The sequence below is a fragment of the Aotus nancymaae genome, unplaced genomic scaffold (genome assembly GCF_030222135.1).
Source record: "Aotus nancymaae isolate 86718 unplaced genomic scaffold, 86718_ANA_hifiasm-v0.15.2.pri h1tg000014l, whole genome shotgun sequence".
In the NCBI taxonomy this organism is placed as follows: domain Eukaryota; kingdom Metazoa; phylum Chordata; class Mammalia; order Primates; family Aotidae; genus Aotus; species Aotus nancymaae.
The window spans coordinates 99,464,004-100,040,719 of NW_026988425.1; the positions used below are offsets into that span (position 1 = coordinate 99,464,004).

The following is a 576,716-nucleotide window of genomic DNA, read 5'->3' on the forward strand; positions in this document are numbered from 1 at the left end:
GAAGTCACTGTGGAAGCACGAGCTGCTAGGTGCAGTCTCTTCTGCCCGAGCCTGGAGTGGGTGCAGTGTGAGAAAGCCAGGCAGGCCAGATCAGAAGCTAGGTGTCAGCAGTGGAAAGAAAAGACCAGAAACCAGCTTTACAATACCAAAATTTTAGGAGTTTCCTCTGGAAATTTAAGTATCCCATTTTACAACCCACCAGCAAGAGAATTAAGTTTAGTTTTGCCCCCAGTGTCTCACAGAAATAATCCGTAGGATTTTGAAATATTTGGGCCTCTTTGAAAAATGTATAAGAGTTTTCTCTTTTGTTTTCATAAACCTAGAATAATACATTATAAATTGTAAACCGTTAAAAAATTACCCTATGTTGGTGAAAGAATAGACAAATAAATCAATGTACCAGAATAGAGAGCCCAGAAATAAACTCATATAAATATAATCAACTGACCCTTTAAAAAGGAGCAAAGGCAATACAATGAAGAAAGACAATCTTTTCGATAAATGGTGTTAGAACAACTGAACATCCACATGCAAAAATTGAATCTAGACACAGACTTTATGCCCTTCACAAAAATTCACTCAAAATGGATCATAGACCTAACTGTGTAACCCAAAATCATAAAATTCCTAGAAGATAATATAGGAGTAAAATCCACATGACCTTGGGTATGGCAAAAATAACTGATAAGCTAGACTTCATTAAAATTTAAAATTTCTGCTCTGTGAAAAGCTATGTGAAGAGAATGAGAAGACAAGCCAAGCCACAGAATGGAAGAAAATATTTATAAAAGGACATATCTGATAAAGGACTGTTATGCAAAATATGCAAAAACTCTTAAAACTCAACAATAAGAAAGCAAAAAAGCCAATTAAAAATGGGGCAAAAGACCTGAACAAGCACCTTATCAAAAAAGATATACAGATGGCAAATAAGCATTTGAAAAGATGTTCAATATATGTCATCAGGGAATTGCAAATTAAAACAATGAGTTACACTACACACCTATTAAAATGGCCAAAATCCAAAGCATTAACATCAAATGCTTGGAAGGATGTGGAGCAAGAATGCTCATACATTGTTAGTGGCAATGCAAAATGCTACAGCCACTTTGAGGAACAGTTTGGTGTTTTTTTAGAAAGTTAAACATACTTTTACCATACAATCCAGCAACCATTCTCCTTGGTATTTACCAAGAAACTGAAAATGTATGTCCACACCAAAACCAGCAAATGGATGTTTATACCAGGTTTATTCATAATTTCCAAAACCTGGAAGCAACCAAAATATCCTTCAGTAGGCACTTGGCTAAATAAACTGAGGTACACCCAGACAATGGAATGTTATTCAGCACTAACAAGAAATGAGCTATCAAATCATGAAAAGACATGGAGGAAATTTAAATACATACTGTTAAGTGAAAGATGTCAATCTGAAAATGCTACATACTGTGATTCTAAGTATATGACATTCTAGAAAAGATAAAACTACGGAAACAGTAAAAAGGTTAGTGGTTGTCAGGGCAGACATGTATTCTCAGGGCACATTAGATTTTGGGGGGCAGTGAAACTATTCTGTATGATACTGCAGTGGTAAATATATATCATTATACATTTGTCCAAACCCACAGAATGTGCAACACCAAGAGTGAACCCTAATGCAAACTATTGGATTTGGGTGATAATGCTGTGTCAATGGAGGTTCAGCAATCGTAACAAATGCAATTCTAGTGGGAGATATGAATAGTAGGGGAGGCTGTGTGTGTTGGGGGGACCAGGGGTATATGGGAAATCTCTATACTCTCAGCTCAATTTTGCTGTGAGCCTAAAACTTCTCTAAAAACTAAAGTCTATTTTAAAAAATGGATGAGGTTTAAACTAGGGCTTGATTATGGGAAGAAAAAAACAGAATCCTCTTTAAATATTTTCTGAAACCCTTAAAATAAGGCACTTGAGTCATTCAAACATAGGACTTTCTAAGTATTTGGATTAACATGGATTAATCAGTTAGCTCTTTCTCAGCTTAGACTAAATTCCTGTTATCAAATTGACAGAAACCAGATTAGAAGGGACCTAAATCAAGTGATTAAAACATTATTTTTACTCAAAAGAAAATTCCATTCTTCCTTCTCAGGAGTTAAAGTTTGGCTCCATTAAAACATTTTCAAGCCTCACCTAAATCAGCCTGACAGGATTGTATAAAAACTATTCTGCCATTCTTAAATTCAAATTTCCTCACCAAGGATCCCACCCCTCAACAATTTTTCTTTACCTAAACTCTGATGGTGCTTATGTTAGCTAAAACATAATTAAATGCTAACAAGTACAACACTTTGGGGTAAGAATTCCTGGGAACTCATGCTTTCTATTCTGAGACAAAGAAGGGTCTCCGTTAGCTAAGGACTGAGTTCACTGTCTGTTACTAAGGAAATCCAATAAGCCCTCAGGGAGTTGCCACACATGTTTGTTATACAGGCTGAGTTTAGCACAGCAACCTCCTGGTACTTTCATTCATTTGCTAAGTAGAATGTACTTGGTATGTTCTAATGAGTCTCAGACCTTCTAGCATGATGAGCTGAGAGATTTTTATCAAGTGTAAAATAGCTTTTGGAGGTTTGTGAAAAGCAGAGGACCTTTGTAAACTTAATCATATTTAAGAAGAAATTGTTATAAAAAGTGGTAGATTGTAACTGTATTTTAAAGCATTTTTCTAGTCACTTCATTAATATCCATCCATTTTTCAATTCCAGAATTAAGCTTTTATAATCTGTGTAATTTTGTACTAAGAAGTGGAGAAGTGAAAGAAACTCCAAAGATGGTACTAACTCTATTTTTAACTTGCCAGTGACTTTTTCTTGAAAAGCCAATTACTTACGCACTCAATTTTTTTTCTTTTTAGTTCCCACTTACTGCAAAGGACATTATAATCATTCAGATTATCTTGATCACACAGTACTTTAACTTCCTTGGAAGAAAATCCCTACCAATATAAAGTTTTAGGTTTAATTACAGTATAGTTCATGTTTTTCATCTTTGTAGAGAACCATTAAAAATAGTTGTCATTTTAAGAAATTAGAATAAAATATGAAATTTTTCCCATTTACTTTCCCAATTTGAGGATTGAAAGTCACTCTGTTAAAATTCCCCCACTACCTTCACCCCACAAACATCTCTCCCCTATTGAAACACTAACCATCCCTCTGCAAAACAGTTCCCTACAAAACTTTCTGGATAGCCCCCAACCAGATGTGCTCTCACCCTTCCTTGAACCTCGTGGTACTCTTTACTTTTCTTATGGCACTTCTCTTGTTCTGTCTCATATTAACACTGTTGCCATAGCCTATTCCTTGTAATAAGACCTTCCTTGAAAGCTAGGGCACACTTACAGCCATCTTTTGCTTCATTTGCCTAGTGCTTTGTAAATATTAAGTATACATCAAGTATGTATTCAGGCAACTTGATCTTTTAGGTTTCGTGGGGAGGAGCCATTTAAAATATGATAATAGTCTTGAAATACTTCAACTCTTAATGATATGCATCAAAATTTTTCTTTGTTTCATTATCTCGTCAACCATGGCATGATACACGATACTTCTCCCTGGAAGAGTCATTCATTTCTGATGACCCCAGCTACTGCATATAAACTGGTTACTTCCAAATCTTTAATTTTGACTTCTAATGGCTGCCTTGCAACTACCTATTGAATAAATCTATCAGAGAAAAGTTAATTTGCATTCATATTCATCTTTAAGAGAAATATTAATGAAATGTAGAAACACACACACACATTAAAACATTCCATTGTTTTTCCTAGAAAAAATACTAGACTTTCTAAAAGAAATGAGTTGATTAACAGATAATAAGCCTAAAATAGAATTGAGAAAACTAGAATTTAGCTCTGTCACAGCTCTGTTTATGAGACCCTGTATGAGCTATTTAATTGTCTACAAACCTCCTCTCCAAATAGGAATTGTCCTCCCTTCTGCTTTACAGCACTGAGAGGCTGAAATGAGATCAAGTGTGCGGCAGTGCATCAGAGACTGTACAGTACTGGGCAAAACAAAAGGTGAGTGGTTAAGGGCACAGGCCCTGGGATCAGACTTCCCGGGTTTGAATCATGAGACTGCCCCTTGCTCTCTGTGAGTGCCTGTCCCTGAGACCTCATCTGTAAAATGGGAAGCTAATAGAACATATCTCGAGCTGTTTGGAGGAGCAAATGAGAAAACCATTGAAAGGCAGTGTGTCTATTATTACTCTAACAATGTGGTTTCAGTAATGAATTTGTTAAGATCTTTAAATTTCTCAAAGAACTTTAAGCTATATCACATGGTTCAGGCAAACAAGTAATATATGCATTTTCTGGAAGGACATAAATGCTTAAACACTTTTATAGAAAAGGCTTTGTCTGTGTATATTTAACTGTTACCTCATATGCCCACAATCTCTTCAAATAATGTTAAATGTGAAAAAAGTATAACAATCCTCAGTACTCAAACGTAATACATGGCATTCAAAAACAAATATAACTTCAGTCCCATAAGTGGAACTTGACTTTCAACCTATTTCTGTGTTCCAATTTATAAAACAACTACCCTCTAGATCCCCAATCCATTGATTTCAAAGAGGGTTTAACCTTCTTATCGCATGTTAATTGCTCAGCCCCTGTGTACATCTACCAAGAGAGAGCAGCCTGGAGGTATAATGCAAAACACTGTACATTTTTGGTTAGCAAACTCCAGAGGAAAAAAATCTTCTGGTAGCCTATTTTGACAATTCTTATAATTTGTGGTGATGTTTTCATTACAGTGTGTCACACAGGAAGCCACAAAAGGATTAGATATAGACCAACTCATCCACATTTCTTCCAGCCAGTAATCACATTGCTGCCCGCCAACATTCTTAACTTCCTTAGTGCCAACTCTTCCATTTACCGTATAGAATGGCCCCTAAATTCGTTAAGAAATAGATGCACCACATAGGCAAAAATGCCATTATCTGCATTTTATTAGGCTCTGTGATTTGATCTTTCAGAAGTATCTGAGCCCACAACATGATGAATGTCAGGTATGACAAAAATATGCCAGTGGGATTTTAAAAACCACAGAGATTCTATAGGAAATATTAGTAAAGAAGGGGGCAAGAAAAAAGTGACCTGGGGAAAAAAGACAGATTCTATAAAATTGGATCCATGCTACACCTTCCTTATGGTCTTATAGGGTATATTTTGAAAATACAGAAATCATATGGACTTTATGCAACCCCGAATTAAAAAAAAAAAAACACTAGCTTTATTGGACTAATAAAAACCAGGTAATATGCTTGCCAACACAATGAAAAGGCCACATTGGAAACTTTATATTTGACGTTTTTTTCCCCTTTAGTTCCCGAATTACTTTTTTATAGGTACAGAGGTACCAAATATTCTTTAGCGTAACAAACCCATTTTAAAACTTTGAGTCCTCTCACTAATTAAAGAAGCTATTTGCAACACTTCCTTTTATTAACAATATCTTATTTCAGTCATTTTATCTAATATTATGAAGCATTTGACAGAGCTGAAAATTTTTTTCTTAAAATTTTCCTTTCTTGACATTCAAAATGGGTCTCCTGGTGCAAGTCCAGACTCCCTAGATATTTTTCCACCATTTCCCTGTCCCAGGCTTCTCTTCCTCCACATACCCTTTAATGGAAAATTTCATTTTACCCTCTTCTTGCTATATACTCTGAGCAATCTCATTCATTTCCATGGCTTTAGCTATCACCTCTAAAATGCTGCTTTTTAGTCCTAACCTCTATTCTGAATCACAAATTCAAATTTTTTTTTTTTTTTTTTTTTTTGAGACGGAGTCTCGCTCTTGTTACCCAGTCTGGCGTGCAATGGCGCGATCTCGGCTCACCGCAACCTCCGCCTCCTGGGTTCAGGCAATTCTCCTGCCTCAGCCTCCTGAGTAGCTGGGATTACAGGCACGCGCCACCGTGCCCAGCTAATTTTTTTGTATTAATAGAGACGGGGTTTCACAATGTTGACCAGGATGGTCTCGATCTCTTGACCTCGTGATCCACCCGCCTCGGCCTCCCAAAGTGCTGGGATTACAGGCTTGAGCCACCGCGCCCGGCCACAAATTCAAATTTTTAACTGTTGAACATATAAGAATCTACAAAGATGCCACATCATTCATTAATTCAGTTGTCAATTTAACATACACGTTCATTAATTCAGCTGTCAATTTTGTGAACAAACACATATGCATATAATGTATTATCTTTAATTCATATTGTCTTTCATTAATCAAATTTTATATGCATAATATAAATGCATGTAATAACAAAATATAACAACACATATATAGAAATGCATAATAACATGAATATTGCTTTTTCCCCTCACATGTTGGTTTTTCAAAGCAATATCCTATATCGTGCCAACAATAGGCTTCTATAATTGGATATTTTCTGCTCTTTGCTTTCCACAGCACTTTTTGTATAACTTTACCATATTTTTATACAGTAAAGCAATTATTCACCTACCTGTGTGTGTCCCTATTACAAAGATCATTTTAAGTGCAATGAGTATTTTTTAAAATTAATCTTGCATCACTACATCCAGAAGAGTGCCTAGTACAAAGGAAGAATTCAATGAATGTTGACAAATGGATGACTCAATCAGGTAATTCATAAGACTGACTTTATTATCTTCACCCTTTCTTTAGTTCAAAAAGTACACAATTATAGGCTGGGTATGGTGGCTCACACCTGTAATCCTAGCACTTTGGGAGGCCGAGGCAAGCAGATCACCTGAGCTCAGGGTTTCAAGACCAGTCTGGCCAACATAGTGAAACCCCATCTCTACTAAAAGTACAAAAATTAGCTGGGCATGGTGGTGCATACCTGTAATCCAAGCTACTTGGGAGACTGAAGCAGAAGAATCACTTGAACCTGGTAGTGGAGGTTGCAGTGAGCCAAGATCATGACACTGCACTCCAGCCTGGGTGACAGTAAGACTCCATCTCAAGATAAACAATAAAAATTTAAAAAAACAGAAGGTACATAATTATAATTTTCCGACTTGAACTTCATTCATTGTATGATGCACATTTTCCTAAAGCTTACAGTTCAAGTTTTATCCTTGGTAAATTGCTCAATGACTTTGGAAGAATGATGACATTTGTTGTCATATAATTATCAATGTAATAGTAGAGAATGGTCGATTAATTCTTTGTTTCTATATTAAAGCAGCATAAATATAAGGAGATCTTTGAGCCCTTCAACAAGCTGCAACCTCCCACTAACTCTTTGCATCCAGCCTCCTAATGTAGATGTGAAATTCACAGATCCTTCTGATTGATTTCCTCACTCCATCCAAGAGATATGTTTCTAGGCCACTGCTTTTGATGCTACATGTCCTCAAAATTCCTCCTGTAATGCCAGTTTCAACACTTAGGATTCAACAATAATCAAATGACGTATTTTTCATTACTGTATTATCTAGGTAATATAGTTTAAACATTTTTTAAAGCACCTTGAGGAAATGTTAATGAATAAAATTATCGGCTGATGGAGAACCAAAACTATCTCTCAATGATTTTCATTCTTATGAAAATAATTCTCCTATTTTTAGCTTTTTCCTTATAGGTTATATAGAACTTTTGTTAACTCAACAAAAATTGAGCAACGGGCATGTGCTAAACATTCTGATGAAGCAGAAAAGGATATTTTAAAAACCCACCTTCATGAAACTTGCATTCTAGTGAGAAGACAAACAATAAACAAAGTAATTAAGTAAAAAGCAAGTAGTTTAAACAATGAAAAGCACTGGGCATCAAAATTAAGCAAAAAGGGAGGGATGATGAAGGGGCATGCTTACATGTTGGAGAGGGTAGCCAGGAAGTCCTCTCTGGAAACGTGACATTTAGGTGAAGGTCTGAACAATGTAAGGGAGTAAACTATGCAGATATCTAAAAGAGTATTCTCAACCAAGAGAAAAGCAAGTGCAGAGATGTATGCCTGGTGTATTCTAGGAAATGCACGGAAGCCAATGAAGCTGGAGCTAAAAGAGACAGGTGGCAGATGATGGGGCTGGAGTGGGGTAGATGGGTGGGGAAAACAGGGGGCATGGCAGATTGAGTAGTCTCTTGTTGGTTGTGCGAGAGTTTTGGCTTTACTCTGAGAAAGTTGGAAAGCTATCAAAAGATACTGAGAAAAGGAAAGGATTTTCCTTATGTTTTAGCAGGAAAATGTTGGCTGCTGCATTGCAAATTGACTACAGAAAGGTAATGTGGAAGCAAGAAAACTAGAGGGCATTGAAATAGTCCAGGCAAGAGAGGTCAGTGGCTTGGTCTAGAGTCATAGAGAGGAAGGGACAAGAAGCAGTTGGGTTTGGGGTATTCCTTAAGGGTAAAGGCAATATTTTCCCCCAGATTAGATGCTGTGTATAATAGTCTAGATATCTACCAAACGCCACACCCAAACATCTACAATGATATAATCAATTTCAAGCAGCATTTTTGAAGCTTTCTTAAAAGCTCCCACTCATTTCCACAACATTCAACATTTTCCAATTCTAAAACATTTCCAGATCTGCTCCTTCCTCCCATGCTGACCACTCTACTTAATGACCCTCATTATTTCTTCCTTGACAATTGTTATAGTTTTTTAATGGGCTTTCTGGTTTCCAGTTTCTCCCATCTCTATTTCATCTTCCTCTAGTCTATCAGACTGCATTGCCAAAACACAGACCTACCTGTGTCCCTCCTTTGTTTATATCTTCATTGAAGCTGCACGGCTACAGAACAAGTTACATAGCTCTACCTCGTCAGCCTCAGCACCCAGAAACCCAAGCACATCTATTCCACAAGTCTTCCACATCCAAGTATGTGTTTGCCTTTGCTCATTCTGTACCCTCATTTGAATTCCTTTTGCTTTAATATCTCTGTCTCCCTAACCCATCCACTCAGGCCTGAAAAAAAACTGTTAAATCCAGCCCCATAGCCTCATGACACCATTTATAAGCACATTGGGCAGCTATGACTCTATATTATAGCTAGAGGTCTGATATGGCTTGGCTGTGATCCCACCCAAGTCATATACTGAACTGTAGTTCCCATCATCCTCATGTGTTGTGGGAGGGGCCCAGTGGGAGATAATTGAATCATGGGGACAGTTCCCCCATGCTGTTCTCGTGATAGTGAGGGAGTTCTCCCCTAGATCTGATGGTTTTATGAGGGGCTTTTCCCCATTTTTTTCAGCACTTCTCCTTGCTGCTGCCATGTGAAGAAGGGCATGGTTGCTGCTCTTTCTGCCATGATTGATAGTTAGTTTCCTGAGGCCTCCCAAGCCATGCTGAACTGTGAATCAATTAAAACTCTTTCCTTTATAAATTATGTAGTCTTGGATATGTCTTTATTAGCAGTGTGAGAATGGACTAATACAGTAAATTGGTACTGGTAAAGTGGGCTGCTGCTATAAAGATACCCAGAATGTAAAAGTGACTTTGAAACTGGGTAATAGGCAGAAGTTGGAACAGTTTGGAGGGCTCAGAAGAAGACAGGGAAATGTGGGAAAATTTGGAACTTTCTAGAGACAAAGGGCTCAGAGGACTTGTTGAATGGTTTTGACTAAAATGCTGACATGGACAATGAAGTCCAGGATAAGGTGGTCTCAGATGGAGATGAAGAATTTGTTGGAAACTAGAGCAAAGGTGACTCTTGCTATGCAAAGAAACTGGTGGCATTTTGCCCTGCCCTAGAGATCTATGGAACTTTAAACTTGAGAGAGATGATTTAGGTTATCTGGCAGAAGAAATTTCTAAGTGGCAAATCATCTAAGAGGAAACAGAACATAAAAATTTGGAAAATTTCCAGCGTGATGATTTGATAGAAAAGAAAACCCCATTTTCTGGGGAGAAATTCAAGCTGGCTATAAAAATTGGCATAAGCAATGGGAAGCTGAATGTTAATCACCAAGACAATGGGGAAAATGTCTCCAGGGCATGTCAGAGACCTTCGTGGCAGCCCCTCCCATCACAGGCCCAGAGGCCTAGGAGGAAAAAATAGTTTCCTAGGCTGGACCCAGGGCCCTCCTACTGTATACAGCCTAGGGACTTGGTGCCCTGAGTCTCAGCTGCTCCAGCCATGGTTAAAAAGGGCCAAGTTACAGCTCAGGCCATTGCTTCAAAGGGTGCAAGCCCCAAGCCTTGGCAGCTCCTACATTGTATTGAGCTTACAGGTCCAGAGAAGTCAAGAATTGAGATTTGGGAACCTCTGCCTAGATTTCAGAGGACATATGAAAATGACTGGATGTCCAGACAGAAGTCTGTTGCAGGGGCAAAGCCCTCATGGAGAATCTCTGCTAGGGCAGAGCAGGAGAGAAATATGGGCTCAGGGTCTCCATGCAGAGTCCCAACTGGGGCACTGCCTAGAGGAGCTATGAGAGGATGGCCACTGTCTTTTAGACTCCAGAATGGAAGATCCACCAATATGTTGCACTGTGTGCCTGGAAAAGCAGCAGGCATTCAATGCTAACCCAGAAGCAGTTGGGAATGTGGCTGTAACCTGCAAAGCCGCAGGAGTGGAGCTGCCCAAGGCTGTGGGAGTCCACCTCTTGCATCAGTGTGCCCTGGATGTAAGACATGGAATCAAAGGAGATTCATTTTTAAACTTTAAGGTTTAATGACTACCTTATTGGATTTCAGACTTTCATGGGGCCTGTGGCCCCTTTGTTTTGGCCTATTTCTCCCATTTCAAGGAGGTGTATTTGCCCAATGCCTATACCCTCTTTATATCTAGGAAGTAACTAACTTGCTTTTGCTTTTGCAGGCTCATTGGCAGAAGGGACTTACCTTGTCTCAGATGAGACCTTGGACTTGGACTTTTGGGTTAATGCTGGAATGAGTTGAGAATTTGGGGACTGTTGGAAAGGCATTATTGTGTTTTGAAATGTGAGGACATGAAATTTGGGAGGGGCAGGGGTGGAATAATATGGTTTGGCTGTGTGTCCCTACTCAAATCTCATCTTGAATTGTTTATATAATTCCTGGGAGGACCTGCTGGGAGGTAATTAAATCATGGGGGCAGTTTCCCCCATGCTATTTTCATGATAATGAGTGAGTTCTCATGAGATCTGATGGTTTTATAAGGGTTTTTTTCCCTTTTGCTCAGCACTTCTTGCTGCTGTCATGTGAAGAAGGTTGTGCTTGTTTCCCCTTCTGCCATGATTGTAAGGTTCCTGAGGTCTCCCCAGCCATGCTGAACTGTGAGTCAAATGAACCTCTTTCCTTTATAAATTACCTAGTCTCACGTATGTCTTTCTGAGCAGTGTAAGGACAGACTAATACATGGTCTGACCATCTCCCATTCTATTCACTGTAGATAATGCCTGGTACATAAAAGATGCTTTAACAAATATGACAGAGTTGAAACCTAGGGTAAATACAAAATGTGTTTTATACTTTTCCAAGCTTCCTTTGTCCTAGGCTTACACTATAGCAGCCCAATGACAACCCCTTTCAAATTATATTATAGCAATATCTACCTATAAAAATCTACTACAGAGAGAGTCCCCCAGGAAGGAGCCTAAAATTGTCTAAGCAAATAGCTTTTTCTCATTCCTCACCATTTGGGATAATGTGAATTATTTGTCAGTGTTAAACAAATTACTTAATGAACTCTCTTCTCTAGACTGCCTCCATATTCTTATTCCTTTTTGTCTAGTGGTTATTTTTCTGCCTTCTTCACTAATTCCTATTTTTCTGTTAACGTTAGAATCCTTGTACACTGTTTCATCATACTTTTCATCTGTCACTATTACTGGTTTCTTTGCAGATGTTAATGACTCATAAACCTGAAGCTACACCCTGACCTTTCACCTAATCTCCCATCTTGCATTTCCAGATTCCTATATCGCTCAGATGCCAAACAACATTCCCTGCATCTTCATCACCCACTTCAGGTCTTCTCTCCAATTATCACTTTTTGTCTCAGGTAACTACTATTCCAATTTCTCAGCTTAAAATATTGAGATTATTTTTGTATCTTTTAATTCATGCTGTATATATTAAACATGTAATCTAAATTAATAAGTATTTTTCAAAAATTTTTATGTTATTTATTGTGTCAATTCTGGACTCAACTGTCATTAGTTTTTCTAGGCAAGAGCAGCTCAAATGGCCCTGTCCACTCTAGAATTTTCCTTTTCCTCTTCCTCTTGCCTATGCCTTAAAGACTAATTAGGGATATAATACAAGTTGTTGTCTACAGGTTAATCCTAAAATCAAAATGGCTTAGCATAGCCATACACACTCATGTTACACTTCAATGCAGGTGTTTCTAGTCATGCAGTCTCCATTCAGTAATTCAAGATCTTTCTACCTTGAGAATCCTCCTAACTCTAGGTCTGCCAAATGCCTCGATTCAGCCATCAGGTAGGGAGGACATGCCCTCTTCTTAACCACTTTGGCAGTGAGGTGACACATGTACATCACTTCCACCCACTTTCACTGTCCAAAACCCAATCACATAGCCTCACATAACCAAAAGAAAGACTGGAACATTAGTCATGGTCTCAGGAAGAATAGAAAATGAATATTAGTAAATGCAAAGCAGTCTCTCTCTACCACATCTTTCTAAATCAGGACTCAGACTCTTTGCCAACGACAAAGTTTTAAAAGAATTAAGTCCAAGGCCCAGCCTCAATGTCAAGGCCTTCATAATATGATGCCACTGGTGTTTGGGAGAAGGATAAATTGCCTGGAGTCTTACACAGTTATGCAGTGAAGAGAGATGACTTTTCTATCTATTTTTAAATTGGACGCTGAAGAATGACATGTTAGTCCATTTGTATTGCTATAAAGGAATACCCGAGGCTAGGTAATTTATAAAGAAAAGAGATTTATTTGACTTATGGTTCTGCAGGCTATACACAGAGCATGGCCCTGACATCTGCTTCTAGTGAGAACCTCAGGAGGCTTACAATCATGGTGGACAGCGAATGGGAACCAGTATGTGTCACATGGCAAGAGAGGGAATAAGAGAGAGAGAGAGAGGCTCTTTTAAACAACCAGATCTCACGTGATCTCATAGAGTAAGAACTCACTCATTACTACAAGGACAGCACCCAGCCATTCATGAGGGATCTGTTACCCATAACCCAAACATCTGTCACCAGGCCCCACTTTCAACATTGGGGATCACACTGCAACATGAGGGAATGATGTGAGCAAACATGTGAAGGCAATGAAATATCCAAACCATATCAAATGATAAGTCTTTCTAATTTTAAGAGATTGTTAAACTAACAAAAGCAACTATACTACTATCTGGGTCAGTGGCAATGTAGATATTTTCACTTAACATCACAGGAAACTTGAGAAATAACAGCCATGCAAAATGCCGCTAAGGAAAAGAGCAGTTCATTGACTATTACCTGTGGCCAATTAACCAGACCACCTCATTTCCAAGCTCATCATTGTGGCAGTCTTGACACTCAGTAACATTAAATGAGACCAACTGCTGCCACATCAGCCACTCATCCATGTTATCTGCTCTCTGTAAGATAACGGAGGCAATCAGGTTAGCATAGTCATAGTTTTACTTTTTCCATTCAACTAGTTAATATAAGGAATATTATTAAAGAATTTTATGACTAGATGAATCCTGCTCAGACAGACTTCATGAGATTACTTTTCCTTTTATAGAAGAACAAAAGCACAAATTCCAACTACCTGTCACTTATTTATAAAAAAGAAAAGAAAGAGGAATTATATCACTATTAGCCAAAGATACACACAGTGCAGCAGGAAATGTGCCCCAGCTTGCAGATGCTTCAACTGTCAGTGCTCTCTACCTCACCCTACCCTCTCCTTGCAGCATCAACTTTAGAATGCAGCCAAAACAACAGAAGTTGAGAGAAAAAGTATTCTGAAGGTTGAGTGACGTACGGCCACACAATCACTCAATTGAATAAACAATGTTACAGTTTTTGCAAACCGGAAGGCTGTCACTCAGAGTGACACCTGGCCTTTTGCTCATTGGACAGTTCATGCATGTAATATAATAGCTCCTCCACTTGTTAGCAAGAAAAGAGAAGGTGGTGACGGCCGCTATTGCCTGAATTCCAACTAGCAGATATATTTCAGTGCTGAGTTCTGTGATCTGCAATGCTAGGGGTGTCACAAGTGAAAAGGAAAAGAAAATAATTACAATTACCAAAGAGAAGAAAAACAAATGCATTTCTACTTCTTACCTTTGTTGAGGCATTCGCCATTATTTTTTGGTTGAAGGTGGGGGATGAGAACCAAATTTATGTCCCTAACAACACATCCCAGAAGGAAATGTTACCCTGAACATTTAGGATGGCAGAGGCCAAGATTCATGTAGGTAACGTATACATTTACACATTCCAAATATTTGAAAGTAGCCTGGTAAATGCACTGACATTCATTCACAGCTTGCAGTCATACCTATTAACTAAAGCTCCCCAAGATTGCAGTAAATGATACAGGAAAGTACCAAAAACACTAAGTCTAACTCATAAAGAATATATCATTCATTTATTCAACAAGTGCCTACTGTTTGTCCATCACATCAATCAGTGGCAGTTTTTAGCATTTACCAAACCAAGTACTATTCTAGCACAAGAAAGACAGCAGTGGCCATAACAGCAAAACTGCTGTCCTAATGGAGCTTAAATACTCGTTGTGGAAGCAGACAATAGACAGAATAAATAAAATATAGTATGTATTAATAAATGATAATTACTCTGCAGAAACATAATGCCTTCAAATTAGTCCAACTCAGCTCAATGTAGGAAGAGAGTATAAAGGGTTACAATTATAAAAACGATGCTCAAATACTTTAAAGTGAAAGGTGAATGTTAGGAATATTTAAAAGCAAAGTCATCAAGGAAGAGAGAAAAGCCAGTGCAAATGTCCTGAGGAAGGAGTGTGCCTGATATACTCAAGGAAAAGCCAAGAAGGCAGTGAAATGGAGAAAGAGTGAGCAACGAGAGAAATCAGAAAAGTATGGCGCCAGGCATAGTGGCTCATGCCTGTAATCCTAGCACTTTGGGAGGCCGAGGCTGGTGGATCACCTGAAGTCAGGAGTTCGAGAGCAGCCTGGCCAACATAGCGAAACCCTGTCTCTACTAAAAATACAAAAATTTGCCGGGTGTGGTGGCATGTGCTTGTAATCCTAGCTATGTGTGAGACTGAGGCAGGAGAATTGCTTCAATCCAGGGGGCAGAGGTTGCAGCTAGCTGAGATCGCACCACTGCATTCCAGCCTGAGCAACAAAGCAAGACTACATCACACACACACACACACACACACAAAAAAAAAAAAAAAAGTTATGGGGGAAAGTGGTCAAGATTGTGCAGAGTTTTGTAGGAAATTTTTTTTTAATTGCCTTTGGTCCAAGTGAGATGGGGGCCACTGGATGTGAACAGAGGTGTGACAGGATCTAAGTTATGTTTTAAGTGGATCAGCCTGAGTGCTGTGTTGAGAATAGACCAAAGGGGGCAAAAGTGGGGATAGTAACACCAGTTAGGAAGCAGTTGCAAGAATGAAGATGAGAGATGATGGTAGGCTGGACCAGGATGGTATCAGAGGAAGCAGGTAGAAGTGATAAGATTCTGGGAATACACTGAAGATGAAACGAACAGGATTTTCCAGTGGAAAGGATGTGGCAAACAAGGAAAAAGAAGAACCAAGAATGATTTCAGGTTTTCTAGCAGTTTTTTTGTTACTTGTTTTGGTTTTTCTTTTTGCTTTTTGGGTAATTGAAGATAGGGAAGGCTGTGGGTAGAGAAAGTTTTAGAAGCAAAAATTACTGCTCAGTTTTTAGTATAATTTTTCGTATGTCTATTAGGCATCTGAGTGGAAGTGTTAATAGGCAATTGAATATATGAATCTACAATTGAGTTCTGATTTGGAGATATATATTTGGGAGTGGTCAATGTAAATGTCCACTAATATTGGTGGACATTTAATATTGGATATTGATATCCCAAGAGAGTGAGTACAGATAAAGAAGACGAGAGTTCCAAGAACTATGCCTTGGGATGCTTCAGTAGTAAGAGCATGAAAAGATGAATAGACATTAGAAATAAATATAAACAGAAGTGGCCAGTATTGTAGGAGGAATATTGGAATCCAGGAGAAAAACTTATTTCAAAAAAGGAGAGTTATCTGTAAGTCCAATACAGTTAATAGCTATTAATAATATGCTACTATGGTCAAATTACTTGGTATCCAGTCTAACTTGATGTATTCTGGATTCAGAGTAAAGCTGATATTAGCAACCAGAAAATAGAAGTGCTAATAATAATAACAATATGTCACATTATATTCTTATGTGCCAGGCATTTTATCAAGCATTTTAAAGTCATCTCATTTAATACTCTCAAAAACCCTAGTAAATAAAGATTTTCCCTTTTTTATAGAAGATATTCTGAGACTCAGGATCTTGTGAATTCCCTGAGTTAGCATAACTCTTAAGATAATTAACTCACCAACACAGCTTAACACCACAGCCTGTGCATTAACCACTAAACCACAGTCAGGACATCCCACCATACTGCAGTCTTCATTATTCTGAATTTCCAACATTTAAAGAGTGTTAGTAACTTTGAGGAAAGATTTTATGTAAAAGTCAAGAAAAAATAACGAATGCATAGCTAATAATAATATTTATTCAAAATTATACCACCTCTTGTAACCAAGTACAACTGTTCACCCTCATGAACCATTTTCGACACAGTGTTGAATTCAAAGATATAAAAGTTTGGGGTATCCCAAGATGGCCAAAAAAGAGGCAGCTCCAGAAAGCAGCTCCCAGCAAGAGAGACACAAAAGCCGAGTGGTCTCCACAATTCCAAATGAGGTACCAGGTTCATTTTGTGGGTCTGGATGGACAGTGGGTATAAACCAAATAGGGCAAGTTGAGGCAAGGCAGGGCACTCCCCCACCCAGGAGGTGCATGCAACCAACCGGAGGACCGGGGGATCTCCCCCTCTGTGACTTCGGTTCGGATACAGCGCTCCACAACCCACAGAACAGGAGACCTCTGCTGGGCTGAAAAGCCTCAGCAAGCTGCCTGAACAGGGCAGAAGAGCAACTTCCACCGGAACAGGGGCTGTCAGCATAGATCTAGGCAGAAGCACTGACTGACACCAAGAAACCCAAAAAGTCACCTGGATACAGCTAGCCACCCCCAAGTAAGAAGAGGAACACAAAGCAGGGCAACAGCCCAAATGGCAGGATGGGTCCGCCCCGACCCCCACACAAAGCCCAGCAAGACAAAAAACTCTCACTGCAGAGTTACACACCCAGAATATTAGTTAGAGAGTGACCAGTGGTGACCACCGGTGGGTGGAAGGGGAGTCGCCATTGCAGAAGCCTGCCTAATTTTCCTGAGTAAATAAAAGACACAGCAGCTCCACTGAATCTGTGGCAGCCCAGCAGCGCCTCCGCAGGCAGACCAAGGTAAGACCGCCTCCCCAAGCAGCTACCTGAGATCAAAACTACACAAATCCAAGAGATGGAAAGAAACCAGCGCAAGAAGAATGAAACCATCCAAAACTAGAATGTCTCTCCCCCCACCACAAGATCACAACTCCTCACCAACAAGGGAACAAAGCAGGATGGAGAATGAATTTGATGAACTGACAGAAGCAGGCTTCAGAAGGTGGGTAATAACAAACTTCCCTGAGTTAAAGGGACATGTTCTATCCCAATGTGAAGAAACTAAAAAACTTGAAAAAAGGTTAGAAGAAATGCTAACTAGAATAACCAGCTTGGAGAAGAACATAAACGACTCAATGGAGCTGAAAAACACAGCACAAGAACTTCATGAAGCATACACAAGTTTCAATAGCAGCATAGATCAAGCAGAAGAAAGGATATCAGAGATTGAAGATCAAATCAATGAAAGAAAATGAAAAGGCAAGGAAAGAGAACAAAGAGTGAGAATAAACAAACAAAGCCTTCAAGAAATATGGGATTATGTGAAAAGACCTAATCTACACCTCGTCGGTGTATCAGAAGATGACAGGGAGAATGAATCCAAGCTGGAAAACACTCTTCAGGATATTATCCAAGAGAATTTCCCCAACCTAGGAAGGCAGGCCAACATTCAAATACAAGAAATACAGAGAACACCACAATGATACTCCTCTAGAAGAGCAACCCCAAGGCACATAATCATCAGGTTCACCAGGGTTGAAACGAAGGAAAAAATACTAAGGGCAGCCAGAGAGAAAGGTTGTGTCACCCACAAAGGGAAGCACATTAGACTCACAGCAGATCTCACGGCAGAAACCCTACAAGCCAGAAGAGAGTGGGGGCCAATATTCAACGTCCTTAAAGAAAAGAACTTTCAACCCAGAATTTCATATCCAGCCAAACTAAGCTTCATAAGTGATGGAGAAATGAAACCCTTTATGGTGATGGAGACATGAAATCCTTTATGGACAAGCAATTGCTGAGAGATTTTGTCACTACCAGACCTGCCCTGCAAGAGCTCCTGAAGGAAGCGCTAAACACAGAAAGGAAAAACCAGTACCAGCCACTGCAAAAAAGAACCAAATGGTAAAGATCAATGACGCAATGAAGAAATTATGTCAACCAAAGGGCAAAACAACCAACCAGTAATAAAATGGCAGGATCAAATTCACACATAACAATATTAACATTAAATGTAAACAGACTAAATGCCCCAGTCAAAAGACATAGACCGGCAAATTGGATAAAAAGCCAAGAACCATCGGTGTGCTATATTCAGGAGACCCACCTCATGTGCAAAGACACAGATAGACTCAAAATACAGGGATGGAGGAATATTTACCAAGCAAATGGAGAGTAAAAAAGCAGGGGTAGCAATCCTAGTCTCTGATAAAATGGACTTTAAACCAACAAAAATCAAAAGAGACAAAGAAGGGCATTACATAATGGTAAAAGGATGAATACAACAAGAAGAGCTAACTATTCTAAATATATGTGCACCCAATATAGGAGCACCCAGATACATAAAGCAAGTCCTTAACAACCTACAAAGAGACTTAGACTCCCACACAATACTAGTGGGAGACTTTAACACTCCACTGTCCATATGAGACAGAAAATCAACAAGGAAATCCAGGACTTGAATGCAGATCTGGACTAAGCGAACTTAATAGACATTTACAGAACAACTTAACCACAAATCCACAGAATATACATTCTTCTCAGTACCACATCACACTTACTTTAAAATTGACCACATAATTGGAAGTAACTCACTCCTCAGCAAATGCAAAAGAATGGAAATCATAGCAAACAGTCTCTCAGACCACAGTGCAATCAAATTAGATCTCAGGATTAAGAAACTAACTCAAAACCACACAACTTCATGGAAAATGAACAACTGGCTGCTGAATGTAGACTGGATAAACAATAAAATGAAGGCAGAAATAAAGATGTTCTTCAAAACCAAGGAGAACGAAGACACAACATACCAGAATCTCTGGGACACATTTAAAGCAGTGTCTAGAAAGAAATTCATAGCAGTAAGTGCCCACATGAGGAGCAAGGAACGGTCTAAAATCAACACTCTATCATCAAATTGAGAGACTTAGAGGAGCAAGACCAAAAATACTCAAAAGCTATCAGAAGACAGGAAATAACTAAGATCAGAGCAGAACTGAATGAGATATAGACACAAAAAACCCTTCAAAAAATCAACAAATCCAGGAGCTGGTTTTTTGAAAAGATCAAAAAAATAGATAGACTGTTAGCCAGACTAATAAAAAGGAAAAGAGAGAAGAATCAAATAGATGCAATAAAAAAGGATAAAGGGGACGTCACCACTGGTTCCACAGAAATACAGACTACCATCAGAGATTACTACAAACAACTCTATGCACACAAACCAGTAAATCTGGAAGAAATGGATAAACTGCACTCTCCCAAGACTAAACCAGGAAGAAGTTGAATCCCTGAATAGATCAATAACAAGAGCTGAAGTTGAGGCAGCAATTAATAGCCTACCAACTAAAAAAAGCCCAGGTCCAGAAAGGTTTACAGCCGAATTCTACCAGACATACAAAGAGGAGCTGGTACCATTCCTTCTGAAACTATTCCAAACAATACAAAAAGAAGGAATCTTCCACAACTCATTTTATGAGACCAACATCATCCTGATACCTGGCAGAGACACAACTACAAAAGAAAACTTCAGGTCAATATCCATGATGAACATTAACACAAAAATCTTCAATAAAATACTGGCAAACAGAATGCAACAGCAAATCAAAAAGTGTATTCATCATGATCAAGTAGGATTAATCCTGGGGATGCAAGGCTGGTTCAACATACGCAAGTCTAGATATGTAATCCATCACATAAACAGAACCAAAGACAAAAAACCACATGATTATCTCAACAGATGCAGGAAAGGCCTTCAACAAATTCAACAGTCCTTTATGCTAAAAACCCTCAAAAAACTAGGTATCGATGGCATGTATCATAAAATAATAAAAGCTATTTATGACAAACACTCAGCTGATATCATATTGAATGGACAAAAACTGGAAGCATTCCCTTTGAAATCTGGCACAAGACAAGGATATCCTCTCTCACCACTCCTATTCAATATGGTACTGGAAGTTCCAGCCAGAGCAATCAGGCAAGAAAAAGAAATAAAGTGTATTTGATTAGGAAAAGAGGAAGCCAAATTGTCCCTATTTGCAGATGACATGATTGTATATTTAGAAGACCCCATCGTCTCAGCCCAAAATCTCCTGACACTGATAAGCAACTTCAGCACTCTCAGGATACAAAATCAATGTGCAAAAATCACAAGCATTCCTATACACCAATAACAGACTTAAAGAGAGCCAAATCAAGAACGAACTGCCATTCACAATTGCTACAAAGAGAATAAAATACCTAGGAATACAACTAACAAAGGATGTAAAGGACTTCTTTAAGGAGAACTACAAACCACTGCCCAATGAAATAAGAGAGGACACAAACAGATGGAAAAACATTCCATGTTCATGGTTGGGAAGAATCAACATTGTGAAAATGGCCATACTGCCCAAAGTAATTTATAGATTCAACGCTATCCTCATCAAGCTTCCAATGACCTTCTTCACAGAACTGGAAAAAACCACTTCAAACTTCATATGGAACCAAAAGAGAGCCCACATAGCCAAAATAATCCTAAGCAAAAAGAACAAAGCTAGAGGCATCATGCTGCCTGACTTCAAACTATACTATAAGGCCACAGTAATCAAACAGTATAGTCCTGGTACCAAAACAGAGACATAGACCAATGGAACAGAATAGAGGCCTCAGAAGTAACACCACACATCTACAACCATCTGATCTTTGACAAACCTGAGAAAAAAAAGCAATGGGGAAAGGATTCCCTGTTTGATAAATGATGTTGGGAAAACCAGCTAGCCATGTGCAGAAAGCAGAAACTGGACCCCTTCCTGACACCTTACACTAAAATTAACTCCAGGTGGATTAAAGATCTAAACATAAGACCTAACACCATAAAAACTCTGGAAGAAAACTTAGGCAAAACCATTCAAGACTATAGGCATAGGCAACTCTTTGCTTATAGGCATAGGCAAGGACTTCATGACTAAAACACCAAAAGCATTGGCAACAAAAGCCAAAGTAGACAAATGGGACCTAATTAAACTCCAGAGCTTCTGCACAGCAAAAGAAACAATCATTAGAGTGAATCAGCAACCAACAGAATGGGAAAAAACTTCTGCAATCTACCCATCTGACAAAAGGCTAATATCTAGAATCTACAAAGAACTAAAACAGATTTACAAGAAAAAAACAAACAAACCCATTCAAAAGTAGGCAAAGGATATGAACAAACACTTTACAAAAGAAGACATCTATGAGGCCAACAAACATATGAAAAAATGCTCATCATCACTGGTCATTAGAGAAATGCAAATCAAAACCACATTGAGATACCATCCCACACCAGTTAGAATGTCAATCATTAAAAAATCTGGAGACAACAGATGCTGGAGAGGATGTGAGAAATAGGAACACTTTTACATTGTTGGTGGGAGTGAAATTAGTTCAACCATTGTGGAAGACTGTGTGGCTATTCAAGGATCTAGAAATAGAAATGCCATTTGACCCAGCAATCCCATTACTGGTTATATACCCAAAGAATTATAAATTTTTTTATTATAAAGACACATGCACACAAATGTTCATTTCGGGACTGTTTACAATAGCAAAGACCTGGAACCAACCCAAATGCCTATCAGTGATAGACTGGATAAAGAAAATGTGGCACATATACACCATGGAATACTACACAGCCATAAAAAAAATGATGAGTTCGTGTCCTTCATAGGGACATGGATGAATCTGGAAACCATCATTCTCAGCAAACTGACACAAGAACAGAAAACCAAACACTGCATGTTATCACTCATAGGCGGGTGTTGAACAATTAGAACACACAAACACAGGGAGGGGAGCATCACACACTGTGGTCAGTGACGGGGGGCGCTAAAGTAGGGACAGCAGCGGGTGGGGAGGGTGGGGAGAGAGAACGAAGTGAGAAATACCAGATATAGGTAATGGGGGAGATGAAGGCAGCAAACCACCTTGCCATGTATGTAGCTATGCAACAATCCTGCATGATCTGCACATGTACCCCAGAACCTAAAATACAATTTAAAAAAAAAGATACAAAAGTTCAACTCCAGAAATCTTGAAGAACAATATAGATCTTTACTTATAATTTCTTAAAAATAAAGTATGCAATGCCAGGGACAGGGGATACACAGCATTTAACAAAAAATACTTTCTAAATATTTGATACAATGTATTTCTCTTACCCCCAAATTTACAACTGCCTTTCTCATAATTATTATATCTAGTACTCTGTCCCCTAAAACCCTGCTGAATAAAATTATCTGCTTCATTTTTGAAGCAGAACAGCATAGATAAAATTAAAACTCAGTGCCAAGCTGTGTTACCCAGTCCTACCATGGGACTCCAACCAGTTGGAGCTTCAGTTTTCTCACTTATAAAATGCAATAATGATAATATCTCACTCTGAGATTATTGTATAGATTAAATAAATCATTCTATTTAGGCATTGAGTACAATGCCTGATACATGGCAGGTGCAAAGTAAGTGTTAGCTATTCTGTATGGTGACAGTATCTTGGTAATATTCCACAAAGACTAGCACATCTCTGTATATGCTTCCCATGCACTGCTCCTACTCATACTATGGTATCTCACACTCAGTTTTCTTCCCATCCTTGCTGAGCTGAGGATGATTCCTCTCAGTCACTATGACTCTTGAAGCTCCCCTTGGAATGTCCAGGAACAAACTCATCATATTTCTGACATGATACTAGTCTCTGTCTCTGATGATATCAGTGAAAGGGGGCATTCACTTAATTCTTTCCCTCAAAGGGCTGACAACCACTAGAAATCCCTTGCTAAAACAACTAAAACAAATGTGGGTTTATCTCTTGTCCCCCGCAAATTCCTGAGCAGCCTAGTGTCCTAAGGTCTGCAAAACACGGAGAAATGGCGCGGGGTGGGGGGCACAGAATCAAAGCAACTTTGCTTATGATTGGCGAGCCACTTTTGAAAATAATAATAAAGCAAAATCTCCAACTTGATTATAACCGGGCTCTTCAGGGTTTGCAACCTGGAGACCTTATTTATTAAGGGGTCAGATTCCATGAAGCTGAAGCATACTCAAATCACTGGAGCCGCCGAAATCATGCCATCATCTCAGGCTTTAGTGGTTTGTGTGCCTGAAGGTTTGTTAGACTTGCCTCTTTTTCCTCTCCCAAAAATAATGATGGTTTCTTGGTTTGGAAATAAAATCCAAAACGTTGCCTATAAATAGTAAATCAGCTCTAAGTTCTGATTGACCGTGCTTCGATCTACTGCCCCCTAGTGGATGGACCACAGTTGGAGCTGCACCTCTCAGTTCATAGTTGCCAATTCAAAGCTATAAGCGATTCTCTATGGCAGTTCCTGATGAGTTAGAATCCATGAATGACCTGAATCCCCGTAGACCCTCACTTCGTTGGTGGCATTTCCCTGCTCTGAGGCTATTTATCTTTGTTCCATTTCAGTGGCATTTCTAACCGCTTTTAGAAACCTTTATTCCAGTCCCTGACATAAAATGTCCTACTAATTTCTCCAGTTTCTAGGCGAGCCGGCCTCTACCCTTGGGCTCAAAGCCTGCTTAATTCCAGTCCCACAGTTGCAGCCAAGTCCCCAGAGATGTGTTCTCGTCCAGTGAAATAAAGCAAAACCATTGAACAAGCCTAAACATGGCTGTCACTGACCTCTTCTCCCTTTCCAAGAACAACTCCAATTTCCTCAGTAAATGGGTGTCCATGGAGTCTGTTAAAAATCAATTTTCAGCCCGTTTGTTCACAAGAGAATTTTTAAGCCTTCCTCTGTTGACCCTCAGCCATTAATCTCAAACAAACCAACATTATGCTACAGAATACAAACTGATAGGATGAGATCTACCCAACCAGGGAACTGTTCCCTAGCAAGTCAGATGCAGCTACTATCTCCCCTATAGTAAGAAATTATTGCCACCACAAGGACTACCTTAGCTCTATCTCACCTGAGAGCCTTGTCTTTAAAAGCAAACCTTAACCATTTATAGTCTGGTCAAGAACCAGTGGCACAAGGGGTGATCTGACTTATACACAATGCAATGAAATCGTTTTTTCTGTCTCCCTCCCATGTCTCATCTTCAGTTGTCCCCCAGCAACTCATTGCTCTGTCCTCATGACCTTAACTCATTCTGACATCATTTTCTTATCGATGTCTCATGACCTTCTCACTATGATAGGTGATATCATCCAGAGGCTTGATTTTGTAGGAGAAAAAAGATTGAGTCTATTCAGTCAGCTCTTCTTCTTGGCTAATCAACTATCTAACTGTTGACTCTAAGTCCTTCCTGGACATTGTGTGTGAACGTTGATACTGATAATTTCTTCCTGATTTTGATTCAGTTCTAGAATTATATGGCTTACCCATAAATCTCTGCTAAGTTTCTACACCTATCCTTCCCTACTGTAGATATATCCTAAGGACACATATATACATAATACAGGGAACACTCCTCTATGTTTATATTTTATAAAATTGCAGAATATTCTGCTTCTTCAGTTTAAATAACCATGCAGTATAAACTTCATAATACTAATTTTATATAATTCCAAAACACAGATAATCATAGTGAAGGTACACTTTTAGTTTAGGTCTAGGGTAATAATTCAAACCCAAAATCCCACATGTACTTCCCCACACTTATTCCAAATATAGCTGATTCTCACTTGGACCAGTCTTTATACAGCATTGCATTCAACTAAACAGCAGTCTGACCACAGAAGGCCTGAAGTATTATGTATGTCTTGTGATTGTGAATTGCCTTCAATGGATAATATGGAGAATTTACACAAAGCTTCACAGAAATCTTTCTAAAAATTATTTCTGGCCATTTCTCATTCATCCCAGTTCTCTCTCTCATAGATGCTGCCTCTTACTATCTCCATGCTGACTTCCTGCCTTGCTTCTCTGTCTCCCTTTCCATCTGGTGTGGCTTCCACACCCAGAGCTACTGACAGTGTGACAGGTGAATCTGCACGCCATCTGCAGCCCTCAAAGGAGCAGAGTTTGTCTTCTGCTCAGAATGCTTTTCTCACAACAATCAGCTCTCAAAGGAATTCGGTTGAACACAAATACAAATTCTCCACCTTGTTAAACTTCCCATTTTTAAAGTATACAATAATTCACCTACCACACAACCACTGAAATTGTTTTGCAAATAGAAATTATTTTCAATGACTTCCTCTGGACATCTCTTTATGATTTCAAGCTACAAAATCAATTTAAGATGGCCCTAAATGGGGGAAAATCATAACAAATAGTTGGTAACAAGCATATTTATATCATTGGAAATATAAATGAATGCAAAAGCTATTTTAGATGTATAGACAATATTGGAGGATGATAAGTATAACTTTCCTAGAGTATATGTGTGTGTATGTATTTTACCAGTGCGGATATTCTCTTGCTTTATTGGTATCTGCATTACTATTTGTCCACTTACATCTACAGATCTGGGAATACCTATACCTGGTGCTGCATTCCTGAATTTCTAGAAGACTTCATGGCCCTAAGGGTCAATTTTCAGAGACCAATACATCTTGTTGGACTAGGTCTGAGAGACTTGGGTCTGAGAAGAATACTAAGGACTTTGACGGATTATCACTAAAACTGAACTTTGCCAAAAAGTTATAAATCATCAGCTTTCTTCAGGCTTAGATGGGACTGATACTAGAAAGATCATTAAAGTCACCAAGCTGTCCTCAGGCCTAAAAAGTACATTAAAAAGGATATAGTCTACCAAAAATGTAAACGAGTGTAATACTCATTCCAGGCATTTGAAGTTCAGGCATTTGAAGTTCAGGCACTAATCACCTCAAATAAATGATAAACAAATGATGAGTTACGTGTACATCAACAGTGTTGTCAAAACATTGCCCTTGTAATCCCAGATAAATGATGAAGTTTATAAAAGGAGATTTCTGAGGGTCATGGAAGATTGTTTAAACATACATGGAGAGTGGTTTAAGTGCTAATCCATTGCCATTTATGTAAACTGCATTTCTATCATTGGTCTTTGCTGCATAAAATTGCCTCATCGTTTTATAAATCCATAGACCTAGTTGAAACTAGTCCCTGCTGGAAACAAATTTTTCACATTAAGCTTGAAAGTTTGAAACTCTCCTCTACATACACATAGTGACACAGTTTTGAAAACCTCCACTTGAGACGTGACAAAGTTTAAAGCGCTTTGCAACTTTCATGGAGTGTCACTTTCTATCCAATTCTAAAAGATCTAACAATACAGAAATGCTTCCACATCAAGATGTTTCAAAAGGTACTTTATAAATGAATCTGGATTCTACCGAAAGCTGTTACACATCTGCTTTGCTTTACCAATGAAGAACACAAACATGTTGATGGTTTCAGTCCAAACCCTTTTTGCTAGCAAGAAGGAAATGCAGAATGTTCAGCTAATTGCTAAGAGGAAATCCATATGTGTTATTTGCTTTCCATGAAAGGACAGGTCCTCTTGCTATTTAATTGATGAAATGTTGTACACAAAACTGACAGTGATTAATACCATTCTAAGATGCCATTTTAAGAGCTGTAAGTGTAATACTTTGGAATATATTCTTTGACATTTACATTGCTATTTGCTAGGTAAAAAAACTAGTTCTTGCCTTAAGCATTTATATTGGGGGAAAAATGTTAAGTAATTTCAAATGGCAATATCTTCCCGGGGAGCCAATCATTAAAAAGCCAGGAACCGATTACTTGTGCCCCAGATTTCCTTGTTCAAAACAAACAAACAGTGTGCTACAAATTCATCTAGAAATATTTATTAAGCACTCAGAGGCTATTTTGTGTGGTTTCCCTTGATGTGCCTCTTCACACAAAGAGACTAGATGGGCATAGAATGCTCCCAAATTCAAGGCACACATAATAAAATGAATGAATTCTTAGCCAGATCTTCCATCCACGGTCCTCTTCCCACAAACTCACAGAGAACTCAGCTGGGAAGTCTGTCCTCCAGCGAGCTCCAAGACAACACATAATGGCTCTCACACTTCCTTCTTTGATGCAGTCTCAAAAGGCGGTAGGGTTCAAGCCTGAGTTTTCTTTTGTAATTTCCAACACAGGGAAGGATATAAAGAGCTTGTTTTCTTCTTCAAAGAATTCACAGTTCATTATACTTAAGCTTTCCACAGCCCTGTGACCGCTCAGACTCACCCCCAACGCTCATGCATTACTGCCACTGGAATCACTTATGTCTAACAAAAAAAACAAAGTTTCTCTTTTGCATCTACCATAGTCATTATTCCTGACACCACAAGTATTCGGACACCAGAATTTTACATAAACAAGCCACACAAAATAAATCCAACAGGCCCTATTGCCTGAGTTCCTTGATGAGAGAACAATCTGGCTTTCTGACTGACATTCCTGTACTTCACATAGAGTTGCAGGCTGGCAACACAAATGCAAACATCCTAAGGCATCAGGCAGGTAACTACAATGGGCGAAGGAAGCAAGATGGCATGGGCACAATGTTAACGGTTCCTAAAGCTGCTATTAAGAAAGCAAACTTGCAAATATGAGTGGCAACTGACACTGGGCTCAGTGCCTTGGAGCCTGTGATGAACTTGCCCTATCTAAAAGCACCAGTAGTTAGTAAGCCCCATGCACGTATTTGCACGCAAGAATAAAAGTCCTGAATTGCCAGGCCTTACAAATTCTTTAAGAGCTGGAAACCAAGATTTTCATGTGATTCTCCCAACGTTTAAGTTTTTAAGTGATAGCAATTAAGTTATCTGAAACAAAAAGCTAGCCATTTGGTGGGCTATGTGTGTTCAGGATGAACAAAATCCAATCTGTGGACCAGATCAGAGCCAAAGGTTGACAGTTCGCACCTTTAGTCTTGGCAATGCTCATTAGAGGTGTGCTTTATTTCTCTGATTTTAATTCAAGTACAAGCTGAGAAGTTTCAGGAAGCTAAATCTGGAGTTCAAGCCTTCTCTGACATCTCTTGTCAAAGCCAAGTCCCATACATGTCTAAAAGAAGCAAATTCTCTTGACAGGCATCATTTATCCTGAACACTGGAGGATGGAGTCCATGATACCCAATGTAAATATCAATAACCAGCTGCAGATTAATGTAGCTGCCATTCATTCATCTCTTCAATTATCCGGAGGTTCTTCAAAACAGAGAACAAATCATGAAGAAAAATGAAAGATAGTTGAGTTGCAATTATAATAAAAATTTTTAGATGGTATTAAAGGCCTAGTAAGTACTTTGAACGGTGGAGGAACAGAAGGATTAATTTAGGAGCAATGAAAAGCAGTGATATGGTGGCAATTTAAGCAGTTGAACAAGTGCATAGCATGTATGGAATTCCCGTGCTTTTATGGGCCACCAACCAACTGAAACTTCCTCCTCCTCTTGATGGTGAGGCATATATGACTCTGTTTATGAACCACGGCATGTTTGTGTTTCCTACTCGAGCCTGCTTTACTGCCCTGGAGTCCCTGGTGCCAACACATACACACACATTCTGAGTTCAGGGACTGAGCAATCAGCCTTTCAAAAGCCAACAGAAGTATTCTATGCCAGTCTCAGTTCTACTCTGAAGATGCTGACCAGGGGAAAAAATAAAATCCTCCCTTCGAATTCTATCCTTGCTAATAGGAGGGCCATGGGTTGCCAGCTGTCTTGTGCCAGCCCCTTTATGGTTTTTCTCTGACAGATCAGTATCAAACCAAATAGCTATAGGCCAACCAATTTAAAAAAAAAAAAAAACAGAAACCAAAAGACTCATGCCTGCTGGTGAAAACTTAAGCAGGCATGTGGGTAACATGAGTAGGACAAGCTGGCAGCCCACAGTCTTTTTGAAGTGAAGAGCAAACAAGTTGAGGATTTTTATAATGCAGGCTTTGTCCGGTAATTCAGCCAGAAGCTTTACCAATACAGCTGCTTCCAAAAACTAAAACACATGGGGCCGAAAGCATTGCAACTTAAAGCAAACAAGATTCACAGCCAGGTCCAGCATTCCCAACAGCTGAAGAATAGACACGCTCTGCCACTAAAAATAAAGTGGTGGACCAATTCCGAATGTCTCCCAGACAGACCAAAAGTAAATAATGTTGGACAATTATAACCTGTAAAAAGACCAACTTCTTAGACTATGATCAGTGTTTGAAGCTATAGCTACAAAGAGCTGTCTTTTGGGATGGAATGCCAGGGTCAGAAAAGGAAGCTGGGTAAGAGATGTCAGTTATGAAAATACTGCTTAAAAGAAAAGAATAAACAGCTTACAATCATTTTCCTGTGAAATAAGTAGCACCTATTACCCTTTATCCTTATCCTCCAAGTTAGGGTGTGTGTGTGTGTGTGTGTGTGTGTGTGTGTGTGTGTGTGTGTGTGTGTGTGTAGTTTTTCACACATTTCTCTCTCCAGCCCCTTTTCAACAGGTCACATGCCCTCATTGCATATCATGCTTCAGCCCAACTGAATTTAAACCTTCAGTGACACAAGCAGCAAAAGCAGCCCTATCGTTTCCGTTGAAGAGAAAATGTTCCTGTCATAACACTAGATCATAAACATCACGAATACATAAATCAACACATTCTCAAATGTTATGTTGTGATTATCCAAAGCCCAAAATACTAGAGAAAACTAGGCAAAGAGAGTACTTGATCTCCTCCTGCAAAACAGATCAGTATTCTCTCTCATCAAAAGGAGAAACTCCTCACTTTTGAGCTTTCAACAGGTGGCCTGAAAAAGCCTTCACTCTACTGGGCAACTAAGTGGCTCATGCTAAAGGGGTAGGTAGATTAGGAGGGCGTGAGGGGCTACTTCAGCCCCGAGTGCATTCTTCCAGCTGGGGTGTTATTTATGTTCCTACATCTATATGATAGATTCCCCGTTACAGTAATTATTATGAATTATAGATAAGCACTCTGTGTGTAATGTTCTGCTCTCCATTTCCTACAAATCAAATTACTGAGGGTTATATTGGATTGTGGACATATTTAGAAAATCCTTTTATGGTTGTTTGTTAACTTTCCTTCTGCCAAAAGGCTCCAACCTCTGCTTTGACCAGATGGCCCTAGAGCTCCTGTCTTGTAAAGGAGTATGTGTGACTGAGGGGGCTGGCACAGGGCAGGGCACTGACAGAGCGCTGGAGTCACCATGCAGACCAGGGAAGGTCTATGAAGCCATGCTGGCCAAGAAATGGTTGAGGCACCCAAAGCTTGGGCACATGGTAGGTGTTTGGGAATGATCTACTGAATTCCACACTGGTATGATCCCAAGGAGGAGAAAAATAGCTTCTACAGAGCTAGGCTTCTAAGCTGGACCCTGGACTGTTATAATTTCCTGACTCGGGTGCTTGATAACAGGGATAATGGGTACCATTTTGGGTAGAGGAGAGGGATGGACCTACAAATTAGGTTATATCTAAACACTGTTCCTATTATGAAGAATTAATCTCTAAATATTTCTATTCTTTGATCAGTTTCTCAAACCTGATTCTGGGTATCTTCTCGGCCCTATAGGCCAAAAAGATGGATTGTGTGCCTGAGTGAAGGTTGGAAGACTGCCCATAATGTGTAAAATCTTCAAGTCTAAGGAGTTGCAAAGACCAAAGAAAGAAAACTCTAGGCTCCTACCTTTCCTATGATCTCTGTACTTTAGATATAAGTTACCCCCATCAAAAATTCCCTTCTCCCAGGACTATTCCATAGGTGAGAGCTAGTTGTCACATGAAATAAATCTTGCTATAATGTTAATGACTAGCAAAGATGCCCTACAATTTTTAAGAAGCTTGTACTTACTGAACACTTACTCTGTGCCAGGGACTGCTGTACATGCGTTATTTCATCTTCTCAACAACCTAATGAGGTAAGTAGTACTATGTATCATTCCAATCTGACAAGTATGGAAATTCAGGCAGGGAGATTGAACACCATCTTCTCTTAATTTGCCCTTAAGAAGTATGTACAAATCCTTAACCACCTTCTACATAGCAACTGACACAGTGTTGTCTATAAACAGACACCATCTGCATTGTTCTCTAAATATCCTTATCTTGGGACATTGGCTCTTGGATCCTTCATGTCCCTTGTCTGTAAAACTAAGGGGTTAAACGCCCCCAGTGGTCTTCAAGATTTGTCAAGCTCTGCTTGGCCTGTTTGGTGTAGAAGTGGAGGATGAGAGTAGCAAGGCTCTGTGTATTCACCCCAATTTCAGCCCAACACTTCTGCTCCTGTCCTTATATGTGTTCTATTTAGGCATAGAATTTCTTTTGCAGGATGTTTCTGAATCTTTGAACATTTTGAAATCTACTGATCGAGAGCAGATCATAAAGCGCTGACCCATGGTCCGAATACAGCCTGCGGATTTTTCTTGATTTGGCCCCAAAGAGTTTTTTGTTTTGTTTTGCTTTGCTTTAATTTGATTACACACCAATATTTAAAATTGAGGATAGTTTACATAAAAATTGAGCCCCTCTTGAAAAAGTAGCTGTGTAAGCACTGGGCAGGCCTTCCCACATAGCAACCATCGTGTGAGTAGTTCTCTAGATGGTCCCTGCATTCTGCAGCTCACCACCGCACCTGCCCAGCCCACTTCATTCAGCACTCACCTTGCCTGAGCCTTGTAGATATTTGAGTTTGCAATCCCTGATCTAGATTATCTTTAAAGCCCTTCTTAATCTTGGCCAGGCATAGTGGCTAACACATGTGATCTCAACACTTTGGGAAACCCAAGCGGGAGGATTGCTTGAGGCAAGAAGTTTGAAGCCAGGTTGGACAACATAGTGAGACCCTCTCTCTACAGAAAAAAAAGGTTTAAAAATTAGCTAGGTACGGCCAGTTGCAGTAGCTCATGCCTGTAATCCCAGAACTTTGGGAGGCCAAGGCAGGCAGATCACAAGGTCAGGAGTTTGAGACCAGCCTGGCCAGTATAATGAAACTCCATCTCTACTAAAAAATACAAAAACATTAGCTGGATGTGATGGTGCATGCCTACAGTCCCAGCTACTTGGGAGGCTGGGGCAGGAGAATTCCTTCAACCCAGGAGGTGGAGGTTGCAGTGAGCCAAGATTGTACCACTGAACTCCAGCCTGGGAGACACAGCGAGACTCTATCTCAAAAATAAAAAACAAAAAATTAGCTAGGTACAATGGCACATGCCTGTAGTCTAAGCTACTTGGGAGACTATGGCAGGAGGATTGCTTGAGCCCATGAGTTTGAAGCTGCAGTGAGCTATGATGATACCACTGCACTCCAACCTGGATAGCCTGTATCTCAAAAAAATATATATATATTTCTTCCTAGTCCCAAATATACCCCCAACTGAACTGTAAACTTCTAAAGACTTTGCTTTAACATATTCAACATTCCTCAGAGCGTCCTACCTTTTCCCCATCATCTCTACCCCATCCTAGCATGCACATACACACACACACTCACACACACACACTCACACATACACACTCTCTCACACACACACATGAAAAATGTTCAATACGTAAAGAGTTTCTATAGCTGTTCTTTATGTTGGAAAATGGCTTTCTGCATCACACCACTTACATTATTTACATTTTATTGAAAAACCTTGAGCCCCCAGTTTCTCAGCCCAAAAGAATGCATTTCTAATGATATATTTCATCTTGCAATGTGTCAAGCAAGCCTGGGAGAAATTTGGGAGTAGAAGGATTCTGTTAGTAAAACAATCTGTTCTCAATAAATAAAGATTCACTCTAGTTCCCTTGATTAATTAGAGCTTATTATAAGGATATTCAAGAACATGAAAGAAACAGGAGTGCCATGGGACACCTTTTACCCGTCAGAGACTCGTATATTTGGGAATAAGAAAAATCTGCCATGGCTCCAGTGACCACTAACCTTATGGGCATGTTATTAGCAGGACTCTGTTGATCTCTTGCCTTTATAGTGAGTGAGCTCCTCTCTGACTGCATCTATTCCTCCCACTAGTTCCAGTAGCCACCTTACCCTCTGCTCGTTGCCATTCCATTTCTGTTTCAGTTTCTTCTTATCATAAAGCCTGTTTACTTATCCAGTTTATTCATCTTTCTTGCTGCCACAAGCCCTCCCCTCGTGGTTCTTTTCAGCTTATACTCCTTCCCAAAACCAACTAATTGATCCCTCTCCAGTTGCCCTAGTTCAAATTCCTGAGTGAGAACATCTGACCCAGCTAATCACCATTTTGCCTGTTTGGGAAGTTTTTCATGCCAAACCACCTCATAGGACACTGGCCAGCCTAGAGATTGGTTAGGGATAGGACCACCGCAGTCCAGTGAGATAGGTCTGGAAGAAAGGGACTCATGGCCACTCAGGGAAGATCCCACAGCTCACATATGGGTAGGCACTTTCCCTAAGGTAGAGGCTACTGGCATGGCAGGCAATGTGATGGACCTGCCCAATAGGATCCTCAGACTTCAGTTCAAATCATGTCAGTGTCTCTGTCTTTGAGGATCATTTCTCTCTGAAACATAAAACAAAGCTACGACTATATTGCTATAACATTTTTGATCATGTGGGCCTCTAAGCAGGAGACATCAAAGGATGTCTGTGGTTCTTTCATGACCTTGAATTACAATTTACTCTAATTCAATTTACTCTAATCCTTCATATACGTGGATCTCAATTGTTTTAGGGACATCTGAACCAAACATTTTTATACATTGTTACCTAGGCATAAGTTCCAATAAATTATACAGACCCCCAACCTCTTCATCAATTTATTCTCATGACTTCAAATACCACATGTTGGGCAGGTACAGTGGCTCATGCCTGTAATCCCATCACTTTGGGAGTCTGAAGCAGGCAGATCACCTGTGGTCAGGAGGTTGAGACCAGCCTGGCCAACATAGCAAAACCCCATCTCTACTAAAAATATAAAAATTAACTGGGCATGGTGGCATGCCTGTTGTCCCAGCTACTTGGGAGACTGAGGCACAAGAATCACTTGAACCCAGGAGGCAGAGGTTGTGATAAGCCTAAATTGTGCCACTACACTTGGTCTTAAAAAAAAATACCATATGTTAAGGAATCTCAACAGCATAAACTCAGCCCAGCTCTTTTTCTCCTGAGCTCCATGTCCATATTACCCACCTCCACCTAAATATCCCATAATCATTTTATATGGCTTCTATGTCACCAAAATTCTGTATTAGTCTGTTTTCACACTGCTATAGAGATACTACTCAAAACTGGGTAATTTATAAAGGAAAGAGTTTAATTGACTCACAGTTTCACATGGCTGGGGAGGCCTCAGAAAACTTACAGTCATGGTGGAAGGGGAAGCAGGCACATCTTACATGGTGGCAGGCAAGACAGAGTGAAACTGCCATCTATAAAACCATCAGATCTCATGAGAACTCCCTCACTATGATGAGAACAACATGGCAGAAATGGTCCCCATGATCCAGTCACCTCACATCAGTTCTCTCCCTCAATACCTGGGGATTACAATTCAAGATGAGATTTGGGTGGAGACACAAAGCATAACCATGTCATTTTGCCCCAGCCCCTCCCATCTCTCATGTCCTCACATTTCAAAACTAATCATGCCTACCCAACAGCCCCCCAAAATCTTAACTCATTTCAGTATTAACTCAAAAGTCCAAATCCAAAGACTCATCTGAGACAAGGCAAGTCCCTTCCACCTAGGAACGTGTAAATTTAAAAGCAAATTAGTTGCTTCCAAGATACAATGGAAATACAGGCATAAGATAAATAGTCTGATTCCAAATGGGAGAAATTGGCCAAAACAAAGAAGCTACAGGCCCCATGTAAGTCCAAAATCCAACAAGGCATTCATTAAATCTTAAAGCTTCAAAATGATCTCCTTTAATTCCATGTCTCACATTCAGCTCACTTTGATACAAGAGGAGGGTTCCCATGATCTTGGGCAGCTCTGCCCTTGTGGCTTTGCAGGGTGCAGTCCTCCTCCTGGCTGCTTTCATGGGCTGGCATTGAGTGTCTGCAGCTTTTTCAGGTGCATGGTGTAAGCTGTTGGTGGATTACCATTTATAGAATCTGGAAGATGGTGGTCCTCTTCTCACAGCTCCAATAGGCAGTGCCCCAGTGAGGACTATGTGGCACGGAGTGGGCTCCAACTCCATATTTACCTTCTGCACTGCCCTAGCAAAGGTTTTCCAGCAGACTTCTGCCTGGACTTCCAGGCATTTCCATACATCCTCTGAAATCCAGGCGGAAGTTTTCAAACCTCAGTTCTTGACTTCTGTGCACTTGCATCCCAAAACCATGTAGAAGCTGCCAAGGCTTGGGGCTTGCACCCTCCAAAGCAATAGCCCATGCTGTACTTTGGCTTAGCCACAACTGGAGCTGAAGCAGCTAGGACACAGGGCACCATGTCCTGAGGCTGGACAGGTATTCAGGGAACCCTGGGCCCAGCCATGAAACCATTTTTCCTCCAAGGCTTCTGGACCTGTGACAGGAGGGGCTGCTGCCAAGATCTCTGATGTGCCCTGAAGACATTGTCCCCATTGTCTTGGTCATTAACAATTCAGCTCCTCATGACTTATGCAAATTTCTGCAGCCGCAGCAAGCTTGAATTTTCCCCAGAAAACGGGTTTTTCTTTTCTATCATATCATTAGGCTACAAATTTTCAAAACTTGTATGCTGTGCTTCTGTTTTAAACATAAGTTCTAATTTCAAACCATCTCTTTGTGAATGCATAATACTGAATGCTTTCAGAATAATCCAGGTCATGTCTTGAATGCTTTGCTGCTTAGAAATGTCTTCTGCCAGATAAACTAAATCATCTCTCTCTCAAGTTCAAAGTTTCACAGATCTCTATGGCAGGGGCAAAATGCCATCAGTCTCTTTGCTAAAGCATAGCGTGAGTGACCTTTACTCCAGTGTCCAACAAGTTCCTGTCTTTATGTGAAACCACCTCAACCTGGACTTCATTGTTCACATCACTATTAGCATTTTGGTGAAAACCATTCAGTAAGTCTCTAGGAAGCTCCAAACGTTTTCCGTCTGTCTTCTTCTGAGTCCTCCAAACTCTTCCAACCTCTGCCTATTACTCCGTTCCAAAGTCACTTCCGCATTGTTTAGTATCTTTATGGCAGTACCTCACTCTATCAGTACCAATTTACTGTATGATCCCATTTTCACACTGCTATAGAGATCCTACCTGAGACTGGGTAATTTATAAATGAGGCTTAATTGACTCACAGTTTGATATAGCTGAGGAAGCCTCAGGAAACTTACAATTACGGTAGAAAGGGAAGCAGGCACAATTTACATGGTGGCAGGTGAGAGAGTGAAAAGCCCAGGGGAAGCTGCCACCTATAAAGCCAACAGATTTCATGACAACTCCCTCACTATCAGGAGAACAACATGGGAGAAATGGCCCCCATGATCCAATCACCTCCCACCAGGTCTCCCCCTCAACACCTGGGGGATTACAATTCAAGATGAGATTTAGTTTGGGACACAAAGGTTAACTATATCCATGTCCGAACTACTTTACCTGCCTTCTCCCCAGTTAGCTAACTCTTCCCCAACCACCCATTTGCTCAAATAATAAATTTGGGAGTTGCCCCTTACTTTGATCTCTCCAAGGCTCATATCCAATCAATAATTGCCATTCCTATTGAATATAATTTCTCAAGTGACTCTCAACTTTGTCTCTATTGCTCCGTCTCCATTGCCAGAGTGAATTATTATTAATTCCTCTCAGTTATCTCTGGTCTTTTATATAACAAAGCCATTCCCTCAGACTAAAACTTCCATTTATAAGCCCCTATTCAAACCCTAAATGCCTTTTGTCTGGCTATTTCCTATGCATCCTTCAAGTCTCACACTAGGGCCACTTCCTCCAGGAAGCCATCCATAACCCAACAATTCTGTGGCAGGTACTCTTTCTATGTGTCTCAACTCTTCCATCCTATCTTTTACCTTGTGGTGTTTGGAGTTGCCTGTTTGCTCCTCTGTATCCCCCACTGAACTATTTGCTCCCTGAGACAGGAACCACATCTTCCTTGTTTAAATCTGTGTTTCGTGTGTCCAACACAGTAACTGACACATAGCAGTTACTTGACAAATATTTGTTAAAGAAATAAATGCCTTACTCTGCAAGACCTATACGGTTTTCATATATTTTTCTTTAAAATGCCCCCAGAGAATAAAGTTGTGATCCTGATAAAATTTCAAAGACAACTGGAAAAAGGCAAAGACATGCATAACCCCAAATACAAAACCTAATGAAAAACATACAAATTAAAATAAAAAGATGCAAAACTAAAGGCTCACTCCTGTAATCCCAACACTTTGGGAGGTGACAGTGGGCAGATCACTTGAGATCAGGAGTTCAAGACAGGCTGGCCAACATGGTGAAACCCCGCCTCTACCAAAAATACAAAATTAGTCAGGCATGGTGGCAGGCACCTGTAATCTGAGCTACTCGGAAGGCTAGGCAGGAGAATTACTTGAACCTGGGAGGTGGAGATTGCAGTGAGCCAAGATGATGGCACTGCACTCCAGCCTGGGTGACAGAGTGAGACACCATCTCAAATGCAAAACAAAACAAAACAAACACTAAATAAAGATGCAAGTCACAGAGTCATGTAAATCACTAATATAAGCAGAATATAAATTCTATACTTAAATGTGTTTCCCAACTCATGTTTCTAAGGACAGTAGCACACCATGCCCCTGAGAATTACAGCATACCTTTTTTTCCATTGTTCATACACTCATTCATACTTCTGAAACTCAGATATTCAGCTAACAAATAACCAAGTGTTGGAAGGAAAGTTACAAATTATAGTCATATGTCACAGTCCAAGCAAATGGCAGCCAAATTTCCCTGTATAAATTGCAGAATTCTCTGATGATTTCACAAGATGTATTGAAAAGAAAAACACTAAAAAGAAAAATTCATTTTTTACTTAGCTAATATAGTATATGGGTAAAGGGTTCATGTTTAAACTGTTACAGATGAGTGAGTTTTTCCGGAAATGCAATTTTAACAAAGCATAATGCCACTGAGATATTAAAACTAAATTTAAATTTTTTTAAATTAGATTAACACCCTCAGAGCAAATCATGCTAATATCAGATGGTTTAAATAATGTTTCTTAGCTAGCAACAAGAAAACAGATTTCAAAAGAAGACAATGGAAGAATAGAGCCTGTCAAAGGAATCTTTAAAAACAAAAATGAGTTTTAATTACTAGACCTATAAACTAATACTAAAGTATTGTGTGGGTGTTTTGGATGATTTTGTTGTGATGACTATTACTGTTAATTATCAGTGAATTTGGAGTTATCACTTCCAGAGTGAGACACAACAGTGAACCCATGCTGTTCAGGTCAGACTGTTACATTTTATTTCTGAGGATGCATATAATATTCAAGGTCAAAACTGTGTTTATTTTAAAAGTGACAATTAATTATTGCTAATCTTCATTATCCTTAGAACATGTTTGCTTAAGAGAACACTCAGAGTCAAATGCTGATAGGGACCAGCTCAAAGGCAAGATAGAGTTAAAAATCTGCAGCCCGAGGCTTCTCTGAAAGAGGAGTAGGTAAACAAGACAGTTTTGCCTTCGGCCAATTCAAGGGTAATTATTTGCCGGTAGGTGAGGTTTGGGACTTTCTTTTCACCCCCTCTCTCTACCCTGGCCCTCCTCCCCTAGGGCAGGTACAGCCTCTGGCGCTGACACAATCTAAGTCCCAAGCACCCAATTTCTCAGCCTCTTAACGAACAAATCCTCCAGTAGCTCCTACTTAACTGCTACACGTATTCTGATCATTCAAGGATGTGGGTTTTGTCATTTGCATATGGTTTTGCCCTGATCTCAAGTTCAAAAAAATAAAGCGTATTTTGCCGCAGCCTGATGTAGAAATTCTAAACGCTCCCAGAATAAAAATAAACTTGTTCTGGCGAGGCCATTTGGGGATTATTAGTTGGCATCTTTTGGCTGTAGTCAGAAATAAGCAAGCCTCCATTTGTAGCGATCCTTACAACATTATCTCTGTCTGGATTGTTATTACGCTTATAAGTGCTTTTGGAATCCATGCTAGTCTTTTTTTAAGAGATCTAGGGTCTCTTTTTACTTATTTTTTTCCTAAATCAGGGAAATCAAAATTTCAAAAGCAATATGTTTCCATAGACTATATGAGAGACACGAAAAAAATTCAAGTATAAGTCCTGGGATATATATTTGTGATTAGTGGAATTAGACCTCTTCCTAGTGTTCTAGTGACTGTCAAAACAGATGTGTGATATCTGCATCTGTCAGGTACCTTTTTAAAACCTTACATGGTTGGCTTGTCCTTGCTCAGCTCAGAGTCATTTAAAAAATACTTTGAAAGCTAGCCATGAGAATTACAAATCATTTTTCAAAGGTATGTACAGCTCTGCAAATTACAATGAGTTTACAGGTGCAGTCTTATTCTGTGTAACCTAGAGATGAAAGAGTTATCAAGGACACTGATGTTCATTGCTGCATCGATGAAATCTTCATGAATTCAAAAATTGTAGCAATAATCTCTTTTATGGAAATAGATCTATAAGGTTGCCAAGCAGATGGCATCTGATTTCCTTCTAAGTGAGGAAGCCTTGTAAAGTAGTATAAAGGTTCCAAAAGCAGTGGTCAGTAGGAGCAGAAAACAGAGGCAAAGATCTTCACCCTCTTGGTGACCTGCTGGAACTCGGAGTAATAAAATGTGGCAGACACTCTGCTGGTCACTTTCTCATACATTGGCTCACTGAAAGCACACAGCCACCTAAGAAGTCATCATTTTTTTTCCTCTAATTTAAAGCTAAGGATGCTTCAATACAGAAAGATTAAGAGACTTGACCAAGATCACCAAGCTCACAAAGGTCATAATAAAAATGAACTAAGAAGGAAGAGGTGCTTACCACAACTGTCACAAATGTCTCTCTCTCTCTCTCCCTTTCATACACACACACACACACACACGCACACACTCATCAATCATATACAGTTAGCATGTTAGCAGGGCTCAAAGTCTGATTATCAGCCCATTCTTTCCATCTGCCTGCAGTTTTAAGCCCACATGCTATCCTATTTTGGTAACTGCCATTGTTTCTTTAACTGGTCGAGGCTTTCCTAAATGTCCATATGAACTGAATTTTCCCATTAAACAATTGCCCTGGATTAGTTAGTGGTTTTCCAAAGCTGACCCTGGTAGTGGACAGTAGGCTTGTGTTGTGTTTCTCATTCTCTTTAACTCCCTCTTCCTTCAACTTCCCCTTTCCCTTGCAAGCATCATTGTCCATACTTCTTCTACCTCATGCTGATGCAGCTAAGCACTGTTAATGAAAATCCAGGAACCCAGCTGACCTGGTCTAATAAATTCTGTATTGTCACACTGCCCTGCTTACTGCAAAGCAACATAACTACTCCTCCCTGACCACAGATGCTCTCAGATCAATATCTCAGGTCTTGACCCCTCAGCCTCTTTCTAATGACATATTTCGTGCTGTCTACAAAATAACTCTCCTTGGTGATCTGCCAAGATCTAAAACTAATTACGATGACACTGAGCCCAGTGTCCTCTTCCTCAAACCCTTGCCCCATTTCAACTTGTCTACTCTGGTCAGGGGCACTGCTATCTGTCTGAGCACCCAGCAATATAACTGTGGGGTCATCTGCAGTCCCTCCTCCTCACCCATTCCCAAGGTCCAACACCAGTTCTACCAGTTCATCTTTCCTAATTTGGGGTCCATGTGTTCCCATATCCTCTTTGTTCCTACAACTAAACCACACTGACCAACATTAATAGTGGAAGCATACAAATAAATGCCTCTCTTTCCAGATTCTCCTGATGTCATGCCCACAGGAACACCTGTTACGTCCTCATACACAAAATCTTCAGTATGATCAAGAGACCCTTCATTTTCTGGCCCCACCTACTTCTCCAGACTCAACTCATGCCACTCACCCTCTAATTCACTATGTCTTTTTTTCCTTTTATATCTGCTTACTTGGCATGCTCTTTCTACCTCATAGCCTTTGAATATTTAGTCACTTTTCCTGGAATATTCTCTATCCCACACTGGCTAATACCTACTCAGCAGCTTCCTCCAGCCTTCATTCTAGTAAAATTCCCTTATTACACCGTGCACTTTTCCTTCATCTACCAGGACAGCTTTCCACTGAAGCCACTGGATTCCAGTTCATTTTTTCAGACTTCCCATGAATGGGTTGATATAGAAGTTCTTGATCAGAGTTCCACATCGCCCAATCACTAATTAATGAACCTTTCTATCTGACTGGCACATAGAGGTTGTCAAAAAATACTTGTTGGCAAAGAATGATATTAATATGAACTGACCATGTGTTTGAGCCTTTTAAAACAACCACACCAGGATTTTTTTTCTTCAGTGTGCTAAAGATGAAATTTGAATTCAGAGAAAGTCAAAGAAGTTGGTTAACCTGCTCAAGTCATATAGCCAGGAAGTAACAAAGTGAGAATTTGAAAACAAATCAGAAATTAAACTCCAAGCAAGGTTTTCAATATTGGCAAAGTGAGTTTGTTGCTCCAACACATTAAGGAAATACACTGAATAAAAGAACGTCAAAGTTTAGAAAGATAGAAGCCTCTCATACTACCATTTTTTAGCTACTCAGCATCCATCAATGTAGCCACAGATAACATCAGAGTTTTCATGCAACCTACATTACACCATAGACATAATTCCTCTAAGCCCCTTCCCTCCACAGAAGTTGTTCCATACAAGTATACATGAAGCTAACCAGTTAAATAAAACTGTAAACTCAGCCCAGATCAGTGAATCAGATTTCAATTTTCCATCTGTTTCAAGTGAGTCACATCCTACAGATTCAGGGTCAACTTTATGGGAGTGCACAGTAAGCAATTTCCTATCCTAGATTGGCTTTAATTAAAAAGGAACATCATAAAAATATCTTCTGCCATCAGTTCTACTGAGTGCTCCATGCCCAGGTAGTCTTTCAAGGCAAAACATCTTCATAGAGGAACTATTTCATTAAGTTTCTAATCACTTAAAATATATATGTTTTATCAAGTTACTTTCTTATGAGTTAAAGGAGGGGCATAGCAGCATCTACCATGTGGATTATGGTGTCTTGATTCACGAAAGCATGTCCTGGTTAAGAAAGCTGACTTGCTAGACAGGCCATTCAACTGCCACTCTACTGCCTATCAGTGCTGGGAACTTTGTAAGTTACTTAATCTCTGTGAGCTTCAATTTTCTCACTTGTACAATTAGCAAAATACTAAACTTCTATTTCGTATGAAATGGTGATAATTATTAATATTTCATTATAACTTATGGCAAAATCTATTTATACTTCCCCATATGCACAGTGAAAAGTGGAACGCATTTCATAATGATATTTGATGCATTTAGTTTTAAGAAAGAAAATATCTACAAAAGTAGAAATCACTGATATAAAAAGACAGGAAAAAATGTAAACATAGCTTTCTCTCAGCAAATAAGTGGTACTTTTTATGTGTGTCAGTGATGAGTACAAGATAGAGATCTATGTTCCGAATTAGCAACGTCAGGATTTTATACATATAACACTTCTGTTTTTAATGTTATGAGCCCTCTTACAGGTTGTCAAAAAATTCACTACCAAAATACTAGTCTTTCAGAATGTAGAAACTTTCAAAGAAGCCTTTAATACCAGAATCTTTACCTCATATTAATTTTTGAGGGCTGCCATAATGAATTACCACAAACCATGTGCCTTAAAATAACAGAAATGTATTCTCTTGCAGCTCCTGAGGCCAACAGTACAAGGGCCAGGTGCCACCGGAGCCACGCTCCTGCTGCAGCCTCCAGGGGAGAATCCGCCTTTGCTTCCACCTTTGGGTGGTTTTTGCCATTCCTTGTGGCTGCATCACCCCAATCTCTGCCTCCATTTTCACATGGCCTTTCCTTTGTCTGTCTGTCTCTTTTTCTGTCTCAAAAACTTGTCTTGGACTTAGGACCATCTGCACAATCCAGGAAATCTTATTTCAAACATCCTAGTTACATCTGCAAAGACCCTTATTTCAAACAGTCAAATTCATAAGTTCTGAGAGTTAGGCCACGGACATATGTCTTTGGAGACCGCCATGCAACTCACTGCGGCCACTAGCGAATCATACTATAATCTTTTAATTTTAATAATAAAAAATATTTAAAAGTAACAGCTCTTTTCTATTAAGTCTATATTCATTCTTTCAACTATTTAGTAATGACCAAATGCTCTCTTCAAGCAGAAAATGTTAGGGAATGGACATACCATGGTGAATCAAGCAGCCATGGTTCTACCTTCATGGAAGTACTTTGTACTCAGAAAAAAAAAAAAATTCTTTTGTCTTATTTTTAATGAGCACTGAATTTCAAAATCCAAAAGCAAAAACTGTAAAGCTTCTATTCTTTAGCAAATTAAGCCATTTGATATGTTAGCTCCAGCTATAGCATGCATTTATATTTTTATTAAAATTTTTAATGAGTATAAATACTTCTCTCCCAGAGAATTTAAAAATTAATGTTCATATTATGCTTCAGAATCATTGGATAAAAGATGCTGCATAAATGCAATGCATTATTATTATGTGTTATTAAAGTAAATTGAATGCAATGCATGTAATAAAAATTTCCCTGTGACAAAAGTCTGAGGTCTGTATATGGTTCCACAGTGCTTAGACCATATTTAACTGTGAAAGTACCAATATTAACATGAAATGTTTTTGCTGCAGTTTGGAATCAACAATGAATATGTGCTGTTTTGCATTCCGTTTTTAATTACATATCATATTTCATACTAGATGTTGAAATTATATGCCACAAAATTTTGTATTACTTAATAGGTGCCAAAATTACAAAAATTAAAATTTTTTATTTCATAGAACTCATGCGGCTGAAGTTTCATTTGCTAACAGTAATATTAAGGACGTATTGATGGAAATGAAATTTTTAAATTTCAAACAACTATGAGACTTTCGGGTCTACCCTCATATTTTCAATCAGTTCCTAGTTATTAACATTAGAAGTAAGTAATAGAAAGCATCTGTCAGTCTGGGTCTCAGGTATTTCAAATTATAATAATCAAGAGATTAGTTAGTGAGATACAAGTCAGAGGAAAAAGGAGGGTATCCCTAGAGATTATATCTGTGTAAATAAAAGAGAGGATCGGGAGGGAAGAGGAAAAAGCCAAAGTGAAGGTGGGGAGGGAGTTTAGAATTTATGATGTGAAATGCTCAATAACAACTTTAGGATAGTGGAAGAACTGGAGAATTTAGGAAGGACTTTTGAGAAACCTAACCCAGAAACTCCCTTTAATGCACTATGAAGGAGGTAGGTAGACATTAGAATTCACTTTTAATTGTGTTTGCTGGCTGAACACTTTTTTCTTTTTTGAATATAATTCTCTCTGGAAATTGTGCTACCTGCAGCTCTAAGATTCATTTGGGTTACAAAGGAATGTAATTAACCAAAAAACAAATGAGTTATAAGCTTTTTACTTTGTCAACTAGAGGTCCTTTCCTTTTTGCTTTACAAGTCAAGGGAAAATAGCGTCCTGTTTTGAAAGCTTAAATCTAACATTAGCGTACAAAACCATATTGCCAAATTGAATTAATCATTAGAATTAATCAACATTGGGGAAAACATGGATGCAGTTAGGCAGCCATTTTTCAAATCATGTGAATTATCCCTTAAGCTGTAAAAAAAATCCTTCAATAATGCATGTTTTATTTGGTGTTTTTTAATTACCTCAAATATAGTTAATATTTTTTTAAAAATCAGTAAAACAATATAAATTATATATACACCAGAAGTCAGTTTCAAAAAGGAGCAAATTGATTGTCTTAAAATGTGATGAGGTTAAGACAGGGATTGTAAATTTTTTTATATGTTGGAATCATCTGGACCCCTTATTGCAAATGTAGATTCCAGGATTCAGTACAACCATGAAAAGTCTAATTCAGAAGGTCTGACGTGGAACCCAGTCATCTGGCAAAGCGATTCTAAAGCAGAAGATTCATAAACCACAGTTTGAGAAAAGTTGAATTAAAGTTTGATTCCAAATAGCTGGAGAAAGTTTGGGGTGCACAAAGCTATATATGATATTTATCAGCAATTTCTTACTATATCCTAAAAGATTAGTCATTGCAAGCCTGTCCCTAAATCCACATACATGATTTCAGAACCACTCAAAATTTCCATACAAACTTTGTCCAGCCCATTCTTAAACTTGGCTCTGCATTTTTTAATTGCAGAAGCCAATGTCCATGTGAACTGTTTTTATAGCATATTTTTATTATAGTAAATTACTGGCATAGCATTGAATAATAAAACTGAGTTTATGAGACAAAAAAAGTTATTTACATTAGAAAAGTTGAAACTCATTTTCCTCTGCCTCTTTAACATTTTCTCACTGGTTTGTTTGCATGAATTAAACAAATGGAAATGTATGTAATTATTCTGTGAATCTGAGTAATGGACCCTTTAGTCTGAGTAAGTAAACCTCAGATTTACCTTAACATCTTTTCCCTCTAAATTGTCGGGATAATTTTCTTGATTCTCCAATTTATGTGACCTAAATGCAAACAGCCATTATGTTGTTCATTACTTACTAAACTCCTGTGTCAGAGAAAAATAAGACCAGAATCATAAAGTTCTGTTAAAAAAAAATGACAACTTATCTACATCAAATTAATGTGGTTTAACTGCAATTCAAAAATTTAAATCTCAAAGCACTTAATAAGCATTTTTATACAAAACATTACACAGGTTGCTCTTTTATTAATTGGTTCAAATGTTTGGTCTTCTCTCAACTGGAAAACCAAGTTCTGAGTACCACTTACCCTGGAATCTGCTCCTATATATTGCTGAATACCAGTGCCTAGAATAATTCTGACAAGTAGTAGGAGTTCAACATGCATTTGTAGAAGAAAGCACTATTTTGGCAAATTTCTGTAGATCAAGGTCAAAGATCATGTACTGTTTGGGAAAGTCAAGAGGATTTCTTCATCTATGTGCAAAGGTATGCCAATCAGTGGTTCATGAACAGATGACGGCAAATAATAATGTCAAGATATTATGTAATATCACGGCCAGGAATGGTGGCTCACACCTGTAATCCCAGCACTTTGGGAGACTGAGGTGGGTGAATCACAAGGTCAGGAGTTTGAGACCAGCCTGGCCAACACAGTGAAACCCCATTTCTACTAAAGATACAAAAATTAGCCGGATGTGGTGGCATGTGTCTGTAGTCCCAGATACTCAGGAGGCTGATCAAGGAAAATTGCTTGAACCTGGGAGGCTGAGGTTGCAGTGAGCTGAGATTGCACCACTGCACTCCAGCCTGGGCAACAGAGCAAGATCCTGTCTAAAAAACAAATAAATAAATACATAATATTATGGTCACTCGTCTTTTGGCTTTCATTGCATAGGTGACCTGAAGCACGTTAAGAATAAGTTGAAATCTTCAGCAAAGCATAACAGCAAACTATATGACAGTCAAATCTATGAACAAAAGCCTCTTTGTAGGTTACTCATAAGGAAAGTAGGAGTTTTACATCTTGTTGACTTAGTGTACATATAACCTCCACAGGATTTTAGGATTTTAGAACATTTCTCTCTCTCATCCTCCCAGGTTCAGACATTGGATAAAGCCACGGAAGCCAAAACACATTATTACTTTCCAATATGTTCCTTTAAGGAAGGTGTGAGTCAGACTGTGGATGAGCTTAGCAAGAGATACGGTAAGCTCCAGATGCTGCGAATCAGTCAGAACCAATCCAGCATCTCTCTTGAGCATGGAATCAGTAACAAGAAAGACTTTGGCAAGTGATAAAACAGGATGGGAAGTTGGGAACTTTCCAAATCAGATATTCAGAATGTGATTGTTTTTTTCTTTTTTTTTAATCATTTGAATGGAAATAGCATAAACTCCCCAACACGTCAAACGCCTGGATTAAATAGAGAAGTAGAGCAAAACAAAATGTAAATGATTTGCAATTTACTATCCTTGTCAATGTTCCCCTTGATTAGCATAAATAATTCAGACTTTTAAAAACGATTTGTACTCCAATTGTTCAGATTGAAAAATAATTGAATACATTATGTGGCTATGCTTGAATTTTTTTCCTTTTGTTGTACTATGTATTTAAGTAAACTGGATATACATCTGGAAGAACATTGTTTGATTGGAGCTAGTCTCTTGTGTTTATTAGTAAACATATTAGTTTGCTAGGACGTCAAAATACACTTCTACTCATAGACTTGATCACATTTGTACATCTTGTAACAGTTTAGTATCAGCAAAAATTTTGCTGTTCTTCTCTTTAAAAAATAATCCTGGGAAATTCACTAAAATGGCACTGTTACGCCATACATGAACAACCCTCTGCCAATCCAAACACACAAAAATAATAGATAAAATATTAAAAATAGACTTAAAATGATAAATATAAAATAGAAGGTTTAAAAATTTAGACTCAGTTCATCACGTAATCCTCTCTCTGGACTAGAAGCACAAACAATTCTGTGGGGTACAGGCAGCAGTCTTGCTGGGTTCTATGTCTAGAAGTAGGCAGAGGCAATCAGGAGTTTGATACCCACACAATAATGGGGACTAAATTTATATGTGTAAGGGCAAAAGCTGCTCACTGCTTGAAAACAGGGTCAGGATAGCATTCCTTAACCATGAAAAATGGCTGAAAGGAGCTGCAATCAAACATTTTCTAAGGTTACAGCTTATAGGACACTTAATGCCTGTGGTGGGTTGAATGCATTCCCCCTAAATTCATATGTTGAAGTCCTACGCCTGATATAGAATGTTTTTGGGAATCAGGTCTTTAAGAGGTAATGAAGGTTAAATTGAGGACATTTGGGTGGTCCTAATCCAAAATACTGGTGTCCCTACAAGAAGAGGAGATTAGGACACAGATACACACTCACAGAAGGAAGACTATGTAAAGACACTTAGAGAAGATGGCCATTTACTAGCCAAGCAGAGAGACCTTCAGAAGACCTCCAACCCTGCCAATACCTTCATCTTGAAGTTCCAGCTTCCACAACTATGAAGAAATAAGTCTCTGTTGTTTATGCCACCCACTTTGTGGTACTTTGTTACGACAGCCTTAGCAAATTAATACAATGCCTATAGAGGCAAAATAATGCAAACATAGCCTCACTGTCAGGCCCTGAGTCAAGCTGCCCATTAGTCAGTCACTTAAACCTATACTATTCCTAATATTCCCATGGAGCCAGAACCCCAAGGTGAAACTCTAAGATGAGGTTCTTAGCTGAGGTGAAAGTTTTCCTAGGAAGCTAGTTGGATACAACCAGAAAATCATAAAACAGGAACAGGAATGTCCAGGGAGAAAAGGGAGAAGGGGGAAATTCCACTCTGGATGAGTCTGCACACCAAAATTGCAAAACACATAACAAAAACTAATACCAAAAAAGGAAGCTAATCAAATAACCAATTGGATGAGGAATTCACTCAATATCAAACTAAAACAATAGGGCAATCTGAAAAAATCTTAAAAATATTTTATAATCCCAAAGAGATAAAGGAACACTCCTCCCAATAAAATAATAAGAAATTATGAAAAAGGACAAATGGATATTTCAAAAACAAATAAAATTTCCTGGAAACGAAAATTTATAGTTATAAGAAATTTAATAGACTAGATATATTCTAGAATGGATAGTGTCAAAAACCAAGTGAATTCCAAAAGAGTACTGAGGAATTCACCCAGAATGTAGCAAAACAAGAAAAAGAACAGTTAAGAGCTATGGAGAAAAAGTTGAAAATCTAAAAATCATCTGATGCAAGTTCCATAGGATAAGAAGAGAGAGCATGATGAAAAGGCAGCATTCAAAAATAGAATAACTAAAAATTTTCCTTATTTAAATCAATCTGGAGCCCATTAAAAGCATCAGTTTTTAAAATACGAATTATGAAAATTTCTTTCCAAGGGCAAAAAGCAGAACTGCATGCTTTTTCACTGTGAATCTTAACAAACAAGTTAAACTCTAAAGAAAGCACAGACTTTAGAAAACACACTAACATCAAACAATCATACCTTGGTAGATGGGAGATTCCCCTTAAGCAAATGGATACACCTACCCTGGCAACCATCCTAAGATAATAATTAAGCCTAGGTCAGTAAACAGGGCAGCCCATGAGACTGGGGGAAAAAGAGATTTCTTCCAGTCTTGGGATCTAGATGCCAAGGAATAGAACCCTAACAGTACTAGTGATCGCAGCAGCAAAGAGTCATTTTGTGAATTAAGCCTCTTAGTAAGTTCAAATCCTATTGGTATCCTGAACATAGATGGTCTGTGTTCCCACCCTAAGAACCAAGGACATGTCAGGAGCAGGCACAACTGATGTCTAGTGCTAAAAGCTCACATAGGAGATAGAAATATGAAAAACCCTTCAAAAAAATCAGTGAATCCAGGAGCTGGTTTTTTAAAAAGATTAACAAAATAGATAGACTGCTAGCCAGACTCAAATAGACACAATAAAAAATGAGAAAGGGGATATTACCGCTGATCCCACAGAAATACAAACTACTATCAGAGAATACTATAAACACTTCTATACAAGTAAACTAGAAAATCTAGAAGAAATAGATAAATTATTGGACACATACACCCTCCCAAAACTAAACCAAAAAGAAGTCGAATCCCTAAATAGGCCAATAACAAGTTCTCAAATGGCAGCAGTAGTTAACAGCCTACCAACCAAAAAAAGTCCAGGACCAGATGAATTCACAGCCGAATTCTACCAGAGGTATAAAAAGGAACTGGTACCAATCTTTATGAAACTACGCCAAACAACAGAAAAAGAGAGACTCTTCCCTAACTCATTTTATGAACCCAGCATCACCCTGATACACAACAAAAAAAGAAAAGTTTAGGTCAATATCCCTGATGAACATCAATGTGAAAATCCTCAATACTGGCAAACCAAATCCAGCAGCACATCAAAAAGCTTATCCACCATGATCAAATCAGCTTGGTCCCTGGGATACAAGTCTGGTTCCACATAGGCAAATCAATAAACATAATGCATCACATAAACAGAACCAAAGGCAAAAATCACATGATTGTCTAAATAGATGCAGAAAAGGCCTTCGATAAAATTCAACATGCCTACATGCTAAAAATTCTCAATAAACTAGGTGTTGATGCAACGTTATCTCAAAATAATATGACAAACCCACAGCCAATATCATACTGAATGGGCAAAAGCTGGAAGCATTCCCTTTGAAAACAGGCACAAGACAAGGATGTCCTCTCTCACTACTCCTATTCAACATTGGAATAGGAATTTCTGCCCAAGGAAGTCAGGCAAGAGAAAGAAATAAAGGGTATTTAAATAGGAAGAGAGGAGGTCAAATTGTCCCTGTTGGCAGATGACATGATTGTATATCTAGAAAACCCCATCGTCTCAGCCCAAAATCTCCTTAAGCTGATAAGCAACTTCAGCAATGTCTCAGAATACAAAATCAATGTGCAAAAATCATAAGCATTCCTATACACCAATGACAGACTAATAGCCAAATCATGACTGAACTTCCATTCACAAAAACAAAGGGAATAAAATACCTACTAATACAACTTACAAGGGATGTGAAGAACCTCTTCAAGGAGAACTACAAACCTCTGCTCAAGGAAATAAGAGAGGACACTAACAAATGGGAAAACATTCCATGCTCATGGATAGGAAGAATCAATATCATGAAAACAGCCGTACCGTCCAAAGTAATTTATAGATTCAATTCTATCCCCATCAAGCTGTCGTTGACTTTCTTCACAGAATTAGAAAAAAAAACTGCTCTAAATTTCATATGGAAACAAAATAGAGTCTGTATAGCCAAGACAATCCTAAGCAAAAAGAACAAAGCTGGAGGCAACTTGCTACCTGACCTCAAACTATACTACAAGGCTACAGTAACCAAAGCAGCATGTGTACTGGTACCAAAGCCAAGATATAGACCAATGGAACAGAACAGAAGCTTCAGAAATAACACCACACACCTACAACCATCTGAACTTTGACACACTTGATAGAAAAAAGTGATGAGGAAAGGATTCCCTATTTAATAAATAGTGTTGGGAAAACTAGCTAGCCATATGCAGAAAACTGAAATGGGATCTCTTCCTTACATCTTATTAAAAAATTAACTCAAGATGGATTAAAGACTTAAACATAAGATCTAAACTCATAAAATCCCTTAAAGAAAACCTAGGCAATCCCATTCAGGACATAAGCATGAACAAAGACTTCATGACTAAAGCACCAAAAGCAACAGCAACAAAAGCCCAAATTGACAAATGGGATCTAATTAAACTAAAGAACTTCTGCACAGCAAAAGAAGTTATCATCCGGGTGAACAGGTAACCTACAGAATGAGTAAAAATTTTTCCAATCTATCCATCTGACAAAAGTCTAATATCCCGAATCTACAAAGAACTTAAACAAATTTACACACACACACAAAAAAAAAACAACCCCATCAAAAAGTGGACAGAGGACAGCAACAGACACTTCTCAAAAGAAGACATTTATGTGGCCAACAAACATATGAAATAGGCTCATCATCACTGGTCATTAGAAAAATACAAATCCAAAGCACAATGAGATACCATCTCACACCAGTTAGAAGGGCAATCATTAAAAAATCAGGAGACAACAGATGCTAGAGAGGATGTGAAGAAATAGGAACACTTTTACACTGTTGGTGGGAGTGTAAATTAGTTCAACCATTGTGGAAAACAGTGTGGCGATTCCTCAAGTATCTAGAACCAGAAATACCATTTGACCCAGCAATCCCATTACTGGGTACATACCCAGAGGAGTATAAATCATTCTAGCATAAAGACACAAGCACACGTATATTTATTGCAGCACTATTCACAATAGCAAGACTTGGAAGCAACCCAAATGTCCATCAATGATAGACTGGATAAAGAAAATGTGACACATACACCACAGAATACTCTGCAGCCGTAAAAATGGATGAGTTCATGTTCTTTGCAGCGGCATGGATAAAGCTAGAAACCATCATTCTCAGCAAAGTAGCACAGGAACAGAAAATCAAACACTGCATGTTCTCACTCATAAGTGGGAGTTGAACAATGAGAACACATGGAGGGGGACATCACACACCGGGGCCTGTGAGGGGCTGGGGGACTAGGGGAGGGATAGCATTAGGAGAAATACCTAATGCATATGACAGGTTGATGGATGCAGCAAACCACCATGGCACGTGTATACCTATGTAACAACCTGCAGTTCTGCACGTGTATCCCAGAACTTAAATTATAATTTTTTAAAAAGAGCTTTCATATCTACCTTGCAAAATTTATTTACTTTCATGAAGTAAAATAGCTAACAGTAAAACTGCAACACTCAGGGCCTAGTGTTTTCTACCCAAAGACAACATAGTACACCTCTTTATTCCTGCAGGTGCTATCAAACTCTTGGTGAATTGGCCCACATTGGCATCCAAGCTGATGGAGGCATAAAGATACAGGTGTATTTGTTTGGTAGGACTGCCATAACAAAGAACCATAGACTGGAGGGCTTAAACACTATAAATGTATTTCCTTACAACTCTCAGGGCTAGAAGTCAAAGATCTAGGTCTCAGTAGGGTTGGCTTTGTTCCAAGTTCTCTCTTCTTGGCTTGCAGATGGCCGTCTTCTCCCTTTGTCTTCACATGATCTTCCTTTGTGTAAGTCTGTGTCCTAATCCCCTCTTGTCATGAGAACATGAGTCATTTTGGATTAGGGCCCACCCATATCATCTTATTTTGCTTTATTAATCTCTTTAAAGGTCCTATATCCAAATATAGTCACATTCTCAGGGTTAGAAGAGTAATGGGAGTTAAAGCTTCAACATATGAATTTGGGGAAACACAGCTCAGCCCATAATACCAGGTTTATCTTTAAATGTCAGACCATCAAAGACCAAGTCCTAGCAATGAAAACAGGACTTTCTTGTAGCGACAGCAGTAAGGAGGTTCTGGAAGAGACAGACAAGAGTAGAGAACAGGCTGTCCAACACTCAGCAGCTGCAGAAATCTGACCCTACTGCATGGAGTAAAGGCATGGAGCCCTTTCTCATGGACTTGTTTAAGCTGCTCTTGAGAAAACTTTGGGAAGATGATTACAAGAGAAGCTTTTGATTTCCTGCTAACTAGAGCAAATGGAAGCGCAAAGTGAATAACAAAGAAAATGACACTTTTTACCCCAAGAGGAGAAAGTGAGGCATTCCAATCATCATCTCAGAAGATGAGTGAAGCTTGTATCGCTAGAGGGAAAAAAAAGTGAGAATGAGAGGTGGTGAATCTGAGAGGGCAAGAAAAATGAGGTTTAAGCAACTTGGGTCTGCTGCTTACTGGACACTGCTTAGCAACTTTGTGCTGCAGATTCTACTTATGTCTGAAGGTAACCTACTAAATGCAGTACACGAGAGGACTGTTAAAAACAAATATTTGTTTTAATGCAGTATCCATATTATGGTTTTTAAATCCCATATAATATTTAAGAATTTAAAAATAAATCTAAGCAAAAGGAACATGGAAAAGTTCTACTTAGGACCTTACTTCTGAGATACATTTAATCATGGGGAGACTGCCATCACCCACAGAGCTGCTCCCCGATAACTGATCAGTACTCTGAGTCAAGTGTTCAAACACAGCCAAGGAGGAAGTTTCAAACATTTGTCTGTTCATTCAGCAAATACCAATAAAAATAATAGGAAATGACAGAGATGAGGTCCCTACTCTCACACTGTTTCCATTTATACCAAATAAGAATAATCTAAGGATGGTTTGATAAAGAACTACTTACAAAATCACAGTCAAAATGAAAACAAGCTACAACATACAGTGCAACACAGGGGCTGAACCATCATAAGCCTGAAAGAGGAAGAAAAGGGGCAGTTGCAGGAACCAGGAAGAAGAGTCATGTGGAGAGGGCCATCTTAGCAGAAGCTGTGACTCAGTCAAGAACAGCCAGCCAAAGTGGACTGTTAGGAAGGAAACTAGAAGAATTAAAACCCCAATTCTCTCACCTCCCTCCCTGTGTCTCCTGCCAGGGGATACCACGGACTAAATTCAACCTGGGCCAGAATGAGGGAGCCCTCACCTGCAGCCCATGCAGGTCAGCTGCCAGGGCTGAGAGCAGGGTAACCAATTGTGATATCCTGTTCCAGATGGGAGAAAGGAAGATGCCTGGCCTGCATCCCTGTTACTCCATTCCATCTCCTTGAGTCCAGTGCACAGAGGAGCTTGCTGTCTTTCACAAACACCATGTCGGACCCACCTCAATAAACGGCCTTTCCAAATATTTGATGTTTTATAGTAATGGCAAAGAACTTCACCCTCAAAGAATTTGGACTCTTATGAGAGCAACACTTAGAAATTTCAAAGCATTTGCTTAAAACATTCCCAAAGGGTTGGTGATGGAGCATGAAAGGCTGGGAGTTCTTTCTGGCAAGGGTTGGTGATAATAGCAGCTTAGTAAGTGGTGGCTCCCACAGCCTGTGCCTGGGTAAGAAGATTTCAAAACCTGTATTCTGAGTTGAAATGTGGCTCCCACAAGAAGAGAAAGCCCTTAAAAATTATCAGGGGCGGTAAAATGAGCTAATATAAACTGGTTTTCTGTTGTTTCTCCAAGCATCTATAGAAAACATGTCAACGTCATCATCCCCCCACCACCATCTCCTTTTTTCTTGATTGTCTCAATATTGTATCTCCTTGTTTTGAGCCAATTATTGAAATATCCCTCCCTTCCCTTCATGTATTTTAAATGTTTTGAAAACCCTTTTATCCATAGGTCTCAAATCATTTTATAAACATTAATTTTTCCCAACAAATATACATGAGGTCAAAACATAAATATCCCTTTCTTCCCATTTGTTTAAATACAAGATACACAGAAACAATAAGAAATCATATCACTGGTCTCAGAACGATCCATTGCAGACTAGAATTCAACTCTCCACTTCCTAGCAATCTTCTCAGCCCTTGTATCACTAGAAAAAAATACTTCAGTCTTTTGTTTTTTACTATCCTATCCTAATAATTGCGGAGACTCCTAAGGAAATAAATTATTGTTGAGCACCTAATATGTGTCAGACACTGTGCTTTTTTTTCCAACTTTTATTTCAGGCTTGGGGGTACATTGTGTGTCATGGGTGGATTGGTATACAGATTATTTTGTCACCCAGGTTATAAGTATAGTACCCAACAGGTAATTTTTTGATTCTCATCCTCCTCCCACCCTTTACCCTCAAGTAGTCCCTACTGTTTATTGATCCTATTCTCATGTTTATGGGTAGTCAATGTTTAGCTTCCACTTATAAATAAAAATATGTGATATTTGGTTTTACATTTCCACATTAATTCGCTTAGCATAATGGCCTCCAGCTCCATCCACGTTGCTGCAAAGGACATGATCTCAATCTTTTTATGGTTGTGTGGTATTCCATGGTGTATATATGCTACATTTTCTATATCTAGTCCACCATTAATGGGCATTTACGTTGACTCCATGTCTTTGCTATTGTGAATAGTACAGTAATGAACATACAGGTGCATTCGTCTTTATGGTAGAATGATTGATATTCCTTTGAGAATATACCCAGTAATGAGATTGCTGGGCCAAATGGTAGTACAAAGTTCTTTGAGAAATCTCCAAACTGTTTTCCACAGTTGCTGAAATAATTTACATTCCCATCAGCACCATATAAGCAATCTTTTATCTCCACACCTCTTCAGCATGTTATTTTTTGATTTTGTAAGAATAGCCCTTCTGGCTGGTGTGAGATGGTATCTCATAGTGGTTTTGATTTGCATTTCTCTAATTATTAGTGATATTGAGCATTTTTTCATATGCTTGGTAGCTGTGGATGTATCTTCTTTTGAGAGGTGTCTGTTCATGTCCTTTGCCCATTTTTCAATGGGGCTGGTCAGTTTTGCTTATTTTTTTGTTGAAGTTCCTTATAGATTCTGGATATTAGACTTTTGTTGGTTCAATGCATAGTTTGCAAATATTTTCTCCCATTCTGTAGGTTGTCTGTTTACTCTGTTGATAGTTTCTTTGGCTGAGACACTGTGCTTTAAAGCAGTGACTCTCAAACTTCACAGCACTTTCAAAGTATCTAGAAAACTTTTTTAAAAAATCATCATGCCCAGGACGCACCCCATACCAATTAAATCAGGAGCCCAGACATGGGGCACAGGAATCAGTATTTTTTTAAAACTCCCCAGGTGATTTCAATGTGTGGTCAAATTTTGAACCAGTGTTTGAAATTCTTGCCACTCAAGTGTGATATACAGACCAATAGCGTCAACATCATCTAGGAGTTTCTGGAACATGCAGAATTTCATACACCACACAAAACCCACTGAGACAATGTTCATTTTAACAAGTCCCAAGTGATTAATATGCACATTGAAGTTTGAGAAACTGCTTTAAATAATCCAATGATCAAATGGGACCAGTGGCACTATCCCCACTTTAAAAATAAAGAAACACATTCAGAAAAGTAATACTCAGAGATTCTAACATGGGACTGATTGACTTAAAAGTTCATGCTCTTTTGACCACATCAGTTATAAAACTGAAGGAAGTGATTCACAGATTCTTTTGGAAAGCAGAGCAGAAGACTTTAAAATCTTGCTCAAAAATTAATGCAAATATGCCCCAAATTTTGAATATACCTTGAAGGATTTATTATCCCAGAAACCCTCTATACAAACCTCCAGGCCCAAGGACCTCAGGTGGTCGATACTCCAACTCCCTTTTTCCTGTAACTACTCCATGACCTACATATGAAGATTTATTTTTTTATTATAAAATGAGATATATTAAGAAAATAAACAGGCTAAGCTCAGTGGCTCATGCCTGTAATCCCAACATTTTGGGAGGCCGAGGCAAGCGAATCACATGAGGCCAGGAGTTTAAGCCCAGCCTGCAATATGACAAAACCTCATCTCTACTAAAAAAAGTGAAAAATAAAAAATTAGCCAGACATGGTGATGCATGCCTGTAATCCCAGCTACTCAAGTAGCTGAGGCACAAGAATTGCTTGAACCTGGGAGGCAGAGGTTGCAGTGAGCCAAGATGGTGCCACTGCACCCCAGCCTGGGCAACAGAGTGAGACCCTGTCTCAAAGCAACAAGAAAATAAACTTTACCTCGGATGGATATATTTTGCATGGATGTATATATGTATGGGTAGGGGGCAGGCACACACACACATACACACACACACACACACACACACACACACACACAGTATTTCCTCCAAATACTACAAATGCCTTGGGAATTCTACAACCAAAAGTCCTTTCAGAATACAGAAGGTAATATTGGCAAAAGGTAATATTTTACATGGGCTCTTCTCCACACCTGTTAACAATTGAACCTAATTGTTCAGCAGCTGGGACTGATTTGGGATTCTTTCACTATACCTCATTATTCCTTTTTCATGATTTTTTTTTTGGTTTAGAGCTGCTGCTGCTGCTGCTGCAGGATGTATATATTTTTGAAACTAAAAAGACATACTTTGAAATGTCTCTGGAGAGAGACATGAAAGTAATTTTTTATATACCATTTTGCAGTTGAATTTATTTAAACTGATGGTGGTGATTATTAGGTGTGGAAAATCTAAGGGTAAGAAAAACTTTAACTAGTTGGCCATTTTTCATTGTCTTAGATCTCTTTCTGTTCTTTAGGTAGTTTGGCTAAACTCATAAAGGATTGTGATTTGCACATATATGTGAATTGAAATGCTGAGGGATATTGTCATTTACAGGTAGAGAAAGAAAGCTGGAAACCATCTGGAGCAGAAGAACACATGAACATAGCATTAGCTGAATTGCATCATGGAACCAAGGTGCCCTTGTTGAAACACTGGATGGAATAAACCATTTTCAGAAGAAACATGAGGACAATAATCAAGGCAAGGATTTAAGATGCATAGAAAAAGAGTAATAGTTGCACACATATACATACATATATACATATGAAAATACAAAAACGCATGTAAGATGATCATGTATCAAGTGACTATTTAAGAGTGTTTACTTGCAAGTCCAGTGTGTCCTTCCTTGAAGGTGCTTATGCAGCATTTAGAACAATGGCTACTTAGATGATACAGTATTTTTCCCCTTACTATCGTGATTTGGGAAAAAAATATTAATTCTTTGAGTCAGATAGTGCAATAGAACATGTATTTGAAATCAACACTTCAAGCTAGGGTGCTCACATCTGTAATCCCAGGAGTTTGGGAGGCTGAGGTGGGTGGATTGCTTGAGCCCAGAGTTCAACACCACCTGGGCAACATAGTGAGACCCTGTCTCTACGAAAATTTTTTTAAAAATTAGCTGGGCCTGGTGGCATGTACCTGTGGTCTCAGCTACTCAAGAGGCTAAGGCAGGAAGATTGCTTCAGCCTGGGTTGTCGAGACTGCAGTGAGCCATGATTACACCAGAACCCTCTAGCCTGGGAGGCAGAAAAAAACCTTGTATCTAAAAAAATATATAAAAATAAATAAACACCTCAAAGCCTGACTGTGGCACTGGAATTAAGTAAAAATCAAACTTGTATTCATCTCCATCTAAATTAATTTTGATATTTAAGGACCACAGAGACCTAATAATGAGGCAATCTTATTTATCAAGCAGGATCTCCAAGGAGAGCTATAAAGTAGAGGCATTAGTGGGAAAAAATACTTTGTAATGATTTAGATTCCTTAAATCATTGAATGGCAAAGTTCACTAAGATCACATACTTTTATTGCATTGACTCACACTCACTTCCACCTACATAGAATTCCTTCTCCCTTCAGACCCGTACAGAATGTTAATTAATCATGCTGCCATGATACATTTTTCCGGTTTCTCCATGCCTGAACTGTTCTCCAGTATTAAGTTTTAATCTCCTTCACTCTTCACCAAATGACGGGTGCTCCTCAGATCCCGGCAGATGGTCTTACCAGTACTACTCAGGCTGATGAAGAAGACTATGGGTCAATGGCATTGAAAGTTGTTGAAAAATATTTAAACCCTCTGTCCTTAAATCTCTAGTTGGTAGCACACATTTCTTCGTAAACAATGAGAGCAAATGTGTTGCTAGAGTTTATATGTTTAACCGAAATCAGAATATTCACCCTGTTGATAGTTTGCTTTCTGTCTTCATGTCAACATATACATCATGTTCTTTTGTACACATATTTAGGACATGCAGAGTCTGTATTCATTATAATAGACAATTTGCATGAATATTTATAACCCTGAGTTGAATAGTTAGAATTACACTAATTTGCATCACTATTGATGGAGTTAGGTTTGGATTTACCTATTAGTGTTCTTGTAAATCTCATTAATAGATGTAATAGAGGTCCTCTTACCAGTGTGCCCTCAGTAATTCTGCAACCATAGCAATAGAAAGCATTAAAGTGTCTTGAGACAATTTTCTTTAAAATAGTGTCTCTGTGGCTTGCCAGATATTTACTGCAACACAGTGTTTTATGTCTTTATCTTTCTTAATGCAGAATTAGCATTGATATTGGCTTGAGAAGGGAGTTACTGTTCAGAAAGAATGCCTAAATGATAAAGAAAGAACATATTTACTCTTATTAAGGTAAGTAGTACATTTGTAATGACTTCACAGAGTAAATATATGCTGACTTAAAGATTACGATCTTCAGTAGAATTAGGTAAACACTAACAACAAGCTTACAAAATTGTATTTTTGGTGGACTCAAGCTGTTGCTAGTTCAGAGGAGCATATATTTTCAAAGATTGGATGAAAACAAAAGATCAATGGCATAAACTATAAGTTCAAATTCATACTTCCTTAATTCATCAGTTACAACACCTTCTCCTCTCAAATCAAATATTTGAATGATGATGAACTTGACCCCAACAATGAGTTAGCGAAGTGTAGTGGGAACAGTTTGGCTGAGTGTGGTGGCTCATGCCTATAATCCCAGCACTTTGGGAGGATAAGGCAGGTGGGTTAACTGAGCTCAGGTGTCGAGACCAGCCTGGCCAACATGGTGAAACCCTGCCTCTACTGAAAATACAAAAATTAGCCTGGCATGGTGGTATGCACCTGTAATTCCAGCTACTCAGGAGTCTGAGGCAGGAGAATCGCTGGAACCCTGGAGATAGAGGTTGCAGTGAGCCAGGATAGCACCATTCTACTCCAGCCTGGGTGATAGGAGCAAAACTCCATTACACACACACACACACACACACACACATACACAAAGAAAAGAAACAGTTTGAGTCAGACTAGATTTGGGGTTCTGATCCTGCCCCTGCCACAATCTAGTTGTATAACCTTGGACAGGAAACTTAGCATTTGGGGAATTCTGTTTCCTTAGAGGAAATACGGCTTGCAGGACAAGATGATCTCTTCAGTCCCTTCCAGCTCTGTCCTTCAAGACATCAGCAGTTTTGGAAAGCCTTAAGATAAAAGAACCAGGCAATAGCCATTCTGCTCTGCTTCTCACCTCATCAGTTATTGTATAGCTCATGTGAGGCAAGATACGTCAAAATTCTTGGAAATGAAAGAGTATGAAGCAAAACAATGGGAAAGGAAGGCAGGGGTGGCATTCCATAGCGAATCATCTCTCACCTATCACATTTAAGTCTTTGTGCCCTGCTCCTTTTAATTTGCATTTTTTTCCATAGTTTACTTATCTTTACTGCATTGACCCACAGAGAGTCTCAACCTCAATCCAAAGGTTTTCACTTCTAATTTTATAAAAGTTAAACCCTTTTCAACTTTATAAAATTTCAAGGGATAGCACATTATGTTTATAATCTCTCAATCTGTTGGTTGACAATAACTACTTAATCAGCATTTAACAAACCTTCTTCTAGTACCCAGGGATTAATGGAATAAAAACAGATTCACAGAACCTACACTCTAGTGGGGAAAAATATGTAATAAAATAATTATACAGGCCAAAGTAAAATGTGAAATGACAAAGAGACACAATGAATTTAGCAACTTTAATTAGATTTGTATTTTAGTAATCACAACAGTTCCTATACACATTAAAAACTAATAGCATATCCTTTGTTCAGACTATCCTCGATGTATTATTGTAGGCCCTTTACAATAAAACTTCCATACCACAAATCCATACCCAACATGTTAGGAATTTCTATGTTGTACAGCCATTGTGCCCTTAGCTAGAATTTATGTTAATCGAAGGCAAAGATCTTGCTTATTAATTAAATTGTCATTAAATATATTAATATAAATAACTGCTAGCTTCTGTCTCAGACAAACCCCAGATTTATTTCTCACTTCTGATACTTTCACAATGCCAAATGCTGATGAAAGGCAATGTAAAGAAGGAAAGAAAATGTGTTCCACAGAAGTCAAACTAACAGAATCTCTACCGCCTTACGGTTGCACTCCCTAGAATACATACCTTCTGAGGCTGCCAGATAAGGAGACCACAGATGTGAAGGAAGTATTCCAGCATTAACTACCTCAACCCAGAACTTTGCCACCACAGAATGATGTAATTACTCCACGGCACAGTCTTCCCTACCACCTAGGCCTGTGTCACTAATGCCTTGCATGGTACCCCCTCAATGAGAGTTTATTGCATGAAATAATGTAATGTGAAATAAAATGTTCTCTACCATCAAGCATTGCAAATGATTTTTTTTTACCCCTTTCTACCATGACACAACAGAATCTACAGCCCTGGCACAAAAGAAAAAGAAACATTTGGTATCAGCCACCTGGTATCCACCTGGAAACATTGCAAACATGACTCAGAACTTCACATCGGTTGTCTGTGAAGTGTTCCCATGACTCTGCGGGAATGGGAGATCACTGGTAGGGATCTGGTGGCTGCTGCCTCGTCATGTCCATCATACTGAGCCTCTCTAATAAAATTCAGTCCTGTTCTTGCTTCTTTGAAGGGATAAGAGAGGCTGGCTACTTCCCACCGGCACTGAGCCTATCTCCTGCCAGTTTCAAAGCAAGGATAACAGAAGTGCTTTCCACAGAGTGAAATATGCACACAAACTCCCAACACCCACCAAAGAAGGAAACACTAATTTCTGTATGGTAAATATTTCTGTTAGTGGTCAAAATTCTAGGTTTTTAAACATAAAAACTGCCTTATTCCCAGAGGTCTTTGAGTTCTGAAAGCAGTTTTGCATTAGCAGTCTCATTTGATCCTCAAAATAACGTTATGCCACAGGTAGGGAAGGAGCTTTTATCACTATTTTAAGGGTGAGGAAATATCTATAGGATTTGGTGGCCTGCCCAAAGGTCACATGGGGGAGGAAAAGCTGGCAGTAGGCACAGACCCAGGCCCTCTGACTCCCGACACGGCACTCTTTGAACATCACATCATGACTCATCTCCAAATGGATGACGATCCCTTTGACTGTGGGTTGTGGTTTTGGCAGTCATGCCCACCTTTGTGATTACTGCCATACTTGGCTGTCTCAGATGCTTGCTATTCAAAATGACCACAGAAGGCGAAATCCAAAGGGTAGCAGTTAATAAAGAAACTGCCGAGACACCTCTAGGTCTCTAGGTTGCCTCCAGTGAAGTCAAAAGTAACGTCAGACAGCACTCAGATGTCTAGTCCTTTCAAGATGCAATAATAAGCCCCCTATAAAACAAACAACCTGATCAGTTTTTAGGGAAAACAATTTCTTTCTACATTTTTTTTTTTAAAGATAGAGTCTCACTCTGCTGCCCAGGCTAGAGTGCAGTAACGCCATCTCAGCTCACTGCAACCTCTGCTTCTCGAGTTCAAGGGATTCTTCTGTCTCAGCCTCCCCAGTAGCTGAGATTACAGGCACCTGCCACCATGCGTGCCTAATTTTTATATTTTTAGTAAAGATAGGGTTTCACCATGTTGGCCAGGCTGGTCTCGAACTCCTGACCTCAAGAGATCCATCTTCCTTGGCCTCTCAAACTGCTGGGATTACAAGGGTGAGCCACCACACCTGGCCTCTACATTACATTTTCTAAACTTTTTATCTAACACATGGCTATTCTAAAGATGGTCTTAATTTTCAACGTTTATTTTACAAAAACTTAAGCTTACTTACCCTGCCTCTTTTCATACCAAAACATTTACATAAAACTCAAGAAATCCATAACTCAGCATAATTAGTACATGGCATTCTCCCTGTTCTTCCTAAAATGACTGTCTGTACATGATAGAACCATAAAATATTTTGGTTTTATTTTTTCAGTTCCTATGAAAAGAACTTACAATTATAAATGGTTAACAGAAATTAATTGTATTTGCTTTGTATTTAAATCAAGCTGTTTATGCATATTCATTATACACCAGCATAGCTCATTGCTTATATAGGTGTTCAATAAATATTTGTTAAATGATTGATGGAATGAATGATGCAATGCCCTACAAAAATACAATGTCTTTGTCCTGCTGTATGAATTTTGGTAGAAAATTAAAGTAGAAAATTAAAAGAGTAGAAAGTAAAGCCTTTGAAGACAAAGATCCTAGTCATTAATACTAAATAACTAAATGACAGGATAAACTACGTGATTCACCGGACCTTTAGGTTTCTTAACAATAGAATAAGAGTATGGATAAGAATTGAGATGGTCTCTAAGGTGACTTTCAGCCACGAGTATTTTGTAATTCTAGATTGAAAAATACCAGCCAGAGAAAAATACCACTCTCACCAGAAAGTAAGTATGAATGAAGGGTGATCCCAGACCAAGGCCTAGCTTTTTAAGTTTAAACGTGCCTGGGGGGTTTTAAGATTCTCAAAATGTCTAATTGAAGACGATGAGGACTTCAGGGAGTCTAATAGAGATTGCTTTTTGCACATTATCGTCTATTACAAGCCCTATAAAGGGACTGTAGTCGAGGGAGTATAGAAGCAGGCTCCGAGGAAAAAGGAAGGGCACTGACGAAAGCTAAAGTTTCTTCTCCTATTATTTTTTCTTTAACAAAGCAGATGAGGGAAAGGAAATACCTGTCATGAACTGTTCCGAAGTCCCCGAACATGAGGAATGATTATTAAAAGCCTCTTGGAAGATCGAGACCATCCTGGTCAACATGGTGAAACCCCGTCTCTACTAAAAATACAAAAAATTAGCTGGGCATGGTGGCGCGTGCCTGTAATCCCAGCTACTCAGGAGGCTGAGGCAGGAGAATTGCCTGAACCCAGGAGGCGGAGGTTGCGGTGAGCTGAGATCGCGCCACTGCACTCCAGCCTGGGTAACAAGAGCGAAACTCCGTCTCAAAAAAAATTTTTAGTAGAGACGGGGTTTCACCATGTTGACCAGGATGGTCTCGATCTCTTGACCTCGTGATCCACCCGCCTCGGCCTCCCAAAGTGCTGGGATTACAGGCGTGAGCCACCGCGCCCGGCCCAGGAAATAGAATTTATGGAAACAGAACCCAGAGCAAAACTCCTAATTTCTGAAGAAACTGGTGGCTCAAAACAGAGTTTCAACCAGACACCACCGAAAAGGGGTTGATCTGCCAACGGCCACAAAGGAGCTGAAAAAAGTATCTCAGCCTCTGAGGAGAGGACAGGAGCCACGTGAACATTGCTGACAGGAACCCTAACCAGGAGGGGCTTGGAAGAGGAAACAGTGACCACCTCAGAGGAACTAAACCTATAGTCCGTGCCAGGTGAGGCTTCATCTGCCTCAGTCAATAACCCTGACAGTCCAGAAGTTTCTTCTACTATTGTACAACACTTGAAACAACGAGGCAACTGTGTGTGTATGTGTGAGAATTCTGCTGGCAGGGTTGCAGCGGGAGAATATGGAGCAGGGAAGAGTGTGACTCCAAACTAAGACCTTTAAGGGAGAAATTATCTTTCTTCCCCTTCCTCCCACCACAGTGCTTCTCCTTCCTTTGCTTCCTGAAGGATAGCAGAGCAAATTTCACCCAAAATAACCTAACACACAGGCTGGAGACCACTCAGGCCTGCCAGCAAACCCCTTAGCTCTGCCTCTGGATAGGGGTATCATATCAACCAATGAAGTTGCCCATAAGGAAAAGCATAGACCCCACCAGAACACTGACTATGCACCCATTATATGTAAAGCCGGGTTTTTCAGAAAATAAAAAGATAGGCAAGACATTGTAGCTGCTATAAGAGCCTTCCAATCCAGTGAGGGAAATAAAATATTGAATAACCAAGACAAAGTAAACAATGTGCCAAATGTGAAGCCGAAACAAAAACCTAGTGTTGGAAGAGTCAGGATCACTTCTGGTGTGGCTGATGGGGTTGGTTCGCAAGGAAAAGCATCAGAGACAAACCTGGAAGGACCATCTGTTTCTCTCTGTCCTCTTCCACCGCCCTCTTCTAAGCTACACTTTTCTCTTCTCTTGCCTGGAATACTAAAGATGCCCCACTTTTATTTCTACCTCCTCTTACCAGTTCTCTACTCAGGGGCAGAGTGACTGTTTTAAAAAGCAAACCTTGGCCGGGCACGGTGGCTCACGCCTATAATCCCAGCACTTTGGGAGACCCAGGCGGGTGGATCATGAGGTCAAGAAATCGAGACCATCCTGGTCAACATGGTGAAACCCCGTCTCTACTAAAAATACAAAAATTCACTGGGCATGGTGGTGCGCGCCTGTAGTCCCAGCTACTCGGGACGCTGAGGCAGAAGAATTGCTTGAGCCCAAGAGGTGGAGGTTGCCGTGAGCCGAGATCGCGCCATTTCACTCCAGCCTGGGTAATAAGAGCGAAACGCCATCTCAAAAAAAAAAAAGCAAACCTCATGCCACTCCACTATTTTCAAATCCTTTAACTGTACTTATAATACAGATTAAGGTTAAAAGCTTCACCTAATCTGGCCTCCCTCTACATCTGTAGCATCATTTTAAGCCTCCCTTTCCCAGGGCGGTCTCTCTCAACCTTGGTGGTCTTCATTCCTTTTCATACACTTCTTTGGGGTATTTACACTGGCCATTTCCTCTGCCCTAAATGCTCCTCTCTCCCCTCCCCTTTGCTTAATTAACTTTTGCACTATGCCTCATACCTCCCCATATCCGTCTCCCTTGTTCCCACTAGGTTAGTATCTCTGCTGTCTGTTCCTGTGGCCCTCTGTGCTTCTCTTTCACAGCAGTTGTAACAGTTGATAAATGTGTTATTTGTGGAATTCTTCATTGACAGTTGACACTCCCATATATTATAAGCTCCAGGCAGAGACCGTGTTTATATTCTCACCCTTGCATCCACAACATCTAGTTCAGAGCCACAAAAAGTAGGCACTCATTAGCTACTTCTTCAATGAATAATGGATATTAGAGATCAATCATCAGCTCTTTTTCAAAAGAGGGAACTGAGGCTCAGAAAGGCAAACAGACTTACTCAAAACCCCAGGTTGCTGAACCTGAAAAAATATTCTTGTCTCCAGACTTTGAATCCCATAGTTCTCATCCAGTTCTACCACGTGGCCTGAAAGCTTGTTCATGGGCCAAGTCACAGGTTCTAACTCTATTGCTGGGACAAAAGGTGATTGAGAGGAGAGACAAAAGGAATTATTCATTGGGTCATATGAGCAGTTGAACATAAGTGAGAAACTGAGAAATGAAAGACTGAAACTCAAACGAAAAGTTGATGAGTGGGTGGTGTGGTTAAGGTATTGACACACAGATGAGAGATTGATCTGGTTGACTGATCTGAGACGTACACACATACAGCACAGGCGACCAGACTCCACAAAGACAGCACATATACCTAGCCAGCACCTAATTAAGAGAAAAAAGTTCAGTGGAACATGTGAGTGTTCTGGAAAATACAACAGGATCAGTTGTGTTCAATTGATTCTGGATCATAAATTCCTCCTGGGGGATGGAGAGGTGGGGGTGGTATGCAGGTGGGGGTGAAGGTAGAAAATAGGTAATCTATTGATGTTTTTATATTTGAGGAATTGTACTTTTTAAGCAATATGTATACTATTGAGTCTAAAAGTGCCAAGTTCAAAAAAATAATAATAATGGAAGTACTGGAAGCCAAAGAAATGGTCTGATGAAGTGATGGGGGTTAGACATGAGAGAGGGGCTCCATGCTGGCACCACACCCTTCTGTTCAGCCAGATCACATCTTGGCCACGATCCTTCCTTTCAACCGGTGCCAGTCACAAGGAGGAGGTGTGAATCCGGGGCCAAGGCTGAAGCACAAGGTTGATGAGCCGCAAAGGGTAGGGCTGCCTCAGCCTAGGCTGAGAAGGCAAGGGCTCTTTTATATTTCCTCTGAAAGCAGCATGTTTTAACTCAAACCTGGAGGGCTATTAGTTTCCAGATCCCCCCCCCAAAAAAAGGTCTCAAATGTGGGATTCCACATAATAGGACTGCTTTTGAACTCCCCAGCCCTCAACATCTGCAGCCATTTCCATCCTCCAGGCGTTGCCAATTTCTGCTTTCAGAACTGGTATCTCCACACACACATGGGTTCTGGCAGACTCTGTTCAGAACAACAGGCTGCGGGAAGCCAAGTCAGCAAGGAAAAGGGTGAGGGATTCTTTGCACATGGCTCTAACTTTAGTTCGTCACTAAATCTCTGCCTACAGAAAAATTTTAGAATATACAAACTGCATTGAGGCACTTGTGTGAAAATGCCTCCAGGCTTATAAAAGGGTAATTAAATATATATACATACACTCTCAGAGTATCTGGGTAATATAACTTTCAGATTTTAGAAGAGTGATATTACATTTTTGAATTAATTTTTACACAGAGAAGATGCCTCAGTGTGGCATAGTGGAAAGACTGCAGGCTTTGGACTCACGCCAGGTTTTGAATCCTTAAGCATGAAAAAGTGCTAACCCTCTCTGTGGCTCAGTTTTCCTACTTTTCCCACTATAAAAGAACTGTAGCAACCACTTTGGAGATTTGGGGAAGAATTGGAGATAATATCTGAAACCACACATGCAAAACCTGGAATGTAACAGGCGCTCATTAAATGGCAGCTACATTCACACATAATGATGAAAGAAAACAAGGCAGTATTTTTCTTTGTTGGTGTTTTTAACAATCATTAATGAGATTGTGAAACTTGAGTTGGTAAAAATCAACTCAGCTCCATTATAGTGAGTGAGTCACTGACAAGCCATTCTTCATCAGGTTTCTGATTCTAATTATCAACTAATTCTTCAATATGCTTTCATTCATACAGGGGCAGTGAGGAGGGGTTTCTTATTCTTAAAAAAAATAGGAGGTTATCTATGATACAATTCTGATCACAGCATAGGTAAGCACTCCTTAAAATTTTTGCATCATCACTTGACTTCCTTAGCCTACCTGCTCGCATTTACAGTTGCTTAAAAATCTAGTGCAAGAGAAGAATGTATTAACAGTGGAAGCCTTCCAATCCAGTTTAAGTACCAACTGTTGCATATCATTAGCTATTACTTCTCTGAACAGTTCCCAAACTGCATCTCCCTCCAAAGTGGTGCCACCACATAGGTAGCTTTAGCTTCCCAAAAGACAGTCCTTTCAGCCCACCTTGTAGGCTTTTAGCCTTATACAACTAATGGAAAATTACAAAGTACTTAGAAACTATACAATTCCATGGATAGTCTACAGTGCCTGGGTGTCCGATCTTTTGGCTTCCCTGAGCCACATTGGAAAAGGAAGAATTGTCTTGGGCCACAAATAAAATACACTAACACTAATGATAGCTGATGCACTTTAAAAAAAATGCAAAAAACAACTCAACGTTTTTAGAAAGTTTACAAATTAAAAAATCTCACAGTGTTTTAAGAAAGTGTACAGATTTGTGCTGAGCCACATTCAAAGCTATCCTGGGCTGCAGGTTGGACAAGCTTGACCTACACATTGCTGTGATTTTACTAAAGAGTGTCCAGTCCACCACTCCAGTCACAGATTTCCTCATTTTTTGTGAACACACGGTGATCATCCTTCCTTGTAACTTTCCCCATGGTCTTCCAATTCAAATGCTTTTTCTTATCCTTTCTCCACATCAATCCCTAAACCTGAACTGACACCCAAGAGTCAGTTCCATTTACAGTGGCCTCCAAGACTTTCCTGCTACTCCAACCCCACTGTGAACTCATTCAAAAGTATTTCTTGAATACCTCCAATGTGCCAAGCCAGGCCCACAGCATCCACTCTTGTTTGATATTTATTTATCTACTGCTTTGGAACAGTTCTTCTGTCATTAGTTACCTCCAGTCATCTAAAGGATCATTGTGTCTCTTGTCAGTTTGTTAAATTTTAAATATACTTCCATTTCCCATAATTCCAGAATAGTTCAGTATCACAAAGAAGATCCTTATTAAGATTTTGAATAGGCCAGGTGCAGTGGCTCATGCCTGTAATCCCAGCTCTTCAGGAGGCCAAGGTGGGCGGATCACGTGGTCAGGAGATCGAGACCATCCTGACTAACACAGTGAAACCCAGTCTCTATAAAAACCATAAAAAATTAGCTGGACATGGTGGCATGCATCTGTAGTCCCAGGTACTTGGGAGACTGAGGCAGGAGAATTGCTTGAACCTAGGAGGCAGAGGTTGCAGTGAGCCAAGATTGCACCACTGCACTCCAGCCTGGGCAACACAGTGAGACTCCATCTCAGGGAAAAAAGAAAAAAATGATTTTGAATTTTTAAAAAAATGAATTTACTAGCAGATACTGCTGCAATAAGTCATTGTTTATTCTTTTGCACTAATAAGTTTTGCATACTTTATTCAATATGATTTTCACCAGGCAGGGTAAAAGATTCAGAACTAGAGTGTTTGTAATGCATTGGATCATGAAAATGTGGTACATATACACCATGGAATACTACTCAGCCATAAAAAAAGAACAAGATCATATCTTTTGCAGCAAACATGGATGCAACTGGAGGCCATAATCCTAAGTGAATTAATGCAAAAACAAAAAAACAAGTATCACATGTTCTCACTTATAAATGAGATTGGGTACTCACAGGCATAAAGATGAGAAAAATAGATAGTGTGGACTACTAGAGGGAAGAGTGAGGATGTGTGGGTTTAAAAATTACCTATTGGGTACCATGCCCACTATCTGGGTGATGGGCTCCATACCGCAAAACCTAAGCACCACACAATATACCCATGTAACAAACTTGCACGTGTACCCTCTGTATCTAAAATAAAAGGTGAAACCATTTTAAAAAGTGAAATGTTTAAATTTTTTTAAAAAGAAAAAAGAACAAGAGTAGCTGGAAGCTGAATACTTCTCTTTGCCTATCCTCACTCTGACTCATGACGATGCTGGCTCCATATCTTCCCATCCCCTCAGCCAGGTGAGCCCCACATTTGTCATGTATGTCAAGTTCCTATCACTTAAGAAATTTCTACAGTCTGTTCTCTACTCTTGCAAATGTTTAAAGTAAAGCATTTTAAAGTATTTATGCTCTCCTCTTATTCTGACTTAACAGAGGTTTTGTATTAAAACTAGAAATATAATTTGAGACTTTATATAAATAAAATTGGAATCTTTCCACATAGACACAGGGGAAACTAAGAATGTCTGTGGAGTGAACAACATAAAGCCATGAGCAAGGAGGTTGGGGTCTCACAAACAGGAACAGAATTGTGAAGGAGCTTCATATAAACATCTTCACATGCTTATGAAGGTAAACCAAGAGGCAACTTGCCTCCTCTTCTTTCCAAAAAAAAAAAAGTTTACAAAAGAGAGAGTTGTTTATAGTCATTCAAAACTCCATATCCATAAAACAGGATAAGGAATGTCTCAACACTGTAGATAAAAGTCATTTGGAGAGAGAACACTCCCTTTAATCCAAGGAATGTATGCTGATTAGATGAAGAGGGTGAACAAGAGCGATCCAACACCTATTATTAATAATAATAAAATGACTTTGAACTTCTCCAGCCCCTTTCATCTAGGAATTTCAATTTGCTTATTAAACCTCACTTTTACTTTATCACCCCTTGTAAGGAAATAAAACTGTAATACTTAGACTTTATACAGTCTCTTGTAGTTTTAAATACTTCATAATCATTCATTTGTTGTTCAAGGCTATAACTTACTGAGTAAGCTAGGGTAATTACCCCCTTTTATACAGATAGGGAAACTGAGACATAACAACCTCTTGCCAAGACCACACAGTGAGGCCGCTGCAGAGCCAGAATCAAGGCTAACACTTGAATTTATGCAGGGCTTCTTGGTGGGAAAACTAAATCAGTTCCCACGCTTCTTCCTGAACGCACAGGTAGCCTTAGAAGAAGGAACTTCAGAATTTTAAAAAATCAACTCAGAAGAAGTAGAATGTTAAATATTCTGCACACTTCAAACTTAGAAGGACTAGAGAAAGGCTAACTGACAACTCATAACAGAACGGAAAGAGAAAAAGAGGAAGTAGGCAACATTCATTGCTTTTCCAAAGATTCACCCCTAACTTTCACAATGGGTAATTGAAGATGCTAAATAACAACATATAACTTGCACTTTATGTATACATTGGCATTATTTGATTGCAGCTCAAACTGCCTTTTAACCCATTCTTCTCTGCCCACCCACCAAGCACCAGGGAAGAGGCTGGCAATATCCTAAGTGTATTACATTTCAAATCCTCCCTTAAGTTGCAGTGACAGCAACATCAGTGACAACTCTTGGACAGTACAGAGCATTTTTAGCCCTTAGAACCTACTCATTTGAAGTTGCTGAACTTCTGAAGAATAATTGTCTTAAATATCATATTTTAAAATTCAAATATTATACTGAAAAAAAGCAAATACTTTATCAGGCATTTGTGGTCACTTGACCTTTTCCAAACCTAGAATGTTAGCCTTATTAAAATCCACAGCTTTTCTGCATCTTTCCATTGGGAAAGGGAGGAGGGAAAGACCTAACCCTTACACAAGTATGTTATTTAACTTCAGAGGCCACTGAAGTATTTTATTTCCTTTGTGAACTTTCCAAGTGCCTTCTGCCCTAGGCAAAAAGCAAAGAGTGAATGTAAGGAGTGTTGAAACCAAAAGTGGCTTGGCTGCTCCTGTCAAAAAATAAAAATCAACATGTCCAGAAGTTGAGATAAATACCCTCCAAACGTGCATCTTGTACATGAAACAGGGTCAGATCAGGCCGGGCCAGGTCATTGTCCCCAGTGGTAGTTATCGATGGAAAACAATGTCACAGGCAAAGAACCCTGGACCAGAGAGTTCCCCCTACCTCCCATATCCCCATACCCTAAAGACAGATCATGCACTTTGGCCATGTATAGAAAAGCAAAAGTAAATAAACCATTCCTTGATTACTAATCTCAAACTTCAGGCGATGTGTGAATGAGATGACCTGGAGTACAAGCGGAACTCCACATTCCTCAGCAGAAACCTAACACCATGTGTATTTCCGTCAATTTAATACATTAGATTTCATTTAATTCTGAAGCCAGCCTCTGATTTTCTGTAAAGTATTTTCTACTCTTCCATTAGCCCACCCTGTAAAACAACAACAATTAAAAAACAGAAAAAAGAACCTCTAGACCTTTCATTTTATTTTCCAGAAATATTGCCAATTTTGCCAAGTTAAAGCCAAGATTCACCACCGCCTGTTCCCCACCAACCACACCAAAATCTGAGAAAAACAATAGTTTCAGACATGACAAATACATTGCAAGAAGAGTCAGAACAAGCAAGTTATGGAAACAGGAAAGTATTTAAAACCTTGAATAAAATATCCTTGAAGCACTTAAAACACACACACACACACACACACACACACACACACACACACACACTCATTTCCAAGTCAAAGGACACATTGGAAGTCCTCTTAAGGAAATATAATTTGACAATGGACTGCCTAGTAGAAATTTACACATTTATACCGCTGGTAAAAGCTGTTCACTAGGTGCAGAACAGCTAGACTCCAAGTTCATGGAAGAAACCGTCTCTTCAAATCTCAATAAAAGGTTAGAAGGCAGTAGGCTTGGCTTTAAATCTGCCAAGCTGGCTTGTGGGGCAGCTCATTTTTTTTATACAAGTCTTCATTCAAAAACAAAATGAGACCCAACTGTCCCTTGCAATTACATTTCAGTGGCTTGAGCTGGGTGTTTGTGTTTTTTCTAGGTGATTAATAGCGCTCACATTTAAATGGTCACAGTCAGCCTCTGCAGTCATTAACACCCCATTAAGATGGATGAGAAGAACTTCGCACCTTTTGTTTCAGTCTGCTGGGCCCTGGACTTAACAAAACAGCGAGGCACTGATTTAGGAAGGGAAGATTATCTGTACAACCAGACAAGCTAAAACTTCCTTTAAAAACAAACAAATTTTCAAAATCCCTTATAAAACCTTATTTTTGGAAACACTCTTCAAATATCATCTTAAGAACATTAAGCCCAAAGTTTCCCTGTACCTGAATTTATGCATATATTTGGCATGGTTCTTTGGTAATGTTTGCAGAGCTCTGGGTTTCTTCACGACTGTTGCCTTTGCTCAAAGCCTGCAATTATGATCGGGAGACTTCTGTTTCTAAGGAAAAGCAATAGTAACATGAGTATCTAGTTGCCTTTGAGGAAAAATACATTAGTGAAACTCTATGTGTGACAATCAAAACACTGGCTCCATTCCTCCCAAATGGTAGTAGGAACCTCATGTATTTGGAAAATTGAAGTAAGCGTAATTGGTTCTATTTAAAGGAAAACGATGAAGAAGCTAAAAGTCTACAGCAGTATGCTGCCCAAGATTGTGTTTAACCACCAGAGTGGTCACTGACACTTGTATTTTTAATTTCTCCTCAAAAAGCATTCTCTCAAGCGCATCCAGTGTGGTGACAGTGGTGAATTTGTAGCAAAACCACTTGTTCACAAACTTGCAACACAGAGTACTTCACCTTTTTGTGTTGAAGTCCTCACAGAGAGAGTAGGATATGCCTTCCTTTCAGAACGAAAACCTGCATTTAACTGATAGGTCTGTTCTGTGAACAGGTGGACAGTCAATCAACATGGTATCGCCATTGTTACCATTTTGACTTATCAATTAAGAAAGTTAATTTATTGGATTAAAAGTTATTTATGCTATTGCCTCTTGTTATCTTCCATTGAAGCAAGCATTTTTCAAATCATACAGAAAAGTATATTTTTAAAGCAATATGCATATCTTAACCCAGTCACATAAAAGTTCAGAATCCACGTGCATCTCACATCCTTCACCTGAGTATTACACATACACACACACGTCTGATATTTCCTTGTTATACTTTCATGTATTATAGGAAAAGTTTTTCCCAAGGAGCAAATGTAGCAATGTATCTTCAACATTCCAACAAGTTATTCACACCTAATTTCTACAGAAGGCAAAATTCTTTCTTCTAGCTATTTGAAGATCCCAATAGTTTTAAAAATTATTAAATTCCTATTCATCCCCAATTTTAAAATTATAAAGTTAACCATTTTCTCTCTTCTCTCCTATCTGAAGGACTGTCCTGCTCCTATCAAGGGCCAATCCCTCTACTAATGTTGTAAAATTCATCCTCCTCATCCTCTCTAGGATTTCATACCCTTTTTACTGCATCATCGATTTCCTTCTCTCAGCTGGATCTTTCCCATCAGTACACAAGCCTGCTGTAACAAGAATGCCCTCACCAGATATCAGATCTGCTGGCACCTTAATCTTGGACTTCCCAGCCTCCCAAACTGTAAGAAATAAATGTGTGTTACTTAAACCTGTTTACGGTATTCTGTTCCGGCAGTCTGAATTAAGACAGATCTCATATCCCCCACCAATTGTTACTCCATTTCTCTGCTGCAATTCACAGGAAAAATTTTCAAAATAAATTCTCACATTCTTATCTGCCATTTTTATTTCTCCTCCCTCCAGCCCCATTTGTTTTCTGTCCCCACCACTGCACTGATATTGTCATTGTCACAGCACAACCAGCAAGCTCCATATTATTAGTTCTCTAATTTTTTCCGTGACCTCATCCTAATTGGGTTCTCAGTAGTGTTTCACATGTTGTCTAATTTTCCATTTCTGGAATACACTCCCCACTCTCCACCCTGTGGTGATTTTCCTACTTCCCTGGTCAGTACTTCTCAGGCTCCTTTATTGGTTCTTCAGCATCCACCTGACATCTGATTTTAGAAAGGTCCAAGGCTTAGCCTTGTGCTTTTTATCATCTTTTAGATGGAATGATAGATAATAATATTTGAGGTGAACCAGGAAAATCTTCCTTGAGAAAGAAACCATTCTGCTCATTCTCCATCTTCTTTGCCTGGGGAACCAAACATGGAGGCCAAGGTAGCTTACTGTGGCAGGAAGAAAATCTGTAGGGTATGGTATTTAGAAAGTGGACATGAGCAACAGTGCTAAATGCAACCAGCAATGAAGTAAAATGAGCATTGAGGTGTGTCAATTGAATTTTTCAACATAGAGATTATTAACAACCTTAGAGAGAATTCTTTGGGGCAATGAGGCAGAAGGCAGCTGAGAGTGGATAGGGCCGCAAGTGAGAACAGAGCAGAAATAAGGATAAGAGACACTTGTTCAATGGCTAAGTAGTCACATGCTTTAAAATTCTTTGGAATAAGCAGTATGATTCATATGTGTATGTAAGTTAACTTTAATCAGACCTCAGTAGGAGGTTAGTTAGCACTTAGAGGAATGTCATCAGGAATCCAGACTTACAGAGGCACTAAGACAAGTGCTTCAAATACTGTCTCAATCTACCCCAGATAGTTAATTACCTTAATGGATGTTGGAAATAAATTTTCTTTTGTGAAATGTTCATGATATTTGGGAACAAAAGAGATTGTGTGGGTTCTATCTTCTCCATCTGAAAGAAATTAAAGAATCTAGCAAATCTAAGAGCCTAACACCTTCTAAACACAGCCTAGGTCTGCAACTCCTGTGTCCTCCACACATATGGGGCTCTGATGTCCCATCCAGTTAGAAGTCCCACAGAATATCAGGTGTCGCTTTAGAGTAATTATTTTATGCAAATCCCAAATGACAGTAATTAAAGTCTTCGTTGATTTTATAGGAACTGGTTTTATACATTTTGTGCCTATTTTCTAACAAATATTGATATGAGTAGCAGATTTCAAACTGAGACTTGCATCCATTGTAACACACTACTTGGAAGGAAGATTACAAGGAGGAGCCATAAATCCTTCTCTACCTCTGAGGATCAGAAAATACCGATGTTTACCAAAATACCCTATTTTTGAACTGCAAATTTAGCTTGAGGTCACTTGGTAGCAACTCTTTAGAAAAGTGTAGCTGTGAAAGGAAAAAGAAAGGCAGGCAGTAGATAGATGGAGGGAGAGCCAACTAAAATCAAGAAAGTGGTTTTGGAGGGCACAGTGGCTCATGCCTGTAATCCTAGCACTTTGGTAGGCCAAGGTGGGAGGATCACTTGAACCCAGGAGTTTGAGGCCAGCCTGGGCAACAAAGTGAGACCCCTCCTCAAAAAATAAATAAATAAACAAATAAATAAAAGGAAGAAAGAAAAGATCAGCCAGCGGTGGTCCCAGCACACCCTGTGGTCTCAGCTACTCAGTAGGTGGGAAGATCCTTATGCCCAGAAGTTCAAGACGGCAGTGAGCCACTACACTCCTGCATGTGCAACAGGGCAGGGCAAGCCCCTGTCTCAAAAAAAAAAAAAAAAAAAAAAAAGAAAGAAAAAGATTTTTGTGTTCATTTTTGTTTAGTTGTGTTTCTAAATGGAAGAAAAGGAAGAAAGGAAGAGAAGATCAGAGACTTAAGACACAGGAATAAAATGAGAAAGAATAGTGAGTGGTAGCCAAGAAGCAGAGGAAGAAGGGACTTAAACATAGGGAATGATAGGCTTTAGAAATATCAGGCTCCCTCCCATAGTAAACAGATGGAAGGAAATGAGGACGAGGCAGTGGTGGGTAGCTTTGCAGATTTTATAGCAGAGATTTGAAGCTCTTACCTATTTCTCCCTGAGGTGAAATACAGGTAAAATCATTCTTTGAGGATAAGTGGAGAGGTAGATAATCCACAGATTTTAAATTCTCCAAATATAGAATTGATCAATGGAACTCAAGTTTAATATCTAGAGTTTATGGTGTTGGTTATTCTGAAGCTATCAAGATTGTGCTTATGTAAGAATATAAAGGCCAAAAAAATCTGTGAATTCACAGTGAAATTTTATTTTGCTTTTTCCTAGAGTTTCCTTATTTCCAGTGCTCAAAATGGAGAAGGTGATTTAATCAGTTCATTTGAGAACTGGATCACTGCCTAGTAAAAGGGAGTATGATGTCCATTACAACATAAATACCTCAGTAAAAGGGTGTAGTCACCCCTGTAGCCACAACCATATTTCAAGGGAGTTAGGGGAAAGAAGGTTGATATAAAGAGTATTAAACTAAATTTTTTCTTTTGCTTTGCTTGCCTTATTTCTTAAGTAATTTGGGAACAGGGACCTGCTTTCATTTACCTGGTTTTGAATTTGTTTCAAATCAGCTTTTGGGTTATTGTTTGTTTTGCAGCTGTCATTCTAGCGTCTATTATTCCATTTCAAAACCCACATTTTAAGTCATTATCTTTTAGATGCCAGTCATATGGGAAAGTACCTGCTATAAATTGCCAGAGAGCAAAATTTTAGTTTCTCTACTACTATTTTTATATTAAATGGAAATATTGGTTAGTATACCAAAAAAAAATTCTTTTTCTGTTTTCTTCTTAACTTTTTATCCTATATGAAGCTCCAGAAAACCAGTGTTTGACAGAGAGGTTATACACAAAATGCAAAGGTTAGAAACTATGTGGATTATTACTACATATGGTCTGGGGTTTGGGTATTATTGAGACTTAGAAATCTGGAGTATTTCGTCTTGATCCTAAAGTCCCGTGGAATGCTTTGGGTGTCTCACCACATGGTGGAAGAGATGGGAGAAAACTGGCAGAGGCTCTCCCTTCTCCCCAGTTTAACTGATTGAGACAGGGCAATTTTGCCGGAAGAGTCTGTTGGCAATCTGTAGGTCTCAGCTTGCTCCTCTATGCCTTGCTGCGAGAAAGAGCTGTTGGAAGAGAATCAAGGCATGAAACTTTTGCTGCTCTGGTTTAAAGCTTATGAAAGCAAATGATCTCCAGGGCACTAATCCTTTCACCTTAGTAAACATGCAACAAATCTACACGAAAGGAAAGCTGAAAGACATCCCATTTCTCCTCCTGTAGCAACTCAGGCTCCAGACTGACTAATAGGTGTCTCATGAGTCTCTGCAGGAGGAGAAACGTCGTAAGAAAACAAAAAAGACAGAAGCTGGAGAGTAAAAAAAAATCACGAATTCCCATAAAGCCCAAAGTTGCTCTGACTAGAAGCCATGTGTTATTCCTCCTTGTCCTTACCGCACAGATAAAGATAGTTTGACAGAAATCAACATGGGTTGCTAATAGTCATTTTGCTTTATTTTTAAACTCACAACAGGATGTCAGGTTTTGTGTTGTTTTACTTTTTAATCAACCCCATTCTTTCCTATTTACTGGCACAAACTCCCTCGGCAACTTGCTGTGTCAGGGAATGACTTTGAGAGGCAATCTATTAAACTCAAACTGAAGGATTTTTTCCCCCTGTAGATCTGTTTACCAATTTTAATTATTGATTGAAAATTGTTTGCAATGGATAAAAATACACACTGAAGGTAGGGGGTGAAAACAAAAACACACACCCAAACCCAGAGATATTTTTCCTCTTAGTCATACATTTCTTTTAAAATATTGGTATGGATTGTCAGTGTATTTGAGGACATTTGGCAATCCCTACCACTGCTTTCATCTCCGGAAATTGAGTATCAGGTCAAACTAGTGGTTTTATCAGGCCCTTATCAGCAAACAAGAGGATGAAAAATAGCATTTGATATATAGTCCCTAGAGAAAGTGGTGAGGCAACCTGGCACCAAATTACAGGAAAACTCCAATTATGGATGTTATACCAAGATTTTAATCAATAAAGCTGTGACTTTTCCCCACCAGGGACACATTGCTTGGTGAAATACCTAAGCTTGCTTTAAAAACCTGGTCTCTGGGCAGTGTAGGAGGAAGAGAGGGGAGAAATGAAGAGGGTCATACTACATCTAATCCAAACGCCTTTAAAGAGAAGAGAAATCCATGTTGGAACAAATCTAGGCAACCATCAAATGAAGATGTCCTTCCTGAATAATAGAAAGGAAAGTCACCCCACCCCAGCATGGGGATTTTGCCAAAGAGCAAATCACGGATTTATGTTCCCCTTTCAGTCTCTTCCCTCCAGTGTCATGATGGGAAATTCTCTGAAAATTTCAGCTATCACCCATTATAAAGCATTAACAGAGGTCTCACAATGACTGGGGATTTTCAGCCATCTACAAATGAGACAAATGCAGCTGGAGGACTGAAATTTTCCCCTTGCTGCCCCAGAGACAGACTGGGACACTGAGGGCCCCAGATTGAGAACATCAAGAAGTCTTTAGAGGTCATCATTTCAAAGTCATAGGAATGGGTCTTTATATTACAGAAGGGAAGGGAGCGAGGATAGGGAGAAAGATGAGATCTGAAGTCAGACCAAACTTTAGAGCTACAGTGTAGGATTGCCTGAACCTGATGGTGCGACCAGCATACACACACCCATCATATATATATCCACCAAGACATAGAGGGTGGATATAAAGCACCTGACTTTACCAAAAGACCAGAAGAGAGGTGAGATTGCAAACTGAATGCATCAATAAGATGATCTCTATGAGGGACCATGGGAAATATTAAACATTAACTGCAAATTTCCCCCTACTGCGTGGTCAGTGCCTTAAGTTAACCCAGCCCATCTTAATATCAGTTATATCTACTCCTTGAGTGGCAGTGGTGAAGGAACAAATGGACAGGATAGTCAAGGGACCTGTAGCCTTCCATAGCCAGGCTCTGTTGGCCAAGAGTAGGATACATGTCATCTTCTGTTAGCCACAGTTTCACCTGCCTGGTTTCAGTTACCTGTAATCAACCACGGTCCAAATATATTAAATGAAACAGCAGACAATCCTCACTTCGGAAGGTCTGTTAACCTAACTCTTCGTCACAATGCCTGAATCATTCATCTCATCATGTAGGCGTTTTATCTTCTCACATCATCAGAGGAAGGGTGTGTACAGTACGATAAACTATTTTAAGAAATGTACCACATTCACGTAACTTTATAACAATATATTATTATAATTATTCTATTATCTACTTTTGTTGTTAATTACTTACTTGCCTCATTTATAAATAAGACTTCATCACACTATGTAAGTATGCAAAAACCAGTATACATAGGGTTTAGGGCTACCTGAGATTTCAGGCCTCCACTGGGGTTCTTAGAATGTGTCTTCTGTTCATGTCACCATTCAGCCATGTTGCAGAAGTTCAAGAGGATGACTGTAGCAAAGAGGGGCTGGCCCATAGGAAAGAGGAGTGACAAAGAGCTGCCTGTGGTGCTGGGGAGGAGAACAGAGAACTATAAGGCAAAACCACCCTTTTCCCCATTATATGTAAATATGTGATCATGGAAGGGAATGCTGGGAGGCAGGTGCTTGGGTCGCCTGCACTATATTTTGTCTTATCTGATTACCTAAAAATCAGAGATGTCTTCACTACAGACTTTTGATAGAATCTTCCAAGTTATTCAGTTTCTAACCAAAATGTTCAGCCCTGGAGGTTTTCTAACATAGTGATTTTCAGCCAGTAGTATAAGTGCCATCAGTGGAAATCCCCAAAAAAGCCTAGAGTTGAAAAACACTTCCCTTACCAAAACCTGGGTATTCGCTCCCATTCCTTCTCACTGCTCATCCATTTAACAAATACTTACAACAAGACTGGAATGCAGCAAAATCATTATTTCAAATATTTGTGTTTTCCTTTCTGAACTTCCTGTGACATCCCCCCTAGTCAGCCAGAGGCAAGCACACAGCCTTGAGGAGAAGTCAATTTGGGATATTTGTTTTTAATTTCTAAAACAGTCTCTAGAGAATCAAAAGACAAGGCCTGAAGGGAGCAAATGATCAAGTTCAGGTCATAAAAATAGAGCAGGTAAAAAAATAGAGGAACAGACAAATGTGCAGGGAAAGGCTGAGGGTGGTCGGGGCTGGGAGCCTTTCAGAAAGGAGAGGTCACAGTGGATGGTGGAGAGTGGGGGTCTCAGGGGAAGGAATCCACCTCTCAGGATTCCAGGAGCACAGCCCAGAGAGGGGAAGAAAAGCCTCAGAAAACATTTTCTGTGATGCCCAGAGAGAGGGGCCTTCTATTCCAGAGGCCTATGCATAGCCCTGAATCCTCTGCAGAGAGACTTCCCATCCCCAGCACAGGCCCTGGAATTTTTCAAGCTCATCTGAGATGATTTGAATGAATTACTCTCCTCCCTCTTTACTGAAACTCCTAACAATCAGAAGCCCTCAAAACAAAAAGCAGGGCATCAGCACTCGGGCAGCAGTGGTGGCTTCAACGTCCTGTGGAGAGGACGACCGCAGAGGGACACAGAGAAGGAGGCACTACAACTTCACGAAGCCTATGTGCCAGGCCCTTTGCTACCCAGGACTCAAATAATATAAGATGGAGTCACAGCTGTCAGGCAGAATGTAAGACGTTTGAAAGTGGAGGAGGAGGAAGAGGAGGAAGGGAAGAAGGGAGGAAGGGAGGGAGGGAGAGACAGAGAGAGGAGAAAGGAGAGAGGACAGAGGAGAGAGGAAGAGGAGAGAGAGAGGAGAGAAGAGAGGGAGAGAGGGAGAAAGGGAGAAAGGGAGAGTGAGAGAGAACATAGATATCCATAGTAAAATAAAAAGAATACTGAGTTCACCATAGGAACATAGAAAAGAATCTCTTAAACCGGAATCGTTGTTTCAGCTGAGTATTAAATGATTAATAGCATTTAGCCACAGGGAAGGTGTATTAGTTTCCTATTGCTGCTGTATAAAATTACTGCAAATTTAGTGGCTTAAAGCAGGAGACATACATTATTTTACATTGCTGGGGTTAGAAATCTGAAATGGGTTTTACCAGGCTAAAATCAAGGTGCCAGCTGAGCAGCATTCTTTCTGGAGGTACTAAGGGAGAAGCTATTTCTTCTAGAAGTTGCAGCATTCCTTGGTTTGTGGCCCACTTCTAGCAATGACATCACTCTGACCATCACTTCTAGCAATGTCAGTGCATCACCTTCCCTGATTCTGACCCTTCCTCCTATAAGGACCCTGTGGTTATGTAATAACAGATAATCTAGGATAATCTCTGTATCTCAAGACCCTTAGCGTAATCACATCTGTAAGGTCACTTTTGCCATTTAAGGTAACATATTTCAGGAATTAGCACACAGCCATCTCAGGAGAAGGGAAGGGCATTGTCCTACCTATCACAAGAAAGTTTCAAGCAAAGGCAACAACCAACATATATCCCAGAAGGCAGAGAGAGTAGCACATGTGAGTAAAACCCCAGGTCAATAAGGCTGAAAAAAAATGAGGTGGGTGACTAGGCAGGAGTGATGTGAGAGTGTTCAGAAGGATAGACAGCGACCGGGTCAGGAAGAGCTCTGTGTTCCAGTTTAAGGGACTGGATTTTATGAGGACAGCAATAAATAGCCATTTGTAAATTATAAACAGGGGACCAATGTCATCATATTTACACCCTGGAAAAATCATTCCGGCTCATGTTTAGTACAGTGTACAAAAGCCCAGGGAAGCTGTGAGTTGGAAGGGAGGGAAACAAAGGGGGAGGCCATTTTTATGATCCAGGTAAAAAGTGAGCAGAGCCTGAGCTAAGGCAGAGCGTCCATCTGCAGGATGCAGTGACAGGCTCCAATAGGAAATCAAGAAGAGTCACGGGGATAACCAGGCTTTTGTGTCAGGTGAAGGCATACACGGTGATGCCTCTTCTTAGTACCTTTCACTGAGCTCACAAATAAGGGGGCATGGATCAAGTTTCAGAGGGACATGGATACGATAATCAATTTCATTTCAGTCCCAATACCCTGCTCCTTCATTCCTGCATTCAGATCTCAACATCTACCCCATAGATGCCCAATTACTGGGATTATTGGAATGCTCAATAATCTCCCAAATTCAAAATGCTACTTGTTTGTATATTATTTTGGCTTCAACCAGTCCAGTTTATGTGTGTGTGTCTTACTTATTTTTTTCAGATGGTGAATTTTCCTGGGAAAATTTACATGATTTGGAGTTGGTGTAACGGATCTTTGGTGTACCACCAAGACCCTGCACTCAAGACTTAGGCCCTAGCTCCCCCAGCTACCTGGAGGGTTGCTTAATGAACTTACAGCTTAGCTCCACGTCAGGAATTGCCCTGAGCATGAGGAAACTGCCTCACCCAAGGTTACCTCCACTCCCCAGAGGCATCGCACACCCAGTCAGGAATACAGAGGCCCAGCCCTCTGACTTCATTTTGAGACAGCTCTAAAGATCCATACTAGCTGCATAGCTCCCTGCGGGGTGTGCTGAAGGCTCTGTTACAGCCGAGTCACATTTCAAATGTTCCCTCTACCCAACCCTGCTTTCCATATCCGCTTAGAGATCATCTAGCACTGTTGCACCAGCCCTGTGGCTGCATGGGGGATTGAGTGTACCCTTATGACCCACTGATGAAGAAGAAGATCATGGATGGTTTAGATTGATATGAAAATACAAAACAAAAATGAACTGCTGCACTTTTAGGGTAGCTCTGAAAAACACCAGTGAGGAAATTCTCCCAAAGGAGCTTCAGGTGGTGCTCCCAGTCATCTACTCAGTGTAGAAAAATAAGTGGCCTGAGCCCTATTATAGGCAGTAACAAATGGTTTGGTTTGCTGGTCAGGAGCTTGAATGGAGAAAGATTGAAAGATCAAGGACCATAAGGCAAAGAGATGTGTGAATATGGGACTGGGCACAAAGTCTGAAGATCTTTGTATCATCTATTAATGCCCACTAGAGATCATCCAGCAGCCAAGAATAGGTACTAACTAACAAAGTAGACCAGACAACTTGGATAGAGGACACTACACAGCCTAAGTCATCAGCCACCCCAATGCTAAAAAGAGCAGCCACATCGGCAGCGATGGAGAGAGGATATTTTGGGCCAAACAGGACAGCTCTCCACTCACTAAAGCTTAGGTGGCTATTCTGCTCATGAATGGACAATATGGTAGCAACAATGACCAAAACCAAGTCCCCTGTGGCATATCTCTCATACAGATAAAACATCACAATGTGGCAAGTCAATTCCATTGGAGCCCTTCCATACTAGAAGAGGTAATGCAACAGAGTTGACTCCAGGATATCAGAAGCCCAATGTAATGGACTTGCCACTGAAGAATATTTTGTCTTCTCAAGGGATAGTGCCATACCAGGAGCTCAGTGTTGGTCTCTGTTGCTGGTAGCAATTCATCTTGCCCACAACTGACTGAAATAGAATGTCTCCACGAATGGAGATAGAAAGAGTCAAGCTACTGCATAATCACTTTGGGCTCCTTGAGCCAAATGACCAGCTTGTAAGGAAAAGCATCATTTATCTTAATGATGTAGACCTTCATTTGAAAATTAATTGGCAAGTGTACCAGCTATGACCTGAGAAGATCATGGAGACCCCTTAGGGGTAAGCTGTGAGCGATCCTACCAGGTAAGCCTCTTAGACCAACAGAGGTACCAGTTGAGGCTAAGGGGAATCTAGAAGGGATAGCAGGTAAATAATGAGATATCAGTTGCAGTCCTAAGATCAAGAGCCATGGCAGGGGCTGTAGTTCCTCCTGCAAACCTTAGTGTAGTAGTTGGAATCCTGAAGGAGTCATCTTCAGATCAAATGAAGCTATTATACAAGGCAGTGGATCTGAGTAACACCCCCTTTCAGGACTAAGGCTCTCACTTACCAGCTGGTGGGTATGTTTTCTGATGACAGCCCAAGGATGGCCCTCTACTGCAAGAAGCTGTTTTGCCCAAAATTATACCCACATTAAATCACTAGTCAGAGAGGGCTTACAAAATCCTGGACCCCTTGCCTCAGTTAAAGACATCTCAAAAAGGCCATCCCAGCTTGAGACCTCCACAGGGGAATGGCTGAGGGCCCTGTTTCAAATACACTGAAGCTCAACATTTGCTCTACACAATCTGGCTTCCTTCCCTCTTCCCGTTAAAAGTGTCATCTTAGTCCACTCCCAATAAACCACCTGCACACAAATCTCAATTGCAAACTCTGCTTTACATGGAACCCAAATGATTACAACTGGCTTCTTTTGTAGTTTTGCACACTTGAATCTATTATACAGCTTGCTTTATCTTGTTTCTATCACTACTGAGATCTCTGCTTAAATGTGTCACAGGATTTTCTCAAAGCTATCACAGTGAACACAGAAGTCTTAACTTCTCTTCACCTCTGCCAACAAAGTGATTCTTCTCCAACCTCAGAAAGTAACGTCACCATTCGCCTTGTTGATGAAGTCAAACCTCTATCTGATAATTTCTCTTTTCCCCACTCCAAAAATCCATCAGCAAGTTCTGGCACCTTTTTCTCCAAATAAAAGTATATAAATAAGAGCTCCATTTGCATAATTTGAATACGTCATACTTTTTGTATTGTTAACAAGATTCGATTACTCAGCCATGTGGTTATTATTCCTAAGGAAGTCTAAATCTACTTACATACTAACAAATATAATATACCTGCAAGAACTCAAAAGAATATGGTATATTCCATCTGCCTAATATGTTTCAGAAATAACTTAGGTGCATCCTGTATTTTTGCAAATATTAGCCAAGGTAGAATCTATTTAAATTTGTGTCCATCATTCTTTCCCTATCTTGGATTCAGTGCTTGGAATACCCTTTGGTCTGCAGACAGTAGCTCAAATGCTATTATTACAGAAAGGAATATTTTCCTCTGTAAGTTTCTACTGGTATGTTATAAACATTTCTTAAAATCCATCTTTAAAATGTATCTTACTATATAATGCTCCACAGTGGAGAATGATATTCCTGATTGAACTATTATTAAAGAAAAGAATTGAAAGACCAGATATGGTAGTTTTTCAGAATCCACTTGCTAGATAATTCTGAGTCTCGATAACCTGTTTCTTCATTTTAAATACTTCATATTCTCAAAAGTTACCTAAAACTAACATTTTCATGTTATCAGCTTGCTTTATCTTGTTTCTATCACTACTGAGATCTCTGTTTAAATGTGTCATAGGATTTTCTCAAAGCTATCACAGTGAACACAGAAGTCTTGACTTCTCTTCCCCTCTGCCAACAAAGTGATTCTTCCTCAATCTCAGAAAGTAGCATCACCATTCACCTTGTTGATGAAGTCAAACCTCTATTTGATAATTTCTCTTTTCTCCACTCCAAAACCAATCTATCAGCAAGTTCTGGCACCTCTTTCTCCAGTACATATCCTGAATCTGCCCATTGCTACCCATCATCACTGCTTTCACCCTTGGCAAGCCACGCTTGGCAAGTTCTTCTATCCTGCAATAACCTCCTAACTGGTCTTCCTACCTCCATTCCTGCCGCCTTCAGGACACACACATAACAACAGAAAAAAATGGTTTAATGTAAAGCAAAATGCATTATGATCCTGCTTAGTCTCTAATGCTTTCCATTGATCACAGAATTAGATAGAAACTCCTTACCATAGCCCAGAAGGCCCTTACGATCTCTACCCTTCCTACCTACTGAGCTTATGGCATGTCACCTCCTCTTCATTGTTTACCTCCAGACACTTTGGCTTTAGTTGTTATTGTAGTGATTGTGCAAATATGCCAATTTTGTTTCCACTTAGGGACTCCTGTTCTGTTTGTTCCCTCTTTTTATTTATTTATTTTTTGAGACAGAATCTCACTGTCACCCAGGCTGGGGTGTAGTACTGCAATCATACCTCATTGCAGCCTTGATCTCCTGGCCTCAGGCAATCCTCCTACATCAACATCCTGAGAAGCTGGGACTACAGGCATGCACCACCATACCTGGAATTTTTTTTTTTTTTTTTTGATTTATTGTACAGATAGCGTCACACTATATTGCCCAGGCTAATTTCAAATTCCTGGGCTCAAGTGATTCTTCTGCTTCAGTCTCCTAAAATACTGAGATTACAGGCATGAGCCAGAGTGCCCTGCCTCTCTGTTCCTCCTTCCTGGAACATTCTGCCCCATGGTTTCATGTTGCTTGCTGCATCTCATCACCAGGGTCTTAGCTCAACTGCAGCCTTCTCAGAAATTTCCCTCATCAACTCTAAAATAGACTACTCATATTCTGAAGCATTCATGAACAGATTGCCCTGTTCTATTTTTGTGACCTTTATCACTACCATTTATTTCAATTTTATATTTCCTGTTTCTCCCTTACTGGTACATGAAAACAAGAAACTTACCTGACTTCTTGCTGTTAAATATTTTTACCACACCTAGACAGTACTTGGTGCTCAGCAGATACTTGTTGAATGAATATATAAGTGATATAAATAAATATCATAAATATATATCTTATGTAGTAACTATATAAATATATTTGTAAAAATGCATTATGTACAATATATTAAAATAATACGATAAATAAATAAATGAATAATATTTCAGTACATAAAACAATTTATTCTTATACAGATCTAATAAAATATGTATTAAATTGAAGGTGAAAATATGCTTAATATCACTAATCACCAAGGAAATACAAATCAAAATTACATTCTAACCTCACACCTGTCAGAATAACTACTATAAAAAAGACAAAACATAACAAGTGTTGGTGAGGATGTAAATGGGTACAGCCACTATGGTAAATTGTATGAAGCTTCCTCAAAAAATTAAAAATAAAATTACTGTATCATCCAGTAAACTCACTTCTGAGTTTATATCCAAAGGAAATAAGAGCAGTATTCCCAAGAGATACCTGCGCTCCCATACTCATTGCAACATTATTCACAGTAGCTAAGATATGAAATCCACCTAAGTGTTCAATGACACAAAAACAAGGTGTGGTGTACACACACACACACACATGTGCACACGTATGCACAATGGAATATTATTCAGCCTTAAAAAAAGGAAGTTCTATCATTTGCAACATCATCGATGAATCTGGGGGACATTATACTAAGTGAAAGAAGCCAGACTCCAAAATATTAATACTGCATGATCTCACTTGCATGTGAAATCTGAAAAATTCACACCTGATCATGGTTGCCCGAGTTGGGGGTGTAGGGGAAATAGAAAGATATGGTCAAAGGGTACAAAGTTTCATTTATATGGGATACATTCTGGAGACCTAATATACAGCATGCTGACTATAGTTAATAATATTGTATTGTATATTTGAAATTTGCTGAGAGTAGATCTTAATATTCTCACCTTATAAAAATGATAAGTAAGTGAGGTAATGGATATGTTAAATAGCTTGATTTAATCATTTTACAACATACACATATATCAAAACATCACTTTGTATACCTTAAATATATACAACTTTCATTCATCAATTATGTCTCAATAAAGCTTAAAAAGATGTCAACATCAAAGGCACAAAATAATGCTTCTGCTTGTTTATTTACAGTGGTAAGGTATTATACCACAAACCATATTTTCCAAATTCTAAGACAAACATATTTTTTCACATGTTTAAGTTTCTATACATATTGTAATCCATGGATTTTGAATTCATAATGTTTGTTCTATTCTTAATATTAAAGTGATGGTGAATTCTATCATCAATGATGTCTTAAAGAAATAATAGTAATACAAGTTTAATAAATACTGTTGAATAGAACGCAAGACTTAATCCCCTACCCCGTAAACAAGTGAACATGAGTACGTGACAGAAAACTAGAGTCACTGTAGAGTGTGATATTGCAGAAAAGCCTTCTCTGCATTTACCTGACTGTGACAGGAAGACAAGGGACTAACCCCTAACTACAGTCTCATTAATGCCAAGTTCCAACCAACTGATTTAAATGATACCTGGATCAAAAAGAGAAAAATAGGTGATGGTAACTTCAACATTAAAAATGAAAAATCTCACTAAATTGTAAAGAGCATTAAGATTTTCAAATAATTATAGCTTTCTCCTGTGAATGTTTGGTTAATCTTATCAGTGTCTCTGAAATTTGCTGTATATACATTATTTTGTTCTATTTTTTAAAAAAATAAGAGAAACCACTAGTGCTTAATTTTCTTATTTACATAATGTTACATAATGTTAACACCTAAGGAGTTTAGAGTGAAGGCAAGTTCACATCTCTTTGCTGCTATTAGGTGAAGAATATTTAATTAAAGCAGTAATATTTAATAATTTCTAATAGTTCTCTTATCTCTGCTCTGAACAAATCTTACCCTCTGAAACATAAAACTAAGACCCATTGTATCAGAAGAAATCAGAAAAAGATTTCTTGTTTCCCCGATCCTCCTCACTTCTGAGTGGCCACTGGAAGGTAGGGACAGATAAGTCTCCAGATGAACACAGAAAAGAAGGAAATTTCATACGTTCATATGTTCATCCAAGAACCGATACATTCCCTGGATCTTAGAAGAGTGCTGCGTTTTTCCTTGCATGCATACCCTAATTGGTGTTATCATCCTGCAACACTGGTTTGAGAAGGATTTCTAAAATCCAGCCAGGCTTAGGAAGAGCATTATCATCAATCAACAAATAGAAGCAAGGTACTTGGACTACAGTGATCAGAACTGTAAAATTCCAGGCATAATTAAACTCAATATTTAACCATGATGTTATGTACTTAGAGATGTGGGGGCAAAGAATAAAGTAGAAAAGTTGACTCTCTAGTTTCTGTCATTAATATAATCTTTTTAAAGAAGCTCACTTTTAATGCTTTAATCGACATTAGTTTTTGAGTTTCAAAAATGAGCCCAATACAGTTCTAGATACTAAGGAACTATGGATTGGTTGGTAAACAACAGTGAAATGCTGTCCTCTTGGAGCTTATATTCTAATGAAAAAATAGAAAATCAAAACACCAAACATTTATGTAGTGCTTCTCATGTGTCAGTGTGTTCTATGTGAATTTTACATGGGTTAGCTCAGTTACTATTCACAAGAACCCCTACCACATGGACGCTGTAGTTTCCCCAGATCATGCAGGTGACAGGACCGACAACCCAGGTCGCTGAGCTCCAGAGGCTGCTGCTCTACAGAACCTCTGCTACAATGCGCTGCTTCTTTTAAGCACTGGGCTACAATGGTAATAAGCCAGAAAATGTTCCTGTGCTCACCAAACTCACATTCTGGTGGAAAGAGACTGACTATAAACAAATAATAAAATAATCTGAGCTACAGATCAGCCAGAGTGGCTGCAGAGGAGGGCGCTATTATATAGAACAATCAGGAGAACTGAATGACAGAAGGAATTAGGGGGAAGTCATTTGGAACAGTGGGAGCAGTAAGTGCAAAAGGCCTTGAGGTAAGGAATCAGTTCAGACTATCTGTGGAACGCCAGTGTGCTGGAAGCCAGAGAGAATGGGGAAGGACAGCATGAGATCAGATCAGAGAGGACACTGGTCTGTTCTCTGATGTGACCCATGGCCAGATCATGAACTTCGCAGATCATAACAAGAGATGCAGATTTCATTCTCAGAGCAATGGAAAGGCACTAGAGGGTTTTCTATCACTAAAGACACAATTTAAGTTTTTTGAAGATTCTAGGTGAAAGAAAAAAAAATGGTAATTCCTAACCTAGGATATTTGTCATTTTCCTTAATTTGCTCATTAATTAATTTTCATTTTCTCATGTTTACATCTCCTAAAATAAGCTTAAAAGTGGGTGGGTTGTTATCATTGTACCCACACATTTCCTGAATATGCTCATTAGCAGAAATGCTCCACCATGGAACTTTAGAGCAATTGCTATAAATCCTATGAAGGAATATAAACAGAACCAGTTCCAAAAGTGGAGGAGGGAAGAAATGAGGAAGGATAAACTACATCACGTCCAACACTGAAACTGTTCTTAAAGAAGTATGGGGATCTGAAGGCCACCTGGCTTCATGCAGCGAGTGGGGGTCATTTTCATCCATTTTGACTGTGGTCACTGTCCTGAGAATTTGGGGTTTTGGTCTTCAACTAATGTGCTGAAATGACATTTCACTAGCTCTCTGTCAGGGTGACATTCAAAAAACTCCAGAACCAGAAGCATACAGCCAGCAGCCAATCAGAGCAGATACTATCTACGGTGCTGGAGCAAAGACTTGGGTCTCTGCCAGGAATTACCCCTTGAGTTGTTGACCTTAGAGAGGGTTAGGGGTCAGGAAGGAGCTACAATGGCCAGGGGCCACGGGTGGGAAGGCTACTCAGGACTCGGGCTATTTATCAACTGGTACAGAGGTAACTCTATAATTTAACAACACTTACAGCCATACTGATATTCCTGTCTGCATTACCCTTTCTCCCAAACCCTCTATAATTTAGCCAAGCGCATTCTGAACCCAGTGAGTCCAGCAGAAACAGGGAGGAGCTGGTTTCATATAAAGTTATGTCAGTTCTCCTGTTCTAATTCTTGAGCTGTTTACACAAGAACAATGAAATGCATTGGCTAGAAAATTCCCCTCACTGTGAAAGAACAGACTGATTCCCATAATACAGTTTTGTTGGAATAGCTCGCTGGGCCAAACCAGCTCTGTTAGGAAAACACCACCCACCTCAGTCTGGTCTGGTCCGGTCAACCCTGAACCAGACTGTTGTCCTCATGCAGACACCAAGTTATTGTACAATAGAGGGTAGTTTGCCAGTGAATGTCAGTTTGTTGGCCAACGATTTAGTAATAAGGGCATTGTATTAGACATACTCATGATTATTATTCTTGAACGTCGAGCAACATAGCATCACCTTGCATAGCACGTGAGAAGAACATTTCTTTCTCTCAAGGAGTTTTTATAAATATCCACACCCCCATTGAAAATAATCATAACCAAATTTTTGATAAAATTCAAAGACATCTTGATTTGTGAAATCCCGCAACCTTATAACTTTACAATTGACCTTAACTGGTTACCTTATAACTCATATAAACAGACATATAAAAATACAGGGAAACATGTAGACCCATGGAACAGAAATTAAATTGTTGTATTATTAACTCATTTTCATGGTATATTTGAACACGTTTGCTGGAAATGCTTCATACATCAATGCAATATCTAGCTCTGGGGTTTCTTCAAAGAATTTTTTTTTTTTTTTTTTTTTTGCTCCAAAATGTTGCTTTTTTTTTTTCCTTGCAAAGGAAGAACTGGGAAAAGCCATTTACATTAGCCTAATTTTAAGAATTTTTAAGACAGTTTATCTGCTATCTAATACTTTTACATTAAGGATATTTTTCTCTCTAAGGAAAAGGAATACAGTAAAACCCAATTTGTTTTTGAATAGTGTAGAAAATTTGGCACCATATACTCTTTCTTTGTATTCATTATATTTTATGTAAATGTAAGTGTAGTTACTTTTAAAGTTATAATTTAAAAAATCTATAGTCACTAAAGTCAGTTTCCATAAGGATTGCAGCCTAAAAATATATGTCTACAGTTTTTGTTTTTATTTAAATCATGATTCCTTTTTTAGCTTTCAAGCCCAGTTTTTAATTCAATTTAGTTATCTGCCTCTTATGACTTTAACACTATAGCACAACATTAAAAATAAAAACATGGTAAAAGATCAAAGCCAATTTTAATGTCTTAATGACTTGAAAAATGATTTTAAACATTTCAATATATATTTAAATAAAAAGTACAATCAGCAAACAGTTGCTTTTTAGGCAGGAAGCATTCATAGAAGCTCATCTAAATTAGCCTTTCAATTTTGTGACTAGCTTGAATCCAAATTTTGAAATGAAAGAATAAAGGTGGTCATATCATAATCATTGCCTTATCCAAACAAACATTAAAGCCATCTCAAGCTTAAACACCTGAAAATTAAGAAAGAGTATAGCTGTCTTAACTCAAGATACATCATATCCTAGCACTTGCCAAGAATAAAATCTGTCTTTCCATTCCATATAACTTCCTTTCAATTAGCTCAACATATAATCATGGCAAAGGTATTTTAGGCAATTGTACGAGATGCAGTAACCTTGCATGGGTTTTTGTATTTGCCTTGCCAACATCCAGCCTCCCTTCCTTAAGCAACCATCCTCAAATTTCGTTTGGACTTGTACCCCTCCCTCAATCTCTAAATAAGCCAGTCAGCCCAACATCCTTCCCTGGCCACAAGGATTGGTTCAAGGGTGAGATGTGAGCAGAAGTGCTAAATCACTGAATTTTAGACCTGGTGTGGGAGGTACTTGATAGAGCTCACTCTTTATTACTGCCTTTATCTCAGAGGTTGGAGACCCCAGAGTTAGTGCAGCCTTTTTCCGCCACCAGGACCGAAAAAGGAGGCAGCACTGAAAAAAGCAGAGCCGGGAGAGGGGGAGAAATTGCTGGCATGATTTGAGCTCAAATCCGTCATTTGCCCCTGTGTAAGCTGGTTTCAGTTGGCTCTGTCAAACTTGTCCTACTGACACAGTCTGTTTAAATCACTCTATATTTCTGACTGATCAGAAACTAATAAGATTCACAAATTAAGTATGAATCTTTTATCACCTGAGGTCAGGAGTTCGAGACCAGCCTGGACAACATGGTGAAACCCGGTCTCTATTAATAATACAAAAAAATTAGCAGGGCCTGATGGCACATGCCTATAATTCCAGCTACTTGGGAGGCTGAGGCAGGAGAATCACTTGAACTGGGAAGGCAATGGTTGCAGTGACCTGAGATCACACTATTGCACACCAGCCTGGGCAACAAGAGTGAAACTCCATCTCCAAAAAAATAAAAAGTATCTCTTAAAACCCTGTAATTGTCATTAAATCTGAGGCCTTGGGAATCACCGTCACCGTGTGACCAGCTAGTTACTCCTCCCATTGTACTCTCCAGTTAACCTAAGCCTCAATCTCCTAATTTGTAAAAATGCCAAGTAGTGCTTGAAGCCGATTAGTGGATTTCAGCACAAAATAACCAGTTCTATCATAAACTAGGGGCTTTCCATCTCAGCCCACAATATTCTTGTAATTTTTAAAGCAATCATTTATTTGTGCTTTAACCCCTTAATCCCTCACCACAGTGATTATATGAAATATTTTTGGACTTTTCTCAGGCTCCTGCTCATCACCATCACCCTCATCCTGATCCAACCGTATGTGAACCTCTTCAGGTTCCTTCTTCCATGCCCCTGATCTACAAATTTACAAACTTGTACAGCTACCTAGATGTATTCTGGGTGTTTGTGTGTGTGTGTAACTATAGTTATGCTGTATATATATAAATTGACATCCTGTGTGTCTGGAACTAATTTCATCCTTTTCTAAATATTATATATTTCAAGCATTCATTGGGGTGACCTAGATGGCAGACTTTATGGTCATCATCATAACAATCTCAGTTTACATTTATTGAGTGTTTACTATGTGCCAGGCATTATCCCAACTGCTTCATGTTTATTAATTCGTATAATTCTCTTAACAACATAGGAAGTAATACTATTATCCTTACTTTATGGGTAAGCAAACAGAGGCATGCAGAGGTCAAGGTAACATCTCAGTAGGTGGTAGAGCTGAGATTTAAGCTGAGATTCAAGAATCAGTCTGACTCAGAACCCATGCCAATAAACGCTATGCTGTAGTGTCTCTTAAAGGCTCCAGGGAGATACTGTCCAGAATAAATTATTACATTTGTGTATATAACATCACGGTGTACAAATGGCTTTCATGTTAAAATGCCCTATTAAATTAATGGTTAAGTTACTCTTATTCATATTTTACAAATGCAGAAAAATTCAAAGATTAATGGGCTTATTTATCCAAGGTCATTAAACTAATGAATGGTGAATCCATATCTCCTTCCACGCAAAGGAAATTTAGATCAGAAAATTGCTTTCCCATGGGCTATTTCTATAGAGATAAATGTTTGAAACTTTGATAAAAATAGCTAGTCAAACTCATTCCCTGGAACTTTATAACACTAAATGGAAACCTCTGGGCTATCTGGGGGACATCGCATTAATGGTCAATTAATATTATAATTTATTTTATTTTCACTCCTTAAATTGATACCACTACCTCTTCGGAAATTGTTTCCTTCTTCTTTAAATGTACTTGGACTTCAATATTATTGCTCCTGAGTCTGACTCTACAATCAGATGAGTGAGAATAAGAGAAGGTTACCATGCAATGAAAAGGTCAAGATGGTGCATCCCACAGTTCCTCAACTAAACTCTACATTTCCTTTTCAAATAACAACTAATGGAGAAATAACGCTAGTCTTGACTGCTTTTATCTGGGAAAACAAAAGTCTGGCTTTACTTGACTCTTGATTCTATAAAATTGATATCCTCTCCCAAAATAAACAAACAAAACAAAATACCTCCCTGTTATAGGTTTAACTGTGTCTCCCCAAAAGATGTATGGAACTCCTAATCCCTAGTATCTCAGAATGAGACTGTATTTGGAAAATAGAGCAGTTGCAGATGCAATTCGTTAGATTGAGATGAGGTCAGACTGGGGTAGCATGGGTCCTTAATCTAATCTAACTCCTGTCTGTATAAAGAGGAGGAGAAACACAAAAAGGAAGATGGCCATGTGAAGACTGAGGCAGAGACTGGATTATGCCACCACAAACCCAGGAACACCTGGGGCTTACAAGAATCTAGAAGAGGCAGGGAAGGAAGGATCTTTCCCTGAAAGCTTCAGAATGAACATGGGGCTGAGTGTAGTGGCTCACACCTCACATCTGTAATCCTAGCACTTTGGGAGACCAAGGTGGGAGAACTGATTGAGCTCAGGAATTTGGGACCAGCCTGAGCAACATAGTGAGACCCCATCTCTACAAGAAACAAACAAACAAAAATAATTAGCTAGATGTGGTGGCACATGCCTATGGTCTTAGCTAATTAGGAGACTGAGGTGGGAGGATCGCTCAAGCCCAGGAAGTCAAGGCTACAGTGAGCTGTGATGGCACCACTGCACTCCAGCCTGAGTGAGAGTGAGACCCTGTCAGAAAGAAAGAGAGAAAAGAAAAGAAAGGCAGAAAGGAAGAAAAGAGAGAGAGACAGGAAGGAAGGAAGGAAGGAAGGAAGGAAGGAAGGAAGGAAGGAAGGAAGGAAGGAGGGAGGGAGGGAGGGAGGGAGGGAGGGAGGGAGGGAGAGAGGAAAGAAAGGAGAAAAGAAAAGAGAAAAGGGAAGGAGAGGGGAGGGAGGGAAGAGGAGGGGAGAAAGGAAGCACATCTCTGCCATTACCTGGATTTCAGACTTCTAGCCTCAAGAACTGTGAAAGAACACATTTCTACTATTTAAAACCATCCAACTTGAAGTACTTTGTTATGGCAGCTCTAGAAAACTAACGTACTCTTCTTTTCTTTTCTTTCCTTCTCTCATTTCCACATTCAAAATTTTTTCAGTATATAGTATATAAGTATATAAAATAAATATAAATGTTTATGTAATATATAAATTTCATGTTTTATAAAAACGTATACATGATTTCGATGAGAAACTGAAATCAGGCATAGAGAAAACAATAAAGATGTGGAGACATCGTTATTTATAACTTGACTTTTGACAGAATTAATAGAAGCATAAATCTTTATTTAAATTCACACAACTGTCTCTATGTTTTATATAATTGATGGACCTCCCCAGATGGAAGCCAATGACAGTATCCAAGACAAAGGACTTGATAAATTCCTAAAAGACTCCACTTCTGTCCCCAAACTATTCTCAGTTCTTTCTGTTGTTGTTGTTGAGACAGAGTTTTTTTTGCTCTGTCATCCAGGCTGGAATGTAGTGGTACGATCTTGGCTCACTGCAATCTCTGCCTTCCAGGTTCAAGTAATTCTCCTGCCTCAGCCTCCCGAGTAGCTGGGTGCACACCACCACGCATGGCTAATATTTGCATTTTTAGTAGAACTGGAGTTTTGCCATGTTGGCCAGGCTGGTCTTGAACTCCTGACCTTAGGTGATCCACCTGCCTCAGAATTGTCAACTTTTACAAATGGACACTTCTTATATTCTGAATTTCAACTGCTCGACTTCTTGGACATGCTTTATAAACTCTAAGCTGCAAGTTAATTTCTGGTGCTATTATTCAGTTTTCAACTTGCAATATCTTAACCCAGTCCTCCTGTTGATCACCCATCCCCCTTCAGACTGTAGAACAAACCAACCCACAACTACAACATATGGTACAGCTATTCAAGAAACAAGCTGTATTCCCTCTTGCTATAGCAAACAGAATGCCAAATATCCTTCTTTATAGTGGCCAAACAGTTGAATATTCTCTGACAATAAAACAAATAAAAGTCTTAAGCATTGGACTCATCAGTTCATAAATTCAAAGAGATCACTTGATCTCATTTCCATCAAAATTGGTAACATCTGGTAGTCTTCCACTAACATTTAAATGGACATTTTAAAATAATACTATTCAACAGATATGGTGTGTGTATTTTGCAGCTAATGCTTCCTGGCAGGGCTATCAGATGCATTTTTACTTTCCACAGGTAGCATAAACATTTCTCTGGCTAATTCAAAACTAGTTTGCTCTATGGTTGCAATAGTTAGGCAATAGGAAGAAGTGGAGAACAGATTGGCCCTATCTTCAGGCATTATAGCTGCCCACGACTGTCCTGAAAGGTAATACTTTCTGGATGGGTGAGAATACAAGTTGAGCTTTCATAATAGAACAATTGTGTCTCATTCCCATCTATCAGTTTGTGGTTCAGAATAGTATCCCGAAGTTGACAATAATCTGGGCCTGCTTAAAGCATCTAGAATTTGAGAGAGACTGTCTAGGGGTATTGAAAGCACTTCCTTCTTCTGAATTCTCCCAGTTCTATCCCTGTATTAAGCCAGGTCTTCAACAAGTAGAATGCCTAGACTTTATTATCCAAGCACTCCTAAGGCTGCTTTTACTGAGTTATGGTTTAATATCGTATCCTCAACCTTCAAAGAGGACTGATTCAAAAAGGGTCCATTTGAACAATCTTTCTATAAGACAAAGCTGGCATTGAAAACACTGTCTGCTTTGTTATTAAAAGTCCCTCATCCAAGGATCCACATTAAAAATTTCTCTTTGAATTTATATCCTGAAATAAGTTTTTCTCCACTAACACATATAATTGCTTTCAGGTTAGACAATGAAGATTGTGTAACCAGTGTATTTCCCATTTGCTGTAGGTACCAAAAATTTCAAGTCAATCCAGTTCAGTGACCAACTAAATAATTTGCTTATCTACCATACCCAGTGACATAATATCCTTGTTCCTTTTGATATGTGTTTTATACAGCTGTTTATATTTGCCTTATCATATGTTATGATTCCATTTCACTCATATTATGGGTCCATTTTAGGGACTTCAAACATTTTGGATGTGGAATAGTAATTACTCCTAAAAACTAAAATGCTTCTATATAATTTTATTTTTTTCCTTAAAAAGAAGTTCAAAAAACCCTTCAAGGGACACAAGTAATAGCCTTTCTTTGAAGTACAATGACAATGCAGAACAAAAATTATAACACTACTGTATTATACTAGCAAAATAACAGTGATCAGACCTAATATCCCACCTTTGAAAAAAACATTTACTTTTTTGGTTTTGTTGATTCCCAGAAGTATACAAAATTCAAAACAAAAACTGAAGATAAATGCATGCTTTTGCTCTCTTCCACAGAGTATTAATAGCTTTTAGAATTGGAATTGTTTTATTAATTTGATTAGGCTGAAGGAAAAATCTAGGACTCTTATGAATAATTCAGGTTTCTGTCAGATCCTAGAAAGCCTTATGGAAAGTACTGTTATACCTCAAAATGCCCTCACAGTAGACCAGACATTTAATTTCCAATAACATTGATTTATAGTTTTATAAAGAAAAATAATAAATATAATGAATTACCCCCATATTTCCTGTTCTCAGTCACTATAAAATAACTGCTGTAGTTTTACATTTCCAGTGTGAAATATTAAATGCATAAATCAAAACAAAATTATTTTTCATCTAGAGAGAGAGACAGGTTCCCGAGACTGACAAATTCATTTTATTTTAAAATTAATGTTTTAAGAAAAAAAATTCATTGAATCCCTATCAGCTTTAAAAAGGAAAAAAAGAGAGTTTGCATTGTAAAATTTTGCCTATAATGTTTACTAAACAGATACTGTGTGTAAAATTATTAACAGCCCAACAACTCCAAACTTATTGGGAGCCAAATTATAATTCCTGACATGAATCATTTTCCCTTCTCACTTCCTTTCTCATGGAATTTCCTTTTTACATAATTGTTTTACCTTCAGTTGCCACTCAAAGATAAGCTTTGCCCACAATATATTTCTCGAATGCCACCAGACTGGCATTTTTGTAATTCAAATATTCTCTTACAGCTACAACTAAGTAATCACGTAATGAGAACATTATCAAATAAGAACAATTCAAGAGAGATACAGATTTTCAAATAGGCAGAAACAGATGCATTTACTTTTATATTTTCTCAACTTCATCTCCTAAATTTCATTGAGAACAAGAAACAGTATTTTGCATCCTTGATTAAAAAGAGTAAATCTAATTATAAGAATTCATTTTCACATTTAAATACCTCTCAGCTTTTGTGAGTGTTCAACATTCAACCACAAGAATCTTTCAGAAGGAATGATGAAGGCTGAATACTAAAAAGTGTCAAATCCTTGAACAAATGGGTAACTCTGAGTTAACAGACCAAGAAAAAAAATTAAATCACCTAACAACCGTGACATTGGAAACCTGGAAACAACCATGAGTTCAATATTGTCTCTAAGACTCAGTTACATGCTAAAAACAGATGAATTTAAAGTAGCTTTTTTTTTTTAAAGTTTAAGGGCTTACATGACTTCTAAAATTATCATATGCATTTTTATCAATTACAAATACATTAATTCATAATTATTATGAATCATTATTTATAAAACCAAATAAGCTTATAGGAAAATACTTTAATAAAAAAATTCTGTTTGTCACGTGGCTAAATACAAACTAACTTCTATTAGAAAAGAATTAATGTGAATAAGACAAAGAATCAATACCTTTATTTTAATATTTACAATAACTCGGTATAGTTTTAAGGTAGTGTGTTTTCTGGAGGAGTTTCATAAAGAAAAGGAAGAATCTCTGGAGCCCTGAAATAACCGTCTGGTGAAGATCTGCACAGGCCTCTCTAAAAATAACAATGGACTGTAGACTTCATAAACATTTTTAGAAATTAAATAGCTGCTAACTTGTTCCATATGGAAGCAAATTCACAGAGTCCAACATGTTGTTCATTGAGATCATCATAACACATATACCAAAGAAAGAGGCAAAGTCATCCACAAAGTCATTCACGAGAAGCCAGAGGAAACAGATGATCTTGAAACCTCCTAAACAAATAAAACATGCAAAGCAAAGAGCTCTGAAAACCACATGATACTCTTGCTCTAAGATTCCCTGGGGCTCTTTAGGTCGAGTAACCTTTGAAGATCCCCAAATAGTAATGATTACTTATTAAATAAGGGCAATAACAAAATTATTAAAAATCATGGACAATTGTTATAAAGGCCAAATTATAAATTAATTTAAATTTTTAATTTTGTCCAAAAGGACAGTATTTCATAAATCTACTTCCATAATACACTTAAAACATAAAGAAGCATAGAGATTTTTATATTTTAGAAATTCTGACTTATATATTCAGTTATTCAAAATGGCCCAGGTGTCCGTTTACTCAGAACTTTAAGTAGTCTCAAGCAATCATCCCAACCTCTGCTTTTTTGTTTTTGTTTTTCTATTCTCCTCATATAATACAAGAGAATGAGAAGGCAGACAACTCACAACACCCTCTCCCATCTGTTAGTCTGTTTACCAACGTTTCAACGTCAGCTCATTCACACCACGGGTTTATGCAGCCCAACTTTATGTTAGTAAATTGGAGAAATTGGTTTCCTCTGGTAAAAAACACTTCTACTTCAAAGTATTTTCCCTATATTCATACTTCTGATTTTCTTTTTTTGATCTTTACATCTGCTGTTGGATAGATTCAAAAGCCCGGAGATTCGTACCTCCCCTCTGACAATCCCAAACACATGGTTACTATTTGACATCCAGAACTTCATTTTTATTTTTTAATACGTACAGTTTTGAATGAAACTGTCACAAGAAATGAACTTTAAAGAAAAGATAATATCAAATACATCTCTAAGACTAAATGTATTCAGGGTTTTATAATTCAGATCAAATTGATTTTTCTAAATAAAAGGGGGGTGTTAAACTTTTGGGGGCTGTTGCCATAGAGAAAAGTAAGAGGAAAATCTATAGGAAAGAAGCTGAGGAAGGGTGCAGCTGCTTGTATTCACACTGGTGAAACACAGCAGGGCTGTGGTATTGTCACCTATGTAATCACTATTGCATGTTTGTTCTTGCATACCAGCAAAAGGATAGGAAATTTGAGAAGGGATAAGATAAATACGTAAACCTTTGTCACAAAGATTAAAATTTCTCTGAATTAAAATCTGCTATGAGTTAATAGCTGGATGTTCCTCTCAGCAACTAAGAGTTTTAAGTTAACCTATTTTAATCTGATAGTATGGATATCAAATGATTGGTCTTCAGTTGGGGAGTGCAGAATTGCAAAGCTTCTCAATGTTTATTTCTAAATTTCAGGACCATTTTATAAATAGCTGAAATAGATGGCCATTTATAGTCTGTCATTTGAAGAAAATATTCTCTGTCTTAAAATTTTATTTCCCCATCAGCTGTTAGTACTTAAAATTTAATCATTAAAGATTACATTTACATAAGAGCCTAGTAAAAGTGGTTACATGGAGGAGGTAAAGGAGGTGATACAGAATGTAAACAAATTCTCCTCAGTGTGTTATTTTTATTTGAACCATGTGACTGTATTACCATGTACTGCTTATTAAAAATAAAAATTTTGAGGTTAAAAAAAGATTTTCTTGAAATTTTAGAGATCCTCTGGATGTTCCCATTGAAATGCAAATGAAATATAAATGCTTCTGGAAAAAATAAGCATATTTTTGCAAGAATTAGCTGTTAGCCAGCTGGGAATGAGTGCAACCCTTGACCCAGAATGATCTTTCCCTTGCCTAGCCAGCCCAATTCATCAAAGCAACCCTGGCTATCCTTAGAATTATGGATGTCACAAATAGCTCAACTTTGAATGTGAAACAAGAAAGGATCAGTAGCAGCAGAAAGGAAGGAGAAGAAGGGGTCACTGCAAGGAGAGCCATACAGTAGGAGGCTGCCTGCTCTACTGCACCACATATGGCTGGCACCACCTGCGTCCTCCTCATGTATACAGATACCATGGGTACACCTACATGCACACACACTGAAATAGCTTATATAGTACTATATAATCCAGTTCAGAACCCAGAGTCACTTCCAGGCAGAAATGTATGGTCTCTTTTCAGCACTCTCTGATTTATGTCAGAAGCAACGACCCCTACCCCCTGCTAATGCTCACTGATGACCATCATGATCTAGCTACCCCCATCAAAAGGTGGTCTAAGCAGGCCTTTGATAGACTAGAAGAATGAATATAATAATACATATGTTTCTATGCATCTTCATGAGTTATGCTAGCAGCTATAACAAATAATTCCAAAATCTCAGTGGCTTCAAAAATTCAAGGCTTATTTGTTGTTCACACCACAGTCCAAAAAGGTTGAGGATCTTCCCTTGGCAGGTGTCCTCCTAGTAGTGGCTCCAGAATCACAGTTCCTTCCATCTTTTCTATGCCACCCTATTCCACAGATGGCATCCATTTCACCAAGGAAAGGGAAGAGAAGACATGGATGATAATACAGAAGATGCCATGGCCAGGGTTAGGAGTTACAGACATCATTCATGCCCACTTTTGATGGCCCCTTAATAACTGCAAGGGAGGTTTCAAATGTATTTTTCTTTTGAGCACAGGAATATGAAACAGGATGAATGACTATATAATCAGTCTTTTATACAATTCCCCCTTCTGGCCATCAAATATTCATTTTAATCTTCCTTCCACAATCTCTTCTGGTCACTGCATCAAGTTCAAAATCCTGTATCTCTGGGAAAGCACAGTCGTAGCCCCGCACGCTGAATGTGACTCATCTAGTTCCTCCCACAGGTGTACTGAAAAGACATGTTTTCTGTCCCCACATGCATGTTCCCTATACATTGGTGGAATAGAGGCAGAATAACTGCAATAATCACTCCCATTTAGAAAGAGGAAGAATGTGGCTCCCACAATAAACAATGGTCTGTTCCAATTCTGAAGTTCTGTTAGATAGATGGAGGCAATTCTTTATTTGGCTTTTATTCTACTCTCTTGAAGGGGCTCCCTGTCAACTGTTCTCCACGGCCCATGGCTGTACTTCTGTATGCCCTTTTTGCCCATTATCCTCATGGGCCACATCTGATGGAGATGTTTCAGAGCATGGCCTCCTTGGGGGCTGCAGAGCATTTGAAGCCCTGCCTGCTGTTCATGGAAGGTAGCGACCTTAGTGCATGTTCCCTAAAAGTCAGATTCTTGTACAAAGACTCAAGTGCAAGAACTTTTATCTGGGAAGTGATCTCAAGAAGCACTATGAACGGTGGAGAAGTAATACATGGGAAGCAGGAAACCCAGTAAGGGGAAGCTTCATGAATAGATTATCACTTAGAGAAATTGGAGTTGAAAACCTCTGGAGATGCTCCAGGATACTATATGAAAAATGATTTCCCTGAGAAGATACAGAAGCCAAGGTATAAATATATCCAAAATCTCCTGTCTCTTGCTGGTTTAAAGTCACTCCTGGTATACTAGCTCCGAGTTAGTCCTGTAGGCAGCAAAGTCTACCTGAGCAGAGGCATAGACACGTGTCTGTTGAATCCTAGGATAGGCAGCAGGATATAGATGGTGCAATGACATCTGCTACAAAGCCCAAGAGTTACTTAAGATCAAAAGTCAAAGACTGTTTTCGTCTGGATTTAGTGTTTCTTTGGAAATACAATTCCCTCAATGACTTAATAGACTTCCAATATATTTGCTATGAGCTGGCAAATACTTCCAACTTTCTTTCTGAGATATATTTCTTAAATCAGCTTTATTACCTTGCTTTCTCACCCCATACCTCTCTGGCAATTTAACATAGAGAATGAGGTAATCTTCCTTATCAATAAACAATCAGCATGAATTAGGTAACGGTCAGCTAAGGAAAGATGACGCTTAATCTAATCTTTCCCCTGAGCTACTGTACTTTACTCAACTAACGATTTTTTAAACACAACTTTTGCTATTTAGGATTACAAAATAGCTTACCAAATAAACATTTCTGTACTCCATCTATTCCCTTTCATTTATGCTTATAAATCAGCCGATTCTTTCCTGATCCCACCTCTTTTGGTTCTACCTTGAAAAACACAGCCTGTAACAGCAAGTCAACACTAATGCTCTGATTCATTTCAACCATCTCTTCTCGGAGCTGCAGGCTGAAGAGGGACCAGTTCTGACCTCCAGTTTATTGCAGGTGACAGTGTTACTATTTGCCACTGGATTACACAGACAGCCAATTTTTTCTGACTCTAATGTCAGTCTTCTCACTACTTAACCTTTCAACAGTTAAGTCAACACTGCCCAATTTAGATTTTTAATCGCAGTGCTCCTCTTCTGATATAAATGCCTGCATTAGTACAGATAACCTTAGCTACTCTAACAAACAACTGCAAAATCCCAAATGTTTAACACTAAAAAGTATGCTTGTCATTTATACATAGTCTATTGTGAATGGGCAGCTCTCCTTGGGGGCTCTACTTTCAGTGAGGACTCAAGGATTCGAATCCCTTCCCTTGTGTAATGGTGCTGTCTCTAACATAACTTTTCAAATCCAAGGTTAAAAAAAAAAAAAAAAAAAAAAAAAAAAACAGAACTTGGAAGACCAAGCAAGAGAGTTTAAGTCCAGGCCTGGAAGTGGTATGTATTCTTCCACTGACATTTCCTTAGCCTCACTCTAACACAACAGAGGTTGCTAACGTAATTTTTTACATGTACCCAGAAAGGAGAAACAAGGGTTTATCCAATTTGACTCCAGCATTATGACTGTTGATTCTAATTTGTTACCACTCCCAAGGAGGACCAACTTTGAAACAAAGAAATTAATGCCTTACAGTAAAATTCCACACTGAAGGAGACTAGATATGGAGGGCAAGGGGTTACTTGATATTCTCTGAATTACATCACTTGGCTTCTCACTTAATATTTAAGACTGTTCCTACATTAACTGTATTTCCCTGGGAAGTAAACAACCCAGAAGAACTGAGCAGAGATGCTCACTCATTTTGGCGATCTATCTTGAAGTGACAGGACATATTGTTTTGTTTCACTAATCTAACATGGAAACCTTGCCAGTCCCCTTAGTAATAGACATGTATACAAGAATGTCTTTTTTTACTTTCCTATAGGCACCTTTGTTAAAACTGATACTCAACTGTATATGCTACTGAAAACCGTGGAGAACAAAGTATCCACCTCTGACATAACCTTTTAACAAATACCTTTCTCCTGAAAACAAATGTTAGTCTTTATGTGTCAATATGTATGAGAAAGTATGTGGGCTAAGGAAAAATAGTAGAACATGCACCCCAGAAAATAAGAGCCCAGGACCCAACCAGGATTTTAAGAAACACATAATAGATGCATTTAACTTAAGTGAATTTAACGATTCATGTTCAACATTCAGTTTAGAATATTACAAAATGCTGTAAAATTATATTTTGCATATGTACTATTTTAATATGCTATTTAATGTTTTCTTATATTAGGCATATGCCACATGGTGCTGTACGCACAAAACCATCTACATTATGCTTCATGAGGAATAAGAGATTGTTTAAGCATCATTTTGATGATGTGATTTTTGCCAGTGCTGTCTTGTGAATCAAATGTCCTAGTAGATATTAATAAAACCTTGTAGTAATCTCATTTTTGCACATGACCCATCATCTGACTCAGCCTCCCTGCATTCTGAGCACATTTCCTCTTTGCTGGTTCATCTTCTGTCATGATCCTTCTGCCTCTTGGTAACAAGCATCACTTTTTGGATAATCCTTTTGTTTGACAGCCTGGTTTTGACTTCTGTGAAACAATATACTAGCAGACACTTGAACTTTGCCAAATGTTTTCTAAGACAGCAATTTCCTATGAAATAAGATCCCATTTAAGCAGAGATCTTGATTTGCACATCAGACACAGTTCCAGAATTCATAAGCAATCATGACAATCAGCTCAGCCCAGTACTGATAGAAGAGCAACCATTCCTTTGCTACTGCTACGTAGTTTTCCTCAGCCTCTCAGCTCTCGTCCATTTTGGTCACTGCCACAATTTTTTATGTCCCCAGGATATCATAACACAAACTTCCTTTGCTAGAAATAGACTGTTTCTCAGCAATAATGCATTTGACCCAAGAGTTTCAGCTCCAGTTACAGCTTCACTGGGGAGTTTGAAGGGCTTGTCCCTTTTGAATCAAGAAAAACTCACAATCATGATAACAATAGCCACCACTTATTGAGTGATTACAATGTGCCAGACACTATGTTGAGCTTTTTGTATATTAACTTGCTTAATCATCACAACAATCCCATGAGGTAAGTAGTATTATTATTATCTCTATTTTATGAAGGGGACATCAGAGAAGTTCAATAATTTGCCCAAGGACATGTTCCCTACAGTAGTGAAGCTGGGATTTGAACCCAAACAGTTTGGCTTCAGAGCCTGTTTTCTTACACATTTCCTCCCTTATAGAAGATTCTAATTTTATCTGTCAATAAACAATGTCTTGTTTGTAGTAGCCATAGGATTGCTGTCAGCAATGACAAAATAGAAGAAAATTAGCATTTTACCTGGAAAAAAAAAAAACCTTTTTTTCAAGATTGATACTTTCTAGATTTTTAGACCTGAATAAGTCCTAGGATGTTTTCACATTGATTAACTGAGGATGATCACTTAGTCCAGCATTATTATTTCAAAAATTACTTACAGCTATTTACTCTGGCAGAAAATCAGTAGGAGTTGTCATTACTTAAATCTTGTTGCTGGAGCACTGCACTCATGGAGCTATTTCCTGAGTGGGTGCTCAATGAGAGAAGACAGCTATTCAATCACCTGGACCCCAGAAAACAGAAGTGAAAAATTCAAAGTTGTGTAAGACTAGGTCACAATAGATATGCAATTAACTTTGGACATCAATCCCTTGAATTAGTTTGTGTCTGTACAATGCCAGAAAAAAAAATCTGTTAATTTTCTCATTAAAATCAGTCAAAAACTCAAAGTGCAAAATTACTGACAAGTGATTTATTTAGTAGCATATAAATGTAATACCATGTGCATATATATTGTGTAAGTGTATTTTAACTAGACTCAACAAAAATGTTTATTAACTAGACTTTGCAACCATTTATTGGGATGTTTGATGAGTTAAAGAATCCTAGCATAAATTGCAATAGGCAGCTTCATGTGTCATTGTTACATCTATGCATGCATGGGTCCCTTCATTCACATCATTTGTTGGTAGACGGAAACATCTCACAAACCAGAAGTTTTATAAAAAGAAGTATCCAATTATGGAGAAAGTAAAGTAAAGACAACACAAGGACCATGACCTGACTTTAAGCTCTTACTATTTAGGAGGCAATTATGAGGGTATACTGTATTTAGGCATCTGGTCTCCTCTTCCTGAAACCTGCCCTTGGGACAGTACTAGAACTCCCACCAGCAGGGTTCAAAGACAGGGAACAGTAGGCGGTTGGCTGTGTAATAGAACCTGAAGGATATGACAGGTGCGTTTGCCCCAAGATATCTGCCCTACTTTTCACCCCTACCCTCCTTATCATGTAATTTCCACTTCTTGCCTTCTTTCTTTTTTCTTTTTTTAGTCAAAGTCATGCCTGAAGATGGACTCTATTAAAATAAATGTGTTACTTGCAAGACATTACATTTTAACTCAGTAATGGTCACTTACACAGTGACCCACTATTTACTTAGCAGACCAGCTAACAAGTTTCCTGGCATAGCTCAGGGCTCTGAGGGAATGCAACAATAGGCAGGTCTATTTTACTAGGGAGAGGAGGAGAGAAAGAACAGAGGAAGTGATAGGAGTCATCCCGAATGTACAGTGCTGAGCAAGGGCACTGCTGCGGAAAGAGGGTAGTGAGGATTTAAAAGACAGCTCCAAACAGAGCCATTGGAAGCCACTCAGCTAATTAGGGAGGGGCGACGGAGGATCCTGTTCCTGTCTGCCAAATCACAGAGGAGGAAAGAAGAAAACATGAATCAATATATAATTTGTGAAACTAATTAAAAAGTTTTATTGGGAAAGAGATCACAATATAAAAGCCAAAAATGGTCAAAATTCATTATCTTCAGATCCTCTATTATTTTCATCTTCATGAATGTATTCGTTTCCTAGGGCTGCCATAAAAAATTACCACAAATTGAGTGTCTTAAAACAACAGACATTTATTCTCACAGTCCTGGAGGACAGAGGTCCAAAATCAAGATGTCAGGAGAGTAATATTTTCTCTGGGGAACAATCTGTTCCTTGCCTTTCTCTTACCTTTTGGTGTTGCAATCCTTGGCATTCCTTGGCTTGCAGTCCAATTATGTACTCCAATCTCCATGTCCATCATCACATGACATTCTTCTTGTGTGTTCCTCTCTCTGTCTCTTCTCTCCTTATGAAGACACCAGTCATTAGAGTAGGGCTCACCCTAATCCAGTACTACAACATCTTCACTTGATTACATCTTTACAGATGCTGTTTTCATATAAGGTCACATTCACAGGTACTGACGGTTAGGACATCAACACATCTTTTTGGAAGACATAACTCAACCCACAACAATAGTCTTTTTGCAAAGAGAAACAAGACTTCAAGCTTAGTGCTCATTCTTCCCAGGGCCTTCCCACAGTTCAGACGGGATCATTCCCTGAAGGAATGGTGACCACTCAACTGAAGGAAGCAATTGAGGAAAGCTCTATCACTGCGATTAGGAGACTAAGCAGCTCCTAGAAATTTAAGATCATATTCTTATTACATTCTTCCACTTGGAGCTTTACCAGCATCAGCATTTCCGTAAAGTTTTCAGAGTTTCGCCCTTGGCAACAGTCCAATATATGAGCACAACACTAAGGCATTGGCAATAGGAAATAAAGGACTATTGTTAGGATGAGGAGTAGCAGCTCAGGAATAAGGAGGAAAGAGAGGAGCTAATCTCAGGGACAAAGTAAATTGCACACTAAATCAGCGATATCCATAATACTAAACAACGAGAGGCTTAAAAGACAGGTTATTGATTTTTGTTTTTCTTTAAAAAAGGACAGATTCTGAACAGGATCACAACCTGGGATAGCAACTAGATATAATTAATATGTAAACATAGTTTTGATTCTATAATTTGTCCTGTCTCCAGCCTTTACTACACACACCCAAATTCCAAGCAAGGCAAGGAAACTAATTAATAGACCCATCACTGAACAAATGAAACTCAAGTTATCCATGGCATCCACTGAAAATGGGCCAGCGCTCATACATCCACATACCCAAGCCAACCACAATTAGCAGAGATGAATCAGAGTCTCCCATCCCCCAACGTTAAAGATGTCAGCTAATAATAATGGAAGTTTCAGGATAATGCGCTTAAATGAAACTGAGACACTATTAAAATCAAGATTGGCTGTTAACAATGCAGTTTCATCACACCCAAATTAGAATACTTGAGAAACTTCAGAGGTCTTAGGACTAAGAATAGTCTCTCAACTCTAAAATTGAATAGAAAATGACCTGGGGCTTTAATATCTGAAACTATATTAAATGATAATACTGCATAAATTTGGACTGGCCCCTCACTTTCAATAAAGCTGACCTTGAAACTTTTTATTTACAAACTCATCTAAGCTAAGACCACGAGAATTAAGTCTTGAACTGTTTTTTATAGTGGCATTGTCAAAAAGACAGCAAAAGGTATTAAACACCTACTACAGGCCACACAGTAAAGAAGCTGGTGATTCAAAAGTAAAGAAGGCAATGTCCGCACTCCATAGAGATTACAAAGTAGCAGGGTGAGACAGACCAGTGCTCCTATGTTCAGAAACAGGTGTCTACTGGGTATAAAGAGATTTTGGGGTTTTGGCTTCTTTCCTACTACATAAGTATTTTAATATAACAGCTACTTTTAGTAACTAGGACTTTTTTCTGCATTTAAACATCCTTTTACAGACACCATAGAGATAAGTATAAAGATGTTACAATGTATTTAACAAACTATCCTGGAAGGCCTGAAAACTTCTCTTGTGATAAGGTAATATATTTTGAAATATATTTTCCAAAATATATTATTTACTTTATTTATTTATTTATTTATTTTTGAAACGGACTCTCACTTATCGCCCAGGCTCCAGTGGTGCGATCTTGGCTCACTGCAGCCTCTGCCGCCTGGGTTCAGGCAATTCTCCTGCCTCAGCCTCCTGAGTAGCTGGGATTACAGGCACCAGCCACCGTGCCTCGCTGATTTCTGTATTTTTAGTAGAGAAAGGGTTTCATCATCTTGGCCAGGCTGGTCTTGAATTCCTGACCTCGTGATCCACCCATCTTGGCCTCCCAAAGTGCTGGGATTACAGGAGTGAGCCACCGCACCTGGCCTATTTACTTTATTTAATAAGAAAAAAATTAGCAGTGTGCAAAGTGAGGAGAGTCATAAGCTATGAGAAAAAAGCAGACCTGTGGATAGTCATAGATCTTCCTAGAGCTTTCCAAGTTCCATCACTTGGCTTTATTTTAATAATCTGTGGCATTGGGGGTTAATTTTATCTATTATTTTTAATGTATTATTCAGATATTACTGAATTCTTCTGAGTAGCTTTGTATCTTCCAAAAGTTTAGTTGAAATTTTAATTTTTTTAATAATTTTAAAACTATTTTTAAAATATAATAAAGGAAAAACCACAGTCAAATGATATAGCCCATTGGAAACTACCAACAGAATAATTTATGCATGTAGGTTAACATATATTTGCACAGGCCTCTTAATGATCTCTGGGCATATATTTGAGCTTCTCAAAATTGGATTATTGATAAGAAAGGTTGTAGCTCTGACCTGTCCTTTCAATAAATTTGTTACTGCCTATATGCACTTTGCAAAGAATGATTTGAGGACATTCAATTACTTCAACTATGCAGTTTGAGGAAGTTCAGCTACTTTAACACAAGCCTGAGGGGCTTTATTAATGGCAGCTTAGACTCAGCCAGGTCCATTTGGTGTATATTCTATTCAGAATCAGTATAACAGTCAGCTATGCAGTAACAAGTAAGCCTAACACATATTTTATGATACCATAATGTAAATTGTTTTAACATTTTCTCTACCTTTTGTAAGTTTATTGACTTCCTTTTATGTCTATGATGAAGAATGCAGATATGTTAAGAGATTTATAAGAATTCAAATTTTTAAATAAAATTAACCATTGTTTCACTTTCAAGTATCTAGGTCAGTTTATTTGAAGAAAATCCTAGGGTTTCAAGATGAGCTGTTAAAATCATTTACCATTTGCACCTATTTATTGGTATGAATTAGGATTTTTTTCAATATCATGCAAGCAATGCAAAACACAAAAATAAAATTGAAGATTGAGACTGCATTTATCATCTATAACCCAGAGTTCACATTTTTGTACCCATTAAAAGTGTCATTTTTCTTATTAATTCAGCTTTAGAGAAAGTAAATGTTACAAAATGAACTACTAAAATGTTACAAATATGAACTTCTAAAACAGTTACACTGTTCTCATCTCTTTTATACAAAGAGTTTTTACAATATTGATTTAGAAGGAAGTTGGTCCTTTTATGAAAATGTTTTACAATTCTTCTTGTCAGGGGTTGTTTCTTTTCAAGAAAAAAACCTACCCAAGCTAGCTGAAAGTAAATTTTCACAATTTTCAGACTAATATTGGAAAACAAAAGCAATTCACTTGCTGAAAATGTCCTTAGCATAACCTTCAAGGCCCTACCTAATATCCCCACTACATCTCTCTCTGACCTGAAGTTTCACCAAGCTCCTCCTGGCTTTTTTTTTTTTTTTTTTTTTTTTAATGGAGTCTTGCTCTTGTCACCCAGGCTGGAGTACAGTGGCGTGATCTCAGCTCATCTCAACCTCCACCTCCTGGGTTCAAGCGATTCTCTTGCCTCAGCCTCCCAAATAACTGGCATTACAGGTGCCCGCCACTGTGCCCAGCTAATTTTTGTATTTTTAGGAAAGATGGGTTTCACCATGTTGACCAGGCTGGTCTCAAACTCCTGACTTCATGATCCACCTGCCTCAGCTTCCCAAAGTGCTAGGATGACAGGCGTGAGCCACAGCGCCCCGCCTCCTTCTGGCTTCTTGTGCACTAGCCACAGTGATCTTCTTGCTGTACCACAGCACCACCCTTTTTTCTGTCTTGGCATTTCCTGTTATCTCTACGTGGAACTCCCCTTCTCCAGCCATCACAGTAGCTCATCTCCTCACTGCCTTCAGCTGCCAACTATCAACTTACAGACACAAACCTTGACGAGCCAATAAGAACACCATCACTCTCACATACATTTCCTGGTCACTCTCTAACTTTTTAGCCTTCTGCAGTTTTCTTCAAACCACTTCTAATATTCTCTCTCTCCCTTTCTCTCCATATATTACTTTATTTTTCCTTCTTCTTTATTTTCCTTTCTTCTTTATGTTATTTTCCTCTTCTAAATTATAAGCTCCATGACAGAGGCAGGAACTTTACCATGGTATCTACAGAACCTAGAATAGTGTTGACACAGAGTAGTAACTCAGTGATTATTTTCTGAATGCACAAATAAATGAATGAATAAATGGAGAACTAGGACACTCCAAGTTACAGAATAAACAGAAAGTCAGAAACTTAAATGACTTCTTTCATCTATTGTAAGGTGTAAGTCTCTCCTCCTCCCTCTCCTCACTTCTCACCTCTCTCAGCTCTCTCTTCTTTCTCTCTCTCAGCTTGTCAACTGAAGTTTCCTCTTTCCTTCTCCAGGCTTGCCTTTCTGTTTACTAGTCAATGTGCACACAGCTGAAAATTACCACTAGACTCAGCATGACCTGCAGTTCAAGTGATCATCTTTCTCTCGCTATAACTCTGTCTTCTAGTTCAAATTCTCAAATGAGATAAAGCATTTGGCTCAGCTCAACCCTAGATTGACTGACTCTGTCAGGTCACCAAATGAGGTTGCAGGGACTCGATATCACATGAAACCAACATAGCCTTCTAGGCCCACCACTTCAGCAGGTGCTGTCAAAGATACTGACAACTCAAAAGGAGAGGAGGAAGCTTCTGTTAGACTCAAATAGTGTCTCCTTAGAAAACAAGACAAAAATCACTGAGCAAGGTGAAAAATGATTTCAGATAGTCCCATCTCACTTTAGTATCTGCATATCATGATAGAGAAGTTAAATATATAAGAAGTTTATCACTTTGTTTCCTTTTTACTTTTTATTTTTAGGATTCTTTGAATTGCAAGTCACTGAAACTCCAATTCAAATTTTATTTAAGAAAAATAAAATCTACTGACTCACACAAACAAGACAGAGATATTTTGGATTCAAGCAAGAATTGATACAGAACTTAAATGATTTTACGCAAGAGTTTCTGGTTTTGTTTTATTTTTGTCCTTACCGTTTCTCAACTGGATGTCCTCAGTGTTTTCATGGTCTCAGACTGGCTGCCAGAACCAAGTAGTCCTCAAAAGTACTGATAGATTGACTTGGCTCACATTGAATTAACTACAGGTGTTAAAGGAACGTGGTACGTTGATTGGTGTAGGATTGGTCACATGTTCTACCCCTAGAATTAGGAATACAATCAACTCTACGAAGTTCACATGAGCATAGTTGAGGAGCGGAGATTCTAACCCCAGAAAACCTGGAGGCTAAACACCACAACAAATTCCTACCATCCTTGATGTAGTACCCAATTTAATGAGACTGGAAATAATTTCACACATGGTGAAAGCTTTTTATCTTCAATTTTAATTTAATTTCCATTTTTTCTCTGCTAACTTTATGTAAATATTGATTTTTAAAACCAAATCATTTTTTCAATAGTCTGTAGATAAAACATTATTCCACTTCATATTTATGCTATATTCTTTGCTTTTGGGTGAGCAGCCAATTCTACCAATCTACCCTCAGTAAAGTACCCATAAGACCCTATTCTCTAGACACATACATCAGGAGGGGAAGTGAACATTTAATCAATTAATATTTGCTGGCTAATGCTTTGACATTTACAAAGTCTGGGGCACATCTGCCTGAAACTCTAAAATAAAATTGGGAAAGTGATTAAGAATAAGATAATGAAAAGAAGCCAAGAGGATTTAAGAAATATATGCATTTCTTAGCCATTATGAGATTTGAAACGATGGTTGTTGTCTTCTCAGTTAGGGAAAACTTTTTGTCAGGTCATTCTACCCACCATAAACAAAACAGACAGATGCACTTCATGGATTCAAGATCAAGTGACTGGTGAAATAGTTCAACGTTCAATAGATTGTCTAGGCTTTTTGTGCAACTATGCCTAAACAAATAAAAAATTCGAACCCCGACTTATTTTGTGTTATGACTATTTTTAAATTTAAATCGCTCTTTTCCAAGAGCAGTCAGCAATTGTTATGTACAGGAAAAATATGCCATAAAAGTTGAAAACTTGGGCTCTTGTGTCAGACTACCTGAGTTCAAGTCTTAAATCTGTACTTATTATTATCCCTCAATTTCTTTATCAGAAAAAGATAAAAATACTGCTATTTGCTAATAAGGGCTTTCGTAAGGATTAATGAGTCAACCCATATGAAGCTCTTAGAAGTTTATGGAAAGCAAAGTCCAAGGAGTGTTAGTTATTATTGCTATTCTCCACTTTTTCCCTCTCTCTTTTTTTCTCTCTCTCTTCACACTTTTATTTCTTCATCACATTAATAAATGCTATTAAATTATTTTATGGATATCTCATTTCTCTATAATGAAGATCACAAACAGGCCCAGCCATGATTGAAATATAATCACCAAAGAAATGCCTTTGACAGAGATGGAGTAGCTGACAAGTTGCTAAACACAATGTTAAATTGTTTGTTATTGTTGAGGAGTGGGAAGCTTCTCTTTTAAAAGACTCCCAAGTTTAAAGCCAACATAATTAATATTCAGAGCAGACAGACTAGTTTATATAGCCAGAGACACTGAGGTCAGCCTGGATAATGGAAGAGCACACTCATTCCTGAGCCTGTAGTGACACATACTTACATCCCTACCTAGTCCAGGCACCTCAGGCTTGTCAAAAAGAGGTGTGTCCATAAGGTTGTAAAGATTTGAACATTACAAATGAGTATCATGTAGTCATAAGAATTTGGATGAGTCACAGCTTATTTTATGGGTGTAGCTCATCTTCAAAGGAAGGTTGAACTGACCATAAACATCAGATCATGGATGTTTATAAGCTTTTCCAAAGACTCCCCATAAAAAATACAATAAAAATAAATACATCCATTGCCTAAAATTCAAAGTCTCACACAGATTTATTGGGAATCGGATGCATCATTGCTCATCTTCTTTTTTTTTTTGGATGATATCTATACTACTGAACTGAGTTTCTTTCCATAATGTTGATAAAGCTATTTGTGTTAATGTATACAATCGGTTATAGAAACAATCTCAATGCAGCATGGAATAGGAGACAATTTGAAAACATCTGCATTTTAACTGTTTTCCAGTTTTCATCAGGAATCTTGTTGGCCCTGCAACATGTAATCTGACATGACCTAAATAATACCCACATTTGGAGTGGCCAAAATGCCAAAAGATTTCAAGATATTACAAAAACAAAAATATTCAAAGTTCAAACATATTTTTTACATGTGTGGTCCACCACCCTAAATTTTCTGAAACTAAACATGAAGATCATCTTCGTGAAAATAATAAATTATGTTTTTGCTAGCTTCCATTTATATGAAATCAGTTAACACATACTATTTTAGCATATCTATTACTTTTCCAGCACAATCTTGGTTCTGCAGGAAATTTAGAACAAACACAAGAGCCAGTTTCTGCACTCTAGGAGCTTACATTTCAGCAGGAAGATTATATTGTGTACACATAACATCAAACATCATATGGCAGACAACAATTTAGTGGTGTCTTTTGGTAGAAATCAACCATTGAAGGTTAGAGAAGAGGAAGAGCAAGGACATAAATCTGGCAAAATTGCATGAAAAAATGTCTTGAACTGAACCTGAACATGTTAATAAAACCCAGAGTAAAGGTGAACAATGAATTAACTCAAATAACGATAACATAATCAAAATATGAGTAAAGAAAACAAATCAGTTCTTAGACAAAATCCAGATTTCATTAGTAAAACAGATGTATGAGTCACAGGTATCTCCAGGATTTCAGACTTGGGTAACCTAGAGAAGATCTTTATCAAAGACAAGAAACTTAAAAAAAAAAAAAAGAGCTCAAAGGCAAGAGAAATTTTATTTAAGAGATATGACAGTTGAGGTAACAGTAAGATTTCTCATTATTGATGTCTGGTCCACAAGGGGAGGTAATACTGGAGAGTAAAGTTTGGGAGAGAGATCTGGGGTTGAAGGGTAAAAATTGTAATATCACTTAAATTTTCCCTAAGCAGTTTATTCAATAGTGTCTAATATCTTGTTCCCCCAGCACAAAATTAGAGTGCCCCTTTATTGTGAGATTCATCCTACCCTGGCATCATTACCCTATTGTCTACATCAACAATTATTCAACTCAAATGGGTCACGGCCAGTTGAGCCATATTTTCTAAATGATCCTTCATCCCAGTACCCATGGAATTAACCAGTATTATGCAGATATGCCAGATTTTATTTTATTTTTTTCAGTAATGTCTGGCATACTGCTAGGTCAGGCTGACCTAGTGTGAGTTTAAAAGCATTAATATTTTACATACACTATTATTCCATGTAAATGCATTAAAGCATAAGAAAATCCTAATGTTTGTAGATTTTTTTCCTTTATCTGAGTTGTAGTAGTTATGCTATGCTGTTTTATAACACCCCTGTCATGAAAGTCTTGAATGTATTTTGTATTTTCCAATGCTTATTTGATCTTTCATTAGCTATCCACAAGAATAAGAGATTGATGGCCTAGGTGAATAAAAGCAAGAGTTGGAGATTTAATGGATGAGCAGCAAGGAATGAGAGGAAGACTGTTTTATATGTGGACTATAAGTTAAGCTTTTTGGCTTAACTCCCCACATGCTTTATGGTGGAATCTCAGACCTCTGAATTGAAGGGTACCTTAGAGCTCGTCTAGGCTCACATTTCTTAGGAAAGATTAGGGCTGGGGCAGATGCAGAAGGATTTTGAGTGGACTCTGTTTCTTGCACTGTTCTGCTCCCAGTTGGGGCAGAAATTTGGGCTTTGTATTTGAGTATTTGTTAAAGATAACATTTAAAAATGACCACAAGACCCTGGTCACTAAGACTGACCCCTCTTTTCCCTAAAGAAACTCTGAAGGATTTTTTTTTTTTTTTTTTTGAGATGGAGTCTTGCTCTGTCACCAGGTTGGAGTGCGGTGGCGCAATCTCGGCTCACTGCAATCCCCGCCTCCTGGGTTCAAACGATTCTTCCGCCTCAGCCTCCGGAGTAGCTGGGACCACAGGCGCGTGCCAGCAAGCCAGCTAACTTTTTTGTATTTTTAGTAGAGACGGGGTTTCGCCATGTTGGCCAGGATGGTCTTGATCTCTTGACCTCGTGATCTGCCCGCCTCAGCCTCCCAAAGTGCTGGGATTACTGGCGTGAGCCACCTCGCCCAGCCATGGATTTTTTTTTTTAAATCACAAAAATAGCAATAGAATCCTAAGATCATTTTTACCTTTAATGCTAATGCTCCTAGATGGCCTTTGAAGGTCTCTAGTTATAAATCGATAAATGGAGGCCAGCTCCATCTCTAACGACCTACCAGGTTAACCTCACTAGGCCTGTCTCCCTTTCTGTTGAGTTAGATGCCCTTAAATTCATTTATTTGCAGCCCCATCACTTTATAATTCCACACATATGCTGAGATAGTCTCATGAAGCCTATCCAAAGGGTCCATGATGGCAGATTCCTAATTCAACTTGCAACCAAGATTACAATTTGGTAATTTTATAGGAATGTGAGTTATTGTTAATGACTTGATGATAACTCTCCTTACAGAAGCTGCTATGCAAAGTGTTTATTTAACATTCGGTTAATTCCTGTGCATAACACAACAATCCATGAGAACAATGTGAACATTAATTTTTCAGAGTGAAAAAATAAAGGTAGGAAAAAGTGAAGTGTACTTATTAACCTACAGACGGCAAATTTGATCGATAGTGTAGACCTAGAAGAAACTTTTAAAAACGTATTTTAATTTAACCCTAGATGAAGCAATTTGCTTCGGTATCCATGACCAGGTTATTTACTATAGCTTCCAGGTTTCCAGGCTATTTGTTTGCATTTATGAAAGAAACAAAACTGGGAATATATACAATATACAGTTTCAAGAAGCTTTTTTTCAAAGCTAAAAACATGTTGTAATCATTAAATAAATCCCTTTCTCCCTTGATTTATACAATATTTACATATTGTTGGAAAATTATAGGCATGATTTTTAATATGTCTTTAGACACATTAATATGTTTTTAAACATATTAAATAATCTTTAGAGGTTTTGTTTACTTTATTACTTGGGAAACCAGATTGCCAAATTGGAGCATGGAAATGTATTCTTATCTGTGTCAAACCAAATCAGCCTCTGAAAACGAGACTGTATTTCCCTCTCATTGATGGTCCCTAATGGCAAAGATCCCATCTCCAGCTTTTGATCATTTTTCATTTCAATGGAGCATGCTGGGTGGCAGCTAAGCCTGTAGAAATGGCCATGAGTCATGGGAGTAAGGGAAGCCCTGTGTCAGCACATGCTGAAAGCAGCAGCTGAAGTCCTGTCCACACTGGTGACAAAACTAAATGTGCTGGAAACGTGTTTTGCCACACCCTGAGAGTTGCCCTGCTCCTACGTGATGTGGTCAGTTTCTGCCTGTTTATTCTCTAACCCACAAGGCATGCTGCATCGGATTCTGAAGGACCCCCTGGATTCTGAAGGACTCCTTGGATTTTGCAGCACATCTTCACTAGGATAGTTCAAAAAGACTGCAAGTACCATCCTTCCAAATCAGATTTTAGTTAAGTTCAGGAAGTCACTTTCCACATCTTTAGGACTGGTTTCTTTTCACTTACTGAGGTTTTTCAATTATTAAGATCCTTTATCTATCCACATCTAAGTCAGGAACGGTGGGTTTAAATGATGAGCATTTCCCCAAAAAAATCATCTTTTAATGTTGAGCAAGAACTTGAAAAGTGGACGGCACATTCAGGCTCAGAACCAATGTCTGACAAGGACAAGCTTACTCCAGCTCGGCCTGAATGATGATAAACTTGGGCTTCAACATTTCAGACTCTTGAATCTGGGAAACAACTCAGTGGAAATTTATATACAGTGCGTAATGTGAGGCTTGGCTAAAAGCAAAGCTGCCCTTGGAAAAAGATAGATGGTTTTAAACGAGGCTAATTTAAAAACCTGAATCAAAGATAAATCAGCTTTCTGAACTTAGAGGGGCAGCCTCCACAGCAGAGGTCCCACTCAGCCCACCCAGCGGAGGGGTCTCCCTCCCGTCCTGCCAAGAACAGAGGCCTGGGGCTGCAGGAAGAATCCCTTTGTGAGCCCTCTCTGGATGGGGAAAGGCAGGCTGGGGCCCTTGAAAAAGGCATTAATCACATTTGGTTCCTTGTACCTGAGAAAAAATAGCTATCTATGGGATCTGATTTTTTTTGTGTTTCAAACTGGAGAAAGCTTTTATGATGTCTCTTGATGAAATATAACCACCCTCTCATTCTAAGCAGCCTTTAAATTCTCAAATGTGTGTAAATGGAAAACATGCTGTGGGTCTTTATTCCACTGAGCAGCAAGAAATAAATCAGAACTCTCCCTCCACACCCTCCATTCTGCCTCTCCCCTGATACCTCACAGATGTGCAGCGTTAGAGGGAAGAGCAGAAATGCTTTATAAAATTAATATGTGGAAGCTGCTTTATTTACCATAAATGCCTAGCCCGGGGCTTTCTCTACAGTGCCCTGTCAAGATACTAAGCTGAGTTCTTGCCTTCTGCCTACCAAAAAGTCCTCTTTCATTTCTGTCAGACGGGAGGGTCTCCATTTTCTGCACAGGAGAGGCAGTTGGCGGTGGCGTGGTATTTACCGCCAAAAGTGAGATGACTGCACGTTAGTGGTAAACGAAACATTTTATCTGTAATGTATAAAATGTGTAAATCACTTTAGGATCCTGCTGGGTTCAGAGTCCTATATAAATATCCTTCATTAGTATAATTGATATTAAACCGGATGCTAGAGACCCCAATAGATGAATACAAATGCTAGAACTCGCCTCTGTAGCTCATTCATATCTAAAAATATGTAGGAGATAGACCACAGAGCTCATGAAAGACTTTTAACTGATTTTAATAGCAGTCATTACATTAGAAAATGAGACTTCCCCTTGTAAGAGAGATGAACTGGGAAGAAACAAAGGAGGAGAGGTAACTAGTGCAGCGCCCCAGTGCCCTGCCAGAATTACTGCTCATCATTCTTGCTTTCAGCAGTTAGCCGGCTCCTTTTGTCAGAGACTACCACCATCTAATGAAACAATTAGGGCTTGACAGTTTAAATATGCTATTTTGTTCTTTTCAAGCGTAAGTGCCAGCCACTAAGACAAACTATACCCACTACCTTCCTATCAGCAGAGCCATTGTTATCCCAGATAGAATGCCCTAAAAATAAAATCCATTTTGTATGTGAAGCTTCATCAAGTCAGGTCATGTCTGCTCCTCAGGGCAGACTGCAGTGTACTAATTTCATTATGCTATTTTTAAATGTGGCCTCCTTGGATCTTTTAGTATGTCCTACATAGCTCAACAAGGCCCTGAGTTAATGTTCAGGGCTTTCTTGCTGATCACCTCTGCCCACCCTGCCCTCCACCCTAACCTCCACAACCTCTCCAGGCCTGGATGGTTAACAGGAAATAGGCACACTAATGATAGATGTGTTCACACGTAGATGAACATCACCTACTGGGCATTGGCCAACACATGAGCTATTAGAAGACCAAATTGGCATCAGTTTCTTGAATTCATTATTAAAGTTACTCCAGTTTTAAAAATAAAAATCCCCAAAAAGAAAGAATGCCTTTCTAAGATATCATCTTGAGTTGTTTTTGAGTCTCTGTACCTATTTCTGTTTTGTCTCTTGTAGATTTTTTTTTTTTTAGTTGTAAAATGAACACAGACTCATAGGTAAATAAAAAATGTAGAAAAAATATCATTATTCGTTCCTCTTTTACTTGTGACTAACAGAAACCCAACTCAGACTTGATATGCAAAAAGGGACATATTGTTCATTTAATCAGAATTGGGTTGGCATTGGTCACAGAGGGATTTACAGGCTCAAATAATGCCATCAGGACAAGGTTTCTGTCTCTTGATCTCTCAGTTCTATTTTTTCCAGTGTTAGCCTCCATTTCAGGGACTCGCTCCTCCTGGTAGCCCACAACACCCTCAGCATTACATCTTACCAGCTGAGTAACCCTGATGAATATCATCTCCTGGGGGTAGGGAGGATGAGGAGATGATGGCCAAAGCATAGAAAATTGCATAGAGGAGGAATAATATTTTTTACTTTGGAGACCTGTTACACAGTGTGGTGACTATAATTAATACTAATACATTTCAAAAATGCTGAGAGTAAATTTCACATGTTCTTACCACAAAAAGAGTATTTGAGGTTATGAATAGATTAATTAGCTTGATTTAATTATTTCACATTGTATTTATAAATCATAACATCACTTTGTACCCAATAAATATACATAACTATAAATTTTCCATTTACAACAATTTTTCTTAAAAAAAGAAATATTTTCTTCTTCAAAATTATTCTAACCACACTCCCCAAATTGAGTCTCATCAGTATGGCATGGGTTATGTGTTCATCCCTGAACCTATCGGTATGGACAGAGTAATGAAAATCTCCATTTGTGTCATATGCTCACATAGAATCAGAAGTTTAGATCAGTCCCAGATAAGCCACATGGACTGAGAAGAAGGAAGGCATAGTTTCCCAAAACATCATCAAGGTATACCATCTTGAGAAGAAGGAATAGATGTAGAGAAAGCAAAAACAGCAGATGTCCAACAAGGATGTTTATTCTTTGAAAACTTTTATCTCATTTATTCATAAGAATCAAAGATATATACTTAATCCTAGAGGAGACAGAAGGTTCAAAACTATTTTTGAAAATTTTGATGAATCTGTTCTAATTGGAAGAGTAAAATATTTTCCTCTCCAAGATTCAGAAACTGTCAGGAGATACCAATGTGGGGAATAATGAGGAAATTGTATAGGATAAAGAGAGAAAAACAGTAAGTGTCAGGAAGTAATTGGGGAATCATGTTCACAAAGTCCAGTCCCCAATTGCACACTCACATTTTCAATATATTGTCCTGCTGCCTCCTTACCTCCGTTGTTTCTGATGAGAAGTTAACTCTATCTTACTGGAGTTCCCTTGTGCATTATGAGTCATTTTTTGTTACTGCTTTCAAGCTTTTCTATTTGTTTTGGCTTTCAAACTTTTGATTATGACATGTCTATAGATTTGTTTGTGTTTGCCCTACTTGGAGTTGGTTGAGCTTCCTGAGTGTGTAGATTAATGGCTATCATTAAATTTGGACGTTTTCAGGCATTATTGTTTTTTTCTTTTTTTGAGACAGAGTCTTGCCCTGTTACCCGGACTGGAGTACAGTGGTACCATCTTGGCTCACTGCAACCTCTGCCTCACAGGTTCAAGCGATTCTCCTGCCTCAGCCTCTCCAGTAACTGAGACTACAGATGCTCACCACCACACCCAGCTAATGTTTGCATTTTTAGCATTTTTAGTAGAGATGGGGTTTCACCATGTTTGCCAGGCTGTTCTTGAACGTCTGACCTCAAGTGATTCACTCGCCTCCGCCTCCCAAAGTGCTGGGATTACAGACATGAGCCACTACATCTGGCCAATTTCCTCAAATATTTTTCTTGCTTCTTTTTTTCTCTCTTCTCTTTTGGGTACTCCCACTATACATATGTTCCTTGGTTAATGGTGTACCACTATTTCTCTGGGATACTGGTGTTTGGGCTTTTTTTGTTGTTCTTTTTTTCTCTCTATTGTTAATTCTAGAGGAGATAGAAGGTCCTCTCTATTGAACTAATTTTAAGTTTGCTGATTCTTCTCCCAGCTCATTTTGAGCACCTCTAGTGAATTTTTCACTTTAGTTATAGTACTTTTCAACTTCATAATTTCCATTTGGTTATTCTTTTTAAGCCTTCCTTTTTTTTTTTTTTTTTTTTTGAGACGGAGTTTGGCTCTTGTTACCCAGGCTGGAGTGAAATGGAGCGATCTCGGCTCACCGCAACCTCCGCCTCCTGGGTTCAGGCAATTCTCCTGCCTCAGCCTCCTGAGTAGCTGGGATTACAGGCACGCACCACCATGCCCAGCTAATTTTTGTATTTTTTAGTAGAGACGGGGTTTCACCTTGTTGACCAGGATGGTCTCGATCTCTTGACCTCGTGATCCACCCGCCTCGGTCTCCCAAAGTGCTGGGATTACGGACGTGAGCCACCGTGCCCGGTACCCTTTTTAAGCCTTTCTATCTCTCCATTGATATTCTCTATTTGATAAAACATTGTCATCAGGATTTCCTCTAATCCTTTAGATATTATTTTCTTTAGTTCTTTGTACATATTTTTAATAAATGCTTTGAAGTCTCTGTCTACTAAATCCAACATCTTGGTCCCTTAAAGACAGTTTCTATTGCCTACTATTTTTCCTGTGTATCTGTCATTCTTTTCTGCTTCTGCGCATGTCTCACAATTTTTTTGTTGAAAACTGGACATTTCAGATAATATATTGAAGGAAACTGGGATATGAATATTCCCTGGGGGATTGATGTCATTGTTTGCTTGATCATTTGTTTGGTGATTTGGCTGAACTAATTCTGTGAGGACTATTTTCCCTGTAATGTGTAACCTCTCATGTTTCAGCTCAGATTATTTTCACCTTGGTTTTTACCTTTTAGCCTGATCTCCTAGGGGTTGCCCCTGAGTCAGCATAAGCTACTTATTCATCAAAAGCAGATACTAATTAGTCAAAATTAAGCTCTGTTACACTTTTACTCTTTACCATTGGATGTATGTGTGTATAGTTTAGGAGAGGCTATTACAATTCAGGGGGGTGGTAGTTTTGCCCACAATCAGCCCAGCTACTAGTAGCTTTGAAGTTCTTGCCTCTGATTGCCCCTGAGAAGGCACCACCTTGGGTATGCACACTATCTTCCAAACTGCCGGGGATGCATGTGCTTTTATTTTTAACCTTGAATTCCTAGGAATTATTTTTTGGCCAGAGTAGCTTATTGCTCAGCCAGTGTTCAGGAAGAGGTGTGCTTAAACCCCTTGTGCCAGTAATCTTCTGCTCTATGTTGATGATAGATATGTGTGTGGTTTGGGGAGTGATTTCAAGTCTGTTCAAGTCCTCTTCTGATTGCTTCTGAGTAGGTCCCTTTATGCACAGCCTTTCTGATCATAGAGTTGACTGTGAATCCAGAGAAGTATTCTTGGCTGTTTTTTTCTATAGTTCTATCTATTAGACTTCTGGATGTTTTGCTTTTTTACTTGTTGCTCTCAGTATCATGGAGCTACCAACATACTCATAATTGCTCTCCACCAAGATTTCCATTGTTTTCAACTCCCTTAGACCTGGAATTCCTATGTTCTGTTCCAGATAAATTCAGTTCTCTCCAGCTGTTCTCTCCCACTTTGTACAATCTCAGAGCATAGGAGCTGGAAACAGGGATGGTGGCTTACCTCTCCTGGATTGACATACTTGCTCTACAGGTGGGTGCTGGACTAGGAGGTGGTAGCCTCTGATCTCAGCTTACCCATCTAAGCACAGAACTTCCACATTGCTAGGGCATGAGCAATAGGGGCACATATATTCTCAGCCTGCCCCACCTGGGTAAGAGCGTCTGCCCTGGGAGTAGGGGCTGGTGGTGGATGGGGCCTTAGTCCTTTCAGCCACTCATGCCTTGAATAGCACTTTTGCAACAAAGGGCCCAGAGGGTGGGCAGGGTGAAAATATAGTCCTGGACTGGGAGCCTAGGTATGAGGGACCCCTTCTCCTCTCTACTGTCACTTTTCCTTCATCTTCTTGGCTACACCTGCACAGAGTAGGACACCCAGAAAGAGTTTCCTAAACACAAAGCTGGGCTAGAGGCAAAGGTTATGACTCAAATGTCACAGACTCTTGCTGTTCTTACTGCTCAACAGATTGTCTTGAATAAATATCTCTCCATTTGCTGTGTGACCTTATGACAATTTTCAGAGATTTTTAAATGGCTTTTTAAATAATTTTTATCAGTTAAATAGTTGTTTTACTGAGAATAGAGTTCTCTGGGTTCTCACTCACCATTCGAGAAGTCCCTCTACACTCACATTTAACTTTCATTCTGTAAGTTACAAATCCATGAGTCATAAGCCATTCAGGAGCTTAAAGAGTTATCTAGTCTATTCCATCTGCCTTTGGGTAGGATAATACCTTAGCCAGCCCAGATAGATGAAAATCTATACTGGCTTTGAAAACCTTCAGAGAAAAAAATTTCGCAGCCTTTCTTAATAACCTAAATCAATGCTTAACAACTCTCACTGCCAGGAATTCTTCTTTGCTCATAACCTAAAACCCACATGCTACAGTTTAAAAGCCTTTCCTCTTCATCTATCCTGGAGGAGATAAAGAACAGCTGGTCACCATACAACATACTTCCTCTCTGTGAGGAACCATCTCCAACATCTTTAAAAAAAAAAAAAAAAAATCCTCTTTTGACCCTGTTATTAGAATAAATAATCTTGATGTTTCCTCATTCTAGTTTAATTTTAATTTTTGTGGATACACAATAGTATCTGTGTGGGATACATGAGATATTTTGATACAGGCCACAAGGCGTAAAAATCACATCAGAGTGAATGGAGAATCCACCACCACAAGCATTTATCCTTTCTTTGTGTTACAAAAACCTCCAATTTCATTCTTTTAGTTATCTTAAAAGGTGCAGTAAATTATTGTTGACTATAGAAACCCTGTTGTGCTATCAAATACTAGATCTTATTCAATCGATCTATATTTTTGTGCTTTTTTTTTTTTTTTTTTTGAAACAGAATTTTGCTCTTTTTGCCCAGGTTGGAGTGCAATGGTGTGATCTCAGCTCACTGCAACCTCTGCCTCCTGGGTTCAAGTGATTCTCCTGCCTCAGCCTCCTGAGTAGCTGGGATTACAGGCATGTGCCACCATGCCTGGCTAATTTTGTATTTTTAGTAGAGATGGAGTTTCTCCATGTTGGTCAGGTGATCTGCCTGCCTTGGCCTCCCAAACAGCTAGGATTACAGGAGATAGCCACTGTGCCCGGCCTATTTTTGTACTCATTAACCAGTCCCACTTCCCCCTAACCCCACTACCTTTCCCAGCCTCCAGTAACCATCATTCTACTCTATCTCTGCAAATTCAAATGTTTTAACTTTTTAGCTCCCACAAAAAAGTATAAGAGGTAAAATTTGTCTCTCCGTGCCTGGTTTATTTCACTTGACAAAATCACCTCCAGTTCTATCCATGTTGTTGTAAATGACAGTATCTCATTCATTTCTATGGCTGATAGTACTCCATTGTATATGTGTATCATATTTTTTGAATCCATTCATCTCTTGATGGACACTTAGGTTGTTTCCAAATCTTGGCTGTTGTGAATAGTGCTGGAGTAAACATGAAAGTGCAGCTATCTCTTCAATTACTGAGATTTCCTTTCTTTTGGGTATATACCTAGCCGTGGAATTGCTGGATCCCCTAATCATTCATTTTTTGGTTTTTTGAGGAACCTCCAAACTGTTTTCCATGGAGGTTGTACTAATTTACATTCCTACCAGCAGAAGAGTTCCCTTTTCTCCACATCCTCACCAGCATTTGTTGTTACCTTTCTTTTAGATACAAGTCATTTTAAATGGGGTAAGAAGATATCTTATTGGAGTTTTAATTTGCATTTCTCTGATTATCAGTGATGTTGAACACCTTTTCATATACCTGTTTGCCATTTGCATGTCTGCTCTTAAGAAATGTGTATTCAGATCTTTTGCCCATTTTAAAATCAAATTAGTAAATGTTTTTCTATTGAATTGTTTGAGCATTTTTAATATTCAGGTTATAAATTGCTTGTCAAACGGATAGTGTGCAGATATTTTCTCCCATTCTGTCGGTTATCTTTTCCCTTTGTTGATTGTTTCTATTGTTGTGCAAAAGCTTTTTAACTTGATGTGATCTCATTTGTCTATTTTTGCTTTGGTTGCCTGTGATGGCAACCAAAAGAAATCTTCACCCGGTCAAATGTCCTAGAGTTTCCCCAATGTTTTCTCTTAGTTTCATAGTTTTAAGTTTTGGATTTAAGTCTTTAATCCATTTTTATTTGGTTTTTGTATCTAGAGAGAGATTGGGATCTAGTTTCATTCTTCTACATCATATGAATATCCAGTTTTCCAAGTATAATTTATTAAAGGCACTGTTCTTTCCCAAATATATGTTCTTGAATCTTTGTCAAAACGAGTTCACTGTAGATGTATGGATTTATTTCTGGGTTATCTATTCTGTTTCATTGGTCTATGTGTCTGTTTTTATGCCAGTACCATGACGTTTTGGTTACTATTTCTCTGTGGTATGATTTGAATTCCAGTAATGTGATTTCTCCAGTTTTGTTCTCTTTGTTCAGGGTCTTTTCTAGGTCTTTTCTGGTTCCATATAAGTTTTGGATTTTTTTTCTAATTCTGTGAAGAATGTCATTGATATTTGGAGAAAGATGATTGCATTGAACCTGTAGGTCGCTTTGGGCAGTATGCACATTTTAACAATATTGATTCTTCTAATCCATGAACATGGAATATCTTTCCATTTGTTTTGTGTCTTCTTTAATTTCTTGTATCAAAGTTTTACAGTTCTCATCTTAGAGATCTTTCACTTCTTCAGTTAAGATTATTCCTAAGTAGTTTATTTTCTTTGCAGCTATTGTAAATAGGATTGTTTTTTGAATTTCAAGGCAATTCTGCAGATGTAAGAATATTTCACTCTTTTCCATCCTTTTTTTCTTTTGTTTCCTCTGACTGTGTATTTTCAAATAGCCTGTCTTCAAGTTTACTAATTCTTTCCTCTGCTTGATCAATTCTGCTTTTAGGAGACTGATACATTCTTCAGTATGTGAACTGCATTTTTCAGCTCCAAAATTTCTGCTTGATTCTTTTAAATTATTTCAATTTCTTTGTTAAGGGTACCTGATAAGATTCTGAATTCCTTGGGATACCTTGAATTTCATTGAGCTTCTTCAAAACAGCTATTTAGATCACATATCTCTGTCTCTCCAGGATTACTTACTGGTACATTATTTAGTTTATTTGGTTAGGTCATGTTTTCCTGGATGGTCCTGATGCTTGTGGATGTTCATCAATTTCTGGGCATTGAAGAGTTAACTATTTATTGTAGACTTTTCAGTCTAAGCTTGTTTGTGCCCAACCTTCTTAGGAGGGCTTTCCAGGTATTCCTGGAATTCTACATTTTTGGTCTCTATAGCCCTATCAGCTTTAGAGGGTACCCCATGCCCAGTAATGCTTTGGATCTTGCAGATTCATAGAGATACACACCTTTGTGATCTTAAGTGAGATCCAGGAAAATTCCCTGGATTACCAGGCAGAGACTCTTGTTCTCTTCCCTTACATTCCCCCAAACAAATGGACTCTCTCTCTACGTGCTGAGCCGCCTGGAGCTGGGGGAGGGGTGATAGAAGCACGACTGTCACCACTACCACTGGGACGGTGCTGAGTCAGACCTGAAGCCAGCACAGCAATGGGTCTTGCCCAAGGCCTGTAGTGACCACTGCCTGGCTACCACCAGTGTTCACTCAAGGCCCAAGGACCTGTGTCTTTCCCTTCAGAGTGGCAAGTTCCCCCCCAACCCCTGGTGGGTTTGGAGATCCTGTCCAGGAGCCAAGGCCTGGAGTTGAAATCCTTGTGAATCCACCAGGTACTCTATTCTACTGCAGCTGAGCTGGCATCCAAGCAGCAAGACAAAGTCCTTTCTATGCTTCTCACCCCTTTCCTCAAGCAGAGTCTCTCCCCATGTCACCACCCTAGGCCAGTGGCAAGTTCTGCCTGGCTACTGCCAATGTTCACTCCAGGCCCAAGGGCTCTTCAGTAAGCTTGTGATGAATGCTGCCAGGCCTGAGTCTCTCCCTTCAGGGTAGTGAGATCTTCTCTGGGCCAGGTCAGGTCCAGAAATACTATCGAGGAGCCAAGGCATAGATCTGGGAACCACTGCAGCCTGCTTGTTGCTCTACCCTATTGTGGTTGAGCTGGTACCTAAGCTTCAAGATAGTCTTTTTACTCTTCCCTCTGTTTTTCTTAAGCAAAAGGATTCTCTCCTCATAGCCACCATAGCTGGCAATGTGCTGGGTCACACCTGAAGCTAGCACAGCTCTGAGTCACCAAGGCCATGGTGAGTATTCCCTGGCTACCACTGCCGATTATTCAGAGCCTGAGGGCTCTTTAGTCAGCAGGTGATAAATCCTGCCTGGACTGGGTCCTTTCCTTCAAGATAGCAGGTTCCCTTCCTCTCCTTTCCTTCAAGGTAGCAGGTTCCCTTCCGGTTTAGAAATGTTATCTGGGAGCTGGGGCTTGGAATGCGGGGCCTCAGAATTCTGCCTGATGCCCTGTTCAGCTGTGACTAAGCTGGTATTGAGGTTGCAAGACAAATTCCTCTTTACTCTCCCCTCTCCTCTCTTCAAGCAGAGGAAAGGAGTCTCTTCCAGAGCTACGAGCTAAGCTGCCTGGATTTGGGAGAGGGGGGACACAAGCACTTCCTTGGCTGTCCCACCTGGTATTTCACAGGTTGTGTGCATCCCAAATCCACTGGCTTGAAGTGCAGCACAGCACCAAGATTTACCCAGGAATTACTGTCTTTGTGGCCTAGACTGCCTTTCAAGTTTATTTAGGACCCCAGAACTCTTTAGGCCAAGGTAGCAGGGCTTGCCAGAATGGATGATTCCCCTCTGGCTAAGGCTGATCTAAGTGATCCCTCTTGGGTGCCAGCTGAGGAAGCCCTATGTTGCTTTCTGCTGTGACAGGGTGGCACTGAGTTCCAGTGCAAAGTCCCACAGTCACTGTGCTCTCCCTTCCCCAAACATATAGATTCTCTCTCCATGCCATGCGGACACTGCCAGGGATGGGGAAGGAGTGGTGACTGGAGGTGATTGGAGACTGTCTTTCTTACCCTCTTCAGCACCTCTTTACTTAATATGAAGTGATAACCAGCTACTGTGATTATTCACCTGATTCTTGGTTTTTTGAAGGTGCTTTTGGTGTGGATAGTTGTTTAGCACTCCCATAGCAGGGAGACAATCCATGGAGGTTTCTGTATTCAGCCATCTTGTTCAGGCTCCCTCCCTTCATACTATTTTTCAATCCCTGAGCAACATTTGTGCTCTATTCCAAAATCTTTTCACTGTTGCGATTAACCTCTTAAGATTTGAAATGTTTCTCAAGGCAATGTCCAACAACTTTATACATGATTCTCTTAAAGTACTTGTTAAATACACAGATTCCTGTGACCAGCTCTGGACTTAGTGACTCATAATCCCGGTTATAAATCTGGGAATCAGCATGCCTAACAAATTCACCAGGTGCTTCTGATGCACTGAGGTATAAGATCCTCTAGGCTAGACTGTAGTCTGTTTTTGCTGGATTATAGATGGCAAAACCTTGCCTGCATAATAAAATCACATGGGAATTTTTATAAATTCTGAAGTCCAGGCTGCACCCCAGTCTAATTAAATCAGAGTCTCTGGGGGTGACATTAGGGTCAGCAGACTTTTTAAAGCTCCCCAGGTGAATTATAAGTAAATCCAATGGAGACAGCCAGTTCTCCAAGGCAAGAAGATACTAGCATTTGTATCTCAGCACCTATCAACACAAAGGCTAATACAGAGGATGTTAGTGCCCAATTAGGTGACTGAGTAAATTAGACTTAAGTTTTATTTCTAGGTCCATGTTCATTGGATGTCTCATTTTCTTTTAGCTATATCATGGGATATTTAGTAAAGTAGTAAGAGTGAACTGTTCTTCCTCACAGTAAAGATAAGTCTTTTGTTACTATTTGTTGTTTTAGAAGAGAGTTGACTTTGAGGAGCAGGAGGCAAATATTTCAGTTCAGAAATATTGAAGACTGGAGATGCTGAGTGATCTCTCAGTGAAGAAACATTAAGATTGGAGATGCTGTGTAAAGATTTCTCATAGGCATTATTAAGGCTGGAAATATGGATGACGAGTGTTGAAACCTTCACACTGAATGATGTCGGGACTCCCTTCATGTACCACCTCAGACACACTTCATCTATTATGACTCTTGTTCTGTCATCCCACTGGGGGACAACCTGCAAGTTCTACAGGCACCACCTGACACTGTATCACTTTGTGCCTACTCCATATCCACTTTCCTCCCCCTGACACTTCCCTAGTGACACAAAGAAAAGGAATAAGGTAGACTCCCGAGGTGCTCACAAATGGGCAATCCCAAAGTGTGAGGAAGTTAATACTTCAAGGAGCAAACCTTCAGCCAATGGAAGATAACAGTTGGTAGATAAATTTGATGCCCTTCCTCTATAACTTTTCAAGCTCCACCATGTATTGTCCTGAAACACAGACTATAAAGTTTCTAGGGGTGAGTTCTAAAGGATCTGGCAGTCAGTTGCAACTTGGCGTTGGCCAACTGAATGAGATTTGCTTGGCTTGCTCTCCCTCCTTCCCCAGTTCACTGCCCTGTGTTTCTCATTTCTAATCCCAGGGATCACAAATAAGAATGGCATATAAGGCACATAAGCCCTTTGCCTCAGACATTGATTTCTGGGGGAACCCAAATTAAGCAGATGGTGTTGGGGCATGTCACTCATCTTCTTATCCTTACATGTCAATCACAGTGCCTGGCACAAATGAGGTGCCCAGTAAACATGTACTGACTGAAATAGAGGAGAAAGTTGAATAGAGGAAGGATTGTCTCAATACACAACACAATACATGATGAGAGAATGTTTTGGTGAGAAAATAGCCAAAAGATTGTGACTTAGTCCCATTTATTAGTCATGAGGCAATGAACAAACCAGCAACCTCTTGGATGCTCAATTTCTTTACCTTATAAAATGAGATTTCAAGTTACATCGGAACCTCGTGAGACTCGAATGAGACAATACATATGGCAGTGTTCTAAAAATTATAAACCAAAGTGTGAAGTTATTGTTTGGCATCATAGATTTATATGACAGCTCTTTTTCTTCCATTTAGATTGTGAGGGTAGTTGACTATATTAGCAATTAACACATTTCTGAAAGATTTTCTAGTAGCTGTGTGAGAATAGGATAACCATAATTAAGAATTGAGTGTGATCATCTGAGATAAACATTTTTATTTCTGTTTTATATAGATAAATGTTATATGATATATATTACATAATATATACTATAATATATAAACTATTACATAATATATATTTATATAATATCAAATTTATTATTTATATGTGTTCATGTTTGTACATATGTATACACACGTCTATATGTATATATTAGAAAGAAGAAATGCCTAACAAAACAATTTCAGGATATGCAAAATTTTTTCTCTTTTTTCTTCTTATTCTAAAAATTATAATCTTAAAATGTTAGGTACAAAGTAGTCCTCCACTGGATTAGACACTAAAATGGCTAGGAGTGTATCTCTGCAATCGTATCAGATAGCAAGGTGCTTCCCTCAGTTCAAACTTCTTATGTGTCTGCCAAAAATGGAAATAAATAGTTTCAATAATTATTTTCTGGTTCTGACTGAACATTTCTCACCATCAAGGACATTTCATTAAGTACCCATGCTAAAGAATGGAAAGAGTTTGAGTCAGAAGAGTGCAGAAAAGCAGCCAGTGATGGCACCAACCTCTATTTACTGTTTCCAAGAGTTTGGAACCCATATTCCAGCTACCAGTAGAGAGAATTCTAAATGCTAGAGAGCGCTGCCTTTAAATAACTTCGAATTCCATATGAAGAACTTACTTCCCTTTCAAAGGTCCTTCAAGCTTTAAAAACAACCCAACTGGTGCTTAAATGTCTTCACCAAACTTCTCTCCCTGGTTCTCTCCTTCTCTTTTTATCAAAGAACAAGGCTAGGGGTCAGAGCGTTTGACAAGCAAAACTGCCTAGCTAGAATTTACTAATATTGCTTTATTTTCATTATGTTTATTTTTATAGTTATCTCAGGAAAAGTGCAGTACCTTGCCCTTTATAGCAGTAACAAATTTTCTTTTTTAAAAAAATTGCATTTAAGTTATTCTTTGAAAATATGAGACACTTAAGGAAAAACATTAACAAATAATACAGATCTCTCTCAGATCCAAGATGGCTGATGATTAGCAGCTCGGGCACGTACCTCCCAGTGAAAGTGCAAAGAACGAGAGGACGCCACACTTTCAGACGAATATTAGTTGCTCACGGACCAGGAGATTCCCAGTGGAGGAGATCCACGGGTCGCCAGGGCGACTCTTGTGGCCGGCGTGGCGGTTTTGCTGGTGCCTTAGCACGCCAGTTCTTGGTGCAGAGTCCGGATATTCCCGGGCAGAAAAGCACCATCAATCTTAACACCGCTGTTTTGGCCGGCTCAGTGGATTGCTCAGATTTCGGCGCAGGGAATCAACAAGTTGGACGTCAGAGACCCAGTTAGAAAGTCGGTAATTATAAAGACGACAGACGGACAAATATATAATGAAGGGAAGAAACCAGCGTAAAAAGGTAGAGAATACTCAAAATCAGAATGCCTCTCCCTCTACAGGGGATTGCAATTCCTCATCAGGAACGGAACAAGGCTTAATAGATTACACCGGTATTCCAATAACAGAAGCAGGTTTCAAAACGTGGGTGATAAGAAACTTCTGTGAATTAAAAGAACTTATTCTAACCCAATGCAAAGAAACTAAGAACCTTGAAAAAAGGTTTAACGAAATGTTAATGAGAATGGACAATTTAGAGAAGAATATAAGTGAATTGATGGAGCTGAAAAACACAACACGAGAACTTCGCGAAGCATGCACAAGTTTAAACAGTCGAATTGATCAAGCGGAAGGAAGGATATCAGAAGTCGAGGACCAGCTCAGTGAAATGAAACGAGAAGACAAGAATGCAGAAAAAAGGATGAAAAGGAATGAGCAAAGTCTCCAGGAAATATGGGACTATGTGAAAAGACCTAATTTACGTTTGATAGGTGTACCTGAATGTGATGAAGAGAATGAATCCAAGTTGGAAAATACTCTTCAGGATATCATTCAGGAAAATTTTCCCAACCTGGCAAGGCAGGGTAATATTCAACTCCAGGTAATACAGAGAACACCACAAAGATATTCTTCAAGAAGACCAACCCCAAGGCACATAATTGCCAGATTTATTAGGGTTGAAATGAAGGAGAAAATACTAAGGGCAGCTAGAGAGAAAGTTCAGGTTACCCATAAAGGGAAACCTATCAGACTTACAGCAGATCTCTCAGCAGAAACCCTACAAGCCAGAAAAGAGTGGGGACCAATATTTAACATCCTTAAAGAAAAGAACTTTCAACCCAGAATTTCCTATCCAGCCAAACTAAGCTTTATGTGCGAAGGAAAAATTAAATCTTTTGCGAACAAACAAGTACTTAGAGAGTTCACCACCACCAGGCCTGCTTTACAAGAGCTTCTGAAAGAAGCACTATACATATAAAGGAACAACCAATATCAGCCTTTCCAAAAATATATCAAAAAGCAAAGAACTTCAACACAATAAAAAATTCACATCAACTAATGGGCAAAACAGTCAGCTAGCATCAAATGCTGGTATTAAACTTACATATATTTTAATTGGATAAAAAGCCAAAACCCATCGGTATGCTGCATCCGGGCCCATCTTACATGAAACAATACACAAAGACTCAGAGAGAAGGAGGAAGATTTACCAATTGAACAGAGAGTAAAAATAAATTAATAAACAAAAAGCAGCAGATGCAATTCTCACCTCTGATAAAGTAGACTTTAAAGCAACAAAGATCAAAAGAGGCGAGGAATGACATTACATAATGGCAAAAGGATCAATGCAACAAGAAGAGCTAACGATTCTATCGATCAACGAGATAGAAAATTAACAAGGATATTCAGAACTTGAACTCAGACCCGGAACAAGTAAACTTAATAAATATTTATAGTACTCTCCACTTCAAATACACAAAACATACATTACCACCTCACACCTATTCCAAAGGTGACTATATAATTGGAAGTAAATCACTCCTCAGTAATCGCATAGCATTTCATAGGTTTAAATTAAATATTGGTTGGCTGTTTGTTTGTTATCTTCTTCCCTTACTCCTTCCTGATTACATCATTAAGTATAATTATCAGTATAAAAGAGGTTTTCAATACCCATTACTAAATTGCATTCTAGCCTGGGCAAGAAAGCAATACTCCCATTCTCTCTCCCTCTTTCTTTTCCTTCTCCCTCCTCCCCATTCTCTCTCTCTCTTTCTCTTCCTTTTTTCTCCTTCCTATTCTCTCTCTCTCTTTCTCTAAAAAAAAAAAAAAAAAAAAGAAAAAGAAAAAAAAAAAACAAATAATACAGATAGTATACAAATTTTTTAAGTAAAACTGTGAAATTCTAGGACTGAATTTTGAGAATTATTATCTCAACTTCTGCAAAGCTCATAAGATCTCTTATTCTCTGGCCTAGAAAATAAGTGAATGTAGTCTTTCTTGTTTTGTATGGGTACTTAAGATTTTAATACTGTATAACAGTAATAGAAGAAAAGTCTAGTTTTTAGCATTCACTGATAAAGTTATATTTTCTCCTCAAATCAGTCCTCCAGGGCTTTCAGGTAGAGCTGCCTCTTCATGGGGTGTTATTATTAAGAAGAAAAACTACTGATCAATGCTCATTAGAGAAAACTCAGAACAGAAATTCAGCTAGCATCCTAGGCTTAATTGAAGGAGGATCTCAGTGATATCTTATACATTTAATATTGTGTTTCTAGTACATGCACCTAAATTCATATTCTTTGTTCTTTCTGCACAGTATGTCTTAGTTGCACTCTGAGGGTTTACGTATGGAGACCTGCAGAAGCTAACACGAAGTAATCTTCAAAAGAAAGTCTAGCAAACTGCAAAGCTGATTACAGAAAAATGTGTCAGAGATAGGAGATTAATTCAAATATACACATTTTCCAGACCACTAGTGAAATAGCTATGTGCAAGATGCACATATATAATAAAAATTTGTGTTCTAAACCATATATACATTTTTGTTTTACTACCTTATCTCCTTTTTTTTCAACTTCTGGCTTCATGTCTATATTAACTACTTATTTGTTATGTGTTTCTATATGCTCATTTAAATGTGTCAGATGCCTTTAAATAAACCAGAATACATGGAAATAAAGCTTTCATATAGCAAAAAAATTGTACAAACAGATTCTCATAAAGTGCCAAATTTCTCTGGACTAAACAATTTTTTGTTGATAAATCCTTTAGACAAATCTATGAATGAAGCAATTTGGTCCATGTTAACTAACCTCACCTCAGAGGGAGCAAGATTGAAGAACAGGCTGATTATTTGGAAAACGAAAGTGTACCATTGAAGTACTTATCTAAGAGTTGAGACAAAATAAAATAACAGAAAACTGCTATTACTTAGAACCAGATGGAGGTGGTGTGGGAGATTGGGGCCTGATTATTGTGATCAATTGTTCACATTGACCCACACTTTTCAGGTACAGATATAATCACAAGTTCTCAAACTGTGAGTAAGAAAGAAGGTAGAAATGTGCATTGAACCAAGATTGGCTTGACTGCTACTACAAATGGTTTCCACAATCCTCTTTACTATAAATATTGTGAGATTAGCATTCTGAGTTAAATGATTCTATTTGATATCCCACAAGACTTTGTTTGAAATTATGGAATTGTGCTAGGGAGAGAACCAAGGAAGCAGTTCTTTTGTTAAGCTAAATCACATTTATACCAACCTGGAGAGTAAGAATAAGGACTGCCACGAGCTCATGGATCACTCTTGTGCTAAGTGGAAAAGACACTTCGTCCTTTGGGCTTAGGCAGCTCCAGGTTGGCAAATGGAGTGTAGGCTGAACTTCAGTTCCCAGTTTGTCCTTCCCTTAGCCAGTAACCTGCACTGCTGTACAGAGCAGCTCAGAACAGGATCAGAGATTTCTGAAGCACCACCAAGAATATATCTTTGTATACTTTTTCTTAATAACACATTTGAATGTTTAACAACCAATAATGTCAGAAAGTCTTTTTTAATAGTTAACCAACTACCTTGACAAACTAAGTCACTTACCCCTGTGTACTAATAACCCTTCTAATACTTTTACAAGTAAATTACTGTTGGTCTCATTCGTGGAGAACAGACACGCAGTTATAACAATGATCACTAAAATTTTCCTCCAGGAAAGCATTGATTCAGGACTTGCAATGATTTCATCATTGACCCAGCGGCCCTGAGAGCACAAAGCCTCAGATAAGAGTAGAGCTTATGTGGCAATTCAATTTCTATCAGGTGGAATTATACTATAAATCCAAAAGACAATAACGGTTAGATCCGTTGAATTAACATCTGTGACAATAAATACAATAAAAATACCTTTCAGTGCAATTTGCTCCACCAGCTCAGAATCCAAATTTGATTGATTTTAAACTTGAAATCTGACTTCAAAAATGTTTTGGGGATTAAATTCCATAGTTCCTTGAAAACAAAATGGGGAAAAATACATTTAAAATACTTTAAGCTGGTTTAGATGTCATCAGATATATAATGGGTATAATTTTCTTTGCTCCAAGTCATTAGGAGTCTTAAAAACTTTTTTCCTTAAACAAGGGGAAAAAACAGAATCAGGAAAGGAAGTGACCTTTAATTTAAGAAGGCTAGAATTATCATATCATGTGGTATATTAAACTTGCAAAAATGCAATGTCTTCATCTGGCTTGCTCTGGGGAACCTAGTAATCTATAAATTTGACATTATTTGTATAAAATATATTAAAACAAAAAAATGCAAGCTGAATTGTTATTAAATTTGTGCAAATGCAGTCACTAAATTATAACAGTAAAGCATTATTATGCAAATTGGAGCTAATTTTACAATATCCCTATCTAATTGTTTACAGTACAGTAGAATTATGGCACTGTTAAGCAGGACAGGATGTTGTGTGGAAGAGTGTTTTTAACTGAACGATTTTTACTTCCTGGGATTTTTTTTTGAGTTATAGTAAGCATGGAAAAGGGATTTAGCATGGAGAAAACAAGGGCAGATGTCTCCTGCATTGTGTACTCAAGGACTTAGCTAATTAATAGTTTCCATGTGCTTCAGACGCAGAGATAAGATGGGCACTCTTTGGAGATACACAGAGCTTCCTCTTTTCAGTCTTCATGAGATGTCACAAATAGATCAGTCTACAAAGATGCGCTCCAAGGAATATTTTTAAGAGATTTGTTTTGAGATGAAGGGCTACTTTAATGTGAGGCTTCCTAAGTGGTCCTGAGCCTGCAGCTGTGTTCTTTAGCAGAGGGGTTAGAGAAGGCAGCTCACAACAGGACTGCACAGAATTATGTTTGAAATGGCACTTACAGAAAGGTTTGGGGAAGAAGGCAAGACCACTCTCCATCCAGTGGAGAAATCACATTGAATAAACAGTTTTAGCAAGAGGTCAGTGAAGGCTGCTTCAAAAGAAAGACCCTTCAGCTTCTTAGATAAGCAAAATCAGTCTCTGGGATTCATTTAAGGAGGGCATTGCACTTCCTGTTCCCCTTACAATCCTTATTTGATCCTTCCTATTACTCAGCAATTTCATATAAGCTAAACTGTCAGCATATGAGAAACCTCTCTGCCAATGAGATGACTTTTTTTTTCTAGAAAACCTTGCCAACTTTATGAGCCAAGAAATAGCTGAATTATAATGGCTGGAACTTCAAAGAGAAAGAAGAGTGAAAGGTATTAAAATATTTTTGGAAAAATCCCTGACTCTTAAAACCAGCAGGGGCTGATCGATATGAGAATAACATAGTAAAATTTAAGGATGTGACAGGGAGGGGTTGAATATCTGGTGATAAGAAGGTGCCCCCAGGTGGAGCCTTCTTGCCTAGTTATTATCCATTGCTGGAGGGAAAAATATGACTATGAAAATTGAAGGAAGATACATGTCAGATGAACAGGACCTCATTTCTTTCCCCTTGGCTTAGCACAAGTTGCCAACATAATACACTTTTTGTTTTCAGGTGATTTGGAATCTTCTGAAAATCTCAATGTAAATCTCTTTATGACTCCATGATTTATATTAAAATGAGCTGATATTTAATGATCTTTTTACTTGTTTATGGAACGCGCCCTCCATGCCAACTATGAGAAATCTTTTCTTCACTATGAAGTCTTCTATTTCCACCTTTGCTCTTTTTTGCAAAACCTGCTCTACAGGAATGACCTTAAACTCAATGTTATTTCTCCCAGGGGATTCTGCACTTCATTGAAGATCAAAGCTTAAGACCAACAAGAGCCATTGCTTTTTCAATTTAGACAGTGGTGAGTATTTTACTCCAGGTATCAGTTAGGAATTTGTGTTTGCTAGTAACAGAGACTTGAAATAAAAACTACTTAAATAAGTGGGTTTCTCACACATTAAAGAAGGTCCAGTGATAAGCAACCAGGGTTTTAGGATCTCTATGGTCATCAGGGATACAAGCTCCTTCCATTTTTCTGTCTCTTTATCCTTAAAGCACAACTTTCATCCTGAAGTTTGCCCCCGGTCTAACGTGAGTGCTGTCATCATGTGCACATCCAGATAGGAAAGAAAGTGCATATGAAAAGGCCCTAGCTGATTGTTACTCTTTTACGGTATTTTCTCAGCTCTCCAAACAATTTTTGTTTGTATCTTATTGACCGTAAGTTCGGCTTAAAAATATCTCTGCTCCAGATAAATTCAAGGACTTCAATTTTTTTTTTTTTTTTTTTTGAGATGGTGTTTTGCTCTCATCACCCAGGCTGGATCGTAATGGCACAATCTGGCTTGCTGTAATCTCCCCCTCCCGGGTTCAAGCGATTCTTCTGCCCCAGCCTCCCCAGTAGCTGGGAATAGAGGCATGCACCACTACGCCTGGCTGATTTTTGTATTTTTAGTAGAGACGGTGTTTCACCATGTTGACCAGGCTGGTCTCAAACTCCTGACCTCAAGTAATCTGCCTACCTTGGCTTCCCCAAAGTGCTGGGATTACAGGCATGAGCCACTGCGCCTGGCCAGGGATTTTGATATTATTTTTAAAAGTTGATAATGTTTATCGTATAGATAACTAAGCATTGTTTTTTTTTTTCCCCTCATAAATTCAACCAAGTGTTGGTGACTAGAAGTTCTTGCTTCACCTTCTAAAATGCAAACTTTGTCACAGTTACCCACCGACTTCAATTATATCCAAGCTCTGTCCCCTTCGTTAGCCTATTTTATCACTTTGTAAGAAGATAAATATATGGTCATTTCAAGGGCCTGAATTATAAATAATATATGGAAAGAAACACAATAATCGATAATGTCATTCATTCTTTATTCTCAGCTATATTGAGAATGACCAATTAATCATGTGTATTATTACTCATTAGTCTTTCTTGATGAGGCAACTCTTAATTTTTCATTGTAATGGAACCCTAGATTATTAGGGATGACAACAAACAGAGGAAGCTGGTGAGATGCTCAAATTAAACACCGATTTTCAGAGTTTAAAAAAAAATCTCCTCTTTAATTGTCAGTTGAGTTTCACACATGTGAAAGTAAATGAAGAAACCAAGTGCTTTTCCAAATAATCTCAAATTCTTTGCTTGTAGACAAACCCACACACAGAAAAATGTTACAGTTCATATAAGTGAAAAGGACAGAAGGAATTCTTCTTGTTGTTTAAAGGAAGTTGTCAAGAAAAATGTCTTAATATTTTAGTGTGTTGAGTGCAAATTATATAGCATTTGGGGATACACAATTGAGGTAAATGTATTTTTAGGTTTATTCTTTTGCCTTTCCCTGCTTGACCTAATGGAGTGGGTTAATGATGTCAATTCTGAAGAAAGCCAGAGTTAAGGCTAACAGAAAGCACATGGGTAATGCAGCCTGAAGGAGCACGGGAGGGGATTTTGAGTCCACCAAATGCATCACTCACAGTCATGAAATTTGCCAATTGGTTATGTAATACTGAAACGTCTTCCTCTTGTTCAGTTAGGACCTTTCCAGAGTTCAGTTCATGACTGTTGCTCAACCCAGCTTGAGTTACCAGGGCCTTCTGGTAGAGTCTGGACTTGTATTCACACACAGCTAGCTTCAAGTCCTTGCCCTATTGCTTAGGCGACAAGCAGCTTTAAGTAAAGGACTCACACTTGCTGGAGCTTTTCTTCACCACTAAAGTGTTGTTACGAAGATGTGTGACATTTTATGTGTTTCACATAAGGAACACACCTACTACATCATGGTGGCTCAGAAATTGGTTAGGTGATGAGAGAGAAGGGGAGAACCATATGCCAGCTGGAGGCTTTGAGACAATGTTCTTGGTCCTTTATGGTTGCTGGCGGGATGGGACGGTTCATTAAACATGTGCCATGATAGTAATTTGCTGGACATACTGTGCATGAATCATCAACATGAATTAGCAAGTTTCAAAAAATATAATCATAATGAAATACATTCAACACCACAACTATAAAGAACATCATTTTGTCTGGGCACAGTGGCTCATGATTGTAATCTCAACACTTTGAGAGGCCGAGGTGAGCAGATCACTTGAGGACAGGAGCTTGAGATCAGCCTGGCCAATAAAGTGAAACCCTGTCTCTACTAAAAATACAAAAATTAGCCAGATGTGGTGGTGGGTGCCTGTAATCACAGCTACTTGGGAGGCTGAGGCAGGAGAATCACTTGAACCCTAGAGGCAGATGTTGCAGTGAGCTGAGATGGCACCACTGCACTCCAGTCTGGGTAACAGAGTGAGACTCCATCTCAAAACAAAAAGAACACTGTACGCAAAGGATTATAAATTGTTCTGTTGTAAAGACACGTGCACACATGTGTTTATTGCAGCACTGTTCACAATAGCAAAGACCTGGAACCAACCCAAATGCCCATCGATGATAGACTGGAAAAGGAAAATGTGGCACACATACACCATGGAATACTATGCAACCATAAAAAGTGATGAGTCCCATGTCCTTTATAAGGACATGAATGAATCTGGAAACCATCATTCTCAGCAAACTGACACAGGAACAGAAAATCAAACACCGCATGCTCTCACTCATAGGCAGGTGTTGAACAATGAGAACACATGGACACAGGGAGAGAAGCATCACACATTGGGGGCTGTTGTGGGGGGCTGGGGAGGGACAGTGGGGGGTGGGGAGGTTGGGGAGAGATAATATGGGGAGAATGCCAGATACAGGTGATGGGGGGATGGAGGCAGCAAACCACCTTGCCATGTATGCACCTATGCAACAATCCTGCATGATCTGCACATGTACCCCAGAACCTAAAGTACAATAAAACAAAACAAACAAAAAAAGAAAATTGTTTTTCTTTTGATGGTTCATGACGTATTTTACTATCTTGTACAACCTTGCAATCTATGTAATTTTAGGAGCTGTTCACTACACAACCAAAAAATTCAGGTTAACAGAGCGTTCTTCAATAGGATACCCAGGAACAGAAGTTTGCTGTACTCAACACCATCTACCTTCACATGCCTTGCAAGTATTGTTAACCGCTTTTATGACCAAGAGGTTTCCATAAGGCCATAAGTACTTTTTCACACAACATATAAAATACACATCTCAAGCTGATGAAAATAAGAAGTCTGATCCACTCCACAGCAAACGTTTCTAATTGCTAAATTTTTCACACATTTTTTATTACTTGGTATATTACAGATGTGAGAAATGTCACCATCCCTGGGTCTATCAGGAGTGACATAAAATGATGAATGCTGACTCTGTGTGTATATTTTAACCAGACATAAAGGGATTTAAACAGTCAAAATAGATGTCCTTCAAAAGAAGTAATTTTAGAAACTAAAGTTGATTCTAGAAATACTGAATTTATTCAAAATATCACTTGACTTTCCCTCCGAAATGTTTAAAATCCATGCCAGAAAATCGTATTGATGATTTACAAATTACATCTCATTTTTGCATAAAAACAGTACTATCCAAATAGTTCACACTCTATACTGTTCAGTTTTGCTTTCAAGGACTTTTGGCTACTGCTCAAAATTAAATGCACCTTCACAGCACAAACATCTATCATCATTGGACATTAAAAAATATTCTGAAAGCAATTACAAAAGGGGAATGTTTTAAACAAAAGTAACAACATTGAGAATATGTATATGGCCTCCCAGAGGAGTGTTCTAAAGCAAGACTCTCATTTGGGGGATACATCGGTTGGGTTTCTTTTTATAAAGAGGTCATTTGTTGAGTCTTCTTTATGTGTTAGACAAAAATATTTTCATCATTGCATCATTTCCTCCATTTTAGGAAGTATGATGAGCATTAGAGACTAGAATACAAGTCAGGAGAAGTTGAGAAAGGTATACATTTATATTTCAAGTTAAGAAAAAAGAAAGGTAAGAAAGAGAAGACAGGAAAAGACAAACTCTAAAAGCAAAGTAAGCCAAAGGAGTTCCTATGTTTAAATATTTTCTAGGTATTCCTTCAGATGTTCTCGTTGGTGACAATTATTAGGGCGTTTACCCTGAACCAGTCACCGTGCTTGTAACTTGACAAGCTCTATCTCATATAATCCTTCTAATGAGCTCATCTAAGGCAGCTGTTCTTCCCAGTCCTTTATGGATGAAGAGGTGGAGAAATTTGTATATAAATAAATGGCCTAGACAAGATTTAAACTCAATGTTTCTCTGATTCCAAAGCCAGTACTCTTTCAAACCATACCAAGAAGCTAACAGAAACCAGCACCTCATGTAATTTTTAAGAAGGCAGCAAGTTCAGATACAACTCAGACACTTCTATAGGGAATTTGGACAATCTGTTTGTCACTCTGAGCCTGTGTCATATGATTTCTGTTAATTCCATCAGGTGCGTTTTTTTTTTTTTTCTTGTAAGTCTGGCCCATCTCTTAAGATCTCAAAAAACATGCCTGGGAGCAAAGGGACCACCGGCTCATTTAGGTTGAAACCAGTTAGCCATTGTAGTACTACTTGGTGCTGTTTTATTTAATTGATTAACTTCCCTTTTGAAATGTGCATATTTTTTCTACATAGGTTTTGGTTCGTATTTGTTTTTCTCATGATCTTAATGCTTCCTATACCATGATGGTCACCGTTAGAAATTAATTGCATACCTGATGATTGAAATAGTCAACGTAAATGATCACTGATGTTTCTCCATAGGTTATAATTGCCTTAGGTTTTCAAGTCCTGTTTTTTACCCCCTCTCATCCCACGCATCCCTTCCCATGCTTCCTTTATGAATTAAGATAAAAGGAATAAGAAACCAGGAAGTCTTCCTTCCACCTGACTTCTGACTACACATAACTATACAAACAGCCTATTTTGATTAGTTTTCCTCCAGTCTCCATCATAGATTTTTGATCTGTGGTTTAGATAACAAGTCCTCGATAGTAGAACTCATGTTTAGCTAAGCATAAACACATAGCTCTTGATGCAATGCAAGGACTTGCAACTGACCAAGTGTAACCACGACACACTGGTCAGAAGCAAGTCAGACTCAGGTTCCTGCTCTTGGTCCTAGCATTGTGATGATTCTTTTCATTCTATCGGCTATTACTGGATGTGTGCACAAATATATTGTTTGAGGTGCTGCGAATATTGGAATTAGAATGTACCTATATGATCTCAGCTTTGGGTGGTATTAAAGCTTTTTGCTTTTTATGATAAACAATAGGAGGCTGCTTATTTCCTCTAAGAGACTTTTTTGAGGTCTTTCTACCAGTAAGGTGGCACGGGCAGGGAACTTCCTTCCAAAGCCACTTCTCAGCCTATGTTCTATGAGTTTTCCTCATCTTCATTCCTCTCTTCTGCCTCCTTTTCTTCTGGCTGTCCCTCCTCTAGCTCAGTTTCTAATTCCTTGAGGAGATACTCCAGGGTCTATCCTGTAGGAATCCAATTTCCAATGACCTTTTGCTCTATGAAACACCTATTATCGGTTCCTCATATTTGAATACCTAGACAGATGTACGTGCTCTCTTAAGGGAGAAGTATTGTGGCATGCAGAGTGTGGTGCGCCACACCTAATCTCCTATTCCTTGGATGTTGGTGCTCAGTTGCTAGTCTTGGTTGGCTGGGCAATTCCCATGTAGCTTTTGCTTAACGTCTGAATAATTGGGAGGAGAGGGACTTTGGTCCGTCTTTCTCCTTTTGTGATTTCCTCTTTTTGCAATTTATCTGAGATTACGAGTGAGTGTGATTTCAGATGAGAAACACTTAACAGTGAGTCAGGGAGATGAAATTTCACTGAGATGCGGAACACAGGAAGAGAAAATGTGTGAAAAATCACGTTGACGGGGTTGTCTTGGTAGCTAGTAAAGCAGAGAAAGGAAATTCCCGCACAGCAGGCTTTAATAAAGTTGGCAGGCAGGAATGTCACACTGTGTGAGAATATTGGTGAGGAATCTAGGGATGGAGAGCAAGTAAAGGAATCATAAGGGCCTTCTCATATTGGACATTCTTTCTCCGCACCTAATTTAATCTAAATGAGTTTCCAGATGAGAATTGGTTTCCCATGAATTCGCATCAATAGATTTAAGAACATGGATGTGGACATCACAACACAAGGTGTCAACCATATATTAGGCAATATTATGTTTTATTAAAGATTTTCAATCCAAGGATAGTTTACGAAGAGTGAAGATTCCTATCTGTGTATAACAAGCAGTATATGGAAATTCAGATTCCCAGTGGAGATAAAACAAGACATGGCCATTATTTAACAAAAGGATTCACTGTGTAATTCTGTATAAGACAAACGCACTCACACATTCTTTAAGGGCTTTAAAAATATCCTTTGATTTTCATAAAACTTTTCTGGACTTTTTATATCTACCACATAAAGCAAGCCTGTTGCCAAGATAAATGTGGAAGTTCTATGTTCCTGTTGCCTGGGTCACTTTACCAATGAGCCATCACTTACTCGTTTTATTATATATATACTCTGTCTTAAATCTACTGATACAAATTCATGGGAAAACATTTCTTATCTGAAAACTCATTTAGAATGAATTAGGTGCAGAGAAGGCATGTCCAGCATCAGAAGGCCTTTATGATTCCTTTACTGACTCCATCACTAGATTCCTCACCAATATTCTCACACAGTCCGACATCCCTGCCTGCCAATTTCATTGAAGCCTGCTGTGCAGGAAACCTACCAATGTGTAAGATTCTTGGGAGCAGACCATTGTCTGTTTCGTTCATGTATGTATCATGAATATTTAGAACACTTTGTGGCACATAGTAGATACTCCATAAATATTTACCGAATGAATGAATGAATAATCTTGAGAGGTCAGGGAATGTTTGCCTCACTTGATGAGTAAACCACCAGAGCCAAAGGTGGCAGCTAACCCAGAACTCCTCCACTTAACCCCCTTTATGTCAATGGCTCTCCTTAGAGTCACTGCCAGGTTTTGTGTGTTAGGAGGCAGAATGCTCCCAGGGCAGGCTGCTGGGGACCAGGCTCTGTGACATACAGAGCATCCTGAAATGCCAGAGACCAGCGAGGTCACACTGGGAATTACTTGTCTTCAATACATAAAATATTGGCGGAGATAGCAACTTTAACATTTGCCTTTTAGAAAATTCTGCTGAAGGCCCTCCCCAAGTTGAAGTTGGTGGCCTGGGAGATAATCAGAAGCTTCCAGAGAGAGGGCCCAACAACTTTTTCCTCCACCAAGTGTTCTTTAATTAGTAGTTGGCTCAGAAAAGGCAAAGCAGCAAATTCTGCTGGAGACCCAAGGCTGAAATAAATACCGCTGTTAGAAGTGGAAGGTCACTTTACAATGGTGTTGTCTATCACTCTGAGCTTCCTGTACCTCCAGGGGAGGTCATGAGCTTAGGCACAAAGTGTGGATAAATGCCTGCTTTAGCTGAAGGTATAGATTAAAAGAGGAGGAGAAAAGCACCTACACCCTGTGCCCCCTTTTACACTTAGTCGTGGTGGAGAGGACGGGGAGGTGGTCAGCTCCTGCTGTTCTCAGTGGGCTCCCTCCAAGAGCAGTCCTCGTATTACCCACTTCACTGTTTTGTCCCCATCTCATTATCTGTTCTTGTTAAAATCTTTATTATTCATGGATGCAAAAAATCCCATCATTAAACCATCATAAATATTCATAACACTTTGCAATTGTGTGCATTTCATTTAGCCACTTGGCAAAACTTCTCTGAAGTACCAGAGTTTTAAGGAAATCTGGCTAATGAGACCAGAGCCCAGGAAATGCAGGGTAGATTTTCCACTTTATTTTATTTTAACCTGAAAACAAATGCAAAATATAAATAATAATTATAAGAGAAAAGTAGGGAAGGTATTCACTTGCAATGAAGAGCCACACATTCCTTGGCTTTGTCTTGATTGTGCTTTTATGTCGAGCAGAAGATAAGGGTAAACACCATACTACAAGAGGGGGAGCCCTGAGGTTGCAATGCTAATGGATTTATCCAGGAGCCTACAAAGACCAAATAAAACCCCTGCTTTGGTTAAGAGGGACCTCTCTTCTTATGTTCTGTATAATTACTGGCATCAGGTTGGAGTTGAGATAAGCATGGCCCTTTGCTTGGACTTACTATAGCAGGCAGCCATGCCATTTTTAATGTCTAAGAAAGAATTATATCCATCTCTTTCTCTTCTAATCCAGTTTATGTAAACTGTGCACTCGCCCATCAGGGCTGAGAGCTTTTCCTCGGAGTAAAAGAGAACCCAGCAAACTTCCGCAGCAACCAAGTGGAATTGAAATAACATGCCTTCCCACTGCCACCCCCTCCCATCCAGGGCGCACAGATTTAAAGCAGCGAGATGTCTTTTGTTTTACACCACACATTATTGCCTTGAAACACTTTTTTCCTGCCTTGTAGATTCTCCATACTGAAAAGGAACTTTTAAACGGTATGAACTTGTGGAAGAAAATATTTAGACCAATAGAAGTCATTGCCCCTGGCCTGCACTTGTCTAGGACTCCTCCCTGCCATTGCTGACAGCATTTATGCTTGATAATGACTTGCCTTCTCTGCATAACGGCTAACAGGTGCGGGAAAATACTGGTAACATTCAAGACTGCTCAGCAAGTTCTGATTTCTCTGAGGGTTTATGCCAAGTAGAAACAAGTTGCCACCAAGCCAAGCATTAGACCGGCTGATGTGTACATCACTTCGTTAGGGAATGTCACATGTTGATGGGAGAGCGCGCTGGGTTCCCCAGCAGAGAACCAATCAAGGAAAGTTCTCTTTGGTCTGCTCCTGTGGACTTAGGACTTAGAAAGGGTCCTTTTTTTTTTCCATTATTGATCTTGAGCTCGTTTGTGGCAGTGTTTGGCATTCGTCTCACCATTTGCTAGCCCTTCTCAGAGACTCTCTAGGAGTCTTACTTTTATAACTCTTCCCTGTGCCAATTGAAATGAGGTCTCAGTAGAAATATTTATTTTATTTTGTATTCAATACCATCAAATTAAGGAAAAAGTCTGCATGTTCAAGAAAATCAAGTGAACCATTTTATATAATTATTTTGTCAATTTAGATGTGACCTTTGAAATATGGCAGATGTCTTCAGTACAGTAATATATTGAAATTCAAAAATCAGGGTCTTAAATTCTAGTAGTATTAATTACTCCCTCTGTGCTTTCATCATACCTTCTTCCCAGCCCTCTTATCCTATCATATTTGTTTAATAGACTTTTTTGCTTGCAAAGAATTGTGATTCACACAGGGTAGCTCAAATAACTAGGGCTTATTTTAAGGATGCCTATGCTAATAATGGAGTCAGAATATTATGAAACTCTCAAAATAGAAGTCAAATAATGACCAGGCATTACAGTGACCAGAACGAGGAGGTTGTTCTGGGCTTAAGGAAGCAGCTCTATGGAACTGCACAATCGAAGTTAGGGCTTTGCTGGAAGAAATGATACTAGCCACATTCTGCATATTCGCTCTTTTGTTTATCTTCCTTTCTTCTGACTTATTCTATTTCCATTACCTTTCAAGCAGTGGATACCAGTTATCCTGGGTAATTACTAAATAACAAGTAAAGGCAGAAATATTTCTCGGCTGCCTTTGGGTCAGGTGCTCACTCCCCGTCCAGTCATCAGTGTGATGACTTGGCATCTTATACGGCAGCCAGTGACTGCCTCCTTTCTTTCCTTACCAGAGACTATGGCCTCAGAAGCTTCCTCACTGACGTGTACATAATGCCCCATAACGACTGGAAGCTTTACCCGGGTGGGGCCAGTCTCCTTTTAAAAATATCCATAGTGCTGAGCACGAGTTCTAGCATATAGTAGATGCTTCATAAATTGTGACTAAGTGAATAAGCAAATTTTTATATTCTTATTTCCTGGGGCTAGTTTTGGGTGAAGTGAAGTAACCTGCATTTGCATGTGATTTGATATCACTTACTTGTCAATGGCAGGAAATTGCAGAGCATTCTGCATTCCAGGACATGATGTATTTCACTTTTCCCCTGCCCTTTTCAGAAAAAAAAAATTCCTTCATCTATGAGAATCAAGCCATTGTAGTAAAGTCAGCAAGTCAATGTGATATGACATGAAGGCCAAACCTTATTTTAAGATGAGAAACTTGCTATAACTCCAGTCATTCTCTTTCATACCGTGGAGTCACTCTTCCTAAGAAACTAGAATAAAACCCTGCTAGCTACCACAGAAACAAGCGATTTTGAAGACTATAAATTTGTATTCTGGTTTCAAGGTGGGGGGCAGCTAGAGTTTATTTCTTTAGAGAGGAGGCTGGAAAGCCTCCCTCTGAATGAGAACTCCTTCTAAACTGTGAACTCCTCAAGGCCATGGACAGACATCAAGGATGGTGGGGTTTATGGGAAGGCATAGGTCAGCATTGCCTGCCCCGCCTCACCCCTCCGCCACAGGAGTTGCAGGCACACAGTGTCACTGTGCTTCAGTCCCTTACATAAATTTCCCAGTGGGATTGTCCCCAGATGAAAACTGCACCAAGACTCTGTGACCACAGTGGGCAATGTAGACATGTAGCACCAAGAACAGATTTGTGCTGGACAAAGGCCTATCCCTCCCTGGACTTCCTCTCTTTACACAGTCATCATTTTTACTTGTTCCTGCCTGTCCATCCACAAACTTCATCAGGGCAGAGGATGGGTTTAGAAGCAGAGGAAATACTGTAGTGATTACAAAATCAATCTTCCTTTTTGCAAATCTCCCACTAAAAAAAATGAATCTCAATTCCTTTGGTGTAGGCCCTTTCTGTATTTCTGGAAAGAAAAACTTTCTTGTGTTTGGGTGGCTGCTTCTGGAAGATTGGGCATACCTGTTGTGTACAATAATAAGGGGTCTTGACGACAATTACATTTGCTTCCTTCTATGTTCTCTTTTTGGCTTTCTCAGAGCATTCTGGGGAGTTCTGGTCAATATCTGTGGAACCCACTTTTTCTCTCTCCTCTCAATAGAGTTGTAAAAGTTTGGACCAGAGCACTAGGGTGTGTTTTTGTCTGCTGTGAACAGCTTAGCAAAGGAACCTGGCATCCTCAGTAGACAGAGTAGGTAATAAGTCTTGTGGGCAGAATCAATGACAAAAGGAAGGGGAAGAATACAGGACTAAGAGATGAGGACAGCCAAACTGATTTCAGCTAAAACTGATTCGGCTTGCTAATGAATCCGCCAGCTACTACTGAATTCTTGATACTCTCCTCACTTCTCAAATCAAGTTAAAAAAATTGATTCCATGCCAGTTACAAGAGGCAGAGCTGTCACTTACTAGGGAGATTAACTTGCTTTGTTGAATACTGACAGGGACCAGAGAAGGGCAGGACCCACAGAGAATGCAGGGCACTCTAATTTGTGGTAACCTCAAAACCTGAAATAGTAGTAAATTGAGGGTTTGTAATTTGTGCCAACATCCAGTCCAGACTAAGGTAAGCCTAGAGAATGAATTTAAGGAAGCCCTAAACCTACATGATTTTGTGTCATTTTTGTGAATCCAAGTGCCCAGACTGGTCAGAGCCTTACAGGCACAGATCCTAGTCCTCTTTTTTTCTTAATTTTTGTTTTTTACTGATACATACTAATAACAATGATTGTACATGTTTATGGGGGTAGATCCTAGTTCTTCTGCTCAAAGTCTGCACACTCTCACATTTAGTCAGCTAAACCCATTAAGAAAGTTTGGGGCTCAAATATTGGCACAATGATGACTGCCCAGCCTGTAAATATTGGAGAACCCTGTAGGTGCGAAAGTCAGCCGAGTCAGGGGGAAAACAGCAAGGATCCAAAATGCCAAGTCATGCTCCCTGCCAGAGTAGATGGTTTTCTGTTTCCTGCTGGGGCTTTGGGAAATTCTCATTGCGGTCAGACCGTGAATATCACGGCACCTGGCTGGCCACCCCTGGTGTGATTTCTTTTAACTATCACTGTTTTGCCCTGTGGCTTCAGGCTGGTGTTTAAATGTGCCTGAAGGGACTCTCAGTGTCCTTTCAAATACCACACTGCTTAGTACAGACAATGCCAAAAGAAAAAGGCTGTGGATTCATCAAATTAGAGAAAATGTAAAAAAATCATGTGACTGTATGTATGTGAGGAAGGGAAACTCCTTTTGAAAAGTAACAATACAAATTATTATTCTTTTCTATTCCTAATTTTTACAGCAAGTTTGACTATGCACAGAAGGCCGAAGACACCTTAAGAAATTATAGAAGACAGTTGCATCTGAAAAGCTCACTTTTATGATAAAGCCGCAGGACTCAGAAGAAACATTTGGAAGTTGCCAGTGCCGCTCTCCCAATCACACTGCATTTGAAACTTCCTAAAGGGATAACACGTCATTTGTTTTTCCTTCAGCTGGAGTTCTTAAGTTCTCAGAAATGAAGAAACCGGGGGCCTCTGTCCAAATCCTGGATCGACTTGACTCTCGTTCTTTCCCTGGGCTACCTGAGTTAAGTAGCTTTCTTCTCCCTGTTTCTCCATGAAAAAATGATGACAATCCTCCTTTCCAGTTAATTCTTCCCAAGCTTGTTGGAAAGAGTCATTAGTTTATGTTTTATTCTTTAGGCTTGTAAGATCTTAAGATGAAATACTCTCTATAAACCACAAAGCCTATTACTATTTTAAGTACCTGCATCTTCCAAGAGAAGGAACATGCTGGCTCCCTGCAGGAGAAATAAATGGAGTCGGCTTTCTAGCTGGCACACTGTCTTTAAGAAAAAAATAAAAAAGACACAGATCTTCTTGTTCTGTCTACTGAAGAAAATGTGTTCAGATTTAGTAAAGCCGAGCACAAATTTTAGAGGACTTACTTGTTCTATCCTCTCTGCTACACAAATCACGGTGCGGGGGCAGGCGTTGTTTTGTTTCAGTTTGGTTATTTTTTGGTCCAAAAGAACAAGCTCTGAACACAAAATGGAGAGGAAACCAGAGTGGTGATAAAATGTGCCTTTTAGGATGTATGTGGGAAGAAACATGTTCTTTCTCTTATTTTAGTGTCTTGTTTCATGGTTGTGAAGGAAAGAAAATGACGTTGGCTACCTGAATTCCAAATCGTACGTGTGGTCTGAGGGAGCAGCCAGCACTCGGAAGAAAACAGCATGCAAAAATATTTTGTTCTATTTTCCCATTGTAATCTCTCTTTAAGATTCTTTTGGTCCTTCCCTTTGTGTTCTTGTCAAGATCGACAAGCATCTATGTGTCACCAAGTGACAAAAAGTTCTTGCTTGAATAATCATGACCAAAATCCAGGGTATTTTAAAGCGCATTATTGACTTGGAGAGCCACCCACTAGATTGAATTCTTCTGAATTAACAAAGACTGACAGCCTCAGCAAGGTAAGTTTACCCTAAACAGTCAGGGACTTCCAGGTTCCAACCGTAGCCCTGGTGCTGGCCTCTTCATCCCATGGCTGTCATAATGAGGGTTATGTAGCTAGAAATGATTTCTCATTAATATTACAGAAAACTACATGTTTAGGAATTAAACTGAATCAAAAAAGCAGATGACAAGAAGAGGAACTGAAACTTCTCTTCATTTAAAGTGAGTAACACTGCCTTGTTGACCTGCCATCAGCGTGAACACCAACTAATGCCATTCTGGGAGGGAGATGGCAGAACTCATGGGACACTTAGCGAGAAAGAGGGGGCCATTTTTAATGAAAAGTAGTGAAATCATGTTTTACTCTCAGCATGTACTGAGGCTCTTGGGGAGTGTGGCAATCTCAGAAGAAACTGTTGAAAGGGTCGTTATGTTGGAATATGCTGAACATGAGGCCTTGACTCCTTTTCCTTTCTCCAGTGCTAAGAGTGGTGCCAGAAACTTTGTATAAAAGGGCTTAGAAACTGCATTCTGTTTGGAAAGGAAGACGTGGGAAGGGAACTTACCTGGAAGCAGTATTTCTCACCAAGCCCACTGTTTTTAATTAGATATTATTTGTTTAAAGAGTGGCTTGCTTAATCACCTCCTCCCTCAAACCAAATGAACCCTTGGTGATGCCCTTGACTAATTCCTTGGGCAATGCAATTTCCTTTTAAAAAAAAATCTTATGCATTTATCACCTATATAAAACAAAGATACATAAGTGATACAAATTTACTGCTCACAGCGTCCAGCAGTTACAACTCCATTTAAAAAATAGACCCTCATAGGTATTTAACCACTGAATGATGTATTTAACTACTGAACAACTTGATTAATATAGTAGAATGTATCAAAATAAAAACTGATGGAAAATATTGGCCTGATTAATTATTTCTAATGATTTTTGGAAATACTTGTTTTCCAAAGGGAATGTGCAAAAATCATAATGCTTTTCACAGCATTTTTTGCCAGTGCTTTCATCAAGGATAGTTATCAGCAAAATACAAAACTATTGTTTGCAAACAATGTCTAAGAAATTGTTTTGCACACACCTCAAGTAACAGTTAGAATGGTCAATGAGCAATTCATCAGGATTATATTAAACTTTTAAAGTGACACCTAGATTATACACATTCCAATAAGGCATTCAAATACATACATGTGTGTTTTAGTCACCACATGCATGGACATCTAGATTCCAGTCTTTTTCCTGGGATTCATTTTATACAACACCTTAGATGACTTGAGCATTCCAAATGTTTTGTTACCAGATTTTCCATTAGAGTGTGCAACAGTTTGTGTGTTCTGTATTTTATCCCATTTCCTTCATCTGTGTGTGCGAGTGTGTGTCCAGCTTTCCCGCTGGATGGGGTTCTAGACAACTCACAATTAGGTACAGATACAATCTGTTTCAGGAACAGCTACCTGGTTATTATATAAAGCAGAATCTGAAATTGTCTTCTATTTCTTACTTCTCCTACTTCCTTAGGGGAAGAAATGCGTGATTTCTCTGGACCAATACACTCCTATAATTTGCTTCAGTGACATTCAGATGGTGTTCTGGGTTTTTATGTTTTCACAGTAGCCTCTGTGGCTAATATGACAATTTATACCGTGCATTTCTGCACTCTCTTAAAGCCTACAATGCTTTAAACTCAAATTTTCTATTTTGTAAGAAGTCCCTAACCCCGTCTTGACTATTTTTAAACGTAATTTCCTTAAACTCAATTTTACTAATCTTATAATCCCAAACTTTTCCCCATTCACCTATGTGTTTTAAAAAAGTATTTCTCTCTCCTATTTTTTAAGTATAATATAAAAGCTTGAATTTTATTTCTTCTCTATAAATCACTACTATGTCATGCTTACCTGTAATGTCTGCCTTATTTTGTAAGCTTTGGAAGTACAGACTGTAAACATTAACTTAATTTTGCACAGCACTGAGCACAATGTCATGATCACTTAAATGCTTTTGATGATGATGGTGAAGATGATAATGATAACGTAATGCTGTTCTGGTTTGAAAATGTCATGTAAGTAGTCCAGTACGTATTTTTTAATGTGAGTTGTTTCTCATTCTATAAAGCTGTCATTCTTCATTAACAAAAAAAGGTTACAGTAAGTTATAATTAGTGTTTAGTGCCTTGTCAAATAATTAAGTATAATAAAAAGCTTTCAATGAGTTTAATGTTAACATGGAGTAATTAAAGCCACGTCTTGAAATGCATTAGGTGTCTATTATTTCAGATATTTGATGCTTTTTTCTTCTACAGATGAAATTGTCAAATTGTGCTTATAGCAGTGTCATCATCAAAGACAAAAACACACTCACATCGCATAGATGTAAAATGGGCTTTGCAGTGCCCCAAAATGGTAGAATTTAGAAAACTGAAGAAATCTCTTATTCAGCCCTGTTATTGACAGATAAGGAAACTGAGTCCCAAAGATATCGTGTGACTTGCCTCAGGTAACACAGTTATAAGTTAATTCTTCCTTGATAGTGAGAATTGAGGCATTGGGCAGTAGAAGTGATTTTTTTTTATTTTTTATTTTTTTAGATGGGGTTTCACCATGATGGCTAGGCTGGTCTTGAACTCCTGACCTCAGGTGATCCACCCACCTCGGCCTCCCAAAGTGCTAGGATTACAGGCGTGAGCCACCATGCCTGGCCAGAAGCGATTATTATCATTTTTACTGTTACTATTTCTTTTCTTCTTCTAGTATATTTGCTGGGAAAATGCTTATTTGGTCTTTTTCTTGATGGGGTGAAAAAACTATGTGCAAAGCAAAAGAATATAATTTGTATTTAGCTCCTGTTGTATTTAACAGTCGTTTTAGGATGCAGGGCTTGTCATAGTGCCTATTTTAAGGCTCAGATACAGAGACTAGGCTGAAATCTCACTATTCTCTCATCAGAATAACTGGAATGCGCCCAGATACTTGGCCATTTCTAACTCTGCATTCTTTGAGCTTCCCAGGCCTTCTCTTGTGCATGTTGTATTATCTTTTCTGTCCACAAAGATTTTGAAAAATCAGCAGAGTACAAGTAGCCCCTGAAATAAAGGCGTCATTCAAGGAACAAAGAAGTAGAAGGAGGGATCCAATTAAAACGATGAAAATCTTTAATTTTTATTTAGGTATAATTGTACGGACACGTGTATATACAAATACAGATCGTATGGGTTTGTTTGTGTGTGGGTTTTTTTTTTTTTTACATTTTCTTTTACGTTTATATAATGTCAGCATTTCAAAACAGCACTCGATGAGTAAGTGCAAAGGAACTGCAAAGCAGGGCAGTACAAGCACAGGACCACACGGAGCTGGACTTCACACCCAGACGCACACACAATGAGTGGCTTCAATGGGGTGTCAAGAGTAAGCATGGAAAGCGGATTTTGACTCATGGGTAACCTCCGACATGCCAGCATCTATTAAACTGTACAGACAATGGGAGCAAGCCCATTGTAGGGAGATTTGTCTCACATCCTAGCAGCCCTGGGGCCAATGCATGGGAAAAACTCAGTGATGCCAAACCAGAGACAGACCTGCCCATTCACGGCTCTGAGAAGAAATAAAACGTGGAAGGAAGGGGGGAGACAAAAAAATAAACATACAAAGTAAAGAGGGGGGGCGGTGCAGGCAAACGGGGTGCGAGGGGTGTTGGTGGAGGTGGTTTTCAAATGAAAAGTCAGTGACCACAACTCTGAGAGCAATGAATGGAAAGGAGGAGTTGAAAACTGTTTTTCTAATTATTTGAAACTAATACAAATGGCTGCTGCCGTTGCTAAGGCACCGGAGAAAAACAGAGTCCCTGAAAATCCACAGGTACTGTGTGACTCTTCCTTTCACAACGACACAGAGAGAGAAACAGCCCCATTTAACCTTCCTACACTGACTGGTCTGCAACCATTTCCATGAGTGAGCTGCACATGATATTGATAACGACTCTTCCTGGGAAAAAATAAAACAGTCCATGAAAACAATCACAAACAGAAAGCCAAACCAAACCGAAGTACAGAACTGTTACTGAATTCCCTACCCTTTTCAAACCAACATGCTGGTAGGGAAGGGAGGGTGGACCACAGAGCTCCAACATCAGACCTTGAAAACACTGAGGACAAAATAGTGATCAAAAAAGTCATGTTGTTCCAGGTCCCAAGATGATGGAGTTATAAGATTGGGTGGGCAATGACCACACGTGAATCCTGTATGGAGCAGTGTCTCGGCCACTTGTGACTTTTTTTTCAGCCACGGTACACACTGGATGTTTTAAAGCCTCAATGCATGTTTTGTATCCTGAAAGTCTATTGTTCTCACTTACAAAAGACATAGAAATCAAATTAATACTTTATTATCAAACACTATATACAACAGAGGTTGCTAATAATACAGAATTTAAAGAACGCAGTTTTTTTTCAATGTTTTACTTTTCTTTCCTCTGCCACCCAAGAAAGTACAGTACAAAACAATAGTCTAAACTAACACGAACTGTTACCTGGTCTATTAAAGGATACACGGTATCCACTAAACAGACAGATCCTTATTTCCCTGCTTCATGTTGCAAAGCCCTTGGCAACCAGGGGCAAAGGTCACTGGGGTTTGACTAACTGGGGCCGAGTGGCAGCTATGACTGCTCTCCAGACTTTTGAGTTGTTTTGAAATTAAAAGCTGCTACAAAGTTGCATCAACATCCTCCTAAGCCCCCAGAGGACTGTAACAACACCGCGAAAGGCCACCAACACTTTTTAAACAAAATGAAAACTGTCTGACACCAATCATCTTGAAAACTCCATGGCAAGTGCATTAGCTATGATTACATCACTTATAGGTAGAGAAGCATACTGTCTACTGGTGTGGATAGTCTTGCTATTTTTGTTATACTTAATTTGCAGTGGTAGAGTGGTGAAGTAAAGGGGTCTAATTTCACTGTGAAAAAATGAAAGACAATGGTAGAGAGGGCCATGAGTAATTATTTCACCATTTGTTAGAGACAAATGCTAGGAAAACCACAGAAGTCACCATTTCTAAAATGAAATTAGCACTGCTAACGTAGTTATGACTAGCTGGAATCATTACAGGATCGTTTGATTTCCTTGTGGGTATAGAACATGCAATATTATTTTGGTCCTATTGATCCATTTTGGAAGGTATCTTTCTCCCCCTACCCAAATCTCACTGGACCAATAAGCTTGTAACTATTCATTTTTAAAAAAAAGTATTTCTGGATATTACTGAGAGTACTGAGTATATAAATAGTTAAAGGAAAAAGGAACTGAATGCTGTGAACTTTTGTTTCCGTGAAATGGTGGCTGCCTTCTGTGATAAGACTCTGCCACTCCAGAGGAGTTCCTGATGTCACGAGGGAATAGGATTGATTGTATCTGCAAGGCTGGCAAACCCACGCACATGGTTCCATGTGAGAACAGATTCAGCAGCGACATCCACTCCAAATGGATCAGGTAAGCCCAGATTACATTTCAACATGTGTACAACTCTCCAGGGTGCAATACGTTTACAGCTGCCTTTCATTCACATATTTTTCTAATTCGGAACTACTCACAATTCTAAGCAAATTGCCATTCATGAAGTCTGTCCATAATGCGACCCTCTCTTTTTTTTACATATACATCTTAAAAAACAAATATATAAAAAATCCTTATTTTGCTGGAATGCTTTCAATTTTTCACATTTTACATTATTGTCACATTTATTTATTATTTTGAAAGGCATGGTTTCTGTTGACATGTCGTGCAATAGCAAAAAAGAAAAAAAAAGGCTGGATTGTTTTTCCATTGGTCTAACACTTTTCCCTGTCTAGGCTTTGGATTTTTAAGTTCATGACGGACCCGCCACCAGTAGAAACCCCAAGGCTTGCATTTCCTGGTAATCGACTGGAAACGTCCCCTGTTGGCCATGCTAAGATTCCTTGAACAGGGTCATCCTGCATTTATTCTCCTTCTGCCCCACCCCCACAATGAAACAAGATAGCCCCCCATATTTCTAAATGTATCAAGGGATACCACTTTTTCTCACAAGTTTAAATAGGACAAGCATATATACTCACTCTCAGCATAAAGTATATCTAAATAATGTATTTTCTATTCTAGTGGATTTTTAAAAAAATATTTTGTTAAAGTCTTTGGGACTCCATCTTGTTTATCTCCCACAGATAAACACATGTTCCCCCTACGCTTTAGGCTGTGTCAGAAAGGGAAAGAATATAAAATCAACACTTGAATTTTTTTTACTCCAAACTTTGGAATTTTATTTCCAAATTTCCCTTTAGCCCTCCCAAGTAGTGCTGACTGACTCTCCTGGTGACAGGGGTTTGTGTCCCAGCCCCTGCAGTCATGGAGTGTGGAGCAAAACATTGGTACTAGGGTGGGAGGCGGGGAAAGGCCACAGCACACTGGCGCTCCAGCAAAGCCAAATCACGTCTCCTCTGGCCACTGCGGTCCTCTCCTTGGTACACGTCATCCCCCAGAGGAGCATCCAAAGCTATTCCACTATGCACTCATCAACCCTGGCTTGTCAGCCTTGGGGAAGGTCACTTTATTCATAAAAATGCCTCTTTAAGTTTCTAAAAAAAAAAAAAAGTTGTAGCACCATGGTGATCTGTATTTAAAAAAAAAAAATATATATCTGGTGTGCACTGCCCAGTCACCAAAAAAATTAGAGGCACTCACACATACACACCCCCAGCAAACCTGTAGTTTTGTTTTCACACCTGCTCTGTATTAGCATTCCACACCCAACCTGCCTCCTAGAAAAAAAAAGGCTTCTTTTAGAGAGCACAAGTTTTGCTGTCAAGAATGCTTTAAGACAGTCATATTTAAAAAAACCCAGTGTCTCAACCTTTTAGAAGCCTGTTCATTTATACACTCCTATAGGAAATGGTGTAATATTGCATCTATTCTTAATATCTCCCCTCTGGACCTGACATGGTGACATGATGCCCTGCGAGATCATCTTACAGTTCTGAATGAGAAGGCATAAATATTGTATAGGAGAGCGAAACCCTCTCGGGCCTAGCCAGCTTCGGCTGCATCTGCCACTATTCTTCCTTGTCCATAGACCGCTGACACAGTACGCTAACGGAGGTGAGCTCTTAGAGGAGAATGCACAGGAGCTGACGAACCACTGGTGTCACTACGACAATTTGGCATTTTCATCTGGAGTCCATTTAATTTGGGAGGGGTGAGAGAAGTCAAGGGCCAGGGCTTGGGGTGGGGTGGGTGAGGGAGGCAGGAACGAGTTGAGATCCCCAGCCCCAAGTTGTTGCTTAGAATTCAGGCTGAAAGAAAAAAAAAACCAAAAATCTGACATCTGCCAAAACCCAATAATAAGTCCCTTCTTAGGATGAGCAGTTAGGTGGATCTCTGGTGTTCCAAGACCCTGATGTTTTCTGTGACAAGTGACGGGAGGAGACTGTGCTATAATGTCAAAAGCATCGCCAGGAGGAACAGTAGGATTGCCAAAAGGCGGCTGGGTATCCTTGGTGTTTGTGCCGCGTTCTCGCCGCGGGATGGCTCGGCTGACTCATGTACGGTGTCATCTGTTCAAATAGAAAGCACACATTCCAATGAGATTTCACATCCTTAATAACTCTCTTGCAGCAGCCTGCTGTTAACAGACCTCGCCACCCTCTGCAAAGTAGGGTAATGAACCTTGTGCCACCATTGACTTTCATGTCTGCATAATCACTCATTATTTACAGCAAACAAAGAAGAGGCAGAGAAAATTGAACTTTCTCAGCAATATTAATACTTTCCTTAAAAATTGTGGGGAAAAGTTATGCATACACTGTAACCTTTGGCACATGAGCTGCTTTGGTTAGCCAGTAGTCAGACACGCCCTGCACAAATTTCAGATATCTGAATGCACCTTTGAAACCTCAGATGACACAGGCAGGCAAGTAACCTGGTGGGGGAAGGGGGAAGGGGTAGTTATGTTGGCGCAGTAGTGGTTAACCAGAATGCGCTGCCCATTTCCCTTCTCTTAGCTGCTTCATAGGATTAGTGTTGAATGCCTGGTTATTGGATGCCTAGACGAATTTTCAAACATGAAAAACCAAATGCCAAAACAACAGCATTCTGGATACACTATACATCATGCCCCGTAAACTTCAATAAACCTATGCCCACTAGTTTGCCTACAATTAGGTGTCAATTATGGTGCTATTTCTATTACAAATCTTTTATTTCTAAGATTAAATTACTTGAACTTGACTATTTTTATTTTTATCGGGCTGAAGCTTGGCACATAAATTATCAGCATGGATGCAAATTTTCCTCTAAATAAAATGGATTAAGTGAGTTAAGCTTCTTTTATTTAGCTATAAAGTGTTCTATGAGGCTGCCTCTGACTTTGGATAGCCTTCCTGATCTGCATGATTAACAGGCTTAACTTCGAAATGAGAACTCTGCAGCAATTAGTACCAAAGAGAGGTTGGAGGCTTGCCTAGGAGCCAAGCTCTGCTCCGCAGCTGCCTGTCTTCTTCTTTCCACCTGGCCTAACTCATGCTTTTATTTTTTAAATTAAATTAAATTAATCAACTTCTTTTTTAGAGCTAAGGTCTTGCTCTGTAGCTTCGGCTGGAGGGCAGTGGCCCAATCATAACTCACTGTAGCCTTGATCTCCTGGGCTCAAGCAATCCTCCTGCTTCAGCCTCCCAAGAAGCTGGGACTACAGGTGTGCACCACCATGTCTGCCTCATTTAAAAATTTTTTTATAGAGAGGGTCTTGCTTTGCTTCTCAGGCTGGTCTCAAACTCTTAGCCTCAACCAACCTCCTCCCTTGGTCTCCCAAAGAGTTGGGATTATAGACATGAGCCACCACACCTGGCCACTCGTGCTTTTAGACTAGGGATCCCTGAATAACACATTTTGGGTGCCAATAGTGAGCCCTTTTGCAGATTTTATCTCAGCATCAGGGAAACTTCCAGTAAGTATTCAGCAGTTGCCATCTGGGAATTGCTCAAGGGTCAGAGAGAATGGTAACAAGGCTCTAGTGGTTGTTCTCAATTACACTGACCTCAAAGGATAATCCCTAAATACCCCCAGATACCATCAAATCCCTAATACCATCTCAAACCCCTTAACTAACCATTATTGTAAACTCATTTATATTTTCCTACCACACATATCACAATAAGGGTGTTTTTACTTCACTGGGTCGAATCACATTCCCTAATATTTGTCCTAAAGTAACCATTTTTCAGGCTCACAGGCTGACCCCTGCTTCAGATATGCTCACTTGGGAATTTTCTTTCCATCACATCCATTCCCAATGAGATAAGTCTTCTCAGTGTTGAGTCTCCTGCCCTGGAGTGCTCTTATTATTTTAGCCTGCTCTCCAATAAAAGCTGCTGCATCCCCTTGTCAAATCTGCTCCTTTCCTGAACCTAAGCGAACCTGTAGTGAGTGGTTTTAGCTTAGGAAACTGGAAAAGGTTAGGAAGAAAGATGGTAAGATAAATGGGTGCAGAAAAAAATACATATAAAGTCCTGTACAATGTGGCCAAATACCTTCAGACCCTCCTCTATTCTCTGCTCTTTTTCAGCCCTGCAAGTGTATTAATTAAATCTGTAGTTAACAGGAAGTAGAAGTAAAGGCCCTTAATAGCCCTGAAATTAAAATCCAAATCACTTTCTTAAGAGCACCAATATGTTGTCAATCAAAACAATGGAGCATTTTAGGCTTAACTGTGAAATAACCATAAACCCGGAGGATTCCAGAGTTTATTTCACAATATCACATATTTAAATAACTGAAATTGCATCAGCTATTGGACTCCTCTCCATCTTACTTTTACTAGCATATTGCCCAATCCTTCTCCTTGTATAGTTTGGAAGTGTACTGTTAAAGGTACCCAGCTAGCACTTAGATCCTCGGTGTGAACCCCTTCATTACCACCTTAGTCCCTTCTAGGTGCTCTGTGAGGGCTATCCATTATTCCAGGTCCACTCAGCACAAGACACAGGGAATAGATCTTACAGGACAATGGAGAGGAAGGCTTTTGTTTTTCATCTAAGTGAAATATGAGGCTAAGTGTGCCTTTCAGTACCTTAATCATACACAAAAATGATTAATTTGGAATTAATCTTTTATAAGCACTCAATGAATATACATCTTCCTGCCCCCCAAAAGGATGCCATTAGGGCATCATGATTCTTCTCTTTTTCCTGCAACATGCTGTTCCTCGTTCAGGATTCCACAAAGCTTCCTTTGATTAGAACAGGGCCTCAATGTTGGGAGATTTTACAGCCCCGAAAAGTGAAATGAGAAACTGGCTGTCATTTGGGTAAATCTGAGCAATTTCAGAATTCAAAGGAGAAATTCACAGGCAAAATCTATCCCAATGGAAACTACACCTAAATATGAGAGAATTTCTAACACTTGTAATGTGGGATTGGAAGAAGAAAATGTTCCTCTTCAGAAGCCAAATCAAGTCTTGCCTCCTGGCTACAGGATTCCACAACACAGGGGTTTCAATGGTTAATGGAGAGAACGCTAGCGATATTTTGGAGCATGTTATATGGCATATGTCTGCCCTGAGATCATCCTGCATCCCTGATGATAGGAAACTGGCAGGCAGAGTGTGCAAGCAAACAAAAAAGACAAATACATTCCAAAGACAGGTGAATTAGTACACATTGCTGAGATCATGCAATGGAATCCTTTCAGACCTGCTGTGTTCATAAAGACTGGGTCTACACTCAGAGCTGGGTAAAGGTGGATACGCTTTCACTTAGTGGTTCGACACAGTGGTGAAGAACTGCAAAGCTAACTGGACTTTTCTTTTCTTTCCTTCCTTTCTTCCTTCCTTCCTTCCCTCCCCCTTCCTCCTTCCTTCCTCCCTCCCTCCCTCCTTCCCTTCCCTTCCCCTTCTTTCCTTTCTTCTTTCCTTCCTTCCTTCCTTCTTTTCTTCCTTCCTCTCTCTCTCCTCTCTCTCTCTCTGTCTCTCACTTCTTAGGGACAGAGTCTTTCTGTGTCACCCAGGATGGAGTACAGTGACTTGATCATAGCTCACTGTAGCCTCGAACTCCTGGGCTTAAACAATCCTCCCACCTCACTATCCCAAGTAGCTGAGACTACAGGCACACACACCACTTTTTCTTTTTAATAGAGACAAGGTCTCACAGTGTTGTCGAGGTTAGTCTCAAAGTCTTAGCCTCAAGCAATCCACCCATCTCTGACTCTGAAATTGCTGGGATTACAGGTATGAGATGCAGTGCCTCACACCTATAATCCCAGAATTTCTTTAATTCGGAAATTAAAATATTTCAGAATATGGCAAAACAAATTTCTTACTGTTTTCTTATTGCCAGGAATTGTGGATCAACCTTGCCTCACTCTGTTAGTGAAGATGCTCACCAGCAAGCCCTTAAAGTATAGCTTTGACTGACTCAAAGAGCTTTTCCTGCATGTATACCTATGCTCCACTCCCCAGCGCACGTGTGCACACACTTAACTACATTCTGCTAAACTTTTGCAAACTTCCAGCAGTTATATGTCTATCAATTTGGGACCATTGTGCATTTTAAATGCTCAGTGAAAAAAACCTTGTTTCCCCAAATACAGTGACATATGTTCATGTATGAAAGCATCTTAATATCTTGCATTGTATGGTTAGTGGGATTCAAAGGTGATTTTCCTAATGGCAGAATAGTCCTCCATGTGCCTCTTCATTGCCAGAGAAAAATATGCAATCTGTTAGGTGTCTAAGCAGCCTCCCATGCTGTAGACAGGCTGTGGAGATTACCTGGAAAAAAAGCCATGGGAAAGATATGCCTATATTCTGCACAACGTGTATCAAGAAATCATAATCCTGGGTAATTTTTGTTTAGAACATGCTGGTCATCCTTCTTGTGGCTTATTAACAAAGCCAAGAGACCTAAGTTCTCTTTATGAACATACCTCTAGCAGTGGTGAGAGACTACTACTTTGATACTAATATCGGAACAGGAGTCAGGAGATCTGAGTATTAAACCTGGATCTATCTAACCAGCGGTGTGGCATGGGCAAGTCTCCTCAGCCATAGAAGGAAGAGTGTAGCCTTGGGGATCTTTAAGGGAGATACCGACCAACTTGCAGATCCTGTGATGGCCCACGTTCTCAAGCTTGTGAAGACTCTGGTACCTTAAAAAGCCAAAGTCATGGCTCCAGATTTCCAGGACACAATTAAAATGTCTTCATGTCAGCATTCATTCCTTAAAACTTTCTAAAGCAGCTAACTGATCCCTGGGGAGCCTCTAAGACCTCGGAGAGGTCATTGTACACACCTCTCATTTGCGCTCTGGGTGAGATGCCTGCCTTAGAAAAACAAGAATGCTTTGGGGAAAAAACCCTAAGTCTTTCTGTCAGTTATAACAGGAAAGCTATTGTATGTCCTGAGGCACAGCATTTACTCAGGGTAAGGTTCCCTAAGGCTCATTGACTGTGCAGTCTTGGTAATATTATTGGAGGAAAAAGTGGGCCTCACTACCCGTTACTTTCCAGGACCATAAGGAAGAGAAATTCTACTACTACTAATACAAAAAAAAGAAATCTCCATTTACATAAAGGGGCTCAAATCTCTCTGTGAAGAGGAAATAATTTTATTCCCTTAAGCTTTGAGATGGTCAAGAGGGATGGGTAAGGAAACCAGTGAAGATCTGGAGTGGGTCGGGGAGAAGAGGATGCCACAGAGGAAGGGGAACACGGGGCCTCCAGGCACACTCCTCCATAAGCAGTTAGCAGAGGGCGATCACTCCTCCCAGTTAATCTAGTTTCATTAAGTGGCCAGACTGAATTGATAACCAAATGGATAGATAGCTTACAGGGTTTTTTGTTGTTTTTGAGACGGAATCTCACTCTGTCGCCCAGGCTGGAGTGCAGTGGCACAATCTTGGCTCTGCACTATCTCCGCCTCCCAGGTTCAAGCGATTCTCCTGCCTCAGCCTCCTAAGTAGCTGGGACTACAGGTGTGTGCCACCACACCTGGATAAGTTTTTGTATTCTTAGTAGAGATGGGGTTTCACTGTGTTAGCCAGGATGGTCTCAATCTCCTGACCTCATGATCCACCTGCCTCGGCCTCCCAAAGTGCTGGGATTACAGCTGTGAGCCACCACGCCAGGCCTTTCAGGTTTTTATTATCCATGGTATATGACAGACTAAATGTCTCAATGAGTGCTTTTGTGGGTTTCATTTTTCTTTAGTTATGGGAAACGTTGGGAGTGTGGAAGTCAATAGCAGAAATATTTCATTTATCCTTCAAACTCATTTTGCCTCAGTAATCAAGGACCACATTTGGCTCGACAGGCTACTGGTACATCTGTGGCAGCAAGAGATGTGTGAATTTGTGGTGGCAATGTGATTATACTTCTCCAGACCAATGACTATTGACAATAGCAAAAATAATATTGAAATAGAATAAAGTTCCTTGGGTCAGTTCAATGATGCATGTAAATTTCTAGAGAAAACTAAATATGTTGAATTAGTTTCTATTTTGTGCACTAGTCTTATTACTTTTATCTACAGATTTGGAGATAAAAAAGAAAATTTTATAAACATATACAATAGAAATGTTATCTGTCTTATATGAAAATAGATTCTTTAATATTCACAGTGATTCACCAGCATGCTCTGAGGATATGGTAAAAGGCAGTGAGATTTTAGCATTCTGATGGGGCTTCTATATTAGGATACCGCATTAGCTCAAACCCATTCCAAAAAAGAAAAGTTTTATTTTATCTAACATGCATTACACAAAGATACTGGAGGAATGAGGTAGAATATAAGTCATATTAGCATCACTAGCAATGAGCAAAAGCACAACAACTATAACATGCAAACATGCAGAGAGGAAGAAAGGAAAAAAATACTGAAGCACCAGAGAAATAGATGCATTTGTTAAAAGAGATTCTCTAAGCATACTAACCTGCTGGTTCTAATGAATTTTCTACTTTGTCGTTAACATCGAAAACACGATCATGAACACCTATAGTTTTCATACAGCTATCTATAACAAAAATAGAGATAACAGCCAAATATGTTAGTGAAGACACCCTTAAACTCCCATTGCTTTCTTTTTTTCTTTCTCTCCTTTTTTTTCTTTTATTTATGTAGAGATTGTTTTACAATCAATGGCATGTTCCAAATGCCAATATTGTTCCCATTTGTTCTGCATGTACAACAGTCTAAGAAACAACAAGTTAGCAACTGCTGTGTACTTAAGTAAAAGCATCATGAAGAATGAGAAAAAATATGATGAAAACTAAAATATGAATGTTGATATACAAAACAGATACCACACAAGATTTAACAGTAAAAAAAGTTTTACCGCTGTGAACCAGACCACACAATAAAGCATGCGCAGTGAAGCCACCCTCTGAAGCTCATTCTAGGGGACTTACTTGTTGGTCTCACAAAGACTTTGAGCTTTAGACAGGACCTTCTTCCATTATCTGGGATTGCAGAGGCTGTGGATAACACAGAGAGAGAGCAGGAGAGAAAGAAGAAAACAACCACATATTACTCTTCATTTTCACATAGAAATGGTCAATAATAAATTCTTTCCTGACTTGAATTAGGAACTTTCTCTAATTCTTCCCCCAATTAAAACAAACAGTACATTTCAGGTCTCACTGCTATAGAAAACCTACTTTCATATCCCGACCTTCTCTTTTCAATGCAATAAAAGAATCATGCAAGAATGTGGGTAATCTGTGAAGAAATACTTTGGATTTTTATTTCAAAGACTCTTCCGTTTAACTTGATCTGTTATCAATTTTCTCTAAATCGAGAGGCTAATGTGTGAGCTCTCCTGCTTTCACAGAGCCACTCCTCCTCTGCTGCAGGAAAAGGGGCCCAACAGAGGCCCAAGGTGAAAGTGCCTGCCCAAACCAGTAACAGAGGGTTACAAGGCAGATGTAAACGTGATCTACTTCTGCTGGGGAAAGCAGAGCTTTGTCGGTCCTGAAAGCTTGTCTGTCAGTGCTTTTGCAGGTAATTCAATTAGAGGTTTTACTCAGAACTTGGCTCCACATTCTATATCACTAACCCAAGCCCAGTAACTTCCATCATGCTATTTTAAGTACAATATGCTATTGAGAAAGTACCGTGTTGCAATGGTACATTTATTTTTTTTAATTTGCCACAGAGAAGGATGGAATTAATAAAGTGGGCTTACCAAAACATGACAGCATGTTTCAAGTTATAAATCACTTGAGGAAGAAACTTTCTTCTCCTCTTCAAGATAATAAGACTGTAAACTTTCCCTACGGTTGAAAGATTATCTCCCCTCTGTATCCACAGCAAAATGTCAAAGGAATTTCCAAGGGCACTAAGATCCTTAAAAACCACATGTATTTACTAATGCATTCTAGAAATGACAAAAATTACAGAAACAAGCGTCGCATACTTTCCTCCCTATGTGTTTGCTTCAAGTGGTTTCTTTGTTCACAAAAAGCAGATGACATCAATCAAATCACATATGGCTTACAATTAGTTTGGCAATACCCAAAGTGACAAAGAGAGGGACCAGCATTTAGTGTGTCTTCTCTCTTCTTTAATTTTTAAATTATTCCTCATGGGGAGTCCAGAACACAAAAATGCTTCTTTTGCAGGTGAGAGGATTCAATATGCAAACTTCGAAACAAATTTTACACAATCTCCTTATGTAATTCTGAATCCAAGTAACCCCCCTGGAGGAGAGCTTCTAAATTCACCAACTAAATAATGTCAAGCAGTATAGGGTCTCTAGTGTCCCTATTCAACACCTGTTGAAAACTACTTTAATTTTAAAACAAAAGTATAGAGAAAAAGTGTTTTTGGTCCTCTCTATCTCCCCTGGTTGCTCTGACAAGCAGTTAAGAAGTGCTAACAGCTGGCTTTGCTGTAGGCTTTCATTAAATCAAAGTCAGAAAAACTCCCTCTACTGACATTTACAGTAACTAGTGTGTTATTTAGGGCACAATATTTGCACTCTGTGGTTTGATCCAGGAAATGGTGTCCTTCCTGTGGACCTCAACTGCAAATGTGCATGTCACAAATACAGTACTCACAGGTGACTCCAATTCATTAGGAAAACCATGGGTTCTTGAGGGAGTATATGTCTTATTCATGAGTGTGAAAAAAGTGACACATGGAAGTTCACACTGCTGTTCTATGAATTTCTAAGCTGAGATGAACTCACTTCAAGCCTCGTGAATTTGATTTGTTACACGCAAATAACTGACTTTACAGATGATACTGCTAAATAAACAGGCTGAAGACAGAATCAAATGCTTAACTGTTTTAGTGAGGAGCTTCCTGGATTTAGTACAGGTCTTTCAGATTTTTACTTAGGAGAAATAAATCCAGGACATGAAAATTATTGTAGAGAACATGGGAATAACTAAACAGCAAATGATAAGCCATCCAGGAAAAAACCTGAGAGTTCTCTCACGAGCTCTCAAGGAGGAACTTCAGCCTTAGCTACTGGATGTGCTACATGCTTCTGTGAATTAAAAATATCAAATGTATTTGTATTTACATGACATATAAAATAAAAACCTCTCATCCCTAACAACCTGCCCTATTACTTCCTCATCTCCTATCACGAAATGTGACTGATGCTTTGTGATACTGTTTGACTATTATGCTCTAATATTTAGAAAAAAATATGAACAAAGAATATTAGCATACCATGTGATATGTGAGTACACAACACAGATTGCATGCCATGGACTGTCATCTCTGGCCTGAGCTCAAGGAGCCAACTCCTTAGCACTAACCTAAGATGTGTGCCTTATTAGGTCAGTATAACCTGGGTTTCTTATTTATCACTTTGAAAAACAAAAACAAAATCCAAAAAGATAAAAATCTTTTCCATATAGTAGCAAAACTCCATTTTTTAGATGAAAGGTTTAATAAAGTGAGAGTGTGGATTTCCTCTATGTTATGCTCAACGTTCTTTCACTCCACACTTCTTGGCTGACAAATGTAAGATGCTTTTACACCAACTTAAAAACACAGATGATTAATTATTAGTAATATTTGAAAATATAAGGTAATACAAAAGTGCATTACTAATCACAAGTAAACAAAAGGCAGAGGACTGAGCACTAAAAACAAAACATAATAGAGGAATTGAAACATATAATATTCCCACTAATAAACTTACAAAGAGAAATCTCCGGATCAATTTATGAGCAATAGACAAAGCTGAGGATGGAAATGAGGGAGTAAAATCTTAAAACATGCCTAGCTTTTGTCAGGAGGTAGGTAGTATTAATCCTTATGGTTCGAGAGATACATCACTTTATCATGACCAACTTTATATCAGTTAAAAGTAAATATGTAACTATTTTTATATACATAAATTATATTCTCTCTATATATAACTTCTTGTACTGCTTTCCTTAGAAAACAGTCAACACTGAAAGTTGATAGTGAATAATTATAAAAATCCATTACATATTACTGCAGCTTTATGTATCATTTCAAATGCTTTTACAATGCTTACTATGGGCTGGGTGCAGTGGTTCATGCCAGTAATCCCAACACTGTGGGAGGCTGAGGCTGGTAGTGAGGCTAGGAGTTCGAGTCCAGCCTGGTGAACTTGGCAAAAACCCTGTCTCTACTAAAAATACAAAAATTAGCCAGACATGGTGGTGCACACTTGTAATCCCAGCTACTCGAGAGGCTGAGGCATGAGAATTTCTTGAGCCCAGGAGGCAGAGGTTGCAGTGAGCTGAGACTGAGCCACTGAACTCCAGCTTAGCCACAGAGCTAGACTCTATATCAAATATAAATAAATACAATACAATGCCTACTATGCACCAGCTTCTTTATTAGGTACTATGTATGTGAAGAAGATATATAAGATTTCAAACTGTCCATGCCTTTGTGGTGTGCTTCTTCAAGCTGGGACATAAATATGAACTGCAGTTCAGGGTAGCTGGAGGGACGCATGTAACAACCAAGGTTTATGTGAAGAGCCAGCACAGCTTCGGGCAGGGAGCAAGAGTGTGCCCCAGACATGTTTATTAGAGGCTTCACAGGTCCTCCAGAAGCTAACCAGCAGCAACTGGGACAGAACACATTTTATCTCTAAATTTCCAAATCAGAGCTTTGGCACCAAAAGGATGCACTGACTTTCAAACAGCTGAAAAAAATCTACACCCGAAATCTTCCTCTAAAGATACATGGATTTTCTAATAGAATTTTTCTACTTAAAATGAGAAATGTCTTAAACAGTTGCCACAGAATCCAAATTCACCTCCATTTACACGGTTCACTGCTTAAACTGTATATCTGGAGTCAGAAAGTTGGGAGTAGGGACATGGGGACAATTAAAACAAGCACAACCTCCCATTCCATTATCTTAATAGCAACTTTACAAATCAATCCATAGAGTCCCTTCCCCCAAATGAGCTGCAAAGTACCAATCAAAACCTTCTAACACATAATGAAATATAAGCTGGAGACTCTTTGGTTCTCTGTGTTTACGGTACCATGCTAATAAGGCCACGATGGCCCCTTCCTTTTACTCTGTTCCATGACCTCAGACAGGGGCTCTAACTTCAGCCTTCCCAAAAATCTTGGTCTCCTGGGGCTCAGGTGAGTATGACTCAGCACTTAGCCAATTTGGTAGAGAAAGGGGACCATATTCAGTGCCTCCAAATCAGTACTTCTGAAAGTTATATTTAGTATTACAAATATATGTAACATTCACACCACAATTCACCATAGGTCTATCATTCAGACATAGCAGAGAACACATCCCCTCAGGTACTGCCATCATGCTTGTGGCAGGCAGCTTCTGACATGGCTCCAACGATCCCCACTTTCCTGTAGGCAGGCCTTTGTATAATCCCCACCCCTTGAGAGGGGGCTGAACCTATTAACTTGCTTCTAATGAGTAGAACACGGCAAAAGTGATGGGATGTCATTTTGATCATGTTACAAAAGACTGTGCCTTACTTCTAGTGAACACACTCTTTCTCTTTTGCTTATGAAGCAAGGTACCATACTGTGAGATTTCCAGTGGAGAGAAATGTGTAGCAAGAAACTAAGGGAGACATCCAGCCAAGAGGTACAAGGAACTGATGTTATAGTTCAACAGTCCGCAAGAAACTGAATTGGCTAACAGTCGGGTGAGTGAGCTGGAAAGTGTATCCTTTCACTGGGCCTTGAGATGACCATTGCCTTGGGAGAGACTCAAAGGATCTGGCTAAGCTGCACCTGGATTCCTGATCCACAGAAACTGTGGAATCATTAATGTTGTATTAGTCACAAAATGTGGGGGTAATTTCTTAATCAAGAGTTAACTGATACAATGCTGTGCACTAACAAATCTGCGTAATGAAAGGCTTAAAGCCGACTTTTGACTGAAGGACTAAGACACTGCAGCATGCTCTGCTAATGGACAGCATGGCCTTGCTCCCACAGAGCGGCGCACTCCTGATTCCGCTGCCACGCCTCAACAGCTGGGTCCCTTACTAGTTTACATTTTAAGCTACTGTTACAAGTCCACTTAAAATATGCCTTGAAGAGAGGTAATTATAAGCTGCTATTGAAGAAATACGACAAGACATATCAATTTAAATGTTCTCACTCCAGCATTTAGAAAGTGATTTTCATTTTCCTTCCCATGCAACTTAGTTTGCTTTCGCTAATGTGGTCAACCTGCGCTGTTCTTTGCAATTAGCATGACATCTCATTTTAACTCTAAACTGCTGGGTAAACCGAAAAGAGTTGATACAAATGTGAACTTAATTCTTAAGGAGAATGCCTTTCTTCAAATAGGAGAAATAGAATGGAAAGGTGGTATTTAAAAATACCTGAAATGAAAGGATTTTAAAGTAAGTTAAAAGTTCTTTTACCATCAAAAAACTCCTATTAGTTAACTTCTACACAGGCCATCAAGTTAAATACAAAGATTATGAGACTTCAAACAACTCCAAAGTTCCCTGATCATCAAGGCCACAACCATTTTTCTTTAGGAAGAACCAACGGTTTAGCAGAAAAGGAGTAAAATATTACATTTCTTTCACATTTTCAGACCCAACACTGTACTCATCAGTCAACCTTACCATCTCTGCCTCACCTGATTCAGCTTCAAATCTTTATTCTGAAAGCCAAAATCCTTCTCCTTTTCTGTGCCCCATGCCAATCTGGGTACTTTGGGAAGTTTTATTTTTAAGAATATTTAGCCACTTTCTTCTTTTTAAAGAAATGAGTGCGTGTGAGCATTAAAAATGCAGTTTTCCATTATGTTTGCCACAGGCAATATTTCTCAATTTGTGCAAGTCAAGAGAAAAGATAGGCTATTAGCTGTTAGCACAGCCCAGTTTTTTCCCCTGTAGGTTTTTCATGTGGTTCAACATACAACACAAATATGTGCAAATGAGGTGGGTGAAGGTGGAATTAAGCATTAATATTCCTTTCACAATAAATGCTGAAAAAGTAAAGCCCATTTAAATACATGGTACTACTGGAAATATCCCCTAGAATTTGATGAATCAATAAAATCCGTTTTGTGTATATGAGTGGAGCAAGGAAACAGAAGTGGTGGGAACAGAATAGAGATTAACCAAAGCCATATGGACTTGGAAAATGGTTACCAGACCCACCAAAAACTTCTTAAAACAAAAGTTAGCCCTATTCTTAGGGAAGAATACTAGAGCAACAATTTGCAACTGGCTATGAGCCCTTTTTTAAAAGCACCATGCAATACTTAATTTTCATATAGAGAATAACATCATGTGTTATGATGAAATACATCTCACCCATTCTAACTTTTGGGATTTAAAAGTCATGTGTTTTAATGACTTGCTCATGGCCCTAGTTTACCAAGTTTGCATCCATCATGCAACCCCAGGAGCTGCTAAATTTGCCAACACGTTTCTTCCCTTGCAGCCCACTGCATCTCAAGACTTAAATCATTGGCAGGTTAAGGTCAGAGCCCAAGACGTAAAATTTGGAAAGGAGGTCACTAAGTAAAGATAGAGGCCTTGGAGAAATTAAGAATATCATGTAAATGCTAGAAACTTTGATATGACTCTGGGGATGTTTCTTTTAAAAACTAGAAAAAGAAAAGAAATGTGTTTCCCACCACAACAAGAGGGGTAGAAAGACATATTCTGTAAGTTAAAACTTGGTTTTAACACCAGGGAACTGTAATAGGGAACAAATAATTAAAGTTCGGGACAAGGGAGGTAAAATCAGTTCCAGCTGTGCAGCCACAGACAAAAGAGAAATGGGAAGCACCACCCATCCTACCCAGTTTCCCTCCCCTCCCATGTCTCTGCCCTCTTAAGGCAACGTTCTCACTGCTAATAACTAACTTAAGTATTTAAATTCTAGCAGGTAAGTCTCAGTAGATCAACTACTTTTTCTTAGCGACCTCAAGTTGATGGCTGAGGACAAGTTTCCACTCATTTCTAGGAATACTCAAATAGGACATTATCATGCTTTTTGTATATATTTATCTGAAGTATGTGCACACTTTTAATTGCTTTTAAAACTCAGTGACGAGAGAGATCCAAGATAGCCGATTAGCAACAGCTCAGGATTGCAGCTCCCAGTGAAAGCACAGAGAGTGAGTGGATGCCACACTACCAGATGAATTTTTGTTGCCCACGGACCAGGAGATTCCCAGCGGAGGAGCCCCACGGGTCGCCAGCACGACTCTTTTGGCCAGCGTGGCTGTTTTGCCGGTGCTCTGGGGTGGTGGTTCTCAGTGCAGAGTATATGCGACTGGGTGCCCTTTTAGTTGGTGTTTGGAGCTCCAGAAAGGCAGAGTCGCCCATTCAGCTGATTGAAAAGGGGACTGCAACAGGGAGCCAGACCAGGAGATTCCCGGGCAAAAAAAAGTGCCACGAATCTCAACGCTGCTGTTTCAGCCGGCGCAGTGGGTCGCCGCAAGGGAATCAGCTGGTCCCACCCCAACAAAAAAACAGCAGTTGGAAGCGCTGAGGATTGAGAGTTTCATAGCAAGCACAGCTGAACCCGGGAAGGTCCAGCTCTGTGGGGGAGGGGCGTCCACCAAAGGAAAACTAAGAAACAGAAAAAACTTCATCACCAACAAGTTGGACGTCCACTCAGCGACCCAATCTGAAAGTCAGCAATTACAAAGACGACAGGTGGATAATTCCACAAAGATGGGAAGAAACCAGCGCAAAAAGGCTGAAAACACCCGAAATCAGAATGTCACTCCTCCTACAGGGGATCGCAGCTCCTCATCAGCAAGGGAACAAGGCCTGATGGAGAATGAGTGTGATGAATTGACAGAATCAGGCTTCAGAAGGTGGATAATAAGAAACTTCTGTGAGCTAAAAGAACATGTTCTAACCCAATGCGAAGAAACTAAGAACTTTGGAGAATAGACAATTTAGAGAGGAATATAAGTGAATTAATGGAGCTGAAAAACATAATACGAGAACTTCACGAAGTATGCACAAGTTTTAACAGTCAAATTGATCAAGCAGAAGAAAGGATATCAGAGGTCAAAGACCAACTTAATGAAATAAAATGAGAAGATAAGATTAGAGAAAAAGGGGTAAAAAGGAATGAGCAAACTCTCTAAGAAATATGGGACTATGTGAAAAGACCTAATCTACGTTTGATAGGTGTACCTGAATGTGATGAAGAGAATGAATCCAAGTTGGAAAATATTCTTCAGGATATTATCCAGGAAAACTTTCCCAACCTGGCAAGACAGGACAATACTCAACTCCAGGTAATACAGAGAACACCACAAAGATATTCCTCAAGAAGACCAACCCCAAGGCACATAATCATCAGATTCACCAGGGTTGAAATGAAGGAGAATATACTAAGGGCAGCCAGAGAGAAAGAGGTCAGGTTACCCACAAAGGGAAGCCCATCAGACTCACAGCAGATCTCTCAGCAGAAACCCTACAAGCCAGAAGAGAGTGGGGGCCAATATTCAACATCCTTAAAGAAAAGAACTTTCAACCCAGAATCTCATATCCAGCCAAACTAAGCTTCATAAGTGAAGGAAAAATAAAATTTTTTGTGAACAAGCAAGTACTCAGAGATTTCATCACCACCAGGCCTGCTTTACAAGAGCTTCTGAGAGAAGCACTACACATAGAAAGGAACAACCAGTATCAGCCATTCCAAAAACATACCAAAAGCTAAAAAGCATCACCATAATGAAGAATCTACATCAACTAATGGGCAAAACAGCCAGCTAGCATTAATGGCAGTATTAAACTCACATATATCAATATCAATCCTAAATTCAAATGGACTAAATGCCCCAATCAAAAGACACAGATAGGCAAATTGGATAAAAAGCCAAAACCCATCGGTATGCTACATCCAGACACATCTCACATGCAAGGATACACAAAGACTCAAAACAAAGGGATGGAGGAAGATTTACCAACCAAATGGAGAGAGAGAGAGAGAAAAAAAAAAAGCAGGAGTAGCAATTCTCATCTCTGATAAAATAGACTTTAAAGCAACAAAGACCAAAAGAGGCAAAGAAGGACGTTACATTATATAATGGTAAAAGGATCAATGCAACAAGAAGAGCTAACGATCCTAAATATATATGCACCTAATACAGGAGCACCCAGATGCATAAGGCAAGTTCTTAATGACTTACAAAGAGACTTAGACTCCCACACAATAATAGTAGGAGACTTTAACACCACATTGCCAATATTAGATCAACGAGATAGAAAATTAACAAGGATATCCAGGACTTGAACTCAGACCTGGAACAAGTAAACTTAATAAACATTTACAGAACTCTCCAACCCAAATCCACAAAAGATACATTCTTCTCAGTATCACATCACACCTATTCTAAAAGTGACGACATAATTGGAAGTAAATCACTCCTCAGCAATTGCATAGCATTTCACAGGTTTAAATGAAATATTTGTTGGCTACTTGTTTGTTATTTTCCTCCCTTATTCCTTCCTGTCTCCATTGTTAAGCACAATTATTGGCATAAAAGAGGTTTTTTAATACCCATTTTTAGACTGCATTCTAGCCTGAGCAATAGAGCAAGATTCCCGGTCTCTCTCCCTCTTTCTCTTTCTCTTTTTTTCTCTCTCTCATTTTTTTTCTTTCTCTCTTTCTTTCTTCTTTTCTTTCTTTCTTTTTTCTCTTAAAAAAAAAAAGCTCAGTGACAACAAACTTTATTTCTAATGCTTATAAGAGGATGATTTGCCTCATACAGTTTGATATCTATTCAGCTATGAGCCAAAAACAACCTGGGTTTTGGAGAATGATTTTAAAATATCCCCTTATAAGAAGTATTTCTAGTTCTTTTTTTTTTTTGAGACAGCATCTCACCTTGTCCCTCAGCCTGGAGTGCAGTGGTGCCATCTTGGCTCACTGCAACCTCCACCTACCACACTCAAGTGATTCTCCTGTCTCAGCCTCTCAAATAGCTGGGATTACAAGTGCGTGCCTGCACACCTGGCTAATTTTTGTATTTTTAGTGGAAATGGGGTTTCACCATGTTGGTCGGGCTGGTCTGGAACTCCTGACTTCAACTGATCCACCTGCCTCAGCCTCCCAAAGTACTGGGATTACAGGTGTGAGTCACTGTGCCTGGCCTATTTCTAGTTTTTTCTAGGGAAAATTTAAGACAGTTTTAAATAAATCTCACAATCTGAATGTAAACTTTACCTCTGTCAGTCATGTGAATAGGGAAATATAGTCTACATAGGCCCACAAAGCAAGGTAACATTTAGATAGCATTGTAATTGTCTAAGAAACTCCTTAACATGAAGAAATATAGTTCAGTTTCTTTTTTTTTCTTTCTTTTTTTTTTTTGAGATGGAGTTTCGCTCTTGTTACCCAGGCTAGAGTGTTCAGTTTCTTATTATATATATATATATTATATAGTTTTTATATATATTATATATGTGAAATATATATATTATATAGTTCTTTCTTTCTTGTTTGTGGTTATTTTGGTGAACCTACTGTACTAGAGAGGTATCATCTGACAAATAAAACAAGACAAAGCAACAACAAACCAGATAGGCAGAATTAATCACTTAGAAAACCTCTTCTTCAGATGGAAGCCCCATAATAACCGTAATAATAACAAAAACAAAAACTCCAACAAAAGGCAGAATTCCTAGAATCCCACAAGAAGAACTGTATTATTTCTTCTCCACAGGCTCCTTTTGCCCCTCTGTGTGATACCCTCTGAGGGTGGCAGTTAACGGGTAGGCAATGAAAGCAAAGCCACAAATCCCATTCCTCATTCGTACGATATTAACTGAAACAATGTTGCTATCAGACAGCACTAATGTAGCATGACAGTAAATTAGTAATAAACCATCAAGTTAATACAATTCAAAGAAACTCCTAGAAAAAAGTTAATATTTCTGTGAGCCTTTCAAAACCCCTTTCATTATTATTCTCCTTTGTGAGGGTTCTTTTAAGGAACATGGCTTAGCAGCTTGAGTGTATGCATAACGATTCTCTTTCTCCCTGATTCACTCTTTTTGACTTATTTTGTGGTTTTGAGCCAGCTGCTTAACCTGCCTATGCCTCAGTTTCTTCATTAGCTTCGTTTTCTCTAAAACAAATTTTAAGTATAACCTGTTTTAGAGGGGCGGTACAATCTTACAGTGCACTTAGAAACTCAGGTGATCCTTACAGATGTAGAATGTTGTTTCACTACTCTGCAGATAGCATCAGCTCTGTGCTTACTGGGGCCTCTGCATGGGGATGTGGCTAAGCAGGGGGCACCCAGCAGGGGCTTCTGAGGTCATGAGTTCTGAGTATAACGATGGAGAAGGAGGGGCTCAGGTGTGGATAGTGGTGATTAAAAGTTACTTGTGTCATAAGAAAAACAAGGGAAATTAAGTGTGATCCCTTCTAGCCTAAGTTTTAAAAACCAGATTCTACCACAGTTTGATTTGCTGTTCTGTGTGTGTTGGAGGGTGAGGGTGGTGATGAAGATATTTATGTGAGGATGTACACTGAGGATTAGAGAATTTAGAAAATTAAAAGGGCACTGGAAGATCCTGTTCCCTTTGAAAATATGTTAAGATCTCTGAGCTCTTTTTTCAATCCATGTTAAGAATGTGAGCACGCTGTTAAATTAGAGGGACAGTAGACCAGAGACAAGGATGCAAATCCTGCAGAAAGGAAACCAGGCTGGGTAGTGAGACTGCTTTTGCAACTGTATACCCAGACATGACAGTGGTAAAACTAAAGAAAACCAGCCCAGAGGTGGCTATAGACCCCGCACCATGCCCATACCAGTTCATGGATATTGTGCTGCTATATATAAATGTTCTCATTCCACTCTTTAATATTATTTTGTATATTATTTGGGTTAGCCAGGTGCAGTGCCTACAGTCCCAACTCAAAAGGATCACCTGAGCCCAGGACTGAGGCTGCAGTGAGCTATGATTGTAACACTGCACTCCAGCCCAGGCAACAGGGTGAGACGCTTTCTTTAATAAGAAAACAAAGCAAAGGCATAAAAAATGGGGTAATTATCTATTTACACAAATCAATAATTTCTTTGGTTATATTTCTTACCAGTAGGCCATGTTCTCCCTAGTGCCAATCATTTCTGGTGGTGGCACAAGTATCTAGACAGAAATATCCATTCATTTAAGTTTCAGGCTCCATATGGAATCCTAGAGGCCTGAACAAATTAACGTTCTCTCTGTAGAAGGCAAAATTTTATCAAGGAGGGAGTTGTTTAGGTACCAGGATGTACATTTTGTTTCACACTCAAGATGCTTTCCTTGATAAGGCTTTTATGTTGATAGAGTGGAGAAAAGGAAAGCCAGTCTCAGGGACTAAATTCTACTTTACTTCGATTGTCTCTGAGTCAGATTATTTCCAGAAAAGTTAATGGCTGTGTATTTGCATTCAACATACCACAGAATAGCAGCCAGGGTTACCTTTTCCATAATCTGGTCCAAACCTTGTTGTCCTTCGCTTTTTTTGTTTATTTGTTTGTTTTTGAGACAGGGTCTTTCTCCGTGGCCCAGGCTGGAATGCAGTGGGGTAAACAGGGCTCACTGCAGTCCCGACCTCCTGGGGTCCCTCTTTATCTCTCCCACTCTTTTCCTTTCTTCAGCATACATTGATAGCTTGTACCAACAATATTCCCTCCTAGAATCTCCTGGAAAGTTCACCTTTTCTCATATGTCCTTTCCTTTGCCTCTCAAAATCCCTGCTCCTCTGGTCACTTGAGGTATGTCCCCATTTCTCCAACACAGTAACCCTCTTCTAGGTTTCCACAGAGATCTGTTTCTGTCTCCTTACTAGCACTTAACCCATTCTATTTTGTTGTAGAGCTGGTTAATACATCTCATCTCTGCTACTAGAGTTGCAAGCCCCGCCAAAGGCAGGAGCCATGCCAAGTTGTTGCGTTCCTGGGTTCTTGGTCCTGGGGAGTCTATTGCTTTGCTCCTAACAGGTGTTCAATAAAGATTTGAAGAATTATTATAGAGATTTTAAAAAAATCTGTCGAGGCCAGGCGCAGTGGCTCACATCTGTAATCCCAGCACTCTGGGAGGTTGAGGCAGGAGGACTGCTTGAGCCCGGGAGTTCAAGAGCAGCCTAGGCAATGTAGTGAGACCGTGTCTACAAAAACAAGGATAAAAAAAATTGGCCAGGGATGGTGATGTGTACCTGTGTTTCCAGCAACTTGGAAGGCTGAAGCAGGAGGATGGCTTGAGCTCAGGAGGTCAAAGGTGTAGTGAGCTGTGTTTGCAGCACTGCACTTCAGCCTGGGTGACAGAGTGAGACCCTGCCTCAAAAAAAAAAAAAAAATCGTCTAGCTGCAAGGTGATTTGTTGACCAAATATGTACCAAAATTTAGAATTAGGACATAAAAGTGAAGAGAGGGGTAGTGATAAATGTGAAAGAAATTAAGAAAACACAAAACGTCCTTGTCCTAGAACTAGAGGTCTCCCTTGCCCACACTGCTGACTCCTTCTTGTAGAATCATCTTGGAAACAGATCTAATAATCAGGCAAAGCCAGGGACATATGAAGTTCAAGAAGGTAGCATTTCAATATCTGTAAGAGTGTGGGGTCCCAAGAAGTAAGAGATAAGTGAAAGGAATGTGGGCATCTTTAGATTCAAAGATATGTAGAATTTAATCAAATGATAGCTTAGGTGCAGGTTGCAGGCCCCTCCCAGTGAAACAGAGAATAAAAGCATTGTGAAGTTAGAATCCAGGTGACCATGGGCGTCTTTAAGTAATGATAAAAGGTGGCTCTGGACAATCTTGATCACAGGAGAGGGTGACATCATCCTTGCTGAATTCCTCTAATCATAAAGTTAGAGAAATCTCTCTGCAGTTAAAGCACCTCAGATGTTACATGAGAACATAACCCCCCCAACTGTGCTGAGGGATATAACTATCTTTCAACTACAGCAGAGCTTAAAAAATAAGTATAGACTTTTTTTTTTTTTTTTTCCGAGATGGAGTTTCGCTCTTGTTACCCAGGCTGGAGTGCAATGGCGTGATCTCGGCTCACTGCAACCTCCGCCTCCTGGGTTCAGGCAATTCTCCTGCCTCAGCCTCCTGAGTAGCTGGGATTACAGGCACGCGCCACTATGCCCAGCTAATTTTTTGTATTTTTAGTAGAGACGGGGTTTCACCATGTTGATGAGGATGGTCTCGATCTCTTGACCTTGTGATCCATCCGCCTCAGCCTTCCAAAGTGCTGGGATTACAGACGTGAGCCACTGCGCATGGCAGCATTTATTAACACAGAGTCAAAACCACAGAACAAGTATTTCTTCTGTGTTAATAAATGCTGCCATGCGCAGTGGCTCACGTCTGTAATCCCAGCACTTTGGAAGGCTGAGGCGGGTGGATCACCTGAGGTCAGGAGTTTAAGACCAGCCTGGCCAACTTGGCAAAATTCCATCTCTACTAAAAAATACAAAAAAATTAGCCGGGCGTGGTGGTGGGTGCCTATAATCCCAGTGACTCAAGAGGCTGAGGCATGAGAATCACTTGAACCCAGGAGACGGAGGTTGCAGTGAGCTGAGATGGCGCCACTGCACTCCAGCCTGGCTCCTGGCGCCAGAGCAAGACTCCATCTCAAAAAAAAAAAAAAATGTCATCGTGAATGTGGTACTTTAATACTTTTAAACTGTGGGATAACTTTGGCCAACATGAGTAACAGGTCAGACAAGCAATTCTAATTTAAAATATATAATGGAAACATTGACTTAGATTTGTGACTAAGTGAAATTTTAGCAGTGACAAAATCTATAATTTACGTGTACAGTTTTAGAACATTTAAGAGAACTAAAGGTTCATCATATTTTAAAATTTAATGTATTAGAGTAAGAATTAGTAGATTTTAAATTAAACCAAATATTTACATTTGCTAGCGTATATATAATAAGATGTATAAGCTAATCTGAATAGGCTAAATTTCAAATTTTTAGAAAGATTTAAAAAAAATTGTAACTTCAATAAGTCAAATATCAAATTTTAAACATAAAATTTAAATAAACTTATTTTACAGAAAAAAAAACCATCCTTCTGTGTACCAAAAAGTCATCTTGACGTTTCAGGTCCCGGATCAAATGCTGCCTCCTCAGAGAAGCCTCCTATGATCACCTAATCAAAAGCTATCTCCATGTTTCTCTGGCATTGCATCTAGCTCCCTACTAGTGTAACTGGCAGTTATAGATTTGTTTCCCAGTTTACTGTTTAACTTACTGATTAAGCCATAAGCTCCAGAAGGAGGAACCATTTTTTAATATATCATAGTGTTTCTAAAATCTAACATAGTGCTTGGCACAAAGTAGGTACCCAGGAAATATTTTGGTAGGAGTGAATAAGTGAATGAACTGAAAACGGAATGAGCCAGAAATATTCAGGGCCATATATTACAACAAATAACCAAAGGCAACAAGGTGTTCCAGAAACCTGAGATCTTCACAGATTGATTTGCTATGTTTTTCACTCTCCGGGAATATTACCTTTTATATTTCCTCTTGCTAATGCACAGAGAAATCTCATAGCTAGCTAGATGAAAACTTCACCTACTTTATTGCTGCTGCAAACTTACTGAGATATTTGTTTACTATTTGATTTGCCAGAAACCTTAGTTTAGCAATCAGATAATGCACAGATGGATAATAAAAGATTGATAAATTACAATTATAATTTTAACATGAAGTATAGTAAATAAATCAATGATGCATTTTTAGGAGCTTCTAGAATTTGAAAAGCTTGCAGAATGGAGAAAAGGATAACCATTCTTTAACATTTTGTTTCTATTTTTTAAGAAATTTCGGCAGCTAACATACAAAAACAAGCATTCTATCCATTAGCCATGATAGTAATACTGATGTGCGACTTAAGTTTTAAGGAATCATTTATATTTCTATGCTGACTCTACATGTCATACAAATAGGAAGATTTATTGTATTACTTGGCATTTTGAGGAAAAATTCATTCTATTTTGCTGCTGCTTAGTGGAAGAAAACTCTTGGGTCAACTTGTCTTTTTAATCTAAGAGGTCTCAATTGAAATTGGCTTTGAAGTTTGCTAATTACAAAACTCAACAGGGGTTTTCCCTTATTTGGTGTAACTCATATTTCTATTCATTAACCCCAGTTTTAAAAAGATTAAAAAGTCTGAATAGAAACAACTTAAAAGTCTGAAGAACAGCCTCTCCCCTGTGATACCTTTATAGATACTTCAAGCGCAAACTTCCCCCATACAATCAAATTCTATTTAATTACAAGTCTTCTGTGGTTGCAGGAGGGGAAGGTAAAATGCATACATTTTGAACTTTCCAACCACATAGAGCTGTAGGAGGATGAGAAATCAGTAAATTCTTTTCACTCTATATATTGGGGAAATTTATGTCAACCTGAGTTATAAGGAAATCAAGATTCTGAAGGGCAATCCTGCTAGCTGCTTTTGCAGGGCCAAGCCACTGGGTTCAGATGCTTTCATTCGGGTGAAAAGATCATTACCAGGCGGCTCCGGGGAAGTTGGCCCTCCTGTAAGTGTGCTCCTTTGTTATGAATATGGAACAGATGGAGCCAAATCTATCTGCTCTGTAGGAACAAAAACACTTACAACCCAGCTCTCTCTATTAAAGACTCTACTTAGCTCCTTTATACCATCGGCTTTCTGTGCACTGCTGTGAGGTTTTGACTTTATAGAAAAAGGCACTTCATAAAAGCAACAGTTCTTACTCTTAAACCAAAGTGGCCTAAGAACTAAAGATGAATACATGGTTTCACCTACAGGACTCCTTGGAGATATGTAGATATTCAATTAGGGGTTTGTGTGTGTGTGTGTGTGTGTGTGTGTGTGTGTAAGAGGAAGACTGTATTCAATTCTGGTGAATGTCTGCATTAAAACAACATGAAAATATAGAAGAGAGCGATGAAGATGTCATGTTTCTCATTACAAGGATGCCATCTAATTGCTCTAGCAAAATAAAATGGCAAGATTTAATTTTGTATATACGTCTGTAAGGCTAGCGAGGGCTGTCTTGAGCAAAAAATAATGACTATGCGCAACAAAATCATGCGGGTAAATATGATTAGTAATTAGGGCCACACCACAAAACAAAGGCTATATGCTTCTTCACTATGAAAAATAGTATTAATTACTTTCAGCCTCATGCCAATTTGCTCTTACAGTCTAAAAGACGTAAACACTGAGGTAAAACCAATGCATGCACTTATTTATCATGCCACAAGAAATCTAACGCCATCCCTACAACGTGCTCTTGCCAAGATATATGTGCTGACAGCAAGGTAAGTTTCACAGGCCACCGGGTGTGGATACACAACTGTATACGCACCTTGCATTGCTAGCAACGGGGAAAGGAGTGTCTGCCTTATTTCATTACATTTATTATACCGATACATTTAAAGTCTGGCTGCCTCTTCGGAGATAATTGAAAAAAGAAATTCTGTGGCAGGATGCTTTGATTCTGACTAAATCAAGACTTCGGGCAAATTTCCTCCTGCCAGTGGAAGCACAGCTTGCCTGAAGTCGTAACCTTTGTTGGAGGAAAGGAACTGGCCTTGAAGCAGATCATGAAGCAGATGTTTTATGCCAAATCAGAGTCTGGGGATACGTAGGCTACTGCAAATAAAACTCTTCTTCTGTCTGTTCAATCATTTCAATTCCCTGCAGTGTGAAATATGAACTTGCCAACAAATGGCCAGCGTGCTGTGCCTCGCAGCAGGGGGGGAAGTGCCACAGCTGTGCCAGAGACTGGAAAACTCAAGATGCGCATGACATGTTCATTAGTTCCCCTGTATAGCCAGGGCCTGAACCAGGCCAGTCTCCAGAACCATCCACAGGGAAGCAGAAGGGGTGTTTACTACACCCAAAAGAGTTAAAGACACGATTTCCACCAAAATGGGTTGCACAACTTGTAGTGATCCCTTTGATGACTCAAGAAAGTTAGTCTTTAAAACAAGAACGCATCTCTGGACAGGAGTAGGCAGAAAATATTATGTCTGCCAATGATTACAGTTTTTTTTTCTGACTTTATTAGCAGCCTGCTCTGTGAGCAATAAAAAATGAAACAATGAAAAATACTTTCAGTCTCAAAGCATCTATGAGAGATGGAAATAATTTAGATGTCTCTTTATCAGAAAGACAGATTGGTGGAAAATGCCTGGCTCACCTGTTGCAGGCAAACGTAACACTAGTTCTTCCTAGTGTACTAGCTTTCTACTGCATTCTACATCAGTTTCACAATAATAAAATAGTGATTTGTCTAAATTAAAGAAAAGTAACATTAGACTAACAAATTTCAATTTGATGTCCTTTGTGGCATATTGAACATGCATATTCACACATAGCTTTATAGCTGTAATCCTAGATTATAAATATCCCATATTCAGTTCTATTGTGAGATTTCTCAAAGGTTATTCACATGCTTTCTAGTGCCACATTCTTTCAAATTTTAATCATGAGCTCCCTAAATAGAAGTCATTTGCATCTGTAAACATTCCCTTGCAGTAGTATTTAGCAGTGTATTCTCTTTGTGCAGAGCTATTTTAAAAGGAAAATAAACCTTAATATGGAACAACAATCAAGCATGAGCATAAAAAGGTAAATCAGAAGCTTGAGAAACCCTGTAAATTCTTTATGTAATTTCTGAAAAATGTCTGAAGTTTCTCAATCTTAAAATAGCCCAGAATCATACAGCTTATTTCAGACCATGGATTATAGGGATACTACTCATGTAATCCAGCTCATGACCTAAATCATAAGAACATATTCAAGAAATGAAATGAGTGTGAGGTAATTTATTATTCTGAAATGAGACCAAATAAGTACACATGGTTCAAGCTCGAAATGATAGACCATTATCACAACTGATGGCCGGTTCTCATTGTTTAGCATTTCTAAATCAATGTTGTAGTCAATAAATCTGGTGCAGAACAGTTACACGTCGTTGTTTTAAGGAATTAATAACAAGACATATATTTTTGTTTTAGGGTTCTTTTGGCACCAATTACTCTAGAATATTATTTCTTCATAATGTTTCTTTTTCTCTATTTATCTTGACCAAATACAAATTAGAAACATAAAATTATTTCTTAATTGACATGGAGCTTGGTGGAAGCGAACATCATCTCAGGATGCACAATACTAATAACATTTTTATAACAGCTATCGATTATCTACTATTTCCATGCACCAGGAACTGTGCCAGGTTTACTAAGTTTAATCCTCAGCACAGTTCTTTGAGGCAGGTATTATTATCCTCATTTTAGAGACGAGGAAACCAAGGCTTAGGGAGGATAAGCAGTTAGACGATGTCATACATAGCTAGTGTAGGGTGGAACAGATATTCAATTCCAAGTTTTTCTGATGCCAAAACTATACAACCTCAGTTTACAGTATAAATCATACTTTTCTTCCTGACTGCCCTACTTCAAATATTTGTTTCATAATTTCCCAGAAGCTCTTAAAGGTCCTTCCAAAAAAGTATGGGGGAGGTTGAAACTTGGTAGAACTTGACTGTGTAATCTCAAGCATGTGCAATAGATTTCAATAAAAAGCTGCATGGAGATTTTGCTCGCAGAGACATGCCCTATGCATATTTTCTAATCAGGTGCATGTCAAGAAAAAGCCTTTTCATATTACATTACCGTAACTGTTGTACTCCTTTTTTTAAATTTTAATCGTTCAAGCTGCTAGTAGGACTTATGATGTATTCCTAAGTACCCACACACGCTATGGCAGGAGGAAACAGGAAACAAACATAGGAACCCAATGTTCCAAAAAGAAAACTGGAAGAATCGGCAGTGTCCTTAGTATACCCTTGCCGTGAAAGAAGAGATTTCCCAGCCTGGCCTTGCCATCTCTGACCTCACAGAATGTCCTCTGCGATTTCAGCAGCCCTTGCCTGCTCCCACTCCTGTGGTGCCTTGGCTCTGTCCAGAAGGAGAAGCAAACTAGCTGATGACGTTGTTCCACAAGCACCAAAAGTAACATAAATCGTAAGCGTCTCTTATCCAAACCCAACTGAGACAGCTCTGTCTCAGGGAGGGGCCTGCCCATTTACATATAGACAGTCCAGGGGCTTTCTGGATGCCTCAGAGAAGTCACAGATGCAGCAGATTCACTCATTTTTACCTTAAAATCAATAAGGATACAGTTATTGATAAGGTACACCAAGGGTGACTTTGTATCTATTTTTTTCCTTCTGTAATGCAGGTATTTGATCAATTAATGTCCTATTTAATGGCATGTGTAACATTTTTCTATACCATCTGTTTGCCAAAAATTATTTACCTTACCAAACCGAATTCACAGAATCTCAGTGAGCCTGAGAAGCAAAAAGGATTCTGCTATACTTGGGGCAAATGGGCAACAGTCCAGAGTGATCCTAGTGGAAACTAAGTCGGATCATGTTACTTCTCTGTTCTAAACTCTCCAATGGCTCCCATCTGACTCAGAGTGAAATCCCAGCTCCTTTCCATGGCCTATGATGAATCTCCCCCTACACTCCATAGCACCAATTTATATTTGTATACATTCTAATGTTTACAAATATTAATTGTGGTTTTTGCCACTACTTTTAAATTGCAAAAGACTGCTATTATGTTTACACCAACCTAATACATACTCTGCACATGTCTATAGTGCTCTCACTCTGTTCAGCCTACTTGAGCCATGAGGGCCTTCTTGGTGCTTCTCCAGGCCCACAGTCTCTGCAGGCTCTGGATGCTTTCCATTCTCTCCACCGGGAAAACTCTCTAGCCAGATAGACACAGGGATTGCTTCCTCACTTCCTTTCGGTCCCTCCTCCAATGTTAACCATTAGAAAGGACTTTCGAGACCACTATTTTATACATACACACACCTATACACATACAATATGCATGTTATATATATGTATGTAAAATCCTAATTTCCCCACCTTCACATTCTCTGTTCTTACTTTATTTTTCCATCGTAGTACTTACCACCTACTTGACATATTTTATATTTATTTATTTGCTTATTTAGTCCCTCCCAGCCTCCTGTCCCCAGTAGAGTGTAGTTTCTATTAAAGCAGGGTCTTTGCCTATTTTTTTTCTCTGTTGTATTCACAAAGTCTTAAATACTATCTGGCCGGAAGAATGTACTCAATAAATACCTGTTGAATGAAGTAAGAGAGAAAAGAATCAGTGAATGAAAGACAACATCACCCCAAGAAAAACACTTGTTTTCTCACTGATCTACTCTAAATGCCCACAAAATCACAAGTGTAAAGTAAAAAAAGTAAAACAAAAGGTCTAATCATTGAGTAGGCATATGAGTTTCATGCAATTAAAGTAGGTTCTTAAGTTGGCTATAAAGATGAATAAGTAGCTTATTTTTCAATATATAGCTAGGTTTTCTTCACATTTGTACAAAGCAAAATTAGTTTAAGAGTACCTTTGAGCCGGGCGCGGTGGCTCACGCCTGTAATCCCAGCACTTTGGGAGGCCGAGGCGGGTGGATCACGATTTCAAGAGATCGAGACCATCCTGGTCAACATGGTGAAACCTCGTCTCTACTAAAAATACAAAAATTAGCTGGGTACAGTGGTGCGTGCCTGTAATCCCAGCTACTCAGGAGGCTGAGGCAGGAGAATTGCCTGAACCCAGGAGGCGGAGGTTGCGGTGAGCCGAGATCGTGCCATTGCACTTGAGCCTGGGTAACAAGAGCGAAACTCCGTCTCAATAAAAAAAAAAAAAAAAAAAAAAAAAGAGTACCTTTGAAAAAACTTCTACTAATAACTTGGTGGTTATTTTCAAGGCATTCACGCAAAGAGTAAAGGCAGGTGATGGCAAACTATCAACCAAGCATGGAGTCTAACATAGGCCCTAGGTGGTTCTTGCTGACTTTTTTTGCAATAATGCTGAGCAGCAGCAGCAGCCCTGATTAGCCTGAAAACGTCTAAGGAGTGACATAGACCTGGAAGACATTCTCATCATCACCACCATCAATGACCACTTTCGCATCCTCAGACCAAGTGGAAAGCTAAAGTCAAGGAATTAGAAAACTCAAGTGTGTGAGTATCATCTAATTTATTCTCCTCATTTTACAAATTTAAGAAACTGAGCTTTAGCATTTCAGAGAGACCAAGTGGCTTGCCAAAGTTCATCTTACTTCAGAGGAGAATACTGAACGAGCTGATATGGGCCAAGGATGCGTATCAAAAGAAAATAGAAGTGTTCACTCAAACTACCTGGGACAGAACTAGAGCAAAGAAATTGCACCCAAAGCTCCTCTTAAATACTAAGAACCCAATTATTAGGAATTAAATATTTAATGAATTTACATTATAGCTGGTTCTGCAAAAATTTATGAAATACTTTGGTTGAACTTTTTATTTGCTGAACATATCCTTTACAGTGCGTGTAAAATCAATGTGTATAATACATTTGTGTCCCTTTTATAGAAAAGAGTATAATTTTACTATTTTAAATAACTACAAAAAGTTATGGCTACTCCATCTTTGCCTCTGACATAGGGTTGGTCATAGTTATGATTTATTTTTTCTCAAATATATGGTCAGAGACACAGTCTCAATTAAGATATTACTCCTGAAGGAAAATGGGAGGCATTTTACAAGTCTCTGCTTTATGAGTCTATCTCCAGAAAGCACAGGGGTGAAAAGTGGGAGCTGTTTGTGATACTAATTTGAAAAACCAATGAAGTAATAGAACTGTTATTTCTCCTAAGTGGCTACCAGGCCCTTTTCTCTGCATAGTGTGATACTGTATTTATACATGTATGACTTAAGGCCACAGCTACCACCACAGTGTGCCCTCAGCAAAACCACACACACACACACACGCACACACACACACACAACCATCACTGCTACCACCACATCTTACTAAGGAAGAGGTTTATAAAATTTTTATCTCAATTCTTAGGCACCAAGAATTTGATTCCAATCTCAAAGAAATGTTCTTTACATTTCCTCACAGCTATCTTCTAAAAATTTTCAACTAGTTTTGCTCCTTACAACCAGTTTGATCCTGAAAAGTATATGTAAACTGGATTTTTAGAAATCAAGCCATCTTAAAGAATGCTCTAGGGATATTGAAAAGAATTCCAGTTTTGTAAATGGAATAATCACTCTGCAATTTATCTTTTGTAAAATCCTAATTTTCATATGTCATTCTTCTTTAAAATGATATAGACCTGTTCAGAATTCCTGAAGGGGATAAAACCAACATTAATTATTTCTTTCTACTCCATTTCAATTGAAAACTTCCTCTAGAATAGCAAACAGAATTTTACTAATAATTGGCCACATCTGCCTTGTCATCCTCTTTATATCTGCACAGGTCCATTCATTCTAGAAAGCAAGACTTCTCCTGTCAAGGCCTTGGTGAGCTCTGACCCTTACCCAAATGTTGAGTGAGAAAACCCTGGCCTCCCACATAGACAGACCAAACCGTCCTTTATCAATTCCTCCTTCCCTTCCTTGTGCCCCTATGTCTATAGTAAGAAAGAAGATATGCTGTCCTTGCTTTCAGGGCCTTATATTTTAAAGAGTGAAATACAAAATTTGAAAATGTCATTGTTTTGAAGAAAGAAGCAAAAGGCTTGAAGGTTCTGTATGCAATGGAATGATAACACCAACTTTGAACCAAGGGCCCAGTCCAAGGTGATAAAGTTTGAACACAAAGACATTAAAATCTTCTAAGGGGTCAGGTTCAATTAGGGCCCTTTGGTAATCTGGATTCACTTGCTAATCTGAGGGGAGTACCAGATGCAAGACAGTTCAAAAAGCGTTGACTGAATACTTACACTACCCCAGGAACTGAACTCATAAAGACAGGCGTATACCTCATCTTTCCTCTTTGGATCACCAGTGCTAGAAGCACCTATATTTCCACATCCAGAGTAGCTTCAGAAAACGTCGTTTGGGGAACCTTTTGGACTCAGCAGTCAGAACCCAACCATTAAAAGCACCAAGGGCATCCCCAAACATCAGGCCTGTGAGAGATCAGAGGATATATAGGATGCAGCAGGAACAATGCCCTGGTGTAACTATGTGGGTAGCATGATGCCTTTTGTAGGACAGTGAGATACCAGATGAAAAACTACTGTGTATTCCTAGGGATTGCAAAACTGGCTATTCATTGCAAAAACAGGATTCTCAATGTTCAGAACCAACTTGGAAGGCATATGTATTAGTGAGTGCCTGTCCTTTTCCAGCCCCCAGCTTAGGTCATAATTGAGGTATTACTTAATACTGAATTTTCATCAAAGAATGTAAGATGGATTTAAGAATAGGTTTATAAGTAAAATTATTTGGAGGTGGTAACTAGTTATTAAAGCCAGCTAGTTAAATTGTTCATGAAAGACAGTTAAGAGCATGCTGTGAGTCAAAAGCATAGAGCCTATCATCACATGCACAGAAGATCCACTTAACAGGTACAAGTATATCTCAAGAAAAACAAAACCTACAGCAGACTGCAAAGTGAATGTGAATTATACTGGTCTACTCATCAAATCTAATCAAAAGTTTTGTTCTCACATTTTGGATTTGCATTTAAAATGGGACTCCAGAAAGATGGCAAAAGTTATTTAAAAGACTTTAAACAGGTCTTGTAGGAACGGTCAGAGGAATTTAAGTGACAAGATTCTTAACAAAGGCATGAGTCTGTGAAGGAAGAGAACACTAGACTGCATATGTTGCTCATCTGAAAAGAAGACTAGAGGCAAGGATGTGTTTTTAACTATACAGCAAGTCTGGTTGCAGTGACCAGATAGAAAGGACTGGATAATGAATGGCATTAAAATGGATTTTATGACCAGGAGAACTATATATTTAGTATACTTTAAATGTAAATGGGATTTTACAAATAATCTAACCTAATCCATGGAAGCCAGTTCCCTCAACATGCTCTATAAAAAAAGGGTTCCCAGGTCTAATAAATTTGGTGAACACTGCGTATTGTACCACTCGCTTTGAAGAGTTAACAATGCACAGTATCATATTTAAGGCATCAGAAAGTTTTTCAGGAAAAAAAATTAACTTTAATTTTAACAAAATTTAGCAAACAAATTATACAGTTGTTATAAGATGTTATAAGAAATTATAACATCTTAATAATTTCCTTGTTCCTTGAAACCATCTTTGGATCCTCACTTTAGCCTAAGCCCCCCTCCTACATTTGAGGAAACAGACTCACTTACATGACTGGCCCTAAATCTGATTAGAGTTGGACAGTGGCAGAAATGAGACGTAACGCAGTCTATTGCATGTCTTATATTCTGTTGATGCCAGTGAAATAAAGCTGAAATTAAGAAACAGGATGTTTTCCATTCTTTGTCTTGGAGTCTTTGATTTTTTATATGATATTCATTAGAAGAAAGAAAAGTAATTAAATGTGAGAGAAAACTGAAAAATATAAACCATATGCTTTAATTTGTTGATGACAGTTAAATGTGCAAAAGTACTAGAAAATATATAAGAGTACTAATAAAATATTACTACACAATACACTAGAAATATAAATGGTAGCTGGGCACGGTGGCTCATGTCTGTAATCCCAGCACTTTGGGAGGCCGAGGTAGGCGGATCACCTGAGGTCAGGAGTTCAAGACCAGCCTGACCAACATGCAGAAACTCTGTCTCTACTAAAAATACAAAATTAGCCAGGTGTGGTGGTACACGCCTATGATCCCAGCTACTCGGGAGGCTGAGGCAGGAGAATCGCTTGAATCCGGGAGGCGGAGGTTGCAGTGAGCCGAGATTGCATCATTGCACTCCAGCTTAGGCAACAAGAGTGAAACTCCATCTCAAGAAAAATAAAAAAGGAAATATAAATGGTAAACGACCTCTGTCCCTGTTGCACTTAAAGCATTGACTGCATAAATTTTCTCTTTGTTTTGAACCATTCCACATATTGGACAGTACTGTTCATCAATGAAATATACCCTGGTTTTGGTCAGTGGTTGTTTCTGCCTAATTCTGCATCACTACCTAACTTTCTTAGGCGAAAACACAAACCACCACCACCAACAACAACAACAATAAAAAAACTCTGAAGAACTCCTCTTTCCTAATCCCATGCAGTCTTGAAGCTGTCGGTCAAAGTACTCTCTATTCTTTCCAAAGCATAGGCATATAAGCCAATCAAATTCCTTTTCACAGGAACTTGAATCCTGAGTAGGGTGACACAAGGAATTGAGAAGCATTAGAGCTAAGAAAATCGAATGGCTGAGTCTTGATGAGACTGTCCACTTGTTGCTATATTTGAGATCCGCAGCACTGTCTTGGCTGCTGTCCATCTGGAGGTCTTCAGTTAAAATAACCAAACTCTGAGGAAAAAGTCCATCTCTTTTTATTTGTTGGTATTTGACACAGGGTCTCACTGTGTTGCCCAGGCTGTAGTGCAGTGGTGCAATCATGAGTCACACCAATGTACAGGCATTGCCAACACGCCTGGCTATTTTTAAATTTTTTTCCCAGATAGGGTCTTACTTTGTTGCCCAGCCTGGGCTCAAGAGACTCTCCCGCCTTGGCCTCCTAAAGCACTAGGATTACAGGTGTGAGCCAACGCGCTTGGGTCTTTTTAAGTTAGCTGAAGTTGATAAATATTGTTTACAAATGGAGAATCTTAATGAATATAATACTCATCTGTGGTGTACTTTGCAAATGGATGGGGTATTATCAAATGTTCATAATTATTACAGGGGTCATACATTTGGCAATGAATTATTCCAGACTGTAGACATAGAAATGGAAAGTAATATTAATTTAGTTATGATGGGTAAAAAAAAATAGCTCTTAAAATATCAGGATTACACAGAATTTTGCTTATTCTGTTTACAAACAAGGCTTGCCAAAATTTTTAAAATATCGATTGGCTGATACTAACTTTGGGTGACTTATTGATTAACCTGTTTCTGATGATAGAAAGAATTACTCTATCTTGTGTCTCCGTGGTATAATTTTATCAGTGCAGTGACAAACCATGCTTTCCAGTGATGCCTTCAACTGACTTGGAATGTACAGTAAAATACAGGTTTCCTCAAATGAATTGCCAGAATCATTAATCTTTATCTAAAGACCCATAATAGTTTGTTCTCAGTAGCAGGTGGGGGAGAGAGAGAAAATGTCTTCCAGAAAGCACTTTGGCAGTCAATCCGGTTGATAATAAAACTTGATGAAACATCTGTGATTAATATTAATTCTGATTCTCTCTTTAATGGATAATTGTGAAAAAGATAATTTATCTCATTTCATTTAGACTACAGCTGAATTTTTCAATTTAGAAAAAGAACATTTCTCCATGTTTCTCAGGTATGAGACTATAGGGAAAAAAACCAGGTGCATAAAACCAGCCAGCAGACAGGCAATTTTCTAGTTAGCCCATGAATATATTTTGTACACATTCAACTGACCACTGTAGATTTGGATGAGACCCAAAAATGGTTCTCTAAGTGAGTAGACTGATTATTTCTTCATCTTCATCATTGTAGAACACTCTAAATGAACCACAGTGAACTGAATTAATACCTTTTGAACTCAATTAATATATTTTGGCCATATTTGATTCTGCAAAGATGGTAAGAAAAATGCCTTTGTGAGTAAATGACAGTGAGCTATTTCTGACCACCAGTGTATATCAAACTAGTTGATGATAGAAACTATTTTTGACACATGCAAATGTATAATTCAAAGTACCCATAAAAATTTGTCATGGAAGCTACCATTAATTTTGACAGAAACGAGGAAAGTAACTAATTGCCTTTCAAATATCAGTATTAAGAATACCATTTATTAAACTAGCACTTCAACTCATTTCCATATGGAAAACTTGAAACATGGGTTGAAGTCTCCTGCCCAACTCTCCACACCTAATGAATGGTGGAGCCAAGACCTAGACCTCCTCATTCTCATCTCATCTATCTTTCTAAACTTAATAATACTTTTAAAAGGAACCTATGAAATAATAGACTTATTTTCTAAGAATAAGGGTGTATTATATTGTTAAAAAAATGGCTGTTGTCTAACCCAATATACAAGTGGTAAATAGTGATTAGGTACAGATCACTGTTGACCTTTAATCATAACCAAATCATTGCTCCATTCAAATTGACTCCATTTTCATCAGACTCTAACTGACATCAGGGAGAGCAAAACAAACTGACAAGCACAAAAGGTCACAGACAATAGGCACTTACTTCTTCAGTGCACCTTCCAAAAACGCCACGTTATGTAAATGGAATATTACAGGAACTATTCATTATTCTTCTCTTTCTCTCCAGGTACACATTTTTCTTCTAAGCTGTTGGTCCAAAATGAGTATTTCTTATCACTTGATATCTTGCCTGTTTTCTGTTTTTATGTGGCTTTCTGATTCTTATCCTAACACAGCTTACCACTTTGAAAAAGAAATTTATGATAAAAAATTGTTTAATTGTATAAGAAATACAAAAACCCTAAAGGGTTCTATGGTTTTTGTTTACATCAGCAAGGTCAAATTGTGTATAATTCATAGGCAAAGCAATGAGACAATTTACTTGAGGCATCAGGAAGGATTTGTTATGAACATTGTGAATTAGATGACTCCCAGAATCTTAGTCTATTTTAGTCTTTATCTTAGACTGTCTTAGTCTCTCCTTAACCAGAGCTCCCTGGATTATACCAACATTCATATCACAAAGACTGCCTTTTCTCAAGACTGACGGTACTGTTGACACAACCCTTCCACTTAATCAAATCCTCTAGTACTCACTTCTTTCAAGTCTTGAATTCAGACCCATCCATTCCTACTTTAAGCCAATGTTCCTTACGTGTGGTACCACTTGCAGGAAAAACAGCTAGAGGACTTATTAAAAATAGATTCCTACATTGCAACCTCATAAAATTGAATGAATCAAACTTTATGAAAGTGGGTTCCAAGAATCTGCCTTTTCACCTACCATCTGCAGGTAGATCACTAAATTTGGGATAGCGTCTTAAGCCCTGAGACTTAAATTCCACCTTGTCCCTCAAATCAATATGTTACTACATCTTTAACTGATCCCTTCCTTTTGAAACAATCTTATCTCTTTTATGGAAAGTAATCTTAAAATTCACTTTATTTGTCTTTTTGCTGTTATTTTCATGAATGTGTTTTCCCACACTGGATTGTGAGCTCCTAGGACAAAGATCATATTGAATACTTTCTCCACAGTGTTGCCTACATTGGCCTTCTAGGTAAACATAGCTCAGTAAGCACTGATGAACTGCTTGACTAATGAGAAAATAATATGTAATACTGAAGTGTGTCCTTCTGTAGCCGCTGTAGATTTTCTACAAATATAATGATGCACAAGTACCAACCGCCTCAAGCAGAGTTTAATAAATGGCTTTTATAGCATTTTGAGTATAAATATTTCACAAAATTGCCACAATAAATCTTCTAAAATGTACTTTATAATAAGCTAAAACACTGTAACTAAAGGTCAGAAATTCTGCTATTTGATTAAACTAATCTAGCAAATGTTATTGATTTAGAAATTCCACTTAATATAAATATCATAAAAACCTGTGCAAAAATCTCTACACCTATGGCAAAGGAACTAAGGTCAATCAAAAAAAAAAAAAAAGAAACTCAAGTTAAGGATATTAATATCTCTGACATAGAATAATTTCTGCATTAAGTACCAGCACTATTTATAGAATACATTTTGAACATTGCTTTTCACACATGGATACGAGCTAAGGGCATGAACTTTGAAGTCAGAATGCCTTTGCTCAAATCTGGACTCAACTGCACATGAACAGTGTGATTCTAAAGAAGTGATTTGACCTCTTTGCATTTCAGTTTTTCTCATCTATAAAATGGGAACAATAACAATGCCTAACACTTGCCTGTGATAAAGTATGGATGAGGTAATATATACAAACATATGGAATGGATAAGAGCTTACTATATGCTAGCTATTAATATATACCCAGCAAGCACCAACCATAAAACAAATGATTTCAATGTATTTTTATAAGCCTCAAATCAGTTTCCTCTTTAAGAACATACTACTACTCCCTATTGCCTGTTACATATATTCCAAACTCTTCAGACCAGAATTAATGGCCTTCCATAATCTGACCCAATCTATCCAGTTTTTATTTTCCAAATACTCTCCATTCTATCCAGACCTGTCTTTTCATTGATACCTGAGTTTATGCTGCTCTGATTCCTTATCAGGAGAGGGGAGGCCGGTAAGAGAAGAAATCCACATGAACTGTGTGAAGCTTGTATTTTGGAGGGCTGCTGGGTGGTCTCCCTGACTCTGGCGATCACCCTTATGAACCAGTGCCAAGACCCCCTCTGTGTAAAATCTGGGTGCTGCATATGGCTGCTACAATTCCTGAACTTCATTCGAAAGGATTTCAAATGTTATACATTTTCAAAGTGTCTTTCCCTTATGGAAGCTCTACTCATCTTTCTTGTGCAAAGATGTATATAGTAACTGCAAGTCTGTGAAAAACTGGTGGATTTTAAATAACAACAATAGCAACAGCAAGTATAACTAATTACAATAAGTGAAACAATAATTTGCAGCTGCTGTGCTGCTTAAGGCTAGATAAGGTAAGGCAATCCCCGGCATGGCACATCATGTTAACAAGCTGCAATGTTCAGACAGTTGTTCACTAGGCTTTGCAAAATATCCACCAATGCCTACATTGTGCTATCGATTCTGTTAATGAAATTTAACCTCTGAAAAATGACTTAGGGCACTGAGGAAGCATATACTTTCAATACTCTTGCTAATCATTAAATGCCTTCATCACAATTGAAGTAGGAATGGTGAATGACACATTTCATTTTGTCATCATGTCTGACCCCAAACCATTCAATAGTGCTCTGCTTTGTTCTAAAAACCCATTTACTTCCTAGTATGTGAATTTCAGGAATAAGTTGACATGATATTTCCCTACATATTTCACATTAGCTATCTTTAGAACAGGGTCTGCCAAAGTTCCAAGGCGAAGGTAGAACTTAGATAATGACTTGCCAATGATGCTTGAAATCTTGGTCTCCTTTTAACTTCTTTTACATTATTTATTATGAAATAAGTGAATTAAGACTCTAGGCTTGAGGTCAAACTGCATAGGTTCAAATCCTGACTCCAGTACTAACTACATGATCTCAGGAAAGTCAATCAACCTCTCGGAGCCTCAGTTTCCTAATCTATACAATAGATAATGATAGTACTGGCCTCACAGCTGAGGATTCAACAGTTTAAAACAGATAAAGTGCTGGATACAGTGCCTGCCACATAGTACGTGAAATATACACTAAATCCCTCTAATTACAACTATCAGAACAATTGTTACGGGAGGAGTTATGAGTCAAAGCATGAGCAAACCTTTAGCAAAAGGCTGAACTAAACTTCATTTAAATCCCTGCAATATGCATCATATTGCTTCAAAACCGACTGAACTGAACTGCCCCCATTTTATATAGTAAGACCTTTAAGCAATATATTAAAAGTAAAAAATTTGCCTGTTCACATTTAGCCTCTAATTTACTCTCCTTGCTTACTTAGATTTGTCCCTTAAAAATTCCACCTAAGATGAAGCAAGTACTTCTGAAATCAAGGTTGAGGACCGACTGAAACTGTTAAAGCAAAACATACAGTAAAACCTGATCAATTCAGATTTCAGGGAGACTTCGTAACAATTTACTGTAGGAGAAAATGAACTTTTAAAAATGTCTTTAAAAAAAAAAATCAAGCAAAGCAAATTTACATTCGAAGCCTGATATTGGAAGTACTAAAAATTGGGCAAGTTTAAGTTCAAAACAATATACATTCTTCTTAAAAATGATTCAAAGCACACGTTATTTGTTTTTATGGATTTACATGCAAAAGGGAATGCTAACTAAAAACTAAAACTTAGCTAGCATTAATGTAGATAAAGCTAGTTGGAAATATTGTATATCTCTAAAAATAGTAAAATGAGATATTATCATTCCAATTTCCAACAATAATAGACTAGCTGGCTGTTCTCCAATTCATAATATTTTACTTTTGAGGCTCAGAATGAATTAATTTTTTGTGAAGCTTTAAACTTTAAAACGAAACTTGTATATAGCATATATATTAAAGTTTTGTTCCCAATGTGGATTTTATACAATCTGACTTAAAATATTCGATGGAAAAGAAGCCTGTTGCCAAAGTCCACATATTTCCCCTATTAAACAGAGGTAAGCCATATCCCCAGAAACCATATTTCAAGCCCACACGATACTCATGAACTAAAATAATGAATGATAATGCCTTGTTCTCTGCATTAATATTAAAGAAAAGAGAAAATAGAAAACTTTATAGCCACTATCAGCTCTCTGGACCATAAATCTCAAGTTTTGAGAATTGCTTCCCAAAAGGGTAGGGAGCAAGGATGAGTTGTGAGAGCTTCGGAGCCTAGAGATATTTTTTAGCAAGCCAGCAAAGCACTGACACAAATTTCTACATATCTCTGGCTGTGAAAAGTCTCATTTGTGGTGATTTATATTTCCTCATAAAGAACTCTGTAGATAATATAAGTCTGCTGTGAGGCTGTATGACAACTTTCAAACCAAGAGTTACATGACCATTCGGTGAAAACAGAGCAAGAATAGATGAGTGGAAAAGTCTGTAGAAATAGTATTTCTTCTGATGAAAGGCCCAAATGCTGTTCTTCCAGCATGCATGAGGTTCAGAGAGTAACCTTTCACTCTGTGTGTATATCTTGCGGATAATATTTTGGTCGTCTATTCTAGAAAGTATTATTTTTTCCCCAAAGATTGACTATGCATTTGGTGTGTGCATGCTTGTGTAATTTACAGGAAATGACACTCAGACATCATCACACTGAAATTCAGTTGCCTTAATAAGTTACTAAGGGAAACACAGAGAATAGCATGCTGACAACCCAAAGTCAATGAAGTATAAACACTGTTATTCCAAGTGTCACTGGTGTGTTATTTCCTTTTTTCCTGGCATCTGTTCTATGTAACACTGTACATACACGTGATACAGCAGCTCATTAAACTGTTTCAGTTAACTCTGAAACCAAATTAGTACATTACATGTTTATAAGGCTGAGAATTACTGCTTCCCTGTGAAATTACACAATTAATCAGGTACATTATTCTTTAGGAGATGCAGCCACTTTTGACATTTAGGGATAAAAAGAACAATCCTTTATTTTGTTTCCATTTCAGCATTTGGTCTCAGTGGGGTAAAGGAGGCAAAAGGTGACATAATTCCTCTTTTTCCCTGAGGAGGTCAGAACTCCACATGCTTCTTCTGTCTCATAATAGCGTTCTGAATTCTTAAAAGGAGTACAAATAAAAATTATTTTGGTTTTGAACTTCTTATCTGAGTGTCACAGTCTTTGAAAAATTCAGACAATGGGGAGGGCACTTAGGAATCTTCAGTTTCTTATGGCTTTATACCGTGAATTTCTATCAAGTCCCGATTATTCACTAGCTCTTAAGGCTCCCTTTGCAAACTTTCAGAATAGTCCCAATGTCAAAATCTATTAAGCAGTGATATTTGCTTCACTTCCCTTTTTCACCAACCTGGCATTCATTTCTCTTTTAAACAGTAGTTAAACTAGACTCATCCTTCAGTCACTTAAAGAGCATGCATTTCCTTTTAAAATCCATGCTACTTGATCAAATGATATTGCCAAAAAATTAAAAATACTTTTCAATATCCTGTGTTCCTATTAATTGCCTCCTCTACCTTTGATTTCACTCAAACAATGTGAAGTGTACTGGGTGAAGTTGCTACCAGAAGGCAGAGGTACAGGTCTAGCTCCAGCAGCACCTGAGTTGATGCTGCACATGCTTGTTTGGAAGGTTAAGAGGGCACCTGGCTGTAAACAACTGTTTTCATAAGAGGAAATTACAATTAACAGAATAATTTCCACAAGTCCCGAAATATCCTCCTTCATGTTCTTTATTTAACCTTCATTTAAGAGCCCTTGAAATCCATTCATGCTTTCCTAAAAAATGACTAGAGACAACTTGAAACAGACACAATTCCCTAAATTCACTCTTTAAATAAAAAGGTGCATTATTGCTGCTTCACTAAAGACCTGTGGGAGTATACAAAGCGAATAGAAGGACTATTTTCAAATAGAGACCCGCTATAATTCTTAAAAAAAAAGCTAGCTTTCAAGTGGAGAAAAATTGTTCTATTCTATTTTCAAAATAAAACAAAATCTAAAAAAAAAAATAGTTTTTGGTGACTAAGATGTACTCTGAAACTATATCTGGGTACTTACTATTTGATTTTTGTGCCATATTCATTCTTTTTCATTTTAGAAAATGTTAAAATTTGTCAGTTTCCCAACACTGTCCTTCCACTTTTCTGTATTAATGCAAGTGTGTCTTAAAACACCATGTGCTAGTACACATACCTGAAACACTGGAGGAGGAGGGCTAGTATTTGACCACAACCCTACAGAACATTTCAGTTATAAACCTCTTCAATCTTAGTGAAGTTGATGCTACAATAAACAATGCTAAAATAAGACTTCAGTAATCAAAAACATTTTTCAATAACAAAAGTAAAATGCCTACACACACTGAAGCAAATATTGAGTTGTTCATTGTAAGCAAGTACATTGTAATTACAGGGCATTTCCCTGCAAGAATAAAAGACAATGAACAGTGAAAAAGATTACCTCCTGCTTTGATAATTGTGCCATTTTGAAACTCTTCTATTTCAGTAAGAAAAACTACATAAAAAAGGTGATTGGTGTGAACTGTCCAGAGCAAAACTGTTCTTAATGTAGATTACTAAAGTAAGCCATTGAAAAACCAGACATCAGGAGGAATGAAGAATTCCTTAGGCATAGTAATCCTAGCATAATGCTCCTTAAGAATACAGGAAATGGTCTTAAAATTTAATCGTTAAGCATTCATGAAATTTTTTACGGAACTAAAATATCAATCTGGGATACTCAAGTTGCCTTAACAAGGAATGCGAAACTTTTTGGACTTGGATTACTGAAGTTATCATTTTGGCAGTCAACTTGTTCCTTAAAAAAATACTTCATCAATTGAGACTCAAAAATCAGAAGAGTTGTGATTATTATACCCATTTTCCAGATGAAGGAAGTGAAGCTCAGTGAGATTAAGTAAACTGCCCAAGTTCACACAGGTAGTAAGAGCACAGAAAGAGCTTTTGGACTCAAAGCCACACTTACCAGAGTCCGTGCTTTTTAAAAAACAACAACAACAACAATGAAAACCCAGGTTCCACTCTCTGCTTTGATGTTACGTATTCCTAGCATATGATTTTTTTCAGTACTAAAAAATTAGGGAACTGCTGCAGAGGATGCAGTAAAACTTGTGCCCTATAATTTACCTACTTTTCTTAAAAAAATTAGAAATTTTAAAAATAAATTTTTTTTTTGGCCATACGTGGTTTATTATGGCATTATCCATGCAATAAACATTTACTGAGCAACTTTTCTAGATGCTGTTTTCTACAAATTTTCATTGAAATATATAGCTTTTCATCAATATTATGACTAAGCAGATTCTCCATATTATGGGAAAACCTGCACGTCTATGAAAAGCTATATTCTATAAGCTCTAAACAACTCACTTGCAAATAAGATTTTGAAACACATCAAATTGGTAAGTAAAGGACTTTTTTTCAAATTAACATTTTCTAATTTTACTGAATATTCTTAAACTTTTAAAAGATTAGTCAATAACTGTATTGTACAATCAAATAATTTCGGAAGCTGATCTAGATCATTTTAATAAGATGGCTCTTAGGAATTTAGGTTACTTAGTTTTAAAAATTGTACAGTGCATATTAAAATTGCCTATGGCTTAGGATAAGACTGTAAACTTTTAATGTAAATACATAAAGCTGAGAATTAACCACATACAGTTAACCACATATATTAAAGCAGCTATATACCATAGATTCAAGAATGATGCCCAAGGTAACACAGAATGTCCCAGTGATAACTCAGATATAACAAATGCCAGAAATATTCTCTGCTTTTTAGTATCATTTTCACAAAATGACATTTGTCTTCTTTATTATAGATCTCTCATTAAAATGTACTAATTCCTCAATCAAGTATACAATCGTGATTCCATCTGGATGGTGAATATTCAGGACATTTAAGAGAAATTTCTTAGAAAATGCAACCTTTCTGGTTTCTGAAGTTATCTGAGTTAAAAAGGTCAACTCTCTGGGAAGAAACAATTGAAATATCTTCTGGAGATGGAAAAGTATCCTTTAGAGAGCTGAAAATGCAGAAATACGTTTAAAATTTATCTTCCTACCATCTGATCTGGGGTTTCTAGGAAGTGTTTATAAAGAAGGATTCTCTAAACAGCAGATGTCAAAGTGAGTGCCATTTGTTTCTAATCTTTTAAAAAATATATGAAGTGTATTTTTTCAAGTATATCAGACCCAGGACTTTATCTCTTTACTTCCTTTAGTTGCTTACTCAGTTAAATTCCGCCCAGATCAGCTAATTCTTATCTGTGTGAACCTTTTACAAGTTACCTGACTTTTCTGTGCCTCAGTTTGTCCATCTGTAAATAGGGAAAAAGAACAGTTCTTCGTAGTGCTGTTTTGAGATAGTGCCTGGAATGGAGTACAAGCTATATAAAGTCCAGTTACCCTTACTTATTAAACATCTGCATGTGCCAAGCAATATAATACAAGGCAGAAAGCAGGAACAGCTGTGAACAACCTACCATAAATATATAATGTCAGGGCTGATAAGTGCCTAAGGAAGAATAAAGCAGAGTAAAAGTTTAGAGAACGCAGAGAACAAGGTGTTATTTTTATATAGGGAGGTCAGAGTAGCCTCTCATATAAAAACAAGTTTTTGAGCGCAGACCTAAAGAAAGTGAGAGCGAAGGACCTGGATGCCTGGGGCAATGGGAAGCCCACACAGAGGGACAATAGAGTCCCCAGGCCCTGGTGTAGGGGTGTGCTGGATAGGAGAGGAAGGAGAGCGGGCGGCTGAGCAGACAGAATCAGGTAGAGGGTGGTAGCAGAGGAAGTCAGAGGCTGAGATAATCGGGGTGAGGAGTTCAGCCATGGAGGACCTTGCTGGCCAGGTTAGAGACTGCGGACTTCCGTCTGGGTGAGACAGGAAGTCCCTGGAGGGCTCTGACCAAGCAGTGCCATGAGTGGGGAAAACAGGAGCCTGCTGTACTGGTAGAGACCACAGATAACGGTGACTTGGACACAGTAGCAGGGAGAGAACTAGCTCTATAATGCTAATGTGCCTCTCCACTCTGCATTTTCCCTAAAAATGTACCTTTAACTAGGATTTACTGAACACCTACTAAGCCAGGTGTTGGCCTGGGCCACTGTACAGATGTTATCTTTTACTCTAATGCTGCAGACTCTCAGATAAAATACAATAAAATTAGGATATTAAAGCTCCAATTATTTCTGAAGTCGATTATAATTACATTATTGTATAGATGTAGAGTTCAAATTCCAGAGAGATAAAACGATTTGCTCAAGATCATACAGCTAGTTAGGTCATGAAAAGGACCTGGGACTCAGTTTTCCTTACTTTATAAAAGAGTATATTCAAATCAGTGTTTTATGGAATTACAAAGATAACTTACTTAAAGGATTTCCCTTTACCTCTTCTGATGTAAAAATAACAGCAAAACTTCTTTCAAACATGTTCTTATTAAGTTAATATTTAAGAGCGTCATTTCTAAAGTGAGTATTTTTTAAGTTTCAAATGAGTATTTTTAAAAAAAGGAGAGAGTTTTGCTATGTTGCCCAGGCTGGATTCGATTTATTGACTCTAGCAATCCTCCTGCCTCAGCCTCCCAAACAGCTGGGCATGTACCACCATACCTTGCTAAAATGAGTATTTTTGAAGTTTCTAAAATTACTATTTCCTTTAGGAAGTCTATATAAACAACAATCGCCTTAATCAATTGACTGGCAGTTCTTCAAATCTGTCATTGATATAAATACCACCAACTTTCTGTAATTACTTTAGTATGCCGATTTCTTCCCAAAATAACTCCTGTAGATTAAAAACAGTATTTGTCAGATTCAGAGATGGCCCAGTCTACCTTAGCAATAATCAGCAATTATAACAACTTAATATACTGTCTGTTCCCAAGGAAAGGAGAATATAGCATAGAGTTATTCTGGGGAGTTAAAATAAAGGGACTAGAATTGCAAAGGATGTTTTATTTTTAAAGTAAATTGGAAACTTCATTTAAGATATTTTCAACTACCACATTTTCTTAATTTTATAAAACTCAAAGACATTAAGAAAGAAAAAAATCTGGTTGAGCATAAGGCAAATCTTGATAAGAATTCTCTGACTTGCGTCCTCTCTAAGTAATGAGGTGAATAGCGTATTATGAAATGCTTGCCTTCCCTTCCTCCAAATCCGTGTTTGTTATCTGAATTTTGGCACTCCACAGTCTCCACTAAACTGAAGCCTGCACCTAGCACCATAAAGCAGGATGGCCAAAAAGCTATAGCTTTCTTTTTTCTAGGAAAAGTTAGAAGAGATTTTAAGGCCATGAGGAGCTGAAATGTATCCCTGTCCTAGCAAGAACATTCTGTAAAATTGACTGGTGGGCAGTGAAGCTTGTTCCTGAGATCAGCAATAGAGCTTCTTGTAACATAGTAAGTATGAAAATAGTTATTTCCCAATCATCTTGTTCATTCCACGCACATTAGGGAAGAGAAGAATTCAACTGAGGGCCAATTCTCCCCTAAGAATCCTTTAGTTTAATTATGACCACAGTACATTAAACGTCTGTAAGACATCCATGAGCTCTGCTGCTCCTGACTGCAGCGGTGGAAGAGAGAAAACCCTTTCATTATTAAAAAGACAGGGAAGGATGCCTTTGCGGGTTGAAAACATGGTTGAAAATTCAATTTAACTGAACACCAGCCCACTGTGCTTCTTGTAAATGAACATCTTTTTGCTGCTAATTTTGTGCTATTTTACCTTTCATTAAAAAAAGTAATTCAAGTTAAACTCAGCTGAACAGCAAAAAGCTCTTCATATTTTGAAGCATTTTTGAACAATTACTTTGACGGGAGCTCTTGACAGTTAAATGACTCCGTTAAATGAATGTTATAGAAGTCACATAATGATTTTTAGTGAAATATTGAATTTAACCACAAATGAGGAAAAACCAGTCATAAGCACTATGGGTATATTTGAATAATAACATCTTGCTTATGAAGCTGAATGAATTGTATAATTTCTAATAATCAGGTAATCAACTGGTTAGCTCATGGGTATGTTCCCCATCTTGGTGCGATTTATTTTTGAGTTTTGTTTTTGTTGTTGTTTTTTTTAATCTGAGAAGCCAGTAAGGTAATTTCAAAACTAGCAAGGATTTTCTCTTACATAGATATGGTATTTTACAGTTAGACAATTAATGAGATGCTATCCCACAAGTGAAGTCCTCCTCTTTCCTTTTTCTCATTTGCTGAATGAGATTCTTTCACAAAGTGAAAAAGCAACAAAAGTCAAGAACATGCTGCCTGAGAAGTGTGAATTCACTGTATGCCAGTGCTTCCTGCATCTGTGGGACTCAATATTCCTTTTCTTATTTTACGGATCAAATGTGAGATAGTATCAAGGCTTTCGCATGTTTTCTCATGACTAATGACTGAAATATGTACTGAAATAATAAAACTGGTACTATTCAATTTCCTTTTTAAATTCAATTCCAATATAAGTGAGAGTAACCATTGTGATGGTGAAATCTGACTTATAAAATTCTGTTTTCTGGAGAAAGAGAGGAGCTAGAAATCCCTGTAGACTCAAACCGTGTGAGTTATGAGTGGGTAGGGACATTTGGACTGAAGAAATGAGTCAGAAAAAGGAATGTTCTTGTTTGTCTGGCAAGCTGGGGTGAAAGTCGATGCTAAGCATACTGGGTGGTATAACTTGGATCTCTGCCTACCGTGTGGGGTTGCGGTTCCTGATTCTTCCAAACAGGTGAGGCACAACTTTTCTCCATGTTCTCACTACTCCCTGCATTTACCTTCATCATTGTCGATTTACACTTTAATTGCCTATTTACAAGTCTGCTCCCCAGTAAAATGTCACTCTCTAAGAACAGGGAATAGCTTTTCATCTTGCATCCCCCAACATTTCTCAGCCCAGATTAAGCTGTCCAATAAATGTATTTTTTAACAAGTTAAACTTTTAACCTCTTCAGTTGACAGTGAAAATATATGGGAAATGCCAGATAGTTTAAATATAAATACTAAAGTCCAAATACACAACAAGCTGCTTAAAGTAGCTATTACCCATAACCTTGCTACTCAAAACGTGGTCCACAGATCAGCAGCAGCAACCGCGGCAGCAGCATCTGGAAGCTTCATACATCCAGAATTTCAGGCTCTGCCTTAGACCTCCTCAGTCAGAGTGCATTACAACAAGATCCCCAGATAACACTATGCACACTGAAGTTTGAGAAGCATTTACCTACAACATATGATAGTAGGATGTCTGAAGAAATGATGGGTACAAAATGGAGAAAAAACAAGGCCAGGCATTCTAATTAATACTGAAGTCCACTGAAAAAGTTTTAGAGCTCTCCCAGGGCAGTCACTCAATGCTTACAGGTGAGATATGCACTTATACCAGTTCCCTTGGAACCCCTTCTAGAAACTTTTTCACAAGTCTTTTCTGTTTAAAGACAAAGCGCTCTTACTAATTATCTTTTCTCCTCGGTGCAAAGAGAGTATTTATCTCAGCATGCTGACATTTCCAGGAGTTTTGGCTTCCTCCACTGCAAAGGTGGATGATTGAAAGGATATTGCTGACACCTGAATAAGAAATCCAATGACTCCAAGCTATGTAAATTTAATTATTTCCTTTAATTTTTTTTCAGGAGTCTTTTTTTCTTTTCCTGAGCTTTGGAGAAGTCCTGGCAATTTTCATTTAAAAGAAATACAAGTCAGCAGTGGTTCACTGAACAGGCTGACACGTAATTTCATAGGGGGAGAGGCGCTCTGTCTTTAATCTAATTTGTGCTCTCAATTCCCAGCTAATGTATCTAGGGATCCTGATGTATGCATTTACAAGGAGACATCTGTAGTGCAGAGTCCAGCTCCCTGCAATTCTCTGAAACATGGGCAAAAAATTAGTCTGGGCTCTTGCAGCTGCCCTACAACACGATAAATCTCTATATACTCACAGATGTAGAAATATTCTCTGCCTGGCCTGAATTCAAATCCTAGAGAAAAGGGAGTGAAGAGCTGGAATTTTTCAGAGAACTTCAGTGGTCCATTTGGAGAGTGAGGCCGGTTACATTCCCATCTCTTGAACCCTTTGGAAGTGTGGTCGCAGGCACTGTAGCCATCAAAGTTCACCATGTAGAGGACATAGCGCTCAGTCTTATCTTCTGGGACGGAGTCCTCATAGTGAGGGCAGAAAACATCCAGGTAGTCATTGATACAGACATCAATGTGGTAGTCACCCCTCTGGAATCTGTTAGAAAAAGGGAAAAAAATAGGATAATTCATAGAGAAAGGGCTTTCTGCTTGGAATCAGTGGTTAAGCCATTTAATAATTCTAGGGCTAAAGGATCTAGTATAGTAAGTACTTACTGAATGCCATTATGATTTGGGGCATGCTTTGAAATGTTGCAGTTCCCAAATTAAGCCACAAAAAACCATTTTACAGAGGGATTCCTTTATATTTGTATCAAAATATCCTAAAAACTAAGTGCTTTGCTTTAATTTTAAGTATTATAATAAACATCACTCTTTCAAACTGAGGAACTCTGTGGAGGTACTAATGTGCTGTTTTCCATTTGTCCTTTCATTCTTAAAAATCATATATTAAAACAAATTTTTTATATTTTTATAATAGTGTTTCACTTAATAAATGTTTTTGAATAAATGAATGAGGAAATTAAAGAACAAATAAATGACTGAATTTTTTTTTTTGTTATAAATGAGGCCATTTTCCACTTTCTATGCAAATGAGAATTAGAGCCATAAAATTGGGAGAATTAGAATCATAACATTTTACAGTTGGAAAGAAAATTCCTAAAACACTTGCATTTTAGAGAAAGATAAAAAGGCATAAAGATGAAGCAGGGAGTAATTGAGCCAAACCTAGTATGGAGACTTCGGATCCTAGCTCAGTGTTTTTCTTAGATCTGCTACGTCAGAAACTTATTTTAGTGCCTCTCTCTTTTGATGCAGCATCTTTTCCATATTGAGAAAACAACCCATCTAAATCAAAGGACTTTTCCCCTCATTTCTTTTAATTCTACAGGTCGTGTTCTAGAGCTGGGCTGGTGAGCAATAAAAGTAACAAGCCAAATGAAAATAGCCAAAACCATGGCAAATTCAGCCTAGTTAAAAATGTACACACGTGAATACACACACACCCCACCATAAACACCTCACTGTCTGCTTCAATTCTCATCTTCCAAAAGTTTTGCTTATCTGTTTTAACTTATGTGTCTTTCCCCATCAGTTGAACAGTATTTCCCAAGACACAACGATGTGTGAAACAGGAACTGTTACAGATACAACTTTCTCAGTCTAAAATCATGGTGGAAAAGTGTACAAAACTCTTTTGTTTTCAGCTGGTGAGGAAATTCTTCTCTGAGCCCTTAGAAGTTTCATCATAAAATTGTGTTATTGCTGAAATTCAACGCTCATAAAGTCATATAATCTCTGAGCTGTACAGTCTGAGCGTGAATGCTTCCCAGTGGCAGTGAGACAGTCTATTCCATTTTTGGACATCTCTAAACGTTAGAAAGCTTCTTCTTACATTCAGCATAAATTCACTTCTGTATAATTTCTACCCAGTGATCCTGCTTCTGCTGCCTGGAATTATAAAGAACAAATCAAATTCCTCTTCAGCAAGGGAGTCCATAAAACATTTGGAGATGTCAGCTATGTCTCTCTGCATCTTCCTTTCTGCGACATTTGAAAATCCTGATTTCTTTGGTTCTTTCTAGTATAATTCCAAGGCTCCTCATCATTCTAGATTCTTGACCTTCCTCATGTTCTCCAATTTCCCAGTATATTCCCCTCAAAATGCAGCACCTGAACATAAACAAAATAACAACCTCTGACAGCATGTGACCAATGTCCACCACAGTAGAAATACAGTACCGTCTAGCTGGGCATGGTGGCTCATGCCTGTAATCCCAGCACTTTGGGAGGTCGAGGCAGGTGGATCACTTGAGGCCAGGAGTTTGAGACCAGCCTGGCCAACATAGCTAAACCCCATTTCTACTAAAAATACAAAAAATATTACCCAGGCATGGTGGCACATGCCTGTAATCCCAGCTACTTGGAAGGCTGAGGCACGAGAATCGCATGAACCTGGAAGGCGGAGGTTGCAGTGAGCCAAGATCACGCCACTGCACTCCAGCCTGGCTGTCAGAGCAAGACTCGGTCTCAAAAAAGAGAAAAGAAAGAAATATACCATCTTCACTCTGGATGCTAAATATTCGTTGTTAAGCTGAGATTCTCTTCTGAGAGACACTGTGAAAAAGTGAAGACACCATTCGTTTTGACTGAGTAGACCTAGATTTAAGGACTGGATCTGCTGTTGGTTGAGTGGGAGGGTCATAAATCATTCTGAGCCTCAGTTTCCTCCTATGTAAGTTGGAATAATTATGAGAGCCTGCCTTGCCGGCCGCCGGTGGCTGCTTCAAGCCTTAGATAGGAAATGTATGTAAAGTACTGTGTGGATGTAAACCACTGCTACAAAAGCATATTAAAATGAGTAAATCAAATATTAACTTTAAAATAATAGCAGTAAGAACATACAACAGAGATAAAAATAATATCTGTGTTTCCCTTTTTAAAAATCCAATAGGAAAATCATATAGAAATGTTAAATTCTGTCCTTAAATGTTAAATGATCCATAGAAACTCCACTCGATCCTTGCTCTTGAAAAGCAGCATGCTGATTTACACAAGAGAAATAAGGAAAACTTATCAGAATATTCACCTTTCAGCTAGAGGATCCCAAAATACATAACCATTTTTTAATAAAACAGAAACACTTGGAAGTATTTATATTTACAATGATCATGGGTTTACTTTTTCTTTATTACTAGCAGACAACGATTTGTCAAGATGCAAGGAAAGCCTGTGTTGCTTTTAAAAGATTTTTGAACATCAAGGTAACATCACTGCCAAAGTACAAAGAAAAGACACTGCAAGGTTCAGATAAAAGGGTGCTGGGATATGAAGCATCAGCACTCAGAGTAGCCTGACAGTTTTGGATGAGAGCCAGACAAGAACTGCAGGAGAAGGCAATGCCCAGATGCACTTTATATTATTATATTATTATTATAGATTTTAAAGAGATTCAAGGGGAAGTTTTTTCTTTCCCTAAGTGTCATTCATTTTAGCTTCTACTAGCATTTTGCACTGCTCAAAGTGAAAGTAAAAATTAGAACTGCCATTGTCTGAACCCATTCTGTTACTCCTTTATTCTACAATTCTTTTATTCCACCATCGAAAAAAAAAAACTGTCAGTTTCCGGATGCCTAAAAATTTGCTCTTCTTTCCTAACTTTTATCCCGGTTAATGTTGCTAAATTTTTACTAAGGCAAACTGTGGGCTTGAAGACCCATTCTGCTTTGTGTTGACCAGCTATCCCTTCTGATGACATTTTATTTTGCATGAAGCGTTAAGTGGATTACCATGGTACCAATTTTAAACATGTGATTGCCCCAGCAGTTACTGTTTCTTTTCTTTTCTTTTCTTTTCTTTTTTTTCTAGACAGAGTCTTGCTGTTACCAGGCTGGAGTGCAGTGGCACAATCTTGGCTCACTGCAATCTCCGCCTCCTGGGTTCAAGCAATTCTCGTGCCTCAGTCTCCCAAGCAGTTGGGATTACAGGCACATGCCACCACACCCAGCTAATTTTTGTATTTTTTTAGTAGAGATGGGATTTCACCATGTTGGCCAGGATGGACTCAATCTCCTAGACTTGTGATTCACCTGCCTCGGTCTCCCAAAGTTCTGGGATTACAGGTGTGAGCCACTGCGGCCGGCCGCAATTAGTATTTCTACCCTTCTAGCCATACGATGAAGAAAAGATGATGACTGATTCACTACAGAATCAATTTATACTTTTGTTTCAGATCTTTAATTTGTATAGTTTACTAATGTAAATTTCAAAGAGTAGACAATATAAATATAAAAACAATAACAACTTGGAACTCATAAAAGGCATCTATAATAACATACTCAAGTATAATCCAAAGAAAAGTTTAGGATTAGCTATGCTAATGCTATTAGGTTGGTGCAAAAGTAATTGTGGTTTTGCCTTAATATATCAAATCATGTTCTCTGGGTATAAAGTGGAACAGAATCATTCTTTTCTGGCCATACTGTGAAGGAGAACATAAGTATGACTAATATTAGAGTGCTTATTATGTTACATTCATTATTTCAACTTAATCTCTATTTACAATGCCACAGAATAGTCACTATTATTAGTACACTCATTTAAAGATGTGGAAATTGAGATGAAGAAGTCCAGCAATATGCTTAATATTACACAACTAGTAGAGAAAAGGGGGAGGCAGAATTCAAACCTAGTCTAACCTCGGAACCAAAGCTCTTCACTTTTCCAATTTGTGAGAGATTAAATTGTTAGAGCCAAGTCCTTAGGTCAGCTCTGTATTCCTCCAGAGGGACTCATTTTCATTCCTGATGAGGTTTCAGTTCTCCCCTTCATTCACTGATGCAACAAACATTTGCTGCATCCAGGATCTGCTATGTGCTTTACATGTGTTATCATATGAAATGCTCCAAATAACCTTATTGGGCAGTTTAAATCAGTTTCACTTTACCAACAAGGAAATGACATTAAGAGAGGGCAGTGTCCAACTTTGTATAGCAAATGGATAGCAGAATTAGGATCTGAACTCAAGTCTCACATGGTTCTGAAGCATACTCTTGTCCTGCTACCCACAATGGTTCCAAAGATTCACCAGCTGTAGTAATGACCCTCTTAAGAGTTTGGGTTACCTTTTATATTTACACTGATCTAGCAGGGCATTGCAGCAAGGTGTCCCAGCCCTACCGTCTTCTCTACGAGGTTTGCCCCAGACTCCTAAACTGGAAGCTAAGGGGTGCGTCAACATTTAGAATTAAGTCTCAGATTGCAGGGTTAGCTCCTGACTCATCCTTTCACAGAATAACGTGTTGTTAGCCTCAGCAGCCATTCACATAAAGGGATCTTTTTTCCATCAGGAAACAGCTTTCATGAGCTCTAGCTCATATTAAAAAAGGAAACTGACATCTAGGAAGACTGATTCTGCATGCCAATATTTACAAATGCCATGGGTAACACAGCCACTGCTTTAACACATTTGTAAATTTCTTGAAAATTTTCCTGTAAATGTCTTCTCTTTATGCCTTATCCTTAATTCCATTCATTGTATCAACAGTTCTATACCTCTCTCTGAGATCACCACATAATTTTAACTATAAGAATATCTGGCTCTATACCAACAAGTCAGCAATAATTACAATGCAATCTCTACTAAATTATCACAGTGCTTCCCAATGTAAAAGCATGCTCAGTTACCATACTTAGAAAAGTGATTGTGTTTGAGTAAAACAATTACTGCCCTGCCTGTTTTCACAGTGCAAGTTTCAAGAGTCAGGAAACGTCTCATATGCATGAGAAGATGGTCCCTGCTCCCCACCCGGGCAGCATGGCCACTTTGGTCAATGTTCTGTGCAATATAAACAGTCGACCCTTGAGCAACGGGTTTGAACTGCATGGATCCACTTACACGTGGACTTGCTTCTACCTGTGCCACCCCTGAGATAGCAAGACCAATCCCTCCTCATCCTCAGTCCACTCAATGTGAAGACAAGGATGAAGACCTTTAAGATGATCCACTTCCACTTAAAAAGAGTAAATATATTTTCTCTTCCTTATGATTTTATTAACAACATTTTCTTTTCTCTAGCTTACTTGATTATAAGAATATAGTATATAATACGTTTAAAATACAAAATATGTGTTAATTGACTGTTTATGTTAATGGCAAGGCTTCCAAGCAATAGTAGGCTATTAGTAACTAAGGTTTTCAGGAATCAAAAGTTATAACTGGATTTTCAACTACATGAGGGGCCAGTGAACTTAACCTCCCACACTGTTCAAGGATAAACTTCATATTATATGCACTCTATTATGGCAAGAATACATTTTACACATTTATCAAAATTTGGCAGTGGACTGGTTCAGAATCAATGTCATATATATTATGAAAGGGTCATTTTAGTTAATTAGGAGAATAAAATGTAGCATAGCAACTAGTCCTTTGCAATCATCTCAAATACCAAAAACGAATTATGTACTTTATGGTAGTTCTTGATGAACCCCAGAGGCCACCTGGATCACTGGATAAAAAGCACATTTCCAGGGCTACTGACAACAAAAGTAACAACTGAAGCTGAGATTAGAGTTAGAAAGTGTGCTTCTGGAAATTGTGTTTCTGTGTTTACCTGATAAAATTCCATTGTATGCTGAATAAATTTTAATTTTCAATTTAAAGCCACTATTAATATCTCTCCCTTGCTGGGCATGGTGGCTGATGCCTGTAATCCCAGGACTTTGGGAAGCTGAGGTGGGAGGATCACTTGAGCCCAGGAGTTTGAGACCAGCCTGGGCAATATAGTGAGACTCCATCTCTATAAAACGTTTTTTTAAAAAATTAGCCAGTCATGGTGGTGTGTGTCTAAAGTCCCAGGTACTTGGGAGGCTGAGGCAGGAAGATTGCTTGAGCCTTGGAGGCAGAGGTTATAGTGAACCGAGATTCTGCCACTGCACTCCAGCCTGGGCAACAGAGCAAGGCCATGCCTAAACAAAGAAAAAAAAAATTGCTCCCTGTACTGAACCTGTCTGCAAGAAGTGAATCATGACTTCAGTATCAGAATTCAGATGAAATAAAGACAAGTGAGGTAACACTTGACAACTACCCTTTCATTTAGATCTCACCAGTGTGCCCTCAACTTTCTACGGAGTAAGGAAGCAAAGCACTGTTTGATGGTTTAGGTAGCCTAAACCATAAGAGCTTTGTCCTCCTAAGTACTTCATTTTCGAACTTGGGTCGCTGAAAAAGGTCCATCTACTATTTCAATAGTCTAGGTCCTTTACTAGTCTCAAGTGTAAGTTCTCAATGTACTCTGACCCTGTCACTTGGTTCCTCTTTGCTAAGGCAAGTAGGTATCACCTCACTTTTCTTCCTTATGATTTTCACGATGCTGACCTGACTTCCTACTCGACCCCACACTCTTGTGTTGTGGATATTGACAGCTAGGGAGGCCACAGTGAAAGGACACATGGGCAGTGCCCTGGGCTTCAGGCTGCAGAGGAGCAGCACCATAATCCTCCTTCTCTGAGTTCATCTTTAGCCACTTCGCCCTGCAGTGTTCCTCCTTTCATTCCATCTTCATTTGCTAAAGCCAAAATGCATTTCATTTTAGTAGCTGGAAAAGGAAGGGTATGGTGCATATTTAAAATGTTCTAAATTGGCCTTTAGCATATGTTGCTGGCACAGCAGACAGCCTGCTTCCAGGGAAATATGTACTGAGGTATTTTATCAAGCAGCTCCTGAGTGAAGTTTCTTCACTCCATAAATATAGAAACAGCATTACTGAAAGGAGACAGTGTTATTAGAGGTTAGGAAGCTGTGAGGCACTTTTATCCCTTTTCACGGAATGTTTTAAAGAATTCAATAATGAAAATGTTATTTCTCATGAACTGGATAGTTGATTATTACATTTTAAATGTATTTTAATGTGTCAAAGAGGTGATTGTTTTAATATTCCTACTTGAACAGAAATCCAATGTCACTTCTTTAATTACAAGGCAACCTAATGTATTACATTCTGAAATTGAAATGTAAAAGAAGGATATGATTTATGGTCAAAGATTAAGCAAATTTATCAGCTTAGGGTTCCTCCAAAATTTTAAACTAATTCTAGAGTGAATATATCTTGGGAGCACTGTCTTCAAATTCTACTATTACTGATTTAAAGGCTAATTTCAGAATAAGATGTCTGTTTTTAACTAGGAGAATTTTTCATCTGTCCCAAAAGAGTCTAATGGGTCCTGCAACAGACATGGGTTTGGTTTATAAATATGTTTTTGTGAGGAGATGGGCAGGACGGCAGTCTCTGTTGCATAACATGCTGCTTCTTGCCTCCTTCTGTTATTCTTTTCAGCACAGAATGCAAGCCTTATGGCTTTCCTATTCTAAATCTGAAGATGCTCTTTTTTTTTTTTTTTTTTTTTTTTTTTTTTCTGCAGAGGTTAAAGCATGGAATACAAACAGCAAATCAAAGTTAGAGTAGATAAATAATACTAGCATCACTGAGGGCTGAACAAATATTTGTTTTACTAATTTTAAATTTCTCTTCTCTCTCATGGATTGAAATATGTCTACCTTTCAGATGTATTGGTAATCAACCTCTATTTGCAGCTCTGAGAGAATAGGAGTCATGGATAGTTTCACTGTTACCACACCAGGTGTTAAGGCTGAATGAGATATTACATGATGACCAAAACACATGATTTCAGGCCAATCCAGCTCTTCTGGGCTTTAAAATATGCCAAAAACAACAAAACCCCCAGAGAAGTGAAGATTTACAAGTTAAAAAATACTCAAGGATAAATTTCAAAGATGTTTCCTACTTATTTTGCAGCAGAAATGCAGTGTGCTACAACATATACTGACAGAATGTTTGGAACCCAGAGTTGGTGCTGTGTTCATCCATTAATGAAAGTTCCAACAGAGTTCTTGCACATGCATGTTCTGGTAATTATAAATTCTGCAGCATGAGAGTTTTACCTTGAGTTCAGTAACTGTTCGTGATGATAATAAGACATCATTTTCTTGGCCAAAGATTTAGAATTCAGCAGCAGCTTATTATACTATCCTGCCACTTTTTCCTTGTATGTATGTATGTGTATTTTAAAAGCAAAACATTTAAAAATCCCACAATTAATACTAATTACCCATATCAAATAGATGGATAAAACTCACATAGCTTTTGCCTGTTCTTTTCGACTACAAGTCATGTCAGTCTGAATAGCTTTTAAAAACTGGTATCTCCCAGGAGTGGCAGCTGTTCATATACCGGGCCAACAAAATGTTCACTCCTCCAGTGTTTTAACTCATTTGGAGTTTGTTTTATTAACTTGACAGAGGAGCTTCAAAGAAAACAAAGCATTAAATTGGCAGAGCCTAAGTAAGACTTTCCTTCAGGAAGGGGCTGGAAGCTTTGGGTGACAGTCTAATTGCTTTTAAGCCCCCAAAGAGGCCTCAGGCATGGAGTAAGAATGTGTCAACATTAACAGGCCAAGTCAGCCAAAGAATTAACCAGGCAAAGTTCTAAAGACCCAACACATCACAGATCACTTCAAATGGTTTTCAAAAGGAAATAAAAAAAAATTAATGGCTGGCAATCAGTATAGTCCTAACAGAGGTCACTCCCACAATGCAAAATGGGCTCTTCCTCCACTTCTGCTGGCCAGGAGCTTCCTAACAGAGCTGTACTTCAGGTCTTAAGCCACGTTGAGTTTCACACCCCACCCCTTCAAGCACACGGAGCAGAGCACCTGCCACATACATACAGACCCAGCAAAAGGAGACACAGGAAACCATCAGATAGGCTATCTAGCTACTGTCCTAGGAGAACAGGATTAAACAAACTGACTCTGTTCAGGAGATGTGGGAGTCATTCAAACAAATAAGCCACCTGTCAAACTGCTTACTTCCACGTAGCCCTTTTGCATCTTCTATATACTAAAGGGGAGAGAGTTACTCAGCAGAATTTCAGGCTATTCACAGTTTCAAAAACAATAATAACCAAAGGGTAATAGTAAATCTCCTTTCTATTGACTAACTCAATGAGAAATTTTTGGAAAACAGTGATTTAATAGTTCTTAAGTACTTGGTGTGCAAACAGTGAACTAAATATTTGTATTATGGGTTGACGATAACTTACTGGAATCATTACACTCGAAATCTGAAATTTAGCTAAGACTTTTAAAAAATTGAATATCTGAGAATTAATCTGTTAATTTATTATTAAACAAACGAAAAACAAGAAATTGAAAGAAAGAGAATACATGTGTTTTATGGCTTTCTTTTATATTTGATTTTCATCAGACAAGGGGAAGCATATATTTGATAATGCTAGGGCATGATAATAATAATAATGTTTTCATACAAAACTGTAGACAATAAAGTGGAAATTGTTGCTGTTTCTATGGAAATTGGCATGTGCAACGTAATTACTTCTATTTGGCCAGTTAGGACCTTGTGAGCCATTGGATACAAATCTGGGACTGGGAATGAAGCTAATATAAAGAAAAGAGCTCTGCAGTCATTAGAAATGAGGTGGTGGTCAGAGTCATAAAAAGTACTGAATTCATCCAAGCTCAATGTATAGATTTGGAAGAAAACTGGGACTGTGCTGAATGCAAATTGCTGTAATTATTACTATACTATTTTTTTTGAGACATTTTTAAACGTATAGAGCTCCTTGAAGATAGTGATGGTGTTTACTTGTCTCTGTATTCCCAACACTTAGCACCATGTTTGCACATACTAGTAACTACATAGATGTCCGATGAAGAGGAATTGTAGCTGAAGGATATCAGAAGTGATACTTAAAAACAGAAAAACTGTGTAAAGTGTCTAATAGTCTCTAGTCTCTTCCTGTGTTCTGGGTCCCAGTATAAAATTTTGAGAGAAGCTAAATATTATAAACAAAGGTCAAGATCAGGAAACAAAATAATGGCAGGCTGCAAAAAGGAAAATGATAATCAGGACTGTTGTTCAAGCAACGCTAGAAAATTATGCCTAGCTGAGTAGACGACTTAAACACCTAAGGCAGAATGAAAGTTTCTCTCTTGTCATTAAGTCCTCTATTCAATTACCATTTATCGGGGTAATTAAACACTGGAAAGTGATGCCAGGCTAATTGTTAGATTATGATAATTACACGTCTTTGCTATGCTACAGCTGATCAAAATAAGATGTGGTCCCGTGCACTTAGCCAAAGCTGCTCTGTAATTGTCAGACTTTCGTACAGCGCTAGGACATTTATTACTAATTCATTACAAATCAGGCGGAGAAGCTTATTATTTGTAATGCTTCTGCCCCCCCACCCCCCACAGCCTCCTGAAACAAGACTCACAAAAGGTTAAGCACAAACTTCTGCCTCTCATTGGCCCATTTCCATCCCAATTACACAGCTGAGCAGCATTAGGTGCCTCTATTTGAGAGGGTTCATCAGGCTGCTTCACAAAATCCTGCAACCGCCTATCACATTGGCAGAAATATCCAAGACTCCTTTTCAGCCCCTGCCAACTGCTGTTCTGCTCTCAGTTGTGTCCCAGCAACCATGAGTTGGAAATCCAGAGGCTCTTTTGGTTTTGGGGCTCCCTCCTGCTCAGATCATGCCTCAAGCAGGCTGAGATACGCCCAGGGGTTTGCTCCAGTTAGCAGGAGTCATGGGCAATACAGACTGTTCTCCACCTACCTGACATCCAGTCTCTGTTCCTCAAGCCGGGGTCAGGAGAGGAAACCAACGTTCTCAGGAACCCTCCAGAGTCACCTCAAAGCTATCAAATAAACTCAAATCTTCGTAGAGAAAGACTAGAACCAATGCATTGTCCTTGGGCTTCACAAGGCCAGAGTCCCTGGCATATCTGGGGGTTAGAAATCTCTCCTTCAACCCCTATACTAACTGCTCCAGGCCACTGTTGGAAGGCGGGAAGGCAAACCAGGCATTTTATATTCCTCATTTGTCTTTATCCTGGGACTTTTGTGGTCCTTTCTGCAACCATTATCAGAATACGTTAGCATGAGGCACTGTGAGGTGGAGGACGCATAGAGCATCAGGTTAAAAGTTTAGTAACTGCTACAACATGCATGTCATCGTGTAGCTTTCTATTTTAGGATTATTTTTCTCTTATTATTTGAGCAGTGTTACAGACTGAATGTTTATCTCCCCAACCCCAATTCATGTTTAAGCCCCAAACCCCAACGTGACTGCAGACAGGGTCTTTTGGAGGTAATTAAGGTTAAATGAGGTCACAAGGGTGGGGCCCTAATCCAACAGAATTAGTGTCCTTACATGAATAGACAGCAGAGAGATCGCTCTCTTTCTGCCATGTGAGGACTCAGTGAGAAGGTGGCTGTCCCCAAGAGAGCCCTGACCAGAAACCAACTTCTGCTGGACCTTAGTCTGGGACTTTCAGCCTCCAGAACTGTGAGAAAATAAATCTCTATTGTTTAAGCCACCAGGTCTATGGTAGTGATACAGAAGTCTGAACAGACTAATATAAGCAGTTTAACATTAAATTAGGGATACAGTGGGGAATGGGATGGTTTTGAATTACATTGCTCCCAGTGACTTCAGATGGATATATACTTCAATAAAAAAACAGCTAAATAAAAATGGCCAGAAAGGAACGGAGCAAGGGAGAAGGAAGACGGTAGAGTTATGCCACTACCATCACTTCTCATGATACCCTGCACATGGGAGAGACTCAATATCCACTTGCTGCTCTGAGCAAATGGCTGCTCTGAGGCGAGAAGGCATGCTATTTTCCTAAGTAAGGATAGTTTCACCTCTCAAATTAACTCATGGCACTACGAAAACGACTGTATTATCACCTGGCAACTGTGTTATCTCACTGTTTCAGCAAGGCTTTCGCCCAGAGATAGAATGAAGGGTGTTACAGAAAAGTCACATATTCCATTTTACCCTTCCTTGACCCTGGAAATTAAAACAGAATATGCGACCACCCTTCAACAATTGTATTAAGTGCATTCTGGGGGCAAAAGAAACCATGAAATACTTTGTTAACACCAGAATACATGAAACTGTCATTTCATGCACACATTTATTGGTGGCCTGTGGTTTAGACTGGGGAGCTGGGGAACAAAGGTACTTCAGTTCATCACATAAAAATGGTTTTGCACTACTTAGTATTATTATTTCCTCCCCACACTCATTAAAAGGATATCCATTCATACAGCTGGATCCTCTATTTACTTTTATAGCCTGGACCACAGAAAGATATATGCAAGAATAATGCAATCATAAAAAATAAGAAACTAATTGCTCTATCCCAAGGAAACATAAGGGGGAGAAAGAAATAAACAATTCACCATTTATTTCTCAGAAATAAATCTAAGCACTTTAGAGGATTCTCAAGTACTACAATATTTCTACCTACTTAAATGCTTGTCTATCTTAATGACGGAGAATATAGTTGCTTTTCTTTTTCCACCTTTCATCTTAATAAACTCTACTTTCAAAATATCTACCTTGGAAAAGAACTACAGTTCAACGCAAGTGCACATGATCTTCCTATTGAACTTTCAGAATTTTTGCTATTGCTAGAAGCTCAAAATGAGCCACTTGTGTGGACTGTGCGGTTTCAGAGGGAAGGGTAATGCCAAGACACAAGAGGATGAAATAAACAGATGATAATGGGCACTCCATGCCCATGACAACTCAGCACTGTGAGCTTTGAGAAGACAGGGTCACAACTCACTTTCCTCAGTACTCAGTAGTGCAATCCCAGATCCCAAAGTTTCACGATGTACACATTAACATGTTATTGCTGTTCACACTGTTCAAAGCAGACAGAGACAATGTGAGCTATTTTTGGTCACAAACTCAGTGTTGATGAGCTGGGTTAAAAAACAACACAGGGTTTACAAAACCTATGGGAGATATTACATGAGCCTGGGACTAAGTACAGAATCTGTGTGCAATGTGAGGGTAAATGTTACTCTAATACAGCACATGAATTGATTTATTTACAGAATAAGGTAATTTTACTTGCTGATGTTTTAATTCAACATGTGGGTATCTACCTTGTGCATGCCAAATATTTATCAAAATCATACCCCATTTTGCATGCTAAAAAAAGACTTGGATTTTTTTTTTTTTCAATTCTACAAATACGAAGTATTTCTTTCAACTCTGTCTCTGGGAGGTATAGGGCAAACAAGGATTTCATCTTGGTATATCTCAGATTTCTGGCTCAGGACACTCTGTATTTGAGAAAGATTTACAATAGCCAAAATCCACTCAAGAATGTTTTCAAATCCAGTCATTAATTAAAAACTGTAAGTCATGGTCACTAAAAGTGCTGGTTCCTATGGTTCTACAAACATGACTAGGGAAAATAACATGATATTTGATGGCCAGGTGAGCAGACTAGAAGCACGATCTACTAGGCTAATATTTTGTATACCCACTCTTGGTGGTGGTAAGCCTGCCCTGAAGCATGCACTAACATTCAGGGCTGGAGCAAGGGAGGATAGCGTCCTATCTGCAGAAACACCTTTTCCTTCCTTGTGTAGGTGGTGAAGCTGGGCTGGAATTGCATTTCCCACCATATGACTAGGACATGATCTGAAGTTTGCATATACTTCAATTTAGGGTTCTGAATCCTAAGAAGTTACAAATTATTCTAACTCACTAGAGGAAATGAAATGAAAATTAGGAGCTGTGGGAGGTGCTTTTTGTTTTTTTGTTTTAGTTTAAATATGAATTTCTGGCTAAAAGCTGAAGAAATATACTTCCATATGCATAGCACTTTCTGGTGGAGCATTAAATTTGCTTTATTTTCTAAATAAGGGTTGTGGCTTCTGGATATAATTAATCTCTCTAAAGATGTCAGAGATGTTTGCAAGTACATGGTAACATGAAATATTGCAATTCTTTGACAATTAGGGCATTTAAAAATTCATGTCACATATGAGAAAATTGTGTTGATTCTAATGATGAAAAAAACTTATAGGACAACTCAAAATTAGACATATCACTCCTGATATTCTTTGAATCCCACATAAAACTTTTGATAATAGGTTTTGACTCAACAACAGCTACAACCATCAAAAGAGCAACAAAATCCTAACTCACCACTTCTTGAAAACACCAGGTTATTTGCCTTCATATTCTAGACCAATAACCTGGCTTTGTGTTCTAGACACTACTGATGTTCACTAGTATTAACCTACAGTAATCATATAAATATACATAGCATGCATCAGCTTGCAAAGAGATGGCCTGTTTTTTTTTTTCATTGATACTTGGTTTTAGTAATCTCATAAGAACCCTACTTCTGAATCAAGACTATAGAGAGATACATTAGTAAAATAAAGTTTGAGCCATCAACTTATCCCTCTGTTTCCTTTTAGAAATCTTAACTATCTAGTTTCTTTTTTGAAAATCTCCATGGGAGAATTTCAGTCTAAAATAGTAGCTCTTTCCTAGGACCTATGAATGTCATTCAAAATTCAGTGCATAAAGAAATTATCTTTTCAAGGGCATCCAGCTTTTTAGTGTAGTTCAGAGCAATCCCCTCAACCCTGCCCTATAAGAAGATTTGAGAGAAAAGTATAGAAAATTTAGCTATGTTTTCCTAGTAAAGTTGAGCTGATTGTTTTATCGACTGTCTATTGCATTAGCAATTTCCGACTGAATTACAAACTGTTTCCCTGCATTATATTGCTATTGTTCAATACCATTTTCATTGCCCTAATGAAACAAAGCTATATAATATAACCATAAAGTACTGATTACAGTTAACCATAATGGAAGAGAGCTAAGGAAAGCCCCATTTTTAAAATAAGCAAAGAAAATGAAGAAATGCTAACACGCAGAAGACTTTTTTTTTTTACTCTTTTTGGTTTTCTGGATTAGGATCAAAACAACACTGACAAATTAATTTTTCTTTCTCTTCCAACAATACAGATGGTATATCCCCTAAGACAGAATTTCTAGAAGACGTCCCGAAGAGCAAAAGTTCCCCAGGTACTTAAAAAAAAAACAAAACTGTTAATTATATATAGGTCTTAAAAAGTGGCTAGCTTAAACCAGAATATTCTCTTCATATGAAAGAAGATATCCAAATTTTCCCTGGGGTACAGATTTCTCCCTGTGTGTAGGTGAACTCTTTGGAGAAGTACCGTTATGAAACCACTAGGGGCATTGCTTATTGGCCTATATTAAATCAACCAGCAACACAAATGATTAGGATGCTATGCTGGGCAGGAGGCTGCCAAACAAGATGGCTAATCTATAGCTGAGGTTTCTGACTTTTAGCAAAGGCAATGAAGATGACTTGGCAGTCCCTTATATACCCAGCTCCTTTTCCGTAGATAGAAGCAGTAAACAAAGAGATGGAAGGAACAGGACAAAGAGAAATTTCTTGGGTGTTGCTATTTATATGATGGCTACAAGCTGCAGTACTAGGCACTTGCATGCCTGGTACTGTATCCTCTGACATGCATGCCAGATCCACTATACCCCTTCAAAAACAGAGCATAATTAGAGTAACGGGGAACAGAGTATCATTCCCCAAGCATTTCTTGAGTTGAACTGAAGATGGTTAATGAAACTACTGTACAGTGCTATAGTGGCAGCTGATCTGTGACTGCCCTTGTTCTAGGTGTTTAAACATTTAACATCTGAAAAATTATTTTTGCCATTTCTTCAGTAGATATGGTGTAAATGCCACATGTTCTCATTCATAAGTGAGAGCTGAACAATGAGAACACATGGACACTGGGAGGGAACATCACACACTGGGGCCTGTTGCGGAATGGGGAGACGAGGTGAAGGAGAGCATTAGGACAAATACCTAATGGATGCGGGGCTTAAAACCTAGATGTCGGGTTGATAGGTGCAGCAAACCACCGTGGCATGTGTATACCTATGTAACAAACCTGCACATTCAGCACATGTATCCCAGAACTTAAAGTAAAATAAAATAAAAATAAAATAAATTTTTTAAAGATATAGTGTAAATGTAAAGTACACTGGAAATGCCTGAATGTCAAGATCAGAGACTAGCTCCTTTAAGACGAACTCTGTAATGGAACAATCCTTCTTCCTCTGGAGATCGCTGGTGAGTATTCACGTTTCTATGAGAACATGGATGATAATATCATGTGGACACAACATGCTGAGTGCTACATACTATATTTGATGCATTGATCTGATGCCAGTGGCTCAGAACAGTTTCCTCAATGCTTAATTTACTTGCATTTTCTCATTTCCGAACCCCTGAAAAAAGCTAAAAATAAATCAGGGTGGTATCTGTTAGACCTCTTTCAATAATGTGTATTGCTTGAAAGATGAAAGAGAACATGCATTTATCTTTTCCTATTAACGTGCTAATTTATGCAAGTTCATTTGCCTTTTGCATCTATTGATTGGATTCTTGTTGTCTCATCCTCCGTACTCCATTAGAATCCTTGCCGACTTAACAATAATGCAAAGGCAGACAAAATTTGTACAGATTTTTACATGCTTTTGCATCTATAGCCTATTTAAAAGTTTGCATAAGCAAGACAGTGTAAGTAGAAATTATGGTCGACATGAAAAAGTATTTCACATCATTGCATCAGAAAGAAAATCTTAGAGAAGATGAGAATACTTAATGGTTGAACTTCTCTTTTCAATTTTAAATAGTCATGGCTGAACATTTGAAAAGAATCTTGTGCTTCAGGCATGCCGAAATTAAAATAGAAGCGCAATTTGAGATTACAGTTTATAAAACCAGTAAGCACAGCTGCTATATGCAGGACAGGAATGGCCCTCCTTTTCCAAATCCATTTGTGTAAGTCGAACTTTGAAGTAAAATTTTCTTTACTATGAAAACTAGCAATAGGACATAGCCCTGGGAGAATAATTTTCCGACATGGTTTACTATTTATTTGCTCCCAGACTCAAAGAATGCTTGATTTCCTGCTTCATTGGGAATATATACATATTAATTGGTTTAAATGCTTTCTGTTTATGGGGTCAAGCAAACAAGTCTAATTTTAGTTTCTGGAACAATGATAAAAAATTTATTTAAATATTAAGTGACATAAATGCTGTTAATTACAGGACAAGAGTACAAAGACTGCCATTTAAAAAATTTTTTTGGAGATAGAGTCTCACTCTGTCAAGTAGGCTACAGTACAGTGGTGTGATCTCGGCTCACTGAAACCTCTGCTTTCCAAGTTCAAGTGATTTTCATGCTTCAGCCTCCCGAGTAGCTGGGATTACAGGCGCCCACTGTCATACCCGGCTAATTTTTGTATTTTTAGTAGACACAGGGTTTTGCCATGTTGGCCAGGCTGGTCTTGAACTCCTGACCCCAAGTTATCTGCCTTCCTGGGTCTGCCAAAGTGCTGGGATTACAGGCGTGAGCCATCGTACCTGGACTCAAAGATTGCCATTTGAGATGTAACTTTAAACCCCAAAGAGTATTTTAATCCACTTTGTACAGGGCACACATGTGCTCTATGGAAAGGTTTATAACTCTTCCTTCTTGTCTTCATTTCACTAATATATCTATGTCCAAAAGGAAGAGGGAAAATGTGAAAGTTCAGTGAGAATCTGGTCTCATCCTCCAGGTGATTACTGGCATCAGAGATTTGACAATGGAGAAATCAAAAGATGCTCATGAGTCCACAAAAACGGAGGCTTCTCTGCTTATTGAGGATTCTAGAGTTGTTCAGGCAGGGATGTTCAACAGAGGCAGAGGGACACCTGGCAGGTGTGGAGTTCAGCCACCCAGACCTCTCTAAGGATGGCTGCAAATAGCACAAGATGTCCACGAACACTAATAGGCGTTCTCTGAACCACTTGGGAGGTGTCACTAATATAAAGTGGAAATCAAAATGGAAAGAAAATTTCACCTCTAATCCTTCTTGTGGCACCTGGCTTTTTCAGCACATATGGTACATAAAGTTTGCTAATGTCTGGTGGTTATCAAGCATATCAGAGTTGATTAAAGATGTTTCAACTTTATCTTCATTTTTCAGACTTTATAGACATCCATCTGAAAACTGAGAATAAACAACTATCTTATTGGTTGTGGCAGGCCGCGCAGGAAAGAGAAAGGAATACATAGTCGTCTACCTATCTTTGAATCTGGGCTCAGCTGCTACTAACTGTGTAACCTTGGCACGTTCCATGACCTCTCCACGTCTCAGGTTCCTCACCTGTAACATCAGAACATAACACCTCTCTCCTAGGACATGTTAGGATTAAATGTGTAAAGTAAATGAACAAATAAATGAGGACTAAAAGTACAGTGTCTAATACAGTGCTTGGCAAATGCTAAGTGCTCAGTACATATTAAAACAAAGTAATAAGGTCAGAGGAGTATATTCAATTGTATTATTTATGTAACTAAAAAGCGTATTTTTTACCACTAAAAGAAATTTTAATTTTTAATGAGAGAGATCCAAGATGGCTGATGATTAGCAGCTCGGGCACGTACCTCCCAGTGAAAGCGCAAAGAACGAGAGGACGCCACACTTTCAGACGAATATTAGTTGCTCACGGACCACGAGATTCCCAGTGGAGGAGCTCCACGGGTCGCCAGGGCAACTCTTGTGGCCGGCGTGGCGGTTTTGCTGGTGCCTTAGCACGCCAGTTCTTGGTGCAGAGTCCGGATATTCCCAGGCAGAAAAGCACCATCAATCTTAACACCGCTGTTTTGGCCGGCTCAGTGGATTGCTCAGATTTCGGCGCAGGGAATCAACAAGTTGGACGCCAGAGACCCAGTTAGAAAGTCGGTAATTATAAAGACGACAGACGGACAAATATATAATGAAGGGAAGAAACCAGCGTAAAAAGGTAGAGAATACTCAAAATCAGAATGCCTCTCCCTCTACAGGGGATTGCAATTCCTCATCAGTAACGGAACAAGGCTTAATAGATTACACGGGTGTTCCAATAACAGAAGCAGGTTTCCAAACGTGGGTGATAAGAAACTTCTGTGAATTAAAAGAACTTATTCTAACCCAATGCAAAGAAACTAAGAACCTTGAAAAAAGGTTTGACGAAATGTTAATGAGAATGGACAATTTAGAGAAGAATATAAGTGAATTGATGGAGCTGAAAAACACAACACGAGAACTTCGCGAAGCATGCACAAGTTTAAACAGTCGAATTGATCAAGCAGAAGGAAGGATATCAGAAGTCGAGGACCAGCTCAGTGAAATGAAACGAGAAGACAAGAATGCAGAAAAAAGGATGAAAAGGAATGAGCAAAGTCTCCAGGAAATATGGGACTATGTGAAAAGACCTAATTTACGTTTGATAGGTGTACCTGAATGTGATGAAGAGAATGAATCCAAGTTGGAAAATACTCTTCAGGATATCATTCAGGAAAATTTTCCCAACCTGGCAAGGCAGGGTAATATTCAACTCCAGGTAATACAGAGAACACCACAAAGATATTCTTCAAGAAGACCAACCCCAAGGCACATAATTGCCAGATTTATTAGGGTTGAAATGAAGGAGAAAATACTAAGGGCAGCTAGAGAGAAAGTTCAGGTTACCCATAAAGGGAAACCTATCAGACTTACAGCACATCTCTCAGCAGAAACCCTACAAGCCAGAAAAGAGTGGGGACCAATATTTAACATCCTTAAAGAAAAGAACTTTCAACCCAGAATTTCCTATCCAGCCAAACTAAGCTTTATGTGCGAAGGAAAAATTAAATCTTTTGCGAACAAACAAGTACTTAGAGAGTTCACCACCACCAGGCCTGCTTTACAAGAGCTTCTGAAAGAAGCACTATACATATAAAGGAACAACCAATATCAGCCTTTCCAAAAATATATCAAAAAGCAAAGAACTTTAACACAATAAAAAATTCACATCAACTAATGGGCAAAACAGCCAGCTAGCATCAAATGCTGGTATTAAACTTATATATATATTTTAATTGGATAAAAAGCCAAAACCCATCGGTATGCTGCATCCGGGCCCATCTTACATGAAACAATACACAAAGACTCAGAGAGAAGGAGGAAGATTTACCAATTGAACAGAGAGTAAAAATAAACTAATAAACAAAAAGCAGGAGATGCAATTCTCACCTCTGATAAAGTAGACTTTAAAGCAACAAAGATCAAAAGAGGCGAGGAATGACATTACATAATGGCAAAAGGATCAATGCAACAAGAAGAGCTAACGATTCTATAGATTAACGAGATAGAAAATTAACAAGGATATTCAGAACTTGAACTCAGACCCGGAACAAGTAAACTTAATAAATATTTATAGTACTCTCCACTTCAAATACACAAAACATACATTACCACCTCACACCTATTCCAAAGGTGACGATATAATTGGAAGTAAATCACTCCTCAGTAATCGCATAGCATTTCATAGGTTTAAATTAAATATTGGTTGGCTGTTTGTTTGTTATCTTCTTCCCTTATTCCTTCCTGACTACATCATTAAGTATAATTATCAGTATAAAAGAGGTTTTCAATACCCATTACTAAATTGCATTCTAGCCTGGGCAAGAAAGCAATACTCCTATTCTCTCTCCCTCTTTTTTTTCCTTCTCCCTCCTCCCCATTCTCTCTCTCTCTCTTTCTCTTCCGTTTTTCTCCTTCCTATTCTCTCTCTCTCTTTCAAAAAAAAAAAAGAAAAAAAAAAGAAAACAGCAAGCAATAGAGAAAATCAATGAATCAAAGAGCTGTTTTTTTTTTCTTTAAAAAAAAAAAAAAAAGAAAAAGACATATGACCCAACTGAAAAAAAAAAAAAAAAAAAAAAAGAAATTTTAATTCTTTGAAAAGCATCTTGAGAATCTCAAGATCCTGCAAAATAAAAATTTCAACAGTCATTATAACATATCTTGAGTAGGTAGAGTGCAATTTTTGTTTATGAAGTGAGGGAAAGTGATTTCTAAAACTTTAGAGAGGATGGGCATGGTGGCTCACGCCTGTAATCCCAGCACTTTGGGAGGCTGAGACAGATGGATCACAGGTCAGGAGATCAAGACCATCCTGGCTAACATGTGAAACCCCATCTCTACTAAAAATACAAAAAATTAGCTGAGCATGGTGGCACACACCTCTGGTCTTAGCTACTTGGGAGGCTGAGGCAGGAGAATCGCTTGAACCCAGGAGGCAGAGGTTGCAGTGAGCCAAGATCTTGAGATAGAGCGCGACTCTGTCTCAAAACAACAACAACAACAACAACAACAGAACAAAGCTTTAGAGAATGGAGAAGAAGATGCTGATTTTCTCGAGGGGACTGTGTATGCACTCACAAAGAAAACTCAGTCACCTTCTAGAAGTGTGCAGGATATATAAATACACAGAGGAAGGGTAGGCAGTTGCCTCTGTGAGGTGATTCTGGGACACAAAGACAATTTTTAAACAAAACTGCCTTTCCAAAAGTGAATGTCAATCCTTAAATATGTGTAAAATGTTATTTTGCTTGGGAGGAAAATCATACTTGCCAGCTAATGCATTAACATATTTTCATCTCTCTGACCCATTAATACCTGTCACCCAGCAGAGTTAAGACCCCTGAGAGACTGGTGAACACAGTGGGTAAGTTTTTATGAGAAGGGAGCCTCAGGAAAGGGGAGCCAGACTGAATGACAGAGGGACAGGGTGACAACAGAGGAACACTGAGACTTTGCAATTCTGCTGAGGTCAGCTCAGCAGACTAAGTGTCTTCACACTGCATTAGACTAAATAATGTTTCTTGACAAGAAGGTCTGTTTTAACTTAAACTTTAAAATTACACTGCATTTGAGCAATATGATATTCGATTGACCTTCTATTCTTTCCTAATTTGATTGAGTTTTCACATATTTATGTCCTATCTCTCTTGTGAATTAATTCATTCAAGACAAGTATATTGATTGCCTCCTGTGGTTCAGGCTTTGTACTTACAGGTGGAGAAACAGAAATGAACCAAGACATAGTCCTGCCCTAGAGAAACTGACAGTCTAATGGGGAAGGCAGTCGTACAAATAAATCACTCCAATAAAGTGCTATAAATGTAAGAGAAACGTGTGCCAAATGATGTAGAACATAGTAAACAGCAAAAGACTTCAAAAGAGTTCAGAAATACAGAAGAGCCAGGATTTGCAGGATGAACGAAGGGGAGGGGGACTTCTCAGGCAAGGCAAAATGTACAAACACAAAGAAATGTGAAAGCAAGGACTGTGCTGAGAGCAAATGAGACCACCAAAGGAGGTTAAAACCTTATTTTGAAAAAGGATTTTGACAGGCAATTAAGAACAAGCGCAAATTTTTAAGAAGGTGCAGAACATGATTGGATTTGTACGTTAAAGTGGTCCTGTTAGTCCAGGAGAGGACAGACTGATTGGAGAGAAAGCTCAGAGTAGGAAGATCATTAAAGAATCTATTGCACTAGACCAGGCAAACAAACACACAGACCTTGCCAGCTTCAGATGAGAATTCCTTACTCCTTGGCACCTGCCAATAAACTATTCACTTATTCATCCATTCAGCAACTATTTGTAGAGGCCCTATTGTATGCTAGATACTGGCATTGTGGAAAGCTACAAAATAAGTTACACATCAAAGCTTCACTTCAGCTTCTTATGACTACATAGACATGACAAGAGTTTGAAATAGATTATTTGTGGGCTTAAGGAAAAGGAGACGGACAAGAGAAAGGTTACACAGAGGCAGGAACATCAAGAGAAGGTTAAAAATAATACCCAGGGCGGGGTGCAGTGGCTCATGCCTGTAATCCCAGCACTTTGGGAGGCCTAGGTGGGTGGAGCACAAGGTCAGGAGTTTGAGACCAGCCAGGCCGACATAGTGAAGCTGTCTCTACAAAAATAGAAAAAATTCGCTGGGCGTGGTGGCAGACGCCTGGAATCCCAGCTACTTGGGAGGCTGAGGCAAGAGAATCACTTGAATTTAGGAGGCGGAGGTTGCAGCGAGCTGAGATCACAACACTGTACTTCAACCCAGGGGACAGTGCAAAACTCTGTCTCAAAATAAATAAATAAATGAATAAATGAAATGAAATGAAAAATAATCCCCAACATTGGTTCATTATTTTACAGCCCTTACATATCACCGTGAAGGGCACTGTGGGGTAGAGGGAGGGGGTGAGGGTCTGAAACAGTAGTGCATGTGAGGTGAAAGATCTGGGTTTAAATACTTTCCCAGTATCTCAGTTTTTTAAAAAAAATAAATGAAAACTAGTTGTCCTAAAGGTTCTATAGCACTTTCAGTTTTGCACATGGAACATACACAATAGTCAGCACATACCTGGTGACTGAATTATTTTAGAAGCCAAATGATATGATTTAGTGGAATACTAAGACTACAGTTAATTCTGCTCCTGGATTTCCATTCATCACATCCATTTCAGCAAGTGAAGAGCAGCTATAACCAAATGGCAAAAGCTGGCAGAGTGTCCAATGCCTAGGGGCGCAAGGAGGCCATAAGGATTGAATGTCTAGTGACTGGTTGGAAGGGTGAAGCCAAAAATATGGCTAAAACCACTTAAAAAAAGGATTCTACTCTTTCCTCTTGGAAAGTGGCAGAACTAGGGGCAATATAGGTGATGACAACAAATAGAAATGTCACCAGATGAAAAGCTACAAGAGAAGATGTAGCTTATCACATCATCCCTCCTCGCCCCCTCACCTACACCAGCTCTGATCCCTTCCAGGAGCTAAAGCATCACAACAGGAAATGACAAGTATAATGATGAGAAAAACCAGTGAGGTCACCATTGAATAACTTTCCCCAAGTATTTTCTGCACTGTTTCATGGAGTATTGTAACACCCAAAGTCCTTAAGAAGCTCTCTAGGTTCCAACATTCCTGACAGAGGAATACAAGTAAATAATGTACACTTAATCAACATTGTTTTACACCTGCTACCTCCTACTAAAAATGATAGAAAACATCTGCATTACTGTCTCAGGACAAGTAAACTTCTCCTCTTCCAAAGTCTTTCGAAGGGTAATGAGATGCCTTAACTACAGGGAAAACTTAAGATTTTGTCCATATCTGAAACTGTTGACAATCCATTAAGCAGATGGAGGTCATTCCTTTGTTTCTCTAACTTTCCCTTCCGGCTCCGATGCAGAAGATGCTGACATAAATGTTTTTGTTGTTTTGCATGGCAGACAGACTTGCAGAGCTCAAAGGTGAAGCAAATCATCTCCTTGCAAATGATGGGTTATTTTTGCCAATAAATTTGTATCGACTATGACAAAAAGCTGTGAAATATTTATGTGCCTTGACTTCCGCATGAGGAGGAAGGAGGGGAGCTGTGAGACGGGGAATGGCTCTGCCACACAAAAACGTTTTGGTCATTTTGATTCATTGAAACATAATGGTTTAAGCACCCTGGGACTTCCTCGTGTTTGTTTAGGGTTCCAAAGGCAAAGTTCTTCCCTCCTCTAGATGACAGCAAAACCTTTATTTCTTTGAAAACCAGTGCCATCAGCCTCACTGTGACAAGATTTAAGTAAAGTCGCAGAACTGGAATTATGAAATGTCTCCTGCCATGCTCCCTCTCTGGCCTCCTTTTTTGTTGACTAAATATTTTCTCCTCCTAGTGTCCTTAAGCATGCTCAAAGCATTAATTCACATATAACATTCAAGAGTGCCTAATGCCTCAAAGTATTGCTCAGTAACTCCAATGTTTTTCTACTTTTGCTCCTAAAATTTTGCCTATAATTGATACAAGCATGAAACACTGAGCAATTAGAGGGCTAAGGGTGAAAGCCAGGGCACTGGATTTATGTTGTTCATCTACTAAATACGCCAACAAAGTATCCATTATTTCACATGAACCAGACTCTGTTTTGTAAGAGACACTGGGAGTGTTTAGAATTCTAAAATTATATGGTATTGTTGAGGTCAGTCAGAGACCACTCAAACCAATGAGGATATGAGAGTTATGCTTACATGTGCCAATTCAAATGTAATATTAAGAAGTCACAATGCTTTATCATTTATCCCATTTCTTAAGAGAACAAAGGTAATGATTCTGGAGGCTTTTCATTGTCTTTAGACAACTGCAAGAAATTGAGATCTATGTGGTCTTGGCATTTGATCTTGAACGTTAATCCCTCAGGAAGTCAAAGAACTTTCTTTGCAATGTCTAGAAGAACATACTATTCTATAGCATAAGAGCTGGAGGTCTTACCAAGATGGAAAATGTTAAATATAGTTTATTAGACTATTAAAAGTTTATGACATCACTTCCCTATTCTCTGGTATTCATCAATAAGCCCCCATTGATCTCTATAGGAATCTCAATGTAGCCTCTTGTACAGTAATACCTATGTGCTCAAGCTTCAAAGATCCATTTACTTCACATGTGTAATCTGCCCACTTATTCCTGCTGAGATAATACCCTTGGTTTAATTGCCCATAGAGTAACTGGAAAAATCAACTATGTTGGTTTGTATTAGCTGTCTATGCATATGTGTAAAGCAAAAAAAAAAAAAAAAAAAAAAAAAAAAAAAAAGCAAGATTGTTCAAGTCATTAGCTGCAAAAAACTGGAATAAAAAATTTTTTCCTGGCTGGGCATGGTGGCTCATACCTGTAATCCCAGCACTTTGGGAGGCCGAGGCAGGTGAATCACAAGGTCAGGAGTTTGAGACCAGCATGGTCAATACAGTGAAACCCCGTCTCTACCAAAAATACAAACATTAGTTGGGCACGGTGGCAGGTGCTTGTAGTTCCCAGCTACTCAGGAGGCTGAGGAGGAGAACTGCTTGAACCTGGGAGGCTCTGGAGGTTGTAGTGAGCTGAGATCACACCACTGCACTCCCCTCTGGGCAACAGAGAGACTCCATCTCAAAAGAAAAAAAAATTTTTTTTTTCCTATGAACCACAAATAGACCCAACCAGTATTTCTAAATTTTACAAAATGAAAAAAAAAAAAAAAAAATCCCTTAAAAATACACTTGGAGATATCAACTACTTCATTGTTTTGGAGGCAGAGAATAAATAATCTCGATAGACAGATAGGTTGATCGATTTATCTCCAAAGAGAAAACGATGGTGAATGGATGAATGATTGAAGGAGTGAATAAATAAGTAAAAGCCTAAATGAATGAGTGAACAAATGCACAGAAAAAGGCATATAAATTATATAAACCTGGATTCACCTAAGAAATGTCAGACTTATCAGGAAACAATAGATACTGGAGAGGCTGTGGAGAAACAGGAATGTTTTTACGATGTTGGTTGGAATGTAAATTAGTTCAACCATTGTGGAAGACAGTACGGCAATTCCTCGAGGGTCTAGAACCAGAAATACCATTTGACCCAGCAATCACATTACTGGGTATATATCCAAAGGAATATAAATAATTCTACTATAAAGACACATGCACACGCATGTTTATTGCAGCACTATTTACAATAGCAAAGACATGTAACCAACCCAATTGCTCATCAATGATAGACTGGATGAAGAAAATGTGGTACGTATATACCATGGAATACTATGCAGCCATAAAAATGAATGAGATCATGTAACTCAGAGATATGGATAGAGCTGGAAGTCATCATCCTCAGCAAACTAACACAGGAACAGAAAAGTAAACACTGCCTGTTCTAACTCATAAGTAGGAGTTGAACATTGAGAACACATGGAAACAGAGAGAGAAACACCACAAATCAGGGCCTGTTGGGGGATGGGGGGTGTGAGGGGAAGAAACTTAGAGGACAGGTCAATAGGTGCAGCAAACCACCATGGCGCATGTATACCTATATAACAAACCTGCACGTTCTGCACATGTATCCCATTTTTTTTCTTTTAGAAGAAATAAAGAAAAAAAAAGAAATGTCAGATTTATATAGCTGACATTACTTTATAGAAATTCTAGCCTATTTTCACTTAATGGTCAGCACTATGATAAAAGAAAAATCTCTTTACAGGCTGAGCACAATGGTTCATGCCTGTAGTCCCAGCACTTTGGGAAGCTGAGACGGGTGGATCACTTGAGCCCAGAAATTTGAGACCAACCTAAGCAACATAGCGAAACCCCATATCTACAAAAACTTTTAAAAAATTAGCCAGGTTGGTGGTGTGCATCTGTAGTCCCAGCTATTTGGGAGGGCTGAGGCAGGAAAACTAGTTGAGCCCAGGAGGTCAAAGCTGCAGTGAATTGTGATCGAGCCATTGTACTTACTTCAGCCTGGGCTTAGAATGAGACCCTGACTCAGAAAAAATTTTGAAAACTCTTGTATACAACAAATTATTATCTCATATGTTTTAAACCTTTAAAGAATCATTTTCTAATTGAGCTTCCTACATACCTAGGAAAACTCATATATGTACAGACATGCATACACACAGAGGCCTAACTCCAAAACATAAAATATTTCAGTAAAACACCTTAATCCTTCAAATAAGTGAAAAGAAAACTTGCCTGGTCTGATTTATTTCTCTCTTCTTTTTAAAAAAACTTATATGAATGTTGTATACATATAAGAATAATAAGCCCTACATTGTTTTAAATAAATCTCTGTTTGATCTTCTGGCTTCTTTCTAAAGACACTTTACTTCTCAATAACAATATACTATTAAACTGGATATTGAAATACATAATGTATATTTGATTACAAAACCCTAGAACATAGTCACATTCTAGACAGAGTTCTAAAATCGACAGAATGTTCAGACAGAAAGATGTGAAGGCTATTTAGACATATTAGATATTAAAGGAATGGAAAAAATCATTGCTTTTTTATTTTAAAACTTTCAATAGCTGGTAAAATCAGACAATGACCACCAGAGTAATATAATAAATAAATCTTATATTCAGAACAAAATTTATTTCATCTGAAAAATATGAAAATGTATTATTTCTAAATGGGTCCTTATGTCATTCTGATTTAAGTATAGCTTAAAATATGCTGAGCATATTATATGTGGGACTCTTTCTTATGCACTGTATATATATTCATTTTACATAGGAATTAAACTCTATAAATTGAATTCCATACGTGCATAAGTAAAGAAACAAATAGAAATCTATTTATAGGTAATTGATTTCATGATTTTTGGAGTTGACTAGGTGATTTTTAAGTAGCACTAGCAATAGGTCTGCCAAGTTTCTACTTTTGAACATTTCTATACCTTGTGGTCTCAATTTAAAATAAACGAGAAATCACAAATTCAAGCAACGCTAGAGATGAAAGGCAGACCTCGGCAGCAGCAGGTGGAGCGGAGGAGGTATTATTGAAATACTTGTTGATATGATTCAAGAGTGCTCAAGGCCATCTGATGCTAAGGGCCACAGGCAAAATCAGCAGAGGCCTAACCTGACTAATTGTCTCCCCTGATTGTGATGGTTTTGATTAGAAGAATAATCAGCTCTCAGCAGCCTGTAGGCAAAAATGCCAACTGAAGGGCGGGGGGGAGGAGAGAGAGGGAGAGGGAGAGGGAGAGAGAGAGAGAGAGAGAGAGAGAGAGAGAGTGTGTGTGTGTGTGTGTGTGTGTGTGTGAGTGATGCACAGCAGAATGAATGCCAGATCAATATTAACCCACTCTTAAAACATTAAAGGGGTTCCAATATGAACAAAAGCCAATAATTCCCTTCATAACTAGCATGAACATTTTTCTTTCTGTTACTTTATAATTGCTTTTATACAGTCTAAGTCAAATGCTGATATTCAGGCTTTCTGAAAGTCCAGATGCATTCATATTTTGTCACTGTAAATTGAAGTCATACAATTCTACAAGTCATTTTTGAGTCATTACTTTAAAACACTTTATATTAAACTCAAAAAGATATCATTTTAAGATAAGTAAAATTTTTCCTTAAATCTTTTTCTACTATTTCATCAATATGTTAATGAAAATGTCTAAAAATTATACCTTTTCTTGAAAATAAAGATTAAGAATATTTAATCATCCAAAGGGTTACATTAAAATCAGCCGTAGTCATCATTTGAAGCTTTACCTTGTGATCCTCTGCTTTTTTCAGATGACCAGTCTCTCAGTTTTGTGTAAAGAATCTTAGACTAAATGGCAATTTACTTCAATTACTATTCCTATGTTAGAAATTTTTAAATCTCAAGATTTAGAAATATTAAATATCCTGAAGTTATTAAGCTCTTAAAGGTGAAAATTTGGGGAAATTTTATAATATGCAAATACTAACATTTTTTAGTGCCCATAAAAAAGCCACAGTCATTTGGTTCGTGGAGAATGTAAAATGTATACTTTATTTGCTTACAAATTTATCATACTTAGTATATTTAGATAAAGGCAGGGACGGAATGAGGCAGAACACAATTCAGAAAAAAATGTATAAATCTGTAAATTTTAGTTTTACTTCCGCTGTGGCTATGAGACAGTGAGAGGGAACAGGAGCAAGAGTAAGCAGAGAGGGAGAGAAGGTTTTAGAAACTGGATTATTTTAAGCTCCATTCCATGAACAGAGGTGATTTTATCTTCAGCTAAGTGTTTAAAGGCATGTGATACCACTAAATGCAGATTTCCATCTACCTGCTGGACTCAACAAAATCTCAAACCCTCAACTAGTACCTCTAAATGTAACTGTCAGTCAGCTGATGTCAAAACCTAATGTCTTTTCCATGACCTTACACATCTGGTCCCTGTCAGTGTCAACGAGGTTTGTTGGATGTGGTGTCATGGCAGGCAAATGATTTATATACACAGACCCAAAGATCTCAGAGCTCCTTCAGAGGATGCATTTCATCTGGTGTACTTGCCATCAACAAATGATTGACTGAAATTAAACAAAATCTTACATCCTGAAACGTGAGCATTCTCTACTCCCCCTCTTCACTTGGATCATGAATATATTTAGTTAGCCAGGGAGTTCACAAAAGACCCATGTCAACAGTCTATTAGTGAGACAGAAAAAAATGCACATTAAACACCTCCATGCTTTAGCCTCTGACCTCCTTAAGCTGGCACATTTTTAAAATTCTTCGTGGGATAAGGAATTACTAAGCAGCCACTCTGGAAACTCATGTGTAGCTGGTGATCAAGTCCACCCAACATTTTCCTTTGCAAATCTTCAATTAAGGGAAGAAGACCTTCAGAAGTGAGTGTTGCCTTTATCAAATAAATTATCTAAACTGCATCAGATTAGAACAAAAAAAATTCCTCATTCTTGTCTTTCACCTCTTTTATTTCATCTCCTTAGGACAGCGCACAGACATATGAGGCACCCAAAATGTCTCTTTCTTTGCTGTTAAAGTTTATTGTTGCAATCTGGTTATGGATAATTCTTTCCACTTTACTCAGTGTGAATTATTCTTTTTCACAAGCCTCATAATGAACTGTAAAACTAACACTATGGTCCAGTTAGCATTAGTGTATGTTGAGAACAACTTTAATGCACAGCTGTCCTGACTGGGTACAGCCAAACTTTTGATTTTGAGTGCTTCCTGAAGAGAAATGCCATCCACCATCTAGAAATGCTTCATACTCTGCTGTTGTTTGATTAACACGGTTTTAGCTTTGACAGACATAATACAATGTCAGAGACACTAATTGTCTCTTAAACTTAGAACTCTTAATTGAAAAAGAATTAGGAACTTGGTGAATGGTTACAGGTCCATATTCCACATGGAGAGGGCTAATTAAGAGCTCTGGGGTGATGGGGTGGTGGTTTAGCTCCTAAAAGGAGGTGTCCATATATATCAATCTAAAGTTAATTTAACCTAAGCTAACTAGGGTGTGATTTAAATTTTTATCCCAGAGCTCTAGGCCATTTCCCACAGCTCTCTCCTTTAACATGTTGAAACTTGCTTAAACACTGAAGGAAGAAAAAAAGTAAGTAATGATTGTTTAGGTAATGTCAGGGTGGTGCAGATCAGCTCTTGAAGAAGCCAGCTGTTCATGCACTGTCAACTATCCAAGCAGGCTTGTTCAAACATGCAAAGCAGTGGGCTATAGTGCTTTCCATCTATCTAGGTAAAGGTGTAAAAAGTGGCATGTGTAGCAGCCAGCAAACAGGAGCAAAATCTTTTCAGATCTTGCTAAGCCTCTAGAGAGCTGAAAAACATTCCATTTTAAGAGAGATGTTTTGAAACCAAGTGCTGTTGCAACTGTGCCAATGGTTGGGGCATGTGTCTATCTTAGTTGAACAAACCACGCTTGTCCCAGCAAATCAATCTGGCTCTGCTGCTGCTTTGGATGGAGCTGATCTACACCCTTCTGCATCCCTCAATGCTCACCTCCTGTCCAGATGAGCTCTCTGGCCTAGCTTATCCCCTTGTTCAATATGGCCATGCAAGAAATTTGGGGGAGAAAATCGGATGTGTGGGGTCTTTAAGTCCATTTCCTTTATAAATGCTATGCTGTTTATCTAGTCAAAAAGCATCCCAGGAATCTGCACAACCCTGAATGTTCATTCTGACCCTTGTCACAGTTGCCGCTAGGGTACACTGCTTTGCTTCACGCTCACTGTTGTTTTCTTAGTGGAGAGTCTCTTCTTGCAGGTCAAACTCTCTGTACCTCTTTCCTTTTTGCCCAAGGTTGGCTGAGCCCACAGGGTCACAGGCCTTCCAGTCAACTGGTCCAGTGAACAGCCTCAGTGGCCCACTTAATTCTAATGAAAGGCCTCTTTGGTCATTTTTAACAGATTTAGAGTGTGTGAATTTAAAATTCCAGATGATGTTGATATACTACTCTCACATTTTGTGCTTTAATGTTCACTGCTAACCTGTTACGATCCAAAGTTCTTCAAAAGAAAGTTTGTTTTAATACTGCACTCCATTGAGGTGGTAGGAATAGTCTCCAGCCTGATGAAGGCACTCTAGATCCTTGACTCAGCCTCTGAGGTCCCAGGACCTCCCACAGATACCAACATCCATGGATGCTTACGTCCCTGATATAAAAAGGCATCGTATTTGCATATAACTTATGCACATTCTCCTGTATGCTTTAAATCATCTCTAGATTCCTTATGATACCTAATACAATGTAAAAATATGTAAACCATTGTTATACTGTACTGTTTAGAGAATAATGGCAAGAAAAAAAGTCTGTACATGCTCAGTTCAGACACTTTTTATTTCAAATATTTTCAATTCAAGGTTGGTTGCGTCCATGGATGTTGCACCACGTTTAAGGAGGGCTGACTGTATTTACTTTACCATGTTATTTCAATGAGTTACCTAGTTAAAAAAAAAACAGCGAATAATAAGGGAAAGTGTAAGCAGGAGAGAGAATATGGTAATGCTCTGTAGTATCTGCTCAATTTCTATAAAGACACAACTGTTCTAAAAAGTAAAGCCTACTAATTTAAAACAAAACAACAACAACAACAAAAATAGTGATCCTCTGAATTGCTTCAAATAAGAGCAGCAACTACATTCACTTCACATGTATTAATTCATTTGCTCTGTAAAACAACTCGAAGAAGTGGGTGTTGTTATTCTCATTTTGCAGGTGTAGTAACAGATGAAGAGAGGTTTTAGAATGTGTTCAAGGTTCCTAGTCAGTAATGGCACCAAGATTCAGGTCCCCTTATCTCCTCTTCCAAATCCCATGCTGTTCCCTCTAGACCACACTGTTTTCTACTATATGTTGACCCTATTATATTTATTGTTGGGCTTGGCTACCAGTCGAGCTAAATGTAATGCTCAATGAAAGTAAGATACTACTTTTGATATATTTGTTTTCCCTCACCTCTTTATAGTTTTTACAATATTGTTATAATTATTTGAACAGTTTCATCTGATATACCTTCTATCAGTCACTCAAACATCTTCCCTGAGCTTTAACTACGTGCTATGCATCACGTTGGACAATGAGGCACAAGGATGAATAGAAAATAATTCCTGTGCTCAAAGAATTCAGCCTAGTCAGGGGGACAGACCCATAAACTTGTAATTACATTTTGAGATGTAAAGGTGGGATCCCAAATATAGCTTTGGAGATAAGAAAAGGCTTCCTGAGTCAAAGTGTGAGCAGGAGTTATCTGTAGTTAGCAGAGGCTCTCTAGATAGGATGAGCAGCATGAGGAAACCAAAAGCTACAAAGGTGTGAAACAAGACGCCTGGAACACGGAGTGCTAAAGTCTTAAGACAATAAGCCACAGTTTTAAACTAATACATCATTATAAAAAACATTGTGATATAGAAAATAGAGTGCTGAAAACTTTAGTATGGGTATCCTGAATTACTTGCTAAAATCATAAGGGAAACTATGCATTGAACCACTATCTACCTTACACCACCATTTAAAACATTTGTTAAGTGACCAAATCACTGGTGGTTTTTAAAGAAGTATTTTCTTATTGTGCGCAACAGAAACTTTAATCATTCATTGTACATTAGGGAAGAAACAGAATAGTTTTAGCCTTTTTTTTTAATTGAAAACTTCAATATATTGCTGATATTTTAATAAACACAGTCTAGATCTTTTTGTTTGTCTATAAAGCTTTCTAGGCACAAATTTTGATTTTTGTACCTTGACACCAAAATAGAACTTTTTCATGAATGTATATCTGACAATTCTTTGTTTTTTGACTTAAGGAGCATTTCTTCCTTAATATTTACTTTTAAATTAACAGTGTTTTATTTTGGAACCTCAAAATATCATTTGGAGGCTGGGTAAAGTGGCTCATGCCTATAATCCCAGCACTTTGGGAGGCTGAGATGGGTGGATCACCTGAGGTCAGAAGTTCGAGACCAGCCTGGTCAGCCTGGCAAAACCCCTTCTCTACTAAAAATCCAAAAATTTAGCCGGGAGGAATCAGGAATCGCTTGAATCGAGGAGGAGGAGGTTGTAGTGAGTTGAGATCACACCACTGCACTCCAGCCTGGGTGACAGAGCAAGACTCCATGTTAAAAAAAAAAAAAGCACAATTGGAACACATTTTAAAAAATGAAACGTAGAACAACAAAGCAGAACACAGGCTAGAACTACAGACAAATAGATGGTTAAAGTGAAGCGGGCCTTGAAGATCATTTATCCTGTGTACATGTTTTATAGTTGAGTAACTGACACCCAGAGAGGTGAAGTCACCTTGCCAAGTGCATTAATGGCAGAGCTCAGAGTAGAGTGAATTCCTGAATTCCAGGACAGTGATGCAAAAATTATCTCCTGGAGTTCTGTAAATGTAAAAAAATTGAAGATCCTGTGAGGGTTGAGATTTTCTTCCTCTGCTCCACAAGAGTAGAAGGAAAGTGGTCAGAATTGAGTTGTCAAGCAATGGCATAGCAGAAGAAAGTTCCTAGCTTTGAGCATTATGAGTGAGTTTATACTGTCTCCGTGGGGCCGCACCACATGGAATCTAACATGAGGAAACATCAGATGAAAAGGGCGGCTTCACTGGAGTCAGCTTTAATAGCCTTAACTTTGTCTCCAGTTGCCAACAAACAGCAGGGCCAGCTAGACAGCAGCAGCTACAGGTGGCCATCACCATTTCAGCTCTCTTCCACCCTGTATGCCTCAAATGCTTAGCCTTAGGAACTGTTTAACCACTGCAGAGGTAACATTTTTTAGCTCATTTTGGCTTTTCTAGTTTTCAATCAGGAAAGGCTACTGTGTTATACAGAAGACTACTGTAGCCAATAAGGAATTCCATGCAGGAATGGCCTACTCTGCTAATCAAGAGGTAGAGACCTTTTCTATGCCCTCATTTAACAATTGGTATTGGAATAAAAGCAGAACATATGTAAAGTCTTGGAAAGTATCTGCTTTTTGATTTTGCTGATGCCATCCTCATATTGATGAGACGAGAATTTTTTTTAAAGACACTAAAAATGAATTTAAGACATGGATCTAGCACCATGGAGCAAAGAATTATGGGCCCTAACCATTTCTGCTCCATGTCTTCTATTATTGCCTGCTGACTATTTCTGCTCATAAGGGAACATGAACTATCCATGAGTGCAAAATGGATACAGCACAAATTGATTCAGTAACATCACACAGACATGTATGAATAATGAGGCTCAGTTGCAGTCTGTCACACAGCAAGCATATCCGTGTAGCTGATTTATCAAAAACTTGAGTGAGTAAAGCCTCATTCTTAAGAGAAGGTACAGCTGTTTCTTTACTTTTTTGGTAAAAAATAAATTTGAGCAAACTAAGATCTTTTGTAATTTAAAATGTGAAAAAAAAACCCTGAAAGTAGCTTTCAGTATAAGTGACCTACTTCTGATATTTTAACCAAAAAAAAGAAGGTAGTGAGAAGATAAATGGTACCAACATTATCATAAACCTTAAAGGTTCATCAGCGATGCTAATCAATTTCAAACTCCCTAAAGAAAGCTGTGTCTTTGCACAGGCATCTATGACTGCTAGAGGAATATACCTAAGTCATTAAAACAAGGAGAAATAAGCTTGTTATTAGCACCCCTCCCCTTTAGAAAAATATCCTAGGATATTCAATGAGAAAAACAAAAGCACACTGTATTCACCCCACATCTATCATGCAAATACGGTGGGTGTAGCTATCAAAACCAAAGAGAACAATCACAATTTCAGGCACAACAGTCCAGCATCTCTGAAACTTGCTCTGTCTTTTTTTGTGTTTTCAAAGTAGGGAAATTTCAAATTCTACCACCTGTGCATTTAAGTAAAAGGGGTAGGAATCAGACTAGATGATGACCCCTCTGATCTCTTCTAATTCCCAGGTTCCAGGAGAACTTGAAATTCAAAAACGAAAAAGCAAAAGAACAAAGAAGATTAAGATTTTCCTAAAAAAGAAAGAGAGATTGCAGTAGAAACATAGGTTAAAAAATCCATAATCACAACATCTACACAGTTTTTAGGATGAAGCAAGGAAAATACATGTAGAGACACAACTTGCCTAACAGTAGAGAGAAAGGTATTCAGTAGAATTCTCTAAGGGTAACAAGGTACCACTTAGTAAGTCACTGAGTTCAAGCCCCAAACAGCATCTTTGGGAATCCAGCCAATATACCCCTAAAGAGAGGCCCAATGTGTCAGACATTAAATACAGAGGGGGAAAAAGAACAAGAGCAGACAGAGGAGAAAGATTGTAATTTAAGCAAGAGAGAACAGGGGAAAACCAGCACTCAACTAAATGAACCTACATCAGCTTATAGATGCGGCATTGCTTCTGTAGGTCAAAAGTGTTTAATTTTATATGAGAATAACAAAAGATCCCATTATTACCTCTTTAAACAAGGCATTATTTTTAAAAGTGGGGAAAATTAAGCAAATCCAGCAATAACTTGATTAACCTATTTAGTCATGTTGGTTCATAAAGAATCAATTATTTAATATAGGCATTGAGTACATTTTTTTAAAAAAGCATCTGTAATTTATTCACTGGCCCCAGGGATATCTTTGGAATCAAAGACAGCTTAACTGAGTTCTGAAGTTCTCACCAAATACTTGTACATGTTTTCAAAGGGTCTTGAAAGCAGCCAGGCACTTTCTGCTTCAGGCTACACATTAACTAAATTCCAATGTGCCCTGCACAGAGCAACCTCTTCATCAATTATTTCCTGCAACTCTTCAGTATGTTCTTTTTGCGGCATGTGTAGTTAGACCCTGGGATCACTGTAGAAATCCAGAAAATGCCAGGATGCAGAGGGATGGACACACACGCACCCCACGCAAAAACTCTGAGGTCCTAAAACTGCATGAAATTGTCATCTTCATTGCAGAGTGAAGAACTGAGAAAGACCAGAAGAGCTAAGGAGGATAGAGTGTGCTGGGGAGGAGGTCTGCAGAAAAAAAGAATCAGAGAGCAAGAGAGAAAGGAAAGAAAAGGGAAGAGATAGGCAAAAAGGAGAAAATCAAAGATCATCTTTTGTTTATATAAATAGCTTCTGGATTATGACTTTTATTTGATGTTGACAAATGAACAAACAAGACAAATGCTGTATTGCTGAAATGACAGCCCCATGTTAAATAGAAACTTTGCTCCAGAATAAACACCACAATGCAGAAAGTTCCATAGTAAACAGCTATGGTGGGTCTACACTATGAGTTAGACCTAAAGCATCACACACAGCATGGCCCTTATAGACCTAATATGCTCTTTCATTCCCAGAATTAAGTCACTACTAGTTCAATGGAAACACTATTCCTACCAATCTCCCAGAGACTTTGTGATCATCAAAACATAAGATTAGAGATGAAAACACCTGGTAAAATGTAAAGCTGCGTCCTGTTATGTGGGATAGTGCTACTCAGAATGCCTGCTCCCTAAAATGGAAAAGCATCACATCTGTCTCATAAGCAACTCAGTGGCCTCAGCTAAACCAAGTTTGGTTCTCCTCTTCTTCCTGACACTCCTGAATCCATTATATGAATGGTTCACACATTTATCTTTGTGCTAAGATTCAAAGGTTCATGAATCTGAAGTTCATTCATGGGCATAAAGAGAAATACCGTGCAAAGATTTGTACTGGAAAGAAAACATAGCTTGCTAGGAGGCATGAGACATGGGTTCTAGTCCCCGTTCTGTCACTGGCGTCCATCATGATGCTGAATATGTCATATGTTATCCAGGGTTCACTTTCCTCATCTACGAAGGGAGGAGGCTGAGATTAGATCGAAAGTCAATGCAGCTCTAGTTCTATATTCTTTAATTCCAAGATAATCTACTCTTATTTTTGCTCTAAAATCTAACCACAACCATTCTCCAAAGATTTTGAGGTAATAAGGTTTGATCATTTCTCCAGTAAAATAAATATCATATCACTAAATAAAAAAGCAGACTACAATAATAGTAATTTTAATCATGTTAATACATTCACACACATGTATCTCAGACTTTACATGTAATATATTCTGGATGGTGGCATTATGAACAAAGTTCATTTTCATCAGTGTACTTTAAAATATATATATTTCTAATTTTCTTCAATGATAATACATTTACTTTATAATCAGAAAAATAATATTAAAGTTAAAGAGCTAAACTACCACATCTAATTATTTTCAGGACTGTCTTCCAATATTTTTCCAATAAAAACTAGAGACATAGATACATTTTCATGTATGTGTACATGTAATTTACAAAACACTCGATTCAGTAAGGAATTGTGATACTTGGTAAAAACAATTGATCCAAACAATTTAGAGAGCAAAAAAAGAGGAATTAATAAGAATTCTGATAATCAATGTAAATTCAGGGCACAAAATAATTAAAACTTGCTTAAATTAACTCAGGGATGCTATAGCTGTAAGAATTTTCTTATAATCAATATAAAATTCATTAAGAGTGAGTGAGCTTTCTTTATTATCCCACAAATGCAATATGCACTTTGGTTCCTTGTGAGTGGGGATGATTTGAAGTTACTAAAGTTGACTCCAAAGGCCGAAGTCACACCCACCCAGCTGCATCTAAGTACCTAACTGGGAGAACGTTCCATGTGGCATCAAGTACCTCATATTAGATCACAGTTTACTCTGTATGAGAGCAGCGTGGGAAGTGGGTTGACATTATAAAGAAAATAATTTCAAAGCCCACGACAGCTTTTGGGAAGTTTTACTATCAATCTCTGAACCAGAAGCAATGACTACAGTGATGGGACAATAGGAATTTTATGGCGATTCAAAAAAAGGCAGGGAAATAAGTGAGGCACACACTGCCCCTAACCTCTTAACCTCTGGAGTCTGGGCTGGTTAGAATTCAGCCCCAGGGCCAGCAGCACTTCAGCAATTTAACACCAAAAGGAAGCTTTGGTCCACTCTTGTCCTCCAGGGGCATGTGTGTCAGAACATCCCTCCAATCTTCATTACCCTTGTCACAACCAAGGCCCAGGGATACCTTCTGATGAAGATGACAAGCATCACAACTGCCCCTGCCCCAGAATAAACGAAAGACAGCAAGACTATACTTTAGCAAAGGTGGGGCGAGACATGGAGGTGATGCTGCTGCTTCAAAATTGATTGTGTGTACATCCTCGGGGAGCAAAGGGGAGAAATTCTGCACTTAATTTTCCAGAGAAACAAAGCATCACAGAGGATTCTGTGCCCAGACCCTCTCCTTCCCTGCTGCACCGCTCCTTCTCTAAGGTGAGCAGTTTCATTTCCTGCCTGAGCTTTCTACAATGAACTCCAATAACTCAGCTCTCTGCTGTCCTGACAGTTTAGTTAAACCCACAGAGCAAAACGTTACAAATACAATCCCAGGCAAGAGGGGAGTTGCCCATAGGCTCAAATTAACTACCAGTCCCCAAGTAGCTAACCTTCACTTATCACACAGAAAGAATTCTGAAGCAAAACCAAATCCATGAGCAAAATTCATCATGCCAGGAAAGAAGAGAGGGGAAAATAAACACCTCAAGTCCACAACTACTGTTTCCAACTCTCCTTCTGTGTTCACAGCCATCCCTCTGCCTGGAGAGGTAAATCTGTTTTTAAAGCAAAACTCCTTTTTTCTCTCTCTTTTTTGTCCTTGAGACCAGCACTGAGCTCACTGAGGAAGCACGGCCTAAGGGTTTACACCTGTGACCCAAACTTTCCATTCTGTGTGAGATTTTTTTCTTTTTTAAAGAAAAACAATTCAAGGGAAGTTTCTGAACCACTGCTTTTCCTTAGGCCAATGGTTACCAACAGCGACAGCAAAGCTTTTTATTTTCAAGTGTGACCCAAATTATGACTTACATTGCACCAGATCTCACCTTCACTTCTTTCCAAGGCCCCGCGAAGGCCATCTTTTCTTGCATACCAGAGAGAGTGAACATCAACATTTTATGTCTTTAAAGATAATGGTTGATGGTTACCTAACATGACAACCCAATGTCATTTCTCCCTGTTTCCTAGATCTTGTTCTGTCACAACTTATGTAGAACATTAGAAGAATGAACATGGACAGGTGAGTCCTAAAAATGAGTCCTGGACAGCTCATAATAAGGCAGAACACCAACATTTTACGGCTTTACTCCAGACACCACCTAAATGTGGCTTTGCTTCCTAAAGCATGAGCCACTATGACACCAAAGTCGACATGGTGATCGTGAAGTGATGGCAGTTAGCTTCTGAGAACTTAAGCCCAACATAATTGAAAATCAAATAAATAGGTAGTTAAATAACTACCAGAGGTTTTATTCTCATGCAAATCCAACACAGCAGCATAAGAAATCTGGGGATACAATCACAGTGACAGTCTTTGTTCAATCTCTGGCTAGACCAGATTGCTTGCAGAGATGTTCCCTCATTTTAAATGGACCACCATGGTGTCTTAGTATTTCATGGCGGAAAAAAAGGCTCCTCACAAAAATACACACACGATCCAAGCAGGATAAAGCCTGAGATCCTCACTGAAAAACAAAGAAAAAGGGAACGAACTCAGGTTTCAAGACTGCAGGTACCAGACATGTACGGTGTGCTCTGCATCCACCCACCTTGCCCACTACACCCAGCCACACTGTGAAATCAAACTGCTATCTCATTATCAGCTCTCACTCATAGGAGAAAGCCAGGGGCAGGAGGAGGCAGACTAACTCACATCAAGTCACCTTGCTCCTAAGCACAGAGCTAGGATGCAACCCCAGGTGCTTGTGACTCCAAAGCACTTTTCATGATTCCAAAGATGATGCTTGAGTTATTTAGAGATGCAGCCGTTTGCTAAAATAGTCTGCCTCTGCACTGCCAAAGCTTCTGTCATGATACCAAAGTACCACTGTGGATTTAGAGACAATAGACAGCTCATAAGTTCTGTTAAGCCATAATCTGTGTCAAAAGTGCAGGTATTAAATGCTGAGTCACTGCTATGCTTTGCAGAGATAATACTTCATCCTCCCTGTCCAGTCATCTAGGCTTGGAGAAAGATAGCTGAAGCAGAGCCAGGCACCAGAGCTGAAGTGCTGGAAAAGGTTTCTCTTTCCCAGATTCCCTTCTTCACTCCCACACCTCAGCAAGCCTCAGTGTCCACCTGTTTTAATGATTCATACACAGGAAAACAAGGCTGATGTCACCGGGCCAAATCTGGGTGGATGGAATGCTACCCTTCCCAGTTGTGTTGCATGAGGAATGTTCTTGCGAGATCAGCTTAGAGAAACTTGCTCTGAGATACCTGCCTTTCCCACTTTCTGTCACAGCTAATGAAGTCAGAACTCCTGTTTGCACACAACTCGCTCAATGTCTACAAGAGGAGATGAGGCGAGCTCACAAATCCCTAGTCTGTAAGTTAGTGTGGTGAGTCTGGTAGGTGAGATGCATGAAGCCTTCAGCGTTTGGGGTGGGTCATCAGGAAAGAGTTTCAGAAGCACTGGCATTTGACTCCAATGTGTGGAAAGTGTCACAGCTGGAGCTGGGGCAAATGGAAGATGCTATACTGGTCTAAAAGAAATACTGAAGAACAAACAAGCCTAAGTTAATTGGGAAGAGTGTTAGGTTTGGCTAAAGTATTTCATTCTTCCACAGTCCAGATTTCAAGCCTCTCTTCCTTGATGGTCTTAGTCTCAATAATAAGGAAAACCAATCTTTAGAAGATTACTAAGAGGTTACAGAGTAATTTACATTTAAATAGGTAATTACTGAACAAAATCGAAATATAAATCTAAAGGAATGATTGTAATGGTGGAATTTTAGACAACATGACAAGCAGAGGGGCCCTCTCAGCATCTATCAAATCTCATCACTCAGGGCAGTACTTTTAAAGTGAATGCCTAGACCTCTAGCAGTGTGATGAGAACTATAGGTGATATGTGGATATGGCATTAACACACAATGAATGATGTAATGAGAAAAGTACATCTTTATGAATCCTCTCAAGCAGTCAAGAAAAAAGAAGTCTCAGTATAGTGCTAATAGGTCTTTAACGCCTCTCTAACACTAGCTAATCTTTCTTTTCAATAGAGAGAAAGAGAGAGCAGGCTTCAGGATGTCAGCCTTGTTGGCTTACTTATGACAATAATATGTATATTCATAGCAAAGGGACATTTAGAAAGAAGCTGTAAAGTTTCCATGAAAAAAATAGGTAAAATATATTAGTATCGATTTGAAAGAAAAAATTAAGTATATTCTGGCATAGGTAACATGTGCACATGGCAAAAACTGTGAAGGTGGCACATGGATAACCAAAGTTTGAGAAATCCGGTCTCAGAGCCTATTCATCAGGCAGCTTTACCTTTGGGCTTTATTGACCTAGAAGTAAAATGTAAGAGTGAGAGTCAGCAGGAAAAGCCAGCTCTGAGTGCTAATGGCAGCAGACTCAGAGGCAGGGCATGGAAATGTTACCAGGCTGTCTTTCCCAGGCAGAAGCAGGAAAGGGACCAATGACCCACTGTCCAAGGTCCTTTCCTTTGCACGGCAAATCAAAAACAAGCAGAAAAAGGTAACAAACATAGGCTACATACATGTGGACATCAAAATCAGGCTTAGGGTTTTTCATGGGAAATTCATAATCTATTATAGCTATAGGGATGAAGCATTTAAAGCCAAACTTTCAAATATAACACAGCATTTTGTTCTGTTTTCATGATCACATTTCGTTTAATGCTCAATACCACTGACATCTTTGTAGAACTGATAACATACAAAGCCGTACACCATTCTTTTTAAAAGCAGAGTTACGCAACATGTGCTTTAAAACATGAGTAAAGAAATGCAAAATCACAGTTTTTAAAATGGGAAGAAATTTGGACTGTCCTTTGTTTTGTCAGAAGGAAAGTTTATCACCCAATAAAAAAGAAATTATACTTATAGTTCTAAATAGGCAAGACTCACATTGTCAAAATGCACATATTTTCTTGAAAATAGTCACCCTTAGGCAGGAAAAACAAAATTGCTTTTAATGACAGAACTGTTTAGATTGTGCTTGGAAGGGAAGGGTGTTTATGAGAAATAAAGCTAATGAGTCACAGAGCAAAATAAAATGAATGGTGCAGTTCCTCACTTGTCAGGACATAACTTGATAAGAAATCAAGCTCCACTGGCAGGAATCTTTGAAAGGTCCATTCTGAACTGAATGGTGCCAGGTGACCTTCCTTAGAAGGAGGCACTCCTGGCCTGGAGGTGCTTTTGAAATCTCCCAGGTCTAAAGAATCACACCCTTAGAAATTAAGGAATCTGCTCCTGGGTGTGCAAGTGTCAAAACCTCACCATTTTTGGCACTCTACCAGCTTTCACAGTTCTTTTGGTTGAAAGCATACATTATAACTCATGAAACTAAAATCATTAATTAATTCTTTGTATTTTCTTAAAGAGATCTATCAGCTACATGTGATATAAACAATTGAAAAGGAAAAAAAAATAGGCCATACAGGTTATTTGGCATCATGTAAGCATTAAGGAAATACAGCTGCTTCACTAAATGACATGTTTTAAAAAGAACAAGTCTGAAATGTTATTGTCAAACCAGTTTATGTGTTGATAGGGGCACAGAATTTAATTACGTATGGGTGATGGAGGAGAATATCGATTCTAGCACACCTGGTGAAATTTAAACCACATTCTGCTACAACTACCAATGAATGCTTAGCAGGACCAACTAAGTGCCAAGCAGGACCAACTAAATGCCAAGCAGAACTTGCAGGATCCAATGCAAAATCAAAATGCAGGGGGGACCTTTGTTTAAACATTGTTAAAAATTTAAAGACAGTAGCAGCACAACATTAAACCAAATACCAGGCCCTTTTGAACACTGGGTCCCATGTGACTGCCCGGGCTCGGCATCCATGAAGCTGTTCCCTGAGCTCCTCAACTGCAATTACACTTTCCAGCCCTAAGAAAGTTCCAAACCAGGGGTACAGACTTGTGCATCCTACATTCGAAAGAAAATAGATCCTCAAATGCCCTAAACAATATTCCCCTTAACAGATTCAAAGATTGATATAATTTTGGTATTTCCTCTTTCTTTTTTCTTTTCTTTTTTTTTTTTTACAAGTCTGAATAAAGACTTCTCAAAATATTTCAGTTTCCTGCTGTGGAGCTAAGCCAAGGAATGGCTTGGTTGTTAACAACAGGCAGTGCAGTATATTGTAAAGGAAGAAGTTAACAATCATCTGAAAGTCAAGGCCTGTAGCCCACCACCTTCTGGCTGACCTTGCCACAGTGGTGTCTTTCTTTTCTTGTTAATGTGTCTTTCAACACTCAAACAGGATGTCAGCTATGACAGAAAGTTACTGTCCCCTCCCCATTTTTTTTTTTTTTAACCATGAGCCCAAGAGCTGTTTCCACACCACAGGAATCCCTGTTACTTTCCAGTGAATGATTGTGCATTGTGGCTTAACCTCAAAAGGAAGTAGACTTATAATACCTTAAAGAAAACAAACATGCACACACAAATATCAGAAATAATTCCACCTCTGAATTCTAGCATCATTTCTTGTTTCTCCATTTGGAAGCTTAAATTATTCTCTTTAACAACTCTTTCTAGCAATGAAATATGAAGAGGTGATGATTTCCTCCAAATTAGGAGGACATTAACAATTAAGTGTTAATGCGAACACCGTTAACAGTAATGCAATTATAACTGTATTCCACAAAGGGCAATAGGAAATAATTACTCTGATTCTCAAGTGATAGTTCCAGGAGAATGAGATTCTCAGTCTAAAATTCATTAGGAGGGGCTCTGAAACTCACATGCACACCTACAGCTGGAGAGCCGCTCCTTTGCTGTAATGATAACCCTGTAAGTGCCAAACCTGGCACTCTCTCGCCGTCTGCTTTCACTCCTGAAAAACGGCTACAGTGGGGGTCCTGGGAACACTAACTTACTGCTTCTCAGGCTACCATACAGCACTCAGATCCTGATAGGGTTTATCTGAATAGCCAGAGACGCTATTTTAAGCCTCCAAGCTGGACCCAAAGCAAATGACACCCAATCATCATTGTATGGTTTCTGAGGATGATGAAGTATATCCAAGGAAATGACTAATCTCCAATTATCATATATGTCAGCATTGAGACTTGACCAGAGAGAATGGTATAATAGCAGATAAACCATTAATGCCTGTGTCAGTCTTATTTGATTGAAATTGGAGGACTAAACAGAGAAGCTGATAGAATCACTCAATTGCTAAAGTTTTATCCTAATGATGCATAGATGGAAGTTTAAAAATGTGCCTCTAAATTCTGTATCAACTCTTAATTTCAGCAGCCCTTCAACAGTCCATAAATTCTTCTCCCCTTTAATATTTTAAAGATCAACATTGCTGATAACGGATAAACTAAACTTTTTAAAATTTCACTTCTCTATTCCGTACTCTCTGGTGGACATGTCCACAAGAATGATGAAATGAAATCAGGACAAGGTGGAGGCAGGAGAATCACTTGAGCCCAGGAGCTCGAGACCAGCCTAGGCAATATAGCAAGACCTTATCTCTCCAAAAAAATAAAAAATAAAAATAAAAAATAAAATACATGAAATCAGAGAAAGATGTCTTTTTAAATCTCTTTTCTTAAGAGAAACCCATTTACTAACAAGTTATGATGATTTCTTTCTTGATATCCTTCTCAGACCTCTCAGAACCCATTCTAATACCTCAGGCTCATGCAGGACTATTGTCACCCATGTGGATTAATATAATTACCTTCTAGCTGGTCTCCTTTATCCCCTCGCAATTCATCAGGCTTTTCCCAGTTAGGAACCCCAATGATCTCTATCTGTAAAATCAATTCTAATTTGTTCTTGGTCCTTCGTACCCTCCATATTTTGGTGCCAAGAAACCTATCCAGCCTCAATTCAAAGGACTATTCTGTAACCTGGTCTTCTCACCTGCTGTGCAAACCCCTACCTTCAGGCCTCTGTTGATTCCCCCTTTGCCTCTAATTCTCTCATTCCTCCCCTGGGCTTTCTTCAGTAAAGTTCTGATAAGCTTTCACTACCTTCATAGCCTACCAAGATTGCTTCCCTTTCTGATATCGCACAGGACTGAGGATATTATTACACTTTAAGTGTGAAGTTATAGAGACTATCTTTTCTAAATCTGGGACGTGGTCCCAATAACATTTTATATTCATTGGCATTGATAAGGATCTTGTCACCATCTTCTCTTTATCCTTCATTTTGGGGCACATGGTCTACAAATTCATGCTAGTCAGTTAATCTTCCAACTGGATAATGTAGCATGGATAACTGATAATGAACTACTTCTACTAATAGGTGAATCCGCTTGCAAATTATGGGTAGGGCAAGGCCATGTTGCTTAGTGATGCTAGAGCATGGATTGTGATTATTTACAACAGCCAAAAAGATGTATTTGGTGGTCCATCCATATGTAAATGGTAACTAATGAAAAACAAATTTAAACATCAAAGAATGTAGTATTCTCCTTCATAGCTAGGTGTTACAGCTATAGGGCTAATAAAGGCCGTGATATTACATATGTAGTAGTTCTTATATGTAGTTGAAGATTTATCTATTGTTTCTTTTAACATTTAGTAAGTTATATCCATGTCCATATGTTTTAGAAACAACTACTATATTGCTTCAAAGGGTGGAAATAAATGGCCTTAAGTCTGCAGTGATATATAAAAGTTCTGCAAAGCTATAGATATTCATAGAAAACATGCACAAAACCATACACACAAATATAAAGTTTGATTAAATAATTTATTATTCCAGAAAAACAAGTGTAAATGTGGATATTAAAGGAAACAAAAACAAATCTATTCTTTACAATGCTTGGGGGCTCATTTAACCTACAGTAATTAGACATCTGGCAGATCTCACAACTAGTCAAACCAGTACTTCCAAACACTTCTTTTATTACAAGTTTTGTCACTAGGTTAGAATGGAGTCATTAAATATTTTTTATCGTAAGTGTCTATACTTGCAGTGAGTCAAGACCATGTTTCTCTCAGCTACTGCAAATAATAATGTTAATAGTATTAGTGATGATAAAAATTGTAACACTTTGGATGTTAAAAACACTAGAAGTTGTTAGTAAAGGTCTCTGGAGATTTCTACTCAGAATTTAAATGAGAACTTGAGATAATTCTTATATTCCTGGCTGCAAATTAGCAACCATCACTCCACAGCTTTCATATTAAAACTATGGGCACTTGAAGTCTTTAGTCATTAATAAACTTTGCCCAAAGGACGTTAGCAAAAGGCACACATCAGGTGATGTGATAGTGCCTCCCAGGACAGTGGGACTTGTCAGACTGTGCAACAGGATCCCATGGACCTGTCTCAATCAAGTTAATTAGAGACATCTGCAGCACAGAGATCAAGCCAAGCCAGCTCTGGCAGCTTATTTGCACCAAAAAGGTACAACTCATGTGGGAGGTAAGAGAGCTAGAATGACAAACAGATAGAGATCAGTAACGTGAGCTGGCTCAGTCATCTGAGCATACTCACTGCTGAAATAAAGCTGGTAGGACCAAGGGTTGCAAATGTCGAGCTGATGAAAAGGCTGAAGGATATTTGAACAAACCTTTGATATTCTTAGCCCCTGCAGGAATCTCAACACTGTAAATGGAGCCCCCAGTCTCCCTCCCCCCAGCACCTGCTTGAACTCTTCATTCACCTATACCTTACCTCCGGGGGTTGCTCTCACTCATTCCAGGGACCCCAACCACTGTTTTTCTGCAAACAACTCTGCCCTCTTCCAAGATGTTGTTACTGATGGAGATCTGATGTTGGAAGTTGTAGCCTTTGTACAACTGACATTGTTTGAAACTTTGCCTCTGAAACTTACACTCTATTTAACTCAAATATTGACTCTAAAAAGCCACACCAGGCCTGTTTTTTTTTGTTTGTTTGTTTGTTTTTTTTTAGTCTGGGTCTACTGATTTTAGTGGAGTTTAGGTCTTTAAATATTTCTTTTATTCATTCTCCTTGTTGATATCATTCTTGAATACCCTAAACATGATAGCAGACAGCTTCTAATGAATTCCACTGATTCTACTTTGCATACACATGCCAAGAAGAGCCAGGTGTCTTCACCAGTCACAAACAAGCTCTTTTCTCTAGATTCTTGCTAGAAATTCTGTCTTGTCTAAATGTTAACTGCAGGTCACTGGGGAGGCAAACAGAACTATGCCCAAGTCACGATGTGACTACGACAGATTCAATACTCAGAGCAGAAGGAATCTGAAAATACAGGTAGCCTAACACTCTGCAATTTGGTGTGGAACAGATGCCATACCATGACACATTCTTCCAGCTCTAGAACATGTTAGGATCCGATGTTCTAATTCACTAACAATTGGATTTTCATTTGGCTTTAAAATCCACATAGCAGATACACCACAATTATGCTTTTGACATAGATCTCCATAAAAGACAGATTGTAAACTGATGCCCTGTGAATCAATTTCAGCCCTGTACACTCGAGTTTTATCTAGTAAAATGTTTTCAGAATCATCTGAACCAATATTTAGAAATCAGAGATTTCAAATAAAGCACACGTTTCTACCTTCCCTTGAAAAATTGGAAGACCAGATGCCATTGGCTCCACATTCTTCTTACACAGAAATATTCTGCTGGAGTGGATGACCAAGCACCCCTTTCAGCAAGGTTGTTATTCACCCAGTTTGTGCACCAGGCCTGAGTTTCTCACTTAGGTACCTGCCTGGCTGCATTAGCCATGAAAGTTTGCATCCCTTTCCAAAGAACCCATGTCTTTGTCACTTTTCAGTCTGACAAGTCATCAACAATATTTTACAGATTGTTTTCCACTTTAAGAAATAGTCATCAGCACTGAACAGCCACAATGGAGTTTTCAGAGATTTCAGACAGTCTGAATTCAAACTTAGTATGTAAAAATTTCCTAGAGGATCAGAAACCCTTGTTGAGTTTTCCTCCAAGCATGACTAATACAATATAGGGAGGTGTTAACATGCAACCCTGCATCTCTGCATTACCAACAAGGAATGGCTTAACTGCAATTCACCTACCTATAGCATCCTGGGATGGCTTTATCCTGTTGAAGAGTGTATCTTTAGGCCACTAACTTTGTTAAAAGATGTCACGCCTGTTGGTATCAAATATTAGCTAATACAAGAAACACTACCTCAATGTTGTTAAATCTTTTTAGGAATAGGACACCATGTTCCAGAATGATGCTGGCTGACCTGCCAGAGGCAAGGAGTAAGGAGAAGAGATAGCATGGGGAGAAATGCCAGATATAGGTGATGGGGAGGAAGGCAGCAAATCACACTGCCATGTGTGTGCCTATGCAACAATCTTGCATGTCCTTCACATGTACCCCAAAACCTGAAATGCAATAAAAAATAAGTAAATAAAATTTTAAAAAGTAAAATTAAAAAAAAAAGAAGTCCTGAAGATCTAAGACAATGTAAATGAATGACTAATTTAAAGCCATTCTAAGGGAATGGATGAATTATGTTGACTCATAACTCTCTAGGCTCTTACCATTCAAGGCTTATACAATTTACATAAAGATCACTGTCATTAGAACAGTTTCTGTCCCACTGTTAAGACAGTGTTTGAGCAATGTGGGGTTACTTCCTGCTTCCACAATATGATTGTACCTCACTAAATAAACTTCTGGGCTAAGATGTTTACTTGGCTGGGAAATGACTACTAATAAGCTGTTAAAGGATGTATCCTCAAGTTACTACTTGTGGCATTTGTAACACACTCCCTGTTGAACAAAGGTGTCACAGTAGCACTGTGAATAAACAATCCTTTTTTCTCCCTGTAAGTTATACGGCATTAAATGTTAATAATTAATTTGTCTTTGTGGATTAACACACAAGAGCTTTGCAAACAGGCACCGGTGCAACTCCACCCTTGTGAGATGGCTAATCATTTCATACACTTCACACTTACCCAGCTATCAGTATCACTGACCTCAGCTAGGTAAGTGTGAAACGGCAGATGGTTTGTAGTGTTCAGTAATGTCCTACGAAAATGTAGCACGAAAACTGTAAAGGGTTTTGGGAGAGAATGGTGGTTTATATGAACTTTCCAAGAAACTCAAAAGAAACAAAATGCCACTGCTGTCCACGTCAAAGGATCCGGTGAGGATCCTGGGAGAAAAATGTCAAGAGATTCTAAGGCTTTCAGTAGCACAATATTTTCAAAGTGCTTTGGAAGTTATTTCAATCCGCTGCTTTGCTAAAGGGGAACAGAGCCTGAAAAGCCAGTATAGTTTTGAAGGCTGTTCAAGGACTATGTCAGCAACATTCTTATCTTGCATAAGACTCATATACCTTAAGAGAGAAGATTTGTCTAGGGTATCCACAATCTGATTACATATTTTTCATGAGAACCACCCCAAAGTGCAAACCCTTTGGATTGTTCTATCTCAGATGGCACTCCTTCAGCCTCAAAATATCCAGTTTCTGTAGCAATGAGATATTGTTAATTAACATCAACACTTCCCAGATCCTTTAAAAATCCCTAATGTCAAAATATTTTACAAGAGTGAATTTCAAACTGTGTTTTTCACAGCATGGTACCTGTTTGAAACGGTACAGTTTGAACATCTATGAAACATGAGATGGAAGATACCAAGGTGGCTTGAGAGTTTTTAAATAACTATATTCCTTCTTCTTTTTTTTTTTTGAGACAGAGTCTCACTCTTGTTGCTCAGGCTGGAGTGCAATGGTATGATCTCAGCTCACTGCAACCTCCCACTCCTGAATTCAAGGGATTCTCCTGTCTCAGCCTCCCAAGTAGCTAGAATTACAGGAACCCAACACCATGCCTAACTAATTTTTTGTACTTTTAATAGAGACGGGATTTCACAATGTTGGACAGGCTAGTCTCAAACTCCTGACCTCAGATGATCCACCTGCCTTGGCCTCCCAAAGTGCTGGGATTACAGGTGTGAGCCACCGCACGCGCTAAGTACAATATTCTTGAGAGCAAAATAGAGTACATTATACTTAGAATGGAAATATGAAAACGTTTACATGTCTGTAGTTTCAAAATAAGGACCCAGAGCTGTTTTCATGATAAAGTCATCAGGTGGCTTGTTTAGAGATTCAAAACAGACCCTTCTATTCCTGCTGTTTCTCCCTCTGGTTTCGTTAACTATAAAATAAACAAAAATGACCAATTCAATGAGGGTATCTGATAGAATTTTGGGAGAAACATTTCATTACCTTTCTATGAAGTCCAGTTCCTATAATTTCATGTATCAGAAGTCCCTACAGAAATGCTTTATTCTTAGTCCATTTAGCTGGCTTTAAAATGTTTAATTTTTCTCTTTCTCTTTCACACACAGGAACATCCAAATATGTTGTCACAGTGTATAAAACAGAGGCATATTCCTTTCAGGTTTACTAGACCCTGACTCCTTGATGAAATGATTTGGTGTGGTTCACAAATCAGAATCAGACAGATGAAATCATTACACCTTATATAGCTTAAAAACAAACAAACAAAAAAGCCAGACATAAAGAGGATGGGAAATCAGTTATAATGAAAAACTATTTCAAGTCACACATTTGCTGATTTAGTGTCTATTTGCTGAGCATTTGTAGCACTATGTGCTAGGTACTGCTGGGTCTGTGACAGTGAACAGGACAGGCTGTGTGACAACTCAACACAAAAGCCAGCGGAGCCTCCTAGTAACGAAAACAAAAAGAGAAACATCACACAGTTTCAAAAGGGAGGCTACTGGCTTATCAAGAGAGAGAGAAAAAAATTGCTTGGTAAGAAGCTATGGAGAAACGTAAGGAATAGGTGCATGTGTAGATAAGAGATACTAATCATAATAAGAATATTAACATATGAATGTTTATGTACCGATTTAAGACTTTCTCTTCCACTAACAGATGAAGTAATTTATAATCTTGAATTAAGCAATCAATAGAATAATAACTACAGAAACTCTTATCTTTCTGGACAGTTTAAAGATACAAATCTAGACCTAAAGTTGAATATGTGATTTAAAACAAGCAGAAAGTGCATATTGGAAAAGCGCTCTCTAATAGCAGGTATTACTGCTCTAGAAAATTGTCTATATTGTATTTGTAACTGTAAAAGGATCTCTGGCAATTACGTTTATCCTATTCCCTTATTTTTCAGGTGTCTTCTGGGGATACATGCTATTAATTTTTTTTTAAATTTCTCTATATAATCCTTATTTCTTTTGGGTAGACCTAAAAGTAATAACTAAGCCACAGGTGAAAGGTTTCTCAAGGTGTGGCTATTGTGCTCTCTTGACTAATTTCTACCTGCACTGTTTCCTTTTTATAGGGTGGCTCTTATGTGACTAATCTAGGCCACAATATATGATATTTTTTTTAAGTTAGGTAAAAGTAAATGTCTCCAGACCTTTAACTATATAGTACTTTATTTGCTAAATTATGCAAATCAATATACCCTAAATCAAATACATACCTACTCTAAAGAGAGTTTCCCCTGGTTTTAAAACTCACTTTAACAAGCTATCAATCAGAAGTTGATATTTAGAGGTAGCATAACTGATTGGTAGCAGTGGGATTTCTGGCCATTTTTAGTGATAACCGCTGAAATACATTAGCAGAGTTTTTAAGCCCTAGGAAGGAAAATGTCTGACCAAAAACCCTGACACATATATAATGCCATGACAGAAATACTACTCATTATGTCATACCTAATAATCCACATGTGCCTCATTACACAGCTGTTGTGTTATACCCTGTTGCCAAAGAAAGCTCCCTCATTCTCCTCCTGATCCAACAATTAATATGCACATCAAGCACAGTGGTCAGGCATCTATGGAGAAAGAAGAGGCAGGCAGGAGATCCACAGTCATAAAGACCTAGGTGAGTAATATTCTCAGCATTATTCAGGAATGTTTAGTTGCTTGCTCAAATTTATCATTAACAAAGGGCCTATTTCCCAAAGGTTTCCTCTGTGTAATTAGCAGCAATAAACACTGCCCCTGCTCAGGTTAACCTATGGGATTAGTTACAAAGGTTTTGTAAATTTCAGAGGATACCTACACAGATGTCGAGAGAGCACACACACAAACACAGTGCAGCATAATGGATGCAGCCATAGCCATTAAGTAGTTTAGGATTTGTGAGACTCAGACAACCAATACATTTTATGGGGGAAGTCATAAAAGTCAGATAGGAAAAAATATATAGCATGAAAGTTGCAAACTTCTAGACAGCATGTAAAAAATACGGAGAAGTAGCAGGGGTAAAGGAAGAAACATACCAAGCAGAGCTCATTGGTCTTAATAAATAGGACAAGGTCACCTGAGTTTACCTCTGGAACCAATAGAAATCCCTTAGTATTTAATTATTTTTGTAAAATGATTGAATTATTTTCATGTTCCTATTTACTGTTGTCATTAGATTGGTTCATACTTTATTAGTCTGCTTTCTAAAATAAAACTTTTTGTTTTATTTATGGAAGTTTTTATATCCTTCTCTAAGCCTGCTCCAAAAACATACAATTAAACACTGCTAATCAACAGATCAGGAAAGTATACTACACTAAAAGAGATGCAAAGACATGCTGACCGTTCATACTGATTGAAAGGGTTCAATTTAAGAAAGTAATTTTAATTTAGACGAGAAATAATTTGTAAATGACAGAGTCTGGAATGACATTATGAATAAAAATTAAGGCTAACGACCTCATCTTAACCATAAATTACTCTAGTTTGTAGAGATTTGTCCACACTTGGTAAACAGCACTGTTCATTTCTTATGATGGCTATTCATGTTTAAACAAGTTGGCAATTTTCAATTCAGAAGTCAAAATACTGTCTTAGTTGCCAACAAAAATAATTAATAAAACACTTCTAACCCCAGGGTAAATATGTAAGCAAGTGCATGGTAATAGATAATAAAAATAGCACATCCTCTTACATCTGGTGCTAATTAAAATCTGATCAGAGTAATAATTGAGCAGTGCCCAGGCTACCCTTGATTTTTTTTGTCAGGTTTCAATTGTTCGACACAAATGCACTGACCTCAATAAATGAAAACACATTTTAAAAACCCCTAAATTATAGCTATCCTTATTCAGGCCAACAAGTGATTTACTGTCCCTATGGGTTTTGAGGTTACTCAAGACACGAAAGTTTTCTAGGGAGTCACTCACTGCCACTGCTGTTCATGAACCAGAAGGAACCAGAAAGTCCATGAGACTTTCATTCAGACGCTTCTCCCACCCAATAACTCCCTCCCTATACAATCCCAATTAAAACAAAAGAATACTATATTACCTAACAAGGCATTGAATGAGTGTGTGCCAGGCACTTTGCTAAGAGTTTTTCAGGTATTATCTCAAATCTTCACAATGTCCTGATGAAGAGGAATCATTATTTGTCCTATCACACTGACGAAGAAATTGGGTCTCAGACTCTGACTCCAGAGCGCATGGTCTTAATTTGCTACACTACCTTAAAGTAATGGAAAAAATGCATACCAGTATATTTGTAAAAACAAGCAAAAGGAAAGAAGATTCCGAGTACAATACTTGTTCTCTCCTAAATCACCCTTTTTCAAAAAGAAAGATTAAATACCAAAATTCAGTTGAAATGGTACTGATTTAATTGTACAATGTGATGGCTAAAACCTCTAAGTACCTGCTTATATAAGTAAAAAAAAGTCATATTCACAAAGCTCTAGTTAAAACAGAAAAAGCCAACGTATTACTTTTTAATATGAACATTTAATGAAATATGCACTAATATTCAAATTAAAATTTTCCAAAAATCAATGTATTGCTATATACTAATGAAATATATACTAATACTCAAATTCAATGTTTCCATAAATCACTGTATTGCTAAAATGGTCTATAGTTTTATCCATTCAATAGTCATTACTTTTACTTAAAATGAAATCTCTAACTACAACTTCTTGCCCTGTGAAGAGGCACAAAGATGTATTAAAGATGCTCTCTGCTTCTAAGAAATTGTTTATTAACTGGCACAAGAAATAGCATCAACTATAATATCTGGTAGAGTGTAAAAGAGGGTAGAGTTCAAGTTCCTAAAAACATAATGCGCCAGGCTATATGGAAAGCGCTGGCCTAGGCACTACATGGATATCAAGACTAAAGACACAGGCGCAGTCCTTGGAAGCATCCTAGTGAAAGAGGAGAGGTATCCAATACAACCATTATGTGAATACCTGCTCCCTTTCTTAAGTGCATAAAAAGCAAACAAAGCCTTAAAGGAGTGCTTCACAGAGCTCTCCATAAGCAGGGCTGGGAATACACAGAAGTCAGGGAAAGCAGATACAAGACTCTTGCGGTAAGCAATCCCAGAAAGACAAAATGAGGGCTTGTCCAAAGGCCTTGTACAGGGGGTGAAGAGAAGTGGAAGGAACAAGCACTGGGGGCAAGCAGGCCTCACAGGGTGGGCAACTGCTTAGAAGTGAACAGAAGGAGAACTTGGAAATGACAGAAGTCTGAACAAAGAGGCTTAAATGAGAGAATAAATAAGAAGTAGGTTAGGTAGGTCACTGACTTGTGGAGTATGAGGACCTGGCAGGGGACATTCATGGATTTAATTCATTCAGCATAGATTTACTGAGCTCTGTTACATAGCAGGCACTGTTCTAGGATCCAGAGGTACAACAGTGAACAAAACAAACTAAGAGGCATGCAGCAAGCAACAGGGAGTTAGACTCCCCTGCTAAGAGGCAAAAGCCAGAAATACAGACTGAGAATTGTCAACTGCAAATGAGAAAATCCCTCAGTTCTCCTGTATTCAGGAGAATTTCAAGAGAGAGAAGAGAGGCTACAGCACTGAACACAGGACTGGGTTGGGGAGACAGTCTGGCTGGATGAGAACCAAACTCAATAGATTTGATATTTCTGTGACTGCTGAGACGGCCTTCTCCATCGGGCTGGGCCAGGATCCAGCAAAAGGAGATCGTAGCAAGTGTGCCTTTAAGAAGTTTGTTATTAAAACGAAATAAAGGATGGTTATTTTGAAACCTAGTTCTCTGAGAATACAGAGAAAGTAGTGATTCATTCTGACCAGGAGATCTTGGGAATGCTGATGGTTGGAAGTGAGGATGTCCTCTGTTTTTGAACAATAAATGCAGGAAAAGAAACTGAAAAGAAGGCCAGGTGCAGTGGCTCATGCCTGTAATCCCAGCATTTTTGGAGGCCAAGGTGCATGAATCAGAAGGTCAGGAGTTCAAGTCCAGCATGGCCAACATGGTGAAAACCTGTCTCTACTAAAAATACAAAAATTAGCTGGGTGTGGTGGCAGGCGCCTGTAATCCCAGTTACTTAGGAGGCTGAGGCAGGAGAATTGCTTGAACCTGGGAGGTGGAGGTTGCAGTGAGCTAAGATTGTGCCATTGCACTCTATCCTGGGCAGCAGAGTGAGACTCTTTCTCAAAAAAAAAAAAAAGAAAAAAGAAAAAGAAACGGAAAAGAGATGATACAGAGTCAGGGTTACAATAAGTTCTCATTACAATGCAGCTCTAAACATTAGAAAACACACACTGCCTTGTGTAATAATACATTTCTAAGTTAAAGGCATTTCTTTTTGAACAAGATAAAACGTGCTACATAAAAATAAATGCTGGACACAGTGGCTCACGCTGTAATCCCAGCACTTTGGGAGGCCAAGGCAGATGGATCGCTTGAGGTCAGGAGTTCAAGATCAGCCTGGGCAAGACGGGGAAATCCTGTCTCTACTAAAAATACAAAAAAATAGCTGGGTGTGGTGGCACGTGCCTGTGGTCCCAGTTTTTGGAGAAGCTGAGGTGGGAAGATTACTTGAGCCTGGGAGAGAGAGGGAACAGTGAGCTGAGCCCACGTCACTGCTCTCCAGCCTGGGTGACAGAGTGAGTTGACTCACTCTCAAAAAAAAAAAAGCTATTTTTGTTTAAATTAGGCAAATATACTTATCTGTTATTTTAAGTCTAAAAACCAAATTGGTTGGTTCTCTACCTAGAAAACAGTCCATCTTAAGACAAGGAAACAGTAAATCCCTTGTTCGTTTGAACTAGAGAATGAGAAGTCTGTCAGGCACATGGTCCCACCCTTGCTCCAAGTCCTTCTGGCCTATTCTTAGATAAGACCCAGATCTTGGGAAGCAAATTAAGGACGCATCTGCTGGATTGGACCTAGCTACGTTGGGAGCTGCCAGAGTGCTCTGAGCAGCATCAGGAATTCCTCTGGGCCTTGTCATGACATCATTTGCGCAATGCAGCCTGTGATGGCGAAAATGAAGCTGGTATTTATACAGGGTATTAGAGAAGGACCTTCCCCACACCAGGCTTAAAATGACAAAGTGTCAGCCTCAATCATCCCATAGGCTTTGGTCTCTCTCTATAACCTCTTTCTTTTTGACTGCTCTTCATATATATATACATATATATATACACACACACACACACACACACACACATACATATGACATAACAGAAAAATAAATTGAAAAGAGCACTGAGGCAGAGTGTATTTCACGCACTGGTGCCAATGTTTCATATCTCATGAACCTCGGGAAAACAATTCGTAGAACTAATTAGTTTACAGTGTTTAAGCAGCTTGTTCCTCGTCTTTAATCTTCTTTATGTAATACTGTGAACAAAGCCATATTATCTTCTGATTTTTTTATACAGTTTAACAAATATAATCTCCCTTTTCTTTCCAGAGATTACTTCATTTAGACATCAAACTACGTTGTTGTTGTTTTTTCCCTTGGGGAGAGGGGATATAAATAAATTGACATCTATTCACATAGGTCTCAATGGTCTACCAGATCCACCCAGGCCCTAATCCTCTTTGTTGTCATGGAATCCACCTGGCTTAATTATATTTACAGTTTTGAACGACACCACACGGCATGCAGGTTTTTCCTGAACTCTGCACATCTTCCCGAATCCTAGCTGTAAGTCACACTCCAGCTGCTGTTTCTGTCTCAGATTCTAGACGATGACAAGGCACGCTTGCCTGAAACTCAGCATCAGGTCCTCAAAGCATAGAACCCCAATAGATCTCCCCTCCGGTATTTGTACAGCCTGCTAAAAGAACATGATTTAAGAGTACTCATGACCTAAACCCAGGTGAACGGAAATAGATATATATGTGTACAAATTAGTGGGGCAGTCAAGAAGAACAGGATACTTGACCTACAAAAGTTTTATCTTAAAATACCACTCCCAAGTATGACTTTTCAGAGAAATCGAACTTTTTGTGCTTTCTCATTCTAGAAAGGTATTTAGTTGCTAAGCTGCTAGGATGCTATGAGATACATATTGGGTGGAGTCAAACTGAAATCCAAGAACTGGTTAAGGCTAGTGTTGAAGTAATTATTATTCATCTGGTGGGTGATGCTGCACACACATAGCTACTTGCACTGCTAAGGATTTGGAGCAGAGTTACTCCCTGAGAGAGACATTTTTCAGGTGGCAGAATCCTACCTCAGACTTATTTATACACTTGAATCCACATTATTAAAGAAATTTTATAGTCTTGGTAAAACACAGGACTTGGTGCAAACTTTCATTTTGCTTGCTTGAGAACTGTTTACTGTCCCATGGTACCAATCTGCCTTAAAGTTCACTCTGTCCTTAATTGTCAAACAGATTCATGGTAACTCCTAATTAGTGCAAAACAGGTAACACAGTTGCAACTCTGCAACTGCTGAACACCTTTAGCATCTATATCAAGCTGAGCTCAGGAGCCCTCTCTGCTCTCTTCCAAGGTTAATGGTTTCCAGTCTTCTGAGAATTATGGAGTAGGTGCCCACAGTGAGACAGGACGCCTGGTTCTCCAAACCGCTGCACCTACTACTAATGGAGTCGTCAGCATAAGAAGCAGCCAGTTTCCAGCAACGATAACAATGGAGAAATTTCTTTCTTACTGCACAGCTGCCAAATCACTTTGAGGATCTGATTCAGAACTAACATGGAAGATTTAAATGGATCCATTGCAACAGACGTTTTGCATGTTGGCACACTGGAATTAGAGGAACTAATCAGAGCCAGAGTGGCACCAGATGGTCTCTTGAGAATTCTTCTGAGTTTAAGATATGTGAGCCAATGAGACAAACTGTATAATTGCCCAAGATTTTACTCTAAAAGCACTGGCACTGTTAGTAAGACCACTAGGAAACTCAGCTCTGCCACTTTCCAGCTGTAGGACCTCAGGCAAATTAACTAAATAGGATGGTGGTGAAGAATTAAGTAAGATACTGTATCTAGGTAGGGCACAAGGAAGATGAGGAGCTGTTAACTGTGATATTTATGATTTTGTGTTTTTTTTTTTTGAGATTTCTGAGTTGAGGAATGTTTGCAAGCAGGTATGGTAATGACCCAATTGAGGCATTTATAGAAAAAGAAATACATCTTAAAAATAAAGGTACCACAACGAAACAAGAATTAGAAAAATGGAAGATGGGAGAGATGAAAGAAAAATAAAGAAATTTCAGAGAAAAACTGAAAAACAAAGCAAATTTTTTTAAAAAGGAAAAAAAGGCAGGAAATACAAATCTAAGAGGAGGGTTTGAATTCCCAATCCTGTTCTTTTCCTTGCACTTCTATTCAAATCCCTTTTCTGCATCTCAACTCCTGTCTGCACTATATGGTCCAATTTAAGCCAGACTTCAAGTTGCAGCAGTCCCAAGGTAGAAATGACTAGAAAAAAGAAAGTTCCCTCTTAGCCATGAAGAATGAAAAACGTTAAAATGCAAATTCAATGTAAAAAAAGAAAGCAAGACTAGACATACATTTCACAGTAGCAAATTCGCAGGCAGAAGTGGAAGCCAGCAAGTAACCCCCTGAGGTGTGCTAGTGTAAGTGCTTCAAGTTTTTGGGATGACAAACAGCAAGTCCTGTTACTACTGAATTAATCTCTCTCTCTCCTGTCTCCCTCTCCTGTCTCCCTCTCCCCTCTCCTCTCTCCCCTCTCCCCTCTCCCCTCTCCCCTCTTCCCTCTCCTCTCTCCCTCTCCCCTCTCCCTCTCTCCTCCCCCCACAACCCACCGCTCTCTCTCCTGGCAGAAAATGTTTGTGGTAGAATTGGTCCTTAAGAAAGAGTGAATTGATCTGTTAGCTTTTTGTGCTGGACCAGAAATAATTATTGTCAAACCTACTTCCTATGGATTATGTTCAAAAGCTAGAGATACTCACTTATTCTGTCTTTATACTATGGGGAACTAATCGGAACTGGGGTTTGCTTCACTGACTCTCACTTATTTTAAAAGTCAGGCTTAGTAGGAAAGAAAAAGTCAAAGAGATTGACCAAGAAAGGATGAAATGTTCACTCTAGGTAAACAAACACTGTCTCAGATAAAGTTCTCCACGGGTCTCGACCCCACCTTCTACTGTGTATGAATTCCTTTTGCAATGTTCGTTTTTTAAGCTAGATCTTTGTGTGCTTATTTTCAACAGGGGATGACAATTGATTTGTTTCCTATTGAATCTCGCTAACTGGATACTGAAGCGAGCAGGGCATATTTAGATGCCCTTAAACTTTCAGATTCACCTTTAAAATGTGCCAAGGCAATGTCATATTGAGGGTAAATGTGCAATTTTCACTAGGCTGAGACGAGAAATGAGGGTCTCACAGGTGAAATGACATTAAAGGAGTTACAGTAAAACAGAGCCCAATCCTTATTGATTCATTTTAACTCAAATAAAATTCCAGTTACTTGATGGATATGAAATAGCAAACAAAAGAAAAAACAAATCAGATGATTCCTGAGTGCATGTGAAAGAGCACCCAGGCCCTTCTAGAAAAAAAGCCACACTGCCAAATTCAACCCTACGTATATTCACAGGCGCTTAGTTAGCCTGCTGGCTTCTCCTTAAGGATTAGGACTGGTGAGGGACTTTAAAAGCTAAAAGATATGGAAAATACAACCCAATCAGGTTCAGGTAGCTACAGAAACAAGACACAACCCTAAGAAAGAACTTATGATGATAATTCTAAAAAAAATTGCATAACTAAATAGTAAGAGAAGTTCAGGTAATTTATGGAAATCCTGAGGCTATAAAGAAGAAAGAAAGACATCCGTTTATGAAATGGTAGGGATTTCCAGAGTTCACTCGTATCTAACTTCCTTCTCCTTCTGGGCATATGATGAGTATTATACCTCTCTACTACCTTAGAGTTAGGCAGAGCTGTGGGCAGAAGGAACATGAGTCACTTACAGGCTGAAGCAAGACTCGTCAGTGTTCTCTTATGTGGTGGTTTGTGTTGAGATGACAAAACCACAAGACTGAAGAGGCCTCTATCATTGAGCCACACACAGATAATAGTTACCTGCTTTAATAAACTGTCAAACCCCTGAGATCCTGGGGCTGTTAGTTACTGCAACACGATATATTCTGTCCTGACAAATATAGATATCAAGGCAGAGAGAACCTAGAGAAAGTTACTCTTTAAAGAATTTTAGGATCTCCTCGATGTATTTATACTTTAGTTTCCTTCCCCCTTTGGCTGAGAATATTCCAACACTCTGACTTGTCTGCCTCCACTGTCTCTCAATCAAATACTCCACATTGCCGCCAGAGCATTTTAAGACCTACATCTGTTCACATCTCTTTTTGAACTTCAGATGGATTTTCCTGGTACAGAAAGATAAAGAACAACCTCCTTAGCATAGGGTCAAGGCCCATGGTATCTGTCTCTGTTTCCCAGTGTTATTTTTGCCCACTAGCTCCCGTTCTGTACTCCTGCCGCCGGCACTCTGATTGAGCCACATTCTGCTCTGCCTCCAAAAACTGCCAATGAGCTGCTCTGCCTGTAATGGCCCCCACTCCCTCTTCTCCCCATGAAAACCTAATCAACTTCTGGCAAGATTCACTTTCTCTGTGAGGCCTCCAGCTCCTCTCCCCTCCCTCAGCACTTTGTGCATTGTTACAAAACACTGTTCCCTTGAAAACTTTGTTTATCCTCTTCCAATGGATAGCAAGTTGCTCAAGGCAGTGAGTGATTCACTTTTGTTTCCCCCAGAGTACCTAGTACAGTATCTGACAAGCAGTTAGTATGAGCAGAAATAATGAATGAAGAAAAGAAGGAATATGTGGATGGATGGATGTGTTCATGAACGTATTAGGAGATGACAGGAGCAGAGTAGAGAATTATTGGATAGAAGCAAAATGTAAATGTAAACAGTTAGCAGGATGTCAAATTACAAAGAGGGAGAATTTTTTCATTTAATCCAAAAGGTGATAGGGAATCATGATAACTTCATGAGCAGCAAAATGAAAATAATTTTGTTCAAGCCCTGTAGCACCTTATGCCTTGAATGTCAGCTATGTTTGTGCCAATCTTATTCCCCCTTGGACTGTAAAGCTCCTTGAAAACAGGGGTTGTGTCCTAATCATATTTGTATCCCCTATAGCAACAAGCACAGTGTTTGTATAACAGGTGCCAACAAATATTTGCTGAATTTTATAAAGATTACGCCCTATACGATGAGGCTGGATAGACCAGCTAGCAGACTACTGTATTATATCCAACATTACATGGGAAATGAATTTAAAGGCGGGGAGGTATTGCCTATGGAAATGTGGAAATAGAAATCTAAGACAGTCTAATAGTTCAGTCAGCAGCCTTTAGGGTCTCTAATATAAATTAATGTTTTGAGCCTAGGGTCTTAGAAAAATGGTGGTATATTTAAAACACAAATGTTGGGAGGAAGATTTGCTTTTCTCAGAGAGTAGATGAGTCCTGTGTGGGAGATAACAAAAAAAATATACTAGAGCTATAAGCAGCTAGAAATACTAACTGCTGTATACAAAGTGTATTCCCCATCTTGTGGCTTAAATTTTTATTGTTTGATTGATTGATTCACTCACTCATTGATTTTATTTTTGTAAATTTCTTACATTGTACAAGGCAATGTTTCCAAAGTTTATTCAAATCTATTTAGATTATTGTCTGTTTCACATTAATCCCCAAAGTCAAAGATGGTGAGTGAAGTGAAGAAATGATGTGCTGGACTTCTGCTTTGAGTTTCCCAGATAGCTCAAGTTATTCTCTATCAGAAAGGATTTGCAGGGTCTTCCTCTTGTTCAGTACCCTTTTTAATGCTCCAGCTGTCAGCATGGAATCCTACAGGCATCTAATTATTTTACAAATCCCAAGTTAAAAAGAGCACTCCATTCAGAAGCTATACCAGGACTTTATTATGACTCATTTCTTGAGAACCACCCCCCCCACACACACATGCATTAGGGAAATCATACCCATAAAAGAAATATTAAGAATGAAAAACAAAAAAACAACTCTTATTTTTTTCTTTTTCAAGATGAAGTCTTGCTCTGTAGCCCAGACTCTAGTGCAATGGTGCCATCTCGGCTCACTGCAACCTCTGCCTCCTGGGTTCAAGTGATTCTCCTGCCTCAGCCTCCTGAGTAGCTGGGATTACAGGTGCGCACCACTACTCCTGGCTAATTTTTTGTATTTTTAGTAGCGACGGGGTTTCACCATGTTGGCCAGGCTGGTCTCGATCTCCTGACCTCATGATCCATCCACCTCTGCCTCCCAAAGTGCTGGGATTAAAGCATGAGCCACCGCACCCGGCCACAAAAAAATCTAAGATATTGTCCAAAGCCTGAACCTGAGGGATTCAGTGTTACATCTCCCAAAATAAAATATGGATTTGAAATTCAAGGTATATATAATAGGTTATCAATAACTTAATGATGACCATTATTACAATATGTCATTTAATCTATTGCAAACACTCATGTATTGGACTAGACAAATTTATTTATTTATTTAGACAGAGCCTTGCTCTGTTGCCTAGGCTGGAGTACAGTGGGGCAATCTTGGCTCAGTGCAACCTCTGCCTTCTGGGTTCAAGCGATTCTCCTGTCTCAGCCTCTCAAGTAGCTGGGATTACAGGCATGCGCCACCACAACTGGCTAATTTTTGTATTTTTAGTAGAGTCAGGGTTTCACCAAGTTGGCCAGGCTGGTCTCAAACTCCTGGCCTCAGGTAATCTGCCTGCCTTGGCCTCCCAAAGTGCTGGGATTAAGGTGTGAGTTCACTGCACCCGACTGGACCAGACAAACTTTAAAGAGAACTTAACAGATTTAAATTTTCTGTGGGTTAATGTTAAAATCATACCTAAAAAAGTATTATTCCAATACTTTTAAGTACTGGAGGTACCTAGAACCTCAGGTGCCTTCATTGGACCCTAAAGCTTCTGAGCATTTCATGGTTGATTTGACCCCACCTACCCCACACCAAGATCTAACACTGATGTTTCATTCTTGCCATTGAACATTATCAGTTTTTCATGTCATTTATTTGTGGCAAAGTGAGAAAAAGAACATATCTATAGCAAGGATTATGTACAGGAAAGTTCTCTGGGTGGCCTTGCACTGACTCAGTTATGCTCTTTCTTGCTTGTAGCTCTCAAGAATAACTGTACAATGTACTAGGAATGCAACATCCTGAGATAAGAGGGGACCTGGCTGGAACGGCTGGACTCAGTTCCAGTCTCCCCAGAACAGGATGTCCTTCAACACTTTAGCCCAGCAGATCTTATGACTCAGGGTATAAAACCCAGGGTGGGTAGTTCTCCAGGGTCCCTCAGCTGGGGTACAAGTGGGGCATGCAGGGACAAGATTCCGTCCTCCCTGGGCAGCTTTCTTGAACCATGGGGGACCAGCTAGCTAGCAATTACTCCTAGGATTATGTTATTCCTTGATGCCTATCTATAGATAACAAACCTGCTTTGTGTAACTTGTATGCTTGGGTGTTCTGTCTCACCGGACTCAGACAAGTTGGTAACTAGTGCATAGTGAACCTGCTTCACACTATGCCATTTATTTATTTATTTATGCATTTATTTTAAAGACCTGATCTTCCTATGGTGTCCAGGTTAGACTCTAACTCCCCAGCTCAAGGGATCCTCCTGCCTCAACCTCCCAAGTAGCTTAGACTACAGGTGCATGTCACCATGCCTAGCTATTGCTTTTAACCCATACCACCCATACTTTCAGTTAAACAATTATTCTATCTCCCTGAATTGCATGACTTTTTCCAAAAAAGAACCATCAAATCAATCATTTCAAAAGAAGTCAAGCATCTCTTGCACCCTCACCCTGCAGCACTTAGATGCAGACTTGCCAGTGAGGTGGTGAAATCTTCACCCTCACCTTTTAGGGCAGTACAGGGCAGTCCACTACCTGCACTCCAAAGTTTATCTGACATGGGAGTTCCTTTGGCAGAGAACACTAACCGCTGACTTATGCTTGTCACTGCATAGGTAAAGGACACCGATGTAGTTAAAGACGTCTGCATGTGCACCGTCAGGACCAGTGCCTTACGGCGGCTACTCAGATTCCTCTTTAGTTGCTGTGTTACCATCCAGTGGGAAAAAGCACCTCGGTATCAATCCTAGTTACACAAACTCTAACAGGACATGTTCTTAACCATTAGGGCAGCATTAATTACGGTATCTTGCAGAGATGCTGCTCATTATACATTTAAAAACAGGATGAAGTTTCATTAACTCGTTTACTTTCAATAATCTTGAAACCCAGCTCCCAGACAGCAAACTGGGCTCCATACTTGCTTAAGGCTTAAAAACACATTTTACATTTATTCTCATTCAAGCTACATTGTGACATGAAGTGATTTATGAATTAGATAGCACATGTATTATCAGAATTCTGTAATAAAACGTTCAGAGACTCTTGGCTTTGTCACCACTGGGGACAAGACGCAGGCTGGTTTTTCCATGGTCTGGCCAAACAGCCTCCAAGGTAATGGATAAAGGACAAGTTTGCATCTCTGGGCATATTAAAAATTATAACATGGTGTATGCTTCAGGCAGCAGAACTCTTAATTCTAGCATTTTCTCAATGGCAATATAGAGGGCTTCCACTGTGTTCTTTTTTCTTGGTGACTGGAATAGGGAAAGTCCGCAATTTTTATGACTTTATAGGTGTACCCACAAAATCTACGTGCAAAGATTGCCTCTTAAGAGGGGAACTGAAGTTAGAAAATAGGAGTGAGAAGAAGACGTTTTTCACTGTATACCCTTTTACAGCTTTTGAATTTTGTATCATGTATATGTATTATACACTCAAATGCTAAAATTTTAATTTAATTTAACTTCTTTATTTTTTGAGACAGAGTCTCACCCTGTCACCCAGGGTAGAGTGCAGTAGTGCAATCTCAGCTCACTGCAACCTCCACCTCCAGGGATCAAGGGATTCTTGTATCTCAGCCTCCTGAGTAGCTAGGATTATAGGTGCGTGCCACTATGCCTGACTAATTTTTGTATTTTTGTTTGAGACAGGGTTTCACCATGTTGGCCAGGCTGGTCTTGAACTCCTGGCTTCAAGTGATCTACTCGCCTCTGCCTCCCAAAGTGTTGGAATTACAGGCATGAGCCACCATGCCTAGCCTAAAAATGTAATTTTAAAAGAACAAATAAAAGCAAAACACCTATAAATGTTCCTAAACCATGTTTTAAAAAATTACTTAGTCTTAGAAAGTTACAAACACTTTTTAAAAATCCAACCCTTAAAAAAATAAACCAATATTCACAACAGATTTTGGAAAAATGCTTCGAAGATTTTATATCTAAAACACTGGACACTGTTAAGAGACAGTTATATGTCATCCTTCTATTATGGTTATTATTCAGCTAGAAAGATCATTACCTACTTTGACATTATAAAAGTTAGTGAGTTTAAAAAATAGATAATGTGTTTTTAAAGGAAAGCATGTTATTTTTCCCTCTAAGGTATACTTGACAAATGTTCAGCATTCAAGTAAATACACATTATTTCATTTATCAGTTGTGATCATCTCATTCTCTTTTTAGTAAGACTTAAGCTTCAGGAATGTGGTGGTGTTTTTTTTTTCTCACCTCAGTCACTCTCACAGGCAGAAAAAGAAGCCACTAGAAGCTTAACAAAATTAAGGATACCTTAGGCCTCTCAATTTCACTCTGAAAGAAAATCATCCTTGGCCAGACATGGTGGATCACACCTGTAATCCCAGCACTTTGTGAGGCTGAGGCCAGTGGATCACCTAAGGTCAGGAGTTCAAGACCAGCTTGGCCAACATCTCTACTAAAAGTACAAAAATTAGCTGGGCGTGGTGGCAGGCACCTGTAATCTCAGCTACTCCGGAGGCTGAGGTAGGAGAATCATTTGAACCTAGGAGGCGGAGGTTGCAGTGAGCAGAGATTGTGCCAATGTACTCCAGCCTGGGGGACAGAGTGAGACTCTGTCTCAAAAAAAAAAAAAAAAAATCATCCTTAAGGTCTGTTCTTCTAAGATATTTTCAACAAGAGAGCCAAAAATGCTTAAAAAGTAAATTATTATTTTATTATTATTTGAAGCCACCACCTAGGGAAAAGGAAGTATATCCTATTTGTTACATAATGCTGCTCTGGAATACTTCCTTTCATTTGTTCATTTTCTAGAGCAAACACCATAGTTTTTTTTTTTTTAATCTTTTACAACCAAATATTTTTTAGTAAATAGGAGATAGAGACCAATAAAACCTTTGTTCTCCCTCCCTTTAGCCAACCCTAAGGCGTATTTTATCTCCAGAGTTGTTATCTGAGTGAATTACTGATAAGAAAAGTTAAAGGACCCAGACTGCTGAATGTGTGAGGTAATTGCAGTGTTTTCCAAACCTTGCTTCTCTTTAGCTAGGCTCTACCAATAGTCACTGTTCCTACCAGCCTGTTTTTGCAGAAAAGAAAAAGTTGCCAAAATACCATGGCTCCAATGCCTCTGGAAAACCAAAGTCCGATATTTACACTGTACTTACTTAGATTTGTAAACTCTAAGTGGCAGGAGAATATTAACATGTACTTTTAAGGAACTTTCATGGGCAAACAGGTTAACTTCAATAACTACCTGCACAAGATTTATAAAGAGCTGCAGACCCTTTTTTCTAACTGTCTTGGCCACAACTGATACACTTTGCCTTCAGAGTATTATCAATAGTGTATATGTATTGAACATTGGCATAGTCCATCATTTAATATTCACGAGAACCCTATAGGTTTATACAATTATCCACATGTCACAGATGAGGAAACAGGCACAGGCACTTACCCAAGTGTACACTGCTTGTTAGTGTCCGTGTGGAGGCTGAAACAGAGGCAGGCTGTCTCCAGAGTCTACATCCTAAACCCTACTTTGCAATGAGTTTAATTCTCCTAAAATGAGCAGAAATCAAATATGAAACAACTTCTACAGTTTTTACCCCAACATTTTTATTATATCACTGGCTCAGGCAGCAAGCATCCATGAATTCTTAAACTTTTAACATTATTCATTTTTAGTAAATATCTACTGAATTCACAGAATATGCAAATTCTAGTGTAAGATATTTGAGGGGGACCTGAGGAAGTATGAAAATAACGCCATGTCCTCAAGCAGTTTGAAACTCCTTCGCACCTCCTCTCCGCCAAAAAAGGAGTAAAAAAACAAATTTAATGCCATTAAAAATACATTTCCAAGCATCCCTGGAAGTCAGGATCTTCTAATACCCATGGCCTATGAGATAAAATGGTTATAGGCCCGGTGTTGCCTGGATTGCTGGGCCTAGTTTGCCTGGAAGTGGACTCCAGAACAGCCTGTCAGGAACAGGTAGTTTCTGTAGTCAAAAGCAGGAGGAAAGCTTTAGCCACCACCTGTACTGGCCTGAGATGAAATCAAGAAATCCACCGCCTCATTGCTTGTCCAGGTCTCTTTATTCTGTCCTTCCTCTAATGTCAACCCAATTTCCCCAAAATTACTTAAAGTAGTTTGAGTGTGGTGGCTCATGCCTGTAATCCCAGAACTTTGGGAGGCCGAGGTAGGTGGATCACCTGAGGTCAGGAGTTTGAGACCAGCTTAGCCAACATGGTGAAACCCTGTCTCTACTAAAAAAATACAAAAATTAGCTGGGCGTGGTGGCCAGTGCCTGTACTCCCAGCTACTCAGGAGGCTGAGGCAGGAGAAGTGCTTGAATCCAGGAGGCAGGTGCAGTGAGCTGAGATCACACCATTGTACTCCAGCCTGGGCAACAAGAGTGAAACTCTGTCTCAAAAAACAGAAGCAAAACAAAACAGCTACCCAGCATCTCTTTGCTACAGACAAGATCAGAGGGTCTGGTTCATCCCATGTTTCTGAGAGGTAATGTCAAGTTATTCCAGTTCAGGGTGCTTGTGTTTCCACAGAGGATAAGCATTTGGCCTTTAGGAGGGATTGTGAAGTACCTTATCACAACCCTACCTACATGCTGAGTAGGGCCTACCCCTCTCCTCCTACCTGCTTTCACTGACACAGGTTTGTAGCAGAATACGCAAAGGTGCCTTTTGTGGGAAAATGTTGCCAACTCCACCCCAGACAACAACTGACGCTATCTGTTGGGGCTGGCTAAGCAATAAAGTGCACTTAAAGAATAAGTGCAACTTCCATTAGTGGATGACCCATTCCTAGGGAGGAACATGCTGAAGAAACGTGGGTCAGCAAACCTACAACTAAACCCAGATGCAGCAGGGCTTTTGGCTTCTCCTCCTTCGGACTAGGCCATAATCTCCCTGAATGAGACAAAGTGTTTTAAAGAAAATATCAAGTAGACAGTTCATGTGTTGGGTTCCTAGGAGAGAGTCATATCCCATTTAGAGTCTTGGCTTTATGCTAATGGGGACAATGTCCCCTGGACTCCTTTGGTGTGGCTCACCACCTGCCCTCCTCCTGACAAGCATTCCCATTATCCCAAAGTAGGCACCTTTAGTTTCAGAACCAGCTCCCTGAGGTTGCTTCCATTTATTATGACAATTTGGTCCTAGAAGCTGGTTAGTAAGTTGCCATGGTTTCATAAGCAAAACATTAGTTGACTTTGCTTTGCTATCTGTAGTAGTAGGTGACCTCTTATAAAAAGTTACTGATGTTCATGAGGACAAATAAATCAACATGCTTACATCTCCTAACTCATTTGTAGGAACAGATTCATATTCTGCTGAAAACAAAAAATTAGGAGAGGGTCAGAGGCAGAGGCCTGGGCAGGGAGGCTATTTTATGTAACTGTATTGGTATAAAATTACTCTTTTTGCTAACAACATCTAGAAGGTAAAAGGACCCTCATATGGAGAAATAATACTGGAGAAATATAGTCATGAAAAGATAGGCTGCCTAAGACATAAAGGCTAGGAAAGGTTCTTTGAATAGGTAGAAACTTTGAAATGTGATGGGATCTGATTACATGTGAGCCTGTCTGGTTTGCATCAGCTAAAGCTCTAAAGAAAGCACACAACTACCTAGGGAGCATTGGGAAATCTTAGCGACCTCTTCAGTTTGTTCCAGATAATTCTGAGACTACAGACCACCTCTGCCGGGCCCATTACATAATATGCAAGGCACAGTGCAAAATGACAATGTAGGACTTCCTGCTCAAAAAGCAAGAGAAAAACAGTGCCATTAAGAACACTAAAATATAAAGCTTTTTCCTTTCTTCCACGATCTCTCAATTTCTCACATTTTTTATTCGCTATTTAATGTCATTCTGAACAAAGAAAAGAAAAACTAAAACATTTAATTATTAGCATGAAGGTTACCATTTATCTTTATTTTTATTTTATTTTATTTTATTTTTTTGAGACAGAGTCTTGATCTGTTGCCCAGGCTGGAGTGCAGTGTTGCGATCACAGCTCACTGCAGCCTCTGCCTCTCAAGTACAAGCGATTCTCCTGCTTCAGACCCGCGAGCAGCTGGGATTACAGGCATATGCCAGCTAATTTTTGTATTTTTAGTACAGATGGGGTTTCACCATGTTGGCCAGGCTGGTCTTGAACTCCTAACCTCAAGTGATCTGCCTGCCTTAGCCTCCCAAAGTGCTAGGATTACAGGCATGAGCCAACAAGCCCGCTACCATTTATCTTTATATGGTACAATGACAGTTTAAATGCAAATATAAGAGCATTTAACTTATACGTGGAATAATATGACACAACCTTGTTTTCATAGCTCATACATGTATATTTATTTCATTCTTACTAGGGCAGTGGAAACACTGCACAAAACTAACTCAACTTACAAATTTTACTTTTTGATCCATGCATATTATACCAACACACCACAGGAACAGACAGCTCCCATAATGCACTACTTTCTAACCCCCTGGAGCCTCTCTGGACCTCAGCACATCACAGTCTACCAGAATTCTGTATTTGTGGAACACCATGAATGTGATATGCAGATAGTGCCACAATGGACGAACAAACATATCACACTGCTCATGCAGATGCTCCATTGAGAAAACACTAATCCAAAGATAAAATTAAGAATTTTGAGACAGTGACAGCAGAGCCTTAAGCCACATATAGGGCCCTTCTGAGTTTAGGGCTCTGTATGACAGCACAGGTTAAATGCCACAAAGCTGGCCCTGTACCTCAGACCTCCGGCCAATATTGTTAGAGGGACTATTCCTGAATACTAATAATGAGACCTTCCAAGGAGGTAGGTTTGATGCCAACCTACACACAGTGATAAGGCTGCAGGGGATAGACTACATATGGTAATTACCCTGTAAATTACCTGTTCATACAGTTTCCTCAGGTTGTATCATTGGGGCCTATGATTTTATATAATATGTGTGTGTGTGTGTTTATGTATATCAGCCAAAAAAAGTCTTTGATTGCTTTTACTATGAGATCCACTTTTTCACTGGAAACAGACATCTGCTTTGCCCTCTTCCCCTTTTTCAATATACCGTAACCAAATAGCAAGCACATAGATTATGATTAGTCATTCTAAATCAAAAAAGACACAAATACATATAGGAAGAAATCAAAATAACAGAAGAAAGATGTACGTTTTTTAAAAAAATCAGTAGAAAGTAAAACATACCCTCAATACTTAAATCTCTCACAATGCACAACAACAAAGCTGCCCTAATATGGGCCTGTCAGGAATATACTCCTCTCCCTTTCTGTCTCTGAGTAACAACAGGTTGCAACTAGTTTGAATTAAAGAGCCTGCATCTGCAGCCAACAGCTGGAATTCAGCAACTGTTGTTAATCCACCTTAATTGCTTATTATTCTATTAGTTCTTGTCTGTGCTTTTGTTATTCAAAGTAATTTTCCCTACATGCACATACTACCAAGCATGGTTTTTGCAAGCTGTAGCCAAAGAGTTCTTGTGTTTCCATCCTAGAGCTGTTATTGTTTTGTTTTGAAACAAAAACACATTGACACTGGATTTGTTTAAAGAGTTAGCAAGTTAGCAGTGATGCCCACAGATGGACTAGCATTGGCCTATATGTGCACAGAGATACAGGTATTAGCCAACCTCTAAACAGGAACAAGTCTTCTTTTGGTGTTTTAATTAGAGCCGCAGTTAGCAGGGTTGCTATTTTCCCTAAACAATTCTTCCTCTCCTTGCTTTAGGGAGGGATTTTCACTCCACCACTTTATTGCACTAGTGAATAAATGAGATCCCAGGGTTCCAGGGAGAAAAAAAAAATTACCCATATAAATGCATCAGGTGCAAATTACCAAGGTAAATAGGCCCATGGAGACTGTAAAGCTAGCAACACCAACTGGAATATCTGAGAGGGGCCAGCAGGAGAAAGCCCATGGGTCCTGGTCTCAGTTCTGCAGTGTATGGTGTGTGTTTCAACCCGGATCATTCATCCTGCAGCCTGCAGAAAGGAATTCACAGCACAAAGCAGTTGTGATTTGGTGTTGACAGTATTCTAACTATTGCTTCAGTTAGAGCTTTTCTATTCCCCAGTCTTTTTATTCACCGAAATGCCACTCTTTGGTAGTGTCTTTCAAAGCAGATCCTCCATCATGAGAGACCACTACAATATAATATCTCCAACTATAAATTCATCATTAGTAATTATTTGTTTTCTGGAATGATTTATAATCTGTAATAAGGAAAAACTGCCACAAACATCAATATTAACTGTGGTCTGTAGGGCATGAAAGCTAATCTTTTGTTTTCCCTACAATGTATACCTATATCCCCTAAAGAAAGTATTTGTAGCTCTGCATTACTTCTTTCCATTGCTCTTTATTGCAAAGTCTTTCTTGTTCTATAATAATTTTGCCAGGGTAAGCCTAGTCCCACTGTAAGCTTCACATAAAGCAAAGACCTATCATATACTTGTCTCTCCCACAGTGCAGCACTATTTACTAATCTGAGTTCAATTTTTTTCTAGAAGAGAGCAGGCAAGTCTCTCCATTAGCCTGGGCTTGTTTCCACCCAGCACTGTCCTCATATGGTGTGGCTGTGTCACCTCTTACCTTCTTATACATTTAGCCTGAATGCACACTTGTTAGTCTTATTTATTACCCTATTTGTGTATTGAAGCACATGTCCCTTAAAAATAGTCTGCTCTGCCCTGACTGGAACATGAAATTCTGCAGGCATCTGAGCATACGTTCAAATATTAAAAGGGCTATAACAAAGGTCTTTAAGGGATATTTGCCTGGCCCTTAAATCACCTTGACTTAGTTTCTTCAAATAGCAATACCTAAAAAATATTCCTTAAAAAAAAAAAAGTTTCCTGTGAACATTTCAACCAGGATTGTTCATCCTGAAGCCTGCAGGAAGAAACTTGTGAACCAGTGAGTGGGAGAATTCACAGTGGAGTCAGCTCCAGCTCCTAACTCTTACTATTTATTCATACCTGGTGCCGTCTTGGTTTCATGCTTCCTGTTTTAGAGCATGCATCAAGCTAGATAAGGACATATTGTGTGCATAGTATAAACTAATAAAAGGACAACTTCTACAAGCCTTCTATAGCATATACATCCAGTGTCATTCTTAAGGCCACAGGCCTTTGTTAAAACAATTTATTTGCATGGATTAAGCCTCATTTATAGAGAGTGACTTAACTATAGATTTTGTAAGTATTTAAAAAATATATTCTCTTTCTTACTCAGGATATTTCTTACCTCCTGCACAACACAATAGCAACCATACAATCAATAAAATAGTCTTTAGCTACAAATTAAGCTTCTTATTCTATCTGTGTAACAATCATTATGTGGTTTAATGATGATCTGCAGTCTGAAATACATTATATCCTGTTATATCAGAGATGACATAAAAACACAAATATTATAGCTTATTAAATCAGTCCCTCCTTCATCAGTTTGGTAGCAATAAACCAAATTGCCCTGATTTAGCAAAGAAATTCCCAGAAACTATTTTTCTCATTCAACATTTGTGATTTTAATTCTTTAAAAAATTTCAGTGTCTTATTTTGCACAACCATTCACTATTTGTTTGAAAAACTTTATAATATTATTTTAATACAGTCATTATAAACTAAAATTTAAGATATATACTATAGGCTACATTTCTATTGTGGTATTTTAAGACTCACTTTGTGGAAACTGCAATTATTTTCATAACCTGAATTAACAAATGCTGATTTTGTATGTGAAAGAATAGAAGGAAATGTCATACTTTAATTCACTCCATTAAACAAACAAAAAATGGCCATAAAGTCAAAATAATGGAACTAGGTGAAAAAAGTAGTGGATCTAGCATCCTGTGAGATTTTTCTCTGATTTAAACTGTTTCTTGCCTTAAAGAAAAGTACTGCAGCTGTGATACAATTCTGAGCCCTTCTCCCTTTAAAAGCTGATATCAATGAGGAATACCCCATCTGATGGGTTTCTAAAATGTACACCGAGCATTTCCTATGGAAGTTAGTTAATTACATCAACCTGCAGCTGTTAGCACTGAGCACCGCTCCTCTTCACCCAATGTAGGGCGGAAACCAATCCTCTCACTTCACTGATCTAATTCCAGTTTTCAGGCAAGCTGGCCATCCACTGCCTCCTTCCCTTTTCAACTCTTAGAAAATGGGATGGAGTTAATTTATGTTCATTTTATCCATTTCCCCTCATGCCTCACTGCAATTGGAAACTGCCGTCTCTGTTGTGTTTAGACCAGTCTTGTCTTAGCCACGAGCTAATAATATCATCATTTAGAAAGATCCCTCATCATGCCGCAGTCAACATCAAACCGTTCCTCGACATTCCGAATTTATCTAGCACATCTTCCCTATCTGATGCAAATGAACCAGCAATCATTTTAGAAAGCAGTGCCTTAAAGAATTGTGATCCTGACACTGTGGCGATTTACACATTACATTACGAAGCACAGCTGTATCCTGTTGTTTCATCTGTGGCGCTTTTGACAGCACATGAGTATAGCTGCTGAAAAGCATGTACAAGGGGTTGATATATATATACACACACACATACATACATACACAGGACGTGCAAGGGAGAATGTGGCCGTGCTCTAAGTATATCACACTATGACTTCTAAATTCCTTTCCATCAAATGCCAGTAGAAGCACTTGATAAATGGGCCCTAGGAGAGCACTTCTCATTGCCTCAGGATGGAACGACTCGCAGGCATACGACACTCCATCAATACAGAGAGCTGGCAGATTGAAAGGCGGGAAGGACTATCTCTGATACGGTGCATCTGCTTACTAATAGCAGCAACACTCCAACCTTCTTCCCATTCATCGCCTACAGAAACCACTCCTCGGAGAGACACGCCAGTCAACAGATGGTCTCTGGCTAAGGTGTAATCAGAAGCAGCTTGCTAAATTTACCCAAAACAAATAGAATTACAGGCTTTTGCCCAAGTCTGAAATTGAATTGAGAACTTGGGTGGTGGATAATGGAAGCTAAAATGGAAGAGCTCAAAATGTCTCACAGCATGTTGGGAAAGGGTCGGCACAGGGTGCAGTCTCAGTTGTGAACTCCACTATTTACTACCAGGTCATCTATTACCAATAAACTTGTCTACTACGTAGGATCATTTCCCCTTAAGATCAACATTTCCAGAAATGGTAAAACTGTCACCAGTTAATGAAGTCATCTACGTTTGGTGCATAGTGAACAAAATACTATTCTGACATTTTGAATAGCTTTTGCCCAGTTGCAATGCCTTCATGGTAAATGTCAACAGTTTTAACCATTCTACTTTTATTAGGAGTAGTTTTTATGTCCACTAAAAATCTGTCATTCAAAAGGTAAGAATCGTTAAGGATTCTGAATAATGTGATCTTCTAAGAACAGGTGTTCTGATGGCTATCTCCAGAATTCCTCATGTTCTGATGTCTATCTCCAGAATTCCTCACTGTTTTGAACCATGCATTGCTCAGAATACAGGCAACGTAAAGTCTTAGAAATTGCCTGAAAAAAATCAGCATAAAATTAAGAGTAAATCATTTAACCTATGGCTTTGTTTCACTACTTACATAGTAAGAACTGTGCCACCCACACAAATCACTGTATCAGGAAGCTGTAAAAGTAAATGAAGCAAAATATGTAAAAGCACTTAAGTTATAAACAGATAAGGTCTTAAGGATAAGGCTATTTGTAACCCAAGCTATCAGCAATCATTTTAAAATTATTATCTTCATAACCATTAATATTTTTTATTACTAGAGAAAATTGTTTACCCATTAAAAAGGCCACTTAAAAAGCTAAAAACTTCAGTTTCTAATATTTTATTGTTTTCTAATCTTCTTTGGAAATAAAAAGATATATTTTGTGAGTATTTTACATCCTTCAGTATTTGCAATGCAGAGCTTTTAAAATGTATTACAGCATGCATTGAATTAGCTACCTTTAAACTAATAAGCAGGCAATTCTCCTCATTCTTCATGACTTAAAATCCCATTATGGAAAATTTCATTTTTATACATCAGTCAGTCTAACATTTTCAAACATCAGTTATATCAGAAGTATCTGGAGTACCTTCTATTTTCTTCAAGCATTTTTGTTGTAAGGAATTCTGCCATGCAGAGAAGGAATCCCAAAAGAAAGGTCTTTTTTGTTCAGGATATAAGTATTTACAGAGAGGATTTTTTTAAATTAACTAAAAAAAGAGCTTCATTCTTAAGGTATGAATTACAGACTGACAAGGGCTAAAATATCTTTTAACATAATTATTTTTAAAGTAACTGAGTTGAAATGAAACTAGTATTTTTCTTAAATAGATGCTGTTAATTAAGTAAAACAAAATGTGTCTATACACTCAAAGAGGACACATTTTTAGTGATATGTTATATATATAAAAAAGAACTAGATGCTAAAGCTACCTTACTAAAATATATATCTTCTCTATATGAAGCTTTATCTGCTATTCTCTCTTCTTATAAATAGAAAATGCATTATTAATGTACAAATAATATGCATGCTTATAGGAATAAACATTTTGAGCAGCAGAATAACCTAATGAAAAGAGCACTGATACAGATATCTAATTACTACATTACCCTGGGCAAATCATTTAACTGCTCTGTGATTCAGTCTGCCCATCTGTAAAATCAGTAGAACAGCTTCCCTACCTATCCCCAAGATATTTGGTAAGAGTACATGAAAAAGTGTTGTCGAAGCCTATTTAGGCACCAAGCTTAAAAGGTCTGGCACATAGTTGTGAAAGTACAATTATAATGATTTTCATTACTATTCTAGTAGACTCTGAATTTTAAACTTTAGGCATAACCCTCATTATTTTAAAATTCTTCAAAAATATAGCTATAACAAAAACCTATCATATAACTAGTGGTATAATTTTGACCCTATAATATTGTCATATTTATTATTCAATTATTGCTTCAATAAACTACTGTATGTATAAAAGGTAGCCTTTGTTTTTTTGTATCTTTAATGCAATTTGTTATGAAAAGCTACCCTGACATTAATAATAAAGGATAAGCTCTGCAAAGAAAAAGCACCTAACAAGAGCTTGGCAATCATCTCCATTCAAAGCAAAAATGCTATGAATTTTAAGATGAGGGATCTGTTATATTTTAAGTAAAAATATTCATTGTTGATAATTTGTGAAGCAGTAGGCATTGCATAACTCTGAGAAAAAATGCTGTTCATTATATGAATGGAAATTTCAAATAATATCAAATGATTTAAGTTCAAAGGACTTAGGAAAGCTTCATGGCATCCTATGTTATTAATTTCACAAAAATTTCATTAGAAAAGAAACTGAGTCCTACGCGAAAAATATGAAACTACAAGGTGCACTGTGAACTGATTCTCCATGCAACAAATCTGCAAACATTGCCTAGAGCATGCTGTATGGGAAATCTGGACAGCTGGAAATCACAGCAGACAAGGAGATTTAGGTCATTGATCTCAGGATTGGAAAATTTCCCCTAATGAGCCAATATGAATCTGGCACATATCATTGATACACACACATACACCCCTCCTATATCCTCAAAAAAGTAGCATATCACTGAGAAATATCATTAGAAAATGAATGCAATAACAGCAAAGGGTGTGAATCTATAACTCGATTAGTGAAAATCTTCAATATTCAGTAAATATTCCTTGGGTACCTCTTATGTACACAACACTGTGAGAATCAGTAGTAAGGGATATAATTAACATTTATTAAGTACTTGCCATTCTAAATTCTTTCCCTAACTCATTATTTCCCCCTTCCCATCTCTCTCTTTTTCTCTCCCCTTTCTCTCTCAGAGATAAACAATAATTATGATCATCAACATCAGTATCATCCCTATTTTCCATTTGAGAAAACTGAAGCCTACCTGAAGGAACTTGCCCAAAGTGATAGAGCTAGTAAGTGACAGAGCCAAGATGTGAACCCTGGGAGTCTGATCCAATCTACACAGTCAACCACTATGCTATATTGCTCTAAAGCAGAACCATAGGGAGGCACAGAAAACACTCCAAGCTCTTTTATGCTTTATTTGTGTAGCTCCCATTGCTTGAAATGACTCCTAGCTTAGGACTCATCAGCCCCATAAACCCTTCCCAGATTTCCCTCAGGAACAGTTGTCTACTCCCTCCTCTGGCCACCATCAAGATATCTTGTACATGTTCCAATTTCTGTACTTATCAGAATTATATTGTAACTATTTGTCTGCATGTTTGCTCTTTTTATATCTGAGGCTTGAACTAGAGTCCAGGACATAGTAAAGACCCAGTAGAGTGAATGATTAACCTATCCTTGAACCATTACAATTTAGTCGAAGAAGTAGTCGGAACTCTACTGGTGTAAATGTTTGTGTTTGATAATGGCAAATAAGAATAAAGGTTATCTTAGCACAGATTGCTAAATTATGGACTGGCATGAAGATAGGGCTCAAAGCTGACTCTGATGGATCATAAAGGATGGAAATGAGTCAGATGACTGGAGAAAAGCAGAGGCAATCTGGGGCCAGATGAGCAGGAGCAGGGGCTTCCAGAAAGGAGTGCCTGAGGCAGGTGTGGAGGGTGGGCAGCCCCTTTAATGGCAAGCTAAGGAGCCACAAATGTATTCTTAGGGCACTGGAGAGTCTTGAGCATGGAAATAAAATGATCAGAAAAGCAAGGCAGGAAAAACACTTTTGGTTTCAGGAAAGACAAAGGTGAATAAGAGAAAGTATATAATATCTAGATTTGGAGGGTGAAGCCTACTCAGAATCCTTCTTTAGTAAGGAAAAAACCAGATGAAACATTTACCACCTGCTGAAAAAGCCTTATGTCTCCAATAAGCAAACTATTACTAATAGTTTTTAATATAAGTAAAAATTCATTTAACATTTATTGCTGCTTTATTATCCTGGGGCTAAGAATACAGAAATAATGCATGATCTTCAGAGATACTCTAAATTTTTGAAAAATAAATACAGAATATAGATTAGAGAAGAAACATAAAATGATCAAAAGTTTGTGAAGGTCAGAATGAGAGAGCTATTATTCTTAAATAATATGATCTGTCAAAATAAAAAAAAAACTTTTGTTCAAAAACAAATGATACAATCATAAAATGAGAAAGGACATTAGAAGTAATCTAATCCCATAGCATTTTAGAGATGAGAAGAATGGGAGGACCAGATAAGTTAAATGACCAGCTCCAGGTCACACAGAAAGTTGTCAGTAAAATATGGATTATAAATCTAGTCTCCTAACTATGGTCGACTGCTTTGCCTCTGCTGTATTTTTATGAAGCTACAAATATGACTACACTAGAAAGATAATTCTGGTATATTTTGGCATAAAACAAATTTTAAGTCTTTAATAAAATCCATGTAAGCTTTAAAAGATTAAAAAGAGTCAATGAAAATGGATCATTCATTCATTTAGCAGCCTATATTAATTAAGAACCTAGCCAGGGAATGCAGGAATAGATGAAGGGTTTGGATATAAATAATGGAAGATGGCAAGGCGTGGTGACTCACACATGTAATCCCAACACTTTGGGAGGCCGAGGCAGGAGGTGTGCTTGAGACCAGGGGTTTGAGACCAGCCTGGGCAACATGGCAAAACCCCATTTCTACAAAAAAAAATTTTTATATATATAAAAAATTTATATATATTTAATATAAATTAAATTTAAAAATTATATATATATATATAAAAATTAGCTGGGCATGGTAGCCTACCTGTAGTTCCAGCTACTCAGGAAGCTGAGGTGGGAGGTCACTTGAATGAACCCAGGAGGTCGTATTTTGGATATGCTGAATTAAATATAAAATTAATGTCACCAGCATTTTAAATTTACTTGTAAAAATGTACCTATTAGAAAACTGAAAATTACATACATGGTTCACATATTTCTATTGGCCAATGCCACTCTGGAGAATGAGCAGAGATTAACCAGCTGTGGGCTGGTGCCTGCCTAGAAAGGCTGGGAGAGAGGACAAGGTGGGATTTAACCATTAAAGGATAAGAATCTGAAGATTTTTTTAAAAGACTAATTTTCATGGAATTGTAGGGGGAGGAAATCTTACAGAAAAAAATGTGGGTAGTTACCCATGAAAAAAATTTCTCTCTTCATCTTTGGAACTTTGGACAAATCAGGTGATGCCTTGGGCAAATCAGGTCTCCTTCCTCCTGCCACTGAACTAAACTTGCAGTTTATCATTCTATTTGTTCTCTGTGGAACTGTGAGCCAAGTGAAGTGCAGATGGATGGCTTCTTAGAATAGAACTGAAAGCATGCCAGTACTTACGTTAGAATAGGATCCATCTTCGGTGACCACAGTTATTATGTGAACACTGTTGGTCCTCACACGTGAGGTCACCATATTATAGAAGCAGCTCACTGGATAATTATTCATACACACACAAACACACATACAGATGAATGTCATCAGAGTTCTGTGGTTAAAACACTATTTCCATGCATGTCTTCTGCTGCAGTTTCTTTAATTCCCCTATATGTCTTTTAAATAAAAATGTGGGCCTCACCTCATCTATATTATACCAAACTCAAAGACATGAATTGTAGACAAATTTTCAGAATAAGTTCATGGCTATCAAACTGGCTATAATTGAAATATCAAGGTCAGTTCTGCCATTTTCCAATTACATTCGGCCATGGGGATATAACAATAATCTTAATTAACTAGACTTTGCAAAAGTAGGTGTAAGTCAAGCTTGAACCACCGCTATTTTCAGAGTATACTAAACAGCTAATAACACAATTATAAGCAATATATTATTCCTATTTTTATAATAAAAAGAAAAAATTTCTAGAAGTTAATTTACTTAAAGGTGCTTCAATAATTAATAACTTAACTTTTCTCATGTCAAATGTTGTTAAGGAATTAGGTATATTCATCACTTAAAACATTTCATTTAATCATTCATTTATTTACTTATTGCAGTGTTTATTGCATTGTAATTAATTGTTCTGATACTTTATGGTTCCTCAATTAAATGGATATTTTAGGTATTCTGATTTTAATTACCTAGGAGCAAAGTTCAGATTTTTAAATTGCATTTGGACAAAGTGCTGGTCCTATAAATTTATTTATAAAATCCTGGGTCCAAATTCTTCCAGGTGTTCCTCTGGAAGATCAGCCTGTTAAAGACACAATCCCAGATGCCTTCAGAAGTGGCAGGGGGACTCCAGCCAGCTGCAGTAAATTTATTTATAGGATGGCTTTGCTCTTGAGTTAATCAGAATTTGTGTCACATAACAATGGTGACCTACGTGACATGTTAGTAGTCTCTAATGCAATTTTGCTAAAAATGTTCTTATAACCCATTAATACATAAGAGCAGATGTATTTAGATATCCCTTTACAGACTTTTTAAGACGACTATTTGTATTTTTCATCTAAAAGAACCAACACAAAAGAGCAAAAATGATTGTCAACTCTTTCTACACCCCTTAAAAACATACTCATATACAGATGACTGGTTATAAATGATTTAAAAATGTAGATGAGGAACACTAGAATATGGTCTTCATGAGGACAGAAATTTTTGCCTATTACATTCATTAGTATATTCTTAGAACCCAGAAGAGTCCTCGATCTTAGCAGATGCTCAATAAATATCTGTGTATTGAATGGTACATAATGAGCACTCAGAATATAAATGTTTAATGACTAAATAATTCATAGAAATGATTAGGCCATTAGTTAATAACAATATGCTACATGATCATCATTTCACTGTATGCTACTGTCAGAGGCGTTTAAACCAGTGCAACTTCATCTTGAATAGGGGCTGGATAACATGAGTCTGGGAGCTACTGGGGTGCATTCCCAGGAGGTTAAGGCATTCTTAGTCACAGGATGAGACAGGAGGTCAGACAAGGTACAGGTCATCAAGACCTTGCTGATAAAACAGCATGTGGTAAAGAAGCCAACCAAAATCTACCAAAACCAAGATGGCGACGAAAGTAACCTCTGGTCATCCTCGCTGCTAATCACAATGCATTAGCATGTTAAAAGACACTCCCACCGGTGCCATGACAGTTTATAAATGCCATGGCAATGTTGGGAAGTTACCCTGTATGGTCTCAAAGGGAGAAGAACCTGCAGTTCCAGGAATTGCTCACCCCTTACCTGGAAAACAAAAAAATAATCTGCTCCCTCTTTAGCATATAATCAAGAAATAACTGTAAGTATCCTTAGTCCAGCAGCTCAAGCTGCTGCTCTGCCTATGGAGTAGCCATTCTGTTTTTTTTTTTTTTTTTTTTTTGAGGAGTCTCGCTCTGTTGCCCAAGCTTGAGTGTACTGGCACGATCTCAGCTCACTGCAACCTCTGCCTCCTGGGTTCAAGGGATTCTTCTGCCTCAGCCTCTCAAGTAGCTGGGACTACAGGTGTGCACCACCATGCCAGGCCAATTTTTTATTTTAAGTAGAGATGGGGATTCACCATATTGGCCAGGCTGGTCTCGAACTCCTGACCCCATGATCAGCCCGCCTCGGCCTCCCATAGTGCTGGGATTCCAGTTGTGAGCCACCGTGCCTGGCCACCATTCTTTTATTCCTTTACTTTACTAATAAACTTGCTCTCACTTTACTCTGGGGACTTGCACCAACTTCTCTCTTGCAAGATCCAAGAATCCTCTCTTGGGGTCTGGATCTGGACCCTTTTCCCGTAACACTACAATGTGAATACTTTAAATGGTGGTTGCCAGGAAGTCTTAAATGTTTATGACAAGTAGGTGCTTAGTAAGTTTTCTTGAATAAGTGAGTGAAAAAATAAACTAGAAAGACTGGGTCACAATTTAGAAAATAAGTCATGAGGTGCTGAAGACCAAAACTGCCCAATCTTTTTTTATAAACCTCCTGGGTGCAAGTTTTAACGCAATCTCAAAAAAGTTGTGATCAGTTTCTCCAAAGTTACATACTAAGACTAGGATGACAATGAGCTACCCAGTCAGGATTTTGCAAGGACCAGAAATCTTTTCTTACTTTATAATACTCTCAAATACAAAATATTTCAAACTACATGGTAAATTCAATCGTGGGCTAGGGTGGTCATCAAAATGATTATATAATTATTTCAACATAGCTGCATTTCTAAATATAAAATCCTCACAAAGTTTGAAAAGATGATGAGATCAGGGACATTGAACACATTTTTAAAAGTAAATAAATGTAAGGACTATTATGACAGGATATAGTAGCAGTGGTAGTCAAGCATGAAACTGGTAGAGAAACAAAAATATACATGTAAAATAAACTCAGTATTTTAATAATAAAATAAATGGTATCCTGAAAAATGCAGATTTGTAAATTATACTATATTTTGCTGTTGTGACTTTCTATGCATATCCATTTATAATGTTACATTCCAACCTGAGATTTTTTTAAAGTACAACATTCCTTGTAGTTTCAACTTTTATCTGTAAATTAAGTGCCCTAAATCATTAATAGCATAGCTCTAAATTCATCCTTACCACCACTGCCTGTTTAACATCAAAACTATCCATTAAAAAAAATACATAGTTCTTGTCTATCAATACATACATATATTACTTTTCTTAAAATCTGACTGATAATGTGGCACCATGAACATGTTATATGCAGACATGGTTTGTTGAAAGGGTAAAGAAACAATTATAGCCCTGCCAAAGCATTCCCCCAAATTTTCATTAGCTTACATCACAGTAAGACTTCACGAAATTTTCATTTGAAAAGACCTACTTTCCATAAGATCTTGCTCACAAAACACTCAAAAGGTGCATTTTGAGAAAATGAAGAAAATGCCATGATGCTATCTATGGCTCCCGCAACACTTGTTTTACTTCTTTTTGAAAGAAATGGAAAGTCAAAGGAGACTTCAAATGGTGGGCAGATGTAAATGGCATTTGCCTGAAAAGACATAAAGCAGCATTCAACAGGGAAGTCCCACCCCACTGAGTCTGTATAAGCGCTCACTCCATCTCTGTTGTAGTTGAAGACAGCTGCTGTCAATCAATCCTGGCTCAGTAGTTAAAGAACCCCACATAGGCTCCTCAGTAGGGTGTAAATGGCTCCAATCGCCTGGGTATAAGCAACTGATTTGCAAGGTGATGGGCAAAACAAAACAACAACCAAAAAAACTCCCCCAAAACCCCACCATGTTTCTTTCTCACACAACCTGAAATCAATTCTGTAGCCTGTTTTTTACCTTCTAAGAGGTTTACAGTTCTTGTAGGCCATCATTCCAGAGAGTCACAGAAGGCACAAAACTGAAGCATGTCACCAGGTTAAGAAGTTGAAGACTTTAATCTGATTTTCAGTGATTATTGCCATTAAACTAGAGCAATGAGATAAAGTTTTGCTTTATCCAAACGCACACCAAGGTGTTTTTGCAAAAGTATATATGAGAACTTAACTCCAAGATGACAGCGCCATCATGCAGCTACCACCCAGAATGCTGTTCTGAATTCAGAGGCAACCCTGCTAACCACTCTTTCTGAGTAAATCACTTAACCTCTTTATACCCTCAGGTAGTTCATTGTGCACTACCTCACCACAGGTTGCTTACCAAGAAAACGTAATAAAAATAAAAATCAACTGTATATTTAAGTCTGTGCTCCTTGGTGAAGAAGTCTTCAAGTGAACTAGTTTTGATAAGGTCTCTTTTGATGTTTTGGACTGTACTGCTTTTAGTAGAAAGAGGCTCTGCCCCTTCCTAAATGGATCCTTATGTACTCAGTTGCCAGGAGAACTGGAGTCAGGGACTCACCCACCAGGCATGAGAAGTAATTTGTGCTTCCCTGGCTGCCTTGGCACCATGCCTCTGTAGCTCAGGTGCCTTTGCTTCAGGGATGACATGCTCCATCTCAGGCTACTGGGTTTAAGTCCTACTGTAGTCAGAGATTTGGGGCTGGGAAAAGAGGGGCAGTATTGCACCCTCCTGAGCCAAGACTAGAGAAGGAAGGGCGGGGGTGAGGGGAGGCACCTGTCAAGATTTACAAGGAAACACTCACTTGGGAACTCAATTAATAATAAAATGTGATAAGCATGTTGATTCTGTGGGTTTTGTTTCCAATACTTTCACATCATTTGCTACCTGCAGCACTGCAGAGCAAGTCAGGAATGGGTACTCTCCCATTACAAAGATGGGGAAATGAGTCAAAGTGTCCCCTTGTGTAGCAAGTGGAAACCAGATGTCAGAAGCTGTATGCTGGGCAGATGTTAGCATTTTAAAATGAGAACTACCTGAATGGTCCCAGCTGAAAACATGGTATTCTAAAAACAGGACACTAACACCCCACTGAAATCAACTGTTCATTTATTTATTCTACATGATGGGTGCTGTGGGGCACCAGCTTCTCACAAGCCTGCAAAACCGCTTGTGATTCATACGATGTTTCTGAAGAGAAGGAGGCTGGTGGTACCCATCCATTAAAAACAGTTTCATCACTGAGATGCGGGGCTCTATGTTGTTTTTTCTTTAATTCCAAGAACTCAGAGGGAGGGACAGAAATGCTCAGTGGATAGCTATGGATGGATGAGCAGAGGGGAGAGGAAATAAGTGTGACATGTAAGCTGATCTGTGTGATACAGTAAGAGAGGAGGATGTTGCCAGGTAGGCCTAGGTCAGTGTTGCACAGGTGTTGGCGCTGGAATCCATTTCCTGAACATCTGTGCTGAACACAAAAACAGCCAGGACCATGGGGGGATAAATAACAAATTTCACATTGCCTTAATAAAAACAACAAAATAAAGCACTATTCCTGTTTTCTGCTGTTTCTGTCATGCTAAATGATATCCCTGCCCCCAGATTTAGCTACATATTTTGCCACCTCATAAAACCCCAATCAATCTTCCCTTCTCTCCTGGCACCAAGTTATGAAGCATCCCTGATCTCCCAGACCTAAAGAAAACAGCAGAGACACGGGGCCCCTCATCAGGTAGAGGTTTTCTTTTTTGTCAGAATTTGAGACTAAATACAGATTGGAGTATTCACTTGGGAATTCAACAGAGCTCCATCTTAAGGAATATTCCAAATACACGGTCAGAAAGAAAGCATTTGTGTATTTTTCTGCTCCTAGGAAAATGTAGAGAGAAAGAAAAGGTTACTGTTTCATGTGAAGTGATTTCTCCCCTCTCTGTGGTAGGCAGAGAACACATCATCCCACCTGGAACGTGAGTCATTTGTGAAATGCTTGTTTTTAATTCAAACTTCTCCACAACCTGACGAGTGTGTGGGAGACCCAAGAAAGCTGACATACAAAGGGCAGATTTATTTTTCCATCCGGAAGGAAACCATCAACACAAAGGCCAATGGTAACCCTAAAAATGGAAATGTAGTAACCTTTTTTTTAATTTTTTTTTATTTTATTGTATTTTAGGTTTTGGGGTACATGTGAAGAACATGCAAGATTGTTGCATAGGTACACACGTGGCAGTGTGATTTGCTGCCTTCCTCCCCTTCACCTATATCTGGCAGTTCTCCCCATGATATCTCTTCCCAACTCCCCACCCCCTGCTGTCCCCTCCCCTATTCCCCCCCCGACAGACCCCAGCGTGTGATGCTCCCCTCCCTGTGTCCATGGGTTCTCATTGTTCAACACCCACCTATGAGTGAGAACATGTGGTGTTTGAACCCTTTTTATTGTCAAGCAAATAAAAAAAAAAATCTTCAAAGAAGGAGAAACAAATGCTCAGACTCTCTAGTGCCTTCTTGACTCATTCAGAGTAAAAGCCCAAGTCTCTACAATGATTCTGTGAGGGTCCTACAGGACCTGCCTCCCGTCTCCTCTTTCCTTACTTCTCTAACTTAATCTCCTACTTCTCCTTATGATATAGGAGTTAAGAAGGAATTAGGCAGATAGCAAGGGCATGGGAGTCCCAAATCATTTTCTAACAAAGAGCAGCCCGCAAGCTAGGAACTTGCATGGGTGAACGCCGGCAGGAACGAAGGACTAGACATGTTCAAGATGGCCCCTCCATCTTCCCTTCTCCGCCAGCCACGTGTACTGTAAAGGAGCAGACAAGATGGTCCCAATCAACTAGAAAGTTCACTTGCACTGCAACCTCCACTTTCCAGGTTCAAGCGATTCTCCTGCTTTGTCCTCCTCCCAAGTAGCTGGGATTACAGGCACACACCATTACACCTGACTGATTTTTATATTTTTAGTAGACATGGGGTTTCACCATATTGGCCAGGCTGGTCTTAACTCCTGATGTTAAGTGATCTGCCTGCCTCAGCCTCCCAAAGTACTGGGAATACAGCCGAGAGCCACTGTGCCTGGCATCAAGACATGGCTTTTAAAAGCTCTGCTTTATCGACTTAAGGCCTGGACTCCACAAATCAAATCAATGTGTTATAATATGGAACTCTGGGTACTTCCTAATCTTATAACCTCTTCTTACTCACGCTCATGCCCCAAAGGATATCTATCTATGAGATATGTTGTACACAGGAGAATCCAAGTCCAAGAAACTAAAAATCATCCAGAAGTAGTTTAAAAATGAACAGAGTTGATTTTACTGCAGAGCTTGTTACATCATCCATTTGTTAAATTACCTTTATGTTGGGTTACTTATCCTTACAATTCAAATGACCTATAGTCCTAGACACTAGAATTTTATTACATTTTTGAGACATAGTCTTACTCTGTCACCCACGCTGAAGTGCAGTGGTGTAATCATGGATCACTGCAGCCTCAACTAACCGGGCTCCTCAAGTGATCGTCCTGCCTCAGCCTCCTAAGTAGCTGGGACCAAAAATCAGCACCACCATGCCTGGCTAGTGTGTGTGTGTGTGTGTGTGTGTGTGTTTAAATTTTTGGAAAGATGGGTTTTTGCTATGTTGCCTAGGCTAGTGGCAAACCCTGGCCTCAAGCAATCCCTCCTGCCTCAGCCTTCCAAAGTGCTAGGATTATAGGCCTGAGCCACCATACCTGGTTGAATTTTCTTTTTTTTAAGCAGCCAGGATATACAGGAATCAAGAGAACTTAATCCTCAAAAGTCATAAAGAAAAACCTCTATGAAAGGAAATGACTTGGGCTTGTGTCTATATAGTCCCCAAAACAATTTGTTGGTCTGCTAATCTGTTAATCAAATAACTGTTTTAACTATATTAGGAGAAATAAGCACTTCAAATTATTTTTCTCTTTATAGAATTGACAACTCCTGTTCCTCCCAAACTGCTTCCTTGACACACTACACATATGGCTATAAAATGAAAGGATGCTTTAAATACCATGAAGCCCACATCTAAGTACCTAATTATCTGGGAAGCTTATGATGATGGTGATGATATTTTCTCTCAATGGTAAATCTATACCATGTGTGACAGCTGCAAACCACAGCATTTGGTTAGTCAAGCCAGAATTCCCTTGTTTCTCTGTAGGCTTGGAAGACATTACAGTGATGTCTGAAAAATAATAAAATATTTTACATAAAAGTCCAATATCTAGAACCTCAAAATATTATATTCAGTGACAGAAGTCAGACATAAAAGAACAAATATTGTATGATTCCATTTGCACAAAATGTCCTAAAAAGGCAAGTATATAGAGACAGAAAGTAGACACAGGCTATCTATGGCTGGGGGTAGGCATAGGGGATGACTGTAAATAGGCATAAACCTTTCTAGGATACACATGTCATAAAATTATATTGCAATGATGATTGGATGGCTCTGTATATATACTAAAATTCATTGATTATACCTTTACACCTCATGAATTTTATGGTATGTAAATTACATCTCAATAATGCTGTATTAAGAAAAGTGAAAGACAGAAAAAAGTCCAGTATCTATAAAAGCTTACAGGTTATAGGGTGCAGGGAGTAGAAACTAGAAGACAATGATGCTATCTCACACTATTCATCATGCAAATTATGGTTTCTGTTCTTTTCTCCACTCTTATACCATCATGGTGACTCAGGAGAGGGTTACAGGTGTGTCAAAGCACAGTGGTAAAAATACTGAACTCCAGGCCAGACTGCCTAGGTTGACCACTTACTAGCTCTGTGACTTCGGGACAAGTTACTTGGTGCTTCTTGTACTTTAGTTTCCTCATCTGTAAACAACAATAATAGTACTGACCTCATAGGGTTGTTGTGAATATTAAATTCAATATATGAGAAATGTTTAAAAGTTTAAAAGTTATTTTAAACATTATTATCCCTTTAGCCTCTCCTGTATACCCAACAAAGATTTTAGTTTTCTATATATGCCAAGATATGAAAATAACCAGGAAGCATTGTCAAACAAATTGCACTGCCTTATGTCTGAATCATGTTCTGCGACAAGTCATCTTATAAGTGGTACTATTATATTATGCAGTGTATGTGATAATGTGTGAGAAAAAAACTAAATAGGCTACATAAAAGAGTTTTTCAAAAATGTTTGGACATCACTTAGAAATGCATTCTTAAGGATCTATTAAACTCATATTTTCATTATAATCTGCTAAGTATGAACACTACAAAAGCATTTTGTCTACTCAATTGTCAGGGTCAAAGTAGAATTGGGTTGGGTTGGTTGGTATATCTTTTAAAAATACTGTATTTTTCTTATGCAATGAAGTGTACCCAGCAGGGATCCAAACTATATATGCAACAACAAAACACGATTAAAAGCTTTTTAATGAAGGCACTGTAAACAGAGTTTTCCTTCTGCTTTAGAATATTTCCAATACAAAATTAGCAAGCCCCAGAGACTGGAATTTCTGCTACAGGAGAGATGAAAGGTTAACTGTCTAAAAAGGAAAGACTATGTCTGACATACTCTATTTAGAAAATAAAAGGGTTTCCTAATAAAAGCAGAGGCCCACTTGATGCGCCTAATGCTCCTTCAGTGTTTGCATACACAACTGAGTAATTAGAAAACCCCACTCAGAAAAAAAAAAAAAAGTGAATAAAAAGTCATTGCAGACATGGGTCCCTTGTTTACCAGGCTTGCTGGAGGCCCTGGAGGCCCTGGAGGTCACTGTGATTGACAGGATTTTGGTGTTGGTAGGAGAGTTGGTAATGCACACTCATCTCTGGAGAGAAGAGCTCCGGAGTCCTGATCATGCTTAATAGAAGGGCAGTCACTATGCAGAACAATGGAACAGGCAAAGCAGCGGAAGGACGTTCAAGGATTGCAAATGACATTCCCAGTCAATTCGTACCCATTGGGAAGCTGAGGTACACCATGCCAAAACAAAAAAACAAAAAATAAAACAAAACAAAAAAAAACACCTAAAAAAATTCCCAGGGCAAGAATCTTCCTTTGCCGAAGACAAGGCACCCCTCTAGCCATTTCCATTAGGTACACTTCAGTAACCTCAGCTCTCTCAAAGCACCCTTATGAGCTGCTGAAGATCAAGTCATTTTAGAAAAGCAACACCAGTTCCTACAACGTATGGCAGTGTTTTCATTAGGCATGGCTGAAAGGCAAAAACCACAGCTTTGAATCACAAAGCCACCTGAACTTTATCTTTTTGTGAGATTTGAATTCCTAGAAACTCAATGAAAAGTATTTTCCGTATATCCAGTCACTGAGAGGAACCATGTTAATTATTCCCAAGGTTCCTCCTTTTGAAGAACTCTGTGACCCAAATTTAAAAACAAGATCCAACCTTTTTATTTGACGTAATGACATTTGAGATGTGTGGTTACAGAGAATACATCTATCTCTATAATGTTAGTTATTACATTAGTTTAATGAATATGACTTTAGCTAATGAAGATATTCCTCTTCCAGAAACACAAAGGTAGTTGCCACAAGAACTTGGATTACCTTGTTCTTATGCTTCATTTCCACTTATTAATGAGATCACATATCAGCTGCTGCCCGTGCAAAGTTTTAACCATCAAAATATCCTAATTCTAAAAGTTGGAACCTGGTGAACAGAATCACGGTCCAATTGCTGATTCTGCTTCATAGAACATCAGTTATAGAACTGTAGGAGTACATATGCTGAAATGTAGACTTTTACAAAATGGGCTATTTACCTTTTCATAACTCCTTTACTCAAAAACACAGGACCATTTATTGAGGCAAAGGAATAAAAATAATCTTGTCTTGACAAGGTCACACCAGGTTTTCCTAGCTTAATCCTTTCGGAAAACTTTTTCTCACTTAATCCATTTCATCCTGTAGAAAGCCCTGTTCAGAATTTCTATATGATACTGAAACAATAAACAGACATGTAGGGTGTCAAAGTTCTAAGGGAAAAATATACAGAGGTCTTTAAAAGAGTGTCTTCCAAAATAGAACACTGAGAAAATGACTGTTGTTTCTTTGGGGCACTGAGTGAAGAGATCCCCTTGGAAATCACACACTGCAGAAAATGTAAAAGTAGATCCTTGAACACCATGACTTAGTCTTAAAAAAAATGCAACTGTGCGTAAGTGAATTTATTTGAATATTTTTACTTTAAAAATAAAGTAATTTTAAGAAAAGGGGAGCAGTTAGTGCATTCTCATTCTGGGAGCCTCAAATCACATCAAAATCTTCACAGAAAGTTTCCTCTTTGAACTGTAAGCATCACTCTGGCTGGGCCGGGTGGGATGAAGTGGAGCAGCAGTGACAAAGCACAGTGACTTACTTTCCCATTCCATCCTGATTTCTCATTCATAGCTGTGTTTCCTTTCTTTAAAGGGGGAAAACATCCCTCCATTCATTTGCTACAAGGTCCACAGAACCATCTCAGGGCTTACGGGGACAGTGTGTCACCAGGGCAACTGAAATAAACACGAAAGACAGATGTGAAGGCTGGAATTCTTCAAAGGCAAGAGGGTTTGACACTTCATAAATCACTGTGTCACTCTGCTATAACAAAAACTGGTTTCATGTACTGTACCCGAGGCTTTCTCTTGCTGTACTTGCTGGTGGAGTCTGTTTGCATACCACATCTGGTTTGTCACTAAAAGCTTTATAAAGGCAGTGAATCAATAAGAGCTAGAAAAGGGTGGGGACTTTACTCTCAACACAATAAAGTCCTCTTAAGAAAGAATTCAAGAAACCAGTTACTAAGAAAATAAAAAACTAAAATGGTATCAGGTAAGAAATGAAAATGCTTTCAATGTGAACACATAAAAAAGCATGATCTTGGTTATCTGCCTACTTTCAGTTGGCTATGCTATTCTCAAGATCACAGCACAAAATATTGAGCATCTATTTGTATCTGACTCTGGGTTAGTTCAAATCAACTATTCTGGTCTTTCATCTGGTAGGCAAGGGGGAGCTCCTAGTTGAGTTCAGTTTATTTTTAAACATAATAAATGTTTGTTAGATTGAACTGAAAAAGTCTGCCATCTTCTGATTTTCTTCTGAAGAGGCTACAAGAAGAGCTGGCCTTCAAACTATAATTAGCAAGTTTTCCAGGATGTGTGAGAATGTTTCTGACTGCTTGGTACCAGTCAGATCTGCCTAAAGCAGGGTGAATGGACAGTAATCACTGTGGATCAAGATGTATTTGCTGTTTCTTTTACTAAATTATCTTAACAGTGATAGCTCAGGGCATTTAGCAGTCATTCATACCCTGGTCATGTAGGCATACATATTATTTAAGTGTATCATATTGAAGAAAACACTGTTTCTATTTTCCAAGTTTCCATTCTTTTACATTTAGTCCATACATACAATTATCATATAAATGTAATATGATTTGAAATCTAAGTTGAAAATAAGCATGTGCCATTTCACCATTAGACCTGTACAGATGCTCCTTGACTTATGACTGGCTTACTTCCTGATAAACGAATTCGTTGTGGTTTGAAAATTATTTTATGTAGAAAGTGCATTTAATACATGTAACCTACCAAATGTCATTATAACATTTAAGGTAGGCCTAGCCTACCTTAAACATGCTCAGAACACTTACATTAGCCTATGGTTGGGCAAAATCATCTGGCAACACAATAAAGTTTAGATTATGTATGTATGTATGTATTTTTTTGAGACAGAGTTTCATCTTGCTCTGTCACCCAGGCTGGAGTGCAGTGGCACCATCATGGCTCACTGCAGCACTGATCTCCTGGGGCTCAAATGATCCTCCTATCTCTCAGCCTCCTTAGTAGCTGGGACCACAGGCATGTGCCACCACATCTGGCTAATTTTTTTTTCTTTTTTGTAGAGACACGGTCTCCATACATTGCCGAGGTTAGTCTCAAACTTCTGGGCTCAAACAATCCTCTCACCTCAGCCTCCCAAAGTGCTGGGATTCCAGGCATAAGCCACCAAGTACTGGTTGTTTGCCCTATGATCGTGTGGCTTACTGGGAGCTACAACTCACTGCTGCTGCCCAGCCTCTTGAGAGAGTCCTGTACCACATATCGCCAGCCTGGGAAAATATAAAAATCCAATATTCAAAGTATAGTTTCAACTGAATGTGTGTTCCTTTCATACCATTGTAAAGTGCATAAATTGTAAGTTGAAGACTGTCTGCATATTATTTTATGCCTTTTTTTTCTTTTTTAGTCGGGGTCCTGCTATGTTTTCCAGGCTACAGTGGGCAGTCTTCACAGGATCAGTGATCACTGCACATTACAGCCCCCAACTCCTGGCCTCAGGCAATCTGCCTCAGTCTCTAGATTAGTTAGGACTACAGGTACACTGCCACCTTGCTAGGCATTTTATGCTTTCTTATTCTGTTACAAGAGTGGACAAATCATCCTCACGCACCTAACAATATTATATAGCAGTGGTCTGTAGTATTTTCAAGAACGAAACCCTCTCCATGAAGCAGCTGTAATTTCTCTTATCTAAACACTAAAAAGTACAAAATGACAAAAAGTACTCTACCACAGTAACCTTTTATATGAATTTGTACTCAGTAGCATGCATATTATTTGGGGGAAATAGTGCTACATGTATTCTAGGGCACATTTGCACATTTTACTAGTCACGCATCAAAGTTTGTGATACAAGGTGATGGGAGGACCTCTTTGAAATATCCATGGGGTCACCAGGACTTTATGCCTCACAGAGCCACTAAAACCTATGTCTCCTGGCTCTTTCTCTCTCACTTTTCTTTTTTTCTTTTTCTTTTTTAAAGATACAGGGTCTCCTTTGTTGCCTAGGCTAGAGTGCAGTGGTGTAATTATAGCTTACTGCGGCCTGGAACTCCAGGGCTCAAGTGGTCCTCACACTTCAGCCTCCCAAGTAGCTAGGATTATAGGCACGTGCCACTGCATGCAGCTAATTTTAAAAATAACTTATTTTTTTTAGAGATAGGATCTCACTTGAGGTCGATCTGACATCAAGTGATCCTCCCTACTTCGGTTTCCCAAAGTGCTGGGATTATAGACATGAATTACTATGATTGGCCTCCTTCTAATTTTTCTGGCCTCAGTCCAAATACTATTGCACATTGGAGTCATCTTCATTGACTACCCAAGCCACTTTTGTAACTTTCTTCCACCCACTATGCTCTATCACATTTCTGGTTTTTATGAACTGTATTTTTTATTCAAACTCATCACACTCTCCAATTCTTTTGTTTATTCATTTACTTGAAGGCTGTCTGTATCCCCCAGTCACTAAGTCGTGGGACCTTGCCTTGTTAACAAATATGTGGGTATTTCCAACACCTAAACAGGGCTCATCAAATTTAAAGACCATTTAATTTCCACTGATATAGATTCCAAGACAGATAAAGAGACAAACTGGCTTAATTTAATATCACTAAGCTCCATTACTACTGTTTTTTGGTTTGTTTGTTTTAATCAACTATGGCCAATCTTCACACAGACCAGATAATATTGCTCCTCTTTTAGTGTGTTCTTACCTTTGCTTTTGAAAGATTTTACATATGCCAGACACTTCTGGAAGGGCAGGTATCTTAGTATTTATTATCCAGAGTTGGGAAACAGCCATGACATCAATCAGTTATGAAAACTAGAAATGTGTGCTTTTTTTTTTTTTTTAAGAAATAGTCTCAGATATCCAACTTGTTTGTCTTAGTTTGTCTTAGATTTGCTTAAACCCCAAACAATCTAAGATGTATTTAATGTTTTTGGTGTCCCACTGCTTTGCAAGCAGATATACTACTTGCAAATATGCCAGTCCTTTGTACAAACAACCAACAGGCTACATCAGACCCAAAAGCCCTGGTTCACAAAGGGGCCAGCAGGAGGAGAAGAGAAGAATCAGCCATGAGTTTGTGCCTTTCTGCCTGCTAAGAAGGAACACAGTGGCATAAAAAGAGGATTATGGTTCCAGGCACAACTTCAGTCTGTCCAAGAGGCTCTATCATTAACAGAGAATACAGAGATTACATTCAGTTACCTGAATTCTACAAGCTTGAGGTAATGCTCAAAAGGTTTAAGTGCACTTATCTGTCATCCCTTCACTTCCCTTATTGAAATAAATCCCTTTGTAATAACACATCTGACTTTCCTTCTTCTCTTTATGCAGATGAGCAATGCATGGGTGCTTTTATATTTGGTTGGTGGGGAAGAATGACAACAGGTAGCAGAAACAGACTGTAGATTATCATTTGCAATTAACAATAGGAGACATATCTCCCTTCTTACCTTCCAATTCCTTTCTCTCTGCTAATAGAAAATAATTAAACTGCACAGCAATTTAAAGATTCAGGTTGGGTTCTGAATATCTTTGAGGTGGTTCAGGATAGCACTTAATAGACTCTTTTTTAGTAACAGTTGTTTAGATCTTAATAATCAACCTGTTGGGTCCTTCTGTTTTGTAATTCATGTAGTTAGTCAACCAAAATAATACTATTTAACCTCTTTCCACCCATGCCAATCTTCACTGTAGATGAAGTCACTGAGCCATGCACATTCTAACTTGAAATTACCATGAGTGATTCTTTAACTTGAAGTTGCTCACCTATGTTCCTGGCAGTCCAGATTTGTGAGCAAAAAATTCACTGGAAGTAACATAAAGCCATTCTTGGCACCAGCTACCCTAGTAGGAACAATTACTCAATTGGAGGGAGGGATATTAATAATGGCAAAACATTGGTGTTTGCCTGGTCACAGAAGATGGCCCAGAGCACAGGTTGAGTGAGTCACAGCTGATCAAAAAGTGCCTCAAAATAGGAAAATGTCTAAGCATGTTAAAAATTCACCAACAGCTTCAGGTAGGTGAAAAACAATAGGCAAGCAATACTGTTCATACATCATTTACCATTCACTCCACTAATGCAAACACATTTTTTACTACTGGCAAACAGAGAATAAGAAAGTTAACTACATACAGGTCTAATGATGCCAGCTATACTGAATATAGAAGAAAACTGAAGTTATTTGCTTCACTAAAAGCCAAACTGGGCTTTTACATATTAAGTATAGTCAAACCTCACAGTTAAATCCAAGGAGAGGTAACTTTGCTTGATATCCCCTCAGGCCTCCAAAGAACCAGTAGAAAACCCGAAAGTGCAGAAGGGATGTCCTTTTTACAGCATCTATCCACCTTTGCCTACAGTGATACCACTTTTGCAATTATAGTAACTTTCTGGATAGTTGCTTCATACTCAGAGTCATCCTAGAAATTTCAATAGTAGTAAATATTAAACTTATAACAACTAGTAGCATGCAAGCTCACAGCTTTAATTCAACTCATACTGTTAAGCAGATTGGGCATATATGTTTGTATCATACACAAATTGTACTTCTGAATTACATTTATTAACCTTAGTGTAATAGCAAAGTATAAGGGAAAAGAACACAAGCTTGATGTCCTAAAGGGATTTTACTTTCACATCCAGCATTGACTTTTGACAGAAAATTTAACCTCTCTGGGCCTCTGTTTCTTATATAAAAATGAACACAATTATATTACAACTTGCAAGGATTATGAGATTAAAGAGATTGTGAGATTAGTCTGTTAATGACTGAAGAAAGCACAGTTCTTGGCACATAGTGGCTATGTGCACAGTGGATACACAGTGTGTATAGATACGTGAGTGTGTATATATATAATGTATATATATGTGTATATATATATATTCAATACATGTTGCTCTCTTGTCTTTTTTCCCTAATTCATATGTTAATGTAAATGGTTCAAATTCAATTTATTTAAAGCAATGAGCACCTTACATTTGACCAACCCTCATGCAGTTGAAAATCCATGTATAACTTCTTATTTCTTAAACCTTAAGTACTAATAGCCTACTGGGGACCAGAAGTTTTACTGATAACATAAACAGGCAACTAACGTATTTTATATGTTTGTTAATATATTATATACTATATTGTTAATATAAGCTAGAGAAAAGAAAACATTATTAGGAAAATCATAAGAGGAAATATATTTACTATTCAATAAGTGAAAGTGGACTATCATAAAAGTGTTCATCCTTATCATCTTCATCATGATGAGTAGGCTGAGCAGAAGGAGAAAGAGGAGGGGTTGGTCTTGCTGTCTCGGAGAGGGCAGAGGCAGAAGAGGTGGAAGAGGCGGAAGGGGAGGCAGGAGAGGCAGGCACACACACACTGTAACTTTTATTGAAAAAAAAATCCATGTGTAAGTGAATTCACCTGATTCAATCCCATGTTGTTTAAGTGTCAATTTTACTAAAATTTGAAGCAATAGGAGGTCTCTGATATTCTTAAAACCTAATTCTAAATTTTCTATCAAAGCTTTTATTTAGTTAGAAATCAAATTTATACTGTACTATAGAAGATATTTATGACGGACATGGAAATGAATCAGAATTGCCCCCAAAGGCCAATCAAAAGAAGACATGATGTCATTTTGCTTATAGCTAGCAAATATAGAATTATAGAAATCAACAGAAATTTATCTATTATTTTGTTTATCCAAGGAGATAAAGGAATCCAGGAAGTTTTGTACTAGCTCACTATAGGCCTTGTGTTATGATTCTAGAATCTAGATTCCAGATTTTAGATTCTAGATTTTAGAATGAGAACACTGCTTCTTGCAATAACCAGTAGGATTTCACTTAGAAGATACAAAGACTTCAATGGGAAGAGAAGCCTGATCCCAGTTCTAGCTTTGTAGGTCTATAGTCAGAGTTGCGATTCCTCTGCATCAGTTCATTCCAGTGTAATGTCTGCCTGAAAACATTCTTCCTGAAACCAGGGCTGGGTCATACATGTGGTTTCTGCTCACTCTGACAGGAGAAAGCAAACAGCCTAGACTTGATTGGTTCTGAACACAGCCACCCTCTGTGACTCTGCCATATTTCACAAGGCAAAACGTACATGAGTTCTGCCTTTCTAGAAACCATCTTTATATGTGCTTTTCTATTCAGTCATGGATTATAAATAGATTCTCTGATTAGTTTCCCAAGTGAAAAGCATATAGAAAAGAATAGAACAGGATTTACTTCTGAATGTGAAAGTACATTATTTTATTCTAACAACTAAATCAGTAGAGCAGCAAGTTATCCCAAGGAGATCAGAAGGAGAGCAGATTCCTAAATAATAAGGTCATGCAGTAAAAATGGAAGTATGAGGACAAAATGTAAGTACAATGGGAAATTCTAGTTTCTCAATTATAGTAATAAAATAGCTTACACTGCCAGGAAAATACTGTAAAACCATTAGAAAAGCCTACAAGTTACGACAAGATGGCTTAAAGTGGAAAAAATAAGGCCTTCACCTATGCTGTTCTTTTAATATAATGACTATAGGTACCACATGTACTTAACATTTTTTGATACAGAATAACCAACCATATTAGCCACAAAATGCCAGATTTTTACTTTATTTTCTCCTGGGTAAATCAGGAAAAAATACCTTTGTGTTGGGAAAAATGATTTGTGCTTTTCTCCCCCTAAGTTTCTGGTCATAAATATGACCTGACATTTTGTCTATGAGCCAGAAAACCAAAACATCCCGTGTTCTTGTTTTGTTTTATGCATGAAATTTGAACTGCAAAGGGTATAATATAATCATACACATAGACATATAAATGGGTTATTCAGATAAATTTTATTTTCTTTTCAAACAGCTACTTAAGGTTCATCCAGATTGGGGTGTGTGTTGAGGGAATGGGGTGAGAAAAAATCATCACAACAATCCTAAAATCATTCTACTGCTAAAACTAATTTTCCTTTTCAGAGTAGTCTCATGCACATTATCTTATTTCAGATGCCCAACACCCCTATGTGGCAGGTAGGGAAGTTTCAAAATAACCTCATTTAACAGATAGGAAAACCAAGATAGGAACATGTAAAAGGATATGAAGGAGGTTCAGGGCATGACTGACAACAACCGTGTCAGGGAGACAGCTCTGACTCCTGGGGCTTCTCCTTTCCTTCAGAACATGAAAAATGTCACAACTTTCTCCCCCAGAAATAGAAGTTGTCTCAAACATTCTCCACAAACATACTTCAGAAACCAGCAAATAAAATGACTTTCAGGAACCAAAGCTTGGCAAATAGATGGACAGGAGGAAACAGTGTCAAGTCAATGTTAGCACAAAATTGCATCTCTACATTGGCATGGAGCTGGTAATTGACAGAAAGTATAGCAGGAGTCACCCTTAAGCTCTGTCATCTGTAAAATGGGAATGATAGTACTTACCCCGCTCGCCTCACCAGGCTGCTGTGACAACTGACTGTGATAACAAGAAAAAGCATCCTTCTTCATCCCTAGAGCTTGATATCGAAAGAACTAAGCCAGAAACAAGACCTCTGGTCCTTACCTGATAGGACACTCATCATTATACGCGAAATAATAATGTCTTTTTTTTTTTTTTTTTTTTTTTTTTGAGACGGAGTTTCGCTCTTGTTACCCAGGCTGGAGTGCAATGGCGTGCTCTCCGCTCACCGCAACCTCCGCCTCCTGGGTTCAGGCAATTCTCCTGCCTCAGCCTCCTGAGTAGCTGGGATTACAGGCACGCGCCACCGTGCCCAGCTAATTTTTTGTATTTTTAGTAGAGATGAGGTTTCACCATGTTGACCAGGATGGTCTCGATCTCTTAACCTCGTGATCCACCCGCCTCGGCCTCCCAAAGTGCTGGGATTACAGGCGTGAGCCACAGCGCCCGGCCCAATAATGTCTTTTATAAGCTACAGACACTGCTTATTTCTGATAAAAAGTTTTGTTTTTTAGTTAATTGACATTAATTTAATTTATTCAGAAAGTGCACTAATAACTTCGTAATATTCAAAAAAGGTAAAATTCAGAATTGAATAAAAATGGAAGGGTCAAATGTGCTTGATCACATTTCAGTTAAACCATTACAGCTTACATGAGTACTGTGAGTTTAAAGCAATGGTCTCAAAAACATGGAACCACCTAGCTCAATTCCATACACCCCTATTCTTGATTGTATTGAGTTTATTAATTTTCTCTTTGCATTTTCTCACAGCTAGAATGTTCTTCCTAAACACAACAACGAAAACCATTTCAAAAATAATGTTTAGCATTTTTCTCAGTGATGTCATTATCGTCAAAAGTATTGTAAATGAAATTTAATATTTTAATTATGTAATAAGCATTGATTTAGGTATGGGGTTATATTATAAGCAATAAATTGTGACTGACAGATCTATAGATTATATATTCTAGGCTTTTCCAACTCTGTATCATGACATTAGTGGCTAGAAGCTTTATCTGTATAGAATACAACTGAATAAATACATCAGAGTTACTTACGTATTATAAGGGAAGTATTACTTTCATGAAATTCTTGTTTCAATTATGTATATGTGTTTGTTTACATGTATTTTCTTGGCCATTACAAAACTAATTTCTTACTATGGGTCACTGTAAAAAATAAGCGTTTAAGAAACACTATTTAGGTTATACATTAGGTTATAGGTTTTCTTTTAAGATTGTTTGAGTTTATTTCCATTTTCTCAATAATTAAATTAGCCTGCTTATTATTTCAATACTGGTAGAAAAATGGTTGCTATGATTTGAAAAACTAGTTTGAAACACGGGGATGTCAGAATTAATAGTGTCTTTCAAATCACTGAGTCCAGTGTACTCTGTTCACAGGTAACAGAGGTCCTGAATAGCGAAGTCCACCCTACCCAAGGTTTGTTTATGCACCAGGTCAGGCAAACTCTAGCTGCCACCACAGCCCAAAAAAACTACTAGATAAGTATAGCTCGCCATGCTGGCACACTGTCCAAACTGGATTCTCAGAGGATCTGGCTTTCCCAGAAGCTGCCTGGAAACTCCAGGCAGCACAATTTGGAAATGCATGGGATTTTGACCATTGACAGACAGGAAAAGGCAAGGAGGCAATAGATGAATTGCTTGAGTTTCTTGTCTGCACCAAGGCAGAGTGGTTCTGAAATACAGCCTCTTTGGTGCCATTCTACATGACCAAGTGACCACTTTTGTTTTGTGTTGAAGCTACGGCTGCCTTAGTAACACACCACCTTGTGTTGTTCTCCTACTTTTCTTACTTCAATTCATTTTTCTCCTCATTCTTGCTTCCCTGGAACTGTATGACCAACCCCTTCCCTCTACAACACAGTTTTGGTATATAAGACATTGATTCATGCTGTGCTTTCTACGGAGACTAGGCTAAGACAGTGTCCTACATACAAATGCAAATTCCACTGTGTGTTAACAACTTAGATCATGAGAAAATAGAGGTTTCAGGTATTAGCTATACATGTCATTGCCTTATATACTTCAATCTCAAGAAAGTTTTTAGGTAAGTGCAAATTTTCTATCTTTTGGTCTTAAACAAGGGTTAGGATTTATTACAGATATCTTACCCATGTTCTTGCTTTATTAAGCTAGTTGGAATAGTCAGGATAGGTTAGATTACAAAGCAGTAAAAACCAACTTCCAAATTTCAGTGGCCTAAAATAATAAAGATTTATTTCTCGCTCACACTATACGTCCACTGTTAAGTCAGCCAGGGGCTCTGCTCATTGTAGTTACTCAGGGACTAGGGTTGACAGACAACTGCTGTCTTGAAAGTTGTATGTGGTTATGCCAGAGAGGGAGAAAGAATGGTGAAGCACACACTGCTTCTTAAAGCTCCTGCCTAGAAGTGAAATGGGTCACCTTCACTCACGTTTGGTTGACCACAGCTAATCACATAGTCATGCCAAATTTCAAGAGGGTGGGGAATTTTAATTCAACTATACGCCTGGAAGGTAAGAGAACCAAAACCTCTGTAAAAAGTCCAAATGGCTACCACAAATGGCATTTGGGGAGGGTTATCTCCACTACAGAAATATTTTGCTCTCGGTCTCTAATCCACAGATTGGCTGTGATTTCAAATGGCCTATAGAAAATATTGAAGAATTTGGAAATTTATTTTAAAGACCAAAGGAACATATCAAATCTAACACCAGCATAAAGGCAGAGTGAAAAGAAGGACAGAGTGAGAGATCTGGGCTCAAAGCCTGGCTATGCCGCTTACTAGTGTCATGGCCTCAGGTAAGTCACTTAATGACTCCCAGTCTGGTTCCCACACCTATAAAAGGGGAAGCAACAATTCCCACCTTGTAGATTTTGTGTAAGGATGAGAAATAATGGGTGATACTGTTTCATGCTATGACTGGCATACAGTAGGCACCTGATAAAGGGCAGCTAGAACTGATGGGTGTTTACCTGAGCATTGCCTCTCCTATAAAGAAGCACCCAAGTATATCATTATTTATTTTTGCCATATTTGTATACTTTGCTAGTATAGATGCACTACTTTGTACAGAGAATTTTCTGAATTAAATTGCAATAAATCAAAATGGTAGAAGATGACAGATTTAGAATTCACTAAAAATGCTCTTTAATGAAGTTTTTTTTTTTTTAATTCTAGACTCAGATTCAAAAAAAGTCAACCACACAAGAGTCAAAAGAGGGATAAGTCTTTAACTTACCAAAAGTTCACACACGTTAATCTGCGGGGTTCTGGTTAACTGTAATCTCACCCTGGATCAGTGACACAGCTGCCTCTCAAGCCCTAGGTAGGCTTAGTTACTTTAATTAAAAGAACTTAGAATCTAGATGAAGGGGTGTAACCAATGCTGTACATTTTATTTTGTATAGCCAGACCACGTACCTATTGCAGTGCTCGGAGTGCTACCTTCTAAAAACCTCTACTGACAAATGAAGGGGGCAGGCAGGACAGTGAGGTTGCAGAAAGCATGACAGATGAGGAATGCCTGAAAAAACTGGAGACATTTAGGCTGGAAGAGACTGTTTTGGGAAACGTGATATCTATCCTCCAATACCTGAAAGGCTGTCATGCAGAACAGATCTTTCTCTGTGCTGCTCTAGAGAATAGGAGGAGGAAGAAGAGGTAAGAATTAGCCCTTGACTGCTGGTGAGCTCAAGGCCAAGCAGAGGCCGGCTGCTGACCTCTGGGGATACACCAGTGATTCCAAGAAGGAAGGACTGGGGCGTTGGATCTCTAATGTGTTTTTTTCCCCAAACTTACAAATCTATCAGCGTTTGGGCGTGCAGTACTTGTTCTAAATAGGCATTCTCCCCTTGCCTTTTTAATAAAGACATTATAGAAATAATAACGTAATGTGCAGGAATTCATTTACACTGCTTATGCTACAGAAATCTTGATTTAGTAGATATCCCTTCAGGTTACAATTTCTGCTGCTGGCTGCAATATAATAAAGATGCTGACAGTTGTGAATTACTTTACTGAGTTCTACAAATTATCAACTGCAATGGTAAATAGGAGAGAAATAAAAGGTAAAGTAGGTGGCTAGGTCACCAGGGTGATGCCTTCCTTCCTGCATAATTTAAGACCTCCTGAAAATGCTGGCAAATAGATGCCCCTTGCTGAGGAATAAGAGAAAGTATATCAGGCTCTAAGGTTCAGGACACAGATGTTAATGGAAAATGGGAATGGCTTTGTTTTATGGGACCCACTGAAGATGGATGACCAGGGAGATGGGCAGGAGGAATTATTTCTTATCTAGAAGAAGCTGGGGTTAAGAGATGAGGCAATGGCATGTGAATGTTGCATGGGACAATTATTAGTGGAGAGCTTTGACTAAAGGTGAATGGCCTGCTGGGAGATGGGAGACATCTGATAGGTAAAGTCAGCCTGGCCCTGGGGCCATGACCTCATTAATAGTTAAACAACAGCACTGAAAATTAATGACCCACACCTGACTGCCCAGTGAAACTGCACTCCTCTTCACAACTGTCCGGAAATCCTCACACACATTCCAGCAGGGAGTCTGGCTGCCAGTGGTTACAGCAATCGCTCTGGGAATTAGCTGGTTTAAATGAGTAGTGGCAAGATAGATGAAGAAATAGACTCTATCCGGCCTCCACGGTCCAACATGGGACAGAAGAGGCATGGAGTACAGACTGGCCATATTGAAGGTATTTAGAAAGGAAAGACCATGAACCGGTCCTCTGTCAGAATTGGACGTGTGGACCGAATGTCACTAATCTGAGTAAGAAAGGCTGGGCACCCCAGTGACCTCTACCCCATCTGCCATATGGCTGTCTGACAAAAGCGATTCGTCAAGCATCCTCATTGCCAAATATGCTGGATTTAAATCGCCACGTGAAGCAGAGGATATTTAAAAAGAACAGTGTAAACGACTTCATAATTTTAAGTCTGAATACTTTTGTCTATGCCAAACACAAGATTACCTAAGGTGTTCACACCACTGTTAAGGTCTGAGGAAACAAAGACTATTCCCCCCGGTATCCAGGTTGTCTTTCTGCTTTGTGCACAGATTTTTGAAAATAGAGTACAATAAATTCCATGCACGACAGCTCACTGCAGCTAAAGATGGAGCTCCTGAGATGTACCTTTTTTATTTATTGGGGTTGGGGAAGGGAGGTGGTAATGTTTCCTGTATTGGATGCCTTATACTTTGCAGACCTTTGGGGACTCATCTCTGCTGAATTCTTTAACAGCTGAGATGACAGGGATGTCCATTACCCAAATGGACAGCACTTGCTATTGATCAGGGCTCCACTTAGCGATCTCATTTGTCATCCTATTGTCTCTCATCTTCACTGCTCTCGATATGAAGGGGGGGCATCTTTTTTTCAGGTGTTAGAGAGTTAATCTACATTGCAAGCACAACTGAGCAATTAAAACATGTAATGAGCGGAACACTTTAGTGCTTCACCTACAGAGAAGTCTGAATTGGGCTTCTTTCTATCTCCCCCATACAGGCCACAGGAAGTTAAAGAGGTAATCCACTCCTGAAAAAGCCCAGAAGAATAACTATAATACTCTTCAAACCTTAGCTGTGTCAAGTGCTTGCTTTGCTTCCATTTCTGCTTTCAGAAACTCATTTTAAAAGATAAAAAGGAATATTACAGGAAGAAAGCCCAAATCCCAACAAAACAAAGGAAGGTCTACCTAATCTTGCCAGTTAATCATTTGGGGAAAGTCCTGCTCTGCATCTAATTAGATCCATGCAGTTAAACATCCATCAAAAATTCTCCTATAAAAGGTATGCTTTATGTAGTTCTCACATACGGATTAAATTGGGCATGTGGAAAGCAATGTTGATCCATTTTATGGACTCCCCAAAAATGTATATCAGCATCCTTGTCATGGAGCTAGACAGCTTCTTTATCCTTTCGCCATAATGCAATAACAAAAATAATTAAACATCTCTCAGACCTGAACTGCATAGTCATTAGGCAACAGTCAATGACTGGAACTGCCACGAGAGCCCGAACCACACTTTACCTTGAATTTTCTAGTCATTTCTATTCAGAAAGCTTTCCATATCTGGATTTCCCCTGAGAACTATTTTATGATGCTATAAAGACTGTCAACCAGAGGCAGGAGCTCCCTAGCACCTGAGCCACATACAGAACTATCAAATAACATTTAATTGCTGGATGACACTGTGTATCTGAGCTTGAATTCTGATCTCCAAATATTATCCATGCAACTGTCTGCAGAGATAAAGTTGTTATGATAACAGGAGATAAAACCAATTAAACCTAGGAGCAGCAAACACTTCAAGATCTTGGCTTTCACAGTAAACAGAGTTTGAGGATGTATAAACTATAAGGGGTCTGATGCTATCTTCCTTCTGTAAGGAACATTACTTGAGGCCTCTTTCCTTTTGTGTATGTGGGGGTCTGTTTCCATATAAACACATGAGCTAAGAGAAAGCAACACATGCAAACTACATGAGCTAGTAATTAGTCTTATGTCTAGTCCTGGAGAGCAAACGATGATAAAGAGACCGAATCTAGGTCATCTTTAAATACATAATACTAGTTGTGGTTATAATAGACTCAAACATGCTATCATAAATACACTCAGCACAATTTTCCCCTTTTCACATTTCAGAGACTTTTCTGCTTTTTAGCTGACAAGATTCTACCAGTGTCTCTAGCTGTTTGTACACATATTATGCCTGCTTTGTGATAGGTTTTGCAGCTCTAAAGCCAAAACACCAGGCAGAAGTGCCAAACCTTAACCTCAAGTTACTTCTGGTAGACCACAGATAAGGAGAACAGCACTGAATTGGGGTGAAATGAACGGTGTATGTGAGCTCCCCAGAAAGCTTATCAAAATCTGACAGCTAAACAGGATATTAGGAAATTTATCAACCAAATGATGTTCTAAAGGAAAACAAAATTGATAGAAAGGAAAATGTTATATCTCCAAAGGGAGCCTGATTCAATAAAGCCCGAATTTCTTTCATGAAAAATAAATAAAAGCATAATGAAAGTTTGTCATGAAGGAAAATATTTCATTTTCTTTTTAAAAGTGATTTTCTTTACTTTTTTTGTGAAAAAAATATGATGTACTTTCCTCCACGTATGCCTTTTTGAGGAAAAGTGGAAAAAAGTCTTAGTAGCTATTTCATTTAGCTATCTCTCACACCTGGGGTATAAATAGAGGATAATAGTCTGTATTGTAAAGAGAGGAGGGTAATGGCAAAGTGGCATTCAACAGCGGTGGGTACCTAGGCAGGTAGATAGAGGACTGCAGACTAAGAAAGGAAGAATAAATGTCACATATACTAGCTGAACAATTCGGGAGAAAAGAGATTGGAGGCCTAATGACCCCCACCTAACAAATAATACAGTGTGTGGTTTAAAAAGGAGGCAATTTGCCAATAGTAGCAGATGATAAATAATACTGAAAAACTCCCAAGTAATCTCCCTATAATATATAGGCCTGATTACACGTTTACTAAGACTATGATGATGTTAAGAAAAATCAGAAAAAAAAGAGTAAAAAATGAAACAAAGATTTTTAAAGAATGGAAAATAAAACTGATTAATCAAATGATAAAGTTTGAAAAAATATATTTACCCTCACTACATGACACATTATTTTTACAGAGAACAGAAACTATAAAATTTAAAATGGAATATAGAGTCTTCTCATTGCAGCAGAAATAATTTTTATTAACTATAAGAAGTTTCTAGATTTAGAAAAGTCAGGCAAAGAATGCAGTGTCTGATTCATTTTCTTACTCAATGACAGTTGTATCTTGAGGTCATTACAGACACAATCTTAATTCATTAATTAATTTTAGTTATGAAAATCATCACTATCATTACTCCCAGTTAATACTGATGGAACCATCAATGCTGTGTGCAGGGTTTAGAGGAAATACTAACATGGTTTGTTTTATAAACAGCCAGAATTCCTCAATATCTAGTCTACACTTGTCTATCTGGGAAGCTCATTCTTCCCCTACCCTTTTAAGGCACAGTGCACCCTCTCTCCTGCTGATTCTCTGAAATCCTTTATATCCCTCTCCCCACTAGCCAAGCACTCATCAGTGCCAGGAACCATTGCTTGAGCAGGTTTGCATACTTCTTGCACAGTGTACCTGACTGATATGAGGGAGGCATTCACTGAACTTCTAATAAGACTCAGATGACACCATACAATTACTCCTTGTTCCATTCCTTTTCAACATTCTCACTGCCAGAGAAGCAGCTAAGTTTAATAATGAGACATTAAATGGTACCATGTGCAAATCTTTAAATAATCTGCTTGTTTCATACCATTCACCTGTAGCACAAAGAGGAAATCCTAATTTAATAGGGGCAAAGCCCAGGCATCTGATTTTTTTTTTCTTTTTCTCTTTAGCAACTCAGGTCATTAATATGTAACTAGGGCAGAAAACTACTAATATAAAGAATTAAAAGTTCTTTCAAGTCCTTTATTTGCTACCGTAAATCACTCAATTGTATCTTTATACTACTTGTGGTCATGTACAGTGTTGTTAGAATTATTCTATACTTTTGTTTCTTAAATTCCATGCCTAGCACACACAGGATACTGTTTATAATCTTATTTCTAAAGGATGGTCACATATCACCCTTAAAGACAGACATAGTATGTCCAAATTCTTAAGGCAGAAAGTATTTTTTTTTAATATATCAAACAGAAGTTCAAAAGTCTGGCAATCAACCCGCCAACTTAGCAATCAAAAAATATGTTTCAGCACTGACAATAATTCAAAGCACAATTTACGGTTTGGAGATACAGAGAACACAGGGCACACTCAGGAAACATACTGAATAGGATAAGAAGTAGATTTCTCAAAATTAATCAACAAATAGCAACAACAACAACAATAATCATTAATATGTTGGTTTACAAGCTAAAAACACTTGTCTAGGTCAGGCGCAGTGGCACATACCTGTAATCTCAACACTTTGGGAGGCCAAGGTGGGTAGCTCACTTGAGATCAGGAGTTCAAGAGCAGCCTGACCAACATAGTGAAACCAGTTCTCTACTAAAAATACAAAATTAGCCGGGCATGGTGGTGGGCACCTGTAATCTCAGCTACTTGGGAGGCTGAGGCAGCAGAATTGCTTGAACACAGCAGATGGCAGTTGCAGTGAGCTGAGATTGTGCCACTGCACTACAGCCTGGGCAACGAGAGTGAAACTCTGTCTCAAAAAAAAGCAAAAACAAAAACATTTGCTCATTCATAATCTTATTTAATCTTCAGGATGATTCCATGAGAGATATTTTACTAATGACAAAACTAAAATTCAAAAAGGTAGAGGAATTTGTTTAACTCACACAGTTATTAGGGAACAGAGCCATCCAAACCAAATTTCGGAATGCTTTACCCTACATCCACGGACAAACATCACACTAATTAGTGTGCAGTATTCAAAAGAATTAAACTATGGTCATGAGACTTCAGAGGAGGCTGTAAGCTAGTTATAGAAAGAAGCCAAATACAAATGATTAGCATATAAATACACCATAGTATTGGCCAATATGAAATGATGGAGGTGAGTTAGCTATCCTCCAGGACTGAAGAGAATGGGTAGATTGAGATTAGAAAGGTGGGGAAGGCTTTTTTAAAGGGTGGACCTTCAGCTGAGTCTTAAAAGTTTGGTAAAGCCAGATAATCAGGAAGAGGGAAAACAGAAGCTCCACAGATAATGTGTCAGGCTAAGAATAATCGGAGATGCACAATGGGTGCATCTCCAATTTTCATTTAGTACATAGTTTGAGGCCAAGAGGAGTTCACTACGGCCGAGTTTACTCAACATAGAGGAGCACCTGGATTCTTCTCTCAGATTTATCCATCAAAATTTGTTTTCTTACAGGAAAAATAACAATTTAATTATTGGGGTACTTACTGATATTTACTGAGTACTTACTGAGCCTCTATTATGTCCAAAGTATGATGCTTGCCATTCTGACAAGTACAAAGCACAGTTTATACTTTCTAATCTCACTGGGCACAGACACAAAAATTTAGATACTCAAATTAAATATCCCATTACTGAGGAACATAAGAATGGTCTGAGCAGTAAGTACAATGAATGTACAGAAGGGAAATAGGATTTAGATGAGCTGGATACTGACATAGTAGTCTTGGGCACTTAATAGCACAAGCAAAGCTGACAAGGCGGGGATGAGTAAAATGGATTCAGCAAACTCATCTGACAGTTTGTGTAGTATCTACTCTGTGGTAGGATGGGGTAAGCCACTGGAGATACAAATTTCACCAGGAATGTAAAGCAGGCATAGAAGGTTCAAGAAGAGATAAAGTGGTTACTCCACGCTATGTTCATAATTTTGCATTCTATCAGTAAAGTCCAAATTCAGTTGCAATGATGTCATGTGAACATCTGGGTCCTGGGTGCAGGGGTTGTAGGAGAATGTGTACCTTTCTAACCAGTGGTTCCTTTGAGGCATTCAGCTTTTCTCTTTTGTTAAGGCTGCCTTGCTTTGATATGGTTTCTGTATTTCCGGATTACACAATTAACAACTGCACACATGGGAACAAAAGCCACTGTCACAACATTCACAGCTTGCAAGGCATAATACACAGAGCATGCACTGGTACACTAATGAAAAGGCAGACTTTAAAATCCCATTCATACCCCAGAAAGTTCACAGCACATTGACATGTCCTTGGGAGCTGCCTGGAGACACTGGGTTCTTTGAATGTGCTCCTGATCATTTTCTCAGAAAGATAATCATGCCCTACATGCCTAGACTATTTAAAGCCACATGTGCTAATTTAATTTATGATGCTAAAAAGAGCTGCACTATTTGCGAAAGCAGTGGAATGCAAAGGGCTGCTCCCAGCCTTATACCCGCAAGGGATCCCCCGATCCTCTGACACTAGGGAAGAGAGAGCAATGGAAAACACTAGCCGTGACATGGTTTTGGGTAATAGTGCTTAATCATAACCATTACAGGCATGGAGATCATGCTTGGAAGGGAAGTGAGATTTAAGCAGGGGAGGGAGAATCACCGACTTGGAAAACTTGTTTTTTGTTTTTTGTTTTTTTTGAGACAGAGTCTTACTCTGTCACTTAGGCTGTAGTGCAGTGGCGCAATCTCAGCTCACTGTAACCTCCGCCTCCCAGTTCAAGCAACTCTCCTGTCTCAGCCTCTGAGTAACTGGGACTACAGGCATGTACCATCACGCTCCACTAATTTTCGTATTTTTAGTAGAGATGGGGTTTCACCATGTTGGCCAGGCTAGTCTCAAACTCCTGACCTCGTAATCCACCTGCCTAAGCCTCCCAAAGTGCTGGGGTTACAGGCGTGAGCCACCGCCCCCAGCCGGAAAACTCTTAAATGTATTCAAACCAGTCAACATACCACTGGTGGAAAACTCTATAGTTAAAAGGAGAAAGTAGGGGAGGGGAATCATGGGAAGAATCATTCGTACCACAGCTAGAGGTCAGAACAGGCTTTTGAATGTGGCTTTTGAAGTCACACCTTAACTGGTAGCTTCCTGCCTCACACTACATGTAGGGATCCATAAGGTGGAATGTCTGCCTTTCATACAGAAATGCTCATCAGTTTTTCCTTAGTCATGGACTATTTGTTCTGAAGGATTCTAAGAGGGTGAAGGAATGCTAACTCTTCAGACAGATGATCTGATAGATGGACTCAAGGGATGCAAGGCTCTATCCTGGGGGTGAAGGGGAGGGGGCAAGAGTCAAAAAGCAGACAACGAAAACACAAAGGGCATAACACTCTCAAGCTTTATGAACATACATAATTATGCCCATAACTAAAATACATAGTCAAGACAGAGGAAACACAAAATAGTTATTCTAATGTATAATCTAAAACCAGATTGAGAATGCATGACAAAACCTGTTTATGTAAGTTTGCTAAGGCTGTAAAAGAATTCAATATAAAAAGAATTCTATTTATTCTTGCACATATTTAAAAAAGGAAAAAAGTCTCATTGAAATGAAAATTATGTCACTGAACAAAAGCTGATTATCCACTAACTTTCTGCCCTAATTTTATAAACAATATTGCAAAAATATGAGCAGATTGAAGAAATAATGCAATTGTATAATACATGTGAAAATGCTCCCCCAATCAATGAGGTAATCAAAGATACAGAAAGTCCATCACTTTTGCTACAAATTATTAAAGCTAATGAAAAGATCACTCGCTACTCTCAGACGCTTCAGGAGTAAAAATTTGTAAGAATTTATCAAAAGCATTATTCAATATACCTATACATTAAAAATCTTCAAAATGTTCATAGATTTTAAGTGAGAAAGCCTAATTCTGGGAATCTACCCTAAGGAAATAATCAGAATATGAATAAAGATTTCTATTTAAAAGTTTTAATCAAGAAAAAAATTAAGGCCGGGTACAGTGGCCCTTGCTTGTAATCCAGCACTTTGGGATGCCAAGGCCGGTGGATCACTTGAGGTCAGGAGTTCAAGACCAGCCTGGCCAATATGGTGAAACCCTGTCTCTACTAAAAGGACAAAAATTAGCCGGACATGGTGGCCTGTGCCTATAATCTCAGCTACTCAAGAGGCTGAGGCAGGAGAATCACTGGAACCCAGGAGGCGGAGGATGCAGTGAGCCAAGATTGTGCCACTGCACTCCAGCCTGGGCAACATAGCGGGATTTCATTTCAAAAAAAAATTAAATTAAAAATTAACTTTATAAAGATTTCAATGGGATGTAAAAATTATTATAACTGATGAAAATTAAGTTACATAATTATATTCACAGTATGATTACAGCAAGGTAGAAAGAATAAACAACAAATGAAAACTTTCATATGTTTACAGACAAAATGCTGAAAGGTAATATATCAGAATGCCAGCAGCAATTATCTATGTGTTCTTATTTTACTTTTAACTCATTTGAATTTTATAAATATGTTACACACGATAAATGTTATAATCAGAAAAATGTAATCAAAGTCTAACTCTAGCAATAGCAATAAAAATCACAACAAAGTTACTTCATGAATTATTTAGGAAGAAATAACATAAAATAGATTAGAGCTGATATGGTCAGTTTTCTCTAACATAACATTGATCTGAAACTTGTACTGGTTACACATTGCACTGAAAGGGCCAGGTGGTTTTGTCTAGCAGGCAACTTCTGTGTATGCACATATAATCCCAGATTGGGGCAGGCACACTGCAACTTCAAGCTCAGCAAACTGCAGTGAGGAAAAAAAAAATTTTTTGAAGTAGCCCAAAGCTTAACTTACAGATTTTATACTTGATAAGAGGACAGGGAAGAAATTAGAACCATCCTTTGGGAACTTGACTCAGTCACATGTGGGAAATCTTCATGGCTAATCTGTAGAAATGGGCCAGCCACCATTTTAATTAGTCTCTCTGTTCTACTATCTTCAAACATCTAAATTATTTTTGTATTGTAAATATTTGGCAAATAGACTACCGTTTTGTTTTTGTATCTAAGTTGTTGAAGAATAAAAGTGAGCATCCTTCAAAGTCCCAAGTTCTGAAGCAAATGGTATAGAAAAAAAATTTAACACTGAAAATTCTTCAAGAAAAATCAACTTTCCCAAGACAAATCATGACATTTTGTTGAGATTAGATTGTATTTAACTCTTCTATTTCCCATATGCTCAAAGAATTCACATGAGACAATGGGGCCACACTTTAAGGAGGAAAATAGTACATCTTCTTAAATCTTTCTAATTTTAAAGTTCTTTGGATCATAAGATTGTTTTAAAAAAGTTAAAATCTTGAAAAATAAGAAACAAGAGGCTCCTGCCTCCCATACTGTACTGAAAGGAAACTGCCAAAGAATAAAAAGTCAACTCTGCTAAGAGTTCCATTTTCTCTGGTCCTAGAGGCACAGTGAGAATTTCCTGTGAAAAAGACAAGTACAGCTGGTGTCAAATTAGTAAAAGATGGCGATGAAAGGATATAGTTATTCAGGGTCTGTTCCTTGAAAATGAAAATGATGACCTCTGATTTCTAAGTTCCATAAGTAGAGTCTGCCACCTGCATGCAGGCTGCTCATAAACTTCCCACTTTCCTTTTTCTATCTGTGTGATTGTGGTGTAAGGGTGGAGCAGGGGTGTGGGGGGTAGGTGTGGGAAGTACAGAAGGTCATGCCTCTCTGCCAGCAAATATGATTAATATGTGTACTGGGAGGAGAAAAACACCGCTCACTGGGCTATCATCGGCCTGACTCATGCCTCCTGGCATCTTACAACACCAAATATCCAGCAACTCTGGCTGGCGTCTAGAGAGATGTCTATCAACTTTAACAATTTCTGGGTTAGGAAGGTGCTTTGAATCTTGTTTGTAACAAATATTAGTTCAATTGTTAGAAGTGTTTTTAATCACCCAAAAAGAAGTAAACAGGCATGCCTCACAACCTCAATAGGCAGTGTATGTGTGACTTCTTTCTATCCGGAATCACTCGGCTCAAATGCTCAGAGGGATGGTCATATGTTTAAATAAAAGTGATGACCTCACCTAGGCCCACTTACCACACAGTTCATACTATTGCCACACAGCCTGGCAGCACCAGGAGCCTGTGCTCCCAAGAACTGGAATAGGCCAGCAGGGAAGCACCCATGGGTCTGCTCCAAGCCCTTCCTGGGCAGGGCTTCCCGGCAGCGTTACACAACATCTGACACATCTGTTCACACTCCCAGAGCCTCCACTCCAATAGGAGCAAAATTCATCTATTAGTGAGAAAACAAAGTAGAAGGGAAAAAAAGCTGGGGACTCCGGGTTAAAAAACAACAACAACAAAAGATTTTCAAAGCAACTTCTTCAAAGGTCCTTTTATATTTATTTTTAAGGAGACATTTAAATTTAAGTGACATTGTCAATCATTTTCTTTTTCAAATATGACAATGCTATTCTACCCCTACTTCTTTCACATGGCTTGATGGAAATGAGGGGAAGTTATCTTCCTTACCCAAAAATCACAAAAAGAACATCTTGGCAAGGGCAAATAACTCAAATGTTTTGTTTTCAGTGTTCTTAATTTAGCTATTTTCCACTAACTTACTATTGACAGAAAAGTGCTCTGACTAAACAAACTTTATATAGAGTGTACTAAATACTTTTCTGAAGTTGTTGTTTGGGAACACAGCAGACTAAAAGAAAGGAAGAACGTGGACTGCTGAGAAAGAAACAAAGTGGTGAACATGCCAAAGTATAATTTTAAAAAAACCTTTTTTCATAGGAATGAAAACCATTTAATAAACCATTATGCCAAAATGTAAGCTACAACTATAACTTTTATACCCTAAGTATTAGTCTTGGTGAAATAATCATGTATATATTTTCACATTTAATATGCTGTAAAATGGGATTACAAATATCAAACCTATAAGCATCTCATACATTCCATAGATTCTGAAGATTAAAACCAAAATCAGAAGGTGCAGAGCAGTGGCTCTGGCTCCCTAACTCCATAAGGGGACAGGAAATCAGGGTGTAGTATGTTCTGGGCAGTCCAGGTACTTGAAAGAGAAGCAGCTTGTCAGGTGGGCCCTGGAGGGAAGTCCATTATATCTGTGGGGGTCCTGACATTTGGGGTAATCTAAACCTTGTTACTTGTGAATCGCCCCTGGTGGGAGGGAGATATAGAATGGATGCCTCCTTAGCCAAGCAATTAGATCATTTAGGAAACAGAGAAAATGGGCAATAAGGATCTCCCTCCTAGAGAGCACTTGCTGGTGTTCAATCAGACAGTTCTGACAACAGAAGATGTGGCATTTGCTGAATAAAACAGCAAATGCTGGGGCTCAGCCCCACAGAGCAGAGGACTTTGAAAATCTCCTAACGTGCATTGCACAGAGCGTCACAAAGCTATTACCTAGCATCCATAGTGTCCTTGAACACCTGAGAACTAGGCAGACAAGAATGCTTTGTGTGTGTGTGTGAGTAACCTCAGCAGGTACCAAACGCAAGGGCTCCTTACAGACCAGGAGCAAGGTTGTTCTTGGAGAGAGGTTGTGTTCTGTAAATGGATACAAAACTCTGAACTTCAAATTACACAAAAGTAGCACTTGAAAAAAGCAAATAATGAATCCTTGTAAGCTCTAGAAATTATCTTCAGAGCCAACATAAACAATCTGACAGGGTAAGACCAGTTCAGGGCCTGGTCCTGAAGAATTAACCACTCCCTTCTCAGTGCTCTTAGAATATTCCTCAGTTATGGCACTTGTCATCCCATACCAGAATTATTTCTTTACTTGCTACTCTCCCTGAGTGCCTGGAGAACACAAAATATCTTATTCAAATCTCAACCCAAATATTTAGCACAATGCCTGACATATTTTAAATGCTATTTAAATATAAGCTGAAAAAAATTAAATAACTTTCTCAGATACATGATAAACTCCAAAAGACTACCGTCATCTCTGATCATTCTTCAACCCTACAATGTCTACGCTGTCATTTTAGTTATCACTGTCCACGTCTTCATCCTTGAGGCTGACTTGAAGCCATATGACTTGTAAAAAAAACCACTGATGACAAACATAACTGACAACATCTAAAAGGTGAATGACAAGCAGAAACATATGCTCTCTACCTTCCAAATCCTGTCTACATCTCAGCTAATTGAGGAAATAAAAATCACACATCGAACCTTTACTTGCCTTAAAGATATGTGTGAAAGCCACATCTTTCACAAACATTACCTGCCTGTCACAGTATCAGGGCTTGGCCGAAGGCCTTAGTGTTGTTGGTTCAGTAATATCGGCTGTAAGCCAGATGTTTCCAGAGCTATGGGCCACATTTTCAAAAACTCATGTGGTATTTCTAATGATCTTATATGTTGGGTATATTGAGTATGAAATTGTTTTTCTACTAATCTGATTAAAAAGGAATCACCCGAAGGAAAATATTCACGGGAGACTGCAGGAGTGAAACAGAGGCCACAGAAGCACAATGAAAACATTGCAGTTCCACCTGGGTTTTAGCAAGTAAGCCCTAACCCTGTTTCATGAGGTAAGCTACCTCTGTTTCTATACTTGCATCCATTCATTAATTAAGGATGAGGATATATTTATTTTTCCGGATGCCCTTAGAGGATGATATATATGTGTGGCTCCTAGATGGTTAATTACTTAAGCCAAGGTCAAGAACCTGTGGTGGGAAAGCCACATGGAGCTCCTCGGCAGCTTGTATTTAGCTCTTCAATCTGTTGGCACCAAAGGGAAATTTTCAACAGCATACAAGTGCAAGGGAGTTTTTTTGGCAAGAAGGGCCTTTGATGGCTCTATAATCAACTCAGCTTCAACAGGCCTTTTGCACAGACCAAAAGCAAGTCAAACTTTTGGAAAGCCATTCTTTTTTTCCCTAATTGAAACACTGTCTCTGACCTCCTAATGTCCTGTTGGAAATGATTTCTATGAACCAAGAGAAAATTTTGTCCATAGCAGTTTGAAAACAGAGAAAATGACACTTCTCCAAGCCTGACATTAGTGTTTTGTTTTTAATTGAAATCCAACATCAAATAATGTGCCTGCAATCAGAAGAAAGAGAGTGGACCTTTGAAAAAATGGGGTTTCAGTGGACTTCCCTGCCCAGAGATATTGGGGCTATTTTCCATTTCCCTTAAGTAATACCAAAAGTGCCATTTTTTTCAAATAACAGAAGTGAGAAGCAGAAAAAGGCAGCCTTCCGTCTCTTCCTCAAGTATAGAAAAGAGCTAGTAGACAACAGTCTCAAAAGATAATACAATTTGTAGGGGCCGCCCTCCTAGCACTAGTGTGGCTGCTCTGCTCATCCTCACAGATCAATCTGGTCATCTCCAGCACATCTGCTCAGGCGCTGACAAATGATGAATTCCACCTCGGAATCCATAAGCAGAAAGAGGCTGGCTGATAAACAGCTATGAGCGGAAATGTATGCACCTTTCATAAGCAAGACAAATCACTCGTTCTCACCAAATGCTTCCAACAGGAACACTAATTCTGTATTTATTTGCACAGCATATGTACTGCGTCCGAAGCAGTGCATTAAAAAAGATCTCAGGCAGCCAATTGCTTTGATTACTTTATTCATCGTAGTATTACAAGGGCTCAATGGCAGAGCAATGAAATAGGAAGCTAGTGAAGACTGAAACACCTCATCAATGGCTTGTCAGGCTTGGAGGTTTTTCTGGTGCATAAAACACACACACACACACACACACACACACACTCATCCCTAATGTAGGAAAGAATTTTTTTTTAAACAAAATACTGTGGCCATGCATCTTAAATTTGCCATATGCCTTTCCTGTCAACCAGCAGTTATTTTTATTAATAACTCCAAGAACATATCATGGAATTCTTTTTTGTTTTGAGATCCGGTCATGTGACTCCTTCAACACCAGGGAACACTGGGTAAATTGTAATGTTCTAACATGCCAATGAATGGTCTCTTTTAGAGCCAAGTTGGTGATGAATTGATATTTGCTAAGGCCTAAGCAAGCACAGGGCACTATATATATTCCTCCTTCTGGCCTCTCTGCAATGATGGATGGAAGTAAGGAGCAGAAAAGAAGTCACACAGACAAGCTCAAGCTGACAACCAAGCAACCACCAGTGGATTGTTTCAATCAAGCTGCAAAAGAAGTGGCTTTTTGTATTACTTACTGTAGCTTCATTCTCCTACTGTACACATGGATCTTGGATACACTGTACCACTGACCTGTCTGAAAATTGGAATGCAGTAGAAAAAGCAGAGAAGATACAACTTCCTTCAGGCCCCTAGAGAAAGGTCTTTTAAGCAAGACATTTTCCCATAGATGTCAGTATTGGAAATTCATACTCCCATCTTCATGAGAAATCTGACTTTTGAGAGGAGAATCAAGAAGGGTTTGCTGTTTTATTTTAATGACACTCGTACCTCCCAACAACAGAAACCTCTGGCACCACAACACAGGTGTGATGGTGTCACGTAGCATCCTCCAAGCTTTGTTCTAATAACAAAGCTCTCTTGATCAGGAGTTTTAGGTTTATAGTTTAAAATGTTAGGGTATGACACTGATGTTGTTCAAAAAAAAACAAAAAAACAAAAACAAAAAAAACCAAGCCTACCTCATGAAACCAATGCCTACTGTGCAAATAAACACAGAATGAGTGTTTACCCTTGGCAGCACATTTTTCCTTGAGTTGGCTACAGAGCATTAAAAAAGACATTAACTAGATTATACATTTACATGAAGTCCCTTGTTATTTTTAACCATAAAAAAAGCACTTTTCTTTTTGATGGTATATATGCTAATTGTGAATGATTACAAGGGGTGACTATGTAAGACAGTGCAATTATCTTGTTTTTCCCCCCAGAAATTTCATGGTAATGTAACTTTGGTAAAATAGCTTAACTAAGAATCTGTTATTAAAATAAGTGCTTTTGGCTTAAATGGAATCACTATTTTTTGAACAAATAAACAAAAATCATACCCTAAAACAGCATTCAATTTCAGAGAAGGTGGTTCATTCTTTATGTGGTAGGCTTAAGTTCCTAAGATCTATACAAAATTCTGTAAACCCTGTCTAAGTTAAAACTAATTGTGATGAGTAAACTACCTTTAGAAAATTCTAGAAGAAGCCACAAAAATCAAGTGATCTGAGCCTTCATTTTCAAATGATGAAAATGAGGTCCAGAGAGGCAAACTAACCTACTCAAGGAAACACAGCTAGCATAATTGAAATTAACCTCAAAGTTAAACTTCAAAATCCAACTCATTATTTCAGCTGAGGTGGAGTAAGGAAAGACTAGCCGCACTTTAAAAAAATTTTTTTGAAGTTTAGAACCAACATAAATTTTATTAAACAATGGACTTTTAAAACAGTCTTTCCCTTTTTCATACTGGAACAGGATGGGAAAATTGGATATTGCATATGTAATGCTACCATTGGTGGATTCAAAATATTTTTCCTGCAATTTTGCTTCACATTTAATATGATTATTTTTATAAGAGCAATAACTAAAAATAAAGGAATGTTGTGGATATACCTTAAGATAGTTTTGTTGAAAGTTGAGTAAGTTTCTAAAAAGATTAACAGGTAAAGCTTGAAATCTGGGAAACATTTTCTTGGATTTCTGTTGTACAACAGGCTACAAGGAACTGTCAAATAACCCAGCACTGAAATGTACAGCCGATGAGAGCTGTTAGTAGGAGCAGTGTCTAACAGAAGTAAAGAGGCTGATGCTGAGTATCTGTTGAATCAGTCCTTTGTTTTAGAACCAGATGTGCAAAACGTGAAACCACCTATCAGTTTTCTCATTTGTAGGAGGCAGTCTTTCAAAGGTGTGTGGCTTTGGTGGATTATGGTGGTAGAAATGGTACTCCACCAAGTTCAACAGTGTAAAGTGGAAGAAGTCTAGCCAAGCAAAAGTCTTTGAGAGGATTTGCTCCAGACGAGATTAAGATTCCCCAAACCCTCCAGTGTCTGAATTAAGTAAAATGACACAATTCTCACACTGAGTAAGGAAACATATACACTTACATATTACACTTACAATTAGAATTGTGCAATTGATTTACCCAATCGTTTTTCCAGAATGCTTTACTTTGCAGGCTGAATATTTCTTTTCTATGCAATCAAGCTCAAGCAAAGTAAAAATTCATTCAAAGTATGCCAAGAATGTTGTTTCCTAAAATAGTGGTCCTGACACATTTTAGAGTAAGGAAAAAAAAGAGCCCAAATTGTAATTGATTTACACAACAGTTTTTCCAGAATGCTTTATTTTTCTTTTGGATTAACAATTAATAGTGGTCAAAAAAACTAAGGCTTTTAAATATATAGGCACCTCACCAATTTGTCTGGTATTTAATCAGGAAAGAATTATATGCTGTAATCCCTTAACTAACAGAAAACAGACATTATTTCATTTGATCACCATAAAATCTCTAAAACAAGCAAGACAAGAATTATCCTCATTTTATAGGTAAGGAAATGGATGCTCATAATCTGTCATACTCATATTGCTAATAAGCAGCAGCTTGTCAGTCCCCTTGAGCAGATGCAGAGTAAGAGAGAAGTATCCAGTCCCTAAGAGTAAGCTGGGATTTTGTGAACAGATGGGCCTGGACCATAGCATTGTGTGTTCATCCATACTGAGCACCCACATCTTTCCGTACCTCACAGGTACTACATTCAATCTCTTCAGCTCTCATTTCAAACCTGTTGGATCCCAGGCTTCTACAGTGGTAAGAAGGAAAGGTAAAGTGCCAGCCCTCTGGTGTAGGATGCCTCTGTGTAGGGATGTCCCTGTGTGAGTCCTGGCAGTGGCCTGGGCCTTGTCCTGGGATGAGCCATGCTGCCCTGAGTTTTGGCTCTGGCTATGAGGAATGAACAGCCACCTTCCCAGACCTCCCATTCAGTCCAGATCTTCAGCACCACGGGGTTGCCTGGCCCACGCAGAAACAGCACCTCTCTAATGTAAAAAGGGATTGGTTAATACCTACGGCTCTCTGGAAATGGAAGTCATTCCTTATAAGGTATTTGTCTACCTTTCAACTTTTAAGTTTTTGACTGTGGAACACATTTTTAGGATGGCAGTCTATACTCAAGTAGGGGACTGCTAATTACAGGGTCTTCATAGAGCAGAAAGACATTAACAAAGAAAAGTCTAAAATAGCTCTCATCATGGGCGAAGTGCCCTCACATGGTTCCACTAAATGCAGAGATGCATTTAGATGTGCTCAGATTTCTCATGGGTGCACAAAACTGCAGTCTGAAACATGGGGAACAACTCTTGTCAGCAATATTCTAAGATGTCAAATGTCAATTTAACTTGGAAATATTATAACAAGTCAATAATTTAGAAGTTCTATTTTAATACAATTGAATTATAGAATACTGATAGTAAATTGCCATTGATATAATCAATAAGTGTTTCCTCATCTTTATATGTATGCGAGACAGTGTTAGGACTTGAACACTGAATTTATTCATTTTTGACAGTATTGCAGAGGAGAATGATTATGCGTTTAGCACCTATATTACAGGCAAATTGTCTAATCTTTCTGATTAACTTCCCCATTTTAATTCTGATTAACTCTCTGTCTAAACTTCCCCATTTTTCAAATGAGAAGAAAAACACATACTTTGCAGTACTGGTATAATGGCTAAATGATACGATATGTGTACTGTACCTTAATTAAAAGGCAGTTATAATTTTTATTCCTACTTTCTACATTGAAATAAAATGAATGTGAGCAGATATTTCTACTCACAAAGAATATCAAACTTTGTAGTTTCATTTCAATTTGGCCACCATCATAATGGAGCCTAGTCTCAGCAGAAGTCACCTCGAATACCACTACTTGACAATCTGCAATATGACTTGTACAGGTTCTTAGAATACTTTCAGGTCCTACCAGTACTTTGGTATTCTAGATAGACTACAGTAGTATTCTAGGTAGTATTCCTGCTAGGAACAATGAAATGAAAAGCAATCAGTTTCTATAACTATCAATTTAGTAATTTTAGAAAGCTTCAGTATACAAATATCAAATGTTATAAAATCAGAATGCTTAAAAATTATTTAATCCAATAGTATCCTACATTAATAAGGTGTTTTTATAATATCACGTAAACCTTACATAGCACTTAACAAATGCCAGGTGATGCCCTCAGAGCTTTTTACAGTATAATTATGTGTCCTCATTTCATAGTCTTGGCTAGCCTGTGGCATTGGTACCATCATCATCTTTTTTTCCAGAGATAAAAAGATAGAGATCTAGGTTAATTAACCAGCCCCAAGGTCACACAACAGTAGGTGCAGAGCCAGGACTCAAACCCAGGCCAACTGGCATGAGAATCCACGCTGCAAGTCAGGGGTCTGCCAGTATTTGTTTGAAGGCCAGAGAGTAAATATTTCAGGCTTTGTGGGCTACACCATCTCTGCCATAGACAATCTGTAACATGTAGTTTGCCAACTCCTGCTTGAAATCATGACATTCTTCTGCCTCAGAAATGCTTTATATTTTTCAAAGTAGTTTTACACATAACTCATTCGATTCTCACGATAACCTTTTGTAGTAATGACATGTTCTATTATTCCCTTCTGGTCAGGAAGAAAACAGAACCACAATGAGAATCCCCCTAAAATACCCAGCAGCAGAGACTAGGGACCCACGTGCCTGCAGTCCAGATTGAGGGATCTATATGAGAATGTTTTCTGATCTACTTTAGCAACTCCCTACCAATCTCCATATTCTTCCCTACCAAACAGAACACTTAGGAAACAAAATGATCAAAGTGGAAGTTATGACACCGATTTTACTCCTCTTTGCAGTATCGATTCATTCCATCTCTTTCCTGTCCCATCAGAAGAACTGATGTCTCTGAACATTTACTTTAAAATTTCCCTACAAAATTTTAATATAAAAACATGTTCTGAAAAACCTCCTAGGACATGATAATTCTTTTAAGTCTAAGAAGGAACTATAATCAAAATATGCAAGCTTTTAAAAAAAAGGCTGTTAAAGATTTCACAAAGCTGAAAAAAATCCCCACTACTGTCTCCATATGACCAACACTTTCAGCTAAAAGTGCGCTTTTATAGCAACCTCTCTCTCTCTCTTCTCTCTCTTTCTGTTGAGACTCAGGGTTTTGTTTTGTTTTTTTAATATTGCCAAATGCATACACTATAAAAAGTGACTTTAGAAAACTCTGGCTTTAGCAGAGTTATGCAAACCTGGCCATTCACTGTGGCCCACAACAGTGCACAACATGACCAGGGCTCTAATTGTCTCTGGTAACTTCTTCTGGGAAAAGTGGGAAAATGCCTAAGATTCTTCCACATACTAGCTTTATGGTAAATAGGAATAGCAAAAGTGTCGTAAAAAATTACAGTGCCAGTAACAACAATAAGAATGATAGTAATAACTGCCAATATTAACAGTGGGCTGATTATATGCTTGGCATCATGCTCACCATGTATTAACTCACTTGATCCCGACTGACCCATGAGAGAAATGCTCTTATCATCCCCATTTAATAGATGAGGAAACTGAGGCACAGAAACTGTATGTAACTCAAGGGAGAGAAGAAAGCTGGGAAGTGACAGACTCAGCTATAACTGTAGGCTCCAAAGTCTATGTTAACCATTCTCACTATTCCATTAGTGAACGACATCTGGTGTCTACTTAGAGCAGGGTACTATGAAAAATGTAATTGATATGTAAAGTAACTGATAACTTTTATAGTATCAGTGTGAAATCAGTTTATATGAATCAGTTTCATCTCATCAGGGAGCTCTGTATATTCATGGAGCTCTCCATTTTACAAAGCCAAGGGAATAAAGATTTTTAAAATCCAAAGAATGTTTTGATATTGTCATATGTACCAGATATTGCAAACAGCTATCTATGGCATAGTGAAGTGGAAAAGACTAGCCTATGTAATAGAATATGATTTCTGGGTCCAGTTCCTGGCTCTGACATTTTGAGCAATAATTTTTATAAGCTGTAACATGTGGACAATAGTAATTTACCTGTGAGGGTTAGTTTTAGAGGTAAACAAGACAATATGAGGGTACTTTGTAAGCTGTAAAAGGATAAATAAATGCAAGTTGCTATTTTATTACTACAGCCTTCCTCTAAGGAATTAGCTTTAGATATAAATTTCCCTCCAGAGGAAAAATCCTAACCACAAGGCAATATAAATACACCAAGAAAGAAAGAGTGATGAAGACAGAAAAACAACTGCCCTGATCCTGTTCAATGAAACACCCCAGAACTTACGATATTTGAGTTTCCCCAAGGACCTTATTAAACTGTGGGCAGGCAGTGGCCACAACTAACAATGGGAGGAGCACTCACTGCCTGTTCTGCAATCCCCAGTGACCCTGCCATGGCTGGGCTGTGGAAATGTTAGGGAAGAGGAATATGTGACCCAGGGAGGGGAAAGATGGGAGCCAGGAAAGAAAAGATCTCGTCCCCACCCCACCACCGCCCCACCATCCGCTACTTTCAAAGCCTGGTGAGAGTAATCCACATCATGGGGTCAAGGCCATAGTCACCCCGGGGAAGGTAAGTCCATCCATTAGATTTCACATCTCTAAAGGGGAGAGACCATCTCCATTTTATGTCTCCCCGAGCTGTAGTTGTTTTAACATCGGAGGAGACCTTGACCTTGAACAGAAGCTCTTACTGGACTAACACAGCCTGCCTTCTCCTAGTGGTAGAGCAATTATCTGGCAGGACCCTCTACTTTGTGGCCATTGCTATTGACATTAATGTATCTTCTTCCATATCCAATGGGAATTTTACAGAATTCACTAAATAGATAATAGAGATGAGACGTTGATTCCTTTTACAATCTTCCTTCTGCCAAATGAAACATATTAAATATTGACATTTTTGGTCTAAATTATATATGCATTATAATTATTCTGAGGGCTTAATTCTTCAGAGTCAGTTAAAAAAGGATTTGAATGATTTTTTATTGTTAAGAGAAAAAAGTAACCCCACACCTAGTGAGTTCTTCCATACATCATCATATTTTCTTTCTTTGCAGTTATTTCTGGATTATTATATAGCCTGGGATGTGAAAATATCTGATGCTTTATAAAAGGAAATTAATACCTATTATTCAGAAGTAATTTCTTTGAAAAATAGAATAATTTTATGATAAAAATTCTATATGCAGAATAAAAAGAGTTTCTTCAAAGAAGAGGCAAGCTGTAACTTATGTCCAGAAAGCTAGCTGATCATCCTATAATTTGTTAGCACTGCTTTTAAAATGATACTGAATATAACAGTTCATTCACTGAGACATTTTATTTTTTTCCTATATTTCAAGGCTGACAAATTACAAAAGAGAGAGATTAATTACACTAGAATATAAACAGATGTATATTAAAAGCACACATCTCATTTGTATCAGAAACAAAAATAATTAAAGCTTTGAGCACCTTTTCTAGAATCTTCCCATTCTAATGTTCCAGTTGAATCTTGTACCTCAAATAGAAGAAGTATTACTGTTGATGACTCTTCTATGTCACTGATATGGGAACAATTAATACTTGCATAATATATATAAGAGCCTAATAAAATAAAAACATACCAATAATAAGTAATTGTGAGGTTTCTCTATTTATCCTCATAGAAACATTAAGTGAAAGAGAAGAGAAACAATTATAATCATTTCAGAGTTAAAAAGGAGGTAGGAAGAAACTAACTGATAGCCAAAGAGAAATATCAATGATGTATATAGAGTCCTCAATTTATTTAATCCTTTGATTGTATCTAACAAATATCATCTGCCAAATACTGTGAGATCAACTTCAGTATCACTAATAACCCTACGTGTTAGGCACTATTTTCTATACTTTGCAGACAGAAAAACCAAGTCTTAAAAAGGCTATGTACCTTAGCCAAGGTCAAAGTGCTACTAACTGCCTGAGCCAAGATGCAAATGCCTATACCCTACACATCTTTGGAGGGATGTTGACTATTACATTCTGTAACAGCAGCTTCTGCCAGCCAGGAGGAAGAGAGGTTACCATGCTGTCTGCCTGGCAGCTGTGCATTTCTCTAGCTGAGCTCTGAACAACTGAGAAATATTCAACTCGATCTGGAGCTGCCTCAGCAATTCTCTGTAACCTGGGCATTCTCATGGGTTCCCCACCTCTTGCTCTATGCAGGACACTTTGTCTAACATATTCTGCAGAGACAGATGTAGAGAGTTGAGCAGCTTAAAAAATAATGAGTCTTGGCAAACTTCTGGCTTATTAGCCCACACACCAGTTCACATATGACTGGAATCCTCAAATCAGATTACCTGACAGGCAATTTCATTATCTTGCTCTGGTACACCTTCAGAACCCTGAGATAGCCAGATATACATCACCCATTAATCTATTTGGTCGGCCAACATGCAGCTTTGTAATCCTGTTTGTGCAGCTACCCATGTTCAACCTTTCCTTAGTGCTTTTGTGTTCACTGTTATATGCCATTTTGTGTATAGGAGGAGGGGAATGGAGATTTTATTTGCATTACATATTTAATTTCATTATTTTATTCTACAATAATTGAGCCTTGAAGTCATTAATGTAAAGAGATTTTTATCCCATTACTTCTCATCTAGTCATCTTAAACTGTATGTTAAACACTCTGCCATGTAGAGTAAGCACTGACCACAACATGGGTTTAATTAACCTATGACAGAAGAAAGGAATGCAAAGAATGGATAATAGCTTAAAGCTAGATGTAAGATATACACATTCTTCTATAATAGGAGTGTATATAGCTAATCTGATTTTACTACAACTGTTCATTAAATCTCAAGCCAAAAATAATGGAAAGGGACTTCTCTATTAAATACCAACTTGCTGCAAATCTCCATTTCAAGAATATAGTAAAAATAGTATTTTTCCTACTTCTTTCTCATCTTTGACCTAGAAGACTGAAAAAGAAGGGTAAGCTTCCCTTAGGGTACAGAGTAAAACATCCTGGTCCCTTCAAAGCATCTCTATCCGACTCACCAGCTAATACTCCTCCTATAAAGATCAGGCATTCCATGCAAATTGTACGACTCAGTCTACACTGCTGGACACATTCATCTTTTCCCTTCTTCACGCCTTGTGCCCCTCCAAAATATACCTATCCAGAGCCCTTATACCACTTACTATTTGGTCAGTAAGTCAACTCCATTGCACGTCTTTGGCACATAAGTATGCTAAACTGCCTTCGTGGATAAATATCCTATCCCCATCAAGACTGTCCAGACCTGGCACTCACCTTGGTCTCTCCCACATTAACTAGTAACCAGGAGAACTACATTTAATCTGCACTTCCTATGAGTCAGGCACCAAGTGGGCTGTTATATGTACACATCTTACTTAATCTTCAGAAGAGTCCTATTAGATTTTACAACCACCACCTAAAACCTGCACAAGTTATTTGGTGAAAAAGTGAAAGTAAAACTCAAATTTTCTGTCCTTCAAGCTGGAACTCTGTTCTCTTATCCATCATAGTCTTCTTAATAAATAATATCTCAGTTGGGCGTGGTGGCTCATGCCTGTAATCCCAGCACTTTGAGAGGTCAGGGTGGGCAGATCACTTGAGTTCAGGATTTGGAGACCAGCCTGGACAACATGGTGAAACCCTGTCTCTACTAAAAATACAAAAATTAGCCGGGTGTGGTGGCAAGCACCTGTAATCCCAGCTACTTGGGAGGCTGAGGCTGGAGAATTGTTTGAACCTGGGAGGCGGAGGTTGCAGGGAGCCGAGATTGCACCATTGCACTCCAGCCTGGGTAAAAGGAGCAATACTCCATCTCAAAATAAATAAATAAAAATATAAACAAAATAAATAAATATCTCAAATCCAGTGGTCTGTGGCAAGAGGAAGTTACCTGAACCAATACCCTCATGAAGCCAATTCATCACTCCATTTCAAATTCCACTAATGAAAAGTCACAGGTAGACTTTTTTTCATCTGAATTTTGATCTCATTCAGATGTCTCCAGCACATCTATCTGCCCTAAATTACCTAGGGCAGATAGATGTGGAAGACTAGTCATACCAAAGTTGGAATACTTAGGAAGAAATTAAATGACTGCTTGAGCCCAGACCTTAAGGCTCCTGTTCCAAATCCCTCTCCTGAAACCACCTACATCTCCTTCATCTCCCACAGCACATCTATCATTGTATGTCCCTTTGTGTGATTAGTTCCTTAATGCCCAGCTCCCCACTGAACTGTAAGCTACACAGGGCATAGGTCATGTCTGTGACTGTAAACATATTTGCCTTGGTCCCCAGCACAGTGCCTGGTACGTGGGAGGTGCTTAGAAAACATTCGTTAAACAAGAAGGGATGAGAGAGAGGGAAAGCTGGAGGTCAGGTGGCAGGCATCCTAGCTTGAGTTTCAACCACAGGCTGTCTCAGGAATCATGCAGCCCAGTGGCAGAGTTGAGGGTTGACAGGAATTCCGAGACTGCAGTGCCTGGGGCAATGTGGTAAAAGCTATTTTTGTTTCCTCATGTCTAAATAATGACATTTGTCCACAGACAGATATAGAAGTGAATTCAGTCCTGGTTAGTGTGGCATTCTTCTACACGCTGCCAAGCACTTCTCTGTGTGTGTGCTACAGTTCTCATCTGTACAATGGGGATTTAAAAAGAGGCTCTCTACTGCTAATGTCAGAGATTTTGCTCAATAACTAAAATTATAAGTGACCTTTTTCAGAGTTCCTTTAGCAAAGTTTTGTTACTATTGTATGTATTTAGAAGTGTTTTTACCTTTGAATAATCTAAATAGTTGGCCTCTGATAATAATGATATAAATAATGAGGCAGTCAAATGGAGCAGTTCATACCATAAATTGTCTGAGTTCAGACAACTTCTCAAAAATGTTATGCAAGATAAAACAAGCACAAAATTGCAATCATATGATAGTATCTACCCCCATGGTGTAGGTGGGAGAATTAAGTAATTAAATATAAAAGATTTAGAATAGTGCCTGGCACATGGTAAATACAAATGCTTGGTGTTATTATTTTATATTTAAAAAAAAGTCTGAGTGGGGGAGGGGCATAAAAATAAACCTAAAAAAGAAAAAGAAAATCTGGGCTCCAAAGAGATTATGCGACTTACCCAAGCTTACACAGAAAGATTCAAAGTTAAGTCTAAAACTCAAGCTTCAACCCCAACTCCTAGCGACTCTATTACATCACGCCACACGGATTATACTGTTGTTTTATTTTTTTTTAAATGTAACTGTCTTTTTTTCCTTTGTCTTTTGCATTTTACACTGAACAATAATTTTCTACCTTTCAGGAAATAGTAATTTTTAAATACTTACCACCTGATTATATTCATTAAAGATTTCCAAAATAGTCCCTAGTCTAGCAGAGATCACACCATGATTATATTATTACAGAGCTGAAGAAAGAGAATATATTTCTCTTCCAAAACTTTTATGAGAGTCAATATATTTCCCATTATACTTTTTCTGCTATTTTATTATCCCTTCCTTTATGAGAGATTTAGATTTGAAGCCGCTCAAGAAAAGGATAGGAATGGAAAGAGATTTAAATTGCTCTTTGTCCATATTAAGGCCAAAGCTTTAGCAGATAAGGGCAAAGGGAAGGTTAAGGCACAATGGTCAAATGCTGTGACCTAATTATGTCTGGACTTACTTATTTTCCTGTCTTTTCATTAATGAGAATCGTCTAATTTAGACTCAGTTTTCATGTAACAATAAAAGCCATGTATGTTTAAACATAAAGTTTTGCATTGATGTAATTACTTTCTAAATGGGAAATATTTATGGAGCAGAAGAATCCAGGCTGAATCTAAGGAAACAGAACAAAAGAAAGTTGGTTTACATGAGGTTTTTGTTGTGTTTTTCTTTCCTTATATATGTTCTAGCACTTTTATGTTTAAGCCAAAAACTGGAGGCAGAAATGAAGAGAATTCTACAGCCAGATGGGCGCTTAGATGACAGAATGGCAAGAAGGGATGTTAGAGATAATCTTATGTTTCAGGGTGACACAGTTTCGTAAATCACCGGGATGGTGAATGGTCAGAGCTGGGGCCAGATGCCCTGATTCCCTGTGCAACATTCCTTCCTCTACCCTGGCCTCTCCCACCACTCAGCACCTCTGCAGCCCTGCTCAGTCCTATTGCCTCCAAAACCATTCTTCATGGTAACTTCTGCTGTCTGGGTCTTTATTGTCTGATCATTCATTATGACTCTTCTTCTTAACCCATCATTTAACTCTTTCACATGTATCTATCTAAAGAAAAAGAAAAAATGTGTGTGTGTGTGTGTGTGTGTGTGTGTATTTATTTATTTATTTATTTGCAACCCTCTTAGGATATAGTATAGCAGCAGGCCCATAATGAGCACTGAGTATTTACTGACAGGATGAGGGAATGAATGAATTCCTCTTGACAATCATGATGTTTGCAGAGAGCACTCCCTAAGAGTTCTCTCATAATTTTTCTTCAACACAATATAATTCATAATGGAATGCTAATTTTACATTTTATCAAAGACCCAATTACATCTGTTTATGTTCACTTCACACACACATAAAGTTTTAAGTAATATGCACAATCAAAAGAATATATTCTCTCTCAAGGAAAATATGGTCTCAAATAGAGCTGTTTAAAAGTCATTCATCTCATCTCTGGAAGAAGTCCTCCTATAGCCATCCTGGTGCTAGGAGTGAAATTGCTGAAAGAAAATAGAAATGTACCCTACTGCAAAGATAAATATTAAAATATACATTGATGCCTCTAGAAGAGCAATTATCCTTTGGGGAGTTTATTTGCTTTAAAGAATACTTCTTGCTGAATGCTTTCCCCCCCCACATCTGAACATATGAATATACTCTGAAACAAGGAGTGGGCATAGATATTGCTTTCCTTAATATGTGTTCTGAAATTGACTAAAGGAACAGGCTAGTTGTGAGGATAATATATTCATATTGTATCCTATCTCAAACTTGTTACTGTAAAACACTTGGTATTCTAAGAGTATTAGGGTAGTTATATAAAAGTAGATTTACTCTATTTTCTCAAATGCTCCAACACTGAAGAGTCAAGCTTCTTATGCCGAAAGTTTATTTTTGAGAGATTGCTTTTACATTAAAGAGCTAAAGAATGAATTACTTTCAACTTCAAATTTTACATAATGCTTATCAACCAATATATGAAGATTTTCAATTTTTACTTAAAATATTGACTATGTTATTAAAAGCAACAGTCCAATTAAGGCCTTTGAAATAATATAAAGTACAGAGAGAGAAGAAAAGTTACCTGATTCCTTAAACAAGGTAACAAGGTAACTAGTAGACACATGAAATTTCCTCTCCTAGTTAGGTATTATGTAGTCTCAACCATAAAGAGCAGGTGAATTTGGCTGTGTTAAAATCTAAGTAAAAAATACCCTGTTCTCATGTTTTGATTAATCAAATACTCACCTTTAACATTACCCACTTGACCTTTCCATTGAGCTACTTGAGTCATCCTCCCCCTGATGTTGTAAAGTGGGCTCATATTTTAGCTGGCCACTAATGTTAAGTCAAGCTCTTAAATATCCGTTCTAGTTTCACATATGCTACTACCTAGATGTGTAGCAAGGACAAGTGGCTTAACATCGTGATTATCAAATTCTTTATCTCTCAAAAACGGGATGGATTAGACTTGGATTCCTCTCCTTGCTCCCATCCCTAACTACCCTCCATATCATACTGCAGGGACAGACCTCATCCATCATAACAGTGGCTTGCTTAGACAGTACATGGAGTGAGGCTCCCTGAGATCAGAATCCCAAAGGTGAGGCAGAGCCAGGAATGGCTGCATGGCCCCAGCACTAAGGATCCAGAACTAAGCCCTGTAGTTCTGTAATGTGAGTTTACATCAGTTTCTAAAGACAATGTTCTTTTTTCAACCAACAGGCAACAACTGCTTTAAACTCCCATGAGACTTTAACCAATTAATTAACTACTTCTATTAAGAACAGGTGAAGCATTAGATAGCCGACAGATGCAGTATAAGGGATATAATCCCTGGTCACTCCTCTAGATTCCCCAAACTCTACCCCTTTACAGGCCTGATGATAAAATTCGGCATACCTGGACAATTTCAGTGTACAAGACAACTGCAACCTATATTTCCTGCTGAAATGCCTTCTATAAATTAACAATTCAAAGCCATGATTTTGGTCTTTACAGGGTCATTAGTAAGAAATAGCCATAAAATGCAATTTATAAAATTTAAATAAACTCTGCTATGCTACCTGGCACCACTTGTGTTAAGAGCGATGTGACAAATTCCTCTTAGTCATTAAATACCAGGAAGAAGTACACTTTTTTTTTTTTTTTTGAGATGGAGTCTCACTCCGTCACCCAGGCTGGAGTACAATGGTGCTATCTCGGCTCACTGCAAACTCCACCTCCGGAGTTCAAGTGATTCTCCTGCCTCAGCCTCCTGAGTAGCTGGGATTACAGGAGCGTACCACCATGCCCTGCTATTTTTTTGTATTTTTAGTAGAAATGGAGTTTCACCATTTTGGCCACTCTAGTCTCAAACTCCTGATCTCATCATCTGCCCACCTCGGCCTCCCAAAGTGCTGGCATTACAGGCACGAGCCAATGCACCCAGCCTGAAAAAATATACTTTCATGAGAAAATTACAACTATATGAATAACCAGGTTTCCCTTTCTCCATAGCTAACAGGAGACTGCCAAATATAATGCTTAAACAGATAGTGGACACTAAGTTCTCTATAAAATATTCTTATCTAAAGTATTTCTGATTTCTTTCATAATTTTTATTCCAACTGACTTTTTAAAATGTAGTTTTTCATTTACCACTTTAAACATACTCAAAATAGGGGAATATACAGATATATACCGACCAGGACAGTGTTAGAGGGAAACGCAAGGAACCAAGCGCAGTGTTGACTACACAGCTTCCTCCCCACTGCGGGGTGGGGCGCACCCTGCCATCCTTGGCAGTCGAGGCCAGGCTGTTCATGAGGAAAGGAAAGGGTCATATGGATTCACTGGTGAATTACATTAACCACACCAGCACTTCAACCCAACTATATTCATCTAGGAGTTTCCTTTGAGCTCAGCAATGTTGTTTCTTGATCCCTTGACAAAATTAATGATGTAGCAATTCATTACTGACAGGGCAAAAAATTTTGCCACAATGTTTACAAGCTCTAATAAATTATGGATAATTTACCAAATTAATATCAGTGAAATGAAGCCCGCCTTTTTAGATCTTCATTTATCATTCTACCTAGCTCTTTCCCCCACTCCGCCCCACGTCTCTCTCTCTCCATCTCCCTCTCACATACAAGCAGAAAGCGTCATTTTTAAGCTTATATTTTTTTCTATGTCAACATTCTAGGTCACTTTTTGTGAAATAAGTGTGGAAATAGTTACTAGGTTGCTTACATCCACGTCAACAATATTTCTGTAACAGATTTGGACTTAAGAATCAAAGTTTGAATACAGTATAATTGGTAAGTTCTAGCTTGGTCCCCTGGCCTATTTAAAAAAAAAAAATGGAATTAGATGTAAAGTAATGAAGGATCCTATAAAAGTAGGTGAGCATCATTTAAAAAAATATTCCTGATATGTAGTAAACTCACCATTGTAAGTACCAAACTGTGTTGAGTACCCACTGTGCAGAAGACAGACTCCTCCATCAAGAAATTTTTAAATTTAGTGCAAAAATAAAAATAGAAAACAGAGTTTCCCTTTATATATTTCTTTAATGTTTGGTTTTGGAAACAATATGTTGGTGTACGAGCTTATAAAGCCAAATTATTCTTAGCATTCAGATAATTTCTTGTGGTAATAATGGGAAATTATATTGATAATGTGATATTTATACTGGAAGAGCCAGCATTAAATTACTGGGCTGTTTGTGTTATAAAATGTTAAAGGAAAGGCCTCATTTTCAGAGGATTCACAAACCAGCATGAAAGTCACTGGGGTACAGAAATAATCACTCACCAGCCCTGTAACCCTTACGAGGAACATGAGAGGAGCACATTGGTTTTCTCAAAACCATACCCAACTCTAGGGGAAAAAAACTCATTCAAACTTCTTTGTAAAGAGCAGGGCTTAGTTAATAGTCCATACTCTTTAAGGATCAAACCTTTAAAGAGAGATCACTCTTATTTGCTCTTTTTAAATAATTCCACACTAACGGCTCATCCCCAGCTGCCTGTCTTGGGTAACACCTGACTTTTCCCAAGCTCCCCACTTTCCTGCCCCATCATTAAAACCTGGGCGTCATCTCACCACCTGCTCCTTTTGTGTTCCCTCCTGTGGTCAGGTGCTTTCTCATCCGAGTTCTTGGGACACCTACTTTATTTTTAAAGTTTATTACTATTATTCTTGTTATTATTTCAAAACAGGTTCTCATTCTTTCGCCTGGGCTTGAGTGCAGTGCCTTGATCATAGCCCACTGCAGCCTCCACTTCCTAGGCTCAAGTGATCCTTCTGCCTCCACCTCCCAAGTAGCTGAGACAACAGGAGTAAGCCACTATGTCTGGCTAATTTTCATTTTTTTGCAGAAACAGGATCTCACTATGCTTTATAGGCTTAAGCTGGCCTCCAGCTCCTGGCCTCAAGTGATCCTCCCACTTCAGTCTCCCAAAGTGCTGGGAAAACCGGCATGAGCCACTGCACCCACGCTTTCTTTTCCTTTCCTTGAGGCTCCCTGTATCCAAACACACATCCCTCTTGCTTGCACAGTGGCAGCCGCCTCCTCATCGGGCTTTCGGTCTCCAGTCTCACCTAACCTTAAGATTACTCTTTCTAAAGTGCAATTCTCAACTCTTCACATCTTGTTCACAAGTCTTCACAACCCTCCCTCTACCTTCCTGGTACAAACAACTTCTCAGTTTCTCATTTGAGAACCTCCTCTTTGGGGTCACTGTTTGCTTCCCAGCCTCCCCCAGTCAGAGTGGTCTCAACTCTGTGCTCCAAAAGGATTATGCCTGCGGAGGGCTACTTTCCTCCTCAGCCACCGAGGGTTCTTTTCCCCCTCAGCCTGCGGAGGGGACGGGCAGGGGCTGGACAGGAGCTGGGGAGGCTGTGGGGTGGGGGAGGGACACTCTGTAGGGCTGTTGCTTCCCAGCCTCCAGCAGCTGGGTCTATTTACCCAAGTGTCCAGCATAAATCATTTTCTGGAAGATGCTCCAGGCAAAGTGGCTTGACAAATTAGTGTTAAAGGCAGAACTTCTTGTCTCTCTGTCTTGGCTCCTAGCCTTCCCTTCATTCTGCATTTTCAAAATCCTGCCATTTCACACCCTTCTCTCCTAAGAAATCCTTCCTGACCTTCCCATCAACATGGGGCTTCCCCTTTCACACATAGACAGCATTTGGTATACGCTTGATGGTATTAGTTGTATTTGCTCTGCAATTAGCAGATAGACTAATTGTCCTGTGTCTGTTACTAGGATGTGAACGGCATTGTATTTCCCTAACTCATACTACAGGTACCTAATGAATGTCTGTCAAGAGCCAAGATATTGAAGAAGAAGAAATGGCTGAAACCACAGTTAGAATATTTAATTTTGTTTTGCTTTGTTGTTGCTGTTTTGATCTGATACTCTTCATTAGTCAACAGTGCAATCCGCATCTCCCAGCAGCCCCATCACTAACGACCCCTACAGGGTCTTTCACCTGGTCCCTGTCCTCTTCTAGTTTTCTGGACATCCTTTTTCAAATTTAAAGTTATTAATTTGTTAAGGATACATGGTAATAAATGTCGAACATTAAATTACTATCACTGTCTGAGCTAAGAAGTCTTTAACTAGCCGGATGGGTTCCATAAATTCTGACTCTAAGAACTGAACATGAAGAGCTCCAACTTTTCATTCTTAGTCATCTTACCCCACACCCCTCACTCAGCCTGTGTGCTTGGCCAGCAAGTGAGTTGTGTGTGACCTTTTCAGGGATTTGTGCTAAAAGATGGAAAACTGGAACTATTCTAGCAAACGTGAAGACCAATAAATATGATATCATTCCAAAAGAAAGCCACAAAGAAAGCCCACGCTGGAACTAACTGGTACCAACCAGGAAGTGTGATACAATACTCTCCTTTCCATTGAAAAACCTTCTGTGGTTTCAGGGTGAGGATGAAGAGAATGAAGAAAAATAAACAGAATATGAAATTCAAACCACACCAGGAACAAAAAAAATATGGGCTGAAAGACCACAGAGTAGGATTTTTACGGGTAACTTTCAATTTTATCAAGATAGAGTTAGGAAAATAGTGTGCACATAGCTATGCTATGTGACCTAAATGCCAAGTTTTCATTTTGTTTTACATTAATATTAGGGCTTCTCATATTTCATCTCTGTTTATGTTTATATAAATTACATTATATCGAATCCAGATTTGAAGCATCTCAGAATAAATACTTGAGTAGTTCTTGTTAATATTTTCATAGTTCAACTTTTGAGTTTTAATGTTAGTCTGGGAAATAATGTCTGTGTCTATAAATTTAATTCAACCACATTACAATGCTGCTACGTTGTGTTTTCATCATTTGCACAACAAAACTTGCTGTTTATCTAATATATATCTCTATATGTTTTATGTCCATCTAGAAATATGTATTTTCCTGTTTTATAACAGCCAAATAATGCTAGGTATATATATTAAACACAAAAGCCCACAAGAAAACTTTTTCCTTTATAATATTCATATTTATGTGCTAAAGGGGGCATAAGTTTATATTTTAACTTATATGGCTAAATGATTAAAGTTCTATAAATCACAAAATAACTGAATGAAAACAAAAAAGAATAGAGCTGAATCAATTTTCCACTCTAAGAAAGAAGATGGAGTAGAAAATGTTAATTTTACATGATGCTGCATAATTTTAATTTAACTGCTGTTTCATTCAGTGTCTAAACACTTTGTTTTAGAATATCCTTTTGTCATATGTACAGAAGGGCTTTGCTATTGTCCTTCAGGAAGGCTGGCAGCTGGCCCTGCACTTTGACCCCCAACCCTGTCTCAGCAAGGGGCTCATTGATATTCCCAGAACTTCTCTCAATGGAAGAAGATCATTTAAAAAAGGAAAACTCCACCTCTTGGGCTGGTGGTCCCTCGCTCCCACCCTCTGCTTCTGCCCCCCTTTAAGTGATGGCACGCAGGTCCGGTCAAGCCCAACAATCCCTGGGCCTTCATAAACTCACTATTTTTCATGTATATTTGATGGGTCCTTTCCCTCTTATTCAAAGCAGCTTTCACAGTTGTGTTAGTGGGTGAGAGCCTTCTATTCTGGACTTACATTTGATTAATTTGTGGCATTCATGTGTCTAATTCTCTACACACAAAGGGAATGAACTAGCTTGGACTCTATCGACAAGCCATTTTTGCCAGGAAAGTTCAAACGTAAAGGAAAAGGCTGTGTCAGTGGAGATGGTTTCCAGCCTGCTTAAAAGGAGCTTAGAATAAAACACAATAAAACAGTCTAGCTTAAAAAGAACACAAAACACTGCCATCATTTCCAATGCTTTTGTTAATGATATTTTAAAACACGTAAGCAAATACCTAAATGCTACATTCCTTGCTATGCATACATAGATCTTCACAAGAGGGAGCAACCAAAATTACTGCAGCTTCACATACATCACACACTTAAAAAAAGACTCCTGGCTTCCTTTCAAATTCCATCAGTCAACTTTTATCAACCATAGGAGAAGCAGAAGATGATAAACACTGCTTGCAAAATCGTTTGGGTTTTAGGTTTTGGGTTTCTTCCAGTTATGTTTGCAAAAGTGTGAAAGTACTAAAGAACAGAATATTGTTCCTCATTCTTACTACACAATAAATACTTCTAAATATGTCTCTAACTGCAATCCTTTGTGATTCCCTTAATTAATCTTGACTAATCCTTAAAAGAATAATGATAGCAAAAAATGTAGTGTCTACCATAACCTTACTACAGTTTCCTTTTTTAAGTTCTCATTTGAATTCGATAAGTTAATATTTACTTTTTAAAAATCCACAACATTTCTATTCAACAGCACTTGAACTTTTACAAAATGTTTCAAAGAAATTAAAGCTAGATATGAATGATTGGAAATAAGCAGAACAAGAAAGAGTTGTCCTATGTGTATGTAGCACAACCTTCCCTGTGTCCTTTAAAAAAAAGCAGAACTCTGGTCATTCCATGATGTCACTGGTATTCTGCACAAAAAAAAGTCCCCACAGACCAAATTCCACTTCCTTTCAATAAAGCTAAAGATGAAATAAATCTTTAAAATGCAGGGGAGAGAGAAAAACATATATAAGTTCTTCCAGAAAATATGAGGGGGTTTGCAAGGAATAAGACACAGAGTCAACAACCCTGGCTTCCAGTTTTGCTGACTGACTTCAGTGACCTTGGGCTTACCCTTGTGCTAGAGGTGGAATGTGTGTGGGTACATGTACCTGTGCATACCTTCAAGCTCTGGGGCCTGAACGAGTCATTTCTCTACTCTGGAGAGGTGAGAGAATACCATGACAGACAAATGAAGATTGAGACACAGCACCCCATCCACCCACCCTTGCCCCAGGTTGGGATGTCCAAAACTAGAACACCCAAGCCTCCCAAGAAAGGGAAGACAAAGGGCAGACGTTCACATACAGGGTTCTAGCAGCCCCATTCTCTCTGCTCTCACAAGAGTAGCAGGACCAATAACTTTAAAATAACAATAGCCAGTTTCCCTGAAGGCTGCAGATAGGGAAAACCCAGTTTATATGACATTTCTAGGGTATGCCAAGAAATTAAGGGGTATGGCATTGGACACCGGACATGTAAGGCAAGGTAGTGTGTGGCTTGGAATGAAGAGTGTGTTTCTAATATTTACATTCGAGGTTTTTGTTGTTGTTCTTGTTTATTTTCTTACAGTTGGGATCTCACAGTCACCCAGACTGGAGTGCAGTGGCTAGCTAGATCATGGCTCACTGCAGCCTCAACCTCCTGGGCTCAAATGATCTTCCCACCTCAGCTTCCCAAGTATCTGAGACTACAGGTACATGCCACCATGTCCAGCTAATTTTTAAATTTTTTTGTAGGGATGGGGTCTTGCTGTATTGCCCAGGCTGGTCTCAAACTCCTGGGCTCAAGCAATCCTCCCACCTCAGCCTCAACCTCCACCTCCTGGGCTCAAATGGAATTTGATCTGTGGGGACTTTTTTTGTGCAGAATACCAGTGACATCATGGAATGACCAGAGTTCTGCTTTTTATTAAATAAAAATGCTGAGATTACAGGTGTAAGCCACCATGCCTGGCCTATATTCAAGCTTTATACAAACACACATATACCCCTCTGCATATACACATATATACCCCATGGCTATCAAAATACAGACCCGCCTTTCTGCAGGGGAGGGGAAGAGAAAGGTTTTTTTTGTTGTTTGTTTTCTTACAGTTGGGATCTCACAGTCACCCAGGCTGGAGTGCAGTGGCTAGCTAGATCATGGCTCACTGCAGCCTCAACCTCCTGGGCTCAAATGATCTTCCCACCTCAGCAGAGGAATAACAAAGATCGTGGGGAGAGAACAACCCATGGGAAAGTCAGAAAGGAGAACTGAGAGACAGTTAGATCAGGGAGAAGCCTGAGAAGTGCTACAGAAGGGACATGCTGAAGCAAGTAGTAAAGGGGGAGGAATGGCGAAATCAGGCCAGCAGCAGCACTGCATTAACACTTGAGTGATGAAACAATGAAAGGGTAAAGCCATAAGGAAAGAAACTGACAGCTGCAGTCCCTAACTGCCCTAACCCAGAGACACAACGACTCATTCTTCCGTTGGCCATCCTCAAACCCCGGCCAGCAACGTGCAGAAGTGCCTCCCAGTGAGGCGAGACATAGACTTTATGGATGGAGAACATACAAATAATTGTGAGACATAACAGAATCAGAAATGCCACCATAAATAAAACTTCAGAAGTTAGTAGTGGTTTGAGCCTTGTGATGAAATCAGCTACTTGAAAAATAGTTTTTTAAAAATATGATACAGAATATCTTACACATAAAATATATAAAACCTCAGTTTTATAAAATTATTATAAGCCCTCCACACTTTTACAAATCCTTCTCAATTTTCAGATTCAGAAATAGTATATCTAAGATAGGAACTCGTTCTGAATGTTCTTAAAAATAGCAATGTCAGGACAGCTAAATATATGACTTAGAAAAATCACTACTTCTTCCCACCCTGACTCTTTTGAGCTTAGTGGCCAAGTCCTTTTCCTGAGCTTACAATAAACACATGCCTGTAAGCACACATATTCAAAGTTAAATCTATACTTAGCATGTTAACCCCAGACGAGCATAAAGACACATGCTACCAGAAACAAGAATCTGGGTTTGGGGGCTTTCTGTACTGGAGGTGAATGCTCAACTTCCTACAGGAGTCTCACAATAGTGGCTCTCCCAGCTCTCTGGGGAGGGGCTTCCTCAAAAAAGTGGCATCTCCAAACACTCATACACTGTGAAGTAACTCAATACTTTCAGGTAAAAGGTATTAAATGTATTAATAGAAAGGACTGCAGATTACCTTTTTAAATATACACATATAAAATCCCAGCACTTTGGGAGGCTGAGGTGGGAGGATTACCTGAGGTCAGGAGTTCAAGACCAGCCTGGCCAACATGGTGAAACCCCATCTCTACTAAAAATACAAAAAAATTAGCTAGGCATGGCGGCATGTGCCTGTAATCCCAGCTACTTGGGAGGGTGAGACAGGAGAATCACTTGAACCCTGGAGGCAGAGGCTGCAGTCAGCCAAGATCGTGCCACGGCACTCCAGCCTGGGCGACAACAACAAAAAACAAACAAGCAAACAAACAACACACACAAAGGAAATGGTCTTCTACAAAAAGACCCCGAACTATTCAATCCCACTCCCTAAGCAAGTAGACACCCGTTTTTAGTTTGAATTCAGATATTAGAAGATCACTGACAGGGGAAAAATAAGTAGGCCAGAATTATCTGGATTATTGCCCTAACTCTAGAAAGCTGACATAGCATGACCAAGGCCTACTTAAAAGCTGGCTGTATCTGTTTAACACCAGTCTCTGAGGAGAGACCTACCTCCTAATGGTGAAAGAAACTGTTTCCACATTTTGAAAGGCAAGACCCATAAAGGAAGGGCCTCTAATTTCCAGTAATTATCTTGGTACCTTAAAGTCCGTAATTACATAGAGAATCATGCCCTGAACTGGCCTTCAGTTTGTTCCAAACCCATTGCATGTAATTAGCCTTGATTAATATCCCACATTTCACATCAACAGACACAGTGAATCCAAATGATCCCCATGTTCTGCTGCCTCGGGAAACCTCACTGTTCAAATTCTGTGCCTTTATCAAGGGAACATGCTGAGCAAATGGGATCAAATGATGCCTTGGCACCCACCTTGGTCTAACTATTCAGAGGGAAGCAGCAATGCCTTTCATGTAATCATCTTAATCCCTTGTATCAACTAATTAATACACAGAGAAAGCTTTTACTTGCATGTGAGCAATTATAGCAACTTCCTGGTCGGTGTCCAAATGGATTCACAATATAATTCATGAACAATGAGGCTCTGGGAAAGACAGCTTCTACAGATGACTTTTAAAATGAAAAAGGGTTGGGGGGCAGACATAATGATTCTGTTAATAGTAGGAAAAGAAGAATCCCAGTTTCTGAAAAAAAAAATTAATCTTGGAACCCTATTGTGCACACAATTGGCTTGTTTAAACAGACCCATTTTTGTGAGCAAAATCTGAATCAATAGATACCAAAGAGGTTGAATTCTATATCCTTATACAGCTGAAATGCCACAGAGTTAACTTCCAACGGGCTTAAAAACAAAGAAACCTGCTGCCATTAAATAATGGGCTTCTGCCAAAAACAAACCAAAGTAAACCTGCTCTACACAGACTTCTGAAAGTCATCTAAGATTTGAGCTCAGTGATTTCACATTCCTCCATGGGGGGTACCTGTTGCAGTTGCATGGGTACACTCTCATTCTCTCTCTCTCTCTCTCAACAGGAGGTAGCACATCAATATTTGCAGCTGCCTGAGAACTAATCCAAGAATGGGGGCCCAGGGTGGCAGGGATTGGGAACTGTGAGTGAGTGGGGAAGAAGGCTTAGGAGCCTGCAGAAAAACGTATCTGAAGCATCAGTACCTGCTGTGAGGTTTCTGCTCCTGCTTCTGCCCCAGCCAGAGTGGGAATTGCTCCAGCACTGGGGCAACTTGCAATCCAACCCGGGGCAGAGAGCACAGGAACCTAGTGGCTCAGGCGTTCAAGAAAAGGGTCGCAGTCATAAAGCACCACATTGTGGTAACAAGCCCCGGGTGTGCACCGTGAACTTTTCCTGTGCAGATGGCTCGCTGTCTGGGGAAAGCATTACCCAGCAAAGCCCAGTCAACAAGTTCACTGAATCCAAGTTTCAAAAAACAAAACGCTTCCTCAATCACGCCCTCCTGCCAGACTATGCTGAACCTTAAAAATTGCCAAGGGTCACCCTCTTTTTTTTTTTTTTAAGAATAAAATGCTAATGGCATAGGTTTGGGCTCTCCGAATTAAACACTGTACTGAGCCACCCTGGGAACCAGACACTATCCTCCGGCTAGAAGGCTAAAGAATGAGCAATTGCTAGCCGTGGAATTTTCATGATCCAGTTTCCCCACCTTCCTGTCGCATACCCACTGGCAGGAACCAAAGGGCTGTCACCCTGACGAGAGAAAACAAAGCTCTGCACTGCGTTATGAAACAGGTTTTTCCTTTCTCATGGAGACATTCCTTTATGGCGAGGTCATGTAAAACAGCAAAATGCTCAATGAACACACTTGGTCCTGTTCCCTGCAGGTGACTGTACCCTTCAACTTGACCTGTGACACAGGGAGAGGGAAAGAACACCACTCTCCAATTTCTAAGTAAAAGGTGATCAAACGTCAGGGATGGCAAAGCAGAGCCTACTGTTAACAACAAAAAGAAACCGAAAACAGCAGCGTGGACGGACAGTCATACAGGTGTGGGCCGGGACCTGAGAGGGCAAAATAAAATGCTTTTGGAGTCGAATCTTGAGCCAAATTGACTAAAAAGGACAGCCTGGCAGAGAACGTGATGCAAGTTACTCTGGCACCGAGAAATCTGTTCTTATCTGGCAAGTACGCCCCCTGCTGGCCACGGTGCTGAACTCCGCCTCTTGGTCCTGCGCCAGACAGTCCTCGGAGCTCTCCAGATTAGACCCGCGGAGGAAAAAGGAGGTCTGGCAGACGGAGTCCCTTGTAAAGCACACAATGGGAGCAAAGGGTGCCGTCATAGCAGTGACCGCCCCAAACCACAATCTTTGTCCAGTCACGGTTCTCTGCAGTCAGATAAAATCCAAGCAGGCTGAAAAGAATGAATACAAACCTGACTGCTGCTTTGCAAGTGAGAAGTTTACAAAGTTAGGGAGGAGGGGGCCACCAAAGGGAACCTGCCATAAAAAGATTCTTAAGTCACTCGCATATACTTGACCACTGTAGAAAACCTGGACTAACTACCCTTTTAAAAGTTCGAGTTTACTATAACATTCTTAATAGTAATTATTTAAATCCTTAGCACATGGACACTGCAGCTTAGGATCAAAATGCATTCAAACAACAGGGTGGAATTTATTGCCAACAAAATATAATACTAAAACCAGTTTTGCACTTCCATTGTTTCTTTCATGTATATATGTCTTCACACGGACATCTTCATATTCCATCCCAAGTTTTCGCCTTCCTTTTCACCTAATTCTTTGTCTTTGTTATTGCTGTTGGACTCTTGCGTAAGCATGCTAATATTTTGTAATATCAGCCCACTGTCCCTTATGATGATTCCCTTCAGAATTGTTGCATTCAGTGTCTTTGGCAGAAAATCCTATGTAATACCGGTTTGTGTGTAAGCTCATTCCCATCATCATCAATTGGAGATGGTTACTTAAGGAAAACTGCCAAGACATTCAGCTAGGCGCCATTCGTTAAGACAACCAAAAAGAAACCTGTTTGTAAAGGCACAGTGGGTCTTTCCCCTACTGGCACAAATATCATAAGTGAGTATCTTTAGTTCACGTTATCTGCCCCTAGTCTCAGTGAGTTCACCAGTTCAGGCTGAACTTGGCTTCTCCCTGGGACCTCAATCTCATGTCTGTTCCCAGCTCTCAACTTCAAACACAGAGGACAGAGAAGGCAAGGCATCTAGGCGTGAGCAGAGATATATAATGGGCAAAACAAACATGCTTCATCTCCTTTTGGTCATTGGGTCTGGTTTTCATTTTCTGGTTTACATAGAAACCAGGGGGGTAAGAAGCGCCAGCGGAATATAGGCCCCAAGGACAAATGCTCTCATTTCAGAATTTAAAAGAATTTTCAAAAGCTGGATATTTCAGTGCTTCTTTACTTAATCCTGTTTGTTGAAATTTTTAAGTTTTGTTTCTTCATGTTCCTTACGCAAGCAGAAGACTGTTCAGGTAAAAACAAGAGTTCATAGTCATTCTTTTATTTATTTGTTCAAGAAGTATTTATTGAATGTTAGACCTGTTTTTGCCAAAATATCCTATGTGGATAGTACAGAATAAAACAGTGCCTTTTATTCACCACTTCTTTTAGCTTGTACTGTAGATGTCTATCCCCAGGAATAACATGATTACTTGGGTTTCCATGCTGTGGTTTAGAGAGTTCAACCTTTACCTATCAAAAGGTCTGGGAATGAGTGTGTGGGTCTATTTTTATTTATAAGAGGGGGAGAGCAGAACAGTTTTAGAATGAACAAAATCAATCTGCACCAGTTTGGGGAATAAGCTTCTGCTGTGAATAGAGCTGTCAAGACGTTCGCAATCTGTTTGGCCCTGTGTCCACAAGAGGCTAAAGGTTTCACAATCAAAAAGTAAGGATTTTTATTCTTTACCACTCAGATAGCAGGAGCCTCGTAAGACTTGGGGTGATTTTAGCTGTTCCATTACACCCTAAAGCACCAAAATGCACATCTATATTTATACTCACATGCACATATGTGCAAAATAATCTGTAAGAAAAACAGAATCTTAGGCTCACTACTATTTTATTTCAAGTATGGGGATAAGTATGATAATTATCAACTGGTTTCCTTATTGAATTTAAGATGTATTCATACTTTCTTCAATAAAGTCAGATGGAAAGAGTTATTTGGAAGAACGCAGAGGATTTTTACTTATGGCTTCAAACATTACTAAATGGTGCAAAGTGGATGGTGCAAAGTGGGAGTAAAAGGAAGACGTTTATGAATCAAATGGTTGATTTTTGGGAGTACTCAGTGTCTTTCTCTCATATTGCAATAATACTAGAAGCCCTCCTTGGCAAAAAAAAGAAAAAAAAATCAATCAATAAGCTCTGACCGATACCAAACCCCCTCAGATTAAACTCAATATGCCATTAATATGAAAAGAATTTGACAGTTTACATAAGGCATGTGACCTGGTGCCAACAACCTCTGGCTTCTCCATTCTCCAGATGGTAGCAGATTAGTAGGCAGCCTTTATTCTCATAAGAAGATTTTTTTCCCCCCATGGAAAAACTATAAAGGCCAATTCTGTTCCAAACTTCAAGTCTCCTTCACAAATGTCTACTCAATTCTGGGCCTTAACTAATGCCTATTAAAAGAAGCCCTTGGGCTTGAAGCTATGGAAAGGGGGAAAAAAGGCTAAGGCAAACTTAACTCTAATGCCTGTCTTTAAAAGATCTATTGACAGAAGCAGTGGGGAGAGTTTGAACTAATGTTAACTTAAAGAAAAAGGCTGGTGAGATTCAATTGTGGATGTGAATGCTTGCTTGAGTTTGATCTTGACGGGGCTTAAGATAAGGGAGATAAAAACCTAAGCCTACTTACATATTAAAAAATGCAGTTGCACTAAATTCACTACATACCACTGTTCTCAATTTGATTTATGCCCATCATCAGCGAAGATGCTGAAGGACATCCCTGTCTAATATGGTAAAAAGCCACAGCAGAGGGCACTTGCTCTGCTTTGCTGATGCTAACATGAAAAATCATTTCCTGACAATGCACGACGTTCGTTCTTTCACATTAATTCTTCAAATGTAACAAAGAATAAAAGTGGAATTTTTCTTTGGTCCTGTTCTGAGGTATAAATATAACAAGCAGTTAATCAAAGAGATCCAAGAGGTGAAAAGCAGACTTTAGTCTGTAAGAAATTCTTCCACCAACACATAGGAAGTGATCTTTAAGTAATCAGGAAAAATACCATATTTTGTAAACAGATTAACCTAAGTAACACTCTTAAGAATTTTCAGGTGCACTTTAAATCCAGAAAGCTAAGCAGACACCTTCCCAAAATGTTTGGCTTGTTTTGTGGTCATCAGGACACATACCATGTATCCGAAAGGAGAAAATTATGTTCTCTGAAGGGTAAAACCTTTTCTGGTATTTCTGTGAACCCATGAAGACTGCTTTTCATACCAATTAGTTCAGAAAATGTGTTAGAGATACTTTTCATGCAGTTTTTAATGTTTTTATTAACATTTTCGCAAGTTGGTAAAAATGTGGTAGATGTTGCTTGGATTTGGATTTTTTTTTTTTTTTTCAGACAAGTCAGTCATGATCTCTGAGATCCTGAAAACAATAAACTCATCTATTGTGGACCTACTAAGCTCAGTGAAAACACATAGTACATACAGCATATGATCCTTACCCTCGAGGGGTTTACATTCCACTATGAAAATTGGGCCACAGAATAAAAGATTTGGTAAAAATTCAAGATATCGGAAAGAAAGAGATTAGAAAGAATAAAGACAGCCTCTAGGATTCTACCTGTTTAGCATGACCCATTTCTACCAGTTTCCAAAATCAAGAAAACATCAGCATTGCCGATAGCAAATATACTTAGAGGTCCCAAGAAATAAAAGTTTTCATGGAAATCTCAAAGGCAATAAAAAGGAAAGGCAGGATTTATTTAATTTCTTTTCTGCAAACTGCCTCATTTCCTAAAGGAGGAAATGCCAGGCAAACAGTAACTTAAATGGTTGTATTAAACACTCACCCAAGGATGCCATTAATGATAACTGTCCAGAACTTGTTTAAGCTAAATGTCTATCTAGTTCTCCAAATGCAGGGTACAAAATGGGTTGTTGTAAATGGATGCTTTCTAGTCTTCTGCTCTTCCTACAGTGTTCTCACAGAAACCACCATTTCCATCATCATTATCATACTCTTTTTAAGTGAGAAAAGTTACATCCAGTAGAGGAACTATCCCCAATCCAATAACTGGGACCATCACGGCAATCAGATAAGAAGTTTAGGAAACGGCTTAAGGAAATGAGCTAATAACATGACTGCACACAAGCAGATTATCTCTGATTGCTACAAAGAATGCTATTAGGGGGCACCATGTTTCCAAGTGATCATTTTTCCAGCCTGTTACAGAAAGGTTAATCTGCTGTCCTATTCATAAAATCAATTTTGAATCATGCCAAATGCAAAATAATTACATGAGAAAAATCTATCATCAGGAACTATGCCGACATTTCTTTCAATTGTCTTGGACGAGACTAATTCAGATATTTTCCTGACCATAAATTTACCCATGAAAATAAAGGCTGTATATATGACTTTATCAATTACCACTGTTTACCCAGCACGTTGGAACAGACTCATGTGAGAGGAAAACACAGTGGCTGTTTATAAAGGTTCTTACAAAGCTGCTAACACCCAAATTCTTTACTACATGAGGATGGGGGAACACATCAGAGAAGCTTGCCATACTGTTATTTAACTGCAAAAATACTAAGCCTCCTCCCTTTAGAATCTCAGAACAACTGATGAAGTTGTACAATACTAAGGTATGATGAAATCCCTTCTCTAATCCACATTCTGACAGTCACACTGTTGCACACATAAACCCCTCCACCCCATGAAGGTTAGCATTCCAGGGTTATTTCCAGTCCAAAACATGGAAATCTGTTTCAACTTGCCCACCTATCTCAGCTTTAGTCAGAGAATTTTGCCTGAATTATCAAGAATCTATAATTCACTCTTAGTTTAGAAAGATCTAGTGGCCAACTGCACCAGTTTTTTGCCCTTGCCTTGCAGCAGATCAGATTGTGAAATGTAAATCAGAATACCTTTCACCTGCAAAATGACTAACATAATTGCCAACACAAATTTCCTCAGGCCCTGAGGGGGTTTTCAGAGGCACTCCGGCCACCTGGTCACTCCGAAACAAGTCAATTGTGAACATAAAACTCAAATCTTGCTTGGGAACGTAGCCTGGGAAAATGGGAAATCTGCCATTCCCAGATGAAGTCAGTTTCTCGGCTGGGCTGTTGTGTCTGTGAATAGCATTTCATAGTTTCTATGAAATCTAAATATTAGATATTATTGTAGGCTAAAACAAAAAGGAAGAGCTGTGTGCCCTTTCAGACGCAGAAAACCCAGTGAAGGTTGAGCAATAAGGGTTAGATCCAAAAGGCAGGCCAAAACGGGAAATTTAAGGATGCCCCACTCCAGATGGATTACATCCAAGGCCCACTTATCTGAAATGGAATTAGACCAAATGTCAAGAGGAAAGAATGGCCAGGCTTACCCCTTCATGTTTTGGGAAGAGCTAGTCTTAATGTTTTGCTGACATTTTAAGTATAAAAGCGTCTTATTGTAAACTCTGGACCCCCAGAAGGCCTGCTTCTAGGGAACTGTGAAAGGAGAGATTAGTTGGGGGAGCCTCACCATCGGATTCTACCCTTCAATCATGTTAGACACAGAGCTTTAGCCACTTTTTTGCTTAAAGTTATGCATGTGGTCAAAAGTTTAATTATATCACCGGCTGCATCAGCAAGCATATTGTTTGCCATCCACGGGAGGGATAAACCTTTTTTGGAGCGCGGGGGTTCAGACTTTGCTGGGAAAGACTTCCTGAAATCTTGGGTTATGCCTGACAGTTGGCATTTTTTTCCTTAACTGATCAAAGAACACGGCCTGGATCCTTATAAGATTATAAAAGGTTTCTCTCAAATTCTCAACTTTTGGTGAGGCCCCTACTCTCTGGCCAAACAGCTGAGTTTTTAATGGATTGAGTCTCAAGACAATCAATTTGGCACCTTTGACATAACTGACGGTTCTTTGCCAGTCAGTCATTCCTCCATTCAATCAACAAGAATTTATTAAATGCTTAGGTGTTGAGAAGATGCAAGTGTGCCTCTCCTAGAAAAGTTTGCAATCTGAGCAAAGCACTGAGTAATTAAACTAGTTATGAGTCAATCCAACTGGTTATGCATGTAAAGCAGGCCAAAATCCATGAAGTCTGAGGTAACTACAAGTTTCATTCTGGAAGTTGAGAAATGTTGATTATAATTAGTTTTGGGTTGTGGATTTCAGGGGTGCCAGGCAAGGAGTAACTGCCCTAGAAACCAACCCAGGGAGGCCCAAGACGGAGCCACATGAAGCCAAAACCAGTTGCCAGTTCTAATCAGTAGAGGAAAAAAAAAAGTGAAAAATTATTCTAGACTTTTAAAATACATAACTTTCAGTTTGAATCTGAGTGTTCTAAAAGTTGTAATATAGTCAAAGATGACCAGAAAAAATAAATGATAAATAGCATGTCTCAGACTTATCAAGCAAGAGGCACCCTTATAAGCATCCACTGTTAAGAGCATCTGTCCAGTTAATACTGATGGTGACAGAGTTTTGTTCTCCCCAAACACACACACTCACACTCATGTACATCTGCTGAGCAGAATCCTTTTTGCAGTAAAAAGGACATAATGGCAACATGATTCTCCAAAGAAAATAGCACTGCTCTGAAGCTAGAAGGGAGCCTGTGGTGATATGGAGTTGGCTTCTATGTTGCTTATAGTAGGCCCAGTGCCTAAGACCCCTGCAATGTTTTAATATATTTTCAAATAAAAAAAAAAAAAAAAATCCAGCCTTGATTACATTTGCCTTTATACCAACCCAGTCATAAAACAGAATTTTAATTTTTTTTAATGGAAGAAAGGACCCCTAAAGACAAAAGTGCATAAATGGGGTCTACACGAAGCACACTGTGGCCCTGATCAACTCTGCCACTTTCTGCTTGCCCACTGCGTGCCTTGAACTCTACAGACCCTCTCTATTCTTCCCAACAACTACGGAAGTTAAGCATTAACACTGTCCTCTTTTTATATAGGATACTATAGCACAAAAAGCTTCAGTAATCATGATGCAAAAGAAAGACCATAGCTTTTGGACACGAACACAGCTGGATTAGAATTCTGGCACCTCCATTAACCAACTGTGTGACATGGAGCAAAGTACAACTTTCCAGGGCTAAGAGAATGAAGTAAAATATACACAAAGGGCTAGTACAGAATAAGCAAAAATAGTGGCCATTACTATAATCATTACTATTGTCTAAGGTTGAACGGCTAGAGGCTGAACCAGCATTCTAACTCAGGTCTGCTGCTGAAGTCTTTTCTTTATGCCACAGTGTTTCTCTTTAGAACTGCATGACAGACAAGAGGCTCCAAGAAACCTATAGTTGTGTGACCCAGTCTTTAAAAAAAAAAAAAAAAAAAGACCATCCTTGAATAAAATAATTCCATTCAGAATAAAAAAAATAAAAAAGCCACAGTTAATAGTGCCATAGTCCTTTTCTTTCTTTCTCTGTCTTAATAATAGAAATGAGCAACGTGACTTGGTAATTTCAGTTCAAAAAAGGCACAGGGTGAATTCATCATTTAGTTGAAATGTTTTCGGCTACCAAAGAGGCTGCACCCCAAATTCACTGTAAGCACAACTTCCATATGCCCCACCTTGCTGCATGAACGGCACTTCTGACCTTTGCGTCCTTCAGAGATTTCACTTTTTAGCCAACAGATCTCTCTCCGGTTCTTTGCAATATCTTAACTATGTAAGAAAGAGACAGAATGTTTAATCAACTACAACTCAGAATATGTATAATAAAACTCTTTATCCATAAATCTCTTAACAGTTTACAGTCGTCCACAGCATTTCCTGGACTTTCAAGGCTGATTTTATATGCTTTGGGTGAGAATTTCAACAAGAATTCAGCACCTCAGAAAGGTCTATTAGTGACTATATAATCACACTTTTAAAGGTGCCTGACAAGTCTACATAGCTGCACACAAATTACAATTTAAAGAGTTCTTTTCAGTGACCAACTCCCAGTGCAATTGAAGATACTTAATATTAAAAGTTAAATATCTGACAAGACCTTATGAACACTGTGAAGAAATAAAAATGTTCCATTTAGAGAACATTTTTATAATATACAGAATTCTATGTCTAAATTTAAAAATTAGGAACATTTGCATGAGAACAGGGTCTATATTTTAATCAACTCATTTTCTCCAGCTATTTATTTCCTCTTGCAAGGATCTTCTTCTCTTTATGATCATCTGAAATTATGATAAATTAGGGTGAGCAACTGCATAGCACAATACTCATACCCTTTCACAGGAAAAAAAGAAAAAAAAACACCACACAAAAATAAGCATGTACCCACATTGTGTTGTACTACTCCATTAGCTGTGTCCACACAAAAGTTTGGCTGTTTTGGTCAATTTGTTGTTCTCCAAATTGTAGAAATCATGGATCTTAAAATCAGCATGCTCCCAAAAAAATGAGCTTAGAGAATTTGCTAATCTCAGCATTGAGCCAGTATGTTGAGAATTTTTTTTTTTTACCGTAAATTTGTGCTTTGGATGCAACTGGAAGATGACTTTGAACAAGAAATGTTTAAGATGCGTGTGTATAAAATATACGGTTGTAGCAAGACCTCATTAAAGTTGAGCAATTCAGGCTGCGAACAACATTGCCAGCCAGGCTGTTTAATTCAGATCTAGTTCCCTCCTCCCCAGCATGCTCATCTGCCAAAATTGCATTAATAACTTCCAGAAACATCATGTTTTTCACCTTGGAACAAATGAATACAGGTTAAACGTTTCATAAACACAGTACTGAAAGAGACCTCAGAAATAATTTAGTCTACCTCTTTCCCCACTTGCTAAACTTTCATTCCCCTTGTGATATGATCCTGAGAGATTATTCATTATCATGGCCCTTTACCCTGGAGACATATGAAGGAATAACAAAGAGCAACAGAGACACGCTGTGCCTTTAGGGATGTTAACAGCCAAAAACAGTGAAAAATTCCACTAGTCTACAGCACCTCAAATATATGATTGAGCTGTAGGCCAGAATTATGTTTCAGATTCAATGAAAACTGTTTAAAATCAGTTCCAAAGCCATCTACACTGGTGACCAAGTGCTGCTAGAGCCTTCACCGCCTGGCTCAAGTCTGGGATTGAATTTCCCCAGACAGCTCACTACTGCAGACAATAACAGTTGCCACATTCAAGTTTCATATGTTATAACACCCTGTGATTTAGACTCAAGTTCCACTTGTACAGCTGCCTGCTTAGCGTGTAAATGGGAACAGGGAGGAGAGTCTAGGTCCCTAGTGCAAGGAAAACAGATCCTTTTATATCTTAAGAGACAAACTCACTGTCCTGAAGCCTCACGAGAACCACAAACTCCTATATCATTTTAGCAGCAAAAATGTCTCTGCTCAATATTCAGCAGATTTTAGCTACATGTTGCAGGTTTTTCTCAGATCACCAACTTCAAATGAAAACAAGTAAAAGAAAATCAGAGACAGAAAGCACCTCAAAATTTATCTCTACAAAGAAAGGAAGAAAAGGAACTGTTTTCCATACATACCCGGACAACAAATCCTGGTGCCTAAAGTCTTATTCTAAGTACATAAGTAGAAATCGATTGTATATAAGTGAAAGATGAGTGTAACAAAAGAGAGTGAAGACTTCTACAAAAATAAATTGTTAGTAACTCTAATAGAGAGATAACGATATTACTTACAAGTCCATTTTCACTTCAACTGGTATAGTGTTAAGTGTTTTTGATATGCCAAAGTGTTTACCAAGTACTAGACTGGAATATAACAGGTACTCAAAAAATATGGGTAGAATGAACAGATATTTTTAAACTACTTGCAATCATGAATCGTTAAACATATCTACATAGGAAATTAAGTTCATTTGGGGCTGAGATGATGCTTTGTTCGTTTTAGCAAATATAAGACTGAATACTACAAATAGTAAGTGATTCAATAAATGTTTAGAGAACAAAATATGGGCCTCCCGAAGATTCTAAAGACCTGTAAATTACAATCTTGAGTCAGTTTAGGAAGCTAAGCAAGAAATGTGGTATTGCTTCATCTAGGCAATCGGAAACCATTTTCCACTGAATTCCACAGCCCCCAGAATGGAATATTTTGGAACATAAAAGTGATTCCTCCATTATTGTCCAGATGATATTCGTTCAAGCTAATGTTTAAATGTTATTTTTATTTTCATCAAGTCTCAAAAGTAAATGATTTAAAGTAAAACTAAACATAATTTCTAAGGAATTTATAAAGATCTTGTACCAAAATAATAATAATAATAATAAATGACCTCACTCTCCTTTTTCCCTTTTTCTGTTCCTTTCCTCTTCTGCTCTTGCCAGATTAATGTCAATAATTCCACATTCCATTTCAAACAACAGATGAATAGATAGAAGATTAGCTTTTCAGAGAAACAGCTGTAAATAACTATAATCTAGTTAGTAGGATTCCTTTATGGCTTGAAAGGTTATAACAACAGGAGTCCTAAATTTCCCTGATCAAAAACTTTAATTCCCTCCTATAGGGAAACAACAGGGCATCTTCTAAAGTTCAACAACAAGGTCATGTATACAACATTTATATATATGAACTAGTCATAAAGAAGCAGGGTAAAGAATTTTAATCCTATAAAATTTAGGTACACAAAGATCCAAGGATCTCATAACTAAATATTTTCTAACAAAAAGTGACAGGAAAGGTAGCTTAACATCAATCACTTCTCAATGTCCTAAGAGTGACCCTGTCTCCTTAAAAAATACAGCATCCTAAGAGAATGTCCAAATAAGTCTGGCTAAATTTAAAACAACTCAAAGTGAAGTGGGAATAATTTATTCAACAAAGTATTCTTGTTCAGACTGAAGCACCTGGAAAGAGAAAATACGAAAATATCAGGTTTAATGGCACAATAATAATTTGGATATAAAAATATTAATTGTGCACTACTATGTATCAAGCATTGGCAAGGCAATAGGAATACAATGGGCATAATTTCCTTACTCTTTTATGTGAATTTGCTTTTTCAGACATCTTCCCAATGAATGAGTTTTTATAGAAATGCTTCTTCCTTGGTAAGAAGCAAGAGGGCAGTCTGAAGAACTAGGCCCATCCCTTTGGATCTGAATGGATTACACTATGGCTAGGGAGCAAAGGCAGAGTGGACACAGGGGAGAAAAAGGGTCTGTATTATGGGACACAGCACTACTAGGTAAAATTGCTTTATACCTCAGTAGACAGACATGAAAACTGCTTACTTATAACAAGTACTTTACATGGAATGAGACAGCTCTTACCCATTAGAATGATCAATCTTTTATTTGATCATTCCATGAGGCACAGACAAATTGAATATTTTCATTCTCCTGACTACCAACTGTGGAAAACACCCACAGCCAACCAGATGTCATAGATGTAGGCCAAATCCAGGCAGGTTTTCTGGTGACCACTGACCTGCACACTTAATCTACAACTCAGAGCAAAGATAAGGGCCCTACTCCTAGTTCATGGGTCCGGAAGAGTCCATTGTGGATCTACGCAGGCTTGATGTCCATGGGGCTTTATACATCTCTAGGGAAAGGTCACATGCAAACATTCCAAAGGACTAATTAGCTCTGGGGGATACCAATGAGGTCCAGGCTACTCGGAATATCAAGAATTTCTCCATAGGACCAATCAGAATCCCCCTTAGGAAATCTACAAAACACAACTTTGTCCTCAAGAGATGGATGAATTGGGCAACAAACCAAGACCAGTGCTTGAGTTATTCTCTGAAGCAATGTCAAACTTTCATGATGACTGGGATCGAGTATTGGCCATATTAGCCTAAATCAGTTACCTCTAAACACCAAGGAGGCAGACTCACTGAAGATGACCCCCATTTTGATGTCCACACAGCCCAAAATTCAGTCATTTCAGAAAAAGGAGTATGGCCAAGGCACAGTCCAGGTAGCTGGCTGCAGCATTTCCTCTGAGATTTATATATTCCCTAAATTTATTATTTAAACATAAGTAACCTTTAAATTCAATAGCTGAACATTTCTCTCTCAAATATTATTTTGGATAGTCATTACCTTCAGAATCTTGCCAGTCTCTCTTCTGTTGTGTAAAACTCAACCATTAAAAAATTTAATGGGTGCAATCAATGTCTCAGATTTGTTTTCCTTCCCAAGTGACAGCATTTACTGATAGTTACTGCTGATGAGCAACTTGCTATCAGCTTTCATAGTTGCTCCTGCTTGCTAGCCATGGGACTTTGTGAGAATCTTTATTATATAGCAGGCACTCATTAAGTGTTTGTGGAACAAATGAATGAATGAACCCAGCTACTGCTAAAATACCATGAGGCTCCATAGAAAGAATGTACGAGGTCTGACCCATTGCAGGCACTCAGTAATTGAGGCAAGGGCAGAAGTGGCGGTGATGGTGGACAAGGTAGTCAGAGTGGTCATAATAGTAGCAAGTCTTCTTCTGGTTATTCTAATGTAGGGAAAATACGCACATCAGATGGAGAATATTCCCTGGTCAGTAGGGAAAGTCAATTGCTGATATTACGGGACCAGTGAGGATCATGATTACAGATGCGTAGTCCCCATGGGCTACAAATGGTATGAAAATCTACCCTGGGAATAAATCCCTTATATTCCTGCAATGGATGGGAATAAAAGCAGAATAGGATTTGAACAACACCGTTTCATGCAATACCAATAGCAATAAATAGATACAATTTTCTGCTTTTCACTTATAATAAGAGCAACTGGATGGAAATTCTAAGCTAACTTCTAGAAAATGCCAAGCCCAAGGACCCTCTCATAGGCACCCAGCAGCTGGCTTATTCCTGCTGCAACCACATCAATGGCACAAAGGAGTTTTTCCTCATATCCTAAATTTCTTTCCATTTCTGATGGCAGCAACAGCCGGTTCAAGGAAAGCAGGAAAGCAGTCTGGGGATCTGGAAAGATAAATTCTTCTTAAAAAGAGGATGATAGCTCAGTGACAGTACTGATAAATTCTAAATAATATTAGGCCATATAGAGAAATAGAAAAACCTGTAAATAGCATCTATTTCTTACCTGAAATGTACAAGTAAGAAAAGAGTTTTCAGAAGGAATTTGGATGAGACAAACAATTAGGACAGACACTATACCCACTATCCAACAGGTAAAGGTTAACTACAAGAAAAGGGGGTGGCAGGGTAGGGATTGTATTGAATTAGTAAGTCCTTTAAAATCAAGTCAATCCTCAAATATGGAAAAGATAATTCCCTTTCCATGAGAGAAGTTGAAATGGTGCCATAACAGAAATTAGCCCTAAATGTTTTAAAACTGTGGTTAGAAGTTAAGTTACATAAGAACATCTGGATGGTGATAAATCAGTGGAAGATATTATATGGCATAAAATAAAATTACATTTTGGGGACAGTTTAGTTCACTGGTATGTTTAATGCTTTGGATAGCACAGTGAGTAAAACTGCTGAAATGAAGACTACCATGCAAAGCAGATCACTCAAAGAGAAAAATCAGACTGACATCAAAATCCCCATCAAACTAATGCTAGAGTGGATGCGATTTTTTTAATGACTTAGCTTGCCACTGGTCTGAAAAATATTGTGTTTATTATGTTTTCCTTTGTTTCTGAACTCTTCGGTCAACTCTTGAGATTGCTCAAATTCAGGTATTTTTGTTGTATTCAATCATGCTCAATTAAGAATAGAGCCTGCCTAAGTAAAACTCATGAAGTAAAGATCTAAAATTATAATAATTGCAGTAATGTTTTTTAAAGATACCACATATCTAGAAATCAGGAAAAGTAAGCCGGTCTTTCCTATAAAAAACTAGACCAAAGAGAGAAAAAGATGGTAAACAAATCTCCAGCCCTAACTAGCGCTATTGAGTACACAATTGAAATAGCCAACCTCATAAATCCACCTTTAGAAAGAATAGCTAAAAGCATGAGATTGAGGGAGGACGTAGAACCATGAATAGAAGGTAAAAATGTAGGACAAGTCTCTTCCAGGCATCTGGACCCGAGAAAATGGACCCTGAGCTACTGTATTCTAGGCATCCCTAGAGTGCTTTTACTGGATGACTGTTTTTATTACCCCGCTATTCAAAATAATTATTATCCATTAATGTGTACATTTAAAATGCAAGGAGTGGTTTAAATGAGGTTCAATTTTATGGGAAAATAGCTCCAATAGCCTTGTATTTATAGAAATGTACCAATCTTAAAGGAACATAGCCACTCAACAAAGCGAAGTATATCTGTTCAGAAGGAAACTAAGAACACTCCTTCAAAATGGGTTATTTTAAGGAAATAATTTAGGCTAAAAATTAGAGATAATTTTGTCTTCAGAAGTTTTCAGCTGTTAAGCATATCAGTGCCTTACCAAAGAATACTGCAGAGTCTCTATTTCTGGAAAAATAATTGTAAGAGTTAACAACTGCCATTCAGATATGACTCGGGTAATCTTACATGGACACAGAAGGATCAACTAGATTATTTCTTATGGAATCTTCCCAGACCCATGAATCACTGTACACTAAATGGATGTATCAAATCTGTTATAGATTGCATTTATTTTCACCTATGTCTCAGCGAAATGTAGAAAGCAGGGAATATTAGGGAATGTGGGTTAATTTTCTATCTAAAATCTTAATAGCATCCAAAACCCACTTAAATGATTAACATTCATGACATATAAAAGTTCTTGATAACATGCTAAACTGAATCATGCCATTTCTCTTCCCCTTCTCCCCCTCCTGTCCTTGTCTCCTCCTTCTTTGATGGAAAATTAGGGAAGTAGTAAAAGTGGAAGCCTCTAGGCCTCTAAAGAAACCTGAAAGTTATTTCAGGACTCTCAGAAGACTTCTTGACCTACTTGTATGCTGGGAAAAAAAGGGGAAGAAAAGTGGCAGAAAATATGTACAGTTTTTAAAGTCATGAAAAATCAAGCATTTATACTTGCAACTGTATATATGTAACAGTTATCATGCTCTAAGACAATGACATCAGTTTTCTCCTTGTCTTTGCCACCTATAGTTTTAATGATGACTGTTCCTGTCTTCTGGGGTTGCCACTCCCTTATATCTAGGAGAGCAATCCAGGTAGCAGGAGATGCGGAGAAGACAAGTGGACCCACAGCATGCTAAAGCAACAACTACAGGCCCTGTGGTGCCAGGCGCCAGCCTGCAAACCAACGTGTACAAAAGAAAGTTACCAAACACAGACACATTGGGAAGGCTACATAATGTAACCTGTGCAGAGACGAAGCTAAACCCCCCCACAATGACTCTCTCCCTTGGCTGATGTAATAACTCATTCAAAAATATGGGTTGGCAAGAAATTAATCAAACCAACCCATTATCTGAAAAGAGTGTTCAGATTCTACTTGCTGCTTATGTTGTCTGACTTAGTCTTAAAAATAACAAGATTTTATTTTTGGTTAAAAAAAATAAGCAACAGAGATAGACACCAGGTCCATTGGCCTATTGTTCCACATTTAGAGTATATAAGTAGGAGGCCCATTCTAGTCACCCCATTTGTATCCTTCTATCCTGGAAGAGGATCTTCTCATGATTTTTCTTTTCTTCAAGTGATGTTCATCGCCTATTTATCCTAGTCTTTCTGCACTGACACTAATCTGCCTTGAAATTGGCTGATTCCGCTCGAGCCTTGTTTACAGGGAAGTGAGTTTCATCAGGCCGTCCTTTCATAGACCAGTTTATGGTCCACAGCAGAGAGATTATTAAAAACTATATATTACGTGCATATACTTTAAAATGACTTGGGAAAGATAACTGTATCATATCTGCATTTCATTGCCTGGGTTGTAGAAAGGGGCCAGGTAGCATTACAATCTTGAATGGAAATTGTTTCCTAAATATATTATCCTCTATAAGAAACATTTAGCAACTGTTAGTGCCCAGGAGACAAAGGCTAAGGGGAAACAATGTGTGTAATAGAATGTAGAGAGGGCTGGGAAGAGAGAGGAAAAAGACTCGTTTAAATTATCAAGCTGAGCATTAACCACAAGGAGAGAAAAACAAATGTTCTATGTTTTGCACAAACATCAATTACGTCTAGTAATTTAGCTGATTCCTCTCACTGAACAGGTGCTCTGGCTGCAGTGCAAAGTGAAAACCGTGCACACCACTCTGGCTTCTATAAAAGGTACCAAGGGTCCTCAACTTGCTCTAAAAATGGTTTCCAACATTTCCTGGCACTGCCATTATTGACAGTTTAAGCTGAGCCCCTACCTGCTATGTTGCAGTGTGAGAGTGAAACCCAGCCTAGAGACTTGCCATTTCAAGAGGCTGCAAATTGGGGGCAAAGAGAATAAATTCAAAGAGAAATTATGCAGATGGACATGGATTTAGTTATGTAAAGCCAACTGAATTATGCTTGACGAGGAAAAGCAGGATGACTGAATTAAGATAACTACAAACGCTAAGCATAAGCAATGTATTTAACTTGCTCATAAGACCAAATCCAAAACTGCTTGAAGAACCAGAATCAGTCATTTGAGTTGCATTCCAAAATCCTTTTCTATTCAGATCCTAAGAAAACAAAGTAACTGAAAGACCTAATGCAAGTAGGGGGAAAAAGATATAATCAAGACCCCTGCCAATATGGAAGTGAATTAAGTGGCTTCCAAAAAACTGTAAACTGACTATAAACACACACACACACACACACACACCCCCAACAAAGGAGTTAAGTGACTCTTTGCCGTGGTTAGCATTTAAAAACTGTGGAATAAAGTTGAAATGCATGGAGTTTCTTCTGCAGAGGTACAATGCTAGTAAATGAAGCATCCACCAACGTGTTTCTCTGCAGCTCCCACAATGCGGAGTCAAAGAGGCCATTTACCTGTTTCTTTGTTATTTTATCTCATCATAAAAAAGAAAAAGAAGGCCAGAAGAGAGCATCCTTTAACACTCTTTATTTACTTTCTACCTTTATTGTTGATGTTGATTCTGGCAGAGGACAGGGGTTTCTGTGAAAACAATGGTCTCAGGTACTAAAGCATCTGTTCCACTGAGCTTTACCCCTGTGCTAAGTAAACTTAAATGACTTGGGTTTTTCTTCTTTTGCTTGTAGTTAAAATTCCAAAATATCTCCTTCTAGAAACCCTTGCCAGAGAAAGTGCTCCTGCCTTTTCTCAAGAATGAATAGCTATATTCCTTGTCTTACGTAAACACGTGAACCGCAGGGTATTTACATAGGACCAGAGATACAGACATTCATCTTCCATAACTCTCTTTGTAGATGGTGGATAGACAAGCCGTACTTCCATACCTTGGTTTCCTCATCTGTATAAAGAGTAGCATAGTCATATTGAGCCGTCTACCAAAGCAGGTAAGAGGATGAAAGAAATGACTATTGAAGGCTTTCAAGACCCTTATAAAACTGCTAAAAAAAAAAAAAAAAAAAAAAAAAAAAAAAAAAAAACAGGTATAACTCATCTCCTCTTTTGGAGTAGTAGTTTCTTCCTATATTCTAAAGTCTACCTTCCAAACAGCAACCTGAGGAAGAATAACATTCTTGGAATGCTTCCAAAGCAGTTCCATCTGGAGAGAGAAGAATTTGTAGTTATGTGTCAAATGTCAGTGATCTAGGATCTCTAGCCATAGACGTAATTTTTTTTTTTTTTTGAGACTGTCTCACTCTGTCACCCAGGCTGGAGTGCAGTGGCATGATAATAGTTCACTCAACCTCGACCTCCTGGTCTCAAGCGATTCTCCTGCCTCAGCCTCCCAAGTAGGCAAAACTAAAGGCATACGCATACACCACTACACTGAGCTAAATTTTTTTATTTTTTGTGGAGACAGGGTCCCACTGTGTTGCCCAGGATAGACTTGAACTCCTGGGCTCAAGTGATCCTCTCGCCTCAGCCTCCCAACGTGCTGGGATTACAGGTGTGAGCAGGATTACACTTGGCCTATTTTATCTTGACAGTAAATGGCACACACACATAAAGGAAGAATCTTATTTGTTCCATAGTCATAAGGCTGGACCAAACTCACTGCAACCACAACTGCTTTCAGAAATTGCTTTGAGGAATAATGTGAACATAACTCCTTTAGTCATTTGGATAGACTATGTGCGTATATTTATGAGCATTTTCCACACCAATAATCACAGACACTTGTAAACAGTTTGGTTCTTAATGCAAAAATTTTAACAGTTGTGTGGGTGGGTCAAGAGGGGTGTATATGTGTGAAGTGAAGCTATCATTGTACATATTTTACCACCATCTGTTGTTTCAATAATTTTTAATTACTTAACATGGAATTCTCAGTGCTGAGAATATATTTTCAAGTAAGCTACCCTGATCAAATGTTTCCCATGTGTTTGGGGTAGGGTGGGATAGAAGGCAGGGAAGAGAGCTACAAAGGTCAAAGGTCACAAAGAGTCCTCAGCCAACATACATATTTTACTTGGCCGGCACATAATTTTTTTAAAAAAACTTGAGCCAACATTTAAAAGTCAATGCAGAGATGACCTAAAAATTTAGGTAACTAGCTTCTCATAAAATATGATAACATCTGGCAACACTGTCCATATTAACATTCATGCCCAGTCATAGAGCTGAACAGCAGGCACCCCTGGAGGTGGGAGCTGTACTCTCCAGCTGACCACAGTACCCATCTCTCCCTATTCTTTCCAAGCATTCTATTTTCTTTCTTTATTTGTGTTACCTGCTTAGCCTTTATTGGCATGTGTGAGACACCCTCATATAGATCAAGGAGTTTAACCCATGGTAGATGGTTAATAAAAATGTATTGAAGCTGAGTGCAGTAGCTCATGCCTGTAATCCCTGCACTTTGGGAGGCCAAGGCGGGCAGATCACTTGACATCAGGAGTTCGAGACCAGCCTGGTCAACATGGTGAAACCCCAACTCTACTAAAAATACAAAAATTAGCTGGGTGTGGTAGCCGGCCCCTATAATCCCAGCTACTGAGGAGACTGAGGCAGGAGAATCACTTGACCCTGGGAGGCAGAGGTTGCAGTAAGCCAGGACTGCACCACCACGCTCCAGCCTGGGCACAAAGGGAGACTCCATCTCAGAAAAAAAAAAAGTATTGAATAAATGAGTCAATGAAGAATAAAACATTAAATATCATTAGAGTAGGCAAGCCCAAAATATATTCCAGTTTATTTCTTAAAGCAGTTACATTTTGTACCATAACTTTTATAAATGTATTCAAGTATACTTTCAAATACATTTCCAACATTTAAAAATAAGTTTGTATAAACTTCAATTATACCAATGATCAATTGCCACTAAATCACAGTACACGTTTGGTATATAAATTTGACCAAGAAGTCAACTGACGGATGCAAATACAGCCCTCATTCTTCGGTTAAGCAAAGCGAAATATCACATGATTATTGGCAACATGGACATGCTTTAAATATTCCATGAATACTCTCATTTTTTAAATATGAAAAAATGACCTCTCTCAAACTAGGCTTTTAAAATTACATAAAAACTGGTCTCAATGTAGAGGAAATGAGGCAGACCAACAATATGTTATCTCTTAGATAGCTTGACATTTATTCTATGCTGGTTAGAGGAGCACCAGGCCCCAGTCAGAACATGACTGCCAAAGAGATGCAGGGACAGGCTCTTCAGAAAAGGAGGACCCTGGAGCTGGAATAGGGCCTTGTCAGTGTGAGCGGATTGGCAACTGTGAGCAGTACTTGCAGAGGAGCTGTACACAGACAGGGAGGTGAAGTGAAATCTGTAACTGGGAGTAAGCCATCACATTTCCTAATGTCTCCACCCAAATGACAAGCCAGTGAGCCCACTGCCATTCTTTTCTGTGAAGGAATTCAGCTCACCAGCCACAGTGGAGACAGGAAAAGTCAAGCTTCTTTTGACTAATTTTTCAAAATAGCCATGAGAAAGCCATGATGAAGCAAAATCTGTCAAATTTAACGTTTCACAAAAGCAGCAGTGCAAAATATTAAAAGAGATGTGAGAAACTAACCTCCAGAAGGGATTTTGGCATGTGATCTCTGCTCACGCTCCTAGTTAGCAGTTCTTATGTAATTCTTTGCTGTGTCCATGGCTATACATCAGCACCTGTTTTGAAACAGCTCTGAGAGCAGCTGAGTGAGCCCATGACTGGAAGAAGATACTAATCAGATACAGAGACTCGGCCCTTATGTGCACTCCTCATTGTCAATCATCCATCTGGGACTGTCAAAACAAGGCCAGTCTGTTTCCAGGAGCAGCGTCTTCCCAGCACAGGACTGGACTTCAGTATCCAGGCATTCTGTGGCTTTGCACCAGGAGAACAAATCTGTTCTTTCTGGAAGGAGAGGAGATTTTCAGCCAAACTGTTTGATGACTCTACCATGGTCGATAATGCCAAGACTACAACAGGAAACAGCACTGCTTCTGACTTAAAGTCCAACCTGTTTATGGTTCCTAAGACATGTCCAGTTTTGTCAGAGATGTTCAAACCTCTATAGCAGAGATGCTCCACTCTGGCCGCACATCATAATCACCTAGGGAGCTTTCAAAACCAATAGTGTGGCCTCACCTGACTCTAATTAAATGGGGCTCTCTAGGGGTAGGGTCCTAGCATCACCCTCACCCAAGGGGATTCTAAATGTGCAGCCGGCATTGAACTATGGGTCCAGAAAGATTAAAGTGAAAAAGGAAACAGAACCAGAAGAAAAAGGCAGAGTAAAAGACAGAATGTTGCTATAAAAGGATCCCACCACCACTATCAAATAATTACAATCTCACCCTAGATCTCCCACGATAGCTCAGTTCTAATTCCTTTCCTGACCCAGCCGTCATCCTCTTTCCACCTGAAAATCCTTCTGTTATTTATAATCCTTTCATTTTTAAGCTACTAAACTAGAATCACATTCTGCCTACTGGAGAATACTTGCTTCTCATAAAATAGTTATTTAATTAGTAAAAAAGGTAAGACAAGGCAAGGTATGTGCATATTCTCTCATTCCTTTTCATGACTGGCTCTTCAAATAATTAAACTTGAATGGAAAAAAAAAGGCATCTTGTTTCAAATAATACTGTAACCTGGGTATATCCAACTCATCAATACAACCTGCTTCATCTGTGCTAAAAATGCCACATCCATGAAAGTGTTAAAAATTGTAAGGCTCTTTTATCAAAGACCAGTTGGGAAGGTAAGATGGGTTGCTAAAGATTATATATAGACATTCATTTATAATCATCTTTTAAAAAATGTTGTAATTGGATGAGCCACTAAAGCTACCCCAGGCTCATAATGAGGGGTAAAAAGAAGGGCTGGTGGTGGTACTGAGAGGCACAGAGAAAGGAAAAGGAAGACAGAAAGGCAGTCTTCCAAGGCAGGGGGCAGGAGGAGAGGAGGAGAGAGGAAAAACTGAGCCAGGTCACTGCAGGGTGTGGCAGTGAGGGGTTTGGGTAAGTGTGCCAGCTGCTGTAATCACCACCATCCACAAGCCAAACCCTTACACATAAGCTCAGAGATTCAACTTTTTTCAAAAGTTAATATTTTAAAGCAAAACCCAAGTTAATAAAATGTTCCAGTAATCCCTATCATCAAATTTTACTCAATTTGTGGTGTGGAACTTCATTTATTCATATTTTTAGCTACAAAGTCAGGGCTTGCTTTCTCCTAACCATTTTCTAATCCTTCCCCTTCATACAGCACTCCCCTGACAGGCCCTACAGGCCTGGGGAAATGAAAGCCCACCTGTACCGGTGAAATCACAACACCAAGGAATGAAATACAGATCATTATTCCCAAATACAGATGACATTTAGGCCTTTCCATTGCTCAACTGTTCATTTCCATGACCTGGATACCAATGTAGACTTCTGGCCAAAACAGCGGCTAAGTGGGTGTGCCATTTCTTTTATTACTGTATCTCATATCAGATAGTTTAATTTTGTGTAATTTGTGGCATATGGCTGGATGACAAGAAAAAACAAAATGGAATCAAAGAAAATATAGAAGGAGGAAGTGGAGTCATTGGTCCCCCCTTTAGTAGCCAAAAAAATACACTATAAAAACCAAGATTGAACCTTTGGTTTAAAATTTTTTTTTAAACTTTGATTACACAGTTGGGTTGGTTTGTGAATATGGTAATAAGTGTAACCTTTAGAATGGAAGGCAGGATGAGCAGATGGAACCTAATTAATAGTGAAATATTATTAATCTGTCTCCCTTAAAGGAAGAAAAGTCAGTCATACTTTACAAAGGAATATCTCTGTACAAATTAATAAAATCAGGACTTACTATGCAACAGGGGGCTCATTATGAAACGAATATGTTTGATATAAACCTGTACCAAACTCCAATAATTAAAATCACTTCTCCCTATCATATAAAGCTTAAATATGCCATTAATATGAAGCTCAGTTGTTATATATCACCACATTTTTTACATTCATAATTTAATAAATATTCTTTACAGAAAAAGAAGCAATAACTCATTTTTGGGAAGCTGGGAAAGGGAAAGATAAAATTAATTTACTATGAACTCAACTTTATAATTTCCCTGAAATCATAAAACTTATTTAGAGAACTGTTCACATCTGGGTAGCTTCCCTGCAATGCCAGGGGTAACACCCATTACCCTCAGTGTCCATGAGGGATTAGAAGCCCAAGATTCAGAATCAGACAAACCCAGATTTCTTTCTCATTTTGCTACTGCTAGCTGTGTGCCACAGGCAAGTTAATTAAGTCTTTCAGTCTTCAATTTACTGATCTCTAAACTGGGGATAAGATACATACTTCAACATGTCAGGCATCTACATACCCAATAAATGACATCTATTCGGAGAAAAAGATATATAAACCTTAAAAAGTAAAAATGAAAAAGAACACATATCCATAGCTGGCAATAAGCAAAAGGCTTACATTTTTAGAAAGTAATAATCCAAAGGCTCCAAATATTTTTTTAATTGCCTCAGAATAAATATTCCCTTCCTCCATTTCTTGTCAAAACAAGATTGAAAAATAAAATTCAATGGTAAGCAGTACAGCTAAAATTTTATTAAAACTATTTTGTTAGAGAAAAATTTAATTTTCTTTCATTATTTTTTATCATGGTAAAAACATAAAAGTCATTTTAGCCATTTTTTAAGTGTGCAGTACAGTAGTGTTAACTATATGCACATTGTTGTACAACAGATCTCTGAAACATTTTCATCATGCAAAACTGAAACTATGCCCATTGAACATAAATCCCCCATTTCCCCCTTCCCCTAATCCCTGGCAGCCATAGTTCCAGAGTTTGACTACTTTAAATATCTCATATAAGTAGAATCATTTTTCTTTCTGTGTCTGGCTTATTTCACTCAGTATAATTTCCTGAAGGTTCATCTGAGGTGTAGCATATGACAGGATTTTTTTCTTTCTTTCTTTTATTTATTTATTTTTTTTTGGTTTTAAGGAGCAGAGAGTTTAATAGGCAAGAAAGAAAGGAGAAGAAAGAGGCTCTCCTGTATAGAGACAGAGGGAGGTGGACTCCAAAGCCAATAGAAGAGGTTCCCCTGGATTTTTTTAAGACTGAATAATATTCCATGGTACATAAATATATGCCACATTTTCTTTATCCATTCATCCATGGATGGCCACCTAGGTTGCTTCCATCTCTTGACTTTTGTGAATAATGCTGTAATGAACATGGTTGTGCTGTTTCTTTTAGAAAGTGATAAATGTCTTTCCTTTTTAAAAATAATTTATTAACAATAATTTTGAAAATTTGATCTTTGGCCTCCAAATGTGTAAATGTTATTTAACTTATAAAATTAAAATTTCTCTATCCCCCAACAAAAAGAGGTAGATGGAATTAGCAGGTTTTGACAACACTCCTCCATTCTCCCCTGTCCAAAGTAGACATGAGGAAAAAAAATATTGAAGGTTCTGTTTTTGTCACCACTGAGACTTTTGAGACTTTACATTCTGAGAGAATCAACAAACTATAACAGTCCTAAAATGAAATCTCACTGGAACTTCACTAAACAAAACAAAATTGACAAAATTGAATTAGGTGGATCAGGACCCCAGGACCCAAGATCCAACATTTAGCTCTGGCACCTAATAACTGTGTGGCCTTGAGCAAGTTACTTACCTTTTCCGAGCTTATTTCCTCATCTGTAAATTAAGGTTTAAAACACTCACTTCTTTCAGGACTGTTACAGTGATAATCACGCAGATAAAAACTGTATCTCATTATTTTAAATTTGATTATAATATTTTAAAAAGATCCCTAAAAAAATTCAGTAAAGGGAATAAAAGCTACAATTTAAAATCATCTTAAAGCTTAAAATTAGCTATCGAAGTGAAATTATGTCCTATATATCTACATACCATAAGGTATACATGAGTAGGCAAAGACAGATAACATACACAGCCTCGTCTTGGTCAAATTTGGTTTCCATCAGACAACCTAACAAATTCCAATGTAAGCTTCCACTCAGCCAACATTACTTGGAAATGGATTCATCTTCCGCAAAATTATTTCCTTCCACTGGCACTGACCCATCACCACAAACATCATCTAGTTTTTTCAGAGCACTGAATTAGTAGCTGGATGCAAGAGCTGAAGAACGTCTTGAAACATGGCCATATTGTATCACACAGAATATAGCTTGGAAAAATATTACTTTTCGCAAACAAAAAACTTGGCTAGAGAAAGGGGGGAGAGAAGATTAAAACAAAATATCTCCAAGAAAAAAGTGTAGAAAAGGAATTGAAACAAAAACACTGAAAATTAAGTGTACTCAAGCCTTGTGTATTGTTGCTGCTTCCAGGAGATGCATTCTGAATATAACAAGATGAATTTCAACAGACCATGAACCAGAGATTTTCAACATGATAAAGGGGAAACGATATATATTCAATTTTTACAAGCACTGAGTGAGCAGAAAACGGAAAATTCTTCAGCGGCTGATAATGCGCTGATAGAAGTGCATCCCCCGACAGAATTCCTAATGAACTGCCAGAAAAATGGAGAAGCATTAAACAAATGGAGAGACCTAATAATTATGTGTAAGCACACTAACAACTTCTACAGATCTCTAACAACTTCTATAGTCATTTTCCTATTTTTGAATGAGATAATCATTGAAGATCATTTGAATAATTTATTCAACCATTTACAATAACTTTAAGAGTCCTCAAAGATAATAGAAAATCATAAAGTAATATATGTAGGAGATAATGTAGAATACCTACTATTTATTGAGGTCCTACCACAAGTCAGATACCATGCTAGGTACTTCATATTCCTCCTCACTACCCCTCTCTCAGTAGCAAAGAGGAAAAGACACAGTGTTATTATTCACATTTTACAGATCAGGAATCAGAGGAGTTAAATAATTTTCCTTACTGCAGTCCTGCCCTGGGTCCCACATAATTTTTAACATCTTATCCATAACCACTGGCTCTGATACCAAATTGAGTGGAATAGTAAATACTCCAAAAGTACAGGGGTAAGCAAAAAACTAAATTTATCTATGAATGGAGGAAATTAAATTATAGGAAAAGACTAGTTATGCTTAATATAGAAAAATCAAGGTTCATAGTGGACCACAGGCTCTGTGAAAAAACAGATGTGATGAGAAATAAGAAAGAAAAGAAAGACTGGAGAATAAAACAGAATTATTTACTTGAAAAGTTTATAGTCTTTCTTTTGGAAGGCTATGTACCCACAAAGCAACTTCTGAACTCATAAATACAAACAGATCAACATATAAGTGGTCTTATAAAGGTCAGAATTCAAATCAGAATTACGAACTCAGATCAGTATACTATGACACTAATTCGTTGCTCATAGCTAGTTACATTAAATTCTCTACTCTTAAATCTCAATACGTTTTTCATGCACTTTTTCTCTAATTTGCCCAATGATCTAAATGAAATTTTAATATTTCACTATATGGCAAGATTCCACAATGTTTAACTCTTTACATCTGACTGTGAACTATTTCTTTTGAATTACATTCATTCTCTCTTAGCTTAATTCACTGAGTTTCTGATGCTCAATTAGGCCAGGACTGAGTCAAATGAAACACTAGATGCCTGGATTGGGGGCAACCTGTAGTTCAAGCATGTCTTCCCTAGTCAGGAAGCCACTGTGGATATATTAAGAGAGATAAAACATGCATATTTGGTTTTTCTGTGACTTAAGAGGTCTATGAGGAAACGGGCAAGGGAACCAGAAGATAAAGAGCAGTAGGCATGTATTTGAAATGATGTGTGTACAAGGTTATTCATTACAGCATTGTTTATACAGCAAAATACTGCAAACAATCCAAGGGTCCATCACTAGGGAGCTCCTACATAAACTACAGCACATCTGTACAATAAAGTGGTAGGAAGTTGTAAAGAATAATGAAGAAGGTCTCTTTATCCTGGCATGGAAAGACCTCCAATTTAAAAAGCAAGATATAGAACAGAGGATACAATACGCTCTAAGTATGATATCCTTTAAGTAAGAAAGTAGGATTATAAAATATATATTTGCATGGGCTTGCACAAAAATAGAATACTCAAAAAACTAATAAAAGTGGCTTCATATATGGGACAGAGGAGAATAAGATAATGGATACAGGGACAGAAAGCAAGACTTCTCCCTCTGTATCTTTTTCTGTCATGTTGATGTTTGAACCTTCTGAATGTATTAGCTACTAGAAAGTGAAATAAATAGATCTACAGTCAATTAGAAATTGATAGAAAACTTTTGATAATATGTAGTAATCATAAATGTCACTGTAGTCTAGAAAGATTTGTTAAATATTTCATGAAAAGTAGCTACCTATAGAGTATGGAACAAAACTTCAGGAATCTGATGACAAAAGAATAATAATTGCCAAAGTATGCTTCTAGGAAAACCCTACTGTAGTGCCATTGCTATGAAGACTCCAGTGAGTTGCTCTTATTTTCAGAAATGCATCTCTGAGGGTGTGCCTTGCAGACACACAATGGCAGCTGCCTTTAGGAAGGTAGCTGGAAAAACCTGAAAGTACCTGCTAACGTCCAAAGCAGCAGCTTCCCTTCAGGATTCTCCTCAATCTCATGAATGCCTTCCAAACTCAGTAAAAAGGAATGTAAAATAGACAGATTCAAGAAATGAAAATTGCAACAAAACCCAGAATTACAGAAGAACATGGATGCTAAAGTTCCTCTGATGTCATCTGGATATTGAATATGACTGATCAGTGTCATTTGGGGTTAATCACAGGCTACTTCCCAGAGGAAGTGAATTTCAGCCAAAGTTTGAAGGTGACAGAAGGAAAATGAATGCCAAATTAACAAGAGATGAATTGCAGTAAGATTTCACAGAGCTATGTGAATAGATAGAACAGTGGCACAGAAGCTGAAATGTGGGCAACTGTAATGGCATGCATTTAAGGGAAATGAATATAAATTACACTTGGAGGATGATCAATTGGCTACAAGATGTCAGTTACAACCTAAGAAGAGGAACTACTGGCCACTGATGACTATTCACTAACGATTACAACCTAATACACTGTGGTAGCCAGAGGCCAACAATAAACTGAAGGTAATCAGCTAAGTTTATAAAAATGTTTCTCTTTTTTTAAATTTTTTTTTTTTTGAGACAGATTCTCACTCTGTCCCCCAGGTGGAGTACAGTGGTGCGATCTTGGCTCATTGCAACCTCCACCTCTTAGGTTCATGGTTCTCATGCCTCAATCTCCCAAGTAGCTGGGATTACAGACATGTGCCACCATGCCCCATCATTTTTTTTTTATTTTTAGTAGAGACAGGGTTTCAGCATGTTGGCCAGGCTGGTCTCAAACTCCTGACCTCAAGTGATCCACCTGCATTGGCCTCCCCCAAAGTGCTGGGATTACAGATGTGAGCCACCAGACCCAGCCAAAAATATTTCTCTTTTAATATACAATTCTGAAGTGTGTTTACATCTGGTATCCCATCTTAAATCTGGACCTCACCCCATGAAAAGTGGAGGACAGATTAGAGAGGAGAGAAACTAAATTGATTAAGATACTGAAAAGCCCAGAAGACCTATAAAGATTAGAAGCCCTTTGTCTAAAATAATGAAAGCTGAGACAAGCAATGATTAAGTTCTTGTTACCTTCAAACCTGGTAAATGTGAGAAATTAAAGCTAGCAGTCCCTAGCCAAACTTAGAGAACTCATCATCCCTAGACGAGATACAGGCTGAATTTAAAAGTCACTTCGAAAGAGGTTTAGTTTCATAGGAAAAGCATTCATAACGTTTTATTACTAGAAATAAAGACCATTTGTACTATGTTCCAAGGGAGGGGATCTTTGACTGTCCACAATGTTTTGGCCACAATGACAAGCAAAGAATCCATGATGCAATCTTACCTCTATCTCAGCTCCTATGTCAGCTGGCAGGGCTGACAGGGGGACATTTCAAAGGAAGATAATGTAACTCCTAAAGCAGAGCATTAGGGAAGCACAAAGTAATTCACTACCAGTCTCTGCCCATCACTGCTTTGGGCTGCACCATCTTCTCAGGACTGGAGAAATCTGAGAAAACAACCAAAATGAATCAAGTATACAAAATCAAAAGGTCAGGAAATCTACATAATCTTAAGAAGGGAGCAAAATAAGATGAAAATTTCTCAGTTGATTAGGTAGATAAGGTAATGACCTTCTAAATAAAAGTCCATAAGACTTAAAATAAGAAAGAATTGCCTACAACTGACATTAATAACACTTGCTAAGGGGAAGTGCATTAACTGAGCACTTCTTAGTGGCTAGACATTGTGCCAGGTGCTCCAAATTCTTTAACTCATGTTTTTTCCTTTTCCTTTTGATTGTTACCTTCAAAGAAACAAAACAAACAAACAAACAAAAACACCTAGATAATTTATGGAGGTAACCTGGAGTTCTGTGAATTTAACTTCATAATGATGACTCGTTGAGACAATGAACTATGTATGCCAGAATATTCACTAAACATGTAAGATGTTTTTTCAAAAACCTATGTTTTTGGAGTCATTCACAGCTTTCTAGGAATCAATTACTTTCCCCTTTCCAGCCTTACTGCATGTATTTAAACTATCCTTAATTTACTGAATACTAACAATGAGCATTACTCTGAATTTAACACTGGTTAATTTTGGGAAAGAGATGTGAGCTCACAGAGGAGGCAAAGAAGGAATGGTAATTTATGATCACAGAAAATGTGCACATTATTAATGGAACTCAGAGCAAAAACATGTTCCATATGAGGAGTTGTTTTCAGTATCCATTTAATGCAGGAGTTAAATTTGGAAAATCCACAGGCACCTCACTTAACTATCTATAACCTGGCTTTTCATAAAATGTTTGTAACTCTGAATACTGAGAGAATATATTTATGAGGCGGAATTTAGGACTTCATTACCTCAAAACAGGCCTGGTAATGTATGTGGATGTAGCATCCGAACAAATAACCATTCCAATCAAGAAAAAAGTCACAATGACTATGGGGTAAAGATAGAAATCAGAGCCTATTAAGCCTGCCATTAGAAGGGAAAGTGGAATTGCTTCTCATTTTTTGGTCAACACTTAGGAAACCCAGAACATCAGGAACAAAACAAAGGAACATTCAAGCTAAAAGAAAACAGCAGTTTCAGAGCCCATAGACTTTGTCAGCAGAACAGAGGTAGAGTGAGCAGCGCATTTCTCCCTCCATAACCTAAACACCTCACTGGCTGGGAACAGGACTAATAATCTGACTTAATTACATGGTAATACTTATCTGGATTCAACTAGAAATCCTCAAACTGTTCCTAGGTTACAAACGGAGAAAGGAAAGGAAAGCCGATTTGGGATTCTGGAAGTCGGAGCAGGTTCCCAGTGGTTAGACGTGGCAGAGGAGAATAGAAATCATCACAAAGGAGGAAAAAGAAAGAAGGAAAAAAATACTAATTAGAAGAGCACAGTGACTAAAGGCCATGGGCTTTGGGATAAAAAGCCCTAGATATTGGCAGGAGGCAGGAGACGCAGCCATCTGGGAAAAATCATAAAAAAATCAGGCTAAACCTACAGACCTCGAAGGCTCCCTAGTGCATTCTGGTATTACCAAAAAGTTCAATAAATAGTGTTCTTAATGAGGGTCCTGCTTCATTGAGAAAACTCACCATACTTTGTCAAACCACGTCTTGTAATGACTGTGACATTTTAGAACATTTGCAATGAGAGCAGTTATAACTGTTCCATTGTTTAAAGGATTAAGCAGATTTAAGCAGAACTCCTCTTTCCTGGACACTCTAGATGAATTAGCTTCTATAAGGAAGGTTGTAGTTCAAGGTGCATCAAAGAGTCACTACTCCTTTTAATGGAATTTTTCCCCATTCCATTCTTAGCTTATAAAGGAAAGAATTAACTGTAGTTTCTCAAGGAAATATCATGGCAATTTTTATCCCTCGCTTTCATATAAATTTAGAGGCTTTTCTAAGTGACAGGATAAATCACTGTCTCTGATACACGAAGATTTACACTTAACTGAGATTAATAGGCCATACCTCAGGAGAACAGCATTCTCATTCTGAACAATACACATGAACCAAGGGAAAGGTTCCATTTTAGTCATTCACTTCCATAAAATGCAAGTTCATTTCAATTACTACTGTGGCTCACCTACTAACTACTGGCCCCAACAACATCAAAAATATTAAATTACCAAATTTGTCATCAGTGTTTTACACGTGTTTCCCATGCTTGGTAAAGTACATTTACTGAACACAAAGAATGTTAGAAGTGGAAGCAAGCTACAAAGACTACTCTTGTCAGTCCTGACACTCTAACCGTGAGGAGTTGTGACTTATGTTAGCAAGTGAAAACTGGTAGGCATGAAATTTCTTTTACAAGAGCAAACCAAAATGATAAAATGATAGCAGAAATTTACTTTATATGTATAGTTTTACAGAGCGGCAGTGTAGTTCCTGCTCATAGAACAAAGTGAGTTAATCTGCTTTGCAAGAGACAATGACCTTTCAAAGCAAGCTCTGATAGGTTTATTCCTTACCTTACAAAAAAAGTTATCAGTTCTTTGGCAAAACCATAAGGACAAGGTAATTTTGTAAGGACTAATTCAGGTACTTTTTTTTCAAGGTGAAGTACACACATTTTCTCAAATCTTCAGGGACATGAACCAGTATTATTCTGCAATATGCATTTAAAATTCAGATAATCTTAAAAGATAAATTATTAGAGAGCTAAGCATCTATAACACAATGGCTAGTCCCAATCATTAATATTAATCCCTTTTTTTTTGGTAAGAGACAGGGTCTTGCTCTGTCACCTAGACTGGAATGCAGTGGTGCTATCGTGGCTCACTGCCATTCTGGGCTCAAGCAACTGTCCTACCTCAGCCTCCCGAGTAGTTGGGACTATGGGCTTGCACCTGGCTCTGATTTTTTTTTTAAACCGGACCCAATTTCCTATCTTGAAAGTCACAAGAAGAGCACATTCATTGTATGGCTTTCATGTCTTACTTCTCAGCAACATTAAGAAATAAACAGGAGCTGGAAGAGAGAAACAGAACACTAGTCTCAGTGAAGGAAATAACTTTTCAGTACACTGCTCTACAAGCATCTATCTTTGGTCTCACTGTATTCAAAAAATAACATGGAAGAAGGAATAGAGACATGAGTAACACATATAAGAAAAAGTAATTAGAACTTAAAAAAATAAATATCATAATGCAAGTTGCAACCCACTTGCCATGCAGACATGTTGGAACACAGATCTGTTCTATATTCATCACTGTCAGACTTAATAAAAGCGAGGCAGAATGTCAGTAGCAGGAGTTGGCATGTGTACGAAATGTTTACGCACCCTACATGATTCTGATCTGCCCCACTAGGCCAAACGCCACTCACCTATTCACATCACGGTAGTTCACTCAGTAGTTCATCGTCTCACTTAGTTGATTGACTAATTCCATAGAGTGCTTACTTGTGGGATGTTTTCATAGGTCCACTGGCACCTAAACAGGTTCAGACTGTGTTCTAAGTCTCCCCCAATCTACAAATGGTTATCTCCTGACTATTCATAGGCACCTGCACACCAGCAGCCTAATGACAGTGGCCTAAACTAGTTAAACTAGTTGATTCTTTGTAACTGTTTGCTTTTGATCAAAAAGGGCAGCAAAAAAAGGGCCAGTGGTTCCACTGGGAGGAAAGCCATGTGGGACAAATTAGGTGCCGCTGTAAGATTTAAAAGCTGGGGGGTGGAATGGAGGGAAGCAGAGCTAACTAGAGGCAGCTGTTAGGATGTGGTTTCTGTGTTTATATTCTTCTCCTTCCCCCCTAATGCCTCTTATGGGTATTAGGAAGGAAAGCATATGTATGACCCAGCAGAGAGGATCAACTCTCTTGACTGTACATGATGCTGAGACCATAACTCAGCGCATTAGACAAAAGATACCTGCCAGGAGAATGAGGTAAACCTTTATTTGGCAATTTTTTTGCAATCTTCTTTTATCTAAACACACAAATACAGCAGAAAATTGCACTGTTAGCAGATGGCCATCATGATAACAGTGAGAAACCCTACAGGAGCAATAAACCTGAGCTACCTAGAGATTTAAAGCTGACCTACCGGTCTGCAAATGGTACATCCTGTTGCTGTTATGACCTTTACCCCACCACACCAGCCACGTCGACAATTCCACCTTCAAACTCTCAACCCGAAATTTCAATATGGCCCATTGCCAGCACCTTTCTCTTTTTTTGGGTGCAAAAGTGGTGCCGTTGATCCAAACATATTTCAACAGGCTTTGACTGAGAATTAAAGTCACATACTATTTAAATAACACAGAGAATGCATTGTTCTTATAAGAACCTCCCTTTTCCCTGCCTGCCCCAACCTCTCTTCCCTTCAATATTGTCCTCAATAACAGGCTTTCTTCCCTCCTTTTAAAGCCCATAGCGGGCACTGGGAGGAAGCAGGGGGAAGGCAAGTATTTCTATTTCTCTTGGCACTGGATAAAATGGTTTTCTAGGGGATGGAGTATCACTCTCATTTTAATAAAACTCCTGTTTCCTGTATAATATCACTTAGGTCACTTCAAGGTGAGAAGGTGATCAAAAACAGAGACAAGAGCAGTGGACTACACTTGTGAATAGCACTCAACAGGGCGCACCTGCTCCAAATCAATGCAGCATGACCAAGTCTTCTGACCAATCGTCCAGCTACTCAAGTATAGCAAATCTTAAGAATTATATGTTCTCAGACAAATAGCTATTGCAAATATTTAATGCAATGAAGCCACTTTTTACTTGACTTTTTTTTTAAAAAAAGTCTGTTCCCAAACTGTGGCATAATGAACATTAAAATTGATTTTCACCAATTCATATGATTTGCCTACACACACAGCTTTAATGCAGAGTAAAGAACAAATTAGAACAGCATTGGCCTTAACTTTTAAAATAGCTTTTATCTTCCTACTGGGTGAATGAGTGTAAGAAGCCACTTGATTCACACAGGGACACCTAAATCCTTCCTCTCTGCCATCTATCCATCTACCTGTTTTGTATTACTTTTAATTGCTTTGATGCTTCACTCTCACTACTCTACCAAATCACAGACACACACACACACACACACACACACACACACAGAGAGAGAGAGAGAGAGAGAGAGAGAGAGAGAGAGAAAGAGAGAGAGAGAAACTAGTGGTATGGAAGAATTTTTACCTGAACCACATATTAGCTTCATGACTTTGGAAGGTTACATAATACCTCTAAAACTTCAATTTCCTCTTCCATAAAATCAAGATGATAATTCCTGCCTCATAGGGCTACAAAATATCACAGCTGTAGTAGGCATTCTATAAATATTAGTTCCCATCTTTTCCCCTCGCTTGGTGAACAATGCACTCTGATATCCTTTAAATACAGACTTTACAGATCAGTGAATAGAAAAGGGTTTCTCCTGGAGTTTGCTGATGCCAGGAATAGTCCTATTTTTTTTCTCTCCATCGTTAATTTTTTATTTTAATACTTCTTACCCCTGCTTCCACAAATCTGTATTCTCCAATCCTAAATGGATTGATGTTTTGTTCCTCTATCCAATCTTTCTCAAAGGTACAGAGATCTAATATAACTATGTTAATAACAGATACCTAATTGAAAGAAAAACATGAATATAGTCACTCTGCCATTAGCCGAGTTTCGAAGTTGTGTTTAAAATGCTAAAAATCTGCCACTGCAGTGAAAGCCAATATGAAGTGTATATCCTAAAAGAGATTGTCTGCATATACAAATGAAACATTTCTGAACCAGACTTCTATGACTAATAACATACTTCAATACATTAGAATGGAAAATGGTGGAGGTTTATGAGCATTCTCCCACCCTTGGGTGGGAAGCACACTCGCACAAACTTAAATAAAACGGTGAGCAGGCTAACTTGCTACCTTCTGGAGAGGACACTGCACACATTTCTTTTCCTTCTCCAAACATTTGCAGTAGAGTTTGAGACCAGTTAATCAATACCTTAAAAAAACTGTTTTAAGACAACACTGTCTATTTTGCTTTCTGGCCATGTCAGGTAAAAAAACCTTTAAAATGAATTCTATTTTTTCACAGATTTCAGATTTTACTAACCTATATTACAAATGATTTTTAAAAATCTGTTGCTACAGTTTAAATCAATACTCATCATGACAGAGACTATGATATTTGGTAGCCGAACTTGTATCTTTTTAGCTAAAAATTCAAAGTTGGTCTTCTTTTTCTCCTTCACCTCTCAACAAAGTTTCTCCCAAACTTGCTATGGGAAATGGAGGGGGAGAGGAAGGAGGGAGTGTATGACCACAGGAGAGAGGAAAGCGAAAAACAAATAAATCTTCAGTGTCACAAAGGGCCTCACCTTGCTTACTGTGCATGACCCACATCTATAAAAAGACCTGGACCAGACAAACCTATTATATCCTTCAGCATTTCCTCCTCCCCCTAACACTTCTCTCATAACCTTCCAAAGCTGCCACCTTCACAATAAAATGCAGATAAGCTGTCAGAGCCTGGTAGTCCAAGTGATCTACTCTCCATCTGCTCACAAATTTCATGGAATTTTTTAAAATTCAGCACCATATGAGGAAAACAACGTTCAGCAACGTCAAAACGAACACAGATCGAGTTCTTCTCTGAAGAGGGCTGGCACTGTTACATCACTGCTGCTGCAATTAATTCTGAAGCATGAGTTGCACTTATCACATAGAAACGTGTAACTTTCCCTGAAGCAAAGGCTTCAAACACTAAATGACAGATGCCGGCCTCTAGGTGTCTTGTTTGCTGCTCAGAATGCTTGCTTCTCAGTTCAGTCCCCAAATGGCTCCGCCATTCTGTGATTCACATTGTACCTCCTCTTGAGCAACTGTGTTAGGAGACTAGATGTAGCCATCGATGCAACAAAACGAAGACAGATTCCCATGCTGTGGCCCACAGTCTCATACACAACTTAAAATGTTAAGCCTCATTCATCGTAAAAATTCACTGTTCAGACTCTAGCTTTCCTTCTCGTTCATGCAGACACTTTCAAATTTTATGTCCCATGTAGACAGATTTTTCTGCCTGCCTATCTCAGCTGAATATCTTCTCTGCAAAACATTCTCTTTGTCCCCTGCATGTCATGGTGCCAGGAGGCCGCAAGCAGCAGGGTCCTGAGCTCCTAAGAGAGGGGCCCCTTAAAGCAGGAGATGGAGGCACCAAGTCAACTATAACTTCATGGCTGTGCTTTATCTCCCTGCTGTGCAAGACACATCCACGACTTCACGGCTGGGCTCACCTTTCAAAAAGTGTCAGCAGAGCTGCATGTGGCCACAGCCTTCACCCTTTATCCACAATGGCATTAATGATGGCCCCAAGCAGGCTGGTCCTGAGACTCGGTTTATTCCAGAAACTGAACGAAGAGATCAGTTTCTGTGACTGTCCAAATACCCAGCCAACAGAACACTTTACTAGAATTGGGAGGGCTCTAGGCTTTTTCATTAAACACTAAATATTGGCTTTCTAATTGTGACATATTCAGTAAATGAAGCACTACAAAACTTCCTGGTTGCTGTCTTCATACACTGAATTCTGAGTGTTTCACTTCCTCCTGCAAAACATGGGCTTTGCATATTCCATATGCATATGTATACAGCTACAATAATTCATAGAAGAAAAAATCTCAAATAATGAAGTGGCTGTTAAATTAAGAAGGAAATTGGAAGAAGACCAACTAACATTACACAATGTAATTAAAAGGGTATCCCCTCTACATTTCTAATAAAATGCACTTGGTTGTTATGTATGGCTGGGTACAGTTTCTACCCCAGCATCCAAATTCACACAAAGAAACAAAAACAATGAGAATTTACTATCAATAATTTCCATTCACCTAAACAACAACCAAAATCTGTCATTACTAAAATTACCTGTAAGACTGGTAATTAAAGCTAACTGTCTGCCATGCCAGCCCTCCCCTCCCATCTTCCCGTGACTTGGCCTCCTTTGATCTTTCTCCCCTGGTTATTAACATTAGTGGCAGGAGTAGTAGATCCATGTCAAAATCAGAAAAATAATTCCTAAGCAGAAGAGGGCTTAAAACACGGCAAGTGCCCCCAATACTGATCCACGCAAAAACGGGGAAGAAAAATTACCGCAAAGCCCATGCAAGAGCTGGAGGCTGCATCCCCGAAGTCGCCTCACCCAACGTCCACCACAGTGTTACGCTGAGAAAACGGGTCTCTGCTAAAATTGTTTCTCCCTAAATTTACCTGCATCACACGTGCCCTGCTTCCCAAGGCCACAGGTCTCCAGACACACAGTCCTTGTGCCTTCCACCTTAGCGCTCCTCCAGCCACCGTGCCCCTGCCCGCCGCTGACTAGAATAAGATGACTGAATGGTGCCTCTTGAAAGGTCGTGATAACAAATCCAATTTATGATTCTCAAAGGGACAAAACCAAAAGGTGGAAGAGTCTGAATCAGTGAAAAATTATATTATCATTTAATTGTATTCATCAACAAGATCACCTCTCGTTTAAGAAGCTAGGACAGATACCAATGTTCAATAGAAAAGGAAGGGGGAAAATTGCAGGGTGGGAGTGGGAGGGAATGCCACCCGTCCTTCAAAATGTAACCCCCAGTTAAATTCTCTTCTATTATTTCCGTCCTTAAAATAGTCAGATAGCAAGATGTTCAAAGGAACACAAAGCAGTATAGTAGAGCTGCCTTCTTTCAAAGGGGCCAGAGGAGCCCTTCGAAGAGTTATTCAGGTCACAGAGAAATTACACTTCTTTATGCATCTATAAAGAATTCAGAGTTTTCCATTTTTATTAGCATTATTATAATATTGAAGGTTTTCAGGCATATCATGAGAGGAGCATTTACAGAGAAATGCTGAGCAGACCAGCCTCACGGCACACCCGCCCCACTTGAAGAGGTTCCACAGCCTGGCAGACATTTTGTAAAGCCTAATAAACAAATAGCACTTCGACTGCAAGATCTTGTTAATTTATATATTCATAGAGCCAATCACTTTACATGAAAAAGCCAAGATTCAGTTGTTTTTGTCAACTATTAAGACTCAACATGATACCTTGTAGACTGTTTGGGGCCACTCTATTCCTTTGATAAAACTGTCATGCTGTCATTGAATCATGACAAAACGCTATCTCTTTTTTTAATCCTTTCTTAATTTTTGCCATTGAAAAACTAGAATTACCTTTTGATTATTTTTCAATGCATATGGTGTCAAAGTCACAAGTTTCTGATATAAATTCCATGAATATCTGAAAAATTAATACAACTGTGTCACCAATTGTTCATTTTATTCACATCTCTTCTTGTCTTCTCTCTGGCACTTTTTCTAGCAGCCCTGAGCCTTCCATAGCAGCACCGAGGCATAGGCACATATTCAAAGGTAGAAGACCGAAAAGGTCATATAGCAAGCAGAGAATTTTCTAGCAATGCAGGTTTCGATCTTTGCTATTTCAGTGTTATTCCCGCTGAGCCTCGCGTGCCAAGAATACCACTGGCGCTGTTCAGAGACACTCATGATGACTCAATGGAGAATCAGGAGACCTGGGCATTTAACTATGCGCCTATTCCCAATGATATTCTGTCTCAAATCATTTCCATCCTCATAGAAACATGAAAGTGGGGCAATGACAGATATGAAGCCCAGCATGAACTGCCTGGAAGAACTCTGCCTAGCAACACAGCTTTATCACTCCACCACGCATATGAAGCCAGAGCCCATCGACAAAAATAATGACATAAAAACCAAGCTGGAAATGCCATAGTTTAAGAAAAGCTACAAAAATCGTATCACAGAAGAGACTGTTTAAAATCGTTTTACATTTAACTGGTAAGTACAAATGAAACATTAGTCGATATTTTAACCTACAATGAACCAAATACTGTGCCAGTCTACACCTTTTTGCAATGTAAAATCACACATTTCCAACAAAAACCTATGTTTGTAAAATTCCACAGAAAACAAGGTAAAACCATTTGCTCAAGTCTTGGCTTAGTGTATTCCTCAATATAGTAAAAGGGGGCTGGGATTATTTTGATGATCCTTCAAATCCTGTATGTAAATACACGAGGTTTTCTTTTTTCTATTTCAGTGACACAAACACATACATCCAGAAGGTTATTTCCTTTATTTTTCTCTTTAAGGATTCTGGGTTCTAATTGTGAATATGTGAATATGACAGGACACAGAGCATGAGCTTATAATTATTTAAACAGGGGATCTAAGTTTGTGCTACTGTAGTCACACTGATCTCTCAACTGGTTCCAAAGATAAATGTTGGTGAAGAAGCAGGCCAGGGCTGGGATGGGCAATTTTAGTATTGAAAAGGAATTAAATTAGCTAGTTGAATGCGGCATGAACCCAAGTCCTTGACTTAATTAGTAATGAAAATCACACTGGTAGCAGTGAATGAAGGAATGAATCCAGAATGAGTAGTTATTTCAAATCATTTTCTCTGCTGGTTTTCATTTATGGAAACTAAATGGGTAACTGCTTCTGTTCCTATCTGCACAGTAATTTTGATAACATATTAATATAACATTAACATAGAATGGAAAGTAGGCATTAGCAATGATTAACAAACATCCTTCAAATGTGTCTACTTTCTTCAGAAGTTAACAATGGGTTTGAACATAAATTTAGCATGTCTCAAATATCATCATTCAATAAAAAGCATCTGCATGAAAATTATCTTGGGTTTTTTTTTACCAGTACTGCATTTATTTCCCTTATTCATTTCCGATGTTTCTTGGGAGGCAAATTTTACTGATAAATATGCAAAGTTGACTAATTATACCTTCTATATCATTTATAATGAGTTGCATTATAACAAGATAATAAAATTGTATAGAATACAGAAATACATGAATTATTGAGGAATTTATATGGCCTCCTCTAAACTCTTAAAACGAGACAGGTTAAAACCAGGAAAGCTTCTTTGTTACTAGAAACTGCAAACATCAATAGCCCAAGCAAGCAAAAAACTGGTCAAGTAAAAATTATTTTTAAAATATAATTTGAAATACAGTTTTTGTTTAAAAAAAAGCTCATCCAAAATATCCACCTTTATTAGACAGTAAACATAATTGGTAACTGTCAAAGCCCATACAGAATTAGTATTAAAAAGTTATCAATGAGAGTATGCTCTTTGTTTAATCAGGATATAGAAGCACACAGAAGCAAATCACTGCAAAGCACAGTGAAGAACTGGAACAAAGCTGTGAGCAGCTCTCCAACATAAAGACTGAGGTTGTGATATTCCCGTCAGTCACTGTATTAATACAGGGAAAGCCTACTTAATGAACTGCTGAGAATGGAAGAGAGTCACTATGAGAATACATTTTATGTTTACCAGACTGTAAAATCTGCAATAAGATCCCAGAATCCTCCTAGATGAATAAAAGTTAAAGGAAATAACCTTCTAGATATACAAACTCAGTAGCAAAACAGGGAATAAAATAAATAGTTTCCAAATAAAATTTCTAAAAGACTCATTGCTTTGGCAAAAGCCACAAAATTTGCGTCATCATCTATAAACAGTGATAAAGTAAGACAAACAACTGAAGATAATTTCCTAAAAGACTTGAAACTCTATAACTTTAACAATTTTCTTTTGCAATAAAGAAAAAAATGATGAAGGAAAACCAAGGGAAAGGCTGTGATTTTGTACATTTTATTAACCAAGCAATATAAACTTGAATTATATCACTAAGTTTATTTGCTAGTTACTCATTTCTAAGTGTCTTACACTAATAAAAATAAAATCTCAAGTGTTTTATAAAAGTAACAGGCCTAGAAGAATTGCTGAGGGTATTTTTTAATATCATCTAAGTTTCTTTATTTTTATACCTGTGGGGTTAAAGAAATGATATGCAAGTTATTAACTGTAATATGACCAGTATAATTACTGCCTCCAAATTAAAATAATCTTCAAGATATTTTAAATATCCTAAAATGGATGAAAACACCAAAAACCCATTAAAAACTGATGCTTGGATGGCATAGCATGACCCTTGCTATATGAACTTCTGTTCTCTCTCCATTTCCTCCTGACAGATCATGCTTCTAGAGTGAAATAAATTAAAAACAATTTTCAACTGATTGATAGCTTTTTAAACACAGTGCACCTTGAAGGAAATCATTTACATAAAGTATTTCAAGAGTTACATTGCTAAGTTAAAAATCAAAGTAAATGACCCCAATAAGAGATTCCAGAATCACTAAGTAATTTCAAATAAATGAAAAGAGAATGAAAGGCATTTTTCTCACTGGATGATAGACTCCTGATTAAATCTTCTTCTGACACTAAAGCAGGCCTTGTAGTTCTAACAGCTCTTCATTTCAACTAAGGTCATCATGAAAAGAATGATTATCAGATAAACCCAATCAGAAAAGACTCAAAAGTTTTCAGAGCCTCCAATTCCATATGATTTCTAGGCATCCTGATTGACAGTCTTGTAAAACATAAGGATAATTAAACTGACATGAAAATCACTACCCTGCATAAATCCTAAAAGCAGTTTATCTAACCTTTTGATCCTCAGAGAACTCAGTGGTCCTAGCACCTGTTCCTACTCACCATCTAATGAACCTTCATAAACAGATTAACACACAACTATCACACACTGTATAGTTTACACACATAATCCATATCCCCACAATATCACTGCTGCACTAATTACACAGATAATAGTTTTTGCTGGAACTGGTCCATGGCAACGTCAATCTCTTCCCCAGGCATAAGACAAGACTGGATGGATCTTCCAGAAGAAAGCTTTGTGATACTGACAAAAAATTAAAATTTTACTTTTAAACCATAAACCAACTGAATATTTGACATATTAACATAGTGTTGACAACGTTTAAATTTCAAGTGGTTTCATAACATCAGGTAGTATTTTAGAGAATGTCATATACAAAGTATTACCTTATATAAAATGTGCAATTTATTTTTAAATTATCATTAAAATATACTGTTAAAAAATAAGTTAGTCATATGAGAAAATACTCAGCTTTAGATGGTATTCTCACACATGAAGGTGTTCAGACTATTAGTCATGTGTCTATTTATCACTCTGCCCATTTTGAAGGCAAAACACACATACCATCTTTGAGTACCTGCAGCTGCCTCTATAGAAAAGTCTTTTCTCCAAGACTAATGGTTATCTTAGCTTTCAGGATAGCCATGCCAAGACATTCACCTGAATTTCCTCTAAGACTCCTCTGGTTGTGTAACATTTGCTCTCAAAAATCTGGAAGGAACTTCTGAATATTTGTGCCATGTTAAAGCAAGAAAGGCAAAGATCCAAGTAATATAATAAACAGATCTTATTAAGAAGTTATGATAATATAATGAGCACTATATAGAAATGTTTAATTCTTTAACAACTATCTTTTAAAAGTGATACCAAAAAATTATGACATATGTACAGCAAGCTCAGCTTTCATTGCCATTTCCTTTTCAGACATGGGATTTTACTTTATCTTGTTCTATTTTAAACAAATTATTTAGGAGCCACAAATGTTTTGATGTTGGAAAATACCTGTTAACTGCCAAAAGAAAATTAAGTTATCTATTAGATTTTCAGGCAAAAAAAGCATTGAGAGAAAGAGCCAAGTTCTGCTTCTAAAAAGAAATTACCACTAACCTCGTTTCTCTTCCACCTTAAAAAAAAAAATCTTTAAAATGACAAGGTAATCACAAATTGGAGTTTTAAGGGGCACCTGACTGGCTTGTCAGACTAATAAAGTAGCATATTAACTACACTCATTGTGGCACCATGGAAGCCTCAGTTTTTATCATTTTGATATCCCCTCCACGGTTTCAATCTTCTCTCTTGGAGCTCAATCATGCTCTGTGATACTCTGTTCCGTCATGAGGATGCGAGAGAATTTCTATTTAAAAATACATTCGGGTGGGGGGAGTGGTATCAGGCACCACTGATTGAGAAGGCATTCCATGATGATCCCTATTTTCAGTTAAAATGCGCACTTACAGTTTTGGATTTAACACCCCTGCCTTTGCAGTCAGACAGTCATTTAGCTGGAGTCAATCAAGCGTATGATTAGAAATAATAACTCACAAGCAATGAATTCAAAAAGATTAGATCTTTGCCGAAATGCACAAGTACAGCATCCCATTATGCATCCTTTCCTCTCTGGTTTCTAGAGAGCAGACCAAAAAACAAACAAACAAAAAAATTATTTTGCACTCTAAAAGCTTGCTTCACTTAAAATCTGACTAATCACTCTTTTAACCCATGATGAGAAACCTCAGTCAGGTGGAGATATAATCAACACAAAGGGAGGGGTCGCTCTTCCATCTTTTCCTCCCTCTAGTTATGGCAAAAGCTGTGTTTTACACTGAATGAATGGGTCAGAAGTTAGACACACCTTCTTTACATAAAATAAGAAATATACATAGACTATGGTTAAAACCCAAAGATACTTAATATACAAAACAAGAAAGAATAATTTTGCATTTAGAAATTATTCTTCAAATAATATTTCAAGATCTAGTATTGTATTTTAAGCAGGGGGTTAGAGAGATAGAAAAACTGTTTGGATTTAATAACTATTATATTGAAATCAGTAACCCAAGTTCAGTCAAACCTTTCCATGTAGCACCTTTGATCAAGTCAAAAGGATTTAATTTCACTAAAGAAGTTTGGATAATTAAAGCAAATTATAAGATTTTATTTTATGTGGTACTTTTTCTTTAATCAGAGCACATGTAATTCATAGTCAACGGTGCTAACAATAGGTAGAATGATTCCAAATGGGAAAAGATTGAAAAAAATGATAAATATTTTGCTTTAGAATATAATATAGAGGGGATGGGTTGATTTGCCTTCCCAGCTATGCTTGGTTTAGGCTGCACTACCACAGCATACAATGATGACACTAACATAATTCATACAAATGATGATAGCAGCCCAGGACCTGAAAAATTTCTGCAGATAAATCCCAAGGCTGAATAAACCACATGTGGGTAACTGAGAGCTGATGCAGTATAGGAAGTATACATGAATAAAGTCAATGCACAATCTTTTTAGGAAATATATAAATAAAAATAAAGCTCCAGAGCTTCTCAAATGTGTGTGTGTATATATATACACACACACACATATATATACACACATATTTTTATGCATGTATATATTTTTATACACATATGTACATAAATGTATAAAATACATACATACATATGTATTTGTACATACATTTTATATGTATGTATACACATACATTCTTTTTTTAGAAAAAGGAAGAAAGAAAAGAGCCACATTTCAGTTGCTAGTAGAAAGTATCCTGTCAATTATAAAAAATATCTGAACAGTAGCTACATCTGGAAAGTTAGATGCATCAGTAAATATTCATTACAAGTTGTAATCTTAAAAAACGACACTGTGATAACTTTTGGGAGCCAATGCTTTTTATTCAACAAACAAAAATCACGTTTTTATACATTTAAATAATAATTTGAATGAGTTCAGGTCCTTTTGATTACATGTGAAAATAGCCAGACCTAACATTTCATTTTCTTCCAGGAGCCAATCAGAGGATCAGTTTCTACTCTTTGCCTGATCTTTATGTCTAAGGACAGAGAGCACATCAGCAGTTTCGTGGAGGAAACTCCAACCCACCCTTAATGTACTTTTATGGAAGGATCACCAAGAACCAAATCTAAAGGCTTTTGCCCACTGCGTATCTTCAGCTTTAACATAGAAAATATTAACCTTGATTCAGCAGATACACTACTCTTATCCTACCTTACCATGAAGTTTAAACCCATAAAAAAACTATACACACACACACACACACACACACACACACAGAGTCTCCAAATACAGGAGAAAATGGAACTGGAGCAGTATTTCCTACTCATTCAATCATTAATTCTAGAAACATTCATTCTGTACCAACCAGATGCTGGTCACTGTACTAGAAACCTGGAGAGATATCAAAATTGATAGAACAGATTTCTGCCTGTTCTTGGGAAGCTTGCTTTCTAATCAGAGAAGCAGGTAAAGAGTCACTGCCAGCATCACCACCCAAAGCTCACAACACCTTTCCCCGCTGCCATTATCTGCAACTTCAGACCTGACAATGAAGCAGGAAAGGAAGTAAAATAGGAAGAAAAGAAAATGTGTACTGAGAGGCAAGTTTGTCCCAAAGAGTTTGCACTTGTTCAAAAGTAAATAGGAAGAATTATAAACTACTAATAAAATAAGTACTACTCTTTTCTTCCTTCTAGTGGTGGAACTGTGAGAATGGGCAATGCAGGACGTGGACTAAAGTGCTCTGTTGGTGTTAGAGTGAAATTCAAATAGACGTGCAAACAAAATGTAGTTTAATTTTTTGCCTTACAGGAGGACATCCACTTAAAGTAAATGAACCTATAAAAAACTCAGATTCAAAATAACGCATTTCAGGATGGGCGCAGTGGTACCTATTGGTACACAGAGATGGTGTGTACAGCTACTCAGGAAGCTGAGGTGGGGAAGACTGCCCAGGAGCAAGATCCCATCTCTGTTTTAAAAAAATAAACAAATCATGAACAACATAGCAAGACCTCATTTCTATTTTAAAATAAATAAATTAATTAATAAATCATGGATTTCAAGAAAAAAAAAAGACCCAGTACACAACCTACAATCTTTCATTCACTCATTACACAAAGATTTTCTGAGCTTCTACTATGTACCAAGCCCATTCTTGGCACAATATCTTTATGTGGATAGTATATATGCAATCCAAAATATTCAGCTTGATCAGTAATTCTCCTCTGTTTCTATTGAACAACTAAGGCCAAAGGAGAGAATTTGAGTATTTCAGTGTTAATTTGATAATAAAATCTTGATGTATTTCAGTTACTTGATAGTAGTAAAAAAAAAGCATGAAATTCATTTTAAACAAAATTCATTATACGAACTTGTGACATTCTCATGCACTGGGTTTTTTTCTTCCATTTCCAAACACTAATTGACAGCAGTTGAAAACAGTGATTCAGCTTCCACATGTCATATGATTCCCAGGGACTGTAGCTATATTCCTCAGGCCAGTAGACTGACAAATCAAAAGATAAGAAGTACCTCTCAGCTTGAATCAACTGAAATGTGTCAGAAAATACATTTGGCATAATCTTCAGAAATGTCAGATTTGGCGATGACAGGATAGGCACAGTTTTCCTGACAGTTTTAGCACACCAAAGTTTTAGAGTCCAGGTTAGAATGAGAAGGAAAATAACTACTTTTGTCTGCTATTTTGGAGAAAACTTACACGAAACAAGAGGAAATGTATGACATGCCACTTGAGTCTCTGACTAAGATGTCAAAATGCCTGACTGCCTAATTTATGGAATGCACAACTCGGGATAATGTCCACTAAGATTAAAAAACAATGATGTATCTTTTCATATTTTTGCTTAGAAAATCATTCTACCTTTTTCTGAAGGGATATGCCCAGAATCATTCCTCTTCATGTTCACAATGTGCCTATGCCAGTTGTGTACTCTTATAGATGTGTGTTTCATGAGTGAAATAACCAATGGCATTGAGCAAAACTGTTGAGAAACCAAAATTTAGCTGAATATATTACATAGCACACCTCCACTTGACCTTGCATGTCATCCATGCAAGTCTTGGCAAATAAATTTTTTTAAAAAATCAAAGCAAATTAAAATGCAAGAAGGTAAATTCTAATATAAATCATGCTCCTTTCTGAATCCTACATCAGCTGGACCTTCTTCTGTCTTTCAGTAGCATCACCATCCTTAGCCCCCCACACACATACATATTCTATTAATTGTGAATAACAGAAAAAAACAGCTTACTTGTTTCTCTAAGAGACAGTACACAGAGCCAAGACCTATGCTTCTACCTCTGGCTACAAAACTGTGACTCCTCCAATTTTCCATTTGTAAATAGATCTCCAAAAGAAATCAGCCCGAGGGCACTAAATAGCTATAGATCTCTGCAGAAGCACTGTAGGCTGACAACAGCAAACCTCAATGAACTTCTCAGATAGGAGATGCAGAGTGCCATATTCAGATACTTCCCTCCAAGCCCTTTAACAACTCCAGCTCTGTCAACCTTCATCTGATTTTCATTTATAAATGAAGTTGCACAAATCTGCAACAATAAAGAATATTGACAAAATCTTTGTTAACATTTGGCATTTCTCATTTTCTAAAAAACAAAAACAACATTCCCATTTGGGCAACTCCTAATTGTGCTGGCCACGTTTCATTTACTTTCACCACCAATTCAGCAGCAATCTGTCAATATTTGTACCGTAAATTACCAAATACTCTAAATTACTTCTTTCAAACTGATTGTGCATTTACATGTGTATGAACAGTATACATAGAAAGTTAAAAATCATTTCTCTATTGCCTAAGTCTATACATACAGTCTCCCAAATGAGAGAGGTACCAAGTCAACTAAAACAGATGGTTAAAGAATACATTTTTTTCTGACTTAATAATGGGTTCTGTATTTTCAATACTGCTTCCTTTTCAAGAGAGCAAAGTCAAATTATTTTTCACTATATTTGGCAAATACAACATAATATTAGATAACACTGCAAAAGACCCTTATTCGATGTAGTCCAAGAGTTAATCATTTCAGGATATGTACTCTTAAGTGAATATTTATTAAGTATGAACTAAGTGTCCCCTATCATGCATAATTAAGGAAACAGAGTGGGGTAAAAGAGAGTCGAAAAGTCCCTCCTATTAACTTACAGGCTAAAGGAAAAAAATACAGGCAAATAATTACAATATAAAATACTTACTGCAATAATGGAGTTCTATGTGCAAAACTTTACATGCAAAGAAACAGGGATAACTCATGTGACCTGAGAATTGAAGAATTAACAGGAACCAATAAGGTGGAACAGAGGAGTAAGAAAAATCCACATTTGGGTCACCACGTGTAAGAGGGTGAGAAAGAATGGAACATTAGGGAAGGGAAAGTAATTTGTTATGTCTAGAAAATAGTGGGTGGGAGGACAATGGTAAATATTAATATGAGAAGATGGGGCTAGAAGGTAAAGAATCATCCTTTAGGAAATGTGGAACAATCCAAGAATTTTAAGCAAAAGAAAGATGTGATCAGATTTACATTTCTGAAGATAACTGTGGCAGACAGACTTCGCAGAAGATAACTTTAGCAGAAACATCTAGGAGAAAACAGATTGGGGGTGTGGAATAAGGGAGGACAAAAAAGCACAAAGAAGTTACCAGGCAGGCCCAGGGTTAGGAAGCTGGCTTCTGCTTCCAGCCCTCAGCGTCGCAAGAATCCTTGCAACAGTAAGTGACATTGGGACACTCTCTGCCCAGAAGTGGTCATTCTTTACAGTAAGGATGGGTCCCTGATTCAAGGGCAAAAGAAAAATAAATGCTGAGACTTTCAATATTAGTATTCTCAACCAAAAGTATCCCCCTAAAACAATGTGGCCTACTTAAGGTCCAGTCAACAAAATTTCCTGATTATGTGAGGGAAACCATGGAACACAAAGCTGTCAAGAAAGCATCTTGAGACGGACAAATCGTGAATCCATCTCCTGGATCCACTTCTCTGAGGCAGCTGATCATGAGAGAGCTACTTTCCAATCTATTCTTATGTGTAAAATAGGAATAATATCTAATTCATAGGCTTATTATGAGGATTAACTGTGCATTAAACTAAAAAACATGTAATTAATTATCACTATGAAATAACAATGGATAAAATAATGAGGGATAAAAAAGCATCAGGAAAAAGGATGTCACAGGTACTATTTTGGTAGATTTTTAGTTGCTATTAACATAGAAGAAACAAGATGTGAGTTTGATTTTAGATGAGCTGTTTTTTAAGGTGAAAAGAGATTGGTGTTGAAGACAAAGGTGTTTAAACAGGAGATAATATCATCCTCCTTTACTTGACTTTGCCTTGATTTGATCATTTTCAGAACTGTAATGTAACCCTGTATCTTTCTCCTAATTTTTAACTGAATGCATGGCTGCCTTAAAAAAAAAAAAAAGACCCCATTTTATAGGTTATTCCTCTAGCAAGTAGGTGATCAAGTATTTACCAATGTGACAAGTCTAAATATGAGACCTACTAGAAGGAGGGAACATGTTCCTCTTAATTCTTTTTTCTATCCTGCTGCCTAGAAGGTAAGTCTGATGTCTGGAGCCCTAGCATCCATTGTGAGCCATATGGATAAACTGCATCCTAAGGAATGGCAGAGTAGTGGGATTCTCAGGTGCCTTGCTACCCTTAGCTGCACAGAATCACCCAGGAAGCTTTTAAGAAAATGCTCATGTCTCACCCTCAAATATCCTGACTGAATTGCTGGGTTGGGGTCAACATATGGATATTTGAGTATGGGTATTAAAAGCTTTCCAGGTGAAAATATGAAGCTATGGTTGAAAAATTACTGATTTAAACACATAGTTGTTATCTTATGATTAGTATCTTATTCTATCAAGACTTCTGCTAGAATGGCATAACTAGTACTAAAACAGTAATAATGGCTACCACTTACTGAATACCTCTATTATGCCATTATGCTAAACTCCTAGCAAATCAGTTTCCCTACATTCTCTAAGTCAAGCCTTACAACAACATCCTGATGTCAATATTATTATTTTTATTTTACTTCTTAGAAAATTCAGGTGGATTGAGTTTGAGTAATAGAGTCTCAGAAGCAGAACACTCACAAGTATTTCAAGTCCAGAACTGACTAAATGCAAGGCAATCCTAACCATCGCACAGTACTGCCTCCCCAGATGGGTTCTACTTCCCTTCATTTCATCTAGAGGTGCCAGTGAAGACGCTAATGAGCAATGAAATGTTGGGGCACGGAGAAGAAGGAGGACACGTAATAGTTAAGATTCATCTCTCCGAATTATCAGTAATCTGACTTCTTAGTAAGAATTTGCATTTGTTTTCATGCAAATTTATCTCTGCTTCAGATCCAGAAATGTACCAAATTCAGATTAAATTCCAATATATGAGCAGAAGCACCAAATCCTTACCTATTTTCAGCTTCCTGGGTTATAAATTTAAATAAATCATGTGAGATACATAGAAAAACTTCTCTTTCTTTCCCAATGTTTAATGATAATTTATAGCCCTAGAACATTTGTAAATTTAACAGCCCATCAAAGTGTCTGAGAGCACACCAGTTCTAAGGACTCATTAAGTGACATTAAACATAACTTTCTATGAAGTACTGTACAGCCTGAATGAGTGTGCAGGCTGGTGAACAGCCATCACTACAATAATTTATTGTTTGCAATTTTGCCTTATTACTTCCAAAAACATTTTTTAAAAGAGGAGGGGAACAGTCCTAAAAAAAATACCACTTTGCTAATACTATAAATCACAAAAGCAGAAAGAGCTTTTATGATCCTAAGGATGTGCTAATTCTTTCTCCAATCACCCAAAAAATGACAAGAAAGAAGTGTTGTGGTAAAGGCTTATAGGATTTTAAAAATTCATTTCTTTGAACAGGGCTGTATTGTTTCTAAGTCACCTCCTCCCCAAATTCCAAAGATTCTCAGCAAAATGAAACTAAAGAAAGGTAGAATTTTTTTTTCAATATACAAGTGGGAGAGTCGCCTACTTCATCCAATTCACATTCTTAAAATAGAATTTATTTTGCTTTAGAAATATGCAGAGTTAAGACCCGAAATAGACCTTTATGTAGTATATCTGGATTTTACAAAATCACTAAGTGTCACCCTAATTTTGTCAGGGCATTCATCCTCAATCTGTAATTAAAAGGTAATATTAACTCAAAGGCAAAAGTGACCCACAGACTAAGTTATAATGACAAAAGTCAATGGCTAAAATTTAGCCTTCCCACCTACATAAGAAACATCCTTTACCTATTTTCTTCAAAACAGCCCAGTCAGACAGTAAGGAACATTACACAGCTTTCATGGTTTTCATTCTTTCACTACATGACAGCAGATATAACAGAATTCAAAAGTTTTAACTATCAGTGCATTAAGCATAATATAGTAATTACGCTGATGGCACAATTTTTACTATAAAGTAGATCACTTATTTGGTTTAGGCTTAGCCTAAAAGATTGGGTTTTTTCCTCTTTTTCTAGACATGTGGTCCAGCACAGGTGTCTACATTCTTTTGCCAGAGTCTGCTTTTACTAATTTTGTTGACTAAAAATATTCTCTCCATAAACTTCAACAACTTGGTAGTCAAAATCTACAGCAGAAATAGTTTTCCTGTATAAAATTCAAGTCATGGATTAACTCCACCTCCAAAGAGCAGCTGTTTTGAAAATGAACCCATCAAAGTCACAAATAACCTAATTTTCCCTTCAGTGTTCTTACGCATAAGTAACAACATACGTTAATAGTCCCAACAAAATTAGTGTCTGCTATATGTAAGGTACTTGTTTACCTTTAAAACCTCCTTTCTGAACAACATTACTTAAGAGGAAAAATACGGTTTTCACAAAGATTATATTTTATATATGTATTTTATATATAAACATTCACTTACCAACTACTTAATACAATTTCAACCAAACAAAAAAAGCTTTAGTAATTTTTGTTGGGTTAATTTTAACATTCCTGTAGCTTTCTGTGTTTTTATCCGGCATGCATGCCCAATGCTGGTCCTAATGCAATTCAAAATGTGAACATGTAAATATGTCTGAGAGATTTATTAATTGAAAGTAGGAAACTCAACAAAATAACTTCAAAACTTATGCTGTAGCAACTAATTTTTGAAATACCATGCAGAGCTAATAAAGAAGGAAGCTTTTTAAAGTTATTATTTCTGAATGGCCATTTGTTTGACTCAACTGAGAAAATTTGGTTGGCTGTTTTCTCAGCCAGCTGGTGTATACTCCATTTCACAGGTGAGGTTTTTGAGGTTGTCTATGCATTTCTATATGTAGCAACCACCAATAAGTTAGAATGATTATTAAATTCCCAATTACCAATGTCTCCCAACATATATATACAAAGCAGAACAAAGACAAATGAAAATAAATCACCATAAGGCAGCATGCCTTGTTGATTCTTTTCCCATCACTAATAACAATTTATATAAACTACATAACATGTTATAATTTGAAGCAATTTATTCACATCTAAAATTATTACTCTAATTCCTTATTAATTGGTGTTAAGTAAGAATTACCAGATTATTCAAAAGCTAATATTGCATAATAGCAAGCACAAACAGGTTGAGTAGTCATCTAAAATTAGCATATTCACTGTAAAATAAAGATTGAATGTTAAGGTATAAAAATTATTCTAAATCCCCAAACACACCAGAACCAATTGTGAAATTAAATGTGACACTTTCCATAATTCAAACTACTGTACTTGATTTTCATCTTTCTCCTTAGCTACCCCTAAATTAAATTAGTCTTATTGATTATAACTCAGAAATCCCTGTCTTATTACCACGATTTTCAAATTTTAGTGAAATGTGCAACTTAGTTGAACATAGTTAAGTTGCTTTTCTTAAATTACAATATAGAAGATTAAGTATAAGCTCAACAAATATCTCAGTACTATAGCTACAGACACAGTGAAAACCAATTCCTTTGCTTGCTTAAGACAGAACCTGTTTTCACGTCGATCATGACAGATGATCACTCACTGAAGTAAGATCTTATGAACTGATTATCAGTGTTATTTAATGAAGCACTGACTGTACCCAGATACTGAAGCAAAATAGAAGTCCTAGTCCAATTAAAACGTGGTGTTGTATACAAATGGTTGTTAATAACTTTAGTAAAAGCAGAATCACCAAATTAAAATTCACAAGTCACCATCCAGAAAACAGTATAGTACACAGTATGTTTTCTTTCCTTTTCTTATTATTTTTTTGAGACAAGGTCTCACTCTGGCTCTGTCACCCAGACTGGAATGCAGTAGCGTGATCATAGTTCACTGTTAACTTCAAACTCCTGGGTTCAAAGGATCTTCTTACCTTGGCCTCCCAAGTAGCTAGGACTTTAGGTATACACCGCCACACCTGCCTAATTAATTTTTAAAACAATTTTTTTAGAGATGGTATCTCCCCATGTTGCCCAGGCTGGTCTCAAACTCCTGGCCTCCAGCAATCTTCCCATCTCACTTCCCAAAGCCCTGAGATTACAAGCATGAGCCACCACACCCAGATATATTTTCTATAAATTGCTAATGAGAATGAGACATCCATGCTGTGGACAGCAGCCTTGTTGGACCTAGAGCCACACTGGGTGCTTTGCTTTGACAAAACATACCTCTGATATTACATATATAATTTACAGCCTCAAAGAACATGTTTATTTATTAAAATCAGACTGTTTCAGCATTACTTTCAATATACTTAGATTTACATTTGGTTTTGATTTTTTTTTTTAATTTAAGAGAGAAGTATTTCTTTCTTATCAGCATTTCTTTGACATTCACAGTTGGTGGTCCCCTGAGCAAAAATGAATGGATCCCTAGACCTCCCACACTATTCCTCCTTCCTCCCCAATCTAAAGCTGTGGAACTAACCCTCAAGCTGTCTTATTTGTAAACATTGGCTGTATTCATGGCTAATATTATAAGATTTTCTATATAGTATCTTCAAATATAATGATTTTTTTAATAGGAACTGTTTATTAAGTATTGCTTTCTTTCTATTAAAAATAGGTATATGCCACCTTTTCAATCTTCTCATATTATTTGAGTGATTTATTTCCATTTTGAATCTTTCTGTTTGTTAACTTTGATGAAATTAATGTGCTATCACTAAAGAATCACACTAGAGTAACTGGATGAATGATCTGAGCTCTCAGCTCTCTTCATTCCAACAAATGGGGATGAAACATTCATTTTCTTCACATAGATATAATAAACATTATCAGTCACTTTCCCACCTGAGGAATTGTTACTGAGGGAGCGTTGAGCATACAAATTCCTATATCAGAACTATTTTCTTAACAAAATGCAAGACAAGGCTTCATTAAATACTGCCTGGTCACTCACAACACACACCAAAAATAAATGAGGATGCTATTTAAGATGAGAATACAATAATGTTTAAAGACTATTAAGCCACATCAGATGCGGTGGCACATGCCTATAGTCCTGGCTACTCAGGAGGCTGAGGCTGGAGGATGGTTTGAGCCCAGGAGTTAGAGGCTGCAGTGAGCTATGATCGTGCCACTGCACTCCAGCCTGAGTGACAGATCAGGACCCCATCTCAAAAAAAAAAAAAGGAAAAGGAGTATTAAGCCATTGTCATAAGTCACCAATTCTCAACTGTAAATACACTTAAATATATTTAAGTGTAAGTGTAATCTTTCATTTGTTGAATCATATATTTTATATTTGATGAATTTCCATTTCAATTACCACAATGATGTTTACACAAGTTGCAAACATTTGTTTTTACTAGAAGAAACTAAGTCCTATTCATTAGCCCTGCTCACTGTCAATTATGAAATACATTTATTATCTCCATCAGAGCTATACGATACTTAGTTTCAAAATACATGTCATTACTCAATGAGAATGAATTAAAATAAAGCATCAAGATTAACTAGGCTACATCTATAGTAATATATCATTCAAATAATAAAAATTAATGCTTATTAATTTCTTACTACATGCCATGCACAGTACTAAGCACTTCACAACTCAATGTCATCCATAAAATAACACTGTGAAGTAGGTACTGTTATCATATCTATTTTACAGATAGAAATAACGATGCACCAAGAAATTAAAGAATTTGCCTAAGACTACACAGCTAGTGGAAGATAATTGCTTCTAGAGCTTACGCTCTAAATTCTAAAATAAGCCAGTTATGTCATGATGCCTCTTAAGAAGTCTCATATGAATCAAATGCTCTATATTACCAGCACGTGGAGAACTTTAATTTTAAAAATAAATAGGCTTATTAAGTTACACATATTGTAATACTTTAGGTAGTTCCTGTTAGACATAGCCTAAGAAATATATTAAAGTATATAAAATGATACTCAAAACAAAAAGTACCTAGAATAAGTATTTTGCTCCACTTTCCCCAATCCATTCATTATGAAAATTCACCACTAGGTATATAGAATATTGGAAGTAGATTTTTTGTTACTGTTTCCTATTTAGACTATAAGCTAGACATAGTCTAGAAAAGTAGCTAATCTACACATTACTGAAAATACCACAGCATATTGTACCGGGGGGACCTTGGATAAACACTAAATATTACATAGACAATGAGTAACGGTGACTGAAAACAAAACTACGATGTATCTCAAAGATGAAATATGAAGCCAAAATAAATGGACGTGAGTCCAATGCAAGCTGTCCCTTAGCCTTCTGAAGGCTGTGAAAAGAGAAGGCCTTATTTAGGACAAAGAAAGGTAGTACTTTTGAGGTATGGGGAAGATGCTGACATCACTTCTGATTATTATTACAATACTAAAAACAAGTCATATAAGGATACAAAGAAGAAAAGATGGACAAACTATCTCATATAATCACTGTATTTTCTGCAAATCCAGAACATAAATGGTAAGGGGCTATTTTGTTTGAAACTGTAGTTTCTTTGGCATCCTAAGTGATTTTCCTAAAGTGTCATTTATTTGTCTCTAGTGAAAAGAAGGAAATAACATTCAAAGGCATAGAATGTTAGGTGTTAGAATGTTTTCCTTCTATGCCTTTGAACTGCCATCATATTGTTTAAAAATTACTATGTGTATGTATTACCTATTATTTTAATAAAACTAACATTTTAAGTGTCAGTCTACACACACACAAATTTAGCCAATTTAATTTAAAGTTAGTTATTTTAAATATCAATAAATGATTACTAAATGATTCTAAATATTCTACATTTAATGCAATTAGCCAAAAAGAAAAATATAAAACTGTATTTAAAAAATACAATACACTGCAGCATTTGGGGGGCAATGAAACTACTCTGTATGATAGTGGAATACATGTCATCATATATTTATTTAAACCCATACAATGTACAATACCAACAGTGAACCCCAATGTAACCTGTAGATTTTGGGTAACAATGATATGTCAATGTAGGTTCATCAATCATAACAAACGTTCCACTCTGGTGGGGGATGTTGATACTGGGAGAATCTGTGGCAGTAGGGAGTATATGGGAAATCTCTTTACCTTCTGTTCAGTTTTGCTCCAAATCTAAAAATGCTCTAAACCAAGCTTGTCCAACCTATGGTCCACAGGTCACATGCAGCCCAGGATGACTTTGAATACAGCCCAACACAAATTCGTAAACTTTCTTAAAACATTCTGAGACTTGGCCAGGCACAGTTGGTTCATATGTGTAATCTCAGCATTTTGGGAGAGTGAGGCAGGCAGATCATTTGAGGTAAGGAGTTTGAGACCTGCCTGGCCAACATGGTGATATCCCGTTTCTACTAAAAATACAAAAATTAGCCAGGCATGGTGGTGCATGCCTGTAATCCCAGTTACTAAGGAGGCTGAGGCAGAAGAATTTCTTAAACCCGGGAGGCAGAGAGGTTACGGTGAGCCGAGATCGTGCCATTGCACTCCAGCCTGAACAACAGAGAAAGACTCCATCTCAAAAAAAAAAAAGAAAAAAAATTATGAGATTGTTTTGCAATTTTTTTTAAAGCTCATCAGCTATCATTAATGTTAGTGTATTTTATGTGTCACCCAAGACAATTCTTCCAATGTGGCCCAGGGAAGCCAAAAGATGGGACACCCCTACTCTAAAGTCTATTTAATATACAGTCATGTGTCATTTAATGAAGGGGAAATAGTCTGAGAAATCCATGGTTAGGAGATTTTACCACTGTGTGAACGTCACAGAGTGTACTTACACAGACCTAGATGGTGTAGCCTACTACACACCCAGGCTATAGTATAGCCTATTGCTTCTAAGCTACAAACCTGTATAGCAAATTTCTATTCTGACAGTAAATATTTGTGTATCTAAATGTATCTAAACATAGAAAAAGCACAGTAAAATTATGTTACAAAAGATTAAAAAATGATATACCTATATAGGACATTATCATGGATGGAGCTTGCGGAACCAGAAGTTGCTCTGGGTGAGTCAGTGAGTTAGTGGTGAGTGAATATGAAGGCCCAGTACCATACACTTCTGTACACTTTACAAACACTGGACGCTCAAGCTACACTAAATTTATTAAAGATACTTTTTCTTCAATAATAGATTAACCTTAGCTCACTGTAACTCTTTATAAACTTTTCATTTAAGCTTTGACTCTTTTTTGTAATACCACTTAACTTGAAACACACACTGTACAACTGTGCAAAGTACTTCCTTTATATCCTTATTTATCAGCTTTTTATTAAAATTTATTTTTTGACTTTTTAATTTTTGTTAAAAACTAAGACATAAACTCAGACATCAGCCTAGGCTTCCACAGGGTCAGAAATATCACTATCACTTCTTCCACCTCCATATCTTGTCCTGCTGAAAAGTCTTCAGGAGCAATAATACACACAGAACTGTCATCTCCTATGATAATAATGTCTTCTTCTGGAATACCTCCTCAAGGACCTGCCCGAGACTGTTTTGAAATTAACTTTTTCATATGTAAGTACAAGGATTATACTAAGAAATAATGATAAAAAGTACAGTATAGTAAGTACTAGGCAATAGGCATTTTTCAGCTCCATTATAATCTTATGGGGACACCATTATAAATGTAGTCCATTGTTAACTAAAAACATTGTCATGCATGGCCTGACTACGCACACACACACATACATACATACATATGCCCTATCCTTTTCATATATATGGAATATTTCTACATATATATGTATTTACATTTTATACATACGTACATATATGTATATATGTGTCTTTCATATATATATACATATACATACAAACACACAACACACACACACACACACACACACACACACACACATATATATATATATTATATATAGCCCATGGTAAAACTAAGAGGGTATACTTGCAGACACTCATTGAGCTAACAGTTTTTCTGGACACCAAAAATTATTGTTTTATATGAAAATACAAGAACAATTCTCCCCATAAATCCCTGATGGATATAAAATAAGTAATTTTTTAATACAATTGAAGTATAATTTTGAGATGTAGATGTTATTTTCCTACTAAAAAAAGATAAATATTTATACCTTCTTAAATGATCTCTATAGCATAAAATATTCTGATCATTTTCAATTTTAAAAAGCATTGACATAAAGTATTAATTTTCTCCTAGGAAGAAAATGGGAGGGGGGAAATAAAGTTATCAGAATAGTTGATCAAGGCTTTAGCTGAGGTCTGCGTTCTCAAAGTAATACATGTATTTGGATGTTTTGTATTGATATGCAATTTATTAGGTTTCAATTTGATTTTCTTCACTGCTGCATCACCGGATGGTTGCTGGTTTCAAAGGAAGTAAGTGGGCCAGCCACCCAAAAAGAGGCCCTCACAGTACCTCCCAGGAGATCCTTGCAAGAGATAGATGCTGGCCACACTTTACCGCCTTCCAGCCACCAGCTGCCTAGCACGTGGATGAGAGGGAAAAACAAGCAGGTAATGGAAGGCACAGCATTTTATAAACTACTGGTTCTCTAATTCCTTCTCACGTCTCCCTTTTCCCTCTGCTTACCTCTCTCCCATCTCCTTTTCTTTCTTTCTTCTCAACCGCTTTGCTTTTTCCCCCATCTTTATTTCACTATTCTTGGTTCATTTTTATTCCTTTCTTCTTTTCTTCCTTACTCGCTCTCCACTGCTCACTTCTCCAGTCTTTTTTCCTCTCCTCCAACATATTTTAATTGTAAATTACATCAATCTACAAAATACTTGATATACTTACAAGAACACGTAAAAAATTATAACACTTTAGCAAAATTCCAGCAAGGAAAAGTGTAGATTCCACTTGAGGTAAGCAAGACTCCCAAATACTAGACCTTTCTTCATTCCCTTTACCACACCTCCAATCACCCATCTTGTCAACTATTTACTTTTTTTCTCTTTAACACACTATTCTCTACCTTCTCGTCTATTCCCCCCTCTGGCATTCTATCCTGTCCCCATCTTCCTTGTTCTTCTCTTCATCTTAATTTCTCTAATTCAAGAACATGCTTTCAATAACCAAGTACTCCACAACCTGTCCCTTCAAATGTACACAAAAATCTCCCCAAATTTTATCCAGAGAAATTTTCTTTTTTCCCATCTCCTTGCCTCTCCTTAGCAAACCTATAATAGAAAATTCAGACACTGAGTCTCAAACATTCTCCTAGCATGGAAATAATAATGTACATATCAAACTTTTTAATCCATTATAGGAGATGTCCAATATAATTGTTGAGGATATTCTTTGAAAATATTTTCCTAATCTACTAAGCACCCCAAAATATTTGTTTTAAAATTATCCTTTTGAAATAACTCCACCAAGATTACACTGTAGAATTCACCTTATAATTCAGTATTTTGCTTTTCTTTCTATGCCTTTAATTTGCACTGGTTACAAGTGCACTTTTGGGTACAATGCAGAAATTTTTTTATTTTTTGCTTTCCGATAACTGAAACACAGAGGTATAACAAGAGGGACGTCCTTCAGTAGTCTACATCGAGGTCATTTTTTAAAGCACATTCTGCTGTTTAAAAATTTCTTCCTGCTTTCATTATTTGTGTGTTATTTGTTATTCTTAATACCAGTGGGGCCAAGACTCACAGTCCTTTCCTGAAGTGAACTACTCCTCCAAAAACGTTATGAATGTGTTTTTCATGATGAATTACAAGTAAACCAGCTAGTTTTACCCAAGAGCCAGGATGAGACATGCAATTAGGCTGTAAAAACCTGATGTGCTCTTTCCACCTTTCCTGTCCCTTTCAGCATGGACAAAGCAAGAAGGAAAAATCTCCTGACAAGATGCCAAGTAAGCCCCGGCTCTTGTGAGGCATCCTGGCGGTGGCCAGCAGCAGCCCCTCTCTGCACTGCTCCCACTGCCGGGGCCCCGTGCCTCATGGCACTGCTGTGTCACATTACTTCCGCTTTTCTAACTTTTCCACTTCTGAGCACCATCAATTATGCACTAGAATAACAGGGGCTGGCCAGGCAGTGTAACATAAAGGCCGATTACGATGATAAATAATTTAAACACCTGCGTGCCATGTTCCTTTTATCAGTGATAGGAGGCCAGGAGAATGTGATGCACAATGAATGTCCCAATGTACCAGAATGACCAATTTGGGGACAGCAGGGAGCACATTCACCCATGAATGTCCTGTTCACTGCCTACAAGGGGAAATGGGGCAACTGAATGAACTGCTCACAAACGTATTCACACTTGAAAAAACTAGCTAAGAATCATAGACCACAGATCCAAAGAACTTCCTTTCTTTCTTTTATTTGTGGCCCTAGATCTAGCCCAGAAAGTACAGGGAACGATATTTTAGCAGTGGGTGGCATCTTATATCTTCCATAAAGAAAGGAAACAATTCCATATAAAACGATTTTAAGAGAAAAGATATAGTTTCACATAGTTATTCAGATTTTAACAAAATTCAGACTTGGTGATCTCTTTACCACACAATGTGTTTAATGATAAAGTATAATTGGGAGCTGGCAGGGGATGACAGATACAGTAGAGGTGACTGGTGTAACCCCCTTTTAAATGACACCTCACCATCTCTCAACTGTGATTCAGAAACTCTTCAAGTCTTTTTATTAGTATCCTATTTTTTTTATTGTGATTTGAAAATTTGCAATGATGGCTGACTCCTATAATCCCAGTACTTTGGAAGGCCAAGCTGGGAGGATTGCATGGAGGCTAGGAGTTCAAGACCAACCTGTGCAACATAGAGAGACCTTGTCTCTACAAAAGATTAGAAAAGTAGCTGGCATGGTGGTATGCACCTGTAGTCCTAATTACTCGAGGCTAAGGTGGAGTATCACTTGAGCACAAGAGTTCGAGGCTGCAGTTAGCTATGATGGCGCCACTACACTCTAGCCTGCACAACAAGTGAGATCCTCTCTCAAAAAATTAGAAAGGAAATTCACAACAAAGAGGAAATTTTCATATGTTCAAAAACTTCCAAGAAAATAGGCACCATCCCAGCAATGCACTGGGAAGTTCGAAACTCAGTAACACTGGCAGTATCTGATGCCAGGTGGATGTTCTTTGTCCATATAGGTAGACTGTTTTAACCTGAGTGCTTAACAGTGTACACCCACACCAAAAATAAAGACAAAATTTCAAATGGGAAAAGTTCAGATAACAGTCTCAAGTCTATAGATCGTCATGGAGATAATTTCCAAGATATAATGTAACATTTCTATTGTTTAAAATAGGTAGAACAATCCCAATAGCATATACAAAAGTGAAAGGGAAAGGTATAAGACTAGACACCAGTAGGGATGTTGAGTAACCGTAAAGTATATGAAATTCAAAAGAAACACATTTAACTTATATCAAATGATACTCAACTTCACTTTTGGAATGAGACTTCCATTATCTAGAAATATTCCAAAATTAATCCTTAGTCTACATGAGAGCTAATATTACATTTCTAAATGCAAATTGATGAAAACTCTAGGGGGAAAAACCATTTTGAACTGTGGTTTCCAGAAGGCTTCAGGTTTAGTCATGTCAAATTAAAGGGGAGCAAAGCTTCTTAAAATAACATTCTTCTTAAATCGCATCCATATGATTTAGCAAATTGATATGGCCAAAGTCAATAAATCATGATGCAGGGTTTTTACTTTAATGTATAGCTGCTTTTATTTTATTTTTTGCTTTGGGCCAACTCCTTACAATTTTTAGCACAAAGTAAGATGTATATTCTTTTCTAGGCAAAACAAGCTATTTCTCACATAACAGGTTCCTAGTTTTCAATGTCAAACCACCAAGAGTGAAGGAAATCTTCCCCCAACAGTTCCGCAGGGCACAGAGCTGGCTGCCTCTGGTTGCACCAACATGCAACCCATTAACTGCCTTTCAGTTGGCAGTATTTGAATTTGTAGATTTTTCACCACTTTTCGATGTGTAAGTGCTTCTTTTTTCTTAACCCCAGGGATTTCATTTTGTGCTGACACATACCCAAGAAGCAATCTCCATGAAACTATCCTTTTAAGGCAAGCATTTTGTGCACTCCTTAATGATGGGTGTTTAAGAGAAATGGTAATTATGATAGATTTTGAGCCTTAGGTAACAGACAGTCTCACAGTGAGAGGGTTCACTACATTTAAGACCAAACTCCTCATTAAGAAATGGAGATGTATCAATTCAGCTCTGTGAAGACACACTGACAGTGAAGTCCAGGTTAGTAAAAGCATTCATCCTTAGGATGGATGGTTTCAGGAGTGAGCCAACACTCAGCAAGGTCATGCTAGTTCGCCCAGATTGTGAGCAAATGAAACTTCTCAGGGACAATTAAATCTAAGGGACAGGGGTTGAAAACACTGTTAAAGTATCAATGCTTAAAATATCATTTTCTTCTTTCTTATCCTTTTTATGACTTTAAAATTTTTTTTTAAAAAGTCACTTAAGCTACCACATTAGATATTCTGCATGCTATAAATGATGCTGAAATCAGAGTTTCAGACAAAAGCCATCTAAAGTTCTTAACTAATGCTAGTAATAAAACTACCATGAAAACATATTTTATATAAGTGTGTGTACATAAATGTTTTGCATATAGATGTGTGACTCCTAAGACTCTCCTCAAAATGTATTTCAGATAAACATCACTGTTAAATGAGAAAAAAAAGTCCTTGACTCAAGATGCCATAACTTCAATCCCCTCCCCACACACCGCATGTGCGTGCAAAAGTTTTTCTGCCCAGCCTGCCTGCAAGGATGGCAAGCAGAATTTAATATTTCATGGAGCCCAAAGCACAAAACATGCTCAAATTCAAGACAAGAAAAATTCTGTATCATATCCTTTATAGATTAATAATCCAAAATGGTGAGAAACTTCAGGAAGCCATGACCGGTTTTAACCAAATAACATGTAAGTTTCTTCTGGACACCCTCAAGCTATTAATGAAACAGAAAATCTGAAAGAAAAGATGTATTTGATTTATCTATTTAAGATATGTGTTTCCAGAAGAGTTACCATATCCCATTATATTATTTATTATAGCTAACATAACTTGGAATATCTTATCCAATTTTTCTTCAAAAAGATCCAATCATGATCTTGAATATGGATGGCATAAGCCACGTATCTTGCATAACAACACTTCCTCTATTAAAGTCAAACTCCATGAAAACTGTCTAAAGGGAAAGAGTGAAATATGGGCAAACACGGTCCCATAATAACCAGCTGTGAAGGTGATAAGGTTCTGGCAGGGCAGTGGTGTGATGACACAGGGCAGTAATCTGTAAACCATTAGAAAAGAGCATGAAAAGTATTTAGTGTTTTACAAGTATTTCAGAGCAAAGCAAGCATTTCTGGTTTAAATCAACCAGATTTAAGCTTTCTGGTTTTATAAGAACATCCTACTATAAATCTTTCTAAAATTTGCCTGCTTTTTGTTTATTTAATTTTATTCAGGCCAGTAATGACCACAACAAATACCTAAACACTGAACTAAGCAAGAATTCTAACCCTAAATTTTGTGTGGGAAGCTTAAATTTCTTTTATTTATTTATTTATTTATTTATTTATTTATTTATTTATTTTTAATTGCATTTTAGGTTTTGGGGTACATGTGAAAAACATGCAAAGTTGTTGCATAGGTGCATTCATGGCAGTGTGATTTGCTGCCTCCCTCCCCCTCACCCATATCTGGCATTAAATTTCTTTTATAAAGCCAATGACAGTAAATGAGTTCATTATTGGTCAGTTTCTTTTGATAAAGCATAACCCAAAAAAAAATTGTAATAGAATTTTAAGAGAAATCAAAAGTCCAGAAAAAACAAGAGTAGGGTCATATCTTCTCCAATCTTTAATCCACTCCCAAAAATGACTTTTGGTTAAAATAAGTCCTTTCAATCTATAATATTTAGAATGACAACAGAAGTCCTTTGACTCCAGTCTGCTTCCAGCATCTGTCAAGAAAATCACAAACCTAACTCTCAATTCATGGGAGAATGCTAACAGGAGATGAATAAGGCTTGAGAGAGAGAAAGCATATTATTAGAAAGGTTCAAGACCAAATATTCATAGCAAGGCACTAGTGTGTGTGTGTGTGTGTGTCTGTGTGTGTACTTTTCAAGTATGGTACTGAATTTTTAAAATATATAGATTAAGTTATTTTTAGTTGAAAATTTTCAAAATAGAAGATATATATATATATATAGTGTATGTGTGTATATATATATATATAAACTGATTATATGTATATAATCAGTTTAAATTTAAAAGCCCCTACAGAGAAAAGAAAACTAAGCTAAACAGTTTACTTTTTTAGGCCCCTTTTGCATTTCAACTACTTTTAATCATAGATAATCTAAGTGCTCTTGCTTTCCAATCCACACAAGAAATTTTATCAAAAGATACAACACCACATGATCTCACTTATATGTGGAGGCTAAAAAAGTAGAACTCAGAGAAAGAGAGAGTAAAATGATGGTTTCCAGAGACTGAGGTGGGTGGGTAAGGAAAGTAGAGAGATTTTAGTCAAAGAACGCAAAATTTCAGTTAAGTGAAGTAAGTTCAAGAGATCTATTATACAATATGGTAGCTACAGCTAATAATAATACATCATATACAATTGACCCACTGCAACCACAAATTCAAAGAGGCGTGGATCGAAAATATTCAAAAAAGCGATAAGATAATACAATACAAAAACACAAAATTTAAAATATAGTATGACTACTATTTACATAGCATCTATGTTGTATTAGGTATTATAAGCAACCTGGGGATGATCTAGACCACACAGGAGGATGTGCATATGTTATATGCAAACACGACACCATTTCCATTTTATATAAGGGACTTGACCATCCAAGGATTTTGATATCCATTGGGTTTGTGGAAACAATCCTCCACGGATACTGAGGGATAAAGGTACTTGAAAATTGCTAACAGAATAGATCTTAAGCATTCTCACCACACAAAGACACACACACACACACATACATACAAATAAGTATGTGAAATAATGCATATATTAAATAGCTTGCTTTAGCCATTCCACAATGTATACATACATCAAAACATACTGTACACCATAAATATATATAATTTTCACTTGTCAATTAAAATAAATGGATTTAATAAAATAGAAAAAGATACATGTGGTATGTTACAGAATACTGTGGAAACATATAGAAAGCACTCCAGGTGGTAAGAATTTAGGCTTCAGCTATAAAAATGTTTCATTCAAAACACAACATATTACTTTGGTGATTTACCACTCTCCCATTTTTTTCCATCCCATACCCTCACCACACACAGAAGAATAAACTTACAGAAGTTGCGATTTTAAACAGGGGGTAATCATTTACATTTTCTAGAATACTACTAGTTTGGAAAAAGTCAGAGGAGCAGCAGTAAAATGGCAGCATTCATTTTGTAAATTCAATAAGACGACATATACCTGCTTAAACAATGATACTAGCAGCAGCAGCTCGGTGAAGTGGCTAAGAGCACAGACTCCGGAACCAAATTCCACGGTTCATAATTCCAGTTGTGTCATTTACTAAAGGTGTAACTTTCATCTAATAATCTCTCTACGCTTTAGTATCCCTAATGCAGAATGAAGATGGCAGTAATAGTACCTACCTCATAGGATCATTAAGCAAATTATATGACTTTACATATGCACAGTGCTTGAAAAGAGACTGGCACATGCAAAGCGCTATGTAATTTTTCTTTTTTTATCTTAAGGCAATTGTACAGACTATAAATGTATTAAGTGCTCAGCACAGGACCCAACTCAGCAGGGTAGTAGCTGGTAGTAGTATTTTTTAATAAGGTTAATAAGAGCAAGCATTACCAATTATGTGTCTTTGTAAACACTAAACAAACAAGCCTCTATTTCATTATCAAAGAAATGTGTATTAAACACATTTCTTGTTTCTAAAAAAAATATCCAGTGCTAGTAAAAGTATAATGAAACTATAATCTGACAGTATTACTAAGAATTATACAATGTTAATAGTTTGATCCCGTAATCCTAATACTGTACCCTAGAGATATGCCAAAATATAAGAAAAGCTTTAAGCCAAAAAGAAAATGTTTAAGTTATTTATGTATCACTTATGAAAAACTGAAAGCAACATAGGTGTCTAACAATAAGGTACAGTAAGTCAGTATTTGAAAATAGTCAGGAGGTTTGGGATATGCCTCATATAACTAGATTTCTCTATCCTGGCCTGTCAGCAGTTATTAATATATTAAAGGCACCGAAAGGCTAAGACTTAATGCCATTTCTTTAATCTGCATTTCCCAAACACCCTGGGTAACAGAAACTTTGGGGGAGGGTGGTTTCCCATTGAACTAAAGTGCCCATGAACAAGATGGCTAATCTTGATGATAATATATACAGCCATTGACAAGGATAGTTTTCAGTATTATTCAGCCTGCTTCCAGCAATATGAGAAAAATACTCATTATGTCATGTTAAGAGAAAAAAAGGCTAGACTCAATCAATTAATTAATAGCTAAGTATATGAGAAACGCTCAAATCCCAAAATGAGTTGTAGAATTATGTATAAATGTTATTTTAATGTGATGCTACTTCTATAATGAAAACAAGTTCATAATCGGAATATTATAAAACCAATGTGATTTAGTGACATCGAATCCTGTCTTCTGTCTTCCTGATTTGGAAGTACGGTTTGTTTATCTGGTTACTTTAATAAGGCCTGAGGGGAGAATCCTTACTGAAAGTGACCGGTAACAAGAACATAGAAAACAAACAGAGCGATCATTCAGCTTCACCAGAGGAATACATGGAGGCAGCCAGCCCTGTCAATTTGGAAGAGGCTAATGAAACATTATCTGCAGGTGAGCGGACTGTCTTGCAGTATTACAGCTCTAAGCTACAAATGCTTTCCTAACCACAGAGGTAACCGCTATACAGATACTTTTAAGACAAATAAGAATGCTCCCACATGCAAGCTCAATCACGAACATCCCAAACAAGCTGGGTGTCTCTCCTTCCCCAGAAGATGAGGACCTAGGGAGCCAGTGGGCTTACCCAAGCAGGCCATACCAGGTCACTGCTCTTATATTTCTGAGTTTGAATTTTAGCAACCTGGTAGGTAGGTAGGTAGGTAGACAGGTAGATAGATAGACAGACAGACAGATAGAATGTATGTAGAAATAGGCTGGGCACACTGGCTCACACCTGTAATCCCAGCACTTTGGAAGGCCAAAGCAGGTGGATTGCTTGAAGTCAGGAGTTCAAGACCAGCCTGGGCAACATGGTGAAACCCCATCCCTACTAAAAATACAAAAAATTAGCAGGGTATGGTGGTGTGTGCCTGTAGTCCTAGCTACTTGGGAGGCTAAGACACAAGAATTGCTTGAACCTGGAAGGTGAAGGTTGCAGTGAGCCAAGATTGCACCACCGCATTCCAGCCTGAACAACAGAGTGAGACTCTGTCTCAAAGAAAAAGAATGTAGAAATAAAGCTCAGACACATTTTGAAAACCGCTTTTTCTTGTGGTGGAGAAAATGAATAATCATCAATTTCCAATGCTTATAATTGTCTGATTAAGGTTACTATGGTTTCAGGAAATCACTGTATGCACAAGAGCATGGTAGGCTGTGGACTATGAAGACGGGAAAAAAATAAAAATCCTAGTCAATAATGGACAGTTCACTTTTATCGAGGAAGTTTATTAATACATCAACTCCCAAGGTATACTGGTACAATGATTTTATTTGATGCAATACATTCTATTTAAGGATTGTTTTTCTTTTTATGACCTAATGATGCATTTAATTTTTAATTAAATTTCATTTTAAAGTATAAAGAGTACGTATAAAAACCAAAGCAAGTGTGCAGCATCTGTTCATTGCATCTGTACTCACTACCACAAAAATTAACCTTAATCTAAAGAGGCACAAATGGGTTTTTATGCCATCAGGAGGCCCAAGTATTTAAAAATCAATGACTGTCCACCCAAAGAACAGCTGTTTCCTATATTCCAGCTCCACATCAAGCCCATGCTCAACCCAATGACTAGCCTAAAACTGCCCATACTCTCATTTTCCCCAGTCAAAACTGTCAAAAAAGGACAGTATCTAAAAGCCATGAGCTGGATTAAGTGGAGACAATGCAAAGAAGGCCTGGCCCAAACAGATGGCATTTTAAGAGGCACCTTCTATCACCATCAATCAATGATGGAGTAAAATCATAATCAAGCTTATTTACTGTGTCCCAAAATCTACCTAATTAGACACTTCACTTTTGTTTAAAAGGGGATTGTAGGGACTGGAAAGATGTTGGTCAAAGGATGCAAACTTTTCCTTAGACAGAAGGAATAAGTTCAAGAGATTTATTGTGCATTATGGTGGCTATAGTTAATAACAATATATTGTATACTTGAAAATTGCTGAGAGAGCAGATTTCAAGGGTTCTCACCACAAAATATGTAAAGTAATGCATATGTTAAATAGCTTGATTTAGCCATTCCACAATGTATACATATATCAAAATATCATTTTGTAGACCATAGATATATACAATTTTTGTCAACTAAAAAAAAAAGCCAAGGAACGTTCAGAGTGAACTGATTCTCAACCTTCCAAAGTAAGACTTCTTTCCCTGGAATGCACATGAATTCTAAAATATGTCATAGACTGGAGAATATCACCACTTAATCACCATTTAATTGGGCAGTTATAACATTCTCTAAAATATGTGTGTTTTTTACTTTCCTGAAGGACATGAAGCCAAGATGGTAGAAGATGGTATGAAAAGAGAAAAAAAAGTAAAATATTTACAAAATGGAGAGAAAGAAAGGATACGGGGGGTGGTCATGGTTTTTTAAAAGAAGCTCCTTGGCACTAGGATTTTCTAGTAAGTCTTTTAGGGACCACTCTAAACCAAGAGTTCCATGGGAGAGAGTGGGAAGAAGAGACACCTTAGAAATTATAGATGAGAAGACAAGCTTGTGTTTTGTGTGACATCTAAAATGTCATTTTGTCCATCTTCCTCACCTGAAAAAAAACCTAATCAAGATGATCTTGAAGATTCTATGTGGTACCATCTTTATATAGTTTACCTGATTCAGTCTCAGAACTAAATTTAAAAGGCACATATTGAGACAAATTACTAGATAATATAAGAAAACCATCAGGAGGTCCTCAAAAAAAAACCAGGAGACAATAGCACATTTCTCTTCTAACATTGATGCCCCTGCACCAGGTGGCTTAGTCCTTTAAATAATACCTCAGTAGATCTAACAAACGAAATCAGCATCTTGCCTTCTACTGCCCTTACTGTGCAGGGGTGAGGGTCCCATAATAGGGGTTCTGATAAGCACTGGACTGTATGGACTTTAGTGGTGGCAATTCTGGCTGGTCACAGATTCAAACCGAACCATTAACAGGAGATTTGTAGGTTGTGAGTCAAGTGGGTTGAGAAATAATAGGAAGCACCCTCTATTGACTGCACAGAAACCCATCCCTCTATTGATGGCTTCCTGATCTATGGTTCAGGCCCATGGACACCCTGCTTCAGTGATCTGACATCTGCAGCATATCCTGGGATGCTGTCCAGATACAACCATCTGGGCCTCCAAAAGGGTCCCATGGTCCCAGCCTCAAAGGTGATTGTCTCCAGAAGCGCCTTCACTGTTTCAAGCATCAGGGCTTATTAAAAGCCCGAAAGGAAGTAATCCCTGAATGCCACTAAAAGATCTCCAGCTGCTACCGTTTATGAAGGAGGCTTGACAAGCGAGGGGGAGTGAATGGGGGAGTGGGGACAGGAAGGACCAGAAGAGAGAAGAATTTAGACAAGGGCAAGTTATCCAAACAGAGCCCCCATCAAAAAAGAGTCATGTTTTATCAGCTTAAGCTTTCCTGCCTTCTTTCTCAAAGTTATTTCCCCCCTCAACTCTCATTATTTCTTCTTTATAGCTGTCTACTCTCTTTAAAAATAATAATAATAAAGGCAGCACATGGCTAAAGAAAGTCAGTGTGTGAAAATTAGAAAGACTTGCTGGATGAATTACCTGGAAACAACTGAATATATCTTCCCTAGAAAATCAGGGAGGCAAATGTTTTTTTCATCGAAAAGAATTAGAGTAGCTCTCAGTATCTGTCTCTCCCTTCTCCATTCTTTTGAAAAGGTCTTTTCATCTCATTAAGTTAAGCTGATTAATAAAAATTCAGCAGTTTGCCCAAGGATCCTTTAGAAGTGGTGATACAAGCTGAAAGATGTAGGCGGAAGGTTTTTGTGCTGGAGACAATACAGGGGATGACTTCCTAAATCCGTCGTTGTCATCCTCCATTACAGATAAATAGTCACCTTGGTTCAGATTCCTCAGACAAACACTATATTGCTACTTGTTATCTTCTCGTAACCTTCAGAAAAACTTTAGTGCTTTCTTAAAAATAAGAAAGAAGAGAAAAAGAATCATTATTTAGAAAAAAATACAAGAACGTTTTGCTGCATTTCAAAAATTATCCAAATTAGTGAATAAAACATGATCTGTCGAAATAGGTTCATTAAACAGAAAAAATAATTGTATTCAAAGAAATCTCATATATAAATAGAAACTTGTACTTTTCACTGTAACAAGCAGACAAATCCAGTTATTTTTTCATGAATAACTGTGCCATCAAAAAATACCTTTGTTAATTATCTAGTTAGTAACTGACACATAATAGATGCTCAATCAAGAGTTTAAGAAGTAAATTTCCTCAACAAATGTTAAATGACTGTTCACTTTTAATTTTCATTATTTGGGTTTTGGTGTTTTTTTTGTTTTGTTTTGTTTTTTTGAGACAGCATTTCACTCTTGTTGCCCAGGCTGGGGTGCGGTAGTGTGATCTTGGCTCACTGCAACCTCTGCCTCACGGGTTCAAGCAATTCTCCTGCCTCAGTCTTTCGAGTAGCTGGGATTACAGTGCCACCAGGCCCGGTTAATTTTATATTTTTAGGAGTGATGGGGTTTCTCCATGTTGGTCAGGCTGGTCTCAAACTCTAGACCTCAGGTGATCCACCTGACTCAGCTTCCCAAAGTGCTGGGATTACAGGTGTGAAACACCGTGCTTGGCCTGTTTTATTTTTTAAATTTTGAGTTCTGGGATACATGTGTAGGATGTGCAGGTTTGTTACAAAGGTAAACATGTGCCATGGTGGTTTGCCACACTTATCAACCTATCACCTAGGTATTAAGCCCCACATGCATTCATTATTTATAGTCAATTACATAATGCCATGACTTACAAATGTCTTCAATTATTCAGACGTGGGTTAAATATATCCAGAAAAAAATATATATTATGGGAAAAGTTCCAAACAAGGGGACATAAAGATCAGTAAATCTGCCTTGTAGAAGTTGAAGTAATTTCCTAGCTTCCTTTAAACTCACGTAACACTAAACTGTTCACCTGTATTTTATCGAAAGTATTTTTCCCAGCTGACCAAATTAAATTTGTACTACCCTTCATGATATTTTGTTTAAAAGTCCTTGTAAGTGGCATTCACTATTCACGTGTTAATAACTCTGCCAAATTTATATCTAGCAAATCTTGGTGTGTATAAGAGTGTTTTTAGTGCCATTTAAACCAATTTGTCCACACTATACTGAATCAAGTTTTACAGTCCATCTAGTCATTCAATTTACTCTAAAACACCAGACCAAATAAATATTTTTGTCTGACTCTCTCTTCGGAAAGATTGGGCAGAGGGTAGTTCTTTGCATTCACACCTTATGGATATTACATATACTTAAAGTCATGAATTCTTTACAGAACAGCCCCCAAATGTTTAAAAGTATTAGGCATTTTTAAAGATGCAACTCTAGATTTAAAGATTTCTAACACAAAAAAACAACAATAAAAGGCTCATGCTAAGCCTTGATCAAATTAGATACTTAGCTATTATTGTTTTCTCCAGATAAATATGGACTCAGTACCATTAAAAGGGCCAAACTCATTTGACCACATATTCCCTGTGGCCTGAAGCTATCACCTGTTTTGCCATCAACCTGTCTTTTCAAATACCTAAGAGGCTGAGACCAATGCAGCTGAGAGAAACAATGGATAAGGATCTATTTACACATCTACTGTGAAGAATAATCATAGGTTAGCTGTGGCTTCCAATTAGCAAATAAAAAATTGGTTAACTAAAGCATAGTTCCTTTTCTATAAAATGATAGATAAGCAGAATCTGACACTCTATGCTTAGTACCTAGTATCTAAAGTATAGGCAAAGAGTACACAGTTGCAGTCTACAGATGGAATGTACAGCATGATGACTATAGTTAGTAATATTGTATCATATACTGAAAGTATGCTAAATAGTAGATTGGACATACCAATTTCCTTAAATACAGTAATCATTTCACTCCGTATATCAAAACATGATATACATATATCAGGGTATACATATTGTATATCTTATATACAAAATATTTTTGAAAAATTTAAAGATACAATATGCTTAAAGGCATTATCATGATCATATTTTAAAAATTCTACAACATGCCTACTGTGTGCCAAGCACTATGTTTGTGTTACTGTAAACACAAAGAAATCAAGTATATTATAAGTACCTGGTATTAATGTCCAGTGAGGTGAGATAAATATTACTGAGGGATATTAAAGGGTAATACTGGTTAAACATGTTAGTGCTAGTTCTTCCTTTTACAAATCTACTTGAGTTCCTGGATCTCCCTGTAAACACTGAGACAGAAAGGGTCACACACATTGACTCATTTTGTGCCTATCTTATTCAAAGGGGCAGCTGTCAGAGAACATTCAACTGCTTCTGATAAAAATATTTCCATGGTGAGGAGAATATTTCTACTTATTATCAGTGGGTACTCTCACTGAAGGTTGTTCTTAATATAGAATGTCCTTGATTACAAAGAAATTTTTTTAAAGCTTATTTAAAAAGCTTCACTGTATGGGATTTTCCTGTATATATAAAGACAAGACATTTGGGATCAGTTCTCTAAGTTTCTCCAGAAATACTATTTTATTATACATATTCCACTGAAACTGAGACTTTTGAATATGATTATCAGCACATTATAGGCAACTATTAAGCATATTTTAAATAAAATATCATATCAAAGACAGTTGTGAGATGCATAAAGCCCCTATAATGCAATTTCTTTTTCAAAAATAGCATCTTTATGATGTTATCACCCTGACAACAATATAAAACACAAGCAAATGAAATATAGTTGATAAGATTATGTAAAATGCAGTACATGTAGGTATTTAAGTAATTTATTTTGCATCTTAACAAAATATCAACATATTTCTATCTTATTCAATTCTGGAAATTTAAGAGCCAGACAATCAAACTTTTGGTGTAAATATGTAGAGACTATATACACTTTCTTCAGCATCTCACAATGCATCATGGGTATAACTGTCTATAATAAATTAACAGTAACTCAGTATTTATAAAAGAGAAACATAGTTCAAAATCATAGCCCCATAATTGGCATTTCAATTATAATGAGCCCTTATTTTACGAATGTCTTTCAATGAAAGTAACTATATTGGTAACTGGAAATAATTATTAGTAAAACAGACCTACTTTACCGCTCATTCTGATAACCAAAAATTTAAGATTACAGAAATATAAAATAATGGAGAGGGATAAAATCGATTCCACAAAAGTTAAACTTGGATTCTCAAGTTTAGTCGAACTGCTTTTATTAGATAACAAGGAACTGAAAACACTAAGTTCATGTCCAATAAATTACTAAATGCAGAAACACCGGCACACACACATTCTACCGTCGGTAATGTCTGTTGCTCACAAATCAATCTACTTGGATGGGAACAAGCCTAACCTCTAAGAGGGCACATCGTTGTGCTCTGTGACTGTGATTAGTCCACCGAAAACTAACACTGTCACAGGAAATGGGATGAATCCAGTCCAATTTACCCATGAAACTGATTAGGAATAATTTGACTAGAAACTACAGAGAAAACAGACCCTGAGTGGGCCAGGCACCTCCAATAAATGAGCTCTATATGCAAGGATGTCCAATGCAAGAAGAGCATTAAACAGGGGGATTAGATAATATTTAGGCGTTTCTGTTTATATACCTATTTCTATACTTACCACGATGTTAATGCAAATGCAGTTAATAACTTACTTAAAAGTTTCGCTGAAAAAAATTTACTGATTTTCTGGCTAAATCATTCTTTCTTTCAAAGAGAACCAGCATCTTGGAACTTACTTTAAAGAATCAGCATGTCTTATTCACTTAGGTTCTCACTGATTATTACAGCGAGTTTTGGAAAGTTCATTTCATATTATAAAGTTTACTATGACATTATTTACATATTTTCAATAATTGCATGAAAGGTATGTGTAAAATTAGTTGAGCTTTATTAAAACATGGAATAAAACGGTGTGGACAATGGGGTCATATTTATATACCTATGATAAATACTTATATTGAATGATTGTTTGCTGAACTACAATACTTACACAATTATCCAATTTTAAAAAATTCTTATTCTACTTCTTATTTCCTTCTAAAGGCAAAGGGAAAAATGAAAACCAAATAGTTTCAACCTGTGGTACATTTTATAGCTGTAAATTGAAAATAATTTATTCTAGGCTCTTCTTTCTCTTCTTTTGAAGCACTTAGATTTTTTAAACCCATTTTTAATTCTTAGAATTAATCTAAATTAAAAGTTTAAACAGATACAATGCAGTTGCGATCTCTCTGCATCGAATTTCAGGATCCAACTCATCAACTCTGATGAGAGAAGTACACACATTATTTTTATTACTAATTATAATTTCAATGTGGTTTTCCAGATATAAATACTTAAAGTCATGTCTGAAAATAAAACATTAAAAAATCCTTTTAATAAAATCCTTAGAGTCATGTTTGAAAGTAAAAAAAAAACAAAACTCTGTTTTCTTCAAAAGTTTACACACTGTAAATATATATGTATTAGTTTCTCTTAACTTAAAAAAAAAAAAAAATTGAGGGGTTGGGAGAAGTAAATTTTAAGTTTTAAACAAAGAAGTTTTAAAGGCCAATAGATTCATGAAGTCAAAAATGACCTCCCAGAAGATAACAATCCCCTCATTTCACAGATGAGGAAACACAACTTGGCCAAGGTTAAGTGACTTGCTCAAGGTCAAACAGTTAAATAGTGTCAAGGCCTTGCCACATCTCGGATCTTCTAAGTGAGATACTCTCGCCTAAGAGATCGACTAATTCAATCACCTTGTAAAGATGAAAAACAGAGTCCCAAAGCAATCGATGACCTGCTTAAGGTAAACATCTAGTCGGCAGAAAATAAAAAACCTGACTCCAGGCCTTGGTATTTTTTAAAATGGTATTTTTTCATCTTTCAAAATCAAAAAGAATAATTTTCTCACAAATCAATACATGAATTCAGTTAAGTTATCAAAACATCTGGCAACAGGCAGCCAATAAACTGAAATGAAGAGAGGCACACTATGGGCAGACAACATAACTCATAGGCTAATCCTCAAATAATTAATTTTCCATGTTAGTGAATCAGAATTATACAAATGAATAATACCTAGATTTCACTGATCAAATGTTATATACCAGGCATTTTACATGCATTTACTTTCTCACTAAATCGACACAGTCTTGCAAATTATACATCCTTCCTATTTTACATAAGTGAAAACTGAGGGTTGGATAAAAGAGGCAGCATTTCATCCCATTTATTTAGTCTAAGTCTAAATAGACTTAGATTATTTCAAAGTCTAACTTTGAAATAGACTCCAAAGTTAGACTATGCTCTCTCTTTGATATATCTCTGTATTATTATATGGTATTTGTGTATAATAATACAGAAAATCATTTAAAAGTATTAATAGCTAAAATTTGCTGACCACATACTATGTGCCAGGCATTCTTCTGTGCTTTATGTTTAATAATACATCATCTAATCATCACAGTAACTCTATCAGACAAATATATTAGTATTTCCATATATAAATGAGGAAGATGAAACATGGAAATATTAAGTAACTTGTCTAGGACCACAGCTAGTAGTCAGTGGAGGAGGAGAGAAAAATACCCAGAACCAACCCACTCAAGTTCTTAATCACCATGGGCCAGCCCTTGGGTATGATGTTTTTGCATGACACAATCTCTGACCTCAAGAATCTTAGAATCTAGTAATGGGAACAGAACACATACAAAAATGCAGATAACATATATAAACTATAGTATAACTCATATACTAATATTATCCATATAAACAACTAAATTAGAAGATGGGGTAACAACTTCCACTGCAGAGGTACAAAGGGCTGTGCTAAGGAATGAATTGCCTAACACTGCCAGGCACACAATTCAATGAAAAGACCTGGGTTAGTCTGGCAAAGCAGAGAGGTACGTAATGGATAAAGTGCCAAACCCTTTCTTCCCCTTACATGTTGTGTCTCTGGCGATTAAGTGAGAATCTGATCCACTCACTATCAGTAGACTTTTGTCTTTGAAACCAATCAGGAAGAATTTACTGGTGGTTAAGCTCTATGGCAAAAACTCCTGTGAAGGAATGAAACAAAAGGAAGGGAAACAAAGATGAGGGTGAGGGATTCTAGACACAAAAAAATGTAGTCAATTCAAGCATATATGTATTATTTCCTATAGCTTAAAAAATGATTATTTCTTGCTCAAAATGTGCTTATAATACAGAAAGTAAAATCTGCATTTAAAATTCTTAAGTAAATGTATATTGTTACTATATAAGCCAAAATTGACTTTAAGTGGAAGAATTTAGGTTGAATATAGAGGAAAATTTCCTGAATTGTAGGATTGCTAAATTCTGAAACTTTTACTCAAGAATATCCCGAATTTCTTCTGAAAGTCTTCAAAATAGCTCTATACCTTCGCCAGTCTTCAGGAGTTGAGCTTACCTGCATGCAGGAAAGAAGGGCCAGTAGGCATGTGAATTCCTAGCAATCTGGTTGTATGTACAGGTTGTATATACACATGGCCTCACAATTAGCTCCAAAAAACCAGTCCATGAAACATTTAACCTCCAGTTATACTAGTTATTTGCAGCGGACACCAAGTTATGGCTTGCTACCTCAGTCCATTAAATGCTCAACAAGGAGGAATTAAAATGTGCATTTTTAATGTTTTTTTCATATTAGCACATAGTCCCTATCATTCTCCTCCACTGCACCCCCTCGGAAATTCTGCCCCAAGGTCACTCTTCAACATTTCATGGAGCTCTGTTAGACAAAGTACACCACCCCACATAGCCCAGCTGAGTAGTAAGGGCCGTTTACTGGCCAAGTGACTTTGGCTAGTGTAAAGTATGTAAAAATCAGTTTTCTCATCAGTAAAAAAGAATCATTATAATGCCTCCCTCATAAGAGCTTTTGTCAAGATTTTTAAAAATCATGATTGTTTAATCTGTAAAGGACTATGCTCATATACAGTAAGTGCTCAATAAATGGGAGCTATTCAAGTCAATTCCTAGAGGGGCACATAGGTATTTCTGTAGCCTATAAAAGCAAAAATGAATCTCTTCCATAGCATTGCTTCTATTCACCCCTAAGCAAATGCCAAGGGCTGTGTTCTAACTAGGAAGGTTTTGAAAACATGATTCAAAGAGCCATAGGGGGTCCTCACAGGCCTCTCAAGAAGCCTGGGAACAGAGCACAGCACACGTCCCGTCTCTCCAAACTACAACCTGATGTTTGCTTGATGGTTTGAGGTTTGTTTTTCTGTTTTACACATTAGATTTTTGTTAATGATTTTTGTGAACAATTTTTTTTGGGTAAAAAAAAAAGGAAGGTTTGAAAACAACTGCTTAATCCAGAGAAACAATTCAGATTAATAGAGCACCCTAAGTTTCATCTGGAAATATTAAAATTGCTCTGATTTTTATCATCCCATCACTTAACCACATATAAATTAAACCTAATTTGAAGATCTTCAACATTTACCAGTATTCAGTTATATTTATAAAGCAATTAAACAGTGGCTAAGATATACAACAGTTCAGAACAACTATAATATATATTAGGACCCTGTTAATCCATATATTATAAAGAATAATACATTGTAATGGTCCTTCCTATACTAAAAATGCAGCCTCACGTATGTGTGGCAGTAGGAGGTATATGGGATATCTTTGTACCATCCTCTCAATATTGCTGTGAACCTAAAACTGCTCTAAATAAATAAAGTCTTAAAAAAAAAAAGTCAAAAATCAAAACCATAGCCTTAAACTGACACTTTACAATTTGGCCAACCTACCTCTTCAGCCCATGCTACAGGTATTCTCACTAGATCCCCTACACCCCGAATAAACTACTTTCTATTTATTCCCCAAATCCATCTACAAGGTTACAGTCAGCAGGCCTTTGCTCCTGTTGCTAAGGATCCCTGGAATATTCTTCAGTTACTTTCCCCATTTCTTTTAAAATCATATCCATCGTTCAAGGTCTAGACTAAATTATTCCTCTCCAGAAAGCAGTTGCTGATACCCCTGAACAGATGTGCTTTCTCTCTCTCTATCCATAGCATTTCATGCTTTACTGTGACGCTATTGTTCTAATATATTAGTGGCCTGAGTGAAGCAGAACAGTTTGATGATTACCTTGGCAATTAAAGAATTTTCTAATTGTCCTGGTTATTTCTCTGCATGTGGTCTTTAGCACTGATATGTTCACATCAAATATCACAGAAGACTACAAATTTAAAAGCATGCTTACAGTATCAGTAGAAATGTATTAACAATCCAAATACGCTATTGGTTTTAGTGTGTATTTATTAACAATTATTTTGTAGTCAAGACACAGAAAAATTTCTTCTTAAGGATGTTTACTTTTCTAGTTAGTAAATGTACGGATGGTTTTGACTAAAACATAAGTCAGCCAGCTGTTTGTTTGGGTTCTTAAACTGAATGGTAAAAATACAGGCAGCTTTTTCTGAAAGTACTCCACTTTAAACAAGGGAGTCTGTTCCATATTTAAATGATTTAATTTTCTTTTTCTAAAAAAAAAAAAGTTTAAATTTTTCATATAATAAGAACATCTCCTCTTCAGAACTTTCATTTCAGATGGCATATGGTTCTCCCTAACCCATCTGATACTCCAGGGATGCCAAAGCACTTAGGAGACCCAAGAGAGTGTGTAATCCGACATGACAGCTGAAGGAGGGAAAGCTGACAGAGGCATCAGAACAGGTACCAGGGAGGGAGAAGCAGCATTCTGGAATCTGAGGGTTTACCCCTTTTCTTTCTTCCAAGTTCACTAAAATGCAATTCACATCTTGAGAAGACAGCATCACTGGCACAAAGGTTTCATTCAGAGATGGGCTGGACCCACCAAGACAAGCAGCTTTGTGTACCTTAAACTTCTCTGAAGCAGACAGGCCGGCCAGCGTTTCTGCACTTCGGTCTCCTAAATTCTCCATAACCCAGCGTAAGCTCCAGCTGGCTTTGTAGTCGGCTTCCCTTTCCTCTATATGGTGCATTTATGAGTTCAGCTGTGGGCCCTGTTAATTTCCCTCCACAGCCTTTCTTCTCTTCCTAACATATGCATGCTTGAGCCTGCTCTGGAGTGCTGACTAAGGAGGAACAATAGGAGGCTTTGAGCAGGGCTCAGCCCCAGACCCAGTCAATATTTACTTCAGTTTGGAGGCACTGTTTTAAAGCTCCTTCCAAGCAGAACTCAACAGGGGGAGTCCCCAGAGGTTTCTAGATTTTAACTAGAGGGAAGGGGGTATAGAGATAAATAGATTACTGTCCAAACCACTTTCTTACAGAAAATAAGAGAGGCTGTTCAACAAAACAGGTTAAATTTTCAATACTAATTAGCAATTTATAACAAGAAAAACCAATTGTCTTCCAACACTGATTATTGCAGTCTTAAAACTCCATATTCAGGCTGCAGTGCAAATCTACTTAATGTGACCCGTGTATATCTTGTGAGCAGGGTCCTGATCCTATCAACTACTCAGAGCATGCCAATGTTTGCCCACTCTGCCCAGAATGGCAATGCAAGAGCTCTAGGTGAAGTTAACCCAAACTCCATGACTGACTTCCAAATCAGGTCTTATGTATACCACCAATTCAAGTGTGATTACAAAATGAAGTTGTGATTACCAAACCCAGTCAATTAAGAGTATGCTATGATAAATACTAGTAAGTATGCCTGCTATCTTTGCAACACATTGGAAAGGTTAATCTATGGCTATGAAGAGACTGACCAGGGAAAATAAAAGGCACAAATACCCTCTTCCCGCCAGTAAAAGAGGCTTACTATGGGACAGCAGGTGGCAGGTGAGATGGGTAGTTTGTTCTAATACCATATTAAAGCCAATAAAGCTTCCCTGTGGGTTTACATTGCCTTCTGTTGCCATAAATGTAGACAGACCCTCTATATTAAATATGAAAGTACTTAACTGTAAGGATTTTTGTATTTGCCAGTTGGTTTAAACTTTTTTTAAGGTCAATTGTCATAGAATTAACCCAAAGTGACAGTTGGGAAATTTTACTAAAATGATTAAGGCCATATAAAATTACTGAAGATTTGTTAGATACCTGAGGAAAGAAATTCATAGTTGTCTGCCATAACCAATTATAATGCTCATTATTCCATTCAAATCATTAAATAGACTTTGTTCCTTTTGCTTAAAGACTTAGCTGTACATTCCATTCACATTTTGCAACGTTTCCATAAGAACAGAGCCAAATGATCTAAAAACTTTAAAAAGAGAAATTGAAGAAAATTTACAGCTGTTCAAAGTTAAAAATTCTAGTTTATGACAATCTTAGTACTCAAGAGTATCTTCTGTATTTTAAACATGTAAAAAACACTGACATAACTCAGGCTTTCACAAAGAGAAATAAAGATAATTCAAACCATCCCTCCCTCCAGAAAAATAATGAAGTAAAAGGTGATACAGTAGGATTAGCCTGCTCAACTGTCTGTCTAAATTCATCACATATACTGGAATCTGTTCAGCTCTAGCCCTTAGTACATTATTTACCATATTAATAAAAGCTGAATAATTAAGCTGCAACTCAATCCAATCATTTCAACATGTTAAGGAATTACTGGATTGCTATACACACTCAATCTGATCAATCAACATGCTCTCATGGAAAGAAAATACTGAGTAAGCCTGGCTGAGATGTAGTCTTTGGCTGATATTTTTTAACTGATGTACAAGAATATAAGGAATTAGTATTTTAATAATACAAAATGTCAGTAAATAAGTTACCAAATTTAAACTTCTTGACTACCCTTTTGCCAAGGAAGAAAGCCTGGAGCAAGGAAGGGACTGTAACTATTAACATTCATCAGACATGGAATCCAAGTAACATAAAATTCCTAAGCTTTAAACTTGAAATAAACTCATAGCAAGCTTATGCCCTTGACAAATTTTAACTTCCAATTTAGCAGGAAAAAGGGAACCTGCTTTTGTACAAAATGATACAAGAGCAACAAAGGTAAATCTAGCTTTCCTATGAGCACAGCAAATGTAAATATTAAAACGCTGTACTTCTAAGAGTAATCTGTAACACAAAGTTCGCAGTGTTCTTTCAAATAATATTGGTATGGCTTATGTTAGACCCAGTATTTTTATTACTAGTAGCCAAGTTCTGCCCTTCGACATCACTAAATTTCTGAGTACAGCACATCAAGGATCATTGATAATTTCTCTTATGAATTATCTTTTTCTGGCAGAAATGAGGTTTGTACTTCAGGAGTAAAAAAAATTACAAAATGATTATGTAAGTATGTAATGGCAATTTCTTAAAAAGTAACAGGCACATTTGCTATCCATCTAAATAACTACAGACACAGGAAGTAAATCTGGCTTTGAATAACTACCGGACAATTCTATAGGAAAGCAGCCCTTTGGCAGTAATGTATTACTCAGGTTTCAATGTATTAAAATATGTGTTCCTTAACAAAATCCTGTTTCCTGTCTCAGCTAGATGTTGTTAAGATCTATTTATGCCTCTAATATCAATGTGTGTATAATACGTACTAAGTTTAAAGGTAGTCAATAGCAAGAGTTCTCAAGCAGAGCATCGGGAAGATAAACCCTGCTCTTCTGGCAGCAGAATTCAGAAAAATCCAAGGATCCCAGGGACAGCCCAGCTGCCCGTAAGGAGCAGGCCCAGACAGGAATTGATTTGTTTCAACAAGCTCCTCGTTGGAAATACAAGCATTCTCCAAGAGGATGTCGGTATTCATTAATTTCTCCTTTGAGATGGAGATATCTCATTATAACTATGAAGTCCAAAGTAGAATATCAGGGTTTTAGAAGTCAAAAAAGAAACAATATAGTAGAGACAAACCGAGAAGGGAAGAGAGGGCTTTCAAAATAAACCTGGGCAATTTTACAAAGGAGATTCAAAATTTCTTTCCGGGGAAGAAGGTCCTGGAAGACTTGCCTCTCAAGAGTCACTCTTTATACATTATTGCTCTTTTAGAAATCACAAGATAAAACCTAAAATGTGAATTCCTTTAAAGAAAACCCAATGTAAATATATAAATCACCTCTCAGGAACAACATATATTACAAAATTATACAATTTGGTCTATCTTTTAAAAAGTCAACTCTTCTGTGATGTTTCTAAAAGAGGTTTTATTTATAAGAATGTATTTTCTATGCAACTTACAAGAATCTACATAAAGTGAGATTCACCTGTACAAAGTGAAGTAACTCCCCTTAAATCTCTATTTTCTTCACAATGTGTTGAGGTATGATTGACTTTATTCTTTTTATAAATTTTATATCAGTTTTTAAAGTCCTGTCACATATACATATTTTCCTTTAAATTTTCACAAATCTGAGGGATATCTTTTTATGATACCCACTTATATATTAGGGTGAAGAAACTGAGGCCTAGATTCACCACTAGAAATGTCATACAACTCAGAGCTGAAATTTAATTAGCTCTGAAATATAATCAAAAAGTGCTAACAGACAATTAACAAATCTAATCTGATGTAAGTTTTTTAATATCTTACTTTCTGAGTCCTTGCCTATCCAACACACAAACAAATTTGAAATTTGCTCTGTAACAGTTGCTATTATAAAAATTCAAAACAAAAAAAGTACATAAACACAATGCTTTTACTATATGCAGTTAAATAATCTATATATGAACACATTATACTGAAGAACCTGGTTACAACCTATTACTGAAGAACTTGGTTACAACCTATTAATATGACAAATCACTGTTAATAACTTTGAGTTAAATAAAAACCATTTAATATGGTTATTTTCTTTTTTTTAAAATGGAGGTGAAAAACAGCATTAAGAATTACTAAGCATCTTCTATTTCATCCAAAACACAAATCTTAGGTATATCAACTCTATTTTCAACAAAGCCATTTCTTAGAGATATAAAAATTACTTCATTTTAATCAATGACTATATCCTATTCCTAAATTTAACAATCTTTTAAGCACATAGCATACTTCTTTTTAGGAGCCACTTAAGTTCACACACAATCACAGAAGATTCTTGCATTTCAGGATCTGTGAGAATCATAAAACTGGAAACGCTAAGTGCTCGTCACCCCCAAACTCACTGTTCGAGAACCCTTGTTTACACCACAGTGAACATAAACATAAATGTACAAACAAAATAGTACTGTCTTGATTTACTATTCTTAGTAATATTCAGTTATTATGAAATAGTACCCAAAGTTCTAATTAAATTCATTCTATTGAGAATTTTAAAAGAAAAATATTTGTTTCTATTTTAAAATTATCGAAAAGTGTTGGTAAACATTTGTTTTAAAAATAAAATAATACTTATATTGAGTGGTCACTGTCCTGTTCATCTGTTTCCTTTCATAAAAATACACCTGACTTAAAGTACAAACAGTTTTATCTTTTTTTAAATAATCATTCCATAGAGGTATATTTCAATTAAGTCAGTCTACTTAACTGATGCTTTCAAAGACTTTCAAATTTACTTAGATTGGTAACATTGCATTTATATACATAGAATGAAGATCAGTAAAAACAAAGAATTCAGAGTAATCTTCTGAATTTAACTAGTTCCATTGCTTACTTTTTCAAAGCAAATAATATGTATGCTGTAAGAAAAGCAGAAGCATATTTGCAGATCTTACATTGCTTAGACTCTACAGGAGCAAAAGTTTCTCACTAAGGCCACTAGAATCATAGAACTTTATAGAAAGAAGGCATTTTGTCCCAAGTCTTTTAAAACTCCAATGGAATTACAGGCTCCTGAAAGCCACCCACAAGAAACCCAGACATTGAAACTGGAAGAACTGTTAGTCATCTTTTATGCTGAATGTGAAATGAACATTTGGGGTTAATTTAACCATATGGATTTAAATTGGAAAGTGTTAAATCTCTGTTTCTGAGGTGTAATTCTGGCATTGCCACATAAAATACATCTTGGGAGGGTTTGCAAATAAATATCCTTAGACATTTGTGACAGGATCCTCCTTAAACTTTTTGGACCGGGGTGATATTTTTAATTCAGTGAAATTTGTCTACAGAGACCAAATCTTACAATGAAATCCCTGTCCTATTACCTTTGTTAGTGGTATATTTTCAATGAAGCATAAACCTTAATGTAAAAGTCTGTTTTATTTGTCTGAGTTTTTAGGAAAGTGGTTAGAAAAGAACACTAGACAATCTGGGCTTTTTAAATGGCAAATAATTTTCCTTCACATAAATATGGAACCATTTTGGAAACTGCAGAACTCTTATGAAAAGTTCAGGACAAATACAACCAGGAGTCCTTGAAGAGGGGCCAGAAGTAATCTCTCTCCCACTTGATTTTATCTAGAACCCTGTGGTTCAAACCACAGTTCATGGGCCAGCAGCATCAATGTCATTGGGAGCTTGTTAGAAATGCACACTGCCAGGGCCCTATGTAGCCCAGACCTACTAAATTAAAATGTGCATTTCAACGAAATATCCAGGTCTGTGTTCACCTTCCAGTGTGAGAAATAGTGACCTAGAAATCACTAACAGAATGCTTCATGATGACAGGGATACTATATATATGCTGTTTACTGCAGTATCTTCAGTACTGAGAACAGTACCTGGCCCACAGTGAACACTTGACATAAATATCTGTCAAATACATCTACAGGTATAGATTTTTATACTATTTCATATTCTGTAATATAATTACATGTATAAAATTATTATATCTGCACAATGCTCTTAAGTTCCTTACAGGTGCAGACATTATCTTAGCCCTGAATCCTCTGCATGTCTCCCAGTGTTCTCTACATTGTATCACTCAATAGTTTGTCAGTGATAGCTTTTAGATATTCAGTATAGGAATACAGAATTTCTTCAGTGTGAAAACTTTGGAAAAATAAGTTCAAATCAACATGTAATTGCTGAATCCAACTATTTGGCTATGGTTTTAGATACAGCTATGAGTGCTCATACTAGGAATGAAAATAGTAATGGAAAACATTATATAGGGCCAAGTTCTGATTCTATGTGGTACCAGAGAACAGGGTTGGTGTGGATGACTGAAACCCAAAATTGATTCCAAAACCTCACGTTACTCAATAGTTTTAAGATCTTCTCTTACCAAATCTTCTATCCAAGCTGCTAAAAGTTTGAGTTTTGGGGGGTTATTTTATTTTTTAGTTTTCTTTTCGTTCTCAAATCTATCCACAGGTCTACACTTCCAGAGACAATAAAATGACCAAAAGCCATCGAAAGAGAAAAATAGCAATAGAGAGATTTACATAATAAATGAATTAAGTGAATAGCTCTCAAAAAACAAGATGTCAAGGAAAAATCTAGAGCTAAGTAAAAGAATAATAATTTGCAAGAGTTAATAATAGTCAGCTATGTTAATATATGTATTGACAACAAGACTACTGCAAAATAATATTCAAAATAACGGATATTCAGACTCATAGATATTGCTGGTTCTCTCAGTTCATATTATAAAGGAAGAATGCTGAAATAGAGATCCCCTTCCTAACAAAGAACTGCATTTTTTCAGTTTAATTAACTAAATTAGATAGTCCTTTCTACTATTTTTTTTACTTTAGAGAACAGAAGATAATTGTAAACCATTAGGTATGTCTGCCCTTAGGTGTACATATTCTTTTGGAATATACTGTACACATATACCCACGCCCTCCACACACACCGCCTCTGCCATGTTGTCTCCCCAAGAGTATAGTTGACCATGGTGATAGCAGAGTGTGTAATTAGTTTTCATTGTTCCCCTGACAGCTGTAGTTCCATACAAGACCCTTTGCTTTTGATGCTGTAAATGCTATGGAAAAAATACACTGATAACATGCATTTAATTATGGTTCCAGCAACCATAGTGGGAACACTGCCAGAAAAGACTGGAACTTCTGGGATGGCAAAAACATGTATATATTTGGTGGGGGAAGGGGGTTCTGTACTTCAATTGCAGTAATTTTCAAAATATTAATGACAGGCATATGGTGGGAAAATTTTTAAATTTTTCCTTGAATCTTTGAAAAATTTTTCCTTGAATCTTTGTTGACAATGAAGTATGTATACAATGCTATACCAATACTGAAACCAAGAAGAACACTATCATGTCTGTACTAAAATATTAATAAGAATAAAGACATTGCTTATTAATAAGGGAAATACTCTTTAGAATAGCTTTATGTTTTAATACTATTGGTAAAGGGTACAGAGATTGCATTTTAAATTTTGTTTTTTGCCTGGCTTTTCACAGACTTTTAAACAATTATCACTTGTGATATAAAATATCTGGGTGCTAAATTCTCTGAGGTTTACTTTAATTTGTTTTATACAGTATTTAAACTAAAGCATCGAAAGTTGCTGCCATGGCAGACACCAGATCTGTCACTGAGGTCCCTTCTCTCCTGATTAATTAGTAATTGGGAGACACATTTTGGCAGCTTTCGTTTCCCTATTATTTTCTGTAGTTTGACACAAAACCCTGTCAGAAGCACCACTATTTGAACTGTACCCCTCTTAGTGCTGGGTCACTAAATTTTAATAAACGGAGCTCCTGCCAGAAAACTACCGAAATAGGCGTAAAAGTTTATTGAAGCAGTAACAGTAAACAAATATATGAAGAAAGCACTGAATGCCACAGTATCTAAAACATTAATGGTCTGTCTGAACCCAGAGGTTATTGGCGAGATTGCAAAGCAGAGGCTAAAAGAAAAGGCCTTTAACAAAACCACTGCTTTCATCTGTCTGTAAAAAAAAAGAAGAAAAAAAAGTATTAGCTAAATAAAGCAGGCAAACACTTTGCTGCAGCAGAACCGTACATCTGAGCTTCCCTTAGCCTCCACCATCCGAACATGATGAATAAAATTATTGGGAGGCAAAGATTTATAGTGACTATATAGATACAGAAGCTATCAGCAAGCCACAAAAGCTCTGTCTGAGCCGAAGAAACATTTTCATAAATGGTAAGGTGAGAAACTTAAAATGAGAATTAAAAAGACTGATACTTTGGAGGGCTACAAATAGCTACAGAATCAGTTTCAGGATCTCCATCTCAAAGTGTCAGTCACTTCGAAAAAGCATCCTGCTACGATGGTGGCTCAGGACACTTGTGTGTCAGGGCAGTGGCCATGCTGTGCAAGTCAGAGGTCACAGCTTCCACATTCCGACATCTGTCTGTATTTTCTTGCCCTGAAACAATAGAAGGGGAACTAGGCTCGTTTGCTCCCACTTTGTTTAACCTAATTGTTAGACACAAAAGATAATTTCCCATATTTAGAGTTATTTTTTTCTTTTCCCCCATTCTCATTTATCTCGATAAAATTAAATACTATTAAAAATGTAGCCCCCTATACATTATTGAGTTCAGTAAACGTGACAAAGTTCTATATCCCACTGACATCTACAAAATATGAAATATCAAGTATCATGTCTGCCATCATCATAACTTAAATAACAATTTGCACTATAATTATCCAACCTAACTATGCCATAGCCTGATTTAATCCAAACCACAACACTGCATGTTTCATATAAAAATACTTTCATTTACTTTTATAATTTCCAGGGAAAGAGGCAAGAGTTAATTCTTAATTATAGCTTTTACATATATAAATCATTAATAAATCTTAAAATGGAAACTCTGACAGCTTGGAAACAGCAAGATAAAAAACAAAAGGTATGCCTTAGTTCATTTAAAAACAAAAGGTCACTCTGAACACTCAGTTATTTTAGTCTTCTCCACTAGCCAGTCAAAGCAAAACAGATGCTAGACATCAGAGGAAAGTTTTCTGTGCAAAAATGGTCAACTCATACTTGGACCATACCATGATACATGTATCTGTTATTAAAACATGCATTTTATTTATTGCCTTTACACTACACAACTACAACCACCCAAAATCCTACCTCTAATGAACTGAAGCAGTTTTTCATAAGTTACATTAGTATTTATCTGTGCCCAGCTTAATCAGACTAAGTCATGTTACTTTGGAAATTAATCTTACGGAAACTCTGCTTTTACTGTAGTACATAAGAGTAATGTTTCCAGCCATCATCAAACACATGTAGTAGTAAGGAGTATAGTATAAATTTTTGGTAAAGTTTATTAGGACACATGATTTTCCAAATGTATCCAGAAATACAAAACATGATAGAAAATATAGCTGACTCAGTTGATAGACTCCCATAATTTTTAGTAACAAATATGAATTTACTTGTAAAATAATCTATGAGAACCCACAAGAAAGATTTGGTCTAATGAGCTAGGAAGAGCCTGTATTTCAGAGACAAAAAGGCTCTGAATTATTATAATACATCTTAACCCCAACTGCTTCATTTTTAGAGGTATCTATACTCTTATCAGTACCTTTCGGTGGAGAAAGATTCCTGGTAGACTTGAGAATAAAAAAAAAAAAAAAAAAAAAAAGAAGCCAACCAACAAATAAAAAGAACTACTTAGCATAGTCAGAAAAAGGAAATCAGTATTTGGGGCTGGAGGTGACAATAGGGGATATTAATATATTACTTTGAAATTAGCCATAAAGTATAAGCTTCAAGAAAAAAATGTATGGAAATATGGTACAGCCCAACATTTAACATTAATATATAATATGCCTGGGTTTAAGCATATTATTGCTAAGTTAAAAACATCCTTTTCTGTCAATTAAATATGAGAAGATAGCATTTCAGTAAGTCTGCGGATAAGATAGAGCTTTAACTGTAGAGAGCCCTGCCAAAATGATTATAAAGTGGTTTAGTCCTTTTCTATCGTCCATATTCATTTCCAGACCAACTTCACGAAAGAAATAAAATCGGTCTTAAAACAAGATGGCTGCTTCTGGGGGGAAAAAACACGCTGATTTAACTGAAAGCCAAAAAACTAGCTTTTCTAAATTAGGAAATAAGCACTTAATCATATTTTTTCTAATCTCTAAGTAGGTATTCATGTACTTCCACATGGTAATCCATATATTATACCGTGCAGTTATTTTAAATCATTAATAGCAAAGCGATTTTTAAACAGGTCTAATGGACGCATACTAATAACATGATTGTCCAAGGCATATACATATTTGCTATGCTCAAACTCCCACTTTTAGTTCATATCAGAATTGTGATCATCAGTCATGAAAATCAGGTCACTTGATAAGTAATAATAGAAAGAATATTTATATCTCCTAAGAATCCCATCATAAAACATGCGGTAATATCCTATTACAATCAAATCAACTGTACTTGACTTTCTAAAAGTAAAAATGACAGGAACATTACTGTTAAGACAATCTCTCCTTGAACTACACTTTGCTGACCCTCCTTAAAGCAACTCGAAGATCAGTTCTGATATGCATATAAAAATTAAGAGCATTTTTCTCCATCTTGAAGCAATTTTTAAATAAATTTTTAAAAATCATTCAAACCTATTTTTATTCCTCACTTGAGTGGAAAATAAGACCTGACAGTAACATTTTCTTCAACCTGTCAACTGTCAATTGTATGAAGGATGTTTCTAAAGATGACAAAGGTTTATTTTTCCTTATTGAAAATGATAGAATTCTACCTGAATGAAAGCTGAGCTAACCATCACTGTGGTACACTACTGTCTCTCAGCAACTAGCTAGCTTAAATAGGAGTTTTCAATATTTTAAAATAATGTTTTCATTGAACTATATAGTCTACGGTTTGAAAATTATATTCAGAAGCCTCAAAAATAAGAATTTGCATCCACTCAAATTTTTGAATTAGAAAACAGCTCACGGATTTCAGTAGTTTACAATAAATCCTTTAGAGAGTACAATAAGAAGTACTATCAAGACTATGAAGATATTAGGAATTATTTTACTCAAGATCATGCAAAATAGTTATAGTCAGAAAAAACTTAATTTTTAATTTTAAGCTAAGCTGTCCTGTGTCATTGTGCTCATTTAGCTCCATAATGACTAAATTTTGAAAAATAAATGCAGACAAATTTAAGAGGAAATAGATCTCCTAGTAGTGAGTAATATCCCATTCAGAAGCACTGGAAGTTCACATTAATCACAAGGAACTTTTCTACAAAACAGCTCAGGACATAGGTTGAAAAGCAGACTAAAATATAAATTTGATAATATAAATCAGGCCCTTAAAAGAGACAGTAATTTATTGATGTTTGGCTGTCTAAGACCACCATCGCAAGACAAATTATTAAAAGTGAATATTAATATCTCAATTCTTATACTCCTCTTTGAGGTTTTTATACCTGAAAATGAAGGTGTTATCTGTCACAAATGATTAAAGGGCATTTTTTTTTCCTCAGTTCAGAAGGCTGATCTGACTGAGTTGTCCTGGGTAAGAGGTAAGGACCTTCCTCACTGTGCTTAGGGAAATAGAGGCTTCCTTTTCAACATGGATATTCTAATCAGGAATGCTATTCTAACAGTTTGTATACTGCTTCTGAAAAGAAAATTGATAATATAGAATGGTCAACATAGAGTCGTTCATTATTTCTAACAAAACCTCACAGCTTCTTAAGTCTTTAATGCTACAGAAGTTACTCAACACATACACAAAAATAAAGAGGGTTGAGTGGTATCTTACAAAAAATTTTTAAATTGATTTATGTCGGAAAAAAAAAAACCCACTAAGCGCTACCCAACATGTAAAATTCTATTCTTAACATATTCTTATATATATTCTTATATTTTGTTCATTTTTATTTTAATGCTTTTTCTCTCTTAAAGGTAAATTCTCTGGCATATACTTATCCCAAGCTAGCAAAGGCCAGAACTCCTGAAGGACTAATTGTATTCATTCATTTTCTTGGCCCAGCATGAAGCTGGTAGCTTGCTTGGTTCATAGCAATAGGGGAGAAAAGGAAGCACTCATCTTTATCTATCCTTATCCAACAGGAAATCAGGCCAGTGGACAGAATGCAATGAAATGCCTGTTCAGAAGGCATTCTGCAAGATTAAGTGGCAAGAAATTCACAAGGTTAATTTGCACCCAAGTAACTAAGTGTTCCCTCCAAACCTGATCCTCAGCCTTCAAAGGTGGAAGCCTGTGAAGCTATTGATTATCAGCCACAACACACATAACAAGGTATTAGTTCAGCGAGCTGATGGTTTAGTTACTACCACTAAAATCACCTAACAGGGAGTAATAAACTACTGAAGACTCATACTTTTAATCACAAATAGTTTACTGACCTTGGTCTTACATTGAAAATGCCAAATGAGACTGTATAGCCAAATCTGCTCTATATAGCTCTAATGTTCCTGTCATCTGAAAAACAGACAGTTGAGTATACCTGATAGTTTATTGTAAATATATAAAATAATGAATAAAATAGGTAGAACATATCTCAGTTGCTAACCCTGCTTTTCAAAATTCTGTGGAAAACTGGCCAAAAAACAAGAAGTGTATTTCTCTTTTACAAATTTATAGATTAAAAAAGGTGGGGGAGGGGCAATTCAGGTCCCTTATAAACATATAAGCATAAAAATATGGGTTATAAATCTCAGTCATATTGCCTTATTTTTATCCTGGTACTTGCATAAATTCTGATATAAATTTCAGAATAATAAAAATTACTACCAATACATCTAATAAAATGATGCATTGAGGCAAAAAGTTAATAGATTCTTAAAGTTAATGCCTTTTAGTTGAAGAACATTTATGTTTCTAACATATAAAACATTACTTAAAATATTTAAAATTTCAAAAATAAAGATGATCCTTTATAAGTTTCATGACGAAACTCATTCAAAACCAAGATAAATTTTCAATCTTTACTCCCAACAAATTCTTAGATTAAAACCATGCTGATTTCATTTATTTGTCAGTGAAAAGGGCACAGTGCCGGTATACTGGTATACATATATCAAAATGATGATGGCTCAGATTTTTTTAAATGGAGCAATTAAATTTTGAAAGAAGAAAAATACTGAAGGGAATATGATTAGGAAAAAAAAATGTCTCTACTTCTCTCTTCTTAACCACATACATTTGACCTGTACTGCCAGAAGATTTGGGAGTATTGACCTAGAATTCACATTACTTTCACAACTCCAAGATTACATGTTAACAAAACAAAAAGGTGTCAATTACCTGTTACTCTAATATGAAATGTTTAATTTACAAGTACCTACAAGAATTGAAAAAGTCCAAAGAAACCATGTTAGGTTAAAGTTTAGTAAATCCTTAATGAATTACAGAGATATTTTCCTCTTAAGAATACGTAAGATTTTAAATTGATAACACTCAAACCTTAACAGAAGCCATACACCAGGTTGAAGAGAATCGGTATTCCTAAAAGTGTGTTGGTCATATTTGCTGCGCATTATGTCGTTATTGCATCAATAATGTCAACTAGTTGGAGATATGTTTAATTACCCTAATATCATTTTGGCAAATAGTCAAAAGAATCCAAGAACTTTCAATATGCACATGATGTTTAAAAGTATATTCTCATTAGAATCACCAAATGGTTTACGGCATACTTCAGATGAAGAGGCATGTTCTTAATATTATGACTCTCTTTATAAGCATAGCTACTAAATGAGAATGAAAGTAAAGTTTTATTACTGGAAGTCTTTTTAACATTACTTAAAGCTTTTTACATTCTTAAAGAAATTAAGGACAAATAGTTATATTCTTCTTGATGTGTATTTTCATTACTTAAAGTTACTTAGTGACATTCCAGTTTAGAATTCAGCATAATATTAAAAGGATCATTTGATTATTTACACTTTTAGGTAAAACTTATACAAGTTTTGAAATTTTAGAAATACAGAAGATGCATTTAGGCAAATGTTATCATATATTTCTATTCAAACTGATAGTTCTCAGTTGCTATTTCACAGAATTGTGCCAATTCAACACATAAAATCAGTTTGGTCCCCTATCCAATAAATACTAGCAACTAAAAAGTTATCAGCATTTGAAAACTCAGTATCCACTTCTCAGAAGTCAATACCTGGGTATGTAGATTCTAATGGTAAAACTATTCTGACAGCAAATAAATTTAGTATTTCTTCCTGTGAAACTACATCTATAGATGTTCATGGTATCAATGGAGAGGCAGTAATGAAACTCCATGTAGAAAATAAACTCCTATCAGATACTCAACTTACACAGTAAGATACTGTACTTAATCCCTGTGATCACAATATATTTAATTCTGATTTTACCTAAACATAATTTCAAATTGAATCTGTTAGTATAAGCTAAAGTAGATTTACTGCATTTAGACACAGTATCCATTATCATCAGTTTAATGTGCCCACTGAACTTTTATTGAGAGAAAAATAAAAAATTTTCTTTAAGTTGCAATTAAAATCCTCTACGTTTTTTTCCAAAAGATTGAAGTCTTACTAGTTTAGCAAAATATAAAGACACAGGGTATGGCCAGCTTACTTTACAAAATAACACATATGAAAAGGAACTGTAAACTGAATTTATAAAATTTAGTAAACCCATGGAAATTTTCTGAAATATTTTCTATTTTTTGGTGACAAACTGTTTTTATTTTTGGAATACTTATTCTGCATGTGGCCTCTTTAAAATTATATCCAAGTTCACTTTTCTTAATGTATCAAAAAAGCAACATTTTATTCAACACTTCAGAGTTAAAACTGCCTACTTTTAAAATATTGTTTTTGAAGTTTTTAATTGTTATAACATACCAAAATAAATGCATCCATAAACTCCTAAGAATAATAAGTGTTAGGGCTGAATCTCTTGGGATTGAGAGGGGTGCATCATTCTTTCTTGTTGACATTATCAGACTGATAATGATCAAATAGAAAGGTATTTCCACAAACCTGAAATTAGAATACCGATTTAGAAATACTCTTGGCATTTTAAAATTCTGCATATTAACTTTGTCTGGGCAGGTTCAAAGCCTCTATGGCATCCTGAGCAGAAGAGTTTTCTGCAGGCAGGGCAGATCTATTAAAAAACATGACCTGTGACAAAAATCAATGTGCTAATCTCAAACCAAACAACAGTATCAAAAGCATAAAACAGAGATAACCTAAGATAAAATGTCCTCAAACTAACTCAGACTAGCTTGACAGGTTAAGAAGGGGGGTTAGAGTAGGGGTGTTGCTGGTTCTTTCCGTTTTAACACAAGAAGACTGGAACACCCAAGTATCCAAATAAATGAATGCCATCAGAAAAAGATCACACTATGGAGTTTGGAGTGGGAAAGAAAAGACAACCAAAAGCAAAATATTCCAAATTCAACGAAACTATTTCAGTGTCGCTTTATTTAGTAAGGTGCTAAAGTTCAGAGATCCAATTTCTGCTTCGTATATGCTGCCTAATAAAGCGCAAACGGGGGGAAAAAACCAACCAACATAATGAGACTTGCTTTTAACACCATCACAACTGGAAAGCTTGCACTATTTGTCTTGTCAGCTTTAATAAAAGGCATCTCCTCTGGCAGGATGGCTTCTTTTTCTCTTTTCCTAATAGCGGTAAGTGGCATGTCAAAGAAGAAATCGCTCCCCATTCCACCACCCACCTCCAGGAGACCACTGTTTTTTGAACCAAACTTTCAGGAGTATCTGCACTCCTGTTCAGCGGTGCATTTAGGACTCGGGCTACCTGAGTAAAACTATCCTGGATTAGCGGGATTGGGGGAACTCCCTTTCGATTCTGTAACCCACGGACTGCGAGTGGGGAAATCTTCCCATCTTCATCAGCGCTGACATTACTCAAGCAGGGAATCCCTCTCTTGCCTTCGTGCCGAGGGGAGGCTGGAGGCAGGCGGAGAGGGCCCGCCGGAAAAATTAGAGGTGCCCACCGACCCCCTCTTGCCTGGAACTCGGGGCGCGCAGCAACTCTAGGCTAACCCCTCGGCCTCCCACCTCTCTCTTCCCAACTTCCTCTCCAGCCCAGGGGAAAACCTGTGATTTTAATAAATAGTACCTAGGAGGGCACTGTGACCAGGACACAGCTGGAAGCTGGCCTCTGTCCCGGAGAAAGCAGTGCCGTATGGGCCCAGAGGGGTCGACTTTTGTGTACAGGCCGGGAAACAATAAAGCTTCGGAACTGCTCCACACCTGGAGGATCCCGCCGGGCACTCTGGATAACCTCCCCACTCCACTTTCAGGGTCCGAAAACACGGGACGTCTGAGGCTGGCTGGTGTCCAGCACGCGCGCTAGGATGGCCCCAGGCGCCCACCTTTGGTCTCCGGCGTACCCGGCGGGCTTCGGGGACGCCAGCAAAACAGTTCCAGGTAACCGCGCGTTCCTCCGGCTGCACATCGCCAGGCCATGGCAAAGGGCTCCCACCTCCTGGTTGGGCCAACTCTGGCAGCTTGTTCCGCACACATGACGTAACCCGGTATTAGATCAAACTTTCTGGCACCTTGAACCCACTAGGGTGGGTGGAGGGATGGAGAATGTGGAAGAATCCTCTCCACTGCCAAGCGCGCCTGGCCCAGACTGACTCAGGGGCCGAATGACTTCCTCGCAGTTAAAGAGGAAAATAAAAACCTAAAGCTTCCGCTTCCCAGCCCCCCTCACTTCCCCTAGCCCGTGCGCTCACTGTGCGCGCACCGGCAAAAGAGAAGGAAAATTTTAAATTAAAAAAAAAAAAAAACTTTGGGGGATGTTTGGCGGGTTCTCTCCGCAGTCCCTGCGGACCCACGCTACAGGCAGGAGCTCCCAGTGGCGCACACTGGGGGCTCCCCGCGCCGGGATCCGGATGCCCGCCAGCCTGCCGGGGTTGTGAAGCGAAGTCCCGACTCCCCAGCTCCCACCCTTTTCCGAGTCTCCCCGCGCCCGGCCGAAGCAGTTGGTCTGGGCAGCCCCAGGGACTCCCAGGGGCACCTGGCCTTAACAAAGAGGGGCGCGACGCGAGCTCTTCCCGCCGACGCCTCAAGCCATCAGCGCCCGGGCGACGCAGGCTCCGAGGGCGCGCGCCGCCAGCGGCTGGTGCGCGCCGTTCCCCGCCGCCGCTCCTTCCGCAGGGCCCCGAGGCCTGGCTAGCCCCGGCTCTCCGCCCCTTACTGGCTTACCTGGGGTTGCTGCTGTTCCAGTAGACAGCGTAGCGATCGGCGACGGCCTTGGAGCCCGGGTCCTGGCCGAACACACACATCCAGAGCACCAGAAACACCAGCGTCAACATCTCCACGTGCAACATCACGCCTGGCCAGCGGCGGAGCCCCCGACGCGCCACTCCGGGGAGAGAGCGGGGATCCGTAGGGAGGAAGGAAAGGGACAGAGAGAAAGCGGGCGCCAAATAAATATGAATAAATAAAAATGAAGGTGGGCGAAAAAGGAGAGAGGCGTCCACCAAGCTGGGGAGGGGTAGGAGAGCGAGAAGAAAAGGCGGTGGGATAGGGGGGATAAAGACAAACTCGCACCCCCACTGGAGGGTTCAGGAGGAAAAAGGAATCACAAGATGGAGAGAAGCGTGCGTGTGTGTGGTGGCGGCGGCGAGGGCGGGGGAAGGGGTGCCAAGCTGTGTCTCGGGCGGCGGCGGCAGGCCGATCACCCCGGGAGAGGGAGGTGCGCGCCGGGCCGAGCGGCTGCAGCGCGGGTCGGGGCAGGCGGCGGCGCGCGCTGCACAGTCACCGGGAGTTGCGCGCCGCAGCCGCGGGGAGACATACACCGGCCCGCCGGGCCCGGCTCAGCGTCGGCGCTGCGGTCTACGCACGGCTCCGCCGCCGCCCGGGGCCCTCGCACTGCGCCCCGCTTCGCTTCAAGTTACTTTGGCGGCCGGTGGGAAACTGCAGGAGGGCGACGTGCAGATGGGGACTGCGCGCTGTGGTCCCAGGAGTCTGAGAGCGCCTTTCCCCAGCCTCCTCTGTGCCTCAGCCAGGCGACCCCCAGAAATCTCAGAGGAGTCGTAGGTGCTGCGGTACCGGGCGGTGCGCTGAGAAGGGTGGGGATCCGGAGCCGCAAACCCAGCTTTGCCGGTGTCCTGGAACTGGTTAAGCGGCAGCTGCGCCGGCGAGAAGCGGTCTAGTCTTGAAAACCTCAAAGAAAAGTTTGGCTCTTCACGTCTCCGGCAGGTCCCTCGGCGGAGTCGGACCGCGGCGGTAGCAGAAGAGGGCACCCCGGGTACCGGCAGAGCCTCGGGGATTTCTCACGCGTGCTTTCTTTGATTGGACGTGGGTGCACCAGACTGAATGAAGAGCAGAGGTTAAGAACCAGCCGGCCTGGCGGAGCTGGGATGCCAAAACCTGCAAGACGACGCCAACCCCACTGTTCGGCTGGAGAGCGGGAGGGGAAACAATCACTTTCAAATGGATCCCTCCAACTCCTGGATGGGCTGATGTCAGTCTCTGATCGCCTTCCGGGAGGGAGACTGAGCCCCCACACGCCGCTGCCAAGAGCCCGGGGTGAGCTCTCAGAAGTGTCCCTGCGACTCCGGAGGGTCCAAGCCTAGCAACTTGTAGAGATGCATCAATCAGTTTGAAATGGGAAAAGAGAAAAAAAAAGAGAGAGCGCACAAGCGAGTGGCACCTCCCCGATGACTACATCAGAAAACCTTCCCGATCCTCCCGCAGCTGCTCCTCTCTCCCTCCTTAGACACAGCAGCAACAGAGGTGAAAACCACCAACCGAATCCTAAAACCCCTACCCAGGCGGGAAAATAAATAAACTTGAGTGCAGCAGCAGCAGCACGAGCAGCCCTGGAGGGATTGAAACGACTGGCAAGAAGTGGAAAGGGTTTTGTAAAAGTCAGTTTTGCAAAAGAGGGGGAAAAAAAAGGAGAGAAAAAATGCTTTATGGGAAAAATCTCCTCGGGCACGCCCCCTCGTTAATGACTTGCGTGTAAAGCCGACAGCGGCGGCGACCCAGCAGCAGCAGCAGCCTCAGTAGAGCGCGAGGCCGCGCGCGTGAACGTGGACGTGGGCGGGGGATGGGGCTCCGCCCGGGCGTGTTGCGCGGGGCGCGGGGCTGGCGGGCGGGCGGCGCGAGCGCGGGTGTGAGCTCCGGACCGAGCAGGGGGAGGCGCCGCCAGCCCGCGCCCAGCCAGCGCTGCTGCCGCGGCGGCCCGGGTCATGTGGACTGCCTTCTTTTTTTTTTTTTTTTTTTTTTTCTTCCATGCAGTTTACTTGGGAAAGGTGGGCGGGGGGGCAGCTGGAGCAGCCAGTCAGGGAACAGCCTGCTGTTTGCTTACAGATTGGGGGTTTTTCCTCTCTTTACGCCAACCGGATTGGTTTGCTCCACGAGAAAGAGGCGTTTTCCTAATCTCCTCCCTTCCCCACGCCTCCTACCCCCTCCCCCCGCCCCACCTTCCAGAAACCTGACTAATTGAATTACTGGGAGTGCCGAGGCGCCCTCTCCTGCGCCCGAGCCCAGCAGCCACGTGTAACCCTTTGGGTGCTGAATTCCGTCTGGGTTAAGAAATGATTTGACATCTTTTTACCTGGGAGTAGGGTCTTTCGATTTTAAAGGAACCGGTGCCCAGCCTTTGGCTGGAGAGCCGTCATCTGTCTCTGGGGCCCCTCAGGTGGCGAATGGGCTGGAACGGAGCCTCAGGGAGTGCGCGTTCCTGTCAATCTCTCTCAGCTCTCCACGCCGCACGCTGCCGGGCGCTGGGTGATCTGGAAATCTGAGCACCCCCTTCTGTGCCTTTCAGCCCTCCTCTCCCCGCTTGGGATTTAAAGATTCTTGGGCAGGAAGCAAGTTTTCTTTAAAGTGATGCTCTGAAAACACGTTTTTAAAAATCAGGCAAATCACAGTTTAAAGTGATTACAATTCAGTGCGAACCTTCCACAGAGAGGAAATGAATGCGGCAGACGAGCCCTTCAGAAATACCTCACACCTCTTCCATTTCAACCTGGAGGGTGATTTGCTGCCCACTCCCCAAAGAATAAACGCCTTTAACGAACCCGGTGCGGAAAGAAACGGGGGCCAGGGGCGGGGGATGAGAGAGGGAAAGCAGTTTCTTTATTGTTGGAAAAGGCCCCTCGGTCCTGAACTTCAAGGGCAGGTTGCACTCCTGGGTCTTCAGCCGCCACCGAAGCGCTATCTCCTGGCAGCGAGACTGTCCCAGCGCCTCGGAACGCGTCCCCTTGTGGTCCAGCGCCCGGGAAGCGAGCCCGACGCCTGCTCTGCGGGGTCAGAGGCCCCCGAGACCCGCCCTTGCAGGGTCCGCGGGCTCGGGAGCAGCGGTATTTTTCTCATGTTCTCTAGGGAGTTTGCTGCATTAGTGGGAAGGGCAGATTCCCCAGGAGAAAAAAAGGCAGTTTAGCTTTGCTCCCACACCTGCCAGCTCTCCTTTTTACTTATTAGCCCAATAAAATCAAATCTCACGTTCTGCCTCCTGCGCTTTCAGACTCGGGATTTCCAGGCGCTTCAGAGCTGTTTGGAAGCGTCCAGACGCCCTCCAGTGGTGGGCCTGCAGTCCGCACCCAGCAGGGGCATTTCCTGCAGCTCACGCCGGATTGAATTTGATGGAAAATCTAGGGCTACGACCAATAAAGACTTGAGAGGAAAAGAAACAGTTCATAGAGGCACGGAGTTACCAAGATGTTATAGGCTCTTGGCTAAAAGTTGGGTCGTTTTTCTGTTACAGTAATATTTCCTATCTGAAGAGATCCCGAAATCGTCCTAGGAAAGTAACTTACGTTTTGTGACTGGATAACAAATTGTAATCTGTACAATAATGGACTCTACCACAAACCAACTATCTACCTAATTATTAAAAATTGAAATTCAGAATGTCGACACAAATGCTCCTCCGTCATCTGTATGTTTCACAAAGTTCCAGCAGTGAGAAAGAAGTAGGAAAAGTTAAGTAAGAGAACCAACGGATAAGCTTTTATTTTTCAAATCAAATTTTCAGTTAAAATGTTATTTACTTTTTTCTCTGGTCTGTAATCTTGCTGATGTTCAAGTTCTTGGCTCATTTTAGGGTGTGTCTGTTTTTTCTGTTGCAGGAAAGATGGATTTCTTTCCTTAGCTTTTCTGATAGTGGCTCTAATAGGTGCTCATATGACAGACGCAGTTTTGCAGGAAATATTCTGGACCCTTTTAAGAGATATGTGTATCTTTAGAAAAAAAAATTCATGACTCCTGTCTTGGGTAAAATGCTGATCCTCACTGAAGAGTCTTTTTAGTCAGGAAACTATCAGGTAACAGGGAGCTAGCAAGCTGGCTTCCTGTGGCATTAAAGCCAAAAAAAGGTGAAGAAAAAGAAATGGTATCCACTCATTTCCCATTTGAAATACATACAACCAAATGGGAAAATTCAATACATCGGAAAAATACGGATGTCCTCATATTTTAAATATCTCTATTGTTCAAAGTTTGAATAGCCCCATATTAAACAGAAAAACAAAAAAGTATACATTGTGGTCTTCCTTAAAGTGATTCATAAGATTGGAATAACATGTTAAAATTTGCAGCTGTTGATAACATAACTCGAATGTCTACATGAAACAATTCATAAACCTAAATCAAATTATTCTGGGATTATGTGCCTAAGTCATTATTGGTACTGAAATTACTAGGCGGCTGGATGATAGATATAGTAAGTCCTTACTTCATGTCAGGGATAGGTTCTTGGAAATTGTGGCTTTAAACGAAGTGGCATATATAAGGAAACCAATTTCACCATAGGCTACTTGATATAAACAAGAGTTAAATTCTTGTGCATATCTCGGTCACAAAAACATCACCAAACTTCCAAATGAAGGCCAAAACAATTCTAATGTTAAACATTGAAATAAATGTGAGCTAGGCATACACTTGAGAAAGATTAATAAAAACAAGTAAAATCATCTAACCGATTTTTCCAGTTCAGGATTGCGGGTGACCAGAGCTCAGGGCTCAAGGAGGGAAGTAACCCTGGACAGGATACCCTTCTATCCCAGGGTGCACTCACACTCACACCCACACTCAATCATACTGGGAATATTTAGACATGTGCACAGCTTAGACACAACCTAGCAAGCACAGCTGTGGGATGTGGGAGGAAACCAGAGTACCCGGAGAAAACCCACACGGACCATGGGGAGAATGTGCAAACTCCACACAGACAGTGGCCATGGCCCAGAATCAATTTTTTTTCTCCTCACCATTATGACAGAGTAACGCTGAACCAAATGGCGTTGAGGACCTGCTGTACTTGAATAGAGTTTGAAGAGCCAGATTATTAACTGTACACTTACGTTAGATAATGTGACTTTGTCTCTTCAGGAAAACATTCATGTGATTTAAATTTATACAAATCAGCATTATATGAAATGATTTTATTATAATTCTCCCAGTGTCACAGAAGCAATGACTTTTAAATGCCTTTAAATGGCCATTAGAATACAAGTATTTTGCCAGGTATAGAAGAAGGTGAATGTATAACAGAAAGAAAACAGCAAGAACCTAACAACATGGAGTCAAAAAAAATGCAGAGAATGTTCGAATGCTTTGAGTCTGACAAGACAGTGTTGTAGGGAGCTGAGAGCTGAAAAAACAGGTTGGTAATGGACTATAAAAGGGCTTATCTGCAATTCTAAGAATGTTTCCATTTAAAGCTATAGGCCACTGGGTGCATTGGTGGTTTTAAAGTAAGTACCATTGAAGCAACAATTGATAAGCCTCGAGGCACAAATTGGAATTTATGTATTTAATTTTTTGAACTACCTTGATCAGTGTTCTAACCTTGGCTACAAATGAGAATCACCTACAGAGCGTTAAGAAAAACAACAAAACACACACACACACACACACACACACACACACACACAATCACACTATCCAGGGCTCCACTCCCTGTTTTAGTTGGTTATAATGGAGGGGGACTTGGGATCTACAATTCTTAAAAGCTCTACAGGGAATACTAATGAGCATAGAGGATTAAGAACCACTGATCCAGGTAATTTATTTTTACTTAACTACTTTAATATTTCAGGCAAAAGTAAGTTCTGTACTTATTTATTCGGAGAACTAGCCCAACTCACAATTAGGCCAGAATATTGATACCTTAAACAATTTCATGATCTCTATTAATGTGAAGTGATACTGATACTTTTAAATAATTTTTACGTGGCACAAAATTATCTGTGAGTGCCATCTCTAAGATGTGGTTGCAGGGCAAAGCTTAAATATGGATTAATCTTCTTTCTTAGACTAGTTTTTAATTTGAATTAGCTGCCACCAGGTAGAATTAGAGTTCTGTTGCCTCAGGTGTCTGGACAAATAAATGAAATAAGCTGGCAAATCAAATTCCTCAGTCCATAGACTAAGCAACTCTTAACATGGCAGTTAAATTAGAACTAGTATCTAGAAGAGATAATAAAGAAAATAAACTGGAGAGCAACAATTAAATAAATAATAATTAAACATAAAGCTTTCTAACAGAAGACTAACATCATGGTATTTAAGCTAACCCTGCTATTTTCCTAGAACATTTAGAATAAATTCTGAAGCTCCAAGAAGCTCAGATCCCATCACCAAAATGTGACTCAGCAGTCCTGCCCACAGACTGAAGTTACCAATAAAGCACTCTCCCCTCCCTACCTTTTTTTTATAACAAGTTCCTAAGAATCTTCAGAAATAACTTTTTGCTGGCTTTTCTCTCCTCAGAGACTTTAAGAAAAGCTCCTTTTCTATTCCTGATCTAGTTATCTCTTCTGTGTACAATCTGAAAAAAAAAAAAAATCTGTAGAGTACTACATCTCTCCTTTCAGTCCTATGACCTTCAGCTTTCATCATGAATTTTCTCCCTTTCCCTCATTCTCCCTTTCCTTTTCTGGGATTTGCTGAAGTTCATTTCCTTAAATCTACAGAGAAACAGAAGCAGTTTTGCAAGTTGCTGCAATATCCTGAAAGAGGCATTTAAAAATGATTTTATTTATGAACTTGGTCTATTTGTTGTTTTGCTCATTTTAAAACATATTTTAAATAAAACCAACGTAGCAAATTTCTTAAACACACAGAACTTGCAGCAGTCATTTTGGTAAACAACATAAACCATATAATTAGGCACGTACGTAAATATGTATGTTTCTATGTATGACAAATGTGTATGTGCTCATATGTAATTTTTTTAAAAAAGCAAGCAAGGACTGGTCGATGTAACCAATTTCCACATTACTTTTCATTATCTAGATTTCAGGATATATACCATACGTACAGTTAGGTGACCAGTTTTCAACCATAAAGCTTAAATTGGTAAGTAATTTTATTCCCATAAGCCATTTTCAGGTTGTCTTTTACTATCAAAATGTGCGTATACATTCTACTTCTCTGTATTTCCCTGTTCAGATTTTTTAATTAAAATTACCAAATAAAGTTTATCTGTATTTTACAAATCTAAAAGATCCATCAGAATAAAGTACATTGTCCTGGTTGAGTGTGGTGGCTAAAGCCTGTAATCCCAGCACTTTGGGAAGCCGAAGATCACTTGAAGCCAGAAGTTCAAGACCAGTTGGGGCAACATAGCGAGACCTTGTCTCAGAAAATATTCTTAAAATTAGCCAAGTGTTGGCATTGTGATGGACTCCAGTGATGGGATCACCCACGCTGTGCCCATCTACGAGGGGTATGCCCTCCCCCATGCCATCCTGCATCTGGACCTGGCTGGCTGGGACCTTACTACCTCATGAAGATCCTCACCAAGCACAGCTACTGCCTCACCACCACAGCTGAGCAGGAAATCGTGTGTGACGTCAAGGAGAAGCTATGCTACCTTGCCCTGGACTTTGAGCAGGAGATGGCCATGGCGGCCCCCAGCTCCTCCCTGGAGAAGAGCTATGAGCTGCCCCATGGGGGCAGTTCATCGCCATCCGCAACAAGTGGTTCCACTGCCCTGAGGTACTCTTCCAGCCTTCCTTCCTGGGCATGGAATATTGTGAATCTCTGCATCCATGAAACTACCTTCAACTCCATCATGAAGTGTGATGTGGACATCCACAAAGACCTGTACACCAACACAGTGCTTTCTGGTGGTACCATCATATACCCTGGCATCACCGACATGATGCAAAAGGAGATCACCACCCTGGTGCCCAGCACAATGAAGATCAAGATCATTGCTCCTCCGAACGCAAGTACTCCATGTGGATGGGCGGCTTCATCCTGGCCTCGCTGTCCCCCTTCCAGCAGATGTGGATCGGCAAGCAGGAATACCACGAGTCCAGCCCCTCCATCATCTACTGCAAATGCTTCTAGGTGGACTGTGATTTAGTTGCATTACACCCTTTCTTGACAAAACCTAACTTGCGAAGAAAACAAGATGAGATTGGTGTGGCTTTTTTTGTTGTTGTTGTTTTTGGCTTGACTCAGGATTTAAAAACTGGAACGGTAAAGGTGACAGCAGTCAGTTGGAGCGAACATCCCCCAGAGTTCTATAATGTGGCCCAGGACTTTGATTGTACATTATTCTTTTTTAAAATAGTCATTCCAAATATCGTGAGATACATTGTTACAGGAAGTCCCTTGCCCTTCCAAAAGCCACCCCACTTCTCTCTAAGGAGAATGGCCCAGTCCTCTCCCGAGGCCACACAGGGGAGGTAATAGTATCGCTTTTGTGTAAATTATGTAATGAAATATTTTTAAAATTTTGCCTTAATACTTTATTTTGTTTTATTTGGAAAGATTTTAGCCTCTGTGGCTACCCCTTTTTTGTCCCTCAACTTAAGATGTATTAAGGCTTTTGGTTTCCCTGGGAGTGGGTGAAGGCAGCCAGGGCTTACCTGTACACTGACTTGAATAATTGAATAAAAGTGAACACTAGCTGTGCGCGGTGGCTCATGCCTGTAATCCCAGCACTTTGGGAGGCCGAGGCGGGTGGATCACGAGGTCAAGAGATCGAGACCATCCTGGTCAACATGGTGAAACCCCGTCTCTACTAAAAATACAAAAATTAGCTGGGCATGGTGGCGCATGCCTGTAATCCCAGCTACTTGGGAGGCTGAGGCAGGAGAATTGTTTGAACCCAGGAGGCGGAGGTTGTGGTGGGTCGAGATCGCGCCATTGCACTCCAGCCTGGGTAACAAGAGCGAAACTCCGTCTCAAAAAAAAAAAAAAAAAAAAAGTGAACACTAGTTGAATAAAAGTACACACCTTAAAAATGAAAAAAAAAAAAAAAAAGCCAGGTGCTGGTGGCACATACTTGTAGTCCCAGCTACTCAGCTGAGGTGGGAGGATCTCTAGAGCCCAGGCATTCAAGGCTGCAGTGAGTTATGGTCACACCACTCTCCAGCCTGTATGACACAGCAAGGCCCTGTCTCTAAAAAATGAAAACATATACATTATGTTTTAAAAAATATATTCTCCTGAATTATTCTTTGCAAATTCTTAAGTAGTATAATATATTCCTTGCTTAAAATAATACATATTACCATGAATGTATATTAACAAAGAAAATAAACGTTTGTACTTATGTTTTATTACAATGGTGATCATAGACATCTAAGCATTATTTATTTTTAGAGAAGGATCCTAAATAGAATATTCAGAAACAAAGTTAATTTGTACTTTTTTTCTGCATTCAAACTAACAATTAGGATATGTTTCTCCCAACAGGGTAAAAGAAAAAAAGCATGTAACTATGCATTTTTGTATTCTTTTGCTTGCTTAGAACCTTCCAAAAGGCTAATAATATATATTTTTTAATTTTGTTGATACACACGCACAGCACATCTGTAATGAGCGTATAGACAGAGAGAGAGCATACAAGAGAGAAAGAACTTATTTTTCAATCAATTTTCACCAAATATTTTCATCAACTTCTGTGAGAATTCACTTAAAGATGAATGGAGGATATAACCCTTAGTCAGTAGGTGACTATATGAGATAGGAAATGCTGTTTCTATGCCCTGTTTTAGCTTCGGCTTTACTTTTTTCCTCCCTCCAGATCTAAACTGGCTAAGCAAAGTAAAGTGTAGAATTATGGGAAACTAAGGTCTTGTTTCCTCATATTATGTGTATTTTTTTTTAGATATAAGACTTATTTAGGGGGATTTTGATGTTAGTATTTTTTGAGTCTGGGAAAAATTGTTCTCCTACTGCAGATTTATAACTCTAGTCTGAGACTTCTAAATACCTTATGCCAACATTGTAAATTTTATTGTGATGCTGTTAAGTTGCAGTTTAAGGTATAATTTTTTTAAAAGCATTTCATCTTGTAGTTTGGGATAATAGTTATAAAGCTAGTCTCTATAGAAACCATTTTAACTTATGATCTTAGAACGTCGGGTAATAATGCAGAGGATTATTGGCCAAAACTTTTTTTTAAATGAGAAATATTTTACTGAATTGACTCTTTCTAAACTCAAGTCCGGGGAGGAACGTGTGCTCTTAAGATGACTACCTTTTAATCAGAGATTATCACTTTCCATTTCCATTAGTCTCTCTTTTTTTGGCATGTGATGTATGCTAAATTAAATAGGATTTATTGGTTCAGCTAGATTCTGAATTACCCTCTTTTCCTGTGGATTAGGAGAGTGCATTTTTAGCCCTTTTCCTTGAAATCCATCAGGATCTTTTATGTGGACTATCTAGTATTCTGCACGCTTCCAATGCTTAATAAATATTACATTACAATATTAGCATAATAATAAATCATCTTAAAGTACTACATGAGCTATTGAGATCCCATTCAGTTTGAGCCAAGACATCAAAAAGTTTTATTTTCTCTATATGCATGCAAAATAATTTAAAACTTCCCTTCCATGAAATGTCCTTGCATCCATAAGTCTACATGTTATAAAGTGAAGTGGTAAAGTGTGTATCTTCCAGTTATGCATTTAACTTGTTTGATATATTCTGGGACTGAATTTGCCATTTTAATAAGAGACAGTTTAAAATTGGGCAGACAAAATGGAAATAGCACCATTTGTCAAGTAAATGTTCTTTTCCCAATGGCAATTCTGAAATTTTTATACAAGATTACCAGGCCAGCAGCTAGATAGTGTTTCTTGCCATTAAGAAGTTCTATTTTGTCTATGATTGGTCATGTCACACAGACCTAGAGTAACAGCCACTGAAAACATGAGGATTTTCCTTACAGTTACAGAAACAAAAATGAAGTAGAAAATGATTTCATTAACACAATTTCATCCTCACTGGTTGCTTTAAGGAAGGTTCTAGTTTGAAACTGCCATCAAGGAAAAGAATAAAAATATTTTCCCTTCCAAAGGTAGTGTTCAAATACTGTACATTTTATCCACCTATAAATAAAAATGATGCATTATCTGCGGTAGATAGCAAAAATGGCCAAAATTACCTCCTTACAGTGTAATTTTGCAGTTAGTCCCCCTCCCTATCAATAGATAGAGTTGTGGTTTTTTTCCCTTTAAATCTGAACTGATGTTGTGACTTGCGTTGGCTAACAGAATGTGGCAAAAGCAATGCTGTACCAATTTTGAGCCATGTCTCAAGTGGTCTTCAAGCATTCCTCTAGGAATGCTGTCCAGTTGCCATGCAGACAGGCCTGCCATTAGGCTTGTCTGCAGGTAGCTGCCTATGGATGCATGAAGAAGCCCAGTTGAGACTAGAAGAACTGTGGCCCAAAGCCCAGCCTAAACTGTCAGTGGTTCTTGTAAGTCCTCACATTTTGAGGTGGTTTGTTGTACAGCAACAAATAACAAATTCATTTTCTTCTTACATTATTGAAAATAAAACTTTGAATATTATTTAGCACAAATGTTGTTCTTCTTTCACAACCTTTTTATTACTGAATTACTTTGTGTTAAATTTGTAATTGGTAATCACAACTTTCCAAATATCTCCAACAGAAGTGTTTGTTTCTGCTACTTTATAAATTCCGTAGGGAGACTTTGTCTTCAACACAAGACTTACATGGAACCCTAAATGAATACAATTAACATTCAGGCTTTTCTGATCCTCTTTGGATAATGTCATTTGGTTAGAATAGCAAACCTGAGCAGATGATTTATCCAGAGGTGATTCTTCTTCTAAAGTGGTGTCCAGCAAGAAAAATGAAATGGTAAAATCCAAGGAAGCTGTGTTTAGCTTCAACTCAAATCTTCGCATCACTCACTACTATTGATTTAACATCATGGCACCTCCATATTTCAGCAGGAGGATCTGCCACAAGATAGAAACTATAGTGACCCTATAAGGGACATCTTGCTGTCAACTTCAAATTACAACATCTCTGCTCTTGGCTGTCAGCCATGGCAGGCCCAGGAAGGTACAGCTCTCTTTCTGTAGATGGAATAGATGTATTTCAAGGAAGTGAGATATAAAGGGAAATATGTGTCAAATCTCATCTTCCTGTAAAGTTCTAAAATGGGAGGAAGGTTTTGCATGTAAAGTTTTTACATGCAGTCCCCGGGTCTGTTTACTACTAGCCCAGGTTTACTCATCCAAGTTTCTAATGTGTGCCATCTAGGGTGGAGGCTAATCCACAAACTCAAAGTCGTCATTTCAGCTTTCAGTGCATTTCCTTCCTCAGCAGCAACTGAACCATTGGCTACCCTTCCTTCTTCCTTTGGAGTTTGTTACTTCACACTTGCAGAGTTCTGTTTTTATCCCCAACTGCTTTTTTCCACCACTTCATCTGTCACTCACAGCCCAGGTACAGGCACATAGTAGACAACTTAATAATTATTTGTGAAATGAATAAATACATAGTACCCATTCCTTAAGTATAGGTGTTTTTCTTTAGACTCCTTTACCAACATGATCTTCTTTAACAATTAGCTCCAATTATGGTTGTGTGTGTGTGTGTGTGGCTGTCTCCCAACCTCAGCCCTAGGACTTACTGCCTGCCACTATCAGAACCACCTCCCCAGCCTCCACCTCCTGGGTTCAAGTGATTCTCCTGCCTCAGTCTCCCTAGTAGCTGGGATTACAGGTGTCCACCACCACTCCTGGCTAATTTTTTATATTTTTAGTAGAGATGGGGTTTTGCTATGTTTGCCAGGCTGGTCTCGAACTCCTAACCTGGTGATCTGCCCTCCTAGGCCTCCCAAAGTGCTGGGATTACAGGCGTGAGCCACTGGACCCGGCTCTGGTTGACTTTTCCCCATCACTGTACTGATACCTCAAAGACAGCAAGTCCCAAAACTGCATCTATTCATTCAACAGACCTAGCTGCCCTGCTCTGGGCACTCCCGCTCTCCAGCATGGCAAGATCAGAATAAAATCCCCCACCAGTTCCCAAATGAGAACTTCTAGCTGACAGGCCTGATAAAGCAGAGGACTCAGTATTCTGTCAAGCAATGTAAAAATACATTGTTCAAAGTTTCATTTCTATATCAAATTGCCTCCTAACTGGTCTCAACCATGTAATCTTATATCTGTCCAATGTCTATTCCATTCTGCAATCAGATTGATCTATTCCAAAGGGAAATCCAGATGCCATCCTCCACCACCATTTAGATGCCTTTCCATATCTTTCCAAATAAAGATAAAACCCTTACCATGGATACCAAGGCCTGGCCAAGTTGATTCCTGCCTTCCTCTGACCTCTCTTCATAGAATTTTTTCCCACATCAATAACTGCAGCCACTCTGGCCTTCTGTCATGTCTTCAAAGAAGCCATGTTGCTCCTTGTCTCCAGGTCTTTGCTTATGCCATCTCCTCTGTTCGAAACATTTAGGGTCCTGCATGGTTAACTTATATTTCTCCTTCAAACCTCAGCTCAGATGTCACTTCCTTGGTCAAATCTCTTCTTGTCCCAGAGAATAGACCAAGACTCCTCTAAATAACTACAATGCACTGAGGTCATTTTCTTTATACCACCTGTGCCCTGATTGAAATTCTGTATTTGTTTGACTATTTCATCTGTTTCCTCTTCTAGTTCAATTGCTTTCCATTATCTCTCCAAAGCTTAGCGTTGTGCACAGCATGTAGTAGGCACTCTATAAATATATATTGAATGAATGAATAAATGAATGAGTGTGCTAGTACCTTACACTGTGTGTTCCCTTGTGGTTGCTATTAGGAACCAGATCTCAGCATTATACAAAAGGCAGTGGAGATAAGAGGGAGGGACAGTCAAGTGTCTCTCAAAATATTTGGAAAAGAATTTCTCTTAGAAAGTTTAAACAGAGAAGCTCCACACAATAGACCCCAGCAGAGAGATACAAAACCCACCTTAAAGAAATACTTGCAACCTAGATCCAGATCTAACTGAAAGTCTTTCCATTTCTAAAAAAGGAATGTGATGACCTCAAAGGGAACCAGTCAGAAATGGAGCAAAGAAAACAAATTTACTTGAGGCAAATTCATAGTTTTCATTCCTGAATACTCCAGGAAAGTGGTATTTGAGCAAGTTGACAGGTAAATCCAAATTATAGATGGTTCCACCTAGCTGTCTCAGCATAATACCATTAAACATTTATGTCACATAACATCACCCTTATACTGATGCCACAAAACAACCTGTTAATAATTTGCCTTCAATGTGGTTTGCTATTCACTCATTCATTCATTCATGTATTCATTCACAAACATACAAAATAATCTATTCATTAATTAATTTATTGAGAACAACTATATTCTGATGTGTGTCATGCTTTTAGGATATAACAGCAAGCAATATCAAGCTGTTCCCTGACTTCATAGAGCTTATATTACAGTCTAACAGGCAGCACAGACAATTAAAAAAGCAATTTATTATAAACGTGTTGGATCCTTTTGTGAACTAATGCTGCCTGCCTGCTTGACATTCTTAAGTTGGAGAACTTCTTCTCCCATCTTTCAGATGCTAGTGAAGCTATCCATTGCCATGACCTGGCACCCTGCAACACCACCACAGCCCTATCACCACTACAGGGGAGAGTATGTTACTAAATTAGGCCTTTCAGGGTCCTCATTGAGATTTGTAAATAGAGCTAGTATTGCAAGGGCTGTCCTCTTTTGGGATTTTAACTTATGTGGATATAGGTTTGAGCAATAGGTAACTATGTTTCCTACGCTGGGGAGTAGGGTTGCCAGTGTTGACAAATAAAAATAGAAGATGTCATCATTCATGCAATCAGGAAACACTTATTGGGCACCTACTATATGCCAGGCACTATTCCAGAAGCTAGGAATTCATCAGTGAACCAGATTAAAATCTCTGCCCTATGGAGCTTACTTTGTAGTAGAGGGAGAAATTAATAAGCAAGATTAATCGGTAAAATATATGATACATTAAAGAGTATTACATACGAAGGAAACATTCATGCAGGGCAAGGTAATAGGCAGTTTCTGCTTGGGGAGAGCGTTGCAATCTTAGAGCCAGAAGACAGGGATGGCCCTTCTGAGATGACATTTGAGTAAACACCTCAGATGGGTAAGGGAACAGCCACACTAATACGGGAGACAGCTACAGCTGGTCCAGGCAAAGGGAACTGCAAGCACAGTGGCTCTGAAATGGAAGAGTGCACAGAGTATCTGGGGAACAGCAAGAGGCCACAGTGGCTGGGGAGAGCCTGTAAAGGAACAAGCAGAAGGATAATATCCTAGGGGTAGCACAAGCCAGATCATTTAGGCATCATAAGCCTTTGTCAAAACAGACTTTTAAAGTCCAGAACAAACTGGGCACAGTGGGTCACACCTGTAATCCCAGCACTTTGGGAGGCCGAGGTGGGTGGACCACCTGAGGTCAGGCAGATGTTCAAAACCAGCCTGGCCAACATGGTGAAACCCCATTTCTACTAAAAATACAAAAAATTGCCAGGCGTGGTGGCTGGTGCCATAATCCCAGCTCCTCGGGAAGCTGTGGCAGGAGAATTGCTTGAATCTGAGAGGCAGAGGTTGCAGCAAGCTGAGATCATGCCATTGCACTCCAGCCTGGCCAACAAGAGTGAAACTCCATCTCAGATAAATAAATAAAGTCCAGAATGAGGGGAAAGAGTGAAGAGTTCAGAGCCGAGGATCAGATGTAGGTCTAATAGGATCATTCCAGATGCTCCTCTGAGATTCCATGGCAAGGCAGAAGCATAGAGCTTCTAATACTGTAAAATGTAAACTAATTACATTAGTTATAGGTAAGTTCTATGTGTCAGGATTTCGAGATTACTATATACTTTTAATTCATTAATTCTTTTCTTTCCTTGGTACCACTTGACTTTGCTTTTTTGGGAGGTTTTTTTGTTTGTTTTTTTGCTGTGTTTTGTTTTGTTTGAGACAGAGTCTTGCTCTCTCACCCAGGCAGAAGTGGAGTGGCAGGTTGACAGGTAAATCCAAATTAAAGATGTCTATGTAGTCAAGATGCAATCTTGGTGCACTGCAACCTCTGCCTCCCAGGTTCAAGCAAGTCTCCTGCCTCAGCCTCAAGAGTAGCAGAGATTACAGGCACCCACCACCACACCAGGCTAATTGTTGTATTTTTGGTAGAGACAGGGTTTCACCATGTTGGCCAGGCTGGTCTCAAACTCCTGACCTCAGTTGATGCGCCCCCCTCAGCCTGCCAAACTGCTGGGATTACAGGCATGAGCCACCGCGCCTGGCCTGGTGCCACTTGACTTTGAAGCCCAACAATGTACAGTTTGGAGCTGAAGAAATGGCACTAAAGATACCTGAATATCAGTAAATGGCCCTCTCCCCAGAATTTTAGCTTTAGAAGCATTCGTAAATCAAAAGGGGAGATTTTAAGCATCATCCTTGTCTCTTGATATCTTAAGTAAAAAAAAGCAATGTTTCTGCAGCCACAAGGGAACTTAGCGTCTGGTTCCTATGCAAGTGAATTATGGCTTAAGAAATAATAAAAAAAAATTTTGAATTACTAAATGACTTACATTGAAAAAAACAAGAAGGGAGGAAAGATGCATGAGCATAGAGAGAGGATTTTATAATGTACTCGAGTCTACTCAATGATAAATGTACATAATTAATCATACACACCATTTTGGCAAATGATATTTTTAAATGATAGAGGCAATTATCTGTACAATTACATATGCACAGGAATGCATTATTTTCTGACTTTCAACAGGCAGCCTACCTTACAGAATAGGTAAAGAAGAGACTTACCTAATTTAGCATCCTAGTTTGTAACCTCAATCTAATGAGGACAGTTTTTAGTGATTAGAAAATGTTGAGAAGAGGAATTTAATAATAGCAACTTCATGATTCTACTACTAATATCTTTGTGAAACTATTTAATCACTTATCATTTCCATTTTTTGCACTGTAAAATATAGGTTACATATTCTTTCTTCCTCTCTAATGAAATATAATTTTCTAAATACCCTTTCAATAAATGTTTTAGAAACAAATTGAAAAATTTGTGGAAACAATGAAAGAATTTTACTACCCTCTATAAGTGATATTAACGTGAGAGAAAATTTCATTGACTACAGTAAGCAATAATCTCTTTTCTAACCTGATAGAATGAATTTATACTCTCTGCTATTTCTTCAGCCTCATAGTCTTATCTTATAAGGCAGTATGGTGGAGTAAAAAGAGTTCAGTCTGGAATCAGACAAATGTAGTTTCAAATCTGGCTCTGCAACGAACTGTGATCCTAACTTTGAGCAAATTACTAAACATTGCTAAGCCTTAAATTTCTTTTTTTTTTTTTTTTTTTTTTTTTTTTGAGACGGAGTCTCGCTCTTGTTACCCAGGCTGAAGTGCAATGGCGTGATCTCGGCTCACCGCAACCTCCACCCACTGGGTTCAGGCAATTCTCCTGCCTCAGCCTCCTGAGTAGCTGGGATTACAGGCATGCGCCACCATGTCCAGCTAATTTTTTGTATTAGTAGATACGGGGTTTCACCATGTTGACCAGGATGGTCTCGATCTCTTGACCTCCTGATCCACCCGCCTTGGCCTCCCAAAGTGCTGGGATTACAGGCTTGAGCCACCACGCCTGGTGGAAATACTTTGTATATACAGTTGACTCTCAGTATCCACAGGGGATTAGTTTCAGGAACCCTACAAATACCAAAATCTACAGATATTCAAGTCCCTTGTATTAAATAGTGTAGAGTTTCTGTATAACCTAAGAACATCCTTTCTAGATCAGTAATAATATCTAATACAATGTAAATACTATATAAATAGTTGATATATTGAATTGTGTTTTATTTGTGTTATTTTTAATTGTTGTTTTGTTATTTTTATTTTTAAACTAAATATATTTTTAGTTTAAAAAAGTATTTTTGATCCATGGTTGGTTGAATCCACGGATGCTGAACCTCTGGACACAGACAGCTAGCTGTATTGGATTAAATAAAGTATATTACTAAAATAAATTTTATCTCATTCTTTTTGCTTTTTCAATGTGATTACTAGAAAAATTAAATATTTGTTGCCCACATTTGCAGCTTGCATTATGTTTCTATTAGGGAGTGCTGGTGTCAACATTAAATACCTTATAACAAGAAAGGAAGGAAGGAAAATAAAAAGAAAAGAAAAAATCTTTAAGAACTAGAAGATGGAGAGAGGAGGTGGAGCAAGTTGGCCAAATAAATACCTCCACCGGTTGATCACCCCCACCCCCACCTTTAGGGACACCAAAATGAACAACTATCCACACAACAAAGCACCTTCATAAGAACTAAAACTCAGGTGAGCGATCACAGTACCTGATTTTAACACCATATTGAGGTAAGAGGCACTGCAGAGGGTAAGAAAGATAGTCCTGAATCACTCATACCACTCCTCCACCATCCCCCAGCAGTAGCCATGTGGCACAGGGACTCTTGCAGGAGGGAGAGGGCAGTGACTGTATTAGAACTCAGTGTTGCCCTGTCACAGCAGAAAGGAACATGGGCAGAACTTAGCCAGCACCCACAGAGGGAGCATTTAGGCCAGCCCTAACCAGAGGCAAACTGCCCATCCCAGCAGTCAGAACCTGAGTTCTGACTAGCCCTGTCACTACAGGCTAAAGTGCTCTGGGGTTCTAAATAAACCTGAAAGGCAGTCTAGGCCACAAAGACCACAATTCCTGGTCAAGTTCTGGTGCTGTGTTGGGCTCAGAGCCAGTGGACTTGGGGGACACACAATGTAGTGAGACGCCAGCTGAGGTGGCAAGGGAGTGCTTGTGTCATTCCTCCCCGAACCCCAGGCAGTGCCGCTTACAGCTCTGGGAGAGACTTCCTCCTTCTGCTTGAGGAGACAAGAGGGAGAGTACAGAGGATTTTGTCTTGCAACTTGGATACCAGCTCAGCCACAGTTGAATAGGGTGCCAGACAGAGTCCTGAGGCCCTCATTCCAGGGCCTAGCTCCTGTGTGACAATTCTGGACACACCCTGGGCCAGAAGGGAATCCATCACCTTGAAAGGAAATACCCTGTCCTGTCAGGATTCATCACTTGCTAACTAAAGACTCCTTCAGCTCTGAATAATCAACAGTGATAGCCTGGCAGTATTCACTGAGGCCTTGGGTAATTCTCAAAACCATGTGGTTTCAGGTGTGACCCAGCAAATTCCCAGCTGTGGTGGCCATGGGGAGAGACTCCTTATGCTTGAGGAAATAAGAGGGAAGAGTAGAGGGGACTTTGTCTTGCAGCTTGGGTACCAGCTCAGTTACAAGTTTGTGGGATACAATGGGGTAGAACACCAAGCAGACTCCTGGGGTCCCTGATTCCAGACCCCGGCTCCTGAATGACATCTCTGCACCCACAAGGGGCTGAGTTCCTGTCCTGAAGGAAAGGACATAAGCCTGGCTGGATTCACCACCTGCTGATAATAGAGTCCTTGGTCCTTGAGTGAACATAGGCAGTAGCAAGGCAGGTGACACTAAGCATCTTGGGTTAGACCTAGCTCTATGCTGGTCTGACCCAGGTCTATACAGATCTGACCCAGCAGTCCCAGTGGTGGTAAATATAAGAGTGCTTGGGTCACCTCTCCCCCAGCTTCAAGCAGCTCAGTACAAAGAAAGACTCTGTTTGTTTAGGGGAAAGTAGGGAAAGAGAACAAAAATCTGCCTGATAATCTAGGGAATTCTGGATCTTCCCTAAGACCACCAAGGCAGTACCTCTATGAGTCTGCAAGAGTCACAGCATTACTGGGCTTGGGGTGGCCACTAATGCAGAGATGGCTACAGTGACCAAAGACTTAGATCACAACACCCAAGTTCTTTCAAATACTTGGAAAGCCTTCCAAAGAAGAATGGGTACAAACAACCCCAAGGTGCAAAGGCTATGATAAATACCTAATTCTTCAACACCCAGACACCAATGAACATTCACAGCATGTTTACTAATGCACATCTAGGAAAACATGACCTCACCAAAGAAAATTAATAAGGCACCAGTGACCAAACCCAGAGAGACAGAGAATTGGCCTTTTAGAGAGGATTCAAAATACTTGTTTTGAGGAAGCTAAATGATATTCAAGGTACCACAGAGAAGGAATTCGGAATCGTATCAAATAAACTTAACAAAGAGGTTGAAATAATTTAAAAGAATCAAGCAGAAATGCTGGAGCTGAAAAATGCAGCTGACATACTAAAGAATGCATCAGAGCCTCAACAGCAGAACTGATCAAGCAAAAGAAATAATTTGTGAGCTCAAACACAGGCTATTGAAAATACATAGTCAGAGGAGACAAAAGAAAAAAGAATAATAAAGAATGAAGCACACCTATGGGATCTAGAAAATAGCCTCGAAAGGGTAAATCTAAGAGTTATTGCACTTAATGAGGAGGACAAGAGAGAGAGATTGAAGTAGAAAGTTTATTCAAAGGGATAATAACAGAGTATTTCCCAAACCTAGAGAAAGATATAAATATTTAAGTACAAGAAGCTTATAGAACACCAAGCAGATTTAACCCAAATAAGACTATCTCAAAGCATTTAATAACCAAACTCCCAAAGGTCAAGGATAAAGAAAGGATCCTAAAAACCACACACACACACACACAAAAAAAAAATACAGAAGAGCTCCAAAATATCTAGCAGCAGACTTCTCAGGGGAAACCTTACAGGCCAAGAGAGAGTAGCAATATGCATAGGGAAAAAAATATATATATTCTGGAATAGTATTTCCAGCAAAATATCCTTCAAACATAAAAGAAAGAAAGGGAAATAAAGACTTTTTCAGACAAATGAAAACTGAGAGATTTCATCAACACCAGACCTGTCTTGTAAGAAATAATAAAGAGAGTTTTTCAATCTGAAGGAAAAGTATATTAATGAGCAATAAGAAATCATCTGAAGCTACAGAACTCACTGTTAAAGTAAGTGTGGAGAAAAATACAAACTATTTTAACTCTGTAATTGTGGTATATAAACTTCATATCTTAAGTAGAAAGACTAAAAGATGAATCTCTCAAAAATAATACCTACTACAACTTTTCAAGACATAGTATAATAGAAGTAGAAACAACAAAAACTTAAAAAGCAACAAGATGAAGTTAAAGTGTATAATTTTTACTAGTTTTCTCTTTGCTTGTTTATTAGTGTGTTTATACAATCAGTGTTAAGTTGTCCTCAGTTTAAAATAATGGGTTATAAGATAGTCTTTGCACGCCTCATGTTAACCTCAAATTAAAAAAACTACAACATATACGTAAAAAATAAAAAGCAAGAAATTCAAACATATTACCAGAAAAAAATTACTTTCACTAAAAGGAGGACAGGAAGGAAGAAACGACAAAAGAGAAGACCAAAAGCCAAATAACAAAATGCAAGAGTTGAGCCTAACTTATCAATAATAACCTTAAATGTAACTAGACTAAACCCTCCAATCAAAACCACTCCAATCAAAACCACTCCAAGAGTGGTTGAATGGATAAAAAATACCCAGGCCAGGTGCAGTGGCTCATACCTGTAATCCCAGCACTCTGGGAGGCCAAGGTGGGCAGATCATGAGATCGGGAGTTAGAGACCATCCTGGCCCACATGGTGAAACCCCATCTCTACTAAAAATACAAAAATTAGCCAGGCATGGTAGCACATGCCTGTAGTCCAGCTCCTCAGGAGGCTGGGGTAGGAGAATCACGTGAACTTGGAAAGAAGAAGTTGCAGTGAGCTGAGATTGCACCACTGCACTCCAGCCTGGGCAACAGAGTGAGATTTTGTCTCAAACAAACAAACACCCAGTGATCTATTGCCTGCAAGAAACACACTTCACCTACAAAGATACACGTGGATTGAAAATGAAAGGATGGAAAAAGATATTCCATGCCAATGGAAACCAAAAAAGAACAGGAGTAGCTATACTTGTATCAGACAAAACATATTTAAAAACAAAAACCATAAGAGACAAAGAGGAGCATTATATAATGGCAAAGGAGTCAATTCAGCAAGAGGATATAATAATTTTAAATATATATGCACCCAACACTGGAGCACTCATACATATAAAGCAAATATTATTATAGTCAAAGAGAGATAGACTCCAATACAATAATACCTGGGATCTTTGACACCCCACTTTTAGCACTGGACAGATTGCCCAGACAGAAAATCATCTAAGAAACACTGGACTTAATCTTTACTATAGATCAAATGGACCTAATAAATGTTTACAGAATATTTCATCCAATGGCAACAGAAAACACATTCTTCTCTACAGCACATGGATCATTCTCAAGGATATACCATATGTTAGACCATATGACAAGTCTTAAAACATTAAAAAATTAAAGTTATATCAAGTATCTTCTGTGATCACAATGGAATAAAACTAGAAATCAGTCACAAGTGATATTTTGGAAACTACACAAAAGTGGAAATTAAAGAACATGCTTCTGAATAACTAGTGAATCAATAAGAAAATTAAGAAACAAATTTTAAAAATTCTTGAAATGAAAACACACTAAAACCTAAGAGATACAGTGAAAGCAATACTAACAGGAAAGTTTATGGCAATAAGTGTCTATATCAACAAAGTAGAAAAACTTTGAATAAACAACTCAACAATACATCTTAAAGAATTAGAGAAGCAAAAGCAAACCAAACCCAAAATTAGCAGAAAAAAGATAATAATAAAAAGCAGAGCAGAAATAAAGAAAAAAGAGAGAAGAACCAAATCAATAAAATCAAAGATGAAAAACAAGGCATTATAACTGTTACCACAGAAATTCAAAGGCTCATTAGAGGCTGCTATGAGCAATTATATGCTAACAAAATGGAAAACCTAGAAATTGATAAATTCCTAGACAAACACAACCTACCAAGACTGAACCCATGAAGAAATCCAAAACCTGAACAGACAAATGGCAAGTAACAAGATCAAAGCTGTGATAAACTTTTTTCCAGCAAAGAAAAGCCAGCACCTGATGGCTTCACTGGTGAATTCTACCAAAGATTTAAAGAAGAACTAATACCAATCCTACTCAACTTATTCCAAAAAATCAAAGAGGAGGGAATACTTCCAAACTTATTCTTTAAGGTTAGTATTACCATGATACAAATACCAAAGATTCATCAAAAATAGAAAACTATAGGCCAATATCCCCGATGACCATTGATGCAAAAATCCTCAACAAGATTCTAGCAAACCAAATTCAACAGCACATTAAAAAGTTCATTCATTATGACCAAGTGGGATTTATCCCAGGAATTCAAGGATGGTTCAACATATGTAAATCAATCAATGTGATACATCATATTAATAGAATGAAGGACAAAAACCATATGACAATTTCAATTGATGCCAAAAAAAATTTGATAAAATTCAATTTCCTTTATGATAAATACTCTTTAAAAGCTGGGTATAGAAGAAACGTAACTGAACAAAATAGAAGCTACATATGACAGACCCACAGCTAGTATCAAACTGAATGGGCAAGCAGAAAACTTTGTCTCTGAGATCTGGGACAAGACAAGGATATGTATTTTCACCATGGTTATTCAACATAGTGCTAAAAGTTCTACCAAGAGCTATTGGATAAGAGAAAGAAATAAAGAGCATCCAAATTAGAAAGGAAGAATCAAATGATACTTATTTGAAAATGATATAATCTTATATTTGGAAAAACCTAAAGGCTCTACCATAAAAAACCTATTAGAAACAGACAAATTCAGTAAAGTTGTAGGATACAAAATTCAACATACAAAAACCAGTAGAATTTCTATTGCCAATAGTGAACAATCTGAAAAAGAAATCAAGAATGTAATCCCATTTATAATAACTACCAAAAAAATGCTTAGGAATAAACGTAACCAAATAAGCAAAAGATCTCTACAATAAAAACTAGAAAACACTGATGCAAAAAATTGAAGAGGACATAAAAATATGGAAAGATATTCCATGTTCATGGATTGGAAGAATCAATATTATTAAAAATGTCCATACTTCTCAAAGCAATCTACAGACTCAATGCAATCCCTATCAATATACCAATGACATTCTTCACAGAAATAGAAAAAAATCTTAACATTTGTATGTGATTGTAAACGACTCAGAATAGACAAAGATATCCTGAGCAAAAATAACAAAATAGGAGGAATCATATTATCTGACTTCAAATTATACTACAGAGTTATCATAACTAACAAAGCATGGTATTGGCATAAAAACAGACACACAGACCAACGGAACAGAATAGATATCACAGAAATAAATCCATACATCCATAGTGAACTCATTTTTAACAATGAGACCAAGAACATACATTGGGAAAAGGACAGTCTCTTTAATAAATTGTGCTGAGAAAACCAGCTATCCATATGCAGAAGAATGAAACTTAGAACCCTTTCTATAGCTAATATCCAAAAATAAAATAGAAATTAATTAAAGACTTAAATCTAAGACCTCAAACTATAAAACTACTAAATAAAAACACTGGGGAAGCTCTTTAGGACTTTGGTCTGGGCAAAGATTTCTTGAGTAATATACCATAAGCACAGGCAACGAAAGCAAAAATGGACAAATGAGATCATATCAAGTGATGAAGCTTCTAAATAGCAACAGAAACAATAGGAAAGGAGAAGAGGCAACCCATGGAATAGGAGAAAATATTTGCAAACTTATCATCTGACAAGGGATTAATAGCCAGAATATAAAAAGAGCTGAAATAATTCAATAGAAAAAAATCTAACAGTCTAATTTAAAAATGGGCAAAATATCAGAACAGACATTTCTCAAAAAAAAAAACCATACACATGGCAAGCAGGCATATAAAAAGATGTTCAAGATCACTGATCATCAGAGAAATGCAAATTAAAACTACAATTAGGTATCATCTCATCCCATATAAAATGACTTTTATCCAAAAGACAGGCAGTAGCAAATGCTGGAGAGGATATACAGGAAAGGAAACCCTTGTTGACTGTTGACAGGAATATAAATTAGTACAACTACTATGGAAAACAGTTTGAAGCTTCCCCAAAACACCAGAAATAGAACTACCGTATGACCCAGAAATCCCACTGCTTAGTATAAATCCAAAAGAAAGAAAATCAGTATGTCAAAGAGTTATTTGCACATTTATTCCAGTACTATTCACAGCAGCAAAGATTTGGAAACAATTTAAGTGTGCATCAATAAACAAATGGATAAAGAAAATGTGTTAACCACATTAGTTTGTTCTCATGCTGCTAATAAAGACATACCGGAGACTGTGTAATTTATAAAAGAAAGAGGTTTATTGACAAACAGTTCTGCATGGCTAGGAAGGCCTCAGGAACTTGCAGTCCTGGCAGAAGGCACCTCTTCACAGGGTGGCAGGAGAGAGAATGAGTGCAAGCAGAGGAAATGCCAGACACTCATAAAACCATCAGATTTCGTGAGATTCACTCATTATCACAAGAACAGCATTGGGGAAACCACCCCCATGATTCACCTGGTCCCACCCTTGACACGTGGGGATTATGGGGATTACAGTTTAAGGTGAGATTTGAGTGGTGCCACAGAGCCAAATCATATCAGTTACTTACACACAATAGAGTACTATTCAGCCATAAAAAGACTGAGATCCTATTGTTTGCAACAACGTAAATGGAACTGGAGGTCAGCATGTTAAGGGAAATAAGCCAAGCACAGAAAGACAAACTGCACGTTCTCATTTATGTGTGGGAACTAAAAATTAAAACAATTGAACTCATGGAGATAGAGAGTAGAATGATGATTACCAGAGGATGGGAAGAGTAGTGGGGTTGTGTGAGGGAAGTGGGATGGTTAATGTTTACAAAAATATAGTTAGAACGAATCACATCTAGTATTTGGTGGCATAACGGGTGACTACAGTCAACAATAGTTTATTGAATATTTCAAAATAATGAAAAGAGTGTAATTGGTTTGTTTGTAAACCAAAGAAAGGTAAATGCGTGAGGTTATGGATACCCCATTTACACTGATATAGTTATTATGCATTGTGTGCCTGTATCAAAACATCTCAAGTAACCCTGATACCTACTGTGCACTCACGATTTTTTTTTCAAAAAAACAAAACTAAACTAAAAACTAGAAGATGTAAGGCTTAAAAGATCTTACAGTGGCATAATCCTTACTACAGACAACATAAGTGGCAAAAATGTCAGGTATTTATCAAATGCTCAGTTAATACCAGCTTATATTATTTATTTGTTAATAATGACCTCTCAAATTTTAGGCAATATACTGGGCGCTACAGTTGCAATTATTAACAAACAATCCATTCTATTCAAGAGTTTCTAGTCTAATGACAAATACCAACAAGAAAAAAATATTGCAAACTTTTCTGTATCATATGTTATATTGTTCTTATGGACCTAAAAGATATTGTTTTTATTTTCTTTTAAAAAGTTTGTGCATACCTCTCCACATCTGATACTTATTGGAACAATAAATAATAGTTTCCATTTTGTTATCGTGAAAAATGAACAGCAGTGGGATATTGAAAGGCAGTTTAATTCCATTGGCAAAATATATATATATATATGTTATTTACTAATATTCTGCAAAGGTGTTCAGTAATAAAAGTTAATTTAAAAGCACTCCTCTGGCATTTATTTCTATATCATACTATCATCCTCACACAAAATCATCCCTGAATCCTTCCACAATACTTCATGATACTATGGCCCTTTAAGTAGTTATGCTTACATATATGCATAAGTGAGAAAGCAAACATGCTAATTTTCGAGCAGTCAAAACATTTTTCCCTCCCCTTCCACCAGGCTTCTAAGAAGCATCCTTGCTGCTTGGGCAGCTCCAAGCCTGGCCTTTTGTCCTGGTGATTAGAATAAGAGCAGAGCTGCACGATTTCCATTTTAAAGGAAATGGAGCCCTGGCCCTGACCAATCCCAGAGGGAGGAGGAAGACAGAAGAAAAGGTTTACAGAAGCCAGAGTTAGGAATTAGAGTTTGGGGGAGTGAAGAGAAAAAAAGGAAACAGTGAACTGTTACCATGGCGAGCTGTGCAAGATGCTGAGATCTGAGATGAAATTGAAATATTGAGATATTGATAAGGGTTGAGGTGATACTGAGATCCAGAGAGAGAAGAGGGAAGAAGAGGCAGTGTGGGTGGAGAGAGGAAGGCTCCTGGAAACATTGCTGAGGGTTGTACAAGCTCTAGGTGATTTTCAGAGAGGCTGCAACAAGAATTTAAAATGCTTTTGTTAATTTATCCTGTGAGACTGGTCTTGCTACTGGCTGTGTAGCCATGTGACACTGTGGGTGAGAGCAGCTCCACGCAGCCCAGGTCGCTCGCTCTCTGGTTCTGTGTGTTACTTCCCCACTGGACTCGGTCTTGAAAAGTGAAGACTCTGCTGTAGTGCAGCAGCAGCTATGGCAGCCCCTAGCACTCGAACCGTAGCAGATGCTCCATAAACACAGGTTGAATGAAATCACTGGGGTCTGGAAGCGGACTCAGTGTAGGCATCTCTGAAAACTAAATAGGTACAGCAACCAATTTCACAAATGTGTCTGTGTGACTCTGTGTCGTGATAAAGCACCAAGCCAAGCATAACTTCTTAAATTTTTGTGCTCGTGATGCTGAGAGCTATTACAGACCTGGTTTGCAGGTTTTACTCAGGTTTCTTGTTTGTTTGTCCTTAATAATAAACACATATTTTTGGCTCAAATGCAAAGCTCGCTTTACTGCAGCCTCCACCTCCTCTTGCCCCAGAATGGTGGGGGCTGGTAAACAGGGAGGAAATTCGCTAGTTCCAGCACAGGCCAATTAAGGAGAGGGCAATAGAAGGTTTGGTCTCCTGGAAGCCTGGGAGAAGCTGCCGAGTTCTGAGTAGGCTGCACATAGAATCACTGGCAGATCCAAAAAATGAAAACACCTGTTTAGGCCCAATCCAGGAAATTCAAGTTGAATTCTTGTGCATCTGTGATTTTTTTAAAGTCCCAGGGACTTTAGAGACAGAAACACTCTCCTCATCCTCCTAACCAACTTGGAGTCTTCACTTTCAACATCATAATACACTTGGTTATGCCTCCAGGCCTCTAGGCCTCTATAATTTAATTAGTAGCCTGGGGCTGTGAATCTAAAGGAAGCTTTGCTATTGTTACTTTGACCCTAACTAAGGAGACCTGATGCCCTGGTTTACCATGGCCAGTCCCAAGTCATGCTGTTAATCTTGGAAAAATTATTAATAGCTCCCTCTTTTACTTTAGAAGATTGGATCGTAAATTATATGGTCACTCTATACATAACGAAGTTTAAAGAAAGCCAAGCCTAGGATAATGTTTACCTAGGATGTCTTCCAGCAACAATTTTAATATTCTTTCACTCTTTTTCTTCCTCAATTGTCTTTCTTTCCGTCTTTCTTCTTTCTCTTTCATCAGATAAGGCTTAGATACCCTCCAAACCAGCTCATTCCCTTACCTCACTTCCCACCCCAACCCCCTAGAATTTTTTTCTCCTCATCTCCATGTTTCTGGAGTCCAGGTGGAGGCCAGAGCTTCAAGACTTTTTATCTTGTTTGGGGGCAAGGAGAGAAGGAAGTATCCTGAAGCTCTGTGTGGCCAGACTATCCTGGACTCTTCTCAGACTCTGAAAGACCAGAGAAATGGTCTATCAGGTATGATGTAGCTGACAGGAAATGTGCTGTAGCTGACACGCGAATCAGTCACTGTCAAATGAAGACTGAGCCAAGTGTGAGCCTCAGATCACTACCGACAGAGGAACAAGTTGACCCATGGATCTTCTAGATTAAGCAAAATCAGACTTCTCACAGAGGAATTCAGGGGCCAGAAACGGCCAATTTATTGTTCTCACCTGTCCTGTAAGGTTTTTAGCTGACCTTTCTCCTTGAGTTGGGCTCTACAGTTCCAATCCAAAAGCCTGTGTCTGATATTCCCTGTGCTTTGATTCTGGATTTGCATTTTCTCTACCTTTGCTTCATGTCCTAACTCCCACACATTGTATTAGTAATACTGCCACCTTGGACTGATGCCTACCTCATGGAGCTCTTCCTGGATTCCATTTCTATTTGTGGTGATTTCTCAAGAACATAGGCCAGGACTAAGAACTCACCACTTGAGGCAAAGATGATACACAGTCGAATTCAACGGCAAAGAGCCTCTGACATGGTCATAAATGTAGTCGAGTTTCCTTCATTTTTACTACCTGGTCTGCCTTCTTCTCACCAAAGTTCAGGTTTCTGTGCAAGGGTGATACCAGGAAGCAGACTGGAGTCTCTGAATCTGCTTTTATCTGTTCCCTTCCATTTAGTCACAGCTCAGTCTCTACTCTTAGCACATTTTCTACCATCCTCCAAAATGGCCTCAGCTCCTCATATGAATTGCTATGCTATTTTATGCAGCAAGGACTGGGTTATATATAAGCACTTGCAGTTGCAGAACTCAGTTGCAATGGAGCAGGGGTCTATCCCCTTAAATGACTGCAGCAAACAGACCCACAGGTGTCCAACAGGCTGGGTGGGCATTAGAGCAAGTGGGCAGGTGCCAGACCTGTCTAAAGCATACATTCGCCTACAGTAGACTGTTGCCATGGAGGAATGCTGGCCACAAAAGCCAGATCTTTTGATTTTTCAGAAAAGAAAAATAATTTAGATTCTTATGAGCAATCTACTAATTTTTAAGAATATTGGCAACGAATTTAAAAAGATTTGAATTCCATCCCAGCTAAACAAAACTCATCAGTGAGTAGAATCTTATTCTCTGGCTGAGTTTCCAATGGTTTTTGTAGTGTTTTGAAAGATACACTTTTATATGATGTGATTTTAAGACTGAAAAATCATCTGAGGCAACCCAACATGAAGTCAAGTGGTGTGAAATTCTAAAGAACATCCTGGAAACTTACAGATGCTGGTATTTATGCATGAAAACAACAGTAGCAACAACAGGGATTCCTATTAAGTGACAAACAGCCACTTCAGAAAATCTTTTAATGAAAGGATATTTTAAACATCCCATAAAAGGTCCACTGTGCATTCTTTTGTGCCTGAACACTTCATTTTTCATAAACATAAAGCCTCTAATTGTCTTTCATTTTAAAACATCTTCGTCAGCAAGGATATCAAGCAGGTAGTTAGAGGGAAAAATAATGACACTGTAAAGGTTGGCAGTGAAATCAGTTAATCTCTTATCCCTTATGACAGTTTACATTTTGAGTGACAACAAAGGTTATCTATTTTGCAAATATGACAGCTTTATTCTTGAGCAAAGTGATAGGAAAACACATCATTTTCCACTGTACAATGGACATTATCTTGAAAAAAGAATCCAGATTAATGCTTTAAATCAAAATATTTCAACATGGGATGGCAAAAATGGCCAACTGATTAAAACTCCAGAGCAGGGTTTTTCAACCTCAGCACCACTGCCATGGTGGGTCAGAGAATCTTTTGATGTGGGTGGTGGTAGGGGCGGGGGAGCATCATGCAGGCTGCTCAGCAGCATCCCTGGCCTCTCCTACTAGATGCTACAGGACTCTCCCCATCCTGTTTGTAACAATCAAAAAAACATTGTCAGACATTGCCATATGTCTCCTGGGGCCCAAATTTGGCCCTAGTTGAGAACCATTTCTCCAGAGGAATTGTTGGACTTCACAACTTAGATTATGATTCTCCAAAAGAGTTTTAAAGTGGCAGTTACACAAAAGGGAAAGACTGGAGAAAGCATTAGCACTGACTTCCTCTGAGTCCTCAGGGGCCTGTGGGGGTTGAGAAGGACGGACTTCGAGGCATGAACAGTGAATGTATACTGACAAGAAAGTTATTGTGGAGGACAGAAGGGGTGGGCCCCATATGGAAAATCCTCTCTTCTTCTTGAAAATAATGTCTCAACAAGCAGGAACCAATACAGATTAGGCCAGCCAGTGACATCTCCTGGTAGATTCCAAACTACAGATAAGGAGCTCCAGCCTTCCTCCAGCCAAGTCTGAGGTGAATTTAACATACTGAAAGATGTGATGATACAGAAAAGTTAGACATTTAATAAGGAGTTCTTTTTCTTTCATTTTGGAAAGAAAACATTTTTCCAGAAAAACTTGAAAGGTTATAATAGTGGTTTGAAATCAGTAACTCTCAATTTTTTCTTTGTGGTTATGGAAGAAATCATCAATTCCATTTCTCAATAGAACCTCATACACACAATAGGTCAAATGCCAGAACAGAAATTAAATGTCTGTGTGACTCTCAAGGGAAGACATACTTTAACTATGAAGTATTCATACCAAACCTTGAGAGCAGCACACGAAAGAGAATGAACTAGAGTATTTGGTGTTCGTATTTCCTGTTTTGACAACACTGTTTATCAAAATAACTACAATTTTCAAAGAAAAGACTACTTAATTTTTACTATATTGCTTTTCTGTCTGGAAAGAACCATAAAGAATAAGTTCACTAAGTTTTAGGCTGAGTTTTAGTTGATTTAACTTGTTTCAGCACAGTTAAGGGTTTCAACATGGCATCTTTCAGTCTTCTTTTTGTGAAATTTTGTTAGCTTACAATCTGTTTTGACAATACTGTAATGGTAGATACTTTTCATTATACATTTCTCAAAATCCATAGAATGTACAACACAAGAAACTCTAATGTGAACTGTAGTCTTTAATTAATGATGTATCAATATTGGTTTATCAATTACAATAAATGTACTGCACTAATGCAAGATGTTAAAAATAGGAGAGACTGTAAGGTAAGGTAGGAGGGGGTTTGGGTGGAATTTTCTACACTTTCCACCCACTTTTTCTATAGACCTGCAACAGCTCTAAAAATGAAAGTCTATTAACTTTTTTTAAAGTCAATTAATTTTTAAAAGTATTAGTTTATATTAAATCTATTAGTTTATATTAAATCTATTAGTTTATAAATCTGTTTTATAAATTTTATAATAAAAACCCCAACAGTATTAAAATCGTCTTTTAAATCAGGCTCTTGGGAACTGAGCCTCATTGCTCATTGCCCTTCCTTGCTGCAAGATGATTGCCCAGGATGAAGTGGAATGAGGACAGGTCTTCCTTCCTCGTCCAAGCCTGGCCACTGAGCACTCTCATCCAAGCTCCTGGAAAATAGAATTGGAGTACTGCAAATAGTGGACTGCATTATATTTTGTGTTTTCTTCATTTCAGCAACTTAATTTGCTTTTATGTTTTACTCTCACAAAATAACTTTTGAAGAAATATTTCCTCATAATTTTTTTATAATACATCTTACATGATAAGTGAATTTGTTTCTAATTAATGGTATATAATACTAGGTAGAGAAACAGTAACTTATGATGAGTGAGAAAGCTTTTTCTTGGTCTTTATGCAATAGCAAACAAGTTGTTATGCTGAAATACAGTGTGTTTTCTCAGTGGCATTCTATTCACCCTGTTATAAAAAAATATAAGTACCAGCTTTAGTCTCTGGCACAATGGGAAATTTTTCAACATAGAAGCTTCTTGGCTGGTTGTCACAGAGGAATCTCTAGGCTAATTAAACCCTCATCAGTCAGAGGAGGGCTCAGAGCAGGGCTTCATAGTAGATGCCCTGTGGGGAGCTAGACAATCTAAAGATAGCAGTCAATGATTCTGTATTCAGAGGATATACTGTCCAGCTGCAAGGCTAGAGCCTATATTTATGACAAAGGTTCAGCATATACCCAAAGCAGCTAATAGTAAGTGCAACTGAATTCAAGAGCAATCTAGAGTTGAACAGTGCCAAATGCTTACATAGTCAGGAGGCACAGAATGAAGTGGTGAACTCATGAGCTCTGGAGTCCAAAGAAATTCTGGTTCTACTCCAAGCTGTGTAAACTTGGGCAGGTTACTTCACTTCTTTGGGTCTCAAATCTCCTATCTGTGGAACAAGGAAAGTTGAGGTCATGTCTCTCAAGAGCCAGGTAAAGTACAATAAGTGAGGGTCATACTGCAATTGTTAAGAGTAGTAGTAGCAGTAGCAGCAGCAGTTACACCCTGAAAAAGGTGCATTATTTCCAAGAAATTGAGACATAGCTCGGTGGAAAGTAAGGAGGGTGGCTTTCAAGGTGAAAGTTTGTATTTCCAAGGCAGTAGGAAGAAACAAGTCATATTTCGAGGTAAGACTAAGACAGGGAAGTTCATTTGAGGAATTATATGTAGTACAGTTGATGCAGTCTTATCATGAAGGGAATGCTTTCTGAAGGTCTGGTACAGCAGTGCAAAAGGCAAAAAGAGAATTGGTTTAAGAATCAGAATATCTGGGGTCTAGACTAGGCTTTACTTTCTGGTTCCTAATTCCTCTCTTGGCTAGCTGTGTCACTCTGGGTAGGACAAATCTTCTCCAGGACTCAAGTCATTTATCCATGAGATAGGAGGTGTGGTCTCTGAGAGTCACTCAAGCCCTGTGGCAAATGTGAAGATACATTCTCAGGTAGAAAAGTGGCATGATTAAAACAGTAAAGCAGTTACACTACAAGTTCTTTGTAGAATTGATTGAAGTGAAAAATAGAAGAGGATTGAGATTGAAAAGAAGTTATATTTACAAAGTAATCTCACAGCGGCACAACAGGAAGGATTGAATCTCTAAACTTGGTGCAGAATGGATATCACAGGCCCATGAATTGAGAGAGTGGCAATGACATGAAAACTGCTGAAGCAGAGAGTAATTATTTGTAGAGGAAAGGCAACATGATAAGCTTATTTTTCAAAGACATTAAGTGTCTGGGCATGGTAGGATATCTTTAATATTGATGAATGACCAATAAATTAGATTTAGTGGTTTAATATAAGTAGGATAGATGTTACACATTTTTATTACCAATTTATTATATTAAAGTTTTTCTTAAAAAAACTGATTATAAAATTCACATAAGAGTATAAAGGTCCAAGGATAGCCAAGACAAATTTGAAGAAGAGAAATAAACAGGATGGATTTGCTCCATTAGATATAATGATTTCATGTACTGCTTTATCAACTAAAATAATATGGTGTTAGGAGAAGGTCAACACATCCATGAATGGATACACAAAACCTACTCTTACATCAGACCTCAGGGTTTGCAGACATGACTTTAAAAGCCAGTGGGCACTGTAAGTAGCTTTGCTATCCATACAGAAAATAATATAATTAGAACCCTACCTCATGTCATACTCCAAAATAAATCCCAAATGAATTAAAGACACAAATGTGAACATACAACAAATATATTTTTATAATTTGGGGATGGAAAGATTTTTTTAAACCAAATCCAGAAAGCATAAATCTTAAAGGGAAACATTGACCAATTTGACTACATCATTGTTGGTGAGAGCAATAAATTTAGAGAGCAATTGGTAATATATAGTGAACTTGAAGATGCTTGTATTCTAGATCCAAAAGCTCTGATTCTTGTTATAGATGTTAAAGAAATTTGAACATATATGCATAAGGAGACATGCTGCACAGTATAGCTGTGAAAAATTGTATGCAACCTAAATGTATATCATTAAAAGAATGGGTAAGTAAATAATAATGGAGTAGGATAAGTCAATAATAATGGAGTATTCCATATCTGTTAAATTTATTTAAATCTTAACCTATATGTATTGATATAAATAGGTATTAAAAATAAACTATTGAATGAAAATAAGATGTAGAAAATGAAATTCTCACAAAAAATACTATTTACTGATTAGGGATTCATATAAATATAGTAAAAATATAGACAATAAATGGTCAGAATATACTCCTACTTCAGGATGGAAGTTATTTTAGAGAGGAAGAAAGGAAAATAATATCAGGGAAGAGATTAAACATTCTTCAACTCTAAGTACAAGGTTTTATTTTTTTAATCAATAAAATCTGTCTGTTCATATGTTAAAATTCTAAATGGTATGTAATATATGTTTGTTATATTACTGTTTATATTTTTCCATATGTTTGAAATATTTCAAGTTAAAAAATTAGCATTAGTAACATGATTTTTTTCACCCCAGTAATTTAAATATTATCTGTGTATAATTGTTTGAATTTTAAGGTATGATTATTACTGTTTTGGAAGTGTTTGGAAATTTTACCTCAAATTCTCAGAAATTGTTTTGTTTTAGTTCTTCGTTTCCTCAAATTGTTAAATAAAAATTATATGTGAAAGAAACCACTATAAAACGCTGATGTTACAAAGCATTATTAGCTTATAAAGAAATTCACTGCATGGCTCCACCTCAATTTTGATCATTAATTACTAGATAGACAAGGAAAAATGAAAGCTGGAGTCCAGGGACCATTACCATTGGGAAGTATAGTATGTTAGTGGGTTAATAAAATTTGATTCACTAAAATTTACTCCCTAAAACCTTTCAAACACGGAAGTGCTCTGTAAAATGAGATATACCAGTAAATTCCATAGTGTAATTCAGGCTCTTGGGACTTCAGACCCCTTTGATCTTGTCACAAATTGGCTCCTGAAAACCAGAAGGCCTCCGGGACTCAAGTCTCCAGGGACCTTACCCCTGAAGCATCTCAAAACAAATAAAATGGCTGAGACAGACGCTGGACCCAGACAGGATGGCAACCATTTCACTAAATTAACCCCAAACGATATGAACAGACAATTCTCCACATGCAATTATGGCTTTTGTTATTTTTCCCCCATGAAAGCATTCTGTTGCTTTGGCTTAAATGCAACAGATAGAGGTATTCAGCCTGGGCTGGCCATATTTCCAATCCATATTTCAATAGATTATCCTGAATTGGCCTCCTGGAAGCATTTATGCTGACCAGTTTTGAAAACCCCTTTGTCAGCCCTCACCCTTACCTGCTAACACCCGCCGTAATGGATGAAAGCAGGGGGTGATGATAATCACTGTCTGCTGCCCAGCCTTGAGTGAGCTGCCTGAGTCTGCACAACAGTCCGTCTGGAGAGAAAAAAAAAAAAAAGGAAATAAGGAGTGTAATTCAATGAATACTTGGAAACCAAGCTCAACGGTTTCTTTTTCCTTTTAAAGGAGTAGTGATATCAGAAGCAGGATTATGAAAAAGAAAGAGTTAGTAAAAATAGGATCTTTGTGAATTACAATAGCGAGGCCATTTCAAATTGAATTACACAGGATCATGGCAATTAGAATTGGAAAAGATCTTTCAGTCTTTCTCTGTCAAAGCATGATTACTCCCAATGGAATATTCTTCCAGGCTTAGTCCAGTCCAATTCTGAATGATTCAAGTGATCGAGCCTCCTCGGCTTCTCTTGGGATATCATTTCAGAGTCTGAAATAGCTAATTGCTAGGAGATCCCCGCTCCTATTTTTCTTTGCCTTATTTCCATTATTCTGTTTTGTATTTCCCAAACTCATCTTAAAACTATTGGAATTTAATTTTAAGTGCATATAATCTACATTTAAATGACTAAACCCAGTTGAGGCTGGGTCATTATGGCTAGGTTCATGTCTCTCACTCTCTTTCACACACACATACACAAACACACATGAATACATGCATATCACACAACACACATATATTCATGCATGTACTCACATACATACACACACAATTAGAAAATGTTATGCAGCCACAATGTGATTTTCTAAGAAAAAATTTTATGAGAAAAATAAAGGCCCCTAACTTTTAGATCATTCACTGATTTTTAAAAATCACAAAAACATCAATAAACTACTGCTTTAAAACTGATAGAGGCAACAAAAAAAAAAACCTAAATGTTATTTTGCTTGTGAATATTTTTAACATGAGTAAAATAATATGATCTTTTAATATAGTATTATATTAACTATATAGTCTATTTAGCATAAAACATACAGATATATGGTACTAATACCATAATTATATTTATAGAAAATATTCAAACTTTTCAAATTCATTGAAACAACACTGGCTCACATATATATATGTGTGTGTATGTATATATATAAATGTAACATTTTATGGATAGACTCGTTCTTACACTAAATATGGTTTGAGCTTTGAGTAACTTTTAGAGCCTGTGGGAACAGCTGGAGGTATTCAAGGTTAATAGAGGTTGCTTAAGGGTATTTAAATTTAATCAAAGAATTTATATAGCTTTCCATGTCTTTTCCAAAGAGCTGCCCAAAAGTATTTTTCACACCTGTCAATCAACCAGCCCATATCCAATCAAGTAGGAATGTGAGTATTCCGGAAAACAGAGAGAAAAATGTAAACAAATGGTTTTAGCTTTCTTTAAAAATACGAAATTCACTGTTTTCATAGGCATGATTTTTTATGTCATTCATTCATAAAACTTAATCTGGAACAAACCTTAGAGATCATGTTGCTCAGTGATTTTACAGTCATGGTCTGGGTAATTATAGTCTTTGCAGCAATTTACACTTTTGAATTTGTCAGTTGGATGAATTTTGATTAAATATGTGTATTGAACATGTTTTTACATTAAATTTCTTTATAGATCTTCTAAAAATAATAGCAAAGGAATTTAAAAGAACAAAGGAAATATGAGAGGAGATACTAAAGACACATACTTATCCAGTTTTTGGAAGATAAAAGCAAATGGAATGGTAAATGAATAAGCTGAATGAAAGAGCTAATCATAGCTAACAATTTTTGAGCACTCTTTATGTGCTAAGCATTATTATAAAAGCTTTACCGAATTTAATTTAGTTAATTTTACAATAATACTGTGATTAAGTAGCATTATCTCCATTTAACAGGTGATGAAGCTGAGGCAGAGGGAGTTTGAAAGAAAGCTATTAAGTGGTAGAACTGGTACATAAATCCAGAGAATCTCTCAGTCTATACAAAAGGTTGTATCAATGACAAGCAAGATAAATTGCCCCTCCAAACCTTGAAAAGACTCAGTAATTGGGGGCACCTTCACTGGAAAGTAGAAGGAATGATTGACAGGGCTAAAACAGTGACTAGGTGAAAGACTAGAAAAAAAATTCAGGCTCTTAGCTCCTCTTTACCACATCAAAGGAGGCAGGGGATTGGAAGATTATGACAGAAACTGAATCTCCTTGAAAACAATAGTTACAGTAACGGACATTGTGGGTACCCATTTAAAGCCAGCTGAATACCCGAAGCCCACACAGTGGTGCCTAACTGTCTATACATCCTATCCATGTACAGAGAACTTCCAATTAGATTTTATTGCATCACTCTTGATATCTATTTCTGTAAACTGCTTTATCTCTTGATAATAGGTTGCTTTTCCCTTGTTTTTTTGATTGAATGCTAGATAGTTTGTGCCGAAGACCAATGGAGATTCATTTAAATATGTACGTGAAAAAAGAAAAACTTTACCTCTATCTCATAAGATAAACAAAATTAGTTAAAGATAGACCATAGACCTAATTATAAAAAAAATTAAGTGTTTAGAAGAATTCATAGGAAAATATATCCATGATCCTATAGTAGAAAAGATTTCTTAAAGGGCACAAAAAACACTAACCATAAAAAAGCCAATGAAATGTTGGATATCAATTTATCCAACATATCATGTTAGATATCAATTTATCCAACATACTAATGTTGGATAACAACACCAGCCTCCCAAAGTGCTGGGATTACAGGCATAAGCCACCATACGTGACTGGTCTACATTTTTCTAGAGTAAAAGAACCACACACGTATATGTGAATATGCATATACATACTATATATATAGCGTGGGTGTATGTGTATACATACAATACATATATACACATATGTAGGTGTATATATGTATACATGTTGATATATTGATGCAACTACTTTGGAAAACTGTTCATCAGTGTCTACCAAATCTAAACACATACCTATTGAACAACTCAGGAATTTTACTACTAGGTATTTACCTAAGATAATTGAGTACATATGTCTACCAAAATATGTCAAAAGAATGTTCATAGTAATTTTTTTTGCAATAGAATTAAATTGAAAATTATCAAAATATCAATGGGAAAATGGATAAAGTATTTATAGTATGTATACACAGTGGAATACTTATAATAATTATTAAATTAATAGCAATTATAATAATAGTTATTGTAATCATAATTACAATTAAAAAATCAACTATTCTACATGTAACAACATGGATAAATCTCACAGGCAACATTTTTAGTAAAAACTAGTTATAAAAATATGTATATTGCATGTTTTATTTATATGAAGTTTAAGTAGAACCCAAAATATCTATGGATAGTGATTATCTCTGGAGGTTATTATCCGAGGTGGTGGAAATATTCTATACTTTGATTGAGTATTGCTATATAAGTTTATACATATGTAAAAATTTATCGAATTGTTCATTGCACATTAATGAATATGCATTACTTATTCCTTAATAAAAAATGTTAGAAGTTTTTTTTAAAAAAATGGTTAGCTAAGGTCATCACACATTTGAAGAAAACCTCTAAAACAGAACACAGATAAAACAATAATTATTTTTCCCAGAGAGTCAAGAGGTTATATGACATCTATGAATCTATGAAATAGAGAAATTTTTTAAAAAAAAGACAGAGAACAAGAGATTTTTTTTTTAAAGGATAAATAAAATAACTGTACTTTCTATGAAAATACAGTTAAGAAAGTTATATAGAAAGCTGAAAAAATATTGGGAGATAGTCAATAAAAAATAGATTTTAAAAAAATTTAGTCTATCCAGGCAAACATGCTCATAACAGGTCACAGTAATCCTTGCCCTGATGATTTCACTCTTCTAACCCTGCAAAGGACTTAAGCATATTATCCCAAAACAAGGCTGCTGAGTGCTGCAATAGCGTCTATCTGTTCTTTGTCCAGTTTTGTCAACTCAGATCAGTGTATATTTCTTTTCTCTCGCTCTCTCTTTTTTTAAGATACGGTCTTGCTCTGTGATCCAGGCTGGAATGCAGTGACAAAATCATGGCTCACTGGAGCCTCAACCTCCCAGGCTCAAGCGATTCTCCCACGTCAGCCTCCCAAGTAGCTGGGCTCACAGGCATGTGCCACTATGCCTGGCTAATTTCTTTTATTTTTTGTAGAGACTGGGACTTGTTGTGTTGCTAGGATGGTCTCAAACTCCTGGGCTCAAGCAGTCCTCCTGCCTCAGCCTCCCAAGGTGATGGGATTACAGGCATTAGCCACCACACCTGGTTGGTGTATATTTCTCTAAAGAACCACACATGCACACACAAATATGTGTGTATATGTGTATACATACTATACATAGCATGGGTGTATGTGTATACATACTAAATGTAAGATATATAGATGTATACATACATACATATATGTGTTTATATATGTTTATATGTATATATGTATACACATACACACAATACATATAGTTTATATGTATATATGTATACACATACACACAATACATATAGTTTATATATAGTTATATATGTTTATATGTGTATATATACACACATACACACACTATATATATAAACATATGCACATATATGTGTGAGTGTATACATACATACACACATATTGTTATAAAAAATTGGCTCACATGATTATGGTGTCTGAGAAGTCCAAACCCAGGAGAACCTATAGAATAGTTCCATCTGAGTCTGAAGGTTTAAGAAGCTGGAGAGCTAACGGTATAAGTTTGAATAGTCCAAAGACAGAAATAAAACTATGTCCCAGCTGGAAAACTGTCAGAGAGAAGGAACGTTTTCTTACTCAGTCTTACGTTCTTTTCAAGCCTTCAATTGATTGGTTGAGGCCCACACACACTGGGAGAGAGGGGCAAATCTGCCTGACTGGGTCTACTGATTCAATTATTAATCTCATCCAGAAGCACCCTCATAGATACACCCAAAAAAATGTTAGACTATATATCTGGGCACCTTGTGGCCCAGTCAAGATGACACATACAATCATTTACCACACTTGGTAACAATTACTTCTTCACCTATAATTGGCATCTATAATTTTTTGAACAAAATTGAGAAAACACATTAATTAACTTTTACTTACTTTTATTTCAAAAGATGGTCTATTTGAGAGGAAGATAATAACCAATATGGTCCCTGGTGGTTAACAAAAATAAAATGGTAAGAGAGGTGGGAATAGTTTGAACCAGATCTTTTGATATACTTAACCCTCTGTATTGATCCATTTAAAAATATTGCATGTTATCATTTCAAAATCATTTCCATTTTTCTGTCATCTTAAATAAATCATGTATACTATTAAAATTTGGATAATATGGTAAGACACAAAAAGAAAAATCGACCATGATTCTTCTGCACAGAGATGATTACTATTGATAGTTATGAATTCTATGTTCTTTTCTCTCTCTCTCACCATATTCATATTTTGGAGGACAAAATTGATATCATACATAAAAATTACATAAATGTTTTTCCTTTAAGAATATATTGTATTGGGAGGCCGAGGCGGGTGGATCACGAGGTCAAGAGATCAAGACCATCCTGGTCAACATGGTGAAACCCCGTCTCTACTAAAAATACAAAAAATTAGCTGGGCATGGTGGTGCGTGCCTGTAATCCCAGCTTCTCAGAAGGCTGAGGAAGGAGAATTGCATGAACCCAGGAGGCGGAGGTTGCGGTGAGCTGAGATCGCGCCATTGCACTCCAGCCTGGGTAACAAGAGCGAAACTCTGTCTCAAAAAAAAAAAAAAATATATATATATATATATATATATTGTAGATTTTTGTAGATTTCTTCTTATATAGCTAGTGTCGATTTATAAAATCACATTTTTTTTTTTTTTTTGAGCTGGAATCTTGCTCTCTTGCCCAAGTTGGAGTGCAGTGGTATGACTTTGGCTCACCACAACCTCTGCCTCCTAAGTTTAAGCAATTCTCCTCCTCAGCCTCCCAAGTTAGCTGGGATTACAGGTGCACACCGCCACACTCGGCTAATTTTTGTATTTTTTATTAGAGACAGAGTTCGCAATGTTGGCCAGACTGGTCTTGAACTCATGATCTCAGGTGATCTACCTGTTTCTGCCTCCCAAAGTGCTGGGATTACGGGCATGAGCCCCTGCGCCTGGCCATAAAAATCACTCTTAATACATATTATTTCATCATATAGATGTTCCATAATTTACTTACCATTGTATTATTGTTAATCACTAAATTTGTTTCAATTTAAAATTATTATAAATGATATAAAATATAATAACAATGTGAGACACTTAAACATTTTTAAAGTATTTGGCTCTTATTGCCAAATTGCCTTTAGAAATGTCACAAATACCTTTATACTAGGTACTGCACCAAAGTGACTGTTTAACTCATCTGTAGCCGAGCAATTTTCATTTTTATGAAATCCTCAACAACCAAAAGGAAAAAAAATTATAACTTGTTGGTTTTTAATTTTGAATTTCTATGTTTCTGATATTGTTGAACATTTCTTCATATATTTATTGGGCATGTTATGTCCTCCCCTTATGAATTGCCTGTTCATAATATTTTCCCAAGTATCAATTGTGGCTTTTTTTTCTCTCTTTTTCTTATTAATGTGTAAAAACTTAATAAATTAAGCATATCAAGACAAACAATTTTCAAATGCTTTTCCTCTTTTGTTGTTGTTTTGGTTTGTTTGACAAATTAGACATGTCAACATGAAGGAATATTTGTGAATGGAAAGACAAGTGAAAACATCAGGGTCCAAAGGGTTAACAGGAAGCGAATATTACTTTAACCATGGCTGTGTTTGAAAAACATAGCTAAAGAGGTTATCACTAAATCAAAAAGCAGAAGAAGTCTGGAAGAATTGTTCTTATAGTTAAAATGTATTTTGGGGGGGTCTCTCCTATGTATTACATAACCAAGGCATTAAAGGGATAAAGTCTCTCTCCCAAGAACCTACTAAGAAGTCAATTCTTTGAACGACAATAGATATTGTTCTTTTCAAGAATGAATATGTCTTTTGGCTAAACATGGATAAAAAGCTTTTGCTCAATATGGCATAATAACTCCAGCAGGCTCACAGCAGCAAAACTAAGTCTGTCTCAAAGTGTCTTATTACAATAAAATCAAATTTAACCTCTTAAACCCAAGACATAAATCATTCACTTTTCTCTTCTTTCAAACAATTTGTGAGTGTATTACCATAAATACTACCTGTCACAAGACTGATAGCTGTCAGTAGCTAAAAAATACGAATAAAATTGAAAATGCATTTGAATATAGTAACCATAATAGCATTTTGTAGAGAGGTGACAATAATTCAAGGTTATGGCAGACAAGGAAAAAAAAAAAACCTCAGTAATAGTGAAATATAGAAAACTTTCTTCAAATTAAATAAAACCCCAAATAGCCTTACCAGAGTTATATTTCCACCAAATATAACAGTCAATAAAATACTTATTGGACCTCAATAGTCTGTAGCAGTGGCAAATTGAGTTTACTTTGTGAATTTTTATATTGAAAGTATATATCAAGTTGCAGGGCATAATTTCAAAACTGCACAATCTGAGTTTATATTTCATTCCAAATGATACCTGAAACTCTCATTAATATTTCTCCAACAATGTAACAATCTCTCCTGAATTTTAAAATATATTTTTAAATCATTAGCTGAAATGAATAAATTTCAATTATTCAAATAAATAAAGACTTTTAAATGACCCAAGTCAATGTATTTTAGATAAAAGAAGTTTTTCCAAATGTTCAAACTCAATTTGTATCCCTTTTGCATTTTCTGATTTAAAAAACATAGTATTACATGCAGCAACTTAGATGAATCTCAAGGACGTTATGTTAAGTACAAAAAGCCAACCCACAGGTTATATATTTATTATTCCATTTGTACAACATCCTTGAAATGACAAACTAAGAGATGGAGAAGAGATTAGGGGTTGTCAGGGGTTAGGAGTGGAGGTAGGTGTGACTAATAAAGGGATAGCATGACAGAGTTTCTTTGTGTTGCTTGAATATTTCTGTATCTTGATTGTGGTAGTAGTTATAGAAATCTATACATGGGATAAAATTGCATAGAACAACACACACACACGCACACACACACACACAAGAATGCATTTAAAAACTGGTTAAAATTGAACAAAGTCTGTTGTCTATTGAATGTTTTGTACCCATGTCAGTTTCCTGGTTTTTGTGCTACAGCTATATAAGATGTCACCATTAGAAGAAACTGGGTGAAGGGTTAATGAGGTTCTGTGTATTAATTTTGCAACTTTCTGTGTATCTGTAATTATTTTAAAGTAAAATGTTTTTTAAAGCATGATATCCATTCGTTCAAACTTTCGATGTCATATAGACAATTGTTAGAAAGAAAGCAAATTAGAACTCTTAGCAGCCAAATTATATGTCAAAAATTCATGCACTAACCAATTCATTTTATTTACTGGAGAATTCCTCAAGTTCTCATTCAATGCCTACTTGCTCTTCAAACACATTTCTTTTGTACTTAGTAATCATCTGATTTCCACAACTATAACAGACACATTCACTCAATGCTCTACCTCCAGATAAATAAATCAGCAGCTCTGGGGTTAGGGGCAAAGCCATTGATTTAAAAGAAAAAACAAAAAAAAAAAAACACTACTGTCCCCAGGTGATCCTGATATGCAGCCAGGATTGAAAACCATGGCTATAAATGGTAATTGAACCTACCAAAGTAGATGAGATCATCTAAAGAGATTGTATGTCTGGTTCTAAACCTTGGCTGCATAGAACAATCACTTGGAAACTCTAAAATATACTGATGTCTGGTTCCTCTCCCCAGAGAATCTGATTTACTTGGTCTGGGGTGCAGCCTGGGAATCAGGATTTGGAAAACTCCCCTAGTGATTGCAATAATCAGTCAAGGTTGTCAACCACTATTATACATATACAGAAAAAGGAAAAGTCAAAGTCAGAACCCCGAGAAATATTGGCTTTAAATCATGAAAAGAGAAAGTCAAAAAGATAATCATAGAATTGTAGAAATAAGAGGAAAAATGACTAGAAAATCACATTATAGAAGCCAGAGAAAGCAATTATTTTAAGAAGTAGAAAACAGAGAACAATATCTAATGAAACTAATAAGTATAGTAGGGTGACAGCGTAATCATAGCCACGAATTATAGTACTTGCTACGTTCACTGAGTAGGTAGACACTTGACAAGCATTTTACCACATTTCATTTTTACAAAAAGCTCATGAATTTCATGAGTAAATAATAAAGAACAAACTGATTGGTGTTTTAACTAGAAATTGGAGGTGAAAGAGGACACATAACTTCCTATGATGGCACATCTGGTTAAGGACATAACCAGATCCAGAGCCTACAATCTGGAAAGTGTAGAATTTAGCTCTACAGAGCTCTCAGCTTTAGATTTTTGCTTATATGGTATCTTTTGGGATGTGCTTCCACTGCAGCACTCCTCCTTATTATCAGAAACTCTTCTCTTTATTTGCCCCTAATATTTCTGTTCTCGTCAATTTGATTTTTATTCCTCCTAGTGTATCTTGAAAACTCAGGAAGGGAGATTCGTCAGATATCCCTGAAATTCTGGAAGATGTAACCTGACACAGCACTGTGGAATCTTCCCAGGGCTGTACAGTTTTTTGCATTCACTTACAATTTGAATCCTATGGGACTTTCCTCGCTTTTGCTGGTTGTTGTCAGACCCTTCCCCTAGGCAGTGTAGTCTCCTCTTTTTTGTGGGGTATGTGTTGATGATTTTTTTTAATTTCCCTGGCTTTTACAATATGTTGTAGACATCTACAACATATTTCCCTACCAGCCCTACCACACAATTATTGATCTTGGTGCTTTGTGCATTCTCTCCTCTATTCTGGAATATGCAGGGATTCTTTTTCCTAGTTTTTTGAATACATCATCCACAATTTCCCCCCTACAATCCTAATTAGTCTTCTTTGTTTTCAAGGGGAATTTTTGGAAGACTAACAGACTCCACGGTCATATCTACTAAAGTGAAACAGTGTATAAGGCCTACACTGTGACCTAGCCCTCTCATTCCTAGATATATTCCCAATGAAAGTATATACATGTTTTCAAAATGTACGTAAATGAATATACATAGCAACACTATTTGCCATAGCCCCAAACTTGAAACAACCCAAATGTCATTTGTATAATGGACACATAAATCTTGGTATATTTATACAATGAAATACTAGTAGCAATGAAAATGAATGAACTACAACTATCTTTAACAGCATAAAAGTATCTCGTAAATATAACACTGAGAAAAGGAAGCCTGACAAAAGAGTAAATACTGTATGCGTCTACAATAAAAAGTCCAAAGCTATTTGGAGACAAAATAGTAGTTACTTTTGTAAATGGAAGGAAAGAGTAAGACAGGAAGGGGCAAGAAAGCACAGGAAGGTTTCTGCGTTTCTGAGAATGTTTTGTTTCTTGATGTGGGGGCTGCTTAAATTGGTTTGTTTACTCTGCAACAGTTTATTCAGCTATACGTTTATGATCTGTACACTTTTTTTCTATGTATGTCAAATTAGGATTAAAATTTTACATAAAATATGTACACAGTAGCAAAATGCACAGAAATGCCATATAATTTGCATGTTAATGAAATGAATCCAACTGTACATCAGCTAGAAAGAAAAAATTAAAAAGTTCTCCTGTTACAGTGGTAAGTCCCTATAAGCATATTACATCTGCAATCAAAAGGAAGAGTTAGCCCTCTGTGTTATTAGCCATCACAGTCACCGGGGTGTAAAAATACACACAAAATTTAGCAGCTTTCTTAGTACATGTTTTAGTACTACAAGACTAAAAAATGTTTTTCGCCTACCTTTAATAAATAAAATCATGACATTCTTTCCTTAAACAATATTTATAGACAATTCTAGATTTCCCCATAAAAGTAGGTCTGAAATTGGAAGTTTCTGGTCACTTATGTAAGATGCTTAGAAGTTGCCAGTCTGTCCAAACAACTAAAAAACTGAACAAACTGAAAAATCAATAATTCTTAATCAGGGAAATAAGTTCACAGGGCAAATTGCTACCCCTAGAATTGGAGAGACAGAAGGTAGACATAGAGAATCAAAACTTACCTGAGACAGAGCCTGTGTGGGAAGCAGAGCCAGGGTAGGAAAACCTAAAGTGTAATTGATGAAATGCTGGAGGCTTGGTGTAGACAAGCTTGAAAGTTAATTCCAGGAGGACCTAACCATAGGGAAGCCCCACACTTTTGTGAGTCTCTCCACCTGGAGCTCTATCAGGTTCTCATGACAATATGAGAGAAAAATCCCCTGGTGCTTCTGGAGGGAAGGGGGGGAAAAGCATAAGAAACAACCAAAGCATTCTGTTCTTCGTAACACAACCTGCTCTCAGGAGAAACTATTTTACTAGAACCCAACCTTTTGGGGTATTCTCAGGACCTAACTGACCTGGGGGAAGGGAGATACCCAGCTGCAGCTCCCTCTGGCCTTCTATGTGGGAGAAAGGAAACGTCCAACTCCAGCCCCTTCTAGCCATCCTGTCCCACCTAAGGGGTACAAAACTGAGAAGCATCCATGAAGTTCACAGTCCAAAGGCACAGACTCACCAAAAGACTGGAACCTAATCCTAGGACTATAGAACACTTCCTCTCCCTCAACACCTTATTGCTACATCACTGAAGTTTGACTATCAATAAAAAAATATAAAACATACTAAAAAGACAAAAAGAGCTTAAAGAGAATGAGCACACATCAGAACCAGAGTCAGATATGGCAGAAATGTTGGAATTATCAGACCAGGAATTAAAAAAAAACCTACGATTAATATGCCTTAATTAAAAGGAATTTAATAGATTTAAGTAGACAGCATCCAAGAACAGACAGATAATGTATGCAGAGAGATTTAAAAATCAAGGAGAAATGCTAGACATAAAAAAGAAAATATCAAAAGAAATGCTAAGATTAAAAACAATGTAAAATAAATGAGTAACTTTGATGGGCTCTGTAGTAGACCAGACATGGCTGAGGAAAGAATCTCTAAACTACAATAGAAACTTCTAAAACTGAAAAGCAGAGAGAAAAAAGACTGCATAAAGCCAGTACGGAATTCCAAGAATAGGCTTGGCCTGGTGGCTCACACTTGTAATCCCAGCATTTGGGAGGCCAAGGCAGGTGAGTCACGAGGTCAGCAGTTGAGATCAGGAGTAGAAGCTGCCTGCTGCCTAAGAAAACCAGCATGGTGAAATCCTGTCTTTATTAAAGATACAAAAATTAGACGGGTGTGGTGGCATGTGCCTGTAATCCCAGCTACTCAGAAGGCTGAGGCAGGAGAATCACTTGAACCCAGGAGGCAGAGGTTGCAGTGAGCCGAGATCATGCCACTGCAGTCCAGCCTGGGCAACAGATCAAAACTTCGTCTCAAAAAAGAATTCCAAGAACAGTGGGACAGCTAAAACAGTATAACACACAAGTAATGAAAATATCAGAAGGAAAAGAAAAAGAGGAAGGAAGAAAAACAATATTTGAAGCAGCAATGACTGAGGATTTCCCTCAAATTAAGGTCTGACGCTAAGCCACAGATCCAGGAAGCTCAGAGAACACCAAGTAGAATAAATGCCCGAAATTCCTACACCTAGTTATATTATAGTCAATCTTCAGGAATCAAAAAATTTTCTTTTAATCTTGAAAGAAACCAGAGGTAGAAAACACTTTACCTATAGAGAAGCAAGATCAGAATTCTGTCTGACTCCTTCTTAGAAACTATGCAAGCAAGAAAACAGTGGAGTGAATTATTTAAAGTGTTGAGAGAAAAAAATCACCAACCTAGAATCTTCTACCCTGTGAAATAATTTTTCACAAGGGAAGGAGAAATAAAGATTTTCTCAAACAAAAATTGACGAGTCTGTTGCCAGTAGACCTGCCTTGCGAGAGATTTTAAAAAACATTCTTCAGAGAGAAGGACAATGATATAGGTCTGAAACTTGGATCTACATGTAAAAAAAGAACAATGTCAAAGAAACAATAAGTGAAGATAAAATAAAAACATATTTTTCTTATTCTTAATTGATTTAACAGATAGAAGGTTGTTCAAAATAATAAAAACAATGTATTCAATTAAGTATGCCTATACAAAATATATATTTTATATATATATATATATTTGCTTACGTATATATGAAGTGACTGACAGCAATGATTCAAGGGATAGGAGGGAATATTTGGTTACTATAATGTACTTGTACTAGCCATGAAATGTACTAGCCATGAAGTAGCGCATTGTTATTTGTTAAGGAATTTGAATTAGTTGTAAACGTATAGTGCAAACTCTAGGGCAACCACTAAAACAAGTTTTAAAAATGTGTAATTTATGTGGTAAGAAAAGACAGAAAATGAAATAATATAAAGTGCTTAATTAAAACCACAAAAAGCAAGAAAATTGTGGATGACGAAAATAAAAACAAAAAATGAGGGTGCGATAACTTAGAGAGGGGCCAAGATAACCGACTAGAAATAGCTGTGGGAAGCTCCCACAGAGAAGAAGGTAAATGGCAAATGAGCTGTGTACCGGCAATTGAGGTATCCAGGTTCTCTCACTGGGACTGACTAGGCAGTTGGTGTGACCCACGGACGGAGAGTGAGGAAAAGCAGGGTGGAGTGACAGCCCAACAGGGAGCTCACCCCAAGCCAGGGGAGGTGGTGAGTGATTGTGCTACCCCACCGGGAAAACCACGCTCTTTCCATGAATCTGTGCTTCATGAGGATCACGAGATCCTCCTCATGAACCACACCACCAGGGCCTTGGGTTCCAGGCACAGAGCTGTGCAGACAGCCACACAGCTGGAGACTGCCTAAGATGGTGGAGTTCAGGGGGTGGGGGCGGCCACTTTCACTGCAGCTGTCTGCTGCCTAAGATGACTATGTTCCCAGGGGGCGTAGTGGCAGCCATCATTGCAGCTGCCTGCTGCCTAAGGCAACCAAGAACCCAGTGGGAGGGGCAGCCATCATCACTGCAGCTGCCTGCTGCCTAAGAAGTCTGAGCACCTGGAGGGAGGGGTGGCAGCTATCACTGCAGCTCCAGTCTGTTATTTTTCACCTGCCAGTGCAGGGGAGTCTGGGCACTTTGGACCAGGAGGAATTCCCCACAGTGCAGCACATTGGCTGTGACAGATCATGGCCAGACAGCTTCCTTAGGCTAGACCCTGACCCATCCCTTCTCATTATGCAGGGCCTCCCTATGGGAATTTCAGCAACTCCAGCCAGGGTTTATGAACATAACTCTGATCTCCCTAGGACAGAGCCCTAGGGGAAGGGGTGGCTGCAGTCTCTGCAGATCAGCAGACTTAGTCCTTCCCCCTGCTGGCTCTGAAGAATCCAGGCATTCTGGACAAGTGAGATTATCCCCAGTGCAATGCATTCCCTCCACCAAGGGGCAGGCAGAGTGTTTCATTAAGCAGATCCCTGATCCCATGCCTCCTCACTGGGTGAGACCCCCCAAGTGGGGGTCACTAGACACATCCAAGAGCCTTTCCACTGGCATCAGGTTGGTGCCCCTCTGGGACAGAGCTCCCAGAGGAAGGAGCAGGCAGCCGTCTTTGCTGTTCTGCAGCCTCCACTGGTGACAGGAGGGACCCAGGTGAATATGGTCTAGAGTGGACACCCAGCAAACGGCAGCAGCCCTACAGAAGAGGAGCCTGACTGTTAAAAGAAAAACAAACAGACAGAAAGCAACAACAACAACAGCATCAGCAAAAAAGTCCCCACCAAGATCCCATCCAAAAGTCAACTGCCCCAAAGATCAAAGCCAGATAAACTCTCAAAGATGAGAAAGAATCAATGATAAAACAATGAAAACTCAAAAAGCCAGAATTCCTCTTCTCATCCAAATGATTGCAACACCTCTCCAGCAAGGGCACAGAACTGGCCAGAGGATGAGATGGATGAATTGATAGAAGTAGGCTTCATAAGGTGGATAATAACGAACTTTGCTGAGCTACAGGAGCATGTTCTAACCGAATGTCAAGAAGCTAAGAACCGTGATAAAACATTACCGGAGCTGTTAACCAGAACAACCAGTTCAGAGAGAGGCATAAATGACCTGATGGAGCTGAAAAATACAACACAAGAATTTAACAATACAACCACATGTATCAATAACTGAATAGACCAAGTGGAAGAAAGAATTTCAGAGCTTGAAGACTATCTTGCTGAAATAAGACAGGCAGACAAGATTAGGTTAAAAAAAGAATAAAAAGGAAAGGACAAAACCTCTGAGAACTATGGGATTATGTAACAAGACTGAACCTACATATGATTGGAGTACCTGAAAGACATGGAGAGAATAGAACCAAGTTGGAAAACATACTTTAGGATATCATCCAGGAGAACTGCCCCAACCTAGCAAAACAGGCCAACATTCCAATTGAGGATATCCAGAGAACCCCAGTAAGATACTTGGTGGGAAAATCAACCCCGAGACACATAATCTTCTGATTCTCTAAGATTGAAATGAAGAAAAAATGTTAAGGCACCCAGAGAGAAAGGTCAGGTCACCTATAAAAGGAAGCCCATCAGACTAACAGCAGACCTCTTAGCAGAAACCCTACATGCCAGAAGAGATTGGAGGCCGATATTCAACATTCTTAAAGAAAAGAATTTCCAACCCAGAATTTCATATCTGGCCAAACTAAGCTTTGTAAGTGAAGGAGAAATAAAATAAAATCCTTTCCAGACAAGCAAATGCTAAGGGAATTTGTTACTACTAGGCAGCCTTGCAAAAACCCCTGAAAAAAGTACTAAATATAGAAAGAAAAAAACCTGTACCAGTCACTACAAAAATACATTAAAGTACAAAGACCAACGGCACTATGAGGCAACTACATCAACAAGTCTGCAAAATAACCAGCTAGCATCATGACGACAGAACCAAATTCACACATAAAAATATTAACTTTAAATGTAAATATGCTAAATGTCCCAATTAAAAGACACAGAATGGCAAGTTGAATAAAGAGTCAAGACCCATTGGTGTGCTGTATTCAAGAGACCCCCATCTCACATGCAAAGACATGCATAGGCTCAAAATAAAGGGATGGAGGAAAATTTACCAAGCAAATGGAAAGTAGATAAAAGCAGGAGTTGCAATCCTAGTTTCTGACAAAACAGACTTTAAGCCAACAAAGATCAAAAAAGACAAAGAAGAGCATTACATAATGGCAAAGGGTTCAATTCAACAAGAAGAGCTAGCTATCCTAAATATATATGCTCCCAATACAGGAGCACCCAGATTCATAAAATAAGTTCTTAGAGACCTACAAAGGGACTTCGACTCCCACACAATAATAGTGGGAGAATTTAACAACCCACTGTCAATATGAGCAGATCATCCAGATAAAAAATTAACAAGGATATTCAGAACTTGAACTCAGCTTTGGATCAAGTGGACCTAATAGATATCTACAGAACTCTTCACCCAAAAACAACAGAATGCACATTCTTCTCAGTACCACATGGCACTTAATCTAAAATCAATCACATAATAGGAAGTAAAATACTCCTTAGCAAATACAAAAGAACTGAAATCATAACAGTCTCTCAGACCACAGGGCAATCAAATTAGATTTTAGGATTAAGAAACTCACTCAAAGCCACACAATTACATGGAAATTGAACAACCTTTTCCTAAATGACTCCTGGGTAAATAATAAAATTAAGGCAGAAATCAAGAAGTTCTTTGAAATAAATTAGAACAAAGACAATGTACCAGAATCTCTGGGATGCACTGTTTTAGCTGCAATAAAGCAGTGTTAAGAGGTACATTTATAGAACTAAATGCCCACACCAAAAAGCTAGAAAGATCTCAAATCAACACCCTAACATTACAACTAAAAGAACTAGAGAACTGGCTGGGCATGGTGGCTCAAGCCTGTAATCCCAGCACTTTGGGAGACCAAGGCAGGCAGACCACCTGAGGTTGGGACTTTGAGACCAGCCTGACCAACATGGAGAAACCCCATCTCTACTAAAAATACAGAATTAGCTGGGTGTGGTGATGCATGCCTGTAATCCCAGCTACTGGAATGGCTGAGGCAGGAGAATTGCTTGAACCTGGGAGGTGGAGGTTGTGGTGAGCCAAGATCGTGCCATTGCATTCCAGCCTGGGCAACAAGCGCAAAACTCCATCTCAAAAAAAAAAAATGAACTAGAGAACCAAGAGCAAACAAACCCCAAAGCTAACAGAAGACAAAAATTAACCAAGACAAGTGTGGAACTGAAGCAAATAGAGACATGAAAAACCCTTTAAAAAAATCAACAAATCCAGAAGCTATTTTTTTTAATTAATAAAAAGGATAGGCTGCTAGCTAGAATAATAAAGAAGAAAAGAGAGAAGAATCAAATAGGCACAATGAGAAATGATAAAGTAATTATTGTCACTGACTCCACAGAAATACAACCATCAGAGAATACTATAAACACCTCTATGCAAATAAAATAGGAAATCTAGAATAAATGGATAAATTCCTGTACACTTACACACTCCCAAGACTGAACCAGGAAGAATTATTGTGTGGGAGTCTGAATAGACCAATACAAGTTCTGAAATTGAGGCAGTAATAAATAGCCTACCAACCAAAAAAAAAAAGCCCAGGACCAGATGGATTTATAGCTCAATTCTACCAGAGGTACAAAGAGGAGAGATGGTACCATTTCTTCTGAACCCATACCAAAGAATTGAAAAGGAGGGACTCCTCCCTAACTCATCTTATCAGGCCAGCATCATCCTGATACAAAAACCTGGCAGAGATATGCCAAACAGAAACTTCAGGCCAATATCCCAGATAAATATTGATGCAAAAATTCTCATTAAAATACTGGCAAACTGAATCCAACAGCACATCAAAAAGTTTATCCATCACAATCAAGTCAGCTTCATCCCCGAGATGCAATGCTGGTTCATCCCTTGATGAACATCGATGCAAATATTCTCAATAAAATACTGGCAAACTGAATCCAGCAGCACATCAAAAAGCTTAACCCATGGACATAGGGCAGGAAACAACACACACAGGGGCCTGTCAGGTGCTCAGAGGGAGGGAGAGCATCAGGATAAATAGCTAATGCATGCAGGGCTAAACACCTAGGTGCTGGGTTGATGGGTGTGGCAAACCACCACGTCACACGTTTATCTATGTAACAAACCTGCATGTCTTGTGAACTTAAAATTAAGTTAAAGAAAAAAAAATGAGGGCAACAAATAGAAAGCATGTCAAATATGACAGATATTAATTATATCAATAATCATTTCAAACATCAATAGTCCAAATACAGCAATTAAAAGAGAGATTGTCGAGAGAGATCCAAGATGGCTGACCACTAGCAGCTCAGGATTGTAGCTCCCAGTCAAAGTGCAGAGAATGAGAGGACGCCACTTTCAGATGAATTTTTGTTGCTCATGGACCAGGAGATTCCCAGTGGAGGAGCCCCATGGGTCGCCAGCGCGACTCTTGTGGCTAGCGCAGCGGTTTTGCTGGCGCCTCAGCGCAGCAGTTCTTGGTGCAGAGTGAGTGGGACTGGGTCCCCTTTTGGCCGATTCCCAGGCAGAAAAGCACCATCAATCTTAACACCGCTGTTTTGGCCGGCGCAGTGGATTGCTCAGATTTTGGCGCTGGGAATCAACAAGTTGGATGTCCACTCAGAAACCTAATTTGAAAGTCAGAAATCACAAAGACGACAGGTGGATAAATTTACAATGATGGGAAGAAACCAGCCTAAAAAGGCTGAGAATACCCAAAATCAGAATGCCTCTCCCTCTACAGGGGATCACAGTTCCTCATCAGCAATGGAACAAGCCCTGATGGAGAACCAGTGCGTTCCATTAACAGAAGTAGGTTTCAGAAGGTGGATGATAAGAAACTTCTGTGAATTAAAAGAACTTGTTCTAAGGCAATGCAAAGAAACTAAGAACTTTGAAAAAAGGTTTGACAAAATGGTAACGAGAATAGACAATTTGGAGAGGAATATAGGTGAATTAATGGAGCTGAAAAACACAACACGAGAACTTCGCACAGTATGCACAAGTTTTAACAATCGAATTGATCAAGCAAAAGAAAGGATATCAGAGTTCGAAGACCAACTTAACGAAATAAAACGAGAAGTCAAGATTAGAGAAAAAAGGATAAAAAAGAATAAGCAAAGTCTCCAAGAAATATGGGATTATGTGAAAAGACCTAATCTACGTTTGATAGGTGTACCTGAATGTGACGAAGAGAATGAATCCAAGTTGGAAAATACTCTTCAGGAGATTATTCAGGAAAACTTTCCCAACCTAGTAAGACAGGACAATATTCAACTCCAGGTAATACAGAGAACACCACAAAGATATTCCTCAAGAAGACCAACCCCAAGGCACATAATCGTCAGATTCATTAGGGTTGAAATGAAGGAGAAAATACTAAGGGCAGCCAGAGAGAAAGGTCAGGTTACCCACAAAGGGAAGCCTATCAGACTTACAGCAGATCTCTCAGCAGAAACCCTACAAGCCAGAAAAGAATGGGGGCCAATATTCAACATCCTTAAAGAGAAGAACTTTCAACCTAGAATTTCATATCCGGCCAAACTGAACTTCACAAGCGAAGGAAAAATAAAATCTTTTGCAAACAAGCAAGTACTTAGAGATTTCACCATCACCAGGCCTGCTTTGCAGGAGCTTCTGAAAGAAGCACTATACATATAAAGGAACAACCAGTATCAGCCTTTCCAAAAATATATCCAACTAGCATCAAATGGCAGTATTAAACTCATATATATTATTAACTGGATAAAAAGCCAAAACCCATCGGTACGCTGTATCCAGACCCATCTCACATGCAATGATACACAAAGACTCAAAACAAAGGGACAGAGGAAGATTTACCAACCAAAAGGAGAGCAAACATAAATAAATAAATAAAAAGCAGGAGTTGCAATTCTGACCTCTGATAAAATAGATTATAAAGCAACAAAGATCAAAAGAGGCAAAGAAGGACATTACATAATAGTAAAAGGATCCATGCAACAAGAAGAGCTAACGATCCTATATATACACATACCCAATACAGGAGCACACAGATACATAAGACAAGTTCTTAATGATTTATAAAGAGACTTAGCCTCCCACACAATAATAGTGGGAGACTGTAACATCACATTGTCAATATTAGACTGATCAACGAGATAGAAAATTAACAAGGATATCCAGGACTTGAACTCAGACCCAGAACAAGTAAACTTGATAAACATTTATAGAACTCTCCACTTCAAATACACAAAACATACATTCTTATCAGTACCATATCATGCCTATTCCAAAAGTGACTACATAATTGGAAGTAAATCACTCCTCAATAATTGCATAGCATTTCATGGGTTTAAATGAAATATTGGTTGGCTGCTTGTTTGTTATTTTCTTCCCTTATTCCTTCCTGTCTCCATTGTTAAGCACAATTATTAGCATAAAGGAGGTTTTCGATTCCCATTTTTAGACTGCATTCTAGCCTGGGCAATAGAGCAATACTCCTGTTCTCTCTCCCTCTTTCTCTTCCTTTTTCTTCCTCTTCATTCTCTTTTTTTTTTCTTTTTCTCTTTCTTTCTTCCTTTTTTTTTCTTCAAACAAAAAAAAAAAAATCAGAAAAGACTGGTGAAAAAAAAAAGAGAGAGAGATTGTCAGAATGGGTTGAAAAAACATGACCCAACTATATGTTGTTCATAAGAAACCCACTTTAAATATAAAGACAAATACAGATTGAAAATAAATGATGGAGGAGAATATATCATGCTAATAATGATCAAAAGAAAGCAAAAGTAATTATATTAATTTCAGACAGAGCAGACTTCACAACAAACAACATTATCAGGAATAAAGAGGGGCATTAAAAAAGATAAACAGGTACAGATTTCAAGATGACATAACAATCCTTAATGTATATGCACCTAACAAAAGAGTATCAAGCTATGAGAGGCAAAAACTGTGAAGAGAAATAGATGAATCCACTATCATAAATGGACACTTCAATACCTCCTTACCAGATATAAACAGATTCAGCAGGCAAAAACATCATTGAGGACATGTTGTTGAACTTAATACCTCTGTTAATCAACTGGATATAATTGCCATCTATCAACCACTTCAACAACAGAATGCATATTTATCCCAAGCACACATGCACCAAGATAGACCATGTTCTGTGACATAAACGCAACTTAAAATAAAATAAAAAAATAGAAATCATACAATGTCTGCTCTCAAACCATAAGGAAATTTAGTTAGAAATTAATAACGGAAAGATAATTGAGAAATCTGAAAATACATGAAGATTAAATCACACACTTCTACATAAAACATGGGTCAAGAAGAAATCTCAGGAGAAACTTAAAAGCATATTAAACTAAATCAAAACAAAAGCATAACTTATCAAAATTTGTGGAATGTGGTGAAAGCAGTGTGTAGAGGGAAATTCATAGCATTAAATGTAGATATTAGAAAAGTTGAAAGATCCAAAATGAATAATCTGTTTCTACCTTGGAAAACTAGCAAACGAAGACCAAATAAAATCCAAAGTAAGCAGAAGAAAAGAACTAATAAGAATTAGAGTCAAAATCAATGAAATTGAAAACAGAAAATCAACAGAGAAAGCCAACAAAACCAAAAGTTGGTTCTTTGAAAAGATCAATGAAATTGCCACTGACAACACGCGGGAGGTGGAAGAGGCCACCCCGCAGGCGAGGCCCAGGCAGTGGCCGAAATGAATCACCACTATTAGCAGCAGCAGCAGCAGCAGCAAGTGGGTGAGCAGCAGCTGAGCGAGCCCGCGGACATGGAGATGGAAGCTGGAGATACAGATGACTCACCAAGAATTACTCAGAACCCTGTGATCAATGGGAACTTGGCCCTGAGTGACGAACCCAACAACGCAGAGGAGGACATGGAAGATGACGCCAGTTGGCGCTCCGCGGCAACCCTTCAGTTCACTGTGGAGGGCTTCAGCAGACTGGGTGAGTCGGTCCTTAGTCCTCCATGTTTTGTGAGAAATCTGCCATGGAAGATTATGCTGATGCCATGCTTTCATCCAGACAGACCACACCAAAAAAGCGTAGGATTCTTTCTCCAGTGCAAAGCTGAATCTGATTCCACATCGTGGTCTTGTCATGCACAAGCAGTGCTGAAGATAATAAATTAGAGATGATGAAAAATCGTTCAGTCATCATATTAGTCATTTGTTCTTCCATAAAGAAAATGATTGGGGATTTTCTGATTTTATGGCCTGGAGTGAAGTGACTGATCCTGAGAAAGGATTTATAGGTGATGACAAAGTTACCTTTGAAGTCTTTGTACAGGGGATGCTCCCCATGGAGTTGCATGGGATTCAAAGCAGCACACAGGCTATGTGGGATTAAAGCATCAGGGAGTCACTTGTTATATGAACAACTTTCTACTGCCTTTATTTTTTACAAATCAGCTACGAAAGCCTATGTACATGTTACCAAGCAAGGGGTATGATTCATCTAAAAGCGTCCCTTTAGCATTACAAAGAGTGATCTATGAATTATAGCACAGTGATAAACCCATAGGAACAAAAAAGCTAACAAAGTCATTTGGGTGAGAAACTTTAGATACTTCATGCAACACAATGTTCAGGAGCTTTGTCGAGTGTTACTTGATAATGTGGAACATAAGATGAAAGGCACCTGTGTAGAGGGCACCATACCCAGATTATTCCGTGGTAAAATGGTGTCCTATAGCTAGTGTAAAGAAGTGGACTATCAGTCTGATAGAAGAGAAGATTATTATGTTATCCATCAAAGTATCAAAGGACAGAAAAACATATTTGATTCATTTGTGGATTATGTGGCAGTAGAACAGCTCAATGGGGACAAAATGACACTGGGGAACATGGCTTACAGGAAGCCGTAGAAGGTGTGAAATTCCTAACACTGCCTCCAGTGTTACATCTATAACTGATGGGCTTTATGTATGACCCTCAGATGGACCAAAATATCAAGATCAATGATAAGTTTGAATTCCCAGAGCATTTACCACTTGATGAATTTTTGCAAAAGACAGATCCTAAGGACCCTGAAAATTATATTCTTCATGCAGTTCTGGTTCATAGTGGAGATAATCATGGTGGACATCATGTGGTTTATCCAAACCCCAAAGGGGATGGCAAATGGTGTAAATTTAATGATGATGTAGTATCAGGGTGTACTAAAGAAGAAGCGATTGAGCACAATTATGGGGGTCATGATGATGACCTGTCTGTCTGACACTGCACTAATGTTTACATGTTAGTCTATATCAGGGAATCAAAACTGAGTGAAGTTTTTTACAGGCAGTCACTGACCATGATATTCCTGAACAGTTGGTGGAGCAATTACAAGAAGAGAAAAGGATCGAGGCTCAGAAGCAGAAGGAGAGGCAGGAAGCCCATCTCTATATGCAAGTGCAGATAGTCACAGAGGACCAGTTTTGTGGCCACCAAGGAAATGACATGTACAATGAAGGAAAAGTGAAATACATGGTGTTCAAAATATTGAACTCCTCGACTGCCATGTTTGTTCAGAACCTCTCTCAGACCATGGGATTTCCACAAGATCAAATTTGATTGAATGGAACAAAATTGCCAGCAATGTTAGATAATGAAGCCAGTGGCAGTAAAACAATGATTGAGCTCAGTGATAACTTGGACAACATTCCTGGAAACAGTCAATCCTGAGCTGGCTGCTAGTGGAGTGACCTTACCCAAGTTTGATAAAGATCATGTTGTAATTTTATGTTTGAAGATGTATGATCCCAAAATGTGGAGCTTGAATTACTGTGGGCATATCGACATACCAATATCCTGTAAAATACGTGACTTGCTCTCAGTTATGTATGAGAGCAGGATTTATTCAACATACTAGCCTTATCCTCTATAAGGAAGTTAAACAGAATTTAACAGAGAGAATTCAGGACTATGACATGTCTCTTGATAAAGCCCTTGACGAACAAATGCGTGGTGACATCATAGTATTTCAGAAGAGTGACCCTGAAAATGATAACAGTGAATTACCCACCACAAAGGAATATTTCCGAGATTTCTACCACCGTGTTGATGTCATTTTCTGTGATAAAACAATCCCTAGTGATCCTGGATTTGTGGTTACGTTATCAAATAGGATGAATTATTTTCAGGTTGCACAGACAGTTGCACAGAGACTCAAAACAGATCCAATGTTGCTCCAGTTTTTCAAGTCTCAAGGTTATAGGGATGGCCCCCCTTAGACATAATTATGAAGGTACTTTAAGAGATCTTCTATAATTCTTCAAGGCTAGACAACCTAAGAAACTTTACTATCGGCAGCTTAAGATGAAAATCACAGACTTTGAGAACTGGCAAAGTTTTAAATGTATATAGCTAAACAGCCAATTCAGGGAAGAAGAAATAATGCTATATCCAGACAAGCATGGGTATGTCCAGGATCTGTTAGAAGAATGTAAAAAGGCTGTGGAACCTGGGGAGAAGGCATCAGGGAAACTTAGGCTGCTAGAAATTGTAAGCTACAAAATCACTGGTGTCTATCAAGAAGATGAACCATTAGAATGTTTATCTCCTGCAACGAGCAGATGCTTCAGATAAAAAAATCCCTTTGGACCAGATGGACATAGACAAAGAGAAGGAGATGCTTGTCACAGTGGCACATTTCCACAAAGAGGTCTTTGGAATATTTGGAAACCCATTTTTGCTGAGGATACACCACAGCGAGCATTTTCAAGAAGTGATGAAGCGAATCCAGAGCCTGCTGGACATCCAGGAGAAGGAGTTTAAGAAGTTTAAATCTGCAGTTGGAGTGATGGGCCAACACCAGTACATAAATGAAGATGAGTATGAAGTAAATTTGAAAGACTTTGAGTCACAACCCATTAACATGTCTTATCTTCGTGCCTTGGCTAAGGCTCAGTCACTTCAACAAAGCCCCAAAGAGTCATCGCTACACTGACCTTGGAAAGGCCATTAAAATCCATAACTGATTTCCAAACTGGTGTGTTCAAGGCAAGAACAGTGTGTGGGTGAACCTTCACAGCCTAGAACTTTGGTACACACGCCCTCTAGCCAAAGTCTTCAGCAAGAGGATTCACTGCTGGTGTTTATTTTATTTTATTGAGGCTGTTCAGTTTAGCTTCTCTGTACCTATTGTTTGCCTCTTTTGAGCAAAATGAAGGTGTTTTTTATAAAGCTTGAATGCCAGTGAGAGTTACTTTATGGTAACCACAGTGCAAGGCAACTGTCAGCGCAATGCGGAAGAATCGGTTAGCAGACCGCGGGTCCCTGGCTCAAGGTCTCTGGACTGTCCCTAGTGGGCACGAGTGGCCCAGCTGCCTTGCTGGGGTCCCGTGTACCAATACTGCACCTAGAAAGTCTTGTGTTTAGGCTCATCTGACCTATTTCCTTCAGTATACTTTCAGTGACCTGTTGTGCATCTATAAAGGCAAAACAGAGAAACTCACAGCCTAATAAATAGTGCTCTTCCCTTCAAAAACAAACAAACAAACAAACAAAAATTGATAAGCCTCTATACAGGCTAACTAAGAAGGAGAGTGGGCACAAATTACTACTCTCAGAAATGAAAAAGAGGAAATCACTATAGGTCCCATGGTTATTAAATGAATAATCAAAAAATACTATGAACAACTCTGTACCCACACCTTTGATAACCTTAATGAAATGAACCAATTCCTTGAAAGACACAACCTATTAAAACTCACATAAAAAGACATACACAACTTAAATAGGCCTATATCTATTAAATATATTGAACTGAAATGATGTGCCAATTATCCCGATTTGATCATTATACAGTGATACCTAAACCAAAACATAACACTGTATACCATAAATATGTATAATTATTATATATTAAAACTAAATAAAAAGTAAATAAATAGAATTAATGATTCATAGCCTTCCAAAATAGAAAGCACCAGGCCCAATGAACTCACTGGTGAATGTTACCCAAAATTTAAGAAGAAATTGTATTAATTCTCCACTGTCTCTTTCAGAGGATAGAAACAGAAGGGATACTTCTTAACTCATTCTGTGAGTCCAACGTGACTCTAACACCAAAAACAGATACTACAAGAAAAGAAAACTACAGACCAATATCTCTCATGAACATAGATACAGAAATCTTCAACAACATAGCAGCAGCCTCAATCCAACTATGTATAAAAGGAATTATACACATGACCAAGTGGGGCTTTTGTCAGTTATGCAAAGTTGGCTAATATAAAAAAATGAATTACTGTAATTTATCACATAAACAGACTAAAAACGAAAATTCAAAACAATAAACAAGTGAAATTGGAAATTAAAAACACATTACCACTTAAATTAGCACTTCCCAAAAATAAAATACTTAGATTTAAATCTAACAAAATTTGTATGAGATCTATATGAGTAAAACTAAAAAGCTCTTATATATCAAAGAAGAACTAAATAAATGGAGAGATATTCCATATTCACAGATTGGAAGACTCAGTATTGTCAAGATGTCAATTCTTCCCAAGTTGATCAATAGATTCAATGCAATCTTAATGACCATATGACCATATCAATAGGCACAGAAAAGTATTCGAGAAAATCTAGCATTCAGGCATAATAAAAACTTTCGGCAAACTAAGAATTACAGAGAACTCCGTAAAATCGATAAGGCCACATACATAAAAACCCACAGTGAATATATTTGATGGTGAGAAACTAGACATTTTCTCACTAAAATCAAGAACAAGGCAAGAATTTCTTCTCTCTTTTTCATCATTGTATTAGATGTCTTAGCTGATACAATGAGACAAGAAAAGGAAACAAAAGGTTTACAGATTGAGAAGGAAGAAATAAAACTGTCTTTGTTCACTGATGACATAATCGCCTATGTAAGAAATTCGAAAGAATCTGTAAAAAATTGAAATAATAAGTGATTTTAATGAGGTTACAGGGTCAGCATGCAAAAGTCAATCACCTTCTTGTATGCCAGCAATAAACAAGTGAAATTGGAAATTAAAAACACGTTACCACTTAAATTAGCACCTCCCAAAAATAAAATATTTAGATATAAATCTAACAAAATTTGTATGAGATCTATATGAGTAAAACTAAAAAACTCTGATAACATATATCAAAGAAGAACTAAATAAATGGAGAGATACTCCATGTTCACAGATTGGAAGACAGTATTGTCAACATGTCAATTCTTCCCAACTTGATCAATAGATTCAATGCAATCTTAATCCAAGTTCCAGCAAGTTATTTTGTGGATATTGATAAACTTGTTCTAAAGTTTATATGGAGAGGCAAAAGACCCAGGATAGCCAACACAATATTGAAGAAAAACAAAGTTGGAGGTTTGATACTATTCCAGTTTGAGACTTGCTATAAGGCTACAGTAATGAAGACAGTGTGAAGTTAATGAAAGAACAGATAAATAGATCAGTGAAACAGATTACAGAGTCCAGAAATAGACTCACATAAGTGGATAGTTATTTCAATAAATGGTACTGGAACAACTAGATATCCACATGCAAAAAAAAAAATGAATCTAGTCATAGATCTTACACCTTTCACAAAAATTAACTCAAAATTTATTATAGACCTAGATGTAAAATGCAAAACTATAAAACTCTTAGATTACACAAGAAAAAAACCTAGATGGCCTGGGGTATGGTGATGACTTTTTAGTTACAACATTGAAGGCATGATCCATGAAATAGATTATTAATAAGGTGGGCTTCATTAAAATTAAACCTTTGGCTCTGTGAAAAACAATGTCAAGATCATGAGATGACGAACTATAGACTGGAAGAAAATATATGCAAATGATGCATTTGATAAAGAATTGTTATCTAAAATATATAAAGAACTCTTAAAACTCAACAACAGGGAAAATGGACAATGCAATTACTAGGTTCGTGCAAAAATATTGTGACTTTTCCCATTACTTTCAAATGAGCAAATTTAAAATGGGCAAAAATGACCTAAACAAACATTTCACCAAAGAAGATATACATATGACAAGGAAGCATGTGAAAAGATGTTTAACATCATATGTCATTAGAGAATTGCAAATTATAACAATACCATTGCACACTTATTCAATGCCATTGCACACCTATTAGAATAGCTAAACTCCAAAACACTGACAACACCAATTGCTGGTGAAGATGTGGAAAAACAGGAAATCCATTCATTGCTGATGGGAATGCAAAATGATACAGCTACTTTGGAAGACAGATTGGTGGTTTCTTATAAAAGTGAACATACTCTTACCATATGATCCAGCAGTTGTGCTCCTTGGTACTTACCCAAATGAACTGAAAACTTTATGTACACACAAAAACCTGCACGTGAATGTTTATAGCAGATTCATTCATAATTGCCCAAATTTGGAAGCAACCAAGATGTTCTTCAGAAGGTGAATGAATAAATACAGTGTGGTACGTCCAGATAATGGGACATTGTTTCAGTGCTAAAATGGAAAGAAATATCAGGTCATGAAAAGACATTGAGGAAACTGAAACACATATTACATTGAATAAACTACTCTAAAAAAAACTGCATAGTGTAACTCCAACTATATGCCAGTCTCAAATCGGCAAAATAATGGAGACAAAAGGTCAGGTTGCCACAGGTTAGACAGGAGGGAAAAATGAACAGGTAAAGCACAGAGAATTTTTAGGGCAGTGAAGCTATTCTTTATAATATTACAGTGATGGGTACATGTCATTATACATTTGTCAAAACCCATGGAATGTACAGCACCAAGCAATAATCCTAATGTAAACAATGGATTTGGTGTCATAGTGATGTGTCAATGTAGGTTCATTCATTGTAAAAATGTGTCACTGTGATTTGGATTTCATAGTAGGGGAGGTTGTGTGTATGTAGGGAGAGGGGCTATATGAGTACTCACTATATTTTCCATCTATTTTTCTGTGTACCTAAAACTACTCTAAAAATAATGTTTACTTTTTTAAAGTAGGGTCAGAAAACATAAGCCAATTTTCACAGTCACATTTAGAACTTCCTTAGACATTGAACTATGAAAACTAGAGAAAAATTGTTTTATTTAGTTGCCTTTAGAATCATTAATACCACTTAGGTCTCATTTTTTGAACCCTGAGCAAATGCTTTTTTCGTTGCAGAAATACAGAAAAATCCTCTTTCTCTCATGGTAGTTGAGAGTTAATACACACCATTTTCCATTATAACAGAAGATTTCAATTTCATAGTTTTATATAATCCTCTCTGGTTTTTAGATTTCTAGAGAGAAAAATATTTTATTACCTACATTAAAATATAGCTTTTGGGTATTTTTACTGAGGCTTTAAAAAGAGTATATCCTAATAGTTATTAATCTATTTGATTTAGGCTAGCATGAAAACAAAACTATATGTAATTTCACATTAATGCTAATACATAATACATTGTGTTTAGATTGGTTATATAACCAAAACAAATTTTTCAATGTGAATTTTTTTCATTACAGAAGAAATAATTTGCGTACCAGAAGAGAAATAGAGCATAATGGATGCAATTAGGTACATTTTTCTGATTATCTGCAGGTGGTAATATTTATGAAGTAGGCATTTTTTTCTTTTAATGTTGATCCCTGAGCAGATAGTTTGCTGTTACACTAGTCTGTGCCCTCTTCTAACTGCACCTGCTCTATTCAAAGATCATGTTGCAAATAATGATATAATTATCTACTTTGGGAGATTATTGCTATGTTATGAGTGAAAGATAATGGATCAGTCACTTTGCATGATTGTAATTTTTTAAAATATTTCCAATAATATTTGAACAATAAACTCCATGAAGAATGAATAGAAATTGATTTTCAAGACTTGGGAAGTCCTGGGAACCAGTGAGGGAGCATATTTAAAAGGACTTTCCCAGGGTCTGCAAGGCCAAAAGAGTCTAACAACTCACTGAGATATTTTTCACATATAAGTTAAAAAAGTAACTCCCAATATATTTATAGAAATTACCATCCAATCTTTCAAGACTTCATTCTCCACCAGAAAGAGGGAGCACTTCCTTCATACCAAAGTTGTCAACCTTACCTCCAATTATTTCCATCCCTATTCTTCTCTGATTTTACTTAATTGTCTACTCTCCAAAGAATTCCACAAATGGTCCTAATAACTCTCTTTTACCTGTCTTTCATGATTGCCAACTATTTTTCTATGCCTCACTCTCTCTTCTGACTCTGTAGGGATAATGAGCTCCCTACGTTGACTCACCTGCTTAGGCCTATTGAGGGATGTCTGAATGTCACCATAGTGATGGGGTACCACAGCAGGGCCCTTGTGGGAATGGGGTAGGGCTCAAAAGGTGAGGCATACCTCTGGCAGAATGAGTTTATGTCCTCTTAGTTGCAAGAGAACAGAAGATAGAAGTACATAAAGCTATATTCTGATGCTGACAGATCTTGGAAGCCAAATTTAACTGACTATTTCAAAGAAATAAATCCTGGTTTTGCATCTTATATCTCTATTCCAATAAAAATATAGTCAAAATTCAGGTTCCAGAAATATTGCTGTGTCATCTGTTTTAATGAACCTGAAGGCAGGTATGCGTGTGTAATATGATAATGCTCTCAAATAAATTAAGCTTAACATTAGTTTCTGAGTCATCTATTTGTAGGGGTAGTTTCAGAGTAATTAGTGCTGGGGGGAATAATTATTAGCAATCTCGTTATGTCAAAGTGCCTTAGCATAGGACAAATAATCCAGCCATTCCTTCACAGCCTGACTTTAAATCAATATTGTTAAGGGTAACCCCATAGATGCTGAAAATCTAGGAAAACCTGTTTCATTAAAAGTCCATAACTAATGATGCAGTAACTACTGCATAACTGTAAGCTGGCATATAAAAGCTTAACTCAAAATCTTCAGAATACATTTAAATTTAGTCTTTTCACTAAAAACTTTCAGAAGACAAAAATTCTAAACAATATATTCTCTAAAATGTCATAGATATTCCAATAACATTCTCAAATGGCTGCAGAAAGGGAAAATAAGAATTATTTATTGATCAAAAACCAAGAAAAAAACAGAATCACTGGCTCAACAGGATAAGGTTAAGGAAGGATTTGAGATTACAGAATAAATTTGGAGTTTGAAAATGCAGGAAGTAAAGAAATAACAGACCACATAGGTAGTATTTTGTAATCATAATTTTCAGGATTTAGAGTGAGAGCTAAAGTCAACAGTCTTGTATATAGAAGAAACATATATAACCCAGCATCTTACATATTTTTCTCTCACTAATTTGTTCCACTTGTGTGGCTCTCCAGCTGGCTCCTCAGTCTGTATTGTCTAGTATGGTGCTAAGTATTAAGTTCTTTCTAGGTATGGAACACACCCTGCACACATTCTTAAGGATTAGGGAGATTTAAGAGTAACCACTGGGTTGGAAGGCAATTTTCTTATGTGCTAGAGTGGTAGTTCTCAAACTGTGGTGTGCATCAGACCCACCTGGAGGGCTTAAGACAGATTGCTGGGCTCTACTGATTCAGTAGGTCTGAGGTGGGGCTGAGAACATGCATGTCTGACAATTCCTAGGTAATGCTGATGCTGCTCATCTCGGGGTATCCATTGAGGACCACCGTTCTGGACCAGTAGTCTCTACCTTGGCTGCACATTACAGTTGCCTGGGAGGTTTTAAAACTCTTGATGTCCAAATCATAACCCAGACCAATAACATTAGAATCTATGGTTGGTCGTGACTAAACTTCAGTATTTTTAAAAGTTCCTTTATAGTTTCTAAAGTGCAGCCCTGGTTGGGATACTGCCTAGTGTCGTAGTGGATCCTAATCCAAGCTTTCCATTAGAGTTACCTGGAAAAGTGATGTTGTTTTTTAATTGAGATATAATTGACATACCATAACATTTACCCTGTTAACATGTATACTTTTTTAAAGTCAGTGGTTCTTTTTTATTCATAAAATTGTACAACCATCACAACTATATAATTCCAGAACATTTTCATCACCATCTAGGAGGTTTTTAAACAAAATTTTGGTATGTGAGTTCCACTCTCAGGGATTCTGACTTAATTGGCTCAGACATCGTTGTTTACATTCCTCAGGTGCTTCTGAAGTCCAGCCAGGGTTGAGAACCACAGTTCCTAAGTTGATTACAGATGTTCCAAGAGTGTTTGAAAAGTTAAGAACTAGTCAGGGGATTTTGTTTACCCTGGTAGGGTTGCTGTCTGTACAGAGGAACTAGGACATATTCTCCCTATAACATCATGCCTGTCTATAAAATTTGCTCAATCATAATACAGAAGAACAATTACCCTGCAGAAGCAGAAAGCTGGGTGGCTTTTAATAGATGGACATAGAGGTGACATGCTGGTAAGTCTGGCTCCACTGCCAGCAGCATTTCCCTGCAAATCAAAGATGAGTTTTGGAGGCTGCAGGAGCCTCTGCAGAGCTCAACTGGATAAAACAGTCCTCAGCAGAGCCGCTACTGAAATTTCCAGCATTGGCTTACTATTTTTAAGACTCCTATAGGCTCACGGTGCCTGTAATCCCAGCACTTTGGAAGGCTGAGGTGGGCAGATGACCTGAGACCAGGAGTTGGAGACCAGCCTGGCCAACACGGTGAAACCCCGTCTCTAATAAAAGTACAAAAATTAGCCAGGTGTGGCAGCATGTGCCTGTAATCTTAGCTACTCAGTAGGCTGAGGCAGGAGAATCACTTGAACCTGGGAGGCAGACGTTGTAGTGAGCCGAGATCACACCACTACACTCCAGCCTGGGTGACAAGAGTTTGACTCCATCTCAAAAAAAAAATAAAAAAAGGAGAATCCCGCTTCTTAGAGAGTGTTGGTTAGACATTGTTTCATTGTTTCAGTGTTGGCCTTTTGCTGATTAAGGCGCAGAAGCAGGATGCACTTGTTATTTACTCCTTTAAAAAATTTTAATTTATTGTCTATTTATTTTATCTTTTTATAGAGACAGAGTCTCACTCCATTGTCCAGCCTGAAGTGCAGTAGTGCAATCATAGTTCTCTATAACCTCAAACTCGTGGGCTCAAGCAATCCTCCAGCCTCAGCCTCCTGAGTAGCAAGAACTACACTTGTGTGCCACCATGCCTGGCTAAGTTTTAAGATTTTTCTATAGAAACAGGGTTTCACTATGTTGCCTAGGCTGGTCTCAAACTCCTGGCCTAAAGTGATCCTTCCACTTCAGCCTCCCAAATTGCTAGAGTTACAGGTACAATTTACCTGATTTTGAGTAAAACTTTCTGAGCTACAGTTTCTTGATTTTGTAATTGTCCTTTCCTTCCAGGGATGCTCTAACTATTAAGGAAAATAGTTTATTGGACACATTCACATATGTAGAATGGATCTAGTAGAAAGATCGTGAAATTTTGTATGAAATGATCAGATTCAGTCCCTGGCTCTGGCCCTTTCTGCCAATAAGACTTTGGTAAATCAGTGAGCATTTATGAACTGTTATCCCCTAATTTGTAAAAGGAAACTAATAGTACCTGAGTCATCTACTTTATAAAATTTTGTGAAGATCAAATATTACAGTTCATATGAAAATGGTTTATATACCATGACACCATGTAAATGATTAGGCTTTAGGTTATAACTAGATAGACAAAAATATGAAAGGACAGAAATGATGCATAATTTATAAATTAAGTTGATTTCTTTTGATGTATAGACAGTTCAAATCTTAGGACCTCAGGAGCAAAATGATACTTCCTCTTATGTATCATTTAAAAATAACTATTGCCTGAAATCTAGATAATCAAGCCTCATTTAAATTTTTTTAGGGAAAAAGAGATCCTGTGTTGATATCCTTCTTGAAGTCATTTTTTTTAACCTTCCCTGTCCCTCTTCATTTTTTTTTATTTTTTTGGTCTTTGCCAATGCAGCAGTGAGGGAATTATGCTCTTTGGTTCATAGCACTTCATTAGTCTGTGCATGGCCACTCCTGTTAATTTGCTTTCCTCTCTCATCTGCATCTCTGATCCTATTCCCCATTTTCCCACAAGTCTTCATTCTTATGTCTGTAATGTCAATTCTTCCAAACTACCTTCTGTACATTTGTTAATATGTATCTATGTGTATTCGTAAAAATATTCTTGGGTATATGTGAATGGGGGAATTTACACAATTATTATGTGCTATCAGTTTCATTTGTTTTATTTCACTTAGCAGTATGTTTTTGATATCTAGCCATGTTACTATATGGCAATCTAATTGATTTATTTTGACTACTTCATATTATTCTATCCTAGGCAAGTACTCTATTGTACTTTCCTATTCCCCTTGTGAAAGCATCCATACTGCCTCCAACTCACCATACAAAAAATAATACTGCAATGAACCTCCCTGTGTGTCTCCCTGTACATAGTTATGCCAGGAGTACAATCTCTGAATCGTTGGATACACAGTTACTTAGTACCAATAAATTCTGCAAAATTGGCCAGGCACAGTGGTTCATGCCTGTAATCCCAGCACTCTGGGAGGACAAGGTGGGTGGATCACCTGAAGTCAGAAGTTTGAGACCATCCTGGCCAACATGGTAAAACCCCACATCTACTAAAAATACAAAGAATAGCTGGGCGTGGTGGCTGGTGGCTGTAATCCTAGCTACTTGGGAGGCTGAGGCAGGAGAGTTGCTTGAACCTGGAAGGCAGAGGTTTCAGTGAGCTGAGTTCATACCATTGTTCTCCAGACTGGACAACAAAATTGAAACTGTCTCAAAAAAAATTCTGCAAAATTGCAATCCAAAATGGACTGTATACCAGATTATGCTCCCAGCTGGTTTGCAGGAGGGTTCCTATAGCTCTATATTCTTGCCAGCTGGTGATATCTTTAATGCTTGAATTTTGTCATTGTGAATAGTATCAAGCGATATATCCCTAGTCTACATTGGTATTGCTCTGATTATTAGTTGGATTGAGCATATCTTCAAATAGTTTTTCTCCATTAGAGTTTCATGAATTGCCTATTCATACCTTTTGCCCGTTTTTTTTTTTTTCTGCTGGGTTTCTGTCCTTTCCTTGCAGTTTTTTTAGAGTTCCTTAAATATTCTGGAAAATAATGTTCTGTCTGTTATTTATGTGAAGATCTCCCAATCTATGAGTCATCTATTAATGTTGTGTGTAGTATTCCCTGTGCGATAGGAAACTTGAATTATTTTGATGTAGTCAAACTCAATCCTTATCTCTTTATGGATTATGCCTTGGGGATTCTACTTTAAGACTACTTTTCTGCCCTGAGGCTTTAAAGATTGCCTGAAACTCCATATAACTCTATGAAACTGTGTTTTGCAACTCTATTATTTTGTATTTGGCATTTGTTCCTTCACCAGTAGTATATTGTTTTAAATAGTAAAATTTTTCATAATATCTGTAGTATTTCTTAGTGTCTGCTAGGGCAGTTATCTTATTTGCTCTTCTTTTTCAAAATTGTCTTAGTTGTTCCATATTAAAAATTTATTTATGTTTCCATATTCATTAGAATCAGTGTATCCAGTTCCCTGCAAATATTCTGCTGGAATTTTTCTTGAAGTGCATTGAATTTATAGATCAATTTGTAGAAGTCTGTACCTTTACATTGTAAAACAATCACATCCATTTATATGACATAATTTTCCATTTATTCAAATCTATCTTCTTTCAGCTGAATCTTAAAACTTCCCCTGTAAAGATTTTCATTAGGTTATTTCCTAGGTAGTTCGTAGTTTTGTGTTATTGTAAATGGTGCTTTATTTTATATTGTATTTTCTAAGTGGTTAGTGTTAGTGTAAAAAATGCTATTTGTCTTTAATGATATTTTATTTCTCAACCTTGCTGACTTGAACTCTCATATTACTTTTAATAGTTGGCTGATTTGCTTGTGTTTTTAAGTAAATCATTACGTAACCTACAAATGATGGCAAATTTTCTCTTCCAAAGTTTATTTACAAATCTCCAGTACTATGTTCACTCGGTAGCATTTGAAGAAATTAACTTTGTCTAATTCCAGACCCAATCATATCATAGTATGAAACCACATATCTTATTGGTTAGGAATGTGGTAGTTTTTCCTGTAAGACTTTTATCAGCCTGTGATGGGAAAATGGGTGAGATTAGAATGTGGCAGAAAAGGAAATGCAGGTATACAAAAAGTCTTTGATAACACAAATCCATGGATTCCTTCTACTAAAGCCAGGTAATTATATTAAAAATGCATTCTGTGTTTACACTTGAGTGATTACTATAATCCAAATTAAATTTGCTCCCCTTCTTTTCTCTCCTATTCTTTCATACCTAAAAAGTATTCTGGAGCCCCTCTTTTTTTTTTTTTAAAGACACCAGATTTTGCTATGTGCTCAGGTTGGGATGCAGTGGCTACTTACAGGCACCATTCCACTATCAATCAGCAGTGGAGTTTTGACCTGCTCCATTTCTGACATGGGCTGGTTCCCTCCTTAGGCAACCTGGTGAGCCTCCATGCACATGAGGTCACCATAGTGATGGCAAACTCAGTGCAGACATCCAATTGGCATAGCACACAAATGCCCAGAACTCCTGCACTCAAGCAATCATCCTACCTCAGCCTGAGCAGCTGGGACTACAGGCATATGCCACCACACCAGACCCTTCTGTCTTTAAACAACCCCAGCTCTTTCTTCACATGTGCTCACTGACTGTTCTGTGTCTTCCTCTACACCATCCTTCTTTCCCACTCTATCCTTTATTATGTAGCATAACATAACTTGTCTCTCAGAGAAAACCCTCTCTAGGAAGGGAAAGTAGAATATACAAATAGCAGGTGGGAGCAGAGAGAGGGCTATGAATATTTCCATTGGTAATTTTTGCCCTTTTTGCAATGAGATTTGGCACATTGAGATAAGATAATTACATATTCAGGTAGAAATATTTGAAAACTTTACTTTCTTTGGCTCTATGTCTTTCTACCCTAAAAGCCTAACCACATGATATGTGCAATATGACATCTGCCTCCATCACTACTGTATCCTGTTTATGCAGTCCAATGTAACTCTATTTATTTATTTATTTATTTTGGCAGCCATATCATGTTGCTGTCCATTTTTAAATTATACTTAACTGAATTTCCAGTGTTACCCAGTTATTTGTATAATTAGTTTTTGGATCTAATTCAAAGATTTTACATTTGTTCTTCTTAAAATTCAATTTTTATACTCTAGCTTATGAAGAGTTTTAGAAACCAGTCTCTGTTATCCAACATACTATCTAGTGCTCCAATCATCTTGTCATCTGCAGCATTTGATAGGAATGCCATCAGTGTGCTCATTCAAACCTTTGATAAATATGTCAAAAAGGACAGGCCCAGGGAAGAACCCTGAGGCACACAGCTATAACATTCCCTTCAGGTTGACATGGAATTAGCATTCTGGGACATGACCCTTCAATTATTGATGAAGTCACCTGATTGTACTTGCATGTGCTCCATATTTCTGCATGTTATCCACCAGGATTTCGTGAAAAACACTGTCAGATGCTTTGCTAAAATGCTAACACACTATGTATGCAGCATTTCCTTGACTTACCTGAGTAGTGAACCCATGTATGTTTCAGTTCGGGCTTCCATTTTAAATGAATTTCAATTTAAATTATATTCAAAGAGATGATTTATAAGTTCACCTAACTGTACATTCTATACCACCAGAGCACTGGCTCTTTCCACCTCTTGGCTCTACCACCCTCTGCATGAGCCCCATTCTTATGTAGCCTCTTTATTCTTAGAGCCAAGATGGCTGCACCAGGTACAGAGCTCCTTTCCCCAACAGCTCCTCTAACCTCTTAGAACTGACTTGCATTTTCCCTGACTAGATCATGAACCATCTCTAAACCAAACCCAGGGATAATCTGAGTGGCTAGCCCTGGGTCACATGCCTGCCCTTGATGATGGAGCTGCACAGTTGCACTCCGTTCTATCCAAATTATTTTAACTCACAGATTATTATAAAAGCCTCACAAATACCAAAAGAAGAAACAGATATTTTTTATATTGAAGAAAAATATTTTACCTCTCGGTGTAGGTTCCACAGTATCTTCTAAACATATTGTTTTTCTCAAGGATTATTCACATTATATATTTATATAACCAATTACCTTCTATATATTTATATACATATATCAACCATATAGATGTATAGTTATAGAATAATGTCTATACACACACATATATGAAATCTCTAGTTATTATGCAGTTGGAAGCATGCTATGCTTGGAAAAATAAGGTATCACTAGAAGTTTATTTCTATAGGACTGACTAATGAGTATTCTCCATTCTGCAGCTGGCCAACAGACTTCAAACCCACTCACCACAGAAATCTGGGCAAGAGAGCTTGTCCACAGATGAGAGGTGGGGTATCATGTATGCATTCTGTGGTGAGCTGTTCTACCACGAAGAGTAATTTACTGGTCCTGATTCATTTGGATGGCAATGGTAATACACAATCCAGAATATAGTGGTCTTAAAGCAACAGGAAATACCAGAGTTGAGAGAGATAAGAACAAGAGTTATACTTTAGCTTCAGTATAACTATCAGAATCTGGGGAATCTGGGGCTGAAAATTTCTTTTTCAAAGACGAATTCTCCAAATGCACTTAATGGTCAAATTGGTTTGTCACCAAGACATTTTCCCAGGCCCTTAATTCTAACTGTCCCAATCACATTAAAGTCCATGGAGAAAGAAGTTTCACTTTTTACCATGCAAAAATCTGGTAATGGGAAAATGCAGGGATAAAAGAGCTCTTAGGGAACACTTTGAGAGGATGCTTTGGAGGAGAAAATCTTGGGAGCTTTTATCTCATGAGATTGATCCAGAATCATTTGTAGCCAAACTCAATGGCCAAGTGAGGACACTTCAGTGTGAGTGCCTGATGAGGTCACCATATTGATTCCCCCTCTATCCTTAGCTTTCTCATCTCTGTACTGTCAGGTGTCTCAGCCAACAGCAACGAAGACAGGAGGACCCCAGGGTCCCCTGTAACCACCTATCCCCAACAATACACTATGACCTTGACCTGAGTTACATACCTCTGTCGGTACATAATACCTCATAGTGGTTTGTGTCTGTCTCTTTCCTGTTCTTATTTTACATGGTGTCCTGTCTTTTGTGTTAGGTGAACTTGATGCTGCATCAGAGTCAACGTCTATCTGGGCAGCAACGGAATCATATCTGACACTGAAAGGTAGACAGGTAGGCAGCAGAGAAAAAATAAGAGGATTGCCAATATTACAAACAAATTGAACTTGGCCTGAATGTACTAGATGTAAAAATGAATGCAAAAATCTGTTGGAATTTTTGTTAATATGCAGTACTTATTAGCATGTAAGGTATTACTCTCATAGAAAGTAGGGGAAAAGTGGGTATTTCAGGAACCTAACGAAGGCCAATAAGCCACCTTTTCTTGACAAAGTAGAGCCAAGCCACATAGCCATGGGAGTGTTAGGCCATTTTGGTACTTTCCAGACTGATCAATAACATTAAATGCTGCACTTAAGTCTAACAAAATGAAACTAGCAAGAACATATCAGTGAACACAAAGAACCTGATCATTATCACTCCTCGAATGTATAGAACAACTAAAATGTAATTTATCTAAGAGTCTCACCATTAGAAAATAGAGCAGTCTCTTAATTTTCTTTCCCATTTTCACAGTAAGAAAGTCAATCCAGTGCTCCAGGCACTATTACATTAAATATTGATATAGAGTCACCGTATAGTAGGTTTTCCTTCTAAGAAATTGATAAATTCTTAATGAAGAGTAGGGAGACAGAGCCCAACATGAATGGGTAATTCATTCAAATACAGTTGACTTTTGTCTTTAGAGTTGTTCTTTTTCCATATTACATAAGGAATGATTTTCCTCTGGATTTATTTTTTCTGACACAAAAACATATATACCTAATAAATATTTCTAGATTCTAAATGAACATTCTTGGAAAGCTTTCATTTGGCATAAATAAAAATGAACAAAATCGAGTAGGCAGCTAGCTGACTTAAAACCTGTATTTTATGAGAGGACAAACAATCAGTAGCACCTACTTAGGAATAGAAAAAAGCAAAAAAAAAAAAAATGGTTGGATATGTGGCTTCTTCTCCTGCCACTTTCTCAACCCTTTGAGACTGTCAACATTTTCTGTGCTGTAGATAACGTGGAAGACATGGAGACTATAGTGCTCTGAAGCATAAGGGGCTTTGAGATGTGCATCTCATTGGAGCTACATGGAACCATCTAGATATATGGTTGCCAGTTCAAGGTTTCAGCCCCATTCATTTCAGCTCAACAAGTTTCCATTGAGCACTTAGGTAGAGAGGTGTAATAATAAGAAAGCTAGAAATTAAAAAGGCACAGAAGACATGATTCCAGTCCTCAAGATGTGTATCACCTGGAAGAGGTTCTAAGCACACACACGTGAGCTAAGTAGTCATGATTAATGTGTGATGATAATATTTATCAAGCTATATGCAGAGGTGCTAAGTGGAGGAGATTAATTAAGGAAGACTTTTTGGCATTTTGAGTTGAAGTTTAAAGAAAATAGCAAGGCCATCTTCTTTGGAAGTTGCTAGCCTCAGATAGCATGCACCCACATGTGGTATCACAGAAAGAGTGCCTCAATTCAAATATGCAGTAGGAGCTCTCTTTGTATTTAAAAGATCACTAGGGAATGCTCTTGGTAACTTAAAAAGATATGTTTCCTGTAACTGGATAAGTATTTTTCTAAAGATCCCAGCAGAGTGCTGCTGAGGGGATGGCCAGTGAGATGTCCCATATGATTTACAGATGACCTCTAACCAGGCAATTGGCACCTGGAGGGCAACCCAGCCTGTCCAACAGAAACATCAATAGAATAAGACAACTCCCTTACGTAAAAAAGATCACAGGGAATTAAGCATATTGGTGCATTAGACAATCCAATAAAAATGAAAACATATACTGCATTTAAAAGAAGGAAACTGAATGTCTTGAGGAATTCCAAAGAGTATTCCACAACCACAGTATTGAGGTTTGAATTAAACTAATTAAAATCAATCAAGACAAGTAGCTAGATAAAATTACATTTACTAAGATTTACAAGCATTCCTATTGATTAGTACCAGGCCTTCTGGATGTATCTCAATAAGAGATTCAGTCCATGTTGTGAAGAAAATGAATGAAGAGTCTTTAATTTGCTTTTAAGACCACAGTTTTGGTATAATGAATGCCGTTGTTTTTGAGCATTTCTTTTCTCCTATGTTCTCTCCTGCCTAATGGAAACCATAGCACTAAATTTTCATTGTATTCATCCATGGAATTTTCATAATGATTTATTGTTGCACATGTATAGACTCAATACTTAAACCTCCTGTTGGTTGACTTTCCAATCTCCCATCAACACCAGGCTGTAGGGTGTGGTGGTTGAGAGTATGACTAAGGAGTCAAGCTGCTGTCTCCAAATCACCACCTTGTCATGTACTATTTGTGTTACCTTAGACAACTTACATAAAGTCTCTAGTCTATGGTTTCTTATCTACAAAATGGAAGTAATAATAGACCACACGTCATGCATGGTCTATTATTTGTGAACAGTTACAGTGATAATGTAAGAAAAGCTAGATACAATGTCCATTTTTGGCTCACAAAATTGTTAATTATTATCATTGAAATAAAATAATTCTATTAATTTCGGTTAATGCGGTTAGAAAATTAACATTATTATGCCACAGCTTGCAATTTCTTAGTATTATTATTGAATACTTCCCTGCTTGATTGCCCTAGTTGTGGTCAATTAACTCTATGTGGGCGTCCAAATTGTTCCAAATTCTTTCTGAGTCCTTTAGATGAGGGTTGATCTGATCCTCACCTGATTTATAAGGACCTTCAGGTTGACCTTCATTTTTGGAGTGACAGGAACTAGATCAGATCTGGAGGCGAGAGGTTAACTTTCACCGAACATTCATCCTGTGCTCTTCTTTTCTCCTGTAGAATTTTTCATCTTCTAATTTTGATATTTTTATTAATGGCTTACTATATGTTTCTCCCACTAAACTATAAGCTCCAGGGAAAGAGTGATTTTTGTTTTATTCTTGAAAGTATCCCAGTTGCGTAGAAGAGTTCCTGACACATAGTAGGAACTCAAGAAACATTTGTTAAAATGAATCAACCTTGTTGAAATGAATTGAGTGCAATGAGCCTCACAAAGATGTTCTGCTTTGGAGCATATTCATTCAGCAAATATCAACTAATTAGTGCTACCATGCATATTTAACCTCAGAGAAGTCTCTTGCAGAGAATGCAATCCTCAAACCATATGCAAAGTGGTCTCTAGTTGAGTACCCACTAAGTGTATCGTATTTTGGGCTATTATAAAATACAGCACTGACAACTGAGGTGCTTGCTAGCCAAATGGAGAGACAGGACAATTGCAGAGAAAAATATAACTGAAATGTCAGACTCTATATATCCTGTGCCTCAAGAGTGACAGTGAGAGTGGGAGCTGGCATTCACTTGAAGGAAAATGGAATGATGTGTTCACAAGATATCTCAGAGATCTCTGAGACTGTGACAGAGGTTGTGAAGTACAGTGGAGAAGGTATTAATGCTGGAAAAGGAAGTGTTCACTGCAGGCATTGTCCCTTCCAAACACTGACTGCACAAAAACTGACATGGTCGCTGCACTCATGGAATTTAGTCCATTGGGGGGTGACAGAAATTAATGAAATAACCACTCAAATAAACATAAAATTACCTCTTTCTTGGGAGCATTTAACACAGGAACACATACTATTAAAAATGCACATAGGGGATTTGACCAAGATCAAGGAAGGTTAGGGAAGGTTTCCCTGAAGAAGAGAAAGGAGAGAATTTGCCTGTTTCTCTCACTATTATAACTTGATGTCTGAAAGTGTCCTATTTTGCCTTTGTCTTTCCATGCAGCATAATAAATATATAGTATCTTAATCTATTTGTGCTACTATAATAAAATATCACAGACTGTATAATTTATAAAGAGCTTTTTTCTCACAGTTCTGGAGGCTGGAAAGTCCAAGATCAAGGCACTGCATTTGCTATCTGGGGAGGGACTTCTTATAACATCCTCACATGCCTGAAGACAGAAGGGGAAGCTAGTTGAACGCTGTGTGAAACCTCTTTCATAATGGCCTTAATTCCATTCATGAGGGAGGAACACTCAAGAACTAATCACTTCTTAAAACCCTCACCTCTTAATACTATCACGTTGGCAACATCTGAATTTTGGAGGGGACACATTCAAACCGTAACATACAGTGTATTTTTATTAAGTGACTAAATGAAGGGTTACAGATTTTGGAGGGCATTGGATTTTGAGTAGAGGATATGAATCATATTCCAAATTAGATCCCACTCTGAGCATACTTCTACCAAGCCTGGTGGGAAAGTCCATTTTAGTTATTATTTTGCTGTCTGACATTCCAAAATACACTAGAATCTGGAAAACGTACCTGAATCTCAGGAAAAAAAAGGGATCAGATCTCTATTACCTATTCCAGTGTGAAGATGTTAACCATTCTTATTTACTGTGCTCATTAAAGTCCTTTATAGCCCCCTTGGTTTTTTTTTTTTTTTAAACAGTGGCATCTGGGAATCTTTGCTAAGAATGTGAATATGGTCCCATCTCTTGGGTAGACCCTAAAGCCATTGCTTCTGAGGTCTTGCCTGCTTTTGGGGGCATTGCTGTGGAAGACACACTGTATTCCCTATCTTTTTTCTGAATCTGAATCACCCTTTCTCTCCTTTAGCTACCTTCAGACATTAGCACTATCTTCTAAAAAGTAGGTCATCTTTGAGAAGTGGGATAGGAGATATTAATAATAGGTGGGTAGAGGTAGGGGATGGGTATCCCCCTATTAATTAGTATCTCAAGAGTCTTCCTGCCACACCTGACTGAGAAGCTTAGATTTATTTTAGATAATGATGTTTTCAAATGTAGAAATGATTCTCTGACTTAAGGGGACAAGATGGATTGCTGGGGAGGGGTAGGGAAGGCATTATTGGGAAACCAATGAGATGCTTATGGCCATAATCTAGATATGATGTAAAAAGATTCTGGACCTTAGTGGCGGCAGTGGATATGGGAAGCAGAGCAGACATTAGAGGCATATAGAAAAGGCATTGGTAATTATTGGTAATACAGATAGTATGAGATGGAGGAGTTAAAGTCTCAGTGAGTGGACAAAGTTGACTTGGAGGGAAACAGGGAGCATGATATGAATACGTTAGCAAGACAGTCATTGACATAGAGATGTTCAACTAGATGAAGTTGTGAGGTTGAAACTCTGGGAAAAAGTTATGTGCTAGAGAACATTTTGGTAATCACTGCTAACAGGTGGTGACTGAAAATGTGAAGATGAATGAAAACCCTGAAGGAGAAAGAGAGAAAACCAAGACAAGGCTGGAAGTTGGCATTCGGTGGAGTTTGGACACAGGCAGCTAAAATTCAGGAGCCTGTCTCATTAAGAAGAAAATCTCTCTAGAGCATTGACACTGAAGCCTCAGGTCAAGTCGGGCTTGACCTCTGAGAAACTAAAAGCTGTAGAGAGGTCAGAAAGAATGAGAATGGCCAACTCCCTAAAACTAATTTAGAAAACAAATACTCAAAAGCTATTGGAGTGGGCTACTAGCAGCTTTGTAAGAACATATTTAGTCACTTGGTGGGAAGAAAAATCAGAAGTTTAAGAAAAAAAATAGGTGCTGAGGAAAAAGAGGAAGGGCTTGAAGACTCATTCTTTTAGAAATCTGGCAGGGAAAAGATGATGAGAAATATGATGATAACTAAAGGGTGTTAAAGAATAAAATAAGAAATTGTTTTCTCTTTCCATGTACCTCAAGAAAATGTCTTTTCCAAGGGGACAGAGGTATCAGACTTACATTCCTAAAGAAAATAACCAGATTTCTATAACATTTTGCCATTTGTAGATAGTCATAGTGAAAGTTGTTCCTCTAAATTATTTGGCCCAGGCTCTACCGTGACTCAGTAAATGATTAAATGTTCATTTTTGTGGCCTTATGAAAGAGACATTCACCATCACGGCACAGTCAGCAATGATAATGGATTCTTTATTTCTCTGTTACCATCTTGGTCACTAAAGCAGACTGCCCAGTGGCTGTCAGTTCTGCTGCAGAGGATACAAGGAAGAGAGAAGTTGGAAAAGAAATATATACTCCAGTCCCACACAGAGATCTAAAGGGTTGGATTTAGATGTGTGCTCTTTTCAGAATTTGGATTAAGAATCAGCAGAATGGAGCCTTGGAGAACAGTGCCTCTGGCATCATGACTCACTATTGAGGATTTCATTAGGAGGGGATGTACATGTCCTTCAGTCAGTCATCAGGAAATTATGACTGCCTGCTTATTCCACCAAATCCTGCAGAAGTTAGCTGGAGAGGGTGGGTCTGGGGGTGGAAACTTTGCACTGCAATGCTTTCCTTGCCTAAATCCAATCTTTTCTATTTCAAGTCATGAAAATACGTATTTTTTAGATGGATTGATAGACACACATACAGATAGATATATATATCTTTTCATAAACATTTACCTGTCAATGTAACTTAGGGTGCCTTTAAATAAAATCTCAACTGAATTAACCTAAAATGAAATGTTCTCTATACAAGTCCCCAAAAGAAGATGAACCCTAAGAAGGACTACTTAAATTCATTCCATAGAAAATGGGGAATAAATGAGCATACCAGGTAGAGTTAGAGAGTTATTTTGATGAACTGATTTCTATATAATATGAAGGAAGATTAGCGCTCACAGCATTTTATATTTTAAAATAAATCATTGCATAGAAGCAGAGGAAATACAACTAAGAATTTGTTCTCATGTCGGGTTAACACTTTCCTCCCTTTACAGAATTCAAAATTGCAGAAGGAAAACACAATAAGGCAGTCTGTCACTCATTCAACCAGAAGGCACTGGGGCCCTCCCATGAGCCAGGCACAGTGTTAGGCTCCGGGATAAGATTGTGAACAGAAAGATCTTTCTCACTTGCATGGAGCTGAGAGGTTAGAGGGGGTTAGGGAAGAGAAGTAAACAAATAATGGCACTGATGAATGTATAATTACAAACTGAGATAAGTGCTTTAACAGAAAAGAATGGAGACTTCTAAGAAGCAACAACAAAAGACTCCAAGTGGGGGGCGCAGACCTGGGAAGGCTTCCTGGAGAATGGGCTATTTGAGCTTAGATCTAAAGAACAAGGTTGAGTAAAAGCTAACCAAGAAGGGGGTGGGTGGTGGGGGCAGCATTCCAGATCCTGAGAAGAGATTGCACAAGGGTGAACCCCACCCCCACTCCCAACCTCCACAGGGGCCAAGCCTGGCAGCTCCTTGTTAAAGATTTGGTCTTTATTCCAAGATCAGTGGGAAGCCATTCAGGGGTTTTAAGCAGGTTGGTGACATGATCAGATTTGTGTTTTGAAAAGAGCACCCTGGCTGCAATGTTGAAAACAAATTGGAAAGACATTGTCTAAAAGCCAATTGTCTCACTAAGTAAATGCGAAGGCCTGCAGCTGTCACAATCACTATCTTGTGGTCACCTGACCCCAGTAATATTTTTCTGTGCCCCTGAGGACATTTGGAAGCTATTTGCAGTGAAGGATTAAGAATTTCTTGATTCTAGATTATTATATGTCAACCTTTGAGCTAAAGACACAATGTCTTTCTGTCTGCTCAAAATTTTGATTGGCACAACTAATCACAGTTCCTGTTGGTGACAGTCCAAACAAGGCCTAACAAGCACATTTCTGCATTTCAGAGTCAGGGAGAGCAGGAGATTCCTTCTCTCTCCTTCCTTCTTTATGTTGTACTTACTCATCACCCTTCTAGCTTCCCTATCTGCACTTGGACTCTCCATGCTTCTCACACCATCTCTAACTTCCCTGGTTTCCCATCAAACCTAGACTTCCAGTCAGTTATTTCAACAGAGCTGTTGCTGTAGTGCCAGATTGGGGAGGACAGGGAGAGGAACTGGCAAGAGCCAGGCAGAATCCGGCCATCTCTGACTAGCCTATAACCTTGTCTTAGAAAGGACTGATTGCAAAGGCCTATTTATCAAATCTCAGCTAACCAGGACTAAATCCATGTGTGACCTATTGCCCTGATCAAAACCCTAAGTCCCTTTTGTCATGTTAAAAGTAGTCCTGGAGCCCAAGCAGGGCTAGGATGGAGTAGAGGGTTGGCCATCTAAGCTGGGGTACGTGGTAGAATGTGGAGACAGGGACCCAGGCAGGTCCTGATGACTCCAGCCTGGGCAATCCACCTCTCACTATATGAGTATCTGCCTCCAAGTTGCAAAACATTGCTGTGGAAACTAATATGGCATCCAAAACGTACAGTCTGCCATGTTTAAAGCTCTCTTCAGCATTCCAGGGAAGTGGCCATCACCAGGTGTTAATAATATGCCTTTAGCTGTTGTCTTCTTATATTGACTCCAGGCAGACCCCTCCCTTAATTTCCACTAACTTAAGCTAATTGCAGCCTCTGCAGCCACACAGACACCAATCCTTTGTTGACAATAAAACCCTTTAGTAATGTAAGTGTGTCATTATGTCTCCTAGATTTTCTGCAGGCTGGGACTCCTTATTTCTTGGCATGGGGGCTTCTCTGCTGAGGCTTCCACTGTGTTATCACACTGGCTGTACTTCTCTGGACCTGCTAAGAGTCTGAAAAATACCATTCTTAAGACATTTGCAATTGGCTCATTCCATAAGCTGATTAATCAACGTTATTCTTTTATCCATTGTTTTCAAACCAGTTCTTTTTCTACCTTTGTCCAAAATTTGAAACAGACCCCCTAGCTTTTCTAACGTGGGGAATAAGAGTAGTCCTTTTGGACATTTAAAATCTAGTAACTCTGTAACTCCAGTTCGGTCCATCCCAGTTTGCTCCAAATTCCAAATATATGTCCCATTTAGGGCTTTTCCCCTCCTGCCAAGATCTGACCCAGTCTCAGAAGCCTGGAGTTGGGGGACAGAGTGTGATTGCATATTGATTGTTTCATAGATCTTTCTCTTTTTCTCACTGGCTGCTGTTTCCCATCATTTAGTGTGGGCTGAGGAAGAAGAGACTATGGGAATGTGGCTGACACAGTTAAATGTGCTGATGCCTTCGAAGGATAATAGATATACAAAGCTGATTCTTTCTTTCACTTAACACCGTTATATGTTCTTTGAGGTGCTTTGCTGATGACATCTAAACCAGTTCTTCTCAAGGTATGGTCCATAAATTACACAATTATTATCACCTAGGAGCTTGTTAGAAATACACATTTTTGGGTCCCACCTCAGTCCTAAGGAATCAGAATCTCTAGGAGATGTGGCTCAGGAAACTGTTTTAACAAGCCCCCAGGGTAATTCTAATGCAGGCTGAAGGTAGAGAAGCACTGATCTAGACAGTGGTTTCTCCGCTGGCTGGTCTCTTACAAGGTCTGGGTTTTGGGGCACATTGCACCTCCAGATCTGTGTTTTCCTGTAAGCTAACCCATAGGTGAACTGCAGGACACCACAGCTTTCCCTAAAGCTGGTGGCAGGGCAGTTTCTTCCCAACATTATTCCTTCCTCTCTGCTGTACTCCTCAGAGGCCCTGAACCCAGTTGTCCATCTTAGGCTTCTGGGGTGAGGCAAATGTAAGTATCTCTGTGCTCCAAAGTCCAGGAGATAAAACAAAGCTCTCAGGGAGTTCTAAACCTCCCTCTCTTGATTGAAGAAGTGGATAATATTCCTCTTTTTTCTCTCCCATCGAAGTGAGTGATAGACCCATGCAAATAAAACTGGATTTCCTGTCTGTTAACAGTTCCACAAAAGTGATCTAGCATTTCCACTTTGGATGTAGTAGGACTTGATACCTCTTGTATGGCCTTTGGGTCTGTTGAAAAAAATCTGAGAGAGCAGAAAAGTCACATTTAACATCTTCTTGGATATGGCAACCAAAACTCAATCCAATAAGATGGCTATTCTTTGTTGTACACACTCCTTTTAGGTATGAAGTCCAAGTTCACATTGACCATATCATATCACTGATAATATAAGAGATACATTGTCAATTCCCTTAAAATATTTTCCTTTATGCTCCTGTTGTCAAGTCTGCCCAAAATTTATTCTTAGCTGGGTCTTTGTGCTACTTTTTAAATAGATTTTTGCTTCTCTTTCATATTTACCACGGTTATGGCCTACCCTTGCCTTCTTGTGTTTGTACATTGTGGAACTCAAGGAACTTTCCAGCATTGACTTTTCTAATATCCAAATATCTGTCTATATTATGCACATTCAGGTAAAATCATCACTGTTCCCATTATTGGCAACATTTCCCTTTCTTATTGATCAGAATTAAGAAGAGATTACTAATTCCCTGGTCCATTCCTCTATATCTGAAAGGTGAAATTATCATCAAGGCAAATGAAGAATTTATCAGATGTTTTGCTGTCATTACATCAAACATCCTGCAGATGCTTAGTATACATCTGTGCTATCCACCCTTCCTGGTTGGGCACTGCTGCTCAGCAATGGATTTCTTAACCCTTTATTGCTCTCCATGGAGATTATGCCAAATTTTCACTCCTAAAAGTCCAAGCACCGTTTGTTCCCTTTAACTCCCCATAAACGACTCCACATCCACTGGAATAAAAGAACTGTCAGACAATATGAGATCCCTGAACTTTCCTCCTCTCTACCTCAAAAATCTCTCTGTAATTTGACTCTGTTACTCTTTCCTCCAAGACCATGCCTCCATCTTTGTCATTTTTTCTCATCCCACTTAGGACTCCCATTTCTTTTTCCCTTTAATCTGTCTCTTTGCATTAGTTGTGTAAGTCTCATATCCCAAAACCCAACCAACAAGAAAACATGCCGTGACCATCATGTCCTTTTCCTGTGTCTCACTTCTGTTGACCCACGTCTGCTCACCTTCCTCCATTCTTTTGATAAATTTCCTTCAAAGCCGGTCAATGATCTAATCACAGATCCCAAGAAATTTTCCTATTTTTTCATCCTCTTGGAACCCTGTCCTTTTTATTTTAAAATGTATACGCCTGACTCTCCCCTGGGCATGTGATGAGTACTCAATGTATTTCAATCCTCAAGATTATAATTTCATCAGTTTTAAAATATTGACCTCCCTACTGCTAATTTCTTTGTCTGTTGTATACCCTATTACTGGAATTACTTTCCTAAAGGAAATTCAACCTTTGCTGAAATATCTTAAATAATCTAACTCCAGTATTCATTTCTAGCCTTATTATCCACTGTTTAATGTGTTTTTTTGACACACCAACCAGTGAATGACACATTTCCTCTTCTCCAAGCTGTTTTCATTTCTTCAAACATTGAATTATGCTGCTTTTTCATTTAGAACTTCCTTCCTTCCAAGTTGTTTATGTCACAATACTACTTATTCTTTAATATCCCTCATGAATGTTACTTTTCTTCAAAGCTTTGCCACATTCCTTTAAATTAGTGTGACTTCTTTCTTCTGAATTCCTATAGTCCATTGGCATGGCCTTGTGTTCCACATTCAAATACACAAGTGTGAATAGTTACTAAATTTAGAGAGCACAGTATCCTTCCAAAATAACTACATCTTTCCAATACAAGATAAACAATATAAATTACTCCACTTTTCATCTTGCATTAGATTAGACAAAATACCATCTGAGAATTGGGAAAAACCATAATTTTCTTTAGGTTTTTGCCTGTAATTTATAAAACAACAGAAAATATTCCTGTGAACCTGTTTAAACTTTTTCCCAGATGCCATAATTTCAGTACTGTATGGTGATGCCATCATGACACCCACTGAATATCCAGATGCTGAAAAATCTGGAGGATGGGAATTAGAATCATTAGCACTTTCAGAAGTAGGCTCTTTGTGGGGGTAATTTATATATAAAGAGGGAGGAGGAAGAAGAAAAGAGAGGAGGAAGAGGAACTGGAATTATCTGACTTAGAAAAGAAAATGCAGGGGCAGAAAATATTAGCAATTAGTTTCTGAGCATCTTAAAAAAAACTATTATATGAGTGACAGTTAGCAGCTGTTTCATGTGTCTACCTAGAGCAGGAAAAACGCTTTTGGGCTATTGCAACAAAAAATCCAAAGAGGCATTAGAAAAAGTCTTCAGACTCTAAAGTTGGTAAAATTGCGGTGCATCATAATATGTTGTCAATGAAAGGAAAAAGACATCTTTTTGCACTGTGGGTCAGGGTGGTATTCTGTATGGAAGAAAAGACGCTGTAGATGTGGCTTACTCAAGGTTTTTATCTATTCTAATGAGATCTTACATGCAGGGAAAGAAGTGATTCGTTCTATCCCACAGTATGTGAGAAAGCTTATTCAGAAAATCGAAGTTAGTAATCTAATCTACACCCAAAGAAGAAAGGAAGGTTTTGAGAATATGGCATTGTGAGTGGATAGTTGCACAGTCTGAAACAAGACAGTTTGGTTCCTTCTCCAGGATCATCACACTAGCTTTGTGACCCTGGAAATGTTTTAAACTGCTCTAAGGATCAGTTTTCTCCTCTGCAAACTGACGATAATAGAGATGTGAATAGTTACGGAGATGATACTCTGTAAACGTCAACTTTTATTATTTTATTAGACATGTAGCACCTTCTAGGCACTATGTTAGGCATTTTCCCAATCATTATTTCCTTCACAGAGCAGTCATCCAAGCCCTATATAAAATAGGATGATATGATGATGACTTTTCACCAGAGTTATGTTCTTTAATTAAAAATGAAAGCCCTAGATATCAAAGACCAGCCTGCTGAGTTCCCTTACCTTTCCCAACCATGAGACATTTCCCTGATGTCTGCAGCACGTCTTTGACATCTGGGACAGAAGACCAATATGCCTCCACCCCCACGTGGCTCCACCTGTCACCATTATTATGTGATCTTTATCAAATTAAACTGAGAATGTACTAACATTTTTTCATTATGCTTCCCATCAAAGCCATTAAGCTCACAAATATGGTGTCTGTTTAATAAAATAAATGGATACAAGGAAAGAAAATCTTTCTATTTAATTTCACATCTTCAAAACGATATTTATATCAACTAATGTATTCATGTTCAATGTGAGCTATAATGTATTTCTTACTACCTGACGAACTTTGTCTTAGAGGGTCTGCTTGTAGCCAGTGGTTAATACACAGAGTGTATTTTCCTCTGGGTCATTGCCTCTTTCTTCTTCTAATATTTACCTTCAGGGAAAAACAGCCATTTTCTCAAGGATCCGAGCATTTGAATCCTTTAACTCTTCTCTGTTTATATCAAGTAAAGAAATCATCATTCTGATCTTGGCAGGGGTTATTGTATACCAATATAGGCACCTGGTAAGGTTCCAATTCCCTTTTTGAGAGTCAGTTAAAAAGCACAGGATGCTAAAGTTACCTATATAGTTGTATCAGAGTTTGTGTGTGTGTGTGTGTGTGTGTGTGTGTGTGTATCGTTTTTTAAAAAAAGTTTGTATTCCCAGGAGCAAGGATAGTGAGGCATATGCTCTATTCCTAGCAAAACAACAAGTTCAGTACAAAGTGTTAGATATAGCTTAATGTAAAATATATTAATAACCTTCTCTATGCTAATAGTGAGATTTAAAAATCCAAACCATAGAGTTGAATTTATACGACTAAATCAGAAAGAGTCATCATAATTGGAATTTCAGCAATATGTTTGGATGATAGAAATCAGTGGGGCATGACAATCTTTACTTTGAGTTATACATAAAGGTATCTTAGGACTTGAATAAGAAGACATGCATAGTGTATAAAGAAATCCTGAGACACTATGAAAACAGTTTACCACTGTGAAGAGAAAAGGGAAAGTTAAATTACTTTGGCTATAAAACCACATGTAATGCAAAAACCAACTGAACCAACTTTGTTTTCCAGATGTCTTCAGAACTGCATAATTGCAGAATTTTGAGAAGTATATGAAGATGATTTCAGGATATGCCTGATAATTTGTGTCAGAAACAGTAACAATAATGATAAAGTTTTAAATGATCCTAGAACGGACAAAGCAAGAACTATTGCATTAGATTCAGTAAAGCATTCTTTTATAGAAGATGTTTAAAACATCAACCTTTTGGGGGAAGAAAGACTTGGGTTTGAGCCCCAGCACCACCACTTCCTCTCTATTGGACTGTGGGAAAGTCCTTCACTTCACCAAGCTTAATTTCCTCATCTGCAAAATGAGGATAATAATGAGACCAATCACATGGGGATGTGAGGATTTCAATGACATAAAACAAAGCCCTTAGCACAGGATCAGGGGAATAGAATAAGTGCTCAATAAATGTCAGCTACAGTGTTAATAATGGTGAAGGTGGAGGTGATGCAGAGGAGGAGGAAGGGAACAAAGAAGAAAAATATCAGCTGGACTCTACATCTATATTATTTGTAAAAAGCAACACATTAGAGGAAACAATTGTCTGATGATTAAATGAGAAAATTTTCTCATCCCTTCCGAGGATAAAATATTTTATAGTGAAGGATTTAGGTGCATTTTTTTAACTATCTTTGGAGAAAATTATTCATTGCAAAATTAAAAGGAGGTTGTATACTTTTTGTCAGAGTAAAAATATGATCTTTTTAACCTAGAATTAAGAACACATTTCAAATGTGCTATTAAAAAATAAATTATTCCCTTGGCTAAAACCCTGTATGGCTAAGTGTTTATAAAAAAGAGCAGTTTCTTCACTCTCTCTATTCTGTAGGGACAGTGGAGATGGAATATGACACACCAAAAATTGAGGCTGGATGACAAGGCTTTTTGTGTTAAATTGATGAACTAACCCTAACATATACATAAAAGGGCAAATGACCTTGAACATTCAAACGATCTTGAAAAAGAATAATAAAGTTAGAAGATTTAGACTACCTGATTTCAATATTCTATGACATTATAGTAATCAAGATAGTGTGACACTGGCATAAAGATGACAGAACAGTGGAACAGAACTGAGAGCACCAGAAAAGACCCACACTTACGTGGTCATTTGACTTTTGACAAAGGTGCCAAAGCAATCCAATAGGAAAAGAAAATTCTTATCACATACAATAAATAAAAGAAATATTAATAAATTGAATATTCACATAAAAAATGACTGTGACTCCTACTGATATGGTTTGGCTGTGTCCACACCCATATCTTATCTTAAATTGTAGTTCCCATAATCCCCACATGTCATGGAAGGGACCTGTTAGGAGGTAATTGAATCATGGGGGTAGTTACCCCCATGCTGCTGTCCTCATGATAGTGAGTGAGTTCTCACAAAATATTATGGTTTTATAAAGGGCTTTCCTTCCTTTTGCTCAGCACTTCTTCCTGACATTTCCTTTCTGCCATCATATGAAGAAGGATGTGTTTGCTTCCTTTACCACCATGATTTTAAGTTTCCTGAGGCCTCCCCAGTTATGTGGAACTGTGAGAAAATGAAACCTCTTTCCTTTATAAATTATCCAGTTTCAGGCAGTCCTTTGTAGTAGTGTGAGAATGAACTAATACAGTAAATTAGTACTGAGAGTTGGGTGCTGCTATAAAGATACCCAAAAATGTGGAAGTGAATTTGAAACTGGGTAAAAGGCAGAGGATGGAACAGTTTGGAGGAATCAGAAGAAGATAGAACTTTTTGGTGGGAAAGTTTGGAACTTCCTAGAGACTTATTGAATGGCTTTAACCAAAATGCTGATGGTGATTTGGACAATGAAGTCCAGGCTGACATGGTCTCAGAGATGAGAAACTTGTTGGGAACTGGAATAAGGTGACTCTTGCTATGTTTTAGCAAAAAGACTGGCAGCATTTTGCCCCTGCTCTAGAGATCTGTGGAACTTTGAACTTGAGAGAGATAATTTAGGGTATCTGGTAGAAGAAATTTCTAAACAGCAAAGCATTCAAGAGGAAGCAGAGCAAAAAAGTTTGGAAAATTTGCAGGCTGACGATGCAATAGAAAAGAAAAATTCATTTTCTTGGGAGAAATTCAAGCCTGCTGCAGAAATTTGCATAAGTAAATGAGGGGTTGAATATTAATCACCAAGACTATGGGGAAAATGTCTCCAGAGGATGTCAGAGAACTTCACAACAGCCCCTCCCATCACACGCCTGGAAGGCTAGGAGGGAAAAAGTGGTTTCCTGGGCTGGGCTCAGAGCCCTGCTGCTGTGTGCAGCCTATGAACTTGGTGTCCTGCATGCTAGCCACTCCAGCCATGGCTAAAAGGGGCTAAGATACAGCTCAGGCTATGACTTCAGAGGGTGCAAGCCCCAAGTCTTGGCAGCTTCCATGTGGTATTGAGACTCTGGGTACACAGAAGTCAAGAACTAAGGTTTGGTAACCTCTACCTAGATTCCAGAGGATGTATGGAAATGCCTGGATGTCTAGGCAGAAGTTTGCTGCAGGGGTATAGCCCTCATGGAGAACTTCTACTATGGCAATTCAGAAGGGAAATGTGGGGTTGGAGCTCCCACAGAGTCACCACAGGGGCACTGCCTGGTGGAGCTGTGATAAGACAGCCACTGTCTTCCAGACCCCAGAATGGTAAATCCACTGACAGCTTGCACCATGTGCCTGGAAAAGTCTTAGACACTCAACACCAGCCTGTAAAGGATGTTGGGATGGGGGATGTACCCTGCAAAGCCACAGAGGTGGAGCTGCCCAAGGCCATGGGAACCCACCTCTTATATCAGCATGACCTGGATGTGAGACTTGCAGTCAAAGGAGATCATTTTGGAGCTTTAAGGTTTAACTGCCCTGCTTGATTTCAGACTTGCATAGGGCCTGAAGCCCCTTTCTTTTGTCCAGTTTCTACCATTTGGAACAGGTGCAATTTACCCAATGCCTGTGCCCCATAGTCTCTAGGAAGTAACTAACTTGCTTTTGATTTTACAGCCTCATAGACAGAAGAAACCTGCCTTGTCTCAGATGAAACTTTGGATTTAGACTTTTGAATTGATTCTGGAATGATTTAAGACTTTGGGGGATTGTTGGAGGGGCATGCTTGTGTTTTGAAATGTGAGAACATGATATTGGGAGGAGCCAGGGTAGAATGACATGGTTAGGCTTTGTGTCCCCATCTAAATCTCATCTTGAATTGTAGTTTCCATAATCCCCACATGTTGTAGAAGGGACCTGGTGGGAGGTAATGGAATCATAGGGGCAATTACCCCCATGCTGCTGTTCTCATGACAGTAAGTGAGTTCCCATGAGATCTGATGGTTTTATAAGGGGTTTTTCCCCCTTTTACTCAGCAGTTCTTCCTGCCATCTCTTTCCTGCCATCATGTGAAAAAGGATGTGTTTGTTTCCCCTTCCACCATAATTGTAGGTTTCCTGAGGCCTCCCCAGCCATGTGAAACTGTGAATCAACTAAACCTCTTTCCTTTATAAATTAACTTATCTTGGGCAGTCCTGTATAGCAGCATGAGAGCAGACTAATAAACCTACCTTACATTATACACATAAATTAATTTGGTATGAATAATAGACCAAAACATAAAAGCTAAAACCATAGGCTTTCAGGTAAAAACACAAGAGAATATCTTTATGATTTGGGGATGAGCGAAGTTTCTTTAGGTAGAACAAAGAAGCGCTAACCATCAAAGAAAAACATTGATAAATTAGACTTCATCAAATGAATGCTTCTCTCATCAAAAGACAGTGCTGACAAGATAAATAGGCAAACTGCAGACTGGGTGAAACTATTTGCAAAGCATACACCTGACAAAAGACGCATATCCAGAATATAAAGAACGTCCACAACTCAGTAATATAAAGTCAAATAATTCCATCATAAATGAGGCAAAAATTTAAACAGACACTTTATAAAAGTAGATGTATGCATGGCCAATAACTACATGAAAAGATGTTTAACGTCGTTAGTCAACAGGGAAATAAAAATTAAACCTAGAATGAAATAGCAGTATGTATCCTCAGGAAGGCTAAAATGAAAATGACTCGGCAACACTAAATATTGTCAAGGATATGGAGTGATTAGAAGTTTCTCACTTCTAATGGTACTCCAGGTTGTAGCATTTTTTACCTCTCCAATTGATAGATGTAAAAAATGGTACAACCTGAAGTATGTGCAAGCTACTTTATGACCTAAAATGCTACTCCTAGGTATTTACCCAAGAGAAATTACCATATGCATTCACAAAACTTGTACAATCATGTTCATAACAACGTTATTCATAATAGCTAAAACCAGAAAGAGTCTATAATGTAAAAATAAACTGTGTTCTATTCATATAATGGAATATTACTCAGCAATAAAAGGAGAAAAAACCTACCAATTACAAGAGTACTGATGAAACACAAAAATATAACATGGAGTGAAAGAATCCTTACACAAAGATTCCAGTTAGAGAGTTTCTAAAACAGGCCAAACTAATTTGTGGTGAAAATGTCAGAATAGTGGCTGGCTAAGGGGGACAGCAATTGACTAGAAAAAGGTATGAGGAAACTTTTTTGGAGGGTTGGTGATGATCTGTATCTGAATAGGTGTTTGAGTTACACAAGTGTATATATTTATCAAAGCTCAGCCAATGTTTACTTAGGATTTCTGCATTTCATTATATGTAACTTTTACTTCATATAAAAACAATGCTGTAAACAAAATATTGAACCCTAGTAAATAATATTCATGCTGAAATGTTTGGGGAGAAATGTACTAATGTTTAAAAGTGGTTTTGAAATACATCAAAAGATAAACTAGATTGATGGATGCATAGAAGGATGGATAGGGGATTGTTGCATGATAAAGCAGGTATAGGAAATTGTTAATTGCATTACCTAAATAAAGTGTATGTGGGTGTTCACTGTAGAGTTCTTTCAACTTTTCTGTATATTTGAGCATTTTCATAACACATTTCTGGAAGAAGTTAAGGCTAAATGGGTAGCCAAAACCCTGATGAGTGAGTTTGGTCTTTCTCCTGTTGAGTATAGAATGGGGAGCTATGAAGGTTTTCAGCAGGGCACGCTTTCATCAGATTTATACTCTAGAATGATCTCTCTGCCTGAATATACAGGGTGAATTGTAGGCATGGGTATAGAAACTAACTTCAGGCTAGAAAACCAGTTAGGAAAGAGTTTAGTTGTCCATGTGAGAGACTTAACAGGTTAAGATCTATAGAATCACCATTGGTTGGTGATGGTCAGATATTGGGGAAGATGGTGAGGAAGGAGTCCAGGATGGCTTCCAGGTTTCCAGCCATGTTCATGGAGTAAATGGCAGTGACAACTTCTGAGAGGAAATAGAGGAAATGAAGCAAATGAGAGACTGGGAGAGGGAAGGGTGAGATAAGATGTTTTATTCTATATTAGACATGTTGAATATGAGGTTCGTTGTAATTCCCTGAGGTGAAGATGTACAGATAGCATTAGCAATATGGGTCTAGAACTCAGAGAAGAGGTCTAGGTTGGTGTCTTAGTCCATTTTGTGCTGCTATCACAGACTATCTAAGACTAGGTAGTTTATAAAGAATGGAAATGTAGTCTCTCACAGTTCTGGAGGCTGAGAAGTCCAAGATCAAGGTGCTGGCAGGATGGGGCCCAGTTTCCCTGCTTCCAAGTTGGTGCCTTGAGTGCTGTATCCTCCAGAAGACAGGAGTGCTATATCCTCACATGAAAGAACAGCAGAAAAGAGACACCTAAGTCCTGTAAGCTCTTTTATAGTAGAATTATTACAGGAAATTAGTAGAGCTCTCATGACCTAAACACCTCCCAAAAGGTCCTGTCTCCCAACACTGTTGCACTGGAGATTAAGTTTTCAACACATGAATTCTGAAGGGGGCAAACACATTCAAACCATAGCAGTTAGAGATATGGGTTTTAGACGTATTAGCTAAAAGATGGTAGTTGAAACCATGTTAATGGACAAGATCATCCAGGAAGACAACACAAGTGAGACAGCCCTGAGATTACCAACAAATTGGAGGTTGACTGTGGAAGAAGAGAAACTCCAAGAGGCCTTCAGTGAACAACTTAAAGCTATGTCTGTAGTTCTGAAAAACACAAAGAATAAAATCCGTACAGAGAAGGGTGTAAATAACTTTGTCAGGTATGTTGGTGTGAGGAGGAAGAGGTCAGGAAAGTTTTCACAAGGAAAATGATACTTGAACAGGACTATATAGGGCAAGTAGGAGTTTTCCAGGCGAATAAGGGAGACAGAAGTAAGGGAGACAGAAGTAAGACAAAAAGAACAACCTAAGAGGCTAGAAGCTCCAGGCATGTTCAGAGAACTTCAGGCTATGTCTTTTTACACTAGGTTGGGGAATGCTGTGTAGCATTTTCACTCAATATGAAACTGTTGAAATATAGTCATGGGGTTGCGGAAGGGTGGCCTCTGTAATTCTCCCTGATGTAAAGCACTAGTTCTCCACTTTAGTGTGCACCAGAATCACCTCCAGGGCTTGTTAAACCACAGACTGTGGGTCCTACCTCGAGTTTCTGGCATAACAGGTGGACAGATAAGAGACTAAATTGGGTAAATCTGGGTGGGGCCTCATAATTAGAATTTCTAATGATATCCCAAATGATACCACTGCTGTGGAGCTGGGGCCCACACTTTGAGAACCACTGAGGACACTGGGAAGAAGGGGTACTGTACAATGCCCAGAATGCTTCTCAGGACAGGTCTTTCTTACCAGAAGGTGCTAGTTATACTACGGATAAGGCACAGTTCCCACCATAGAGTTTATATCCTCTCACTTCCTTGGTAGACAGATCCTTCTTAATTAAACTTCAACTTACAGAAATCTTAGAGAATTTTGGAGGCTGAGGTCTCTTCAATAAAATAGGTTCATACTCATGTTGCCTCTGAAGGACTCCTCTGTTCACACACCCTGGTGACATATAGAAAACAAGTACTCTGCAATTCTCTGCATCCTTGGCTGCCTCATGGGGACTGATGGCTGGATGAGATGACTAGATTGAGAGTACCCAATATAATAGTTGTTAAACGTTTTCTACATTTTAAAGTACTTTTACATCAATTCAGCATTTTAATTTCCTTATAAGCCAGCACTACTATTACTGACCAATAAAATAAACAATCAAAAGGAGATGATGATGTGTGGTGATCACAGTGACACTCTGGCATCTCCTAGCAAATGGGTAACAGGTTTCTATCACTTTATGAGAAGGAGCTGCTTTTTATTATCCTCCTTTTCCCCAAATCTTGGGATTGTGGGGGGTCTTGGGGTGTTTTCCATACCACCATGGTATGGGAAAAGTATAATTAACATGTCTGCAAGGTGAATGCCAACTGAGTGCCCTGAATCTCTCTGAGATTGGTGTAGGGGAGGAGCTGGGCTTTCCCTGTGTACACAAGAGGAACACAGAAGGGATGAATGAGGATCAAATTAGTCCACAGGCCGGGCGCGGTGGCTCAAGCCTGTAATCCCAGCACTTTGGGAGGCCGAGGCGGGTGGATCACGAGGTCAAGAGATCGAGACCATCTTGGTCAACATGGTGAAACCCCGTCTCTACTAATACAAAAAAATTAGCTGGGCACGGTGGCGCGTGCCTGTAATCCCAGCTACTCAGGAGGCTGAGGCAGGAGAATTGCCTGAACCCAGGAGGCGGAGATTGTGGTGAGCCGAGATCGCGCCATTGCGCTCCAGCCTGGGTATCAAGAGCGAAACTCCGTCTCAAAAAAAAAAAAAAAAAAAAATTAGTCCACAGTGAGGAAGACAGAGTATGAACTGTGGGGCCTCATGACAAAGGCCATGTAAGGAAATTACTGCATTTGCTGATGGCAGATCATAACGCAGAGAGGTGTTTACACCGGCTGAGAAAGTTTAAACAGGGAGACCTACAAGCAATGATAGAGACAGGACCAAACTAAAATTTACTTGCAAGATACCTCAGAGCTGTAGATGGCATTTATTCAACTCAAACCGAGCCAACAGAGAGATGAAGTTATCCAGTTTCAGGAAATACAAAGAGAGACGTAATCACTAAAATATGAGACTCCTATAGTCTATCCCATTCCTCTGTCAAACTAGGTTCAGTTTATGATAAAGACATTTACAAAGTGGGGTAGAGTAACTCAGAGGACCAAAGGGCCCAATCTCATGCCATCTGTGATCGGATAAGAGAAAACGATGATACTGAACCATGAGAAGAGGCAATTCAGGGCGATATGATATTCATCATTGAATATTTAAGGGTCTGTCATGTGAAAGAGAATTATACTTGTGTGGATGTAGGATCTATGGGTGGATGTTAGTAGAAATAGATTTCAGAGCAAGTAATATAAGAAGGAATTTTCCAGAAAGTAAAACAACATGAGGAATAAGAGCATAGGCTTTAAAATAAGACTACTTGGGTTTGAATCCCAGGCCTGTTTGACCTTAGACAAATTACTTACCTTCTTGGTGCCTCAGTTTTCTAATTAGAAAAATGGCATTAATAGTAGTATCTTCTAATAGTATTATAAGATTAAATGAATTAGACATTCTAAAATGGTTAGAACATCATCTGGCATGTTCTAAGCACGCAATAAATCCCAGCAACTGTAGTTGTTGTTATTATTGTTATTGATAGGGCTGGTGATGGAAGGACAGCCTTGAGGGATGGTCTGTACCCTCTGGGGAGCTGTCCCAGCAGACGTCTGGAGACACTAGGCTGGAAGTCCTGGTGAGAAGAAGCAGGGCCAGCTTGCTGATGGCACTAGACTGATGGTTTTCAGCGGGTAGGCTGCATGCCACCCATGGGCTGGAGGAGTAGTACAGGTAGACACAGATTTCAGAACAATTATAAATTTATTCTCTGCAATCTCTATTTCTAATTGCAACAGTATCATGACTTTTATGTCCTAGAGATATTTTTGTATTAGCAAAAATACTAAAACTCACTCCCAAAAGTACTTCTGCAATTTTAACATCTTTAAACCTGTCCATAGATGATACATACTTTATGTAAACTAATAAAAGTCAGAGTCAGCCTTGAGAAAAAGCAAGCATTCTGAATCATGGTGAAGTCCAGGGATGCTCAATCTTCTTTGATCCAATACTTACTACTTCATACATGTCAGACACTGTGCTAGACACTGGGGATGTTTAGATTAATTTTAATAAGCCATAGCCCCTGCCTTCCATATATTTACAATTTAGTAACATTGGTTGGACATAAAATACAAAAGGTTAAGCACTACTAAGTTAGATGAACCTTAGTAAAGCCATTCAACGCTGTGTGAGAGTCTATAGTTTTATCATTCTTCACATGGTGAGCAGCAGCAGCAGCACAGTGGACAAACTTCATACGGAGGAGAGACAAAACCAAGAAGCCCAGCAGCCTAGAACCGCCTTGAGGTTGTATAAGTCTGTGAGTTAAAGGCACTGAAGGTCACTACACTTTTGAAAAGTAAAGTACGAGGGCAAGAAAGAGCAATCCCTGTGTGATAAAGCAGAGAAATAACTTCTTCAGAGAGAAAACAGAAATTCTTTTAGAATAAAATATCGTGTAGCAAGTGAAAATCTACCTGGACATAATTATAGCCACTGAACTACCAAATGTGTGTATTAAATTCAGATGGGATGGGGTAGATAAACAGAGGGCACACAAAATAAATTGTTGCGAACCTTTATGAAAACTACATATGGTAGCTCAGAAGCTGGATGAAAAACTCTGTTGCCAAAGATAGATTTCACAAAGAATTTGACACCAAGCCAAGAATTTAAGAGACGCAGTTTCAACAAAAGAAGTTTAAAGTAAAACAAAAATTTCTCCTGCAATCATTTTTAGTACAATGTTGATGGAGAATAAAGTCTTCTAGGAAGTCGTTACATAGCACTGAAGACGTAAGTGTTTCAAATCTCCAAAGCCAGATGGTATGCATTGTAAGATCCCAGAAGGACTCACATGTGAATGGCCATTGTACTGGTCAGGACATGAAATACAGTCTCACTGCCACGTTCTTAAGATCCAGCTCCACTGGGAGTTTTTCCTTAAATAAAGGTTTGAGAATTGGGTCCCATCATCTATTAGTACAGACAAATTATTTTGGGAAATTAGAAAGGTGTTTTGTCCTCAGGAGATACAAGAAATTAAAAACCTCTGAGCCTCTTGAATTCTAAAATACTTGCTTCAAAGACGAATAGAATCAATATGCAGTTATAATCTTGATATATTCTGAATTAAGAAATAAAATCAATAGTCAATTTAAATTGTTTTGGGGGAAGGCCAATAAAATGGGGAGAAAATAACTAACATTACTTTCTGAAAGTGATTTATATTTTTCTGGTTTTTTTTTCTAAATTTCCTATGATGTATATATATTGTGTCTATAGTCAGGAAAGTTGGTTGAAATAAATAACTGTAAGATACCAGTATTAAAATGTTTCCTAGAATATTTACCTAAAAGAGTATAATTAATTGTGGTGACTTTACTCAAAAAGATTTAGCACAACTGTGCATAGTAAGAGTTAAGGCAACCACTCTTGGCTGGGACTCCAAACAGAGACTGTAAGATGGAAGGTCCAATACAGGGCACGAAATTGAACAGCCTCACATTATGTTATTCTGCTAAAGGGAAAAATTATTAGAGCTTTTATTGAGCTATTCAGACCCTCAATGGAATCTGAGTAACTAGACATTTTTACCTAATTGTCCTAAGGAGAAAAAGGAGACACTGTATGAAATTAAGTAGGAAAATCAGCAAAAGATATGAATTAATATTTTATCCTATATAGAGCTAATGTGTGAATATTGGGTCAAAAACTAATTATATTTGTCCTATAAATATAAAAAACTATCCTATCAATCTCTTATAGGTAATCTGAAGCTATCACAATCGAATATTAACTGATTATCTACAAGAGATTATTTCCCTTACTCAATAATGTCACCTTGGAATGCATACCCATTGGTTATTGTATTATACAGAGCCCATGGCCAATTTATTTTGGAATTATCAGCTATTGGCAACTAATTAAAAAGATACCTGGTAAGGGAGACCAAAGATTTGGCCATGCATGGGAGATCTCCGTATTGTAAGATTTTTCTTTAAGAGATGCTTCTGACTCTCAGTTAGGAAGACCAGCATATTTCCCAGGGAACTGAAAGCTGTGTGTAAAATAACCTCTACTCAGCATGAGATAACATCTGTCTCCAGGTCAAAGAGAGGATATACTGTGTTGCAGGACACTGGTTCCTTTTTGTTCCCATTGGATTAAGATAAGGTCAGATACTTAGCTTCAAGCAACTGCTGCACTAGTCACATACCCCAAAGTTTATCCATGGCCTAGTGTCAGTCAGGAGTCTGGAGGGCAAAAACTCTTCCCACGTAACAATGATGCTTCATTTTCAACTCATAGCTGACATTCTCCTTAAAGGCTATTATTATCACATCAAAAACTCTCAACATTTAACCATAGGGGATGGGGTAAACATAATCAGTATCTTCACCAGGGGAAAAGACTACTAGGACTATCATTTTATTGTGCTCATAACCTTAGTATGTTGATTTTCTATTAATTTGCTGATCATGTAGGGGCTTTAGGCTCAGTGTATATATTTAAAATTTGTAGAAATTGATTCTATAAAGACACAATATCCTGTGACTGCTTTAACAGAATTAAAATGCCTAAGCAGCCCTGCCCATATATTCTTCCTTTGTGTATCTGACTTCTGAAAAACACACTTTCTCTTTGTAGAGTTCAAGCAGTATCCTTGAGCTGGAAGCAAGAGTGAAGGTTAAATAAGAGAGGAAATCTTCAATAAATCAGGTACGTTTCATTTTGCACCAAGAATTTTTCTATCATACTTACCTCTATCAAAAATCTGCCTATCTTTATAGTTTACTTTTTACTTGGAGTAAAAATTAGAGTTTGCAAATTGTAAATAGAGGGGGCAAGATAATTTAGCACACTATTTTATCACTGTCAACCCAGTGGTTTTCATAACTGAATTCCACATATTTCGAGAATGTCATTATTGCCTGGCAGTGTTTATAGAGCAGAGTGGAGCAAGCCTGCCTCCACCAGAGGTCAGAGAAAGAAACAGAATGACCCAGGGAAGTACTCTCACAAACAGAGAGTGAACTGTTTGTGATTAAACCCCGAAAAAGATAAATTGAGTTAGGACAGTGGCCAGAGTGGGAGGGAAATAAGGTGCACACTTAGAGTTCAGTATTATTTCCTGAATCTTTTAATCCCCCCCACCTACCCAGAAGACGCCATGGTTGATAGCTGCTTTTTTACATCAGGGCATAAATGATTTTTCTTCAATGCAGTCATTAAAGCTGGAAGAAGGTGAGGATCCTGTTTAGTGATGCCAGGATGTACTTCTGTTTATTTCTTTATACTTAGGGACAGAAAAAGGCAAGGGGAGTTTACTCTGAATTTCAACATACGTCAAAATGGAGGCAAAAATTTTCAGCAGCTGAAGTCAATCAGTTTCTGGGAAGTGCTAAGCAACCATACCAAGTGCTCCCAACTAACATTACCTCTGAATGTGCATGACCAGGCATATTTCAATATGCTCTGCCAGGCGGTGTTAGTAATGCGAGCAATATGCAGCTCGCTTTACTTGCTGACTGGCTTAAAAAGAGAAAATTAAATACATTTCTCATAAGGATATTTTGTGGAATTTTTCCACATCATTAAATAAAATGTAGCCCTGGTTTAAAGGCATTTCCTGAGAAAAAACATTTCTTAACCTAAACTAACTGAACTATGTGAAACAGTCTGCCTGTATACACCATAATATTTTTTTCCTGATTACATGTAATGGGTCTCCTATCATCCTGCAAGCTTACCCATATCATTGAACTGTTTCACAGCCAGTCGAAAAAATTGACTGCAAACTTTTTAAAGCAGTTCTTGGGAAATGGGTAGTTATTCAATTTTCTCCTCACAGTTACAAAAGACTGGATGGTATCGAAGGTGACATTTCTGAAATAATTAAGAAAAATAATGACATGCTTTCTTCAGCTAGATACATACTTCCTTCACAACTTCAACATAACAAGCTATAACATTGCTTCCTTATTGCTAGAGAAAGGAAGATAAACTCAAATATGACAGACAGAAAGTAGCAAATGCTATAAAGAAGTACAGAATCAAATTGAAAGCTTTCTTGTTTGCCGTTGCAATGCATATTTTCACCTTCTTCCCAAAGAAGGGACGGCACATCCCCAGTGACAGCTTAAATCTATTCAGAGTTAGGTTTTTCAACTCCCATTTAATTGTTTTAGAACTCCAGTGAGGTGAATTACCACTCCTGACTTCATAAGTTCATGGTTCCTGCCTAGGGACTGAGGTGCTGTACGAGGTTTATGTTTCTATTTTGTTTTCCATTGGAATAGTCACATGAGATGTTCTGATTTTTCAACACACTCTTTTGGCATCTTTGTCTCAGTCAGAAATTTTCTATTAAAAAGAAAGGGGAAAAATGCTCCTTACAAGAAGATACCAAATATCTTCTGTTCAATCCCAGGAGCCCTCTAGCCAATTTGAAAGTCAACATCAGACAGAGAGGTAATGCTTTTTTGTTTTGTTTCAATCTGAACTCTCACAGTTGTTCAAATTGAATCAAGAAGCGAGAGTTTCAAACTAAGTGGTGAGCTAAAATAAAACTGGGAGACATCCGTTTTACAAGGTTGTATGGGAGAACTGCTGAGTACATCCTGAGAGAAAAATAAGGGACAGATAACATTTCTACAAGAGGTTATGGCTACACAATGATCCACAAAGCTACGTGTAGGAAGAGAATGTACACACCTCCTACACAGCATAATCCATATTGTTGTAATATGGCTTGATGAAATATTTTAGCACTGGGGTTTTTGAAAGAACTCTGTGAGATGCCCTCTGAAATAAAAACAGAGTCAGGTTCCAAGAATCTTAGTGATTCTTGTTCCCATCTGGCAACACTGACACACATGCATGAGTGCGCACGTGCACACACATACACAGTAGATGTGCCATGGAGACAAGGGTGCTGTGTCTAACGAGAAACATAGGACAATTTTCTCTTTGGGATGCTGGATCAAATTCCCATTCTCCTAACTAGGTTAGGACGTTGTCCCTGCTCTGGGCATTGCCTTGTGGTAGAGAATAACCTCCTGCTCCATTCCTATTCCTCGAAAAAATAAAACCTTCAAGAAGAAATAATGTCCTATTGTTGGAGCAGAATTATTCCCCCAGCTTCTCAAAGAGGAGGTATTTTTTGCATCTGGGAAGAGATTGTGTCCAGAGGGGCTTCTTAGTTTTACAGCTGGGTTCACTCAAACCAGTCCAACAAGCCAGCATTACATAGAGGAGCCCAGCCAAACACAGGCACTTCAATCACACTCAATTCACTTGGGTTCTGGTAAATGAAATGAAACCCTAAAGCTTGGCTTTTTATTTTTCTTAGGGCAAAGTCCATTTAGAATTGATATAATCACTTGCTATGGTTACATATGCCACATTTATTTTTAAATAGCTCTACATCCCAAGGGCTCCTGATTTCCATCCACACGACAGGTAGGAAGACTGCAGAAAATAATTTGCAACACAGTTTACATTTTACTGGGCTCAAAAAAGCACATCTGGAGATGTATACCTTCATTGGGAAGGAAGTGGGCAGCTTGGTAAATGTGACTAGCATTTTATGTCCTGAAAAAGGTGGCCCAGCTGAGGGTATAGCTGGGGGATGAAATCCATGCCACAGTCTTCTGGCCAACCCATGCATCCTACCATGGGGTTTGCAAGTGCCTAGAGGAGGAGGTATTTTTCCCTATTCTGTGTTAATGTGTTATCCACTTGCAACCCTTGTGCAAGTAGGGCTGCATCCACAAGTCACCTGATGTAATGGTGACTCTGATTAAGAGGTCTTCCATCTGCTCTTGAATCCCAGGTAGAGGTGGATCTGTTGAAGAAAGTTTATCTGTTGAGACACAGCTCAGGTGCCAGACTCTCCCAAAGCCTAGCTGAGTTGCTGAGAAATGTTAAGACACAGCTCTCAACTCTGTTTTTTCTTCTTCCTAGCTAAATAGTATTTTTGCTTCTTCAAAGGCAGTTTCCCTTTTTTTTTTTTTTTTTTTTTGCCTAATGTTAGCTAACTCTGGTGTTTTCCTTTTCTCCCCTATCTGTCCCTTGTAGCCAGGGACTGAGTCCCACTCATCTTTGAATGCTAAACCGAGTCCAACTGAGTCTTGCTAGTTAATGTTTTATCGAATTCAGAGATTGCAAACGGTGGCCTGCAGACTGATCTGGCTGGTTGAATATCATCTGTCCCAAAGGGAATTTAACCAATTGTGAATTGGGTTTTTGTTTTGCATACATACTCATGTTTACAAATGAAGCGATTCCACATGAAAAATCTGCATTTCTACTTTCTTCGGAAAAACTGGAAGTGCTGGCAATACTAGGCTTGCTTTCTCTCAGGATAGCAATCAATCAGAGGAGGGTAGCTGCTGGGTGTGTGCTTTGGGTCACAGAATGAACATCGTGCCCTATTCCTTCTTATAATCATCTACCTTGCTCCTCTAGGCATATGGTTTAATTGAATAGGAGTCCATTGGCCTATATGATCCAATAATTTCCCTAAAATTCAATTACTAGATCCCATGCCATAGCAGAGTTTGTCAACATTTTTCTGCCTTATCATCCATGGTAGATGGCTTTCACATGCACAACACACTCCCAAGGGTGCTGTCAGGGTTATTCTAGCTATAACGAGACTGTGAGATGGTTGCTATAGCCAGGAAACCTCTCTTCTTAGAAAAAGAAAAGCAAATACTTTTCAGGCTTTGGAGAAACTATTACTGGTAACAAATTTCTTGTGACATCTCACATCTGATCATGACACATATGTGGAGTGAGTGCAGTTGAGAACAGCTCTTGTAGCTGAAAAAGGAAAAGCATAAATAAGTTTAGAGAATTGTGTTTATAAAGCATGACAGAAAAGAAGCATCAATAAGACCTCCAAGTGAATAATTTTAGGTCAGTGTAAATGCTAGGTTTACTAACTTCAATTTGATTTTCTACGCACATATAGGCATACCTCAGAGATAACGCGAGTTCAGTTCCAGACCACCACAATAAAATGACTATCGCAATAGAGTCACATAAATGTTTTGGTTTCTCAGTGCATATGAAAGTTATATTTATACTGTACTGTAGTCTATTAAGTGTGCAATAGCATTACGTCTTTTAAAAATGTACATACTTTAATTTAAAATACTGCTAAAAATACTAGTGATTATCTGAGTCTTCGGCAAGTTGTAATCTTTTCATTACTGGAGGATCATGCCTCAATATTGATGGCTGCTGATTGATCAGGGAGGTGGTTCCTGAAGGTTGGGGTGGCTGTGGCAATTTCTTAAAATAAGACAGTGATGAAGTTTGCCGCATTGATTGACTCTTCTGTTCATGAGAGATTTCTCTGCAGCATGTGATGCCAATTGATAGCATTTTACTCACAGTAAAACTTCTTTCAAAATTGGAGTCAATTCTCTCAAACACCACCACAGCTTTACCAACTGTTTGTGTAATATTCTAAATCCTTAGTTGGCCTTACAACAATGTTCACAGCATCTTCACCAGGAGTAGATTCCGTCTCAAGAAACCACTTTCTTTACTCATAGAAGTTACTTCCTTTATAAGAAGCAACTTCTCATTTGTTGAGAGTTTTCCATGAGATTGCATCAATTTAGTCCCCTCTTCAGGCTCTGCTTCTAATTTTAGTTCTCTTGCTATTTCCACCACATCTGCAGTTACTTCCTCCACTGAAGTCTTGAACCCCTTGAAGTCATTCATGAGGGACAGAATCAACTTCTAAATATTAATGTTAATCTTTAGACTTTTCACCTTAAACCACAAATATGCTTAATGGCATCTAGAACAGTTAATCCTTTCCACAGGTTTTCAATTTACTTTTCCCAGATTAAAGAAGTCACCATCTATGGTAGCTATAGCCTTACCAAATGTATTTCTTAAATAATAAGACTCAAAAGTTGAAACTATTCCTTGATCCATGGTACAGAATGAATGTTGTGTTAGCAGGCATGAAAACAACATTAATCTCTTTATATATCTTCATCAAAGCTCTTGGGAGACTAGGTATATATTTGATGAGCCATAATATTTTGAAAGGAATCTTTTTTTCTGAGGAATAGGTCTTACTAATGGGCTTAAAATATTCAGTAAATGGCTATAAACAGGTATGCTGTCATCCAGGCTTTGTTATTCCATTTATAGAAAACAGGCAGAGTGGATTTAGCATTATTCTTAAGGGCCCTAGGATTTTTGTCTCTAAGAGAATTTTAAAGACCAATAGGTTCTCTCAGACATTCTTCTTGAATTTGCACTAGGATTAGCACCTTAGATTAATAATCTGTACCAAGAACCTCGCCTGGAGATTCTCAGGACTCTTGGGCATGTTTCAAGAGAGGTGGGGGAGTTGAGAGCCCAGCAGCAATAGAGAGGGAGAAGCAGTAGGACTGGAGCAGAGGATTGTAAAACCAGATGAAGAATTACCAGGGAGCCTGAGGGTGCTGAGTCTGGGTGCTTCGTGCTGTCTTAGAGAAAAAGACACAGGAGATGAGCTTTTGAAAAAGAAAAATGGAGTAGGGGTGAAATCTACAGGGGTTGATTACTTTATGGGTTCTCCCAAAAGTTGGCTTTGTTACTGATTTCGAAATTCACCAGTATTATACCAGTTCACTTAAATCATAGTTGATAGATTGCATGAGAAACCAGCCTTCACCTATGGGGCAAGTGCAACATCAGATGCTAGTCCTTGCTGTAGAACGTGGCTTTTGTCTTGATCACCAATCTGTTTCTCAGTATTTTGAATACAATGACTGGTATTTGCTTGAGAAGAATCGATTCATCTTAGGGAAAATATTGAACATCTAATGTTTTTAAGAATTACATTTTTAACAGGCAATGTAAATGGATCAATTAAATGGTTCATATTTCTTTGTAGGCTGGATTATTTACAGGTTGTGCTGAGAAAATTAAGGTATCAAGAATTAAGTATTTATTCCTCTGCCCAGTTTCTGGTTTCTTCAAAGTCAAAGTAGAATTTTGAAGGAAAAAGGGATTTCAGGGGCTTCTAAAAAATGCGGTATAGGCTAATGGTTTTAGTCATAGCTCTTTAAAATGTCTTTACCACCTCTCAGAGGGACTTAAATTTCAGCTGTCTGAGCTTGACTAATTATCGAGGTAGAGTTAAAAGTTGTTCTGTGCTCAGAGAGGACAGGGGAAATAAAAGCAGTGAACCACAAAACTATGTCAGGAAAGTTTACTTTTCATGGTCATTGAATTAACGAAGGAACAAGCCAGCTCTGGTCCATCTCTGTCTGTCTTTGCGTCACCCTGGACCTCCCTGCCACAAAGGGAGAGATATTTGTCAGACCCAGACACCTTTGAACAACAGAATGCTCCTTTATTAGAATAAAAACGTTAGAAATTTCTAATTCTCACTTTCTATCCACTTGCTTGAAATGTGACAATTATGCTTCTGGGGTGTCCTTCAATAGATATAAGGATGAGAAGCCATGGGGCAGAGAACACAATGCCTGTCTTTTTTCCCTCTGTGGAAATGGAGGGTGAGCAGAGTGACTTGCAGGTGGCCCTCTCTGCAGCTGAAAGGAATGCAAGAATTAAAAAAAAAGAGTACTACTTTTTTTAAATTGCAAAACAGAATGAGAAAAAAATGCTAATAGTTGCAGCTAGAAAATATGCCTGGGAGAATGGCCTTTATCATCTGCTTCTGAAGTAGGGGTTGAGAAAAAGATAAAGTCGGGGTGGGAGGGGGATCCTAAAGGGCCGATCAGGCACTATGGGCACCAAGACATGATTGATGCCTGAGGGAGAAACTTTTCTATGAAGTCATTTCAAACTTCCTTAGTGATTTGGTAAGAGTAATATACATGGTATTCTAAATGGTATATCCCTGTTTCATCTCCAGACAAGAATTCAAGCGATGTTTATAAAGATCCCAACCTCTGTTTAGGGATGTCTAAATACATTCTGGTAATTAGCTTAACTTTGATCCAATGCAGTTCTTTCTCTTAGTAACATAAATAAATCAGTGTAAAGTTCTGGAACACTCTCCCTTTTGAGATCTCTGCCTGTTAATACAAAACTAAGTTATTTCTATGAATATGGTTAGAGTTTGACGTTCACTTTTTTTTTTAAATGTGATATCTGGTTATCCTGTTAATAAATAATATTTAACATCTATGAATAAGAGTTCCACATGAAAAACTGTGTAATTAATGCAATGCCTATTTTTCCTCATAAAACAAAACATGAAAAATGTTCCATATGAGAATATCCACACTTTGACAATGTTCTCATCAGAATCTGCATCCCAGTTCTCACTTTATTGTCAGAAATACTTGATCACATGACAAAAGCAGTAGAAGGGACAGTGTTCACCTTCCATATCAGTGAATGACTTACGTTCAACACTTTTTTGTGTCATTTTTATGCATTCCCCTGCCCTAGATCCAGAAAGGAAAGAGCGAGATAGAATTACTATTTAGCTGAAAAGTATCCCAGGCTAATAAATATCAGACATACTGTCTCCCTGCTTGGTCCCTGTTTCCTGGCATTTCCTCAGTTGCGTTGTCTGAGAAATTGGCTGGCCTCAGATCAGACTTGGAGACAAAAAAAATAAGTATGATTCCTTTTATTATATAGAGAGAAATAAATGGACATTTAATTATTTGATCTGAACATATAATATTAATGTACAACATGGTCTCATTATAACAACAACTGATATCTTTTTGTAAAAAGATTTTGGGATGCTATTACAATCTGTATAATTATGAGTAAGAGGTTCCAGAACAGCATTCTCCCATAAAATAGCATGACCCGAAGATAATAAACCTAATGTACTTTAAGGGGGCTAGAGATTACAGAGCAGCCAATGACAGGAAGGCTCAAGCCAATCTATTCTCATTCTGAAATTAGACATTTTAACATAATTTTAAAATATGATAACTGTTTCTGAATTTTGAAACATATAAATATATAAAGAAAAAAATTTACTTGTATCTCACCACTTAGAGATTTCTTATCACAAAAAACATTGCAAATGATTCCTTTTCAGACTTTTAATATGCACATAAAATACCACTTTTTGCAAAATTGGGATCCTGCGTATACATCATATGGTACCCTGGCTTTTTTTTTTAAGTTAAATTCATTCTCCCATATCATCTTATGTTATTTAAAAATAAACATTAGCTTTTTGTAAATGAAACTTACATGTTGATGTGTTAAAAAAAAAATCAATACACTGTGAAATGTAATGTGATGGAAAGGAATTCTCTCTTTTCTCGTTGTAGACCTGTTTAATTTCCTGGGATTGAATAACTATGGCCAACAGTTTCTTTATAGACGCCAGTTTTTATTAAAGTCCTATCATACTATTGCAGTGAGCAAAATATCCCACAGAATTTTTGTGAATGAAAAAGGAAAAGTTCCCATGCTGTTCTTTTAAGAAAATGTGAAGTCAAATCCATTGTTAATGTGAACAGTATTGTTTATGTGATTGTGCAGGTGAACAGCCAAGGATCTGTACAGGTAAATGCAAACAGCTCTGCAGACTGTCACTGTCAAAGGAGTTAGAATAGCCAATGACACTGGCCCCTAACAAAGACCGTAGCATCCATGAGAAAGGCAAGGTATTGTCATGTTTAATAGAGGATATTGAACTCCACAATTTTTCCCAGATAGGTTCTTGCATCTTAAACGCTGCAAATTCAGGTTTCTACTTGGCCAGGAGAAACAAGTGACTGAAGTGAGAAGGTGTGAGAAATGAATAGGGGACAGTGGGAAGCATGGTGAACAGGAAACAATGTGTAACAGGGTGAGGGGGAAGTTGCTACTCAGACTGGTACATTATGGAAATGTAGTCCAGTATTATCCTTCTGTTTTGTTCAAAAGAGAAATAAAAGATCTAAATTTTTCTGTGAATTTGGCCAATTTTTAGAGATTAGCTATTTATTTAAAAATTTAACAACCTTGAACTGAAAAAGACTTGTCTGGAGGCTGCCTTAGAGTATAACCTAATTTTCCTACCAAAACGTCCACTTGTCAAGGACAACCATTTCCTTAACTTCTACTGCAAGCCCCATCCTTGCTGAGCTCCAGAACATACCTCTACTTATCTCCTTCCCCCCAGGAAGCCTGTGTGACAGAGCTGGCTGGCACAGATGCTGACATTACATCACATCACAAGTTTCAGCATATCCACGGCAAAGATGAGCAGGGGCTTGTAGCAGGGATAGAATGAGGACAATCTGCTCGTGCCATAGGCAGAAAGTAGCGCTCTGACCTCCTCATCTTGTTGCTGTGATAACGTTGCAGGTCCCCCAGGACTGCGGGGGTGGACAGGACCCATTGCTGCAGCCCCTACCCAGGAGCTTTTCCGTGGAATGCTTGTGTCTATAACAGGAGAGCACTTAGGATGGAAGTTATGGGTAAGAGATCTGAATATGGTACCATTGTCCTTTCTTAAAAATCCACTTAATATGGTCTAAAACATTTTTCCCCACTCTAAGATATTATATTCTTTCTGTAATCCAGTCTGACTCCCTTTATTTGTGTTAGCAGATTTGCCCTTGAGTGTCCCTGGGTGAGTTTATTCAGTTTCCTAAGAGGCAAAAAGAAAGCACATTCAATTTTACATAAGTAGTGAAAGGCAAATACCATCCAGAAGCTCCAGGGGGCCAATTGTAGATGTTTTTCACAAGGGGAATTTGAGACTGGCTATGTAAAAATGACAAAAGTTTGCTAGAAAGAGTCAACAAACCAGCTTGGAAGCTGATGTACCATAAAAATGATGGCCACTTGGCATGGTATGGGTGGCATTAAAGGGCACTGGACCCCAGTGAGGACTGCAGGTCCTGTGTTTATGATGGAGCAGACATCAGTTTACTCAAAAGGCTTATAACTCATGTCTTTACCATCCTCCTACCTAAAGGGGTGCCTTATTATTTGAATAGTAAAATATGGACTCAAACAAAGCTATCAATCTATTTTTTCTAGTTATTTGCATTTCAAATGAGTGAGATCTTTTTAAATATTAATATTCTTCGACTTGGTAACACCACTTACTGGAATTTATTCCAAGAAAACAATTCTAAACAATAGCATAAAATGGAAAACAAGTTAAATATTCGGTAATGGTGAAATGGTTAAGTAAAGCACAGTTTATGATCTCAGTGAAATGTTATACAACCATTGCAATGATTATAAAGATTATACAATAACAGAGAAAATACTTATGCTAAAATGTTGTCAGAAAAGCAAGACACAAATTTCTAAATAAGCATGATTATATATTATGCAAGTCAGCCAGCCAGCAACTAAAATATCTTTTGTATAGGAAATATAAAATTAAGGGAAAATTCACTGAAAAGTTAATAGTAGCTCTGTGTCTGGGTGATACCAGCTTTTTCCTTTTTTCCTTAATTTTCTGCATTTTCTTAAATGAGCATGTTTTACTTTTATAATGAAAAAAGTATAAATTCTTAAAATGAGACTTAAACATAATGTTTTAGAAAATGACAGCTAACACTAAAATGAAGCAGTCTCTTCAACAAAGTGCATTTCAGGTTGTCATGAACAAGCTTTTCTAAAGCAAAAAGGTTCATTTAGCTCTATAATGATCCAAAACACTGCTTCTAAGGAAGGAAAATAAATCCAACTCTTCCCTCAAATAACTCTGCCCACACTCTGCACGGAATCAAGTTAATCATTCCAGGGATGGTTTACAACCCAAAGATGAGATTTTATTATTTTTATCATAATCTCAGCTAAACCTTGTTACATACACACACAAACTTTTGTAAGTGGTACAATCAATCAGAAAATTAACTCTATTAAAATCTGACTATATTATTAAATCAGGGATTTCCATGGAAGCAGCTTCGGAAGGTTGAATGGATGTAATGTGAAGTGGAATTTCCTTTCGTTTTGTACCCCTTCCCCTCATAAATCTTTGTCCTTCAATTTTATCAAGCGATCCTTTGTTCTAACATTCTAGGCAGGAAGTATGGTGAGAACTGATCAACTTTTCCAACACCTCACATGATTTTTGAATATGCACGTGTTTGAATACATCAAACACATCTGCTTCAAGATAGTCCATGCTAAATATTCTCAACATGTGTAATTCATATATAACACGAGCTCCCTTCCTCTCTTCTCCTCTTTATGTAATAGCAGCTCACAATATACACACACTGTAGCATTCCCAGCCTGATTTTTTAAATGAAGGAAAACAAATTTGTAACAAGAACGTGCAAGGTAGTATGCTGCTATGTCCAAATAACCATCAAAAGTGAATTAAATCAAAATGAGGGAAGAGGAAAGAAATTTAAACCTGAGACTTCATTGTGTGATTTTCAAAGGCTTTTCTAAGCTTTCTTTTCTCTATTATCACCTTACAAATAGCCTAACATATGCCCATTGAGAAGAAGTGGATACAAATGTTTGTTTATGTGGCTTTACTTCTGGACTTAATGGAGGAAGTTTTTAAAGAAGATATTTTATTATTCTCAAACAGCTTTTGCTTATGTTTCTTTGTAGTAGCAAAAAGACATAAAGTGATCACACAAAAATAGCCATTACTATTGATGCCACATTGACTTTCTCTTTTTTTTTTTTTTTCACTTTTTTAAATTATACTTTAAGTTCTGGGATACATGTGCAGAATATGCAAGTTTGTTACATAGGTATACATATGCCATGGTGATTTGCTGCATCCATCCCCGCATCATTTACATTAGGTATTTCTCCTAATGCTATCTGACTTACTTTTCCACATTGTTTTCTTGGTGTCTGTGGTTCATATTGCTAGAAAAAGGTACTGATTGGTTGACAACTGTTTCCAAGACCCTTCCACAGGGATGTGCATGAATCAAGTTTGTGTGTATACGTAGCAAGATCGAAGCAGGCAAACTCCATATTGCCTTTCCCCAGTCATTAGCATCTTTCCTTTCATTTGTCCAAATTAAATACTACATGCTTTCTGTCTGGCCTCTTCTCCAATTTGCTTGGTTGTATCTAAAAAGTCTTCAAATTTGCCATTTCTTGTCCTTGAAGAAAGACAATTACTAGCATTGAACATCCATAACTAGGCTTCAAATCTGGTTCAGAAAGTAATCTGGTAGAAATTATCATCTGTATTTGGGCTTCAGGTTGCTTATATGAGGATGTTCAAAAAATAAGGATACTCATACAGAGTTTAATCGAATAGAATTCCTAGGAATTTAAACATTATTTATGGAAAAGCATATTCAGTTCCTACTCCCATAAGCAGCACTCGACAAGGGTTGGGGTAGATATTCTGCTACTAAATGCTGCCTCACAAGTCCACAAGTCCTTTCTTTTCCTTCCTGGTTTTCAGTTCATGAAGAGAGCTGACCTTTACCCTATGGTTACTTATTTCCTTTAAAAGTCAGGAAAACTTATGAAATGGTTTATTAAAATGTCTTATAAAAATGGCATATTCCTCAAAAGCTGGCTCCTGCCTCTCAGCTTCTCTCTTCCTCCATTTTCACTGGGATTTTAAACATTACCCTGGTTACCCAAGTCATGGTAAAATGTTCTCTTCATTTCTCACATATATCTCTGACCAGACTGACATCTTATTTTATTTTATCTTATTTTTGAGACAGGGTCTCTCCTTGTCACCTAGGATGGAGTACAGTGGCTCAATCATGGCTCACTGCAGCCTGGATCTACATGGGTTCAGGTGATCCTTCCACCTCAGCCTCCCAAGTAGCTGGGACCGCAGGTGTGCGCCACCACAGGCAACTAATTTGTGTCTTTTGTAGAGACAGGGTTTTGCCATGTTGCCCAGGCTGGTGTTGAATATCTGGGCTCAAGCGATCCTCGCACCTCGGCCTCCCAAAGTGTTGGGATTACAGGTGTGAACCACCGTGCCTGGCCTCCAGAAATTTTAAAATAGCAAGAGCTTGCAAATTGGAATAAACAATTCAATAGGTGTTCCAAGTACCCACTAAGACTTCAGGTAATTAAGAGAGATGTATGTGGAAATAGCCTGTAAAGGCTAGTAGACTGGCGTACGGGTCTTAAAATTCACCCAAAATAAGTATTTTTCAATGAGTTATTTCTCAATTAAAAAAAAAACTAAAATCGGCTTCCATAGTTATATATGTCATGTTAAGAATATCGCACGTTACTTATTCCAACCTGAAAGAATTTCCAGCCTCGGTGAACCCTTAGTTTTCCTCCCAGGCCTCTGCTCTACAAGAGGGATCTTGCTATGTGTGGCCCTAGCAGCCACCCCAAAATTTGATTGGTCTTAGCTCTTCAAAAACCATGACAATTCTGTTTATAGTGACACTGAACAGACCATCTCTTTGTGACTGTCCTAATGAAAATGGACCACAGCGAGAACATGCAAATGCACCTACCCTTTCCCCACCCCCCACCACACATACACAAATTCTCTTGCTTCCAAACCCAAATGCCTTTACTTTCCTTTGATTTTCCACGTGCTTTTTTGAGAGTAAAGAGCTACATTGTTTTAGGCCAGTTTCAGTGAATGGGTCATTTCTCCGCCTTACTTCTGCATTATGAACACACTAGTGATAACAATTAATGAGAGGAAGGGCTTTTATGATAGTGCCCAGCATCCTGTTTTCAGCTCTTAAATTCTCCCTACATGTGCACGGATCCTATTACCCCTGGGCGAGCTCTTATTAATCTCAGTGTCGGAGCTGTTTCAACAAATCTACTGTAATAATGAAAAGTCATCTTATCACACTTTGCTCTCAGTAAATTTACCATTCTTTGAAAAGGTTGCAAACAACTGGGAAGTAATTGATCTGTAATTAGTGTGGCAACTGCTGAAGAGAGGCTGTGCTGGGGTTTCATCATTTATCTGCCCAGCACAGTGCATCCTGCTCGTGCACACTAAATTATTTAGCATTCCTTTCAAATACAAATGGTCTCAATGGGTCCTCCATTATTTTAAGAACTTTCTGAAGAGGAGGCTAACATTTAAATTTCTGATTATCTGTCACCAGTGCAGTGCTTAAAGGAGCTGGGAGTGGAAAGGGATCATTTTTCACACATGACTTGCCTGCTGAAGCCGGCCTGTGCTATGAATGGAGAAGGACAGGGGCTCTTTGATCTGAACCAAACTTGCACAATTTATCTTTTAAATGCACTAAGGCTTTTGATAAATGTCAATTTGACAATTAAATTCTTCAAGGGCCACAATATATCACCATCACAGTGTCTATTTTTGAGGGTCGGTCAGCCATAACATCTTTCAGCAGACTGCAGCAAGCAGAAGTCAGAAGGGAAATGACAGCTCTCAGGCCTAGCTCTTCTACACATGGTAGTTTTATCTCTTGGTAGGTAAAATAGCTGTGATCTTTTCCTTCAAGACACTGACAACTCCAATGGCAGAGTTCATGGTTGGCCCGGCAACCTAAAGGGATTGTGTTCAAGATCTGTTGTCTATCATTTCTCTGATAGTTTGGGGAGAAAGGAACAAACCCCTTTCTGTTACATGGCCTTTTGAATCTATTTTTCTCTCTTTCTATAACACACGCGTGTGTGCGCGCACACACACACACACACATATATGTTTTCCTCCTTCTCAAAGATATTTTCCTTTGTATTTTACAAGAGATGTGCTAAGGCAAGCCTTTCATTCACGGAGGTATCAGAGTCAGTAAGAGGAACAGAAGCAGAACTACTGAGTTGACTTCCATTTTATGGAAGACCCAATCTATCCTTTGATTGATTATAAAGGTCACTGATTAAGTCAGAGACTATGGATGCAGTTGCAGGTTGAAGGGAATGGGGAAAATAAATAGCAGGCATTTGGGGTAAAATTTCATCTTCGAGGCCATTCCAGTTTTTTAGGCTATGGGAACTTCGAAGTTATTTCTTGCCTAAACTCAGATCTTTCTGCATGTCTTTGAGAACTAAAATCGCTATCAGATCATGAAGAAGGATTGCTCCCTGCCTTCTCAGGGTTTATATTCAAAAGCACTTCTCTTTGCTCTTTTTGCACCATGAAAACTCAACACTAGCTGGAAAAATAATTGTAACATGACATTTTGAAGTGTTTCACATGAAAGATTATTTTGAACTCCATGGTTACGAAGGAGTTTCTGAAGAGCTGACAAGGGAGGACCCTTTGGACATCACAACAATGCCTCTGTGATCACCTTTCAAGCTCTTCCATCATCACAGATAGTGTTGCCATGGCCCACTGCAGCCCCACCACCCAGATATTCAACATGGATGTGATACTATCTTCTGACAAACTGACATTTCAGTATGATTTTGAAGAAGATTTACGCTCCTACATGACCGACCTGCTGAAAATACACACTTAAGATGTGGCACGGATCTTTACCTTTCCTCCAGGACAGAAGAATCGCTGTAATCCTTACTATCTCTAAGAAAAAGTGAAAAAGACACAACTGACTGTCTTTAGGGTGTTTCACTGCTTTCAACACAGATTAATTTTTTGGTTGGGCTATCATGCAGCATTGTCAGTCAAACCCTCCTAGAACTGTCGTGTGACATCAGCTCTCAGAACAGCTGGAGTCATGAGTGCTGAAGGTTAGCTACGAAAGAAATGCGGATCACTTTCCTGACCTTCATAATGTCTGAAGTCTTTAACTTTTTGTAAAGGACTGAGAATAAAAATTATTTTATAGATGGGGCTATCAGAGGATGTTTGTCATGTGCTTAAGATTATATAATCTTATGTAATGACTACAAAAGAAAAAATGTCATTTCGGCCAAGGCTATTTCCAGATGGAGTTCTACATAACACCAACTGCTCTAGATGAAATTTACTCAGTGATCATTCAGCTTTTCTCTGGCAGCTGTATAGTGTGTAGGTCTTTGTTGTGCCATATTTATTAATTTAAGGTACATACATGCCTTCTAAATATCTCCTATTTGGTGTTTTCCTTGTGTTTTCTCCAACTATATCTTATTGGATATAACTAAGAAGTTAGTGGGTAGGTAAACCTTTACAAACCTTCGATGGATAAACAATCATCTATTTTAAGTACTGATATTCAGATCAGTGCTTTTTATAATATATATGATAATGTACATTTTTAAGAGATTGGCAAAGTCCTTTGGAATGATATTGCTAATGTAATAAACGTCTCCTTTTCTCTGTAAACTGTCTTTTCAAATATCACTAAACGAATCATACAGATTAAACATATGGAAATCAGATTGAAAACTTAATTCCTAATTGAGAATTTCATCATTTACCCTGAAATAGAACTTAGGAAGTATCTCCTGTTATTTAACATTCTCCATGCATTACTGGATGAATGGCTGCAAGAACTACCCAGAGCTTTATCCTTTCACTGTCTTTTGCTATATCACACACTGTAGGACAGTCCCATGCTTAACACTGGTGGGGCATGGGGCAGAAGCACAGATGTAGGTCAATAAATCATGTCTTAATATGTAAAAGGTAGACAATATATCTAAAAGTATACAAGTTCTACATTGAAGCTAGCACTCAATAAAATATACTTTCTTCATCTACCGTGATAAATATAGGTTCATAACAACAAAATGGAATAATATGTATAAAGGTATGGTTTTTATATGACTGAATGTCAGCAAAATACAAAAGAGGACAGAATTTAATTATTTTTGATGTTTTGTTGATGTGCTGCTGATGTTTGGATAAATAACAAAATAAGACACATACAATTAATAAATTATTATATATTTATCCCTTAAAATTGTGTTTTGCCTCCCTTTCAGCATTTTTTATTTAGGTGAAATCCACATAACATAAAATTAATCATTTTAAAGTGAACAATTCAGTGGCATTTGGGATATTCAGTGTTGTGCAATTACTATCCCTATCTACTTAAAAAACATTTCATACCCCGACCCCCGACCCGTTAAGCACTTACTTTCCATTTCTCCCTCTCCCTAAACCCTCACAATCACAAGAAAATTGATTCTATTGTAATAATTAAGAGTTTCATATAATTTTTGTTCTACTGCCAAAGATAAAGTGTTAAATGTAAAAGGTAGTAGCAAAGTGTATGACATATGAATATTAGTTTAAATCAAAATTTAAATCAAACAAAAATTAATATTAGTTTTTACATATTTTTCAAGGTATTTTTATTCTAAAATATCAAAAGTTATATATTAAAATGAAAAGGCAAATTATAAATGACAATTACTAGAATATCAAAATTCTAAGAAAACATTAAAAAATAAAGTTGACTTTAAAATTTACTTTTAAAAAATAAAAAGTTCAGTTATTTTTATAACAATAAAAATAGACACAGTATTAACATTCAATGTCTAAATAGGAAAAAAAAAAAAAAGCAAGTTAGAGGAACTCCTGCCTGCCTGCCTACCTGCCTTTAAGTTGGAACATTGTTTTCCTGCCTTCTGATTGATACTGAAATACAGCTTTTCCTGGGTCATGAGCCTCCTGGTCTTCAGATTGGAACTACACTATCAGCTTTCCTGGGTCTCAGCTTGCTGACTGTGAATCTTTGGACTTGGGACTTGTCAGTCTCCATAATTTATTGAGCCAATTTGGTATAACAAATCTCTCTCTCTCTGTCTCTCGATATATATATTATTGGTTCTCTGTAGTACTCAAGTACATCCCTCTCCCAGGGTTGTTGTTGTGGCTATTTGTTTATTTAATGACTTTCTTGAAGGAATTCTTACAGTTGTATTCTTTGTTGTGTGCTGCCCATGTAGTCTCTACTTGGTTAGTTTAGTGGTCAGCTAATGATCAATCATTTCCTTAAATTCCAGAACCAATAAATCTCCCTCCCACCCTTTGCTGAGGGGCTGTATGTGCATGTACGTGTGTACATGTTGGAACACACCTTCAATTCTAGGGAAGTTCACAACTCTGCCTTAGTCTTCATTTTCTGCTGGTACAAAACTAACTCTCAGCTAGAGTTGAGAGATTAGGGCATCTTTAGGTCTTTCCTAATCATACACACAGCCCTGCACATGCACATGGCTTTCTAGATTCCCAAGAGAACATCAAAACTTTTCAAAATCTCTTACAGATTTCTCATTACCCACACGTACCTTTTAATTATTTTGGCTAACTTCTTGTTTGCCTCAACTTATAGTACTGAATCATGCAGCTGCAATAGTAAACAGTTGCCACTGACTATTTTCAACAAATGGTTTGGGGATTGAGTGAACTCTGAGTCAGGTCAAATAAGGAAAATGTTTCTAATTTCTTTTAAGGGAGCTGACAGATCAAACAGTGGCAATCCTCTCAGTGTAGGGCTTTTGGAGGAAATCCAAATCCAGACCTGTTCAGTGGCTGCCAGGCTTTTGGTTTTCCCAGCTACCATGGTTGTGAGACTCCCAGATTTCAAAGCTACCACATAGTTGGAGAAATGGAGATAAGAATGGAGCAAGTTAAAACACCACAAAATGTATTATTGTCATTAAAGTTTAGCCATTTTTTAAATAAATGCTTAATTGTTGCAAGTCTTTGGTTAATTTCCAGAGTTCTAAAAAGGTTAATTTTGACCATTTTGGGCCAGTTTTTAAATTGCTTTTATATAGAACAGATTTTATCATGTTCTTACTCTGCCAGTTTAGAAGTGCTTCCTCTATTCCCCAAGTTTTGCATGTACAAATCTTTTGTCTGTGGTGTTTACACTTGCTGGAAATAAAAGTTTGGCTGAATATAAAATGATTGGCTTACACTTTTCTTTCCTTAAGCATGTTAAATTGTTGAGGTGCTGAAAACTGCTTTAGAGAGATTTGAAGACAGTCTAATTTTTCCCTTTCTAGGAGACTTGACCCATTAGCCTTGCTGTGCTCCCTGGGTTGGCAAGACTTCATGTGTATTATCACACATTGACATTGAGAGAGTAATATGTCCTGAGGGCAATGGAAGCTTCATGTTGGGAACCTGACCAGATTCTGCCCTGAGTGCCTCTTCTTCTGGCTGATTTTTTATATTCTTTCTCTATAATTAACCATATTATGAGAATAATAGTTTTAAGTGAATTCTGTGAGTATTTCCAATCAATTATCAAAACTGATGGTGATTTTGGGCTTCCTCAAACTTGAAGTTGGTGTCACATGGGGAAGACTATGCCCTCAGACCTTGCAATTTGGCTAACTCTGGGAATACCCATTTTAAAAGAGATTTTTGTCTTTTTAAAATCAAATAATTGATTTTCTTTTTACATATTCTGAATACAGGCACTTTGCCAGATATATATAAGACAAACATTTTCTCCCTGTGTGGTTTGCCCATTTATTTCTTAAGTGCCTTCTGATAAGCAGAAGTTTCAACTCTAATTCATTTTTTTTCTTTTGCGAATAGTGCTTTCTGTGTCCTGCCTAAAAAATCTTTTCTTGCTCTGGTGTCATAAAAATATTTTGACATGTTTTCCCTAGAAGCTTTATGGCCTTTGTATGTACTTTAGAATTTGTTGATTATATCTGTCTCCTATCTTCTCACTGAAAATAATGTTTACAGAAGTTTTCTTTATTTACTTTGTGCTTTTATATAGAGGAAAGGGGAGAAAATACTGACATATGATATCCTGTTCTTACAGGAATCTATGGCAATATAATTTTAATTTAGAAAACCAATCCCAGTATCCCATCAACTTCATATATTTGGAATCTGTTTTATTGCTAAGACGCATTAGTTTTTTTCTCCTTTATAGTTCATTTGAAAGTAAACTTTACTCAAGGAAATTGTAGTATCAGCCCCAGATAAGATGAGTGTGTAATATTGAAAGAAACACTTCACTTCTTCCTCTGACAAGGAGATTAATGGCATATGCTTTCGACAAGGGAAGTACGGAGATAAGGACCCAATGGCCCATGCTCAAATATTGACAGATGACATTTGGGTAAGGAGGAATGATGGAAGAAATAGGACGAAAAAGGCTATAATAAGGTTTTCAATGTAAGTGCTTCCTTTTTTTCTTAAAAACAACTGGAAAACTTGTAGTTTCCACATCTATAATAATCTCAGAACTTCCTGCCATGGACCTAGTGACTTAAAAATGCTGGTCTGGTCCAATTGGAGGAAGGAGAACTGAATGCATTTTGTATAGAAAAGAGATACTTGGTAAACATGATCTAGAAAAAGATTGGTAAATTGACGTCATAAATATAATTATGCTGCAGCCTAGCCCAACTTACCACTAATAGAAATGTGAGTGGGTTCAGAATTTGTCTTCAAAGAGATTAGGCAGTGAGTTAGTAAGAGTGACAGAAGGAATGTGTGTTACAGTGGATTTAACTATTACTGAGCCTTCCAGACAGAGTTGAGATCATGACTGAGCATTTACTGTTGTGAGAAGGAATGGGAAAGTACTGCTGGGAAAAATCTTTTGCATAAACCCTTTTGCTGAGGTATCAACCAAACTAGTGCATATATGCATGTGTATAAATATGAATGTGTTATTTGTAAAACATGCACATAGTTTTCCTGTTCATTATTTCCTAACAATCTAAGTACAATATGTGAGTTAAGATTAAGTAATTCTCTAATTTTATTTATTTTTCCTTTCTTTATGATAAAGATGACTAGTTTTTAAAATAGGGATATTTTATGAGCTTTTTGGTCCCACTTATAAGGCTGATGATATTTAATTCAGACTGTATAAAGCCTCCCTTATTCTCTTATTATGACAGTCTGAAAATTGTTTAAATAGGATATAGTCTGGAGTTAAGGTATTTTATATGGCCTTCATGTACTTAGACATGCAAACTTAATTTTTGTCCTTGGCTACAAAATACTCATTTCCTTTTACAGACAGCTGCTGACATCACTGTGCCCAACAAAAGAATATTCGACTGATTTTTTCTGATGTAAGTTCACGGAAAAAAAAAAAAAGCAGAATTCTTTGGAAAATAGAAAATGTTCATTTCCTTTTCTCTGTTTCCACAGAATGACAAGAGTATCAATGAACTGACAAATGCACAGAGTGCCAATTTCATCTGAGGATTCCACTATTTCAGAAATGCAGGTACAGATTAATATATCTTTAGATTTATATTTCAAGATGAAATTTTAACACTGCAATACTTTTGATATATAATAAAATATAAATAATATTCAGCAGTTATATTCCATTCTGAAATTATCCTACCTATCCTCATTTATCATTTCTTTCCAACTATAGAAATCTATAACTCTTAACCAAATGAGTTCTAACTCTTTCATCTTCTTTGAAACTGCAATTGTAGCATAATTAATAAATTAGTTTCTTGCCTCAGTTCAGTGGTCATCTACAATCTTTATTTGACACACTCTTGATCTCCTCCCTTATTTCAATAAAAAGATTCTTTAGAAATAATAAAAATAACTAGATTTCTATAAGAATTACAAATACTATATTTGCAGTCATTGATTATATTCCTGAAGGCTTACCCATTAAAGCCACCAAGTTACTTGTACTTCTAACAGAACTATACTCTTCTGACATTGCTTTGGTTCCAAGATTTAAATTGCAATAGGAAAACCCAATAGCAGCTTTTGTCCAACTGGGTTCCTTGAAGTATTAGAATGATGCAGAAAGAATAAAACAGGTCTTCAGCCAAAATAAAGAGAAGAGGTAGAATTTCATGAGCAAGTGTATTTGGGAAATATTCTGTTAAAACAAGGTCTTTATTCTTTACTCTAGAATTCTCATGACTTTTGATATGCTAATATGTTTTGTGACTTTCTGAAAAGGCCATAAATTCTAAAACTATCCCCAAATATTGGAGAACAAGAAATCATTAAGAAAAATATGTTTTTAAAAAAATGAAAACAGATCTTAACAGGTTAATTGCTAAGTTCCCTTTCTATCTAGGTGTTGGAATCAATCTTAAACATATCAGTGAGGGACTAACTAACTAAATTGCACCATAGCTATACAGTAGAAGATTGTACAGCCATCAAACATAGTTTTTACAATGATTTTTAATGGTGTAGGGACATGCTAATCATATAATAATATTGAGTAACAATAATACATAACTCTAGAGAATTTGTCATCATGAACATAGAAAATGACTGAAAGGAATATACACAGAAGAAAAAGTGGCCATGATTTTCTCTAGGCTGAGGAGTATGGTCAATTTTTCTCTTCCTTGCATTTTTTCCTACAAATTTCACTTCTTAACAAATAACATATATTAATTTTATAATATGAAGAAAGTTAAAATTGTCTTTTTTATTCATTTTGTCTATTATAATCAGCCCACCATTATTTATCATCTCAACTATTTTAATTGCTCCTTTTCCTTTACCTCAAATTAATCCTTTCTATAAGGGATCAGCAAACTGTATCTGCAGGCCCCACTAGGACACTGTCTGCCTTCGTAAACCAAGTTTTATTGAAATACGAACATGTCTACTTATTTATATATTTTTCTAATATTGCTTCTTCCTTACAATTACAGAGTTGAGTAGTTTGATTGTGACAGAGACCAAATAGCCCACAAAACCTGAAATGCTTACTACGTCACAAGGCTGGGATTAGAAATATAAGTGAGGCTCCCAGGGTGCAAAATTTAAGGAGGAATTCCCTTTCAGTGTGATTGTACTCAAACATGTGGGGCACTGAACTGTGCAGGAGATGCTGGTGTCAGTTCGGGCCTCTGAGGAGCAGATACAATGAAAAAGTTAGTTGGGCTAGATTTATTGGAGGAAAGGCCTATAAAAATAAGGTAGAGAAGGAGCAGGAGGAGTTGCCTATGGGGGATGCCAAGGGGCATCAGACCAATAGACAGGTTCAACCCTTATGAATGGAATGAGTGATAAAGATTGGTTAGGAGCAGCTTCAGAGCACAGTGCTTTTTGGGAAAGTCTCAGTCAAGCCAATGGGAAGCCCAAGAGCAAGACTGGAAGGAGAGGAATACTGCAGTAAGCAGGAATGGCCTGCATCTAATACCCCTGGTTTGGCAAGAACACCATGGTGGGTCCATTGGTGTCACTGCTGGAGGTTGTCAGCTGAATACACATACAACAGAAAGCTCTTTTAAAGAGACATCCACACAGTACAACTCCATGGCCACCACAGTACGTATTAATATTCGCCCATGTGATTTAAGGTGTGTAGTGGTTATTCCTCCCAAACCATCTTCAATAGATTGAATGTTTCCATGTTTGTATCTCTCCAAAATTTATAAATTGAAATCCAAAACCCTAAAGTGATAGTATAAGGAAATGGGGCCTTTGGGAGGTGATTAGGTCATAAGGGCGAAGCCCTCATCATTGGAATTAGTGCCTTTATAAAAGGACCCAGGGAGCTCTCTTGCCCTCTTTCTGCCATGTAAGCATAAAATGAGAAGAAAGCAGTCTGCAACTGGAAGTGAGCACTCATCAGGACCCAACCACAGTGGCAACTGATCTCTGACTTTCAGCCTCCAGAATGGTGAAAATTAATTTCTGTTGTTTATGTGCTGCCCAGTCTATGTGCTTTGGAACAGCAGCCCAAAATGACTAAGGCACCATCCTGCATTCCCTTTTTGATTTGAAAGAGATTGGCTCTGTTTCGGATTAAGGCCATCAGAGTTAGGTCATCCCTAGTGCCATAGTGATTGTTGCAGGGATGGTTGAAGCAGAGTGAAGTTTAGGACTTTCAGTCAGTGGTTACTGTTAGTGGTAGCTTCTCTCTCCTTGGGTACAAATTAGGAAGCATGTAACCCTGGCTGCTGCTGGTATTGTGTATTAGTCAAGAATGCTTTAGCCAAAAGAAATAGACAAAAAAAAAAAAACCCCTGCTTAATGTGGTTTGTTATTGTGAAAGAACAAGAAGGCAGAGAATGAGAGTTTACTGACATTGATTCAGTGGTTTTGAGGCAATGTCTCCATGATTTGCTTGGTCCTGTGGTTGTGGCAGCTCCATCCTCACATGTGTATTCAGTGGAAATAGGTAGAAGTGACAAAAGGCACAGAGCACCATTTCACCTCACATACTTTCCTCTAATTAGCAATGGAAAAATGTCATTCATAGACACTCCCAAAGCCATTTGCTTGTCCAGGACTGATTTGCACACTCACCTTTAAACCAGACCAAAGGCCCACCTTCTGTGAGATTGGGGCATCTCTGTTAAACACTACTATGGACTGAATATTTGTGTCTGCATTCCTCCAGATTCATATGTTGAAATCCTAACCCCCAAGATGATGATATTAAAAGGCGGGGTCTTAGAGAGGTGATTATAAGGGTGGAGCCCTCATGAATTGAATTAACACCTTTGTAAAAAATGCCTCAGAGAGACCCCTTACCTCTTTCACCATGTGAAGATGCAGCAAGAAGACATTGTCCACAAAGCAAAAAGTGAGCCCTCACCAGATTCAAACTTGCTACTGTCTTGATCTTGGACTTTTCAGTCTCTAGAACTGTGAGAAGTAAATTTCTGTTGTTTATAAGCTACCTTGCCTATGATATTTTGTTGAAGCAGCCCAAATAAACTAAGGCAGAAAATTGGTCTAAGAAGTAGGGGTGCCCCTGTAATAAACACCTAAAAATGTGGAAGTGGTTTTAGAACTGGGTAATGGGTAGAGGCTGAAAGAATTTTAAGGTGTATACTAGGAAAGGCCTCATTGTTATAAATGGGTCTTTAAGGGTAATTATGGTGAGAGCCCAGAAAGAAAAGAGAGCTATGAAGAAGCCTCAATCTTCTTACAGAAAACCTAAGGAATCTTGAACAGAATCTTGGTAGGAATCTGGACTGTAAAGGCCATTCTGATGAGGGCTCCAGTGAAAATGAGGAACACATCACTGAAAACTAGAGAAAAAGTGATCCTTGTTATAAAGTAGTGGAGCACTTGGCTGAATTTTGCTCATGTGCTAGCTTTTTGTGGAAAGCAGAACTTGCAAGTGGCAAAACTGAAGAAATTTCTAAGCAAAGGGTTGATGGTTGCCCTTGGTTTCTTTGACTGCTTGTAGTAAAATGAAAGAAGAGAAAAATGACTTAAAGATGGAGTTGTTCATCAAAAGAGAAGCAGACTTTATCAGTTTGGAACATTCTCAGCCTATCCATATTGAAAAGAAAGCCTGTTCAGGGGAGTATTCTGAGGATGTGGCAAAAAACAAAAACAAAAAAAAACTACTGATAAGATTAGTCAGCCATCTCAAAAAAAGGCAGAAGCTATTGTCTATGAGGGGCCACCTGCAAAGGAGAGGCCCCCTGAACCCATAGGACCTCTATGAGTGCTGTCCAGGCTGCCTCACATCACACACTCTGTTCCGAACACTCCAGCAGGATGCTCCTTCGCTGCCTCAGGTGCAGAACCGGTGGCCTCTGCGCAGCACAGTCAGCATCCAGCATAGCCTTGGAGTCAGAGCTGCCTGGAGCTTGCAAGGGCCCAATTCATGCCCAGCAAAGCTTTAGGGTGCAGAACTATCACCCCAGTGGGTTCAGAAGGTGGGACCTCTGTCACAGTTGGCCTGGAGGGCCCAGGATTGAGCCAAAGAGGATTATTGTTAAGCCTTAAGATCTAAAGGATTTGCCCTTTTGGGTTTTAGACTTGCTCAAGACCCGTGACTCCCTTCTATATTTCTATTTCTTCCTTTTGAAATAGGAATGTTAATCCTATACCGGTCTCACCACTGTATTTTGGAAGTATATTTCATGTTTGATGTCACAGGTTCACAGCTGGAAAACAATTCGCCTCAGAATGAATCAAACCTTAAGTCACTTATATCTGATTTAGATGGTATTTGGATGAGACATTGGACTTGACACTTTA

The 576,716-nt window shown here is 38.2% G+C and overlaps 1 protein-coding gene and 2 pseudogenes across 3 annotated transcripts; 2 read left to right on the forward strand and 1 right to left on the reverse strand.

Moving 5' to 3' along the window:
* Positions 1 to 157,113: 157,113 nt before the first annotated feature.
* Positions 157,114 to 450,441, reverse strand: EFNA5 (ephrin A5). Of its 3 annotated transcripts, none has more exons than XM_012459715.3 (5): positions 449,990 to 450,441; positions 209,656 to 209,948; positions 168,411 to 168,476; positions 167,936 to 168,016; positions 157,114 to 161,569 (listed from the first exon to the last, which is right to left on the reverse strand). In XM_012459715.3, exons 1-5 carry the CDS (start codon positions 450,112 to 450,114, stop codon positions 161,448 to 161,450), a joined length of 687 nt encoding a protein of 228 aa, XP_012315138.1. In that variant the 5' UTR covers positions 450,115 to 450,441; the 3' UTR covers positions 157,114 to 161,447. The 3 variants fall into 3 exon arrangements, with proteins under 3 accessions (XP_012315138.1, XP_064232275.1, XP_012315148.1); XM_064376205.1 differs by lacking the exon at positions 449,990 to 450,441 and adding an exon at positions 449,152 to 449,468; XM_012459725.3 differs by lacking the exon at positions 167,936 to 168,016.
* A 2,270-nt stretch (positions 450,442 to 452,711) lies between these two features.
* On the forward strand, positions 452,712 to 458,114 carry LOC105722394 (beta-actin-like protein 2; annotated as a pseudogene).
* Positions 458,115 to 507,701: 49,587 nt separating this feature from the next.
* LOC105722432 (ubiquitin carboxyl-terminal hydrolase 7-like) lies at positions 507,702 to 510,967 on the forward strand (annotated as a pseudogene).
* Positions 510,968 to 576,716: the final 65,749 nt, after the last annotated feature.

Excerpts from the sequence above, each read along its gene's own strand:
- EFNA5 (XM_012459715.3), bottom strand. The coding sequence starts at position 450,114 with ATGTTGCACGTGGAGATGTTGACGCTGGTGTTTCTGGTGCTCTGGATG. Across the intron at positions 168,017-168,410 it reads AGTCTTTGTGAGACCAACAA|ATAGCTGTATGAAAACTATA; the intron begins GTAAGTCCCCTA and ends TTTTTGTTATAG. Across the intron at positions 161,570-167,935 it reads AAATTCATTAGAACCAGCAG|ATGACACCGTACATGAGTCA; the intron begins GTTAGTATGCTT and ends CTATTTGAACAG.